At 41.7% G+C, this 502,161-nt stretch overlaps 1 protein-coding gene across 8 annotated transcripts; it reads right to left on the bottom strand.

Annotated features, from left to right (window-relative positions):
- Positions 1-15,741: 15,741 nt before the first annotated feature.
- DACH1 (dachshund family transcription factor 1) lies at positions 15,742-388,030 on the bottom strand. Of its 8 annotated transcripts, none has more exons than XM_079972643.1 (14): positions 387,272-388,030; positions 226,270-226,385; positions 190,193-190,354; positions 148,069-148,113; positions 127,248-127,420; positions 120,143-120,278; positions 119,324-119,395; positions 118,182-118,316; positions 64,943-65,094; positions 51,882-52,029; positions 44,523-44,666; positions 44,018-44,086; positions 24,338-24,381; positions 15,742-18,330 (listed from the first exon to the last, which is right to left on the bottom strand). In XM_079972643.1, exons 1-14 carry the CDS (start codon positions 388,006-388,008, stop codon positions 18,313-18,315), a joined length of 2,151 nt encoding a protein of 716 aa, XP_079828769.1. In that variant the 5' UTR covers positions 388,009-388,030; the 3' UTR covers positions 15,742-18,312. The 8 variants fall into 8 exon arrangements, with proteins under 8 accessions (XP_079828769.1, XP_079828765.1, XP_079828766.1 ...); XM_079972639.1 differs by lacking the exon at positions 148,069-148,113 and adding an exon at positions 128,514-128,669; XM_079972640.1 differs by lacking the exons at positions 24,338-24,381; positions 148,069-148,113 and adding an exon at positions 128,514-128,669.
- Between the last annotated feature and the right edge of the window lie 114,131 nt (positions 388,031-502,161).

Below are 502,161 nucleotides of genomic sequence, written 5' to 3'. Positions count from 1 at the left end.
AGAAGATCGCCCATAGTATACCAAAACACTGGCTACGTATTGGTGATTAACTGTGAAATTCTGCACTTGTCTACTCAGAAATAAGCTCCATTGAGCTCAATGGAACTTACTTCCAGGAAAATGTGTAGGGGATTACAACCTTAATGGCAGCCAATAAAGGAAAATGTGATAATACTGTACAATGAGCCATATCACTGGTTTTTATGGTCTATAATACGGCTTCTTATGCCTGACCTGAAGGATTGTATATAAAAGCCATTGAAACCCAGAGCTGAAGAATCCCCTTCTTTCACCTCCCAGTAAAATCTAGCAAGGGAAAGAAGGTGTGTGAAGTGACATCACGAACCCTGTACATTACCTGGCCTCTGCTCCACTTCACTGGCTGCTGCTTGGATGAATAGAGAAATTTGCCACACAGTTTGTATTACTACTAGGCATTATGAGAGGCGAGAGAGAGATCTTTGGGGATGAATCGCTCCCTCGTCATAGAAGGAAATTGTCGAACAGACAGTGAATCCTTTGATCACGCACAGCTAGAAATGTTTTGCAAGTGGTCGTGACCTCGTTTTGGGGGAAGGGGTTTGCACAACAGCAACCAGCCACCACCATCCCACGTCCATATGCGACAGAGAGCATTACTGCGAAATTAGCACCAATCTTCATTGGACCATTCAGTGTCACCAAGTATCCGTCAGATGTGAACTGCACTCCGAACAAATTGCCTGAAGGAATGGATACAGGGTTTTTCATGTTCTAAATGTGCGCTCTTATTAGAATCAAAGCCGTCCATTGGAGGATACTTCACTCCTTGAAGACTTGCAGCTAGCAGAAAGGCTGAAGTACTTTACTGATCTTCCGAAGCGCAGTCCGCAAGAGAGCCGGAAGCACAAATCCTTAAGAGAGACTGCTGGATTGCCTCGCCTTTCCCTTAGACACCACTCTAACCACATTATGACAAGCCCCACATCATTATAATAACAACCAAATTGTCTGGCTCCCACGGGTGGACTTACAGTCAGGGTGGATTGTACTTACAGTCAAACCAGCCACAAATAATCAAGATGAGACTCTCTGTTCAATAATGCAGAACCAGTTTTGCATAAAAACAAATTGCTTGAGATTAGGGGTGGGGGGAGAATTAATGTGGCTGATAATAATTTGGTATGAATGAGTAAATAAGGGGTCAATTTTTTTTTCTACAGAGGCAAATGACCCCCTAATTTGTTTTAATATTCAGTGTATACTTAGGGATGGAATGTGCTGATTTAGAACAGTTCATAAGCCAATCTGCAGGCATAAATACTAACAGCAAAAGAGGCAGGGAAAAGGAGGGAATATGTTGCAACACTCTGTTCCTCTGGCATGGAGGAAATCGATAGGATGCAAATTTTGCATTTAGTGAAACTTCCAGAAGTTTCAAAACTGGAGTTGTTTTTTTTGCAAAGCAAAAACTTTACGGGGCTTTTTTATGGTGTGTACTATGGAAAGAACTAGGCAGGAAATCTGTGTGGAGATTGATTTAAGAAATAAATTGATTGTGGAAAACACAAACAACCTCAAAGGGGTTTACATACAGATTAAGGTGTGGAAATACTGTTGTTACACCATTTTGGACAGAATTGCCCTGGTTTTGGCACACAGAAAACAAACTGAAGAAGGGAACCTCACCGTTTAGCTCTACAGGCCAACCATGGTACAATAAATTTAGGGGGGAATTTTTTTACAAGTGCTGCCGCCTTTAACTGGCACTGCCAAGGTCTGAAGCCTTGAATCTCAGACAGGCTAAAATATGCACTCTGCCCCTGAAATCTGATCCCTCCTAAGTTTTGTATTACTCCATTTTGGAAAGGCTACCATAACTGGCGAAGGTACCACTAAAGAAGTCAAGTCAATTTTTAGTTTAGATTTTTTTTTTAAAGTGTAATCCTGATGAAGACATGAAAGAGCATAATTAAATTATTGGCTCAATAGGAGAATTTCTCTATCATAGTTTCTGCAACACCCCAGGAAACTAATTGAGGACTGAAAAAAGAAAGCACAGTGCATTATTTTATGAAATGTGATGGAGGAGCCAGAGCAGGGTTGGTTGACCTTCAGCCCTTAGGTCCCATGCCCCCCCCCCCCCGGTTTTTTGTCTCCTTCCCCAAAATTAGTAGTTTTAAAAATAAAATAAAACAATGGTCTGCTCCCATGGGTCCCCCACAATGTACTGCCACAATGACAAAAGGTTTTTTTGTCCCCCACCCCAAGGTCTCCTCAAATTTTATTTAGTGTTTTAATATAGAAGGTAAATTAATTTAAAATGATTTTGTGCTGACTGTTCCCATGAGTCCTATACTGCGATACAAGGATGTATACAGAATGAGTGCATTAGAGGAGGAGACAGAGAGACTGCATAAAGAGAACCATACTCATTTCATCCATGATAAACTGGATTGTTCTGGGGGATACGGAGACCACTACCCCATTGTCATTCACATACGTTGGGTCCTAATGATGATGGCCTTCCAAGTCATGGATGTTGGGTGATGCTTGTAGCAGAGATGGTTTTAGGGTGGCACGAATGGTGCGGTTGCTCTGGGCGTTGTGGCGTTCACAGGGGGTGTGCAAAACATCACTGTAGAACAGAGCACAAGAGGCGGGGGCACCAAATGTTAGCATCACACCGGGCGCCACTGAAATTTGAGAGCTCATAGTCCACCACTGTTTGTAGCCTCAGGAGGGACTGAGTGTAAGCATACAACCTATAAGCATAGAATCTCAAGGCATGTGTATGGCTGTATTTTGGCATTTGAATGTACCGGAACCCAGGAATACTGTACTTTTCCATGTATAAGACTAGGTTTTTTTCTTTAAAACATGCTAAAAAGTAGGGGTTGTCTTATACATGGATAGTGCATAGGGTGGGCGTTTGATTGGTTGCTGCTGTGGATATCAGAGGCTATTGGGCATGTTATTGGTTGTTGTGTCAAGGGCTGGTGTTGATTGGCTGACGCTGCGGCAATTGGGCGGGCGATTGGCAGCTTCTGCTGGCGAGAGGCGTGCAGGTAAGCGATTTTTGGCAACCCCCCCTAAAAAAACCCTCAACCCTGTGCAATCCCAAGAAAAGCTCAACAACTCTGAGCCATCTCTCCCCCCCCCCTTTTCTTAAATGCGGGAGTCTTATACACAGAAAAGTACGGTATATTTAATTAGCAATTCAGGTTCATAGGAATGTAGAGTTCCAGAATTGTGGGGCAGCCACTGCAAATTCTTCTCTAAGTATACATGAAAGGTGTGGAAGAACACTAAACACTCTACTGTTTTCATCAATAGTTGAATTCCATACTTAACTATATGAAAAAAGCAATGTACAATAAAAATATTAAGCTTTCCCCCAAAATGCTCAACAACTTTGGGCCATTTCCCTCCATTTTCTTAAATATGAGTCCCCCAAAATAGGGGGCGTCTTATACATGGGGGCATCTAATACATGGAAAAATACGGTAATTCCTTGCTCTAGTATTGCAAACACCCCTGAATAATGCTGAGCACATTAAAGCATGCACAGCATCTAAGCATTTTGAGCCAATCTCACATTTAAAGGGAAGTGTTCATATGGCAACACTGCGTAGCACGACATGGAATTAAATCAATACAAAAACAAGTTTGCTCTTTATCGGAACTAATTGCACTTTTATAAGCCATTTGGCATACGTGAATATGTTTACTTGCAAAGAGCAGAGAAACACCCAATTCTATTGATTAGGTGCAGTGATTGATTGATATGATATGAGTGCATTGTAATTACTGAATCTATGAAAAGAGGTAGAAAGTACTACAAAAATTAATGTGGTGTAAGGCCATATGTCTTGCCCAAATGAGAAGAACGGAAGGGAATGCAAATGTTGTAAAAACGAATGCAACAATAAGAGAAGCACAGTATGCGTGGAGAGAGAATTTGAGTAGCATATTATTGTGAGATAGTTGGGTGGTGCCTGATTAAGACATACTTGGAATAGATTGGTTGAAAACAATAGGCATAAATTAGTCACAACTAATGTACATAACTCCATTGATTTCAACAGGTATAATCTGAGTATAATTTAGTTGCAGGGCTGCTGACAAGGGGTTCAGGGGTTACCCACGTACTGGGCCCCAATCCAGCAGGGGCCACAGACTCAACTTAAAAAAAAAGTAATTCAACTGTGGACTCCTAAAATGAAAGTAGCAAGCAAATATTTCAGGTGTGCCTTAGCCTCATAAGTGATTTCTGAGCAGTAAGCCAGCCCAGGTACACCTGCTTTTCAATAGTTTAATCCAACAAGTAAAGCCAAAGCTGTGCTTGATAGGTGAGTTTTTGGACTCCATGAGGTCCAAAAAAGCTGGTGTTCTCCTTCCTCCCCTGTACTTTTTTTTCTGGCTGGTGGCTTCTGTCTCCTTGTGATCTCCATTTGAGATCAGCTACTACATCTAAATTATTTTCTGCAGATTCTACCACAGAGTTAAGTGTGGGCAGACGTTAAAGAATGCTGTGAACATTTTGCAGAGAGGCTTAGGCATGTCTCCGACAGACCACACACTTGTGAGTAATGTAGTGTATAATTAACTCACAGTAAAATGGTATCTACTCAGAAGTAGGGCTATTTGCATTTAATGCGGCTGACTCCCAGGTAAGTGGGTACAGGATTGCGGCCTAGGCTTTCTTGTGAAGAAGCGGGAGAGAAGGGTTCATGGTGAGAGGGTCCATATGAAACATCCATGTGGCAGGCAGGTATTAAACAGAGTGTTTTGTAGTATGGAACTACAATTATGTGGAACACTTTGTCTGTTGATTGTCTATTGGACATGTTATTGTGTGTGACCCCTGATTTATTTTTGGGCGCTTCATCATGACCGCTTCATCATGACCTGCAAAAGAGGGTTGCATATGCGTGTGACATAACGTGTTTTATGCAAATTTATCTCTTTTTTTTGGTGAGTGCACCAAAGGGTGCTACGTACAGTATACTTTTCCTGTTGACACTCCTACTTACTTGGATAACACCTATTTGGATCAACAGTAACATTTTCTTTAAACGTGTCCAAACCAGGAAAGCAGTTGGGGACAGCAAATGTGTGTTAAATGATTCTTGGGAAACTGGAGAGATACTGAATGAATCCTATTGTGTCTAAAATGTGCACCATATGCCTTGTTCAGGAAGGGAATCTGTGCAATTGAGTCATATAGAGGTGGCAAGAAATCAAATGATAGGGTTACTGACAAATTTTAAATTTACAAACCATCAGATCCAGATAGATTTAAAGAACTCTGGTATGAAGTTACTCATCTTCCAATAAAACTGTTTGTCACAAAAGCTCCAGGGGAGATCCAGGAGATTTCAGGCCAATTATCTTAAAATTGGTAGAAAATATAATTAAAGATAATATCGTCATGCATATAGACGATCAGTCTTGCTTAAGAAGATTCAACATTGCTTCTGCAACTAAAGGTACCTAATTTTAGAGTTCTATGAGAGTGCCAACTCATACACAGACTGGGGTAATCTGGTACAGGTGACCACTTCATCAGAAGGAGAACAAAAACAGATGTGCATAAAGTTTGCACATACTAATTTACATGTATATATGAACAATTACTGTAATAGTAATTTAAATGGGAATCCAATACATCTCACCAAAGCAGGGGATGACTGTTGCCAGATAACTTGCCCGCTTGCTCAGACCACTTGTTTAGGCGCAGCTTCAAGCCGCCTTCTGCTTTCCCTTCTTATGGCTCTTTGTCTTTATAAACTAGGATTGGACTGGACAATTCTTCAAATAGAAGGCTACCCTCTGCAGTCTGATAGGCATGATCTGCTTGGATTTATGAACAAGCTTTTGAGAAAATTGCTCAATGCTCTGAGTAAACATGGCCATCGTGGGATGTGAGGGGAGGTCCTTGTGGATTTGTAACTGGTTAAAGAAAAGGAGGGAAATAATAATAGAGAAAAGAGAGAGCTGTAAGGATGAGCTAAGTTTACAGATTACCAAACTATTCAAAGCAGACTTTAGAAAGCTGCAATATAGAGAACTCTCCAAAATGAGTTAACTGGCATCAACATGGCAAGTGTGGCCCAACACAAGTATGTGCAAAGTGATTCAACTTTGGAGCAGAAAGCAAAACCAGATCTTTACATACACACTAATGGGTTTGAACTAGTGGTGACTATTCAGTAAAGAGATGTCAGACTGTAGTGGATAGCTCAATTAAAATGCCAAGTAGTTTTGCAGCAGCGGTGACAAAATGAATTCCATGGTAGGATTACAAGGAAAGGGAATTAGACTGCCAGAGTCATGGCTTATTGGATGATTTGGAATATTGTGTACAGTTTTGGTTGCTGCACATCAGAAAGGATATTGTAGAGCTGGGAAACATTATGGAAAGGTAGCCAAAACGATCAAGGGAGCGGAGCACCTTCTCTGTGAAAGAGGCCTATGATGATTGAGCTGTAGGTTGACAAAGGTTTATAAGATTTTGCATGTTGTGGAAAATTGACCCTGTCCAGCCTTCTATTTAAAAACTTGTCCAGTCCAATCCTAGTTTATAAAGACAAAGAGCCATAAGAAGGGAAAGCAGAAGAAGGCTTGAAGCTGCGCCTAAACAAGTGGTCTGTGCAAACCCCCTTCTGCATTGTCATCTGATGGTGGTGAAATGACCAGGAGGGTCTCCTTGGCTTAGAAGATCTTAAAGATTGACTTAGTCCTTGCCAGGGGGACACAATCTGTTGGGAAGTGGGACCTTTTTGTCTAGCAGGGCAGATCTTTATCTTGCCACACTACCTCACAGGCCAGATTTGACAGGTGAGTGAGGTCGTCCACCTATTCATCATCTGACCTGAGATGCAGATGACCAAGGTACCCCAAGGTAAAGGAGGTGGTGCTGGTTTTCAGTATAGGCTGTGAGCCTAATGCACCTCACTTGGCTTTTATGGGAGTGAAGTGAGATGGATCTCAGTGTTTGCTGCCCTGAGATCTTTGATGCTGTTCAAAGCAAATGTGGTAAATAAATGAATCACAGTTATGTGGTAAATGTGGTAAATAAATGAATCACAAGTTAATTGTTTTCTAAATAAGGCATTTTCCTACTAAGCAGGCCAATGCTATTTCAGAGCAAATACTAAATGCTGCAGTGTGTTATCGGACAATGTTTCATTTCTGTTAATGTACTTGAGAAAGATAAATATATCAGACTCTGGTGACTGAATGTATTATTCATAGTGTCATACTTAGTCATAAAACTCACAGGCTGATTATGTGTAAAGTGAATGAATCATATGGTTAAATATTTCCAAGTGACGTTATGAATGTTGGATATAATCAATAATATACTCGAGCAAAAGTTACAACACTCTTATGGTATTCTTAAGCTTTCCAACATCCAGGCAGCCATTGGATAAGTCTGTTGGCTTGATATAAGATGGTGACCAATATTATCAGTAGGCTCCATCTTTAACAACTTCAGCAAATGTTTATTAATATCTACTGTATTGTCAGTATTGTCACCAGTTTCTTAGCTGAGGAACATGTTACTTCAGCAACTTAGCTGAGATGAGTGACTGCATTTTAAGATGCCCTCTTCCCATTAAAATAGAGTATATGCAAGTCCTGGAACAGCCCCTGAATGTGGTATTGGGCTGGAGGGTCAACAAACTAAGCTTGAATCCTGGAAAGGTGGAGGCTGCATGGCCCCCATGTCCAAGGAATAGGTCAACTGCCTGTTCTGGATGAGGTTGCACTCGCTCTGAAGACAACATACACAGTCTGGAGGTACTCCTGATTTCTTATGCTCCACCTCAATCACAGATCTTCTGATGGGGCACTTCTGGTGGCTCCTCACACCACCGAGGTTCCATCGGCCTTCACTAGGAACTCTGTGGAACTGCCTACCTGTAGAAGTTTGGCAGAAACCATCCCTAACTACTTTCAGACATCTTCTGAAAACTGCACTGTTTAGGCAGGACTCCACAATGTGATTTTTTTTTCCTTTATACCAAACATAGCTACTGATGTTTTGCTGATTTTTTCAATTAAGTTTTATAGATATTTATAGACTGACTTTATCACATTTTGTATGTTGTAGGCCACCATTTTATATTTTATGGAAGAGTGGTTTATACATTTTAAAATACATAAAGCAACATTATATTATTAGGAACTATTGGTCTATGTAGCTTGGTATTGTCCGCACTGATTGGCAGCAGCTCTCCAGAATTTCAGACATGGCAGAAGTCACTTTTCCAGCTGTACCTGGAGGCACCTGGGATTGAACTTTTGCATGCTGTGCAGTTGATCTACTGAACTGTGACTCTACGAAGGAATGTGAAGTCTAAGAAAGGTGGTTTGGGGGAAAGCAAGCAGAAGAAGGGACGCGGGTAGTGCTGTGGGTTAAACCACTGAGCCTAGGACTTGCCGATCAGAAGGTTGGCGGTTCGAATCCCCATGACGGGGTAAGCTCCCGTTGCTCGGTCCCTGCTCCTGCCAACCTAGCAGTTTGAAAGCACATCAAAGTGCAAGTAGATGAATAGGTACCACTCTGGCAGGAAGGTAAACGGCATTTCCGTGCACTGTTCTGGTTCGCCAGAAGCGGCTTAGTCATGCTGGCCACATGACCCGAAGCTGTACACCGGCTCCCTTGGCCAATAACGTGAGATGAGCGCCGCAACCCCAGAGTCGGCCACGACTGGACCTAATGGTCAGGGGTCCCTTTACCTTTACCTTTAAGGAGAAGAAATGAATGAGACAAAGATAAGAAAGGTGATGGATGTGAGCACAGGCAGTTTTATGTAGACTTTGTTTCAGCTGAAGATGGAGACGAAAGATTCAGGCCAAGTTTGTTCACATGAGATCAATAGGATTTTGTCCATGTAAATAAAATGAGATCCAAGCCCTTTGTTTCAACTGAATAGACCATCAAGCTGAGAGTTTCCAAAGAGAAAATAAACAGGATCAATAAAAATCTAGTAAGAGTTTGTTGGGAGCAGGAAAGCAGATGAACTTACATTGTTGATTTTCCACAATGAATGCAAAACCTGGCATTGCTTCAAAACCCAGAAAATATTTATTATTTAACATTCCTCTTTTTAAAAACAATTAATCTACAATTAGACATGCTGTAATTATAGCAGGGATCCTGGCAGAATGCATTCAGTGGTGTTAACCATTGATAGATTTGTAAACAGAAGCAGCTGGACTGGAATTTCTTCAAGGAAATATTTACATGCCAACAGTTTATCAAACTGAAAGTCTGCCGATAAATCCACACATGGGTATTATGTTAAGGAGAAGAGCAGCAATGATTCATATGCTTTTTTTGGAACAGGCTTGTACTTCTCCAGCTGTAAAAGAATAAAACCAGGAAGGAAAAAGACCTAACTTGCGTCTCCATTCTCATGCCTTTGTTGCAAGTAACTAAAGTATGTCTCACACAATTATTCTTTGAGTTGGCCATTGAAAATGTGAGGTGGGCAGAGGAGACTTTCCATGGATACATGGAGGTCCTACAGCTGCAGACGGTTGCTACAGAGTGGCCCAAAGGCAGGCACAACCTTAAGTTAGAAAGTCATTGCAGCACGTTCTTGATTCCTCTCCATGCTTGTGAACCCAGTTGTATCAAACACTGGTTCAGGCAAGGAGGCCACGGACTCAATGATGCTCTAGTGAATCTTCTAGTTTCCAGCTGAATGCAATCAGCTCCAGGATTTGTTCCACAGATGAAAATGCCTCACCTTCCAACAGTTAGAAGAACTCACTTTCTGGGATAGCTTAGTCAGTAGGGCAGATACTATTAATCTCATACGTATGATCTGTGTATAAGAGTTGTAAATGACCCTCATGGTCCCTTCCAGCTTCCAGCTTCTATGATTCGGTTGGTACCTGTATGAATGACATGGGTTCAAAATCTGGAAGTACAAATTGGGAGCTGCACATTCATTTACCATCTTTGAAAAACTGTGTTAAACCCATTCCAGACTGGTGAAGGCTGAGCTACCTGCTATTTATCAGATAGTTATTGACCATCAATATCTAGCTAAGGGGAACTTGCACTCAATATCAGAAACAGATATAGGTGAAATATCTGAAGGGGACTGGAATGCAGTGTGGCGGTCAACCTCTTTTACATCAATATCTGCACTTGTTAAGGAGCAATCACTTAAATTAATCCACAGGTGGTATCTAACACCGATGTGCCCACATCGCATTTGTGGCTCAGTTTCCTCTCTTTGTTGGCAGTGGTGCTCTACAAATAGGACTTATATTCACTTATGGTGGGAGTGTCAGGCAGTAAACAAGTTTTGGGATGATGTGTTCTACAGGATTTCTATATCACAGTGTTTTAAAATCCAGGCTTCACCTTGCTATAGTTATTTTGAATAAATAAATACAGTGGTGCCTCGCAAGACGAAAAGAATCCGTTCCGCGAGTCTCTTCGTCTTGCGGTTTTTTCATCTTGTGAAGCAAGCCCATTAGTGGCTTAGCGGCTTAGCGCTATTAGCGGCTATTAGCGGCAAAGCGGCAAAGCAGCTATTAGCGGCTTAGCGGCTTAGAAAAAGGGGGGGGGAGCAAAAAAAATCGCAAGACTCGCAAGACATTTTCGTCTTGCGAAGCAAGCCCATAGGGAAATTCGTCTTGCGAAGCGCCTCGAAAAACGGAAAACCCTTTCGTCTAGCGGGTTTTTCATCTTGCGAGGCATTCGTCTTGCGGGGCACCACTGTATATTTTGTTCAAGCCATCAACAATCCCTTTCCCGGTAGCAGCCAGGATGGAGATTGCATTATTATGGAGAAGTGATTGTTAACTATTCAATACTGGTATGATAGGCTTTGGCAGGTTTCACTTGTAGACAAACGGACACAACATTGCAGAGTAGTCAGAGGTGACGTTACTAGAGATAACTGTTAGGATGGCTGGTCTTCCTTCATTCTTTTCATTGATTTGTCACCAGAATAACCTATATCAACTTCTGTTTGTTGTTCTTTTTGGGGAGATTTTAACCCCAACCCTAATCTGCGGGTTGCCATCTGATTGGATTTTATTCTGATCCTGATCTGAGGATGTATTTTAATTGATTGCCTGATTTTATGTTAATGTGTTATACATTTGATGTTAGCCACTCTGAGCCCGGCTTCGGCTGGGGAGGGCAGGATAGAAATAAAAATTATTATTATTATCATCATCCTGAACTTTATCTCAATATTCCAAACTTCGTTAATCAGATTACTATATTACCAACTCTCTCCAAGATTTAAGAAAGGTTGTTGTTAACTTTGCAAGTCTGCTACTGTACTTGGTCTTGTGGGCTTGACATTTAAAGATATATTCCTTTCAAAGTGTGTATTGGGGATGCAGGTTCACTTACATAATTTTTTTCTTCTCTTGGCATAATCTTGGGAATGTTTTGTTTATACTGGTTTGTTTCTTTTAACGTTTTATCTGTAATAATAATAATAATAATAATAATAATAATAATAATAACCTGGCTTGAGAAAGAGGAGATTTGTAGTTAACAAGGAATATATAAAGGTCCTGCACACCATTTTTCTAATGCCTACAAAATAGGGTTGACAGCATGAATTAATAAATAAGAAGAATCTGATTAATTCAGTAATCAAATTCATGGGCCAAATGCTTGCTGATACTAATAAAATAACCTCACCAATGATTTACACAATTAATTTCAAATGAAATTCCAAATGAAGCTTGTCAGTTTGGATTAAAGAAGAAAGCTCTTTACATGTCACATATTTAGGGCATTGCAGGGTAACAGTGGCAACCTTTCTGCTATTTTCTCCCTCCCTTCCTCTCCCCCCCAAAAAAAACAAGTGCAAGGGAACTAGTGTATTTTAACATGCTGAGAAAGAACTTGTGTATTTCTTCTGATATTCCCCAAACATGAGTTTACATAGGCCTAGTTTGCAGCAGAATGTGGTGCTAGAACAGCCCTGTTCAGGCATTCAGGACAAAGTTTTCATTGCATGAGGCAGTGTAGGGTCACCCCTCGACACTGTCGTCCGTCCCCCCCCCCCCCAAATCTGCTTGGCATTTGAGAGCAAGTCTCTCTCAGGGCAGCCTGCAAGCTCTCAGGGGTTCTGAGCCACCTGTGATTGATCAGGCTGCTCTGCTACAGGCAGGCTCCCATGTGCAAAAACCATGGATGGGGAGGGGCTAGCAAGGACAAAAATGTGCCGGGCCACTCATGCATCTTTCGCTCCATATCCTGAAGAAAGCTATTGTCTGTTGCAGCCCAGAACACTGCAGATGAGGAAGATGATGTCTGAATGTTCCCTGTATGCAAACATCCTTCAGCTAGCAGAGTATCAGGCAGAAATATTCTAGTTCACCGTGTCCTAGGGACTTTTCTACTTTAAATTTGCATTTTGTTTTTTTAATGTTGGGGAACTTTCAAAAGCGGTCCCCACCCCCTGCAATGCAATTTGAAGGGTGCGATCCATTCTCCCGTCTCTTTCTGCTGCATGTGCTGCCCTGGTCATATGCTAAGGCCACATGCACACTGTCTATTGTGCTTTTATGTTGTAACTGTCCTGAGACCTGCGGGTATAAGGCGGTATACAAATTTAATTAATAATAATAATAATAATAATAATAATAATAATAATAATAATAATATGGCTACTCAATGGTTATGTTTTACCTCCACTGTTGGAGGCAGTATGCTTCTGAATACCAGTTGCAAGGAATCACAGGTGAGGAGAAGAGTGTTTCGCTCAGATCCTGGGCTTCCCCTGGCATCCAGTTGGCCACTGTGAAGATACTGGACCTTTGTCTTGATCTAGCAGGGTTCTTCTTCTTTTCATAGGTGAAAAGTGTGAAGGACGCTTGTTGTACCAGGGGCAAGACTTTTGCTTTATTATGGTACATCCAGTTTATTATGTTTTGTCCAGTTCAGTAATTTGTCTGTAAACAACCCCGCTCTCTCTGTTTAGCAGTTCGTAGTAATGGGGCACATTGCAGTTATTCAGAGCAACACACACAAACACACACACACACATTGGCAATCCTGGTCATAGCTTTGTAATGCAGGTGTACGGTTTAAGATGTAGGTAACCAGTAAGATAGGGGACGCAGGTGGTGCTGTGGGTTAAACCACAGAGCCTAGGGCTTGCCGATCAGAAGATCGGTGGATCAAATCCCCGTGACGGGGTGAGCTCCCGTTGCTCAGTCCCTGCTCCTGCCCACCTAGCAGTTCGAAAGCACTTCAAAGTGCAAGTAGATCAATACGTACCCCTCCAGCGGGAAGGTAAACGGCGTTTCCGTGCGCTGCTCTGGTTCACCAGAAGTGGCTTAGTCATGCTGGCCACATGACCCGGAAGCTGTATGCCTGCTCCCTCGGCCAATAAAGCGAGATGAGCGCCACAACCCCAGAGTTGGTCACGACTGGACCTAATGGTCAGGGGTCCCTTTACCTTCAATCAGTAAGATACAAGCACTGAGGAGAAGCTTATGTAACCTAGCCCCAAGTTGCCGCTGGTGCCTTGCTCTGACAATCTGGATCCAGTTTGCCTCGGATTAGATTGTGGTGACTATTTTCTGTATCAATCATGCTCAGTCTGAAAGCCTTCATGCTGCGCCTCAAACACGAGGGCCAATCCATTTCCTCAGGAAGTTGCTGCAGACTGAGAAAGTGGGGCATCTAAATTCCTTACCAAACGCTTTCATCCGTTTGCTCACAAATTGTGAATAAATATCTGAAGGAGGAATGCCTAATATAAGTGTTAACTAAGGCTAATTTGTTGAAACCACAGAGTAAGTTGCACAAGGAGTAGAACTGGCATCGCTGGGCACCCAAAGTGCCTTGCCATTCTTAGCTAAGCAACTACTCTCTCTCTCTCTCTCTCTCTCTCAGGATCCTTCTAGATGTGACTTCTTCTTCCTCCTCCTTGCTATCACTGCCTCTTTACCTGCCCTCTCCAGGTGTGGAAATAGTGGCAAGAGAGCTACCAGTTGCCTGTTGCTGTCCCTCTGGTCAGCTGCTCCCATATTGGTGCCAGAGGAAAAGGACAAGTCAATGGGCAGCGGTGGCATGGCATCACTCAGAGAAAGGGGCAGGGGAAAAAGAAGGGCCTCCTTGGACGCACACACCCCAACCTAAAACTGACAATAAACGACTCTTTGCTTGACCCAGTCAGGAATAATTTGTATTTAGTGAACTTTGCCATTTGTTTGTTTGTTTTGTGTGACCAAACTCACACAAAATAAAATGTTTCAGCACCTAAGTTTGGTGTGCTTTATCTACTTTTTTGGACCGGCTTACTCATGATTACCAGATACTTTCTGCCCTTGATTGCATTCTGATTCCTCCTGATTTTCTGAATGAATATATATATATATATATATATCTTCTATAGCTACTTGGCTCTACCATCTTTCAATTTCCAACCCTGTTAAATATGACATTAGAGTGAAATTATGTGGTTGCTGGACATACAAATAGGTATGAGATGAGGGTAGGGATTGGTGACATTTTCCTTGTCATCTTTCTGGTATGGTTGAGAGGAACAACACGAGAAAAGGGTTACTTATGTATGCTGCTTGCAATTGCTAACTCATCTCGATGTTTTCCTGAAGCTGGGAAGGGATGCTTTCCTGAGACAATAGAAATGATTGTTAGTGAATATAAAGCAAAGTTATGAGGCGAAATTTTGCCAGTCGGGACCTGGAACGTCAGGCTAATGAAACAATCTCATCTAGCTGGACTAATCTTGTTTGTTTTCAAATTTCAAGCAAGCCCTGCCATTGTGAAAGTACAGCAGCTTCACATGTTAAATGTTCCTTCCCATATGAAAAAAACACAGCTGTGACAAGCATACCACTCTTCATGCATATGATTTGCAACCAATCTTTTCTGTTAAGAGTGATAAAAGGCAAGTATTCACATGGCATTATTCTGCTACATCAGGGAACTTTCTATCCAAATGGATAAAATATCTAAATGAGCAGGAGGAGTGTTAACACTCTTACAGAAATGTTTGAATATAAACTTAATCATATTTTGACTATATCCCTCTCTGAAAACAGCAACACAAAAGCAAGACCCATCTTATTCACTTAACATATATGTTGAGACTGCAGTGTGGATCTTCTCTTAAGGTCTTTTTAAATGTTTAAAATGTTTTCAGTTTAAGTGAGGAAGTGCATTAAGATTTTAAAAGTTTCTAAGTATCTTGCAAAACTTGATGGGTATTTGACAGAGAGAGAGGGGGGGGGACAAGAAAGTGGGTTAGAGCAAAAAAAAAAATCTTCCACACTCTTGTAGTTATGGAAATAACATGTTTTGTTCCATCAATGTGTGCACTTTACATTATTCAGCACAAAGCTTTGTAAAATAAGAATCCTGGGAATATCACAATATAAAGGGGGAAAAGGTACAAATAACAGCTTCATAAACTGAGAAATGTACATAAATAAATCATGCAGATGGGGGCAGTTTGCTTAGCTGGCAAGAAACAAAATATGGAAAATCTGCTTGTTAAACAATAACCACAGAGTGTGCTTTTATGATGTGTTTTTTTCCTCTTCACCACAGTAATTCATATTAGAGGTAGAAGCGGTTGCATGTTAAATAAAATCATTCAGCATTGTTCTCACATTGCAAAGAGCTGACTTATGTTGTTTTAAGATGCCTCCCATTAGAAAGTAAATATTTGTCTGATGTTACACATTTCACAAAATTTAATAAAGATGAACTGTAAATAAAGTCACAGGCAGATTTCAGACAGTTTTATTAGCAGATTGTTGAAAAGGAGGAGGGGAAAAAAAGAGAAAAATTAAATACAATACCAGTAAACGTGGTTCTCACATTGAAACCAGGCTCAAATAACTAGGCTACCATAGAAAAATTTTCCAATTCTTGCATTATGATGTAAAAACAGATTTTTGTACAGATTTTGTACAACAAAATTCATAATAATTTTTTTTCTCATTTTTAGAAAACTTTAAATATATAGATAAAAATAGACAATTTTCATAGGTCCTACATGAAGATGAGAATGTTCTGTTCCAAGGGCTTGCATAGAGCGCAAAGGTGGTTATAATATAGAACAACTAGACATTAATATCTCTTAAGATTACAAAAAAGCATTTAAACAATAACATGAACACAACATTTCTTCATAATCTAGGCAAAAGGAAAAACCTTTGTGTGTAACTAAAGAGGGGCAAAAGGAACCCAAATTCATCATACGGTAGCATTTAACGAACTGTAATATTTACACTTGTTTTTAGTAAGATATACTTCTTTTCCTCATTATCCTTAGCATTTCCTTTATGTAGGTACCAAACCAAACGATGATGCATACCCAAAGAGTCTGGAAAGTATACACTTTATGAACGATTAAGCCTACTTACAGGTGACTCTCTGCAAGGAGCAGGAGCAATGATAGAGATGCTACAGATTTCATTTGTAGATTTTTTTTTAATTAACAAAAAACACCCCTCTTTTCTCTCATATAAATAATTTAACAGTTTGCCACAAAGTCCATCTAATGACAGCTGTTAACCCTTTAAAGACTGCACTTGGGGGGGGGGAGAACAACTGTAGTCTTTTTATTATTATTAACATGTCTATTGTGAAGTATCCTGTAACAATGTTTGAATGACAAAATGGTCCCTAATGCCTCTTTTAATTCCATGGGGTGAAATGGTTTTATTTCTCGATGTAAAATCACGAGAGACCAAAAACAGGCCACAAAAAACCCATTCCGAAACACTATTACCAGGGCAAAATAAGAATTTAAAAACCACAAAAATCAGAATTATTTAAATTAGGACAGCGGTGTTGTTTTGACAGTCAGCATTACTTCAGGTGAGACATTTTACACATCAGTGGTTCCGATTACGTTTTTATATAAAACGTATGCGTATAAACATTGAAGAGGAAGAATGTGAGCGCGAAGGGTGCCCGTTAGTCAACAAAGCAGTCTTTAAAGGGGTAACTTGGAGTAAAGAAGATAATTTAGGATGTAATAAGCACTGTGTCACAGCTTGCTTCCAGTTATGAGCACAAAGGTGGAGAACAGATATCATAGCATTTATAAAGACAGTAAAAATAACACGCAGCCAGCCTTGCTTAAGACAACGCAGGCAGGAAGGACAAAAGACTTCAACTTTATCACTTAGCTCTACGTGGTATTGGACTGATAACATCAAGTGTCTGTTTAGCCTCTGAGGTTTCCCCCTCCCCAGCAAATTTGACGTAATATGACATTAACATACAAAAATATTTCTGGCGGGTTGACTTGCTCTTGAGCCACAATTTACTCTTAAAAGTGCTGCCTCACAGCACTGACCAATATACAAATAAAAGTGGCTGACATCCCCAGATCCCGTTCGTTAATACTGTGACTTCAGGACAAATATTTACATGCCTGCATGCGTTAAAATCAGAAAGGTGTCGTTTGGACCAACAGGGTGACAAAAACATATTATCTAAAATTGTTGTTTTCCTAAAATCTAGTATTCTACGGCATACATAATACCTTCTGTGTGTGGTTTGTGATTATATAACTGTACATTTGACCAACAGTTTCAATAAGAAGCAACATCTTGTCACTCCCCCTCCCAAACTACTGCCAGGTTAGAATCAGAAATTATAACAGATCTTTAATCCTTACTTAGAGAGACTATTGCAAACAGTAAAAATTACTTTGTTTACATTCTGTACTTCTTTTTTCCACTCAAGATAAAATTGTTTTGACTTCTTGTAATGTGTTGGTCTTTTGAAAAGGATATTGGGGAAATAGGTCTTTAAATGAAACAATATTCTGTCCTAGAATCAAAGGGGGTGGTGTTGGTGTAACTCTTTTGTTTGTCTGTTCCTAGTTTATGCTTTTCGGAATTTTCTTATGCCTCTTTTGGAAAGATTCGCTTCGATACTGTCTTGCTGGTTTACATAATAGTCTTTTAAAAGTGGGCACTGTGGAAGTTTTGTTTGATGTGCTCAAAGAATTGGAGGAGAGTCGAGGTCCTACTCTGGCCGTTCTGTACAAGGAAGTGTCCATAGGCAAATTTCTTGTTAGCTGGCTGTTGAAGAAGTGTGCTACATAAGTTGTAGAAACATTCTCTGCAACACGGGGAGAAGTCCCAGGAAACCCACGGAAGATGCCCTTTCGAAAAGTTATAAAACCTCTGCACACGGATACATGAAGTGGCCAAGTTGCCTGAAAAGCACCTTTGTTTTTGCAGAACTTGCAAACTGGCAAATGTCTCGCTGCAGAGTTCTTTAAACTGTAGCACACAGGTCTTCAGCTGGATATGTTCAGTACATGACAGTAGTTTTCAAATAAAGTCTTCCATCTAAAATATAAATAATACAAAAAAAGTTTGAAAGTGCTTTGAACATTGCTCTCTGACAGCATATTTCACCTTGTAATGCTGATAACACTTCCTGCTAAGCAACTTCAAGTCTGGCGGTATCTCCTCAAAACTTCTCCAGTCTGACTGCTACAATGCTTTCTAAGTGACTGAAGTTGTAAAAGAGGCTGCGTTCATATAACTATTATAACACTGGGAGAAACTACGGGGCCTCCTGTGGATTTTGTTTAACATTTAACTGTGCTAAAGGAAATTACTTTGCTATGGCAGGAGCAATACTATTCATAGGCCCTATGTGCTCTTACCAAAAAATACAGATCATGATGCAGGAGAAGTTCTGAAGGACAAAAGACAATGAGGACTGGGTGACAAGTGAGGGAAAGGGAGGATGAGCTAGTCTGGTCTGTCCCACCCAGTCTTACTAATCAGGGATGGTACCTAATAGTACACTCTTCCCCATGGTGAATACAGTGAACCAGCCAGAGCGTTATTCCTAATAATCAGGCTAGTAGCCCACTCAGAGGAGTGGAATCACTGGATACAACCAAGGAAGAAGCAGACTGTCAGGGTGCTACTGCCGAGTTGAAAGATGCTTTTCTTGTACCTGCAAGAGATGCTAGCTTATGGCCATTATTTGGATTTTAGGTGTATTGTTCAATGCACATACAACAAAATGCCCATGTCCACTTGTAGATGTGAATACAGAACATCAGGAAAGAACAAAATATTCAATAGATTCCTTGATTCTAGAATTTTTGCTCTCTATGTTAATTGTCATTAATATATATATATATTCTTCTCCACCTTTGGCTTTCAAATACAAAAGGGATATTTATGAAGTATGGAACATGAGAGGACCACCATGCAAGAAATCAGCACTGAGATTGTAATAGTTTTAACTCAGCCCCCCCCCCCCCATTTTCCCCCTCCTAGGAGAAAGTTAACCTGATTCAGAAGCACAAAGAATTGCATTGTGGGTTGAAGTTTTATGCCAGAAAAAGACAAAAAGCAGAGGAGCTGGTATCTCTCCCCAATTCTATGTGTCTTCTCTAGAGAAAGTAACCATTTCCTGGTAGATAAGGTTATGGAATCTGATTTAGGTGACTTGGATTTGCACCCAGCTCAGCCATTTGGATTGTCTGTTTTCATTGCATATATGCCACTTTTTCAACATTGTCTATTTTGGTGTACAAACCAGACTATAAATGTAACAGTAAACCAAGAAAGTCCCCCCCCCCCTTTTGAAGGACTTACACTCTGCTTCCAAACCAGGATGGACTGATTTAAATCAATGTGATTTAAGCCACCCCAAAACACGCTTAAATGATAGATTTAAAATATGTTTCTTGTGGGTATTTGATATATTTCCTAGCCAGTGATGCATATTTCTACATCTTAACTTACCACTGTAGCATCAAATCTACCTAGGAGGGTACAGGTTTCTCAATCTATAGAATAACTTTTTTATTAATTTTAGCAAATTTTATATGGTACATAGCTGATTTCATAGTTTTCTCTGTATGTATGTCAAAAGAAGGGCCCTGCCTATTCATAAATATCAATTACAGAACTGTGCTTGTTAAAAAGCACGTACAAAAAAAGGAAGATACAACATCACCCAGGTAGGCGCCATGCAATAAATGATCATCCCAGGGATATACAGAAAACATATAAAAAATCTGATTGAACGGGGGGGGGGGGGGGAATCATTTTAAAAAATAAAAGATCATCCATTTTTACCTATTCCATTATGCATATACATATCCCTAACTGGATGAGAAATGGCATACGCAAATTAATGTTGTGGTAAGAATCCCAGTAATCGAAGCCGTAATCCCACCAATAAATTGTAGAGAAAGAGCTGTGTAAGGATGGGTTCAGTCCTCCTTCCCCTTCCCTGCTAAACAGCTGACTGGTGTAATACTAACTTATGTTTGATTAGAAAGTGCTCTTAGTGATACATTCAGGAGTCTGAGGTTGTGGCCCGATGCACCAATCCGCATCTGTAACTGCTGATGGATCTGTTTCACATTAACACAACTATTAGACTGAAAATTCATAATCTCAGAATAGGGAGAGGTTTTAGTCAAAAAGTTGTGCATTTCTCCCCTGCCAGATACTGCTGGTGCTTTAATTTTAAAAAGCACTCCAAGATGTAAGGCTTTTGAAGTATTTTTTAAAAAACAGATTTCATTTCATTCAGCTTGTGGGAGGGAGGAATCCAAGCAAACAGAAGTTACGACGCCTCCTCGCCTATATTTTCAATGCATCCTTTTTCCTTACTGCAGCTGGCTTGTCTTAGCAATGCTTCCTATTGACATTGTCACAGACTGGATTTCTTGTCTGTCCTTCTCACTCCTTTTCCTCACCCACTTTCAGAGAAACAGGCCCTCCATCCATTTTGCTCCTTCATGTATTACTGCCACCCTCAACCATCTGAAAGCTCCTCTCAGCTCTCCAGCAGTGGCCTACCACCCTGGCTGCTTCTTCGGCTCACATTTTGACAAGCCCTATTGCCTTCATTTGTTCCTTCTGAGAAGGGATCTAAAACTGAAAACTGAAGCTGCAAAGCTTTTAGATAAACACTACGCTTCCCCAAATAAAGGGAAAATAAAGGGGCAAAAATATTTTCAAGGATCTGAGTGGGGGGAAATCCATAAACCTATCAAAGCTAGTCTGGGAAGTATTAAAACTGGAGGGGTTACATTGTTTGTTTAAAATATGAAGCTGAAAATAAAGGCTTTCTGGACCAGCTTTTGCTTTAGGAAGATATAATTCTCCCGCGTGAATAGAATAGAACAAAGCCGTTCTTTACTGCTGCCCAGAAACAACTGTTGGAGACTGTATAGTATTTATCAGAATTTTAGTTATCTAGAATAGGTAAAAGCTAACGATTACAGGCATTGGCTATTATTCCTGTACCTACGGGTTAAAGGTAGTCTACATTCAGTCCATTATGTTTTATTTATCTGTACTGGGTCTCAAGGAACTGTTTGTATCTCAGGACAGAAGCTTCTAAATCTGCAGGAAGAGTGAGTATATTTTTCAAAGCCTGCTACGCGAGGCCCTTTTCACCATGAATGTCAAAGAGGGGGAAACAGCAGGGCACATTCTGAAAGACGGCGTTTGCCAATATTTATGTAGGACTGGTTTCCCTTCCCTTCCAAAAAAAGGCATATGCTTGCTACATAATCTAATGAGCATAGATCAGGCCTGCTCAACCTGTGACAGTTCAATATAGTCCACCAGCAATGCGAAGTCAGCCACTAGAGAGGACTGGAAAACTTGCTGTTTGGATTATTTGCCTGAGACTACATATAAATGGGTGAACTGTCAAGCAGCTAGCAGACCACGATGCATGTTTGGTTGGTGAGCTGCATCTCGTCACAAGTTACTCAGGCCTGACACTGCAGGTAAATATCACTGTCAACCCGTTTATCTATGAATCATAACATTAAAAGCATTTGCAATGGGAGCATGTCTGAACTCACTTTTAAAAAGCTGTAGGTAGAAATGAAAAAAGAGACTGCACATATTTTTGTAAACTTAAGAAAATAATAATAATAATAATAATAATAATAATAATAACAAAGCTTTATGTGAAGGTTTTGATTCCAGCCTATGTTAAGACTCCTTCATAATATAAATATGTCCTGATTAATTTATTTGAATGGTGTGCTATAAAATATGTCCCATCTGCCACAAATCAGCCGCATTAATGATTAAGAGCTCAAATCCTTTGCTTTTCTCAGCTTCCCATCATCATCCATTTGCTTTGCTGCTGGGAGCATAACTTTCCCTTTCTGTGTGACAACAGTAGCAATCCACCAGTGGCATTTCACCATTGCCAGGTAAACAGTGCAAGCGTTGTGTGCGAGGGACTGATCTGGGTGGATAGGAACATGTTAGGGGGAGCTTGCATATTTCAGGATCAATGAAATGTCCCCATAGCTCTATTTACTTTGCTGTTCCATTTTAAAAAGTAATGTTATGCCTCTTTTAAATGTGCCTTTCCAAAGTGGTGTAAAAATAGAAATGAAAGAATAAAACAAATAATCCAAGCCAAGAACCACAGTGCAGCATAAAATAAATAAATAGTTGCTAAAATCAATTTGCTTGGGGCAATTAAAAAAGCATTGGGTCTTAGCCCTAAAGCTTGACAACCTGTGCACCAGGTAGCCAGCCCTGGTTTTGTTCAGTTGCTAGTCTATCGCAGCTAGGACTTCCACTGGATATATCAAAAGAACGGCCTTTGTCAGCTTTTTAGCATAGAAAATTGATGTGGAGGAGGAGGAGGGACCTAACTTCAGAACCTTGCTCCTCATCCGCCTCCTGATGCGCTGATGTGCCTGCAGTTAGTGGATGAATGTACAGCAACTCTTTACATGTGTAACTCTGCAAAGCATCCTTGCAAAGCGCCTTGCATCAAGGGAAGACTGTATGTTTCCATGCAGATAGGTCTCCTTAGCTTCACTGGGCTGATGAAATATACATCAAATAAAACTGAATGTTTTTTCTCTGAATAAAAACAAACCTGCTCACGTACGTTAAAGGATGTAATCAATGTGCATTTCCTGTTAGGAAGAAACTCTTACTGAAAAATGGCAGCTATTTTGTTTCCTCAGAAGATTTTTTTTTTTTTTTGTAGGCACCTGTAATCTAATGAGGTTTGCCATTTTTCAAAGAACAGCTGTGCCCAAACGCACACAACCCCTTCATCCCAATGTTGATAAAAGCATCTCTGATCCACAGCTCAAGCAGTTTTAAATTATATAACTGCTGGGTTTATTTGTTTTAATAAGATAGGGCAAGTGTGAATCGCAGTGTAATCCTAACCTTCCATTCAACATGGTGTTTTAATAATTGAAGGGAAAGGAACAAGAACAATAAAAAGGAGACAAGGACAAACAAATGGGGGATGATTCATGCAATGTTTGATAAAGCAGAACTGGAAAATCCAAATAAAAGCAAGCGTCTTGCAACAGATGGAAAGGATCTTAGACAAACTGTAACCCTTATCAAAAACACTTACTAGGAAGTAGCTTATTAGGGTGTTTTAAAAACACACACACAAAAAACTTGCCCTCATATATCTTGTTTAAGATGTAAATGCTGTTACACAACGAATCCTTTGGGGACGTGTTTAAAGTGAAGTTGATACATATTCAGAAATTTTGAAATGGAAGAGATTATAACTGTGTAATTTCTAAACATTGTCTTCAACAATTTTTGCTTGACAATCCTGTACATGCCAATCCTTTGTTATGGCAAAGTTTGAACTCCTAGCTGGTACATATAAGGTTGTTTCATACTGAGTCAGATTATTGTTTCATCTAGTGCTGTCTCCTCCAGGTGTTGGTCACTTCCTGGGAGTCAGAGAAGGTATTTTTCCAACCCTACAAAATTATTAGCTAGAAATACCAGGGACCGAAACTAGTTTATCCCCTACCTAGTGAGGGACTAGGTAAGGATTGGGAGACCAGACAAAATAAACACACTGTAGATCTCTGGCCACAAATCTGTATGTGAACAACAGGCCTCATGTAATTAAGCTGAAAAAATAAATCTTCAGATAGGGGTGCTAAATGAATCCAATGGGCTTAATATTTTGTAAAACAGAATATGCTGGAATTTTGCTGAAGATACTCCTGGTGATAACTCATACCTTGCCTTGTCAGAGTTCACAAAAAACACCAGGCATGGTCCATACAGCTGTATTTCCAGCTCCAGTGCTAATTTAAAAAACTTCCCCATGAACTGTGCAACTGTCCTCTTCCCAGTGTCAGGCTGGGTCACAAATACGTTCTTCATATTTTTAAACAGGTTCTTGGACCATTGGTACCGGTTTTGAAGATGTGACAATATATATATATATATAAAAGAGAATTTTTCTGCTGCCTGGTGAACTTGGCTTTCACTTGTTTTTATCTGTTTCAACAGAACAACAGCACTTCCCGGAAAATGAGAAACAAAAGAACTAGTTACTTACAATCACTGAACCTGAATTTCTAAAGCACTGCATTCCGGTCACCTCTATTAGGAGAAGAAGCAGGGGTGGGAAAAGAGGAAAACAAGGGAAAAAATAAACAAATGTCGGAGTCAGACATACTAGACTAGGAAGTCATTGCTAATTATAATCGGCTTGTGATCCTTTTATCTCTTACTGGGTTCAGTTTGCTTTGCATCCAGAAGTTGACCAATTGTACAGAAATTCCGCAAGAAGTGGGTTCATTTGGAATTGGTGATAGTCATATTCCCAGTTAAAATACATATAGTTCCCAACGTGCAAACTGCATTCATTGGGCAGAAGTGGCAATAGACCATTCTGGTATTGCTGAATGAATGTTGATTCAAAAGATATTGTGATGGCAAGAAATGAATTTGTTGTCAGCAGAAAGGTGACAATTATGGCTTTATGCAAAGAAATAGTGAGAACAAAGTTGTTTCTTAGGTGAATGTGATAACTTTTTCCAATTGCTCCAGTGGAAGTCCTTGTGTGGACTTCTGCTAGCAGGACCCATTAGCTGGATCCAGCCCTCTGAAATTAGAGACCTAAAGGAAACACAAACTCCTATGTGTATCTCAGGGAGTAAGTATTCGTAGCTGTATATAGTGGAGAGAATATCTTTCTTAGACTTTTTCTGCCTCGTTTGACGCCAAAGAGCAAGAAATACGTGCAGAAACGTAAATCTGCCAAACTTGACATAGAAACTTTAAGACGATTCCATTGCACCTTTTAGAACAACTATGGAAACTGATGTAGAGCAGATCATAAGGATACATAGCTAACAGCAACACAGTGCATCTCCGATTAGATTTTACAATAGGACACAGTAACGTGAAGCATTCTTCCCACAAGAAAGTGATGGTTTGCGACTATGGTTACTATCTGCAATGCTTTTAATGTCCGTCACTAGAGCTTGTAACATGAATGGAATTAACTTATGTCATGACTGGGCTTGCCATTTATTAGCTACAATTGCACATCTCTCTCTCCCCCTTCTCATCCAGTTTGCAATGAGGTAAAACAGATGCATCTCCAACACACATGCAAATGCATATGTTGTATATCTGCGTTACATTGCCAATTTCCCTGTCAGTACTTTGAACAGCGAAGGCTTTCCTCTCTTGCCGTCTGAAGGACCTTATGAGGAAGGGGGGAAATGAGATTGGAAAATGTCTGCCTGATGGCACACACTCTTGAGAGTCTTGTCCTCCCTGCTTTGAACTGCAAGGGAGCTTTCCATTTACGTATTTTCCAAACCATTTGCTTTATGCATTTATATACATATGCGCATAAGCAAATAGTTTAGAAAAATAATGCATTCACTTCAAATGGTAAGGGTAGTGGAAGAGGGAATGACCCCCCCCCCCATTGTTGATGTAGTGATGATAAATTCCTCCTTCCCTTAGCCTTCAGACTGATAACAATAAGGCCTAGATCTGGGAGGACTGTACAGTACATAGGCAAAGATTCTGAAAAAAGTTCCATCATTTTCCATCAACTGCTATTACACACACACACACACACACACACACACACACACACACACACAGCCAACAAAGGTATGACTTCTCTCACTGTGAGGAACATCCCTTTCTTGTCATTTGAAGAATCCTAGGGTAAGGAGGCTACGAGCTTCATGTCACCAATTTTTCCTCTAAAGAGAATATATAGCTATAACCAACTTCAGGATAGTGTAGGAATTTGGAAATGGGCATAAGAAAATAACTACCACTGTTCCCTATCTTGCTTCACTTGTTAGTTTTAGCAGACTCTTAGTCTGCTAAGAGTTCATCCAATTTACAGCGTTATTGGTTCAATGATGTTGTTTGGATATTTTCTTCTAAACTTTTACTATTTATTTTGATTTTAATGTTTATTTTGTGCTGCCCTGGGACCCTTGGTTGAAGACGACAAATTACCTTACATAAATAATCAAAACATTTACTCAGATGAAAGGTCCAGTATATTCTCTGGAGCTTACTCCCAGGAAAGTGTCCACAGCATACAAATTGCATTGCATATGCCATGTGCCCAGATGAAGCCAGAACTGTAATATCTACAATGACTCCAATGCCATATCTATAGAGCAGCCAAAAGACAACAGTATTGCTGAATACAATAAAAACAAAAATTAAGTATGAATTCTGGAAAAGACTTGTTGAACACTGTTGTTTCTAGTGCAAAGGAATGTGATTGAAAAGCACACCTCTCTTAATGCAGGGAGTTATTTTGTTCTTGTTTGTTTGTGTTTTCCCACTGATTGTTTATAATAAGGAAAATAAAGAAGTCAAAACCTCAGGTGTCTCATAGTCTAAGGCCAGTTTTGCTATCCTTTATATGATACCTTCCATCACAACCTATGCTATTATGCTATGGATGTTTTTCTATACGAGTTCCGAGATAACATCTCTGTTTTTAATAAATAAGGATGGCAAGAACATAACAGAAAAAAATGCTGAACAAACTGTATCCCTGTCAGTGAGAGCCAGGCTACCCAGTGTCTCAGAATGGAGGATAGGTTTTGCTCTCACAGAAGAACATGTGATTTTTATCCTTCATTGCCGTAGCAAGGGAATGAGTGCTGTTATTAACTGCCGTGATGCTTATTTAGAGATGCTGTATGATATATGCAATAAGATTTGATGTTTTGTTGGTGGGTGTTGGTTGGTGATCTTAAATCTTAAAAAAAAAAAATTAAAAAAGAGAGAGATGCTGTATGATAATGTTATGAATGGCAACCTGAATTTTGCAACATACATTTTAGTCGTGGCAATTTACCATCCTTAGAAAATGACACTCAGGTACTGGTGATTAACCAAAAGGATATTGGAAAATAAGGCCAAGCTTATCAGAAACCACAAGAGCTGTATTACTAGGAATGAGCTGATGTTTTGAGAGATGAAGAAGTTGCCATGGTCTTTGGTGAGTGTGTTGATGTAAAGCAAGCTGGTCTAGGTGAAGCCAGTGTAAGGTTGCACCAGATCCAAACTCCGTTCAGCTACAGGGCTGAGCCTCCCTATGCCTGGCAGAGGGAAAGCAAGACTTTAAAACAGTGTTTGAGTTATATTATTACCCTTTTTAATTTATGCTGGGTTTCCAGGTCAGGTGGCTTAGCTGAATGACTTCCTCTCCTCTGGTCCTGAGCCCCCCCCCCCCCACGTTTCTTTTCAGGACTTAAAATCTACTGGGCTCGGCTTAGCCAGCTCGGTCCTTTCTGAGATGGGATGGGGGAGATAAACTAACATACTTCCAGCTGGGCCATGTATGGGGGAGTTAAACTGACATAGCCCAGCTGTAGCAAGAAACTCCAGGCTGATCTGTAGATCTGCTGGATACAAACTCGCTCATCCTTGTGGCCAAATGATTGCTCCTTCAATATCATTTAACTATAACTGTGCTAGTATTGCACTGATAGCTGAACCCAGGACTAGCTTACATTGATGCAAAAAAGATGCATTGACAATGGCCCAATTTGTTTATAAATGCAAACATTAAAAAGAAAAAAGAAAGCAAAAGGGGGAGGGGAGACCTCAGTGGTGCACATAAGACAATTTATTGCCTAACATGTTTAGAATATTTCAATTCTTCCTGTGGGCAGCTCTGATTTAGTCAAAATAATGATGTTGTGGGAAACAGTTTTGGTTTCTCTTTGAAACTACTTTAAATGCATTAGGCAATAAATTGTCTTCAGTGTAGCTTTTAATGTGTTCTTTCCTTTAGTTGCAGCGTAGCTGGGCCATAATATGACCAGGCTAGCCAACAGTTAGAATCTGAAGGTGAAATACCAATGATTAAACGACAGGCAGAAAATGCTTTAAAAACCTAAACTAAGCCTGGTATTGTATGCTAGCCCTGAGTACCTAGCACATCTGACACGTCAATAAATACAGAATCACTTCTATGACGATGTAAGTAAACAGAAATTCTATGATGAGTGATTTAAAGTATTTCAGGATTACTATAAACAACAACAAAAATTCAAGAATGCAGTCTGCTACAGCAATTCCTTTGGTACCTCCTCCTTTTGCTTGACAAGATATTGCTTCTGTGGCAAGTATCCATTTTTAGGGAGTGTAACTGCAATAATAATGTTATACATCTAATAAGTGTGAAGCATACAGAGCATAGGATTGTCCTCTAGGGTATTTCTGTTTTAAGGCCCATTTTAAGGTAGTTTTCAAGGAGTTCTTGCCATTGAAAACTGTTTATACAGTGCAATCTATGCATTCCTCAGAAGTACCGTACTTTTCCGTGTATAAGACTAGGTTGTTGGTTTTTTTACTAAAAAATAATGTTAAAAACAGGAGGGGTAGTCTTATACACGGGGGCACTCTCCCCCCATTTTCTTAATTTTAAACTTCCCAAAATAGGGGGCGTCTTATGCACGGGGGCGTGTTATACATGGAAAAATATGGTAAGTCCCACTGAGTTCAATGGTATCTATTCCCAAGTAAGTGCATTGATAGGATCACAGGTTTAACAATTCAGACTTAGGTGGCAGGTAATCTGATGGCAAGACCTGCTGGGATGATGCAGCAGAGCTTCAGCTTAGCCAACTGGCTTGCAGCTCAGCTTTGCTAAATCAGGATTGCTGTACTTTTCCGTGTATAAGACACCCCCATGTACAATGGTACCTCGGGTTACGAACTTAATTCGATCTGGAGGTCCGTTCTTAACTTGAAACTGTTCTTAACCTGAGGTACCACTTTAGCTAATGGGGCCTCCCACTGCCCCTGCGCGATTTCTGTTCTCATCCTGAAGCAAAGTTCTTAACCCGAGGTACTATTTCTGGGTTAGCGGAGTCTGTAACCTGAAGCTTCTGTAACCCGAGGTACCACTGTATAAGACGCCCCCTATTTTGGGGGACTCAAATTTAAGGAAATGGGGGGAGATGGCCCAGAGTTGTTGAGCTTTTGGGGTGGGGGGTTTGTTTAGGCTTAGGTTTGGGTTTAGAAGAATAGTTTGGATTTGATATCCCGCTTTATCATTACCCGTAGGAGTCTCAAAGCGGCTAACATTCTCCTTTCCCTTCCTCCCCCACAACAAACACTCTGTGAGGTGAGTGAGGCTGAGAGACTTCAGAGAAGTGTGACTGGCCCAAGGTCACCCAGCAGCTGCATGTGGAGGAGCGGGGAAGCGAACCCGGTTCACCAGATTATGAGTCTACCACTGCTGCTAAATGGGGTTTGGATCTGGAGTAAGTTTATGCTAGTTTAATTGGCACCAATTTGCTTTACATCAAGTTCCTGTGCACTGGGCTGCTCCCTTTAACTCTTGCAAAACACTGAAAAGATGTCCACTGAATATTAGTCTCCAGCCTCTGAGGAGCTGGGGCCCACCATTAACCTTCATCTGCAATAATAATAATCTAAACTGTAATGTATTTTCTTTGCTTCTTATGTTTGCTTGATTGACATGTTATACTTTTATCTGTACACCTGCATTTTTAATGTGTGCAGTGGGCCTGGCCCTGTGGCAAATATTGAGATTAGCGGGTGCAAGGGTTAGAAGAGAAAATGTGATAGATAAATAACAGAGATGCTTTTTAGTTTGTTGTAGTTCCTTTCTTTTACAATACCTGCAGCTATTTGTGCTTTGCTGTCCCTATCTTCATTTAATGACTCCACTTACTTGTATTAGAAAATTTCTGTGTAGATAGTCTATATAATTCTCTGCCTCATATAGAGACAAGAGCATGCATAATAGGTAAATGAAAAGCTCTTTCTAAAGCGAATTATTTGGTCCTAGGGACAATTTAAAATCTCTATTTACAAGTGCCACTCTCTCAAAGCTGTTCTTACAGAGATCCTGCTTCTGTGCCATATTTGTTCAACAACAAGACGGGTCTGCCATCTGTTTTTAACATGCCGCTCTACTAATTTCTGAGTTTTCGAACTCTCCGAGCAAGGATTTTAACCAATCAACGTGTGGGAGGCATTTCCATATGGGGCACAAATCTTGTTGCGCACCTCTATTGAAGCAACTTGTTTTCATTGTCCTCCAAACCCACAACTGTTTGCATAGTTCAAGTATGGGTTTATTATTCTTACAGCGTTGTACTTATCCTTGAAAAATGAATCTCCAGTTCATAAATCTTACTATGCACTATGTTAAATTTTGTATAGCAGCAATTTTGCATTGTAACCATCTCTTTGCTTTCCTCCATTACTATCCGCTACAATATTAACTACTTGATACATTACCTTGGGATATAGGTGGCCCCCTTCTCAAGTAATAGCCTTAACCTTTGCCTCTGAAAGACTAATCACTGTCCTTTTAGATCCATAACTTTTATAGAAATTGCTTTCTGCAAAGCACTTCATCACATTTCATCTCCTAATGCTCTCCTATTCTGATTTTAACACTACAGCTTTAATATTCAGCATGGGCTCATCTTTTGAATTCTCCTCCATACAAGACGGTGCTACCATTACTTTAAATGAATGCTTTTACTGCACTTGATTATGACCTATCCTTGCAATCATGATGTTTAATGCTGTTTATTCTATTAGAATACATGTAGCTGGCTTCCCTCTGTTGTTGGTATTTCAATTCTGTTAGTTCTGTTTTCCCCTTCTGGTTATGTTTTCCAGGAGATAAAAAGATAGGTCTTGCAACTATATTCACAAAAATCATTGTATTGATTTCAGTTCATTCCTAATGAGGGACCACAGTTCAGAAAAATGAACTTGTAACATTTGATAGAGCAAGAAAATTTTTGGAAAACATTTAGCACAATATTTTTAGTTTGCAGCATTGTCATTGATTTGAATAGAAGCAGGATTGCATCTTTATTTTTAAAAATGTTCCTGCGGCCCAAGTGACTCAGAATATATAATAACGTGTGTGTGTTTTCAGATGTTGTGAGCCTAAAGAGATTTTTCTGAACACTTCAATTATAAAAACATTTAAAACATACAAACTTGCGCAACTTTTATTTTAATGAAGATGAGAAGTTCATTAAAGAAGATAAATATTTCATTAGATGTTAAATAAAACAAAGAGAATTTTTGGCTTCTCTCAGCACAAAATTCCTTTGAAAGATTAATTAATACATGCAAATTATGCAAATTAGACCCATGCAAATATTTTATGAAGACAATTAAGGGAACCATTAATTACTGCTTTTTTTTGCTTCAGTGAGATTCATTCATTTAATTTTAATTTCACTTTAACTGTTCTGATGTATAATCTTGCAGCTAAGAACTTTATCTTTCCTGGTGGGTCACTTAAACTTATAAATTTCATCAAGTGAGCAGCAACCAGAATCAGAACAGATACTCTTTGGGTTATGTTCAGTATCAAGAGAAAATTTTGACACAATGCACTTCGAGGAACTGGGAAACTGAAAGAGAATGTGAGCTCATTCTTGGACAAGGTTCAACTGCTGAAAAAGCAATTAATTTGCTTTGGCTGTGCTAATATAGGGGAATTAGAAAGTGTGACACAAGACAAATAGAAATAATTAGTTCTCCAAAATGATGTTCTCATTAATATGGTTTGAACAGTAGAAATAAAAAAACCAACATTATTGTGGTAAATCTGCATTCTCTCCCTAGCCACAGGAGTCAGAATAATGCAAGAAACTGCATTTCTAAAACCTTTAAAAATCCCCGTAGCATTTTTTCCCCTTTTGGAATTTTTCTAAAAGCATACAGTAGATCTGATTCTTCAATTCCAACATTTTCCAAAAGGATTTATGATTGAAAATGTATGTTTGCAGAGAAGTAAATCCTATTGTGTTCAATGAGATTTACTCAAAGGTAAATGTGTACAGGATTTCATCCTTCTGTTTTAAAGTGTGAATTGTCCCCTCCCTCTTTCCCTCCTCTCAGGCAACATACCTCATCCCACACAAATAAAAACATACTGGTAAATCCCAACTGTGGTTTCTGCATTGTTTATTTAAATCAAATTTTATGGGATACTGTAGGCGATAATGCATAATGTGCTTATACTGTCATTTAAGCTGTGGTAGAAGTAGCATTATCCTATCAAAAGTTTCCCTAATGCCCTCTTTTATATTTGATAGCATAAAAGTTTTCTCCTTACTGAGTCTTTAAACAGGCAGGTACTCAGGAAAGTAAATTTTCTACTGCTTTACATATTAATGCTTGTTGCCCATAGGAGCAGGTAAGGATTCTCTCATGGAGCAAATAGTGAAAAAGCGAGCTTACTCGGGTTACAAATAAAGCAATAAAAGGCGATGTTAGAAAATAGTGACCCTGTTAGTGACAGTTCCTATGATCAGCATTTTCTGCTGCAGTTCCTGTGGCACTTAGCACTGCAGTTATGTTTCCATATTCAAGCCCTCTGCCTTAGACAGTTTCAGATACATGCTTAAGGTGCTATTGTTCATGAAGCCCTAAACCACTTGGGGCCAAGCTACCTGGGAGACAGTCTTCTCTCATACAGATTTGCCTGCACACTGAGGTCAGCAGAGGCTCTTTTGGTGGTACCACACCTTCGGAAATCCATCCCCAAAACACTGGAGAAATGGCCTTTACCATAGTAGTCTATGTGGGCCCAAAAATATGATGTGTGCCTGTTAAACGTACCTGTTTATCCAGGTGTTTCTTGATTCTTGCACATACGACCAGCTATTTATAGCTTCTGCTTAATGTTTTAATGCAATTACCAACATTACTTATTGAGGTTCTTATGATTTCTGTTGTTCTGTTGTTTTACGGTTATAATAATAATAATCTTTATTGCAGTCCGACATGGATTCAGAATAAAATACAGATTCATACAGACAACCCCCCAGGGAAGGGAAACCGAAGCGTTATTTGTTTATGTTGATCTGTTTTACGGTTGTACATCTCTTTGGATGTTTGATATAAAGTGGTGTAAAATTGAAAATATACGCATGGTTATGTCTGAGTGAAGTAGCCACACAACACAGGTGTATGGCTGGTGTACCAACAGTATCCATGAGAAGCTACTCCAAATGCTATAACAAATAAACAGTTAACTTGAAATCTAAGAAAATAACCCCCCCCCTATAAAGAATACCTTTATCTATAATAGCCAATTAGTGCATATGAAATAATTGATTGGGGGAGATATAAACCGGACTTAAATAAATGCAGATGATAAGTTTATAATAATCAGGGAACTTTTAAAAGCACCCCAGTAAGCAACAGAAAAAAATGAAATGCAATTAGCTTTAAGCCAGAGCTTGACAGATTTATGAGTCAGTATTTTGATGAGTTCCTCAGCTAATGATTCACCAGTCACCTACAGAGGTTAAGAAATCCTTTTGTTCACTGAAGTATTTTTTCCCAACCTTCTTTGAAGTAATCAGGTCATGAATTTCCTTACTTACAAGCCACGCAAAGCTGAGCAGCCTTAGAACAGGAAACCGCTACTGTACTGCAAGGTGGAGAGCCTTTGGCCCTCTGTAAGTTGTTGCAATTCCCAACTCTCATCAGCTCCAGCCATCTGGATCAATGGCCACCAGGGTTGGTGGAAAGCTCCATCCAGCAACATCTGAAGGGCCATAGGTTCCCTATCCATGCTGTACTGGTATCTCCTCTCTTGGTTGCCTTGAAAGCTTAGATCAGCCTGGTCCAAGGCTTGCATCACTTGTAATATCTCTTTTTCAGCCTTTCCTCTCGAAATCCTCCCCACATGATTCACCTACCGACATGATTGCACTGCAAAGTTCAGAAGGCACTGAAGAAACCTGAAGCTTAATGCTGACAAAATGTGAGCAATGGATGGCAATGTCACAACATATCCATCACTTCTACTCATGGGATCAAGGATGTAGTATTTCTGCATCACCATCTAGCAAGGCGACAGTGGAAGGTAAAAGAGGCTGAGGATTATTCAAGATCAGCCAAACTATATAAAGTTGTCACTGAATTTTTAATGGGAGAAATAGTTCTTTTTGTCCAAAATTGTCATGCTTGGGACCTCAACAACTAGCTTTTCTGTTGAAAACTTGAAGTGTTAGACCTTTTTGCATTCTAGAAGTGGAAAATCCTTTCTGTATTATTCTCACAAGTTATTTTTTTTTATCTATAAAAGGTAAAGGTAAAGGTACCCCTGCCCATACGGGCCAGTCTTGACAGACTCTGGGGTTGTGCGCCCATCTCACTTAAGAGGCCAGGGGCCAGCGCTGTCCGGAGACACTTCCGGATCACGTGGCCAGCGTGACATCGCTGCTCTGGCGAGCCAGAGTCGCACACGGAAACGCCGTTTACCTTCCCGCTGGTAAGCGGTCCCTATTTATCTACTTGCACCCGGAGGTGCTTTCGAACTGCTAGGTTGGCAGGCGCTGGGACCGAGCAGCGGGAGCGCACCCCGCCGCAGGGATTCGAACCGCCGACCTTTCGATCGGCAAGTCCTAGGCGCTGAGGCTTTAACCCACAGCGCCACCTGCGTCCCTTTTTATCTATACTGTGCTGCAAAAATTCATTTCTTCACACCTTCTACTAGTAAACTCAGGTGGTGAGTGCCACCAGGATTGTGGCCAAAAGAGAGCCATTGAGAAACAAGAGGAAGGTATAACTGTCAATATCCTTAGCAGAACATCAAGATTTGCAGAAATACAAAAAAAAAAAAAAAAAATTTAAAAAATTTAAAATTTTAAGGGAGGCTAAAAAAACGAGCCCAGTGAGGACCAAACATGGTCAATGGTCTTTGGATGTAGAGCGATGATTAGAAAAGAAAAATGAAATAAAAGTTATAGGGAAAGTGAAATGCCCTGTTTGATATTAAAAGAGAGAAATGGCCTGTTTGGAAAGAATGGCTGGCTGCAATCCTGAACGTAGGAGGGAGTACTGCTTCAACCTTTATCCAAAGAAACTGAATTCTATGTGTTTGAATGGAAAGATCAAAATGTCTTGACATCAGAAGGCTGAGAACCCTACATGCCCAGAGATACTAATGTTTAATGAGCACAATACAGAAAACAGCCTGCAAATCTATCCTCCTTTTGAAATTGGTGAATGAATGATATAGATGTACAAATAATATTTGTCACAAATTATATAACACCTCCTAATGCAGTGATCAGCAGTGCTAAGATATGCATATCTACTCAGAAATAAGTCTCTTAGAGTCCAATCCTAGGCTGTGTCCTAGGTGGGCAAGTATAGGACCAATAGTTTTCCTTATGAAATGCATGGTGTGACCAACATTCTCATTGCTCCTGAACATTCCACTTGATTTTGCACATGCTTTTGTATTCATTTTGCATGTTGGTTATTTGAAAATTGTTTAAGAATACCATGTTTGAAAAAAGCTTTCAGTAGATTAATCATTTATTTCACAAGAAAAGAAGTTATTTAATTTCATGCATCTACAGGAAAGCCAAGTTATAAAACAAGATGCAGGTTGGGCTAACTGTGAAACATTTACGTCTGCAACTTTAGAAATTATTTTGAAAGAAAGTGAAATGACTAAGTTAGCATGCTTTAACTTTGCTTTCTTAGGTGATAAATAGAATGACTGTCTAGTTTAAAGGTGTAGCTAACAATGACCTATGAACACTATGAAACAATAGCCTATTTATAGGTTACTGCCGGCAATCAATACCACCTTTTGTTTAACTTAATCAAAGTTGTCTTTAATTGATTAGCTTGGGCTGAAAAGCTGCCAAAATACCAGAGTTCAGTGCCAAGCGACAGGAAGCAAATTTATTATTGTTTAGTTTCTGTGCACTGCGGTAGAATTCCACTGTTTATTCTTGGTTGAGAAAAAAAAATGCAGTATGAGAGTACATAATTAGTGCATGTTTTCCTACTGACTATTTGGGTATCAATTATAAAAGAGACAGACAAACCAGAGAATGTTTCAAGGCCATAGACTGTGCTATTAGTTTCTGTCTCCATTCTGAACCTTTTAAAAGCGTTCAACATAGCCCCAAAACAAAACAGGTAAGCATAAGGCAACTGCTAGAATTAATACAAATAACGTTTTCTAGAAAAGAGCTACAATTCCTCACTCGGAGCTGTAGGCAGCTAGGACAGAGCAACGGGGACAGCCCCATTTACTCAGCTTTGTTGCCTACCAGTCCCATGAAGCAGGCAGCAGTCAATTCTTTTGACCTTTCAAGGGACTTTTTTTGGAGGGAGGGTTGCTTCCTCTTGGGCAGAGAGAGGGGGGGAAGAGGAGTATGTGGTGTGTGTGTGTGTGTGTGTGTGAGAGAGAGAGAGAGAGAGAGAGAGAGAGAGAGAATGAATGAATATGTGGTCAGCATCGGTATGGGGAGTATGGCTTGGCCATTTTGTCTATTTTCCCTGGTACTGGGGAATACTGTTGTCAGACAACAACAGCATCATTTTGTGGGAGTTGGTGATTCCTGCACTGCAGGGGGTTGGACAAGATGAGTCTTGGGGTCCCTTCCAACTCTACAATTCTAGGGCCCCTGCAGCAGCTGGTTCTGTTGCAGCTAAAGAAGTCTTATGATGGACTGGTGAAAGGACTATAAGGAGAAACTGAAGCCTTCAAATATGAAACAAAGATCAGAGGTCTAACGCTAAGGCACACTGTGATTTCCCCCAAAGGGGCCCCCCTTTCTTGGTGAGAAGCAAAGGAAACTAAGAATGAGTGTTACTGTTTATCTCATCTACATTTTATGGCCTTATAAATCCTCTTTTCCCAGAGTCCTAATATCCATCAAAGCAGGGAGTCAAATCATTAAAAATCTGAGTTCAGAGTAACATTTTGTTCAATGTACTCTCTTGCTTTCCCTTTGATAAACTCATAGTTCATTATATAATTGTCACCTCATTTTTTTTGTAAAAAAACCCCACACCTCATATTAGCATTAGCTTGTTCTGACTTTTCATTTAAAAATGGTATGCAAAGAATGATGGCCTGCATCATATTAAAAGTATGTATCATATTAACATATTAACATAGTACACACACACACAGAGTAGCACCTCGGCTTATGTTACCCTTGGGTAGCGTAAGCTTCGGGTTGCGAAAGCGACAAACTCGGAAGTGTTTCACCACACACGCATGCGCAGAAGCGGTCCCTCCAGTTGTGGAAATCTCAGGATCCAACCAGAGCTCCGGAATGGATCCCGTCCGCAAGTAGAGGTACCACTGTATATATATATATATATAAATTTTGTTGTACACTACCCTGATTTTATTTTATGAGTGGTGGTCTACAAATATTTTATACATTAATTAATCAATGACTGTTGTTGTTTTGATTAAAGGGGGGATACTTACAATTCAGCTCACCTGTTCTCTTTTTGCATCTTTGCACTTGAGGTATGGAACCGGATGTGAATTATTGCGCTTCAAAAGTTGTTAAGAATGTATGAGCATGGCCACTTTAGAGTGGGATGGTTGATCCTTCAAATTATTTGCATTTCAGCTCTCTCTGATAGAAGACTATTTGTTATATCAAAGGACTAGCAGTGGAATCCTATCCATGCATACTCAGAAAATAAGTCACTGAATTCAGTGGGGCTAAAAAAATTACAGCTCCACAAATGATTGAGGCAGCCACAAATGATTGAAGCAGCCATAGGAGAGGTCCTCCTGAAAGTGAATGGCCACTAGGGGTGCTGTTACACCCCTAAGTACTAGTTTTTGAAAATGAAGCACATCAGGGTAGGGTAGAGTTTCACTAATAGCCTCCAGGCAGTGGAATCACTGCAGCTTACCAGGAGTTGGGAGGTGCAGGGCAAGGTTGGAGCTGCACTGGCATACTGGTGTAGGAGGGTCAGATTTGCTGGGCCCCTGAATCCCAGACCTTGCCACCACCTTGGTCCTCCCACTCTTGGCAAGTGATGCTGACGGGAGGCTATTGCTCCTGCTCTGCTTCACTGGTCAAGCCAATTCTAGTACACACGGTTTGATAGTTACTTGCCTTTATTTTAAAATAACATTTGAATGCTAAGATCTTCAGCTTTCTCTGTGAGATGGCTAAGTTTTGCTTGTATAACAAGGTTGCTGCCATGAAGATAGAGAGACTCCCACTTAGGTTGTGAATACTATGTGTTTGCTCCAAATAAGAGGTGTAGGTAATAAGACACTCCAAACTGAGCAGCTATCAGGCAGCCTATTTGTGATTATAAAGGCTATCGGTTGTCAGGTTTGCTAAGCATATTTGTTCCGTATAAACTTTTTCTTTTTCAAAACTAGAGTATGTTTCTTTGTACAATATAAATATCACTGTCAGTTTTATTAATTTATTTATTTTAAAAGGAAAGAGAGGGAAGCTTTCAACTATAAGACAAGTATGTTGCAGAAGAATTGCACACAAACAAATGCTCATTTACTCAGACTATTATACTCATTAGACTTGTTTAATAATAGATTAAAAGGACTGCAAATCCGTTTAGAAAACAATTCCGTTTACTCTTTCAGTCAAGTGGCTGAAGATTTATTTGAGCAATTCTTACGTCTGCTAGTGGAAGCTCCTGGCAAAGTTTGGTATAAAACTCTGCCGCCTGTTAACAGCTTCTAACCAACCTGTCTAAAACATAGTCCTCTTCTCCTCCTTGTGCCAGGAATAGTACAATACGTACACATAAACTCCTTGATTCACTGAAGTTGGCAAAAGTTGGCCAAGCTATTTGCTTTCCACTCCTTCTCATGTGGTTGGGACGAAGAGAATAACTCTGTCAGGGGTTAATTTGTGGGCCAAATAACTGAAATTTGATGTAATATGAATTAAATGACACCACTTAAATTCTTCAGTATTCTTAGCTTTCAATGACATATATAGTGGTACCTCGGGTGACAGACACTTCAGGTTACAGACTCCGCTAACCCAGAAATAGTACCTTGGGTTAAGAACTTTGCTTCAGGATGAGAACAGAAATTGTGTGGTGGCAGCAGCGGGAGGCCCCATTAGCTAAAGTGGAGTTTCAGGTTAAGAACAGTTTCAGGTTAAGAACCGACCCCCAGAATGAATTAATTTCTTAACCTGAGGTACCACTGTAATGCTAAGCAATATTGACTTAGGGTGAACAAGTGATGCCCAGGCTCCCAGAGAGGATATTGTAGCTGCCTTGATTCTTCTCCAGTGATTCTGCTGCTGCTCTGCACTGAGCTAACCTATGGTTTGGCTTAGCATGTTGTCCAAATCTGTGCTCATGGTTTAGTTCTCCCCAGACCAAAACATGAGCTGTAATCCCCAGACCAAAACATGAGCTGTAATATAATATTGTCCTATGGTTTACAGCTCATGGTTTGTCTAGGAAAGATAAGCCCAAGTCTGGACAACATGCTAAGCCAGACCATGGCTCAGTGTAGTGTAGCAGTAGAACTGGAGGAAAAGAACATCAGAAACAGTAAGTCTCCTGAAATTAGTAGTCCCACATCTTTTGTTTTTTTTTACTGAAGTATTTATAAACCACACACTCATACAAAATATCAAGGCAGTGTACAATAATATATGCAGGTACGATAAAACATAGGGTACCATTAAAAAAATTTAAAATGAGAAGTAAAAAAAATGATTGGTCAATCTTTAACGAAAAGATGAAACAGCTGAATAGGCCTGTTGGTGTAACAACGTGTTCAAGAGACTCCTTAAAGTGCCCAACTTCTAAATGCCCAACTTCTAGATTAAGGTTCTGAAGCACAGAGGCTTCAGAAACATTACTTGGTTGTATCACCTGACTTCAGGGTTACAGAACCTCCCCTCTGTATATAATATTTATTTTCCCAGCTCCTAGGATTTGCAGGAAAGAGTCTATTCCTGGCCTGGTGCTATAGTTGGTGTCATTATGCTAGTATCTGCATATGTCCCCAGACATGAGATTGGCAATTTGCATGGTGCCATCTACCAACGAAGGGCAGTGATCTTTTTATATGCCATCTAATCAGCCATTATGGAAGGAAATGCTTCCTTTCCCTGTTATACGATGTTGTAGAAATTAGAACTGCACACATCACTGCTTGCATCAACTTCAGTAAAAGGTAAAGGGACCCCTGACCATTAGGTCCAGTCGTGACCGACTCTGGGGTTGCGGCACTCATCTCGCTTCATTGGCCGAGGGAGCTGGCGTACAGCTTCCGGGTCATGTGGCCAGCATGACTAAGCCGCTTCTTGCAAACCAGAGCAGCGCACGGAAACGCCGTTTACCTTCCCGCCGGAGCGGTACCTATTTATCTACTTGCACTTTGACATGCTTTCGAACTGCTAGGTTGGCAGGAGCAGGGACTGAGCAACAGGAGCTCACCCCATCACGAGGATTTGAACCACCAACCTTCTGATCGGCAACTACAGCACAACACAGCAGTCCGTTTCCAGACAGGAACTGGACCCAGGCCTCATATCAAACCCGCTTTGCCTCAGCTTATTTGCACTGGCTAGCTGTTCACAACTGCTTCTAGTTCAAGGGGTTGAACACGAACTTTAAATCACTAAAACCTAGGCCTTTAGTGTCTTAAGGAGCATTTTCTTCCCTGTGAACTCCCCTAATCTTTAAGACCTACTAGTGAGGAAAAGCCTCCTTCATTTTGACAAGCTTCTCTAACACACTCAGTATTTCAGAACCAAAAGATTAATGACTCTTGGTAAATAGGCAGCTGTCCTATCAGCACTCTGATTTATGTGTAGCCAAGAGAAATAACATATATGTCCCATTATTCCATGCTGAATATATTTATGACAAAGAGACGATGGAAGCTCTTTTCTACCTAGCCTCCTAGATTATAATAACCTAGAGAAGGCATGAGGTCATTTTCAAATCTATCTGATGTGGTCAGGTATCTCCCAAGCATCCTTCTAATGTCAAAGGTCAGAGAGTATGATATTCACTGATGCTGCTTGTCAAAGTGCATATGGTTCTCCCTCTTATCCTCACAATGGCCCCATGCAATGGCGTAGCGTGGGGGGTGCCAGGGGTGCCGGCCGCACCGGGTGCAACATCTGGGGGGGGCGCGAGTCCAGAGGGAAGGGACAAGTTCCTTCCTCCACCGGGCTCCCTGCCGCCACCGCCAGCCTTGCGCCCTAGCGCGCCCCCCCCCCCCCCCGCCGCTGCTGCGCTCCACTCACTGCTCGCAGGAGGAGCAGCCGCTGCAGCAGCGCTGACGCCGCCACCAACGCCTGGCCGGGCACGGGCAGCCTCCGCACCCCGACACCGCCGCCATCCCCTCGGCCCAGCCACAGGCAGCGGCTGCTTCTGCCGACTGGGAGGGAGGAGAGCTCCGAGGGGCCTCGCCGCGCCCTGCTCTCCCCAAAACCCTCCGAGAGGAAGCCGGCGGGCGGGCGAGGGTCTCCCGGCGGAAGGGGGCGCTGCTGGCTCCGGCTCTCAGCGCAAGTCTCAGCCGCGGGGGGGGGGGGGGGTCGGGCGAGGACGGAGCGCGGCTGGAAGCCCCCGGACCAGGCCGGGGGGAGGAGAGGCGCTCGCCAAGCCCAGATCTGGAGCGCCTCGGAGTGCGGGCTCCACCTACAGCCCAAGGAGAGGAGGGGGCAGGGAGGTGCCCGAGGGGAGGGGGCTTCGGCTGCCTCGGCCCGCGGGGGCTCCGCAAATAATAAATTTAATAAATTCCTGCTGACCCTTAAGGGGGGGGTCCTTGGCTCCTTCGCTCGCCCCCAGCCCCAGTGGCGTAGCGTGGGGGGTGCAGGGGGGCGGCTGCAACATCTGGGGGGGCGCTCGCACTCGAGTGCTAAAATCCAGGGGTTAGGGGGCGCAAATTACTTGCCTTGCCCTGGGTGCTGACAACCCACGCTACGCCACTGGCCCCATGTGAGGTGGATTAGTCTTAGAGATCATGAATGGCCCAAGGTCAACTAGTTGGCTTCTTGGCCCAATGAGGATTTAAACCCAAGGCTGTCTGCTCAGTACTAGTCAGAGATACCACTAGACCACTCTGAATTTGGTTCTGAAGTAACATGCTTAGGGGGTGGCTGTGAAGATGGCTTCAAGTAGGGAGCATCACACAGAGAGGAAAGATAACTAAACTGGGAATTCAAAACTGCTGTATGTATTTTAGACATTTTTTAAAACTCTTAGTCAAACACAAGAGTTACAACCAAAGCATGTTATTTGTGCTTAAGTTCCACCTGAATCACTGAGACAAGTGAATTCCTTCTGATTTCAGTGGGATCAGAGAATGACTAACGCTCTCTGAATTGAGGTCAATGGGTTTCAATATGTTTAATTCTTTGTTGAAATGTGGCCAAACTCCCCCCCCCCCCCCGAAACAGGAGAACAAGAAACAAAGTTCATGAGATGATATTCCCTCCCTGTGGAACGTCCTCCCTTAATATGTCAAGGAGATAAAGGAATACACAACTTTTTGAAGACATCTGAAGGCAGCCCTATAATGGGAAGTTTTTAATGTTTGATGTTTTATTATGTTTTTATATATATGTTGTAAGCTGCCCAGAGTGGCTGGGGAAACCCAGCCAGATGGGAGGGGGAATAATAATAATAATAATAATAATAATAATAATAATAATAATGATGTCCTTTGAGCATTCAGACGTAATAGAATTTTAAAAAATGAAGAGTCATTGAGCTAATATAGTTATTTATAAATTTTCTGGAATTCAGGCAATAAGACACCAATTAGGTAGACGAGCAGGTAGTTAAGTTATGCTCACTTCAGATTTTGTAGTCTACATAGTCCGATCAGTGATCACTCATTACCTAAGTACTGTCGCTGCTTCTTTATTGAGTTCACACCTCACAAAATAATTCATGGCATCTCTTGGGTTGAGTTTCCTGGTGTGTGAAAATAAGCTTCCTGTACCCTCTTTTTTGACGTGCATTTAATAAATGTGTTGCTTATTATCTTTTTGAATATTTTCCTATAGTACAATGGCAGGCAAAACACCTTAGAGGAGCTAGGATATGAGATTCAATAGCAGACTAAAAGACAGCAAATGAAATTTTTAGAGTGATTGACTTTAAAATGCAAACGAAAGGCATCTCAGAGAGATTACTTCAGCTAATCATTTTAGTCTTGTCTTTGAAGAATGTACCTTCATTTAAAATTGAAAATAAATGCTATTTTTTGCTGCTCAGTATTCATGTAAGCACATCAGCAACCACAAATAGAATAAAATAAATGCAACCTTCAGAATTTGCTCTTTATTAATTTTGTGTGTGTTTGCTATCAATGTATTTATCTATCCATCTCTTAAAATAATTAGCCATGGAATATTTTGCAAATATGGGTGCAGTTGTACCATCAGTTATATGTAAGAACAAATTAATTAAATGACACTTATTGAGGTATAGGATCATAGTTTGCTGCTTATTTCCTTGGATCTCTTACATAAAAACTCTGCCTGCCCCCCTTGAGATAATTGCAAAGTATTTACCAGTCACTGAGCTGTAATGTTTCTGTCTTGAAGATTACCTAGCTGGTTAAGTCAGGTTTTTGTTGTTTCTACTTTTACTGAAAAAGCAGTCTTTTTAATAAAGATGTGGTGGCAAAGACTTTAAAATATATATTCATCTTAGCCACACTAAATGCAGTTCTGCAAATTAATTATTCATCTTTAATTGCATTATATAAACAGAAATGACCTGCTAATTTAAAGGAAATCTACCAGTGCAAAATGAATTCTCTTCTATAAAAAAAAAGCCAGATGAACTTGACCTTGTATGAACTTGTTTTGATGTGGCCCAGATGGTAGGCTGCATGCTTGAATAGCGGGCTAGAGCAGAGGAAAAACTAATATAGTAAGATCTAGATTTATAGCCTTTTGCAAATTCCTACCTTGTATTGTCCTTTCAGCATCTGTTCTGCCCCCACTGCGGTCAGCTTCTATCTCTGGGGTCAGGGAGTCTAAAAGCACAAAAAGGTAAGGCTGACATATATTTCACTTCAGTCTCAAATCCCTCTTTTTACAACCTGTTACTCCAGTCCTGAATTACAATACAATCAACCTTTGCCCTGTTTTTAATGTTGAACAATGACTGGATGCCAGCACAATAATTTTTCAATGAGCAAGATTAATGAGAAATAGATGTTTAAAGCAGAGTCAATAACAGAGAGCTGACATCTCAAAGCATTTAATTTAATAAAATCATCTGGTTTAGTTCCCCTCCCCGCAATAATATAGAAATAAAAAATTGCAATACAGAGGAAAAAACGCTTGCTATTTTATCTCTATTGCAGTTGGGAGGAACTAACCACCAACTCTCTTTCCAATATGACCTTTCTGCTTCACACTACTTGAACCATGCATTAGTCTAACAAATGCAAAAAGGTGGCTTCTTACCATTTAGGACCCTGAGATTATCTGTGGAAGCTGCCTGCTTCAGTGTCTGTTCCGCTTGTTCTCGTCTCTTTGTTTCAAATTCAAGTGCTTCCTGCAATTTCCTCTTGGCTTTCTTTTCCTTCTTTAACCTTTTCTGAATTATTGCTGTCATGGAAAAAAATCTATTCAAGTTCAACCCCAAAACCTTGACTTGAACACTTTATTTACTTTAGATTCTTAATAGCTATGACAATACTAAATATAAAATATTACATATATGTACTCATCATTTATTAATAGTTCACTTAGATCAATTTTCATGGTCCAGTTTTATACACCAGAAAAAAAGGTTATAATGAGCCATATCTTCCCTGGATTGACATTATATTATTACATGGCATTCTGCTAAAGTTGTAATCTATGCAAGCAGAAACACCAATCCAACTCTTTAGGATTGGTATCCGTGGCTTAAAGCAGTTTTAATGAGCAGGAAAGAAAGGATTTGTTTAAAAACCCAAATGTGTTACGAATTTCAAAACACTGCATAGCGTCACCTGATGTGAGCATCTCATCTGGAACCTGCCTTTCCAAACACTTTCACATGCTTGCCATTTTTGTTTCTCAATTATGCAAGCTCCTCGCAGGTTAATAATATTTCCTTTCGTGCTCCTAGCTGCTTGTTCTTTTCTCTTCCACAAGGTGGAGTTTGCAATGGAGTTGAGCTCAGGTGACAGACTCCTGGAAGCATTCCAGTTCACGATGATTTTCTGTCCTGAATCTGCATAAACTACTGGGATAAACAAGCCCATGTAATCTTTCAGAAATTCCTCTTCAGCTGTGACATGTTTAAATTCCTTCCAAGGTACCCAAGCCTATTAACTTTCCACTTTCAACCTTCATCCTCCTCCTCTTTGGGCAAGTGTCATTAGCTGCCTTCCTTGCCCTCTGCCGCCCTCCCTCTAGCAGGCAGGAGGCGAGTGTACATCATGCTGACATCTGCAGCAGGGCAGTGTTCATTGTCAAGTCAAACATCAGGCAGATGCACGGTTGTACAGCAATGAAGATGGAATTTATAAAATAAGGGCTCTTTTAAAGATGCACCGAGAGGGACGCAGGTGGCGCTGTGGGTTAAAGCCTCAGTGCCTAGGACTTGCCGATCGAAAGGTCGGCGGTTCGAATCCCTGCGGCGGGGTGCGCTCCCGCTGCTCGGTCCCAGCGCCTGCCAACCTAGCAGTTCGAAAGCACCTCCGGGTGCAAGTAGATAAATAGGGACCGCTTACCAGCGGGAAGGTAAACGGCGTTTCCGTGTGCGGCTCTGGCTCTGGCTCTGGCTCTGGCCAGAGCAGTGATGTCACGCTGGCCACGTGACCCGGAAGTGTCTCCGGACAGCGCTGGCCCCTGGCCTCTTAAGTGAGATGGGCGCACAACCCCAGAGTCTGTCAAGACTGGCCCGTACGGACAGGGGTACCTTTACCTTTTAAAGATGCACCGACTTCGGAGGTCCTTGTGGTGCAAAACCATTTTAAGAACGTGTGTGAAGCCAGAATGCAATTCCTACCATGCCAGAAACAGCATTCATACGGCAAACAAAGAAAGTTCTTATTATATTTCAAATGTGAGGTCGAAACACCTTGAGCAGCTCTGAGGTTTAATGTTTTATTATAACCACACTGTTAACAACCTAAATGAATACATAGAAAGCACAGGTTGCTTTCTGAATTATATGTTTGTTGTAGCTTATCCTTTGTAGCTAGGGCTGTGGATTTCACAGCCGCAGAAAGTAATGTTTTGCTGTGCACCTAACCACTTCAGAAATACGATGCTAGTTTTACTACAATCATAGCAGAGTGTACAGTCAAAACAGTCACTAATTAGAGGATAGGAATGGAAATCAAAGGAAATGAGACAAGTAAACATGTCATGAAGCATAACTCATAAGCAGCTTAGGGTATATATGCCCCTATATAAGGTTCCTGTGCTGTTGAAAGCACATGAAGTTTTACTACTAGTTCATTAGCTCAGCTGTTTGCTTATAAGCCCAACATATCAATCCTTAACACATTTACCTGGAAGGCGGCTTCATTGATCTGATCTGTTAGGGTGCCAAAACACTTTAACTTTTGGGGTGCTTTGTTTGCTTACTTTGGTCATGCATCATCATAGCCCGTAACTGGTTGTGCTCTTTTATCTCTGGTCGGGGACAGAGGGTGGCACTAGGGAGTGAAATGTCGTCGCGCCACTCCTTGGTGTGTGGAGTGCCACAGGGCGCAATTCTCTCCCCGATGCTTTTTAACATCTTTATGTGCCCCCTTGCCCAGATTATCCGGAGCTTTGGGCTGGGCTGTCACCAATATGCTGATGACACTCAGCTCTATCTGCTGATGGATGGCCACACCGACTTGACCCCGAACACACTGACCAGATGCTTGGAAGCTGTGGCTGGATGGTTTCGTGGGAGCCGATTGAAACTAAATCCTTCGAAGACAGAGGTCCTATGGCTAGGTCGGGATGGCATGGGGATGAGGGACCAACTGCCTTCTCTTGTGGGGGCCCAATTAGTGCCATTGCCTTCCGTTAAGAGTTTGGGTGTAATCCTTGACGCCTCCCTTTCCATGGAGGCGCAGGTTACAGCAACAGCTAAGGCGACATTTTTCCACCTTCGCCGCATCAAGCAGTTGGTCCCTTACCTTTCCCGCCCCGACTTGGCCACAGTTGCGACGGTCATCTCCAGGCTTGACTACTGTAATTCGCTCTATGCGGGGCTGCCCTTGAAGTTCTCCCAGAAACTCCAGCGGGTGCAGAATGCTGCAGCGAGGCTCCTCACGGGGTCTCTGCCATGGGAGCATATTCACCCAGTGCTTTTCAAGCTGCACTGGCTCCCGGTGGAGTACAGGGTCAGATTTAAGGTGCTGCTTTTGACCTTTAAAGCCCTTCATGGCCTAGGACCCTCGTACCTACGGGACCGCCTCTCCCGGTATGCCCCAAGGAGAGCCTCAAGGTCCATAAATAGCAACACCCTAGTGGTCCCGGGCCCTAAGGAAGTTAGATTGGCTTCAACCAGAGCCAGGGCCTTCTCAACACTGGCTCCGGCCTGGTGGAATGATCTGTCTCATGAGACCAGGGCCCTGCAGGATCTGATTTCTTTCCGCAGGGCCTGTAAGACAGAGTTGTTCTGCCTGGCCTTTGGCTTGGAGCCAATTTGATTCCCTCCCTCCCTCTCTCTTTTTTTTTTCTTCTTTTCCTTCTCCTCCTGCGATGAGGCTACATTTTAATATTTTAATGTTCCATTATTTTAATGTTGTATTTTATTTTTGTTTTTAAGTTGTAATCATTCATCTTGTTTTTATTATTGCTTGTAAGCCGCTCTGAGCCCGGCCTTGGCTGGGGAGGGCGGGGTATAAATAAAAAATTATTATTATTATTATTATTATTATTATTATTATTATTATTATTTTCATAATACTTTGGACAGTAGCATCAAAACCGATTTAAGGAGAAAAGCTCTATTTAGCCTTTCAGTTGTAACTGGGTGGACCCTAGTAGCTATTTGAAATATTGGTGGGAAGGGGAACCTTAGTTATATGAATAAGTAGGTGGAACTACCATATGCCTAAGGTAACTGGGGTCCCCAGCAATTTCTAAAAATAGAAGAGGGAAAACTTTAGCATCATAAATTCCATTTAAAATAATAATAATCTGGTTATAACACTTTAAGAGCACTGGAGTAGATTTCTCCCCTTCTCTTTGGTAAACATAGAGGTAGAGGTGTCTCTACATCTTCAAGACCTGCTTCTGTGCTGCCACCATGTGAAAATCCTGTGATCATGGAACAACCAGCAGGTTCTCATTGGAAGATCAGCTTGGTTTGTAACAGTCCACCAAATATCCTGGTCCCAGGCTGGTTAGAATTTAGATGTCAGCAAAACTTTAAACCTGGCTCATTAGCTCACAGGGAGCCAGTGCAGTTCTTTCAACACAGAGAGGTGAAATCTACACACATATAAAAAACGCTGTGAAAATGCTTTTTTTTTAAATTTTTTTTTGAAAAATACATTGAATTTGACATAGCTCACTGTCGTCCTCTAGTGTCACATTTGTATATTTGCACATTACAACACACTTAAAAGGCTTTATTTGCAGTTGTTTAGCTGAGTCCTAAGCACCCTAATAGCTGCATTTCACACTAGCTGCAGCATCTAAACCAGACACAAGGGCAGCCTAACATAGAGCACATTACGGTAGTCTAATTGTGAATTCTAATTCTACGGCAACTTGGCCAGGGCATCTCTGTCCAGCAACAGTTGTGCATGCCAACTGAATCTGGTAATGAGCACTCTTAGCTACTGAGTTCACCTGGGCCTCTACTGACGGTGATGGACCTATGAGCAGTCCCTAAACTATGAACCTGCTCATTCAGAAAATGTGCAACCCCAGGCAGAGCTGTACACAATTCCATCTTGTCAGGATTTTGTAACTTCAGCTTGCTTATGAGTGCATCCAAGTACTGGCTTAGGGTATGCAGTGCCTTTCCTGAATCAGATATTGCAGAGAAATAGTTGGGCATGATCAGCATACTGGTGAATCCCAAATTTCCTGATGACTTCTACATGCAACTTTATCTGGGCATAAAATAGCACAGGGAAGAAAACTGTGCCTTGTGGCACCTCCCTGTGCCAGCCGGTAGAGGCACGGCCACCCAATGTTCGTGCCTGAAACTAACCCCACATGCAGGAGTGGCCTCATTCTGTTCTAAAATTGGTCCTGAAGCCAGCCTAGAATGATTCAACTATAACTGCAGGTGAAATGACCACCTTGCCCCCCAAAAGTATATTGCTGACTGAGTGGTAGTTGGCAAAAATCTCTGGCAAAAACCACACCTCCTTGAAGGGATCAGGGACCACCCCAACACAAAGCAAAGCATTCACCGCACTCTGGATCTAGCCAGTAAACCCTCCAGAGCTGACACAAACCAGAGAGCGTGGAGTAGGCTGCACAGCTGCAAGAGCCATATCCACATCCTCAGGCATTAGTAACTGAAACTGATCCCACAGTATCAGACATGATGGTGCACTGGATATGGTGATAGACGTTGCATCAATGGTGGCACTCAAGTCTACCTGGAGATGGGCGTTTTTGTTCTCAAAGTGCCTTGCAAAACCATCCAGTGGGCCCCCGAGGGCTTCAAGACTCTTCTCCCTCGGAAAACCTCCACTAAATGGCTACGTGAGGAAGCAATGGAAGTGGCAAAGTAGGCCTTCTCTGCCAGCTCTGCCACCATGCAGTAGGCAGGATTATGTGCTCTTAAGCATGTTCAGTCACTATCGCAACAAGACTCGTACCGCTTGTGCACCAGCTATCTCTGTACCTGTTTCATTGCCTGTAGCTCTAAGATAAATCTAGGGGCTGCTGGGCCCCTGCAATTTCAGAGAATGTGCAATTGGGTCTATGCCCTACCATGCTTTGCCATTCCATAGAATAATTAGGCTCTCAGTAGAACTGCCAGGGCAGGCTGCAGGACCCCCTCGCGGCCCCCCCAAGCATTCAGCAACATTTTGGAATCCGTCTCCAAGGGCAGAAAAATTTAATAGGAGCCCCATCACTGCAGTGAGGGATTGATTCCATCAGACCAAACTTCAAGTGGCAGTGGATAACAGCGTAATTTCAATCCCGTAACATACAGACCACCCTCAACCCAAGACTAGATTGCAAGTGTGCCCTGCCATACATGTTGAACAGGTGACAAACTGAGAAGCCCCATGGTTTTCTTAGAAGTTCTGAGCTGCCTTACAAGTGCGCTGATTATTTCTAATGTTATTGGGGGTGGGGGAGAGAATCCTTTTAAGGTATTGGGGTACATTGGACCCCCCATCTTTCAGCCCGGACACTGAGATCCAGCACCGAGGGCCTTCTGGCGGTTTTTTAACACTTGATTGGAAGCCACCCAGGGTGGCTGGGGAAACTCAGCCAGATGGGCGGGGTATAAATAATAAATAAATTATATTATTGTTATTATTATTATCATCAACATCATTATCATCATCATCTATGAGCCCAGTATTTCACCTAGGCATTTTGTTGTTACTTCTCTTTTGCTTTCCCTTTCGTTAACATTGTGAGGACCAATGAATCCCAATAGTGGTTTTTGGGGGTGGGTGTGTTAAACTATGTTTTTGGAATGTGATACTACTAAAACTTATTTCCTCCTTTTAAACTAGAATCATTTTGAAATTTATCATGATCTTGAAAGGGGGTCTACAGAATGTCAGCAGCAGATTGGCACTATTAAAAAAATGGTTAATAAGGTTTAACAAAGAGTTATGGTCATCCACCCAGGGTTTCTGCTCTGCAACCTCGATTTCCTTTACCTAACAGTATTCTCCTGACCATGCTAGCAAACAACCCAATTTGAACAGCAAGGACACATAGAAGGGCCTTCTCCAAACTGCAATACTTCCTTCCTATGGAGTCTCATTTTTTTCAGAAGTGGTGTAATATTTCTTCTTTGGGTTTTGCTCCAGAATCTACAGCTATGTGCAGGAACTCTTAGTGCCTCCTGACAATCTCTACCATCCCTAGCAGTGCTTTTCCTTTCTAAGCGCACAACACCCGTGAGAACACATGAATGGGGAGAAGGAAGAGGGCCTGATTGGTCAGCAAGAGTCCAGGAAAGCCTCCAAGTTCCTTTTGAGTGCCTGATGATATCATCAGACACAAAAGGGGCCTGGCCGATTCATAATTAATCCAGGGGAAATGATTAATTTTCAGTTGTCCAGTGAACATCTGGGCAATTAATCCAGTTCTCCTGGATTCATTACAAATCTTCCCAGGGATGTCAGTCTGCTCGTCATTAACTTTATGTAGATTACCTAGCCCCAGTTGTGGTGTCATGATTCCAAACTAACTTTATCCCTTTACCTATGAGGTGCAACTGCCAAATGTCAGGTCCTAAAGTAGAATAATAAAATTTAAGTAAGAATCACTTGAATATCCCTTTTTAGAAATGTGCTTTGGAAATAGCCAATGAATTAAAATTGACCTACATCAAATAATATAAATATCCGTTTTCACGATATGCCGTCTGAAACTTTGTGAATTCCTTTTGACCTTGCTACTGTCAAGACTGTGGCGAAGACAAGAAAAAATTCTACACTGAAAACCTACAGTCAAATTTTTGCACCGAGCATTGAAGCGATATAATTTTCTGTGTGAAACCTTTTAAAGATAAAAAGGGTCTTTATACGAAACCATATGTTGTATCATTGGCAGTTACTCTTGTGCAAGGGAACTAAGGCAAGTCATATTTGAATAGTGGCATGGTATCTTTGGAAAACTGAGATAATGCATGAACCCTATAAATGATTATGTTTCTATAATCATTACCTCTGTTCTTCTGTTCCACTGCCAACTGTTTTTCAAGTGTTTCCCTCAGTTCTCGTTCCCTGAAAAGTTCCATTTTCAGCTCTGTCTTTTCCAGCTGGACTTGCTTCTCCTGAGCTCGAGCGTTGTCTATGGCAACCTTCAACAGGCCCTGTTGGGAGACAAAGTTCAATGGAGTAATCTTCTGAAATATTAAGCTACCCAATCGATGTCTGTTAGCTATGTAAAATCCCAATAGTAACCTGCCGGTACATAACATGTTATCAAATCATAGCACAGTTGCAGCATTGTGGAGAGGGAAACAACAGAAATAGTACAAAACCTCTTGACACTTTTCTTCATATAATTAATAGAAACATACAACTTATAGAAACATGCCACAAGCTTTTATGGGAAGGAGCTATCGCTCAATGGAAGAGGACATAGTTTGTATGCAAAAGATCCCAGGTTCAGTCCCTGGTATTTCCCAAGTAGGATAGGGAGAGAATTGTCTCAGAAACCCCAGAGAGCCTCCCTTCACCACTCCGCAGGTAAATGAGATTCTACTTCCAGAATAACAAAGACACAGAAATCATTCCGGGTTAAATGCCACACTGTACACAGTAGTCTAGTTCTTTAAGCGACCTCTTTTGAGATTGTAGTTTCAAACAATGTGGTATTATAACCAAAAAAAAGTCACAGAAGTGTCAGTAAATGCAAAAGCTCACAAGCAGACCTCCTTTACATTTTGACGATCCCTTCTTGTTGAACAATAAAACCTAGCTGCTATGGCAACTGCCATCTTTACTCAATCAGCAACATTCATGTACATGTTTCTTCTTCATCAGGAACAAACAATTAGTAACAAATGAAAGAGATCATTACATCAAGTGCCCTTTTAGATCACCCCAATTAAAACTTTAGTTTAGCTGTATTTTAATTCTAACATACCAAATTCTAATTTTCTGCTCTGATTGCTCTTGTTGACTTATCTTTGAAAGATGTACTCGCAGCGCAAAGCCTAGAGATTTATTTAGCAAGATGCCAATGTTGGCACCACTTAACGTGTTGATTGGTTGTATTATCAGTAGCAATGGAAAATAAATTACTATTAAACTATTATTGTCCTTGGCTGACAAAACACAATATTTTGCTGTTCTTTAAATATGAAACAATCATGGATAAACATGGAGAATAATGCTAAACTGCAACACTGATGGGTGTAATTTTATGTTAAGCACCTTTGCAAAGTGTGAAGCTGCTAAGAGCATGTTACATTTTCATTGGGCCTCCGCACCATATCTTCTCATCCACCCTATTCCCCTAACATATTTTTGAAACACTTTCTTCTAATGTTCCTAATGGTAATGCACTGTCTACTGCTGCTCATTATGTCTGGAAAAATATTAGCATTTTTGGCTCTGAAACCCACCAGGGACAACTTACAACCTATGGAAAATGAACTTTCGTCTTTAGAAGTTATATCCAGCACATCAGCAGGGCAGCCAAAATATTACACTTGGAGCCAAATTGATGCGTATGCAAAAATGTTACTGCTGCCAATGGCAATCCTAATGTGATGCACTCTGAAATAATAGGTATTAACTCATAGTCAGTGTAGCAGCGTGAGAGAAGGGGCAAATAACGTAGCCCCTAGGACCCTCAGGTGCCTTTGAGCCATCAACAATAGTAGTAATTTCTGGGCTGTTTGGATTTGTGTGAATTCTCTCTAGACCCATTGAAAAAAGATTTTAGAAGACACTTTGGCTAATCCTCTTCCGTGATATTAAATCAATGTGCTGCCAAACCATTGAAAATGCAGTGCAAACTAGGACTACAACACTGTGCGCAGGTAGTTTGCTTGACTCTCACTGACGTCAAGAGCATTTAAAATGCCTAATGGGTCTAGGATTACTGCCCAGGACAGCAACACAGGGAAATATGTTCTTTTATGGAGACACAGACTTACAGTGAAGTTGACCAATGGTAGTAAAACCAAGAAAGTCAGGTTTCTTTTAAGGTAATAAGGCTGTATCATAACAGGACATTACTTTTAAACCATTTGTACAAAACTCTCTAATCCCAACCTGGAAAGAGATTATGCAGAGAAACCCTATCAAAATAACTGGGGAGACATTACCAGCAGCTAATCCGGCTTCGTCTGGTTTATAGCACTGAAAGTCTTGGTTGTCCTGATTGATGACCTTTAGCAGGACAGAGGCTGAAGGCACATGACCCCAAACAGCTTTCAATATCATTAACCATGGTATTGTATTGAGAGTTGTTCTTTGGGCTGAGAAGTTGGAGATACAGCAGCTTCACTACTACCTGCAGGGCTTGTTTCAGAGAGTAGCACTGGGGGACTTATGCTTGACCACCTGACACTAGTACCATTAGATGCCAAAAGGTTCCATTTTGTCCCCCATGTTCTTTAATATCTACATGAAGCAGCAGGCGAAAGTCATCTCTGGATCTGGAGTACGGTGCCACCAATATGTGCATGAGACCCAGCTTTGTTTCCCCTTGTCATCTAAATCATAGAATCATAGAGTTGGAAGAGACCACATAAAACTGCCTCCTTCCATATTCCACTTGCAGTTGACTTGCATCAACAGTGTAGCACCCATTGGATACTACTCTCTATGTACTTTCTATACTTAAAACTCTTCTATTCCGCCCTTTGAGATTTCTAGGGCTAAAGCTAATAAAAACAAAGAAAAAAACTTTGAAAGGCAGGGATAAAAACAATAATAAGGAGAAAATAGATTAAAAGGGTATTTTCCTGATCCCATGCATCCTATGCATGTTTACATGGGTAGAAGCTCTTGGGTATTATGCCCAGGTAAATTACTAAGATGATAGCCTAAAAGACATAGGTGCGGGTGCCAGGTGAGCCCCCCTGGGAGCTCAGCCATTTTTTACACCCTCCTCACTTGAAGTAGCAGAGGCAGCTGAAGGAGGGCCTTTGAAGAATATTTCAGCATGTGGACAAGTAAAGAATTTTTTTTAAGGAATTAAAAGAAAAAACAATAAAAGCAACACAAATCAGAAGAGCAGAATAAAAGCAGTCAGCAGAGATAAAAGGTGTTTGCCTGGGGTGGAAATGACGTGAAAATGGCAAGGAGGGAACAGGTTCAGATTTATATTTTTAAAAAACCATCCCAAATAAAGTGAATATTAATTCCTTTAAGCTGTAAGGTGGGAACATGTGAGCAAGTAAAATAAACCCTTTACAGTTGCATAAAGCAAGGAGGAACATTTGGATAGGAGAAACAGCAAGAGGAAGGGTGTACTTAGTGCTTCCCTGTCCTGTCCAACCCCCTGCCAAGCAGGAAACACCATCAGAGCACTCCTGACATATGGTTGTCAAGCCTCTGCTTAAAGACCTCCAGAGAAGGAGACTCCACCACACTCCTTGGCAGCAAATTCCACTGTCAAACAGCTCTTACTGTCAGGAAGTTCTTCCTAATGTTTAGGTGGAATCTTCTTTCTTGTAGTTTGGAACCATTGCTCCGTGTCCGCTTCTCTGGAGCAGCAGAAAATAACCTTTCTCCCTCCTCTATGTGACATCCTTTTATATATTTGAACATGGCTGTCATATCACCCCTTAACCTCCTCTTCTCCAGGCTAAACATGCCCAGCTCCCTTAGCCGTTCCTCATAAGGCATCGTTTCCAGGCCTTTGACCATTTTGGTTGCCCTCCTCTGGACACGTTCCAGTTTGTCAGTGTCCTTCTTGAACTGTGGTGCCCAGAACTGGACACAGTACTCCAGGTGAGGTCTGACCAGAGCAGAATACAGTGGCACTATTACTTCCGGTGAGGCTATGCAGGTGCACACCCCTTGAAGCACCAGGTTCATAGTCTGCATCCAGCATTGTAACCAGATGGCCAGGGGCATCAGAGGCATGTAGTGCCAATCTTCCACTTACAGCTGGTTTGCCTTCTATGGCCATTCCTGAGATAGACCAGTAACTCATGCTGTTTAGCCGTATTTACAGCTACAATAATCTAAATGGAAGAAGGTCCAGAACCTACAAGTAGGGCAGAATGATGTTACCAACTATTGTGGTTTACAATACGTTTTACAAGAGTTGCACAAGTTGCCTGCGTTGTTTTCGCTTCCATGTGTGTAGAAAGAAGCAAAATGAGCTTTTATTTGCACTTATTTTAATTCGTTTCATGTTTTTTGGGTGTCTATGCACATTCACCGAAAATCGCAAAGTGAAGTGTAATCAGCCCAATTACGGCGGACAGGAGTTCTTTTCGTGGAAAGGACACCGGTGCTTTAAAGGCAGGGGAGAACCGCTAGAACGCTGCGGTACCCCAAAAAATCCTCAGATCGAGCGTTCTGAGGACCTGGAGTTCCTGCAGGTGCTGGGAACGACTCCCCCACTCCCCGGTAAGCTCTAAAAAGAGCGCCGAGTGCGAGCGGGGTTGGAGATGGCAGCACTTGGGAATCAATTCGCTTCCTTCGAAGCATGAAGCTCTGAGTCCGGCCATCGCGAGCGGCCAATTCCTCCAAAGAAAATTGGACTTCAATCTCTGGAATTTCGTGAGTAAAAGGATTTAAATTGAAATTACAAATTGGGAAGGAAAGGGATTTAAAAATAGAGGTTGATGCCTTCTGCTGAAAGAAAAGTGAAAGCAGCTAACGTAACCAAAAGCCCCAACTTTAAACTTATTCTTTTAAGAAAAGTTTCTAGTGTACTGTGTAAACCACTGAGCCTCTTGGGCTTGCTGATCAAAAGGTTTTTTTTAAAAAAAATAATAATAATAAGAGAGTCTAATGCCGTTCTTTCTTGACTTTCTTTCCGACTCACGTTTATAGCTTTCATTCATCCTTCAATGCAACTACTTAATTGGGTACACTTTCAGAATAATTGGTACAATCCAGCACTTGAGTCCAAATATGGCCTCAATGTGAATTGCTATGCGGTGCCCACTGGCGGAGGAAGAGGAGTGTTAGAATTCCTACTCTATGATTGCAGTCATGGGATTGCTGCCTATCACATGTGTTTTGACTCCAAAAAGTGGGAAGTGACGGAGACAGGATGTTTGTGTTACTGTGTTCCGTGAAGTGGTACTATTGTCCTTTGTTTTTTCTCTTTGCTGTCTGATGCTAGAGAGAGAGGGAGCCATGTTGCAGTGCTCCGTGTGTGTTTATATGTAAATAAAGTAGATTAGCCAAAATGCTGAGTTGCTGAGGTCTGTTTTGCAACTACGAAGAATCTGCGAATCCCTAAGTGTGCTGATGTCTGTTGGCATCGGTCGCTGTGATGTTTGGGCGGAAGAAAGCTTTTGAAGCTCCCGAACGATCAACCAGGAGGGAGGGAACATGCCAGTCGGGCATGTGTCTCTGCCAGGGTCCTACTCAAGTGTAGGCTGAGCTCCTGACAGAGCGCACCATCCCCAGCAGTGCAATCCCTGTGGGGTGCCATCGCGGCTGCCCCTGCGCTGGGTGCCACACCCCTGCAGTCAGAGTACCTCACCCCCGGGACGCGTGCCAGCCCCGCCTGCTCTACGCCCACCGGTGCCAGAGCATGAAGCTCCACCACTGGCCGTGCCCTAATGCGACTAGGGCATACTGGGATGCACTGAGGATAAAAAAGCGTATTTCTTACGCACCTACGAGAGAGCAATATATTATGTACAACTGCTTATCACAAACCCCCATCTGCCAATCACTTGGGGATAAGCAGTTTAGGGAGAAGGGTGACAAGAGTGCAGAACAAGTGCTCTGCAACTGTTCCCCAAAACTCTTTTGCCCTAAATGAGAGGTTCAGATATGCTTTTAGCCTGGCAAATGCAGAATTGCAGCAGAAAAACACAGGACAGGGAAGCACTAAGTACACCCTTCCTCTTGCTGTTTCTCCTATCCAAATGTTCCTCCCTGCTTTATGCAACTGTAAAGGGTTTATTTTACTTGCTCACATGTTTCCACCTTACAGCTTAAAGGAATTAACATTCACTTTATTTGGGGTGGTTTTTTTAAAATATAAATCAGAACCTGTTCCCTCCTTGCCATTTTCAGATCATTTCCGCCCCAGGCAAACACCTTTAATCTCTCCTGACTGCTTTTATTCTGCTCTTCTGATTTGTGTTGCTTTCATTGTTTTTTCTTTTAATTCCTTTAAAAAAATTCTTTACTTGTCCACATGCTGAAATATTCTTCAAAGGCCCTCCTTCAGCTGCCTCTGCTACTTCAAGTGAGGAGGGTGTAAAAAATGGCTGAGCTCCCAGGGGGACTCACCTGGCACCCACACCTATGTCTTTTAGGCTATCATCTTAGTAATTTACCTGGCATAATACCCAAGAGCATCTACCCATGTAAACATGCATAGGATGCCTGGGATCAGGAAAATACCCTTTTAATCTATTTTCTCCTTATTATTGTTGTTTTTATCCCTGCCTTTCAAAGTTTTTTTCTTTGTTTTTATTAGCTGTTGTTGTTGTTGTTTAGTCGTTTAGTCGCGTCCAACTCTTCGTGACTCCATGGACCAGAGCACGCCAGGCACTTCTGTCTTCCACTGCCTCCCGCAGTTTGGTCAAACTCATGCTAGTAGCTTCGAGAACACTGTCCAACCATCTCTTCCTCTGCCGTCCCCTTCTCCTTGTGCCCTCCATCTTTCCCAACATCAGGGTCTTTTCCAGGGAGTCTTCTCTTCTCATGAGGTGGCCAAAGTATTGAAGCCTCAGCTTCGCAATCTGTCCTTCCAGTGAGCACTCAGGGCTGATTTCCTTAAGAATGGATACGTTTGATCTTCTTGCAGTCCATGGGACTCTCAAGAGTCTCCTCCAGCACCATAATTCAAAAGCATCCATTATTTGGCGATCAGCTTTCTTGATGGTCCAGCTCTATACGGACCTTTGTTGGCAAGGTGATGTCTCTGCTTTTTAAGATGCTGTCTAGGTTTGTCATTGCTTTCCTCCCAAGAAGCAGGCGTCTCTTAATTTCGTGGCTGCTGTCACCATCTGCAGTGATCATGGAGCCCATTACCCTAGAAATCTCAAAAGGCGGAATAGAAGAGTTTTAAGTATAGAAAGTACATAGAGTGTAGTATCCAATGGGTGCTACAATGTTGATGCAAGTCAACTGCAAGTGGAATATGGAAGGAGGTAGTTTTATGCCATTTCTTCACTACCTGCAATCTTCTGTAACTCCCCCCCCCACCCCAAAAAACCATCTCCTTTCACTCTTCTTCTTCACCCTAAGGTACCAGGGTGGGTTACATTAAAAACCATACTGTTGCCATCCATCTGTCTTGAGAAACAATGGAGTGCACTTCCGGGGATGAAGTCAAACCATGGTCTTAGCAGCACCGAAGTGATCTGTCCAGGGTGCAAGCCTCGGCTGTGTGTCTGGAGGTCCTGGGTTGCCTAGACAACAAGACTTGGCCTTGCTGATGTGGTCCAAAGGAAAGCAGAGCAAGACGTTTGGCACCAGCCTGGCTGCAGGAGTTGCTAGAAGTAGGCATACAAGGCACCATCGAAGCGTCTTAGGGACTCCACTCCAGATTTGTGTAGCGTTTACTCCAGAAGTTTAGGGTCAGAGTTTTCCTTCTCCTAGATGTGTCGCACATGCAGAAACTGTCATATTGACAGTAGGGCCCACTATTGGTCTCGTCTGCTCAATCTGCCTCACTCACCAAGGACTTGAGACCCATCCACTACCCTCACCTGGTTTAGTCGGACAGCTGAAGCCGATTCTGGCGTCTGGCCACTCTCGCATGCTGGCAGCTTCTGGGAGCCACAAGTGAGATATGAGTGCAGGGTGGGGACCAAAGGTGGATAAACTACCCCAGAAGAAGCACGATGTGCCCCTACCAGAGGTACTATAATATAATTTAATAATTTATTATTTATATCCCTCCCCTAACACCCAATACACCCAAAAACAATATTAAAAACAATTTAAAACATTATTTTCTGTCAGCGGAACAATACCCATTGAAATCCACCCATATACTGTATTTTTTATTTGCTGTAATCCATCATGGAAACACATTGAGAGGCCGAGTATAAATTCCTAGAGATACATAATATTAATAAAGGCTGCTTTTGTATTTTCCTATATCAGTTATTTTTTTTTGGGGGGGGGATTAATTCATGATTTTAAATGGCCTAGCAAACTCTTTAGAGAGAATACTTCTGCTTATGTTTTGTTTGTTTGCCATCTTACCAAATGTTATTTTGAACTCTCTGTTCACTCTCTGTTCTCTGACTGCTTCATTGTCATAACTCACACATGGCTATTTTGTACGCCAACCAACATAAATACACAGGAAGTAAGAGAGATGTACCCAACTACTTCTAACTTTCCACTCTCATTAGCATTCTGGTGAAGAGAATGTCATTCTCATAAATGTTTGCAGAAGGCAGATAAAAAAGGTACTGAATACAGTCGGTGCTAAATTGCAGCTTTTGTTTGATCTAATGCTTGCAAATTATTTTGCAATATTCATATCTTGCTGCAGTACAGGAACTCCCAAGTGCAAATGCAATCATTGGTTGTTTTTTTAATACATGACTTCATCTTGCACACTTTTTCTTAATTGAAGAACCATTTTGTTCATGAACAAATCTATTTGTATTTTAAAATCTCATGTTCACGTAATTCATCTGATTTTTATTATTATGAAAATGCTTTGTTTATTTCATCCATTGACTCATAATGTACAACTCTCAGTTTAAAAGAGTACTGGCAACTACTTGCAATTATATGACTTGAAACAATTATTCCATTAATTAATTGCTTAGATTTAAATAAATTTGCAAAAATTGCCAAAACATTAAATATAACTGCATTTTAAGCTATCAAAGGAATTCTGAAATACTGCAGAATGAACAATATTTGCTACTCGAGGGAAAATACTACTTCAGTTATTTTTTTCCATTTTGTATTAAAATAAGAAACTAACATTAAGGCTTAATTCTTGTTGGTGTGGTAAATTCAAGAGATATGCCTAGAATTTGGCTTGAAATGACAGCTAGAATTCCACCCCCACAAAACCCCTATCTTCACATGCTACCTGTCAGGGAACTGCCATCAGTGCTGGAGGGAGAGAGCAAAAGCCAGAGGGATTCCAGAGAGCGTCCAGGGATCGGGAGAAGCAGCCCATCTTCTGGGGAAGAGAATCAGTGTAGCACCAGTGGAGAAGGGGAGCAGATGGGGGAAGCGGCGAGGCGGTCCCATGACTCCTTGCCTGGGACCAGCGGGGAGAATAGGGGTCCTCCGTTGCCCACGCCCTCCTTGCACAGAAGGCTTTCGCGCATAGAGGGTAGGCGGAGACTAGGCGTCAAAGAGCTTCTTTGCTGGAAGAAGTTTAAGAAACGCCCACTCACGGATTCTGCCAGCGACTGAGTCTGCCACGGGTGAGTGGCATCCGGACAGATAAAGTTTACTTTGGCAGCCCAGCCAGGTGTTTGCACCCACCCAGGGAGATAGTTGCCTGCTTGCGCACAAACAACCCCTTAGAAACCATTACACTACCGTTTGGGGGATTTGCGTGGAAAAAAGGGTGACTACCAGTCAGTGGTCTCTGGGGTTATTCTCTTGGTGAGGGCAATGAATATAATTTGCCTCAGCCTATAAATGTGTTCCCCAAATGCTACTGAAACACCCACTCTGTTTTACTACTTGTAAATGGGGTGACAAAATGAAGGGTGTGCCTTTCAGAAGGCCCTATTTATACGACTTCACACTTCTGCTGGGGATTCGCATTATGGCATTCTTGTTCTTGTAAATGAATCATATAGAAATGTTAAACATGTGCAGGAGAAGGGATATTCACCTAGCCTGCTTGATATGCTAATTTTGAAAGTGGAAGAAAATTCTCTGTATGAACAAGGATTTCCTCATGTGAGCCTTTTCCAGCAGGCTTAAGAGATAGCTAGACCCCAGGCTCAGGTCTGCCATATCAGTGAGTACTAGGCTCCAAAGAGCAGGCATGCCCTGAACTTGCAGTCCATCAATTAAAATTTGCCCTCCCTGATTAAAATGAACTTGCACAGATAGTATTTTGAAGCTTTAGCTGATTAATCTATGATTAAATCTTGCAACCCAACCCTAGTTTAAAAATGGATACAATTTTTCCCGTTTTCCTACTAATAAACGGACAGAACTGCAGAGACTACATAATCAACCACAGAAGATGCATTTGAATATGTAATAATAATTCAAATCATGATTTGGTGTGTGAGCGAAAAGCTGTCACTTCAGGTGAACAGGGCTTCCTGGTCAAATCAAACCATAATTTTGCGGGGACATCTGAACTTGCAAACTATGATATGGGATAAAAGTCCAAGCCAAGGCTACAAACCATGATTTGATCCTGGTGTGTAACCCTCACATATTTGTCACTTCAGGCATGGCACTTTATGGCCTGATTAGCACAGGCAGAGGTGGAAGGGATCAGGAGAGGATGGAGCACTTGGGTCCATGCCTTCAATACAGCCAATACTCAGACGCAAGTAACAGTTGAACTGCTGAGCTACAACAAAAGCATCCCAGCAGCAGTATTATGGATGTTCACTAGGAGTGGGTCAGGTGAGGCGCTGGGGGAGGGGGGCAAACCAGCAGGAGCACCAGATTGGACCTGCCAGCACAGCCACACAGCCCCAACCTTGAAGCCACCTCAACCCTTCCTTTCCCAGTGGCACTGTGACCGCCACTGGAGGCTATTGTGGTAGGTCCACGTTTCCAGTTGAGCTCCTTCTCCTCAGGTAAACTGGCAGGTTTCTGTCATACTGTAAAATGACCATTCTGGAAAAGAGCATTATTACTGGCGTGGAACCACCAAACAACATTGGGGGCCAGGCCACCACTTTTTTGATTACATACGTAAGTAGGCTTTGGGTATTTATCCTGAATCAACCAGCATGACAGCTGGTTGTTTTGCAGTGTTGATCCTGGGTTAAGACTCTCCCAGACAGGGGCGACCCCTTCAGGATTGCCATATTGGGGGTTGTCATGGCCCACTGACCCCCGATTGGGGTTCCAGGCAGAAGTACCTCCCCCTAGATCCCTTTAAAGGGTTCCCCTGTCTCATGAAAGTTCCCAATTCCCCCCACCCCGCCTAGACTAAGGATGCAATGCCTCACCTGCCAAGAAGTTGTGACAATTGCTGTGTGGCAGACAAGCTTGATTTTTCTGCAGCAAATTCCTCCCTGGCCCCAATACAGTGACCAAATATTTCCATAGCAAGGTCATACTCAGAACTTGCCCACCCACCTTTGTGCAGGGCCATATGAAACATAGGATAGGAGGATGGGGAATCCAGGTCTGACTGAGCTGACAGTCTGGACCTGAATGAAAACCAGGGGTAGAAGTCTTCCCTCGGGTCCACCATGAAACCCTGCCACTCCCCGCTTGCCTGTGATAGGTCTGTTCAAATGCAGCTTGCTTGTGATAGGTCCATTTGACTACAAGCCTCCCAGCAACTTGTCTTCTCCCAACAGTCAAGTGGGGCCAGAAATTCGCCCTGGACTCAGAGCACAATCACCACTCACCACCCTACGAACGTAAGCAGTCCTTATTGCACCGTAGTCGAGAATTGGGGTGAACCTACTTTTGGGTGCAAGTCATAGTATAACACTAAAAAAAGTTCCAGTGATATTTAGATCTAAGAAAATGATAAATAGGGCTAAACCATAAGAAATTATCAAAACCATACTCTTCACACATTGCAGTCAAATCCTGTACATATTTATTCAGAAGCAGGTCTTAGGCTCCAATAAGATCCATGAAACCCAATGAGATTTTTTTCTGAGAAGACACATAATAAGATTAAGCTTTTTTAACCTCTATAGATATACTTCTAAACTGTCAACTCATTAAAGATATCATGGTGGTATGCAATAAAACAGACTTATGATTGCTATCATTGCTTCAGAGACATAAACATGGAATATTCTGTATGTATCAATAAATTATCAGTTGCACATGACATGCTTTCTTTTCACCATATCTGTAAATCTGATTAAATTTATGATTAGAATAACACTACTGTGTTTGGATAAACAAACGATAACATGACTTTTTTTGTGGTTTATGAGTACACTAATGCTCTAGATATATTCCTGCCTACCTGCATAAATGAGGTCCTGATGTGCTGAACAGGTTTCTAACAGTTCAACAGATTGAACCAAGCTTGGAAGCTCAGCACTAAATGTAATGAACCTGCTTAAATGAGTAAAGAAGGAATTGATGCTACTATTTCTTTGTTAATCTAACAACTGCTTCTTCTCTTCTGTTATTTGTACTGGGAGGAACTTTCACAAAGATTCCATTTGAAGGTTTATACACAGAAGACACAGCTGGAAGGAGTATTGAGAAGGCTCCATTTTTTATTTTTGCACATGGCTGTTGATAAATGCAACACAGAGCCTAGCAGTGGCAGAAATTCCACCAGCCATATGCATGATCAGTATACTTGTGGGTAAGCCCCTTCTTTTTCTCCACCTAATCTCAACCATACTAGCATGCCCTGTAATATGCTAGTCAAAACCCTGAATAATGTTCAAGTCAGACTGCAGTATACATACAATAGACAAGCTGACTGCTGCAAAGGAAATCTGCAGAAAATTTTGTAATGCCCTTTGAAGTCTATTCTTTGAAGATAGTACTGAAATGAGCTTATTTGTAACAGAAATGCTTTTCTTATTAATGTCTTTTATATTAAGGCATATTTTCCATAGATTAACATGTCATTTCCACCTTGGCATTAATTCAGTTTAAAATAACTATTTATTTTAGCAGGTTTTCTCTATTTAGCACCATCAAGAAAGTTAAACAGATCACTACAAATCATTACTGCATAATAGAAAAAGCATTTTAGATAAAATACTGGAGCCACTTTCATCTAACTCTGCATCAGTTCAGCATTATAAGCCGTATTTTATGTACTGCATTTAGATGGTTTTATAAACTCATTTGATTACTGTGCTGCCTTTAATACTTTAAATTCCTGCAAGAATTTTCCACAGTCTTATGAACTAGTTAAAGCTCAACTGATTGTATTAATGTCGACAGTTTGCTGACTGTTTTATCTGCATTGTTTTACACTGATCTGCAAACAAGGCCTACCTGGATGTTAGTCAGAAGGGTTTCTATGGAGGACAATCCATCAGGAAATAGAAAAGGAGATGGAAAACCTGGAGGTAGCGGCTGCCCATGCCCAGTTAGCGAAAGTTTGTCAAGGCTGTCTCTTGCGGTTGGTGTGGAGAGCGGGGTCTCATCTGTATGTGATTGAAACAAAAATATAGAACAAGTTACGCTTGTCTGTTTTTATTAGACCTCAGTAATGGCTTCCCTAGTGGTTTCCAGAACATTTATTGCAAATTGGTTCCTGCTATCAGGAGAAAATGCTTTCTGCTGAATTTTCTTTAATGAAAAAGCTGTGGAGATACAACAAGATAACATTAATGAGTAACTTTATAAGCCTTTTAAATGCAGTCTCTAATGAGACTGAGTTTACAGTGCCATAGAATCTTTTTAAAACAAATATTATCTCACATATACTTGTGATAATATATTTAGGCTGACTTTATGGGTACCTTCCCAATTATCTCATTTTAGTCCGTGCACTATTTGGATTGACAATAGAATATTTCCGAGGATGATACATATTTTATATTGCAGCAGTGTGCTTTATGCGAAGATGATTCTCAATTAGTTAACCCATAATCAACCATCTCCTTGATTTAGGAAGTGCATGTAAAAATAAACTTCCATGGACACACACACACACATAAAGGGGGCAAGCAGCTATGGGGACACACACCTAGTGGTCCTGCACACACATTGCTGGATAGATGGATGCTGCTGTCAGCTCCAACAACTATGCTGGACGTTGGGGAATCATTTCCAGATATCTCTCCCACTCTCCTGGACCCAAAATTGCCAATCATCTCTTGAGTGGGGGCCTCATGAATGGGAAAATTCATGCAGGTGCTACTATACATGGCAATATTTCCACTGGAATCTGTATTAAGACTGAGTGTTAAAAACAAAAAAACCCCAACCCCCCCCCAAAGTTACGTATTTTGATAACTCTTAGAAAGTAACACATTTAACATATTTTTTCTCCACTCTGTGTGTAGGTCCACTGGCAACTTAGGAGATTTTCTATATACTTCATCATAATATTGCAGTTGCCTTGTCTCTCTTCCACAATCTAAGGAAAGGCTTTGAAAAATGTTGCTGCATATGCCCCTGATTTATAAAGGTAAAGGTAAAGGGAGCCCTGACCATTAGGCCCAGTTGCAGACGACTCTGGGGTTGTGGCGCTCATCTCGCTTTATTGGCCGAGGGAGCCAACGTACAGCTTCCGGGTCATGACTAAGCCAATTCTAGTGAACCAGAGCAGCGCACAGAAACACAGTTTACCTTCCCACCAGAGCGGTACCTATCTACTTGCACTTTGACGTGCTTTCGAACTGCTAGGTGGGCAGGAGCTGGGACCGAGGAACGGGAGCTCACCCTGTTGCGGGGATTCGAACCGCCAACCTTCTGATCGGCAAGTCCTAGGCTCTGTGGTTTAACCCACAGCGCCACCTGCATCCCGCCCCTGATTTGTATATGAGATAAAACCGCACAACACTGTATAAAAATCAAGGGAAGAATTCAGTGTCATAAAAGCATAGCAGCTTGCCAGGAGGAACGACCTCCCTCTCCTCCCCAACAAGCTGAGGAGAGAAGGAGAACTCTCTTGCTCAAGAATAAGTTCTGTTCTGTTATTCATCCTCCAATTACTCCCAGCTGCCTCCACTTCCACCACTCTCATCTGTCTATCCTTTGCTGTCTCCTCCTTGCTCCTTCCAGCACCCCCTTCTGCCTGTTGCCTTGCCCCTTTCTTCTCATTTTTCTTCCTAATTCTTTTGTCCTGCCTCTGGCAGGAACTTATGCATTGGTTATTGAAAGCTGCCGCACAGCCTCTGATTTGAACAGATCGTAAAGGCAAAGCAGCAGTGTGGATCCAGCATGCCCCGCATCTGCACTACTGGATTCTAAGTCTTTCTTGGAATCCCTCTTCCATGCCCTGATTTTGTTGTACTAGAGCATACATAACCTAAGCATGCAGGTACCTCCTTCTTGTTGCTTTGTGGCCATGTTTTTGCAACAATACCGTTGGCATGCATTAGAAAGAGTGGTATCTGTCACCCTGTAAGTTGGATGCTCACACAGATTCATTACAGGCTCCTCCATATAATAGGTTTGTTCAGCATTTATCCGGATATGCTTGTACAGATATTACACAGGGGTTAGATATGCTTGGTCTTTATCAAGCCTTTGCTATGTTTTGCTTATTGGGTTCATATACTACAATGAACATTCACCCTGCATTCATTCAGATTTGCTTGCAGCATGTTTACACATTTTCCCATTAATAAATTTGTCCCACATATTCCAATGTATTTTCCTCTCACTTTCCTACCTGCAAACAGTCAATTTCTTTGTAAAAATTAGTTTGTTGTGCTAAGGTGACAGAGCACTTTAACTGGACAAACCTGCTTTTTCCCAGCATGCTTTGAATCCTCCTGCAAAATACTTGCTTCACTTTGTCAATGACTACATACACATGTAGGGACGCGGGTGGCGCTGTGGGTAAAACCTCAGCTCCTAGGACTTGCCGATCGCATGGTCGGCGGTTCGAATCCCCGTGGCGGGGTGAGCTCCCATCGTTCGGTCCCAGCTCCTGCCCACCTAGCAGTTCGAAAGCACCCTTAAGTGCAAGTAGATAAATAGGTACCGCTTTATAGCGGGAAGGTAAACGGCGTTTCCGTGTGCTGCTCTGGTGCCGGTTCGCCAGAGCAGCTTTGTCACGCTGGCCACGTGACCCGGAAGTGTCTGCGGACAGCGCTGGCTCCCGGCCTCTAGAGTGAGATGAACGCACAACCCTAGTCTGTCAAGACTGGCCCGTATGGGCAGGGGTACCTTTACCTTTTTTTACATACACATGTAGTGAGAAGCCATAGTTTAACACTAAATGAATGAGCAGAAAGGGGCCTGTGCCAAGTGCCTGGCTCACCCCCCCCCACCTCCACCCTTTCACAGATCCCTGGCTTTCACTGAAGACCAACTTCAAGCCATGGGTTATGAAACTGGCTTGCGGAAACAAACTAGTGTTTATTATAAATCACAATTCCTGGTTCACATACTGTATAAGGTTAAGCCAGGAGAAACTGAATTCTGGTTTATTCACCCTCTTGAAGGAAATGGAAGCACCTGAACCCACAGGGACTCACGCACATCATGCTAAACCACGGTTTAGTGCTTTGTGTTAACCCTACAAGTATATACAAGCCTTTAAACTAGTACATAATTGTTAGTAACTTTAAACATTTCTGCCACATTCACTGCAATGCTTGTGAAGGTTCTCTTACATTCTTTCCTCCAATCAGAAGCAAAAAATAACCTAAGCATTCCTAAAATGGTACTGAATTGCATTCATTCCAGTGACTAAACACCATTTTTACTGATTAACAGTGGTTTCATTGAACCACAGTGGAGAAATAAGAGACTTGAACTCAAGCTGAACTTATTTTAATGAATGTTTAATTTAAGGAAAAATAATCTGACATAAAGTGACTTTGTTTTCTTTACGTCCCATGTGAAATAAACTTTGAATGTGACTGTATTTGAAGCAAAACAAATGTACATATCATACACAGGAAGAGTGGATATTTGGCGATGTGAGATAAGCTATGACCGAGGGAGGGGTTTAGGGGGGAAAGGTTTTAAAGGGAATAACAACACATACTGTAAATATTAGCCAATTAAAACACAACCATAGATCACAGTAGCATTAAAGTAATTCAAAATATGTCCAAGAGCTCTCCATTACAATGCTGTTAACATTATGGTTAAGTGAGTGGATGCTCAAGGCTTAAACCTCTTTGAACAAACCCATCCAAGGGACAACACATTTCTGCTACACCTCCTACCACTGACATCTTTCTTCTTCAACAACCACTGGGGGGAAGTGAGCAGAAAGCCTGGCACCTCAGCTCCTGCTTCTCAAGCAAGGGGTTCGCCTGATCATTTGTGAGCAGGAGCTCGAACATTGGGATTTCTCCTCACACAACCATGCATAGCATGTGGCTACTGGGGGGAAAGGGATAATGCTGGGCTGGGGCTAAAAACATGGGCCCACATGTTTATGTCCTACACATGAGCAATGCATCAATAGGATTTCTAAGTCCTTGTTATAAACCCATCCTCTCCTCTCAGAAGGCTAATTGAGGAACTGGGAAAATTGGTATGTTTATTTTGGAAGCCAACAACTGTTTGATATTATAATAGTACATCCCTAATGCACAAAGTCAAGAATGGACATCCCTATTTTCATTCAAAAAACGTTGGAGGGTATGAGCAGGTGGAAAACAGCTGTGTGGATTGTTCTTTATTCTTGATGTATACAGTATACGGCTGAATGCAGATATGTGCTGGCGGAAGAAATTAGGGCAGTAGCATTGTTCTGTGATTTGTTGTGGGAGCATGCATTTAGCACATGTTAAATGCCCATTAAGTTGTGGGCTTGCATTTTATTTGGAGAAGTGACAATGCAACATTATTATATATATATAAAGTCTGTAAGTTGTAAGTATGAAAAGAAATCAAGGTGCAGTAGTATCAAAAACACACATCACATAAGTCAGACATTAAATTTGACACCTGGAAAGAGTAACAACTGTCGCTGGAAGAGCAGAACTGCTCACTCAGGGCCATACCACCACATTACCTTTCCTCAAGTCTCCTAGAATTTGTAATCTTGCATGTTCATACAGAGAATATTTGTTGGTAAGAATGTTTCAAACAAAAAGCTAGAATATTATGATGTATGAATCTAAGTGCCACTTTGATTTCTCCTTAAATTGTAATTAAGTACTTGAGATTATATGTGAAGGATGAGGAATATACATATTTTTTGTGGATTTAGGTGCATATTAAATGTAAGGTTTTTGACATGTGTTTCATTATCAGTCTTAGAGAATAATTATTTGCCCCAAAACAAAGCCCCAGGGAGAAAAAATCCTCAAGTAGAACAGCTGGTATTTTGCAAGTCTCAGATGATGAAGATATAATATTAATGTGTGAAAACTCTTGTATATTAAATGATCTTTTTTGTTTTTACTTAATTGTTAAATATTTTGTTTCGAACCTCAGTAGAAAAAAAATGATCAAAATGACATATTTAGAATATACATAAGCTGTTGCGTAGCAAATATTAGATTCTGAATATCAGAAAGAAAACATGGGTTTTAATTAATTAACATAAATTCCTATATTGTTACAACTTAGCTTAATGGACAAAGTGCTAAGAGGAAAGCCCCTTATACCAGCATAACAAGTCTGACTATTTAGGGAGTGACATTCTGAAATGTATAGGAATTGTGCTTCTGAACCTGTTGTTAATTGAGACCTGCAATCTGCGGATTAGCTCTAATACCGTTTGGCTATGTCTACGCAATTAAAAGACAGTTATCCTGGCCCAGAGGAACTTCACACCAGCAAGCAGGTTTCCATGTGTGTATCAGGAAGCATGAGTGTAAATTAGATATAAATCCAAATTAGAAGGTGTATATCCGTACAACAAGACTTCCAAGGAGTAAAGCACTGTAGTCTCATTCCTGGCCTTCTATAAGCAAGACTTGTGTGTTTGAGGACATTTTCCCCAAGTTTATTTACTATTACAACCCGAGTCGCCATAACTGAACACAGTTTGCCAACCATACTAGGCGCTTCGGAAGATCACAATTTGTGTAGGCCTGAAATAACCAAATCCCAAATAATTTTTATCAACAGGACTGAGCCTAACTTCATACTCTTGGATACCCTATATCAACTTCCTGGTTCCTGTGAGGAGGAACTCCCACCCAATATGTCTTTCTGAATACATGGAGTATAGTAAGCAAAGCTTGGTGCAAAAGGCTGAGATCCATTCCTCTCTTGGACACATGAGCACTTGAACTCTCAAGGTTTTCTGTTATACAGTGCAATCCTAAATATGTTTACTCAGAGCTAAGTCTCACTGAATTCAATGGGACTTGCTCCCACATATGTTTAGGATTACAGCCAGAGTTCATTAATCTACTGGGAAGTTCTTCTCGTGAGCAACACTGGGATGAATGGGGCTTGCTCAGTGGGGCTCTTACGCAGCTCCCATCCATCCCGGTGAGTCTCATTGAGAACAACTTCCCTGAGAATTCCTTCCTATTGCGCACAGCCCTCCACAAGCACATACCTCAGCGTGATGTGCTCATTTCATTGTTTGCTCTTATTATTCGCCTTTCGCAGATATGCCAAAACTAAAAGGAGCTAGCAATGTTAATCAGTGTGTTCATAAACAAAATTCAAAATGAAATCAGTATGCAGTTTTATACCTGATGTGATTTTTGTGGCAAGTGCATTCATCAAATGTCTGAAACAAGCTGACAAAATACTTCCATTAGCAAGTTTCCAGTGGTATTTTCATGCTTGATGTTCACTGAAAAAACGCTACACAAGTTTTAGTTCTATCTTTCACGCCGTATTTAATTATTCTCCATTCAAGTCAACGTTTGTGTTTGCTTCTGCTGCTGTGACACAGGCCTTCAAGTCAGGATTTTTCAACTGTATGCCTTTACATATTCAGATTTTTAATATATTGTACAAGGTACCAAAATAACCTCAACAGTATCCCATATTTCGATATGAGAGAGAGAGAAAGAGAGAGAGACTATCCAGTCATAGTTGCTGCAATACACCCGGAAATATTCTGATGGTGCCCTCCATGAGTTACATACAAAATGCAGGAACTGTAAACCTGCATTCTCAGGTCCTGTTCTTCACGCCTAGAAATTTCTTCCCAGAGATCGGCATTATTCTAATACTTTTATTAAAAGGTTTACCAAAACCTGAGTATGAATGCCAGTTCAGAATTTCTGTGCTTAGTACAGATACAGTGCTACCTCGGTTTACGAACTTAATCCGTTCTGGAAGTCCATTCTTAAAGCCATTCTTAAACCAAGGTGCGCTTTCCCTAATGAGGCCCCCCACCGCCGGTGCCCTTCCACCGTTCGGATTCCGTTCTTAGACTGAGGCAAAGTTCGCAAACCGGGACACTACTTCTGGTTTTGCTGAGTTCGTAAACTGAATAGTTCTTAAACAGGACTGTTCGTAAACTGAGGTACCACTGTATTTTATAGAGTGAAAGTGGCTGTATCACAACTCTGCACATAATGTACTTATGCCATACACCCCTCGCTCCCCGTTCAATTCTGAATAACCTAAGGTAAACAGTTCTTGTATCCATTGATTTAGAGTATAAAATTTAGCAGTTACTAGTTTAACACAACCTGGAAATAAGACCATAAAATCTGACTACCTTGCTTAAAGGCTGCTAGCCTGTGCTCCCAGGCTGGTGAGAGAGCCAAAGAATCCCTGTGATTACTCTCTTAACTAACTAATAAAGCAAATGAAGACTAATAAAGCAATGCAGAATTGGGATGGACCGGACTTTATTGGATCCTTACACCCCTACTTGTGAATGAGTCACAGAAAGTCTATTTATAAACTGAACAGTCTCCCTCCCTCCCTTTTAGTAAAGGTATATACTAAAATGGTCTCATCACATAATCAATACAAAAAAATGGTATGTGGAATGAACAAACAAACCTGTCAAGTTAATAATACATTGAATTATTCTATGAACTGTGACCATCTGATAAATTAATTTAACCATGACAACCAGATAGGGATACTGGTATTGCTTATAGCACTAAAGCCTCATGTGATTCTGCCATAATCCAGGCAAGGAGGGAGAGGAGGGAAAGAAGAAAATAAAATCCTTAACAGAAGCCAGTTTGTAGAGAATATCAGGTTATAATGGCACTATTCAGAAAAAAAGTTGAATCTTTGTATTCATGTATGACTGATGTTGTATTGCTTAAAACATTTCTTTGTTACTAGTCCCTTATACTCCCTAGTCATAAAGAGAGCACAGGCTTGGCACAATTAGGCTATTTAGTTCAATTATTTTAAACACATTTAATCTGTGCTAGGTTGTATTAAGCATACCACTTAAGCAGTTTGGTAATCTCGGCCAGAGGCATTTGGGGATGGTCTCAGAATTGCCAGTGGCAAATTTAGCAATCTTTTGTGACCTCAAGGAAGTGATGTAAGAATGTAGGAAGAGGCACTCAAACAAGTAGTGCAGTTTTGGCTGCATTCACTATGAGTGGATCTCCAGAATTTCAGACAGGCGTCTTAACCAGTCCGGCCTGGATATTCAATCTGGGACCTTCCATGAATAAAGCGTGACCTACAGTGAGATACAGTACATACTTTAACATCTTTCATTGGTATAGTATTATAGGCGTGATAAAATCAGCCTGATAGATATCTCTGTAGCTTCCTTCTTAAACACCTTCCCATAGTCAGAGCAATTTTTGTTTAGACTATTGTGAGTGCCTTGTTGAATGCTCCTCTCTTCTGCTATTTCCCCCCTTTCAAGTTGATTCAGAATACCCCTGCTGCTTATACACTCTGTCTGTTCAGACTATCTCCTGTTGTTTGACCCCATGACATCTCTTTGCTTCCCAAACCCTTAAATGTGTTGCTTGGCTGCGTTGCTCACCCAATAAGAAGTCTAAGAATGACTGGGGGTGGAGCTTGCATGCCTTGTGTGTGGCTAGTTAATGCAAGCTGAGGGGTTTTTGAATGCTGGACGCCATTTTGTTGCACGTGCTGCTGCAAACTTTGCAGTGCAAGGCCAGGCTGGGGAGCCATCTTAAGCTGAGGCTGCATAGGCCTTGTGGTGCATGTGATTCAGATTCTATTCAGTTGAACCTCTGGTTACAAAGTTGGTTGGACAGTGTTCTCGAAGCTACCAGCATGAGTTTGACCAGACTGCAGGAGGACAGGAAGACTGGAGTGCCTGGAACAGGTGAGGCTGCAGGTCCCTTATTTTGGCTGCTGGTCCCTTATTTTCAAATCTGTAAGTTGACAGCTATGTACTAAGGTTACCAGATGTTTTTCAGTGAATCCAGGGACACTTTTCAACTTCAGTAGGAATGATAGGATTTTGTCAGGGGACTGATTTGTAAATCCAGGGACTGTCCCCGGGAAACGGGGACGTCTGGTAACCTTAGTATGTATGCCATCCAGATTTCCACCTCTGACTTGCATCTCAGGACACCCTTTCTTCCTTGCTACCTCAATTTATTGCCAGCTCTATCTTTTCTTCCAATTCCATTCTCCATACATTCTGCCATACTATTCCCCATGCCTAGAACATTGTCAAGCAACCATCTTTTTCAGCCACCAAGTTGCCCCAAACATTGTACAATCGTGGTTCCCAATACAAGGTCCAAATCCATAAAGCACGACAAGTTATAGATGACCTTGTTTATTTTGCCTTTAGTATTATCTTACTGATGGATGTCCTTTTATTCAAAGTAGACCAGTTCTTCATGCCTCCCTCACTGCTACCTTGGCTAAGAAAGAGAAACTGAGCACTGAAGGCTTAAGAGAACAACCTAAAATCACCAACACCTGATTGTTTTGCACAAATGAATAATTTCCAGAAAATTCTATAGGATAGTAGTGCACAACACACACAAATACAAAGAACACAACATGCCAAAGAGCATTAGATGAACTAAAGCAAAGCTTTCACGTAAGCTCCTGCATCCCCCTCACAAAAAAGATGACTGTGAATTTAAATTATAATCCATATTACCATAGTAATTGCTGTAAAATTAATTCATTGTTATAGCGTTTGCAAGTCAACCTAAGCCCTGCTGTCATTTTAAAGTAATTTAGGACTCCTAAGCATTTTACTTACAGATAGTAGTCCTACAGCCAAAGATGGGAGCAATTTATAACATCGTGTTTATAAAACTTTTACTGCAGCTGCAGCATTGTGTAAAAAGTGGAACTACGATATTTACAAGGGGAAATTCCCAAAAGAATTCTGTACAATGATACTAAGATCTTAAATTGATTCTTTTCAGTTCACAGCATTTAGATCATCTGAATCCTTAAGATTTTTGTTGTCCTCCCCACCCTCCAGCTGCACCCTTCCTTTTGTGGTACTGTATTAGTATTTCAATTCAGCTTCCTAAACAGTCAAAAAGCTTTCAAAACAGTAGGAACCAATGACACATCGAATGAATAGTTCAAAGTGAGCACACAAACAGGTGCTGTAATCATTTATTTCCATAATGAGTTCAAATATGTGATATTGTAAACAATATCAGAATTTTCTAGTGATTTCACAATGCAATCCCTTGCATATTTACTCTGAAGTAAATGCTACTTATCAGGTTTCATCATTAGTCACAAAAAGTTTAGGTGTATATTTACAGATTTATAGATTCTACTTAAGACATAAGCTAAAGATTTATGCTCTTTGGAGCCGTGTTGTTACATGTTCTGAAAGAAAGCCCACATAGGATTCTGACTTGAGAAATAGTATTTGTTGTGATTCTTCTGTTGAAGTTTACATTTGTATTTGAAATCCTTTGAAGGTTACAGGGTGAAACCTTCCAACAATATCTCGAAATCTTCTGGGACCAAATCCCATTATGTGGAGTTCAGTGAAGGGGGTAAACACTACCATAAAGAAATACAAATTGCACTTATTTCCCATTTAGCCAGTGTCACTAAAGTTCACCATTTAGAATTCTAACCAGTTAGAACTTCTTCTTGGAGGTCAAGTGTCTTGTGAACCATGTCATCTCATTGATGACATCATATCCCATCCATCAATTCTTCCAGGAGCACACTTGCCATCTGCTCGGCACACTATAATAACTTATTAGATATATTCACAGGGTAACAACCTGTACAATGACACTGCTATCTTAATGCTGGCACATATAGAGAGATAACAGTCATGGGTTGCGGGGTTGTTTTTTGCCATTGAAAAGCACTCTACACTCAAATCTTTAGAAGGTAACTTTCGTTATCTGTAGTAATTATTCAGTATTGATTGAGTTGATATTGCTTTTATTCAAAGATTGGGGACATTTCTTTCAAATGCTTCTTTACTATTTTAAATTGAAATAGGATCAATGAGACATACCACATCACATATATCCTAGTGTGAAGCATTTCTGTCTTCCCTAGTAAATATCATACACCAGTACAGATTCTCTAGAATAATACTACAAAAAATACACAAGCCAAAATATTTAAGATAGGCTTTTTAAAAACCAAAATGCATTATATTTCAAAATAATTTTTTTTGCTATGCCTGCATAATTGTCATTAATAAAAAGTAATTAATAGAAATAACCTTCAAACAAAAATCAATTAAATTTTAAAATCATGTTTCAGCAGAACGGCATACAATGCTATGTAAAAAGCACATGAATGTTGCAATTTACTGAACATTGCTCCCATATACCAATTCAAATAAGGGAGTTAAGAAGGATGGAGTTTTGGTTTATTGCACCCTAAAACTGTACAAGTTTAGTGTGTTGGCTGTTGGAACACACATGACATAATAAGGATCGGTCTAATACTCCCTCAATAGCTGAAAAATTGCTTTCCGGAAAAGGGCAATATTTGTTTTGCATTACAGAGAAATTTATCCTCTGTTCCTTCCGTTGGCTCGTCGTTTATTCCAGCTTACACTGTGATCAACATTGTACTAAAATAAAGTCAAGTACAACAGCCGCTCTCTGCCCATCAAAACTCACAGACGTCTGCCAAGCACTTGTAACAGCTGGTGTTACATTAATTAGTTTAAACTATTTATTTCATCCATCTCCAGAGCAGATTGAGCAAAAACATTAGAGATTATTCTAGCATCTGTAAGTGCCCTGCAAACATTAACCAACCAAAGTTAGAATATTAGTCGTTAGCTTAAAATATATGTGATTTAAGGCTCTCTGCAGTCAATTACAACCATAAATAAAAAATTCGACGTTGCTGCAGTATCACAGTGTATTTTATTGACAGTATTTTTACATAACCATGCCTTGAAGTTGTATTAGTCTTTTGTGTACACAAAGTTTCTTTGTCATAAGGAATATTAACCAAAAAAATGCTATAATTCCTGGCAGCACAGATCATTAACAATATACAACACTGTGTGGGTGACTCAGTGGATTAGTCACTGGTTTTATGTCTAGTCTTGGAATTGAGCCCTAACTACAGTGATCAAAAGAGCGTTAGGAAACTGCTGTAAAAAATCTCCATTAAAATTACTTTTTGGCCTCAGCTAAGTTTTAGTAGACAGCAGCATGAATCTTCTTTGTATGGGGATAATTCCTGAAGTTTGTGGTATCTTTCTTCCCCTTAAAGGTAAGGAATGAGACAAAGAAGGTGATTCTATTAAACGTACTGAACTCAACCAGCTCAGAGCTCCTCTTCAGAAGATGGCAAATGATAATCAAGGAGGTTCCCATTAAAATGCAATCCAAACTGAATTACTCTCCCATCCCTAATGACATCACCTGTCCTGTTGCAGAAAACTCTGGAGCCACAAGAGAGTCCAGTAAATTCCCAATCCATCGCTGATCTGCAGGTTCACTGCAAAATTATCGGTGGCGTATCTGGTCGGTGACATGCCTATTTTTGTGGAGAGGTGTGATTTATCGTATAAAAACTGGTTCCAGCATGCAACTTCCCCAAAGCCACCCAGAATGTACATAGTAAATTCAGGCTGCTCTTTAAAAATTATGCACAAATGCAATAAAAGCTAATAAATTGGACTTGCTAAATTCTTGTTGGCCTATGATTGCAATATGTACCAGACTATTCTATACCACCATGGGTCATAAATTAGGATATAGGAATCCACCAATGATAACCAAACTCCTACCAGCTATCCAGTGTCACGAGACCATGTCACATGATTATTTAACATATTTATTATTATGAAAACTTATAGTGAGTTAGGTTAAGGTAACTATGCTGGTCACATCTGTGATACTGGACTGGTTAACATGACATTGTAAGCCAAATAATGGCTTACAGGGACCATGCAACCATACTCTGGCTGCTGTTCATGGTTGCTAAGCCAAACTTACCTAGGAGCTGTGCAAAGGTCCAGAGAAGAGCAAAGCAGCTGTGACCTCTTCTCCAGGGGTTCACACATTTGCACGGTCCCAATCAGCCAAAGTTTGGCTCACTGTGCTGGGCAAACCAGGCCAACAGTTAACTATTAAAAACTCCTTTTAAGCTTGACTGGCATCAATGTAAATTAGGAATGTAATTATATACAATCTTATATAATTGACTTAAATGATGTTAACAACAAAATTTCCACTGTGGATCCGAAAATGCTCCTCAAGCATATGATGCATGAGACTTGCAAAAAAGAATAAAACTGGGCCTTGTATCTTCTTTTTGAAAGTGAAACTGCATCTATGAACTCAATTTAATCAACATGTGCCGGGCAGTTAAAAAAAGGCTCACTATGTCTTTTCCTCTTCATCTCATATTGTCTTCCCCAAACAACTCCTCCAGCTAGAAAAGCAGATAGTTATATTGCCAGAGCTGCTATGGTCTATGCCAAAATACACAGGAGAGATCATCAGCAGCACTTTCTCCTACTCATTATTTACTTTTAGAATAACATAAAAGGCTTTCAAATTCTCCCCATTCTTTGGGAAGGTATCTCCCAAATACCAGGACCGTTTAGGTGACACAGATATTGTAGAACTGAGGATGAAGCTGTACTTTTTGTTGTTGTCTAAACGTAGTACAATAATCTGACGGCTATTGTATGTGGCACCAGATTCAACTGCACCAGTAGCATTCCACAACAAGGGTGCAGTACGTAGAGCAGGGCTTTTTGCCCTTTAAAACTTCCTACCCATTTCAGTCTGTCTGGTACCACCATCACTGCTGCTGCAGAGTCTATTTTATCATTTACATTTTTTCATTCTGTTTTAAAGCTTTATCATTTTATTTCATTGTTTGAAAATGTCATTAGCCACCTTGTGAGTCTTGAGAGGCAAGGCAGAAATATTTTGATACCTGGCTTAGGAGATTCTGACTTTACCGACTTTGATTAATTCAGACTGGAGCCTTTGCAAGGCCTGCTTGAATACCGGGTGACCCTTTAACTATCACAAATTGCGTGTGTCCTATCTGAATATCATGTATCATGATGGGTTCTTCTGCAAAGAGAACAACAAGCATTTACTGGAATTTAAGGTTTAGGCGATCTTATACTTGTTCAGGGCCTAAAAATGACCACGGATAAGAAAGGAAACAATCTACTATTTGCAGCATCATTTGGTTGTACCAGAGCAGGGGTTTAAAACATAATTTAACCCAGAAAAAGGGAATACATACGGTTCTACCTCTAAGTTTGAATGGAATTGCCTACAATTGGAGGAGAAAAGGCCTTGAAATGGTATCCCCATCCCTCACTTTCTTAAAAAAACAACAGGCTAGCATAAGCATGGTCAATAGATCACTTGCTTGGGTTTTAGGCTTAATGTTGCATTTAAAATTGTGTAGCTCTTTAATGAAGTTCTGTCACGTTGAAATCTAACTTGGAGTCCTGTCATTCTTTTGGGCTAAGGAGAGCAATGAATTTCCTTGTATCATCCCATAAGCCAACCATCATCCCGGAAACAGATTAAATGCCAGCTCTGGAGTAGTAAAATTATGTAGCATCTTATTGTCTCACTTATTCTCCAACATCTCCAGGGAGACCAGTAGGGGTCCCAGACTTTTACTTGCTTTAAAAGAAAATCCTGCATGCTCCAATTCAAAAAAATGTAAGCTCTGAAATGTGACCTCTCCCTGTCTCATACAATATCTGTGAAATGAGCTAGCCTGGTTGACAGTCCCCGCCCTATAGTGTTTCAACCAATGGCTGAAGTCTGAGCTGTGATTGGCAAGTGACCATTTTAGACATCACTAGGCAGAGTTAGGAATTTCTAGAGCTGCCTTTTTCTAATTCTTATTGATTCCCAGACACTGCATTTAATGGGGTGAGGGGCAGGGGTTGTACACACCATATGAGTTTATGGGTTTCAGTAGAATGTGTGGCTACCTGCCCCCTGTTCTCTCTTTGTGACCCTCTAGCATGAGGACCACGATTTCAAAGAAACATATGTAGACATCACTTGGGTAGGCATACATATTAAACAATTTCAATGACGATGACAAAATGTGCATGTGTAGCTTTTAAAAAAATGCAAATAGCATTTTATACATTTTATCTATCAAATAATATTTTATATAAATATAAAAGTGCACATGCATCTTATGATACAATTAAAATGTGTTGATGGCTGTTTTCTAAATATTAAGAGCTATACAGGTTTAATTTTTCCAAGGCTGCTGAATGGGGAAGTTTATTTGTCTAATTCACAGCCTGTTTTGAATTTGGTCCTTCCTAGCATCCTGTACTCACTTTTCTTGGACTAAAGCCGTTGTCCTAATCCCATTTATTTGGGAGTAAACCACACTGAATTAAATTGGACTTACTTTTGAATGTGAGCAGATTGGGGGCAGGAAGTTGCAAGCTGTGCCACAAAGCGTGTTCTTCCTAGCAGAGAGCGCGTGTTGCGGTGGGGGATACAAGCCACCCCAGTGTTGCTGGGCGGATTTGCGGAGTGACCCAGGCAGTGAATTGGTTAATCGGGTCACTGGGGAGAACTGCTTGTTGCCAATTTTGAAGGAGGGGTCAGAGGTTTTAAATACTGGTCGCCCAACTTTGAGCGTTCTCTTGGCTGCTTGCACCGGATCACCCTCCCTGCATTGGGGTGGTTGTTCGCTTTACCTTGCTATGCCTGTAATGGGGTCATCTGCTTTGAGGCAGGGGCCGGGTAGGAATTTTGTCCATTTTGCTGATTGGCTGGTGCCATTTGGTTTTTGCCTGCTGCGTAGCAAATCGTCACAACTTGTAAGGTTGGCAGTTAGGCATTGGTTCAAATTGGTTGGTGGAGGGGTAAGTGCCTACCCCTCCAATGGTGGTGCGGAAAGGGAATTCCATTAAAGGAATCCAGGGGCTTGCCATTCTTTTCGTCCTTGTCCCTGGCATTGGACTTGGGCCGTGCAAGCCACCAGGAGCATGAGGGTGAGAAGTGAGAGACTGAGGCCCAGCTTCATTTTCTACCCAAAAATTGTTTCCCTGACTGGCTTCCGCTGGAATCTGGAAGTCAGTTCTGTCCCTGGGCAAGGACAGATAGTCGGAACCAATGCCTAAGCAACCACTCACTTGGATGTATTTAAATAAAGTTGTGGCCAAAATTGTGCCAAAAACCCAAACTAAAATTGATGTGTGATGTGTGAGTTATTGGGGGGTGGCTTGGGGACCTCGACACGCAACTTACCGTCCCCGCTCACTCTCAGAATCCAAACCCCTATCACCATACACAGGTTTACTCTCTCTTTTTCTAATCAGTGCTACTAGACTATCATGGCAGCTTTCTGTGTCTTTAACCTGCAGTGTTCAGCACACCTTGCATTGTCATTACAGGCATCACCACCACCAACCACCAGAAGTGATCTCTGAGCAGCCTGCCCCTATGTTGATGGCACTATCCTTGCTAGACAAGATCACTCGGGGAAATGCTTGAGCATGAATCAACAGGTGAAAGGGCCTGCATTCAATTCCCCACTGCTGTGAGGCAATTACTACTATGGATAATGGTAGCTAGCCAACTACTTGGTCATTATTCCAAGTCCCTGATGGCAATCCTCCATTTTGGGAACAACTGTTGTTAATGCAGATATTAATGCCTCACAGTGAATGTGGATCAGATACAACCTCATGTTAAGACCTAAATTGCTTAGTTCACAGGGAAATAACTGTTTTGTTAGTCAAATTTTACATTATATATGAAATATAAGACCAAATACAGGAACACGCAAAGTTATGTTGTACTTATGGCGTGAATTTTCAATATAGAAGCATTCTGTAAACAAGAATAAAGCTGTATTTAATGTCAAGGTTTTTTGCCCTTCTCTTCCAGCTAATTTTATTGGTTGTAAGTCGCCTGGTTTGCCTTGGGCAGGATAACAAATAAAATAAAAATAATTTATCAGACTTAAGAAACAGACTTCTTTACAAACCTCCCCTTTAATAAATGCTCTTTCCGCAGTATACACAATGAAAATTTAAAATGCCATCCAGAAATTATCAGCGTACTTATGAATAATCAACAGGAAAATGTTAACATATTCCCAATTCAGTATCTGCTTTTACCTTTGTACTGTGTAGCTCAAATACTCATTATAATTGCCATTTAAATGGTTAAATATATTAGGGCAAGCAGCCAATGCCTATTTTCGTTTTCCTCCCCCCACCCCAGCTTCTTCTTCATAGATTTTCTTTTATCCAATAGGAAAGTTAATTCTTAAACTTTGTCACAGAACCCTTTGTTCCTGCTGAAGTCACTTTGCTTGTCTCTCCTACAGTAAGGACACCAAATCCTAAAAGCTGGCAAGAATGCATATGTTTATTTCACCATTGCTCTGCAATTACTGAATGCCACTTAATTATAGCAACAGATGCTCGAGTGTAGGAACCAGAAAAATCAAACGCCTCATTTCCAGGTTATTTTTTTCCATTGCTTCTGCCAACAGCAGATGTGTGAGCCCCTTGTGCTCTGGCGTAAATACTTATCAAATCCTAACAGGTCACCTATGTCACAAACAACATTTCAGATGCAACTGTTTCACCTGATAATAGGCTCTGAAAATAAAACTGTGAGCTGTAAATACAATGTATTCGGAATGAAATGCCATAATGTGAAATTGCTTTTTCTCTAGCTACATAAGAAGTCCTTGACAGTTTTTGGCAGTGATAAATCACCCTCCCATTAATTGTCTCCTCTCTCATTGTGAGGTGAGCTGCTAAAAGGGGCAGTCAACAAAAATGACTTAAAGGACAAATTTTGGCAAAAAAGACAATGAAGAAATCTGTCATTGCTCTGCCTCCAGTAAACTGTCATGGAACAATCAAAATATATGTAACTGAAGTGTTTATGTCTTTTTTAGAAAGGTTATAGGATGATACATTTTCAGATAAAACAGAAGAATGAGGGGGTCTGAGGTAGATGGCGTCTAAAAGATACGTTCCGTTTCTGCTTAAACGACCATCCACAGCCCCAATCTATGGCAACGTTATTAAATGTTTCTGGTACATTTTTTTGGGATAACTCACCCTAGGCTTCCTGCTACTATTGTCATTAGTATTATTAATATTTAGAGGGGGGAATGGAGAGCCAATAACATGGAATCGTTTAATATTGTACAGTTTAGGAGGACTGATTCTGTCAGTTTCCCCAAACTCTGAACTCTCATTCATACCAGCGGGCTCTCTGCATTCAGCATCTTACGGAATTCAAGCCAGATTCTCAGCAGGAAGTCTCCAGGTTTGGCGTATATTTTCAACAAAAGTTGTTTGGCAAGGGTAGAGCAGTTCTCCCTATTCTCCCTGCCCATATATTTCAGATACACATGATTATTCCTTGGAAACACCTCCTGGTTCAACATAATGATTATTATTATAAAGGTTTAGGGTGCCTTTGAATAGGTATGCATCGCTAAATGCACCTGACCATTTGCTTTTTTAAAAGGTAAGTTGTGGCATGTTAGATGCTGAAACGATGCTCCACAAATATCCATTTAATTTCAACCAGTTCAAATATCCATTTAATTTCTATATCCACTTTCGAGGGGGTGGAGGAAGATGAAAAAATTATTGTAAGACAAAATGTGCCTCAAAGACAGAAATATTGGACTGAATTTGGTGTTCACATTCAGGACACAATTCTACATTTCAAGTGAAATCTTGTTTCAAGGGGCTAAGGGAAGGCAGAACACACAAACTGGTATCTCCTTTGAATATTGAGGGAGCATAATAATGATTAAGGATGAGATAAACTCATGTGATAACTAAAGAGGCCTCTTGAATGCTGTTATTTTCAATTTATATAAATACAGTTGTGTTTGTTTTTTGTATTCTTAACTTAAAAGCACTTCAAATGGTAAAGCTAAGTATAAAAACACATAGTAAAAAACTCAAAAAGTAAACAGTCGACAATATCATATTCTAAGAAGAGGAAATCTGTTCAAAAATCAGTACAATAAACACAGACATAATACACATCTACATACAACATCTATGGCATGCATAAATAAATGATCAACAAGTCATTCTGAGTTTTATGTCTCAAACTATTACTAAACAGATTTCTGTGAAAGATTACTGTCAGTCAAAAACTAGATAAAACTTTAACAAAACCCTTATTTTGGCAAATTTGGTGTTCTAAGATGGGGAGAGAGATACAGTAAAAAATATTCTGCTAATCAATATGGCTTAGACCAGGAAACACAACTATAAAGAGGAAGCAAATATCAAACAAGAAGAGAAAAAAAACCCTGGAAACTTTCAAAATCTTCCAATATGGTCTTGTTATTTATTTTGCTATATATCACTTAAATGTAGATAAATGTACTCTGTGTACTCCTTTTAATGTCTCTTGGATGTCAACGATGGAGAAGAATAGAGGGATTGAAGTTTTTCTGTTTTGCTTTTTTGGTGATGAGCCAGTTTGAGAGCTTGCTGTGAGCATATGGAGATAGCATATTTGCAAGTCCATCTCTGGAGGATTGCAAAAGGCCCTTAGCTTGTGAAAAACAGCAATGTTATTTTTTTTTAACGTTCCCTATATTTAGAGATTAAATCGCTCACTGCACAAACCCATTTGGAGCAGGCGAGAAGGTGAAAAGGATAATCAGTACAGTCACTGGTCCGTGTTTCCTAAACGCTTTTGAAAACATTACTGTGCGCAGGCATAAAATTAGCGGCAGGACCTTAAAAAGGCTGGCATTTAGCATGACTTTTTGGAAAGTGACACCCTCATTTTTTTCTTGTAGGATATCATTAAATTTCAATCGCCCTATGGCAGTGCCTTTCCATTAATAACCAATTCACTGTGTCACTTTGGCTCTCCTTTGAAATAATGAGCCTTTGCTTCGCTTTAATAAATTTAAACATATTCTCAAGGCCAGAGAAGATAGGAAACCGCAGATGGGCTGAGAAAAACACGATTCATAAATCCTTAACTGCCTGAGATCGTTGAGAGCAAAACAAAGTAACACTCGTAAAATATTAAACAATCCCAGCTGTATGAGTGAAGCTTCATTAACAAAAATGGACTATTTACTGCCTTCTCTAGAGCCTGTGGGTGGAAGGATTGGAAGAAGTAATCTTTAGAAAAACACTGCCACCCTCATTTTGATTCTCTAATCAACTGATGGCAGGATAGTCACACTTATTTAGCAAGCTTGTATAAAACAGTGGTTGGTTTGTTTTATTGGTTCAATACCACGAATTGTGCTTCCTGGTTGTTACCGCCACAGAAATAAAAGAATGTAAGAACTTGCCACCTATTTTGTCATCCAATGCAGCCCCCAAACTGTTCTTGAGCTTACAAGTTAAGAACGACAAACTCTATTTCAATCACTAGAGGACTCCGGCCACACTCTTAAGAAAAACATGGCAGTACGAACCATGGCAGGGAAATCAAGCAATGACAGTTGTCTTTGCTAGGCAGTCTTGATAGTTTATTTTAAAATGTTACTCTTCTTGTAGGGTTATACAAAAAGCAAATCCTTCCATGATTCATTAGTACAAAAATGCTGTAATCAAGTAGACAACTGGCTTGGGGGCTGCAAAAGTACCAATAAGTATGCATGCTAATTCTGGCATATGACTTAGTGGGGCTTACTCCTACGTAAGTGTGTTTAGAAAGGTACATCTGTGGTGCTAAAAAACACAGCACAGAAGAAAGCTGCCCTGAAAGAAATGAATTTTATCTCGAGTTGTAGCTCTTTACCAATGGGGATTAATGTGGTCTTCTTACTGATATATGCACTGCAAATTTATGTCACTTATAGAGCCCCATAGTATTTCACTATGCACAAGCATTAACACAATTCTATCTAAAATAATATAAGCTCCTTGGGGCAGTGCTTATGTTGCTCAGCCATGCACAGTGATAGCTGTAATTGATATCCTTTGAAGAGCTTCTAGAAAGGCTTCATTCTGTCCATCTGCACCTTTGAAGGCTGTTACAAGAGTATCTATTTAAGGTTTTACGTTATACTGCGCAGCAGCAAAAGGAAGCCAACTCCCCATACCCTCTCCTGCATCCGTCAAAAGAACCCCAAAAATACCCAAGAACAATTTAAAAAGACTCAAGAGTAGATAAGCTTACTCAGCAGAATAGAATTTTCTAATAAAAGAATGTAGAATTGTGTTGCTGATTCTTTGGAATTCCACAAACCTATGGTTCTCTGAAACATAATGCATCTGTTATGATCCATTAGGCCCTCAATATGCTTACAAGAGCCTCTAAAATAAGGGGAAATAGGATACTTCCACTTTTCTGACAACTGGATGTTATTTATTAATTTCTGTAAAAACTGTTGCATCCTAAAGTTGCACACTGTATCAGTATGCTGTAAAGACCAACCAAAACTGATGTGAAATTTTGATATAAACCATTGATGTAAATTTAATATAAACTGTTAATTAAAAAATGAATGAAAGCCCATAGGCATTCTATAAAACAAGAAACATTGTTCCAGCTTCATATTAGGTCTTTCAAAAGTAAATGAAAGTGGTTCTACCAGCTGATAATGGAATTTAGTTTTAGGCTTCTTGTCTTCTAAAACCAAAAATACTGACATTTAGCAGAAGTTAAGAAACTTCCCCAGGGGAAAAACATTGCTTTATGACAGTGATGGCCAAACTTGGCCTTCCCCCTGTTTTGGAACTACAACTCCCATCATCCCTAGCTAACAGGACCAGTGGTCAGGGATGATGGGAATTGTAGTCCCAAAAAAGCTGGAGGGGCAAGTTTGGCCATCACTGCTTTATGCAATCTGAGTCATATTTACATCAAGAAAAGCATCTGACGTGACAAAAGTCTCAATCTATAGGCAAATCACATGTAACAATGAAAAAAGTATGTATGATAGGAAATGCTGGAGTTTATTCATACTTTTAAGCCTCAATTTCCCTTTGTGGCATTACAAAATTATCAATGTATATTAAAAGTTTTGTGGAATGGTATTCTACGCGGATGGCGCTGTGGGTAAAACCTCAGTGCCTAGGACTTGCTGATCGCATGGTCGGCGGTTCGAATCCCCACGGCGGGGTGAGCTCCCGTCATTCGGTCCCAGCTCCGGCCCACCTAGCAGTTTGAAAGCACCCTTAAGTGCAAGTAGATAAATAGGTACCGCTGTATAGCCGGAAGGTAAACGGCGTTTCCGTGTGCTGCACTGGTGCTGGCTCGCCAGCTGAAGCTTCGTCATGCTGGCCATGTGACCCGGAAGTGTTTTCGGATGGCGCCGCCTCCCGGCCTCTTGAGCGAGATGAGCGCGCAACCCTAGAGTCGGACACGACTGGCCTGTACGGGCAGGCGTACCTTTACCTTTATTCTACTCGTTAATAGAAATGTAACACGTCACATCATTTTCACAACCCCATCTCCACTCGCATAACCATAAAACAAGTGTCATAGGGGGTCTGTCCACCAATAATGCAGCTTGCTAATTTACAACCCCAGCTTTATATTACAGCAGGGGTCAGCAAACTTTTTCAGCAGGGGATTGGTCCACTGTCCCTCAGACCTTTTGGGGGGCTGGACTATGTTTGGGGGGGGGAATGAACGAATTCCTTTGCCCCACAAATAACCCAGAGATGCATTTTAAATAAAAACACACAGTCTACTCATGTAAAAACACGCTGATTCCCGGACCATCTGTGGACCAGATTTAGAAGGCGGTTGTGCTGGATCCGGACCCTGGGCCTTAGTTTGCCTATCCATGTATTACACTATTCAGGATAACTGCCACAGATACCTTTGATTTAAAATACATGGTTTCCTTATGCTCTGCTCGCCATTCAAGTTTCAAATAAATAATACCTTTGTATACTTTATGACCTACAGGGGGGAAAACAAAGAATGAACAGAACAATGGTTTGAAAATCAATTCTTTAAAGATGTATTTTAATTTTTTTTTAAATAATGTTGCTTTAAATGAAGTGTCTGTAAAGTTGCTCTAGTCCTTGCCCCGACACTAAACCATGAGCCAAAGTCCCCTATTAAACTCCACCCAAGTTAAATCACAAGCTGGTCAGAGGACTTCAACTGAAGTCTTCTCTCTGGTCAGCTTATCGGCCAGGGGCTGTCTTTAGGTGAATGGACAACTGCTGACATTTTGACTTCAGATCTTCCAATGGAGTCTTCTTCTTTATCAGCTGCCTGCTGCCACAATGCTCTGCCAGATCCTAGTCCCATCTCTGGACTCTGGCTGCTTCTGCTCTCAGCTTGAAACTCTCCAAGTTTCCCTCTTCAAATTCACTCTGAATTTTGTTCAGTCTTCCAAAGACTGTCTCACTGCCCCTTAGACACTGCTGTGTTTACCCTATTATTGCCTTCAGTTCAGGACCCTACAGTCAATCCCACGGTTCTCTCTGGAATCCTGCAATTTCATTGGCCTATAACTATGGACCATTAGACATGGATGGGTTGTCTACAAAAGGATGTCTCTCATTCTGACATTTTGAATTCTACTGTCTGGGACAGCAAGCTGAGTTCTGCAGCTAACTGCCATAACTAAAACCTCACATGTTATCTTCTTAGCAGCAGAATCGATTTAACTGCTTCTGGTAGACTGGCAACAGAATCCCAATTCAATGTATCTAACCTCTTAACTATAAAAAAGATGAATCCCCCCTCTTAACTATTTACAACCTAAACAGTGTTTACATCATAGCAACTGATGGAGAAAGGTGAAGGGCAGGTTGGCTTAGAAATATGACCAAGATTGTATCGTGCTGGTCCAACAAAATGGCAGCTACATCAGGCAATGTGGCCTCTGCGGCCTGACCCATGACAACCAGGGGCAATAAAAGATGACAGTTCATCCAGCAATTGAGCATTGGACCACACAATCTATTTGGTTTTGCTCTGGCTGTTTCCGGGCTTTAAATATTTTAATGTATCCCTCCAAACTTCTGCAGCAAGCCTTACTACATTGCTAGATACACTGCAGTTAGGATAGATGAGACAGGAATACTGCCATATTTGATTTGTATCAAGCCTATAATTGCTACTGGTTCTCTCATATATGGATGCCTTTACTATAAACTGCAATGGAGTTGAACGTAATAGTTAATGCACATAATGATTGTTGAGTAGCCCAGTGGTAACTTCCAGATGTTGCTGGACTACAGCTTCCATGAACCTGACCATTGGCCGTGCTAAAACGGGTTGCTGGGAGTTGTAGTCCAACAAATTCAGGGCAGGGGCACCAGCTTGCTGCTTGTTTAATGACTTCAGATTTCTTAATACAGCCATTCTGTTACAACAACTCACATGTGTTATTATGTGTAAAGGTTGTGGTGCTGTAACTTCAACATAGTAGAGAACCTGCAGAGGCACCTGTTGCAGCTTCCTTGAAATATCCCTCTCAGCTACCTAAAAAAATCCCAGTGTAGCATGGCTCACACTTCTCTGTAACACAAGAATGTGCCCAAATGATGCAGTTCACTTTTTCCACAGTAGTACACGACAGGTATTAATTCATGTAGGGGGGGAAATTGCCTTATTTTTCCATCATAAGACGTCCCCATGTTTAAGATGCCCCCTATTTTGGGGGACTCAGATTTAAGAAAATGGGGGGAGATGGCCCCGTGTATAAGACGCCCCCTAATTTTTGACATTATTTTTTAGGGGTGAAACCTGGTCTTATACACAGAAAAATACAGGAAGTATATTGCAGAACCATTACCCATTGAGGACAGAAATAAAGCTACCCTAGTAACCCTGGAAAAGACCCTGATGTTGGGAAAGATGGAGGGCACAAGGAGAAGGGGACGACAGAGGACGAGATGGTTGGACAGTGTTCTCGGAGCTACAAACATGAGTCTGACCAAACTGCGGGAGGCAGTGGAAGACAGGAGTGCCTGGCGTGCTCTGGCCCATGGGGTCACGAAGAGTCGGACACGACTAAACGACTAAACAACAACAACAAGTAACCCTAGTTATAAATGTGCCCACCCCTGAGTCAAACAGAAGGTTTTCCACCTTCCCATGAGCAAAACCTATTTTCCCTTGCTAGAACTTAGGGCCTTCTGATGTATTTGGCTGTTGGACAGACAAAAGAAAGCACAGTATTTCACTCCACACCACAAAGTTAAAGTGTAGAATTCGAGAAGTAGTAGTGGCTTTAAAAGAAGGTTTAGACAAATTCACGGAGCATAATACTATCCATTGCTAGGATCCACAAGTGGGAAGAATGTTAACTCACTTTATTTCCCCTTCTTAATTCAATGGAAGCCACTAAGAACTGAGACAGACATTATCTGCGCAGCTTCAGTGTAACATCTGCATAGAACCATACTGGATTCCTTTTCTTGGTCTACTCTGTAGTGCAAAAAGAGATAGAACGCAAAAAAGCTGTTGTTTTTTATATATGATTATGACTGGAATTAAAACAATATGGCCAAAAGAAGCTTAACCAGAACAGTGAGGAGGGAGAAATGGACAACTGTTGGTCACCACAAGCTTTGGGATTATTTAATGTTCTGTGACAAGCTTTCAATTCTTTCAACCATCCTATGATTTTAGACTTGGATGAAAATAGGAAACTAAATTTATTTCTAAAGAGGTTTACAAAGAGGAAATAAGGAGAGCTAAGATTTTTATTTCTTCAGTACACACTTTTAGATCTCTTAAGAGTAGAAACTTTTCTTTCCGTGTCCCCACCCCGGCAAAGCAGCCTTTTTATCAGCTAATATGTGAAACAATTGTAATGTAAAGCATGTAAGCAGTCTTTGCCACTGGGCCCTCATAAATCTTGCCAGTTCCCAGTGAACAACACCAAATATTTGCAGCTGAGGAACATTTGGTCTGCCTTAAATTAACATATCTCAGCAGTCAGAAGTCATTAAGCTTTGCCAATGATTTGAAACCATTTTTCCATTTCAAAAGCGACACTGGCTGTTACTTTTTTTTTCCTCCCTGGATGAAGAAGGTTGTAAAGGAACAAAAGAAATGAAAATGAAAATGCGACATTAATGAATAAAATAAAAAAATTACGAAGAGACTTATAGCTGCTTTTAGAAAATCTCTTATTCAGAATGCTTTAAAAATCTAGCAGATATGTCAGTGTGTGTATATGCATGTGATGAAATAATAATTCCAGTTGATACATATTAATTTCAGCAACTGTGTGATTTTAAAAACTACAGAGGTGTACATTTTTTTCTTGCTTAATCCCACACAAATAGTCATTTAGATGTCTCTGAAATCTTTATACAACTCAAGAAGCAAAGAAGAAAGGAATGTCAAGTGCAAAGATCATCTGAAACATTTCCCTGTTTGGGAAACTGAGCTATAATCAAATCTAAATAGTTTGCATGTTAAGGACACTCCACACGGCGAGAACTGTCTCTAAAGTGATTCTATTACTGAAGAGGCAAGCTGCTTTTAAACCAAGCAGATTGGCTCTTCAAGGATGCAAACAACTTCAGAGGAAACAAAAGAAAACCCCAGCTCTATGTGGCTGTTCCCTTGCTATATTCACTTTCAAAATGGTGTCTTCAATTTCAATCAATCAAACATTTCAAGGAGAAAATGTGAAAGTTGTCAAGTGATTTTATATCATATTATTCTTGTTCACAAAGAACAAGAACATTCCAATCTGAGCTTTTATTCATATCTGTGATAAGAACCGTGGTTCTAAATTAGTTTGCAGCAATTTTTTGCCACTTTTATTGAGATATCTTTTTTTAAAAAAATGTTATATTTATATTCTGTAATAACTCAACAAAAAAAAAATGAGTGGTGTTCAACTACGTTTCATTCAGAACAGACCCACTGAAATTAATTAACATGACCAAACTAGGTTTATTAACTTCAGTACATCTACACTGAGTAAAATTTAGTTGAATACTTAAAAGGTATTTAAGGAAGTGTATTTTTCACTTTCTAATGCTTCATTATCTACCCCAAATATTCTGGAAATAATGTAATACATATCCAAATACACGTTTAAAAAACGAAGGATTACACACTAGGAATCTCAACATGAATTAATGTTTACCGTTAATTTATGATCAATCAATTTGTTGTCAAGAGTTTGATGCGACTCAGGAAGTAATAAGTGACACAATTATTGGGGGGGGGATGATAATAAAGAAAAACACCCTCTCCCTTTTATACTGTGATCAATCCAGCCTTAAAACTGCACATGAACAAAAAGTACATGCAAAGAGGGCCTAAACCAGTTAAAATTGGCAAAGTTTAGGTCTCTCTGTCCTTAAAACAAAACAGATGCTGTGGAAATCTTCTATTTGTATCTCATTTCTCAGACACTTTAGAAAAACTAGCTTTATGAACAGAATGAAATTAGTGTTATTCGCAGCTAATCAGATTCATTTTGCAAGTGCTTAAAGCTTTGATTAAAAAAAAAACCCACATTTTTGTCAAGGTTACTGAGGATATGTAAGTAATGTATTCACTTGCTACCTTTTAATTCCAGCGTAGTTTGTATTTTATAACAATCTTTTCTGAAAAGCTCTTCAGGAGACAAGTAGATTTCTCGACAAGCACTACTTAAAAGGAATTAAACAGTACTTAGAATTTTACCACTTAGAGACAAGTAGCTTCATTTCTATACCAAGGCTAGAGGTTTTAAGGATATGAAAATCTCATGAGTAGAATTTGTTTTCTCATATAAGTTTTATTAATATAGGAAACACAAAACATTTGAACTTCTTATTCTGCTTTCATCGCCTCACGTCATTCTCCTGGCTCAGAATGGAAACTGCTGGGACACATTTATGCTTTTCAAAATCTTATAATTGAAGACATCACTGGCCTTTCCTAGATACCAGAAACTTTTTCATATGATTTACTGTTGAATAAAAGCTGTATGCACTGATGAAAATAAATATAATAGAGATAATTTCACTTTTTAGAGGCATCCCAGCAGTAACTTCTAGAATGCTTAGTGTGGTTCCTTTATCATTTGTGGAAATTATTTTTTTTAATACTCTAATAACCATCATGGGGTTAATTTGACTTTTGTTAAAATGAGCATACAGAGCCTGAATCAAGAATAGTCAATAAACAAATGATTCAGGCTTAAAATTAAAAATAAGAACTTTAAATCTTTGTATTTCTGTTTGCATTGATAATGGAAAATGTCGTTTAGAAAAATGTTGCCTAGCTCTAGGTTATGTCATTTCTACTTTTTATCCTAGAAATACCCAGGGAGCAAAGTCAGAAGACTTTGTTTCTTTGTTTGTTTAACGGCCTTTAATCTGACGCTCACAAGGTGGTTTAAAAAACAAAAAGAAAAAAATACATAAAATAATAACAAACAAATACTTTCCCAGTTTAAAAGGTGATAGATTGCTTAATTAGCCAACAACCTGGGTAAAGAGGAATATTTTTGCCTGGCGCCTACATATAGGTGAGCCCCGCTGGGGAGAGAATACCACAAATGGGGAGCCACCACAGAAAAGGCCCATTATCGTGTTGCGACTCTCCAGACCTTTCATGCAGCGGACACGGGTGACGATTGTTTCTATGACTTTACAAGTAAAAATGATGAGATTCCGCAGCTGGACTTTGAAAACTTCAGTGGCTTTAGAGCTGTGCCATTTCTGACAGATGTTGGACACTGGATAATGATTTTGTAGTTCAGCAATATTTTTTTTTAAATGTACTAAGGATTTTTTACAAGAACACATCACACTGTAAAAACAAACATTTTTTTAAAAGAAAAATGGAAGTATATGAAGCATTACTGCTCACAAATCATTGAGAACTATGTACTCTCTCCATCTTAACCAAAAGACTGTCTCTTTAGGGTTATTTATTTATTTATTTTAGTAATTGCTTGCCTACAAATACATTTTAGTGTTAACAGGAAATATGTCGGACTACCTTTTATAAACAAGTAATAAGTTACCCAGAATTTCTATTATAAAATTATCCAAGCTGACAACGACTGAGAGATTTGAGGGTAGGCACGTGGATCTTAATCAAAGTGGTATTCTAGCTTGAATACAGCAATTCCATTTATCCATTACTTAATAGAGAATTCTCATACATGAGAATTTTATACACAGTAACTTCTTCAGGTTCATGTGTATAGGGAAAAACGGCATGAACCAAAAACACAGGTAAATCTGGCTATATACAATCCTTGCAATACAATAGTGACAATGGGAATCACTAGTGAATTTCAGTGTGGGCAACAATTCAGTGTGGTCAGCAATTGCTACCTATAGGAAATGCCTATGGGGGGGGGGGGAATTCACCCTAATGGTTACACTTTTCATAAAACTTTTCATAAAGCTATAGTCCTAGGGAGAAGCTCAATATACCTCTCCCTTATTTGTTGACAAGATCATGACATCACCACGGACATCCCAAGCTACTGCAAAGAACTTTTGCAAATATTCTGTTGAGTTTTTCACTCTCTTTTCTGGTAGTTCTGTCGTCATCTGTCAGGCCCCCATCATGTCGGTCACTTAGGGTGAATAACCTAAAGTCTTTTAGACAGGAGGCAGGTGGGGAGTCTGTTTCTCCAGCAACTGTTACTGAACTGCATCTAAATATCCAGTTAACTGGGGTTTCCTGCTCATTCTACTGATACTTTTTGTAGGCCCCACAAGTATTTGTCCTGATACAGCAGGACTTTTAAGGGTCTGACAGGATATTGGGACTTGAATCATAACAAGTGGCAGGTTCATATGCTTGAAATTCCACCATACAGAACAGTCCTGTGGAGACAGTTGCTCGGCGGAAGTAATATCTGATACGGCACATTCATGGTTACATAACCAAGTTCCCAGAAGTGATTTGTCCTTGCATGTATCACTCTGGAAAACCAGCAGCTGTAAGTCTCCCTTTGGAGTAACTTGCAAATTACCTGAGTTCTTTCCAAAATTTAAATAAACCAGAACCATTATCCCCCCAAAAAGTGGACAACCACTTTGTACCTGCCCCATAATGGAGTGGGCTCCATTGGTTCAGGGTGAGTGGTCTTCTCCTCAATCTTCAGATTTTGATCCTAGACTTCTTAATTCTATCCCTCTTCAATGTGATGGGACACTTGCTTCTTTATGTTAACTAGAATTAAAGAGGTTTGCACGAGCTCTCACAGCCACAAAGCCAGAGGAATCTGTGCACTATTTGGCTGCCAAGGCCCCTCAACCCCTTAGATAAAGTCTTTGCTCAGCTCAGATATATATTTTTCCCCTGGGGGTTGCCTTGGGGGTCTCCCAGCTGGTGCCTCCCCCTCTTCTCCACCCAGCCAGTCCATGACATCTGGAAGCTCTATAATGAAGGTGTTAGGCACACCTGTGTGGGGAGGGTGTCCCTTAGCTTGGAGGCTGCCACAGAGAATGCTTTCTCCCAGGACACCAACACACCTGAGCTTCTGGTATTGAGATTCAGCTCTAATTCTGCTTCCAGAGTTATTAGCTTGTGCCCCCACCATCTTTGCTGAATGTCGATGGCCAACAACTTACAATGGAATAATTCCAAAACCACCCATAGAGTACTTGTTGCATTAAACTTGGAGCTCAGTTTTTTTTTTCAAAAATCATTAATTTAGAAGGAAAGCCCTCCCCCAAACTTTCTTCCATGCCACAGGACTGCAATCCAGTCAGATTAAACCTTCAGGAGTAGCTGGTGCAGAGGAGAAAAAATGCTGATCTGGCTTCCCGGCATGCACCAGGACACAGGGCAGGGGGGAGAGGGGGCAGAGCAAGGGAGCAAGATGGTTTGGGTGCACCAGTGGCCAGAGCTGGATTACCACCTCATCATCACCCCAGTGCATAGCAGCAATGCTATTGCTGGGAAACTAGATCCACAGCATAGTGAACTTCTAAATCCACAGCATTTGAAAAAAATGAGCCACAGCAACCCTTGGGCTCATGAACATCTCCTTCCCCTCTCCTCCACTACGGCCATGGTATTGGAAACATCCTGTTAACCACTGTGTAGTGTGTCTGAACCTTAAACTGTGGTTAATCTTAACTATAGCCTGTTTAACCATAACCCATTGTTTGAAGGTGGCTTGTTGCAAACAAAGCGTAGTTGAGATTAAGTGCAGTTGAAGGTTCAGGAAACCTTGGCTATTCTAAACTGGAAGAAAAGCTTCCCAATTTGCTTTGCAGAGGCAGAAAGCGCGAGCTCAAGCCTGCTACAGCTTGATCATATCACATTCAACTACTATATTTGAATAAGGTGTCAGAATATGGTCAATGGCTTCATTTAAACATTTTTCATGTTACAGTAAAAACATTGGTTTCTCATGTTTCTTACTGGTTAAGAGAGGTTAACAGCTCAAAAAAGTTTTGATATAATATTAGATGTTAATGTCATTACGTATTTTGTAGCCATTCTGTAGGAAACATTGAACTATTAATGCCTCCTTATATAGCATAAGAATAAGAAAGGGAGCAGGCTATACTTTCTTTTTGTATTAAATATGTTACAGAGACCACACATACACACACATACCCAAACAGGCTGGGTCAGGAAATTAGACATCTTATCTTTGGGTCTGTTAAAAAGGACCAATAACCTAGGCCTCCAGCACTCATTGTGATAACTGCTTTTACAAAATGAATTTTTGACTTTTTCACAGCTTAGCTACAAGTAGACACTATCAGTAGAACTGCATTTCCCTGCAATATGATGGAAAGTAGAAGATTTCAACATCTGACAGAAGAAAATGAACAGCTGATAAAACATCTTTGAAATGCTCTCTCGCTTCAACACATGCCTTTGACAATGATTTGCATTTTTATTATTGTTGACTTTCATGACAGGACTGATGGTCAGCTAAACATACAATGACTTGAAATAAAGCTAATTATAAGTTCACCATCCCATTCTAGGGAGGAGGGAAACAAACCAAATCAAAGGAAAAGAGAACAATCTGTCTTAAATATTTTAGTCCATGCAAAATGTGAAAGGTTCATCTTATCTATTGTTTTTTCCCCCTTTCCCAATCAATAAAAAATGGATGCTATAATGCCATCAGTCAGTAAGGAATTATGGCATGGGACTGAAACTTGTATCGGTACTTCAAAACCTTAGCATCATACAACAGGATTAAGAGTTTTATCTACCTGGAATATCCAGCAATGATCTACATGTATAATCTTTTGCCATCTTTCAGTTGGAGGTGCCTTCTCTGGTGCTGGGCTTCAAGCCAGGATAACAGACTAAAAGAGTTGAAGGCTGTGAAGGTTAAGCAGGCCTATTGTTCAGTCAGAGGCCACAGAGATGGTCTTAGTGTGCTTCAGGGATGGCCAAGAACCAGCTGGTACTAGCTGACAGTATTCTGTTGCCTAGGTGCACCTAGGTGTTGATTCTTGAGAACTGGGCCCATAGCATGATAGCAGGAACAGCTTACATATTCTACCTCCACTGCTGGAAGAAGTATTTTTTTGAACAATGGAAACTGCAGGTGGGGAAGTTCTGTTGGGTTGATTCTGCTTGCTGGCTTCCTATGGGCACCTGGTTGGCTGCGGTAAAAACACACTGCTAGATTACATGTGCCTTTGGCCTAATCCAGCAGGGGTCTTCTTATGCTCGGTGTGCAATATGTGAAGGGTGGAATTGCTGTGCCACTTCCCCATTATAAGATCAAGAAAGCTTGGCTTGGGCAGCAAGGACCTGCTCAGAATGACTCCTATGTTTTCTGAGAATAAATTGATTGATAAGCCTCTACCTTCTGAAGACTTGGAGGATGTCTGTGAGTCAACAGAAGGAATGAGCTATTCCTCAAAGCAAAATCCTGTCATTTTTTGTTGTACAGTCTGCCTCCTATTGGCCTTAAAGGACTATAATCCATTTTGCCGAGTAGCACCGGAGACAATGTGCAGAATGGTAGAATGTTTTCTTTTGCCACTGCAAATAAGAGTCGCACACAGTCTGTTAAGTGGGGTCGATGAGATTATTTTAAGGAACAAATGCCCTTTGCAAAACAAATCTCAGCATCTTAAGGTCATTTTTAAAACAGCTCCTACAAAGCATACATCTTCTAATTGTTATGCAAGCCTAGTAAATGCAAGAACAAATGAAACATGTGACGCTGTCTCATTTACATGGACTGGCTACATGGGAAATTTTTAGCAGTTAAAAAAACCACACACATAACTTGCAGTTATTTCAGCTTTCTCACCGTGGTAGGTTTGGAAGCAAATTCCTTGAAAGTGAATGGAAGACAGCTAGGAAGTAACCAAAAGACTCTATGAAAGAAAGAAAAGGGGCTCTGGGGAAAATGGAAGTTTTTCACACTTAGAGGCAGAAAAGTCTATCTGCAACATTTGCCTTTGTTTTTTTCAAGGTACATTTATTCAGGAATCTTGGTGCTTCAGCAGAGGCTACAGAATAAGGCCCGAAATTCTAGCTGTTTGTTTGTTTTTATAATAACATTTTATTCTTTTTGTCATAATTGTTACCCCAAACACCTTTTTATTTGTTAATATATTGTGCCACATTTACATGCAGCACTACCATCTCTAAACGATGGGAATTTTTGTTCAAAATTATTTATCTACCAGAGACTGGGTATACTGGGTTAAGTGTATTCTTTTTAACAATCAAGTGGATTCATTTTATGAAACAAATGAAATATGTGAACTGAATAAACGCACAGAATGAACAAGACCAGCAACACCACAGTGTGATGATATTTAGCAATTACCGTATTTTTCGCTCTATAAGATGCACCAGACCATAAGACGCACCTAGTTTTTGGAAGAGGAAAACAAGAAAAAAAATATTTTGAATCCCAGAAGCCAGAACAGCAAGAGGGATCGCTGCGCAGCAAAAGCAGTGATCCCCCTTGCTGTTCTGGCTTCTGAGATAGCTGCGCCAAGCCTCTTCAGGGCAGGGGGAACGTTCCTCCCGTTGCCCTGAAGAGGCTTCGCAAATGCAACACAAAGCCTCTTGAGCGAAGAGGTTCTGTCTTCTGTGGCATTGGCTGCCCCTCCCCACTTGCTGTCGTCGTAGTAGCCTGCTCCTTTTTTATCAGGTGCATGGTTGCTGGTTGTTGTATCAACTTCAACACTAGACTTAGTAGGACGTTAGAAGGGAGGGTGTGCCTTTCAGCGACATATCTGGCCTGTAATCTTTTGTTGACCTTCTGCTTTGGCCAGCCCCTTTTCTTTTTCCTTTTCTTTGACATGGTGATTGACAATGCACTGAGTGTGATGACCGATAGGAGTAAAACGAGAGCTCTAAAGTCTTATACACAAATAATCTAAATAACCAAGTAGCAAAGGCCTAATGGAAGAGAGAACACTACTGTTGCCCAAGACATGGCAGTCCACAGATTGAAGGTAGCATGTTGTTTTTGAATGTTCCCTTATGTTAACAAGCAAACAAAGCATGCTTTCCCCACTGAACTTTCCTATATGAAATACGTAGGAAAACTAACATATGAAAGGTTGCAGGCAGTTACAACAAATATAGGGGAACATTCAAAATGAATGTTGCGCAACAGTTCAACATAAAACACACTTACTATCAAATTTCCTACTATGCTGTAAAGTACAACCTTTAGGCACGTAGAGACAACAGGGGAGCTACTTCCCCTGGCTGGGAGAGGAAGCTTTTTTTTTCCTAGAGAGGGGAGCAGGAAGTAGAAGCCATTTCTTTTCTTGAGGCCTAAATAAATTAAGGTCTGAAGAGTATCCTGTCTCAAGAGCCATTCTCCAAGTCCTGACTACATTGCACGACTGGTTCATTGCACCACATGGCAGTCACTGTTTCAACAGATGGCAATTGTCTGTGCTGTCCACAGTGGCTGCCCTCCCAGTGATGGCATTCCTGCAGCTCATTTGAGAAGGGCAGTGGTGAGCTTGGGGCTGCACAGGATTGGCTCAGCCAGAGCACCTGCACAGCTACACCTTTTACCCTGCCTGGCCCAGGTCGGCTGCAGCCACACCAGGGTCAGGAGGGCTTCTCCATGTTTTTGTCCCACTACATGGCTGCTACTGGTCCCCATCATATGACAGTCACTGTTTTGACATGTTAAACTTTAAAATGACTTGTTGAAAGTGTGGTTTGGCCCTCCAGAAGTTGCTGATCTACTCCCACCATTGCTGGCTATTGGCCATGCTTGCTAAGGATTATGGGAATTGTACTTCAGCAACATATGGAGCACTAAAGGTTTCCTACACCTTCCTTATTGAGTCTGTCTTGTTTTTTTAATAGCTCATTTGTTATATTCCTCCTCCAAGAGGCTCAAGATGGCACCCATACATGGATTTTGCTCCTTCCTTGCTATCCTCAACAGCAACATCTGAAGAAGTGTGCATGCACACGAAAGCTCATACCAAGAACTAACTTAGTTGGTCTTTAAGGTGCTACTGGAAGGAATTTTTGTTGTTGTTGTTGTAGCAACACCCTTGTGAGGAATTTAGGATTAAGGGAGAGTGACTGGCCTAATTAAGGTTACCAGATTTTTTTCAATGAATGCGGTGACACTTTAAATACATACATACATGCATGCATACATACATACATACTACACGTTCGGGACATTGATGCTGCAGCCATGGTGGTGGCAGAGGGAAGGGAGGTTTCACACTGCCTTTCGGAGCATCCCCATCCCAACTCCTCCTTGCGTGTACGCAGGAGGGGGCAGGGATCCCTCAGCTGGGAAGGGAGGCGATCCCTGCCCCCTCCTGCTTGAATGCAAGCTCTGATACAGCGTGAAGGCTCCCTTCACAGCTGAGAGATACCCACGCCACTCCTGCTTGCATGCAAGTAGGAGCTGGGAGGCTGCTGCGATAGGCAGCATGAAGCCTCCCTTCACAGCTTAGTTGCTGGGGTCAGGGAAGGTGGAGGCAGCCCAGAAGCTACATCTTAGAGCCCCTGCACCACCATCATATGGGGACTTCCGAGTAGCTCCTGAAGCCAGCCAGAGCCAACTGCTCCGGGCTGCTGAGACTGCCGCTGCTGTGTTTCCTGGGGACATTAGATGAAATCCGGGGATATTCCGGGGATGGAATTTGTCCGGGGACTTATTCACAAATCTGGGAACTGTCCCTGGGATATGGGGATGTCTGGTAACCTTACCTAAGATCATCCATGACTGAGCTTTGAAATTAAGGAGGGCTAAGGTTTTAGCCTGGGGACGCAGGTGGCGCTGTGGGTTAAAGCCTCAGCGCCTAGGGCTTGCCGATCGAAAGGTCGGCGGTTCGAATCCCTGCGGCGGGGTGCGCTCCCGCTGCTCGGTCCCAGCGCCTGCCAACCTAGCAGTTCGAAAGCACCTCCGGGTGCAAGTAGATAAATAGGGACCGCTTACCAGCGGGAAGGTAAACGGCGTTTCCGTGTGCGGCTCTGGCTCGCCAGAGCAGCGATGTCACGCTGGCCACGTGACCCGGAAGTGTCTCCGGACAGCGCTGGCCCCTGGCCTCTTAAGTGAGATGGGCGCACAACCCCAGAGTCTGTCAAGACTGGCCCGTACGGGCAGGGGTACCTTTACCTTTACCTTTAAGGTTTTAGCCTAATGGTTAATCTGGACTTGTTATGTATTCTATTGAGCCACATAGATCTGAATGCTGCAGTCCTATACACACTTACTTAGGAGTACTGCCCACTGAACTCAGGAGGGTTAGCTTCTGAGTAGACTTGCACTGTGAAAGTTTGGTAAGAAGTACTGGTATTAGCCATAGTAGGCAACAATGAGAAGAGGAAAGGATGTAGTGAGCTATATTTAGAGTGAAGTCCTTGCAAATCCATGACAACATAAAGCCACTGAGTAGGTTTTGTGTTCCAGTACTAGGGTTGCCATATGTCCGGAATTTACATAGCTGGGATTCGGCCGTCGAAAACAGTGTCTGGGCGGAAATGTCTGGGAAAATCTGGACATATGGCATCCAATGTCGGAAGTGTATATTTTGGCAAATTTTCTTTAAAATAGCTCAAAAACTTATTCTTTTTTAAGATCTCGCAGAAACCGCTCAAGCAACTTTTCACTTTTTGAAGTATGGCAACCCTACTCACTACTGGTTTCCCTGACTAATTGGTTCAAAGGAATTCGTTAATCAAAAGAGACCCGATGCTTGAATGATGCACAACATTTAACCAGGAGAGATACAACCAATGATAAAACTATTATAACATGTTCACACTGTAAAAAGAGAAAAGAAAACATTTTAAAAGCTTATTAAACTTTAGAGCTAGCTAAATTTCCTAACTCTCCCTCCAGCGTATCAAGAGCTAGAAAAGCTGCAGCAAAAATAATAATTTTCCCCGAGTAGTTCAAATTGTTCTCTGAAACTAGAGAGCAGAGAGTCTTTACATCTGTGCTCAGCACAAGAAACACCTCACTCCACCAACCTCCTCCTGTAACACTGCCAAGGTCATGGCCGAAAAGCCGATGGAGCTTTTCCACTTTGTTAATCTGTGGTTTCTGGAGTTTCTTAGGGAACACAGGAAATACTATGCGCCTAGTAAAAATCAAGTCATTTGTATAATAGTGGGGCAATAGTATCAAGTGTTCTGCACCTGTTTTACGCTGCGCTGCCATAATGTCTGTAAAAGCAAACAGTAGATCTCAGGGTCAGATTACAAATTGGACTAGGCTGTTTGCTAGATTGCTGCTTTGTTTAACCTTTATGCTTTTCTTTTAAAGGGTGACTTGGGCAGGGGAATCGCAAGAAATAAGAGGCTAGTTCAAAGAGTTGTAATTATCTGCAAGGTAAATTAGATATTTTACTTTTAACAAATTATGATACAATTATTATGATACAATTTATCCATTCTGTCTTTTATAACATTGAGATACTCTGTTCAACAGGAACTCACGGAGAATAATGAATTTCAGATTATATGCTCCCTCCAAGCAGTATGGTTAGAATACATAAAGAAATTGTTCTGCACCAGTTTTACACTGCACTGCCGTAATGTCTGTAAAGCAAACAGAAGATTTGAGGGTGATATTACAATTTGGACTATGCTGTTTGCTAGACTTCAGCTTTGTTTAACCTTTATGCTTTTGTTTTAAAAGTGGAATGGCTTTGTTTTGTTCGGCTGCAAGAAAGAAAAGGCCAGTTAAAATAAATATAATTGTCTGTAGAGCAAGTTAGTCTACCTTAACAAACGATGAGACAACTATTTTCCACACTGACTTCTATAAAGTTGAGATACTTTGTTTGACATGAACTCACATAGAGTAATGAACCCCAGGTAGTATACGCTGCTTATAAACAGCATTATGAGAGTACATGTGGAAATAAATTCTGTTTCTGTTAGGTACTATAAGCTTTTCTTTCTTGTTTACAAAGAAGCCAAAAGCTTTGCATGCCGTGCTTACAGGTTCCAGGTTCCAGGTCTACATTAATTGTTCCTTTATAACCCATGCCTCTTCGTTACCTGACTTTCTTTTGTCTCTCTTTGTACATTACAGGTGCTTCTTGTATAGCACACAACTTTAACACAAGCACACACACAAACAAGCACACAGAAGGTGGGTGGGAGGAGATGTGCTTGCCTTCTTGAAATATTCTAATTTGAATTGTTCAGTGAGTGCCTCTTGCCCTGCAAGGAGTGCAGATCTCTTACAATCTGAAAAGCAGCAGTTTGATTCTCAGCAGGCAAAATTAAAGAATTGACTGCATCTGGGTTGTAATAACCACCTTCCCCACAGTCAGCGGAATGACTATTATTATAGCAGGCTTGGATAAAAAATTAAAACAGATTGCGTGGTAGAAGAAAGAAAACAGCATTTCCAAAGGAAAAACAAAAAAAAACACCAAAAACACCACTAGATATTGCATACTTAAACCGTTTTAATTTTCTATGGTGCCTGTGCATTGCCCACTCTATTTTAATTGCTATAGGTTACGAGACTCAGACAAGAAGCAAGACAAATGTTGAGCAAATATATTCTGTTTATTGCTTACGTAATATACCTCAAACCCGACTCAAGCACCCTTCCTGTCTTGTTAAGAATGTGCATCATCATGCCAGAACAGACTTTCATTATTTTTCCTCTGTTATAATTGTGGTGAAACCTGACCTTCTTAATATCCAAGCATCACCCTTTCAAACTGTTGGGCCACATTCACACAAATTCCAGTTTTGCAAAACTTTTACACATTTTTACCTTTCGTTCTTAATAAAATGTAAGTTAGAAAGGAAGGAGTAACTTCATTGGTTACAGTCTGTGTGGGTGGGAGACTGGTGCCCCACTCCACCAAATATATAATACGCAGTGAAGAACCATATTCTTCATATTCAGCCACTCAGTTTATGCAATTCATCGCAACAGAAAAGGTGTTTTTGCACATATGGGCTTCTGCATCATATACTGAATCGTGCATCTTGTGAAGAGCAAAGGTGTGTCCCTGTTTTTGTACCACACAACCACTGCATAGGTCAATGGTCAACAAGGACTATAGTTCTCTTTAGAAAAAGAGCAGGCATTTCTGTGTTTGGACTGTTAGTAAGAAAGCAAAGCTGGGACCCTTTCCATTACTTTTCATTTGATTCTGCCTATGCCCAAAACTTACGTACATTCAACTTTAACATGCTTGGCAAAAAATAAAATTAAAAAGGGGCCAGAAGTCCGGGGGAAACGATTCTGGCAATTCCACCTGCCACTGTGTTCTAACTACACACAATGTGTATATACAATGTGCTTAGACTATGCACGATTTTGGCTTTAGGCACAATCCCCAGAATGTACCCCCCATGTAAACTGTCATCTTACTGTATTTCCTTATAGTTTCACCAAACTGAGCCCTCCACGTCAGGAAGAAACAGGACAGAAGCATCACATGATAAAGCATTTCCATGATATAATTTACCTTGCCTTTAAACACGTGAATGCAACTATGTTCTTAAACAGTAGCTTGACTTGCAATGAACTGGATAAAGTATCACTGCTGGGAAACAGTGCAAGATCCAGGTCACCCCAGACTGTCAGTACTGCGTAGGTGCTGGATTACAGCATTCTGTTGCTGAACTGCAACAAACCCATAAAAAATCTGTGGTTTTTGCAGTTAGGAAAGTGAAGGGGAAATGCACTAAAAAGCATGGGATAAATGACTGATTCACGGGAAGATGTATAACCTCTGCACAAGCAAATCAGGATATAATCTCCCCATAAACAAATCAGAACGAATGCTCAGCAAAGGGTACTGTGTGAACTGTGTGCAAGCAAATCAACAGTTTGTGTGGAGGAGACCCTGCAGTCAGACCCCAACACGCCACAAAAGATTTATGGTATTTTTTCACTCTGTATATACTCATAATCCTAATGCTTTACTGCTACCTAATTAATCTTTCCAGCACTCTGGGACAGGTTACAGTACAATTCTTTATTAACCAACACATTTTAACTTGGGTGAAATCCATTTGACTTTCAAATGTAAAAAGTAAAAGAGAAATATATGAAGTCAGATGATCACAAGGTGAATCCTTGGATTTTAGTGGGAAGTAGAACATAATTAACTTTTAAAAGGGGAAGGCTTGAGCTGAGGAGGAATAATTAAGGGTTTGATAAGGTGATCAACAGAAGAGGAAAACTAGCTAACAAAAATAAAAGTCACAAACAAGCATGGTTTTTTCCTTGTGCAGAATGTCTGTCTACGATCAACACAGAACAGGAGCACTGAGTCTCGGTGCGAGGGCTTGAAATGCCATCATAAACCATTTGAGATTTGCTCTCATTACATTACTACCTGAAAAAGCACACTGTAGTTATAAGCCTTGTAAATCCAAGGTTCTTTATCATTTAGCCTTCTATATACTAAAACCTTATTTGTAATATGCACTATATAGTGTAGTAGTAAATATTTCCAATTAGCTTTAGTGTCAGTAGTCCTCCAGAAAACTGATGCATTTATGTTAATATAAAAGCCTACATGGTATATTTTATCATGCATTAGAGATTTTAATCAGGTAATCTGCACGGCATCTGGAAACCTAAGCAGAGGCAAAGTCTGCTATAACAAAGGCACTGTAACAGTTCACCTTCAGTGAAGAACAATAATGCATTATTAAATTCACTTTCCTGCTCAGTGGTTACACTTAGCTGACCACAGCAAATTTGCTCTCTGCCTGGTCTTCACAAGTTGGCAGAAAAATAGATTCTGTCACATTTAACGGGTTCTGAAAATGACAGGATGCCTCTCTTGGTTTAACTATGAGCCATAATCTTTCAGAAGTAAATATAATTACAAATGCCTTTTGTCACATACTGCTTAGGAAGGATATTATATGTGGGTGATTATGGCAATAGATATCACCAAGCTGCTTCACTGTCATTAAAATCAGATATTGATCATGTTACACATCAGCACTATCTATGGGTTCGTGTGTGTGTGTGTGTGTGTGTGTGTGTGTGTGTGTCCTCTTGACCAAACATGACATCATAATTCCTGCAATGCAACAAAATATAAAGTATATCAGATTCCTTGACTATATCATGACCAAATTCAGAGATCCTATGCCAAACAGCAATCTTTTTTTTAAATAACTGAATGCTTTTTTTAAAAAAATATTTTATATTTCCGTTTTGTTTTTCAGAAGATGAGAAAGTTATCATACCCATCACTGTCTATTATAAGATTTATGAATTACCCATTAAAAAGCAATGATTGGGACTCAGGAAAAAGGTTACGGGCCCAAGACAATGGATATTACGCTTTATATTATTGCTGTTCCCAGGGGTTCATTAACCAGACAGTCCTACAAATTCCTCCTTGGAAGACAGTTGGGTTTACTCCTAGTTAAGTGTGTAAGGAGTCTGGTACTAAAGTATTTGTGGCTCAGTATAAAGCAGGAGTCAGCAACCTTTTTCGGCCGTGGGCCGATCCACCATCCCTCAGACCATGTGGTGGGCCAGACTATCTATCTATCTATCTATCTATCTATCTATCTATCTATCTATCTATCTATATTGGGGGGGGGGGGATGAACGAATTCCTATGCCCCACAAATAACCCAGAGATGCACTTTAAATAAAAGCACACATTCTACTCATGTAAAAACACGCTGATTCCCGGACCGTCCGTGGGCCAGAATGAGACGGCGATTGGGCCGCATCCGGCCCACGGGCCTCAGGTTGCCTACCCCTGGTATAAAGGATAACATTTACACCACAAAGCCTGCAGTTATACATACTCTTATATATACCTGACAATAAACATGTATATGATTGCAACCGTAAGACAATTTAATATTGTTTTCTCTATTCCAGTTACATTCATTGGGGCGGGGGGGGGGGAGTCTGATGTTCATTTTTGTTACACCCACATAGTCTCTCGAGCACTTTCTATCTGACACACATTACTGTTAATATGACAACTTACCGGCAAGGTACTTCCAATGGCACTATTGGTAAATAACTCCTTTAATAGGATCTAACGCTTGTCCCTCACACAGTTCCATTGGATTCCAATTATTCTACTGTTTATGTTTTACTGCTGTATGCCAAAGCGGCCTTAGTGCATGGTATTTTGCTAGCGTGGATCCCATAATAAGCATGCAGTTCTGCTTGCTTTGAAACCTGCATGGAATTGTTGCAACTAAAGGTTTAGGAGATGCTTGGTGGCAGCACAGAGGCCCTCAAGTGTTGGACCTTTAAGGACAACCCACAAGAGTGATCCCAAAGTATATTGACTGCCAAGTTTCAGCATTTCTAGTAATCTGGATATACCCAGACATGTCATAAGGTTAAGTGATGGGAATCAAGAGAAAAAAGGAAAGCAGGCATTAAAAAAATTCTTTCATCAGTGTTTGTCAAATGTTCTGGATTGGGAATTCGTCCAGCTACTCAGTCTGGCAACACAACAACTTCTGCTGGCTTGATCTATTGCCCTGGCCCACTGAAGGTCGTGGCAGACTTTTCAATGACTGAGTAGGAATATGTGTTTAGGTTTGTTTGTTTAAAAAAGGTTGGCAGAAGGAACAAAAATGCACATCTTTCAATGGGAAAACTCATCACTATACCAAGAGGAAAATATTTAGCTTTTAGCACATTAGTCACCTATTTACACAGAAGAAAGTTGTGTGCAAACATATATGTACCAATGTTTTTAGGAAACTTTTAAAAATATAAATGTGCCCATATTTTTAAAGCATACATGCTTTAAAACAGAGGGTGCATTCTACCAAAACAAAAAAGTCAAATAAAGGACACACAAAAAACAAGTTTATTTTTCCTAATTTTAAAGCGTGAGTATGCTTTTTGAAGAATTAACTAACAGATATTTTGCATTCATCTCTAAAGTTTAATCACCACTTAGGTAGAGCTGTAAGCAATTACTTTTAAAAAAGCATCTCCATACAGAATATATTGCATATAATTAATTCAATGACTATCAGGGCTATAAAGATTAAATAAGAAGAGAAAGAAATATCATTAAAAAACAGCCATAGTCTAAAACTTAACTAAGCCAAGTGGATCCAGTGAACAATCCTAATTAAAGTGCCTAAGACAAACAAAGCTTGGGCTAAAAGCACTAAAAACAATTGAACACTTATTTTATTAATCTAATGAATCATGTATCATATCATTACAGTTTTGTATATATCATTAATTTCATTCCTTTCGCTTAAGCCTTTTATTGGGATTACTTCAGTTATTAGTTGGTCTAATGTATTGGTTACCTCTAAATCTCGCTCTACAATCTCTTCTTATCTTGTTGCATAAACCCTTGCGTGTTATTCAAATTGCTTCATTTATTATGATAGCTTCCCCATGTAAATTGTGCTGACTGCTCGCCCTTGCATAGTCCTCATTAGACTAATGAAAACCTTCAAACGAAAAAAACTAAACAACCTGCCAAATAAAGGTCTGAGGTTATTATGAAAATTACAACTCTGGGAGCTGGGAGAAGCTCTGTTCATTAATTCATGCTCAGCAAATTGCTAACTAATTTAGTTGCACTCCTCTGCATTAATGGATTATTTTATAAAAATGTTTTCCACAGCCCAAGACCTTTGGTGCATGCTTTTGAGAGGCTTGAATTCTAATCAACCTTAACAGTAAATTAGGAATGTAATATCTAAATAATAATTGGGATGGCATATGGAGGAAAATAGTGTTTAAAATCCCATGAAAGGTACTTTTGGTTTTCAGCTTCATATGTCAATTTCACAGTAGTTAAAACAATTGTACTTGCTTAATATTCTGAACCTGTTCCATAAGATACTAGTAACAATGGTAATCCAAAAAATGTTCAAAAAGTTTCATTCACAAAGTCTCCGAAAACAGCCTGATTATCAGATGCAAGATGCATTTCTGTAAACACAGACCAACATTCATTAATTAAAAGTTCTGGCTATTTAAGTGAACTTTTAAGGGGGAAATGAAACCTCCCAAAAAGGCTTTAAAACAGCTCCTGTGCAAAGTTAATAGTAATGATGATCTATAGGGCAAATGGCCTGCATTTGATAATGCATTTAAATGGCTTATATTAGGGTGCTGACCCTGGAATTCTGAACAGTGAATTAACAAACAAAAGTTGGTTCGGTTACGTGTGGTTAAGCCACCGCCTCAACTTTACATGGAAGAACACGACTTGAAACAATATAGTAAATCATTCCATCAAGTTGATGGAGGGATTTAAACTGCTCCAAGCATGGGAGACAGGGGAGCTATTACTGTGCTTCTTAACCCATAACATAACGTTGGGAACAAGAGCATGGAAGCATTTAGCCCAGTGAAAGGCTTTAGTGTTTGTGTAAATGTGAACAAGCAAGGACAGTAAGGAAGTGTAAACATTAGAGAACATTTCAAGAAAGCCTATTTCCACTATGATGCAATTCCTGAAAATGAATTTTCCTTTGCTTAAAAATTATCCCCCCAAATAAAATCATTCACATAGGTTACAAAAATGAGCTTCTCTGGAGAAGACACTGGGTTGCTGTAGTGTGGTTATGTTATGTTTAATTTGTAGTGGTTTTTGAAATTCATATTCCTAAAAGCCCATTCAGAAGCATTCAGTTGATAGAAATCTACTGAGCTTTGTAGCATGCGGCTATTCTGCCTTCTTACTCAGATACCACACAGTGTTGAGTCACAAAACCATTCATCCAGCTAATTATCTCATCATAGCCTAGGTTCAGATGAGTATCTACCCAATTTCTACCAGTAAATCTGTGAATAAGCAAATGAAAAACTTCCTCTTGGTGAATGCCATTTATTTAGACCTTACAATAAATCTAAAAATCTGCGGAAAGGTTCTGCAGAAAAATATGTTGTATAAAAGAACTGTTCGAGAAAATACATACTCCCAAATGTCTCTTAAGACAACTGAGAAGTGGATTCAGTTTCTGCGACAAAGCCCCTTGCATGCAACGAACTGCTAATCCTTCAAGAGTGAAGGATAGACTTCTGGAGATTTAAATCAGCCACCATGTAGCTAACTCTGTAACTTTCCTGTCTAGCTCACAGGTACCTATAAAGGTGGGAAGGGAGCATCTAGATATATCACGCTATCTAGCTGATTTTTTTCTGATCTTTCCCCCAGCCTGCTCTGTAACTGAGTATCAGCTCTCCATATATACACTAGTACTCATGACATCTTCTCCTGGAAGAGAACTGTGTTGTAATTTCATGGTCCCACCCATCCATGCTTTCTCTTTTTTGCCCAGGGCTTCCATGGGCACACAAAACTAGTTTGTAAAATCTCTCTCTATAGTTTATTTAGAACTGGAATGTGGCATATACATATGAGAATCTCATCATAGCAAAGACATGGACAAAGTTGTGTTTGAATGCAATCCATGAGTGATGAACAATGTGCCAGGGTTAGCAAGCTAGAGGCATGCTGGTTTGTTTCTTTTTAAATTATAGAATCATAGAATCATAGAGTTGGAAGAGACCACAAGGGCCATCGAGTCCAACCCCCTGCCAAGCAGGAAACACCATCAGAGCACTCCTGACATATAGTTGGATAGGAGAAACAGCAAGAGGAAGGGTGTACTTAGTGCTTCCCTGTCCTGTCCAACCCCCTGCCAAGCAGGAAACACCATCAGAGCACTCCTGACATATGGTTGTCAAGCCTCTGCTTAAAGACCTCCAGAGAAGGAGACTCCACCACACTCCTTGGCAGCAAATTCCACTGTCGAACAGCTCTTACGGTCAGGAAGTTCTTCCTAATGTTTAGGTGGAATCTTCTTTCTTGTAGTTTGGAACCATTGCTCCGTGTCCGCTTCTCTGGAGCAGCAGAAAACAACCTTTCTCCCTCCTCTATGTGACATCCTTTTATATATTTGAACATGGCTATCATATCACCCCTTAACCTCCTCTTCTCCAGGCTAAACATGCCCAGCTCCCTTAGCCGTTCCTCACAAGGCATCGTTTCCAGGCCTTTGACCATTTTGGTTGCCCTCCTCTGGACACGTTCCAGTTTGCCAGTGTCCTTCTTGAACTGTGGTGCCCAGAACTGGACACAGTACTGCAGGTGAGGTCTGACCAGAGCAGAATACAGTGGCACTATTACTTCCCTTGATCTAGATGCTATACTCCTATTGATGCAGCCCAGAATTGCATTGGCTTTTTTAGCTGCCGCGTCACACTGTTGGCTCATGTCAAGTTTGTGAAACAGCATGAAGTTTTGGCAGTTCAAAGAACATCTATGAATGTAGGTTGCAATCCCAAAATCACTTATGCCAGACTGGGGTGGGGGTGGGGGATGGACTGAGCAGAGGCATCCTTCTGCTTGCTTCTGATGGGGTAGCCATCCTCTCATCAGTGTTCCACTGATGAAGACTCACCCTTTCCACTCGCCAAAAGGGCACGTGGGCCACTGGTGGTATTGTCGCCAGTGGGGCCTTGTCAAAAGTCCTGAAATGGGGTGTTAAGAGCATGGGGCTGAGCTGTCCTGGGATCTACTAGATCCTGAGCTGCTCTCCTAGCTGGCATTGGGCCTGATGCAGAACTCATCATTGTGCCAGCCTGGAGCTGGTGTGGGGATCGGGCAATAGCTGCCTGCCCTCCATCTTCTGCCACTTTAAGCAGCTGGGCAGCAAATGCAGCAGTGGCTCTGTCACTCTGCAGAGCCCCAGCGATGGCAGCAGGGAGTCTGGAGTATTCTCCCAGCTAACAATTTATTTTTATTTTTATTTTTAAAGTGTGATATAGTCACATCATAAGGGACGCGGGTGGCGCTGTAGGACTTGCTAATCAGAAGGTTGGCGGTTCAAATCCCCACGACGGGGTGAGCTCCCGTTGCTCGGTCCCAGCTCCTGCCAAGCTAGCAGTTTGAAAGCACGTAGATGCAAGTAGATAAATAGTTACCGCTCCGGTGGGAACAGTGTTTCCGTGCACTGCTCTGGTTCGCCATGCTGGCCACATGACCTGGAAGCTATACACCAGCTCCCTCGGCCAGTAAAGCGCCGCAACCCCAGAGTCGGCCACGACCGGACCTAATGGTCAGGGGTCCTTTTACCTTTATAGTCACATCACAGTGATAGCAAAATGGCATGGCCACCTTGCTCATGATACTTGTTTTCATTTTCTGTAGCCCTGACCCACAGAGGAAGAGCGCTTTGTACAACAAAAGGGGAGGAGGATGGTACCATCTTTAAAAAAGTATAAAATCAATGCCTACGCCTTATCCAATCAGATGTTGTGTAGGTAACGAAGAGTAAGGTAAAGGTAAAGGTACCCCTGCCCGTACGGGCCAGTCTTGACAGACTCTGGGGTTGTGCGCCCATCTCACTTAAGAGGCCAGGGGCCAGCGCTGTCCGGAGACACTTCCGGGTCACGTGGCCAGCGTGACATCGCTGCTCTGGCGAGCCAGAGCCGCACACGGAAACGCCGTTTACCTTCCCGCTGGTAAGCGGTCCCTATTTATCTACTTGCACCCGGAGGTGCTTTCGAACTGCTAGGTTGGCAGGCGCTGGGACCGAGCAGCGGGAGCGCACCCCGCCGCAGGGATTCGAACCGCTGACCTTTCGATCGGCAAGCCCTAGGCGCTGAGGCTTTAACCCACAGCGCCACCTGCGTCCCCGAAGAGTAGTAACCACTGATTGCCATTGTTTTCAGTGGGAAGAAAGCATACTGAACCACACCCGTTCTTGGCATGACATAGCTCTCTCACCGCCTCCCCCCCCCCCTTCAAGGCATGGGGATAAAAGAAATGATTGAGTCTTTCCTGCCAAGGCTGCCCTTGGTCAAGCCCTGGCCCACAGTCTATTTGACCCATTGGTACTTCTACAGTGTAGAAGTTACTACAGAGGTGAAGAAGGGGGTATCCAATATCACGAATTCTCCACCCTCAGAGAGGGTGACCGATGCTTACTATAGCCCCTGGGATAGGACTGCGAAGTAAGAGTAATTATCATGCATTTAGAAGACTGAGCTGTCTTATTAATTCAAATAACCTCCAAGGTTATTTCTGGAGGCATCCCGCTATTAATATTTTCTTTACTCGCTAAGTAAAGACTGTGTGCAGATACGCTGAATTGGTTGGAGATATTACGGTAGCAAAATAGTTTGCTGAGATTCTTAACAGGAAACGGAAGAAAGGAATGAGGTTATAAGTCACTAAAAGCACTGAAGTTTCTTTCTCTTCCTTTTTATGTATTCAGGAATACTTTTTGCCTGAGGACATATTTTGATTTAGTTATGTAGAATTCCATTATGCCTCTCTAGGCACACATAAGGTCTATTTGCGTAAACAAAGGGAATTCTCTTGAATTTTAAACTGAAGGTTTATGGTAAGATGCATCTGAATCAAGTATTGTTAATAGTCTATAACAGCGTATTATTGGTTGTTGAGAGAAAAAATCTCAAGACAAAAAATCCACTGAGTTCTGGCTTTAAATATCAATTGTTAGTAAGTTTGTGATTATTCTTATTCCCTCCTTTACCTAAAAGTTAAACCATTATACAATTTTCAGCTTAAGAAAGATCCTTCTGATTAGAATCTCAAGCATATTCAGTATAAAGTGAAGAGTGACATTCAGGCTTCGTTTACCATTGATGCCATTCGAGGAAATATAAACAGATGCAGATAAAAGTGTGCGCGTTATTACCCTATTAAGCACAGTATCGCTGTAAAACTATGGGGTGGGGGAAATTTTCAAAATTATACATTTTAGAACCAATATTCATTCTCCTATGAACATTTGTTTTGCTGATGTTTTGCAACAACGCCTAAACCATCTGGTTAGAAATTATTTCAACATTTCAAAAACAGAATTTCACCACTATGGCACTGCATGTTTTCTGTCTGGCAGTATTTTTAAATCATGGAATCATAGAATTTGGGGATTGGAAGGGACCCTGAGGATCATCTAGCCCAACTCCCTGCAATGCTGTCTCATAGAGGGACCAAACCTGCGAACATGGCATTATCAGCTCTGTGCTCTAAGTACTATCTAATACAGTAATAATAAGTAATATCTGATACAAGCTATACCAGAAACCTAAAAAGGAGATAGCAGTTTTGACGGTTACTGATGTCTAATATGCACATGGTCTCCACTGACAAATCTTCATATTTAATTTAAGTAACTTTTGCAGATACTGACAGTGTACCAAAGAGTGAAAAATTAAAGGAAATAAGTACATAAAAAGGTAAAGGTACCCCTGACCATTAGGTCCAGTTGCAGATGACTCTGGGGTTGTGCGCTCATCTCGCTCTAGAGGCCGAGGGAGCCAGTGTTTGTCCACAGACAGCTTCCGGGTCATGTGGCCAGCATGATTAAGTCGCTTCTGGCAAACCAGAGCAGCGCACGGAAACGCTGTTTACCTTCCCGCCAGAGCGGTGCCTATTTATCCACTTGCACTTTGAGGTGCTTTCAAACTGTTAGGTGGGCTGGAGCTGCGACCGAACAACGGGAGCTCACCCCGTCGTGGGGATTTGAACCGCCGACCTTCCGATCGGCAAGGCCCTAGGCTCTGTGGTTTAGACAGCGTCACATAACATAAGGACAATAAATTGCATTTCTAATGCACGGAGCAATGCATAAAACTCTTAAAAGATTCTCCCAGCATCTACAATTGATTACACGACTTAGTTGCAGGACATTTATACCAAGGTATCCTTGGGCCGAGGGACGCAGGTGGCGCTGTGGGTTAAAGCCTCAGCGCCTAGGACTTGCCGATCGAAAGGTCGGCAGTTCGAATCCCTGCGGCAGGGTGCGCTCCCGCTGCTCGGTCCCAGCGCCTGCCAACCTAGCAGTTCGAAAGCACCTCCGGGTGCAAGTAGATAAATAGGGACCGCTTACCAGCGGGAAGGTAAACGGCGTTTCCGTGTGCGGCTCTGGCTCGCCAGAGCAGCGATGTCACGCTGGCCACGTGACCCGGAAGTGTCTCCGGACAGCGCTGGCCCCTGGCCTCTTGAGTGAGATGGGCGCACAACCCCAGAGTCTGTCAAGACTGGCCCGTAGGGGCAGGGGTACCTTTACCTTTACCTTTATCCTTGGGCCGAAGCGGATGGTAGCAGCCGGGGGGGGGGGGATTGCACATGGGGCTGTGTTATTCTGATTTCACAAGGCTGTGGAACGCAGTGAGTTATTGAGAAGGAAGGGAGCAAGTCAGTGGGGAGCTCAGCATGGTGAGGACTCAGCGCTGGGAACGCCGGATTGGCTTCCCTACTGTACTTGGACCATTCTTAGCACCTGACTGCCTTGCCGCTCCCCCTCTTGATGTGGGGCATTGGGAAGTCAGGTCAGGAGAGCAACACGGCCCCACTTGCGCGGCCCAAACCAGCCACTACCGAAGGCTGAGAATCCCAGCAAATGATTCTGCTCCTTATGGTGGTGAGCTATATGACTTGGCAGCTTGCTCCGCAATCATATCTCCAAATCTGCCCCCGAGGTGCTTACATCATGCTTTCTAATGACAGGGGCAGCTTAGCTTGGAGATCTGTCATAGGTACATATGAGCAACAGGCTACAACTGGTTGTAAATCAAGTGAGATATACTTAAGATTTAATTGCAGGGGAATCGACTAACAAAAAAATTATGAAACAAATACACTTCTGTAAACAATCTATTTAACTGGTTAAAATCCACAGGTATCTTTGACTCAGTGTGACTGGATAATAACAATTTTAAATGTAAAGGGGGAAAAAAACCTTTTAGTAAAATCATTCAAATCAGTAAAAATCTTGCCTACTTCAGAAGACGTGAAGGTAATAATAGAATACTTTTCTCCTGAACTATATTTCACTAATATGCCTACTGTCTTAAGCAATTTTTTTTAACATACTGCAGATTATAAATTGTCCTTTTTCTGAAATTTAAGAATACTTGAATTAAAAAGGAGGAGAGAGGCAACTTCAAGAGGAGGTTTCGAAACATCTCACGGTTGTAATTATTAAAAGTCATTTCAGCTCTGATTGATGGATTAGCACAAATATGTCTTCGAAGAAAACACAAACGCTTAATGACTAAGGCTCAAAAATTCCATGATTTTTTTATTTTAAAAAAATAGAAAAGGGATGCAAACAAGGCATTTTCCATCCTAAGAATATAAATGCCTGAATCTATTTCGTTTGCATTTGTTTCTCCACTTGTAATAATGATTAACGATTCTGAGTGATTAAAGGTGGTCAGAAACAAAATTGCATATCTGAACTGCAGGTCCATAATGATGCAAACAGATAATTACTATCTCCGCAAATATCTAAGTGAAATTGCTTGTTTTAATGCAGGTAAGCCTGGCCTAAAAGTTGCAGGGCTGGCTCAGGAGATTTGATAAATGCAGTCATGACAGAAAACAATTTTTAATTTAGTATACCCTATAAATCTAGATAACCCATGAATATTTACAACTAATCCAGTAGCCAGAAAGAGAGAGGATGTGTTTGCATGAAGGAAGGGGGACAAAAGAAGGCTGTGACCTAAACAATTACTGCAGAAGAAAAAGAACTCTCAGCAATTTCATCTAGTTAAGCTCATTACTGAAAAATGATATACATTTGGGACACTTTTAAGAACCATTAACAAGTTCCATTTTTAATGGAAATAATGCAAAATTTCCAACTGTTTCACAGGGAGTCTACTGAAATTTCAGAAGATGGCATGCATGCACATTTATACCAAAAACTTGAACAGGCTGCAGGAGGGGCATGGAGAGAGAAGAGTCCCTAAAAATTCAAAAACAGGTCTGTTCATATTGCACTCTCAGCATGGATATTGTTTGGAGGGTCTAAGTGGGGCACATGCAAGAAGCCATAACAGGTTGTGTGCGCAATGAACCGAAATTAATGATTTGTATAAAAGAAATGTTGTTCTCATTAATTTTTAGTGTAATCTTATTAAAGATGCCACCTGTCCAGGATGGAAGTGTCCAGATTTTAATTCACTTCCCATATCTCACAGTAGTTGCACAGGACAGAGCTGGGAACCTTTTGTATCTATTAAAACGATACCACAAAAAATATGTCCTCTTTTAAAATCTTTACTACTGCAGCGATTCCATGCAGATGTACTATAGCACTTGCTGTTATGGCTTCATCCAGCATTGCCACCAAGCTGTCGCCTTTGAGTTGAGCCTCTATTATCTCATTATCCTTCAGTTCCACAGAGCTTGCTATATATCTATATATCAGGTACACAAAATCGTAGTCTGTATTTGTCTAATTTAAATAATAATAATAATAATATTGGTTAATGTTTCCTGTGCCAAAGGAAGGTACTGAGCAAGTCTATATAAACCAAATGAGAAGATGGCACTCTAATCAATAGAAATACTAATAGACATTAATCTAGCTCATACACTTTCAGTCAGATGGCTGATTAAATTTAAAATAAATTACATGATATCCGCAGTCTCATTTTACACTATTAACAGTTGCAGGAGCTAAGTAATTTAGTCTCTCTTCCTTCCACACACATGGCCATCAACAGTTATCTCATAGTGGTTGACTTTAAGCGACTGTTTCTTTGATCAACTACAGAAACACAGCAATTATATAAAATAATTTCTTAATAAAATATTTCTAAAGAACAGGCACTAAGAAATGGAGCAGATAAGGGCTACATTTTTCACATCTGCATTTTATTGAGAGATTTAAATCATTTTCCTCCTCTTTATGGCGCCATTATTAAATAATTTCAACAATTTAATTTTTACCCTATTAAAATAATTAATGTACTACACGAGCATGTACACCCACACACAAAAGGAATTATGTTATCTTCTAGGAGAGACAGGAAGCTGGCTTTCCCCCTCCATCAGTGCTTTCACTTGAGCACCAACAACAGCAGGATTAACACAAAGAACCAGCATCACCAGCATCACCAGTATTAAAGATGCCTGGAGTGTAATATTTGTTCCTTTTAAGCAACAGTACAGCAAGTTAAAACAAATGCCTACCTTTCTCCATGTGCATTCTTTTAGAATCATGTCCGCTATCATGGCCAGCCAGGTCACCTTCTTTTGGACCAGGTAGGACATTCGGTGATAAGCCCATCAACATCTGGTTCATGGACAAGCCGTTCTGATGGACAGCTGCTAGCACCAAACAGATAAAACCAAAACCAAAAAGAAACATATTACTCTTAGTAAATTTCACGATAGCTTTGTCAAACAACATAGTTTCTGTCTATTTATGAGGAAGTGCCAGTTCCAGGAAGACCCCCAGACTAAGAACCTCCTCCTTCAGGGACAGAACAACCCCATCGAAAGCAGGCCACTGACCAATTATCAGGACTCAGCCACAACACCTCTGAAAGCAAGCTTCAGTTCCATACCATGATACCCTGAAGCACCCCACAACATTACTGCCAGTGGGCTGAAAAATAATCACCCAAAACTATTTCTGAGACTGACATTGAAGATAGGATCAGAATCACCGTAAAACAGTACATCAAGTCATTCAGGAGCATGGTCAATGATATGAGAAGTCACTGAGAGATAAAGTAAGAATAAAGGTCTCTCAATAAAGGTCATCCATAAGGGTGACCAAGCCGATTAAGTCCCATACCCAGATCTGAACCCGAACTGAAATAGGTCAAGATAATCAGTTACATGGGAGGAGTGCTCACAGTTGTGCCACCACAAACTTCTTCAACATCTTCCCTCAAAAGGTGGCATTTGCAACTGGGCAGTAGCAGTCAAAATCACTGCCTCTTTCAAGGCAGTAAAACATAACAGAAATAAGATATAAGTGTGTATTAAAGTTTCCTTAAAATTGTTCTAGCCCACGTTGACGTAAGTTGTGACCTGCTAAGCACACCTCTGAACATATATGGAAACCCACCAAGCACTAGATAAATCTCCTGGTTTCTTGTGGTTTACCTGGGGATGAACAAATAGGGAGAGTATTTTCAAACACTTGGTAGCCTATACTATGACTGTTATATTTTGTTTGGCTTAGTGCAAGGGCGGAAAACCCCTTACCAGCAGCCAGATTCAGCCCACAGCCAGATTTCATCCAGCCCTCTCAGTCCCCCATCAGCTGTTCAGCAAGGAGGCAAAGGGGCTTTAATGTTGGGCAAAGTGTGAGACTGCATCACCTTCCTGTGTAAGAAGATCTGCAGCAAGAAGATCAAAGCAGAGGGCGAACTGTCTCAGCAGACTGGTGTTCCCTGAAAATATGTGAAAAGTCATCCATGCGTTTTATGCATTTTTCCAACTTCATGCATACAATTCAGGATGCAATTGCATCTTCAAGTCTGGTATTTTAAATAGCTGTAAGGAGGTTGCAACTCTGAATTGGTATCATTTGCATCATCTGCTGAGATGATGATGATGATGATGATTTTGCCTTTTGCAGTTAGAAAAGATAAAGGATGTTGACTTTTTTATAAATTTTGTACAAAAAAAGAAGACTATGAAGAAAACAGAAGGTGAAATTTAAGTGGAGTTACTGTGAATTAAATATATTGCCTTGTCTCCGTGGGAAATAGCTCGCTCTCTCTCTCTCTCTCTCTCTCTCTCTCTCTCTCTCTCTCTCTCTCTCATTCTGTGTGTGTGTGTGTGTGTGTGCATATTAAACCCCACCCACTAGTGGAATGAGGCCCAACAGCTTTCTACTGGGGTTATGGTGACCCCACTGGGAAATAGGTTTTCCATCTCCAGCTTAGTGTATCATAAACTGGGCATGTTTGATAAGTGAATGTTGATTATTTGTGAAACACTTCTATACTTCACACCTCCATGTTTAATCCCCTATGTCACCAGTTTCCATCAGTTCTGTAAACAGCAGCATCATACCACCTGACGCAGCACACTGGGGGATAGAATCCTGAGAGGTAGTTTTTGTTGGCAAAATCGAAACACTTAAAGCCAGCTTGGCCATTTTAAGTGGGAAAAGAAGACACAACATAACTTACGGATTCTGTCTGAAGAACTTTCAGTTCTGGCGGGCGAACTGGATACACTGCTGCTACGATGAGAGGATGGGTGGCTACCAGGCCTTCGGCCCTCTTCAAGGGATGGAGCAGGGGAAGGGCTGTCTGGAACTCGTTCCTGCATAACACAAAATACAAACAAAAATCCATGTAAAGCAATCTTAATTTTCAGAAGTTTCATGTCTTGTACCCATTAGAAGTATCAAACACAGGCAAGCTTTCTTCCATAGCCATTTCACACTCACAGATCACAAACTGAATGTAATCTGAATAATGGGCATTTCAATCCTCACACCTCAAAGAAATCGACAAATGCCCCCATTTATACAACTCCAATGCATGCTAAACTAATGCCCCCATTTATACAACACCAATGCATGCTACACGTGCAAAAAACAAGGTGCAGAGTTTTGCATGGTCTTTATCACCTCATTGCCATGTGACCAGAATCAGGCCAATGAGAGGAATTTAAGTATATTCTACTTGTTAGCTTTCTTTTATTTTTAAAAAACGCTACAGGAAAATTGACCACGTTAGCATAGATTCTTATTTATTTTGTTTTTCACAGTGCCTTTTTGTCCAGGATCTCAACAGCTAAGTTTAGGATTACAGTGCTGATGCTTGAAGAACCCAGGCAATTTTACTGTTTGGCTTGGGCTTCATTAAAGTGAAATCCAGTGAGCATATAAGATTTGAATAGTGTTGCATAGAAAATTAATTTATTTTAAGAGTTTAATTTGTTTATCATATTTATGTATGCCTTTATAGAACAAATTATAATATGGAGACAGCAGAAGAAATGTATAGGGCAACACAACACAATTATGACTGAAACAAAGGAGATAATGAATTTTATTATTATCATATAATAAGATGAACCAGGAGGAAGTCTACAAGAGAGCGCTTTGTAAACTCAGCTTATCAGTTCATTTGTGAAACACCCTTTAACCTTAATAGAAATGCAAGTGAACTGAGCATAGGTAAGAGTCTAATTAACTTAATTCCTCAAGTCTCTTTTTCATACTCTTGCTCCATAATTCCTCCAATCAATAATATGCAATCTCTCTCAGTTTTCTGTCTTTATCAAAACAGCAAAAATGGTCATTCTTGTGCAAAATTATGAGGAAAGGGGTGGATTTAGTAAAATATTGACTTTACATTTTTAAAGAACTGGAATTATATATAGAGAGAGAGTAAAAAGAAAAAATATATAGCAGAAAGAAAAAAGGAATAAAGATTTAGTCAATTAGTTTATCACACATAACTTTTGCACACATATAACAAATGGGCCTAGATACATGGACCTAGGGACCTGCATTGTGGAAAATTATGGTATCCATTAAAATCTATTTCCAGTGCTTCTGATTTCTTCCAGTCTTATGCTATTTACATTTTTTAAAATTCCATGTAGACTAAATGGTGGGGGAAGTTTTGAAAAAATCTAAAACACAACCACCTTTGACTGCTAAGCAATCCCTCTGTAAATCCTTCCTACAGATTCATCTGACTTGCTGAATTTGCTTTGGGTAGCGTTGCTACTAGATTATAACCAAGAGTTCTCTAATGAATGGCGGCTTTGATGATCTGTTTTTCCTCTGGTCCTGTAAGCCACCTGACCCCGCCTGCTGTACGTGGGGAAGGGCGTATCACAAGAGTTTGGCAAACTGGTAAGAAAAGCCACAGGTGCCTTACCTTTCATTTCCAAGTGATCTTAAAGACTGACCGACTGCTAGTCTAAGGCTTACAAATTTTGGGATACAGGACCATGCTTGTTTGGTGCCCATTCTGGGTAGGCTGCATTTCCCTTGAAGGAAAAGTTGCATAGCTTGGGGGATACTTGTGATCCAAGACTGTTGTCGTCATGATCATCACCAACACAATCTCCTCTGCTTGTCACCACATTTGGGTCTCAAAGCGGCTTACAAAAATTAAAACATGCAATAAACGAAATTCCATAGTGCAACTAATTGGTGCTTACGGAAAGCCCTTACAGAGGGAGATCATTTGCACTGGCCAGCTCGAATTCACTGAGTGTTCTCCTGATTCTTCTGTTGTATCCAACATTTGTTGCCTTTTTAATTCAGTGCCTTTTCTGCTGCTATGTGCAGAAAGACAGAAAAAGGCACCAAAGTTAAAAAGCACCAATATTTTTATTCCAAAATTTGGAAGTTTCCCATGCCTGATCTCATATGTGATGTCAGGTCATAGGTGGGCACAGCAGATGTGCACCCAGGAATTTAAGTTTAAACTAAAACACATGCATGCACACAAAGAGGGGGAGGGGATAAAAAGAAGAGGTGGAGACACAGGAACACGCTCTGAAATATCCCAGTCGAGAAGCCCATCTCCACACACATGTCCCCTGGTCACTACTTATGCTTTATGGCTTTTGAGTCACCCCCGAGGCAAACCCGATTCCCTCCACCCAGCTGACCTCCTCCACAAAGTCAGCGACTGAGAGCAAACACAAACACACATGCTGCGCACACCAAAATAACAAACTTTCCACTGCTGCCGGTGCTGCTGCAGCACACACAAAACAGATACAGAGAAAGGTATGGATAGGCAAACTATGGCCCAGGGGCCGGATGCGGCCCAGTCGCCTTCTCAATCTGGCCCGCAGAAGGTCCGGGAATCAGTAAGTTTTTACATGAGTAGAATGTGTCCTTTTATTTAAAATGCATCTCCGGGTTATTTGTGGAACCCGCCTGGTGTTTTGACATTAGAATGTGTGCTTTTATTTACAATGCATCTCTGAATTCCTGTGGGGCACAGGAATTCGTTCTTTATTTATTTTATTTTTCAAAATACAGTCCAGCCCCGCACAAGGTCTGAGGGACAGTGGACCAGCCCCCTGCTGAAAAAGTTTGCTGACCCCTGGCCAAGAGGGCACTGCTGTGTTCTGACTGCTTTTCCAAACACTAGGTGTCCTTCACATTGCCAGTTCAAAAACATTCACGGAGGCTACAGACACTTTCCCTTTTTAAAAGAGACATTAGGGTGTGCCTGGGCACACCTGGCATACCTCATACCTATGCCTCAGGTGTTGGGAAATGTGGGTGTGATTTGCCCCAAACAGTCTGGTGCACCAATTTCCGAGGCCTGGCAGGGCCAGATGCCACAGATTCCCCAATATACTGCTCTACAGTATCCATGTCAAGAAAAAAATGTGAATAAGACGACATTTGAGACAGTGTGGAAAATACTTTGGGAAGCAGTGCAGAACGAAGGCAGTTACTGAACTCATAAGGATATTTTAAATTAATTCATAAGCTTCAGTAAAAAAAAAAAAGAAGAAATAGAAGGTCACTTGCAAAATTATAGAACTCATGGCTTACAACAAACCATAACATATTGTTTCATGCAATTTTACAGTTCTATAATTGTATAATGATTTAATAACACGGAATGTCTTGTTAATGTTTGCTTAGCTTTGCTTTCTTTTATATTTAATAGTTTTAGAAAGGCTTCCTAAAGTCAACACACACCAGACGAATCTATGTTGGCACCTGTAATAAAATCAATGGCTCTGGTCTCCCGCAGTCTACCATTAACTACTGGAGGAGAATAAAGGTAATATATTAAACAGTACATGTCAGCTATTAAAAGCCACTTGCCAATTCTTCTGCAACTTATTTCTTTACCAGGAAAGAATGTCTTTAGGTCTCTTACGTTTTAGAAGAATCTTCTGACAATAAAGTCTCAAAAATCAACTCCTGAGCCATGGGAAACAGTGACTCCCCAAACAAAACCAATATAGTCATTGGTGAGATGGGGTGGTAGTGCTTCGTAGGGTAATTAGCAGTGTCCCCTGGGGGGGGGGGAAGTATCTCCATTTTCAATGAACAAGGCACTACGTAAGCATGCATCTCTGATTCTGCAAGCATCATTATAATGGAGGGAAAGTATTCTGGGTGATTGGGCCAGGAGCCAGTATTACACTCCTGGTCAAATCACCCACAGTATTTTCACTCCAATGTTGGGTTACATAATAATAGCATGAGCCACTGGACAGACACACCTGATTAAGGCTCCCACAAACAGTGCTGAAACTGACCTTAGTCTGATACAACTCTGAAATAGCTATGGTGTACAGCTCAAGAGTCGGGGGTGGGGGGAGGTTGGAGCAGCCCATGACTCGGATTTGTTGGTCTGAATCCGACCAACTGTTCACGGTTACACAAACCATTGGGTTTTCCAGTTTCTTCGTCTTGTTGTTGAGTAACTGAGCTTCCGTGTCATATCAGAAAACACATTTCAAGTTGGATGGTGCCTTGTACATCTCCATCCGGCATGTCCTGCAGCCAAAATGGTGCCAAACATATTGCTCCATAAACACTGCCCAGACTTGAACCCCAGAGAGGTCACTTTGGTGCTGCTAACACAGCAAAAACAATGCGAGAGGCAGCAGTTATGAGTTACCAGTCTGGGCAACCACAAACAGGCACTGTGATTCTCCAGTGGTTTGACTTCACCTCCAGAGGCATACTCCATTGTCTCTCAAGACAATGCCAACAAACAAAGTACCCAGAATGCTACCTTAAGTGGCACTTCACGTATTACATAGCAAGGAGCCCTTGCCATCGCAAATACCTAAGCAGAATCCTGTGGTTAATTCTGACTGCCCCATTTGTATACCTAGTGTATTAACAATTACAAACCTATGTCTGATGCATGCATTCCATTTTTAAAAAAAACACATGCTAAACATAATGTGTGAAGCAATCCTTCCAAAATAAAACCATGTCAGGCACAGGAGGAACTTGTATATTATGTATATTACAGAAACAAACACACATCCCATTGTTTGAGGCAACTAGTTGGGATAAATTTTTTGCTGTGTAAGGGCAATGTATTCTCATTGAATATGCCTATGGAAACAGCACTCTGTCCCACCCCCAAATTTACAATATTTCAAAAATGTACAAGCCAGTCACATAAACAATGTAGAACTGTGCTAGGCATTCTTTATATGTTCTATTACAATTTGATATGTCAATGTATATTTCATGGATGTAGAGTAGATTTCGATATTGCTTTATGGCTGTCTTCTTGACGTAACCACAAACACTGCCATCAGCCCTGAAGTATAACGTTTATTTTAATGTGGCTTTATAGTTTGCACACATTTCTGTTTGAGGAAAGCTGAGGCTGCTAACAAGCTTGGCTTTCTGAAGCCATGGGCAGGTGATGAAAGGCATCTCCTGCCTAAAGCATTCTCAGGTCACAGCTGTCACACTCACTGCGATTTACTGTTGTCACAGTCTGTTGTCCCTGCTCGTTCCTGAGATCTTATTCTTCCAACTCACAGATCACAACATTCAATTACAAAAAGGGTATCTAATGCACATCTCATTTCAGAAGGGACACAGACATCAGGTGGCATGTAATATCAACCCCTTGTATCCCATTCACACAGACACCTTATTGCTCTTCCTATTTTATTCTAAATGGAGGGATTTTATTGCAACATTCATTTCATTATTTTGAAATAGAGTTAAAAATATACCAGCTTCTTATCTCTGGGAAATGAAGCACTGCTTAACAGTGCAATGGCACCTGAAGCTTTACAAGTTTAAGATAACAACACAGGCTCAGAAGAACTTGGTGAATTGTGGGGAAAGGTCAAGAACAGATCTAAGCTGGCAGGGCTCTCCATATCAACTTCCCTACTGAGACAAATTAGGGACTTGTCATTTTACGAATCTCATAATCTAGCATCTGACAGAAAGAGAGAGAGAGAGATGCTTTGGACAATTTCAGTTTTCACGTGTTCTATTTTAAGTTCAGGACAAGAGCAGAATAATTGCTTTAAACTGCCGTACTGAGGATCACGCATCTGCTTCCCACCTGCTGCTGATGGCACAGTTTGGTGCAAAACATTGGCCAAAACCAATTCCATTACATTCTGTACCTTCAAACAAATCCAAATTTTGACTGCCTTGTGGATACAATACATGCATTCTCTCTAGCTATTCTTCAGTTCCAGAGTTCCCCTACATGCTTTCATGTTTGGGGTAAATTTGGATATTTCAAATCCAAATTAACTTTGAGAAGAGGCTCAGGGTGAACAGAGAAAAACAGGAATTTTTTTTAGTTTAACTGGGTGAGATGCAATTAATATAATACCCCTATCCCCTGGGAACAGCGATCTATAAATTCCATTAATGAACTTATATAAGTCACAGCAGTGTTTCTTTTCTAAAAAAGTGTTTGGGGTACTCCCATTCTGACTCAAGAAAACCACCATTTTATAGTTCAAATTGGGGAAAATAAATACAGTAAATGGACAAAAGTACAAAGATTCACAAAATGTTTAGGGGGTACTCCTGCGTACCCCCAGGACAAGAGTTAGTAGCATCTAGTAAGGGCGTAACTTTCAGGTCACATCTAAAGAAGACCTTCCCAAGAAGGTTGCTGTGATCACAGTTCTCCTTATGGCGTAACTACTGTAACCCCATTAAATGCAGTCTTCCCCACTGCTGCCTTTAAAGATGCTCTAAATACCTTCCTTCCCTAAGATCCCAGCTGGAGAGGAGACAAAATGAGACTGTCCAATCTGGGTAGTGGTTGAGAGGAGGCAGAGATATAAAGGAATCCAAGCTAAAGAGCCTGAATGGCCTTGGGCACCTGCTTTCATACTATCTTGGCCTCATGGACAAAGCCAGGAAGAAAGTTTTACAAAAGGCTACAAATGAATAATAAAATAAAATAAAATAAAGAATAAAAAGCCCACTAAATATAGCAGTCCAAAGCCCACATTCCGGTTCAGGGAAGGTAGGGCCAGCCTGGGGTGGTACAGAGCTCCTCAACGTAATAAAATCAGGTTGGCACTACCTTCCAACCAGGAAGTGGCGCTGTCCCTGAAAAAAGGCTGCCCTCTGGAACCACAGGAGGGAACAATTAAATTAACATTGGCTGCATTGTGAACTAATGAATGTCTCCAGCTAGTATGATTTGTTCCAGTCAGAGAATCTTATTTTATGATTGAGGAAACGTAGGTCTAAGAATGGAAAACAGTCAACAAAGATATCATTGCTACTCTCAGTACTTTTTTTAAAAAAAACCACAACCAAACCTGTTTCACCTTAATAACAGACGTTTCAACTCTTGAGGGAGGACTCTGCACTTGTGCTGCGGCTGCCATGTTTGCAATCGTGCTAAGGTGGTTCATCTGGCTCATTGCCATTGTCACAGATGCTGGTGGCAGGCTGACAGGAATGAGCGGGTGGGGCATCATCATAAAAGGGAGCTCCAGGCCTAAGGGGAACAAAATAAAGCAAAATAAACACATTTATGATTTTTAAGTGCTGGGTATCACAAACATTTTTAACATGAAGCAAAGGCAAATTAACTATTCACCAAGCAACAAATTTTCATTCAATTTATTGAATGTTCACAAATGTTCTTCTAACAAGGAAACATGTTTTAAATTACTATTATTATGACTGCTCAATAAATAGCAGGAATGTGATCTGTTCAGGACTTTACACGTGTCCAAATCCAAATACCATCTAGTTCCCATAATTTAATTTTCCTACATTAGTTGAGGGTATGCTGGCTGACCAAGTGGTTGGAGAGAATTGCCAGGACCCAATACTGGTGAGTGGGCGACTTCCATAGCTTCAGAAGCTGCCCTGATGCCCACCAGAAGAACCTCCAGAGCCTAGCAGGTAAATAAAGGGTGTGGGTACAACTCTGAACACACTGAGCAGCAGATGAAGTTGGCTGCAGAATCACTTAAAGAAGAAACACATGAATGTATAATAGCACCAGAAGCAGACTAGAGAAAACTGACTCTTAATGTATGGAAGGAATAGTGTCTGCATCATGATTCACTTTTTGGAGTCCTTGGAAACTCTGTGAGGAAAGCAGGACAAAAAGTTCCAAATAAATAAATTACATTGAATGTGAGGAAGCACTGCCATGTGGATTCCTCAAACTGCAGTCATAAATGGTATGGTCCCGGCAACACTGCACCACATGATTTATCTGCATGCCTAAATCAGCTCTCAAGTAGATCACAGATATGTTGAGGTGAAGTGCAATACCCAACTGACTATAATGTACATCTAAGCCTTCAGTGAAAGAAGGATGTTGTTTGTTGCTTATTATGTAACCAAGTTGAACCCTCACTGAAATGTGTTAAATAAAATATTTGCCCCTTTTGTTACTCGTTATTTCCGAAAGTCTGATCCCATAAGAAACATCATCTTTTTTATTACGTTGTATGAAATCACAATTTTTGTTTGCTGGGAGGGGGTTGGTGTTGATTTTTAAGTATACGCTTTAATGTAAAATATAGGAATTTGATAAAGTCTGAATATGAACATGGAAAGATGTTAAGCCATACCATTTGGCAGAAGGTGGTTCTTTTGGAGAGGGTTAAGAGGATGATTAACTGGAATGTTATGCTGTCCAGGCATGCTGGGGTGGTTAACAGAGGCCTGCAATCCTTGGGTTGGGGGAGACTGAAGTTTCTCTCTATCCCAAGAACCATCAGTGCTTCCTGTGGGGAATGAATATAAATTATTGGGATGCAGGATAATTCCAAAATTGAAGCTTCTGAATTTGCAACCAAGGAGATCAGGTTAATTCCTTTTGCAATTGTCAAATCAGTTTTGGAAGATCCATGGGCGGAGAATTGGAAATATTTTATTTTTAACGTATATCCTAGTCTAATTCAATTTAACTTACTGGAGGTTTTTTGTTGTTGTTAATGTTATTGTATATCCTATAAAAAGTTATATAAATCTCTTTAGGTGCTGTAACTCTCCAATGGTTTGACATTACCCTGAACGGACACTCTTTCTCTCCCAAAACAGATGGATGCCAACCAACTAACCTCCAAGTAATCTATGAAAAGTTACACATGGTGGAACAATCTGTTATTTTTAATGAAAATCTTACCAATTCTTACCCCTTACCCCTTTTAACTCTTAATAAACACAACTAGAAAAGAATTTGTAGACAGCAAGGAATTCAGAAGATGGTGATGGGTTTATGCCACACTTTTAAAATAACATGCATTTAAATGAGTGCCTTTAGTGGCAGCATATGTGTATTTGTGTGTGATAAACTCATTCCTACATACGTTGCAGTCTGCTATAGAAAGTGCTACAATAATTGCTTCAAGCCTTCTAATTATGGGAGCCTTACCATGCAAGAAATATTGCTGCTCTGATATTCAATAAACTGAAAAATATTTAGTTCTGTTTTAATTTAACTTGCACGACAGTCTTGTGCATCTTTACTAAGAAGACCATTCTGCTGACTTAAGCGAGAGTTAACCTTAACTAAGCGAACACAGGAGTGCATCACTAGAGAGATAAATCAAATGAAATGTGGTACTGTTAATTGTATGTTTAGTTAAAGAAAATTCCGTTCATTGTAGAGCGGTATACACTATTAAGAGAACTACTGTAAATACTTTTAAATACAGGTAGATCTCATCTTACATGGGGGTTACATTCCTAGCTACTGTGTGTATAAGAAAAATATTGAAAGTCAGAATCACCCCTGGTATAGCCCCAGGTGACCATCTCTACCTGTCTGAAGTCGGTGCTGAGTGGGCCTTGCCACCCACAGAAGGTCAATAGCTTTTATGACCTGCCCCCTTGCCTTCCAGGGTCTGGGAAGGTTGCTTAGGAGCCCTTGTGTGACCTTCCCAGAGTCTGGAAAGCAAGGTGAGGGGTGTGTGCTTTAAAATCTCATTCCACAATGTGTTTTCCTGCCACAGAAGGAGAACCCTGCCTTGCTTTCCAGGCTCCCAGAAGGTTGCACAAGAACTCCCGTGACATTTTGCATGGCCCTTCCAGTGTTTTCCCCAATTTATTCATTTTATTTTATTTTCTGCAATCCGTGTAAAGCTGCAATCACATACGTAGAATCAGCGCAATGTGAGATCTACCTGTATGCTTTGTAATACATTCAAGGTTTGTTTGTTTTTTCCTGACAACTATTGCATTAAATTGTTAGGATCTCAGACCAAGTTTATAGACTAAATATTCATAGTTGTTTTTCCTTGGTTAGTTATCTAAATTAGGGAGCACATAAGCACCATGTTTCCTCTGCCCTCTTCAGCCTGTGTTATCATGCTTATAATATTTATAATTTGCCACTAGTTATCATCATCAACTTTATTTCGACTTGCCATTTGCCTTAATCATATTCAGACAAAGATAAAAATTTCCTGTGCATGAATCACAGTGAAATAAAAGTTAAAATAAAATCCCAACCCAAACTACAAGCAACTCAATATTATATACTGGTTTTTTTTCGTCTATAAGACGCCCCCATGTATATTTTGACACCCCCTATTCTGAGGGACTCCAATTTAAGAAAATGTGGGGATATGGCCCCCATATATGATGCACCCAAATTTTGGACATTGTTTTTTAGGGAAAAAAATCTAGTCTTATACATGGAAAAATACGGTATTTGCTGGTGAAACAACACCAAACCTTGTGAAGACGATCAACAATAGTACCTAAGTCTGGAGACAGGATTCTAGATCGGTGTGCTTGACAGGTCACCATACATACGTTCAGCTTATAAGGGGACAGCAAACGTCCCTGACCAGAGGGCACATTGTAATGGTGAAGCATTTTCCATAATTGTATTGCCATATTAGAAAAGGTTTGACGTGTTGAATTTTTCCCTGTCATACTTCTGCTAAGGGCACAAGAACCCCCCTGCTGCCACCACCAGAGTCAGCCATAAAACCAAAGCCTAGGCTGCCATCTTGTACCCACTTACCTGGGAGTAATTCCTATTAAACACGAAGAGACCTATCTCTCAGCAGACACGTATACAGTGAATTCTTAATGAATGCTTGGCTTTTAGCTCCTTCACAGCAAGAGACACACCTATGCCTCTGCAAAATTTTCACATTTGCTTTTGAAGGGAAGAGGGGTTCTTTAAAAGCATCCGAAATAATTGTAATTGCAGAAAATAACTTCTATTGACTACCTGACCTCAGATTAACCCAACAGAAAATATGCATCCTGGTTGCTAGGGGGAAAGGAAGGGTAAACTATGGATATTCCAAGAACTAGAAAATTTGAGAAGAGTAGGAAAACTGTTAAGAGGGGAAAGGGAAACAGCAGTTCTTCAAGACCTCGGAGATTCCTGTTCACTGGCATCCAAACAACTCACTTGTCCATCACAGCTCTGATTTTACTCATTGGCCAAAAACACCAGCAAGTGGGAGCAGCCAGGGTGACACCTTGTTTTCAGAGAAATCATTTAGAAGGGTAACTGCACAGTTTACTTCACAACTTTCTTTCTAGGGGGGCTAGACACTTACTTTTTTTATTTGATGAAAGCTCACGGTCTGGGTGACAGCAGCCACGAAATTAAAAGACGCCTGCTTCTTGGGAGAAAAGCAATGGCAAACCTAGACAGCATCTTAAAAAGCAGAGACATCACCTTGCCAACAAAGGTCTGTATAGTTAAAGCTATGGTTTTCCCAGTAGTGATGTATGGAAGTGAGAGCTGGACCATAAAGAAGGCTGATCGCCGAAGAATTGATGCTTTGGAATTCTGGTGCTGGAGGAGACTCTTGAGAGTTCCATGGACTGCAAGAAGATCAAACACATCCATTCTTAAGGAAATCAGCCCTGAGTGCTCACTGGAAGGACAGATCCTGAAGCTGAGGCTCCAATACTTTGGCCACCTCATGAGAAGAGAAGACTCCCTGGAAAAGACCCTAATGTTGGGAAAGATGGGGGGCACAAGGAGAAGGTGACGACAGAGGACAAGATGGTTGGACAGTGTTCTCGAAGTTACAAACATGAGTCTGACCAAACTGCAGGAGGCAGTAGAAGACAGGAGTGCCTGGCGTGCTCTGGTCCAGGGGGTCACGAAGAGTCGGACAAGACTAAACGACTAAACAACAACACAGTCTGGGCCCCCTGCCTAGGTGTGCCAGTGAAGGACTTACAGAGCGGGTTGGCAACGCTTGTTTTATATAAGAAGACATTTGGCTCTGGAGTCATCAGTAGTGGGGTAAGGGGAATTCAAAATGTGATATATTTTTTTAATCACATAGATTCATATCAAACCAAAAAACCAAATGGATCACAGAGAAATGAAACAAACCATTCAAATTTGTTACTCATTTAAACTCAGCTTAGTATTTAAGCATTCACTTGGTAGCTCTGGTGACAAGGAATTGTACTTAAACAAGAATAAATAGTTGATGGTGGGCTAATGTACAGGCGACAACCATTTTGTTGTCCTCTCCCGCCACAATCACCACAGTGGTTTAATCTCAAAGAATGAAACTTGCTTCTGTGCAAAATGTTTGCAATTTTGTTTTGTCCATAAACAGGATAGCTTTTTTCCCCCTACAGGTTCTTAGAAAAGGTTATTTAAACCTCACCTTTAATTAATTAAATCATTGGTCTTTCATAATTATCGGATTATCTAACCATCTCAATAGTTTACTCTTGGAAAACATTCAGAGTTGAAATGGCATTTCAAACTGCACCAAAGTGGATATAAAAAGGTAAAGGTACCCCTGCCCGTACGGGCCAGTCTTGACAGACTCTGGGGTTGTGCGCCCATCTCACTTAAGAGGCCAGGGGCCAGCGCTGTCCGCAGACACTTCCGGGTCACGTGGCCAGCGTGACATCGCTGCTCTGGCGAGCCAGAGCCGCACACGGAAACGCCGTTTACCTTCCCGCTGGTAAGCGGTCCCTATTTATCTACTTGCACCCGGAGGTGCTTTCGAACTGCTAGGTTGGCAGGCGCTGGGACCGAGCAGCGGGAGCACACCCCGCCGCAGGGATTCGAACCGCCGACCTTTCGATCGGCAAGCCCTAGGCGCTGAGGCTTTAACCCACAGCGCCACCTGCGTCCCAGTGGATATAATGGACCACAATCCTATACAGAGTTAAGTACATTCAAAATGAATGAATGAATGAGGGCTTAAGCATGCTTAGTTCTATGCTGTATTATAGCCAATGTTATTATGTGAAGCAGGGACTCAGCTATACAGCTGCAAATAAAATGTGTTAAATGTGTTGTAAAGTGCATTATACAAATCTGACACTAGATGGCGATGGTGAGCTATGGCAAATTCAATATATTTTTTTCAAAACTTTTTTTTGGGAAAACATTTTCACAACTTTTTTTATATGTGTATAGACTCCACCCAGTTCCAATACACAATTAGTCATTTTCTGTTCCGTCATCTTGTACACATGATTACAAGGAAAGCAGCCTCTTGCTCTGCACCAACGCATGGTTGAAATAATACAGCTTTGTCAGACTAGTATTATTAAAATACTGCATGACTGTGTGTGAAACTTTTATGTTGTCGCTTTGTGGTTTTTTTCTTTGTAAGGAGGCGAGAGGGGAAATATGCTGAAGCTGGAGCATTTTGCATAATTTAATTAATTTATGGTTCTAAAACCTAATTTCCTCTCAATATAAAGAAAACAGCTTCTAAAAGGGTGCCCTACAGCACCCAGGGATATCAGGTGTCCAAGCTCTTAAGCTTATTACAAAGAGTTGACAGCCACTGATGGAAACTTGAAAATGTAAGCTTCAAGCCTAGTTATGAAGAAGAAAATGAAAGAAAAAGAAAAGTTTCTGAAATCATATGGGTGTCAGAAAGCAAGCAAGTACTGAACAGCTTGGAAAACTCATAGCTATATCACTCTATTTGTGTTCCGTGTAAATAGTTGAACACTAAATAAATATAACGCATGTGTGTGCTTTTTAAATTAAAAAAACAAACCATCTTTGGAGAAACAACAAAAGATGTATTGTCTTATTTTCCCTTTTTCTGTAATATTTTTGCCCACTAATGTTCCTTGTTTTTGGTCTGGGAAGAAAAGAAAATGTGATTAACGGGGCCAAATTCAGTGTCCAAATCGTTGTCTAAGGGATTATCCGGGACGTCTCACCTATGCCTTATTCTCTGGTTGTTATAATTTAAATTGCAGAGATATTTGTAATTAATCTGATTCTCCACCTGCATCTTTCTACAGGCATTAACCATTTGGAATCTAATTAACATAGGCTTGGATCTGAACTAAGGTGGCTGAACTTAGGTCCCAATGAAGTCAAGGGACCTTCATTTTTCCCTCATAAGGTATCCCTTGGCCCTTATACATCTTCTGTATTTTTATATGAACATTGCCTTGGCCTACTATAGTCTATGTATGATTATATTCTATGCTGAAAATACCTATACTCCATCTGCTAAATGTTAATCATTTTGGTCCCTCAATAAATGAAGGATCTTCTTCAGTATAATAATCCAAATCAAAAATCTGGTTCTCCTTCCTCAAAATGTGAATATGCGTAGCACTTTACTTTTATGTGATGAAGCTTAACCGTTTGAAATTAGTTACCATATGGAAGAGAGACTACACCTCACTAAAGCATCTTGAGATCTTCAGATGAAAGGTTCTACTTAATACAGAGCATGATTAAACTAGAAATGGTGCATTAAGGAAATACTTCCGAAGAGAACAGAATATTACTTCAACAGCATTGGTATTACTTTCCCATGAAGGGCATGATGCCTTCAGAACCTATTGCACTCACAACTTGTGACCCATCAAGCGAAAAGCACCCCACCAACCATATATTGCAGATTGGCAGATGTTTCACTATCAAGTTTGTCAAACCACAACGCACTGCCATGCACTGTGGGGTGCATTCAAAATGGCAGGTTGCAAATCACAGAGGCCTTTTTCTAGGCAATTTCTTGACCTCCCCTATTACAAAATAAAAAAGTCATGAATGAGACTTGGGACTCAGCTAGATTGGTAAAGAAAAAGTGTTCAAATGCATTGTATATGTGATATAACCAGTGCTTTTTTCGGGGGGTGGGGTGGGGGGTACGCAGAGGTACGCATACCCCTAAACATTTTGTGAATCTTTGTACTTTTGTCCATTTACTGTATTTATTTTTCCCAATTTTAACTATAAAATGATGATTTTCATGAGTCAAAATGAGAGTACCCCTCAACATTTTTTTTAGAAGAAAAAGCACTGGATATAACACTTTGACACCAGATGGTGCTGTGAAGTCTCATCTTTCCCTACTGGATTTCCCTGTATGAGTTTATAACATGTTTAACTGAATCGCTTCTTTGACGTGTCTAGATCCAGACTTGGGCACATTCGTCTGCACTCTTCCTCCACATGGTCATGAGAAGATTGGGATCCTTCCGTTCCACTTCTGTGTTAAGTCCAAATCCAGACAAACTGTGGTCAGGCTTAACTCTGACTTAGGGAAGCTTGCCAAATTTGACTCTGTGGGTTACAATTCTCACTCTATTATTATTATTATTATTATTATTATTGAAGTTTTTAATGTGTGACATTTTAGTGTATTTTTTGTCTCTGTGGAAGCCGCCCAGAGTGGCTGGGGAAACCCAGCCAGATGGATGGGGTACAAATAAATTATTATTATTATTATTATTATTATTATTATTATTATTATACCACCCTATACTCAGAGGACTCAAGTAAACCATACTTAGGATTAGCCAAGCTTTCAGGTTTGACAAAAATAATAAGCCCCAGTTAATTGGAAATGCAATGCTTCAAATCTCCTCACAGCTACACCAGAGACGGAGTGGTTGAAGACACCTCACAAGCGAAAGGCTTGCTCATGTAATGCAAAACCACAGTTTATCACTGAGCTGGGGAACCTCAGACCTAAGGGCTTATATCTGTCCTCCAGGCTTCTCTTTGAACTCTCCTTAGGCCACACCCTGTCCTGAGACAACATCTTGGCTAGTTTAGATGTATTCAAGTCTCCAGGGCCAGATGAACTGCATCCAAGAGTATTAAAAGAACTGGCAGATGTGATCTCAGAACCACTGGCAGTCATCTTCGAGAATTCCTGGAGAACAGGCGAAGTCCCGGCAGACTGGAGGAGGGCAAATGTTGCCCCTATTTTCAAAAAGGGGAAAAGAGAGGACCCAAATAATTACCGCCCAGTCAGTCTAACATCAATACCAGGGAAGATTCTGGAGCAGATCATTAAGCAAAAAGTCTGTGAGCACCTAGAAAGGAATGCTGTGATCACCAATAGTCAGCATGGATTTCTGAAAAATAAGTCATGTCAGACTAACCTGATCTCGTTTTTTGACAGAATTACAAGCCTGGTAGATGAAGGGAACGCAGTGGATGTAGCCTACCTTGATTTCAGCAAGGCATTTGACAAGGTGCCCCATGATATTCTTATAAAGAAGCTGGTAAAATGCGGTCTTGACTATGCTACCACTCAGTGGATTTGTAACTGGCTGACTGACCGAACCCAAAGGGTGCTCATCAATGGTTCCTCTTCATCCTGGAGAAGAGTGACTAGTGGGGTGCCACAGGGTTCTGTCTTGGGCCCGGTCTTATTCAACATCTTTATCAACGACTTGGATGATGGACTCAAGGGCATCCTGATCAAATTTGCAGATGACACCAAACTGGGAGGGGTGGCTAACACCCCAGAGGACAGGATCACAATTCAAAATGACCTTGACAGATTAGAGAACTGGGCCAAAACAAACAAGATGAATTTTAATAGGGAGAAATGTAAAGTATTGCACTTGGGCAAAAAAAATGAGAGGCACAAATACAAGATGGGTGGCACCTGGCTTGAGAGCAGTACATGTGAAAAGGATCTAGGAATCTTGGTTGACCACAAACTTGACATGAGTCAACAGTGTGACGCGGCAGCTAAAAAAGCCAATGCAATTCTGGGCTGCATCAATAGGAGTATTGCATCTAGATCAAGGGAAGTAATAGTGCCACTGTATTCTGCTCTGGTCAGACCTCACCTAGAGTACTGTGTCCACTTCTGGGCACCACAGTTCAAGAAGGACACTGACAAACTGGAACGTGTCCAGAGGAGGGCAACCAAAATGGTCAAAGGCCTGGAAACGATGCCTTATGAGGAACGGCTAAGGGAGCTGGGCATGTTTAGCCTGGAGAAGAGGAGGTTAAGGGGTGATATGATAGCCATGTTCAAATATATAAAAGGATGTCACATAGAGGAGGGAGAAAGGTTGTTTTCTGCTGCTCCAGAGAAGTGGACACGGAGCAATGGTTCCAAACTAAGAAAGAAGATTCCACCTAAACATTAGGAAGAACTTCCTGACAGTAAGAGCTGTTCGACAGTGGAATTTGCTGCCCAGGAGTGTGGTGGAGTCTCCTTCTTTGGAGGTCTTTAAGCAGAGGCTTGACAACCATATGTCAGGAGTGCTCTGATGGTGTTTCCTGCTTGGCAGGGGGTTGGACTCGATGGCCCTTGTGGTCTCTTCCAACTCTATGATTCTATGATTCTATGATTCTATCTCCTCTCCCCAGGTCAAAGGCTTCATTGGCTTTCCTCTGTACTGTCCTTGAGCATTTTGTTCACATCACTGTGTTTATAAAGGTAAAGGGGTAAAGGGACCCCTGACCATTAGGTCCAGTCGTGACCGACTCAGGGGTTGCGGCGCTCATCTCGCTTTATTGGCCGAGGGAGCCGGTGTACAGCTTCCGGGTCATGTGGCCAGCATGACTAAGCCGCTTCTGGCAAACCAGAGCAGCGCACGGAAACACTGTTTACCTTCCCTCCAGAGCGGTACCTATTTATCTACTTGCACTTTAATGTCCTTTCGAACTGCTAGGTTGGCAGGAGCAGGGACCGAGCAACGGGAGCTCACCCCGTCGCGGGGATTCGAACCGCTGACCTTTTGGTCGGCAAGTCCTAGGCTCTGTGGTTTAACCCACAGCGCCACCCATGCCCCACTGTGTTTATATGCAGGTATAAAAATTCAAATTTATGTTTGGACACAACGTTAAGAATTACATCACTTGCTCCACCTACGTTTTCCTCTGGTCCCACCCACCATTGGCACGTGGTCCCCAAACATTTCCCTACAAGAAGATGTGCCCCTTGGGCTAAAAGGTTCCCCACACATGGCTGAGCATTACATTCCAACAATTTCATTGCGTGGATGATTATTATCAGTGAATTATTAACAAGTAAACTAAAACTGCATGATGCAATAGAGTCACAGTCCCTAAGACGTGGCTTCCCACACTATAAATTTTATCTCAAGTGACAATCAGTAATAATCAAAAGTCCACAGTCCTTTTTTCCTAGTCAAGCTTCAGAGCTTCATAAACTGCTTCATCCTCTTAAGAGGAATGAAAAAACAGAAAGGGTTGAAAAGTATAAAGAACAGAACTTCTACAAATACATTAGCAGGGAAATTGAAGTACCTGAAGGTATCATCAAAAAAATACCTTCACAATTTATAGCATACTTTTTTCAAAGACAACTTAAATGCTCACATCAATGAGAAATAATTGAGTGATAATTGTATGTTGACACTTATGAAAGCTTTACAAGCTTTTAAGAGCAAGTAGCTTTAAAGATTGACCAGGTTGTCCTATATATACTCCTCAGCTGTCTTTTTATCCTGAGTTGTTTAGTTAACACCAGCTAACTGATTTGCCAGGAAAATGGCTACTCAAATTATTGTTAAGTGTGGTCACCTGAATCTAAAACAGAATGCCCATTTATTTCAACAGAACATACAGACCCAACACTATTCAGATTACGGGAGAATATCCCACCTGAATGTGTGGGGCTCACTACTACCTAACTCCCAAGAAAGTTAGCTATTTAGGGGTCAGCAGAGAGAACATCAATCTCAAGACCATTCTGCGAGACTGAGATAGCGAAAATTTGGACCGAGTTCTTCCCAGTCCCAGTCTGACACACAGTTCTACCTGGTATTCAGAATACCTAAGACAGGTGGTCAAGAGCTCATATGACAAGCCCTGAGTCAGGGCTCAGTCTCACTGAAATGGAACTTCAAATGGAACTAACTAGTACCCACCAGTTTTGCCACAACATGGGTGGGGATGCACGTCACTTTATATCCTGTGGAAAACAGTGCAAAGTACATTGATGCACATTCCCAATGAGATGTACATCCTAATGATCATATGGGATGTTCATGTGATTTGTGCTCATATTCCTGATCCAGAAAGTGATATGGAATGTCTGTGTTGGAGTAAGCAAGACCAGGAATGATCTGCTGGACCAATAACACATTATATTATTAGAACAATTTTTCAAGCAGCCTGTTTTGTACTGAACAAGTGTTTAAATATTCAAAATACTAAAGGTAGCAAATGTCATTTCTTTCATAGTTACAAAATGCAAACTCCAAGTGTTTTATCCTAATGAATAAATGAGTTTGTCCTTTATGTATAAAATATAGTTTGTGTTTGTTGCACAATATTTTTTAATAATAGATGAATTTTAGGTTTGCTTCAACATATTCAATAAAGTGTGATTAATTTGGTTTTTAAAAAATGCAAACTAGACATTACTATATTACTTTGCAAAATGCACAGCTTGCAACATTATTGTCTCAGTGGGATCTTAAATTGAATTGTAAAATGTGTCTTATTTCCAGTTTGATTTATGTAAGAAATTGCAGCGGTGAATATCCTTTTTGAAATTCAGTGCTTCCTAACTTCAATTACGCTTACATACAACCACACACGTGTGAGTTATGTTACAGAAAATTTTCAACATTTTGTGAATATCCAAGTGCTGATGGTCCAGGTGAATTTTGTGGATGCCCAAACCTAGATTATGTTTTCCAACTTTTCAAACATATACAAGTAAATTCTGAGCATCACATTCCGTTTAATTTACACTCAATGTATAGCTATCAGCTGTGCCAATAACACTCAAATACTAAACTAATAACAGCACATATATTATACTAAAATATTCTAAATAAAATCTGCCCTAACCTTTACAGCTAAATATGCAAGTTATGTTGAGTGATTATTCCCACTGAGGCCTGCTCCTATCTTCATCCCACTCAGTTAATACTAGACGTTCCTCATTATGGTGGAGAGCCAAGATTATCTCATCACCCCCTGCCCCCAATCTTATAGGTCAGTAATCATCTGAAGCTACTACTCCTTTGAACCACAAAAAATAAGTATAAAAGATAAGGGATGTGCTTGAACTGAGCCTATGATACTCAAAATATTTGATGAATGTCGACAATCATGGGTGATCCTTCATTTTGGGAGCATTTAGCTTTGAATAATAACATTCACCAGATTTTGGACCTTCACCCGAATATAGAAAAGTATGTCTTAACAACTTAACTTGATTTGATATATCTTAAAGTAGCTTAGAATGAATGTCTGGATTCCCTTGCCTGTCTCCTACACATGCTATTTACATGTGTAATCAGTTTGTTATAAAGCTTTACAGATTTAGACTTTATATGTGTTCTGACTATGGGGGGGGGGGAGATGACGACACCTGCCACACACCCACAATCTTCAAAGAATGCCTTTCTTCAGTGAATTATCATTTTGTCTCCTTTTTTTTTTTAGGTTTTCCATTATGACAAATTAGATAACACATTTTTGACATGTTCTGTGATTTTATTGCAATATTCTAAGTAATTACCAAATCTCTTTTTCTCCCCAAAAAAGCTCTCCTGTGCCCTTAGAATTAATCTATGATAGCATTTAGCTTGGCTTTTTGAAGTAAATATCACTAGATAAAAAAGCCAGCTGGTCCTGAATAATGGGATACTTGAATGCATGTATTAGTGTTTGAAAATGAGAGCACAAATCTTCTAAAAAGATTAATTTCCATAAGAAAGATAGCTCACAGATCTACAAAAAGCATAAATTCAAAACATAATAAACTGGCAAGAGAGAAAGGTAGATTAAAGTAAAGGCAGTAACACCTTGTTACTGCAGCTGTTATATAGCACTGATTCTGTATCAACTGGCAATTGGTAAGTACTGGAAGGCTGTTCAAAGCTTTTGACATAAAGCGACAGTCTGGAAGATATTGTGTGCCATACGTAATAATGTGGCTGGGGACTGTGGTTTTTTATATATAAATAATGTAACTCTCATTCTCAACAATCAGATCTTCAAGAGGAATCACAAAGAGGCTCAGAGCTCAGAGCCTCAGTATAACGTGAAGAGCAGAGCAACATTTTGTATGTTTATTAAAGATTTAGATTTGACAAGAGCTCTGCTTTATCACACTCCAAATATACTACCATCACTACATAAAGCAACTTTTGCTGCCCTATGGAGTATACTTCTAATATCCTGTTTCAAAATAAGTTTCTTTGAATGGGTCTATAGTGCTGCTCACCCAGTGATTTTGACTATAATTAATGAAACAAATTTGCTGCTGGCCTTCAACAAAACACATGCAGATTCAAATTTTATTATCTATTTCTAAAGTCAGCAGGAGTTTCTGAATAAGGAGAGGAGGGACCCTATCTAACAAAAATATGCCATGCACCATTTGATATGTTTTAGTGAAAGCTTAAGAGAGCATTTCTGTCCTAATCCTTAAAGTGCCACATGGAAGTAAGGCTACATGGTTTAAGCAGAACTTCTTTTTAAATAATACATCTATTAAAAAGATACAAGGCATAAAATTCAATACAGTGGTACCTTGGGTTAAGTACTTAATTTGTTCTGGAGGTCCATTTTTAACCTGAAACTGTTCTTAACCTGAAGCACCACTTTAGCTAATGGGGCCTCCCACTGTTGCTGTGCCGCCGCCGCATGATTTCTGTTCTCATCCTGAAGCAAAGTTCTTAACCCGAGGTACTATTTCTGGGTTAGCAAAGTCTGTAACCTGAAGCGTATGTAACCTGAAGTGTATGTAACCCGAGGTACCACTATAGATAAAAATATGACAAGCTACAAGTTTATATAATGATAGCCCTTGCTAGTTAATTATACATGGCCTTTGGGATCCAATATTATCTCCATATTTAGTGCCCTACAGATATCCTAAGGGCTGCCCAAAACTTTGTTTTTGTGCTTATTCAATGCAACCTTACATCCCTGCTAGCTCCACCTGCAATTCTTGTCCTCTCACTCTGAGGGGGTGATCACATCTATAACCATCATGTCTACATTCCAACCACAATATGAGACAAAGATCTAATGTAGTGGGTAATCCATTAATGGCCAGAGGCTAAATCATGTCCTCTAGCTGCAGGCTTAGAAAGATTCACACATCTGTGTTAGAATGACAAGGAAGCATGGGAGATAGGAAGGGTTGCTACAGACTTCTTTAGAGAATGGCAGCTTTAGCTTAGAGACAAGCTACATTTGACATGGAAGACACTCCTCATGGCAATGCCTAAGAAGGAAAGCTAACAAATCCAAACCAAGATCAAGAGATGAGAACAAACTTATTTGTCACTGAACAAAAACTACACAAAGAAAAATGAAAACAAAATATTGTAAAACTATTGCTGCATTGTCTGTCCCTTGCTCCATCACACATCAGTCTTGCATCTTCTTGCCATACTATCCTCTGGAATACACTACCCTAGGAAGTGAGGAGCTATAGCCTTCCACTAGAAAGGGGGAATGCATTAAGAAGTCTTCTTAGGATCTTGGAGACTGTATTAACTATCACCTGCTTTGCTTGCTAATGTTCCTTTTTTGGTCAAGATGCTTGAGAAGGTGGTGGTTCATTTCCAAGCACAATTGGATGAAGTCAGTTAGACCAGACTGATTTCAGTCTGATGGATGACCTTCATCTTGAGAGAGATAGGGTGTGTGCAAAAGCTGTTCATACCCCTGGACCTCTTAGGAGCTTTTGATATTATCAGCCATTGTATCCTGCTGCATCCACTCTGTATGGTGGGAGCTGGGGAAATGGTGGTATCGTGGCTCTGCTCCTACCTTCAGGGTCAGTTTCAGAAATTTGCAATGGAAGGTGGGGAGACCCTTTGATCAACGCCATGGCACTTGTGATGTAGAGCTCTGCAATGTCTCATTTTGTCCCTCATGATCTCATCTATATGATGCATCTGGGTGAGGTCATCAAATGGTTTTTAGTGAGCTGAAGAGAAACCAGTCAGATAAGGCTATGTAGGTGCTGACTAGGTGTTTGGATTTAGTAATGGGGTGGATAAACACCAGTAACCTGAAGCTAAACGCAGACAAGATGGAGGTGCTGAGAGTTCATTTTCTGCATCTGGAAACTAGGTGTATAACCCATTCTGGATAGGCTTGAATTCCCCTTGAAGGACTAGTTACACAGTTTAGGATGTACTTGTCATTTGACACTGTCACTATTATTATTATTATTATTATTATTATTATTATTATTATTATTTCTTCACCACATATGGGTCTCAAAGCAGCTTACCAAAATTAAAACATATATTAAAGCACCAGAACAGTACGTAAGGTGCAAAGGTCTCTTGAATATTTCCCAGTGCTACCTGGATATGCCAGCAGTAGAAGATTTGAGGGGAGGAATGCTCACTTGATCTCTAGTTGGTTGTGTTGCTGCCACTCTGAGTGGGAAAGATGAGGCAGCAGCAAAGTCAGTGCAGTGCAAATGCACCACTACCCTGCGCCCGCTACCTCCTGAGTTGGGTAGGGAGGTGGTACCACAAGGTATTTCCAGCAAAAGTGTATTCTGTGGTCTACTTCTGGAGAAGAAGCATGGATGCCATGTACACGTGGTAGCGTTTGTGCCATGGCTCCAGGTCCAAGCACCTCATGGCATTGGACAACAGGCTGCCTAAGAACTACCAGCGGTTGATCCTGAAGAATGGGTTGCATTCACACATCATGACCTTCAACTACGTCATGGGTGATGCTATGGGCTGTACAAGCCGCCACCCCACCCCCCTTTGGAGTTTGCTTTTAAGGATGATCAGATCATTTGAGCCATTGTGGGGACCTCCTCTGGTACCCAAAGGGAATATATGCAAGGAGCTAAATGTTTACCCAGCAGAAATTACCTACTTGAAGAAAAAGGCTGAAGTCAGCTGGGCCATGAATGGAATCACTAAAGGGATTATAAAAACAGTCCCTCGGAAATGCTCCAATTATGGTGAAGTTCAAACGTTGCAATCTCCATGGCCTCTCTCCCAAAGCACTCATCAAACACCTTGAAGAGAAAGAGGAAATGGAAGGCTATTTCCTAATTAACGGTACAGAAAAGGGGTCAGAATGGTGATTATGCCAAGGTGCAACTTTCTCCCTTGCAACGATAAAACCAAAATGGAAATCCAGAGGCCTTGGCTATGCACAATGTGGTGTCTTGATACACTGTGCTAAAGATGAACACATGGCACTTTCATTACCTTGAAAGGGGCACAGTGGTGGTGAACTTCATTCATCAGAAAGACCATGCATCCGGTCTTACAAAAAAGATTGCGGAGGTGTGCTACATTTCCTTTGGCCTTCTGAATATTTATGCATATTTTCTCTATATCCTAACATGTACATGAAGAAATCTACATTTTGAAAGGTGAAAATGTTGATTTTCACAAAGTAAGTGAATTTACTAATAAGCAGGTTTATATAATAGTAAATGCTGTGTTTTATAGTGTTGTAACCTGCCCAGGGACTTTCTGGTAATGAGGTGGGTAAGAAATATGTATTTTAATATGGTCATTGTTGTTGTTTTTCTATTGCTATTAGCAGTGATGTAACTGGGCAGAGGTCAGGTGAGCATCACGACCCTGCTCACCATCGGGTCCTTTATGCCAAGAATTGAATCTGGGACTCCTGTATGTGAAGCAGATACTCTATAACTCAGCTACAGCCATTCCCTCCTATGCGATGGCACAATCATTTATTGTTTGTGATTTGGGTTGTTTGGATGTCGACATCATTTACTACTAATTATTTTATTATTTTGATTGGCTGTTTCTATTATGCCTTGTATCCCACCCTGGTAACTACAGATGGGTGGGTTATAAATAATCTTAACAAACAAGTAATATATGATGATAGCAACGTATTGCATAAGGATTCTAATTGTTGGTTCACTATTATCCATTAAAAGAAAACTGCAAAGGAAAATATAAACTATTAAGATTCATTTTATTATTTGTCATGTTAAGGAAAGTGCATACTTCTTACTTAATTTAATGATGGGATACTATCAACCACATTAAAAGAGATGCATATTCATAGTGTGTTAAATACTGAAGTACATTTGTGTCATAAATATTATTCTAAAATCATACTGACCAGGGAAGAGACAAAATATTCATTTACAGTGCTGAACATCCAGAAGCATTCCGATTATAATTGTGATTCTCTTTGGGTTATTCTATGAATAATACACAAAATGCTCAAAGCAATTTTTATATGGTAACTTGAGGTTGTTTCCCCCCCAACCTTCTCCAAGAAAGCTGCTTTTAGTTAAAACATAAAGATGGTAGTTACAAGGTTTCTGCAAACATAACTGCTATTCCATTAAGGAAATGGCACAGCAAACAGTAAATAGTGCCCCCAAGGGAAATGTAAGTATTGATTTTATTACAATGTTGGTTGGTTTGTACTTGCAATTGTCAACTCTCATTTTAGGCTGTGCATTAAGTGTCCTTATAATAGCTTTAGAAAAGAGTAAATATTAATTAGAAAATATTGGTAATGCTTTTATATGTCTTGGGCTTACTGAACAATACAAATATTTTAAAAGAAAAGAGGGGCTGTTTGTAGCTAACAAAAAAAAAAAAAAAAAAAAAGGAGAGCAACCCCGTAAACAGATTAACTGATTTATGGACTTGATACAGTACGAGCTGTAAGTAGAGGTGTCTACTGAACATACTTATTTTTAGCAACAAGTGACGAAAAACAGTATGTATATTTGCTAACGGTGAAGCACTCTAGTAGCTAACAGCTTGTATCCATGGGCAATTCACCCTTATGAGAGCCAAGTGGGGAGCACATGAGGAGTACATGGGGTCACCAGTAGTCTCAAGATGATGGCTGGCCAGATAGAAAGGCATTTCGGGGAACTATCACCTTCACTACAAACGTCCTTGCTGTGATTTGTGTCACTTCCATTTGTTGGTCACAGATTATGTCAGCTAGCAACTTCTCTGTAACCAGCAAACTACCAAAAAAAATTAATTTTTTTGCATTTGTTCTAGCAGACAAGTTCACAAAAAGCCTCAACACCAAACATCCTTTTGCTCAATCTGTGAGGGATTCTGATGAAATAAGTGGCAAGTAAAAAAAAAAAAGGCATCAGTTAACTTTTACAACAGCATGGAAGTCTAAATGGTTGAGTGACTCTGAAATAATGTGGGCAGGTTTCGTTTTTCTGTTGCCACCAACAGCAATACATTATTACTACATAAAAAGACCTAAAAGCTAGACCACAAAAGGAAGACAGTCTACTGAGTCTACAAACCTCCGCCTCTATTTAAGCAAGAAGCCAACAAAACCTACATTTCCTCCAGCGTGCTTAAGCAATAACAATTCACTACTGATCTCTCAAGGCGTCAGAGACGTGGGGTGGGGAAGGAGTGTGAATTATCATCATTTGGTTACGTTAAATGAGAGGTACAAACTTTTGATTCTAGAAGGGGAGAGAAAACTTCACATGCAATAAAATAAAATGCAATTGCAACACTTCATATTTTAGCATAGAGAAGGGAATGTAGTATTTAGCTCAACCAGAGATAGCATTAGTTAAAAGTAAATTGTTTACATAAGCACTTTCCAGGTGCCAATCTTCTATTATTTAGGGGAAATGCTAGAATTCACACTAATCTCAGGGCATTTTTCTAACATATGAAGTTGTGGAGAAATCCTGCCCCAGCCCTCCAGTAAACTAAAACTTCCCCAGCAATAAAATACCCTTTTCAATTCTTTCATTCTCTTTCTGCAACCAGAAGACATGGTTCCTTTGCTCCTCTGCCCATCTGGTCCATCCTGTGCAAAGATACTACTCAAGAAGGTGGTTTCTAGACATGCTGTTGAGGGATGTGAGGGGCAGATGGGGCTCATCAACCTGGGAAGATAGCCCAACTAGAAGGAAAACTCTGATCCTAAACCTCTACTGCCTTGCAGGATATATTCAGAAGAATCCTACACCGGGCATCCCCAAGCTCGCCCCTCCAGATGTTTTGGGACTACAATTCCCATAATCCCTGACCACTGGCCCTGTTAGCTAGGGATGATGGGAGTTGTAGTCCCAAAACATTTGGAGAGCCAAGTTTGGGGATGCCAGCCCTACACAAATCTGGTAGGAAGGTGCGTTGTGTGACTTCTTCCAGTAACTCCTGCAGCCAAGTTGGTACCAAACATATTGCTCTGGACCACATCAGCAAGGCCAAGAGGGAGCCTTCTGCCCTGCGGAAGTCACTTCACTGCTGCTAACTCAGCGGTTTGACTTCACCCCCGGAGGCACACTCCATTGTCTCTCGAGACAGATGCCAATATTCCTCCTGTCAAGTGCCTTTTTATGCTTCTGAAATGTCTCGCATCCCATCTTTTGATATACACCCCTTTAAGTTCTTTCTGTTGGAAGAACTTTTTAAATTATTATCATCTCCTCCAGAAATATACAAACAGGGCTGTGACAGCTAAGACGCAAGCTAAACCTACAACCTTATTGGAGAATTCCTGTCTCTTTACTGGCACTGAGCAGGGCCCTTTTACTCCTCACTTCAAAAAAGTTCCCTTCCCCTTTTTAGAATTCATGATTAAATAGTTCTTCAAGCCAACTCAATTAGAAAACTGGCATTTCCGGGACAGGAATTCTAGCCACAACTTCTGTGTGGCATGGTAATTTTTGCCTGTAGAAGGACTCTTTTTGCATGGATATGAAGATACGGAGTTACTACCTCAGTGGGAACTAAAGACAGATTAGGTTTAGCCCAAGACCTATGAAAAGCAGAAACATAAACTAGACTAGTCAGTCCTTTTCATAAACCCTTTTTGGGGTGGAGGGGTGGGTGGAGGCAAAATTCAAAAGGGCACTTCTAACCACACAAAAGACACTCTTAACCTTCTGTGAAAATACCAATTACACAATAAAAGCAATACCATGGCAAATGTATTATAACATTAAATGTGGTTTAAAGAAATTTAGCACTTACATCTAACTGCCTTTTTCCTACTGAAAATCCATTTTGTTGAGTGTCCTAGCAACATAAAAATGATTCAGTTATGCCCAAATTATGAATTATAAATAAAAACAAACACAACAACTGTGAAGCGTAGTCTACGCATGCAAGAACTTTGTTCAGTTGTTACAACAAGTTTAATAACAGAAGTTATCATTTAAATGGCACACATCAAATGTTCAGAGTCTTATATACATTGTATCAGCAACCTTTACAGCATCCTGCAGACCGCTTATTATTATTGAAAATGAGAGGCTCAGGCTAATAGAGAAAAAGCAGAGACTGCAGATCTCTTGAAGGCTACCTGTGGCATTACATTTTTTAATTATCACACCTAGGATGTTTTGACTGTGCAACCAAAAACATATAGTGAGAATGTGATAAGGCTGTAGGTACAGTGGCGTAGTGTGGGGGGTGCAGGGGGGCCCGGCCGCACCGGGCGCAACATCTGGGGTTAGGGCAAATCCACAGGTTAGGGGGCGCAAATCCATGGGTTAGGGGGCGCAAATCCACGGGTTAGGGGGCGCAAATTACTTGCCTTGCCCCGGGTGCTGACAACCCACGCTACGCCACTGTGTATACAGTATACAGCTATACTTGACCAGAGTTTTCGACATGTCTGGTGCATGTAATGGACATGGAATGGGGAGGCATCATAGCTGCAAACTCAGTCCCAAATCTGTACCATTCTGTTCACTGGGAGGTTTGAAAACACCTCTGCACATTCATACAAAGGACCCTTTTCCATGCTTTCGGGAAATTTGCTTCTCCAGAGTTCCTAAACATGTGAACAGTCATCTGCAAATATAATGGTACAGCAGATATCTTCAAACCTTATAAATGTGTAGTTAATTGCTGGTGATTTATTACTTCTTTTGCTTCAAATGCAAAGTGGAAATAGAATTTATTTTCCTACTGCTTAACCTTTTTAAAACTTCTTTAACAGCTGTCGGATGTATAAAATCAGAAAATAAAAATGCATCTTTAACAAATCAAGTCTTTTCCTAATTACATTGTTTTAAAAAAGTACTGAAGATCTCTCTCTATGTGAATTAAAGCAGCACTCAGTTGGTGCTTTATTATCTTTTCAAGAAAATGATTTATTGTATATAGCTGGAAAGCAAGAATATGGAAATGACATTTTTCTGTGTTATTCGGGCAGCCTTGTCATCCATTCGGTGCTATACACAAGAAAAAAAATTAGCAGTAAGCTCTGGCATACCTAAACAAGCCTAGACACAAACTGGATCCCCCAAGTGTTGCCATGTTTCTTTACCATCTAACACTGTGATGTGGAACCTCCAGCCTCCAAGCCAGAAGAGCCCCTCCAAGCTTTTCTCTCCGGCCCTCAGGATTCTCCCCAGTTCATGACCCACATCGAGTGCTTTTGCCTGTATAGAATGAGTCCTTGAATTGTAACTTTTGATTTTGGCATGGCTGAAATGCAGCCTACTGTACATAAGGAAGGGGCCTATCCCTTGCTACCTACCTTTGCTTCTGGTCCCATCAACCACTGTCATTCCATTTCTAGAAGGTTGCCCAGAAGGAAGAGAACTTCTCAGGCTGGAAAAGTTTCCTCACCACTGCCCCAACTGAAATGCTCCTGTTAGGGATTCCAGTCACCAACCCTGAACTCCTCTAGGATACAATCAGTTTTTTAGGAGTTCAGGCAGACCAGGTCTCCCCTCCCAGTTTTCATATTTTATTTATTTTGAGAGTGACATTCTACATTCCAAGGCTCTGAGAGATCACTGAACATGCTTGGACCTCCTGGAGATAAATAGATGATAGATGGGCTGTATTTTATTTTAATTTATATACTTCTGCATATCTGAGAAGTCCCCCAAATGTGTAGAAACCAATACTTTATTTGTAGGCGGAGCAATCTTGTTTATCAAGTGATAAGTACTAGACCACCTGCATATCTGTCAACTTTTTCCTTTTCTTGTGAGGAATCCTATTTGGAATAAGGGAATTTCCCTTAAAAAGAGGGAAACGTTGACAGCTATGCACCTGAGTTAACTATTATTGAATCTGAATGATTTCAATAGACTTAACCTCAGGTAGAAAATTCCACAAGCCCCAACTAGCAGCTATTTCATGACACCCAAAATCTGCTGCCTGAAGTGGCCACCTCACCCTGCCTAATGGTAGGGACCATGGTGCTCCTGAATACCTTTTTGAAATGAAAAAGAAATAAAGCAATATTTCTGTTGTATACAATGACTAGTAGCAACTGAGTATAAAAATGCCTTGCCCTCTTGAGAATTACAAAAGCCAGTGTTAGCTCCAGGATATCAGAGGCTCTTGGGCAAAGGAAGTAAACTCTCTTAACCTGCAAGAGGTGAGGACTTGCAAGCTGAGAATTCCCTCACGCTCTTCCTGGCCTTTGTAGACACTATTTGCAAAGTCAGAATGATGGTGCTATTTGGATAATGGGCTCTCGGGCCACATAGCATGTGAGAAACTGCTTTAGCTCGCCATTCTCTGGAGCATGCCCTGGTGTGAACTTTGCATTATAATATATAACAGTTGCATTTTTAACCAACCGAGTATATGGAGAAAAATGGAAAATTGTTTTGCAATTAATTTTCTGTTTGTGGGTCAGGCCAGAGGATAATCTTATATTATTTAAAATATTATTGTTTTTAAAAATATACATAAGTATAAAAATATACTATTGTGTCTATGCTTCTTGGCTGAAAATAGTAGGGAAACCTACTATTTTGCATTAATCACTAGGAAATGAAATCAACTGCATTTACAAGTGTCCTGATAAAAATGCTTTTTTCCCATAATGAGATGACCTTCTTTTCTCCTTAACCCTTTTCTCAGCCAAACCACCTACCTCAACTTTGCCTTCTGTTTCTCTAATCTTCAATTATTTATGTTTTCTTCATGCTGCTCTGTCCGCCATGGGAGCAAAATTGTGTTTGGTGAAATATAGAGCTAATTATACCATGAACCCCAGCAACAAAAAAGACACAGCAGATGTTACTTCAGACGTGCTAACAGTGCCTGGGCTTAGTGCACACACAACAGAAGGATTCGACAAGGATCTGAAAACAATATATGATAAAGGCAGCTTAAGCATGCAAAATATTTTAAACAGAAAATCAAAGAAATAATGTCAGCCTGCATTTCTCCAAAGCACTTACTGTGCTGGTCCCCAGAGCTACTATATTCAACATGGATTTTGCATTTCTCTGTAATATAAATATGTGGGGTTTATACTCTCATGATCTGAGAGGAGGGATTTGCAACAGTGGCTAATGACATAAAAATTGCTTCAAATCCTGATATTTAACTCAGCCTTTCTTCTTTGTAATTAGCTACATTATCTATTTAAGCAGTGAAGTATATTTAATTGTTGTTTTTTTTAAATGTGGGGCCTATTTTAATTTTCTTCCAAATATTCTAAATAAATAACTTTAGTCTGGGTAGTCCAAATAATCTAAGGAATTAATCCTCAAAAGGTGAATTGGAACAGTAAATAATATCAAGTCGAAGCAGTCTGTTGCTTTCATGATTTCTGGACAGGGTACATAAGGTACGCTGAGATGTGAAGGAAAGTATTGATAATTAATAAAAACGAACTCATACTCAGTAATTAACAAGTCAAATCCCATAGGCATGTAATAATTTTCAATTATTACAGTGAGCACATATAACCTTGGTTGGGGCCTGCCAGGGTGTAGCTTCCCTATCTCACACCTTAGTATTCGCACATAGACTAGGCACCGCTACCATGGCCCTCACCTCACCACTGTGTAGACTGTGCTGGATCCAAATCGGCCCCGACTTTGGCCTCCATTTGTTGCAAGGCATGAGCACAATGTGGGGCTTCTACACCTTCTAGAGGTGTAAAATACATTTAGAAAAGAATTCTGCACAAAGTCAATGCAGAGAGGGATGCAGTAGAACTACACTTGCTAGTCTTCTCCCTAAATGCCATTTATCTCTTAGGCTATCTACACAATTTCCACACGTGTACAGGTTTTGCTACAATTTATACCCTCTATTTTCACGCAGGAACCTTTGGGAGGAAAAGGGGAGAGGGGTCTGTGGCGATGGCACCTGAAATGGCACCAGAAAATTACTGCAAAGAAATTTTAAATTCTAAAGGTTGTGCTAGATTAAAAAACCACCGCCTCTCCCTATATGAACCAACCTGGGCCTTGCGCTCATCATCTGAGACCCTTCTTCATCTGTCTCCTCCACGAGAGGCCTGGAGGGTACCAACACAATAATGGGCCTTTCCTGTGGTGGCTCCCCATTTGTGGAATGCTTTCCCCAAGGAGGCTCTCCTGGCGCCTTCATTACGTATCTTTAGGCACCAGGTGAAAATGTTTTTCTTCAACCATTTGTTCGGCTGCTTAACATTCTATGGCTTTTTATCTGTGTTTGTGGGAGTGGGGTTACTGGTTTTTCTTTTATTATGAATTTTGTATTCTCATTTTGTATTTTTCCATTGTGAACTGCCATGGGATTTTCGGATGAAGGGTTGTATTCAAATTTAATAAATAATGATAATTATTGTTATTGTTAGTAATGAAGGAACAAACGGATCATCTCACCTTCGACTATGTAAAGTTAACCTGTAAAATGGTTTCAACTGGTTGAATAATCTAAAACAATTGTAAAGAAAATTCTTATTGATAAAGGATAGATATAAACTCTGCCTGGCTGCTTGAATCTTAGGCTATCAAAGAGTAGAATGAATGTTGAATTTATGTTGTGGAAAATTGATCCCAAGTTGGTTTTACAGTTCATCAGAAAGCACTTTTTATCTTGTGTGCAAAGAGTTAATGAAGCATACCAAATCTGCAACTTTTTAGTACTTCTGTGGTAAAATCTCAAGCCTATGTGAAACTGTTCTTTTTATACTAAAAGTGAACTGAGAACTAGGAATCTGTATTTAATTCTACATTTTCTGATATAATTTTTGACTATGCACATAGAAAAATGAATCTGACTCCCACATCCTACTTGGGCTCATTGCCACAAGGATATGTAGGTAAAAAGTAATCCACACATGAAGATGTCCTTTCCTATAATAATCTTTCAAATAATAGAATTAGTATTATTTTCATACCTTCACATTACATAATCTGTTTTTATTTTGAAATAAAATATGGCATTTTATCAGAATTATGGGTGACAGACCTGGGGCTAAAACTTTTGCCTCCATATTATAAATGACATGAGTGCATAGAGGTTAGTAAACCAACTCAACAACTGGAGCGTATTTTTCATTAATGCTAATACCCCAGTAGGAACACCATCAATTTCTGTATCCTCCAGTGTTGACCACTGGGTTCTTTTACTGAATATGGCAAATCTGGCTTGCTCCATAATAGCTCCTTAAATTCTTTTTCTAGAAAAACAATCATTTTGGATGCAGCCTGTCCATAATGGAGAATCTCAATTTATTCCAACGCACCACAACCATATTTATACCTTTCCCAACCATGCAATAGTTATACTGATACAATTTGATCAATTTGTACCCCCATATATCTAAAATGTTTTCTAGCTATTAGAATCTTCAGTGTTGCTGTAAAAGTATATGCTGTATGTATATGTATGGATAAAAACATTATCTCAGATTTCTGAAAATTAACTTGCAATTTTGAGACCCTGGAGAAGCGCTCCAATTCTGAACGTAATATTTTACCTGCTGTGATAGGGGCAGGGGGGCATAAAATGATATCAGCCGCACAGAGACCTAAATTTTGTTCTTTTCCATTTATAACCGCTCCCGTACCAGAGAGGGCATTGCGTAATTTGATTGCTAATGTTTCTATAATTAAGACAAAAAAATATAGTAAATGTGGCTGAATTCAAAAGTAAAACAATTAAAAGCACACTACGGATATGGACAATAGAAAATGGTACTTTAAATCAGGGGTCAGCAAACTTTTTCAGCAGGGGGCCGGTTCACTGTACCTCAGACCTTGTGGGGAGCCGGACTATTTTTTTGGGGGGGGGGAATGAACAAATTCCTATGCCCCACAAATAACCCAGAGATGCATTTTAAATAAAAGGACACATTCTACTCATGTAAAAACACGCTGATTCCCGGACCGTCCGTGGGCCGGATTGAGAAGGCGATTGGGCCGGATCCGGCCCCTGGGCCTTAGTTTGCCTACTCATGCTTTAAATCATTATATATCTCTGGAAGGTATTGTCTTCCATTCATTCCAAAACCTTTTTTTAGAAATGTACAAAGAAAATTCTAAGAATTCTAAGAATTTCTAAGAATTTTCTCGCCAGGAATGTTTAACTCTGTTTCATTAAGTATGTGTTGAAAGAAAAGCACGTAGTGGTCTATCTCAACGGCATTTCACTTCACCAGCTTTTTTTACCAGATGCCTCTGATATCCCTTTACTTCAGGAAGTCTAAAAACTGAAAGGCATCACTAAACTGGCATCTGTCCTGCTGCTCCTGTGGAGCAAAAACAAAAACAGGAGGGGTCTGCAATCCTTGTACATTGCTCAACCAACGTTAAATGCCATTGACCACAGATTTAATGTTCAACTAAAATAGATAAGGGGGGGGGGGGAGAGAGAGACATACACTTCCTTTCAAATTCCAGCTCATGAATCTCTGAAAAAGCAGTTTTTTGAATAAAAATCAGCAAAGCTCGAGTCTCCCTTCCAGGGAGTCCCTCGAGTCAAAAACTAGACAAGCCCATGCACCCAGACTACACTTGTGGGAATCTGCATAAATCAGTGGTAGAGGGGGCACTGCATACCTTTTGCATAGAAGGCCCCCATTCAATCCCAAGCAAACCCAGATAAGAGGATATCTGGATAGGAAAAGCTGGGAGAGATGCCTGATTGAAGTTAGCCACTGCCATTCAAGATAGATATTGGTCTAGACTGGAGCTTTATGAAGGGCTCAAATATTTATGGCAGAGCACATGTTTTAGATACACAAGGTTACCAGATTCAGTCTCCAGCACAAATAGAAGGCCCTCAGGAGGTAGGCCTGGGAAAGCTCACTGATCTTGAAAACCATCGCAAATAGGCAAAAATGGGATAGATGGGATTCATCCATCTTGATTTTACAGGATGATGTTTTGGACTAAGGAAAAACTGAAGGGTGGAGCTGATGTTCGTGTTTTGAACAAGCTGATGTCTCTTTTTTCCAATGTAGACTGTAACCAAGGCTTTTACTGAACCCTTACTTTAGTTATCTCTGATGTTTATTACCATTTACCTGCATCCTAGTTTGTGTACAAAGCCAGCATCTAATTTGCATAAGGGGAGTGCACTCCCAATGCCTTTGTGGCTGTTTGCAAGAGGGGGTTATAAAGCCCTTTGCCAGGGAAAGACTGTTGACATCAAGGACTATGTTGGCACCCAGATGGGATGCCTAGGGATGGATTAGCCCCTGGGCTTCCAGTTGCTTATTCTACGGAATTACTCTTAATTCTAAAGCTTAATTCCTGGCAGTTCCTGCCACCATCACTCCACACTCCCCAAAAGTTGCCACAAAATATTCTACAGGCCAACATGGCTACTCATCCTAATCTTTAAAGGAGTGTTTGGGGTAACATTACCATATGATCTATATCAAATAATTCAGGTCGTAAACCTAAATAATCGAAAATCATAATGTCCTCCCCTCATGCTTAGGAAAAACAAATAAGATAGAGAAGAAAGTTACTTAACACACACCATGTGTCACATTTTCCGCGGATTGCCCTGTTATTAATATTCACTCCTTTCAATTTTTTTTTTTTAGTTAGCATGCCAGCACATTTTAACATAAAACATCATGTCAATATTTTGGTTGTCTAACTTAAAAGTGTTGTCATTTCATTTTACAACCTTTTCTGCGTTCAAGACCCTTATGCTCAGCTGAGCTCCTTAGAAGATAGCGAGCCCAGAAGGGGAACAGTCATCACTTGCAAAATATCTGGTGAAGTATCTGATGCTGAAACACTCCTGGCATCAGCAGTTCGACTTGCAGTCATAAAACCCTGGGTTGCGATCTTGTCAGACCTCATTTGCTAAAGCAAGGTTGGGCTAAGTTATTCTTTCACTGAAAAGTACCCAAGGAACACCAGATGCTACAGAAAGCAGTCATTGCAATAGGTGGTACTCATCCCCTTCAAGTTTGCCGTGAAATGGTGCCCCAGCATGCTGTCAGGAATCATTGTGCCGCTATTGGTAGCGTCTTCCTAGAAACAAGTAACATTGGATTTTGACAGCTGAAGTCATTAAATATCCCCTGGTATTCTTCACAGGAGTGTATGTGTGACTCCATATATCCCAGCCAGACTTCAAATGCATAATTGCATTCTCTCTGCCTAAATTCCTTCTGCAGTCCTTGTCACTATTTTTCTATTCTACATCCCCATAATATATTCTTTAGCCTTTGTTTCCATATTTCCCAGAACATGCTGATTTAATCCATAAAGGCATGAACCCACATCTGAGCAGAAGGTGTGCAATATATCTAGTGAAAAAACGCAATTTGAGGATCACCAATGGGCAAGCTACAGGTAGGTAGCCATGTTGGTCTCCCGTAGTCGAAATGAAATGAAATAAATAAAATAAAATAATAAAATAATAAAATTCCTTCCAGTAGCACCTTAGAGACCAACTAAGTTTATTATTGGTATGCGCTTTCGTGTGCATGCACACTTCTTCAGATACACTGAAACAGAAGTCACCAGACAGAAGTAACTATATATAAGGGTCTTCCGACTTCTGTTTCAGTGTATCTGAAGAAGGGTGTATGCACATGAAAGCTCATACCAATAACTAACTTAGTTGGTCTCTAAGGTGCTACTTGATGGATTTTTTTATTTTATTTATTTTATTTTGTTTTGTTTTGTTTTGACCGATGGGCAAGTTTTGGTTAAATGGTTGATAATCCTTACATATTTCATTAGGTTTCGATGTAAGTGACTAGAAATGGGGAAAAAATCCCCCAACCAAGTTGAAAATGGTACAATAGAGAGATGGTTGAGTATACTGGATACCATCATCTTTTCTCACAGGCTTTACGGTGTTTTCTAAAACTTCAAGGAGCTTCAAAATCTGTTTGACCAGTGGTGACAGAGGGGCTAAAGAAATGAAATTACTGTGGGAGTTCTCTGTGGGAGCATTTCAACAACTGTGTCCCAGACTGAACGTGGGCATTCAGTGGCATAAAAGATCTTCCTCTGCTGACTTTGCAAGGCATTCTGGAAGACAGTATCAGTTACTGCACAACAGATCCAGAACACTCCTAGGTTGGTTTCTTAATTCATGATGTATGCCACAGTGAATTACATTAAGGGAATCAATAAAGCAAAAAAGAAGATGGCTAAACTAAATGATAGTATACATGATCATGGCATTAAGCTGCGTATCACAAATCTGATTATGCCTGTAGAATTTTATCAGGCCCAATAGATACATTTAAAAATACCTATGCTGCTTTTAGTTAGCTAAAGCCTAGGAAATGTTTAAAGTAACAAGCCTATTTCGCTTGAAAGGCTAATATAAAGGGGCATTTCTTCTCCTAGAGCTTGTGGCATAGATGCATTGAAGGGTACTGTGCTGTAAATTGGATGTCCCTGGTCCTTAGTCCCACCCGCTCTGACTTGCGAATGACCAGAGCACAAAAGGAAACACATTTGAGGAAGGGATTACGATGCAATGATCTCATTGTGAGTGTTGCGTTATGGTTTTGGCAGCGTGGTAAAGGCTCCCTTGGCACTGCTGTTTACAGCAATTTGAACTTCTCCAGCAACTAGGTATGATTTGTGACATTTCAGCCTCATTCCTCATTGACGGAGAGCTGTGGCAAGGGCTTGAAATATTTCCAGTGAGTGTTGGAAAGAGGCAAACGCTTCAAGGAAACATCTCTAGGCTGAAGCCAAGAAATTACAAAAACTCAGAAATTGAAAAACCAAAATGGATATAAACGCAGATTGCCCCACAGACCACAGAAAAGAAACAACAGAAACGTCTTACTCACAAGCTACCTTGGCTCAGAACCAATGAATTCTGGTCAACTGGCCAGTGAAATCACATCGGAAGCCAGGTATATTTGTCAATGTTGAGCAATACTGTCTACACTGACTGACAGCTGGCTCTGCAGGGCATCCACAGATAGCGTATTTTCTACTGCCTGCTGCTTGTTTTATACTAGAGATGCCAAGGAGTGAACCTGACTCTCCTACATACAAGCACATGCTCCACCAGTGAGCTAGGGTTCAGTGGCGAGTGGTCAGTGGACTAGGGGGACTACGCTAGACCCCTAAAGCATGGCTTGGCAAACTAAGGCCCGCAGGCCGGATCAGGCCCAATTTGCCTTCTAGATCCGGCCCTCAGGCGGTCCGGGAATCGCCGCATGGATCGCCAGCACGCGTGTTCTTTCCCTCTCCCTCACACGGCAGCGCTTTTCTCCTCAGGGACGGAGCAATCTTGTCCCACGCCGGGCACTGTTGACAGCGGGAGACGGCTCACCCGCCTGCCCACCTCAGCAGGGCAGCGCTGTGAAGGAGTGTGACGCCGGCTGCCGGCTGCAGTTTCCTCCTGCTCCTCCTCCCTCTCCTTCAGTCCGCCCTTCCTTCCTTCTCTGCACCCCTTTTCCACGCCGCTTCCTCGTGCGCTTTCTTCGTCACCGCCTCCCTCCCTCCATTCATTCCTCCCATGGTGTTCAGGTGGGTTGTTGCGGTGGCTGCGGCCACCACTTGCGGGTTGGTGGGCAGCTCTGTCTTCTCCACGGTGCTTCTTGGGAAGCAGCAGCAGGTGGTGGGTAAAAGCTCTGGCAACACCCCGGTTCCCCTACCTCCATCTGTGGCTCCTCCGCCGGGGCTGCTGCTTCTGTCTTCACTAACCAACGCAGCCTCCTACCCCGCTATGGCACCTAGCTGGCTGGAGAAGCCCAATTGTGGCTATTGGGACAACAACTAGGGCAGGTAAAGCAAAGCATCTTCAGGCCTCTTTGCAGGCGGGCGAAAATTGATTTCTTTTCTTCCAAAATATAGTACAGCCCCTCACAAGGTCTGAGGGACAGTGGACCGGCCCCCTGCTGAAAAGAATTGCTGACCCCTGCCCTAAAGGGTCCAACAGTCCTCCTGCCCAGCTTTCGGAAGAAGGCAACAGGGCTCCAGCATCCTCTCAAGAGGCCTGGCATCTCCTTCCCTGTTATGCACTAAGCTTGGATCCAAGAACAATAGGCTGGTAGGATCCTAGAATGCAACAACTTATTGGCCTGCAGGAAAAGACCAATTAGGCTCCAGGAGGAAATTAATCAGCCTATTAGGCTGGTAGGATCCTAGAATGCAACAACTGATTGGCCTGCAGGAAAAGACCAATCAGGCTCCAGGAGGGAATCAGAATCAGCCAACCAGACGGGACTCATTGTGTAAATAATGTATATAAAAGCCTGAGGTTTGGGGGGGCAATTCAATCACTGTTTTACAAGCTGCAATAAAGAGCATGAAATCACTACAGGACTCCAAGTATATTTCATTCTCAAAGTCCAGGAAGCTTCTGCCCGGCTGAGGGAGGGAGGCGCGATGCTCACGGGTGCAACATCAAGCCTCCCCCCCAAAAAAACTCCCTTCACAAGCTGGCGTCCTTGGCCCTAACTGTTCTCCTACTAAAAATTGCACTGCATGACGCTGCCAGGGCTCCTCATCTCTGAAAGGGGTTTGGATTTGATATCCCGCTTTATCACTACCCGAAGGAGTCTCAAAGCGGCTAACATTCTCCTTTCCCTTCCTCGCCCACAACAAACACTCTGTGAGGTGAGTGGGGCTGAGAGACTTCAAAGAAGTGTGACTGGCCCAAGGTCACCCAGCAGCTGCATGTGGAGGAGCAGGGAAGCGAACCCGGTTCCCCAGATTACGAGACTACAGCTCTTAACCACTACACCACACTGGCTCTCAGGGGTGCATATGCTCAGTGGTCAGCTGGATGAAAAATATTTTCTTGGTTCCATGGTTCTGCCCATTTTTAATTGCTAGGGACTGTCTCAAGTCTGTGTGTTGGGGGGAGGGAGCATTTTCATAACTCCTTCCTCCTACGTCCACCTCACCATCCCAAAAAGTTCTTAAACTTTGCATGGCTTGTTCAGGATAGTCCAATAAAACAAAAAGCTTATGAGGCTCAATGTTATATTTTTCTAGGTCATATACTGAGGATCCCTGAACTAGACACAGATTCTTGCCGTATTTGGGACTTTGCTTTTAGAACATTTCAAGCGCATTCCTTATACCAAAGCTGGCTACTGCATTCCCCTATGCCCTGTGAGGGGCTGCAAGCAGGGAAGAAATAAAGAGAATAAGAACAGCTTTGCAGTTTTAATGCGAATCATAATGAACCCATTCGAGCTAGCCTTGGAGAATACAATCAGCTCTACAGCAGAGTACGTACTATTCTGTACATAAGGGTTCCTAGGTATGGCAGATCTGTTGTTGACCTTCTTTGGAGAAACTACTTAGTGCTTCTGAAATGCATCATGAAAGAAGCCCCTGCAAAATGGCTGTTGACTATATAAAACATGCCTGGATTTATTATTAAAAGAACAGAGTATTCAGGATGGCAAACAAACAAAATGTTGTTGTTTTTGCGACATGCATAACTAGGCCTTTGAATTACATTTTTCCCTTTCTCTCTGACCCCATTTTCTAATTATTTTAGCTTAACGAAACTTTTTATCATGCACTTTGGTGAACTTTTTGACATTTTTCTGTTACAAACTCTTCAGTATCTTAGTGCTTTTGTATAACTTGCTAGTTAAAGAGGCTTGCTAAATACCTTTGTAGGCTGGTGATTACTATCTACTCCAGGACATTGCCACCTGCTTCACTGGGGACTGACGGAAGCTGTGTAAATGTACTCAGCAAAGGAAAACAAACAAACCTTTTTCAGTGGCTGGCAAGCAAAAAAGTTGGGATATGCCTTGTTGCTTGGGTACCTGTCTGCTCCCCATGCTCAACATAATTATTTGCAAACTTAGAAAAACTCTCTGAAGCTTGTAAATCATATGCATTGAAGTCTCCTTCAAATCACTAGTTTACGCCTTAATAAACATGAATAGGATTGCACTGTTATTCTCCAACGCACTAATCCAGCCCTGTCAAAGGCTGCCCCTGGAACCTTTTGCTACTTGAGGAAATGGAGTCTGCAAAATGGTTATGATAACCAAGCGGCTAAAATGTATTTGATTACAAGCCAATAAGACATATACAGGCATTCCTGCCCTCATGCGCAATCACGTATATGCGCAGAACTGGGGGATAATTAAATAATTTCATTCATAGCCGGAAATGGAAGAAAAGAACTGGAGAGTCCTTGTGGCTCGTGGGGAAAACTCCCCAGAGCCCGAAGAAGACTTCAGGGAGGGAGAAGAAGAGATTGGAGGTGCAGTGGGGCTTTGTTTAGGCTGCTCAGCCTCCCTGCCTAACAGCTGATATGCAGGGTAGCGCAGCAGCAGGAGATGCTTTCCTATGTGTCCTGCAGCCTCCTGCTGGCCCCAGAGCTTAAATTCCAGTTGTGGTTATCTTTGGTACAGTATTTTTGTTCTTGATTGGAGAGACAGTAGCAAAGAGGGCATTAAAGGGGGTACCCCACTTACGTGATCTAAAGAAGAACTGAGTGCTGGGGCCAGGGCGGGCTGCTTTAAATGCCTCGGGAATGGACCTGAGACAAGCCTACGTGCTCCATCAGGTCCACTCCCAGAGCCAGTCCAATATCCGGGACTGCCTGCCATTGCCCAGTTTTCAGGCAGGCCTGGATCCAATGCCCGGCTGGCGAGGTGAGCTTTAAGTTTCCTTGCTGGCCGGGCAGCCCCAGAGGCCACATCGAATCACGGTTGGGGGAAGGTGCCAGCCTGCAATGCCTGAAATCGTAAGTGGACTTACGGCAGGAATAAGTTAGCTATGTCTGGGTTCTACAGATAAACTTGAAAATGTCCTGTGGATAGAGATACATTAAGCCTGCATATATGTGGGGGTTACGTTCTCAGAATTGCATCCCAAGTAAAAATGGGTGTATGGTCAAAATACATTGGGTCACATCACAGATGGGAGTATGTTTAGGGAAGCTTTTAATACTGGATGAATCACTGTATTTTAATATTCTGCTGGAAGCCGCCCAGAGTGGCTGGGGAAACCCAGCCAGATGGATGGGGTATAAATATATTATTATTATTATTATTATTACTCCTGAAACCCCGCCCACTATTTTATTTTATTTTATTTGCCACACGTGCAAAGCTTAATGTGCGCAAGTAAGCTGAGCATTGGGCTCAGATCCAGTTAGTGTGGTGCACACAGAAATCACCCCACATAAATTCTATTTAATACCTCGTGTTTTCAAAGCCTTTCATGATTTCAAAGAGCTTAGTGAGAAATTTGACCATTAGGAATCTGCTCTGGTGCTAAAACTGTTTGCCAATGTAAAGAGCTGCCCCTTTTAACTTAACTTTGCCAGAAATTGTGCAAACTTCTCATGAACAGGTGTCTGTCACAGGCCCATTAGTATGAGACTCTGTCAGTGCTACTTTGCATGTGATGCCATGCAGACCTGAGGGAGTTATTGATTACTTCAGGCCTCTAGTTTCGTTGAATAACGGTAAACAGAAATCAAATAAAAAGGAGGGGCACCTCTATTTTATACACCTTTTAACTACAGTAATCTGTATTTAAACTCCTCCTCCCAGTATTACAGGGAGATAATAATTTATTAATTTCAGCTAACAAAATTATCTAGTCCTCTTTCTGTTACGTGTAAAAATATTTCATTTCAAACCCCATCATTGCATGCTACTTTATCTTTCAGCGGTAATTAACAAAGTCTTAATCTGGCTAATGTTAATGACCACTGTTCTTGCCTTAAATCCCAGTTAAACCAAGCTTATTAAGGACCAATTAAAGAGAGCCTTATGTGATTGGAATAATGGTACAACCAATTTTTCCCTAGTCATAATACTTTATTTCCACTGATAAACAGGCAAAAACATTTCAGCTTTTTACTGTACCCCTTCTAAATCAAACATTATTAGGAATTTTAGGGGAAGGCAATAGTGAAAAGCTATTTGTAAGTAACTGAATAAAATAACGTATTTCAAACTTCTCAATGCATATAACTTTAGTGCAACACACGTGTTCTAAAATAAAATGGTGCCTTTAACAGCCCCGGCACTGACATGAGCTGCCAATTTCCACAGCTGCCAATTTCAGCTAAGGTCCTCCCCAGAAAAAGGGCCACTAGAGGGCCCTTATGTGATCGGAATAATGGTATAAACCAATTTTTCTCTAGCCATAATAGGGCAACTGTAGTAGACCGGGGTCTGTATTCTCACCATTCCTTGCATCATATAATCAGGCTTCAGTCCTGAAGCATTTTGCATGCTCAGAGCAAAGGTCTGAAGGAAAATTCTAACCATTCAAAATGATAACGCATGAAAATAGGTAACGTATAGAACTGTATCAGAGCAAAAATAATTTAAAAAACCATTATAAATAGCAGTGACCCACAGTACTTCCATATCTCATCGAGAGAATATATTAAGTTGTATCCTACAAAGTCATTGCATGGATGAAACAGTACGTTTCCGAGCACAATTCAAAGTGTTGGTGCTGACCTTTAAAGCCCTAAACGGCCTCGGTCCAGTATATCTCCTCCCCCATCGTTCTGCCCGGACACTGAGGTCCAGCTCCGAGGGCCTTCTGGCGGTTCCCTCATTGCGAGAAGCAAAGCTACAGGGAACCAGGCAGAGGGCCTTCTCGGTAGTGGCGCCCGCCCTGTGGAACGCCCTCCCATCAGATGTCAAAGCGATAAACAACTATCTGACATTCAGAAGACATCTGAAGGCAGCCCTGTTCAGGGAAGTTTTTAATATGTGACATTTTAGTGTATTTTTCATCTTTGTTGGAAGCCGCCCAGAGTGGCTGGGGTACAAATAATAAATTATTATTATTATTATTATTATTATTATTATTATTATTCCACTTATGCAACCGATCTTCCTCTCCTGCCCTCCAATGCTGCTCCCCCTCCAAAAAAAAACTGCTCTGGGGCTTCCCCAAACCTGCGGGAAGCAGGGGAAGAGAGGAAGGAGAAGTTCTTTCGCACAAGTTTTAGTAGTTTCACTCGTGCAATGGCTTCACTCTTCTCAACCCATGGGAATTATTTTAATTGTATGAAGCTGAATTCTCAGGTTACTTAAAGCTCTTCTTCCACATGGATGTGCAGGTTAAAAAAAGTATAAAGAAAAATTTTGCTGAGCCAAGTTATGGCATTTACTTAGCCATGTCATATCACTGTGCTAATCTGGACTTCTCGCAGACTGTGCTATTCTAAACTGTAGAAATCATCTAGGCAAATCCCCACATCAGGGGCTTTAAATGTTTGCTATAAATATGTTATCATTAGGGTATAGTATGCTTACAATGGCAGACTTCTCAAGACTAGGGCAAAACCTGGAATGAAGCATTGGGGTTGAAATTTAAGAATTGCTTGTGAGCTGGATGTCTTCTAACTCATTAAGTACATTAAGGCAGCAACCCTATAGCAAAATCTACCTAGATGAGCAGGATCCAGACTACCCTGGCTTAACTCTCTCATCCTAAACTCAGCCAGAGATATGCCAGTGTATCTCCCCCTGGACCCAGCTGGCAGATCTTAAGTTGGTGTAAGCCCTGAAAAAGATGAGTTCCAGGGACATGGTGTGGCAGGACCAGAGAAGGAGGGCTGAGGCTGGATCATTCAGCTTGGTCATGTGACCTGGTGACCTGACATAAATTAAGCCAACAAAAAAGTGGCGTAACTCAAAGCACTACAGTGGCGCCTCGCAAGACGAAATTAATTCGTTCTGCGAGTTTTTTCGTCTTGCGATTTTTTCGTCTTGCGAAGCACGGATTTTGGAAAAGCTTCAAAAATCACCAGAGTCTTCAAAAACCTCGAAAAAGGCTACCACACCGCGTGCTATGAGTTGCTCCTCGAAGTCAAGTCGCAACTGCACCCCCTGAATGCACGGTTTTAAGAAAAAGGAAACAAACTTGCAAGACAAAGGAAACAAACTTGCAAGACGTTTTCGTCTTGCGAAGCAAGCCCATAGGGAAATCCGTCTTGCGAAGCAACTCAAAAAACGAAAAACTCTTTCGTCTTGCGAGTTTTTCGTCTTGCGAGGTACCACTGTATTTTAAAGACTCGTTTTCCTTCTACCAGGTTTAGACCGGCTCATTCAGCAATAGCCATGCCGCTGAACAGAGTTTGCATCTGGTGTAACTTTACACTAACATCAAAGATGTAGGCAATCATCACTGGAAATTTCCTACACTCTGTTCATTTGCTAATTCCAATTGATTCAGATGCCGTATCTTGATATTTTGAACATATACAGTATATTAAAAAAATTTGTATATATGCATCCCCCTTTGTGTTTTTTGGGGGGAGGGGATTTCTCCCACCTCAAGAGTACCCATTTTGGGGAGGGGTCTATTTTCTGGATTAAGCTTTCTGAGCAGGTGGGGGAGAAGGGGCAGGGAAGGTCTAAAAATATGTCTTTATTAGCCAAGGAACAAACTCCAGAGTTCCACACATGATCCCATTTATGTTTACTCAGAAGACACAGTTGTTCAACAAGTCTTACTCCTAAATACTGTAGGAGTAAGGAGATACTACAGGAGATTTCAGCCTAACATGCACAAAGCCACAATCCAACACAGGTATGCATCTTAAAGCTTTACTGATTTCAGTTGGAGTAAGTAAATATGACTGATGTTAGCCACAGTGGTATTATGAAATGCTAACCCTTTTGTTTGCGATCATGTGCTCAAATGAACAGTTATGCTGGACTTTGTTCATTTAAAATATATTTAAAATAATGAAATCACTGCGGATTTAGACTTGGCAGGTTAATCTACATCTTGTTTTAAAAGAAAGCAGGCTCTGGATGAAGTCCTGGCATCTACTATTGAAACCCTGAAATATATAATATCCCAAAAATATAAGAATTGTATGAAGCGTGATATGTTAGTGTACAGCTGGGATACTAAATTGGAACAGCCTATGCATAGAACACATCTTTTCAGTGGCAGCAAAACTGTCTAGTTATGCTTTGTAGTAAATGTTCTGGAATGCAGCCAAGGCACTTCCAAACATTTCAGAGTTCACTTTTCCAGGGAACTCTTTTAAAAATCAATTAGTAGTGAAACTCTGTCTAATTCAAGTGTTTTAAAATGTCAAGCTTGTCTTTTCCCCCACCCCTCCTACTTGTAGTGCAATAATGATATTTTGAAACCTTTCTATTAAATTGATCATATTTTGTAATTAAGCCTGTAAAGAGAACATGCACACAGAGTTTATAAGATGCATTGAACAGAAATTTTATTCTTCAAGACAAAATAAATAGATGAGAGAGATGGAAGCAGAGAGATAAATATGCTGTAAATTCCTAAACAAGAACATCCAAGGCAGATGTATTGATCTTAGGATGATAAATAGTTTTATCATTACAGGGCAACTGCAGAAGAAATAAATACACCATTAAAAAAATCAGAGATTGGAATATTTTATTTTAAAATTATACTGCATAAAAAAAATCAATTAAAACCATCAAAAGGGGGAAAGGGAAAAATCAGGAAGAGATAGTTGTAAAATGTTCATAAAAGAGACGGTATGCAGATCAATCTCAGGAAATTAATTCAAGTAGTGATAACATGACCATGAATTCCAGAATTTTCATATACAAGAAACTTGCTTTATCACTCTTTAATACGTAATTAGAAGAAGAGTGTTGGCATGTTCAAAGTCATATTGTCATGTATGGTCTAAGAAGCTTGCATGAAATGAATGTGCACCCTAGAACATGTTCTGGAATCTTCTGTAACCTGCAAAGATTCCATGGCAGTGGTCTAGAACCACTGAGAAGACAAGTCAATCTAGAAAGGCTTTCTTCACGGTAGAAGGTTTGAAAAGCTCTGTGATAGAATTAAGTATGCAAATTAAGCAGCTCCGACAGCTAAATAAGATATGTTGGTTGTCCACTGGAAGTTCTGTCATATATATAAAGCCTACTCTCATAGCAGCATTTTTAGATTGTCAAGCAAGATTTACAAGGGAGCTGCTAAGTTTGCAGTGGCCCAACTTTCATGCAATAACATCCAACACACACACACACACACACACACACACCACACCACACCACACCACACCACACCACACCACACCACACCACACCACACACACAAACCAAGTTGCTACAGTGGTCAGAAAGAGCGGTATACTTTCATTCTTGAAATCTGGATAATTAAGATGAATATCAAGGGAGAACTATGACTCCCTTGTTTTCCCCAGCTTTGTGCCCAGATCCACAATGTATCAGAGATGGAGGGAAGGGAAAATATCTCTGTTCTCTCCTTTCCCAATGCGCCCCTGCTGTCCTTGCAAAGTAAGCAAAGGGGACGAGTGTGTTTATGCGTGGTTAGAGACTTACAGGAATGGGTTTAAGGCACCATGAAGATTAGCAAGAGTAGGCAAGATGGGGATATTCCCCAGCCCTTGAACTGACTCAGAAGAATGATCTGCTATTTTTATCCCCCTCCCCACAAAAACATGCCATTACCACAATAAAGTGGGATGAAGCAGAAGCATTCCTTTCTACTAAGCGCCACAACACCTGCACATTTTCATGAATGTCTCTAGCAACGACAATCAATTAAAATCCTACATATTATAAAAATAATGAAGCTTAGGATCTGGGCCCAGTGTTGAACTGTTCGGGAACTCAGAGAAAAGCCTACAACTGGGGAATGAAATCTGCAAGTTTCACAAAATAGACAGCATTTTCATTGGTGGTTTGAGCCCGCCTAGCGACGGTTGTGGGCAGGATTCTTGCATTGGAGGGGGTTGGTACAGGTGATTCTCAGAGCCCCCCTTCAAATTCTACAATTCTAATATTCTATAAGAGACATCACCTTGCCAACAAAGGTCCGTATAGTTAAAGCTATGGTTTTCCCAGTAGTGATGAACGGAAGTGAGAGCTGGACCATCAAGAAGCCTGATCGCCGAAGAATGGATGCTTTTGAATTATGGTGCTGGAGGAGACTCTTGAGAGTCCCATGGACTGCAAGAAGACCAAACCTATCCATTCTGAAGGCATTCAGCCCTGAGTGCTCACTGGAAGGACAGATTGTGAAGCTGAGGCTCCAACACTTTGGCCACCTCATGAGAGAAGACTCCCTGGAAAAGACCCTGATGTTGGGAAAGATGGAGGGCACAAGGAGAAGGGGACGACAGAGGACGAGATGGTTGGACAGTGTTCTCGAAGCTACCAGCATGAGTTTGACCAAACTGCGGGAGGCAGTGGAAGACAGGAGTGCCTGGCGTGCTCTGGTCCATGGGCTCACAAAGAGTCAGACACGACTAAACAACTAAACAACAACAACAACAACATAGGCATTTGGTCAGGTGCCTCTGGATGAGAGACACAAGGAAGAAAAAACAGGTCTTCAGTCATAAGTTACCCCATCACTTTCATTCATGGGATCTCAAATTCTCTAAAAACACGAAGCCCAGAAACCTGGGATTTTACCAAAAGTTTTTTCCCCCCCGAGATCTTTTGGACCCAAGTGAGACTGAGCATGTATGCAAGTTTACTTTTCCTTCAGTGAGAGGCACAGATGATGGGTAAATTTATAACACTACAGAAAAGTGTTGTTTAAAAAAAAAAAGAAAAAACAAAATAACCATATGTACGTCACCTCATTTCTTTACCCTTTGTTCTCTTAAGCATTGAAAAGGTTTACATAGATAGCAATGGACTCAAATCAGTTTTATGTGCAACACATTTATATTAATTGGTTTGTCCTTTCAAGTTGTGTTTATCTCTTCGTTTCCATCATTGTTTCAAAGGTCACTCTGTTCCATTTGTAAATCCAACATGACAGAGATTAGTAAAAGGTGGGGTGGGGAGAACAACTAAATGAGTACATCATCATGCAATCACACATCTCACAATTCATTTATCTTACAAATACAAAATACCATCAAACATTTACTAAAACTTGTTTGCTATCGTAAAAAATATTGTTGTCAGGAGGATAACCAGATCTGTCATGATAAAAATACTGAATAAGAAAGTTGGAATTATGGCTTATGATTACAATTAGTTCTTAAATTCTTCTTGAAGCCAAATGTGCTGTCACTGTTATTCAAGTGTTTTGTAGATTTGCATGTATGAATGAACCTTTATGTATCAATTCCCACAAACCTGACTGCAATTTCTGGTTCCCTTGCGTAAATATGTGAAAAGGATCTAGGGATCTCAGTAGACCACAAGCTTCACATGAGTCAACAGTGTGATGCAGCAGCAAAATAGTTAATGCTACTCTAGGCTGCATCAAGTATAGAAGTATAGAATCCCAGTCAAGGGAAGTAATAGTACCACTCTATTCTGATTTGGTCAGACCACACATGGAGTACCGTATCCAGTTCTGTGGACCACAACTTAAGGAGGATTTTGACAAGCTGGAACGTGTGCAGGAGAGGGCAACCAAGATGACCAAGGATCTGAAAACCAAGACTTACAATGGATGGCGGCTAACAGATTGAGGTTGAATCCTGACAAGACAGAAGTACTGTTTTTGGGGGACAGGGGGCGGGCTGGTGTGGAGGATTCCCTGGTCCTGAATGGGGTAACTGTGCCCCTGAAGGACCAGGTGCGCAGCCTGGGAGTCATTTTGGACTCACAGCTGTCCATGGAGGCACAGGTCAAATCTGTGTCCAGGGCAGCTGTTTACCAGCTCCATCTGGTACGTAGGCTGAGACCCTATCTGCCTGCGGACTGTCTCGCCAGAGTGGTGCATGCTCTGGTTATCTCCCGCTTGGACTACTGCGATGCGCTCTACGTGGGGCTACCTTTGAAGGTGACTCAGAAACTACAACTAATCCAGAACGCGGCAGCTAGACTGGTGACTGGGGGCGGCCGCCGAGACCACATAACACCGGTCTTGAAAAACCTACATTGGCTCCCAGTACGTTTCCGAGCACAATTCAAAGTGTTGGTGCTGACCTTTAAAGCCCTAAATGGCCTCGGTCCAGTATACCTGAAGGAGCGTCTCCACCCCCATCATTCTGCCCGGACGCTGAGGTCCAGCGCCGAGGGCCTTCTGGCGGTTCCCTCATTGCAAGAAGCAAAGCTACAGGGAACCAGGCAGAGGGCCTTCTCGGTAGTGGCGCCCGCCCTGTGGAACGCCCTTCCAGCAGACGTCAAAGCGATAAACAACTACCTGACATTCAGAAGACATCTTAAGGGAGCCCTGTTCAGGGAAGTTTTTAACGTGTGATATTTACTGTATTTTTGGTTTTTATGGAAGCCGCCCAGAGTGGCTGGGGAGGCCCAGCCAGATGGGCGGGGTATAAATAATAAATTATAAATTATATTATTATACAAGGAATTGAGAGGGAACTGGGTATGTTTAGCCTAGGAAAGAGTAGATTGAGATGAGGTGTGGTAGCCATTTTCAAATATCTAAAAGGTGTCACATGGAGGATGAAGCAAGCCTGTTTTCTCCTAAGACAACGGATTCAAGTTACAAGAAAGGAGATTCCGACTAAACATCAGAAAGAACTTCAACAGTGGAACAGACTGCCATGGGAGGTGGTGGACTTTCCTTCAGTGGAGGTTTTTCAGCAGAGGTTGGATGGCCATGTGTCATGTATGGTCTAGTTGAGATTCCTGCATTGAAGGAGGCTGGACTAGCGGACCCTCAGGAACCTCTCCAACTCTTAAGATTCTATGATTCTATGTCTAACACACAAAAAGAAGTGGCAGGTATGCCCAGAGGAGAGCATCAATTGTATCTGCATCAGCAGTTGTTCCTGCTCAAAAGACAAGCCATTTTCAGTTATTAAAGTGACTTGTTATTGAAGCAACTGCATGTGGTAAAGCTCTAGTTTGGCAGTGGATCACCACTGCATAGGCAAATTATTTATCTGGACCTCAACCCAGAAGTCACTACTCTGTCTGCATCCATTGCTAACCTTACTGTGCGAATGAAGAGGCACGAGCCTAATTAAATTCCAGACGAACTGAGCTATTCTCCTAAAATAAAGAACATGAGCAGGGGAGGATAACTTTTAAAATCACAGTTGCAAAAATGGCCTTGACTTCAATTAATTCCCTTTACAGGTTTGGCATCCGTGGCGTTACAAAAAGCGAATAAAATTATATGATATGAGCCAAACTTTTAAGGAAGAGGCTAACATTAACTAGTAATAGGCACATAAAATTGATTTCTCATCCTAACCCTATGGTGGTCTACCGGCAAGTTTTAAATGTCAGTCTTATTTCTTGTGGGTTAAGTGGTGTTAGTTTCTGATACTTTTCAAAGGCCCCGGGAGCATGTCCTAGAATGAGCACTGAGTGTATCTGAAAACCAAACAGAAGCCGGGAAAACATATTTTGAATATATAATTTATAAGATTCCGTCATCCCCCGCCCCCCGTGACAGTGATAAGGAAACTGTAGGAAATGCCAGAGGGTAGCTCATGATGTGAGACCATGAGACGTCTAAAGCAATGCCAACCATCTGATTGAATTGTTCTTTAGAACAGCACCTCAAGGTATTTCAGTACTTGCTACAAAAGTATATTTGAGAAATGAGGGTAAAATCAAAAGCCGATTTGGCACCGAGGAACATCAGAAATAAAATTTAGTATTAATGGAATGTTTAGGTTTTGTCCTTGTTGTCAAGCCTTTTGCAGTGCAACACACATCTATTTTCTTTAAGCACCCTTAAAAGCAAATGTAACCACATCTCATATCTCTGATGTGGTATGAGAGGGGGAAATGTTTAAGCTAGTTAAATTCCCAACAAAAACTAATATATAGGCATCTTCTTCCTCAGGGTGAATAACGGGTGGGTCCCCTTTCAATGGGACTAAAGTTTGTGGGAAGGAAAACACTGCAACGCTCCCTTTGCTCTTGGTTCTGATGACAAAGAAAGAGAGAGGTGCTATTTAAATAAGTTACTTAGTGTATTGTCTAGTTTGGGCCCAACCTTGAAGGGGAAAGAGAGTTAATACGGCTGGCAGGCGTGACAACTTGAATAAAATATTGGGCGGGGGCAAGTAAGCCCCACCCTGCATAATCAATCACATGATGCAGTGCATGCACACCATTTGAATGGCCATGCCCATCAACTGGGGAGGGCAGCCCCCTCAAATATTTTATTTTGGGGGTGGGCAAAAACCACTCGGCCCCTAGGAGTTGGCTCCTATGATGGCTGATATAACTACTGGCATATTCATACACTGTGCACCCTGGCTGGACACATTTACACAGCTAAGAGAACTATGTGATGCTGTTTATGTCATTTCCCTGTGTGGAATTTAAGCAGTAACTTTTATGGAACTTTTAATCAAAATATGTGAGATGGGGGGAGAATGATACCTTATGAAAATAGTTACTGTAACTTTAATAACTTAGTGAGTCCCAAAGAATAACCAAAGAATACCTCGGGTTGAAGTATCTTCGGGTTGGGAGTTTTCGAGTTGCGCTCCGCAGAGACCCAGAAGTAACGGAGCGCGTTTCGCCACTCGCACATGTGCAGTTTTCACCACTCGCGCATGCGCAGACGATCAAAATGACGTTACGCGCATGCGCAGAAGCGGCGACCCGTGCACGCGCAGACACGGGTTGCGTTCGCTTCAGGATGCAAACGGGGCTCCAGAACGGATCCCGTTCGCATCCAGAGGTACCACTGTAGCTAAAAAGCTAGGAATAAATCAAGTTACCATGGTTAAAAAAGGCCTGGACATTCCTTAGTGGTTTTAACTTTCTGAAACATTCAATGGCTCCTGTCACTGGATATAATTATTTCTGTGTTTATGCAAGCTATATATATATAATTCCATTTATTCTGATCATTTACCACTTGTAGCATTTGGCCATCTACATATATTATCAAACATATTATCAAACATATTATCAAACATATTATCAAACATATTCTATCTCTGCTCTCTCTCCCACTCTGAAGTTCCATGTATACACACCATGGTTTTTTAACTACTCTTGAAAGTGACCCGCTGATACCCAAGCCTGACGTTTTTATAGTTTGTGTAGTAACATGGGGGAACTAAATTCACAATTGAATTACAGTGATGGGATAAAGGAATTTCCTGACCGATAGGCCGCAGACAGTGAGAATGGGACCTTACCACTCTTCTACTCTAGTATTAAGCACAGGAGCCCCTCAGGGGTGTGTGTTAAGCCCCTTCCTCTATTCCCTGTACACATTTGACTGCACCCCACTGTATAAGTCCAACAAAATCATCAAATTTGCGGATGATACAACAGTGGTGGGGCTCATTAGTGAGAATGATGAGGCTGCTTATAGGAAAGAAGTACAGGGGTTAATTCAATGGTGTAAAGAAAATAATCTTATGCTTAACACCAAAAAAACCAAAGAACTCATAATTGATTTTAGGCGAAAGAAAAGTGTATTTTTACCATTGCACATAAATGGCGAGGAGGTGGAGAGGGTTGGTAGTTTTAAATACCTGGGCACTTACATCTCTGAGGACCTCTCATGGACTGCAAATATTAATATGGTTGTGAGGAAGGTGCAGGGGAGGTTGTATTTCCTGAGAATGCTCAGAGGATTGAATCTATCTCAGCACCTACTTCTGTCCTATTATCATAGTACCATTGAGAGTGTCTTAACCTATAGTATATTATCGTGGTATGGGAGCAGCTCTGGAATGGATAAAAAAGCCTTACAGAGAATAATTAAAATTGCCCAGAATGTTATTGGGCTCCAACTACCAACCCTGGATGAGATCTTCACGTCTCGCAGCTTGAAGAAGGCACACAATATCCTGAGAGATCCCACCCATCCTGCTCACAACCTCTTTGAACTGTTGCCTTCGGGCAGAAGATATAGGACAATGAAAACACGAACCACACGCCTTCTGAATAGTTTCTATCCAAGAGCTCTGATTGCACTAAACAATGATCTCAGGGCCAGTTGTAAGAGATAGCAAGCAGTGAGTAGTAAGGAATGAAATAGGTTTTAGGTTATGCTATGCTTCTAATAGGTTGTGTTATATTCTGGATTATGTATGTTTTAATAGATTATGTCTGAATAGGATGAGAGTGTTGGAGATACGTGCAAATGTGTATGTGAATCCGGTCTTGGGTGTTTGATTTTCGTTGTTGTGTATACTGTGTATATACGGACAATGACAATAAATTTATCTAATCTAATCTAATCTAATCTAATAAAGGGTGTGTGGGTGTGTCCGTGTTTTGTAAGGGGAGGGGGAGATAGCATTTGATGTGGTCTTTCCACAATTAAGTAAAATTATTATGATTACTTCTGTTTACTTGCTAACTTACATCATTCTGCCAGTTTCTAAACCTGTATTGAAATGCCTTCCTGCTTCATCTTTGAGTCTTCTCAATGACCTTTTTTCCTTTTTCCTTTTTTTGGCAGTACTTCCTCTACTTGGCCACTTCCCCTCTATTTTGATATATTTATGGTTTAAATATACTAGACCTGAGGTCTTGCAATGTGGCAAAAATGTACAAGAAGTCAAACGAAAGTGCATCTAAACTCCATTATTTCACTATTAACCCTAAGGCTGCAATCCTTACACATGCTTACTTTGGAGAACGTCCCACTGAAATCAGTAGGGTTTGCATTTGAGCAGGTCTGTAATAGGATTGCAGTGCTGGTCTAATGAAATTTAACAGGCGGCAGTTGCAGCTTCTTCTGATGGAAGGATAAAAATAATTATTCCAAGCGTTTGCATGACCAATAGAGGGAAGATATGATTAAAACAATTTCTATCCCGCTAGTGGAATTTGGTTTCCTATGCAGAACCACAACATCCTTGTTTTTGTATTCTCTTTCGTTCGTTCGTCCCTTTGCAGTGCAGATTATAGGCCCTAGCACACAAATGACCCCAAGGAAGTAAGTACATTTCTTGGCTGAACAATTTATCAACAGCTTGAAATGACAGGAATGGTGATTCAATCCTGCATCTTAGCATATCGGATGTAGGCCACATTCCTCAGTGTGTGGAACCCGGAGTGCGGGAAAGAAGTCCCTGTCGCATTTGCCCTTTCATAGAGATGGAAATATTATTAGAAAGGACATAAACAGACTAATTAAATCACAGCAGTATGGCCGAGATGACAGCTGGTACAGCGTGTGACTGAGCCGATCCATATCTGCAAGCAGGAGGCCCTTCACTTCCAATCCACTCGCTATTAGGTGCTCTCAGGCTTGCTGTGCAGACATTAAATAATAACATATCATTTCCAAGGCTAAAGTGACTTAAAGAAATAAAAAAGGGGATTTTCTAACCAAGAAATCTTTTGTGCCATAAGGAAACGGAGAGAGAATTAGAGGAGGGAGGTGGAAGGAAGAAAGGGAGAATCATTTACCACACAGTTCTGTTTTTGAGATAAAGATGTAATAATGCCATTACCTTTCATCAGCAGGATCCTTGAAAATCAACACTCTTTGCTTATCATGCTGTGAAATACAAATAGAGCTAAAGGCATGGTCCACAAGGCACTGCAGCAGCTATATTAACTAACAGATCTGCCCTTTGTGAAAGAAACCGTATCCGTTTCATTAGTGAAGACTCTAATTCAAAACTGTTGAAAATGAACTGCACACACTGTTTTAATAACAACATTCCTAGTCATTATCAAACTAGCAATTCTCTCAGTGCTGAATAAATGCAAGGGCCCATGTTTCCATTAGAACCTGCTGTTAAGAAAAAATATATTCTAAACCTTTCTGCTTCCCTTCCTGTTTGGTCTTTCAAGTGTCACAGCTCCCTACATCATTGCTGTCAAAGCTACACACACATTTCCCCCGAATATACAAAATGTTTATCCATCAACGTTTTTAAAAATAGCTAATTCAACTATAGTCAAAGGCACCTGCAGAATGTGGCACAACTGCTCTCGGAGAATACTGAATTAAACAGACAGTTTGAAAATTACTTGTCCAAACCTTTCATGTAATTTCCACTGAGGGCAAACCTGTAAACTGCTGCAGATCACCAAATTATGAACTGGAACCTAGAAAGAAGGGTTCTATATCTAAGACCAAGAAAGATATCCCAGTTTGGGCATACACTTCTGAAGTACCATGAGGAAAGCAGGAGAGAGGCAGGGAGCAATTATGGGAAGCTGGAGTGCATTTTTAAACTCACGGTGCATAATATAGAATGAATATCTAAACATTATTAACGAAATGTTTGCAAGAAACCAAGTGCCGAATAGAAATTTAGGGAGCATCACCACCAGTTTCTGTGATGCATCACAAACCTTAAAAAAACTTGAAATCATACTTTATTTTATTTTTTAATGCTTTTAAAGAAACATAATTAGTACCTAGATTAATTATAAATTAATTAGTACCTAATTATTAGTGGTACCTACAGAAATGAGTTAAAATGGTATCTGATTTTCAAACATGTTAAGGCACACACTTCTAACCTTATAACTAAAATCAATTGTCCTTTATGAAATCCACAAAGTTAATGGCTACTTTTCTGTGTAAAAAGAGCCATATGGACAATGTTTGACTTTTGAGTCAAATAAGAACACAACACAATTTAAGTCATGTACAATTTATTTTTATTACTGTGAGCTTCCTACTGGGTCCAGGGACTAGCAAGTCACAGCAGGCACTGTGTCAAGCAACATATGATTTGTAGTTCCATTATTCTTTCTCTCCCCCCCCAAAAAAAGCAACCATAGGAAGTTGGAACCTTCAGTGGAGAGCCAGAATATGTAGGAGAGGGTCAGAGCATGTAGTACTTCCCTTGCCAGCCCTTTATACAATCGAATTTCCCTTTCCTGGGGCATTTTTCCTACCCAGGAAAGATACAGGTCTTGGATTAAGACTCTTCGTGGAGATAAAAGCAACTTCCTAGGGTGTGATTCTGAGTGAGCCCCAAAGGGGCGGTCCTCATTAAACGTGCATGCAGAGAAGTGGAGGCACAGACACAAGTTGCTCCAATCAGGGAGTGGACACACACACACCCCAGTCAGACCCCATGCACTTACACAATCCTGACTTTGACACCCCCACTTCCGCTGCTCCTGCTGGTGTGGAAAGTTAACTACCGAAAGATGGTCCCTCCCTCTCTGTTGCCAAGCAGTAGTCATTTGCAGTTTTGCTTAGTGAACATACTCACCAGTCTACACTGCTGGTCACCTTCCACTTTAGGCCTCTCTGTCCTGTCCTTTGCTTTCCGTCCCTTTCCTAATTACCTACTACTTCCTTCTAAGACTCATATTTTTTTTACAAGTCCACTAACCCTTCCCAGGTAAGGCCGCGTTGCACGCTGGTGATGCCTCTTCTACTAGATCCATCATGGGTTCAGGTTGCTGGGACTGCCTGGATGGCAAGGGGGTTTGGAAGCTCCCCACACCAACCAGGATTTGGATCCAAGCCTGCCTACATGATTGGCCAATGACAGGCAGGCTTGGAGGGAGGGCCTGAGGCAGGCCTGACGGAGCAGGTAGGCTTCCTTCAGGCTCACTCCCGGGCAGCAGCATAGCGTGGGTTGTCAGCACCCGGGGCAAGGCAAGTAATTGCGCCCCCTAACCTGGGGCAAGGCAAGTAATTTGCGCCCCTAACCCCTAACCTGCCGCCGCTGCCAGCTTCTTCTTGCTGCTGCCTGGGCTGGGGTATTTATAATATGGTAGCCATGGCGGCGACGGCGGCGGGTCCGTGTCAGGTGATCTGAGGCGAGTTGCCGCTGGCGCTGCCGCCCAAACGACGCCGCTTGCCTGGAGGAGGAGTAGGGCAGAGAGGCGAGGAAAATGCAACATGGCCCAGCTGCTGCAGCAGCAGCGGCGGGGCTGTGAGGAGGGGCTGCCTGGTGCGCCCTCCACAGCCGTGACACGCGGGGACCACGGCGAGCGCTGAGAGCCGCTGCCTGCCAGACGCCTTCAGCCCAGACGCGCGCACAGCTCGTTGGTTCCGCGAGACATGGGGCTCTGCTATAGCCTGCGCCCAAGGCTCTTCGGCGACTCCGGAGGCGGCGAGCGCCCCCCCCCAGATGTTGCGGCCGGTGCGGCCGGCCCCCCCTGCACCCCCCACGCTACGCCACTGCTCCCGAGGCATTTAAAGCACCCTGTCCTGGTCCCGACACCTGGTCACCCTCATCAGATGCTACACCCAACAACCCCCTTTTGTTCATGCTGTGTCTTCGGTATTCTGACCTTGGTATGACATTGTTGGGCGTGTATTCGGTGCCAGGCAGGAAATTGTCCACCCGGCAAACTGGCTCCAACCTAATGGTTTTGCCTACCTCATAGCAAATGTCACAACTTTGGCAGTTGGATTAGTCTTGGTTGAAGGGGAGCTTGTAGTCTCTGATTGCTCCTCCAATTGTGGGGCAACTTGTTAAAGGAGGAGTTGCTTAAGCCCATATGCCCAGGCACAATTTCACAATTTAGTATCTTCCAGTACACTGCTATGACAAATAACGAGGGAAAATAAGATTGCTGCCAGGTTTATTAAAAATAAAATCTTTCTACCTTCATTATCAGAAGCCAAGTTGTTGAGCCCTGCCAAAGAATATGAGTTGAGTTGAGTTGAGTTCTAAGCTGAAACAGTTTAGAAAAATGAGGTTAAATCCTCACCCACTTTAGGTGACTGGAAGAAAACTGCACCAACTCTCTCTAACACACACAAAAGAAAACAGAAGTGTCTTTTTTCTACTCAACAATGTAATAATAACTAATCCAACATATTTCAAGCAACAATAACAATTCGTTATGTGTAAAATTGTAGTACATTTGCTAGTACACTGTTGTACAAGCCGCAAAAATATTTTAATACTATAACCTACTAGGAAATGCAACTATTTTTTTTCACTGTACAGTAGTTTGAGAAATGTTCTGGCATGTTATAAAACTGAGAACAGCCCAGCTGACCAACATTACTGAAATGAAGGCAATACCAAAATCTGATAGTATGACTGACTAAATGTCAGCAGCAACAGGTGCAGCTACAGAAACTGTGATATTCAGTCACCACTACCAGGAAAGGTCGAGGTGGGAGTTGTGTGTTTAGTGACTTAAATCACTATTTGGGGGACGGGGATACAAAAAAAAAAAAAAATGAATTTGTAGGGTGACGTGCTACATCTCTGCAGAGATGCATGACTTGTAGTAGTTGTGCTGACGGAAGCCAATGGGATCATCAACCTACATATCCTGCTAGTATTCACACTTAAACTGTGAAACCTGGGCTAATCTTATCTCCTTGGCTACCACCTGGCAATGATGGCCAGTACATTCATGAGTCCAAATTCCCCAGTTCTACACATCCCACACAGACTGCTATATATTTCATACTGAAACCCAACTGCGTAAGTGGATTTCTATTGCACAAGTGGCTACATATCAAGGATTATTGTCCTTTAACTTTTTAGGTTCAGAGTTAACTAATGAGTTACGCTACTGCAAGCCAGAGGAAGGTCTTTTGCTGGTGAAATGGGGCTTTTCTTCCCCTCTCCTCCCCTTCATGCCCCCATACGCCCCTCAAATTGGGTCGGGGAACCCCCAGTACAGCGCATGGGGGAGGGGTGAGATCTTCCCATCTGGCAAGCTGAAAGGCTTGCGCCAATGGAACAATCTCCTTAGTTGAATTCCTCCCTCAGAGTTTAAATTCCTTACACATCTGCTAAATAAGCAGGAGCAAAAGCAGTTCCCCACTAGAAAGGGCTTGCAATAACTGCAAATCCCAAAGCAGCAAGTACAAAGCAAGTCTTGCTATTCAATGGGGAACCTTTTGGACTCTAGCATTGGGGCTTTCTTTGCTGCATGAAATATTCAAATAGTGCTTATGCACAACACAGTGTTAATGCATTTGACTTGGGATTTGTTTCATCCAACCCAATATTTTGACAAATTTGTACCACACAATAAACACTTTTGTAAACACTTGAGAAAAAATGAAACCCAGGTCTACTCAACAGCAAATTTATAATTACTGGTAAGGAAAATACGTATATGGAGAAAGCAAGTTTTGGAGCATCTTCTTATCGGTTCATTGCAACTTGTGTTTTACAACCTGAAAATTGTCAAAGCCGGCCGCAAAAATTTTAGCAGACTTGTATATAACAACATAACAATATCAATAAGATGTGTACATACATCATTGGCCACAGAGCTGCAGGGCAAGGATGAATTTGCACATGTCTGAACTGTGGTTCAAGCCCAGGGAAGCTCTGAACCCAGGAAAAGTTGTTGGAATAATAATACTTTAAGCATAAAGGAAGGTTTATAATCATTTGGTTTAGACTGTAACCCTAAGAGTTCTACTTCCAATTAAAAGCAATAAACTTACTATTTAAGGATAGGGTGGCAAATCTCTTGGAAGACTAATAAAATTTACATTAGCTTCTAATAAAGTATCATATGAGTGAAACTTTGTCCAGAAACATTGGACTGTTTCTACTGTGTATTTTGCCTTCCCTTTAAGCTATGGAAGAATTGCACACTTTAATGGTTTTTGTGTTAGTCGGTTACATTTTTTTTAAAAAAGCAGTTCTGTGACATCTTAAATACTATGTTTTATGGCAGTGCAAGCTTTCATAGGCCAGAGCCCACTTTGCCAGATGATAGTTAGATTTATATGGCCTGCCTATGGAGAATTTCATCTGTCATTTGCAGTGAAACTGAAGCTTACAGCGTTTAAATATTTAGCTATTTCAGGTCACTTCCTTATATTTGCGGAGAAGAATCACACAGACTCTAATAGGATTTATCAAAGTAATACAATTAGTTAAGTCACATTTCTTATTATGGCATGCTTAAAATATCATGTTGCTATAATTGTCAGGACATCAGTGGATACAACAACAACAATGAAAGAAAGTAGATAGACCAACAATTCTAAAACTATGGTACAAATTTCTTGCTGAAGAAGCAAATTATGAAAAATAGAAAGTAGTGCAGTGTTTGGGTCTAACATAGAGTATTTTATAAATAAAATGGTAAAACATTCTTGTTACATTTCTTTGCTCCATTATGACTGGAGTTACAAATATATGTTTGGGCCAGAAATAAACTAAAGCTTTATTTTCGTACTGATCTTAAATGATACAAGGATTTACGGTAAGTACACAAATATATGTGCCTGCTTCAAAGCCTAAATTCCACCACCCCAATCACACACACATCCCTAGATTATAACCCCTAGGAAGCAGCCTTAGCCAATTCCAATTTTTAACATGTCATTAATTCATTGTTTTGGGAGCTTCAATCTGCTGACACTAAAAGCTCAATTTAGACCTGGGGAGGCATCTCACTTTTCTTTTAAATGCTATAGACTATCTAACACAAAAACACCACTGTTTCGCCAGTCCTTTTATGAATTTGCTAATCACTGTTCATCAGAGTAGCTGCCTCACACTTTCCAGCAGTGAAATGCAAGGGAACAAATCCCAGAAATGTAAACAGTACTGGCATCCGAAATATTCTTTACGTCAAATTCATTGCGCCAAATTCCTTTTCTGTCCCTTAAGTGCGCCTTTCATACTAAAAAGTCTAAGAACCTGTTATCTGATGCACTATCCCGGGAATGTGGCATTTCCACAGAATAAATACAAAAATGCATTTTTAACAGGAAAGTGAAACACTTAAGATATAATGTACTGCTCTAGGCCGTTTTGACTACTGCTTTGCAAAGACTTGTGATAGCAGGTTTACCCATTTATCCTAAAACAGTGATAAAGAGTGTCTGAATGATTGCCAAATGCATGTCATATGTCGAAAGCAACTTGTGGGTAATGTCTTATTCTTCAGGTTAAATTTTTATTATCACAAGGAGAAAGCACTTGTATATCATGTCTAACTACTATGGCTGACATTTGTCTTGAGACACCTATTTTTCTGCACAATGCAACTTTTCAGAAATGCAACTGAGCTGTGCATAACCAGTGTGTTTGTCCCTTTGCGAAATACCTGCAAAACCAGAAATGTAAAAGCAGCATACGTGTATGTGTACATACTCAAAACAACAGGAGGAAAAAGGCGTTAAAGTATGTTAAGCAACGGCAGAAAAAAATCTTACGAAGTAACAATACTGCCATTGAATAGAGACTTTAGAAAGAGCACGCTCTGGCTTTTTCACCCTCCGATTTGGAATCTGCTCACAGTACTGCCAGCTTAACCAAAAAGGATTAACTCTCATATCCAACTGAGAACACAGATAATTCTCAGTAATTGGTAAAAAATGAAGATGAATGGGTCTGAGAGATAAGGAGCAATTAGCTCATCAGCAGTTACAGCTGTGCACTCAATCCGGATCCATCTCCTGAGTCTCGGCCCCTTTTAAGCACACAGGACACCTCCTCCTTCCCAAAATCAGTGGTGTACCTGCCCATCATTCTTCCTCTTCCTTTTTATTTCCTCACTGTACACGACACCTGTCATAGCATTCTATGCAAATTACTACCTCCCCTAGGACCTAAGTCTACAGCCAATCTTCCTTTTCAACTTAAGGAAGGGGGGGGGCGCAGAAACCAAATGACTACTGTAGACAGTCTTAAATTCCCTGTCAATCGTTTCATTATAGCAGCATCATCTGTTTGAAAATATAAGCAATTCCCTCATCTAATTATAGGGAGGATTTGAGGTTCATTAACATTGCCAAGCAAGAGATTCAGATGTGCAACCGCAGAGCTGTGCTCAGTGGCCTGCATGTGTTCTCTGTTTCCTTGTATTTGCTTTCTCAAGGACTCGAAGACTTTCTTTCCCCCCCGAAGCCATAAAATTAATTCTTCCTTCTAAAATAAGACACATGAATTGAGAGAAAGGAAATGACTACATTTTAAACTGTTCTGTTCTTAGAGGCAGCCACTTGAGGCAAATATTTTCTAATCAATTGCTCTGATACTCTTGCGCTGTCGTTTTGTAGAGCAAAGAATATAATAAGTTTAAGGAAGGCAAAAAATTTATCGGGCAACAGATCTTGACTTATCGTAAACATGCCTCTTACTGTTTTGAACGTTGTAAATTTGTGCAGATAAAAAAGGAAGTCTGGTGTGTCAAGAACACCACTCCATTTTCAACACATCTTGTGGTTGCCTCATGGATCATTCTATCCAAATCACTTACATTTCCTAACTAATGTGTTTAGAAACAGAGAACACTAAAGTCATTTCGATTGCTTCATTTCCTTAAAGAAATAATAGCAGGAGTTTTTAAAAAGTATAATTGCAGTTTAAACAATGAGATTTGTTTTTGGAACATCTGTTTTGAGATCATATTGTAAATGAACTCATTTCCTACTTTGCAAGTAATTTACTATTGTTGATCACTGTTTACAAGATATGTGGCTCAGTCATTAGGTAATGGCAAAGGTTCTTCACAGATCCTTGGAGAATGCTTTAGAATGTTTGCTCAGTATTATTCTGACATTAATGCTTAAAGCAGGGGGGAAATGGGTGATTTTCCCTTCCATCTTGATAAGCCACCGTCCACAAAAATAGGCCATACCTGTGTAGCATGCTTTCTTAAAAAGTTCTTACAACTTTTTGGTCTCCATTTCTATCCTTTTCACAATGAACATAGTCGGATATGATACAATGGTACCTCGGGTTATGTAAAATCGTTCTGGAGGTCCGTTCTTAACCTGAAACTGTTCTTAACCTGAGGTACCACTTTAGCTAATGGGGCCTTGCGCTGCCGCCACGCTGCCAACGTGTGATTTCTGTTCCCATCCTGGGGCAAAGTTCTTAACCTGAGGCACTACTTCCGGGTTAGCGGAGTCTGTAACCTCAGGTGTTTGTAACCCAAGGTGTTTGTAACCCAAGGTGCCACTGTAGTATCTACACACACAAACACACAACTTCTACAGCTTTAAGAAAAAGCTTCAGTTTAAAAACGCATGTTTTGTGTCATAAAAAGCTCTTTGTGGAGGAGAAAATGATGTGTACCAGTACTTAGAATCCCGTAAGTTCAAGGCTACCCCCATTCTCTTTAAAAGCCAGAGACTTGGCTGGACATGTGGCATCTACTTTATGTAAACATGGACCTGTCTCCAGAGCCGAAGTGAATGGGAAATCCCCACCCAGGAGCTACATGCAAACACCATAGCACTCAACATTTATATAGCACTTCAGATGGTTCAAAGCACTCCAGATCCATTATCTCAGCAATCCTTACAACGATGCCAGGAGAGGTGTCAATTTTATTATTTTGTATTTTAGATTTGGGGAAGTGGGGTGGGGAGGAGACTGAGAAACTGTGGCTTCTCTAAAGCTAACCAGGGACTCGTAGTTCACAGCTAAGAGTCCTGGCTCTCAAAGTGAAGGCCCTCTATAGCAAGCCCAAGAAGCTGCCTTCTACTGAGTCAGACCACTGCTCTATCTTACGCCATACCGCCAACACTAACTGGCTGCCTGGCTTTGAGGAATCACAAGATTGGAAGGGATCTTAAGGGTCATCTTGTCCAACCCCCTGCAATGCGGCTGGGGAGGTTGGCGCCATGGCCAGAGCCAAAATAAGCCTTTACTGTAACAACTTCATGGCGAGTCCTGACACCTTTTTTTTTTTTTAGAAAAAGGACACAGGATATATGAGGGGAGGGATTCAGTGCCCCCATCATCCAAACTGATGATTTGCATGGTTAGGGATACAGCCCTGATCACCTATTAGAGAATGGAAACAGAGACCTGATGCATGAAAGACAACACAATGCTGATTAATGAATATGAGTTTTAAAAAGCACATTACACCTTTTGTACATGTGGCTTACATTCATAAAGGTGATCTGCATGTGGAATCTTGCTTCTGCACACAGATTTGTGCACACACACACACACACACACACACACACACACATATATATGGATGAGTATCTATATCTATTTCTTTAATAAAGAAAAAAAGGGACATCTATATAACTAGTGGCTAGAATCCACTAGTTCTTGGGCTGACCTTTCAGATAGCATTCCCCCCAAAACCTGAACAGCTCCAGCATGTTCATGCTATTTTATCCCTTTTTTGGGGAGGGGGGGTTATTCTGGGACAACCTTCTGTAAGGCCAGTTAAGGAAAAACATTAGTTGCACCTCTTTGGATCCCAGCCAGCTTATTTTAAACTCATTTTTGCATTTGCATTAGAGAAATAATTACAGAAATAAAAGGCTTTCTACTAAATATGAATGTGACCTTGCTCTTAAAGGGAGGCGGATCACTTTATAAGATCATACTCTTAAGAATAGTACGGCTTTGATGTCTGGCTTATGTAGCTGTTACTTTAAACAACCAGGCTAAAATAATTTATCTCTGCTGCATGCTCTGTGAGAAGTTGCCACTAAAAAGAATCCAGGACATTTTTCCTTCTTATCTGCAGTGTAGCTGGTATCAGCCAAGCTGTCACAAGACAGTGCTTGATATAAACAAGAGATTGCAAAGACATCTCAGTAATCAATATTAGGATGGCTACAGTATGGAAGCCCCAACCACTGCATATCATTTGTCTCAAGCATCTATTTCTATGACCAAATGAAGCATTAATTCAAATCATAAATCTATGGTGATTTAAAACTGGGAATGAGCACCTGCCTGCTTTAATGATTTATTTTGTACATTTCAGTAAGCAGGAGATTTGTCCATATGAACTGACAGGTCACCTTCAGATGCCAGTACTAGACTGTTTATCACCATGCAGACTAGCATCTCATCTTAGCAAGTAAATATTAAACTAAAAGAATGCTAGCTGATTGTGGAAAGGAGAGAACAGGTATTGCGGCTATATATTTTATTTAAGCCACACTTGGAGCCCTCCATGTGGATTTCCTGTTTCCCAAAGCTTAAAAGGCTGCAACAAAAAATGGGGAGGTAAGAGAAGTAACAAATGATTAGTTTTTATTGTAGTTTACCTCCTTCAGATCATTTTATTTCGTGACTTTTCCCCTGTCGCTGCTATGATCATAGTGATTATGGTTATTTTAGAGTACCTACAGTAAGGGCTGTACCTAAAATAAAATACTAAAATACTCCAACTTCAGGTTTACTGTCTGAGAAAAGCACCCAAGATTAAAGTGGAGAAGGCAGTGCAATTTTAGAATGCCACGGGTACCCGAGGACAGAGAAATGGCTTCCTGTTTGTGGAATTCTCTCCCCAGGAAGGCTCACCTAGCACCTTCATTATACATCTTTAGGTGCCAGGAAAAAATGCTCCTCTTCAACCAGGCCTTCTATCCCACAATGTGTTGGGGGGGGGTTCTTATTGTGTATTTTGTGTTTTTATTTTGTGTTTTTATGCTGCAAATTCCCTGAGATCTTCAGATGAAGGGCAGTATATAAATTTAAATAAACAAACAGATCTCTCACCAGACTTATCTGTTTTTCTTTGTTTTGCTGATGTCTAGAGGAACTGCACCGTGCTCTTCCTCGTTTGCTAAAGAAGTAACATGCTAAACATGTGAATTTGTATGTATGTATGGATAGACTTGAAGCTGTTATGGATGGTTACTGAACTAAGCCACTGTTTCAAAGCATTTTATGTTCAGGGAACACTTTTCACACTGATTTGTCTGCTGTGGAACCCCTGAATGTTTTGAAGGATGCTTGGGAATGTTTGCAGGGGTATGCTCAGACAATGTGGGGTCTCTGGCCAGGCACAGGGAATATTATGTGCACTACAATATACCAGGAGCACCATCTCGCCCTCAGGATTATGAAGGCCCACCACTGTGACGCGGATGTGCAACGTCACATGCACACACCTGCATGTTGCGGCACGATTTGGAGGCAGGCTCCTCTTCCTCTTCCTCTCCACAGCCAGCAAGACACCCTTTTCTACGGGGGGGGGGGCTTGGACTTGGAGGCAGAGACATGCTGCTTCTGCATCCGCCCCCTCCCAAAGGGTGGAGCTGAACTGCTTCTCTCTCGGAGGCAACGCCACAGAGACTGGCTGGCAGCCTCTCTCTGGCTTTGCTCACTGACTCTGTGGGGTGTTCGTCTCCCGCCACCTCCTGGAGTTGGCTCTTATACAACAAACCCATCATTCCTGTTTTTGCACAACTACTAATCTCTCTACAATATACAAATACTGCCATCTGAATACTATGCTCAATGGTTCTAATATAGAGATTCAAGGGTAAAAAAACCCACATTGATATGAACATCAAAATCTAACTGTACTGTAAACACGGCTTCCAAATAAGCTAGCAATGACATTTGTACAGCTTATTTTAAAATCTGTCCTGGTTTTTTTTTTGGGGGGGCGGGTGTTCAGTGCAGGTGCCATTGACACTGTGCAGAATAATGGTTCCTCTAGATCTCTCATTGTTTACTGTGACAATGGGTCATTAAAAGAGTCTCATTGTTAAGCACTGATTGATCTGGTTCTATTATTAGTTTGTATTCTTAGGGCTGCAAGGGGGGGTGGGGCAAGCCGTATCATGGTGACAGAAACATCCTCATCCCAGAAGTTCCAAGCAGAAGCAAAAAGAAAAAAGTGCAAGCCGATCCGAGAAGAGTGATGGATGCGGATTAAGCATGCAGTGCGTTTGGGTTTAGATACGTTTGATGCATGAGAAGGTGGACTGGACAGGCTCCAAATCTATTGCACAGTTGACAAAAGGAAGTGCAGCGCAGAGGCAAAGGCCAGGTACTATCAAAAACACTGTTCTGTTCTACATTACAAATGGAAAAATATGTGGAGGAAGAGATGTATAGGAACATGCTTACAGACTATCGGGTTGTTCCATATGCTGCATTCGTTTTCGACCTGGATTCACGATGCAACACAGAGGCTGACAATTTTTTGGCTGGAAACATTTGTTGTCACCAGGACCCACACACCTTTCTCCTCCAGGCGGCAAGGTATTCTGATGCTCAGAAAGGCAGCACTATCTCAGGGTGGAAATCCCCGGCTGCTCTTTTGAGCTCTAAGCTTGGAGCTGGGGGAATAGGAGAAATCAACCCCCTCCCCAACACAGCTCAGAGCCAGTGGGGCAGAGGCTTGATGTGCAACTTTGTCACACAGACCAGGAGGTGTTCTGAGTTCACAACGCCCCTTGAGTGCAGAGGGCACCCCACACATTTCTAAACATTCATCTCCAGCTTCATGCTGAAGGGACAAGGTGGAATCACATCCGATTGTCCCAGCTTCTAGTTCCAGGTTCAGGATCATTTAGCTAACCAGAACCCAGAACCAAAGTGAGGATAAGTGAGATTATGGATCCCTAATCCAATATCATCATTCTTCTCACCTCATCCTGGGGCTATTTAGACCAAGGTTATTAACAAAACTCTGTTCATTGTGCCTCAGACCCAGATTTATAGGGACAAAAATGCATGGCACTTTAAACACCAGTACCAAAATATCAGCCACACTTACACATGTATATGTGTGTCTGTGTGATAACTAATTCAGAAAAATAAAGGCAAGTCCAGAGAAAACGAAGGAATTGAGACTTCCAGAAAGGATGCTGGAGTTTTAGTTCCATTCTTAAAATCTCTAAATATTAGAATCGTCAACCAATACTTTTTGAGCAATTGCCTGCCTTTTAAATGAATTATCACTTAATTAAATGGCCATATTTATGTATTACAAAACCCTCAACATGGATGTCTTTTTGAGATATGAAAGAAAGTATAAGAGAGCTTAACATTTAATCAAAATACTATGCACTGCTGGCAAGAAAAGGCACCCTCAATAATGCCTTTTATATTTCCTACTAGAATCTAAATAGTCTCAAAAAGTAAGCAAGCCCTACTAAACCTGTCATTTTGAACAAGTCATTTTACTTTTGTCAAGCTACATAAAAAATAGAAGACGTTCTTCATACCTCTCCTTTTCTCAATTGCTTAAAGGTAGCATCTACCCGTTCTCCCCCTTTAAAAAATATATGGCGTGTACTGTGCTTCTTGCAACCAATCCCTGCTCATTTCATTCAGCCAAGAAAACTATTCTTGTTTCTTTGCCTTGTGCTTCCCCTGCCCCACCCACCAGCACATACCCTCCTTTGAGACCACTTTCAGTGGTGACCATTAAACTTCTGTGTTCATATCTATCTTCCCCATTCCCGAAACAGTTTTCCACCCCCCACTCCAGGTTGCTGAGACATTAACAGAAAAAGGAAGGGAAAACTGGCCTCGGAATCTGCTGGCATGTGCACATTTGTTCCTTTTGTTCTTGGGCATGGGTTAAATAATAAATATGTACAGGAAGATTCAGAACAAAAAAGTTGTCAAGTTGTCATCCTTAAGAATAACCTCAAAAATTTGCAGAATACAAAAAGAGGAATATATTAGATTGTCATGTCTGCTTTATGTCTACGCGACCTCTGCCATGTACAATGGTTAACAGCACTAAAACTCCGCTTTCAGTTTGCTTACTTACATTTATCTCAGAGAGCAGAAGGGAGCCATTACAATGGAATGACCTTAAAAGCTACCATAATTTTAAGTATATTTTAGCAAAGGAAATTTACGACATGTGTAAACACATCATGTTAACCCTGCATCTTATTAGACAGAGAGTCGTGCTAATGGTTCCAAATATTTAACATATGGTGGGGGCGGAAGAAGTTATCATTTAGGAATTTACCCATGAAAATTCAATACACAGTGGGTTGGATCCAGACTTAGTCAAGCTTAGGTCCACTCTGGGAATGCCTACATCTGGATCCAACCCAGTATTTCCAAACTTCGTTATTTCTCTTTCAGCACTTGTAATGGAAGATGGAAATACCCACCAGACTGTGCAGCCTAATGCCTGCATTTCATTGGTCCAGTTGAATTCATCAAGACCAAAACAACCTTGCACCAAATATTTCTCGACTTAACTTGGCTGGGATTGGGCTGTTGAGTGTTTCCTTCCGGTAGGACAGTGGGATACTGCGATATTTTTCTGTTTCATATAACCCTACCTAGATTTTAACAATGAAAAGTCACCATCCAAATGTTTTTCTTTTAAATAATATAATAACGGGTCAGCCAAGAACCACATGCAAAAGTAATATTCTTACAATAGTAGCAAAAACAAATAATGCAAGAATCAGTCTTGTTATCTATTATGGTATTACTTATACAAGAATTCTATTTTAGATCGGAAACTTACCCACGCTAGAATTCAGATCCCCATTCTCAGACTCTGCTCCGTGCTGATTATTACTGGCATGATAGTTCGACATAGCTTCTAATTTAATTTTTTTCACCTTCATTGCTTCTGCAATGGCTGCATTGGTGGCAGCTGCTGCTGCAGCAGCTGCAGCTGTCAGACCTAAAAAGAGACAGGAATGGAACTAAATTAACTTCTACCAACTTTCCATTGAAATTGATACTCTTCTCGCGTCATCTGCCACCAAAAGGAATTGACTAAGTTACTAAGAAGAAAATTCAGCAATACACAATTTGGTGTGCTACATTTTCTTCCAAATTTGTTTACAGTACCAAATTCTCAACGAAGGCATGAGTTTTAAAAATAAGAAGTCAGCTGTCCAAAATGTAACCAAATAAACTTAAAAGTCCAGAAGATTGCAAGCTGGGAATGGTTTTTCTGTCAAGTCCTGTAAGTAAAGCTGTCAAACTTGTGTTTTTATCCACTCAGTGGTGGATGTAAGCTTTGGCTCATTACCTTAAGAGAGTGCATGCTAGTTCTAAACCAAGAAATACAGTAAGAATTCTGATTTTGTTCTCAGGCACGAGACACGTTACGAAAATAAATTTGATTCTGTAACTTGTGCACAAACCAAGTTATTTGCTTGGGCTATACCTGTCTCCAAAACCACTTTCTTATTTATGCTTCATTGCAACCTTTAAGTGCACCTTTTTCAATGCTGCCATCCATTCACTAACAGCAGGGTCCCCAAAGCAGGTGTTTTTGGTGGTTTTTCCTCATTTGTATCATACTCTTCCTCTAAATCTCTGCCAATAACAAAAACTAAATTACCACTGTAAGACAGTCTTGTTTTGGCCATCTCTTATTGGCTATAGTAAAACAAGTGGAGAAATGTCTATGTTGTGCCTAGGATCCAAAGTGACTTCTACTCTTTGAGTGGAAAGTTCTTCTGCTACTAACTAATAAGGTTGCCATTTTCTCTTTCCAAATGTAGCCCTTCAGATCACACTGAAGCCCACTCTGGAGGCCCCCAACTATTAAGAGCTGATTTTCAGGCACTGCGTGTTGTACGGTGGGGAAGAATTAGAAAGAAAGGCCCTGCACAAGCATGTCCTAGAGCCCAAGAACACCTGGAAAAGGTCTTCTGTTTGTCACTGAGACTCAAAGATACAGCATGATGCCAGGGGTATGTCCTGGAAAGGGCAACATTTTGCTTGGCCACCAATGCCACTCATAACGTGTTGAACCCTGTACATAACACATAGTCAGAGCAGTCTGTAACACAGCCCAAGCTGTGTTGCACTACAAAGCTAGAGGAGGATGTACTGCTATCCTATACATCTGGCAAATCTGAGCCAATCCTGAGATCCATAAACCATATGGCCCACTAATCATTTGCCGTCCTGTGACACTAATGCGGCTGGCAGGTGTGGCTTCGATAGTCAGAAGATAGAGGACTGCAGCACTTGTAGTGTGGAACTAAAGCGAAGGAACTGTAACTAGCCCAACCAGTTGCAAAACATCTGGATTTGGAATAGAAGAGTTCTATAAAAGCACACCAGCATGGAACAAAAGGCAAGTTGTGGATTGTGCGCTAGGTAATCATTACCCCCGTTTTTATTCAAACTCATATTGTGTTGTTTCATGTTCTCTAGGTCATTTGGATAAGTGCTGCTTGCCATTAATTAAATTAGATGGAAAAATCAATATATGAGAGCAATTTTAAGATAAGCCCAATAACTACTCTGAATTTTTAAAAAAGTATTTCTTGTTTTCTCCTAGCATTTGTTCCAAAGAATTGTAAACAAGTGTGTAAAAAAAGAGAGAGAAAAGTCAGCCTATTACAGTTGCAGGCAGCAGTTATCATTAATATTCTGAAATTGATAAGCTGTTTATGTCTGGCATTCTTCCTGCTGATTATTCAGTGAGACAGGCCACTTTATAAATATCTCATCACTCCAGCGTCACACAAATTTCATCGACAGTGCTCCTGCACAGCTATTAGCAATATGAATCTAACCATTACAAGAGGGAGGAAAAATCGAACATGTGGCATTAATACGCAGTCCTGGTTCCTAACCATCTGATAGGCAGATGGCGTAAAGTGGATTCTCCAGCTGAAATGAAGGGGCACATCATTTAAAACCTTGTTTGCATTCTAACTGATATCAGTGCCATATTGATATACATGATACATCATGGCAGTATTTGAACAATCTAGTTTGTTTCAGTCATAAATGTTTACAGCCTTGTTTTTTATCTTTAGAAGCATGTTCTGAAGCGCGTATTTTTAATTTATGAAATCTATTGTTTACTTCTGTGGAACCAGGAGATTAGCAAGACGCAGGAATATGAAATTTCCGCAACCACCACAGAAGGATGAATAAAGTACAGGGCGGTGTGCTTTTTTTTTTTTTCTTTAATAAAGACCGTTAGTAGAGGAATTAAAAAATTAGCTGAGGCATTTTATGCATTAAATGCATTTATTCATTAAACCTCCCAGCTTTTCCCCCCATGTGACATAGAAGTTTAATGCTTTAACACAGCTATTCATTTAAAGCTCTCACTGTGTACAATTAATCTTGTCCAACAATTTAATTCAAAAAGCAAAACATCAAAAAGTAAAGTTCAATTCAACAATCGTGGTTCTGAAGTAATCTTCCCTACTGCTGACAGTTCCTATAGACTCGCCGGGAAAAGTCTGTTCAAGGTGTCTTGTAAGAGCAGGGTGAGCCTGAATTATAACTCAATTCAAAGCTCTTCAAGTCTTAGCAGAAACTCAGCTCTTAACCTCAGCCAGACACTGAAAACCTAAAGAAACACACACTGAATGAGCTCTTCTAACAAATCCCCTTCTTCACCACAGTGCTATCCAGCAGAACAATTTTCTCTTCCCTCACACATCTAGGAAGGCTCAGTGCTGAGATTCTAATTTATCAAGTTTGAAAACGGATCATGTTCGGTTTTCTTTAATATTTTGTTTTGGCGACTAAAGTTCACTTCCAACAAAAATCTCCAGAAACAAAGATAATGCCTTTCTGAAGAATGCTTCTGTGGGAATGTCTCCTCCCCAATGAATCTCTTTGAAGTATGTATGTACTTACTTTGGAGTAAGTATGTATTCTATGATTCTATTTATAGGGCTCAGGGAAAGCCATTCTCAGTGACGATGCCACAGTCTGCAGTCAGCCACCTAGGAAGCCCTGTCAAGCCCATCATTAATGACCTTGAAGGTGCAGGGTGAAAATTGTGGTGGTGGTAGTGGTTAAATTCCACTGCTACTTTTTGAACTATTTCTGTTGCTTTCACTGTTATAGTCCAACCCATCTGCTTAAACTGTTCTGATTTACTAGGAACAGGCTGTTTTCGAATAGCTGTCACTAATCTTTAGGATACAGGTGCTTCACTAACATTTCTAAAGTGAGTGTAACATGTAGTTAGGACAAGTAGACTAACTAAAGAGTACTTAAAACCGCCTGTGAGATAGCTGGTCACAGAAATAGCAAATATAATATAGCATATTGGAAGTGGAGTAAAGATGATACTGATTAGTAATAGTGGGTGGGGTGGGTGGGGTGTTTTCTTTAAAATGAAAATGCGAATCACAGGAACATCCCTACTTTGCAGGGAGGGGTGAACTGTTGGAAAGTGTAGTTTGCTGGATTCATCTCTTCCGATTATAGTAATTTGAGCAAGGTTGAAGCAAAATCAAAAACTTTTCGTCTGGATGCTGTAGACTCCCCTGTGCAAAGAAATGAATTTTTCCTGGGGATACCCAGCCAGATGGGCAGGGTATAAATAATAAGTTGTTGTTCTTGTTATTGTTACTAAATGTATGGAACTGCTCAATCATTGCCAGATATTCATTGAGGAAACCCAGCCTCTTCAAAAGCCCCAAAGCAGCTAAAGAATATCTAGTATTTTTCAACCCTGTTCCTTCGTCAGATGCTTTACCTAATTTTCTGCCCCACCTGCTGCAGCAAGTAGTTTTAATTTTGTCTCGCAGCATGCAGGGCAGAAGAACAGGCACAGGGTCTAAGGGATGGCTAGGCATGAGAATGCCAATTTGGGGGTAGGAGGTGGGATAAAAGCCAGTATAACTCACCAAACAATTACTGCAGCAATTGCATCCACTATAACCAGAGTTTTTAAAGGACAGAGTCAGCTCGTCAGGTTGCTACCTGGTAATTTAGTCATGCTGCATAGCAACAAGTCCAATTGATTTTGACGTCACTTACTTCGAAATAACAGTATTATTTCGCAATTCAAATGGAACTAATTCTTTTTTTTTTCTTTGAAAAACCCTTCTAGAGACCTCATATTCAACTCAGGATCCATGTAGTCCCTGTGTAATAACGATCTAAATAGGCCATAGAAGACAAAATAATTTTGCTTTTGAAAGCAGATGATGACACATACGTATCTATGTGGGTTTCAGCAGAAAGTTGTGTGCAATACAGAAAAAATAAAAAACCCATGCAATTTCAACATGACTAACTTTCGTTGGATCAAAGTTGATAGGTTTAAAACATTTTTAAAACAATTTGCTTTGCTTTCAAATCAATATTAAGATAAATTCACTTTCATGGAAATTAATAACTTACTTCCATATTTAGAAGTATGTAAACCTCTTAAAGATTAAGAACATTTTTCTTCCCATAGTCATAATTTGCTTAGGCTGAAATCTTATGCATGTTTCCATAGCCCCAAGGAATTCAGTATAAGTAACTTCTGAGTACACCTACATAGGGTTGCATAGTAAAATTCATGACACTCGCAAAGTTGTTGAGCTTTTTGTAGGAAGTCCTCAAAATTGTTGAGCTTCTTTGAGCTGTTTCCACTGCTTTTTCCATTGCACTGCCATACATCCCATTTCCCCAGCACCATTTTTACACCCGAGAACCAGGACATGTCAGGAATTTTCATGACATATGGCAAGCCTAGGATTGCACTATTGGTATATTTATCCATTTGCATGATTTACTTGACTGCTCTTTATCAAAACAACCTACGGCTGTTTACAGTACATCATGAAACAATAAAATACAACCATACCATTATAATAATGGATCTCAAACTTTTTCCCATTGACCACTTGAAAATTGCTTATGGTCATGGTGAACCACTTAAGTGTTACTTTTAGCTGTTGTAATGTGGTGTGCTAGATGCTGTATGATTTTTTATTGCATCTTTATTACTTCTTTTATTTCTTAGATTCTATATCATTGTTACAATTTGCATTCTCATGGAAAGCAAATTGTCATACAATAAAATACAATATAAGAAATAAAAGAAGCGATAAAAGCGCAATTAGTGTGGACAGGACCGTGTGAATGAAGCTCATGGAACACAATTTAGGAAGCCCAGCATTACAATCAATAAAACATTAAAATCAAAATGTACATACCATACTAACAGTCCAGTAGCAAGTAAATTAATATAAATAGCCTAGCACAAGCATCAAGCTGTCCCAAAGGCCTGAGTAAATAGATTACTCTTTAGCAAATGATGGCAACTCAGCATCAATGATGTTCAACTCACTTCCATGGGCAGAGGGTTCCACAAGCAAAGCACCACCACAAAGAAGGCCCTACCACGTCAATTACATGAGTTAATCCATTCAATATATACTTTGCAAATCCCATATTTCTCTCTATCCAATATGCTACCCTTAAGGCCTATCTATTAATTACATCCTATTGATTGTCACAGTGGTTCATGATGAGACGTTCTTATACTGATCTTCTGTTGTAGGGATGCTTATTTGCTGCTCCTGTGTTTCTTTTGTAGCATCCCTGTTTTTTAAAAATCTCATGCTGTAATCTTATGCACACTTTCTTAGTACTAAGGGCTATTGGACTCGGTGGGCTTGCTTCTGAATAAAAGCACAGAATTACGGTGCTAGGCTGCAATCCTAAAGGTAATTATGAAGTAAGAAAACAGCACTGAAAATCAATGGCACTCATTTTCACTTTTTTATTTAAAAAAGTCTAATGGAACATATCCAATTGCTTAAAATAACAAAACACCTACTACATATTTTCAGCAGTATCTTGTTTTCTGATTAGATTCAATGGAGTTTACTAAGTTTACTCAGATTTTAACTACATATAATATACAGAAACCACCAAAAAAGGCTACATTTTCTATGAAGAGTCTGAAATATTGCAGATGTGCGTACAGAATCAAAACAATTCAATTAAGAGTGTAGATTTCTTTTTAACAGTCATCTCTTCAAAAGCAATAGATTTTCAGTCCTCATTCAGTCTGTTGCATTATTCATTTCATGTGCAACCTCAAGCTGGACCATAAATTGTTACTTTATCTAATCAAAGGCGACTTAACTCTACAGAAGGTCAAAGGTTTAATTTTGTGAAGTATTATCTTACGCTATGAGTTTAACCGAAAAATAGAAGAAGAAAAACAGCCAAGAAACTGGTAATAAATGAACCTTTATAGCCTCAGGCATTGGTCTAGTTAATAAAGTTTCACTGAAGGTTTCTTTCAACTGTTATGGACAAGATGGTTAAAAAAAACCCTTAAATTACAGCCATGTGTGACTTTTAAGACAGGAATTCTTTTTTATCTGAACCTCCCCACCCTAGAAGTAGGACAAAGAAATTATCTTCAATTTCTTAACCAAAAATGCATGCTTTTAAAAAGATAAAAAAGCACAGATATATCTTTAAAATAAAATTTAAAAAACCCAGCAAAGGTCAACTTTTGAAAGAGAGAAATGCTGCTTGCTGACAATGAATCTTGTGTACTGATCTTTTCAAGCCACGTTTCCTTAAAATGTGTAGGGATGCATTTACCAATCTGTATGGAGACCAAGAACTGGATCACATCCAAAAGGGAAGGCTTAGGCTGATTCTGTCCATGTTTCCTTGAATTCATTGGGACTTAATTCCAAATAAGTTTGCACATGGTATCAGATAGAGGAAATGCCATTTTGCCTTCATCAAGTCTTCTTCTGAATAAGCATTTATTTCTGGAATTTGTATGTCACACTGTAATATAAAAGTTCTCTGGCGGCTTACATCCCAGAATAACATGCAAACCTCGTCCATGTGCATCAAAACATGTCAGCGCCTTGGATTTAGCCTTCAATACGAGGCCTTGCTCAAGGTATAGTACAAATAATTTAGTCATAAATGTGGATAGTTCCTTGGGGATTATATAACACCTACCAGTAGCAGAGCAGCTGTACATATGTGCGAGTCCATAAGCATCTAAAAGACAAACTCCAAAGAATGGTGAACATCATCATGACCCGCTCACTACTGCATGCACAGGAACATATTCTCTATCTGGTGCTACAGTTTGTTTATGTTGATGTCAAGCCTTAATGGACTTTCCTTTTTTGGCACACTTTCCAGTGTTTCAACTTTTCTTTCTAATGCATGGACAGGCCATTATTATTATTATTATTATTATTATTATTATTATTATTACCATCTGACAAAACTTAGAGAATTATACATATAAAAATAAAAACGCTAAAAACATGGAAAAAATGCCCATTAAAGACCAATTAAACATTAACAGAATTAAAGATATGTAAAACCATACACAGTTTTAAAAGAGCTTTGGACAAAGGTGGGGGATCTCCTTCCTTGGAGATTTTTAAACAGGGATCGGGTGGCCATCTGCCAGAGATGCTTTAGCTGTGATTGTTGTATTGCAGGGGTTTGGACTACAAGACCCTTGGGGTCCCTTCCAACTCTACAATTCTATATAGAAATGTATAAAAACCACACCAATAATTACAATAAAAAGAGCACGGCATTCGCCCTTCATTAAAAGCAGTCAGTTCCCCAAATCCTGTTGGAACAAGGAAGTTTTCCCTTTCAACAAAGAGGGAGCCAGTCGAGTTTTCTGGTGAGGGAATTGCACAGGCCACACCGTTAGTCACTCTTGTATACCTGCCCTGAATGCCCAACATCCTGTGCCTGTTTTGCTGCAGGCTGGGGGTCTCACCTCTCTGCAGGATCACCCTCATATTCTTTCTGGGTCAGGATGTACCTTCCTCCTTATAGGTCTGTGACAAGGTTACACAGGCATTCCCCCCACCTGCTTTGTACTCATGTGCAGCTGCCCATGCAATGAAGTGGGTGTTTGGGGCTGAATCAGTCTTCCTGATATTGTGGGCATATATGCGCAGAGCAGAAATGTTTCAACAACAGAGGTACAAAAGATATCACCAATAAGCATAATCCGACACACACACATACACACAGCCTGCATTTCAGTTATACAGTACAGTCAGAAACAGATAAATAACCCCAGAACCATTTAACACATCCTTATCCGTTAAATTTAGTCCAATTTTTAGCTACATGGACAAAATTACTTAATTGTAACAATGCTACAATTCAGAATTATTGAAAGGACATGTTCGTGCCTGCGATTGCAAGTAATAGAGCTAAATAATCGTAATCTTTCTATCACCAGGAGCTTTTGCTGTTGCTTTTCCCTTCCGTGCCGCTAATCCACAGCTTAACCCAGAATGTGAGGCAATGGTCCTTTGGCTGAATTAATATCTAAACACCGCTGCGCAAGTGTACTAGCCTGGAAGATGCACAACACTGTTCCTTTCACAGCACCAACCTTGAAAACACAAATGGCTGGTAAGTAAATGAGGTGAAAGGTAAAAGTAAAGGGCCTTCCTGCCACAGTGGTACCTGTTTATCTACTTGCGCTGGTATGCTCCTGAACTGCTAGGCTGGCAGGAACTGGGACAAAGCAATGGGAGCTCACCCTGTCGCGCAGATTCAAACTGCCAACCTTATGATCAGCAAACCCAAGAGGCTCAGTGGCTACCCATGTCCCTTTTGGTAAGTAAATATATAAAGTGAAAAGGTCTACTCACCTAGATAAAAAATATGCCAGTGCTTAACTTTCCAATGTCAACCCCACGGTCTAGAATGACTCTGCAAAATGGGAGCTTTTCATTTGCCACAACTGACCCAACCCAAGTTCCCTAGAACATGCGTACAGATGCCGGACAATCTCATAAAACGAAAACAAAATAACAAGAAGCAGTGCAGACTTAGAAATGACTAGAAGCTGGGCTTGCCAACTCTCAAAATAAAATGCACCAGTATCTTGGCTGGGCCTGGAGCAGAGTTCAGGGCAGTCTAGCAGTGGTGCTGGAATAGTGCACAGTGTTTTCAAGCTAATCTGCAAAGGTGGTGGCATCCCAACTTTAAAGTTGCCTGTTAGCCTACGATGTGGAGATTCAGTAAGTTCTTAATGTCTCAAAGGCAATGAGATCTGACAGGCCTTTAAGAATCGTGGTTGTAAGGAAACTGAAATAGAGCAAATACCTTTATTTTAGGGATTGAGACTGAACAGGGATATGTTAGGTGTAGGATTTTTCATTTAAAAATCAAAAGCAAGTGGAAATTGTCTTATTTGAAGATACAGAAACTCTTTTACCATATCAATTGTTCCATATGCCACAGAGTAACCAACATAAGGTCTGAGAAGGTAAGAAGATCTGAACCTTCTAGCTCCTGAGAAACTGGCATTAAAAATGGAGAATAAAGGCAGTTTAAATAAAGTAAATACCTTCTCCTTACATATCCTTATAACATAGTTTTGAGGGCATCATTATGGATGAAGGCACACCTACTCAATCAATTTTCACTCCACTCCATTTCGGACTGCCTGTTTTCATTCCTCAGTGGCAAGAATTCAATAGTTTTATACAGTAGGTAACTATGGTTAGAAACCATTTTAAAGATATAGTTATTATTATTATTATTATTATTATTATTATTATTATTATTATTATTACCCTGCCCATCTGGTTTCCCTAGCCACTCTGGGCAGCTTCCAACAAAATATTAAAATACAATAATCCATCAAAAATTAAAAGCTTCCCTAAACAGGGAGATACCCAAGAGTAAGGTCCACTGAACTCAAAGAGGCTTGCCTCTGTACAGACATGCACAAGAATGCATTATAAATATATTAATTATGGGTGTCATTCAAAGACGTTTACGCAAACGCGCAACAGATTTGTGCTCATGCAATGGGACTTTCCCTTCTTCTCCTCCCCCTGTAGTTCCCCAGGCTGCTAAAATCCGCTGCAGGGGAAAGGAGACCCAACATTGATACTTACCCCATATAATAACTGTGTACACCAAAGGAACAAATACTAGCATTTTTCCACCTCAAAGTGTGACTTTATCCTAGATTGATAGCATTACTATAATTATTGTGAGGTATAAAAAATAACCGCAATGAACACTGAACAGTGTTGGGTTTTTTTATCCAAGAACAGTCCTCAGCACTTGATGAAATCTTCCTACCCACTAATGAAATCTATTTGCCTATTTTCTCTACTGAAATTAGAATCGTGGTGCCCTGCCTAGTTTACTCCAACTTTGTAGAATAACACTTGACATACCTTTTTTTTTAATCTTGGAAAACCTATGGTGATTATAGACCCACAGGAAAATATATTACACAGATGGCTTCCTATTCAGTAAATCATCCTTTTCTGGAGAGGAAATTAACCTTGGATATGTGCTGATGCACTCTACAATTCACATTTTCCTCTTTGCAGCATTGATAAGGCACAATTGATTTTTTTTTTAAAGGAATGTTACATTTAACATTGCAAGAGAGAACACTGATGGTCTAAAGAAAGGATGTACATCTAACCAAACAAATGAAAACGCCTGTTAAAGGACAGCTAAAGATCAGACATCGTTTGTAAAGAGAGCTAAGAGGTACACCTTCTTTCTCATATAAGTTTATAGCATTAGCCGTCTGAATTATGGTTTGCATTGCTTCCTATTACTTTTCAGCGTAACTGAAGATAAACCAAAAAGTAATAGCTTGAGGGGGGGCGGGGGCCTTATTTATACTAAACTCAGACTGTGTTTGGTCAGACACGGGAGGGGGGGAGTGTTGGGACTTTGGAAGTGTCAGGGACTCAGCGGGAGCGCAGGGAGGAGAGGAGATGGAAAGCGAGGGGGAGCAATCCGAGGGCAGCGTAGGAGAATATGACAGCAGCCCGATAGATTCCATGAGCCTCTCCAGCGAATCGGAAGATTCACAGAAGGGGGCGCCGATGGGCAGGGCAAGGGGCGACACAAGGGGGACACCCCAGAAGCAAGGGGCCAGCGGGGACTCCCAGAGCAGCAGTTGCAAATCAGGACCAGCTTCCCCACCAGAGCGTAGTGGGGGGGAGGAGTCCCAGGTGTCAGAGCCCACACATGCACCACCAGCGAGAGAAGATGAGTCAGGGTGGACCACGCCTCCATCAGAGAGCGAGTTAACGGTTAAGAGGAAAGTTGCAGGCTGGGCGCGCGCGCCAAGTTCAAAGGTACAGGCGAGCGGCACAGAAGGTAGCCCGGATAGGGAACCAGGTCCTAAAGCCCGCCGGAAGGAGGGGCAAGAATCGTCAGGGTCAGCGTCAGAGGAATCCAGGAAGGATGAGACCCTAGCGGGCAGGAGGGCCCAGAGGAGAAAGGAATTTAGGAAGAGGTGGAGCAAAGCGAGAGTCTTAAACTGGTGTGGAGGGGGAGGAGACTCAGACAGGACTTCGCCGGTCTAAGGTCGGGACGTAGAGCTGCACGCTGCGGCTTTGAAATGGAGACTGAATCTCAATAAAGACTTTTGTACATAACTACAGCCTAGCGTTGGTCCTCTGTGAGCTGGGACCTGGAGGCAGCTCTGACAGTAAGTCCTGTCTCAAATTTCAAAGAACCTCGCAACGTGAGAGGACGCAGCGAGGGGCGAAGATTGGTGCTTCGCGAGCTCACAAAAGCAGCACAAGATGACTACAGAAGAACGACTGGCAGCTTTGCAAGAAGCCGTGGTACAACTTAACGCAGAAATACGAGCGGCAAGGAGGAGAGAAGAGGAATCAGATGCTGTCTGCAAGGATCTGCAAAACAGGTTGGAAATGTTGACTAAACAGGGGCCACCGGCAGCCAAATCAGAAGGGATCGGGCTCGGGAAGAGAGGGGGGAGCCTGGTGTCGCATTTCGATGGGAGTCTGCAGCAATATCCTAACTTCAGAGCAGACGTAGTTTTTGCGCTAAAGTTGCTGGAGAAGGACTTTAGAGATGAGCAGGAGAAAGTAGGCTTCATACTAACGCATCTCCATGGAGAAGCTAAAGCGTGGTTGCGCAATCTGTGGAGAGATAATGATCCAGCCCTCCAAAACGCAAAAGCCTTCATTAAGGCGATGGACGATTGTTTTTTATCAGAAATAGATGTAGATGTCGCTAGAAAAGAGATTCACGGTCTGAAACAAGGCAGAGCCACTGTAAGGCAATATCATTCCCGCTTTTTTGCATTGGTCAACGCGCTGGGATGGGAAAAGGACTCAGCGTCCGTCAGGGACCTGTTCTGGGAGGGGCTCAACGGGGCTGTGAAAGACGAAATCGCAAGGGGGGAGAGGCCACGGAGCACTCAAGAAGTGGTCCAGAAGGCGTTGACGATTGGTGTGCGGCTGGAAGAACGTCCCTGGAGCAAAGATGAAGGGCGTTGGGGACGCACGCCAGCAAGGGCACCTCCTTTCTTTCCCAGAGACTCAGCGCGCGCTCAATCCACGCCTCCACTGGGAGGGGGAGAGGAGCCGATGGAGATAGGTGGTGCCAAGGCTCAGTCAGCGACCAGAGCCCTCACACCAGGAGCAGCCAAGGTGAAGCCTCCTAGAGGGAACAGGAAGTGTTACATCTGCGAAAGTGCTCAGCATATGGCAAAAGAGTGCCCCCAGAGGCTCCACAAGCACAATGCAGCCTCAGCAAAAGTAACAGAAGCAGCTCAGCAGAGGGAACCGCAGCAGGGAAACGAAGAAGTCTGGCTGGAAGCAGAGCCGCTGGGGCCCAGCCAGACGAATCAGTGAAGCAGTCCCCAGGAATCTTACAGCCCACAGACCCCCTCCCGCCCAAACCAGTGGTGCAGCTCACCGCAACACTCCAGCTTCCCAATGGGCTCACCATGGAAGTGCCTATTACCATTGACTCTGGTAGCAATGCAGACTTTATGGGGGTGGATTTCATCAAGCAACATAGCATAGCACTCCTGCCTGCCACGATGCCCCTGAAAGTAGTGACAGTCGATGGAAGAGAATTGCTGGGGGGACAGGTGGTACAGCAAACGCCGCCAATGGTGATGCGCATTGGAAATCACCGCGAAGTCATCAGCTTCAACGTCACCCAACTGTCAGACACGCCCATAGTGTTGGGCATGAGCTGGTTGGACAGGCACAGCCCGGCATTGGCATGGTACCAGCGTAAATTGACCTTCTGCTCCTCCTACTGCGCAGAACATTGCATCATGACTACCCAGGAGGACGAGGGGCAAGAGGATGACCCACAGCTACAACTGGGCATGCTGCAAGCGGTACCCGACAAGTACAAGGCGTTTTTGGAGGTCTTCTGCGAGAAGGAAGCGGACAAGCTGCCTCCCCACAGACCCTACGACTGCAAGATTGACCTCCTGCCGGGGGCAACGCTGCCGACCGGAAAACTGTACTCCATGTCTGAAGACGAACTGCAAGAGCTCAGGGAGTTCATAGATCACAATTTGAAGCGGGGATTCATCCGAGAATCCAAAGCAGTGGGGGGCAGTCCTGTTTTCTTTGTGAAGAAAAAAGACACGCCCCAGAAGAGGCTTGTAGTTGATTTCAGAATTTTAAATTCGAAAACCAAGCCCACGGCTTTCCCGATGCCCAAGATTGACGACTTGCTCGCGACGGTGAGAAAGGGACGCATCTTCACCAAGCTGGATCTACGAGGGGCGTACAATCTTATACGCATGCGGGAGGGCGACGAGTGGAAGACGGCCATGTTCACGCCCTTGGGCACCTATGAGTATAGGGTTATGCCTTTCGGTTTACAAAATGGCTCCCACTGCTTCCAAGCCTTCATGCATCACGTGTTAGCGGGGCTCCTCTACAAGAAGTGCGTCTGCTTCCTGGACGACATTCTGATCTTCTCGGAATCGCAGGAGGCTCACGAGAGAGATGTCAAGGAAGTCCTGCAAAGACTACGGGAGCACAGGCTTTACGCCAAGCTGGAGAAATGCCAGTTCGACATGACGGAGGTGGATTTCCTGGGCTACAAGCTGTCCGACAAGGGAATCGCCATGGACAGCGCCAAGGTACGATCAGTACTGGACTGGAAGAGCCCGCGCAATCGGAAGGAGGTCCAGAGGTTTGTCGGCTTTGCTAACTTTTATCGCAAGTTCATCAAGGGTTTCGCTATGCAGACGGCGGCCATCACGGACACCCTCAGCTCCAAGAAGAAGAAGTTCATCTGGACGGACCAGGCGGAGCAGTCCTTTCAGAAACTCAAGCGTCTTTTCGCTTCCGAGGAACAACTGCTGCATGTGAACCCCAGCAAGCCCATGAGGGTGGAGACGGATGCCTCCGACAGAGCCGTGGGGGCAGTCCTGTTGCAGCGAGACCCGCAAGGGGATTGGAGGCCGTGTGCTTTCTACTCCAGGAAGCTCAGCAAGTCGGAGCAGAACTACACCATCTGGGACAGAGAGTTGCTGGCCATTCATGCAGCATTCAAGGCGTGGCGGCACTTCCTCATCGGAGCCAAACACACGGTGCAAGTTCGCACGGACCATAAGAACCTGGAGTACTGGCGCACGGCGCGGTTCCTGAACCAGAGACACATCCGCTGGGCGGAGTTCTTTGCGGATTTCGACTTCAGGATAGAATATAACCCCGGAGACAACAACGTCATGGCTGATGCGCTATCCAGGAAGCCGCAGTATCTGGAGGAAGCAGCACCGGTAGCGGCTAAACACATTTTCGCACCCAAGGCGTGGGCATGCGCTTCTGCCACAATAGACCTGGAAGCGATACGGCGCGAGCTGCGAACAGATTCCTTCGCGCGCTCCAAGATGGAGGAGGTGCGCAGCGGCACGGCAAAGGACGACGAGTTCCAGATACGCGACGGACTGCTCCTCCGCAAGGGGGCCATCTACGTACCGGGAGATGAACTCCGCGCGACAGTACTGCAACAGCTACACGACGCACCCAGCGCCGGACATTTCGGCAAGGAAAAGACGGTGGAATTAGTAGCCAGAGACTTTTGGTGGCCCAAGATGCGGGGAGAAGTCGCGGAATACGTCACGAGGTGCGACACCTGCCAAAGGGCCAAGCCAGTCCACAGACCGCCGGCGGGACTGTTAGAACCGCTACCGACCCCGTCCGAACCGTGGGAGAGGGTAGCCTTGGACTTTGTCACTGACCTGCCCAGCTCGAGGGGCAAAACAGCAGTACTCGTGGTAGTCGACATGTTCACCAAGATGGTGCACTTCATTCCTTGCGCGAAGGTGGCCACAGCGGAACAGACGGCCAAGCTGTTCATAGACCACGTGTTCAAGGTACACGGCCTGCCACGGTCTATCCTGTCTGACAGGGGGCGCCAGTTCATCTCGAGTTTCTGGCGGAAGCTGATGGGGATCCTGAACGTCAAGGTCAACCTAGCGTCGGCAAGACACCCGCAGACCAACGGACAAGCGGAGAGGGTCAACGCCGTCATGCAGCAGTACCTGAGATGTTACGCCAACCAGCAGCCCTCGACCTGGGTGGACTATCTGCCCCTGGCCGAGTTTGCCTACAACAACACACAACACGTGTCCACGGGGGTGACACCGTTTTTTGCCAACCACGGGCGACATCCCAGGACCTTCCCGGGCTTAGAGAAAGAGGGGGAGGGGGAGCCACAGGGAGCAGAGGCATTGGCAGAGGAGTTACAGGAGGTCCATGAACAGCTCCGTAGACAGTTAGACCTAGCAAAACACGTATACAAGATGCAAGCAGACAAACACAGAAGAGTGGGGGAGGACATACGGGTAGGGGACTGGGTCTGGTTAGCGGCCCAGGCAGTGCCGGCCAGATCCTTAGCTAAGAAGAAGCTAGGACACAAGCAGTTGGGCCCTTACCTAGTCGAGGCACAGATCAACCCAGTGGCTTTCCGTTTGACACTACCGGAGGGTTCCAGAATGCACCCGGTCTTTCATAGATCGGTGCTCACGCCCTACAAGGCACCTCACAGGTTTCAGGAGCCAGGGACAGCTCCCAGTCCGCTTAGAGATGCACCCATGACAGGGGGGTCGCCGAGGGCGGGGCCACTCAACGAGGTGACGGAGATTTTGGACTCGAGATGGGGGGAAGAGGGAGTCGAATATCTCATCGCAAGGGAAGGTGCCCCGGCCAGCGCCAACAGCTGGGTGCCGTACTATGCGGTGGAGGAGCACTACCTCAAAGACGAGTTCCACGCACTCTTCCCACACAGGCCCATGCCGGAGGATTATTTTGATGAATATCTTTTCACCCCCACACTCTCAGCCAGTACGTTTCAGGGGTTCTCCTCGGTTGAGGAGACGGTTCCAGAGACTACCTCACCGGAGGGGTCGGTCTCAGACTTGGGTGCGGAGCGCTCTTATTGGTGGGACACTCAACCCGAGGAGGAGTGGCGCAGGAGACTGCTCAGAGGGCCCTGGCACGCAGACTACCCAGAGGAAATGGGGGACCAAGGGGGCATGGACGGGTTGGGGGAGGATCCTGGTTTCGAGCACACCGGCAACGAGATGGAAGCGGAGGAGAGCGACGTCGATGTACCCGTCACGGACTGGCAGCATGCCAGGGGGGAAGACCGGTATCCGGCATGCACCCCCACAGCATTGGAGCACCCGGAACCCACGCCAGAAGAGGGGGAGGGGGGAAGGGGGGGCTTCGAGGGGGGGATGGATGTCAGGGACTCAGCGGGAGCGCAGGGAGGAGAGGAGATGGAAAGCGAGGGGGAGCAATCCGAGGGCAGCGTAGGAGAATATGACAGCAGCCCGATAGATTCCATGAGCCTCTCCAGCAAATCGGAAGATTCACAGAAGGGGGCGCCGATGGGCAGGGCAAGGGGCGACACAAGGGGGACACCCCAGAAGCAAGGGGCCAGCGGGGACTCCCAGAGCAGCAGTTGCAAATCAGGACCAGCTTCCCCACCAGAGCGTAGTGGGGGGGAGGAGTCCCAGGTGTCAGAGCCCACACATGCACCACCAGCGAGAGAAGATGAGTCAGGGTGGACCACGCCTCCATCAGAGAGCGAGTTAACGGTTAAGAGGAAAGTTGCAGGCTGGGCGCGCGCGCCAAGTTCAAAGGTACAGGCGAGCGGCACAGAAGGTAGCCCGGATAGGGAACCAGGTCCTAAAGCCCGCCGGAAGGAGGGGCAAGAATCGTCAGGGTCAGCGTCAGAGGAATCCAGGAAGGATGAGACCCTAGCGGGCAGGAGGGCCCAGAGGAGAAAGGAATTTAGGAAGAGGTGGAGCAAAGCGAGAGTCTTAAACTGGTGTGGAGGGGGAGGAGACTCAGACAGGACTTCGCCGGTCTAAGGTCGGGACGTAGAGCTGCACGCTGCGGCTTTGAAATGGAGACTGAATCTCAATAAAGACTTTTGTACATAACTACAGCCTAGCGTTGGTCCTCTGTGAGCTGGGACCTGGAGGCAGCTCTGACAGGAAGTGACCTGCAGTTGCTTCTTCTAGAAAACAAGTAGTGAGATATGTCAGTGAAAATGACTGTTATTTTTAAGAACTGTGGTAGAAGGATCCCTTCTAAAAATCACGGTCTAAAATATTCACTCCCTCTTCCCAGTCTGTGCTTGCACATCTCCAGACCCAGATGCAAAATCATAGAATATATATTTTATTGCAGCATTTGGTTTCTTGATGGATAATATCAGCAATTGTTTTGGCAGCTTCAAAGTTGCCTCTAGGTAAGATACATGGTTAAGCAAGCAATGGTTTGCTATACAGCTTGCTATGTGGCTTATGGATTTTATAAGGTATCAGAGACTGCATTCCTATCACATCATGGTGAGCTTCCATGGTCCCATGTTTTGGAAGACCTCACATAGACACACACTCACAAACACAAAATAGTTTTGCCACTGCTAACATGGCACTGGCACCCTCTCCCTTCCTCTGGGCTACCTCACCCAGAATGCCTTGCTCTCATGAGGACAGGTCAAAGGGAAAGGCGAGTGGCAGAACAATGTTAAACCATGAAGAGGGTGAGGAGAAAGACAATGAAGAGTTGAGCTGAAAGCAGGAGTAGTATTCTGGAAAGCCCTGGGACCAATTGGGCAGGTGTATAACTAGTGCAATTACTACCGGGCCCCATTTGCTCCCACGAACAGCCCAGCCAGATACCTGTATGAAACTATTGTGGAGTTTTGCAGTAGAGTGACGATCCTATTCCCCAGTGCTGTGTATGTGTACGACAGAATGTAGTGTGAATTCTGTTAGTCAAGACACCAGCCTCCTCTGGCAGGAGGGTGCACTGCTGGGCGGGGGGAGGCTCTGCTATAGTGGAGGGTTAATGCTCTGTCCAAGCAGGTGGTAACCAGCAAAAAAAAGCAGAAGGTGTTTGGTGATCACTGTACCAACCTGAAAACGTTACAGAAAAAAAAGAGAGAGAGACAAAAACCCACAACTGCCCCTCCTTCCACCCTGGCCAACGGGGCTGCAGATGTGGTGGGGAATCCAAGATTGCTTTGTAAGTTACTCAACAAAAACCAAAGTTGTTTCTCTGTGATTAAATGATATGTTTTGTTTTTATCTGCCTTTTTTCCCTGCTGTGCATTGATTATCCAATTTGTTCCCTGTGTTATAACAACTCATAATTGGGAGTAAGAAAAGCTGAAGCATGATAAACACACTGAATTAAAGTGTCATTTAGGGAAGGGAGACAGTTGGAACAAGTGAACATAGCATCTTAAAGCAGATTTTTTTTTTTTAGATAAAATGAGAATATTGCTAACTTTCCATCCTTGTCCCAGTAGCCATAATTTCTGTGGCTCTAGTTTCTCAGGTTTTACATCTCTCCTCACATTTCATCCTTCTTATCTTGGAATAGGTAAAAAGTTAAACAGAGTCACTGAATTCCTGGGTTCTTATAAGAATTTGCAAACTGCTATGGAATAATACTGTTCAAATGCTAAATATTTTTAAAAATAGGCTGCCATTGTGTGACTACAACTGTATTCATGCACAGACTTTAAAAGTAATTCCCACATATATAAGATAGAGCTGATTCTGCTAATACAAGAGTGGGATAGATATCCCACATATATAAGATAGAGCTGATTCTGCTAATACAAGGGTGAGAAAGCTCCAGCCCTCAGGTAATTTTAGCCAAGTCACGCCCATTTATGACATCACGCCTGGGGCAGGTAAAAAAACCTGGCTAAACTGAAAGAGGTCTAACTTGATGTCAACTCTCTAGATCAGTCTTGCCCAACCTGGTGCCCCCTAGATGTTTGGGACTACAGCTACCATGCCAGAGATCTGGGAGGGAAGTATTCAAAAAATATGGTGGGCACCATGTTAGAGAATACTTGTTTGATGACATTTGTCCTCATAGCTTTGTTCAAGTTGATATATAGTTGGGCACACACTGGTTAAGAGCCAAGGAATTTCACATGTAATTATCAGTGCTTCAAAATGTTGTTCACTGTTGCAAATTCAGAACAAGAGCCCCTATCCCAGCTAAAATGTAATCTGGTGGTGTGGTATCTGTTGTTCTCCAGATGTGGCTGGACCACAACTTCCATAATCCCTGATCGTTGTTCATGCTAGCTGGAGACGAGGAAAATTGCAGTCTGGTCCAACAACATCTTGACATCAACAGACTACCTGCTGTAATCAATCGGCTTTGACAGAGGAAACTAATAATGCAATCTGCTTTCTGATGGTTTATCCTAGAAACCTGAGTAAAAATAAAATAAAATGTTTATTTTTACTCAGATGCCAAAGTGTCTTGAGGCAATTAAGACCAAAGAAATTTCATACGTATGGAGTTCCTTAACTTTTTGAACTGAAGTTCTTGATAGCAAACTAAATATTTCACCCACCTTAAATCCTGAAGGCAATTCAAAAGTTGGAGATGTCTCTTAATATGCATACAACATTTGATTTTGGACATTACATACAAGTGGTAATAAGCAGGTTAGATAGTTACTGTGTGGGTTTATAGTTTCATATCTTTCATATTTAAGTAGGTAAAAGGTAAAGGTACCCCTGCCCATACGGGCCAGTCTTGACAGACTCTGGGGTTGTGCGCCCATCTCACTTAAGAGGCCAGGGGCCAGCGCTGTCCGGAGACACTTCCGGGTCACGTGGCCAGCGTGACATCGCTGCTCTGGCGAGCCAGAGCCGCACACGGAAACGCCGTTTACCTTCCCGCTGGTAAGCGGTCCCTATTATCTACTTGCACCCGGAGGTGCTTTCGAACTGCTAGGTTGGCAGGTGCTGGGACCGAGCAGCGGGAGCGCACCCCGCCGCAGGGATTCGAACCGACGACCTTTCGATCGGCAAGTCCTAGGCGCTGAGGCTTTAACCCACAGCGCCACCTGCGTCCCAATATTTAAGTATTTAAGTAAGGGGACTGTAAATTCTCACTTCATATATTTCATGCATGAATAATAGGATCAGCTTTGTTCATTACCAAAGCCCTTATACTGGAGCTACTGCCATATATCCCAGAATATGGGAAAGATAATTACCCCTAGGTGAAGCATGTGTGTGACGGAGATAGAGAATGTGTATCATTGTTAACAGCCGATTTAAGGCTCTAATGCTGACATTTTAAGTTCTGAACGGCCCAAGACCCACATATCTTAGAGGATGACTTCTGCCCCACCATCCTGTCCAATCTTTAAGATAAGGGGTCAGCAAACTTTTTCAGCAGAGAGCCGGTCCACTGTCCCTCAGACCTTGTGGGGGGCCTGACTATATTTTGAAGGGGGGGAATGAATGAATTCCTATACCCCACAAATAACCCAGAGATGCATTTTAAATAAAAGCACACATTCTACTCATGTAAAAACACGCTGATTCCCGGACCGTCTGCGGGCCGGATTGAGAAGGCGACTGGGCCGGATCCAGCCCCCAGGCCTTTGTTTGCCTACCCATGAGATTCTCCTGGTGGTCCTGGCCAAGGATGAGGTCAGCTGAGTCTGGGCCAAGAGTAGGACTTTATCTGCGGCACTCCAAAACTTTGGAACGATTCCTCCACTGAGGTATGTCTCAGCTCAACACTTTACTTTTTTGGGTGGTGGGTGAAGATAGATGCATTTTTTTCAGGCTTTTGGAAGTAAAGGGGTGCATTCTGTCTGAGTTTAGCTTTGCACTGTACACTCTACTATTTTATGTTGTTCTCTTATTTTAGTTTAAGCCAAGTTTATTTTGCAGTAATGTTTTATTCGGTTTTAGAATGTGTATTGATATGTTTTAATATGTTGTCCACTGCCCAGTGACTGAATGGTGAAAGGTAGGGCAGAAATTCCTAAATAAATAAAGTTCCACACACTACCAAGCAACAACTATTTTGAGTAAATATCTTTCTGTGCACTTATTCCCAAATCAGCAGGCTGCAGATTGTTGTCCTGGATTGTACAGAACGAGAGGGGAGGGTTGGGAGCGTATTTATTCTTCAGTTCAGTTCTTTTAGACACTGAAGAGTAAGTAGACGAAAACAAACACTTCCTAACAGTGAACTGCTTAAATATTATAATATACTGTAATAGAAGTAGCCCTTTACAGAGCCATAATGTCTGTAGATATTAAGTTTGATGATAATGCCTATATGGATTTTTGCCTGTTAAAGTAATGAAATTGGATTACACGAATCAATTCTTTGACTACAGCAGAAGCTGATATTGTTTCTGCTATGCTCTGTGGAAATGCCTTCTTCAGATGACATTGGCTGAAAACACTGCACCGTGTGAAAACACCATAGATAACATGGTCTAGTATAAGTGCAGGATCATAGCCATCGCTGGTAGGTTTTTCTTGCTTCTTCTGGCAGGTCTGATCTACAAAATTCATTTAGTGACAATTCAAGCAAACATATGTCAAGTGAGATAAACTTTTTGATCCCATGGGAGGTGATTTCTTTAAAGAGCATCCAACACATTTTATTTTATTGAGCTGAGTATAGTGCTGAGATGGTGTGGGGGTATGCAACTAAAAATATTCTTGTTAATGAATTAATCTGTGCTTTCAAAAAAATCATAAAATTTATTTTTAAAATCAGTATTTGGAGAATTCTTGTGGGGGGGAGGAATACTTTATAATTTTTTTCTAAAAATAATCATGCACCTGGGAGTAAGTCCCACTGAAACCAATGGAGCTAACTTCTGAGAACACTTGTATAGAGTTTTTTTTCTGGGGGATGAGGGGACTAATCTGTTCCACTACTGCCATTATTTTAATTGTATTATGAACACAGGATCTGAGAAGCATGTAAAACAAATGGTGATTTCAAACTTTGATGTAATCAAATCTCTTGAAGACAATAATGCCCAAAACAAATAATATATTGAACTGTAAAGCAAAAGTTAATTTGCATGATGAAACATCAATAAATTTGCAAATCAGCTATCTTAATAGGGAGGACAACAGTTGCATGATTCTAGCTATACTAGTGTTCAAAACTTATTGACAGAATATACCAAGTACTAGAGGTTTCTCTCTGCAATACCAACATACACATTTCCTACATAATTCCATTGCCCATGGACTCCATTACCAAGAACCTGGAGTAATTATACAACAGAGTTTCTAATGATGAAGTCCCAAACCAATGCTTGCTCTCTTCCCCATGGAAAATATCTTCTATAGCGAACAGTGGCTGTGGGATTCAAGAGGAGGGAAAACAGATACCATAAAATATAATTAAAAATTGTGGAGGCTGCATATGACAAGAATAACCATAAAAAACAGATACAAACCAGCTGGCTGTTAACAACTTCTGAGTTATAAAAATCTTAAACCTGCTGTAAAGCACTCGATTCGATTTACATAACCACAGAGCTGACATTCCTTTTAGATTCCTCTGTTGGGGATTATTTTGACATGTTTTAAAGCAGCATAAAAGGCAACTGTGAAAGGAAGACATGTATCATCTTACATAAAAATTCATTTCAGTCTTAAGACTGGGCTTATACACCTTAATCCGAACATCTCAACTGGAACTGAAAAAATATCTTGGATGCTACCAGTACTTCGATTCTATTACATTATTCCTTTGGTGGTCTTATTTTTGATAGAGTCGATAGACAAAGAAAATCTATATAGTCACAGGCACTTATATTTCAGCGCAATTGCAACCAAAAGAAAAAGAAAAATGACCTGCTCTTCCACAACCAGTTATAGAGTACTATGGCGCACAAGCTCTTAGATGGATTGCATTTGTTGTAAACCTGAGCTCCATCCCCTTGCTAAAAAGCATTTCTTAGGAGCCTAATGATGCAGGCAGCATTTTACAGGGCTAACACAGCTCGCTATAGGGAATTAAAATAAACAAAATAAAATAAAATCAATCTTACATTGAGTGAAGTTTTGATGTATAAATGCTGGCAGCTTACATTGCCCTCAGCACAAAATGAGTTTTGCCATTTGATAATTTGCTTGATTCACTGTGCTGCCTCACGCAGGGCATTTTATGCCTGATTTATGTTTAATCGAGTCACCTGCTTAACGTTAAGGAGGGTCACAGCTAGATAGAAGGGTTACAAGCACAGAGAGCTTTCAGCATCTCCCCATTTGACATAAGAAATGGGTGTAGGTGCCAGAGGTCAAGGCTTCTTTATTCTTATTTAATGTTCTCTATGGAATATTGCATAAAACATTTATGTACCATGGAACCAATTTGATTTCTCCATGGAACACAGTAGGAAAACATGCATTAAGGGTCTCAAAACACACAACGAATAAAGTAAAAAGCAATCTAGCCAAAGAAGTGATTGTGTTACTGCCAGCTTATATATATAATGTAACTGAAACTGTTCGCCTTTTACACACCAAAGCACTGTGGTACTGTAAAGATTTCTTCAGCTGTCACAAGTATAGGTAATGTGTTACAGATTAGAAAAGCAAATGAGATATAGCAAATGGAGTCACGCGTTCATCTTTGTTTCTACAAAATTTACTCAAATCTGTGTGAAGGGGGGCAGGGAGAGAGTTCATTGTAGTTTCTCATGTTCTTCTTGAACCTCCACTAGTATACTGGCAAAGTAAAATGTATGATTAACAAAGTTGCATTTTCTGCACCTTCTTAGCTTGGAGTGACTTAAAAAATATTAATATTCATTGTTTCCCAAATATTATGAAAAACTATTCAATGTCCACTGCTACTGTTGACTAGATTGCTGTCTTGCCATCATTATTTAATTGAATTTACAATACAGTCCTTTGAGCATAAGTTCCAGACAGGACCAGTAACCAATGGGCACAATATAATGCACATATGAATAGTGCACACACCATTCTGAAATCCCTTTATTTCGCACACCTATTGCAAACTGCTACAACTGAGCTATTCTTACAAAAGAATATAATATATCAGAACTATTATTAAACAATAGGCACACCGCCCAAAAATCAATTTACCTTAAATTTATTACCCACATTGACTCCTGTTAAATTATCTCTCAATCTACTAATTTCCATTAAGTCTTTCTCTCCCCCAGGATCCTGCAGACGTACAAATTTTCCCAAGATCATCATCCAAGCACACATGCAGCTATTCTTAACAGCTGAAATAAAGCAACAAAAGATTGATATATTTTAAGTCTGATGTATTTTGAAATACTACTTAGGCCTGAACTCTTGTCACAGGCATCTGAAAACTCCCATGAATTCCAAGTGAAGTAATAATTTGTTTAATTCTGGCTAATCGACCCTTGAATTGAAATACAAGCAGCTTCTGGTTAACTCATCTAGGAATGTCAAAGAACCTGCATCCACACAACAAACAATATTATCATCCCCTAAATGCTGATAACTCCTCAGAAGGAAAAACAAAGTCCAAAGCAGAAAAAATACCAGAATCCTGTGTACCCTCAATGGTATTTCCAGAGACTTCAACATTACATCAGGCTGAATGCGATAACGCACTCACTTATTTGGGAATAAGGCTCACAAACTCAGTGGGACTTGGTTCTGGATAGACATGTATATATAAAATATAAAAATTATAAAGGAGCACAATTCCCTTCTATGGAGGGTGGGGTGGAGTGTTATACTGTGTGATGAGATTCTTCTTTTGTTTGTTCCCTTTCAACTAAAAGCATCCACAGCAAGGGGGACCCGGTGCTGCCAGCTGCTTCCTGTCCTTTTGCATGCCAACTGAAAACAGCAGCAGCAGTTCAAGGACCTCTGGGATTGGAGGAAGGGAAACAGCGACAAGGCCATTCTTCCTCTCTGCCTGCCCAGCCAGCCCAAATGGAATCAATTTGAAGAGTGATCTTAGTTGCTGCTCCAAGCACCTCAAGGACTAGATGTAGGGACTCTGTATCTAGGTGGTTAAGAGCAGTAGTAACCTGGTTAACGGGGTTCGTGTCCCCGCTCCTCCACATGCAGCTGCTGGGTGACCTTGGGCCAGTCACACTTCTCTGAAGACTCTCAGCCCCACTCACCTCACAGAGTGTTTGTTGTTGGGGAGGAAGGGAAAGGAGAATGTTAGCTGCTTTGAGACTCCTCTGGGTAGTGATAAAGCAGGATATCAAATCTATACTACTCCTCCTCCTCCTCCTCCTCCTCCTCCTCCTCCTCCTCTTCTTCTTCTTCTTCTTCTTCTTCTTCTTCTTCTTCTTCTTCTTCTATAATGAAGGCAACCCAGTTGCCATTGAAACATTAGCTAGCCCTCACCAACATTACAGGGGATCGGATGAGCTTCTGGCTGGGGTCTGCTACTTATATACTAGCGGGGAGCCCCAAAATGCCCCCATGTAGTTGTGGGTCTGTTCCAAGATGGATGCACACAGGACTGCAACCTTTAAGGACCAGAGGACTTGTTCTTAAAGCAGAATTGTGAGATCTAAGAGTTTTATCCGGATGATCTATTGATAAGCAACTGGTCTTGCTGAAATCTCAAACTTGCTTATCATTTAAATAGATTAAATTTAGAGATTAAAAAATAAGTGTAATTGAAAAGAGATCAGCTGGTATCAAACTGTTAGCAGTAAGATGCCAGAAAATTCTTATCCATTAATCCATATGATGTGTTTTGGATGACTAATACTATTGGCTAGTGAACAGGTCTATATAAAAAAATGGATATAAAAAGTGTTAGTTTAAATGTTTTTTTAAGAAAGTAGAAAGGCAATTGCAATCAAATGGAATTCTGATTTTGCTTGACCTCAATATATATATATATATATATATATATATATATATATATATATATATATATATATATAAAAAATTCTGATCAGTTTGTGACTTCTGACTAGCTGCTATTATATGGTAATCATTTAAAATTTACAATTTTTTAGACCTGCACATTACAAAATATATTTTCAATATGCTTCTTGGCACAGTCACTATATAGGCAATGAATGAGGCATGAACATGGAGAAACTTAGATGTACCATCATTTGGCAGATCTGACTAATGCCGTGCATTACCAGGGTCAGCTCCACCAATTCTCTTAAGACTCAAAAATATTTTGAAGGCATGAGTATCTTGGTTATTTGGGGAATCTCTGGAGATTAGGTGTCCATGATAGTATAAAGTGGAATATGGAAAAAGTTGTCTCTTCAAACTGGAGCAAACAATTAACCCAAAAGAGATGGAATTAAGGTCATTCGGGAATATTCTTGCTAACATAACTCAATTTCATTGTGGAGCTAAAAACTAAACAGCTTCGTTTGCACATCACACTATGCCAAACACACTAGCAACAAACCAACAGCTCGTGGTTAGTGAGGACAGAACTTCAAACCACAAGTCTAATTTCCAATGACTTGTGAAGCAGCTGTACAGAGGACCAGAGAGGTGCAAAGCACCCACAAGCTCCTCTCTGGAGAGTCTGCACATACATGTGGTGCTGCTAAGCCATGGGTAATTAATTTTGGGAAATCTTACTTTGTTAGAACAAGGAACTGATTTGATGACCTTCTTGAAATGATGCAAGTTGCTGGGCTCAGAGCTCCTGTTAAGTTGTTTGTTGTTATGATCTGATTGTTATTTTCATTTTGAACTACTATGGTTTGACTTGGATTTGCAAACCATGGCAGGGACACTAAGAGTTAGTAAGGGAGTGAAAATGAGTGGGCGCAAGTCTTCTCCTAGTTTAGAGAATGCTAAACTAGACTCCATATTAGACTGCTAGTTGCATTTATATATGAAGGTGGAGAAGTGGGCAAATCAATGGTTTTCATCAAAAGATTTGCTGTGGATTTAAGAAGCAACCCTTTTCACCACCATGTTGTCAACAAACACAAACGAAAAGCAGATGAAACATTTCCAAGCCATGCCTGAAGTAGAAACAGACATCAACTGTGTAGTGTTCATTAGAATAGGATTATAAAGCAATTTACAATCACAGATACAAGGCAGCAAACAAAAACAAAACACACAAACAAAAAAGAACCTCTGCACTACAAATAAAAACTCTAGTGATTATACTGTAAGCTCTGTTAAAAGGAATCACATTAAGTTACCATAGGAACGACACTGTAAAAGGCTTGTAGAGGTAAGAAATGCATGAGACGTTAGCATTTAGTGACAGAGATGAAATGAAAACCCTTCTATTGGGAATGGGACACAGATGGATCTGTGTTAAGTGAATAAATACAATTAAATCATAAATAACTTCAAAGGAGCCAGTGGAGCAGAATCAAATACAGAGAGCAGTTAGCCAAGAGGACACAAAACCATAAAGAAGAAGGAAAGCGAACTAAAGAAAAGTTTCCAAACAAAGCAGGGGGGAATGGTTCTGCTAACTGAATATCTGATCCCTCTTACTAAAACTAACATTAGATAGATATATCTAATGTATCTGAAGAAGTGTGCATGCACACGAAAGCTCATACCAAGAACTAACTTAGTTGGTCTTTAAGGTGCTACTGGAAGGAATTTTTTTTTATTAGACGTTAGAGGGTAGATATATTCCTGTATTTAATTTCTAGGCGTTTAGACTATGAATGGCATGAATTTGCTTTCAGTTTACTTGCAAAAGCTGATCATAAGTATGCATCACAAGGCTTCATAAACAATGCAATGGTATTATGCTAATGTCATGTTTATCTTTTCCATGTATCGTGCCACACCAGATCTTCCTTTTTGAAATTACCAAAACCCACAAAAATTACAGGAATATTTAAGACAGATTTTTATCAGAGAGGGAGAGAGAGATGCTCAGAGCTGTATATCAATTGAACATGGGCAAATAAAGTTAAATAAAACAGAAAAAGAAGTTCACAGAAGGAGCTGTGTTAAGTCTGCTGCAGAGAAATCAACGAAAAGTCGTGCGGTACCTTAAAGACTAACAAATTTACTGCAGCATAAGCTTTCATGGACTAAAGCCCATTTCATCATATGCAATAAAAGAAAGATAATTAAAAATGGTCATATTTCAAAGTGTACGCTTCTACTCTCAGATAGGACTACATTTTTAAAAGGTTGGTTAAGAGTTCTCAGCCAAAGGGAATGAAGGCCTCAGAGAGTAAGAATGAAGGAAAGAAAATAAGGGATGATAGTGGAAGAGACCTCCAAGAGGAAATATAAGAGCCCCAATTAATTTTCCTTTATGTCTCCAATGGTTTGGATTTATGTTCCGGTTTGTTAAACAAATCCCGAAGGTTAGAAGGGTAATGCATAGAAGTGAGTTCATATGCATATCCCTTCCAAATTTATGACTTAAATAGCAAAACCTGTGTTTGGAACTTATGCTAGGATTAAATAGGTGTAAATCTGGGTCCAATGAAATTTGTAATGATTATTAATGAAAATGTCATAGATATGGATGTCAAAAAATGGATGAATTACACATGTGAGTTAGTGTGCCCATTTGAAGAATGAGGAGAATAGCTGTGATTCACAGACAAGAATGAAATGCCAGGTTGCTCAGGGCAACTTCCTGGAACAGGTTTATTCACGTGGAAGAGGAGTGAATATCTACTGAACTCTAGAAATTATAAAACATCATGAGCCCCTGTTCCATAATATCAGTCATATAAATTTAATTCACAAAAATAAGTAAATCTATTAGAAACTAGTTGAATTAAATAAATTAGTAGATTTAGCAATATAGCACAAAGCTCTTCTAAATGCAGACAGACGATGCCATATCCTCCATAATATGTTGCCATCAAATACAAAAATCAGCTTATTGGGTCTTTTCCAGGCTTCAGAATTAAATTTGAGCCAGCCTTTCACATATCTGAAAAGCTTCACTTTCAGACTTTATATAAATACTAAAGGTAAAAGGTAAAGGACCCCTGGATGGTTAAGACCAGTCAAAGGCGACTATGGGGTTGCAACGCTCATCTCGCTTTCAGGCCAAGGGATCCGGCATTTGTCCACAGACAGCTTTCCGGGTCATGTGGCCAGCAGGACTGAACTGCTTCTGGGGCAACAGGACACAGTGACAAGTGCCAGAGCGCACGGAGTCCACCCCTTGTGTTTCTGCCCATTGTTGTTCTAGGTAGGCCTCCTCAAAGCAGCTCAGAAAAGAGAAGGAAATCATTCAAAGGGCAAGTATTTGTGAACAAACCATTAGCTAATTATTCAATTTAAGTATCTGTTGCTGCACAGAACAAAGTATTGTCCTGCTGCCATGCTACAAACTGTAGAATCTGGATTGCTAGCATTGATCCAGAAGTGCCTATTTCTCCACTCACTTCCAAGAAAAAAAAGGTATATCAATAACACCATATCAACAAAAATGTGTACCAATGCACAAAATCCATCAATGTGTACCACGAAGATTCAGGAAATACTCCAGCTCCCTTATTCGATACCTGCCATCAATATTGCAAGTTTCCAGTGGAAAGTCTTTGTTCTGTGTCTTGGTGAGATTACCTGCTATTCACAAAGAACTCTGTAGTTACAAACTGCTGCATTCATCACACGTCAATCATATGTAACTTATGTAAAATATTTAACCTTTTAACCTTCCATTATCCTCTTGCTGGTAGCTTAAGGACCTTCCGAGCCAGCTAGGCCATAGATCATATAGAATTGTTACTGAGACCAGGCTAGCCGCCAACAGAAGTTGGGGATTTCGTCTCACCGGTCCCACACTTTGGGACACTCTTCCAGCAGAAAATCAACAGACACCCTTATTTTTTTTATTTTCAGGTGTCTCTTGATAGTCCTGTGTTTACATTTTTTGATCAGCCAGTTATTATGTTGATAATGATTTACTATTTTGACGGTATGTTATATTCTATTGCATATACTACTGCACACTGCCAAGTTACATTGTATGAATTGTCAGTATATAAATACTTTTATAAATAAATAAAAACCAATGAGATTTATGGGATCTGCGACAGCCACGATGCTCTTGCTTAGGAACAGCTGCTTCTGTCTCGCTGCATATAGTCTGCTTACTAGGCCAAACCACCACGGGATCAGAAACAGAACGCAAAGCCACGTGAATTGGCGTTGGGGACCTTTCTGGATCCCAGCCTCACAGGCCAAATTTGACAGCTGGGTGGGGCTCCCCACTGGTTAATCACCTGACAACACCATGACACCAGGTAACTTTTTAGTCCTGGACTTCAAAGCAACACGAGGCACTTACAAAGAGCCTTTAAGCCACCTGAGACTTTGGTTTAGAGCCAAAACCTGCTTTCTGCAGGGGCACTGGTAGAGACAACGTACAACGGGTAATACACTTTAAGCCTTATGATTGTGCATTAGCAGCTGCATCTGTAGATGTCCCAGGCCTGGTGTCATATAAGGCAGGTGGGCATGCTTTGAGGGGATATGCTTTGCAGGCCTCTGACAGGCCTGGCCCATAGTCTAGATGTTTCACACCCCTAAAATAAACATTTACTCTATCAGGTCAGAAATGAAATATTATTAAGCTTTTCACTTTAGTTATTTACTGGAAATAATCTACATACTTTTAAAATTTAAACTTTTTTTGACAAGATATTTGTGTTGCACATTTCTAAATTCTTCTAAATTCTAAATTGTGTTGCACATTTCTAAATTCTTACACTATGCATAATTCTGTCGCAATCATCATCTTAAACATTTCCTATTACCAAAGCCACCAAAAAGCTGAAATGCAACAGTAGTGAAGTGTTTATTTATTTATATTACTTAGAAACTCCTCCCAAAACAGAGTAAATGTGCTTGCAATAAGAAAACACAAATATACAAGCCAAAAAATCTTAGGTTACCCAGCAGCCTCCTATTAACTTATGATTCATAGATTCATACCAGTATAGAATTGTAGAACTGGGAGGGACCATGAGGGTCATCTAGCCCAGTGTTTCCCAACCATGGGCCATGTGGCCCCCTGGGGCCCCTAGGATGTTCCAAGGGCCCCCCAGGTGAAAATCACATAAATGGGGGTCACAGCATGAGGCTAGGGGGGCACAGAGGGAAGTGAGAAGTGAAGGGGGGGAATCATTTTTTATATTTAAAAAATCTTGATTGGCTGGCTATCCGCTTGGCCAATCACAATCAAATAAGAGAGTGGCCCACCAGGACCCAATTTTGTCACATATGTTTTCTTCTTTAGTGATCCTGGTTTGTTTCCGGTGGGAGAGGGTGATCACTGAGGCTCCCATTTTGACCAGTGGAGCCTATGATCCAGAACCCCGAGGTCAGGTTAAATGTGATGGTGGGGTGGCAATGGGTAGGGCATGCCAGAACTGCTTGTTCCTGCTGCCACAGTGCTGAGCCTGCTGAGAGCCTGGGCCTGACTCTGCGAGGTGCAGGGTTCAATCTACCCCATGCCTAGCCGATCAGGGCCTTTGGATGTTGCCAAGGGGCGCAGGGCCCGTCGGCAGCATCGGCCAGGCTCTGCAACGCACGGGGTGAAATCCGCCTGAGCGCCTAGCCTAGTGGGGTCATCTGGTGCTGCTGACTTGCATCTAATCAATAACTAAGTGTCTACACAGAAGAAAGCCGCAATGAGTTCAGTGAGCCTTACTCCCAGGTAAGGGTGTGGGGGGGCTATAGCGTTTTATCTAGGCAGCCAGGGCTTCTCCGGATGGCAAGGTATTTGTGCACCAGGTCAGTGCTTTTTAAACTGCTCCCATATATACAGAACTCCCAGTGCGCCTTCTGGCCTGTATCTGTAGGTTTCCCCCTCTGTGTCAAATAACTGGCGTCAAATAAGTGTCGTGTACTTTTTATAATACATGGAAGATGGATCTCCATCGGGAAGTTCTGGACTCTCCTTCCTTGGAGGTTTCTAAGCAGAGCTTGGATGGTCATCTGTCATGGATGCTTTAGCTGAGTTTCCTACACTGCAGGGGGTTGCACCAGGAAGATGACCCTTGGTGTCCCTTCAAGTACTGTGGTTCTGTTTTTCTGCTTCAACAATGTTTCATTATGGTCATATAATTTTATGTAATTGTATTTTCTATAAATTATAAAAAAATATTTTAAAACATGTGCTATTTAGAAACAAAACATTTAAATAGCTATCTTTATACCGTAAGTAGGATGGGGGGGCATGGGCATATCCAGGATTTTTGTTAGGGGGGCAGGCTTTAATTAGAGTGGCAGAACCGCAGATTTGTATTGATTTGTATTGGTTTTTTTCTTATTGGGGGGCAGCTCCCCCTCCCTTGGCTACATCCGGGGGCGGGGGCACAGGAAGAAAACAGGATCAAAAGGGGGCCGCAGTCAGAAAAAGGTTGGGAAACACTGATCTAGTCCAACCCACTCCAATGCAGAATTATTTTGTCTGACAAGGAACTCTAACCCACGATCCTGAGATTAAGTGTCTCAGGCTAATGACTAAGCTATGAAAGGTATGATAATCATGTCACCTAAGGGCAATACATTCTATCAACCTCAGCTGTACTCCATTTGGAGCGGGGAGATGTGACCAATGTAACTGACATGATCAATAGGCTTGATTTTTGTATATCCAAAATTAAGTACTGAGCAATCCTCCAGTGGGCGGGGGTACAGTTGGGATAACAGCCAAGGAAAAGCTGAAAGAGCAAAGCCTGCAATCAGATACATTATTATCAAGACTTAAAAAGGTAAAGGTAAAGGTACCCCTGCCCGTACGGGCCAGTCTTGACAGACTCTGGGGTTGTGCGCCCATCTCACTTAAGAGGCCAGGGGCCAGCGCTGTCCGGAGACACTTCCGGGTCACGTGGCCAGCGTGACATCGCTGCTCTGGCGAGCCAGAGCCGCACACGGAAACGCCGTTTACCTTCCCGCTGGTAAGCAGTCCCTATTTATCTACTTGCACCCGGAGGTGCTTTCGAACTGCTAGGTTGGCAGGCGCTGGGACCGAGCAGCGGGAGCGCACCCCGCCGCAGGGATTCGAACCGCCGACCTTTCGATCGGCAAGCCCTAGGCGCTGAGGCTTTAACCCACAGCGCCACCTGCGTCCCTTATTATTATTATCAAGACTTAAGCACCACTTAACACAGTGGGACTTAATTTTGGTTAAACATTGCAAACAATTGTGCTGCAATGTAGACAATGTCTTCAGAAAATGTTTGCCTTGATACACAAACTGCTATCCTGTTTCCAAGTTCCTTAAACTGTTCTTAATCCACCTCTGTGGAAGTTTTGGTTGGTTGGTTGGTTGGTTGCAAGTCACTTTGGGTTGCCTTAGGCAGGATAAAGCAACTAACAAATGTAATAAATAATAATATAATGCTATTCAGTGTGGCTTTGCATTCCAGTGCAACATAAGCAGAGGGCTAGCATGAAAAATCAGTTCTGCCTGCATTTCTTTAGCCTCTGTTACTTTGTGCATCTGTATATTTTGAATGAATCTGGTAAAAATAATTTAAATGTCCCTGTAAAAAAAGGTTTTATTTTAAAGAGAAACAATGAAGCACTTATTGTGCTCCATCACAGACAGCGGACAACACTTCCAGTTTTAAGAACAGTGCATTCAGGTCAACTAAGCACTTATCCAACAATTAATCATTTATTAAAAGAAGAGTTCCAAGAGATAAGGAGATTATCTGACATCAGACACAAAACAGTTGCACTTTTGAAGATGTTCCCTCATCTCTCTCTCTTTTTCTTCCCCCATCCTTTTGTTCTTTGTGTGTGTGTGTGCTCCTTTAAAACCAAACACCACCACAATATTTACAATTAATACAGACAATGCATGAAAACCCAACAAATGCATAGAAAAATGATAGTACTTTCATAAGAAAGCCCCACCCCTCCAGCTCTCCTCAAACCCTTGCAAATTACTACAATAAAAAGCACTAAACCATTAGAAGACAAGGAATGAAGAGGTAAACATAAAGTGAGAGAATAGGAAGGAAAAAACAGTGAAAAGAAAAATATCCCGTCTAATACTCCTAGAACCTTGATGTCTGTTGTGCCTGGAATTCTTTAACACATCTTTCAAAATCCATCATTATATTCGAACATTTCCATCGAGCCTTTGGCTCCAGTAGCCCTCATCATTCTCCTGAAATGAAACCTAAGGACTGTATACAAATTTGCATTTGCGCATGTTCATCTCTTCTTATCCTTACTTCTCCTTGATGCATCCGGGCTCCTCCACCTTTTATTCTAGCCTATGCACACCTTCTGTTCTTTCCTGTTTTCTTGTATTAATCTGCATTTTTATCCGTTTATCCTGTCCTCTCTTCAATAAGCTCCTGACCGTTCTATACACACACAACTGCCTTGTAAGGTAGGTGAGGCTGAAAGAGAATAACAGACCAATGCTTCACAACTGCCTAGAGATTTAAACCTTGGTCTCTTTACACCAAACCTAGTCATCTATCTGAGGTGTACACAACTAAAACCATATTGATGGCCTATTTCATTTTTACTACCTCAAGGGGGCCATAGTACTATATTCACCTCAGGAAAATACATTTTTGTTTCAATTTTAAATCTGTGTTTTGTTTTTAATACATTTTGGGCAAACCACCTTTCCTCTTCTACAGCTTATGTAATGCAGATTGTTTTTTCTTTATTCTGGATCTGCACAGGTCTCCCCAACGCAGTGCCCAGATGAGGGAAGTTATAGGGTCCTTCAAGGAATAGAACTGGAGAGCAGACTCCCACGGACCTTTGTGGAAGAGCAGAACGCTGCTGTTTTCCATTATTAAAAAGATCCAGTTGTTCAACGTAACTCCACCCAGTTTTGGCTAACGTCTCTCTTACACCATCCCACATCATTCAGGAAAGTTCCTCCAATGTCCAGGGGAGACTTTGAGAGAGGAGGAGTAGGAAGGTTGGATGGAAACGTCTTCTCCTATTCACATTTCTCAGGATCGAAGCCAAGAAAAGGAATTCTGGCAACAAGATGCCACCTGGATAGAAATGGCTAGTAAAAGGATCGGATGTAGCTGTTGCAGCCAAAATAGCACCGTTGTAACAAAAACAATATAGGAATTGATTTTCTGGAAATGAGTTTTATTTCCATTTTGGTATTGTATCATATAAAACCGCATAATGACAGCAGCATATGCACTTTAATTACAGTGGTGCCTCGCAAGACGAAATTAATTCGTTCCGCGAGTTTTTTCGTCTTGCGATTTTTTCGTCTTGCGAAGCACGGACTTTGGAAAAGCTTCAAAAATCAACAAAGTCTTCAAAAACCTCAAAAAAGGCTACCACACCGCGTGCTATGAGTTGCTCCTCGAAGTGAATGCACGGTTTTAAGAAAAAGGAAACAAACTTGCAAGACAAAGGAAACAAACTTGCAAGACGTTTTCGTCTTGCGAAGCAAGCCCATAGGGAAATCCGTCTTGCGAAGCAACTCAAAAAAACAAAAAACTCTTTCGTTTTGCGAGTTTTTTTATCTTTTGAGGCATTCGTCTTGCGAGGTACCACTGTATGAGTTACATATGACCCATGCAAAGGGACAACAAGCTGGCTTCATAGGCGGTTGAAGGGAAGGAGGAGGTCTCTGCAACATTCTGGGGGCTGGGGTACAGAGTTCCTGCTCACATGGACATGCAACATATTACACACCCATTAGCTAATAAAAGTTTTCATTCGTCAGGAAATTATTGCAGAGCGGTACAAAATGATGGTGTATTTTAAAATAATGCGTGGACGTCCTATGGAATTAAGGGATGTGGTTACCACACCATAGAGTACAAACTTCCTACCTGTTGGTGGGATGATTCCCGGGGACATAAGACCAGGGACAGAATGCGGCATGATATGTGAATTCTCTGGAGAGGTGACACTTTGAGTCCGCTTAGGAGGCCGACCAGGTCTGGAACTGAAAGGGGGGAAACCAAACAAAAAAAAAACAACTTTACAATTAAGCTGTTGTCTTACACATCATTTCAAAGTTGTTTCAATTGGTAACATGGACTGTAAATAAATTTGTTTCAAGGACGGTTGCTTTTGCAGTTAGATGTAATAGACTTCCATCACTAATTAGATTACATGCTGAATTCATTTTCCTCATTGAAGATCAGCCGCGCTTGATGCATAATTCATAGCCTGCACCTCGTTACCTGCTTCTTCATATTAATATCTATACACAGTTTGAATTGCCTCGTTTGCATATGCTAAAGTTCTGCATGCAGCCTTCAGCATGAAAATTATGCACTAACTTGTAATAATTATTACAGTCAGCCTGCTATTGATTTATGAGACTTTTAAAAACCAAATATGTGTAGTACTTGTAATGAATGATATTTTAAGGTTCTTCAGGAAATTAAAAGGCAATGGCTGCCTAAGGAAATGTTCTGCTTGTTTGATTTAATACTACAGTTAGCTGGGAGGTGGAATGAAAGAGTGATTCAGACCTATAGCACATTTTTCGATGATATGTTTTATTACTTCGCACTACTACCCTGATATCTAGATGATAAATGACAATACATATCTAATATGTGAAAAGGTCTTGCAATTTCTTTATTTTTTGTCACGTAAAAGATAAGTCAAGTTATCATTTAACCCTTATTCTATTTTAAAGCAAAAAAAATCTTGCTTTAAATAAGGCACATTATTCAGAAAAGGCTTTGAATTGTTTGTAAGGCATCCTTGAAAAATTGCAGTCCTGGCACCTTACATCTGTTCTGTGTGAATACATAGGAGGAGGGATTGTACACATTCCCTAACTCTGAAAGCCTTTAGATTTTGATTTACTAGAATATGGTAATAAATACACAGATACCACTATTTTGGGACCCCATTCAGAAGAAATGTTCACCACAGAAAAACGAAGGTGAGGTTACTTTCTGCTGACTGTACAATAGACCCTTCACACAACAATACCAGATTGGAATAGCCAATCTCATGGAAACCTAAAAGCAAGCAGCTATGTGAGAGGCTCCTCCCTGAAGTCTACTGTGCTAAACTGTGGACAATCCATAAGGAAGGCCTAGAAGTGTTCCCTATGCCACAGGCAGGATGGGCATTGAATGGGATTTCACACAGTTAAAAGGCAACAAGGAGAAACATCAAAAGTGGATGTGAAAACCATAAGGTAAAGGGACCCCTGACCATTAGGTCCAGTTGTGGCCGACTCTGGGGTTGCGGCGCTCATCTCGCTTTATTGGCCGAGGGAGCCGGCGTACAGCTTCCGGGTCATGTGACCAGCATGACTAAACCGCTTCTGGCAAACCAGAGCAGCGCACGGAAACGCCGTTTACCTTCCCGCCGGAGTGGTACCTATTTATCTACTTCCACTTTGACGTGCTTTCAAACTGCTAGGTGGGCAGGAGCAGGGACCAAGCAACGGGAGCTCACTCCGTCGCGGGGATTTGAACCGCCGACCTTCTGATCAGCAAGCCCTAGGCTCTGTGGTTTAACCCACAGCGCCACCTGAGTCCCGTGAAAACCATACTTGAACGTTAAAGTACAAAGGATCTGTATGCATAGCAGGGTTGTTCTTTCTACGTGAATTTACGGAGCAGTACCCAAGTATGTTAAAAAAATACCTTCTGAGGCACTTTTGAAGAGTAGGGTAGTATGGTCAGTTGTTTGAGCAAGTTGGAAGAAGGGTTTTAATGGGGGTTCTTCAGATTAAAGTCCCTATTATGGGACAAGTAAATTTTAAAGAAGCTTTTTTGCTGCCTACAAGCTCTTTTGATAAAAAAGGGAATCCCAACAGTTAAACAACAACAGCTGCTGTTATATAAAAAAATTCCATTGAACTCAAAATTCTGCTGTTGAATTTATTTATTTAAATTATAGAATTTTAAAATGTTACATTACAAATTAAACTTATTTTTATTACACCGTACATTTATCTTCCATCACTTCAGTATTTATTATTTATTATACAGTCGAATTTACCTTAATATTGCCAGCCTTTTCAACTGCACACCATTTTTTTCATTATACCATACTCATCAAAAAATTTCCACTGCTTCTTAAATACCTGTTTTAGTTCTCTTATTCTACTTGTTACACCCGCTAACTCTGCATATTCTAACATCTTAAGCTGCCAATCCTCCTTGCTGGGGACCTATACACTTTCCATTTTTGGGCCAGCAAGATCTGAGCCACTGTTATTGCATATATTTTTCTGACTCCTGGGAATCTCTGTCTGGCTAATTCCTAACAAAAATGGGGTTTTTTGTTGTTGTTTTTTTGGAAATGTTGTTTTAAACACTTTTTTCATCTCATTATATATCATTTCCCAATATTATTTACAATTTTGCATGCCCACCACACATGAAAAAAGGTTCCTTCTACTTCTTTACATTTCCAACACAAATCCAATTCCGCCTTATACATTTGAGCCAATCTACTCGGAGCTGAATACCATCTATGGATCATTTTCATAAAGCTCCACTGTTGAATTTAATATGACACCCTACACCTTACGTTTCTAGGCCTTGTTTTTGTTAAGAAGAATTACACACACACACACACCCCACAGGTAATAGTGGTTTGTTAAGTCAGCTCCAAATATCAATTATGTTTATATGATGGGCCTCATTTTCACTGTGGCACTTTTCTGCATGGAAGAAGTAAAGGTTAGAGTGCTGGACTTGGGTGTGGGAAGCTAAATTTCAAATCCCCATTCAGCTATTCGGTGTTACCACCTCACAGGTAAGATAGAAATAACCTCACATCCTCCATCCTGTAATTCTGGCAGAGTAAGAATGTGATAAATAAATACATACCATGCAGGCACACATAAACACATACAGGACACACTAAATTCTAATTTGTTGACTGTGGATGAAATATTACCTCATCCATCTAGTTCTACTTCTTACGAGACTTTTTTTAGGGTTGACTTCAAAGCAGCAAATAATTAGAATGTACACACTGCAGAGTATTCCAAAAGATGATAATACCAGAAACGTCTTATTTATGTCCATTTCTAGATGTAAGACATATGTAACACAATGCCTGCCTTCACTGTGAGCATTAGATCATCTTTGTGTTTTCAGAAACCTACTTTTTAAAAAACTACAATCCATCCCTAATAAACGAATAACGATCAAAGTACAGGGCATTTCCTTGGAGTTTAATGACTCAAGACCTTGGGTCATTAACCTTAACTGGTCATTAATTCCCAAGTTAATGACCTGAATTGAGGTCATTATTAATATAAAGCCACAAGATTTTTGTTTGGTTGGACTTGGGGTGGGGGGTTCTTCTCTCTCACACACAAAAACCACCCTTATTTTCTAAACTTTCTGGGGCAGGGAACACATGAGAATCGAATTGTTTTTTGCTGTACTTCAAGCACTGTGCTAAATATACTCACTGTTCTTGGGCAGGTTCTGTATCACCACAATGAAAATAAATGTACTGCGTTGGATCTGCATACACAATGCACTTTCTTATCCAAGAACAGCTCCTTTGCATCCTGCTTTAGAGCATTCCATGAGCAAAACTAAATCATATATGACTGATAAAAATCAATCACACAACAAGCTACTATAAACCAGGTAGTTCCCACTCCAGGCTATGATTAGCATTACTGAAACTCCAGCAAAAGCAGCCAGGTTACAACTTGGCACCCAAAAACCCCACTTTTAAGGGGTTCCATAACCAGGACACTACAGGGCTAAAGATCCTCTCCTTCATCCTCATCTACCATACAGCTCTCAAAGGGGACCCCTCAAAACCAGATCTTAACTCTTGGGCAAGACAATATGGTAAAAAGAATACTCCTTCTTGGCCCTAAGGTGTTTGGGCTTTGCAAGTCATTACCAAGACTTTGAAATCAGACCAAAAATATATTGGCAGCCAGTCCAGTTCCTCTAGGACCGCTATAAAATGGTTCCTATTAGATGTATTATTTGTATGCCTTGCATTCCGCACTAGCTACAAATTAATAATAATAATAATAATAATAATAATAATAATAATAATAATAATAATAAAATACCCTGCCTATCTATACCCAGCCACTCTGGGCGGCTTCCAGCAGAATATTAAAATACAATAATTCATCAAATATTAAAAGCTTCCCTAAACAAGGCTGCCTTCAGATATAATAATAATAATAATAATAATAATAATAATAATAATAATTTATTATTTGTACCCCGCCCATCTGGCTGGGTCTCCCCAGCCACTCTGGGCGGCTTCCATAAAAACCAAAAATACACTAAAATATCACAGATTAAAAACTTCCCTGAACAGGGCTGCCTTAAGATGTCTTCTGAATGTCAGGTAGTTATTTATTGCTTTGACATCTGATGGGAGGGCGTTCCACAGGGCAGGCGCCACGACCGAGAAGGCCCTCTGGCTGGTTCCCTGTAGCTTTGCTTCTCGCAATGAGGGAACCGCCAGAAGGCCCTCGGCGCTGGACCTCAGCGTCCAGGCTGAACAATGGGGGTGGAGACGCTCCTTCAGGTATACTGGGCCGAGGCCGTTTAGGGCTTTAAAGGTCAACACCAGCACTTTGAATTGTGCTCGGAAACGTACTGGGATGTCTTCTAAAAGTCAGATACTTGTTTATTTCCTTGACATCTAATGGAAGGGCATTCCACAGGGCGGGCGCCACTACTGCGAGGGCTCTCTGCCTGGTTCCCTGTAGCCTCACTTGTCGCAGCGAGGGAACTGCAAGAAGGCCCTCTGCACTGGACCTCAGTGTCCAGGCTGAATGATGGGGGTGGAGTCGCTCCTTCAAGTATACTGGGCTGAGGCCATTTAGGGCTTTAAAGGTCAGCACCAACACTTTGAATTGTGCCTGGAAACGTACTGTGAGCCAAAGTAGGTCTTTCAGGGCCGGTGTTATGTTTTGTGCCTTCTTCAAGGGCAGCCCCACACAGAGTGCCCTGAGGTAATCCAAGCATGAAATACTGTGGCCAAGCTTTCCTTATCCAAGAACAGTCATAGCTTAGGAGCCAAAAAGAACTTCAAAATCAACAGGAGCCACTGATTGGCCTCCAGTAAGAAAGATAGATCTAGAGTACTCCCAGACTACACTCATTGAGAGGAAATGCAACCCTGTCTCTGGTAGATTGCCTATCAAATTTCCAGAGAGTGGAATCATCAAGACTCTTGTTGGGAATAAGTCTGCTGGCTTTTATCCAGCCCATTACAGGTCCCAACAACAGTCCAGCACCTGCACAACCTCACCTGAAACACATAACAAAGACAAATAGAGTTGAGTGTCATCAATGTACTGAAAGCACTCAATTTCAAAACCAATAATGTTCTAACCCAATGTTCTAATCCGGTATCGGAGACAAGATGGAACGCTTCAGACTTTACCGAACAACAATTATGGGGCAGAGCAGAAGTATTCCAAAACTATATTCTGCAACTCACCTTGCGGATATGAGAAAAACTACCACAACCTTGCACCCAACTCTCATCTTGCATGGTAAGATACCATGGGGTTGATGACATCAATAGCTACTGAGAAACCCAGAAAAACTAACATGGTCCTATTGTCCCTATCTGTCTACTGGAACAGTTCTGCCTTCAGGGCAACCAAGGCTGTTTTGGTCTAAAATCCTGAGCTGAATGTACACTGGAATGAGTTTACATAATGCATTTCCTCCAAGAACATTGGAAGATGACTGGTCACCACACTTTATACAGGAAGGAGATGTTAGTGACTGGATGGTAGTTCTCATACATTACCAAGTTCAGGGACATCCTTTTCAGGAAGGGCCACACTACTACCTCTCTCAGAGCAGCAGGCATCATCCCCTGGACCCACCCAAAACACAAACACTCTCTCTCTCTCTCTCTCTCTATATATATATATATACAGTGGTACCTCAGGTTACATACGCTTCAGGTTACATATGCTTCAGGTTACAGACTCCGCTAACCCAGAAATAGTGCTTCAGGTTAAGAACTTTGCTTCAGGTTGAGAACAGAAATCATGCTCCAGCAGGAGGCCCCATTAGCTAAAGTGGTGCTTCAGGTTAAGAACAGTTTCAGGTTAAGTACGGACCTCCGGAACGAATTAAGTACTTAACCCAAGGTACCACTGTATAATGGCCCAGAAAGATGAATATAACTTGACACACAAGATATTACCATCTGTGGAACTTTTCAAAATATATAGGAATCACTGAAACACCCACACTTCAACAAAGTAGTAATAATAACAACAATTGATGGCATTTTGCATAAGCTATCTAGTCAGAGAGAATAAATATATTATATTCCCTAATATCCTCACAGTTGTTAACATATACTATATCTTCATGTATTTCGAATTTACTGTAAGGTCTGGGGTGGGTTGGTTGGTTGGTTATTTGTTCCTGGAAGAATAAACACTGCACCCAAGAGTTTTCGCGAGTCACTACTAAGATAACCAGTTATTTATGTCAACAGAGGCACAAATACCATATTTTTAGATAACACAGTTCACAAGCAGGACACTCTTGTTCTTCTTTTTAAAAAAAGAAATGTTTCATTTATATGACCTTCACATTTTTCCCCATATTACATCATTAAACAAAAGCAGTTGCTGTTCAGTGACCTGGCTTGTATTTGACTTTCTGCTGGCAACACTGGCAAAAAAACCCCCAAAGCTTGGGGGGGGGTTCCCTGATCTTCCCCCATTAACTGGGAAAATTGGGCTGGAGGTTTGACCTGTTTTACTTATATTAGCAATATGAAAAACACTTCATTTCATGAAGATCTACAACCATCACATGGGCTGCGTGTGTATGTTCAGAACGTATTCAATGTGCAGTGATATTTAAAGTATGGGATGGACTGGGACACACAGACTTAGGGTGGGTCACTGTTCTCTTGGTCCTTGTCCTAGCAGAACTTGGAAAACCAGGTCCTGCTCAGAATGCATTCCTTCTGATGTATTAGAGAGGCAATGGGGAGCAGCAAGACCTTCACACACACAGAGGGAGAGGGAGAGAGGGAGCACACACAGCCTCCAGGAATGTTTTGACTACTGAAGATAGAAGGTGTACTTTTTTTTTGCCCACTTTAAAACTTTTTAAAAATCTACAGTGAAACCTCGGCTTCAGGTTACAGACTCCGTTAACCCAGAAATATTACCTCGGGTTAAGAACTTTGCTTCAGGATGAGAACAGAAATTGCGCGGCAGTGGCACAGTGGCAGCAGGAGGCCCCATTAGCTAAAGTGGTGCTTCAGGTTAAGAACAGTTTCAGGTTAAGAACAGAACGATCCGGAACGAATTAAGTACTTAACCTGAGGTACCATTGTACTTGCATTTTGCTGGTGTGGTGGTATTTTAAACATATTTTTATAAATAACCATCTTGGATAACAATACAAAAGCACTCTAGAAATGTTTTACATAATGCTGTATAGCTTTAGAGCACTACTCCCAGTATAAAAAAAAAACTGGCATTGTCATTGGAGGGAAAAGGAGTGGGGGGGGGCAGGTGGATTGCCCATAGTCGTTGAGCTTTCGGGGGGTAGGATTGCCCAGAGTTCTTCAGCTTTTATTTGTTAACTTTCGATAAACTTTATTTAACCCCACAATTGATAAGGGTCCCGCAGTCTACCAGGAACAGCCGGGGATCTACCCATAGATCGCGATATACTGGTTGGACATGCCTGATTTAGAGGGTAAAGCTATGGCAAGATCCACTGGGATGAGCAGCTTTAGGATGCTGCAGATCAATGGCTCAGCCAGCTGATTCCCATCTCAGCTGTGCAAGTAGATAAACGACAAGTGCAAGTAGATAAATAGGTACCGCTCCGACGGGAAGGTAAACGGCGCTTCCGTGCGCTGCTCTGGTTCGCCAGAAGTGGCTTAGTCATGCTGGCCACACGACCCGGAAAAACTGTCTGCAGACAAACGTCGGCTCCCTCGGCCAGTAAAATGAGATGAGCGCCGCAACCCCAGAGTCGTTCACGAGTGGACTTAACTGTCAGGGGTCCCTTTACCTTTACCTTTTTTACCATAGATTTGTAGTTCCTAATAAAGAGGTCACATTTTTAAAAAATTAATGCTTTGATTTTAAGAGATTAATTGTGCCTTCAGTAAACACAATATTTTCAAAACATAAAATCTCGATTTCTGTGCTTCCTATGAAAGTTTTTTTTTACTGACCTAGTAATAGTTTAAATACTAACAGTTTAGTAGATCAAATTAAATGAATATAAACATTTTGCTTAATGACATCAGCAGTCAACACAGAACATCTGTGTTTTACTTTAACAGCGATCAGACAATATTCTTTTGTTTACACTAAAGATAATCACAAGGTTTATATTTCTGTGTTCAATGGGGGGGGGGGGGGGTGGAATAAAAGACCAGATTACCTCTAAAGTCCAAAAAAGCAATATGTTTCAAATGCAGAAATTTTGTTTTGTTTTGTTCTGTAACCATGGCTAAACAACAGAAATGAACTTTCCCTGAACTTTTCTCCTTTAATGGCCTGGGTCCATGCTGACCCTCCATTGCAAGCTGGAACTTGATACTATCAACCCCACTGCTGCTGCTAAAGTAATCAGATTCAACAGAATTATACACACCCCATTGTAATACTAATTTCAGGATCTCATAAAACCTGCGCAAAGGAAAGCTTTTCTTGCTATCTACCCTCTATTGTTCAAAAACAGCATGAATACACCCCAACACTATGTGGCTGTACTAATATGTTTTAGTAATTATAGCACGGTTAACAATATATAACCGGAGACAAGATTTCCTCCCCACCCACACAAACCCAAAAGGCTATTGGATGAATCACTACCAACCAAATGGTTTCAGCAAGACCAGGATCACATGTGCTTGCGTGCGAATAAGGATTGTAATTATATTATCAAGTCTTCCTTATGAACTCTTGAAAGAGCCAGGTATAGTAATTTTAGTAAAGGTAAAGGTACCCCTGCCCATACGGGCCAGTCTTGACAGACTCTGGGGTTGTGCGCCCATCTCACTTAAGAGGCCAGGGGCCAGCGCTGTCCGGAGACACTTCCGGGTCACGTGGCCAGTGTGACATCGCTGCTCTGGCGAGCCAGAGTCGCACACGGAAACGCCGTTTACCTTCCCGCTGGTAAGCGGTCCCTATTTATCTACTTGCACCCGAAGGTGCTTTCGAACCGCTAGGTTGGCAGGCGCTGGGACCGAGCAGCGGGAGCGCACCCCGCCGCAGGGATTCGAACCGCCGCTTTAACCCACAGCGCCACCTGCGTCCATAGTAATTTTACCCCCTACATTAATCTTAATATACAGCAGTGGCTTCTCTTTTAAGAAAGTCCGTAGTGCACTGAAATGCCATAATGGCCAAAAAAAAAGAAATGTTTTTAAAAAATGATTCCTTCTTAGCTTTCCACCTTAAAATAGGGATTGAGATTTAAAACTCTGAAGCTCTGGCAGTGATGTACAAACTGGGCTCACTTCCTGCCTGCCCCTACAGATGAGACTTGTGCTTTGCCATATGGAGAGAGATTGGCTCCTGGACAATACAGGTATGCAGCTGGCAGCTGATATGTTGCAATTCCTTCCATTGCAATGCTTCCTACCTCTTCAGCTGGAAGCAAGGAGCCAGAACAGAGGCGGAGTCAATACAAGACTGGGCTGCATGGGAGACTGGAAACAGGGACAGTCTGAGTTGCTTCATTTACATGAGTGAGAAAAGTAATTAATGGAGTTCTGATTTGTTTTTAAGAACAACGAAAAAACATCAAACCTAGTTTCACAATATTTTAAGAAATTGCCAGTGTAGGTGTTTTTATATCACACTTAAGAAACTTAAAGGTGTAACACCAAACATAATTGCTAGAAGCATGTAGTTAAAAAATAATCCACGGGATAGTCACTTTAGATATGGAAACACTATACCCAACTTTAGTTGCATGCAGCAATGAGTGCACTATCTGGGGGTGTACATCAAACGATTTTTATTTTATTTATTACATTTATATTCTGCTCTTCCTCCCAAACTAACCCAGGGTGGCTAACAACAAGTAATAAAAACTAAAAACTTCTTTAAAACATCTTAGAAACAATGCCAATTCAGATGCACAGTGGGAAAGAGCTCAACAAGGCTTGTTCAAAGAGAAAGGTCTTTAGCAGGTGGTGCGAGGGCAACAGGGAACGGATGCCTGCAGTCATATCCAGAAGGCCAGGATTAGCCTTGCAATGTTAGTAAGTGATCCACATTCAGATCCACATCTAAGTCTTCTAAATAAAAGGTCCATCCTATTTCAGGAGCTGATGTTTGAGTCCATGACTCAAAGATTTCCTTCCTGATTAGTCCTTGTAAATACATGCAGGGGAAGGTGTCTTTTGCCTCAGTGGACGAAAATTTACATTCAATTATATTAGCATTTGCCCCTTTTTTTGCCAATTTATCCAGTTGGGAGCTCTTCAGTCCACTTGGGTATTTAAGCTTCCTGAAACATGGGTGTGTCATGTACCAACTTGGCTGGCTTGGTGCCAAGCCAAGATTCTATGTAATTTATAAATAGGTTTAATGTCATCTTTCTCAAAACTGGTCCATGGGGTGGTCTCATCTCCTTCCTTTGCCCTCTGTTCCATTCACAATTACAGTGGACCCTCGGGTTACGTTACCTTCGGGTAACGTAACTTTCAGGTTGCGAACTCAGCAAACCTGCACGTGGGTTTGCTGCTCGCGCGTGCGCAGAAGTGGTCCTCCAGTTATTTTCAGGATATGGCAGGGGCTCCGGAACGGATCGCGTTCATAATGGAGGTACCACTGTACATTTGCACAATACCACCAAGGAAGAAAGGAAGGAAGGAAAGTTCACTTCAAAAGAAAGTCACTCATTGAGAATAGTCAGTAGTAAGAGGAGTAAGCTGCCCTTTGTCACCTTGCTCAGTCAGTTCTTATCATATAGATACAGTGATAAAGTAGCATCAGTAGTGCAGTGATAGAGGTAGGTTGTTTCGACCAACCTGTTTTGCCTCTCCTGGGTAAATATGCAGATTGGAATAAAACTACCATTCAGATTTTGCACTTCTCTGAATATTGCTGAACAGTTCTTAACTCAAAAAATATACACAAATGCCTTTAGAAAAGTGCGCATGTGTACCTTTAGAAATGTGTACTGTGATTTTTTAAAAAAATAATAATTTACAGGTCAACGCAAATGGAATGGACTTATCGATACACGTGAAACTGACATGAATCAGAAACAGATTGGTCCACCTTCCCCAGGCAGAGGTATGTGGTTGAATTCAACTCCCACTTTGCCAGGCAGCAGAGCGTGGTGGGGTGGGGAATGCTGTTCCATCCCAAAGAGCCAGATTACATGTTTAACATGAACAGCTGCCCCTGAGTTGTGTACTGCTTGCATTCAAACATCTCAGGATGTTCCATCATCTCATGGGAAACATGCATCCTATTAAACGTATGGGAAATGTTGGAAGCAGATTTGCACTAATGGGTCCGTGCAAAAAAGTCTACTGAATTCTTTCAGCAAGATCCATTTGATGCCTTATTATCACTTGATCACTGAGAAAGGCAGTGCACTACCAGCCAAATGCAAGAGGGTTGGCTTCAGCTATTAGGAGCCTGGGAAGATTGGCTTCATAACTGTGCAAACCAGTGAGAAATCTGGATTTTGGGGGGTTGGCCCTGAACAGGTCCAAGTCCAGAAAACTGTCCCAAGCTGCTGCAACCCACGAATTGAAACAATGAATAAATATGGGGTAAAATAAACTCTCTCAGTTCTAGTTCTTGGGCCACCTCTAGACATTCAGCCCAGCTCTAGGTGGCAGTAGCTAAAGGAAAGAAATAAACATGAAAAGTCATCTACTCTAAGTAAATATTTAAAGAATCGGCTGCTATTTAGACAAAAAGGAAGGAAATAGTTATGGAATCAGTAAGCAGATTCTGAACAATTTCACTACTGTTGTCTCTTGTTTAGAGTGGAATATTAACCAATTAATATACTTTTCTGTGCCACTAAGCTGTTTTTACTTGTGAGTGCTGAGATGTATCTTACTTTGCAGTTAAAACGGAAATTACAGCTCATCTAAAAGGCACTTAAATGAGCCACAATATGAACCTCATTATGTTTCTGGGTAACCACCAATTCCTCAGCCCCAAAGACAAAATAAAAAACTCTCTCCACCTTCATTACTAAATATTCTTCCACTTAAAAGAGAATTATTGGAGAAAAATTCAGACATTGGTGCAGATGTGGGGACACCTCAGGCATTTAACTACAAGGCGAGCCCCAACTTCTTGGTTTGAATGTTACCTCAGAATTGCAAAACATGGAAGTGCTTCCTCTCTCTACCTTGGCTGAGGTAATAGTTGATATGGATAAAGCAAAAACTATTAAGGAGAGGAGAAGAATATATTTCTTGTCTCCAATAGGCAGACAAAGATACACAGAATTAATTCCCAATGTTACAATCAACCTCAGAACAAAAATTTTTCACCTTTAAACATTATGAAATATACTGGCTTTTGCTACGCTGCCAACCAAATATGAAATAAAATGTTTTACACCTCTAGTTTCAAGTGACTTTGACCATTTATCCAAGTTAACATTCTGTTTATTTATTTCAACAATCCAAACACGGACAATTACTAATGGTTTGCCAAGACATCTGTTTACTTCCTAAGAATTAAAAGTTCTAAAACTGCATTCCACAATGAGTATCTACATCTTAAGAGAGAGAAAAATGAAATATATTCCAGAGCTTTGTTGCAGAAATAGACATCTTAATTGAAATAACAAAACCACAGTATAAAACCAAAGGCACCTTTGAACTACTGTTTATTCAGAAAGAAAGGTCTATGGTAAGAATTTAATGCAAAGAACTGCACTTTGAAAAACGAGAGAGAAATTAATTAAAACCCAGTGCTAATCCCATTGCAGATATTTTTAGTTTTAGAAAGATATTTCTGGATGCTGTAAAATAACCTAAAATATTAAGTTGTCATTGCCCTTTTAAATCCTTTCAACTTGAATTCCCTAATTGTTCCCTCACTTTATCTCACTGTACCAGTAAGTAAATAAATTAACAAAATAGCTTTTATCGCACAGAATAACCTTTTAACTGAAGGATTATCTCTGGTTTATTTTTCATTTCTTGCACTGCAGATAGCAGTTCATGCCTCATTGATTAGTTTGCTGAGGTGGTGACCAGAAAAGAAAACAAGGTCTCTTAGATATTGCTAGGACCTGTAAATATTTTTGTAAAAATGCTCTATAGCTAATATAATATAATAAGGATTAGGCTGGAACTTTGGCCCAGTTCACCTTACTATCCTCTTAAGGTGATCAACCAGCGATCCTAATTACTGACCCGATCACTACAATGAATTCCTATTTAGCAGACAGAGCCTTAGATGATGTTTAATTTTTTAAAAAACTTTCGTTTCTCTCTCTTTCTTCCCACTTTAGCTAAATTATCACTAGTTAGTATACAGCAAACAACCTACAAAAAAGTAAAATAACATACTAATATCTGTATAACAAGATGGCTGGTTTTCTAATTCAGTAAATTGGATTCTCTTTTGTATCTTTGCTACCAAAATGCCTTTTCTCAATTTTTTAATTTCATCATGTGAAACAGATTTTCCTTGTGTACGTGCACAAGCAGATTAGATATCCCTATATGCTGCAAGTTCCCAATCAGGTACCCAAATAACAGTTTTGAATTGTTTTGAAATAGTCTAGTATTGTTTTTATGTCCTATTTAAAAATGTTCCCAGGAGTTGCCTTACCTGAGAGTAAGTCACACTGAACACAGTGTTGCTTACTTCTGAGAAGACATGTATAGGATTATACTTTAAGATGAAATGATATGAACAAGGGCTATAAACAAACTTGGATAGCTGAAAAATTAACTCAAAAAATTATACTGTAATAGAAGACAAACATTCATGGGGCAAAAAACTGCTTTATATATAAATGATGAAGGCTATGTTGAAATGCCTCCAGTGTAATATTTTTTTAAAAAATATGTTTTGAAGAAGAAAAAACAAGGGGATTTCGAAGAGTAGCACTCAGACCAAAACCCACTACATAACACCTCACCTTACTTGATGCAACAGACAAACCTGGTTTTCCATAAAAAATATTCCTGCTGTGAAAAACATTTTTAGTTGGTTGCGGTTGAACACCATTCATTGCAACATTCCTTTTAAGAAATAATCATTTTGCATACCAAAGGGCACAACTCTGCTAAATTTTATATTTTGCCAACTGGATGGTGTCTGCAGCTTAGCGAAACATGAGCCCCTGTTCCTGCTAAATTGTCCTTGATATAAAGATTATGCTCTGTTAACAGTGCATTATACAAATGCCTACATTCACTCATCTTTTAGTATCCACTTAAAAGATCAAGATCAACATAAAGGCAATAAAATGATACATAATAGCAGACACTTATGTTCTCTGTACTTTACTTATCAGTTTTAACTAAGATGACTTTATCAAAAGGTTCATTTTCATACTGAGTTTATATCAATCAGCTATCCTTTACACCTGTCAGAACGTTACTATTATTCCCAGATAAATGTGACTTATCATATAGTGGTGCGAGATAATGAAAAACTCTTATGAAAACTATTTTTTATTACTATTCCACAGCTGTTTCCTGCTATAAATGCCCTACATTGTAACAAACACTGCTAATGATATGTATCAAGGGTTGGGGGGAAAGAAACCTGGGGGGAAAGGCGATGAGCTGGAGCAAGAAGAGCAGACCAAGAATCCCAGTTGTAAAGATCACACGGTCTCTGGGCTTTTAGGCCCCGTGAAAGGGGAAATAGTTAACAAAGGATCTGTTTCTAAAACATTACCATGCTAAAATAAAATGTATGAAAGGGAAGTGCATCGGCTGACTGGGCAGCTCAGTCAGTTAGTGTGTGGGTGCTGATAAAGCCAAAGTTGCAGGTTCGATCCCCATAAGAGGACGCATATTCCCGCATTGCAGGGGTTTGGACTAGATGATCCTCAAGAGTCCCTTCCAAGAATGATTCTATGAAGGAGCTGGGAATTGGCTGGGGAAATACAGCAGTCTGAGCCCCTTTGCTGCCACCTCCTCTCTTGCCGCTTCCTTCTTCATGGCAACCCCTTGTCTCTCCTTCCCCACCGCTCCCTTCTTGCTACAGGGAAAACGGTAGTTTTCCATGCCTTGCTCTACAGAAATGGGTCCTTCTGCTGCAACCACTTTGTCAACAGAGGGGGGGAAAGAAGCAGTGGGAGGGAGGGAAGGAAGAGGCATAGCAAGGTCAGGTGGTACCCAGTGCAGATTTTTTTTTTTATCACTCCCCCCCCCCTTGAAATTATTAAAAGGAGGAAAAATAAGATACTTAGAGTGGCAAGTGGTATTTTCTGGTTTATTTACTTAACACTGTCAGCAGAAGCACTTAAAAAAATTTCCCCCTAACTTTGTTCTGCCACCCCACCTCTCCTCCTATGCGTTCCAGGGTTTGGGTCCCAGGTTGGGGGAGCTTTTACTTCTCTCCTTCCCTCCCCCCTCGCCTGCCTCCTTCCTGTCCTCTCCCTGCCTGCCCGCCCGCCTCCTCCAGCAGCCTGGGAGCAGCACAGCTCCCCCACTTCCCCCGACGGCTCAGGTAGGCTTGGGAGTTGCAGGCCGGAGCAGCCCACCCCCCCCCCCCTTCCTACGCCTCCGAATAGAGCTATGATGGAAGTAGAGAGCTCTGCAGGATATGAAAGGCATGCACAAGCCAACCTGAAGCCCAAGTCACATGGCTCAACACAGCTAATGACACACATTTGAGTACATCTCTCTTATTCTAACCTCTGCTCAATATTGCTCAACATCCAATGACCACTTTTGTGGGACTTGCTTACTTACTTACTTATTTTAAAACCCTCATGTCCACATTTCTAGCCTTTGTGGAATCTGGTGACAACCATCGGACGTCACTTTATGGCAACAGGAGAAGTGTAAAAATATATGGAAATTGCCTGGTGAAACCTGCCTTCAACTAGTCAATGCAGAATGAATTATGCACTATAGGGAAAACGCGTATTTTATAGAAACTATTTATTTGCACTTCTTCTTTTTTAACAAATCACAGAATTAAACTTTTCTTCATGCAGGATTTCGGTTACCTTACTGCAGATAAACATATATCACATTAATATGGAGCACACAAAGCCCTTACTGTGTGCTAGGCTTCCAAAACATAGTGCTGGTTCTGTTTCAGGATTTCAGACCCCGTCTGAACTGGCCTGAATGTACAGGCCTCTCCAAAGAAGAAGCCGAATATCAGTGGCTCTTAAGTGGTACATATGCACTACACTGAAGAGAATACTGAAAGTTCATTATGAGTTAAGATTTTAATTGTATTTATTTTGAACGAACTCAACATTTTCCTTCCACCCTAGGCTACTGGACATGATTATATTCTTAAATACGTTAAGAATAGTTGCTTATTTGACACTGCTACAGAAAAACAAACAGAACATGAAGGCAAAATAGGATTATTTCAGAAAATGTATCATTGGTACATCTCTGGAACAGGTTACCATATTCCTTCTAACAAATTTTCGTCATTCTATCCCTCCCCCTTTGACACAGACTAGCTTCTGTATACAGTAGGTATTGTGAGGGTCGTTTAAGTGCCAAATTACATGTATAATTACTACATACTGATTGCACCCATGACTCAACTAATGGTTGAAACCTTTCCTCCTATCACTTATACTTATGATCTGTTTACCCTAATATACTGTAATGTAGTATAAACACTAATATAAGCCCTCAAACTTGGGCAAGCTCCAAAGTAACATTTTTTAAAAGGAATCGAACACAGGGTAATGGATTTCTGCTTCCTCTGCGTGTGTGTTTTTAAAAATGTTACTCCAGAAGACATCCTTTGTGTGTTTATTCCTCTGCCTGAAGTTGACAGTCATGAATAAAGCAAAATAAACTATGGGAATAAAAACAAAAATAAAAACAAGGTGCCTCGGGTGAACTTTGGCTGTCTTCAGAATGCTGAAGCATGATGTATATTCTATACTGGCCAAATTAGGAGACATAGGCTAATTCAGTCCTGAAAACAGATTGGAACCCAGATTGTAGCGGGTCTAGATAAGATGTCTTTTCCAAGAATACCCAAAGTTGCTCCACAACCACCCTCTCCACCACCTTTGCCAAGAAAGGGTCTATAGTTCTTTCACCCCACTGGGTCTAGGATGGTCTTTTTGAACAGTGGATTTACCACTTCCTCTTTAAAAACCGTGGGCACCACTGCGCCCACACAAGGATGTGTTTACCACGCCTTTCACCTATTCACGTCACCCCAGTTAGCTTTAATAAGCCACGATGGAGAAGGATCTAATGACCAGGTGGTCAGGATCCTGTCCACCTCCAAAGGCTGCATCACCTGGAAATGATCCCATAACACCAGGCTCAACATTTCATTGGATGCCTCGGTTGGTACTGTCACAATCACAGTTTCTAAATCACTGAAGAGCCAAGCAACATTTTATCCCTTGGCTCCAACAGAAATACTCTGGCACATCTATGCTATCCTGGCTCATCAGGAACCCAGGAGATCTTAAGTTGGTGCAGGCCTTGAAAAGTGGGGGAGGGCATAGCAGGAACAGGAACCAGAAAAAGATATTAGGCTGGAGCCTATGCCTACTCGGCTTGGTCACATGATCTGGCAACCCAGCTTACCTGGCAAAAAGGGTGGTGTGCCTCAAACACTATTTTAAAGGCTGGTTTTCCCTCTCTCCCTCCCCCTCCCTCTCTCTTACACACACACACACACACACAGAGTGCATTTTTGCTGCTCCTTCTTCCAATCTCAATTTTTTTCCTGTGGAGACATGATGCATTTGGGATTTCACAGAAGCTCAGCCAAAGAGCATTACTCTAATAATATGTTTGCAGATATTATTAAAGTGCATCATGTTTTACAATCTAATTATTCCATCAGCTCATGTTTTCTTGTAGTCTGATCTAAATCCACAATTTGCTTGCATTGGCGTGTGGCATCTAACAAATTTTAGAAGTTGCAGCAATATTTCTGGGGCATGATCCAGCCAAAGTTCGGCCCCTTTCTCATTTACTTACTTCAAGAACAAAACCCGTTGTCAACAGATGAGATCCAACACACCCCAACAGCACTGAAAATAGTCAAATAGTTTTTCCACAACTCCATATTCCAGGTAGTGCTTAGGTAGGCAAACTAAGGCCCAGGGGCCAGATCCAGCCCATTCACCTTCTAAATCCAGCCCACAGACGGTCGAGTAATCAGTGTGTTTTTACATGAGTAGAATGTGTGCTTTTATTTAAAATGCATTTCTGGGTTATTTGTGGGGCATAGGAATTTGTTCTTTTTTTTCTTTTCAAAATACAGTCCAGCCCCCCACAAGGTCTGAGGGACAGTGGACCAGCCCCCTGCTGAAAAAGTTTGCTGACCCCTGAGGTAGTTCTTATGAGGTGTGAATTGTTATATTATATTTAAGGGATTTCTGGGGAGAAATATATTTCTTCTTGCAGCAAAGTGACCCCACAAACTGCTGATCAAAGCTATTAGCCATTGTGGCTCCAAGTGTGTAGTCCTTTTACATGTAAGAAAAGAGAACAGATGTTGAAAAAATCAGTATTTTGTCTTTTTGCATAATAAACAAATTTCTTGCCTCCCTAAAGTCACTGCAAATAGTATCAGGGGTGAAGAGTACCCCCCTCCCATTTTATAAACCTGAAATGCTTAAATGTTTTTTTCCCAGGTAGAAAGATTTCTGTGACCCAGCAAAACTGCCTTCCCCCTAATTATATTTATAATTTTGCATTAATTTTACAGATTTGTGGCTTTTTGGAAAATGGATACCTTCAGTACCTTTTACGAATGTTTGAAAGAAACCAGAACCCTCACTTCAACAGGTAGCCACAGCAAATCTCATTCAAGGCCCTTTAGATCAGGGCTAGCCAAAAGTGTTCATATAAATCAGGGCTAGCCATTGTGGTCGGGTCCCAGTCCCGCCCCGCCCCCGACGAGTAGTTGTTGGACTACATGTCCCATCATCTCTGACCATTAAGCTTGTTGGTCGGGGTTGGCACTGATGGGAGATATAATCCAAGAACTTCCGGAGGGCATGACACTGGCTACCCTTTCTTTAGGTGAACACTCCCCACCCCCACCCCCAGTTCAGAAAACAATGTGATCCCTCTGGCCTTCTTCAAAATAATCTATAAATAATTCAAAATAATCAATGAGACAAGCTTGCTCTGTGTGCAACTTGTGCGATCAGTTTATCAACATGGTGATCCTCCAAAAAGATGCAGCACTCTCAGACCAATGGTTGTGAGGGGTTTGTTTTTGTTCATTACCACTTTGTATTTTTTGTGTTTTATATTGTAAACCACCCTGTGATCCTTGGATGAAGGGTGGCACAGAAAGTTGTTGTTATTATTATTATTATTATTATTATTATTATTATTATTAACAAGATGGAAATCTTTATTATAATGAAACTAATGAAATATAATGAAACATATATAATATAATGAAACATATGACCTGATGATCTCCACAAACACTTTCAAACACATGATCGACCCACAATGGTGTGAGCATCCAAAATGATGTCGCTTCCTTAGGAGACCTCGATCTGGAGTTCATCAAACCCTGACTTGCGATTGAGTCTAGACCTATAGCCAGCTTCCCGGGGACATCAAGTAGGACAGCCACATAGCTGGTAGGGAGCTGGCATTGCTAACACCAAGGAAAAAGGAAGGTGTCATCTCTGCGGTTGCCCCAATGACAGAAAATCACAGCACAATGATGCGTCATGCAGTTGTGAATTGCGGTAGCTGCACATAGGCTGCTCAGGTAGCATGTGCTATGCAATCTCTGTGGGTTTTCATCATGCTGTTTCTAGTAGGTTCACAGCTTACAATCACTGCACTTGTGTAGCTGTTATAATTCTGTTATATTTATTCTAACGTCACAATCTTTTTCTTAAAGGAAGAAAAACCTGTGTATTGTCAGTGAGACATTACATACTATTTTTTGTAGGTTTTTGCACTAATGGTCAGGGGTCCCTTTACCTTTACCTTATCATTGGGTGCAATGGACTCCAATCTGTAACTATATTGATTTACTGGAAAGCAGGAGGTCTCAATAAAAACATTGGGGTTATGTGTGTGTGTGTGTGTGTGTGTGTGTGTGTTTAATTAAAAAAAATGGAAATATTGCCATTGTCCAAAACTTCCATCAGGAATTATAGCTGTATGGCTTTCCTGAAATACATTTGACTTTAATACGAGATTGGTAAAGTCGTTTTTTTCCAGTAGCTCACCAGGGGTGGGTTGGTGTTGCTTTTTGGCTTCCCAACATGGATCTTGCTGCCAGTAAGAAGAGGGAGAGGGGTGAAACAGTGATGACTCAGCACAGTGCAAACACAGCGGCAGAGGCAATCTCTTGACCCTGCCACTGCACCCACACCATGCTGACCTTCCCACTATCTCACCTCATCCTTTCCCCTCTACTTACCAGCAGTGTCCCCTGTGTTGAGAAGCAAGGTGAGTAGCACCACACCACCCTCTTCCGCCCCGCTAACCGCTACTGAGTTTTTCTGTTGATGGATAATGAATTTCTCCAATCAAGATCAATGCCATTTAAAAGTGCTTGACACTGGCTGAACTGTGCCCCAAATAGTCACGATTTTAGACTGTAGTTTCTTTATCAATACTGACAAAGCATCTTTTGTTTTCACATTTCACATATGGTTATTAATACCACAATCAGAGCTTTCTGGCTAATATGAATACATGAAACAGATCTGTGATGAATCAGACCACGGACCCATTTAGACCACTACAAGTTGTACTGTACAAATTATTCTAACTGGCAGTGACTCAACAGTATCTTGTGAAAGTATGTTTTTTCCAGATTTACTGCTTAAGAGTCTTTTCACTGGAGATGGTCAGGTGATTTAACATGGGACCTTCTGCAAGCAAAATACATGCTATGGACCATCTCACGCCTCTCAGACAACCAGAATTTTACCAAGTGGCCACAGGGACACATTGTGATACAGAGGGCATGAGACTTACCACGTCACTGTAATGATAAAACTATGTTTGTGCAGCTTTGTGCTTTTACTTATGATGCCCGTTCAATAGTTTTACAATGTTTTATTCAGCTGCATTGACGCATCAACTTTTTGTTGTGCAACGTAACTTCCCTGCTCTCTCCTCTGCTTGTCTGCCCTCACTGCCCCTAAATCTAATCCGGGGGTTCCCACAACCCTCTGGAGAACACCTGGGAGGAAGGTGAGGGAAGAAGAGGGCAGGGAAGTTAAATATCAGAGCTAAAAGTCATTGCGCTAGCATAAAATGTTTAGTTGAAAACTACCCAATATCTGTGTCTTTTAAATATAGTTTAATGTATATCCTGTCTGGTTTCCTCTTGGGTTCCTGAGTGGATCTACCGTACTTTAACTAGCTATTTAAAAGACTAGATTTACTGCTCAAAACTGTTTTTTCTTTTTCTTTTTCTCATTATGCATTCAGGTAAAAATAGAAATAAGAGAGAAAATATGAGAAGCCCTTGCTTTAGGAGGTCTGGATTCAGCATGGAAAACATTGATACAGCCAGATCAGATATTAATAAACTCTTTCGTGGTAGTACACTTTCCCCAAAAGTTTTAATAACTTTCCATTTAATTAAAAATAGCTCAAAAATATTAGAAGCCAACAGCAATTAAAGATAATCAAATCTGGCAAAATGTGTAGGAAGTATAAAAAGATCTGTAGATATTTTGGTTAAATGCTTATTATCAACCGAAGAACTGTTTGCTGTACAAAAACGGTACAATGCTTATCGTTAAAACGTAAAACATTCCTCCAAAGTTCTTATGCCTGATTTTCCGCTTTTATAATATGCAACTGAATGGGGGGAGGGAAAGAGTCTTCAAATAATAATAAAAAAGGCCTAAAAACCCCAACTACTCAGGGTGCCTTTGAGGATATTTAATTAAAATCTAATCCTGCATTCATTAAGGCTCACATAAATTAAGCTGTCATTCATAAGATTTATGGATTCTCATTTGCATATTGCATACAATTCATCAATTACTCAAGTATGAAAGGAGCACATTTCCCTTGGAGCTGCCTGCTACCCTGCCAACATTTGAAATGAGGGGAAAGAGCAAGACTGTCAGGCATTCGCACAAACTTTCTTCCAAATGTCTGCTCCTTGATTAATCTAATTTTCTAGCTATTCCTTACAAGATGCAACAACAGACCTTTTGCAATTTTCTATTATTTCTCCTGTCTTCATCGCAAAATCTTCTTGTCTTTTAATACCACTTGGTGTCTCGGTGATTATTATTTGTTTGCTAATGATATGGCATGATTGCTTGTTCTATATTAAAAAAGAAAGGCTAGAAGGTGCAGAAACCAATTTTCCACACTTTTTGTTAGTCAACTGTGGTTTATACCACTTTTTAATTTGTTTATTAGTAATGCTTCTTCTTTACAAGACGAAATAAAGAAAAATATTCTTGCAAAAGGTTAGGAAGCTTTAAAAATATTTTAAATGCATGGGGAAACATAACTGATGGAAAAGCTTTTAAAATACTATTTTAAGTAAAGCAGGACATGTTTCATTCTTATCTATAAGTTTTGCTAAAGTTTTAAGAAAAGCAGCACTATAGATTAGTTTGTTTTCGTTGTACAAAAAGCAAGCTGTGTTAATTCAACTGTGGTCTCAAAGGAGTTCAATTTAATTTGTGTGGCACAACTAGGAAGTAACGGAGTCCTTGCTAGATCAGTCTCTTGGTACTTTTCAGCATGCATGTGATCTGATGTTGAATTTAATGCAGAACATTCCTTCATATCTGGAAGTCTCAAAATTAAAATAAATGAGTGTATCAGCTATGCATAAAATCATTGCTTAGATTTGTAATATACTGGCTCATTGTAAATTGTCCATTAAATGGCTGAAAGGTAACATGAAATAAACTACTGACGTATTAACTTTCTTGATCATGAGATATTGTCCAAAAGGGGAGGGAAATGTATATACGGGCTACTATCCTGCTTAAATACTATTAAAGTGAATGAGGTGTAAGCAGGATTGCATCCACAGCTTGCAATAATAAACTTTCCCTACAACTCTTGAGGCATATTTTATCATATTTCACAATTACTACTAAAACCTCACAATCTAAGTTAACAGTGATTTGGATTACCCACCACAACCAAATTATGCTAGGAGGCCTTTGGCTTGCACTGTAGACTGAAACACAAAAGATTCTTACACCATATGGCCTGCGTATTGAAAACAAATGTTCTGATATTAACTTTCTAATAGATTATTACTCATTTCTGCTCCAAAGATATCAAAGCATGGGCTTCCTCTGGCCTGGGCTTCTGCTGGAAAACTGTGGCTGGACTATTGCACAACAATCAATATACTTCCCACTCCTCCAGTTTTCATCTTTAAAACATCAGTAAAACAGAAGAAAGCTTTCAATCTAAACATAATTGCTAACATAACCCCAAGTGAATAACTTTAACTAACCCTGGAACAATAAACACATGACTAACTTTAATCAGAGAAATGAAGTCATCACTATGCTTGGTTTGGAAAACAGGGCTCCAAATTAAAGCAAACACATCCGAACAACTCTTTATGGCCCCTCTTCCCTTTGCCTGAATACGCTGCTCTATTGTAAACCACTGAGGTCCATCCGTGAATTACCACTCTATTTATTGTCTGTCTTTTCTTAACTGTTGCTTTCTTCTAGTTTCAAGTTTCTCAGCATGAGCTGTCTGTTTAACTCTACTCAAGTAACATGTAACAAGAAAAGAATTTCCCTGTCTATAATAATATTGCTTATTTTATTTCCTCAACCCAAACCACCTGTTCAATTTTGCTATATCAAGCTCTGCAAAATGACTGGCTTCCTCAATATATTTACTGAGAAATGAGAAGGCTGCTAAAATGCAGTTGCTGCTCTTCTTTGCTTATAAACTAAGAACAGCACCACCCAACATATGCTTTAAAGGGTTTGCCCTATGCAACCCAGAGGAAAGAAAAAATACAGATACACTTCTTAATTTATGTAAGCATCACTCAAAATGGTCTCTGTGCTCAATTATCAAAATGAAAATGAAAATGGATCTAGTGCTCAATTATCAAAATGAAAACTGCCTTCTGAAATCTCTTTCTTGACCTGGGGACCAACTGTGATTATTTAGTGATGAGGGGAAAGCACCCTGTGAGCATGTGCACACATATACACATAGGTATTCTCTTATTATTTTACAACTTCCAAGGCTGAGGCCTCTCCCAAGTTCAATAATTATACAGCTCTTAGCTGTACCTAAAGTCTTGCAGACAACAGGGATTTAAATTAGTTGTGACTCCATTCTTCCATTGATTTCAGTAGGATTAAGGGAGGTTTCTGGGATGAGACCTGTTGAGTCCAAGTTCAGATTAAACCCTTTAAGGCATTCAAGATGAAAAACATTTTTGACTAAGCAAAATCTTCCAAAATGCTTATAGACAACTTATAGAGCCCAATTCTAATGGTTTCTTTACCTAAAAGGTAAAGGTAAAGGGACCCCTGACCATTAGGTCCAGACAAACCAGAGCAGAGCACAGAAACGCCGTTTAACCCACAGCACCACCAGGTACAATTCCCTAAATTTAACCCCAACGTAAGTTGCAGGCTCCAGGAGAAGGGACCTTGCTCCATCTACTCCATTCATCAACTTGCTATTGCAGTAGCTCCAAGAATGGGGAGAGGGGGAGGGAGGGAGAGAGAGAGAGAGAGAGAGAGAGAGAGAGAGAGAGAGAGAGAGAAGGTATACAAACATGCATATTACATGCAGAATAAACATTCTCATAACTCTTCTTCATTCCCCAAAGTCTAATGACCAAATATGTAAATTATATAAATAATAATATACAACCATCTTTGAAAGAAGCACCGAGTGCTACCAGTATCATTGAATATTCTAGTACAGTGGATACCCCAGGTTACAGACGCTTCAGGTTACACTCCGCTAACCCAGAAATAGTACCTCAGGTTAAGAACTTTGCTTCAGGATGAGAACAGAAATCGTGCAGCAGCGGCACAGCGGCAGTGGGAGGCCCCATTAGCTAAAGTGGTCTCAGGTTAAGAACAGTTTCAGGTTAAGAACGGACCTCCAGAACGAATTAAGTTCTTAACATGAGGTGCCACTGTATTGCTAGGAGTAGTACTGTATTTTGAGGACCAGAGCTTTCTATAGCAATGAAAATTTAATGTAAGATGTGCTGAACAATTGTTACCTTATCTTACAATAAATTTGTCCAACAGATTTTTTTAAAAAATGTAACCTAGTGTAAAGAAGGGACGCAGGTGGCGCTGTGCATCAAACCACAGAGCCTAGGACTTGCTGATCAGAAGGTCGGCGGTTCGAATCCCCGTAACAGGGTGAGCTCCCATTGCTCGGTCCCTGCTCCTGCCAACCTAGCAGTTTGAAAGCACGTCAAAGTGCAAGTAGATAAATAGGTACCACTCCGGCGGGAAGGTAAACGACGTTTCCATGCGCTGCTCTGGTTCGCCAGAAGCGGCTTAGTCATGCTGGCCACATGACCCGGAAGCTGTACACTGGCTCCCTTGGCCAGTAGAGCGAGATGAGTGCTGCAACCCCAGAGTCGTCCGCAACTGGACCTAATGGTCAGGGGTCCCTTTACCCTTTACCTTACCTAAAGCTAAAAATGCATATAGTGAAAACTATATAGTCAAAACACACTGGGTGCAACGGCACGTGAAACTGCCAAAGTTGCCCCTCCCCCACCGATATCCACCACCCCTGCTGAATGTGCGCAAGTTAAACCAGTGTGAGTAACTATGGAAGTAGAAGGGAGCTGCAACCTGCTTTTGTCTACAATGAATTTGCTCTGACTAAATTAAGAACTAAAACTTTCCAGCATCACTCAGATTGCCGCAAGATGCAGAAATACATTTTGGAGTGGCCAGACCTTATCATGCCGAAGATTCATCCGTAAGTGACAAGCTTCTTGAAAGAGACCCATGTGACTCAAGCAAAGGATCTATAGTCAGCAGTATGGCGTGGGCATTGCCTCTGAAAGCTCACAACACAAAGTAACCATCAACTAGCATGTCACACAGAAAAATTCCTTTCCACTCACAAATGTGTCATGATTGATTGGTTGGCTGGTTGACTGATAATCATAAAATAAATAAATATTAGATCCTTTAAAAGGCAAGCCAAAACCATCCATCAATCTAGACAGGAGGAAAGTAATATTAAGACGAAAGTAAGAAAGTAATGTTAAAAGCCCAGAAATTGTAACTTACTTTCTCTATTCACATTCAGGGTCCCCATGTGTTCATAAGTATAAATCACAAACATACCATGCATATTGGTCTTCAATAAACATTAAAAAAAAAATCTTTTAATAAAATTTATTGGCGCAGAGCTTTTTTTCCGTGAGTATTATTACACAATCTGACTGAAAATAGGTATTCGCTAATGAGTTGCGGCAGAATTTGTAATGTGGTTGTGTAGTTGGGCTGTGGACGAGTTCTGGCTTCTCAGACTTTGAACAATAGTTGCGCCACTGTTTGGGCTGCAAAGAAAACACTGAGATCTTCTAAAAATGTTTCTGCACAGTGTGTCTGTGCTTACTGGGTTCATACCTGCATGAATGAGACTGCAAGAGCAAACTAAAAACAGAAATATATTTCTCTTTTATAACCATGAGTTCCTTCAATATTTCATGGAAAGAATGCCTTTAATGTATAGATTTTTGTGTGTGAATTATGTAGTTAGTTTGTGTGATATTTGTGGGAAGCTCATGTAGTATAATGAAACTTGGACCAGAGACACTCAGTTAAAATCCTTACTTGCCATGAAGCTCAATGGGTAATCTCAGGCCAGTTTACGTTGTTATTGCAAAGATAAAATGCCTTACATATGCTATCAGGAAGTCCTTGGAAGAAAAGCGTCAAACACAAAATAAATAGTGTAACTGGGACCTACAACTGTTGCAATGTGTCCTCACCCCCTAACAAGAATTCAGGATCCCAAGCATCTCAACCTTCAAGCACGATATTCCACTCCTGTTATTTTTCCAACAAGCATTCCATATTCTGTGGCTATATTGGGGGAAGGGTGCCTCCTTACTGATAACTTTGGGAAACCTCGGGATTCAAAGTACATTGCTTCCCAGTAAAATATGACTGTGTGGGGCTATACTGCTTACCTAACCTCCCTTCAGCCGAGTCACTGCTGCATACTAGGTCAAAGGCGAGAGGGTCAAGTCAGGACAATGCAAATGCACAAGTGGAGTCAACCCAGTGCTCCTGCTGGCGTGTTTGCGCCACACCAACTTCACTGTCCCCTTTCCTCTCTTTATCCCATTATGCAGTAGTGACTCGGCCAGTTGGTGACACTGCACCATCTGCTGCCGCTGCTGCCTCTCCTCCGGCCACATTCTGGCTCTACTTCTGTCAGCGCTTACCACCTGTGATGCCAACAGATACTGCGTTAAAATAAAACGAGAAAGAGGAGAAAACAGTCATGGCAGTTCTCTACATCCTATATAGCAGTGTTCCCCAACCTTGGGCCTCCAGCTGTTTTTGGACTACAATTCCCATCATCCTTGACCACTGGTCTTGCTAGCGAGGGATGATGGGAGTTGTAGTCCAAAAACAGCTGGAGACCCAAGGTTGGGGAACACTGCTATATAGTAGCAACCTCTTGCAACTCCAGACGTTTGGTAACCGCCTCCTACAGTACTTGAAAATGCCAAAAGACGTGGAATAGGATCAAAGGAGGATATCATATTCTTGGCATCTGTCTCTCTCAAGAGGCAATGGAGCGCCGCCTCTGGCAGCAAAGTCAGACTGCTGGAGAATCACAGCGCCTGCCGTGGCTGCAGAGGCTGCAGAGACTGGTAACTCGTAAATGATGCCTCTTGCATTGTTTCTGCTGTGTTAGCAGAACTGAAGTGATCTCTCTGGGATGCAGCCTGGACAGTGTGTATGGAGAGGCGATCTTTATTTCTACCACAACATTGGCTACTATGATTAGCAGCAACTCTGTCAAGGCCCAAGGAAGTTCCTTCCCATTACCTGCTACCTGAGCCTTTTCACTGGAGATGCTAAGGATTGGACTTGGAGAACTTCTCTATGCAAAGGATGTGCTTTACCACTGAGCCAGAAGAGTAACCCTCCTTAAAGAGGATAGAGAGTACTGGAGAGAGAAGAGAAAGCAGGCCATATGGCTAATTAAAAGCGATTCATCCATCCCACACATTTTGAGGGCTAATATTCAAAATCTGATCCAATGCTTGACATTTGTCATATATTTTTATCAGATAACAGCAAATGACAAATGTCAAACACTAAACGTCAGCATCTTTTTATTCAGCATTCATAAGGTTCCTTGAGTGGTTAATTTTTAAAAGTCATTTAGAAGGGTTTTCAGAAGTAATGCCAATGTAAAGTAACAAAGAGGACCTTAAAGACTACGGGAGCAACCTAACCCCATTGTAATGCCAAGTGAGGGACCTTAGGAAATGATGCAAACAATGTTGTGCTGGCAGAGGAAGAGGAATGACGAAAGGAGGATTGTTTACATCACTGGATAAGTAGCCTGACATGCCAGTGCAAAGCTCCCTTGATCCCCTAATTGGCATAAATGGTCCACTAGCAATAATCTACCATCAGAGCAGGGGTAACAGGGTGTATTGGATACACATTAATACCAGGCATGGATACCAGCAACAAATCCCCTTTGCTTCCCCAACATGTCCACAGAAAGGGAATAACTCTCTACCAGCCTGTAACTGTGTTTAATTCCCTCCCACTGCAATCAATAGTAGAGAATTATTATTTTTTAAAAGCTGTTCTCCACACCTCTCGCCCTGTGGAAAAGAAGGACAATGGATGGGGCAGGTGGGTTTCTGGGGTCCCCCCCCCCCACCTCAGCATAATGCTGACTTGGGATTGTTCAACCTCACATTTATTATGGCACAAGCTTTCCTGTATTAGAGTCACCAGACACATCTGCTGTAGAACACCAAAATTAGGCCATAATAAACATTATTAATGAAGTACAATGTAAGTGTTTCTGCTTGCCAGACACAACAATTCCCACTTCTCTTCTCCCAATATGCTGTTCTGGGTTCTCCAGACCCTCAAAGTGGATTTGGGTAAGGAAAGGGGTGGTCTATATGGAGCTTGACAACCTGCAGGGTCTTTATTGAACTGCTCATGGAATGCTTATGAATGACTAGTGGAAAGGGTTTGGCATGGTGGGACAACAGGTTTTGTGCTCCTGCGACAGAGTGCTAGATAGATAGATCTATCTATCTAGCATATATACTGTTTGATTGTAACAAAACCACAACACAGCTTACAATAAATTAAAGTTATCAATAGAAACACTTAAAAACAATAGTTAGAACATTTAAAAGACTATTAAAATCAACAGTAAACCAGAAAGAGATTAAAACACATCAACATCTACATGTCTGGATAGACCTGCCTAATCAAAAATGTTTTAAGCAGGTGGAGGAAGGAATATAACATGCAATAGGCAGGGAGTTACAAAATATTATTGACAGATATTACATGGCACCTGTAACAGGTTTAGTTCTGCAGATTGAAACGGTCAAGTGGGCACTGAGATGATCGCACAACTAAACTGGTCCCAACCTGTTAAGAGCGTTATATACAACAGTAACACACTGAACTTTGCCTGGTAACAAATCTCCAACCAGCATAGGCGCAGAGGTGTTATTTGCTCGCAGAGTCTTACTCCTGTTAGCAACCACACTTCAGTGTTCTCCACTAACTGCAGTTCTGGATCAAGCACAAGGGAAGCCCCAGAAAGAGTGCATTACAGTAATCCAATCCTCAAGTCACCATGTCTGAACTGTGGTCTTCCAGTTCAGGAATTGTCACAGCTGTCACACCAGGTGCACTAAGGCTATCAGAGCTTCCAAAGCTGTGTCCAGAAGCGCCCCCAAACAGCGTACCTGCCCCTTCAGAGGGAGCGCAACCCCACCTAGGGCAGGCCACTGACCAATTTCTCAGACATGGGAATGACTCACCCACAGAGCTCCCCTGAATATCAAAGAACCACTCAGGATCCACAACACTGGAGAGGACGTTCAGAAGCAATCACATCAACTGCCCATTTCACCTTGCTACTCTGTAGTAAGACCAGGGCTTCAAAAGCATAAAATCAGCTTTCTCCACTAGGAAGCCCCTCAGACAATTCAAAAACACATCAGCTTCCATCAGTCTCTGAATGGGCCCATCAACCTTACGGGGGGAATAGTCGCTACCAGATCCAACCATGACAAGGGAGTGGTTTGCACACTTTTGGACCACCCAACATATTACTACTACATCAAGGGTGTGCCCTACAAAATGTATTGGACTGATGACCATTTGAGCCAGCTCCATGATAGTCATGAAGGCCATGAAGTCCTGTGCTGGCCCAATGGCAGCCCCTGTGTGGATGCTATTGTCTTGGGGTCCTCCAACACCAGACCAGCTCAGTCAGGGATACTGCTGGGCAACAGGGTGGCTGATCTCACTTGCCCAATGCCAGGTGTAGACCCTCTAAGCTTATCACAAGAGGTCTTCTAGTAAAGAAGTCTGTGCTTGTAGGAATAGCAACACCCCCTTCTCCACAGTCTAGCCTGGTGTTCTACCAAGTACACAGCTGACTTAGGTCAAGACCACCCAGTTCACTCATTCAAGTCTCAGTAATAAATGCCAAGTCAGCACCTTCAAAGAATCATAAAATCATAGAATCCACAAGCGAGTCATGGATTAGCATGGTCTTATTATGCGCTTTCCTGGCATTCAATAACAGCACCACCAGATCAGAGGGCTCACAGAAAAGCTACCAGTAACATCTGGAGGAGCAGAGGGTTGAAATGGGAAACAGGGACAAATATTTAGGCCTGCACACCAGGTGATCAGCCCCTCCACTCTGACGATAGCTTCCCCCATCCACCACTGCCAAAACTGGAACAGCATCTACTTACATAGATCTCTTTGTTAAAATCCTATCGATAGCAGTGAAAATGTTGAATCATATTTTAACAGAAAACAAACTGAAATAATTTTTAGTCTTGGGCCGGGAACTGAAACAGTAACTGAGTTCATTTAAATTAATGTAGATGCATATATGCATAGAGTATAAACCCTAGGGACGCGGGTGGCGCTGTGGGTTAAACCACAGAGCCTAGGACTTGCCAATCAGAAGGTCAGCGGTTCAAATCCCCGCGACAGGGTGAGCTCCTGTTGCTCGGTCCCTGCTCCTGCCAACCTAGCAGTTCGAAATCACGTCAAAGTGCTAGTAGATAAATAGGTACCGCTCCAGCGGGAAGGTAAACAGTGTTTCCGTGCACTGCTCTGGTTCGCCAGAAGTGGCTTAGTCATGCTGGCCACATGACCCAGAAGCTGTACGCCAGCTCCCTTGGCCAATAAAGCGAGATGAGCGCCACAACCCCAGAGTCGGTCACGACTGGACCTAATGTTCAGGGGTCCCTTTACCTTTACCTTTATAAATCTCTATCTGCATAGAGTAGATCTGTACTGGTCCTCAGAATTAGACCACAAAATGGTGTAATGGACATAAGACTTTGCAAATCAGCACTTCAATAAAGAAGAATCAAACAAAACCTTCCTAACATTGACAGGACTATGCACTGTTGAGGAATTTGCTGCTTTACCCCAGAAAAAAACTTCCTACTATCAGCTGACACTGCTGAGTCTTCCAAAATAAGCAAATGATAGTGATGCTGAATATGTAATATGAGTGCTGGATTTCTTTAATGAAAAACCAACTAAGATGTTTAAGCATCTCTTCCATGATTTATATTATGAATAAACCAATGCTCTGATCCAATTACAGAACATGTAAGTTCCCTTTGACCAGACAGAACAGTTCAACTTTCAGGATACATAAACTGTTTATTTATTTAAAAGGCAGACAAAGATATTGCAACAACTTTCTGAATTTAAACTGACAAATAAACTCTAGTGCATATGAATTAAAATTGTAATTTGCAGGAACTACTTCATTTTAATTCACGGTGGTAGAGGCAGAAATGTTCTTTATCCACACTTGCAGGAGTCAAGGAAGACAATTGCTTGAGAGAGTATAGAGACCAGCAACAGTTCACAAACTTTAATAGGCTGCCATTTTTAATGTACTACCCCCCTCACAGATGATGACATTGCATATCTGTTACCTCTGCATGCTTGTTACGTTATTTTGTCCCAGCACTGTCTCTGCTCAAACAGGTTTGCAATAATTTCTTGTGCTTTATAAACCCATGAAACCTGCATAACAAGTAACAACAACAGGAGAAAATAAACGAGTTGTAAAGCTCTACTGTGCAATCTTCAAATCTGTTAAAAATGCCACAGTGATCATGAAAATGATTTTCACCATATTGCTGCTTGTGATGGCTGTTGGGACCCTCTCATTTCCAGACAGGATACACACATACAACTCTATCCAGCAACAACATGTAGGTATTACCATGCCATTTGGAACTATAGCTTGAGGGTATTTGGGGGGGGGGTGAATGTGAAGACTAGACACTGAAAGGAGTCCATGAACAGGCAAAATATTAAGCAGAACCAATCTCCTTCAAGTGCCCATGGCAGGAGGTGGAGTGAAAGGCCCTGAGCCCTGGTGTTTTGTTGTTGTTATTCTGCAGAAGACGTTAGATATCCTACCCTTAAAAAAAAACAAAAACTAAAATTTAAAAATAGGGATACAGTTGTTGGGTGCATGACAGAGTGGCAGGCTGGAGAGTTTCGTTTGTTATGAAAATTAAGTTTGATGGGCATGGGCTCACCCATGTGTACTCTTACCTTTGCCCACTAATGGCATGTAGCTCCTGTCATGTTGCATGTGGGGGAATGTGGCGTTTCCTGCCCATAATCAGGAGCAGAGCTAATGTGGCCTCCTGAGCAAGGACTAATTTTGGTGTGCTCCCCCGCCCCCAACAATTTTGTTCTTATTTTCACAATAATTCCTTTTGGCACAGCACAGTTGCTGGTTTCTGGCTCTTCTCAGTAGGTACCCATATAAATATAGGTTTATCATCATTATTTATTTTGCGCCCCCTCAGCTCAGCACCCTGTGAGGGGGGAATCACCCGCATCACCCTAAATCGGGTGCTGGCCACAAACCTGACAGATATCACCACACAGTGTAACTGAATTAGAAAAGAATAACCATGGCCTCCCCCCGAACACAGCATTTATTTATTTATTATAGAGAACAATACGAGTGCTAGCTATACCATTAAAGTAACTTCTAGTTGGGCTCTCTGTGTAACAAATCGTGCTGCTGCACAGAATTTAACTAGAGAGCTATAGATGCTCTTTCCAACTTTATGAGCTATTTGCCCAAGGACAAAAGGACTAGACAAGCAGCTACTGTAACCGGTGCAGCTTGAGGCAGATTGGCTTTCACAGTCAGATGGATGGAATGGATGATACATGAGGTTCTTTCTCAATTCTACGACTGTTTAAAATTTTTGCACTGAATTCTATTGGCTTGTAAATATGTCCCTATAGTTTGAGGGTCTTATAGCTCAGACAAAATTCTGCTTCTCTTCACTGTGCAGCGAAATGCCTGTCACAAGACAATGTTTACATTCCAGTCAGAGTTGCTGTTGGAGTTTCTCACCGGAAAGGAGACTGGATGTGACGTACACTGGTTTCCTGTTTTTCACTGTTCACACAGTGTTCTCTCCGTGCTTCAGAGGAGAGAGGATGCTTTCTCTGCTCCGGCAGAGGCAAGATGTTTTTCTGTAATCTAACAGCTTTGAAGTGTAAATAAAGTAATATAGAGTATGTGGCACGTACTCCTCATCATTCCGCTGTGCTTGGGACTCTGCAAACTTCAACAGTAAATATGTCCCTATAGTTTGAGGGTCTTATAGCTCAGACAAAATTCCTGTCGTTTCAGGCATCTTGCATGAAAAAGAAACAAATGAAATTTAAAACCGAGTCAGAATTTCCTAATTAGAATTAGATTTGCCGAGTGCAAAGGAGACTCACAAAAACTGTGAATTAATAGTTTAATTGTCTCATACGCATATGATGCATCTCCTATGAAGTCATTACGAATGGCTGTCCAAATCAGAACTGCAGCTCCAACACAGTTTTTTGGGGGGAGAATGCTCCAAATTCTGAGAGCCCAATGTCTTGAAGGAGGTTATAACTACTCCATGTAATTTTGGAAAACAGAATTATTACCGTAAACGAACACAGTGCATGGTCACAAAATCAACCTATTAATATCCTATTAAACTGGAATATTCACTTCAAGAGGAAACAAGAATTCATCTGAAGGCTGCACAGGAAGAGTTGGAATATTAGCATTGATTCTTTTTTAAAAAAATCTTTATTCAATAAAGTTCTAGTGTGAAATATTGCAGGCTTTTCATCTGCCATTTATGCTCTTTTCTATCTGATAATTAAGGTAGGTAACCAGTCAATGAAGTCTGGAATTTGCCATTGTAATCAAGTGTTATTGTAAATGGCAATCAGATATTTACAAAATAACTAGAAATGTTTTTGGAGGGGGAGGGAGAATGGGGAGGGAGGTTACAAACCGGCTTCTTTTGCCTGTTCAAAGTCAAAAATAATGGTGTCTGGTCCCCAAAGGATTCACTGCAAGAAGTGTTTGCATATTCAGTTATTGTTTCTGCTGCCTCAGTCATCTGCTGAAGTTCACTCTAATGTGGCCCTGATCAATTCTGCCAGCTGTGCTTAAGTGCTGTTTACTATAATAACATCACACTGCATTCTTATTTGGCAACAGCAGCTATGACAGCACCTAAATGCATGGAGAATCTAGGAGAGTTTTTTTATTATTATTATCATGCACAACAGATCAAATTGCAACTGTTTGTGCAGTCCAGTGATGCTCCATTTCTGTCGTTTTGAGTGAATACCAACTGCACAATAACAGCTTTGCCAAAAGCATTATTCTTCTGCCCTTTCTAATAAGTGAAGGTCTTGTTGATTTAAATACTCTATAGGACATGGAAATGATTTCATTATTGCACCCAGCTATGTTTTCTCAGGACAAGATGGAAAACTTAGCAGGTGGGTAGATTAGATAAAGAGAGGTGACTCTGTACTACTCAAAATGGTGCAAGAAGGAAACATCCATTTTAATGCTCACTCTGCTTTGCCAGAGACTCCCTTCAGAAATGATGCTTAAGGAATTTAATGCTAATGTTAATATTCACTGAGTCCAGATCTTTCTTGAAAAAAGTAGAAGTGTTACTAAAGGGAGAACATAGCAACAGGACTAGGTGAAAATTTCAATCAGGTTGTAGCAGAGCCAAGCCCAGATCCCCCTGCCTCTTTTTAAATAAAATAAATAATAATCACTTGCTGCCATGGATTCTTTCCTCCTTCCCAGCAAGGTGAAGAAGATTCCCATTATTCATAAACCCTAAAACAAGCCAGCACATAGGTGCTGGCTTGTTTTACTGCCCAGTTTGCAAGGAACCTGAAATCTCCAGCTTTCACCATTTCCAGACAGTTTTCTGGCTTTGCCAGGTGATAACTACAGTTACTAATATGTGTGGACCGAGTGAATCTACAAGTTCCTCTCAGAGTGGAGGCTATCATGCGCCTCCCCCCAAGACACAGAGCATAGCTTGGAATTTTATTTGTTAAGTACTCAAACTTCTTTAGGAGAATAGCTGCTTATGCTATCTTTTCATGCAACCACAGATTACCTAATGAACCACATAAATTTGGATATTTCTTGAGTAATCTAGAGCTTGTTCTTGGTTGTCTCATTCACCCTGTCTGGCCAGCTTGTACGCATGCGATAGACTGGTAAACTGAGATGAAAGGCAATCAGAGGGTTCAGTGCAACTGGCAGTGACAAGTGTGGTTAAGGAGCATACTTCCTTACAACAAATTTCCATAGCTCTGCAGCAGGTATTGCTCAAAGTTATAGAATAATTGGAACTGGTGGCTGCTACTTCTGTGTAAACAGCAAGCTGAACACCTCTCCCTCGATTCTCTGTAAGAGACAAATGGGAGTGCATGCTTGATCATCACAAGAAGTTAGATGAATTTCATTAATTCAAGTCAACTTGATTATATCCTAAGAAATAAATCAGCTCCTCTAGCAAGAAGCCACATTGCACATGATCAAAGGAACCACAAGACAATACACGGCGTGGCCACAGTGTAGCTAAAATAAATGTAAATGACCATCCTATTATGTTTAACTGTAACATCTAAAACCACATCCAAACAGCAAGATTTTACAGTGTTAGAATATGCTTATTCTTATAAATGGATGAACCTCAAAGAACAGAGAGTTCTATAACTGTGGAGTAGCCATCAAAATGCCTTCTTCCATGTTGCAATTCAAGTGTAATGCAAAGGTGATATTGAAATATACTCTTCTTTGTTGATTTTTCTTATGAGTAAAAGATGCAAGCAAAAAAAATTAAGTCTACCCATTCATCACAAAGCTGTTTAGGGGTTCTATAAGTTCAAATCATCACAGTGAATTCTGTCTAAGCAGCATCTGGAACACCAATAAAATATGTCTCATGGCCTTCCAGGAGGTGAACAACCCTGTTCAAAACCTCAGACTTTGAACAGTCTTCCAAGTCATCAAGAGCGTACATTGCTCATGTAGTGTTCCAGTGTTGGGATTATTTCATATCTCAGCACTGTATACAGCAGGGATGGGGAACCTATCGCATTCCAGATGTTGGACCCCAACTTGCATCATGCCTGACCATTGGTCAGGCTGGCTGGGGATGGGAGCTGCTATCTAACAACATAGGGAGGGTCACAGGAAAGCACACTTGATGCAAAAGAGCCCACATTATTGATATGAGGATCAGTGTTAGCCACAAGTTAAGCTTTTCAACCCTGAACCATAAAGGTGCTCATGAGAACTGGGGCTTTCACATAACTAGTTTCCCCAACCTATCTCCCTGAGGGACAGCAACGAATATTCATGTGTAAAACTTCCCTAGAACTAATAACCCTTAACAGGTATCCCAGCAAAATGAGAGGCAAAACAACAGCAATGTAGGAGGAAGAGAGGTGTGGTTGTGAGATATATTTAATCTCTTTAAACAGATACAACATAAGGTATTTTGGATGCAACTTCTGGTCTAAATTAGGGCAGAAAATTGTTTGACTTCAGCAAGTACCATACCTCAGAAGTAGTAAATCTAGAGACTAAGTGCAATGCAGGACTTCATTTTTCCTCTTTGGGACAAATGTGTGGCAGCTATTAAGGAATAGGATACACGCAAGGATACTCACGTAGTAGGGCTAAAGACATTAACGGTTCTGCAACGATACACTGTAGAAGGAATGGCACAGATAGTAGATCACAAGCAGACTAGCCATAAATTACAGCTCTAGCTTCTGATTCACACATCACTACAGAATATCAACTCAGTTCTTCTGGACAGATACCTCCAATCTTAATCTAAACTTTCTATTGTTTCTAAAAGATTTACTTCCAGGAAATGGGTGAAATTAAGACTGTGACTACACAATGCAGGATACTGGGGTGGTTGGGGTGGTTTAGAATTAAAAAAAAACCCAAACCCCATTCATATTTTGGTTACTTCCAACACCAAAAGCACCTTTCAAAGCTTCTGTCATGCTATGAACAGAGATAAACACAGTGTGCATCTGTGCAAAAGGTGTCAGGTTCCGCTTTTGAGAACACCAGTTAAAGGAAACGCAAGTTGAAGGGTGGTAGAAAGATGAGATTTTGGAAATCCATTGCCAGTCAAAATTAGATTAGATAGACCAATGGTCTGACTCAGTATAATGAAGCTTCATTTCTATAAAACTATAGAAATATAATGCAAACTCATATTAAGAAGAAATGCCATTACCACTTTTATAGGAGACTCACCTAAATTATGGAGTTATATTGGTGTAAGTAGACAGCGAATGGCTGCTTAAGAGATGTTACAGGTATATATTATAATATTTCAGTATTCAAATCCTGTATAGGGAAGCTCATAGTGTGACAGGCTTTTCTAGATTATCACTTCAAATTATATATAGATATATAGATATATAGATATATAGATATATAGATATATAGATATATAGATATTTGCAAATGTATCTATAGGAAGGATGAGAAGAAATAAAACTTTCTTATTTTGAGGCAGACTATCGGTCTATCTAGTTCAGTATTTTATAAACTGATTATATCAATTGATTCTCCAGAGCCTTCCCTAGTCCTACCTACAGATGAACCTAGAGATCAAACTTGGGAACTTCTGCATTCTTATATTTTGCATGAAAGCATATACTCTACCAATGAGCTAAGGACCCTTCTGAAGGTTAACTTGGGGTAAGAATCATTCAGCACAGCACAACTTATTTCTGAGTTAGCAGGATGGGTTTGGGAGAAATAGTACAATGTTTCTGTGTCCCAAAGTGATTTGCTTTCAGTACTGCACAGTGCAGTATCTAGATGAAGCTCTAAACTCATTACCAGAAGTTGACACCTCAAAGCATCTGGTTAAATCTGCTCCACATTTTGGAGACCCGCAAACTTTCTGTTGCTTTTTGTACTTATTGTGGGTTTCAAATTAAGAAAGCCAAACATTTTAATGTGCGTATTTCTAATTTACTGTATTTTTCGCTCCACAGGGTGCACCGGACCATAGGGTGCACCTAGTTTTTATGGGGGGAAATAAAGGGGGGAATTATTTTTTCCCCCAGCCCCAAAGAGCAAAGAAGCCAAGACAGCTGTCTTGGCTTCCTCTTTAGCCATGCGCAACCTCTCCAGCCGGGAGAAGCTGCGCGCGGCTTTGTTTTTAGCCTCGGGGCTGGGACGGGGGAAGCCCGAGCTTCCCCCGACCCCAGCCCCCAAAACAGGTCCAGGAGCGGCGGCGAGACTGCGTGCAACCTCGCCGCCGCTCCCGGGGCTTTTAGCCGCGGGAAGCCTGAGCAACCTCGCCACTGCTCCCAGGGCTTTTAGCCGTGGGGCTGAGACGGGGGGAGCCCGAGCTTCCCCCGACCCCAGCCCCCAGAACAGGCTGCTATCCGCAAGCCTTCTGAGCGCGGCGGGAGTTCCCTCTCGCTCTTGAGGCTTCAGCGAAAGCCTGCATTCGCTCCATAGGACGCACACACATTTCCTCTTCATTTTTGGAGGGGGGAAAGTGCGTCCTATAGAGCGAAAAATACGGTACATTTGGGAGGAATGTTACCGAGTTTGATCTGAAGCAATAAAAATGAAGGGCAGATGCAAGGGACTCGTCAGCCCAACAGAAACGTAACTAGCTGGCACAAGTCACTTATATAATTAAATCCTTCTTTCACACTTGCACAAAACAAAATATTATACCCTTCTAAATTCTTTATCAGGTTGCCATAAAGACTGCAAAACAGAAATAATTCATTCAAACTATTTATTCTACTGAGGACTGATTGACAGTATCTCTCTGTGTTTTTGAAAGCTCTTTTAACATTAACTCATACTTTGGTGTGAGAAGAAACTAAAAGCTTTCTACATGTAAAAGTTCATCGTTTACCTTCTCCCAGCTATCAGATAAAAGCATAAGGGCAATGAAGCCACAGCTCTCAGATTTATTACTCCCAGAGGAGAGAGCCCAAATGCATCATCATCAGCAAAGGCAGCAGGTGTGAGCACTGACAAAAGAACAATGTTATACAAAGATGCAATACTGAGACTCGTTAAACCAAGCCTATTAAAGCCAGCGCCTGCTAAATGGAAAGGTTTTGTTTGTCATACAAAAGCTGGAATCCCATCCTCAAAGCCTTTGATTGCTTAGAGTGGAAATACATATTAGCAGTACTAACTAACATGAAATTTGGCCCCAACTTCCTACAAATCCTCAAACAAATATACTCCCAAGCCTCAGCAAAATGCAGAATTAACAATATGGATTCTAATACTATAGCTATCCAAAGAGGCACGAAACAAGGATGCCCACTGTCTCCCTTCTTATTTATCCTGGCTCTGGAACCCTTAGCAATCCGCATCCGAGCAGCCACAGACATCAAGGGAGTAGAAATAAAAGGCAGAACCTATAAATTAGGGCTCTTTGCAGATGACCTAATGGTGACAACACCAGACCCCATAAGCACAGCAACCTCCCTAATCAGAGAACTCAACAAATTTGCAATGGTGTCGGGCCTACAGGTAAATTTTACAAAGTCAGAAGCTATGTGCTTCAACACCCCTCCTCACACCCAAAAAGAGCTCACGAAGGTCACCAAAATAAAACTCTGCCACACCAAGTTCAGATACCTAGGGGTACAAATAACCAGAAACCTCAACAAATTGTACCTCCACAACTACAAGCCCCTGTGGCAGCAAATTAACAAAGACCTAAAGAGATGGAATAACACGAATTTCACTCTCTCAGACAAAATAGCCATGATCAAAATGATCACACTCCCAAAACTAACCTACCTATTCCAAACCCTCCCAATCTGGATCCCCTCAACCCAACTCCGCAGTTGGCAGAGAAAACTACACTCTTTCATCTTCTCACATAAAAAACCAAGAATAAGCCCCAAATACCTGCACCTCCCCACCTCAGAAGGAGGATGGGGAATCCCCAACATAGAAGCATATTACATTGCCAACCAAATACGTCATATAATTCCATACATACTAGAAGATGAGACAAAACAATGGGTACACCTAGAGAGGGACACAATTGAAAATACCTGCACCACAACATACCCACTCCTCCCAAACAAACTAAAGAAAATTCCCACAACACTTAACAGGTACACACAGACCATGCTCAAAGCATGGAAAACACAAAACAAAGATCACCACAGCCAATCACAAACAAACAATCACATCCTAGGCCAACCCCAACCTCTCTCACCACCAAAGGAACACAAGTGAACAACACAAGCACGCTGACACCAAACTACATACATTAAGCATAATAGAAACACCGCTACCCCACCCCACCCCCATCCATCTCCCCTCCTTCCACCCACCTTTCTTCTTCTTCTTTTTTTCTTCTTTTCTTTTTTCTTCTCCCCCTAATGCCTCAACAAATGAAATGGATTTGTAAAAATGTTACACGGGAAAAAAAAAAAAAATACGAGGCATTACACTTACACTGTAAAACAAGAAAACCCTTAATAAAATATATTTTAAAAAAAAAAGCTGGAATCCGTCTTAACTAGAGAAATACACAAACCAAAATACAGCATGTAATGTTTTAGCAAACTTTCTTATGAATAGATTGCAACACAAAATGACAGAACTCCCTCAATTGCACTTTTCAATAACTCCAAGGCACTAGGGATGTGACAGCATGATGAATACCACAACAGACAGCTCCAATATGGTACCATTTTACCAGATCAATATCTCACTGCAATATAAGAAAAAAGGAGCTGATATTAGTCTACACAGTGTATTACAGATGAGGTACATTTCTTCTTACTGCACTCATGCTGAACCAAAGCAATAATTCATAGATGCCTTTAAAAGGTTTGTACACTAGCACATGCAAAGGAAAGAGAGAGCTAATCTTTGCTTCAACATCTGTTCGAGCATGTAGTGGCTTAAAGCAATAAGATTGTAAGCTTCTGTGCAGATATCTCTTTTTATACCTGAATTACCTGCCAATGTATGCTATGAACACAATGATTAACTCCATTCTGGTATATACATTTGAACATTTGCTGCTCTAAAGTTGTGCAGCGTGTATGTTCCAAATATTTGAGAATCAATCTATACCCCCTTTTTTTGTGAAGCAGCAATTTAAAGAACCAAGTTGCAAATAAAAATCTAAGGAAATGTAGTACCACATCCTCTTGTATGGTCATTACCGTGCAAATAATAAATATTGAATATTTATTTTCTAACATGTTAATTCTTCTGTCCCTACAGTTTGAGTACAATATCAGCAAACACATAACGATGCTTAGGGATATAGTCATGCTTGTGCAAAAATGTATATAAGAAAGGCCTAATACTTTATGCACATCAAAACATGACTTCCATTCTTCACTTGCTAGCTTTGGTAGAAAGTAGAAAGTGAGTAGAAATGCTTTCCTCCCTCTCAATAGCAGAATTGCTCTTTGGTACACTCTCTGACTGGCATTAGAGAGGTCATAATTTAAGCACCTAGATAGACTAGAGAACAAGCAAACACATATGTCATCTGAGCTGGAGATGAAAGATATGCTAACGCTTCCCTTACCTTCTGAATCAGCTGGGGATAATGTGGGGAATCTCCTGCTACTAAGGCAATGTACCTGCTTCGCAAAAAGTCCAAAGCTAGAAGCATAGGATTGTTACAGGTTTGCAGGGGGCAAGGGTCTCCTTATAATTTCTGAAATTAGTACATGTGGTGCTTGATCCATGGATTTTGCAAGGCCTAAACCAGGCATAGGCAAACGTGGCCCTCCAGATGTTTTGGGACTACAACTCCCATCACCCCTAGCTAACAGGACCAGTGGTCAGGGATGGTGGGAGTTGTAGTCCCAAAACATCTGGAGGGCCGAATCTGCCTATGCCTGGCCTAAACAATAAGTCAAGCCAGTTTCCTCAGAGAGGTGCCATCACAAAACAAAGGCAGGTGATATCAGAGTCATGATTCTGACAAAAGATTACACATTCAGTGTCAAGACGGGGGGGGGGGGGTCGAGCTCCTCCCCCCAGCTGTATGTTAGTTAGCAGAAGACAACAGCAGAGTTGGGAGGGGGAAGTTTCCAGGGTTACAGGGGGCAAAAAATGCATATTTTTTTTACATAAGGCTTGAGTTGCATTTGGAGCAAGGTTGGGGGGGGGAGATGAGGGGAGGGGCTAGAACTCCATGTGGCACTGGCTGGAGGAGGATGCAGAGAGCATGGCTGGCTTCTTCTTTGGACCCAAGCTGGCTGAGCCTATAAGAGAAGCAACAAGAGACACTCTTGATGTGCAATGTTCTGCCCCTCTCTACATCAAGGCTAAGGTGTCTATATGCGTAAATAAATCCATGTATCTCAGCCGTGTCTCATTCCGAAGGAACACAAGCCGTGGTTAAGTGCCAAGACCCCTAGATTCTTGCTACTGCTGGGTAGAGATCGGGGTGGCTGGTAACAGTATACTGCTTGGGGGCAAGTCCAGCTTTGTCCAAGGTGGAATAGGCTTTCCCAGAAACCAACCAAAATAAATCAAGCTGCTCCTAAGCCTCAGTATTTAAGATCTGGAGAATGCAGTGTTAGATTGTTTGTTTAAAAATAGATAGGATTTCCTCTCCAAGATCTCCGTACAAGGAAAAACAGAGGGTTAAGTGAGAAAGGGCTTTAGTTTTCTGCCTCAAAGCTCCAGCTTCCAATCAGAAATAAACTTATCAAGACTCTCCTATTTATATCCAATCACAGAGCTTTGGGGAAAGATTTTATTTATTTATTTCATAAAATTTATGAAAAGCAGATGTCGAAGGAACAGTTAGTGTCAACTAAGCAAGAAACAAAAACTAAGCCTCAACGTCTTCTTAATTTATCATAATTCTTGAACACCTACTCCTCTTAAATTTCACAGGTTATCAAGGATCACGTCTGCTATTCAGCCATGGAGGAGGGACGGAATCTATCCCCCTGACATAAAACCATTACATCTGCGCATTTCATCAAGTTCTGCCAAAAAGTAAAAGTTTTAGCAGTTGTTCCATTTTACCCATGTAAGTCAAAGGGAAGCCTCAGGTTTTCTGAAGTGAGGTTCGGATCTGGACCAGAGGTGAAGTGGGTCATTCCCAAACCAGTCCAAGTCATTTGGAGAACAGTCTTTAGCAAAGGCGTCATGGGCTTTGAAGACGCTCAGACTCAGGACAAAAAGGAAAGAAGGCACATTTGGCAAACCCTCACCGTGATCAACTCCCGCCCGGAAACCTATGTCTCCACAGTGGAAGGACGTGTGGATCCAGAATGGGCCTCCACAGCCACTTATGGACTCACTGTTAAAACCGTGTTCATGAAAGACTATCTTACTCAGCCACGAATGATCGCCAAAAAAGCAGCAGCTAGCTGGAGCTGATGAGAATTGTAGTCCAAAACATCTGGAGAGCATAAGGTTGGTCAAGACTGGTGTACATTGTTACAAAGTAGGAATATTATCAATAACTATTGCCACATACAAACATGAATGTTACAAAATACCACAAAAGTATGTCGTTTCATCAGAGAAATTGGATCTCAAACAAGCTCTCTGAATATTGGAATATTAAGAACAGTCAAAAGGAGATTCTTCATCATAAGAGTGCCCAGTTAAACCATGGATTTCACTACCACAAAACGTTGTGATGGCCACCAACAAGGATGGCTCTAAAAGAGGTTTACACAAATTCATGGATAATAAGGCTATCAATGGCTACTAGCCATAATAACTATATTCTACCTCCAATGTTGGAAGAATTATACCTTCAAATACCAGTGACTGTGAATCACAAATGAGGAAAGTGCTCTTACACTCAAGTCTTGCTCTGGGACTTCCTGCAGGTTGGTCACTGTTGTGAACCTGATGCTGGACTGGATAGGCCTTTGAGATGATCCAGCAGGATTGGCCTGGCTAATTTAGAATCAGAAACCTTTGTGTAAAAATCTTTTAATTCTTATTTGTTACTGTATTTAGAATCCAAATGAAGAGCACAAGTATATAATTTTATTTTGAATGTTCTCAGGAAGCATATCTAATTAAGATGCCAAAGTAAAGAACCCATGTGACAGTTACTTTGAAGTTTTACATGTTGCTATTTTAAACTTTTATTACTACTAGACTATAATGTGTAATTGTACATTATTAAACAATTGGGTGACACTCAAGAATATACTCACTGAAATCAACATACTTGTCAACTGACCTCAATAGGTCTACTGTGAATATGGGTTTGATATCACCCATTGATTTAATTGCTAAATAGGTAGCGAACAATTTTAATCGATGGAGATACAATTATTACAAATACAAATAGGTAGCCGTGTTGGTCTGCCATAGTCAAAACAAAATAAAAAAATTCCTTCCAGTAGCACCTTAAAGACCAACTAAGTTAGTTCTTGGTATGAGCTTTCGTGTGCATGCACACTTCTTCAGATACACTGAAACAGAAGTCACCAGACCCTTCTATATAGTGAGAAGGTGGGGAGGGGTATTACTCAGAAGGGTGGTGGGATTGGGTGATTGGCAGATAGCTGTGATGAGCCTGTTTACAAATTATTACAAAGGCACACTTGTTTATTTTCAGCCTAATTTCACTGTGATAGGAACTGAAAAAGAAAATATTAAGCCCACCTTTCATTCTAACAAAGAGTTAACTTTTGTTTACTGAAGTCTCACCTAACTCAAACTACTGCAATATGTATCTATCTCAAGGTCTATAAATATGTGGGTTTAACAGAATATCATTTACTTATTTATTTTTCTGGGTACTAACATCTGCATTCTGCCAATGATACTTATGGTGGTCTTACATTAAATTAAATTATTTGGTTATTCAGTTCTGAGGGAAATTATTAATCAATTTTAAAAGTTAAAGTAGTGTTTTTATAAACATCCCTTGAGTAGATGGGTTGAAAGGCAAAGTGCAGTTGTACTGTGTAAAACAAACGCTTGACAGCCCTAATGTTTTATCCAAACCAAGTCAATCTTTAATTTTTCTTTCCTTAAAAAATGAGCACACCTAAGGATAACAGTATTAAATAAATCCATTTCAAAAGTTTAAATAAGTGTTTTATACTGTTCATCAGCACAAACCAGTAAACTCCCACTTCGGCTTGCTTGTTGCTAGTCTTTGTCTCTTTTTTCCTACAGTTCTGTTTAAATTCTCACCTTGCTCTGCCCTTGTCATCAAGTCATTCAAGCACAAAGCAGGGAGTACGGGAGTGTTTACTCATTTCCCAAGTCCATTATCTTACACATTAATCACTGGTCTGGAACTTTTGGACAATGCTGAATCTGTTACCTCTTTCCCTTCTAACTGCTTTACTCTTGGGTCTCTTAGCTTAGTAGCTCTAAAGCTACAGATACCCAGGAAGATCTTTTCGGTTTAGCTGTTCTCTCCCCACAACACACTAAACTCAATGAAGCCAGATAAAATGCTTTTAATTCCCACAAAAAGCAAAGAAAGGAGAGCACAGATGAGTGAAAATCTATTTTATGTTTTGGTGAAATGAAATACACACACACACACACACAACCAAAATTTCCACAGAACATTGCTCTGTCTTGTTTGTTGTTGTCAAGCATCCATGCAATAATAAAACAAGCAAAAGAACTGAAGCATTCTCTTCTAAGCAGCAGACTGCTAAAGTGAATGGGCAAAATAATGATTCCAGAATATGAAAAGCTTGCTTTTACTGAAATCTAATTCTGAAGGACTGCACAGGGCATCTAAAGTTTATTTGTGATCATGACCAAAGACTAAAAGACAGAAAGGGATGCAAAGCTGGAGGCTCTTGAACTAGACTTGTTAAAAGATTTGTTTGTGAAACATGCATTTTATTGCCTTGTGTGCATGTTATAATGAGGCATGGACAACTGCAACATTACACTTAATGATTGAATTTCTTGTTTCAACCAGTTTCCTTGTCCTCTTGCAATTAACGTTTTCCCAGATCACCCAAGGCTACTTTGTCAGAAAGGGGGGGGGGGCATCTGAAATTCACATAAATGAGCAATGTCAATAGTTTAGAAAGAGTTTACTTAGAGAACAAAAGGGCCCTTATGAGCCACTAGTGAGAAGAAATGGGGGGAAAATGGATCCTCACAATGTAGGCCTTTTCTAACAGTGACTTGTTATCAAGCAGTTTGCGAGAGTCCCTCAAATCTGCATTAAAATACATTTCATTCCATTCACTCATTTGCATTAATTTCTTCCATTATATCTGAAAATGCTTGAATGTCTACCCAACACAATGCAGCAGCCTATCACAAACAGCCACGGCAGCACCAGGTGCCAATTTACTCCTCTTGGTTCTTTTCATTCTGTTTGCTGATTCTGACAACTGGAGTTTTCTCCCCTCCGGTCGAAGGGACTTTTCAATTGGATTTGCTTGTGGTGACAAAATTGTTGCTCTGCGGAGAGGAGGGGGGGAGACTCTTTGACTGAGTGTCTATCATGCTGCCATGGGAAAGAGGGAAGCGAATGATTCTCAGTAGCTTCTGATTTCCAGTATTTGTTCAGCATTAGGCCCCACTTATCTCCAGGAGAAAAAGCAACATATATAGAGAGAAAGTGACAGGCAGAAACACACTCGCTCCCTCATTCATCCTAGCAGAGCTCTGTATTCAAACAAGGGGAAGGGGGGGCACCTATTACACTGAAAGCTCCAAATCAACCTCACTCAATTATCTCAGCTAATCCTTATAGCTCTATAAAGTAAATATTTCATTACAATTTCAAATAAACAGTCACCCAATCTAATGAAGCAGGATCTCAAAAGTGGCAATGTCACAGAACATGTTGCCATCATCTAAAGGAAAGGACAGAGGACTATCTGCTATAGTAATACAAAAATGGCTCCCTTAGCCCTCGCCTTCCTCCTCTCTCCAACAGCCATAGAGGGATGGGAAGAGATGGGGAGCTGCAGCTTTCTTCGCACTCCTCCTTGCTTTGCAGCAAGTGGTGTGTCTCGTCCTGGTGTGAAAGGAATTGAGGGGAGGGGGAGTGTAAGCAGAAACTGACTGATGGAAACAAGCCTATCAACAACCTAGTATTGAGAAGGTTAAATGCATGTACGAGGCCTAATATGGACCAGCAATTGCATCAAGTGGTCAGGTTTTTTTTTATCACATGGCATAAGAACACATTTTGGTATATAAAGAAAACTTCTCCTAAATTTTATTTGTAGGCATTTTATGGTAGGAAAGCACTTGATAGGCAGGAACAGCCTATAAAAAAATAGACCACTACTACCACAAAGGAGGATCCAATTGGGCCACCCACCAACAGATTTCCCGTAGCACAATGAAACTTCCCCTTCTTCTATTCCCCCACCTTGGGGAGGGAGACTCTTGAAAGAAGAAATATATAAAAAGAATAAAAAAAATTGCCCAGTAGCACCTTAGAGACCATCTAAGTTTGTTCTTGGTATGAGCTTTCATGTGCATGCACACTTCTTCAGATATCACTTCTTGAAAGAAGATTTGGGAGAGAGAGTTGCATGGGGAGAAGAGGAAGAGAACATCCTTTTGCATGGGTGGAAATTTGCTTGCACAATATTGGATATCACCTGATAACAATGCAAAATTCCAAATTGAATCACATAATAAGTTTATTATAGTGTGCTGGAGAAGGGTGGTTTTTTTAAGGGGATAATGGTGTTAAAATAAGAAACTAGCTATATTTCTGATGTTTATGGTTTTGGGTGATTAGGGGACTTGGGGATTCTTGATCTAAGGTATAAAATTACAGAGAGTCTGGTTACACAGACTTAAAAGCAACACAACAGAACTCTTCCAGACTTTAAAACAATGTAATCTTCCTTTTAAGAGTCAGAGTTCCATAAGAGATTTTTTATTGACCTCTGAAACAAAACCACTATCAGTATGAATAAACTTTTATAACCATGGGACATATTAGTCACCTCTTTCCAGGAATTAGTGACAAGATGTAGTAATGCATGGGCCGGGGAGGGTCTCCCACTGCAATGGAACAAATCAGTAAATAAGTCAATTCATCTTTCTTATTGTGTTGTTGGATGAGAATTTTAGGAACTGTTTATCATAAATCATTTTAAACATGGCTTTTAAGATGGTCATTTTGAGGCAGTTCTTTGTGTATGGTGTAACAAATGTAATTAATATTTAATGATTATAATAAGGCAACTCCCTAATTCTACAAATCCATCAGTATTGCTGCACATTATCACACATTTAATAACAGGCAAATATCCAATACATGCTTGTAGACCTGCTTACATGAGCATTCGTGACAATAATTAATACCAAAATATTCATACAATGTTCAGTAAACGAGTCATCGGATAGGTGCCTTTAGGTATAAAAATTGCTTTTTGATGAGACCATGGCCAGATACGAAGGTCTAAAGGGGGACAGAAATATCTTAGCTCTCATTGTTTGTTTTCCAGGCCAACTCCTGTAGTCCTGAACTTCTGGAGGGCATTAGATTGGCTACCCCTGTTTTGGGCATTCAGATGTATTAACTTCCACTGTGAGGTAGTATGTTGGACTATAATTGTATTTGATGTGTATTCCAAAGTAAATTTGCAAATACAAGTCCCATGTTAAGTTTCACAAATGCTACATATGTTATGTTCATGAAAAACGCTCAGTGCTATCTGGGACTTAACATTCTTTCCAAATATTACTGCCATACATATGTAAGATGACAGTGCACTTCAAAAGGCATAATACAAATGTCACCATGGCAGTTCCTTATCACCTATCTTTGTATCTTCAGCTTTCATGGAAAGATAATTTTTTGTTTCATGCCCATCCTAATAGCCAAGTTCTATTAGTATTTCACAAAGAATGTGCAGCTTCAGCGACACTACAAAAGACCTGACATATTAACTGTCTCAAGGCATAAAGATGAAGTTCATAACTAATTGATTAATGGGCACTTCAAATTGGCTTGACTGACAATTTGAGGTGCTGAATGCCCCCAAACATGTCCTGAGTTGAGGACACTTAGAGGTCTGTGACTAAGAAGGAATGAATGAGCTGCTTCATAAAACCACCTCTACTTGGCCAAAAACATGGGAGTGGCAGTCAACTAAGTTTTACTCGTGGTATTGTTGTTGTTTAGTCATTGAGTCGTGTCTGACTCTTCGTGACCCCATGGACCAGAACACGCCAGGCACTCCTGTCTTCCACTGCCTCCCGCAGTTTGGTCAAACTCATGTCAGTAGCTTCGAGAACACTGTCCAACCATCTCATCCTCTGTCGTCCCCTTCTCCTTGTGCCCTCCATCTTTCCCAACATCAGAGTCTTTTCCAGGAAGTCTTCTCTTCTCATGAGGTGGCCAAAGTATTGGAGCCTCAGCTTCACGATCTGTCCTTCCAGTGAGCACTCAGGGCTGATTTCCTTCAGAATGGAGAGGTTTGATCTTCTTGCAGTCCATGGGACTCTCAAGAGTCTCCTCCAGCACCATAATTCAAAAGCATCAATTCTTCGGCAATCAGCCTTCTTTATGGTCCAGCTTTCACTTCCATACATCACTACTGGGAAAACCATAGCTTTAACTATACGGACCTTTGTCAGCAAGATGTTGTCTCTGATGAAGGATACTGGGGCTTAAATCAGGGTTATATGTTTCAGAGACTAGTGCTATTCCCAGAAGTGCGTATGGTGATATAAACTGGGAAGGATTAAGGACCTACACAGGAAGGTGACAGTTGGAAGACAGTGGTCCCTGCTCCTAGGTGGGATCTGGAAGGATCTATCTTTCTGTGTATGGATAAAGGATATGATATAAATGTGATGAATGGCCTTTGTATTTATTCTTTCTCCTTCTCGTCTCTGCACTTTCTGATTCTTCTTATTTTGGTTTCTCGTTATTCTTTTTCTTCAGACTAGTTTGACTTTTACTGTATTCTATGTTGCAAACTTTCAATAAAAAGCTTCTTTCAAAAAGGTGGGGGATAGCCCCTCATTAAAAAGATATGCTTCTATGAAGGAGTTCACACAGGTGACCAAGCTATCCCATGGTGATCTTGTCATACTGGAAAGGTTTGGTTGTTTGCATTAGTATGGAGAATTTGGTTGCATATCAGGTACAGCAGTGTGGAAAAATTGTAATATTTAATCACCCAAAGACAGTTTCCCCACCATTACAAGTCTTCACCTCTGAGGCACTGTCTACAATGCTGGATGTTTCATGCCCTGCTTGGGGCTTCCCACGTGCATCTGGTTGGCCATTGTGGACTGTATGGGCCATTGGCTCTTCTTATACGGGGTATACTCTAAGTCCATGGACATTTTTTAGCAGGCCTGACCAAAGCTTCATGAAAAACCAGACAAGAAAGGAGGAGGAGTGGCGTTATATGTCAGGGATGTGTATACCTGTGAAGAGATCCAAGATTTAGAACCTCAAAGCCAAAGTGAGAGCATTTGGGTCAAAATTAAGGGAGAGAAGAATAACAGTGACCTCATTGTGGGAGTTTACTATAGATCCCCAAGCCAATCGGAGGACATAGATGATGCCTTCTGGAACAGATGGCCAAGCATGCAAAAGGAAGGGAGATAGTAGTAATGGGGGACTTCAATTACCCGGATATTTGTTGGATGTCAAACTCAGCCAAGAGCATAAGGTCAAACAGATTCCTCACTGGCCTTGCAGACAACTTCATTGTCCAGAAAGTGGGAGAAGCAACAAGAGGAACAGCCATTTTAGATCTGGTCCTAACCAATGTTGATGACCTGGTTAGTGGGGTAGAAGTGGAAGGATCATTAGGCGCGAGTGATCATGCTCTTCTGAAGTTTACTATACAGCGGAAAGTAACAGCCAAGCATACTAGGACTCAATTTCTTGACTTTAAGAAAGCCAACTTCATAAAACTTAGTGCTGGGTGAGATCCCATGGACAGTAATACTAAAAGGAAAGGGAGTTCATGATGGCTGGGAGTTTGTTAAGAGGGAGATAGTAAAAGCACAACTTCAGGCAATACCAATGAGATGGAAACATGGAAGGTGCCTAAAGAAGCCAGGGTGGCTATCTAAAGAACTTTTAACTGAGTTAAGATTAAAAAAGGATGTGTACAAAAAATGGAAAAGGGGGGAAACCACCAAAGAGGAATTCAAACAAATAGCCAGCACGTGTAGACACAAAGTCAGAAAAGCTAAAGCACAGAATGAACTCAGGCTTGCTAGAGAGGTTAAAAGCAAACAAAAAAGGCTTTTATGGGTATGTTCGTAGCAAAAGGAAGAACAAAGAAACAGTGGGGTCACTCAGAGGAGAAGATGGTGAAATGCAAACAGGGGACACAGAAAGGGCTGAACTCCTCAATGCCTTCTTTGCCTCGGTCTTCTCCGATAAAGAAAACAATGCCCGACCTGAAGAATTTGGAGCAAATGATTCAGCAGAGGAAACACAGCCCAGAATAACTAAGGATACTTGGCTAGTTTAGATGTATTCAAGTCTCCAGGGCCAGGTGAACTGCATCCAAGAGTATTAAAAGAACTGGCAGATGTGATCTCAGAACCACTGGCAGTCATCTTTGAGAATTCCTGGAGAACAGGCGAAGTCCCGGCAGACTGGAGGAGGGCAAATGTTGTCCCTATTTTCAAAAAGGGGAAAAGAGAGGACCCAAATAATTACCGCCCAGTCAGTCTAACATCAATACCAGGGAAGATTCTGGAGCAGATCATTAAGCAAAAAGTCTGTGAGCACCTAGAAAGGAATGCTGTGATCACCAATAGTCAGCATGGATTTCTGAAAAATAAGTCATGTCAGACTAACCTGATCTCGTTTTTTGACAGAATTACAAGCCTGGTAGATGAAGGGATGTAGCCTACCTTGATTTCAGCAAGGAATTTGACAAGGTGCCCCATGATATTCTTGTAAAGAAGCTGGTAAAATGCAGTCTTGACTATGCTACCACTCAGTGGATTTGTAACTGGCTGACTGACCGAACCCAAAGGGTGCTCATCAATGATTCCTCTTCATCCTGGAGAAGAGTGACTAGTGGGGTGCCCCAGGGTTCTGTCTTATTCAACATCTTTATCAGCGACTTGGATGATGGACTCAAGGGCATCCTGATCAAATTTGCAGATGACACCAAACTGGGAGGGGTGGCTAACACCCCAGAGGACAGGATCACACTTCAAAACTACCTTGACAGATTGACTGGGCCAAAACAAACAAGATGAATTTTAACAGGGAGAAATGTAAAGTATTGCACCTGGGCAAAAAAAATGAGAGGCACAAATACAAGATGGGTGACACCTGGCTTGAGAGCAGTACATGTGAAAAGGATCTAGGAGTCTTGGTTGACCACAAACTTGACATGAGCCAACAGTGTGACGCGGCAGCTAAAAAAGCCAATGCAGTTCTGGGCTGCATCAATAGGAGTATAGCATCTAGATCAAGGGAAGTAATAGTGCCACTGTATTCTGCTCTGGTCAGACCTCACCTGGAGTACTGTGTCCAGTTCTGGGCACCACAGTTCAAGAAGGACACTGACAAACTGGAACGTGTCCAGAGGAGGGCAACCAAAATGGTCAAAGGCCTGGAAACGATGCCTTATGAGGAACAGCTAAGGGAGCTGGGCATGTTTAGCCTGGAGAAGAGGAGGTTAAGGGGTGATATGATAGCCATGTTCAAATATATAAAAGGATGTCACATAGAGGAGGGGGAAAGGTTGTTTTCTGCTGCTCCAGAGAAGTGGACACGGAGCAATGGTTCCAAACTAAGAAAGAAGATTCCACCTAAACATTAGGAAGAACTTCCTGACAGTAAGAGCTGTTTGACAGTGGAATTTGCTGCCAAGGAGTGTGGTGGAGTCTCCTTCTTTGGAGGTCTTTAAGCAGAGGCTTGACAACCATATGTCAGGAGTGCTCTGATGGTGTTTCCTGCTTGGCAGGGGGTTGGACTCGATGGGCCTTGTGTATGATTCTATGAAAAACAATTCTACCTCAGAAGATGCTGTTGGTATGCTTTACCTCACCCCCAGGAGTTCTTCAGAAATCAAGTAAATGTGAAAACAGTTCACTAAAAATATCAATTTTTCAAATCACTGCTCCATAGTAAATACACAGATCCCTCCCTTCCCTATATTTGGGGAACTTTAGCTATCCCATATGATCTTTGATGCTAAGATTGTATTGTGTTTTTTCATATATATATATATAAGCCAAATACAAGAGGATCTGAATTATACAGTATAGTTTTATACCATCTTTTTTACTGCACAGATAAAGTATTTTGGTTCACAAAAATGAATCTGGTGATGATGAAAAATTAATTTGTTTATTAACACACAAAGTCAAGATGTTTGCCTATATTTGTTAAACATGAAAACAAAAGTTATTGTTTAATCTTTAAAGCAAATATTATGCAATTATAATGAAAGAGCAGATGCTGAACTAACTACTGCTAAAAAGAAAAAGAGTAACTATGCTATCTACACATATCTGGGAGCAAGTCACAGCAAACTCTATGAAGCTTGCTTGCATTTAGTAGAAATGCATACGACTGTCCTGTTAAACCATGTTTTCGAAGGTGCACTTGCACATAACAAAATTGGCCTGGTTCTGTCCAACAGAGGGTTCCCAAAAGCCTATTTCTTGACATGTGAAAACACCAAACCTGGGAGAAGACAGCAGTCTATTTACTAACCTGTCTACTGAAAAATCTAGAATAAATTTCCAAGCATTTCCTTAGCACTTATCCAATGAAGTGTCACCAACAGTCACCAAGTATAGTTGATCTACAGCCAACTTAGTAATGAAAAGACGTACCCCCAAAACAGATTTCTTAATTTTATATGACATTTCTGCCCTTGATTCCATGCAGAAAACCACAAAACTTTTGCATCTTGGGGGAATGTAAAGAGGGGAGAATTGGGGTTAAGAACAGAATCACACATACAGTGTTTAAATTGCAGGATGCTTTGGGCAAGATCATACACTTGACCCAAGCTGAAGGTTGAAATCTTAATCCATTTCTGTGACAAAGATCAAGCTCCACAGTTGTTTTTTATCTGCCTCATAATACAAGCAACAGTTGTAAACCTTGCTGTTATAGTTCAAGCAATGCTCCCCCCAAGACTGCAAATTTATTATAGCATTCATCTCCAAGACAAAAGACCTAGGATAGGAAAAAAGCTCTTTTTAGCAAAAAGTATGGTTGTTATTTATAGCTCAGATGCGAAAAATGAGTTTGGGGAATTTATCAGAGATGAAGGTATGAAATGTTTTAGCTTGTTCTTCTTTCTCTAATCCATAAACCATTTTCTCAGCCACCCAAGTGAATTCTAATGGAACAGGAGTGATGAAATAATATTTTCCTAGCTCTTTAACACTTTGTCTACTATGTGCACTGTGCAACTTGTTCAGAGAAAATACAGGGGCTCAGAGTCGCAAATGCTATAAATCAGGTGAAAAAGGATTTTACTGCAGGGGGAAAATCTGTTAAATAGCCTTATGGGAAGTTTCAACATAATCCTTGTGGCTTCGTGCACCACAATGTATTTTCCAAGTGTTTGTATTTATAATTATTAAAGTCACTTCACATCTATACCAATCTGAAAATGAACATGGGCTGTAATTCATGCTTCACCCACATGGTCTAGGCAGATATGTGCCTCATGCACTCCCACATACCCCTCTTGGCTAAAAACTGCTGATAAAAACAACTTCATTAAACTTATTTATTCTAAACAACTTATTTATTCTAATCTTGGTTGCTTGACTAATATAAAGCAAAAATAATGCTCTTGTTGCTGGTTTGAGGGACACCTCTACCAGATTTTGCAGCGACACAGTAAAAGCAAATCCACACAGAACTGAGCTAAGAATGCAGTTGGAAACAAAATTCACCAAAAGCTGATTGGTTAACAGGCGATAACCATAATCGTCATGCCATGAACGGTTTTCAAAGCCACCTAGTTGATTACAGATTGGAACAATTGCGTTGATCAGGGTAGCCCTTTCGTCTCATCCAGCAAGGAACTTCTTAAATTCTCAATAAACTAACATCTGGTCTCTCCTGCCCTTGTTCCTTTTATTCTGGAATGCGAAGAACACGTTGTCTGCTGTCACTGTCTCTCAACCCAGTCTTGGGCAGCTGTCAAAACACTATTAAAGAACATCTCTTGTTTGCGACCCGGAGATTTCAGACCTTGGACTCTGCAGTGAGAAGGCATCAAGAAGAAAGTAGCTTGCAGCTGCTAGCCGCTGCTCCTTCCACGCCACCTATTTAACTCTTGTAACTACCTTGAGGTACACCTTCCTAAAAGAGACAGCTACTGAGAGGGCCACATACTCCAGGAGATTGACTTCACTGTATCTATGACTCCCAAAACTTTTTTTTATTCCTTGGGCGTACTAGTCTACCCAACCCTGCACTATCCCTAAATTTCTTATGGTTTGCATTCAGCATAACGACATGTACTCACACTTTGCTCCAATCTCATGCCCATTCAATGGCTCCCCTCTCCTTTCTCCTCCGCACAGAGAGCAGTCAACCTCCACCAACCTTTTCTCTCTCAATCCCAACCCTTGCCCTCAACAAAATCAGGCTCTCTGCCTCTGACACTGCAGTTATTGCTGTTCTCTTCTTTGACATCAATTCTCCTGCATGCATCATGCTAAAGGTCTTGGAAGTGGTATTGACCCCTGTAAAAATAAATTTTAAAAACCGCTGCAAGCTCAACCCAACATCCTCCCCACCCCACCACTAACAGATCTCTTCTCAAACATCAGTCTCTACTCCCTTCTGCACCTCCCTGACACCCTCAACTTTTGCTTCAGTCCTGAAACATGGGCCATCTTCTCACCATACTCCATGTGCCCATTCATAGAATTGTGGAGTTGAAAGAGACCTGGAGGCTCTAGTCCAACCTTCTGCAGAGCAGGAATCTTTTGCCCAACGTGGGGCTTGAACCCACAGCTCTGAGATTAAGTCTCATACTCTACATCATGAGTTCCTTAAGCATACTTCTTGTAGATTTCAATATTACTGTCAGAGATATGACCAAACTGCCTCCTGCTTTCTCTACCTGACCTTCTCTTGACCTTTGCCTTAGGTCTAACTCGCCCACCCACTGTGTAGGGTGAATTGAACTGTGTTTCTAACCCCCACTTTCAATCTGGTTTGTGTTCCCTACACATGCAAAAGTAACAGTCCTCACCAGAATCACCCATTATCTCCATTGGCATCCTTCCTAAAACTCCATGTTGTTTTTTGTAAAACTGATCACTCTCTCCTAATTGACTCCTTTCATGCCCTAGGTTTTCAGCCCCCTCTCCTTGGTTCTATTCCTAATCGTAGGAGGTGAATTTCCCTAGGCAAATTTCCCTAGGCTTGATTTGAATCAGGGAATTATGAAGGATACTGGAGAAAGTTTTCTTGCCTGAGAATTCTAAATTCCCCTCACTTCCTGCAGCTACACCAGCTGTTACAGCAGAAACAACAAGGTGAACATGTAGATGGGAGTGGAAGAGGAGTCAGAGTGGTGTAATTTCAGCCATCATGTCAGGAACATACTGGAAAGATCCAGATTCAAATTCTATTCAGTCACTGTATTGGACAGGTCTACTTCTCTCAGCCTAACTTTCTTCCGAGGACAAAATGAGAGGGGATACTATTTATACTGCTCTGAGATACTCAGAGGAAATACAGGACAAAAATGCAATTTACTATTTAGTCTTAGGGGCATTTGGTTTGAAGTGAAGTTGGGTCAAGGAAATGCTAACTCTGGTGACATCTCTCACTCAGTGTTTTCGTAGAGAACCTTTTCATCTGCTTTCTTCTGGATTTTCCTGGCCTAAAAGCTCCCTTTTCGGCTGATTAATGCTTCTGTTCCATAACTCCATGGATCAGTCCTAGATCTCCCTATCTCAGCACTTGCATCAGCTGCTGTTCCAACTCTGGCTCCACTATCTACACCAGGTTTTGGTCAAAATCACCCCCACGTTAAAAATTATGGTTCACACACTGATCCTGTCTCATCTCTTGACTACTGTAACTTTCTCCTCTCTGTCTTCTTTTGTCACTCCTTAGCTTTTAACCTCTTGATAGAGCTCTGGCCTCCAAGAGGTTCAAGAGCAGCTTGCCATGCAGTATGGAGAACTGCTGTGTAAGAAAAATGATTCTAACCCCCCATGGTCTTGGTTACATGGTAGCTTGGCTCATGGACAGTATGTGCATCTCACCTTATTACATACCTACTTCTTAATCCTCTGAATCAGAGCTTCTGGAACTAATTTATCAGCTGAATAATTCCAACTGCTGTAATTGTACTATCTTGTGGACTGCACACATACGAACTCCTTTCTACATATTTACCACAAGTACCGTATTGATGTAGAGCATCCTCTTTCTGCCACCTTATTAGCATTTTATTATGTTGTGATGCATTGTGTGCTATGATGTGTTGTGCATTTCTCATTTCTACTGGATTTTTTAAAAGGACTTTGATGCTTTCCTCCTTCTAGTTTCATTCAAATAATTCCTGAACTACAATTTACATCTGTATTACAGTACTTTACCCTGACACAGAAATGAAAGTTAATTAGTTTCTATGACGACCTGATGCATAAAAGGACCACAGGTTCTTTCACATTTGTAAATACATAGCAACTTAGTATTCAGAGAGCAGAGTGTATCAGCATTAAGTACAAATACTATGAATTTGTTTTTCTACGGCAGAAAAAAGAGACTTCAGCCAGACGACATTATTTATTAGAGCATGCATTTGTCAGTGAACAGATGAGTTCCAACTTATTTTACTGTTTTTCTTTGTATTTACAGTACGAAATACTGCTAAGTAACAGTGTTGATACTAATCAGCATTATTTTTAAGCTTCAGCTGGATTTATGTAGCCATGTGCATTGAATTATATATTTACTCCAATGCATCAAAATAATTGACACAAGGCCACTGCATACATTCATCATGAAATTGAGTACATGGAGGTAGATCATCAATGCATGTGAAGGCACTGGCTGAGTAAAGAACGTAATTGTGGCATGGGATGTATGCGCATATGTGTGTTTGTGTGTTACATGCCTAATCTCAGTCATCTGTCTACCCACACTCGGGATTTTGTTTGGTACATAGTTTATCATTACTTGGCTGGCATGGGAATGTGGGACCATAGTGTGGGGAGTGGAGTTTTAAACCTTTGCCTCTACTGTAGTCCTTATGGAATCTTCCTCCTCCTCTCTCCTCCCCACTCCACACCTGCTATTCACAATCAAAGGAAAGCTCCACTGGATTATGATCTGCAGAGATAAATCCCCTTTTCCTCCCACGTCACAGGCTCAGGCTTCCTTGCACCAGTTATTCCTTTGGGGAGAAAATCAGCCAGCCAAGGCCAAATCATATAATTCTGGTTTGGTGCCCAGTCTCTAGAATAGAGATTACCAGGCAAAGCAGGTATAATGCCGGCAGATCTGCAACCTCCCGAGTCTGTTTGCTATGGCACTTTTGCCATATCAGTCTCCTATTGTGCTTAGGGCATGCCTGGTAGTCTTCTCCCTTTGCTTGTACCCCTTCCAGGCAGCACAGATACAGACATGCAGTTAATGGGCTTCTGCAGGGAAATAAAACAAGGAAAACAACTGTATGCATGACATGTTGCATTGAGCAAGATTCGCCTAATGAGCCCCGTCAGCGGAAGCCCGGAAGAAGGAGTTGTGCTTCAGCAAAGGGGCTTCCCCTCCCTCTCCTCCCCAAAGTTGGTCCGGGGGGGGGGGGTGAGAGAACACCCAGAACAGGGGGAGGAGAGGTGGGATCATTCTGTCTGTCAAGTTGCAATGCTTACGCAGAGAGAACATTTGTTTGTTTACTTAATTTATATACCGCCCTTATCCAAGGATCACAGGGTAGTTTACAGTATAATCGGTCATAGTGCCACAGTGAATGTGGATTTTGGCTGTGTGTGTGTGCACCCCAAGTCATTTTATGCATATGAGGAACAGCTAGATTTGTGTACTTGCCCATTGTCCCAAAATACCTCATTAGCCATTATCACAGTTGTCTTATCCACCAAACCTATGGAATGAATTGATCACCTTTACACAAACCCTGGTGGTCTTTTCTATTTCTAGTATATCCTATCCACTCTTAAGGAATCGTCCAAATGAAATGGCCTGTGGTTTAGTGGCACAGCAAATACTTTGTGTGCAGAAGCTTCAATCCCTGGCATCTCCAGTTCAAAGGACTAGATAGCAGCTGGTGTGAAATGCCTCTGCTCAAGACTCTGATTGTCTTGGCCAGTCAGAGTAAATAATACTGGGCTAGATGGAAGAACACACTGACCTGAAAGCAGCTTCAAATGTCCTTAATGTTTACCAACAATAGTAGAACAAAACAAAGCCTACACTAATTAGGGCCTAATTCACCATGATGTTTTACATCATCATCATTTACTCAAATTATATACCACCCTATATCCGAAGATCCAAGGGCAGTGTACAAAATAATAACAATTAAACAATCTAAGGAAAACTCATTAATAACAATCCTCCCACTTCTAAAAGGACAAACATGGATTGTTTAATGGCCTAGGTAAAGAGGGATTTTTTCAACTGGTGCCTAAAGATATACAATGATGGCAACAGGCAAGCCTCTCTGGGGAAAACATCTAACAGACAGGGAGCCACCACAGAAAAGGACCATTCTTGTGTTGTCATCCTCCGAACCTCTCAGTGACGGGGGTCGCAGAGAAGGGCCTCAGATGGGTCCAGGGTCAGTTCATATGGGTAGAGACTATCCTTAAAGTAGTGATATCCTGAGCTGTTTAAGGCTTTATAGGTTAGCACCAGTGCTTTGAATTGAGTCCAGAAACTAACTGACAGCCAGTTACTGTTCTTGCCTCACTCTATATATGTGACATAGATGTGTGCTTCCCCGCAGAAGTACCGTATTTTTCGCTCAATAAGACGCACCAGACCACAAGACGCACCTAGTTTTTGGAGGAGGAAAACAAGAAAAAAAATATTCTGAATCTCAGAAGCCAGAACAGCAAGAGAGATTGCTGCGCAGTGAAAGCAGCAATCCCTCTTGCTGTTCTGGCTTCTGGGATAGCTGCGCAGCCTGCATTCGCTCCATAAGACGCACACACATTTCCCCTTACTTTTTAGGAGGGAAAAAGTGAGTCTTATAGAGCAAAAAATACGGTATGTGTACTCTACCATCACATTTTTCAGTAACACTAATGTAAGCACGTCTTCTTTCTTGCTTACCATTTTCATGGCTTTATCATCAAATGAACCAATTTTTAAATAAAAAATAAATGAGTCATAGTGTGTGTACACATAATCCTGTGCACAGAAATATTCCCAGTTTCCTAGTTCTCAGATTCACATTGGAGTGGCTAGGTGTTTGAACACAATGACACTGTGTTTCAAAGGCTGATATAAAGGAAGGTGGACCTTCAGTGGAGATTGCAGACTAACAACTGTGCACAAATCGTACTTGCAATTGATGCCATGTTCTTCCCATACTGTACAATAAAAGTATTTTATGCCATTAGGAAATCAGCTTTGGGGAGGTATTGTTTAACCCAAAGAGAATGGATAACATGCACAAAGACAATCACACCCACAACCTGCCTCAGAGATTAACTATTTACATAGCATAGACATTTCTATCTATTAATCTATACCAGTTTATGTGTAGTCTCTGAAAGAACCTCCAAAATTATATCTCAGTAAGGGAGTTGGCTTCCCTTACAGAACTACAGTTCTGATGGCTACATGAGGTGAGGCAGGGCAGGGCAGGGGATGGAGGTGAATGAGAATTAAAATGTTTTCAATTCTGATACACCCTATCTTAAATCCAAAGAAAAATGAAAAGATGTGCATCATCATCCCAACCCCCAAGGCAACAGCAGAGTGCCTACACTGGTAAAGTCAGGGGTGTTTTTTGTTGTTGAGCTTTTTTTTACAGCCCAGTCAGACCCAACTCTTTCTCCCAACTGCACTGGAAATTTTTAAAAGCCCTGTCAAATCATACACATCTTCCTGGCTTCATTGGGCCCCCTTCCTACAGCCTAATTCTCTTCCTTTCTCATACTTCTAAACTTCCACTCCTATATTCTGTTGACACTTCCTGCCGGTGATCCTTCGATGAAGCAGCAAAAGTTGTACTTCCCAACTGTTACCTCATGGAATCCCTTACTTAATGCATTCCTGAAATCCTGATTCAGAGCAAAATATAGAATACCGATAAGTCGCACACATATATGCACTACACAACCCCCACCCAACCAATGTAATACAAATTAGAAAATGCAGAACAAGGAAAGCAAATCTGGCTTTTTCTTAGAGGCCCATTATATTTTCCTAACATCAAAATTTAACTTTGCTCAGCTTCACTCTGTACAACATAGTATGACTGCTTCACTTCTAACGAACAATAAAACCCACTTAAATACTAACCACTCATGCCTGACATCCCTATAAAAACAAAAATAATCCATTGTCAGCAGAATGTCCAAGGGCTTCTGTCACTCCACTCCTAGCATGAACCCTTCCTTGGCCAGGAGGGTTTTCGCTGCTCTACTTTCCTCATTAGAATGGAATTTGTGTTAACTTCCATGTTCCATGACTTACTAATAGGATTGCTAGCAATTATTATACTGAAATGAAATCAGCACAAACTATTAGATCTGTTTAAACAAGTTAAAAATAAACCTTGATTAAATGTGCTTTTTAAAGAAACTGCTCATTAGGGCTGCAGGGCCTTCCGATAAATTGGTGTTTCATTAACATCAAAGAATGAATCAAGTTTAAACTCACTTACCCAACAAGTTATGCTTTAAAAAAAAAAACAAGTTTTAAACAGAATAACCTGGATTACAACAATCACAAATGAAAGATTTGAAATAGGCTCTATTTATACTTAAATACAGAAGGTACAGTAGCTTCAAATCAGGAGCCGCCTACTCATAAACCAAAGCAGACAGAAAACAATCCAAAATTCACAAATGCAGCTTTCAAGTTTATGCCCATTTTAGGTAGTGAGATAATTTTAAAATATCGCATTGAGACTTCAGTCTGAGATATGTTAGACGTACCACAGAAGTATTAAGAAAACAAGCATAGATGATTATGTGTATTCTCCCCCCACATTTCCCTCTGCCTCTAAAGGGGAGGGGAGGGGGAAAGAAATAGGTTCTTGTGAAACACAGACAGAACATGTATTTACATATTTAATTTTAAAAACCCAGAAGGGTGGGGAGTCAGTACAAAGCCTCTATGCTCTCCTTTCACCACTTCTGGAGACTATCTGGAGGTGTGTTCAAACCTGCAACAGAACGCTTTCTTCTGTTACAATAAAATGCAATATAGAGGCTGACCTTCAAATTTCTGTCTCTGTTCCTCACAGGCTTACCTGAAACTGATTCATGCGTGCACTAACAGCATGTCTGCTGTGGCAAGTTGCACCCATCTGACTGAGTCCCCATGCAGCTGCAGTGAGATTTGAAATTGGTTTCCTAGCTGAACTGCGAAAAAGTACAACCAGCAGCAACAGATATGGCTCCTTCTGATGCAAGCAAACGAGAAGGGATAAGGGGGAGTCACCTCCTACACTTGTAATAGCAATATACAAGAAGGTGTTACAGCAGGTGCAACTCATTATATGGGAGTGAGAAAAGGTGAACCTGCTTAAGTTTTACACAGCTATTAAAAAGACAGGAGCCCACCACCTCAGATCCTTCCACTCCAGATGGGAATCTGATCCAAGGATTCCTGAAGCCTAACGTGAAATTGATTTTTGTGGCACAATGCTGAAGGTCAGTATGCAGTCTCCATATTAGCCAGCATAATCTTCCTTTCCAACTTAATACCTGGTTAGGAATTTATCACCATTTTTAACAGTCACCAACCCAGTTGACTGGGACGCGGGTGGCGCTGTGGGTTAAACCACAGAGCCTAGGACCTGCCGATCAGAAAGTCGGCGGTTTGAATCCCCACGACGGGGTGAGCTCCCGTTGCTCGGTCCCTGTTCCTGCCAACCTAGCAGTTCAAAAGCACGTCAAAGTGCAAGTAGATAAATAAGTACCACTCCAGCGGGAAGGTAAATGGCATTTCCATGTGCTGCTCTGGTTCGCCGGAAGTGGCTTAGTCATGCTGGCCACATGACCCGGAAGCTGTACGCCGGCTCCCTTGGCCAATAAAGCGAGATGAGCGCCGCAACCCCAGAGTCGGCCATGACTGGACCTAACGGTCAGGGGTCCCTTTACCTTTACCTTTACCTTTACCAACCCAGTTGACAAAATTCATCAGCTAGCTTAGTTCATAAAGTATTACTCATATAGTTCAAGGCAACTTTGTGGTGCACTAGCCTGGTTTATGTGTCATGTTAAGACAACCCATGGCTTCGCAAACACACAAGTGTGTGGGCTCCCAAAGAAAAGTTGTAGCTGCTCTACTCTTCCCTTGTTGTTCTGCTTTTCCACTGCAATGAGATAAACCATGGCTTGACTTAAGTGTCTCCTCCACACCCGGGATCATGGTTTAGTTTTCTCCAAACGTACTATTAGCAGTAACCAAGTTGTGTACTACAGTTGACCGTGCATGCTTTGTCCCCGAGAGCTAAACCACAAGCCTGGAATTGGTTGGCACACTGAGCCAGGATATGGCTTGGCACTGCACAGCAGCAACGTGACTGGTAAGAAGCAAAGAGGCTGCAATCTTCTCTCCCGGAGCCCATGCATTCACACATAACCATGGTTTGGCTTAGTGTGACATGTAAAATTGGCTAATATTTTATAGCTGAAGTTGTGAAAGGTCATTCAAAAACAGATTAGTAATAATTTATTAAAACAGATTGATTGCATTATGCTATAAAAGTAGATATATTTGTGGAAAGATTTTCTAGTTGTTCCCACCTATCACAGTGCTCAACAGAGCACACGCCAATTAGCAATGAAATTTGACATGTTCAAATATGCTGATCCCTGCTATAGTTCACTTGCTACTTTCCCTTCAAGAGAAATATAAAAGTGCTTTCTAAAAGGGACAAACCTTTCCTTTAAGTAATTAATATCCATTAATTAAATGCACCAAACCATAGACAATGCAGTCTTTATAAAGCCATGAGTATGGTTAAAGCAACAAAGAAACACTTTTGTTGAAGCATTTTAGTGTGTGTGTTTTGCACAGTTTTTTAAAGTTTAACCTCTGTGGATCAATGTGCTTCCTTAAAAGACTTTAATAAATTAAAGTGCAGAGAGCTTTTTTTCACCAGGCAGAAAAAGCTGATGAGACAGGTTTAGTTTAATCTCAGGCAATAGAAGTCATTAACCATTCTCTCAGGGATTAAAATATAGCTTGCCCTTTTCTTCTCTCACTTATCATTAGCATCACTTTAATCTCCTAGCGTTTCACACTGCTATTTTAATCATTACTTACTGCCTTTTGACAAGTGCAGAACATGCTTTTTTCTCATTGAGGCAATATCCTGGTTTTAGCTGACAAATGTAGGACATAATGTAAAAATATCAAAGTGACATCTCTTAAAACACACCTTCATCATAAAAATCTCTAAAGTTACAATATTCCTTTGTCTGATGCTGCCATTGAAACCTTTCCTTGAAAGGTTTCTCTATTGTATACATGCAAAAAGTTTGCTCTAAATAACACAACAGCTATATTCATGGGAATGATACGCTAAGCACAGATGTTTAATGGATTCCTATATGCACACACAGAGAGACATACAGAGAGAGAGAGTTTAATGTTATTCTGCCTGCCCAAAATATATAATAATGAACTTCAAAACATTTACTGTTTGATGAAATACTCCCCCACTGTAACTTGCAGTCACCAAATATATTGTAATAAACTGTGAACCTGAAGAATGTTTTTCTGCTTTATTGCGTTGAATTGCTTACTTACAAGTAGCCTAAAATACTAAAGGCAGCACAACAAGCTCTGTATCTTAACATTTTATATGTTGATAATACCAGATGAATTCATCAAATAATGCATAATTATAGTATAATGGATATAATTATATGGGTGTTCTTTGAGAGAAAGAAGAAATATGTACAACTCACTCTCACTTTTGTCACTGCATGTTGTTAATTACTTCACAGTCCAACCTACATTGCAGGGTCTGTTGCAGGCATAAGATGATGTGAACCAACCCACATTTCCCCTTGAATTCTTTGAGGAAAAGCTAGGATGTCAGTAAAATAAATTAATCACATCCCAGAGCATACTATTCTTTTCATCCAAAGCACACTTTAATACTTCTGTTTTTTCTCTTTGATATTTACAGCTAAATGCACTATTGTGTATGTTGTCAAGTTAAGTACAAACTGAAATGGAATTATATGTGCTTTTAAAAATTCCCAGATGAGCCACTTGCTCACTTATTAGTTTAATTTCTTACAAGAATGCTAAAATATTGACTCTCTTGAACTTTCATTTTGACTTAAAAGAAAACAAAAATATTTAGCAATTGCAAATTTTACAAAACTATCTTTTCTTCTTCAGCATTTCCTAATGTTTGGCCTCAAGCCCTTTAATCTAGTCCATCTGTAATGATCTCATAGTACTTTCAACCATTATTTAACTGTAAGAAAAAAAATATGTTGCACTATATGTTTCAACAATAAAATCCCTTCTTAAGCTTCACAAAGCAGAACAATTCATTATTTGATCTCTTTCCAGGTTCAAAGTCTGTCTTATTGCAGTACTTCAAAGAAATCTGTAATCAAAGACAAACAGCTGTGAAAACAATCTTTTATTACTTTATTATCATCTAGTATATATCTTTAGGGTAAACCAATGAAAATGTTACACAAATAACACACACAAAAATCTTTCCTTTTTTTCTAAATAGCTATTAACTATAAATAGAGTCTACTATCTTTATCTAGGGCCCCAGCCAAAGGATGGTGCAGAGTCTCAGCCTAACACTCTACAGAAATATTTCAGCTCAGTCTGTGCAGAATGGAGTTTTTTACTCTACAGTTAAATGTTATGCACAGTTTTATACAAATGCCTAATACATTTGACACCAGCAAGTTAGCTCAGATGCATTCAAACTGGTCTTTTGGCTGCAACATTAACAGAATCTATCACATCAACGAAGGTGTTGCCATTTTACCAATATGAGGCAGGGGAGGCCACTAAAGTTCTATTCTTCCAAACAGTCACAATTACAATTCAAACAGAAGCAATTACAACACAGTTTTTATTATAAAATATTTGGTGGTGATGATGAAGAAGAAATATGCAAACACTGAAATACGGGAAAGAGAAAGAATGGATCATTTTTTTTCTGAGAATCAGGAGTGTCAGAGCATAAGGAACCTCAGGAATTTGGCCCCGGAGATGCTTTTGTCACCAAGCCACACCTGACAACGTATGACATTACGTGTGAGCTGTACAAAGACTTGGATGCAAAGGAAAAACTGGAAACCTTATAGTGTGCTCCAGATTGTCCCTTGCCAAATGGGGCGTACATTCACCACTTTCCAAATCTGGCATCAAATGCAAGCCCCGCTGGGATTGGCTACATCCTAGTGTTCCCTATCTGAGCTCCCAAGTAGAGCCAATCCCTTCTGAAAGTTGGACTTGTAGTCACTGCTCGCTGGTGCAGCTGATTCCTGCCAAAATATGTGTTTGTAATGCTATCCCAAGGTTGAAGCTGGAAATGGAACTAAGGAAGGAATTCTCACAAGAGAATGGAGTATATCAGCATTCAGTACATTAGCATTCTGCGAAAGGCACTGTCAGTATAGATCATGCACTTGGGCAGGTTCAAATAGTATGCACTGTTTCTCACCTGCATGGCTCTTCATCAAGAGGAGTCAAGAAACTGGATGATGTTACTGATCTCTGGTGCCAGCCAGAAGTAACGGAGCGCATTACTTCTGGGTTTCGCCGCTTACGCATGCGCAGACGCTCAAAATGACATCATGCACATGCGCAGACACAGTGAAAAGTGACGCACGCAGACGTGCCGTTGCTTGCTACGTTTGCTTCTAGATACGAACAGAGCTCCGGAACGGATCCCGTTCATATCCAGAGGTACCACTGTATGTTAGTTTAAAACATTGCTATCATCTTAAGTAGAACAACCTTCCCCAACTGGGTGCTGCTTCTGGCTAACAAAAGTTTTAGTTCAAAATACCTAGATAGCATCCAGTTTGCAAAGCCTACATGAGAGGGTAAATGCTGGACCCTACTTTAAAAAGTTGTAGCAACTTTTGAATAACAGAATGCCCCTGAGAACAAGGCTGAGTTGTGACATAACATCATCCGCATGGTCACTGACAAGGCAGGAAAATAGTTGCCCCCGTGTTCCACGTGTGCAGTTGTGACTAATGGGGCAGCACCTTTTTTCACAAAAGTTCTCCATGGAATGTTGATGGATTACTGTACGCTCAACACAACTAGTATCTAAAGATAGTATTTAACATGCTGATAACATTAGCCCTTATAAAGTGCTAACTCTTCAAAAGCACGCCAGTACTCTGCAACTGCACATTTTCTGTTCACAGAGCAAAATGACGTTAATATCAAAACCAGTTTGTGTTACAAACTAAACTATGAAAAAAGGGCTGTGTGCAATGCAGGTTTCTATACGTCTCTTGCAAGCTAAAGCCCTAATCATTTTTCATTGCATCATGTCAGAGGTTCTAAGTACAAAAGGGAAAAATACCTGTCACTCCAGATTTTAACCATCACTTACATGTCTTTAATTTACTTCTCAGGGTCTCTGGCAGAGGTTGCCTTTAATGGGGAAAATGTTTTTCTTTATGAGCCTAACCTATACATAGTTCCAAGGAGCTGGTTTAAATTCAGTGTTTATAACAGACACATTGATTTATACACAACTCTTGTCCATTCCCATTTTCACCCAAAGGAGGCTTAATTTCATGCAGTGTCAAGCACTTCAGTGGTTCTTAAGCGGTACAGCCACCACCACCAGCTGTTTGTGTGAATTAGGCTTTAGTGACCAATTCGTGAGCGACAATTCTATATACCAAAGTTTAAACAAGGAAATTCTGTCCTGACCATATTTCTACCAGTTATGCTTTGCCAAGCTCAATGTTTTTCATCAAGACACCCTCAATCCTGGGAAATTGCTGGCTTACCATGAATGATCAGTCCTGGACAACATACAGTAAACATGGGTGCAAAAAGAAAGACCTATTCCTGGAGTAAGCAGGTCTGACCAGTTACGTGAGCCTTAGTCACTTGCAGATTAGATTCCTGCAACATATTCTACATTGGGCTTGAAAGGAGTTTGGAAACCACAGCTATGGCAAGAATTAATTATGACGTCTGCTTTTCTGACCTTATCACACTATCTTGTTAAATTGCTTGTGATTTGCTTTTGGTCCCAATTCAAGGTGCTGGGTTGAGACTAGATAAGGAAGACAGCCTCCTCCCACATGAACCTAGCCACCAGCTTTAACAGAGGCCTTGGTTACTGCTCCTGGTTTGCTTGGAGCGAGACAAAGGACAAGCCTGGGTTCAGATGTAACACTAGACCAAAGCATAACTTGGTTCCTGGTAGCATGGCAACAGCGGGGAACGAGCTAAGTGGCCACAATTTTCTCACGGCACCAACACCCCTGCTTGTTCATACTAAACCATAGTTTCACATTACACGTAAAACAGGTCACAGAACCATCTCAAACCTGCTGTGATGTGAATGCTACCTACTTGGCAGTCAAAAATAACTGTTCTCAGATCAACTTAGAGGCAGCATCACAGTTCAAGGGACCAGAGACTTACTCTTCTTTTATCCAAATCACTTTCAATGGTGTATTCCACTAAGTTGGAGTCCTATCCATCTTACCTGGTGAAAGTCATCTGGGAAAATATGTATCCTTATCTGGCTGAAATGGGAACATCTTCTCAGGTGACAGCTCAAATCTGCTGTCAAAAATAAATCAAAACCTGAGTTGACTTTCACTAATCACATCATTTCCTGCCTTTCATTGGTGAAGAACCTGGCTGCTGTGCAGGTCAGACCCACCTGAGTGTTACTGGCTTTCTCAAGCCATGTGTGCCTGGTTTTCAATATGGACAGTGCACCAATAATGTATTTGTGACTCTTGCTGACAGTCTTTACTGAGATACTGATAGCCGTAAGTACCTTGGCTGTAACAGATATCTTTGGGGGCTCTCCAATACATTTCATCATTAAGACAAAAAGGTCTAGCTGGGAGACCAAGCAGGTTTTCTAGGATTGCTGCCCAAGGGTGAACATGGTGGTTTTTTCTGTGGTCTTATCTTGCCCATTCATTCACCCACCAAACTTTGTGTGTGTATATGAAGATGCTGGGAAACAATGGCCCTAGCGTTCATTGCTGATAGAACCCAGATCTCTCATGTTCATCCAAATCTGGAGCCTGCCTGCTGCTGTGTCTGTGCTTATCCAGCAGATGATGTTTGAGAACGGCAATCTTGTAAACGGAAAAGAAGATATAATCTTAAATAATTGATGTTTTGCTGTTCCTGGTAATATAAGTTTATAGACTAGGAGTGGCCCTGGACCCATTGTTGTATTCTCAGGCAGCAGATGTGATAACTAGCAATTTTCATCAATGACACGTGGATCAAAAGCTATAACCCTTTCTAAAGTTAGATTTGACTTCAAACCTTTACAACTTCAATACGACAATAGAATGTATTTCATGACTGGTATGCAAAGACCTACTTTTAAGTGTACCCAATAAGAAAGAAAAACAGCACAGTCCTAGCGATCTCAACAACTCTTCCCCATACAGTGGTACCTCGGGTTAAGTACTTGATTCGTTCCGGAGGTCCGTTCTTAACCTGAAACTGTTCTTAACCTGAAGCATCACTTTAGCTAATGGGGCCTCCTGCTGCTGCCACTCCGCCGGAGCATGATTTCTGTTCTCTTCCTGAAGCAAAGTTCTTAACCCGAGGTACTATTTCTGGGTTAGCGGAGTCTGTAACCTGAAGCGTATGTAACCCGCGGTACCACTGTACATCTTAGTCCAATGAGGGAGTTGCAAGAACAGAAGGTCCCTGCCCTCCCACACTGCCTAAGTCCCCTCCTCTCCAAGGTTTCTTTCAAGCGATCAGTGTCTGTGCACTACCAATCTCTCCACTGCTCTTTTCATTTCTCTTCATGTTCTGGGAGACCGGGGGGGGGGGGACTGGCCACAGCAGGAGAGGGAGACTCCCTGGACTCTTCAGCAGCTGACCTCATCTCTGTCTCCTGGTCCTCCTCTTCTCCAGCCTCTGAATCAGGACCTCTCTGCCCCAGCTGCTGCTTCTCACTAAACCCTGTTGTTTCTTCAGCTTCTGACAAATCCTTCTCCCAGTCTGCTCTCTCTTCTCCCCCTGACCACTTATCATCATTCCACCATTGGTCCCCTAGCTTCTCCTGGGGGTTCCCTTGAGGTTCCCCAGACTGTGTCTCCTACCAATCCTCTGCATCCAGCCAGTCCATGACATACAATCCTGCCACGTATCAAAAACTGCTTTCTAAAGGTTCAGCTGGTGTGAAGCCATTTTGGACAGAGAACAAAAGTCTTTTGGATGCACAGAACTAGTGGTGTGGTTCTTTGGACCAATGGACATACTTGCAGCTAGGTGAGGTCTTAGGATTTTTTTTCACGGTGTGAGAATTATCCTCTAGTTTTATAACTTGTACCTATGTTTTAGATAGTTACACAGTGGCTTAGCTAACACATGACATTAAACCATAGTTAAAATTAAATATGGTTTAATATGCATGAACAGTCTGTTCATGCACACGACTCAAATATCCACATTTTGTTCTTCCCCTTTTGTTTCTGCTTGTGGTTTGTTTGATGAGAACAAACCATGGGCCTAGGTTTTCAGAAAATATTAAGCCAGATTCTGGTTTTCTTCTTAGTGAATCATGGACTTCTGAACAGCACACACTAGTTCTTTTCTATCAAGTCATAGTTTATTTTAACTATGGTTCTACGTAACATGTGAACCTGGCCCAAGTGTGTGCAGTAAAAATCCTGAGTCCCTGCTTCCTACTGCAGCCTTACGCACAACTTGAAAAGCCACTTTTGAAATAAGTTACAGGCGAAGGGTGTTTAACACAAAGTCTTCTGGGAAACTTATGAACTTCCCTTCATAAATATCCTTTTATTTCTTTATCTGAAATATTTCTGATGTGTCTTTCCACTAAAAAGTTTTCAATGTAATTTACAAATTCAAGAACCAACTGAAACAATATTTATAGGACAATACAAAATAATCATAACCAAAAAGAAAGCTATACAAGATACACAGAGAAGAAAACCCTGAAGATTAAAATATTTGGTAAGCTAAAGGCTTGCCAAAAGGGAAAGTCTTGGGTAGCAGAACAAGACCATTAGAAAAGGGGCAAGTCTGGCCCCACTGGGCAGAAAATTAATCATGATTAGGAACATGATAAGGCCCCTAACTATCAAACTCTCAGTTGTTAGTAGAATGCTGATAGGAAGCTCTCTAGAACTATCTCTTTTTGTCCTGAAGGCTTCATTTTGTGTTGGCCTACCCTGCTAGGGCCACATGCCAGTAAAGGGCATCAACAAGCAAAAGTGGGCATCACCAAGGCTGGAACGGTTGGCATGCATCCGCTGTCTCTTGCATCCACACTGACAGGCATACAAACAGGAAGACATGTATATAAAGCAACAGAGAGGACATAAGATCAGGCAAATGGCCCATCTAATCTATCACTCTGTTCTCACAGTGGCCAAGCAGAAATATACCCCATACTCCTCTCCAGGTGGGGGCGCGGTCTCTTGCCCATCACTGTACAGTGCTGGAAGGAAAGCTTAAAACTCATGACCATAATTTTGAATTGAGTGCAGAAACAGACAGGTCATTACTGCATTTTTCTATCTACTTAGGGTGTACCTATGTTGGGATTAAAAAATTAAAAATACAAGAGCACTTTATTATATACCTACCAAGGAGTTTCTACCCAACTCCCTTTGTAGTGTGAGAATTTGGCGTTAAATTAAAATTCTAATAAGCACTGGTTTTAGTAACATGGCTGTCCAGGGTTTCAAAAAGGCTGGATGACCTGACTCAGCAGAAGCAACTTCAATGCAATCAGCAAAGATTTTCAAATGCTAATGCTTACAACGAGGAAGGAAACAACAACAAAGAGGAGGGGGAAAAACTTTTCTAGCCTAAGGATATATGCAGCCCTATGATCTTAGATTTAATATCCAGTCTCTTCTGACTCCCCAATTTTACACATTCCTGCAGTATCAAGAAAAGGGAGGGGGGAACTATCCCAGAATAATAAACTCGATTTTCAGAAGAAAACCGTATATGTATGACTTCAGATCACAGCTCCTATCATTATTACAAGACTTAACCAAAGTGCTTAGCACTTAAGCATTTTAAGCACGGCCATGAAAAAGTGCTTAACTCCAGCTGCACTGTACTCAGTAACTTTAGCTTTTAAAATTTGTGTTTATATAGGAGTGTAAATTACAATAAAGTTCAGCTATTTTAAGTCTGAGAGAAGAGGAAGTGAGTTTTGAATATATCAAAGCAAGAAACAAGGAGAACAAAAAACCATGATGGATATGAATGTTGCTTAAACACAGGAAAAAAGTAATATTTGTAATTTTGCTATTTCAGGTATATCCTATATATTTCCTTCAAAGAGTTCAAGGCATTCTCCTCCCCCACTTTTATTCTAACAACCCTTTGAGGTAGACGAGTCTGAGGGAAAAGGGAATGTGAGCTAGTGAGCCTAGGTGACGCTAGACTCATTCTTGTAACACTAAACTATGGTTTCACATTACTTCCAAACTAGGCAAGTGAATTTAATAAGTAAATAAATAAATGATAACTGAACTTAAGGTCACCCAATGAACTTTATGGCTGAGTATGGGATTTGAACACACACATATATGGATTCGGGCATATTGGATGATATAGCACTGTCTTTCCTGTATATGAGAGATTAACATTTCCAGACAAGAATTTAGCAGAATGTTTTATTAAACATTCATGGATTTTTCAATTATCTGTGGATGCCCAAGCACAACCACAGTAATGGAATCAATCCAAATTCTTTCCTCTTCTGTAATGCAGAATCACTATATGGATCTTCCAAGAATAAGGATGTCCTGGTCTTTACCAGGTTTCATGAATTTGTTTAGTGTTACCTCTGAGGATTAAAAAAAAAAAAGTAACCATGCAGTTGGGCCGCCTTCCAATTAATAACTTTGAATAGACTCCTAATTTATTCTGTCTGAAGTCAGGTAAACGCCAACTTAAGTCATAATGATGAATCCAAAATATTTCTTACTCCATTTTTCTCTTGATTTTCCCAGTATTAAGTGAGCAATGTTACAGCTCTAAACCATGAAACTACATATAAATATGACACTTGCCATTTCTGTATTTTTTATCTAGCAGCATAAAGAATGGAATTTGAAGGCCATTCTGAACAGAAACAATAGTAAAATGTAAACGTTCTAGAGGGATGGAGTCTGGATGACAAAAAAAAAATTCCCAATAGACAGTGTGTATCTGTGTCAATTGTGCTCCCTGGCTAGGACTGCCCCTAGCTCCATCTGCTGTTAGTTGCCCTCTGCCCTGTTCCCATCAGCTTCAGTGGGTATCAACTGACGACTGATGGCCAGGCATATACAGTGCAACATGCACAGATCAAATAAACAATTATCTTTATTCTCACCACCAACTACAATGCAAGACTAGAACTGCCTGCTCCAACAGATAGAAGAAGGAAGGAATCCTGCGGCCACCACACCAAAGACAACTACAGAGGCCTTTGCCACTTAGGAAAGGGAAGCCTGACATCTGGCTTCATGTGTACATATGCATGCTGTGCTGGCATCACGGGAGACGGGGTTTGATGTTGAACTATTTAAGCCTGAACCATGTTATGTGTTCAGTGTGGCATCCATCTTCTCACCCTTTATTCAGTACAGGCATTGGTTAGTCACCCTTTATTCAGTCACCTTTTGGGGGCCAAGTAGGATTTTTTTCTTCTCATGTCAGTTGACAGGCCTGGCTGGATAGTGTTGGTGAGCACCCTTATGGACTTTTAAGGGTGAAGGATACAGTTCTGAGAACTGCCTTCAGGAACCCGCTAACAGAGCAAGGCGCATCTCTGAGGCCAACATCTGCACCGAGTTGTGGAACCCCAGGCAGGAATGGAACAGCAAGGCCTTCCTACTCCCTTGAAATGGTGGGACTTCAGGAAAAGAGTACAGTGGTACCTCAGGTTAAGTACTTAATTCGTTCCGGAGGTCTGTACTTAACCTGAAACTGTTCTAAAAAGCTGCATTCTAGGCCCAGCACTGCCCTACATAAAATGTCATGCTTCTTTTTATCATAGAACTAACAATATGCCTCTCATTAAGGTTGAGTGGAGGAATAGGACTCAAGAGAAATTTAGCATCCTTCACGAAGTCCCTGCTGGCTGACGCCGGACCACTGTGAGGAGTGGTGTAAGAGGTTCAGTTTCCACTGCAACATTACCTCATATGCAGTGCTCCTGCCACCACCCATGAGTGAAGATGAATCAGATGGCTCCGTCAGTGCAGCATGAGATTCTTAATATCAGGGTTGAGGGTTCTAGACCCACACTGGGCAGAAGATTCCTGAATTGCAGAACCCAACAATTCTGTGATTACACAGAAGGTAGAGCACTGGTAACCCTAGCATTGTGAGGGAGGCAGGATTTCAGGTTTTTCCCCCACACCCAACTGTACCTCAACAGCTAGTTTACTTTGTTCCATAGAGCTCAGTGGGAACTACTGACAACCGACAAAGACTCAAAATGCCTGAATTGGTTTAAGATCCAGCATACAAAAGCTGATGTTCATCAGGCTACTCACTGACCCCAACTTTTATCCCCACCCACTACTAAGTACTATGACACATATGTGCCATGATGTGAAAGTGTCAGTATTGGTACAGGCGCCCGTTCCATTTGAAGGGCACTCGCTAATCCTTCCACCCTTGTTTCCCTGGCCTTGTTATCTCTGGAAGCAACTACAGTGAAAATTATGTTCAAAAATTACCATCAGGCTTTGGCTGGAAAGTAGGAATTTGCAAGGGAAATTAATTAATCTTATTGAAACTAGCATTTCTTGGACAGCTAACCCAGAACTTTAGAAAAGTAAGTGTCTACTCCGATTTTGAACTGAGATCTTAACATTATGAATCATTCATATTGGCGCTTGATCAACAGCAAGCATTAACAGTACAGTGGTACCTCGTGTTACATACACTTCAGGTTACAGACTCTGCTAACCCAGAAATAGTACCTCGGGTTAAGAACTTTGCTTCAGGATGAGAACAGAAATCGTGCTCCGGCGGCGCAGCGGCAGCAGGAGGCCCCATTAGCTAAAGTGGTGCTTCAGGTTAAGAACAGTTTCAGGTTAAGAACGGACCTCCAGAACGAATTAAGTACCGGTACTTAACCTGAGGTACCACTGTACTGTATAGAAATTCAGAAATTTTCCACAATGTATCTAGAAATACTTTCTGAGATATCTTTTAAAATATTTCTTCTCCTAATATCTACCATATTTCGGTAATGACTGAGAGATTCTGAGAGACCATTTAGGGTCAAAACTAAGGAAGTTTTGCTTCCTTAGTACAAAAGAAAGTAACGCAAGGCCAGCTGTACATTAATCCATTCCAAATTGTTAATACATATTTTTGTTTAACAGGTAATACGTCCTGTTTAACATTATGTTTATTAGCCCAGGAAGTAATCCATGAAATTTAGGATCCTAAATTGAACAGGATGTAAATTTATAGGAAGTTATAAAACTTGTAGAAACATCTAGGAAGAAAAGGGAAGGGTGGGAATAAAGCTAGCCAACTGTTCGTTGCAATTACTGTGAATGGCGAATTGACAATACTTTAAAATCTCTTAAAAATAAAATAATAAACAGACTCTTTAACTTAGACCAAGGAATTTTCACTGCCATAGTGTAATAGAGCTTGAAAACTCCGGCATTAGCGGGGAGGGAAGGCACTCAGCAGCCAGCCTCTGTGTGTGAGAGAGAAATGCAATTAAGGCTCCCACCAGGGATAGAGAACTAAACAAAACCCGCATCTTCACACAAGAGCTTTTTTCTTCCACATGAGGGACAAGGCCTCAAATCTTTTTGGTGAAAAGCTAGCATTTAGGACAACACACTTTCAGATTTTCTCACAGAGGATCAAAGTAAATAATGGAAGGGCAGCAAACAAAAGGGAAAAACTTCAGTGCACTTACATTAAAAAGAGATAAAGAGGGCTTAGGAGTGACTGAAGAAATTGCTGGCGTTTTCAGAAGCATAAAGAGAAAAGCACTACATACAACTAGCATAAGGACGGGTGCTTCCATTAACTGAGTGGCATGCAAGTCATATATACATGCTCACAAATTATATACAAAATGCAAACATGGGCACACACACACAGAGAGAGAGGATTTTATCTCTCTCTTAACACCAACTTGAAACAGCACACACATCCTAACCCCACAAATAAATCTCCCTTGCTTCATAGTTCTCCCCCAAGGATAGCAATCACGTAGGTGCATAAATAGCTCTTTTAAACAAAACAACATTCCCACTTTTTACATCAAGCCAATAACTTTTTTATATATAAGAAAAATTCTTAATATTCACCATTCTACTTATATCGTATTACAGCTCCTGGGATTTAATGGACATCTAGATACAATGCAGATATTTATTTCAATGGTTCTACTCTGAGAATGGTTCATACAATACTGGATATCACCCTATGTTAGAAACAGGAGGCAAGTGAAATTGTGGACCACTTCACTTAGAATGGAAAAGAATGCTTTGGCAGGGCGAGATCCTTCAACCAACATATCAGATTTATACATTAGATTTATTTTACTTCATGCAAAGAATAACAACACACTGTTGTTGTTGTTGTTGTTGTTGTTGTTGTTGTACAATAAACATGCCTTGTGTTTAACAGAGGAATGGAAGCAAAAGGCAAGTCCAATGCCTTAAGGTGCTTACAGTCTAAACTTTGTGGAGGAAACAAGGAACATGAACAAGGGAGACAGGAAGGAGGAGGACAATTTTAAGAAAATGCAATCTTTTTCTTTTTTTCATCTTGATTTCATTTGGTATAAAGGGCCGAGTCAAAATCTTCACAACAGTAATTTTAGAAGGAATTTCAAGTAAGAGACTATAAGTGTTCTGGAATGAAAAACGAGGTGAAGGAACTGCCTTGAAAAGGGGCTGTGAACATGGATCAAGGAAGCATTTGGGACATGTTGTTTTCCTCTCGGGAGGAAACAAAACTTGCTCGTTAAAAGGCCCAAAGCACACACAGCTCTTCCAGCATAACCCTCTAGCTTGCTCACTAATAACTAATAATTTAGAAACTGAGTTAAAGTTAAGTGCTTTCAATGATTTCAATGATAATGATTTAAGCAGATGGTTACCTGAGTTGTACCTATATTAATGAACTTAGTAGGATCTGTTAAGAATAACAGACTAACAAAATGATGGCAAGGTGGTTGTTTCTAATTCTTAGATTCAATACTGGTCAATCAATTGAAATCGGAGTTCCAGTATGTGACTTGCCGTACACTGATGTGGCCTCCTTTATGTATCTAAGCAGGTTTTCCTGTTGTTACTCTGTCTCTCACAGCTACAGCAAACTACTGTAGCTGTGAGAGACAGAATAACAACAGGAAAACCCCCAGAAACCCAGAAGACAAAAGTCAGAGATTGATGTGCATTATAATGAGTGAAATAAGTATTTGATCCCCTATCAACCAGCCAGATGTCAGGCTACCTGGTATCTTCACTGTATGTAAGGAGCTGAGATTAGAAGCACCTGCTGTAAGGGAGAGGTCTTACCTATAATCCCAGCTTGTTACAGTACCTGTACAAAAGACACCTGTCGACAGAAGCAATCAATCCAGCAGATTCCAAAGTAGCCACCATGACCAAGACCAAAGAGCTGTCCAAGGATGTCAGGGACAAGATTGTAGACCTGCCCAAGGCTGGACTGGGATACAAGACTATTGCCAAGCAGCTTGGTGAGAAGGTGACAACAGTTGGTGCAATAATTCGCAAATGAAAGAAACACAAAAGAACTGCCAACCTCCCTCGGTCTGGGGCTCCATGAAAGATCTCATCTTGTGGAGTTGCAATGCTCAGGAGAACGGTGATGAAGCAGTCCAGAACTACACGAGGGGCAATGATCTCAGGGCAGCTTGGGACCATAGTCACCATGATAACAGTTGGTAACACACTATGCCGTGAAGGACTGTGAGATCTTGCAGAGCCCGCAAGGTCCCCTTGCTCAAGACAGCACATGGACAGGCCCATCTGCAGTTTGCCAATGCACATCTGAATGACCCAGAGGAGAACTGGGTGAAAGTGTTGTGGTCAGATGAGACCAAAATCGAGCTCTTTGCCATCAACTCAACTCACGGTGTTGGGAGGAGGAAGAATGCTGCCTATGACCCCAAGAACACCATCCCCACCATCAAATATGGAGGGGGACATATTATGCTTTGGGGGTGCTTTTCTCCTAAGGGGACAGGACACCTTCACTGCACTGAAGGGACGATGGACGGGACCATGTATCGTCAAATCTTGGGTGAGAAACCTCCTTCCCTCAGCCAGGGCATTGAAAATGGGTCGAGGATGGGTATTCCAGCATGACAATGACCCAAAACACACGGCCAAGGCAACAAACGAGTAGCTCAAGAAGAAGCACATTAAGGTCCTGGAGTGGCCTAGCCAGTCTCCAGACCTAAATCCCATTGAAAATCTGTGGAGGGAGGGACCTGAAGGTTCAAGTAGCTACACATCACCCTCGGAATCTTACTGACTTGGAGAGGATCTGCAAAGAGGAGTAGGACAAAATACCTCCTGAGATGTAGTGGGATGCAAACCTGGTGGCCACCTACAAGAAACGTCTGACCTCTGTAATTGCCAACAAGGGTTTCGCCACCAAGTACTAAGTCATCTTTTGCAAAGGGATCAAATACTTATTTCACTCAACTCAAGTGTGTCACGTAGACCTGTAACTGTGGTTAATCTTAACAACTGTTCGTGGAAGCAAGCCAGTTTCAGTCACTACGTTGGCTTGTTTAGAACCAGCAGCAGTAAAAGTTAACTGCAGTTTTCCAGACTTGGGTGACATGGAAAGCTATGATTCATTTAAATGGAAGCGAAAGCTTCTATATCTCCTCTTCACAGTCATGCTTGAGGAGAAGAAGAGAGCATGCAAGGCCAGTGCAGCTCTTTACATCATGGGGAATCATGGATTACCCTGACATCCTTCCTCATACACTCAAGCACTGGGATGGATTGCACTATAAGAAGAGAAGAAGAAGAGTTTGGGTTTGATATCCCGCCTTTCACTCCCTTTAAGGAGTCTCAAAGCGGCTAACATTCTCCTTTCCCTTCCTCCCCCACAACAAACACTCTGTGAGGTGAGTGGGGCTGAGAGACTTCAGAGAAGTGTGACTGGCCCAAGGTCACCCAGCAGCTGCATGTGGAGGAGCGGGGAAGCGAACCCGGTTCACCAGATTACGAGACTACCGCTCTTAACCACTACACCACACTGGCTTCCCATAAAGCACAAACTTTATGTAACTTTATGATACTCAAGCAAAACTTCTCAGACAAGAATTTGTGCATGGCGTACATATGACCAAGAGAAAGCATACATGTATGCACTACCTTGCAGGCACTCACCACTGTGTGGATTGGCATGCTGCAGACAGAAGGAACGGCTCTATTAAACTTAGGGCAAAATTATGATTTTAACAGTTATGCCCATTTTGAACTTGTTGGATCAAGGGCACTAAGTTTTGGATATAATATATGGTACAATCCATCTTGCATGCATATGGGGGAGGGGCAGTGCCATGGGCCAAAATAAAGCACTGCTCTTCTGAATTTTGCGATGCAGTTCCTCCTCCCCCACAAACAAAAATGCTTATACAGTGGTACCTCTAGATACGAACGGGATCCGTTCCAGAGCCCCGTTCGCATCTAGAGGTAAACGTAACTAGCAATGGTGCGTCTGCGCATGCGCATGTCACTTTTCGCCGCTTCTGCGCATGACGTCATTTTGAGCGTCTGCGCATGCGCAAGCAGCGAAACCCAGAAGTAACGCGCTCTGTTACTTCCGGGTTGCCGAGGAGCGCAACTCGAAAGCACTCAACTCGAAGCATATTTAACCTGAGGTATGACCGTATTTTTAAAAGAGCATGCAGAAGAACACTGCTTGCAAAAATGTGTCTCTTAAACGAAAGTCCATATGAAGTGTGTATATCAGGAAAAATGCAAAACTAAATGGCTGACAAATTTTCATTAGCACTGTTGTTAAAAATTGCAAAATGATGCCGTTATGTGTGGGAGATGATGTTTCTTAAGAATCTCTGGCCTAGGCCACATAGACCTTTACAAGTGAACAAAATCCAAGCTGGGGTAGCTCAGCTAGTAGAGCATGAGACTTTTAATCTCAAGGTTGTGGGTTCAAGCACTGCAGGGAGTTGGACTAGCTGATCCTAGTGGGTCCCTTTCAACTCTATGATTCTATGACGGTATCACAATCTGAGATATTATCAGAGAAATGTCTACTCTCTGTCTTGGATGACAAAGCAACCACTGCTAATAGAGATACAACACAGTTGCTTATACTTTACATTTTAATTTGTTTTATTGAGTCTCTTTGTTGCTATATAACAATTTCAGAAGATTTCATAATATTGATTTCAAATATTTCTTTCTCAAATATTTCATTTTGGTAAGCTTAGAACTTCAGTCATCAAAATACATTTTCACAAATCAATTCAGTGCTGGATACTATGAGTTTGCCTCATTCCTCTCTAATTACTATGCAAAGAAAATAAATATTAGATATAATTTATTGATGTCCTTTGTAGAATGTTTTGTGGTCAGTGAATAATGACAGAGGTAGAAGCACTTCCTGGAGTCACCTGGGGGCAATGGATAGAGATTCAATGGTGAAATTAGCTGGCGGGCGGTTTTCAACTTACTCACTCTGTGCTACTGAAGTGAGATTATTCTACATAAAAATCTAAATCTCTGGTTAGGAGGGAATAAAAATGTTTTTAAAATATGCTTCTTTTAGTGCATATACATCAAAGAACAGGCCTTTACCAGACATCCCTTGCCCTTGCAAAAAAATAAAAATGCTCAAATGGTGCCCCTGTAGCAACTCATGGATATATACTCTGCAAAAATATACTGTGCATGGAAGAATGTATAGTGGAATTGTGGATTCTCTAGTCATTTTTGTCAGGTACAGATTTCCACTCTAAGAACTGGACTTTCATGACCCAACCAATCAGGAAACCACCTTAGAGGCTACTTCTAAGTAACAGTTATATATATAATCAAGGCTCCGCAGTCAGTTCAACATAGCTGAAATTTGCTATGTGAAGCAGTTACCCAAAAATTTGGTTAATGGAAATGAATAGACCCTTTCCAAACAAGAATTTCATAGAGAGCTACCAAAAATACACTATATCTTGGAGTAGTTCCTCAGAAAAGTTGCTTCTTAGGAATTTATTAAAAACACATTCAGGATTTTATTTTTTATTTTTCTAAAACCCATCTTAACTGTTACTCTGTTAAGTAGGAGATGGAGAAGAGATTGCAATCAATTGCAGAAGGACCGTGGGACTATAATATTTTGGGGGATTTAATATTGCAATGAAAATGAGCATGTATTTGCTGCGTGTTCTTTTGGTATTAAAAAAAGGTGTTGAAAAAGAAAAAGACCCATTCAACAACATCAGGCAGTACAATGTTGAGAATGCCAAGCAAACAAACAAATAAATAAAAAAACCACTAGGGAACTTTTCCTCTGAAACCCAACTGAAATGAAGAAAACTGGGGGGAAACCCATTCATTTCAATGGCATGTACACAGGATAACCTTTCTGGTGGATTTTCCCTGACAACTCTGGCTTATATGACATACTGCATTATATAGAAGGCCAGAAGCGCAAAAATCATTTTCGGTTCGAAAGTGTTATTTTCTTTTAAGTACATATAAAATATGGCTTTAAAGTGCTTCTTAACCATTCCTTCCATTTTTCTTTTGTGACTATCTTTGTGATTGCTTATGCAACCCTGGGAAAAATGTAAATTGTATTTCCTCATGGCAAATTGCAACTGAATTAGTCTACTGGGCGGACAAACAACACAATCAAATTCCCTGGCTTTTTATTGAACCTCTACTTGACTTCGTATACATTTGAAAACAAAACAAAAAAAGATCGTCTCTCTCAGGGTCTCTGACATTGCAGGCCATGGGAGATTCAATGTCACTCCCAGCATACAAATTTATTAGTCTATAAAATTTGACACTCTCTTATTTATTCACAGAAAGGACAAATGAGATGGGTTTTTTTCATACTTACTAGAAATATCTGGGAGTGTTTATATGCTGCTCCATCTGGAGGATGCAAATAGTGAAGGCCTACTTTACAATTCAGAAGGCAAAGACCCGCTGAAGGATAACAAATGACTTCATGGTGAAACAGCTATTGAAATTCTTTCAGTACGTGATATTAAAAACAACTGAACAAACAGAGATAAGGGGCAAATAGGATTTGAAACAGACTTTTTTTTTTAACCAGAAGAAAAACAAATGAAGCTCCTAGTTGAAGCTTTAACATTGCAGTAATTTTGTAGATAGTTTAGCTTGGGCACATGTGATCCATCACTACATGAAAGGTCACCGGCCAAGGTTCATTAGCCCAAAATTTGATCGGTTACATTAGGTTGTCACCGTGGGGCATGCTTCTAGCTTTGAAGGGGCACTGTTTCTTCTCTAGAACGTACTAGGGATGCGCTTCTTAGTATTAAAATTAGCTAATCTTGGTTAAATCCCACTAAAAACTTGATAAATCTGCTCTGGATAAATTTATCTCAAAGCACTTACTGCTAGGTAATCACAAAACAGTTGCCCAGGTGGTCACACACTCACTGCTGCATGGTGTGTGTTTTTAAGAATATCTGCCAGGTCCTAGTGAGAAGCTATTACGACGTTTATTTTAAATCCTGTAAAAGTACTTTTAATTGTTATGAAATAAAGCCAGAGTCAATCCAGGTTTACATCAAGAGCTAATCAGTCGGGACCAATTTTGTTAAGTATGAAAATGAGGAAGAGATAGCTTTAAATGTTCTGTCTCCATGGAAATACGTGTGATGTCATCACTGCACAGCAGTTTGCCAGCAGATGTACGGTAGCCCCTCTTTGGCCTATGGTCACACAGACCATTGCTGGCCAGGAATAGAGTTAATAAGGGAGAATCTCTCTGCTTACAACTATTTTACCATAATGTATTTTACCATAATGTGTGGATAGAAAGATAAAGATCTATAGGCATAGTAGTCAGGTAACATAATTTTAAAATATGTTCCATGTTTTAAACATAACAAGATAAACTCTCATTTGAACACAATTGCAAACGAATGTTGTTTAAGCAGGTGCCAATAGATCTGCCAACGATGATTTATAAATAGAAAATCAGCATTGGGAAGATATTCCCTCCCCTACCCAAACTCTGATGAATTTCACCCTCCAATCATTTGCCAGTGCTAATTATGAATTGTTGTAACAAGCATCTGGAAATTCACGTCCAACACTGCTTTCGGACCTAAGCTAAGATGGAACACCAGTATGTATGTAAAATTAATCCACAGTTAAGGCTTCATAGTGAAAGAAAACTGGTTTGTGGCAGACTAGGGAGGAAGCAAAAGGAAGTGTTCATTTTCAAAGCTGGTTCCCAATTTGTAGACTATGTATAGACTGCAAAGTACTATTAGTATCTCTACACTGGAGCAGTGCAACGACTTACTGGGAGGCAGAGGCAGTGAAAAAGGTTTGGTTTTTTCCCTGCTTAAAGTTAAGTCGGCAGTTTCCATGAGTCTTCTTTACTTGTATCAAGATGTCTAAAACGGTTCAGTACTTAAAGGGTCAAAATGTATTATCATCTCAGTTCATCTAATAAGTAATGTTTTTGCCAAACAAAACCAATTCCCAATAAATTCTCACTGTATTTGTGTGCACCAATTTGATTTAGAGGCCTGTGGGGAGACACCATTTGGTAGCTCAGGAACACAGAGGGGTAGGTGGTGCTGAGGAGAAAGCAAAGCTCATGTGCCAGAAGTGTTATTGTGTCAGGTTGATTTATTGAGTGAGCTTCACTTCACCGAATGTTCCGAGATATTTATTTCCCTAAAGGCTCTGCAAAGATATGAACAGACCTGCATCCACAGATGTCATCATTGCTCATTTTACCGAGTCATGAAATTTCCTCAACTGCAATTTGTCCATCTAAAATTGCTGTAACAGGACAAAGTCAACAGTAGCTTCCCTCTCCTGTCCCTCCCATCTGTAAAGTACTACTTTGCAAACATTACCTTGGGACTTTGTGACTCGGTATCATTTTTCTGAATATTTATGTGGCAACTCCAGTTTAAGAATATTGACTATACTGGAGACAAGTGTAATCTTAAGACCATTACACTTTCCTGATAATTACTACACTACAAATTTGAAAAGGGTTATATTCAAAATGTTTTTTTTTAAAAAAAAAACTTACATGGCAGATAAAATATAAAGTAAGAAACCTTCCTGCTTGGCAGGGGGTTGGACTCGATGGCCCTTGTGGTCTCTTCCAACTCTATGATTCTACGATTCTATGATTCAAACGGCATTTTAGATTCTTGTGTTCTACAAGATCTCCAGAATCACCTGTTTTGCCCAAAGGTTGCTCTTATTGTTATGGGTTGCATTCAATTAAGTATTACCCACAGCAGACACACTGAAACTTCTTGTTGTTGCTTAGTCGTTTAGTCATGTCCAACTCTTCGTGACCACATGGACCTATCGACCCTAAATTAGTCATGTCTCTTAACTGCAGTGGATCTACTCTGAGTGGAACTTACACTGAATACCACCTAATCAACTTATATAGTCTACATGGCACCTTGCAGAGTAACCTAAGCAATAAAACTACCCAAGAAGTTTAATCACTGCAACTGCAATGGAAATTAGCTTAATTTCAACTGGACTAAGGAGCACTAAGGTGCCACAGATGCTAATGACTGCATGAGCCCATAAATTTTCTAAACTGATGGTTTTAATTTTTCTTGACTCAAAAATGGGCTATGTTTCCAAAATGGGGCTTAATACTGCAGGTAGGTCATTGAGACCACAAACAGGTCACTGACAACTGTTTGTTTGTTTTTTAACTTTGTGGATTTCTACCATATTGAATCCAGACTAACTGGGGGGGTGAGGGTGGAGATGCAGGCTGACATCTGGTTGACAACGATGTTGTGTGGATGCTGTAAAAGAACTTGCATGTATGAGGAGCACCAATCCTTGTTAAAAAACCTGTCTGGAAGCACTCTCTGGTGTGTTAGGAATTCTGGGCTTGGAAATGTTCTGATGGTGTTTTCTTTCGTCAGCCATGTTCACTCATCATCACGAATCAGACTTTCTGGCATTGTGATTTACCAGGAACGAGCACGTTGCCTGATCATTCCCAGTTTGTTCCTCCCCCAGCTGGCACAGGCAAGATAAGCAAATTTAGGAAAACTTTTCTTCCCATTACTTTCTAATGTTTCTTCCTAACAAGTTTCAGCAAGCCAACAATAAACCATTGCTTTAAGTTGGCTAGTGACTATGTTATGTTAAGCACAAAGGCAAATCTTTTGCACCAAGCATGGGGTGCCAAAGCAGGCACGGCAACTATGACATCCAATGGAAGGCAAGAGGCAAGTGGGCCAGATTCTGGTGTTGAACAGGGCGCTGCTGAAATTTGAGATATCGAGGTCCACCACTGTGAAGGAGAAACAATCCCTGGTTTGGACATAACGTGAAACCAAAGCCTCCTGTTTTGTTTATCCTACTCGCCCAAGGGACAAGCAAAGCAACAGCAAGTAGACAATATGAACTAGTAAATGGAATGTGGTTTCACCATTTCAGATAGAAGGACAGAGACGTGTGCACCATAGGAAACAGCTTAAAAAGGAAGGCAACATAAATTTACACAATAACTGCAAATACTTTGGGATGCAATTCTATACCCAGTTTCTATTGAACACAACAGGATTTACTTTTGAATGAACATAAACAGAATTGTCCTATAAGAATGCCATTACCAAATATAAAAAGTAAGGGAGTCTATAATCTATAAATTATCAGTTTAAGAACTAGAAGACAGGGTGAAAAGACTTCAGACCCTTGGGATCTACTACTTAGTCCTCTACTAAAATACTGAGGCTTGCCATCCAGAGGTATATGTAAAACAGTGGCTCAGGTGGGCAGAATAAGCTAAGAATTAAGTGACAGGGAGACTCTGAGCACATGCTCAGCCCAGGAATTTGTGACCAGTACTAGAGCCAAGCTCATAAGTCCTTTCACCAACAAATCAATTTCTGGTTTTCTTCCAAGCATTCCTTTTCAGCACTCTGCTTTTTGGAGATGAGGGGGGGGGGAGACTTTTCAAATGCTTTTTGCAAGTCGACTGAAAATCTGAAGCCCTTGCCAATGATCCTGAGCTCTACCTTCTTCCCACCCTTATTGTAAGGGTCCTTTTAAGGGTTTCGAATGGAGTGGCTATTAAAATAAGAAAGTCTTTTTATGTCAAGATGTGTAAATTATTAAAATTCTGATTTGAAACAAATGGCTCCAGTTACTAAAAAGATTAACAGTCCAAGGTCTTTCTCTTTTTTTAGAAATAAAAATTTAAGCCCAATAATCTTTGTCATGCAGCGAAAGGGGAAGTTTATTGAGGCAGGCATATTTTTAAAAACTATGTTAGCATCCTATGACAGAATATGCTGGCTTATTTAAATATGTTAATATTTCTCATTATGCAATTAACAATAACCTTCATCCATTTGTGAAAAACATTTTGCCAAGCATGCACATAAAAAATTAGCAAGTGAAGCAAAATCACCTTAATTTGCTTTGGACCAGCAAATAACCAACTAATTTGCAGAAATCCCTGCCAAGCACTCATATTAAATGCTTCATGCTTATTTTATGACCTCTGCTGCTCTTCTCCTTCCCAGGCCCTGAATCATATGATCATTAACATATTGCAAGGTCTGAAACTTTATTTTTTACATTCTTTAATTAATGCCTGTTTATAGAGGGCCATAGGACTTCAGATCCAGTTAATGAAACTTCTCTCCCCCAGGCCCCTGGAGCCCAATAGAGAGATTTCTCCTCTGTTGTTTTAGTAGCTTTTTTCCAACTGTTTGTTTATACACACTTAATTGATCTCTTTAGTCCCAGAAGCATTCCAGAGACACAACCTGTTCCAAGGCAAGCTAAAGTCTCCCCCCCTTCTTTTTTTATAAAAGCCCTGATTGCCCAAGGTTATCAGTTTTAATTTGAAAGTTGAAGATTCAGCTTTATTTACACTGTCTAAAAGACAAAATTGATATGGGCCCCGAAGTATTCTGGTTTCGGAGTAGCTACAAACCCACACTGTATATAATTATTTTGATGTAGAACTAAGTAATTACTAAATGCTGCTATGTCTTGTTTTATTGCATTTAAGAAACTCACTCTTCATAACAAGTTGAAAATAAGAACAAATCAGACTGCCAATGCATGAAATGTTCATGGCTCTTCAATTTACATTTTACATATTCCCTATGACAAGACTTTCTATTATGCTATTCTCTTTTTTCCTAGCATAATTAAATTAAAAAAGTAATTGGATGGTGCTGCACACTGCTGCAATGTCTTAATCACATAGACAAACAGTTTTACAATAGCTTACACCATTTGCCACATGGGGCAATGGCATCATTGTACCACGCTATAAACTAGAGAGAGATATCACATACCAGCTACCAAGGCAATGTACTGAATCTCTAGGTGCCTGCTTGCGAAAACAGGAGAGGGAAGTACATTTGCTATCTTGATTGGCAACTTCATGTCTGAAATCTTAATTAACTACAAGTGACCAAGGCTGCCAAGAGAAGAGGGGGAGGAATTTGTGGGTATACAGTTCCATTTAAATAAAAAAAACCTAATTTAGTTTCCAGCCATAAAAATCCATTCTCAAAAAAGGACAAGAGTTTAGTCAAGAGTTTATAGCAGCAGCTTAATGTTTTAAAATAGAAACAAGAAATATGAAAAATAGCAAAGAATGCACGGTTGTTTCTAACTAATCCCCTCTAGCTCACACTGGCAGCAGTTTAGATTGTCATCCAAACCCTAAACTGGATAATCCTAACTACCATTAGTTGAAATAAGTCAGCTTCATATACTATGCCTTAAAGTTGGTTCATTTCCATTGAGCAGAGTTAAGATCAAGCATAGTTTGGATGGGTTTAATAGGACACAGCCTGCTGAGATAAATAAAAAGAAGCAAAATACTGTGAATTCCTTTCTCATGGTCATGCCAGATTAGGAGGGTAAATGTTCACTGACATCACATTAAACCATCCTTTAGCACATGGGTTGGCAAACTAAGGCCCAGGGGCCGGATCCGGCCCAATCACCTTCTAAATCCAGCTCGCGGACAGTCCAGGAATCAGCGTGTTTTCACATGAGTAGAATGTGTCCTTTTATTTAAAATGCATCTCTGGGTTATTTGTGGGGCATAGGAATTTGGTCATTGTTATTTTTTTCAAAATATAGTCCGGCCCCCCACAAGGTCTGAGGGACAGTAGACCGGCCCCCTGCTGAAAAAGTTTGCTGACCCCTGCCTTAGCATTATGTCCAAACTGGCTCAAAGAGCACTAATATACAGTGAGAGAGACCTTTCAAGAGAAATAATTCAAGTTTTGCTGCACCTCCAAGAGTATCCCTTTTTATCTTGTATTCTGACTTCCTCAGCTTTGTTTCTATGACCCTAGTTCAATTATCTACAGCCCAATATTGGTAATGAAAAATGTGAGCTTCTTCTATTTCTCCATTAAGTTGGAGAGGGAATCTCCTCTCACATACACACGTATCTTATATCTGCATTGTTTTCTTTCAATCCTAAATGTGAGGGTGATAACATGGACTCAGATATAAAGTATGGGATACATGCTACCCACACAGAATATGGAATGGCGTGGTTACATTAAGCCAGCTCTAAGAGACCCTTTGTAGATAATGTCAGCAATGAGCAACCTTTTCCCCATGGGACCTCACGCAAGTGATGGGTGTTCTGGATTAACTAAAAATCCAGAAATAAAAGTGTTTTGGATTAACTAATCCAAAAGAAAGACTACACTCCTTCTGTTTTCACCATGACAATTTCAGATTAGAATTCCCAGCGGTATTCAGGTCTACTCAGAAGTCATCCCCACTGGTTTTAACAGAGTTCTTCTCAAATGAGTATGCTGCTACTGTTCTGGAAAGAAACTGAAAGCAATTCCTTTCTGATTTTAGTATAGATGCACATACATACATTGCAGAAGCCTACCAACTTGTTCTCAGGCAAATGGGATGGGAGAATGCTTTCCCCAAAGCCATACAAGCAGAAAACAACGTTGTCTGAAAAAGAATCAATCTATTTTTATCAAATGCTGCCCCTCTCCGTTGTTCTGAAACAATACAGAGGTATGGGAAAACGTGTTTTTTTAAAGCCTGGAAAAATAAGGAACCCAAGAGAAAGGAAGAAATGGGGGAGTTTGGGGAGACCCGATGGACATCTACATAAAATTGGGTTAGAGCTGCAGGTTGCTCTCCTTGGGGTATTCATTTATCTCCTGGACAACTGACAGCCCATGTGGAGTAACACAATAAAAATAAAAGTCCTGTATTCAAATCCTCCACAAACCATGAAATGCACTGAGATTGAGCTGTCATTATCTCTCCACCTAGGTTACCTCACATTCTGTTGCAAGGATAAAATGCCGGGCATGTCCCTCCCTGACTTCCTCTGAGAAAGGCCTCCTCTGCTGCCAGATCTTCCTACAGAGCGGTCTGCTTCCCAAAATCAAGATCATTTCCTGGATGGCTAAAAAAAACCCTAAGGTGGTGGTTGCTGCTGCTGTTATTATGTGAACTAGTTTGATACCTAAACTGAGGAGCCATAAATCTGCAATGGGCCAGGAAACCAGATTCGGAAGCCATTGTTTGAAGTGGATTTGCTAACCATAGCTTGTGGTAGATCAGGCTTGGCATGTGGACTAAATTTACAAGAGACAGTTATGGCCTGTACTTGATCTCCTCCAGAGGGCATTCCACCTCAAGACAGGACTACTGAACAGATGGAAGCAGATAAGCAGCTGCAAGCCACAATTGCCCTGTTAGGTTTATACACTCAAACCAGGATTTAACCTGGTGTTTGAACTGAGCCATGGGGAAAAACCTCACATTTGAAGCAGTATTCAGACTAAGCAGAGTGTGAAAAAGGAAGGTTGCTTTCTCACAGTTAAAAAGTCAAATCTCAGTGCAAAAGAGGGAGAAAAGACAATATACTTATCAGTCTACCGTTGAATATGGCGTTAACTTTGTCCGGATTATGCTCAAAGGCATCAGAGTCCTAGGTTTATTGAGAAAACTTTTCAAAAATAAATAAAATGGCAAAATATCCAGAATTAAGATCACAAAAAAAGTATTAGGGCATAAGTAAACAATCTATTAATATTTCATGTGCTGGCCGGGGGGGGGGGGGGAGTTAGCACATTCTGTACAACCCAAGACAAACAGGAGCTAAAATAAATCTTTACAATATAATTATTCGTTCACTCTAAGTTTATCTTTTAATCTCAGGCATGTACCGCTCAAGGTGACAGACTAATGATTGACAATTCACAATGCCTTCGTAGGAAATAAACCAATCAGAGATGTGCCTCCACAGTTCTGGCCTTATTTTCAAATGTATCTGTTTCCAAAGAGTTCTACTGATTAGAGGAAAAGGCACACAGTGAGCAAACATCATTTACACCTCTCTCCATTCCAAACTTGAAAACGTGCAGACAGGAAACATTTTGGTTTTGCAGCTGTTTAAAAATAGAAGTCACTATTTGGAGATATGAAAATCAGGAACAATCATCAGATAGTACTCATAGAGAATTATAGGGGTCTTTCACACAGCTAGAGCAGGAGGGGGGGGCAATATTTCCAAAGGTCTGGAATCCCGAAACCTGTAAACAAAATCTGTGGAGCAGATAAAATTTTAAATGGCACAATGCAATTAAAGCTGAATTCAATTTGAGTGCACCCCTGTCCATCTGTCAGGGAAACAAAAGCTGAGAAGCTCCATTATTGCTGAATCCCTGCTCTTGTTAATTTGCTTGCTGAGAGATTTCAATTTCTAGGAAGTGCACAAATTAGTGTTCAGCCAGGGCTAGATCCTCAGTAAGTATAAGCAGATGGTGGAAATCAGCCCTAATCAAGTGGCCAAAGCCTCACCCCCCCTCCCCAGTCTGATTAAGGTATTTTAATCCTTTCCTATTGCCCGCTGTAAAACAAATATTCAAAAGGATTTTCTTTTAATATTCAGTGTTCTTAATAACAAAAATGAAACTGAAGTTTTGGGCAGATAAATCTGTACTTACCAGCGCCCATCAAGGATAATATTTTGCATTGCTGAATTATCTTAATTTTAGGTTTCATATAATAAGTATTTGTGCTTTAGCTATTAAAATCAATGCTGTGTCATAGTCCTTTTTTTCTTTAAGGACTGTTTTAGGAAAACGTTTTAAACTAGGGAGATCCAAGAACTGAATCATATTTTGCACTAAATACTTTGTTTCCAGAGCAGAAAAGATTTATCACATTAACACTAATATCAGTAACATTAGTATCCAATATATTGGAAAATAATGTTCATATCATAAACATTCTGACTGTGCTGACATTTGCAAAGTACAGATATTATTGGAAATAATTTCCAAACAGCATCTATTAATATGGCCCAGGTGAAATGATCTATTTAATGAGTACAACTGAAAAACTTTGAGTGGCATTACACTACATCTTGCTCAGAGTAGAACCCATGAAATTGATGAACGTGACTAAGTTAAGTCCATTGATTTCAATTAGTCTACTCTGAGTAAAACACAGTTGAATACTATTCCAGTTGTTTTCCATTGAAATCAATAGGGCCTACAACAAAAACTCAGATATAAGTCACACTTAAACTGTGCAGAGGGCCATATCCTTAAAGCTGCTTAGGTCTGGTTGGATTCTGCCCATAGTGATTGGAAAATAGGAACATTTTGATGTGTGCTCCAAAACAACTATGACCTGAGAAAGGCCTTTTCAGTAGCCAAGCCTTGGTCTTGGAATTCTCTTATCCACCTTCCCCTTCATTCATGATTTTCCACTGCACTGTGAAGATCTTCTTTTTTATGAAGGCTTTCAGCTGTTAGTGATTTTAGTGAACTTTAACAGACAGGGGTTTTCTTGCTGCTGTTTTTATAGCTTCTGGGTTTTTTTGGCCTCTCTCTCTCTCTTTTAAGTAATTGTATTCCACTGTACTCAATTGAATTTTATTGCAATTTTCATCCCTATCTGTATTGTTTTCCCTTTTTTTGTTAGCTGCTTGAACTTTTTGGAAAGGCCGGATACAAATTATCTAAATAAATAGTTGCGGAAATCCTCTTATTCAAGTTAGTTTCGTTGTTGTACATAAACTTCAAAATCAAATATTATTTTCAAAAGGAAAACTAAAGAGCCTGTCTTATGCTTTTTCTCCCATGTGTGAATTCTGTTAATGCAAAACAGACTTCGGAAGAGAAATCAGTTGCACATTCTCAGCAGTTTAATTGCAATGTCTACAATACGCCCAGAGTCAAGCATCAGTTTATTTAAGCCTGGCATGTGAAAATATCCAAACGTTACAAAAGACAGAAATAAATTATATGAGTAGGTATAGTGTAGGAGCTAACAGTGTACATGTGACCCTGGTTTTAATATTATCTTAGCAAGGAATCTAGAACTCAACAGAACTCAACCTGCCACTGTATTGTAAGAGGAGGGGGGTATTTTATAGAGTTGTAAAGCATTATAAATAAAAATGAATATAATCTTACAGTCTGAAGACTCTTGTAATTTCTTTATTATAATTTCATATGAGAATTGATCCAAGATGTCATGTGCGGGGGGAATGGGACAGAGTAGAACAAAACTACTACATTGGATTATAACCAGTGCTTTTTCTGGGAGGACGCATCCCTCTAAACATTTTGATTGAGGGGCAGTATTTCAATATGAGTAGGAAAATGGAAGTACCCCTAAACATTATTTTAGGGGGGAAAGCACTGCTTAGAACTATGTACCAGGATCAGAAGAGGAGAGGGAAGGAGGCAACAATTTTATCAACATTCTCTAATTCCAGTGCTTTTTGGGGAATTAGCAACTTTACAGCAACAAAATATATGTCCCTAAGTTTAAGGAAGAAGCCAGGATGGGGAGAGGAGTAAGAGAAGGGAGAGCTCCGCTGTAACTGGTAGACTGCCCTGCCCATGAGGCAAGGTGAAGCAGCCACATTGAGAGGTGCAGGCCAAAAGCAGCGCCCCTGCCGACACCCCATTCACCCCACCGCCAGAACCTGTAGAGTGCATTAGATCTCACCAGAATTCACCATTGCCACAGTGCAAACTATTTTGCCCCCGTGACATGCTACACCTCCTGAAAAGTCTAGCTTGTAATCAGAGAGAGATATTTATTTGAAAAGCAAATCCCTTTTACTTCTTCCCACCCCAACATCCAAAGTATCTGAATATTCTGCACATTACTTTCCCAAGAACACTTCCCTGAGGTTTGCAATTCAGATCAACCGCTCACAAAAAGCATGGAGAATTAAGTGATTCCTAGTCCACCCTGCCAGAAACCCACTACAGAAATCCTTCTGAGACCTTGCATGATTCACTACTTCACAAGGGATACTGTGCCTTCAAATTTCATCCAACTTCTCCCAAACTTTTAAAAGGTTCGAGCCATTTGTGTTTTCAAAAAAGAAAAAAAGCCTTAAAGGTGTTCGGCACAAAAGCCCCTGGGCCTATTGGTATGTAATCTGGTGTGCTTTATCTACTCCGGAATTTCAGGGTTGCCATATGCCCTCTTTTTCCAGGACATATCCTCTTTTTCATGGGTAGAGTTGTCATAGTGATCGATAGTTAAAAGTTGAAGTCAGCAAATGTGTCCTCTTTTCCACTCTTCAAAATATGGCTACGCTAGTTAGTATACCAGCAAATTTCACCCATTTCTGTTAAATGAGGGGAAAGTTACAGCCATTTTTTATTTACCAGTAGTAGACTGGAGAATGAAAACGAAGGAAACTCGGGTGAACCCAGTGCCAAATCAGGTAGCCTACAAAGCATCTCAGACTGAGGCAGGCTGTTTCCCAAAGGTCCAAATAAAGGTCCAAGCTGAATCTTGGGGCTGCTGCACTAGATGTTACACCTATAACATTTACACCTAGAAGGGTTATTCTAGTAGTAGACAGCACTGCAGCATTGTAACTAGGGCGAGGGAAGAGGAAATGTACTTCACATGCAGATATGAACTAAGTGCATTCCTTCTCTGCATGCTTCTGGTATATATAAAAAATTACCAAATGGAGCAATTGTGATAGATCGTAGAATAATCTGATCAGTGTACTTCTAAGCACAACTGCTTTTTTTAAGATTCCAATCCTATGCTCATTATCTTAGAAATAAATCCTATTAATTCCAGTGTGACTTATAACAGTTTATAATTCCTTACACTTGTTTGCACAGAAAAAGGCTGATAGGTTAAATGCCATTTGGAACTTCCTAGTGTGTCCACTTTAATGGAGTAGAAATCATCCTTCATTATTCAAAGTAAAAGTTTCATTAATTGTGGCTAAAGTATCATGACCTTCTCAGCTTTGGGAATTGAATCTTAAATTTTTGTGCTCTTTGGATAATAAATTTCAATCCTCCCAGCGGAAAGGGTAAATTTCAATTGCAGAACTTAACATCTAACAATTAAAAGCTGTATAAGAACTAGAGACTAATGCAAACATAAAAGTAAGGATCCAAAATGGCTTGTAGCTAACAATAAGGAATACAAAATTGCCCCTTACAAAGTTATTTAGTGGGGAAAGATATGGAATACTAACCAACAGTTCTGCAATATATTAATGTCTTCTGTCTCACAGTGATCTGTAAATGACTTTGTGATAATCCACATTTGATTAAAATGTAAGGCTACTATGATTTTTTTTTTACAAAAGCAAGCAAGATAATAAAATGGTGGGATTAGAAATGAATTCTAGATATTTTAATTTGTGTTGGAGAAAGGATTATTTCCATTTGTCTATGAAAAAAAATTGCCAAAATTGTGGAGACAAGCATCCTTATTTAAAGTAACCAGGAAAACATTAAATAGAGGCAAGGCAAAGAATGCAAAGTGAAGCTGCATACTTAGGATTGTGTTATTATGCAGGCATAATATTCTTGATAGGCAACTGCAACCACGTCACAGACTGACACTCTCTCTCCTGACTCTACTCTTCCTCTATGCAAATTTCCCTCTTTCCACTTTTTGAAACTAACCATGACTGGCCTAAGGAATGCGAGGATTAATGCCAAAACATCGTTGCCAAAAGTTTGCAGCAATGTGCTGGTTTTTACTTATAAATGTTGTAAGTGTATATTTTGCTAGCTATCCAGTCTTTATGCACTGGGAAATATATTTTCCCCTCACAAGGTTCTAGAAACGATGACGACAACGGTGACAACCAGGACCACACAATGGGCACTAAGTAGCTGGCAGTTATTCGCACCGAATTTCCTGTTGTCCTCTTGCTGCTATAAACTGAATTCTGAGAAGAAACCAAAACAGAATCTTACCAGTATTTCTACCTCTTACTTTGCCTCAGTCTTTTGCTTTAGTTTACTAGCAAATTGTCATCCTGTATAATAGTTCATTTTCATTCTAAAGGCATACAGTGGTACCTCAGGTTAAGTACTTAATTCGTTCCGGAGATCCGTACTTAACCTGAAACTGTTCTTAACCTGAAGCACCACTTTAGCTAATGGGGCCTCCTGCTGCCGCTGCACCACCGCTGCACGATTTCTGTTCTCATCCTGAAGCAAAGTTCTTAACCTGAAGTAATATTTCTTAGTTAGCGGAGTCTGTAACCTGAAGCGTATGTAACCTGAAGCATATGTAACCCGAGGTACCACTGTATTGCAACTTTAAATAAGTTCGTTTATTTAAGAACACCGTGTTGATTAAAATCCCAAAATATTTACTTAGTTGTCTTAAATGTCTTCAGCATCAAACCAGAGATGCAGGACCATGGCAGAAGGTGGTGCACCAGCCTAGAACTGCTGCTCAGACTGGACACCCAGATTGGTCCTGATGCTTTCACATTACAGCAGCAGGCCAGCTCGGAATCCGATGGATCCTGGGCCAGCTCAGCCCCACACCTTCCCCACAACTTCAGCAGGTAGAAGAGGGAGCTCCTCTATGGCAATCAGGAGGAAGACAATTAAAAGTCGTAGGAATGAGTGGAAGGGCAACTCAGCACAAAGACAGTTGGGATTGCTCTGAAAATGATTTACCGTAGATTAGTAAATTAGGCGACTGGGCGTATAAGGCGACCCCCAACAATTGCTGTTCAATTTTAGAGTTATAGAGTTTGAGCGCCGCCAGGGGCAGAGCACGCACCCCTCCGCTGCCTCTGCTGTCGCAGCAGCAGCAGCCCGAGGCGAGGCGTTGGGCGGGCGGGTGAGCGCCACGCTGGGAAGGACTTTCCATGTCCCCTTCTGTGGGAAGGGAGGAGGAGCGACAGCAGAAGGGGCGCACCACCTCGCCGTGGCAGCTCTTCATGGCGCCCGCAACCCAAGCGAAGCACTGCGCGGCCACGGTGGGGCCAGATCCAGCTCCCACGGCGGCAGCAGGCAGGCGGGTGAGCGCCGCGCTCGGAAGGACTTTCGCGTCCCCTTCTGTGGGACAGGGGGAGGAGCGACGGCAGAAAGGGCGCCTCTGCTCACCAGCTCCCTCTCCTCCTTCCCAACGCGTATACCCAGCGTATAAGACGACCCCCGACTTTTGGGGTGATTTTCCAGGGATAAAAAGTCATCTTGTACGCCATAACATATGGTAATATATTTATTCTACCTTTTAATAATATATATACATTCAAATAAACCCATTTTGAAGGTACAAAAAATAATGTTACAGGAAAGAGAAGATCACTTAATGCTAGAAATCTCAGATGTGATGCAAAAGTTGTATGTGCCTTTGTCAGGGCAATAGATACTTAAAGGTCTAAAGCTACACAATTTGCCAGGACAATGATCCACATCATCAAGAGATCTAAAGATTAGCCTAAATCCAGGAATATTTTTTTCCTACTAATAAGTAAGTCTAGAAAAGCAGCAAGGTTTCATTCATCAGTACAACCCAGATTATTGCAAGTGCTTGAGTTCTGCTTTCAGTACAGTGATGAAAACAACATTCTTATATTCAACTCCGCTGTCAAAAAGGTACATACTGAACTTTAGGGTTCTAATTATCAATTTCAATTATTCAATACTGTTCAGGTATTAAACTTCAGACTGCTATTATAAGCAAGAAATCTTAGATACCAATGAGATACTACAAACACTGTGGAAAACCTCAATGTCTTTGACTTCCACAGAATTACTCCAGCTTATATCCTCCATTTGTGGGACGCAGGTGGCGCTGTGGGTTAAAGCCTCAGCGCCTAGGACTTGCCGATCGAAAGGTCAGCGGTTCGAATCCCTGCGGTGGGGTGCGCTCCCGCTGCTCGGTCCCAGCGCCTGCCAACCTAGCAGTTCGAAAGCACCTCCGGGTGCAAGTAGATAAATAGGGACCGCTTACCAGCGGGAAGGTAAACGGCGTTTCCGTGTGCGGCTCTGGCTCGCCAGAGCAGCGATGTCACGCTGGCCACGTGACCCGGAAGTGTCTCCGGACAGCGCTGGCCCCTGGCCTCTTAAGTGAGATGGGCGCACAACCCCAGAGTCTGTCAAGACTGGCCCGTACGGGCAGGGGTACCTTTATCTTTTACCTATATCCTCCATTAGTGTGAGGTCAGATAAGACTTGAATATGTATTACACTCTTGCCTCTGTATTTAGCTCACTGGACATTTTGATGGCTCCAGAGACGAATTTTAGCAGAGCGTCTTCCCTATACTGATATGAAACAAAACTTTAGGAGTAACCTTAATATATATATATATATATATATATATATATATATATATATATATACAGTTTATATGTTATACATGCATATATATACATATATATATAATGTATATATTAAAAAAACTTGCCAACTTTGCATAGGTGCAAGGTGAAGCTTGCACAACACTGTATTCCCAATGTGTCTGGAAAATTCATTGTCTTGATGCAAAATATAACTAAAGAGCTATAGCTGTAAGCTATATGACTGTACAAGAATTTAGCATTATCTGAACTTCTGTCATGCATTCTATCATAAAAATGTGTTCTCTGCTATGACATTTCATTATGCAATGTAAGAACCACAATCCAATATAGAGTTACGCATCTATAGCTTTCTATGGGCTTGAGTTTGGCTTGTTGGTTCATAGCTCTATGGTAAATGTTCTTATAATCCCACATAAACAGACCAAGACACAATTTCCGAATGCAGGAAATATTCCAAAGAAGGCTAAGACCTCCCACTGACCATTTTCAGAAATTTACTCACCCTTTATCTAACACAGGGAATGTTGCAGGGAAAGGGTGAGAGGCCAGGGTGCCAAATAAGACTAATTAGCTAAAAGTGAAAATGGAAGACTGAGAAAAGACTCATAAGGAATGTAAACTACATGGGGAGGGAGGTCTGTAGGTGTCAATCAATAACAAAATGCAAACTGTCAAAGCTTGCTTTGCTAACAAACTGTCACATCAACAATATGCAGTTAATGACTACAAATTAACTGTATACCAGATGCTTGACACTTTGTTATGACACTTAGCAAGCTAGTTGACATTTGGGGGGGATCAAAGCTTCATTAATTATACTTTGTATAACATGTACAACCTTTATGCTAATGTCCAAATATTCCTTAAAGTGAGGCTGTACAAGTGGCAAAGGCAGGTTGTGTCGCTTTCAAACACTCTTGCAGGATGTATGCTTGAGGATAAAATCCTAAAGTGGTTATTCAGTGTTAACACCAAGTCTAAAATAATTTTCCCCTTTATTTTAATGCACCGAATTAACAGTGCTCTCCTCCTCAGTTACAGGTGCACCATGTGTGAAATAATGCAGTCACTAGCCATGGAAAAGCCTAAATATGATATACTTCTAAAGCAAAACTTTCAGGAAAACAGCACCCATGGTACACATGTATCAAAGACATATAAATAAAGTGCAAGTTTCATGAAAGCTCTTGCTTAAACAAAGTGCATTCCCCACAAAGGAGACATATAGGTAAGGACAGGTAAGGATACCCACATCAGTAGCACCATCTTCCTTAATAGTGATAGCTAACATTAGATAAAGTCTCCTAACAATGTGAAATCAACACTTGTTTACACTTTCAGTAGTTAGATGAAAAGCTGGGAATTACCTTCCAAGCTCTGAATGCAGTTTGCAGGCTCTAGTAATTAACAAACAGATTCGCAGGTGAAAACTAATATTTGTCTGTATTAAGTGACCCAGAAGCTGTACGCCGGCTCCTTCGGCCAATAAAGCGAGATGAGTGCCGCAACCCCAGAGTCGGCCATGACTGGACCTAATGGTCAGGGGTCCCTTTACCTTTCAGTAACCTTAACCATCAGAATATCATGGAGATGGAGCAAATTAACCACAGTTCCCCCCCCACACACACAACTTAAACATCTAATAATAATGTTTCACATGTAAGTGGAATTTATTGTACTATTTCAGAGATATCCAAGTATAAATGAGGTGCATTTTCACAGTGACCCAGTAACAATGATTATCCTGCACATTTTTAATTCACATTACATTAGTATGTAGGCCAAAGTAATTGTTTACTATTACTATTATTGGATTCTTTCATTAGCAGTACACTCAGAATTGTTATTTTAAAGATATGCTATACAGTACAACTAACATGTCTATTAGAATTTATTTTTTGTAAAATATATTACAGCATATTCACCAAGTGTATGAATTAAATGTTCTGTTAATTCTAAACATTTGTCAAGAAAAGTACCGTATTCTGTGGAGAAAAATCTAACAATGATTAGAAATACACAAGTACGGGGAAAGGGTTTTTCCCCTTGATTAGAATTCATTTTCCTAATATACCAATTTCTAAAGACAGCTCTATTTTAGTTCTCTTAAGCATGAAAAAGGCATATGCTCAATCAAATCTGAATCTGAAATTAACCTGTCACTTTTAGACACCACATTTTAGAGGTGAATAAAAAACAGTTCTTCCTTTTAAAAGTTTTTAGTATTGAAGAAATAGCTAGTAGTCTATAAGAAATGTAAAATTTTACAACAATCTTGCTATTAACATTCATAAAATTATTTCTACCTAACAAAAATGAAAGAAATCTGGTGAGCCATTCCTGGGGAGGAAACAGGAAATCCTGCTTTTTGCCCCAATGAATGTTATGCACAGACCACTAATAAGTAAGGAATTCATGCAGTTTACAGAATTCCCATTACCAACCTGATAGATTCTGGATACAAGATATTAAAGACTACATGTAAGAAACCGAAGTAAGTCCATGTACATCCTACAAGTTTATTGTCAGAGAGATCAGCTACTTATCTCTATTAACCGAGCAGGTGGTGACAAATCTGGGTTTGCTGCCATGTAATATCTGAGATGGTTCAAGGTGGCTACACTTCGACTGGTATAACCAAATTATTTGGAGGCTGTCTCATCCCATGTCCTTGAGATTATGAAATATTAAATCATAGTCACTCTTCCTCAGTTCTTGGAACTCCTTTCCATAGGGCAGAGGTTTTCAACCTTTTTGAGTCCACGGCTCCTTTGACGAGCTCATTATTCTTATCCCGTGCTTTGCATAGTATCTCTCCCAAGCAAGAATTCTGGAGAATGTGAAACTTGCCACAATTCTGTGACGTTTTCGCTGGTTCCAATAAAGATTTGGCCCAAGTGTAAATTATCATGTGGGTTTTTCTATGCAAAACAATGCTGAGCATTCCAAAAAAGAAAAATCCAATTCAGTAATTTTGGTCTGGGTCTTCTAACACAACTGTTGTCTTCACAGCAAAAACAAGCCATGTGGAACACTGCTCTATGCACCTTCACTACTTCACAACTGCCTCATTTTCTGCTCCCCACCTGAGTTATAAGTATCATTAGAACAGTATTTTAATTGTTCTTGTTATCCATTTTCTGTTTCTTGACTGTACACCCCAGTGTATCTTCAATTAAAAGCATACACCTGATGTGGTCGGTGTGGTGCATTATATAATGGCAAGATGTTGAGGGGGTAGCTTCTTCCTTTTCCTACCACTGGGAAGCAGCTGGTCTGTGGAAAAGGAACCAGCAGCTTGTGGAATGACAGCTGGCAGAGACAGCTCAAACATCTGAACATGTAAAACCAAAGGAGCTAAGAAAATGAACATACACTCTGTCCACTGCCTGAGGCTTCGCAATTAAATCCAGCACTATGCTGTTCTCAGGGAATAATAGGCCCAAGATGGCTAACCTACAGAGCTGGTAGCCAACAAGCTTGAGCAGGGCTCATTTGCATCCTGCTTTTCCTTTGCAAAGCCTGGAATAACTTACGTAAGCTTCCAGGACCCTCCCTGTCAGGGAGTCATCAGGGCCACACCTACATAGCTTTGACAATCCCAGATAAAACACTTATAGCTTTCAAGAAGTGAGTATGAAATTGATTCTTCAACAACCAAGTAACAACTAACTATGGTATCCATGGAGAAAATTGGGACTATACTGAAAGAAAGAGAAAATGTAGTGGACAGTTGGGGAAATGTATGTAAATGGCCACTATTTTGCTCTAAGAAAATGTTGTTGTTGTTGTTGTTGTTGTTGTTGTTGTTGTTGACAACTAGAATCCACTTGATCAGATATGTGGGCTGTTATTCTTGGTTGGCAGGTATACATACCTACAGCTTGAGTTACTTTGTTCTGACGCTGAAGTTCAGTTACACTGCAACTTCCAAAACCTGAATTACTATGACTAGAGAATAGCACCCTGACTCCACCCCATTTTGGAGCTTACCACTAGCGACTGCCAATGACAAAAACCACCAGTGCTAGCTATCTACTCTGTAGGACGAAGATGTGGGGCTCCCTTCGGCTGTCAGAAAGAAGACTGCACACCACCCAACCCCCCAGCGAATGGAGAAGAGGATGCAGAGGCTTCTTGGAGACCCAGGGAGACTTTCTGGACTGCCTTTGTGCCCATTGCCGCACATGGGGAACACCCAATCTAAGTTATTCAGCTTAACTTACAAATTGTATTGAGGATAGCTTTGTGATACAGAAAGCTTTGATAGTCTACAGCATGGGTAGGCAAACTAAGGCCCAGGGGCCGGATCCGGCCCAATCACCTTCTCAATCTGGTCCTTGGACAGTCCAGGAATCACCGTGTTTTCACGTGAGTAGAATGTGTCCTTTTATTTAAAATGCATCCATGGGTTATTTGTGGGGCATAGGAATTCGTTCATTTCCCCCCAAAAAATATATATATATATATATATATATATAGTCCGGCCCCCCCCACAAGGTCTGAGGGACAGTGGACAGTCCCTCTGCTGAAAAAGTTTGCTGACCCCTGGTCTACAGCCGATGGGGTTAATTGAACTGCACACTTGATATTTGTACATTTAAAAACAACAACAACAACAATGTTTTAGACTTCAATGCCGCCCATTAAATATTAGGGAAAGTTTCTTACAGGAAACCTTTTGCATTTGTCTCCCCTGAAAAGATACTTTTCTTGCTTTTTCTGTTTTTACCTCAGGTTTATAGAGCATTAAATCTGTAGGAGGAAGTTCAATAAGACATAATCATCTTTACGGCAAATTTACAAGCCATATTTAATTTCACAACTTTATCTGCTCTGCTTTGTCTGGTAGTGCATGCTGGTAGAATAGACCCTGACTTCTTGAGATAAACCCTGTCAGACTTGGATGAATCACCAAGTTTGGGTTTTTAAGGAGCAGATGGATCATTGTGCAAAGGAATACAGTGTGGCTGGCTTCTTGCTTCAGTCATAATTTATATTGCATTTCAAACTCTACAAGGTAAATGAATAAAAATGGAAATCTTTGTTGTACCAGCTGTTTTTCATGGGATGGTACTGTTTGAAACTTGCATATGTAGTATTATATTTGCATCCTATGTCAGTAGGGATCCATAAAACTAGGCCTTTGGTTTGAACAAGGAAAACGTGTCAAGGTGAGTATTGACTGTTTGCCACAGGGTATTGATGGTGATTGTACTTAACACTTATATTAGTTCAGTCGCTGCAGTAAAGAAAGCCTTTTGTCCTGTGTGTCATTTATTCCCCTGTTACCCCCTTAAGCTGTAATATAGGCAACTCTCACCCTGTGCTTAATAGGACTGACAAAAATCTCCTACTGCTGATATCTGTGTCATTCCATTAACTGAAAATGAGACATGATTGATAGTCAGACGAGTTTCATTTCCCAGTGTACTTTGTACATAGCAGGCATTTCCTACGTGACATTCCAGGTCTCCTTTGGTGAAGGGAATAATAGCTTCAGAGTCATTCCCATGCCAATCCAAAATGACCAACATAATAGGGTGCAACACTGCTGAGAACCATGTTGTGCAAGCAGAATGTACAAGTTTAGTAGAAAATATGGCGCAAGGCTGGATTTCCATCTTGGCTTTTTCATTCTGGCGGCTCCAATGATTTGAAGTCATCCAAAACATAACTTGGGGCATAATGTTGCCTAAAACCTTCTGGCTTGTTTAGAAGGTTGATTTAAAACTGTATTTTCGGAGTGAATATGGATCCCCCCAAAAAAGCTGCTCCATGAAAAGAAAGGCTTGAGATTTGGTGCAAAACAACAACAGTGCACTGATTTTTTAAAAAATGAATGGCTTCCTCAGACAGCAGCACAAACACTTTATTCAGGGCAATGCACACATAAATTTGGTTTATTTGTTGGCATTTAAAAGGGGCGCATGGAAGTGTCGTTTCATGTACAATGTTTTCTGTGCACATTCTCCACCCCCCTCCCAAAAGCCACAAATGCTGCGGTTCTAGAAATATGAACAAGATTGGCTAAGGCTGAGGGGGAGGGGGAAATCATTTGATTTATTGCTTGTGACATCGGTATGTGGTATAATGCTCTCCTGGAAACAAAATGGTTACACCTGAGGACAGTGATATAAACTCTACTTTGATTATTTGAAACAAACCATTAGGCTTTGATGAAAGAACTGCAGCAGGAGTAAACCGTGTAGAGAGTGGGCTTTTTAAGATAATGAATGAGCAGCCTTCAGGTGGCTTGTGTGGAATTTAAGAGTCACCTGTTTTCTCTGAACTTCATACAGCAAATAGATTTAGAACATGAGTAACGCTACCTAACACAGCTCTAAAAACACTGTTCGAAGTAAACTTTTGGTACATCAACAGTACTCTTTACAATTAATGGTGGCTATATATCTGCTCTTTGGAATAGTTAAATAACTCTTGGTTATAGGCAGAGTCTCCTTCCTCTGAACTATGTGATTATTTGGTGGAGGGGTGTCTCCAAACTCAGACCAACCCACCTCTGCAACAGGCAACAGAGGTCTTGTGAAACTCATGGTCGAAAGAGGTAGAAAGAGCTACAGCTGTTTTTAAAAAGACGTTTGTATTAAGAAAGCAAGACTTCCTTCTCCCGACATCACAGATTTGGGAGTGGCTTTGGCCCACTAGTCACCTTGGATTATTTATACGTCACTCTACCACAGTGAACTGTGCCCCAAGTGGCTCATGGTAAGCATCTGTTTCTCTGGGAGTCTGTGCTTTTCCGTTACCTTCTCCTCTCTGGTGATCAGTGATGACTTCTCCTGCCCTCCACCAGGATTAATCCTCTCTCTGAGTCTGTTTGTTTCCGCACCTTTCTTTCTGGTGTTATTTCACCCTCCTTCTAGATAGCTGCCTTGCTTGATCACCTTCCTTCCAGAAATACACACACAGCAAGGAGAACTTGTGGATGGACAGACAGCTGTGTAGGGCTCCCAAAAATTTGTGACTTAGCACGCCTCCCAAGAACCATAGCAGCCATTAGATGACTAGCAAAATTACCTACAGCAAACAAACAAGTTCCAAATGTTCTCATGGGCCCCGAAGGTTTAGGGACTCCTGCTCTTCCACTGATATAAGGTAGGGGGGTGACTTCTACCAAGTAACTCCTCCATCTGCAGCCCCACACAACATATACCCCACAAGTCTCCCAAGTAAGATCCATTGGTGGTGCAGGTGGAAAAAACTGTTCCATTTGTATACTTTATGTTCTGTTCACAGAATCAAACTCAGGATCCAAGCCAATATATTTACCCGTGACCCTCAAATACTGGTTTTCAAGTTTCCAGCCACCATTGTTTTCTTCTTCCCACAGCACAGGCAGCGGAGAAATAAGTAACAGGATGCTACCAAGATTTCACATGAGATTCGTATATAGATCCTTTCATTTAGGAAAAATTTAGGTACTCTATAGATAACCCAGAGATTTCACACTGTCTTTGTGGAGAGATGAGAAGAGGATTTCAGCATAATCTTTAATTCATCCTTCGCTACCTTTTCTTCGAAATTCTCCCCATCTGCAATATTCTCCAATTCTGTATATGGTACACTGCACAAGATGTGACACAGGGAGGTGTTCAGGGAAATAAAAGAGTGTCCAAGTATGACTGGGATGAATGCATTGCTGGGGAGTATCTGTGAGAATATCCTAGATTGTTGCCAAATGTTGGATAGAATTCTGCATATCAAAGTTTTCATGCAGAAGTTTTCATAACTACTCCATTACTTTACACAGTTCTGATCTTGGCTAAAGAAGACAGACTATGGGTGAAGGCGAAGGCAGAGGAAACCTCCATACATGAAACTCATCAGTGTCAGAATTCACTTTCAAAAGATCTGCACCTAAGCCCTCAACAGGTCTGGTGTTCATTTTTTCCAATAAGCAGAGATGGAAAATGGCTGAGGAAAATACTGAAAATAATATAAGCTCTGAATTTGTTCCATTTTTACCTTCTTCAAGTGGGTGGGGATGGTTCTGAAAAGAAGTAAGTGAGGAAAGTATGGAAGCTTTTGTCAGCTCTCTCATTCTTGAAAGCACTTTGCAATTTTATTTTATTTTTGCAGAGAAGCAATCTGACATTGAACCTATTGGCAGGATCTGTTTTCTTCAGCAAACATTCAGGCACTTGCTTCTCAATTCAACATATTCCCTTTTAAGCTGCTCAATACTACCACCCACTTCAAACATCCAGAAATATGTCGAACACAAACAAATTGGGAACAAGTGTAAATTTTACTCTCAGAAGGAAAGAAAATAGCAAAAAGTGTATTGTTTGTGTGTTTGTTCTTACATAGCACCACTAGAGTACATAGTACTTTATCACTTTGTAGCGATGTAAACGCGGTAAGTATCTGCTACAAAAAAAATACAGTGGTGCCCCGCAAGATGAATGCCTCGCAAGACGAAAGAGTTTTCTGTTTTGGAGGTGCTTCGCAAAACGAATTTCCTATGGGCTTGCTTCGCAAGACGAAAATGTCTTGCGAGTTCCTGCGGGGTTTTTTCCCTCCCCCCCCTTTTCTAAGCCGCTAAGCCGCTTATCCGATAAGCCAATAAGCCGCTAAAAGCCGCTAAACCGCTAATAGCGCTAATCCACTAAGCCGTCAATGGGCTTGCTTCGCAAGACGAAAAAACCGCTAGACGAAGAGAATCGCGGAACGGATTCTTTTCGTCCTGCGAGGCACCACTGTATACAATATGAATTTTGTGAGTATGGGGGGCCCCTTCGAGTTGTTGTCCACACCAAACATTTAGACTTATTATAATAAAGAATGATCACAGACATAGAACTGAGTCTGGAGAATCACAGAAGGGATCACCACTGTCCTTGCTTCCCTTCACACTTATCTTACAAGTGTCAAATCTTAATTCCTTTAACTGTCTACTGTATTATTTTCAGATAAAGAGAAGATTGGTGGGCAAGGAACTCTGGGGAAATTTCTGGTTGGTTGGTTTTGAATGTGCCAATCAGAGCCACATTTTTCTAAGCTACTTCCTTAGCTCGTGGAACACCCATGAAAAACTTATCTGTTGTTACTTTTCATCCAGAACCCGGTAAATGTTTTGTTTCTTTCCCAACCATGGTCTGGCTGAGGTTGTGAGTTCCTAGTCGGAATGGTGGGTTTAAAAGACTGCAGACAACCTTCAACAACACATTTTGCAAAGACCTTCCTGTGAAGAGATAAAGGGGGTCATTTAAAGGTCCTTGATAATGTGTTGCCATTAAGCTTGGACATTTGCTGAAGTAAGGGTGCAGTTTGCATTTGAAACGATATTAATGAAAATGAGCATTTTGTATATTATGAAAATATTGGAATTTTTATGCTCACTAGAAATGGAAAGAACAGGTTCTGGGCTGGTCATCTGATGATCTAATTAACTATTAAACAGCATTTTGCGGGGTCACTTCAATCCTCAGCATCTTATGTGCATGGTTGTTGTTTTTTCAGTTTCTTCAGTCATTCCAATAGGGGTGGAACAGACCTCAAAATCTATTTTAGCCTAGATTTAGAGTGGGAATTTAGGGCATGAAATTAGCAAATTCTAGCCTCATTGTGGCTGAAGAATTCCTGGTACATACAGTAGACGATAACTTCCATTAAAATGCTATGAATTTTTTCAGCATTGTCACAGTATATTTGACCCCCAACTATCAATGGAAGTTAATTCTAGACATGTTTGCACCGTTGCCTTAATTTTTTGCTAGGTGCTGTCCTTTCAGTATTCAGTTTATACCGCAATATTTTAAAATCTAACTCTTTCACGCATGAACATGCATGCTAACATGAATTGAAAGGATTCCCCCACCCGCTAACTCACAAAGAAATAAGCATTTTCTGCTACTTCCCAGCTCACCATGTGGAAGACCAATGCTCAGTCACCGGCTGAAGGACTTATATGGCTAACAATCTGTCACTAAATAGTGATTAATTTTCTGACACCAAACTCATACATGTTAGGATTACTCCCCAATGTTCAGTTTAATTTAAGTACTTTCTGATTCATGAACAAGGGGAATAACATACAGCTATAAAGAGGTAATCCAATCCTAGAAGGGCCTTAACCCCTATAATCTGCACTTCAATGGCAAGGGAAACTGTATAGTTTTCAAACTGTAATCAAGATTTTTTTTTCCAGGCACACACTGGAGCTGTCCTTTGCTCCCATCACTTATTAGATTACAATAAAACGACCATGCTCTCTTTATGGTGGGAACAGAGCGACCCTGGGGTGATTTATAATCTTGTGAAACCCTGTCCACACTGCTGACCAGACTTTCTTTCTTTTTTTTAGGTCGCTATCTGTTTCTTCAACTGATGTCTTCCTGCTGTGACAACACTGTTGGATAGCTGTCAGCAGACAAGTATTTCTCAGGCTACGCATTATCTCTGGACACATTTCTTGTGCGTTTTTCCCCCATTGAAAAGCGTTTATGTGCTTGGTGTTTAGACAGCAAAGGACCATTGTAAACCATTCTCATTAGTTTGGGGACTGACAAAAGAAGCTAAACTAAATAGAAGAAGAATGAATTGGATTGCCTTGCAACAAAAAGAACAAACACATTGTCTTCTAAGCATCTGATCAAATCACTGGCTTGCTGCACACCAAGTTTCTATTTTTTATATATATAAATATATAGGCCAACATATTGCTGCAGTTATACACACTCCCAAACTATGACCTAGTTGGTCTTTAAGGTGCTACTGGAAGAAAAAATTTTTATTTTGTTCCAAACTATGCAGTTACTACAAAACTCCCAAATACTGTTTATCCAATACCTGCCTTTTTAAACATGTAAATTGGGGAAAAAAATGTTTATACATATACACAGGGAGTTCTGTCATAGTCACCTCTAGGTGTTCTCAAATACTGCAGACATCTGTTTATGTACCCTATTGGCCCAAATAAAGAAGCACAACACTTTAAATTATTTTAAGGTCATTTACTGATGCCATCCAACTAGGATACTACATTATATATAGAAAAGAGCTTCTCCATTTATTTCCAAGGCAACACTACACACTTTCCAGTTCAAATAATAATAATAATAATAATAATAATAAAGATTATGTTATAGAAAGAAAAACTCTGTGTGTGTGTGTGTGTGTGTGTGTGTGTGTGTGTGTAATCACACACACATTTTCAGTTCAATCTTTTAGTTGCCCATGATTTCTGGGGCTAGATTTATACATAGAATTACTTCTCTTCTTCTTCTTTTTAATCAACACGGCCCTTCTTCCCAAGGTCAGGAATGCACAGAGAAGCCTCAGTGTAAATGTTCTGCATAGAGATAAAGCCAGCAGCATTTTGCAAGCAACTTTCACGATCGCCAAAGTACTGCTGAGCACAAGGTACCCATTTGCACCTTGATTCACAGAGCCGAACGAAACAAGACAAGAGACAGCCCCACCTCTTTAAATATCGGTCTGATGGGGCTCAGGGTCCAATTTTAAGAGCAACATAACCCTGTGCAGTCTGTTTCTCTGCAGATGAATTTCCCCAAGGGATTTTATCTGGGACAAAAAGTACCAGGGGAAATAGAATGCGTGGAGATAAGCCACAAGAAGGTGGAAGTACTTTTTATCTGCACACCCCTTTTGTTCTTAAAACTTGACGACCTGACCCCACCTTATAAATATTTTTGGCTGAGTCACATTTTGGTATCACTTCTGGTTTAACCTACAGTTCTGCAGATAAAAATGCATTACTTTGCTAGCAAAGGTTATAAAGCTAAACACCCCCAAACCCACCTCCACACATACAACCTTCTTCTTCTTCTGGAGCTATCCAGGGCTCCATCTTCAAGAATGCCAGTGCTATAGTCTGGAAGGATGGCGGCAATCAAGATGAATATCCTCCCAAAAATGCTGTTCTTATTTCAAACTATCCCGGTAATTAGGGGATCTTCGATCTTTAAGGAATGGCAAAAAAGTCTTTCAAAATTTATATGGAAAGCAAAAAGGCCAAGAATTAAGTTTCAAATACTAACAGATAGGAGAGAAAGAGGGGGCTTTGCCGTGCCAAACCTAAGATTATATTATGAGGCTTCCAGCCTGTGTTGGCTTAAAGAATAGATTACTCTGGAGAATTTGGATTTGTTAGACTTAGAAGGCTTTAACAATAGATATGGTTGGCATGCTTACTTGTGGCTCAACAAAGGGAAGGTCCATAAAGGATTTTCCAATCATATTTTCAGAGGAGCATTGATTGAAATTTGGGGAAAAACCAAGAAACTTTTAGAAAAGAACACTCCTTGGTGGTTATCCCCGACCGATATCTTAACAATAAAAAAGTGAACATGTAAGAGAAAAGGCTAACATATGAAGATATATTGATTAAAGCGGAAAAAGGTTGGAAGATTAAATCATATGATGAACTGAAAGACAAATTAACAGGTTGGTTGCAATACCATCAGATAAATGCACTTTGGAATGAGGACAAAAAATTGGGGATGAATGAGAAAAAATCTAGATACCAGACAGAAGTATTAGAAGGGAAAACTAAACTTTTAGCCAAGATGTATAATCTGTTGTTAGAATGGGACACAAAAGATGAAGTAGTAAAGGAGGTAATGATAAAATGGGCCATGGACGTTGGACATAATATAGAGTAAGACAAGTGGGAGAGGTTATGGAATAGAGGAATGAAATTTACAGTGTGTGTCACACTACGGGAAAATTTAGAGAAAATTATGTATCGTTGGTACAGCACACCGGTAAAATTGGATAAAATGTATAAAAGTGGAAATAAAGTGTGCTGGAGATGTAAGCAGAAGGAGGGGGGTTTTACCACATTTGGTGGGCGGGTGACGAAATTAAAAAGTTTTGGGAGCTCATATATAATGAATTAAAAAAAAAATCTTTAGGTACACCTTCTTAAAAAAACCAGAGGCATTCCTCTTAGGAATAATTGGGGATGAAATTGAAAGAAAAGACCAGAATTTATTTCAGTACGCGACAACGGCAGCTAGGATACTGATAGCTCAAAAATGGAAATCAGTCGAGATTCCCACGATCACAGATTGGCAAACAAAATTATTTGAATATGCAGAATTAGCAAGAATGACAAAAAAAAAAATCAGATATCAAAAAGAGACAAAGTTTATTGAAGAGTGGAGTAAATTTGTGACGTATATTGAAAGTAATTGTAGCATATTAAAAACTACAGTAAAGGTAAAGGTAAAGGTACCCCTGCCCGTACGGGCCAGTCTTGACAGACTCTGGGGTTGTGCGCCCATCTCACTTAAGAGGCCAGGGGCCAGCGCTGTCCGGAGACACTTCCGGGTCACATGGCCAGCGTGACATCGCAGCTCTGGCCAGAGCCAGAGCCAGAGCCAGAGCCGCACACGGAAACGCCGTTTACCTTCCCGCTGGTAAGCGGTCCCTATTTATCTACTTGCACCCGGAGGTGCTTTCGAACTGCTAGGTTGGCAGGCGCTGGGACCGAGCAGCGGGAGCGCACCCCGCCGCAGGGATTCGAACCGCCGACCTTTCGATCGGCAAGCCCTAGGCGCTGAGGCTTTAACCCACAGCGCCACCTGCGTCCCTAAAACTACAGTAGGTCTAACATAAACCTTGTTATGCGTAAATTTCAGACATAGAAACTGCAGGAGAAGAAAAAATGTAAGAAAACCATAGCAGGAAAGGAGGGAGGTGAAGATGCGTGTTAACGCAATGTAAATAAGTGGACGATACTTAACATTGATTGATAAGAGTGTTTATTTTTACTTTTGTTTGTTTGTCTTTTTTCTTTCTTCTTCTTTTTGTTTTGCTATATGCCTTTTGTTTTCTGTGGAAAATTTCAATAAAAAGCAAATAATAAAATAATAAAAAAGAATGCCGGTGCTAGCTGTAATTAACTTCAAACCAAAGCATGACACTATGCTTTGAATAGGACCTGAAACTACAGTGAAGGTGTAACAAAGCACCAGAAATGTCAAGATCTGGAAGACTAGGAGCATTATAGGTGCCATCAGCAGCTAAGATTTCTTGATATAATCCTGTCCCATTAAAAAAAAACCACCAACATGCAGAACAAGTAGCCACTGTATCATTTCTAAGACCATATGTTAGATTGCAAAATATCACAGAATGATTTTAGCCAGTAGCCCTTAGGTGATAAGAGTGGGGGGGGGGGCTCACTAGCTCTAGCCTCACTAGCTCTAGCCTTCACCCCCTCGTGACCCTACCCAACTTAGAGGGTAGCTTATGAACCTGGAAGGCTTTTCTATTCATAAAGGCTCCCCATGTGATTTAGAATCTCCTACAAGATTCTAAATTGGACTGGGAGCCCACACAAGTCGAGTAGGCTTCCAACTCATGGAAAGCAATGGTGATGGAGCTTTTGTGGGGTGGAGGACAGGAGGTCAAAACTAGCACTTCATCTCATCTCTCCAGCATGAGCTTTATGCACTCTAACTAACAAGGTAATGCGCCTTTTAAGTAACAAGGTAGTAAAACCAATAAATTTCAGCCTCTGCAATTTACCGTAAAGAATTTGCATCATGAATTTAGAAATATGGCTTAGAACCGGTTCTGCAACGCACAACAGTTTAGTTACTTGCTTCTCTGCACCCTTCACAAGTTCAGTAGAAGAAATATGACATTCAAGTTTCCCAAATTCCCATCTAATGTTCAGAACTTAAGTAGGCTATTCTTTACTGTCTTACTCATCATTACAAGCAGTTTCAGAAAGGTGGAAAAGTATTTCCTTTCATGAAGAAAAGGGCAATTGATAATCACAGTAAATAAGTCAGACTGTCCTTTGCTCTCAAGGAGTCAACCTACTGTTTTGCTCCTCTAAGGACTTGTTTAATAGGATGAGCAAAATCTCAGGGAAAACTATCAATTAGAGCAGTGAAATCTCCCTGAGGATACTGTTACCTCAATCGTTTATACATTTCTTCAGTGACTTCTTCAACCTTTCTCCAACTAACACATACACTGAGATCACAGTTTGGTAAGGAATATATGGCACAGAATCAGAGAACGTCTGTAAGTACCTTGAATGGGCCCTTCCTGTTTTCTTTTTTTTACAAACTATATAGCATAGATACTGGAATGTACTAGGAACATGAAGGGTGAGGAACAGGTAATAAATCAGGTAATTAATACAGCTAATATGTAGTAAATATAGTTAAACTGGATGGATGGATGGATGGATGGATAAATTAGGAATAATTAAATGGATGACCTCAGAGAAAAAGAAACACTAAGAATGGGCAAAATAGAGATTTCCGTGCATAAAATGCAATGTGTAGATGATGGAAGACCCAGAAGCCATGGAGTGATCAAGAGCCGAGGGTTCACAGCTTCGTCAACAATAGGAACAGCACCCATTGCAGTCACTATCCAATAACATGCACAGTGGCATGAAACTCTGCATGCAGTGCATCCAGCAGGAGCCCACAAATATTTGCTGGGACTCAGTCTCAACCTTTGGCTTGCCAGCAGGACCTTGTCTCTCCACATTGGGTCAGGCTTTCCTGTGCCGCAGTACAGGACTATATCACTGGTAATCCCCTGCTTCCTTACCCAGCTCCAAGCTGGGGTGTAATGGGATCAATTATGCAACCCTGCTGTGCTTCCAAGGTAATTAAAGCACCTCAGAAATGCAGCACAAGAATATTCAGCACCTTCAATGCATGTGAAGCCTTCACACATTGCTGGCCATTGACAAATGTACCAGAAGGACTACGATGTTTGGACAAAGGAAGTCATTTAGGTCAAAGATCTCGAACAGAGGTCCTACATCCCTGCAGCATATGTTTTGATCAAGAACTTGCCTGAAAAGCATTCCCCTCTGCTCTGGCACACAGTGCTCTGAATTACACAGGTTGACCTTGGAGGGGTACTGGTGGGTTGGCAAATTATGGATTTAAATGGCATTCCCTTCTGTGATGTATCCATATCTTCAGATGTGATCAGCTTACAGTTAAATATTAAACATTTAAATAATATAATTTTTAGGTGTAAGCCAATACACACTGGGCAAGAATATTTACAAAATATTCATCCTTATTCTAGTAAACGCCATAGCTGGGTCTATACCCTGATTCGAAAGCAAAACCTCCCCCTGCTTCCAATGGTTAAAAAAAGAAATTAAAGAAATTTATTTTTTTAAAGCCAATTTTGACGTGTTTCATTCACATTATTTGTAGCATAACAACAGGTGGTGCTGTGGTCTAAACCACTGAGCCTAGGGCTTGCTGATCAGAAGCTCAGCGGTTCGAATCCCCGCAACGGGGTGAGGTCCCGTTGCTTGGTCCCTGCTCCTGCCAACCTAGCAGTTCGAAAGCACGTCAAAGTGCAAGTAGATAAATAGGTACCACTCCGGCGGGAAGGTAAACGGCGTTTCCATGTGCTGCTCTGGTTCGCCAGAAGTGGCTTAGTCCTGCTGGCCACATGACCCGGAAGCTGTACACCAGCTCCCTCGGCCAGTAAAGCGAGATGAGCGCCGCAACCCCAGAGTCGTCCGCGACTGGACATAATGGTCAGGGGTCCCTTTACCTTTACCTTTAGTTCTACCATTGCATGCACATTTTTTTTAAAAAAAATCTAAATAAATAAGTACTATGATAAAAGAAAGGCTGCTTATTTGACTTGAATAGAACACATTTAAATGTATGACTCTATGTAAGACAAAACAAAAAGGGTAGCACTACAGGTGCCTTCCTTTTGTTTTAATTCTTTTCATCAGAACACATGGACAAATTTATCCCCTGCCCATTTTTAATGGTTGCTGAACAAATTTAGATAAAATGAGAGTATTCATTATTTCTTTCCAAAAACATCAAACTAACTTGACCGTTCTTAAGGTATTACATATTTGATTCAGTTTAGAAAATGCTCTGGTAGCCTTTGGTCCTTCAGATGCTGATAGACTAAAGCTCCCATCAACCTTGACTGGTCATGCTGGTTGGGACTGACAGGAGTTGGGAGTCGAACATCACTGGAGCACCACAAGTTCCACAAATTTAGCTGTTGTGCTGATGAAAGCACAAGGTCTTGCACATTCTCGTATCCCTACCATATTCTAGTTTCTTCTTCCATTTCCAGCTTTCTTTCAAACATAATTTACCATGACATCCAAATCAGACAACTGGATAGCACTACCTCCAAAACATAGTTTGCACACCAACTTCAAACCATGTTTTGGAAATTACTGCTAACTCCAGTTTGCCTGATTGGAATGCTACAGTAAAACTAAGGTCAGAAATAGAAGAAAGAAGTTCATTATTTATTTCCAATCCTAAAAACACACAATAATTTAAAAGATCAGACTATGACGTCTGAACCAGGTCTTTCTTGCAACTAATTTCCAAGCACAAGTGAAAACAAGAAAATTCCTTCAACAATTATTTTTGTGCACCGTTTCTAACTAATATGAGCACAGACAGAAACCTAGTTATAATGAAATTTCCTGTCAAATTTTTAAAAAATGACCTATGTGCGGCCCTCTCCCTAAAACTGTAAGCTCCCCAAATGGCTGGGGAAACCCAGCCAGATGGGTGGGGTATTATATGATTATTATTAATACTATTATTATTATTATCATCATCATCATCATCATCATCATCATCATCATATCCAATGCTGCTGCACAAGCTAGATTCAGTTGGCACAGCAAGACTTCAATTTCCCCTTTTCCCCTACATTCCCCCAAAAAATGTGCTCTAGAGGGCCCCCAACTTCCGGAGATGATTTTGAGGGTGTGCAGGAGCTGGAGGGGCCAGGAGATGAAAAGGAAGTCCCTTTCACCAGCAGAGCTACAGCACTGAATGCGTCTCAGTGTATGTGATGGCATGACATTTTAAAAAAGTGGTCAGGTGGGCAATATCTACACTGTACCTGTGCACTAGTAGGGCACATGTATATCCCTATGTATATTTCCAGTTATTTGTCCACCATGTTGTTAGAAAACTGGACCTCGACAGAACCCTCAACACATACTGAATACATATACAATCTCCCCTTTATCCTTTTCTCTATGTATCCTCCAATGCTGTAAGTTTTCTTTTTTTAAAAAAAGCACATATTATACATATAGATAATTTAGTTATTTTATAGTGAAGATAAGAGGCAAATAAGGCTTTTTAATTTTTTTAAAATCATGACGCAGGTGGCGCTGTGGGTTAAAGCCTCAGCGCCTAGGACTTGCCGATCGAAAGGTCGGCGGTTCGAATCCATGCGGCGGGGTGCGCTCCCGCTGCTCGGTCCCAGCGCTTGCCAACCTAGCAGTTTGAAAGCACCTCCGGGTGCAAGTAGATAAATAGGGACCGCTTACCAGCGGGAAGGTAAACGGCGTTTCCGTGTGCGGCTCTGGCTCTGGCTCTGGCCAGAGCAGCGATGTCACGCTGGCCACGTGACCCGGAAGTGTCTCCGGACAGCGCTGGCCCCTGGCCTCTTAAGTGAGATGGGCGCACAACCCCAGAGTCTGTCAAGACTGGCCCGTACGGGCAGGGGTACCTTTACCTTTACCTTTTAATACTCCTATACCCACTTATTTGGGAATACAGTACATGTTTCCACATATATGGGTTTAGAACTGGGATGCAAGTTATTGATTCCAATTGCAACCTTCATTACAAAGTGACAGAAAGTCCATTACATTTAATTCATTTCTATTTACCTAATTTTTATCTTTAGCCATTATTTCTATATACTCAAAAAGTGCAGAGGGAAATGACATTGTCAAAGAGAAATGTTCGGCATTGAATTGAAAATGCGTGCTCTTGAAGAGATTCTACATAAGACACTGTTCCCTGACTGGTATATTTCTCTGTTTTGCTCTCATCTTCTAGCACACAGATCTGAACATTAGTAATTGTTTAAGATTTTTCACCTTGCTCCAATCAGATGTCAAGCACCACTTAATGATAAATATCAATGAGCATACTCAGTGTGTAACTAACCACAGATTTGATTATTTTCAAGGTGAAGTAAAAGCAACAACCTTTCATGGAATAGTAATCACCCAGCTGAGCACCTCTTGCAATGCCTTGGACTGGGTATGTTTTCTACAAATTTATTCTACTAATAAGTTGCTGTTGTGTGTTTGATATGCCAGGAGCTCATAAAAAACATGGTCCAATGATGTGACCAGACAGCAACCAAATCACGAGTACGATAACAGATTATTGCTGCCTTTAACCCCTTAAATTGGATTAAATCTATTTTCATGATGGGTGACATTCACATAGGACCTTATTCACTGTATACTTGAAATGGTATAATGAAAGGAGTATTAAACATGATCCTATGGCGTTGTTTGTTTGTTTCTAAAAAAATTGTTTTTAATTGTACTGATACTAAATAAATAGCATTCTTCTGGATACCTTAAAAAGAATGCAAATAAAGCTGCATTTATTAACATACTGTACTATCATCCTGATCTAATTGGATGCACATAACCCTGGCTGACTTGCTGATCAGAAGGTCAGCAGTTCGAATCCCTGCGACAGGGTGAGCTCCCGTTGCTCGGTCCCTGCTCCTGCCAACCTAGCAGTTCAAAAGCACGTCAAAGTGCAAGTATATAAATAGGTACCGCTCCGGCGGAAAGGTAAACGGCGTTTCCGTGCACTGCTCTGGTTCGCCAGAAGCAGCTTAGTCATGCTGGCCACATGACCCGGAAGCTGTACGCCAGCTCCCTCGGCCAATAAAGCGAGATGAGCGCCGCAACCCCAGAGTCAGTCACGACTGGACCTAATGGTCAGGGGTCCCTTTACCTTTACTTTTAACCCTGGCTGAGAAAGGAACCATGTGTGCAAGTATGTATCAGTTTCGTATTATTTATTTGCTTTTGTTATTTTGGAAACTGCTCATAAAACTTGTGTTATCGGATGACATACAAATGTCATCAACAAACAAATGAACAACATGGTGCCCTCCAGATGTTGCTGGCTATAACTCCCATCAGCCCCTACTCCTGGCCAGGCCCAACACCCAGGCTTTAGAATACAGACTAGATTTTCCATATGCTAATTAGTTCTCATCCTTCAGCACACCTCAAGCTCCCCTTGGCTCATATTAGCTCTGCAAAGGATCTGTGCTCTTTCCCAAACTGTTTTGATTTCATTTAACAACTTCAGCTATCGTACAGCTTAACTTAACAAGCCACTGTAATACCTCCACTGATGGCTCAAAGCAAATGTTTTACAAGGTCTGAACTCCCTAATGAAGGGCTCCTTAATGTGGGGGGGGGGAGGGACTTTGCTAAATTTCAGCTGATTGAACGTTAGCCTATATAGAAGGTTTTGTACACAAGAGACACACAGCCTAGGAATCTGAACCGCCATTAAGTCAGCTGTCTGGGGGAAGCATTGTGTGATAGGACCTGCCCTCTCTTCCTTACCTGGTCACTCTCACTGGCTGTGTTTGGATCAGATATGGGGAAGAATGGTTGGGGGGGGGACTACCCTTTACCAAGGTAAAGACACCCAGAACTGTCACAGATCCCAGAAAGGAGAAGCTATTCTTCCATGAGAGTCAGAAGATTACATCTGCAACTGCAAGACTTCCCCTTCCAAATCTGCTCCAGAGGGTGTCCTAACCCATTCCCTCATCTGTCATGTCTTATAGATTAATTTTAATACTACTTTTAAAGGTAAAAATATCCTCAAGAAAGTTTGCAAAACACGCTCACACACATTGCAGTTTACTAAAACAACACCTTTAAATATTTCAAATCTAAAGTGTCAGTAATAATAAACTTATGACTTAAAGTACTCAACGCTCCAAAAAATAAAATATGAAACCAGCATCAATTAAAAGCTATAAGAAACAGCCATGTCTTTAAGGCCCATTTAATAATAGTCAAGAAAGGAGCCAGGCACCCCTCAAATAGAAGGATATCCCATAGTGATATCTACTTAGTTTCCTTGTTTTAACTTTTATTGCAAGTCAACTAATAAATGCAGGACATGTGGTCAGTCAACTGCAGGGAAGGTTTATTCCCCTTTCCTTTGGTCTGTAAAATTCTGGCCATTGCCATTATTTTTACAGGACTGTAGCAAATTTTGGTGCCATAATTCCTGCAGTTCCTCAGTGAGTGTAAACTAAAGAGTCACATCATTTGTTAAATAGATACTGTACACAGATACTGTACACACAGTGTCCCAGCAATTTCCCCCCATATTTGCAAAGTTTGTTTCTTCCAACTCTCTGATTTTAGTATCAGCCCCATAACAGCACTGACAGGCAAAGGAACAATAATTGTTTTAAAGAGACTTCCGGGTTAGCGCCTCTGGCAAGGCGGAATTCCTCTGATCGGGAGGAATTTGCTCCATGGAACAGGGTATGGCCGCCGCGGCGAAGGTGGAGACCCACTAAAAATCACAGGCGGGAGAAGCCTGTGAACCTGGGATTCGGCTGGCACCTTTTGCGCCTCCGCTGCTCGCGGGGAAACCCGGTTTCAGGGATCCGGAGCGACGTGGGGTGAGCGGCGCGGTGCTTCGAATTGATTGCTTCTTTCACGGAGTGAAGCCGCATTGCTGTTGCCGGAGAGCGCTGACTTTTTCCTGTGGACAATTTGATTTTAAACAACTACCCGTGAGTAGAACGGAAAATTGGATCTATAAATGTCTTAATTTGGCACCGAAACGGGAAGGTTTAAAACAGGAAGTCCGCCTTCCCCTTTTGTAAATAGATTGAAGCAAAGACGCTGCAAGCTAAGGTCTTGGAAAGTCTTCCGCAAAGGATTAAACTTCCATCGATTAAACTATTAAACTCCCCTTGGAAGCAGGAGAAGAGGGGGAAAATTTTGGATCGTGCAAGCCTGCAGGAGAGAGTGATGAAAATTAAATCACCACCGCTCTGAACCTGGAAAGGGGCTGCCAGTAAGATTGACGTTTTGAAGTTCATTGGCTGTGAATAGAACGTATGTTGACAGTTAGCTAAATAAGAGAAATATATTGTTTCCATTGTCCTCTACTGTGTTTAAAAAGGAGGAAAAGTAACTGAAAATTGAAACTATCTTTACTGCTTGAACTGTGCTTAAAAGGACTGATACAAATAGAAACTGTTTCCCTCTAGAGGGAGCCTTTGAAACTGTTATAAGAGCTGAGCTGGGGGAACCAGCTGCAAGATAAGAGACTGTGAGAATCAGGGATTGACCTTGGACTATTTGAGAATGTCGACAGAAGATGCTTTAGTGATTGCATTATGCAAGGTAAGTCACTCGTTGGAACAGCTCCACAAGAAGACGGATGTTATGGTTACTAAAATTGATAACTTGGGACAAAAAGTGACTAATTTGGGACAAAAAGTGAACATTAATACAGAAATTATTCAGGATCTGATACAGGAATCTACTTTGACAGGGCAAATTGTCGAGAAGGCGAAGGAGAAAGTTGTTGTTGTTGAACCTAAAGTAATACAAGTGGGAGCCCCAGCCTTACAGAGGCAAATTGAGGACTATAAGTTGAGGCCTTTTATGATTGAATTTAGAAAAAGTCAGATTTTGAGGATCGGAGCCCTGCCTGGACTGGAGAAGGAAAGTTGGATAGATCCCTTCATGCAGGGATTTACTGACTTTTGGGATTTGGACTTGGATCGTGAGGAGAGTGGAGCTGTGGGGGCCTTTAGATTTGGAGGAATTTTGAAACATGTCCTGAAATATCTTATGGATTTTAGATTTAACCATGGAGATTTGGCTGACCTGTCGAGAAGGAATAAAAGCATTGCTAGGTTGGAGCTTCCCCGAGATCTGCTCTTCAGAATCAAAGTAAGGAAAATAAGAACAAGATCAGTAGAAGACAAAGTAAAGTGCATGTATAAATATGAAGAAGACCTGCAGAAGGGACTTGGAAAAGAGTTAAGAGCCTCGGACAGAAGATCACCAGGTTGATGGACTATATGGAATTGACGAATGACTGGCAGAATCCGAGACCAAGGAGAAGAGATGGTGGAAGAAGATTGGAAAAAGTTTAAAGTTTATTTTTAGAAATAGAAATATTGTAAAATTATTGAGTGTTAGAAAAATGTTGGAATGAAATCTTGTGGCTTTAGTAGAAATGTTATAAGGAGTTAAGCATAAATAAGCATTATAGTATTAACGGAAAATAAGGGTAAAAATATGTTAAGATATTTATATGACAGAAAATAGAGAAAGATGGAAAGGAATTGCTGAAACAATTAATAGAAGTGGAATACAAAAAGGGAGGTGAGAGGAGGTCGATGAAACAAGGGAATGAAAGATAGAGTACTGAAATGGTATGATGTATGTTTTTAAATTGTTTTTGCTTTGTTTTGTTTAGGTTAATGTGTCAATGTTGTGTTTTGTATTGTTCATATATTGTATTGTATTGTTTTTTCCTTTTCTTGTTTTTTTCCTTTTTTTCCTTTTTTCTTCTCTTTCTTTTTTGTAAGTTTTAAAAGTAATAAATGTTATTTTTTAAAAAAATAATTGTTTTAAAGAAAGCATACTGTAAAGTTTGCCCAGCAACATTAGAAACTAAAAACTTTGGCTTGACAGGAGTATGACATCACCATTCAGCTGTCCCGGCCAATGATGATCAGTCTACAGCTATTCAGCTGTGTTTTTACTCTCTTTTCTGACTTTAAAAAATATATAAGTCTGCTATCACCAGGCAGTCACCCAAATCCTGCCAGGCTCTAAGGTCAGCAAGTTGAAGTGCGTTTTTTTAAGAGAGCAAGAGATGGAGGGCTCTGCAGTAGCTGGTGATGAAGCATATGCCCTCCACACAATAAACTTTGAAAAACTGCCCTCAAAACTTCAGTAAGTTTCGAATTTTTGGAGTCACTCCCCCCTCAACACAATTCCCCATGGAAGGAACTCTCTGTAATGAAATGGAATGTGAAATGGGATACACTGCAATTGGAAGAGGAAGAGGAAGACACACACAATTTTGTGAATTTGCCTTGCATTCAGTCTTATTTCTGTTCCTTTGTTTAGTCGTTTAGTTGTTTACTCGCATCCGACTCTTCATGACCCCATGGACCAGAGCACGCCAGGCACTCCTGTCTTCCACTGCTTCCCGCAGTTTGGTCAAACTCATGTTGGTAGCTTCAAGAACACTGTCCAGCCATCTCGTCCTCTGTCGTCCCCTTCTCCTTGTGTCCTCCATCTTTCCCAACATCAGGGTCTTTTCCAGGGAGTCTTCTCTTCTCATGAGGTGGCCAAATATTGGAGCCTCATCTGTCCTTCCAGTGAGCACTCAGGGCTGATTTCCTTCAGAATGGATAGGTTTGATCTTCTTGCAGTCCATGGGACTCTCAAGAGTCTCCTCCAGCACCATAATTCAAAAGCATCAATTCTTCCTAGGTTCCTGTTATTAGCAACTCATTAAAGGCAAGATTAGGATGGTTATGCCTGAGTATATAATGTACCATCAATTAATAAAGGAAAATTAAACAATATAATAGACACTGCAGCCAAAGGACAGGGCAGTTATCATTATATGGACTTATGTACTCTTGGAATACCAGACAATAAAACAAAATCCTACAGAACATACTTCACATTCATCACCAGTCTAATGATTTCAAGTTATTCAATGAATATCCTGGCTTTGAGCAATATAGATTTATCAAGATCTGCAATTCAAACTAAGTTGATGTAAAGGTTTCAGACTGCAGTCCTATGCACATTTACCTGGAAGTAAGTGCCACTGAACTCAATGACGTTTGCTTAGAGTTGCCTTGAGGCAGCATTTCGGGAAATTTAGGAAACGTAGAATGCACACCTATGCATTCAACCATAAGTAAGAATTCAGACCTGTAATTTCGTTTTCCAACCTATGTGTCTTGATTTTACCACAAGATTCAGAAAATACTGTGTAACCAAAACTGAATGCCTCAGCACTGTAGAACTATTACGTTACACTTTCTATGGGAACAATCCAAGAAAGATCTACCTGGATGAGGGGGTGAGGATCCAGTAGATCTTCAGCATAGCCAGGTTTCTGGCATAGCTGGGCTTCACCAGCTTAACTCCGTCATCTTTCACTCAGCAAGAGAAACACTGGCTATATCCCCTATTCTGGTTCAGCCAGGACCCAGCTGGCTGAGCCCAGCTTGGCAGCCCTTATCCTAGCCTAAGTCCTGATAAAGGGCTGTTCCGGGATGCGGACGACTAAAAAAGCTGGATCCTTTGACCATTCAGCTTTGTCATGTGTCCTGGCAATCCAGCGTAAATTTTACGCTGACTTTTAGAAGAGATCTGAAGGCAGACCTGTTTAAGGAAGCTTTTAACATCTGATGAATCATTGTATTTTAATATTCTGCTGGAAGCTGCCCAGAGTGGGCGGGGTATAATGTATGATGATGATGATGATGATGATTAAAAATTAAGCTATCCAAAAGGGTGGTACATAGGAGCCAACTCCTAGGGGCCGAGACAGATTTGGCTTCCCTGAATGTATTTTTTGAGGGGGCCAGGCCCCTTCAATTTTCAGAGGGTGTTCGGCTCCACCCCATGGCTCCAGGAGACATAAACTGCAGAAGGAAGAAATTGCTCCTGCCAGTTTGTCTGAAGGTATTGTTTGAAGAAGGCTTTTGAAAATAGGATGAGGGGCACAGGTTGCCCACCTCTATAATAAGGGAAACCTAATACTTCTGGAGTCTAGTCTCACAATTGTGAAAGTATGAGTCTTCTATTTGTGCTTGTTGAGTATACAAGCTGTGTTTAAAGGTAAAGGGACCCCTGACCATTAGGTCCAGTCGTGGCCGACTCTGGGGTTGCGGCGCTCATTTCACTTTATTGGCCGAGGGAGCCGGCGTACAGCTTCTGGGTCAGGTGGCCAGCACGACTATGCCACTTCTGGCGAACCAGAGCAGCGCACGGAAACACCGTTTACCTTCCCACCGGAGCGGTACCTATTTATCTACTTGCACTTTGACGTGCTTTCAAACTGCTAGGTTGGCAGGAGCAGGGACCGAGCAACGGCAGCTCACCCCATCACAGGGTTTCGAACCGCCGACCTTCTGATCCGCAAGTCCTAGGCTCTGTGGTTTAACCCACAGCGCTACCCGCATACAAGCTGTGTTTACTCCCCCCCTTAAAGTGTAGTCTGAGGGGCTTTTCACAAGTTGCACTTTTCAAGTTAGCCAAACACATATACCTAAAACGTTAAAAAAATAAGTATGTTTTAAAAAGTTTTTCATAACACTGATCATACAGCGGCAATCAAAGTGAGAATTTGCCATTATTAAATGTGTGAATGGACCCTCAATAAACAGTCCACAGCCAATGACTAAGGATCACATTAAGAAATGTTTGGATTATTTCTAAAGATAGATAGGTAGATAGATAGATAGATAGATAGATAGATAGATAGATAGATAGATGATAGATAGATAGATAGATAGATAGATAGATAGATGATAGATAGATAGATAGATAGATAGATAGATATTTTCAATACCGGGGGGAAATTTTAAGTGATATATTTCTATTTCATTTTTTAAAAAGCTGAAAAACACATTAAAGAAAATCCAGAGAGACTTTTCGCTCTCCTAAAGAATGGCAGAAATCATATTATTATGAAAACAAATACCAGCTAGAGAGAAGAATGAATGAGAATGAGAATCCATCAAATAATTAAAACAACCTACTAATTTTCACTGTATAACAAAGGAGGAACAGTGAGTGTTACATAATTTACAAAAACGGCAAGACATCATCATAAATCCTGCTGACAAAAGAGGAGCTGCTGTTCTTTGGAATAGGATCCATTATACTGCCAAGACCACAAACAATTCAATAATAAAGGCAACTTGGCATCTCAAATTAAATTCCATTTATTTTTAGCCCCATTTTTAGTAAGATGTATCTCTATAAACGCAAACGCCTTATCTGAAAGAAGGTTGATTAAATAAAATCTCCAATAAATAAATAAATCCCAAAATGTTAAGCTCTGCAAGCCAAAAAACAACAACGCCACAGTTATCTTACAACAGTAGCATGCTTCTGCCCCTCTGAACCAAATCTCTAAATCTTTCCCTGACAGTTGGCTTCAAGCCCATTGTTGAATATCTATCTACATAAATACTAGATTCTATGCATGCACTATAAATACTAGATGAATGTCACTTTCAACAATAGAAAGCACTTTCTTTTCCACAGTGGACATTTAATGGTATATAATATTCTCATCTTAATATAGAAAATTAAGCTGTTAACCAGTGCAGCTGAAAATGCCCCATAAAAATCTACAAACCATTAACACCAAAGATGCACTAAATGAATTAATATTTTAGCAATTCATTAAATATTGAGAATACTCATTCTAACAGGGACCTTAAGTTTTCAGAATGTTTAACCTCTTACTTTCTTTAAAATTTAAAATGGTTATTGCTCTCCACCATTAGCAATACTGAGCACAAAATTATTGTATTTTATATAGGACGAGTTGTAAGGTCAACCAAAACCATTTTATGAAACATCCTTAATCGGATTGAGGCTGCCTATACATGATGTTTTATTCTAGAAACAATGGAGACTGAGTACTTGTTTTTTTCTCTCCTGCGTGGGTGTCTGAGGGCCCTGCTCCTTCCTGCCACTCACCATCTGGCTTGGGGTGGGGCCTGAAGCCCCATAAGGACTGCTGTGCTCTGCTGCCCAGGAGGACTCTCCTGCGTGGGTGTCTGAGGGCCCTGCTCCTTCCTGCCACTCACCATCTGGCTTGGGGTGGGGCCTGAAGCCCCATAAGGACTGCTGTGCTCTGCTGCCCAGGAGGACTCTCCTGCGTGGGTGTCTGAGGGCCCTGCTCCTTCCTGCCACTCACCATCTGGCTTGGGGTGGGGCCTGAAGCCCCATAAGGACTGCTGTGCTCTGCTGCCCAGGAGGACTCTCCTGTGTGGGTGTCTGAGGGCCCTGCTCCTTCCTGCCACTCACCATCTGGCTTGGGGTGGGGCCTGAAGCCCCATAAGGACTGCTGTGCTCTGCTGCCCAGGAGGACTCTCCTGCGTGGGTGTCTGAGGGCCCTGCTCCTTCCTGCCACTCACCATCTGGCCTGGGGCGGGGCCTGAAGCCTCACAGGGACTGCTGTGCTCTGCTGCCCAGGAGGACTCTCCTGCGTGGGTGTCTGAGGGCCCTGCTCCTTCCTGCCACTCACCATCTGGCTTGGGGTGGGGCCTGAAGCCCCATAAGGACTGCTGTGCTCTGCTGCCCAGGAGGACTCTCCTGCGTGGGTGTCTGAGGGCCCTGCTCCTTCCTGCCACTCACCATCTGGCTTGGGGTGGGGCCTGAAGCCCCATAAGGACTGCTGTGCTCTGCTGCCCAGGAGGACTCTCCTGCGTGGGTGTCTGAGGGCCCTGCTCCTTCCTGCCACTCACCATCTGGCTTGGGGTGGGGCCTGAAGCCCCATAAGGACTGCTGTGCTCTGCTGCCCAGGAGGACTCTCCTGTGTGGGTGTCTGAGGGCCCTGCTCCTTCCTGCCACTCACCATCTGGCTTGGGGTGGGGCCTGAAGCCCCATAAGGACTGCTGTGCTCTGCTGCCCAGGAGGACTCTCCTGCGTGGGTGTCTGAGGGCCCTGCTCCTTCCTGCCACTCACCATCTGGCCTGGGGCGGGGCCTGAAGCCTCACAGGGACTGCTGTGCTCTGCTGCCCAGGAGGACTCTCCTGCGTGGGTGTCTGAGGGCCCTGCTCCTTCCTGCCACTCACCATCTGGCCTAGGGCGGGGCCTGAAGCCCCATAAGGACTGCTGTGCTCTGCTGCCCAGGAGGACTCTCCTGTGTGGGTGTCTGAGGGTCCTGCTCCTTCCTGCCACTCACCATCTGGCTTGGGGCGGGGCCTGAAGCCCCATAAGGACTGCTATGCTCTGCTGCCCAGGAGGACTCTCCTGCGTGGGTGTCTGAGGGCCCTGCTCCTTCCTGCCACTCACCATCTGGCTTGGGGTGGGGCCTGAAGCCCCATAAGGACTGCTGTGCTCTGCTGCCCAGGAGGACTCTCCTGCGTGGGTGTCTGAGGGCCCTGCTCCTTCCTGCCACTCACCATCTGGCCTGGGGCGGGGCCTGAAGCCTCACAGGGACTGCTGTGCTCTGCTGCCCAGGAGGACTCTCCTGTGTGGGTGTCTGAGGGCCCTGCTCCTTCCTGCCACTCACCATCTGGCCTAGGGCGGGGCCTGACAGGCCTGACAGGGACGATTGCTGTCACTGCTGCTGCGGCCCAGGGGGATCCGGAGGGGTGCAGAGTTCTTTTTAAAATGTTTTAAAATGTTTCTTTTCCTTTTTATTTCTTTATTATTATTATTATTGTCATTATTATTACTGTATATGCAGGGATGGGGTGGGGGTGGGATGGATGTTTAGTTGGGAATTTGTTTTGATTTTGATGGATTTGTAATTTTTGGAGTTTTTTATTTGTATTGTTTTTTGTTTTTTGGGGTTTCTTTTTTGTTTTGTTTTCATTGTTTTAAGGTCTTATTTTGTTCTTAAGGGGAGGGGTCAGGGCTGCTGGGGAGTGGGTCCCAGCCAACAAAATGGCTGCGGCATGTTCCACAGGGGGGGATGCGTTGGGACAACCGATCTCAGTGATCTCGGGTAGGAGGAGGAGTTACGCTAAGACCAGACCATGTCATTACAGAGGAGGCAGGTTTAGTCGTTGTCTGAGGACTATCCCTGCCTCCAGGTCTGGTCCTGACCAGATGGATACTGGAATCAGCAAGGGATACCCACATGACCTGAAGGTGCTGCTGTGCAATGCCAGGTCAATGATTCATAAGACCACTGCCATCCATGACCTGATCATGGATGGGGGATTTGACCTGGCATGTGTAACAGAGACTTGGTTGAATGAAGCGGATGGGCCTGTTCTTGCTGCTGCTTGTCCACCAGGTTTCTCTTACGCACAGCAACCCAGGCCTTGTGGGCGGGGAGGGGGGGTTGCAGTGATTTTTAGGAAGTCATTAGTTTGCACCAGGCGTCCTATTGGGAAGACCCAGTTCTCTGAGTGCATGTTCTGGAAGTTGGGCAATAGGGGCAGTACAGGATTCCTTTTGGTGTACCGACCTCCCCGCTGCACCAAGGATTCCCTGCCCGAGCTGCTTCAGGTCGTGGCGGATGTTCTCCTGGAGACACCTAGTTTGGTTGTCCTAGGGGATTTTAATATCCATGCCGACACAACCTTACAAGGGGCCGCTCGGGACTTCATGGAAAGCATGGCCTCCATGGGGCTGTCCCTGAATAAGTTTGGCCCAACCCATAGCCGCGGACATGCCTTGGACCTGGTGTTTACCTCTACGGATGTTGGTGACCTGACACTAACTAAAAGTGAAACAAAAGAAGTGCCATGGTCAGATCACTTCCTGGTGCAACTGGACTTCTCCGCGACCCTTCCCCTCCGCAGGGAGGTGGGACCGATTCGGATGGTCCGCCCCCGCCACTTAATGGATCCAAATGGTTTCCAGAGAGTGGTAGGGGATGCTTTATCCCATGTTGATGGCCTTTCAGCTGATTCCCTGGTGGCCCGCTGGAATGTGGTGTTAACCAGGGCAATTGACTGTTTGGCTCCGAAGCGCCCTCTCCAATTGCATGGAGCCCGGAGAGCCCCGTGGTTTTCCACGGATCTGAGGGCAATGAAACAATCGTTGAGACGGCTAGAGCGCCGGTGGCGGATAACTCATTCTGAAGCTGACCGGACACAGGTTAGAGCTCAATGTCGAGCCTACCAAGTGGCGGTAGCGACGGCGAAGAAGACTTTCTTCACCGCCTCTATTGCATCTGCAGAAAACAGCAGCAGGAGACTTTTTCAGGTGGTCCGCAATTTAGCGGAACCACCTGCTACATCAGGGCCCAGTACGGGCCACATGATCTCCTGCAATGATTTTGCAAAGTTTTTTGCAGATAAAGTCGCTCAGATTCGGGAAGAGGTAGACGCCACCGTGGGAGCAGGGCCGGGGCGGGAGAGTGCTAGAGTCCTGTCTAGTCAAATTGCATGGGATCAATTCCAATCTGTTACCTCCGAGGATGTGGACAGGCTGCTTGGACGAGTGAAACCAACCACCTGTCTCCTGGATCCTTGCCCATCCTGGCTTATAAAAGCTAGCCGGGAAGGACTGGGCGATGGGCTTCGTGGGGTGGTGAATGCTTCCCTCCGTGAGGGAGCCTTCCCAGACCCGCTAAAAGAGGCGGTTATCAAACCACTTCTTAAAAAACCATCTTTAGATGCGGCCACGATGGCCAGCTATCGCCCAGTCTCAAATCTTCCATTCTTGGGCAAGGTGATTGAGCGAGTGGTTGCTGAACAACTCCAGGCACGCCTGGAAGAAGCGGACCATTTGGATCCCTTCCAGTCGGGATTCAGGCCTCATCATGGGACTGAAACTGCCTTGGTCGCACTGGTTGATGATCTCCGGCGGGCTAGGGACAAAGGTGAGAGCTGTTTCCTAGTTCTGCTGGATCTCTCAGCGGCGTTTGATACCATTGACCATAACATCCTTCTGGACCGTCTTGAGGGGCTGGGAGCTGGGGGCACTGTCCTACAGTGGTTCCGCTCCTTCCTCCTGGGCCGTGTTCAGAAAGTGGTGGTGGGGGATGAGTGTTCAGACCCCTGGGCTCTCACTTGTGGGGTGCCTCAGGGTTCTGTCCTCTCCCCCATGCTTTTCAACATTTACATGCAGCCGCTGGGAGAGATCATCAGGAGGTTTGGGCTGGGTGTTCATCAGTATGCGGATGATACCCAGCTCTACCTCTCTTTCAAATCAGAACCAGTGAAGGCGGTGAAGGTCCTGTGTGAGTGTCTGGAGGCGGTTGGAGGATGGATGGCGGCTAACAGATTGAGATTGAATCCTGACAAGACAGAAGTACTGTTTCTGGGGGACAGGAGGCGGGCAGGTGTGGAGGACTCCCTGGTCCTGAATGGGGTAACTGTGCCCCTGAAGGACCAGGTGCGCAGCCTGGGAGTCATTTTGGACTCACAGCTGTCCATGGAGGCACAGGTTAAATCCGTGTCCAGGGCAGCTGTGTACCAGCTCCATCTGGTACGCAGGCTGAGACCCTATCTGCCTGTGGACTGCCTCGCCAGAGTGGTGCATGCTCTGGTTATCTCCCGCTTGGATTACTGCAATGCACTCTACGTGGGGCTACCTTTGAAGGTGACCCGGAAACTACAACTAATCCAGAACGCAGCAGCCAGACTGGTGACAGGGAGCGGCCACCGAGACCATATAACACCGGTCTTGAAAGACCTACATTGGCTCCCAGTACGTTTCCGAGCACAATTCAAAGTGTTGGTGCTGACCTTTAAAGCCCTAAACGGCCTCGGTCCAGTATACCTGAAGGAGCGTCTCCACCCCCATCGTTCTACCCGGACACTGAGGTCCAGCACCAAGGGCCTTCTGGCGGTTCCCTCACTGCGAGAAGCCAAGTTACAGGGAACCAGGCAGAGGGCCTTTTCGGTAGTGGCGCCCTCCTTGTGGAATGCCCTCCCACCAGATGTCAAAGAGAACAACAACTACCAGACTTTTAGAAGACATCTGAAGGCAGCCCTGTTCAGGGATGCTTTTAATGTTTGATGTATCATAGTATTTTAATATTCTTTTGGAAGCCGCCCAGAGTGGCTGGGGAGGCCCAGCCAGATGGGCGGGGTATAAATAATAAATTATTATTATTATTATTATTATTATTTCTATGAAGTCCACACACAATCTAAATCCGTTGCATATTTTTTGCAACCAAAAAGAACTTCTTGAGAAACTGGTTTCATTCCAAGAACAAAAGCTCAAAGTACAGGAACACTAAGTTGGGGGGAGTAGCAGGCCAAGGTGTGAGAAGAGACTTTGAAAACCAACCACAGTTTTGCTTTTGCTTTTTCAGTGTTTGAAAAGTGCATCTCAAAAGGTGGAAGACAGTCTTCATGTCTTCTAAAAGGCCATAATAATTGCCTGTTCTATCAGGAGAGGTTCACACCAAACCCTCTTGGTCTTATGCCAATCAAGGCTAACAGCAAACACTCTTGGTAGTCTGAAAGAAAACCAAATCTTATAGAAAGCTTAAGAAAGACTAGTTTTATAAGAGACCTGAAAATGTTTTGAAAGAGAGAACATTCACTCAAAGACAAAACATTCACCTCACTTTTTTGCCTCTGGAAAACTGTTTCTCTTATTTACTTTTCTTTTTTTTGTATTGTCCTAACTTCTGCAACGCAGATGGCGCTGTGGTCTAAACCACTGAGCCTAGGGCTTGCCAATCGAAAGGTCGCGGTTCGAATCCCTGCGAAGGGGTGAGCTCCCGTTGCTCAGTCCCTGCTCCTGCCAACCTAGCAGTTCGAAAGCACGTCAAAGTGCAAGTAGTTAAATAGGTACCGCTCTGGCGGGAAGGTAAATGGCATTTCCGTGCGCTGCTCTGGTTCGCCAGAAGTGGCTTAGTCATGCTGGCCACATGACCCGGAAGCTGTACGCCGGCTCCCTCGGCCAATAAAGCGAGATGAGTGCCACAACCCCAGAGTCGGTCACGACTGGACCTAATGGTCAGGGGTCCCTTTACCTTTAAACTTCTGCAACACCTGTTTGACAGGTGGATAAGAGTGTGTATACACATTAGGAGACCAAAGCATCTCTCAGGTCACTTTCAGATCTCTTAGAGACTATGTTCGGCTTCAAGACTAATGCACACCAAGGAGCAAAAGAGCAGAAACTAGTCACTTCTTCACCATTGCCTACAGTCACTTCTTCACCATTGCCACAAGATGTAGTTATGTGGTTGGCCCCAGAAAGGGGCGTGAGGTGTTAATCCCTGTTAAATTCAGAGTTTAACACCTATATGGTAGGTGATAATTGCTACATTCCAATAGGATTAGCACAGTGGTTCCCATAAGGGCTGCACTGGAGGAGCTTCCCAAAACTAATTTCACATGGACAGGGCTAGCTGCCCTCTGGCAAGCCGTTAAAGCAGTCTTGCATTCTGCTATTATGTAATACTAGTATTTTGGCACCTCATTAAAACAAGAAACTTGATGAAAAGTTGAGCTAGTGCAAAAAAAAAATTAAAAAATTAAGAATATGTTATATAGTGTTATGAATTGCAATACCACTGAATTTATTAGTAGCTCAGAAGTCATACACAGAGAGACATACAATGATTACTTCCTTTCCCTTGGACTAAACTATTATTTCTTGAAGTTTATTGAACAGATAATGTTTGTTTGTTTACTCCATATAATCTACAGATGAACCCAGAAGGAAGTATTTGGGTGTCATTGCACACAAAATATTTTTAACCACACCACTAAGTTTGCACTGGGCTACTTTTACACGTTGCTTTTAACTGTTTACTTGTGCTTTTTTATCTTGTGAACCACGCTGAGATCTTGTGATGAAGGGCAGGATAAATCTAATAAATAAATTAAATTTAAAAAAAGAATAAAATGTGGACCTTTCCAGAATTTCCATTTATGTGGTAAATATAATGTACTCATGCAAAGTTTACAATTCCTAGTCACCAATGACTAACAACCAATCCCTGGCAGACTTCCATACAGAATAGTGAAATGTTCGGTCTTATTTTAACTCCAAATGAAGACAGAACACCTCTTTCTCTACAAAGCATACAGAACTGAACAAAATGTGGTTTGCACAATAAGGACCTGAGAGGGAGAAAGTCTGGAGAAGATTGGTGAGGGGAGCATTCAAACTTTTAAATCTTCCATTAATCTTGAATAAAAACATATACTTGGAAGTATCAGCCATGCTGTTTGCATTGTTTGTGGCAGTGGGGTCAAATAAGATTACTACTTCAAATATAAGGCCTGAATTTTACCCTGCGTAAGATTTCTGATGTCAGTGACAAAAATCCAGTTGTCAAAGGATTGCTTTCTTTCACTGTAGGCAGCACAGTTGAATCCCTTTTTAGTTTTATACTTTTTATCTGTAAGAAACTCAAGTTCTTTTTCACAGATATTTCGTCTAAACTAACGCAAGGTCCACCGTCCTCACAGCTGGTCTCTTTGGGCCAGATGCAGCACTGCAAATAAAATAACTCTTGCAAACATGTCAAAATTATTGCTCTTTTTAAACTTCAGGCTTCTAGAAAGTTCAAAGTTCCTGTGATCCTTGTATATGGCAAGTAAGCACTCTGAAGCCATGTACCATGAAGGCAACTTTATATCATTAAAAAAATCATTAAAATTAAGATAGCTTGAAACAGTGGAGCAGATTAAAAAGGGGGGGGGGGAATAAAACGCTCTTCCAGACACACTGCCAGCTCTCTCCTGCTCCCATGTCCTCAGTTGGTATTTAATTACTCTTCTCTTACTTATGAAGATTGTCACTGCCTAGGTCTTCTATGAAGGAGCAAGAAGGCTATCCTGAGATTTTCAGTCACAGATTAGTACACATGGACAAAGCCGGGAAAGCTGAAAAAAGGCCACAACCACAAGTGAAGACATGTCCCCCAATAAACAAATAAAAATAAGCTGCACAGTGGATAACAGCACATAGATACAAGCAATTGATCCAACTGACTATATATTAGCTCTTCAACCTCACTCCTAAGCTTTGAGGTTTTTTCCCATTTCCTTCACACAAAACACTCAATATCTCCCGATATTCAAGTTTCCCATCCCCACACCATTCAAATACAATAAAAGTGATCAGCAACCAGCTCTGTAACAGCAGACAAGCACTCCACAGGAGGCCAAACTGGGTCATCAGGCCATTCTTGAAAGCCAACTGCACTGTAAACTACAATCTAAAATTCTGATTTTGGAATGCAGTTCTCTGTGTTAGTGGTTAACACACGTAATTAATAAAATGTCTAACTTCCATATCATCTTTATGCACTTAAATATAAAATCAAAACAACCACTGTACTGTTCAAAAATTATAATGAAGACACTCCAGGCGTGTGTTGCTGGTATATAACAACTTTTTCTGGTGGCTAGAATCTTTCAGCCCCTTAGAGTTCTGAATCACAATACACTCAGGGGCTTAGCAAATCTTCTGATGACACATGTCATGTTCTATTTTATTGCTTTAATACAACCCTTGCATTGCACTCCAGCTACATCACCAGTAGCTAAAATGTTCCAATACAAACAGGAGCATAAATGATGACATTACACCCTATGGAATGCATTCACAAAAATATATCCTGGCTTCTTTAAGAAGTGATGCAGAATTTCATCTTTTACTGTGAAACAAGATAAATATTTAGATAAGATCCATGAGCATTCCACAATTTCACCTTGTGCAGTTTTGCTTTGAGGTGCCAGCTGCAGTTTGAATTGCTCTTGATGGATTTAAAATATTGTTTGCCTTTTTAAAAACGGAATTAGCCATCCATGTTTTAAGCTGAACTACACAATTGCATGGTAAGTTATTGCATGAAACACTCCTGGGGACTATCTGGCCAATTGGAAAAGGCAGCGACGGAGCGCTAATCACCACTGAAATCATTGATAATGCTGTCTATCCACACTAAGACAGACAAAAGCTGAAATGTATTAAACACAGCAATCCATCATCCTGCAGATGGGCGAACAAAACCTACAGAGTTCAGACAGAGTGACTCCGGCTGCTAATGATGGCCGAAGTACTATCAGCTCACTCACTGCTACACCCTAGCCTTCCCTGATGTGGCGCTTCATAAGAATAACAAAAGCATTTGCAAATAAATACAAGTCACTCTGTAGGATTTCAGTATTCTGCATGTTGCCAGAAATCGTCTACTATTAAAAGCTACTGAAAGTTTTGTTTGTTTGTTTGTTTTTGCACAAAGGGGGAAGTTGCAAAATGGAATTGCGAGATGGAATTGCAAGATGACATAGCTAGTCCAAATAATATTAACAATTTGAAGAGTAAAGTCTCTTAAGAAATCAATACTGGAACTGTAGCCATCACTTCCACATTAGAAGCAGTAATGAAATTTAAATATAAGCAAGTAGGAAACACTGGAAAAGCCAAGAGAAAGCCTATATTTCTGTAAAGAGCAACAAAATTCTAATATATGTAAACATGTTCCAACATCAGGAGAAGGAAGAGAAAAATAACTAGGACAGAATGCTGTATCATTTAAAAAATAAAGAGTTATTTGAGAAAGTTGCATTTTCTTTCTGGCTTCTTTCTTTCTTGTAGGACAGATGAGTCACACAATATAGCCAAAGGAAAAACGGCAACTGCTATCACCACATTAGTAAAGTATAAAAGGAAAAGACACTTTCCTCAACATTTCAGCCTTGTCATTTCCAATTTTCTGCTCTTTGGACATGCTTGTATTCAAATTCTGGAACATCTATTCAGCATATCAATCCTAATTAGACAATCTGGGTCTGGAAAGGATGAGAGCTGGGTCATTTGCATAATTTAATCATAAATACTCAGTGATACATATTTCCAAATGCATTTGTACAATTATCTTTTCATCCTTGGGGCAATGGTATTAATATGATTAGGCAATATTTCTGGAAAAAACAGACAAGTATGCACTCTTTTTAACTGCAGCTTAGGGCGATATGAAAAATTAATTAATTTCTGAAGAAAATCAATTTCTGTACGTGACCACATTAGACACTGCTAAACCAAGACACAGAATACTCTCTCAATCAGGACATTTTATCAGCCCTTTTCTAAATTCTGGTTGTCATATGAATGTTTCAATAATAAAACCGCTAGCTTAAAACCATCTATCCTAATACCCACAAGATGAGGAAGTGACTATGTTCTCATTTTACTCAAATAAAAATATATTCTAATGGAATGCTATTTGACCATTCATTAGGAAACCATGGCATTCGATCTTAGCTTCTGTGATCTTTTTCAAATGTTAGTAACATCGAAGAACCAATGAGCCAAAGCATCCTAAACCCTAAATATTTTAATTAAAATAGGACTACTTGTTTGTTTTACTATTAAAATAAATACAACGTATCTTTAAAAGATTTATGCACATTACAAAATAATGGGATTGCATGTGGAATACAGTTAAGTATCCAAGTGACTAATCTGGAGGGTATTTCAGAAAGGTACAGCTTTGTATGATAATTGGTACTAAAAATTACATGTTAGAGTCTTAGAGAGGCACCATATCTATTTCTTCTCAATCAACAAAAAAGTAGGAATTACTGCATGCAAATGTTCAATATTCATTTAATTTGCATGAAGGTGCTTGAACAAATTTTTTATTCTAACAAGCTCATTTTTCATGCGTTTTGTCTTTCATCCTAATCTAGCATCTGTCATTCCTTTTTGAAGTTATTATCGGCCCAATTCCCTCTTGGACATGGTTGCTGGGTGACCGGTATCTTAGCACCCACTTTGACAGGAACAGATGTGAATCTGATCAAGAGATTTCCCATGAGTACCTGAAATCACAAACAACTTTTGTCAAAAACAAACAGCCTCACTGTCATGCCCCCTTTAAAAAACAAACACACAAACCAACACTCTCTTTCCTCACCACAACTCATCCCCCCAAAGATGACACAGAATTCATCTTTAACATACAGTAAATTCAATAATCTGCAATGGTTCCACAAGTGTCCTGGTATTTACTGTTGACTCAATTGTAGTAGAAAAACATGGTCTGAGTAATAACTGCTAACAATACTTTTTTTGCATCACTTTTTTTGAAAATGAGTATCTGAGACCAGTATAAGACGTGAGCTGGACACACATGAAATGAGTTAAAGGGCCTGCATGAGGTTAAAGACTCCACCCAGGGAGGAGGGTGTCAGCAATCTCTCTGCATGAGTCATTGTTCTGGCATTATTTCATTCCAATCACACTCTGCTTGGGTCAGATAATTCGGCTGAAACTTTGCAACCAAAGTTATTGATCTAACTGCACCCAATGCACCAGAGGAGGCTTCCTACTGGGTTTGTTTCCCTCCAATCAGGAGGCACTCTAAGAGTAACAACTCATGGGGAAACATCAAGGATGGGGTTCCTCTGAGAGCAAGTACTTCTTACTCAATCAACATCTTGGGTATTATATGAGTGAAGAATTGTGCTCCCAACTTAATTTCCGGAGTGGCTAAGCATGCATTTTTGTTTGGAGTTTCAACAGCTCTATGTTGAAATTACAAGCACAACTTATTTTTTAGTTTTACAAGCAATTTAACTAAAGACATGGCTTATGCGAGTTATATAATCTATTTTTAATTCACATATTCAGCTCTAAAACCATTCCAGCATATGACACAACCCAATTTTTGCTGCACCAACAACTGACAGGATGCACCAGCTGTTGTGTCCAGGCACAGCAGTTCACTCTGCGAAAAGTTCTACACTCTCACCATACTCAAGTCAAGCCCAATGGATATTATTAGTATTGTTTCAATTTATATACTGCCCTTTTTCAAAAGATCTCAGGGTGGTGTACAACATCACATTACAAAACATCAATGATAAAAATTTAATAAAAACATGGTAAAAAGCATACAGACAGAAAGCTTAATAGTAGAATAATCATAATAATAGCAGTCCCTCACACTTTTATGCCCAATATGTGTGTGACTGTGGACACGCACATCGCGCCAAACCCAGAAGTGACCCCAAAAATCACAAAAAGGGGCAGAACAGGGCGTGGTGGAGCAGGGACAAAATAGGGTGTTTGCGAGCTTTTTCAATGGAAATTCAAATATATGCAACTTCACTTAAACACGCGGTACCTCAAAACAAACCCTTGTGTAAATCAGCAGTTGCCTATATGCACTAAGAAGGAATGGTCAATTGATAGCCTGATGCATTTTTTCCCTTGCTCCACATACCAAATTTTAAGGTAAATTTTAAGGTAAAATGTTTGCCCACAGTTTCACCCATAAGGGAAAGAAAAATACTAATGTTACATTTCTCTTTTGAAATGTGTGTGTAGTTCCACAGCTGTACCTGGTATTGGGTGATTGTAACTCAGAAATCCCATGCATGTTTACTCAGCATGTTTACTCCAATGAAATTTACTCCAAGGTAAGTGCAAATAGGAATGCAGCCTAAGCTTGCAATACTGTTGCGCTCCACCCTAACCTAAGAGCAGTGCAAGACTCTTGGGGTTTGTGTTTGCTTTTGGAAATGAGGCAGAGTGGAGACTGTCGTGTCTTTATGATAAATGGTCTATTTCACATATACACAACCTGAGCCTGCGATGGAGGGGCTCAAAGCATTGACACCCCAAAAGGGTACTGTTTCTTTCATAGCCAAAGCCTTGGAATAAAGCAGAAATCTAACATCGTGCTCTGCTTCTCTAGCTTTTAACCTTGCAGCTTTACTTCTAGGTCACATTACATACTTTCAACACACAATTTTTGTCCTTCTCACTATCTGCGAGTTAAGAGTTGCCGTCTCACACAGAACCACCTCTCCTTTGTTCTCTTAATGGCCCATCACCCAAGCAATTACCTGAACACAGGAAGATAGTATGGCATGATTAGAACTTGCTGAGTCCTAGGATTAGTTGTCTGACACCCAGTTTAACACACCAAGCCTCAATTAAATTCTTACACTTACTGGGTCCAGGAATTTAGAGTGGTCTGGCACCCACAAATTCATAACTCTACTAAGCACACTTACATGAGAGTATGCCACATTAAATTCTGAGTAAACATGCATAGGATTGTTCCGCAAAAAAAGGCCTGCCTAACCTACAATATAAGCATAACAGCAGTGAAGAAGGAAGTAATAAATATTTAGAAATATAATCCATGCAATTTTCCAAAAATACCCCATTGACTGAATACTGCAGACAACAGATGTGACATGAGGGACTGATCAAATCCAACCCCAAAGGTCTCCTGTATTTAGGATTAAGTTGTTCATTACATTCCCATGGAGAACCTAACATTTGTATAATTCTATGGTTTTATAAAAGCAGGTTAAGTTTCTGTCCCTTGGGATTTTTGGCAGTGTGAAGCATAGTAGTGCAGATCCTGGTGATGTTTAATTCTATATGCATTCTATTCCAGGAAAAAGTAAATTACTATGATGCAACTCATATACACAGCTAAGTAACACTGATGTAAATGGCACTGCAGTTGCTCATTTATGCTGCCCTTCATAATTGGAAACAGGGTTACTTTCAATGTCCTGCTCATTTGGGGAGGGGGAGATGCAGACAGAAGGAATCAGAATGTCTGTAAACCTCTTAAATAAATACATAAATGAAGTTAAGAGGCTTTTTAGAATGTCCATCATATGATCCCAGGGTGGCTTGCATTTCAACAGAACAATGAGAACAATTCAAATACGATTTATAAGAGCAGGTAAAAATACAACATCCTTTAAACCACAAAACCCCAGGAAGCCACTACACAGGTGGTAACAATAATTCTAAAAACCCACAGAAGCCCATGCTTTTAACTGATTGCAAAACAAGTGTTGGTGCTAGGCATATTTCATGGAAGAGGCCATTCCATAAATGAAGGACTACCACTGAAAAGGTCCTGCCCCATGTCATCATGTGATGCACCTCTCCCAGTGGAAGAACACTGAGAAGAGGTATCTAGGACCACAAGCAGGCTGATACAGGAAGAGATGCTCCTTCAGATATGGAGGTCTCAAGTCATTTAAGAAGATAATGGATGGAAGTTCTCCTCAATTCCAACCATACCTTTATGCTGTGGACCATCTTCCCACACTCACCGGTACTTCTCATTTCCAAGCAGAAGACATTAGACAGAAAACTACAATCAGTCTCTGCCTCTCTCCCCAACGTCTCTCATCCTGGACAGCAACAGTGCAATGGGGATGAGGGAAGGTGCACCTCTTTTTTTTCCCAAATGGGAAAGATTGCAACAGAAGATGTTCAAAACACCTGGCACAATCCAGCTGAAGTCATTCACTTTCAAATTCCAGTGGTTTACTTTCAAGCTCTCAGTTTTATATATTTTGCCTACCATTCTCCCTCTACCTGTGTCCAGGAACATACACCAATAATGCAGGCATTATTGGAATAGATATTCCATTAACTTTTTAAATACTTTGTTCTGACAAAACAAATAATCTCCTTGACTACCTTGTTTTCCATAGCACACTTGAAGACGGTGGTATGCTTTGAAGCATAACCTAAAATAGTAAGATGAGAAGACAATTGTTTCATTCTAGTTAAACACCTCCATCCTAAACAGATTTGCTCTGCTCATAGCAACGTAACAATAATTGATGACGGGGTTATTTGAAACACTGTCCCTCCTAGTTACTACTGTTTCATCACTGCATATCAAAGATTCATATTAAAATCCTTGCATCGGTATTAATGTTTTTTCATTCATACATGCAGCAAAGTTTTGGAGATCCAGTCATGCACAAGAAGAATCTTTTTTATATTAAAAAAAAAAACCACTCATGCAAAATGTAATAATCCTGAAAGTCCGAATTGAGCCTATCACTAAGCCGTGTTTCAATAACACAGTGCTTCCACCCACTGGCTTATGAACAATCTACCTTCTGTACCCTCCCCTCCTTGCTTTCCACTAAACATAGTTGTTTGCAATGTCCAATCTATGGCTAACACCTTGCCTCCAAACTGCCTTTAAATCCTGCATTTGTGTTTAGGAGGAAGGATACTAACCTTTATTTGCCAGTTCAGACAAAAGGTAAACCACAGTTAGCAAAAGCCAGGGAGTGCAGACTCAGAGAGAAGAAGAGGGAGATCATGAGATCATGACAGCCTAATGGAGCCATAACAGCGGAACACAGTAAACGCAAACAGAGGAGTTGTCTGCTGCAGGCTGCAAATCTCACTCATGAGCAAGGCAACAAAACAGCATGCTTAGCTTTTTCATCCATAAATATAGATCATTCTCACTAGAATACATACACAGATAATAATGGTTTGTTGAGAAAATAATTCCCTTTTGAAAAAGATACTAAATCTTGAAATGTATCCCAATTTTCAAGGTTTTCAACAAATATTCTCTTGTACCTGTTGTCCTTGATCTAGTAGTGCCTACTTTTTACATTGCCATATTGCTCCAGGACGCAGGTAGTTCAAATCCCCGCAATGGGGTGAGCTCCCGTTGTTCGGTCCCAGCTCCTGCCCACCTAGCAATTCGAAAGCACGTCAAAGTGCAAGTAGATAAATAGGTACCACTCCGGCGGGAAGGTAAACGGCGTTTCCGTGTGCTGCTGTGGTTCGCCAGAAGCGGCTTAGTCATGCTGGCCACATGACCTGGAAAAACTGTCTGCGGACAAACGTTGGCTCCCTTGGCCAGTAAAGTGAGATGAGCACCGCAACCCCAGAGTCTTTCGCGACTGGACTTAACTGTCAGGGATCCTTTACCTTTACTGCTCCAGTCAATGCAGATGCTAGAATATTCTTCTGTGCATGCTATCACAAAAAGTCACATTTCCTTATCAAACTGCCTTTCTTTAGGAATTATTCAGGCATTAGCTATCCCTCACCATGGGATTCTCTTGAGAATTAAAAATATCACACGAGGATAAAGGAGATAGAGCTCAGACAGTTGAGCCTGAAAAGGCAGAGGCTTAATCTTAGGGTCGTGGGTTTGAGCCCCATGTTGGGCAAAAGATTCCTACATTGGAGGGGGTTATGTTAGATGACCCTCATGGTTCCTTCCAGCTCCACAATTCTATCATTCTATGTTTCTAAAGAGCTTCCCCATAAAGCGAATGGTAAAGCTGACAACATAAACGGCCAACGCCTATTCATATAATAACATCATGCATGAAGGACTGTAAGACTAGGAAAATGTTTATTGCTCATGTTTTATCTCCTTATTCAGCCAACGAGAGTCTGTAAAATATTTATCTCAGCAACACAAGTGTAAAGGGTAACACTCATCTATTTGGACCTTGGTGCGAAGAGCAGGGATGGAATACTAGCATAAGAAGAAGATAGTGCCCCCCACCATCAAATAATACGAGGCACCCAGTAAGTCTAATTGTGACTCCATGTGGTCCTTCATTCAGCATTAACCAGCAAGACCAAGAGGAGAGTCAAACAAACACACAACCGAAAAATCTGAGCTCTTCTGAAGCCTCCTGCAGCAATGGTGTATGTGCATATAATTAAAATTAATTTACAAAATAAACTGAAAATTAATTTTCCAACTATTTCTATTGTTTTCTTTAAGGTTAAGATAATTAAAAAAGTAATAATGCCACCTGCAATGAAGAGGGGAAATACTTGAAAAGCAACAGGTGATGCTTTTCTGCTCTTTTGTACTCTGAAAGATATAACTTTAAACAAGCTCTGTAAAAACCTGGTTTGTTTCCAATCTGAGCAATGGTACTGCACATATGTGAGAGCTGGGTTCTCCTCCAATTATAACGAAGTGTCATAAACAGCATTTGGAACAGGCAATATTTGCCATCTTACCCAGCTCTAAGAAAGAAAATATAGGTGAGGTGAAACCTTTCACAAGACCTAAACTATTGATGCTTACGCCATTGACACTGCACCATGCACACGCAGGTTTTAAAGTTATAAATATCTGAAGCAGCAAGGAGGGAAAGCGAATCAAATAAGCATCAACTACGTACAAGCAAGGTTATTTTAGCTATTTTGGGCAGATGGTGGTTAAACAAAAAAGTGGTATTCTGAATAATATGTAAACACAGTATGCTAAGCGACGCTGAACTATATATTCCAACAATGGCTCAAAAACCAAATTATGTTTAGGCATTCACTTGAAGGTGCAATGTTTAAATATGGGGATGAGGGCAGGGCCTGTGGATGTCAGCTCAGACCATGAATTAGAGTAAAACCTTGTGCATGCTCAGGGCCCTGTTACATTCAAGTAAGCATGAGAAAATCCTCCTACAGACATTCCCTGGTCAACACAGGCAGGTCAGGGACTGAGCAGTAATGACCCATCACACTGGGTGAATGTCACCACAGCTTTGTCCACATCTAGCAAAAGATTCCTGGTCCTCAAATACTGTATAGACAAAATATCCTGCCTCTGTATGGCAACAATTACACTCAGCAACATCCTTCTTTTTGCATGAGACCAGGCACCACCGGACAGAGGGTCTTCTGCATGGCCTTTGACAAGAATGGCTGCATCCACACATAAGCTATTTAACCATGGTTTGTTCAACAAACCAATAGCTATCTGATAGACAAGCAAACAAGCCAAACATGTCTTTTGTTTCTAGCTGCTCTCACCTTGTCCTTCTATAGCTTGGAGGGGCTGGGGTTGGCAAGCAACCTATGGGTATGTAAGACTGTTATAAAGTATAAACAAACCATGGATTCAACTTTTAAAACAGATTGTAAAAAAATATCCATAGTTGGGTTATGAAACACAGCTCTATAGCAGTAAGAACCATCTTGGCTGAGAGCCCTGGAAGACCTGCTTCCTGCCTTGTAGGACTTTCTCCACCTGGCCAGGGAAGGTGGAGCCCTGGATGACGCCAGCTACAAAAGCTGAGGCTGAACAGATTCTTGGGCTGGGGTATTGTTTGAGAGGGTTTGTAGTGGGGCGCAAGGGTTGCTGCTGTTGTTGATGCTTATTTTAGATCTTGTGGTTTATGTGGAAATTGTTCGGTTTGGTTATGCATTTCAATTACTCTTTATGGCTACCTTTGTTATGTTGTAGTGATGTGTTTTTTCATGTTGTAAGCCGCTTTGAGCATAGTTTGAACTGGGGAAAGGTGTCTTACAAATAAAGTAATGTAGGCATGTATGTGTACATATTTTTAAGCTTTCAAATGTGTAAGTAGGCAAAACTATTCTAACAGCATTTTTAAAATCTTCTCAATTAGAAGCTAATCAAATATATTAACAAATAGGAATGATATTTAGCTATACCTAATTACCATACCTTTAAATAGAGGCATATCTTTAAAGATATGTGTAACATTTGTCTTTACAAATGTATAATTTTAAGCAAGTATTCTGGCATTCTCTTCAAACATAATTCTGCTTTGGCTTTGACTCTGAGGTATCCAACCCTTGCCCAGATATGTTAAAATTGTTTGCTGCAGTTGTGGTTTCCTCTTTCTCCTAACACATTACTTAGCGAGTTGTTGTGAATACACAAGTGAACCATAACTCTTGGCAAAGGCTAAGCAGCAAGAGATGTACTAAAGCAAAAGAGCCTCATTCATTCCTTCAAACTATTATGCTGGTTTTAGCAGCACCAGCCACACCTGCCCCTAAAGGTGGTGAACTGTCTCTGTGTTTCATAGATACTGCCACAGGCCAAATCAGATTAGCATTTAAAGGTGGAAAGGGGGGACCTCCGGAGGCGGCGCGAACGGCAATGGCGGTCCTTTTCCTTTAGTGAAAGGGAGCTCTGCGGAGATCGGGTCTTCCGCTACGGCGAAGCGGAGACCCGCATCTGAAACCCACAGGCAGCAAGAGCCTGTGGTCCTGGGACTCGGCGGGCGCCAGGAGCGACCCTCAAAACGTTGAAGAGACCCCGTAAGGAGCCTCGGATCGCGGAGGGGGTTGCGGCGCTGTGAGTCGATCGCTACTCTGCAGAGTGAAGCCGCGCAGCTGCTGCCGGTGAGCGCTGACCTTTTTTCCTTGAAACGTTCGGAACTGAAAAGCAACAACCCGTGAGTAAGGAAGGACTTTTTAAAATTGGAATCTAAATTAATGGAAATTTGGCTGAAAGCGGAGAGATGTTAAAAGGAAGTCCGTCTTCCGCTGCTATTTAAATTTCAAAGCAAAAAGAGCTGGAGGAGTGGAGCCACTGTAGAGGTTTTTTAAACCATCTGATTTGAGCACCCACTGAAGCTGCTTTGAGACAAAGTAAAGATTTAACGTAATTACTGGATTTAACCTTTACTGGGACTGTGACAATCTTCTGCTATGGGAACTATAGATTTTGACTGAGAAGCCCAGGTACTTGAGCTGCCTGAACAGTAAAACTGTCAGTTTGCAGACTTGGCTATTGTGGATTTGGACTTGCAACATTTTGAGCATTTTAAGACTTGCTACTTTGAAACACCAGTTGACACTTGTCAGAAACAATGTTTTGCTGTCAATTCTAACTCTGCTAAGCATTAGCTACTGAAGGTCTATGGACATTAAATTTGACTTTATTGATTTTATTTGATTTGACTTCTTCTCTCAAGACATTGCAAGCTCCCTCTAGAGGATTCTGGACTTACAGCAGTGACATTATTCTACTTTCTCTTTCCTTTCCTCCTATACGATTGTTTACTCTTGGGCTGTGGAATTCTCATGGGAACAACTCAGCTTGACCTTGACTGTTAGACAAAGTTGGAATGAGTGGCACAAGAAAAAAGGGAGTAAGAACTAGACAAACAACTTTAACCTCAGCATTACAGACATGTAGATCATCTGTACCTACTCTGCCGGTAGCAGGGGAGGAAGAAATTGTATCTACTCTGCCGTTGGCAGGGGAAGAAGAAGAAACTGAGCAGTTACAGTTGGAAGATATGGCCTCAGGAGCAACTGCTTCAATCCTAGAGAAAAGTTATGAAAAATTGGAATCCTTGGATAAAAGAGTAGAATCTCTGGACAAGAAAGCGGATGAACAAACAGCTAAAATTGATCAAAATACAGCTTGTCTAAACAGAATAACTGGACAGGTGGCACAGAACGTACAAGCAATTGGGCAGTTAACTGAGGCCTCTGAAGAGAATCGTAAATTGGCTGAGGCTACCAGCCAAAAAGTTGAAAAATTAGAACAAGAGGTAAAACCATTATGTAAACAAGTTGGAGAACATCAGATGTATTTGTCTATGATAGAACTGCGGAACCGGGAAAATAATTTAAGATTAAGGTCAATACCAGAAGCTGAAGAAGAAAACCTAGCTGAGTTCCTGACCAAAGAATTTTCCAAGTTCTGGTCTATACAGGAAGAAAAGGATTTTAAAATTGTATCGGCTTTCAGACTTGGAAGATTTGCAAAGAAAGATAAGCCCAGAGATTGCTTGATAACTTTGAGATCGAGGGAGGAAAGGGACAAGATTTTGGGATTACACTACGAAAAGTCACTGGACATTTTGGATAAAAGAGCACAAATTTACAAAGATATCCCGAAACAACTGCTGGACCTTAGATCCGCCTATCTTGAATTGGTGAGATTGTTAAGGAGTAATTCAATCATTTTCAGGTGGGAATTTCCTCAGGGATTATCCTTCACCTTCAGAGGGAAGAAAGTCAAGATTAAAACACTTGAAGATAGAGATAAATTTTTGATTGCTTACAGAGAGGACCTTCAGAAAGGAATCGAAACACCCTTGGGGCCTGGAGCATCTGCTGTACCTACTCTCTTGGAACCTGAGGATCCAGAGAAAAAGATACCACCCCTTGAGAAATAACAGATTTGCTCAGGATGTCTCTGCAACTGTTGAGCTGGAATATTAATGGGTGCAACTCTCCGGAAAAAAGGAGGAAATTATTTCATATATTGAAAAAAGAACAATTGGACATTATCTGTCTGCAAGAAACACATGTGACAAGGCTCCATAGAAAAGTGCTAATAAATAAAAGATTAGGCCAAGAATTTATATCTTCGGACCGAGTGAAGAAAAGAGGAGTGGTGATCTATGCAAAGGAGAGCCTATCACCTAAATTTTTATTTAAAGATGAGCAAGGAAGAATTTTGGCAATAGAGATATATTATCAAGGAGAGAAGTTTTTGATACTAGGAATTTATGCACCAAATGAAGGGAAATCGGAATTTTATAAGAAGTTGCATGAGAATGTCCTGGACTATCTGGACTATGACAACATCATTATGATGGGAGATATGAATGGCGTGGTATCAACCAACATGGATAAGTCACAAAATCAAAATCTTACAAAAGATGGAAGACTACCAAAGACCTTTTTTGAACTAACTGACAACATGGACTTGATTGACATTTGGAGGACAAAGAACCCCCTGGGAAGAGAAGGAACATTCTTTTCTGAAGCCCAACTGACATGGACGAGAATCGACCAAATATGGATATCTAGAGGTCTGGCACCTAAGACTGGAAAGGTGGAACTCTGCCCAAAGACCTGCTCCAACCATAATGCTGTAAAGATGAACATAACACTACTACCAGCCGGCTCCTTTAGATGGAAGATGAATGACAATTTGTTTAGAGATCAGGAGATTACCAAGAAGGCCCAAAAAGTTTTGAAGGACTATTTTGAGATAAATTTGAACACTACGGTGGAAAAAAGAATCATCTGGGATGCAAGTAAGGCCGTGATGAGGGGGTTCCTGATACAACAGAATGCTGTAAAGAAAAGGACACAAAATGAGAAAAAAGATAAGATTTTGGAGAAAATCAAAGAACTTGAGAAGAAGCTAAGATCTAATCCGAAGTCACAGCCGATTCTTAGAGAAATTAAACTCCATCAAGCACAGTATTCTAAATTGATAAACCAGGAAATAGAGTGGAAACTCAAATTAATGAAACAAAGATCATTTGATTCGGCGAATAAATGTGGGAAACTGCTAGCATGGTAGTTGAAAAAGAGACAGAAATTAAATACAGTTACAAATTTAGAGATTGAAGGAAGAAACATTCAGAACCCTGTGGACATTAGAAAGTGTTTCCAGAGATACTTCAAAAAATTATATACTCAAGGGCCGCAAGATGAGGACGAAATAAAACAATTTTTGAAAAAGAATGGATTACCAAAATTGTCACAAGAAAATAGAGTAATCTTGAACTCTAAAATAACACGACAAGAGATTGAACAAGCTATTCAGAATATGCAATTGGGCAAATCTCCAGGGCCAGATGGACTAACCTCCAAGTATTATAAAACATTGAAAGATTATTTGATACAACCAATGCTGGAGGTTAGCAACGAAATTTTGGAGGGGAAAAAGGCGCCGGAATCGTGGAAAGAAGCTTTTATCACATTGATACCCAAATCGGAAACTGAAAAGACTCAACTTAAGAACTACCGCCCCATCTCCCTCCTAAACATGGATTACAAAATATTTGCAGACATATTAGCAAGTAGATTTAAAAAAGTCTTGAATCAGGTAATTCACAAAGACCAGGCAGGCTTTCTCCCAGGAAGACACTTGTTTGCTAACACAAGGAACATAATTGACATTTTGGAACTTTTGCAAACAAATATCAACACAAAAGCAGTTTTAATTTTTATAGATGCGGAGAAAGCCTTTGATAATATTTCTTGGAAATTTATGAAGGGAAATTTGGAAGGGATGGGGGTGGGACGGAGTTTTGGGAACGGGATTGATGCAATTTATTCAGAACAAAAGGCTAAACTGATAGTTAACAATGTGATTACTGAAGAGTTCAAAATTGAAAAAGGAACACGACAAGGCTGCCCGATTTCCCCACTGTTATTTATCTCTGTTCTGGAGGTGCTCTTGAACATGATCAGAGGGGACCGGCTGGTGGAAGGTATTCAGGTCGGAGCGAAACAATATAAACTTAAAGCGTTTGCAGATGATCTAGTTTTGACCCTTCAGGAGCCAGAATCTAGCACGAAAAAAGTATTACAATTAATTCAAGAGTTTGGTCGGGTAGCGGGTTTTAAGTTAAATAAGCAGAAAACTAAGGTATTGGGGAAAAACTTGACAGTTACAGAGTCAGAACGGTTTCAGAAAGAGACAGAGTTGAACGTGGTTAAAAAAGTAAAATACCTAGGGGTAAATATAACAGCAAAAAATCTGAGTCTATTTAAAAATAATTATGAGAAATGCTGGGCAGAAATTAAGAGAGACTTAGAAAGTTGGACAAGATTGAAACTTTCCTTGTTAGGCCGAATTGCTGCTGTAAAGATGAATGTATTGCCGAAAATGCTTTTCTTATTTCAAACATTACAGATTGTGGACAAAACAGAGTGTTTCCGGAAGTGGCAGAGAGATATTTCTAAATTTGTCTGGCAGGGCAAAAAGCCCAGAATTAAGTTTAAGATATTAACTGATGCGAAAGAAAGAGGGGGCTTTGCCCTGCCAGACTTAAGGCTGTACTATGAATCAGCAGCTTTTTGCTGGTTGAAAGATTGGCTGCTTCTCGAAGACACTGATGTACTAGATCTGGAAGGTTTTGACAATGCGTTTGGTTGGCATGCATATTTATGGTATGACAAGGTTAAGATCAATAAGAATTTCAAGAACCATATTGTCAGAAAAGCAGTGTTTAATGTCTGGACAAAATACAAAGACTTATTGGAAAACAAAACTCCAAGGTGGCTTTCACCATTGGAAGCTAAGGCCCGGAAAAGACTCAGTATGGAGGCCAAATGGCCGAAGTATTGGGAAATATTAGAAAAAGATGGAGATAATTGGAAATTGCAGAGTCAGGAGAAAATGAAAGACAAAGTGCGAGATTGGTTACATTATGCTCAGATTAAAGAAGTTTTTAAACTTGATAAAAAGTTAGGATTCCAGGTGGAAAAATCGAAGTTAGAAACGGAACTGTTAGAGCCTAAGACTAAGGTACTCTCAAGAATGTATAACTTGCTGTTAAAATGGAACACACAAGATGAAATGGTTAAATTGGCTATGATAAAGTGGGCACAGGACATTGGGTATAATATTATGTTTGAGGACTGGGAAAAGTTATGGACCATTGGGCTGAATTTCACTGCATGTAATGCTTTGAAAGAAAATGTAATGAAAATGATATATAGATGGTACATGACCCCAGTCAAACTTGCAAAAATATACCACTTGTCTGATAATAAGTGTTGGAAATGCAGGGAAAGTGAAGGAACGTTCTTTCACCTCTGGTGGACTTGCCCTAGGGTTAAGGCCTTCTGGGAAATGATATACAATGAGCTGAAAAAGGTATTTAAGTATACCTTCCCTAAGAAACCAGAGGCCTTCCTTTTGGGCATCGTTGACCAGAGGGTGCTAAGGAATGACCGAACATTTTTTATGTATGCAACAATAGCAGCAAGGATACTCGTTGCGAAGCATTGGAAAACCCAAGATCTACCCACACTGGAAGAATGGCAGATGCAACTGATAGACTATATGGAACTGGCTGAGATGACTGGCAGAATTCGAGACCTGGGAGAGGAGACGGTGGAAGAAGATTGGAAGAAATTTAAGGACTATTTGCAAAAATATTGTAAACTGTATGAATGTTAAGGAGGATGCTTGATCTCAAACAACTTGGCACCATTGAATTAGATAAACTGAACTATGAAGATAAGCTAAATTTAGGAAAAAATCAACTTTTAGATAATGATTAGGCTAAACTAAAAAGTTTTAAAAAGTCAAATGAATATATCTAAAATTTAAGATATAACATTGGAAAATTAGATAAGGTGGAGACAAGGTGATAAATTGCTGAATTAATTTTTATATCTTGGAACGTAGGAGAGGGAGATGTGAGGAAGTCCAAAAAGGATAAGAAAATATGTTATGAAATGTGATTTTTTTGTATGTTTCGTTTATTATGTTATAATTTAAAAAAAAACAACTATTAATAAATATTATATAAAAAAATAAAAATAAAAGAGGATTGGACAAAAAAAGGTGGAAAGGGGAAATAGGTTCTGCAACAGAATAACATCACTTCTCTAAAGGAGATGGGTTTTCTCAACAATATACAACGCAACAGGGAAATTGCATCCAGCTTCTTCACTGGTAAACACTTTTTGCCACTTTAAAATTATGTCTCTCTTCATTTTCACTAACTTCAAACTACACCCCACCCAAGGCAGACTGCAACTGCACTTAGGTGAAACAAACAACAAGTGATATTATATTATATTATATTATATTATATTTTATATTATATTATATTATATTATATTATATTATATTATATATCTTCTTCTTCTTCTTCTTCTTCTTCTTCTTATTATTATTATTATTATCTGTAAAATTTGTGTATCACCCTTCATCCAAATATCACAGGGCAGTTTACAATATAAGAACTCAAAAATACATACCATAATAACAAGCATAAACAACAACAACCCTACCCACCGTGTTATTGTTTATTAAATTTCAGTTCATAGCAATGAAGTCTGCCATACTCATTTCCATGGAAATGTTTTATGGAGAATCATACAATGGCCCGTGCTGGAAGGTTTAGCAGAAGCAACAGGGAGTCACACAGAGAGTAGCTAAATGACAGAATTTGGTAGCTGCCAAATGACAGAATTTGGTAGCTGCCAACTTGGATTCCTTTAAAAGCTGGTGGGCCAAGAGTAGCCAACGCGGTGCCCTCCAGATGTTGTTGGACAACGACTCCCATCACCCCTGACAACTGGCCATGCTGGGGCTGATGGGAGTTGTAGCCCCACCACAGCTGAAGAGCACCACAGTGGCTACCCCTGCTTTAGACAAGTTCATGGAAGATATGGCTATCCAGGGTGGCTCTGTGCTACCTCCTGGGCGAGAGGCCGTCTCCCTCTGTATGCCAGTTACTGAGGAGCACAAGTGAGGAACATGCTGTTGGGTTCAAACACGTTTTGCAGACTTCCCACAGGCACCTGGTTAGCCACTGTGAGAAGAGAATGCTGAACCAGATGAGCATTCGGTCTGGTCTAGCAGGCTTCTTCTTAAAACTGTGGTCCTTCAAGACAGTGTGTTGAAAAATATTCCACGGACTCCAATGGGATTTAATGTCCCAAATTAGACCAGTGAGAACTGTAAGAGAGTAAACAATTCAAGGATCCCAAATGACAGGTTCAACCCATGCATGCTAGTCAAGTTTTACTCAGAGAAGACCTACTGATATTATTAAATGACCCAACTTAGCTGTGTTCACGAATTTCAATGGGTCTACTCTGAGTGAAATCTAGTTGAAGACCATTCCATGTCCCATTAAGTTTGGAACCAAAGATCTACTTATATTACAGCAAACTCATTTAAAAAGGAATAGTTAATATTAGGTTTGACCAATGCCAGTGAAAGGATATCAGAGTCCTGCTAACAAACCATTTAAAAACTTTTGAAAATATTAAAGACACATCATCAGATGAAAGTTACACCATCACTGCAGTTCTGCAATGCTTCACATATGCATAGAAATCTATTGTTAGCACACACACACACACACACACACACACACAAAAAACAACACACCTGTCATTTCTAACAGGGCTGGAAATATGGAGCCTGACTTAACCTAGAAAACACGATTACAGTACAATCCGATACATGTCAATTCAGGAGTTAAGTTCCACTGAGTTCAATGGTACTATATGCATTTATAGCATAGCAAGCTTTTTCACATATTCTCCATTCTTCACAAAATTCATAACAAAGATTACAGCATGGTTGACACAATGTACAGTTAAATAGGAATTAAGTCTAAATTTAACCGGAATGAGTCAGGCTGATGAACAGAAAATGTATCAGTATTACGATATGAGACTCATTTTTAAAAAAAGAACACTCAAATGAGCATTCATAGGATATAGTCGAGTTCCGTAAACTCACTTGATAAAACACTGGAGAGAGAGAGAGAGAGGGAGAGGGGGAGAGGGAGGGAGAAAGAAAGAGAAGCTTATTTGTAATAGGCCCTCAAGAAATATCTAGATTTGTTGCCTGGCAGATATCGACTTTTTGTAAATTACTCTTTGTCACATAGGCATGTATTTAGGCAACTTAAAACCTGTCATCAGTTTTTTGTTTTATCAGCCCACATTATATTGCTGTTTCAGTATGCAAAAGTAGAGATTATTTTTGGAGGGTGAGGATCTGTCCATGAACAGGACTTGCCTGCCAAAGATATGCATGGAAGCATTTTAAAATCACGATTACAAAGTAAAGCAGATGAAAAAAGTTAGATGCTTTAAATAACTAATGACGAACAAAGCCAATTTGAACATAACATTTGTATCGGCCCTGTGGCTTAAAACTGACAGTTGAATGTTTGAGATTTTGGACTGACTTGTTCCTGTTATTTCTAACTAACTAATTTTCTTGTGTGGAATTCAACATTTCCCCTACATTCTCACCTTCAGAGAGAAATATTTGCATTTTTTTAATACAAAACCAGTCTTGCATGTGTGTTCAAGAATCACACTTACCTGACCTAGCCATTGCTATGGTAAGTTTATAAATCAATACTATAGCTCCAAAGGAAATGCAACCAATCTTAGATGATGCAATTTCTCCACTTCTGTCATACGTTACAAACCATGCATGACACATATGCAACACATTTCAGACAATGAATCAGAGGAATTTTGAGTGATATATTAAAGCACTAACAAAAAAAGGACAGGCAATACAAGACCATTATTAAATAGCAGAAAACAAACTTCTGTTGACAGCTATTTCAGAATATATGCCACACAATTTATCCTCACTGATTATGTAAACATTCAAGTAGTGCAAGAATTTACTGCAAAATTATGCAAGGTAAATTCCACATATCGGAGATCTGAATATTTTGATTTCCCACAATCAAAAAACAGGAATAGAACTAGAAGTGTTATTATTTGCCTCAACATTTTAATGCACAAGATTGTTGCATTGTCATTTGCAGTCTACTGCAATCCATATTTGACCTAAATATCAATGGCCTTCAATATCAATAAATCTACATTCATTAAAAGTCAGTATTATTAAATAACTTTTAGTAACACAAGTAGATAATCTTTCCCTGTAAAAAATATCATGAGATTTACAAATATGAAGTGCAATGTGGCGTTGAGATTTGCATGAGAAGTTAAAGCAAGAATTTATAAGTAACAAGCAACTGTGTGTCTCTTATTTCTTCTGAATATATTAGGTTGTAGCAGTTTCACAAAATTAAATTTGCTTTTTAAAAATAATAACTGTAAATATAAGCAAGCAATAACTCCCATTTGTATAACAAGTTGATGTCATTATTAATAAATAGAGCTATTTCTACTTGCAAAATGATGGCTATAAACCATATAATTTAAGCTAATCACCTGAGTGAGTCAAAAAGGAATTCTGCAGCCAAGTCTCTCAAACAAAGAATATATATTTACATCACTGCAATCTGGTAAGTGCAAACTAGGAAAAGACTCAATATCAACGTGAAAATCAAATATTTGAACAACATTATAATCACATACACTTCTCTGTGTTCTGCATCCATAAGTGTTGTGCAATAGGGGGGAAAATTATATAGGACCTACTGTACTATCAGTTGGATCCAGACTCATACTGAGAGTAGACCCCTTGAAATCAATGGGACGTAAGTTTGTTGTCTAACATGAAGTATAAGTGTATAAAATAATTTCAGTGGATCTACTTTAAACTCAAGGCTGGATCCAAGCCTAAAAGTACTGTAAGGAATTGTGATTCTGATGACAAAGCATTTCTATACTCTATATTTTAGAAAGCAAGAGTTTTGAAATCATTATTATCCTTTAAATGCTGCCCTTTAAGGTCTTTGTAAATCTTGGAACACACACAATTTTTAAGCAAGTGTGCTGCAGGATAAAATGCCCATTCCATGAATTATATACATTTGACTGTACTATTTATATAGAGGGGGGATCTAACTTTTAAATAAAAAAGTGGGAAACTTCACTAAAGTGTGTCATGCAGAAAAGAAATATTATCTAATATTGGCTCCTCTTGCATATTATTTTTGCAGCAAAGCTTTGCGAAGACAGACCTATTTGTGTGTGACCTCCTGGTATGCTGTACTCCAAAAGCCATTAGTTCTCATTCCTACAAAAAGAACTTGCGAACGTCACTAGCAATTCTTCACTTTTACTTTGCCTGTCGGTGTACCCATTGAATAGCATCTTGTAAGATCAGCAAAAGGTTAGGGAACAAATCCATATTCACACAGGGCCTCATCCAAAAGCTATGCCAACCAAAGGGTTGCTAAAGATGAAGATGATTATGTTTTAGGAGAAAACACCAAGAGTTCTGAAATGAATTAGTAAATCTAGCAGCCAGAGAATTAAGCCTAGCTGCAAAACATTGGCGTTTGTTTCAGTCATCACTCATGAAAGCTGACAGCCAGCCTCAACCCACGAACTAATTAAATCAGAGAATTTGGATTTAGGAACTTAACTTGTACCGGGGACTGATGGTATCCTTAGGACTGCAATTCTAAGCACCCTTGCTTACATAGAGTAAAAGTCCCTTCTGAACTCAGTGGAACTTGTTTCCAAGTAAGCCTACATAGTACTAGGCTGTAAACTGGCTTAAATCTAAGTGCTTTTACCATGTGCGCTCTGCTGACTGACCTGCCCATTTGATTTTTGCCACCTTCTAGTCTGATTTTTCATCACTGTTTCCTACCTGTTCTGTTGCTGGTCATTTCTTAGTTCCTACACATTTTTAATTGACCAAAGCCAACTCTATTCTGCTCCAATATTATTCGGATTGCACAATATGCATTCATATCATCATCCCTTGCTTACATTAAAAAAGAGAGAAATTGTTCTGCCCTTAACAACAGCCTCTGACAGAAACCTAATCTACGGAAAATGATCTTTGCAGTATTTTTTTGGACTAAACTACTACATAGAATCATACAAGTGTCTAGAGCCAAAGGGCATACAGCTCAGAGGCACATTAAGACCAGAAACTTAATGCCTAGTTGGCATCATGGAAATATTTGTATAGGAAATACACTGCGATTCAGAAATCTATGTTAAAATGCCATTATTTTTCTAATCCACATCTGTTAATAATATTCAGAAAATAGCCTTATGTCCTTTCTAAAAGAAAGCAATATATTACAGCGCAGATAATTCAGGTAAGTACAAGCACTTTGCGTAAATAAGACGTTGTAAATCAGACACTTTCTTTATAAGCCACATGGCTTCTCTTTTAAAAAAGATGTCGCTTTTCATACAGATAAGTTGATTTAAGTACTTCACAGCAACTGATGACTAATGAATCAAAACTTATTAAGGGAAACCAAATTGGTTTATTATTCACAACAAATTAATAGCTTTTTTGAAATATCATTTGATTAAACTGTATATTAGCCTTGACTAAATGGTTAGCATCATCAACTCCCTCCAACCACAGCCACCCAAAAAAGATGTTGACCAAGGTTGTCAGCTTACTGAGATGTGTACATAACAATAATATATTTGCTTTGAAGTTACATTTTATCTCACCCATAAATGCTTTTTTTTTTAAAAAAAAAATGTATTTTAGATAACTCAGTGATGACAGACTATAGATAGTTTCCAAAAGGAACGTAGATAGGCAGGGATGTTTGTGTGCAAATGAAAAGTAACAAAAAGGGAAAAATTAATTTTTAAAAAACAGTACCACAAATTGATGAGGCAACCGTTTGCCCTTGACGTATTGAAAAATACTGCTTCATTTGTACATGTTTACTGAAGGGTTTTTCAATAAACTTATTTGCTTAGCTTACAGAAGCGACGGTTTATCAGCTTCACTCTTACTGAAATTAATCCTTCGCCATGCTGACTTACAATAAAACAAGCACTCAAAATCACAGAAAGAGGCAGTAAGCCACCTCCTTTTTGGCTGCAATCCTCAGAACACCTCACTGGAACTTGGAGAAAACTTACATAGGATTGTGCTGCTTGTTCCAAAATCATGCTGCAGGTATGTGGAAGTCCAGGGACTTGACCCACTAACATATATAGACTCACAAACAATGTTGCTTACACCTGTTAGGCTACAATCCTATGAACACTTTTCTGGAAGACTTGGAACCCAATGGAGATTACTTCTGAGGAGACATTCCCCGGATTGCACTGCTAATGTTGTGCTGATGTTTCGCTTATGTCTAGGATATTTGAATTAACCAGCTGAGCATTCTAACCTCTCAATTTTTAGTGTAAAAATGGGGGGGGGGGTCCCCTACCGTGCTCTTTGCTTCTCCCTTTAAAAAGTGTCTCTACTATTCTAACTTAATTCAGTGAGGAAGAAAACACAGCCATAACAAAGCGCAGTAAAATAACAAGATGAGAAGTCAGAGGAGTTAACTCTAAAAGTACTGCTGCATCGTAATAACCCCCAATATAAGAAGAAAATATTAAAGTGTAGAGATTCTACATCTTCAAAGAGGGGAAAGCGTTAACTGGAAACGATTTAGAAAACCTGATCTAAAGTTTCACACGCAGCTGTCTGAAAAAGTCTCAGGATTCTCAGCTGAGAAATCAAGTCTCCCAACCACACTGCTATTCACACACAACTGTTTCCATATTGTTGGGGTTTTTTTTGTTTTGAACCGTATCAGGAGTCTGCGCCCCAGTTCCAACCCCTGAATCCTAAAACTAACAGAATCAGTGCTAATGCCCTCAGACTTGAACTTTCTGTTCTAAAGGGGTTTGTTATTTTCAACAATAGGAATGTCCTCTTTTGACAGATTCATCCCCCTTCCTTTGCTCCCCCAGCCCCACCCACTCCCCTCTTGTGCCAAGCAAATCCTAACCTCTCTTCTTTCCTCAGTATAATAATCTCCAGTGGAGGAGAGGGGTATCTTCTTCACTACCTAATTCCTAAACTCTGAAACAAGGTTGGGTTCTGGGCTATCTGCAGATGTCTAAGGAACAACTGTGGCACGAAAAGTCTGGTGGCGAGAGAAGAGGTAAATGTGCACCTCTAGACAAAATTTATGTAATTACTTGGCACTTGGAAAACTTTTTCTGGTTTAACAGCACTGTCTCTACACAAACACACACACACACACACAGAGGTTCCATAGGAAAAGCTTTAAAAAAAACTTGTAGGTTCGTGTTGGGCAAACTTCTGCTCATACGACTTTTGAGTCATACAAAGTTTTAACCAGCAAAATAATGAGGAAAGAGAACTGTCTCATTTATGTGCAATTCAAATAATTAGACCAAAAAAATGCACCTACTGGAAATGGATATTTCCCAATTGTTTTCTTCCACAAGTTAACTAAAGACTACAGGGGTATATTAAACAAAACAAATGTGCTAAGAAGAACTAAAAAGACAAGGCCCATTTTACAATCTACCATCCCAAGCATCTTTCCTTTAAGAGAACCTTTAAATTTCCTTTTGATTCAGAAGAGCTAAAGATGTATCAGGACAAAATGTTCCTGCTTTTTACTACAGATTTTCAGCATGTTTTAGAGATGTTAAACTTGGAAAGAAGGTTTTGTTGTGTGTGCATACATGTGACCATTTAATTGTAGAAGGATAACTCATCTGATCACCAACTCAAGAAACCCACAACTGACTTTTTTCATTTGATTCAGTTATACTGAAACTAGCTTAAAATTAAATCTGAATTTAATACCAGTATGAATTTAATACCAATTATCTTAAAATTGAATCTGGGCAAAAATATGTGCCACTTTTTATATGGAAGAAACTCTGTGTTTATACTTACTAATATGAAAATTAGGAATATTAAGACTGTGAACTGAACGTTTTATTTCTATTTCATGGAGAAACCTTTCTGCCCAATGACTACCTGGCTTGTGGAAAGTAGTTGGCACTTAAGTCTCCAAGTAAGTGGTTTTGCTTAGCATCCTTACATATGTAAAGAGAGAACCCATTATAAATTATAAATAGCATGCTTGCTCCCCATCTATAAATAGAGACATATTATGAGAAAGGCATATGAGCTTTATGATCACAGATTGTGTATCATGCTCCCAGGTACTATGCATGCTTTGTGAGGAAATGTGTAAATTAGAAAAATATAGACTTGATTTATATCACACTTTTTCTTGCTGATTTTTTTTCAAATCACCAATCATGGTGTATCTATGAGCATTCTTTTGCCCTCATGTTTTAAATTCAGTTCTTCCACCACAGCTCCCTCTTCAGTCAAATCCACTTTGCTACTACAAAGGTCCTTTCTCTATTTCCAACTGCCCAGGGTCATCAGCTATGTTTGCACAAGCAAAGTATAGGATGGCAATTGTCTGCAGAAAAAATGGTATTCACTCAGAGCTTCCCATAAACCTATGCCTATCTGGTGGGTCTTATTCTGAATAAATAAAGCACACATCCTAATAACGATGGTTTGTCCAGCGTCACTCAAAATTAAGTCTTCACTCTGCATAAGCATGCATCAAAGCAGTACACAAAGTCCTACTTTTTAAAACCTGACTAGAGAGGGTTATTTATTATGTCTAAGTTACTACTTAACTCCTATCAGTCCTTAACTCAAATCAACACCACAGTTAAGTGGTTCTCTGTCTTGTGAAACCCTGACATCAGTAAGGCCTGCTTACACTGCCTAGCAGCAGTGCTACTGGTGCTTTTCAAAAGATACATATATTTCTAGGCATGGGTGCATAGGATGGGAAAGCGCATATGGGTGCCCTGAAATAAACAAAGCCCCCACCCACCCGCTCCTCGCTCCCTTCTCCTTGCTCTCTAGGCTAATCTACTTCTTTACTAGAAAAATGGGCAAAGATCAGGTTGCAAAAATTGAAGATTTGAAGCTTTTGATAAAAGCCTTTACAGTCAGAAGATTAGTAATGTCTTACTGATAAGGATGGGATGAAGTGTTGTCACAGCTTAAAGGACTCAATTCTGAAACTTTTTGTCAGTGTGTGAAGATTCCCAAGTCCTATTGTGTGCCTTATTTGGAGTGTGCCTTCCTCAACAGCTGCAAACTGGATTGAAAAGGTGCCCTTGTGCAGGTGTCTTGGTTCCCCCACCCAGTGACAACACTTGTGCAACATCTGGGGGCAAGGAACTTGGACTTCCATGCATCTGTTGGAACCCTGGGCACCTGCCAACTAAACACTGGGCCTGTGTGCTCACCTCTATATTAAAAGTGTGTCATCCATCCTTTTCCCCTTCCAAAGGAGATTGACAGAGGGGGCGGGAGACTTCCAAGTGGCAACAGAAAAGGGTCAGGTTTCCATTTCATTTTAGTAAGGCTCCAATGCTGAGCTTGCTTCCAAGGGAGCCGAACTGCACTTCTGCAGCCACTTACCTGGGAGCAAGCCCAAGCGAACTAAAGTGGAGGGTCACTTCCACATAAACCGGTCTGTAAGTCCCGCTGAACTTTTGAGCCAAACATGTTCAGGGCTGAGCTGCACGTGTTTACATGCAGCAGCAGAAGAGGCAGAGATCGCCCTAGAGGCGCTCTGAGCAAGAGTGTGTGTGTGTGTGTGTACTTATTAGAGAGAAGAGCTCGGCGGGGCGTTTTTAGAAGCTGCGCAAAGCGCTCCAGAGGGGCGCCCGCTATTTCCCACCCCCCCCACCCCCTTTCCTTTCTCTTTTTCCTTTTCGCTTTTATTCCGCCTTTTCTGCACGCGCTTACCTGGCGTTGGTGCAGTCGTTGTAGAGGGTCTCGAAATCCTTCCTGGAGATGAGCTTGCAGCGGTTGACGCCGGGCTGGATGGCGCCCAGGCCCCTGAGGATCCGGACCTGCTCCACGTTGCAGACGACGGGCGTGATCTCCAGGCGCTTGAGCTTGGTGTAGACGGTGTGCAAGCCGCCCACCAGGTGCTTGAGGAAGAGGTCGAAGGCCTGAGGCAGGCAGATCAGCTCGCAGCCCTCCACCGTGAACGAGGCCACCTTGGCGCCCCGGAGCTCCACCATCTTGCACTCGTTGTTCTGAGGCGTGTTCTCCACCGGGGAAGGGGTCGAGTACACCGGCTTGCCCGGCACGCCGACGCCGGCAGAGGTGCCCGCGCTGGGCGCAGGTGGGGGGCCGCCGCCTGCTCCGCCTGCGCTGGAGGCTCCTCCGCTGGAAGCGCTGCCGGTGCCCAAGCTGGCGCTGCCATTGCTCTCCCCGCTTCCGTTGCTGGAGGCGGCTGTGGCGGACGCCGCCGCCGCCGCCGCCGCCGCCGCGACGGGCTCCGTCCGGAACAGGCTGGCCGCCCCCGACGAGGCCGCCGCCGCCGCCGCTGCTACCGCCGAGGCGGCTGCGGCCGGCGGGGAGGCGGCCGACGAGGTGCTGGTGCTGGTGGTGGCGGTGCAGGCGGCCGAGGTGGAGATGGGCGGCTGAGGGGGCACCAGCTGCGCCGGCGGGATCAGGGGAGCCGGGGCGGCCATGGCCGCATGAGGCGGCGAGGCGGGAGCACCCCACCCCCTTCACGGAAAAGGGGGCGCGCAAAATCAGCGGAGAGGCGGGAGGCGGCAGTTGTGTTTGTTTATGGGGGGAAAGGGAGGAAAGTTGGCTCCCTCGCGCGCACCGTGGAGAGGGTTTAAAAAGCCATCTTTGGGGGCGGAGGGGAGCGGGGAAAGTGCGCGGAGGGGGGGGCGCAGAAAGAGAGAGAGGAAAGGGGGGGGGAGAAGCGTCCCGGCAGCAACTGTGAGGAGAAGGAAGGAGAAGTCCGCTTGGGAAAGTGGTGGAGGAGGAGGCGGCGCAGGAGAGAGGCGAGCTCGGTTTGTGGCGCGTCTCTTCTCTCGCCGCTGCTGCTGGTTCTTCTTCTTCTTCTTCTTCTCCGCCCCCCCCTCCCCTCTTCCTCACTAGCCCCTAGTTAAAAAGAGGAAGGAGGCGGGCTGCCGGTGCGGGGCTGGAGCTGTGAGCTCGCTCTCGCCGGGACGCGGAGCAAGAGCAAGAGGAGGAGGAAGGTGGAGGTGCGCGCGGGAGGCTGGGGCGAAGCGCCGGCTGCTGCTGCTGCTGCTGCTGCTCCGGCGGCTGCCAGCCTCTTCTCCTCGCTTCTCTGGACGTGGACGAGTTGTTGTTGTCACACGGTACAGGGAAAGGGGCGGAGCTCCGGCAACTTGAAATGCCCCTTTGAAGCGCGCCCCTGCCTCTCCCGCACCCGCGCGGCGGCGGGCAGGAACCTCAATTATCCAACCAGGAAGCCAAGAGCCAAAGGGAGAGAGGGAAAGCGAGGTGCACGGGGAGATCTCTCCTCCTCCTCCTCCTCCTCCTCTCCAGAAACCGTTAGATTGCATGTTTTCACGTTTCATCCCATCAGAGGTGAGCTCTGTAATTTTCCAATTCCCACTCTTCGCCCCCCCTCCCGCCTTCTCCCGCCCCTCCCCCAACGGTACTGGGGGGGGGGGGAGAAAGAGAAGCAACACGCTTGTCAACACGAGTTTGATGGAGATCGCGCTCCAAAATTGACCCAGGGACAAGCGGTTGGTGCAAGACACGAAGGGCCCAAAAGATTTTATTTATTTTTTTAAGTAAGGGGAAAGTAGCGCGCGAAGCAACAGCGCTCCTGTTTTCCTAAGTGTCACTTAGGACTTACTTGCAAAAACAAAACCCCGTTTCAAAAGCGAGGTGGGAGGATCGGAGTTGGGGGGGGGGATAACATGCTTTCATTTGTACGCTCCAGTCCTTTGAAGATAGTGAACAATTGCAGAGAGCGATTTGGGGGGGGGGAGAGAGGCTGGAAGTTGCATATTTGTTTATTAACGCTGCTCGGAGTGGGAAGGGAAGCGTCATAATTACCGCTCCTTAGAGCGCTTTGTTGTGCGAAGGGCTGGGATGAAACGCGAAGCGCACGGAGAAGAAAGAAGGGGATAGAACTACGGATATATATAGCATTTCCGGGAAATAATAGGCATTTATGGATCAAAGAGCCCAAGGTACTTACATTTAATGCAGTTGAGAAATAACATATGTTGTGGGAAGGGATTCTCAAAGCAAGAAAGCTGGCGGGGTAGACATATAGAAGGGGGCAGATGTTCGCCAATAAACTGCTGCAGCGAGTCACTCTCTCCCCCCCCCCCATATCGTCCTTTTCAGAAGGACAGAACCTCCGATTTGAATGTGTGCCTGTCTCTTTCTTGGGGCTTCCGCCTGTATTTTGACGGCTCCTCTGTTTGTCTTGTGTCCCTATTATTGCCGCGGGGGGGGGGGGGGGACGGACGACAGAAAGGAATTACCGAGCGCTGCTTTGAACTAGAGGTGAAGTAACTTTGCAAACGTTTCCTAAGCGGAGCGAAGTCTACACAGACGGCGCTGTGCCATCAACAGGTAGCAGCACCGCCGCCTGATCCGGGCTGAGATCTCTTTGGAAGGAGCGGCGCCGTCTTTACTTGGGAGTCAACCTGCGCAGAATCGGACTAGAAGGAGGCCTTGCGTCTTTTCTATGACTCTGGCCCTCGCGCTGCCAGGCTCATACGGGGGGGGGGGGGGGGGGAGCGATCTGCCGTGCGATGCGCTCAAAACTAAGGGTCTGGCCGGTGAGCCCTTGCTGGTGCTCAGCGGAAGGCTGCGCACCTGCTTACATCTGGCTGGCCCCATTGATGCGACGGGGATGGCGAGGGGCCTTGCGCTTGGCCTGGATCGCGCGCCCCGTCTCGTGGAGACGCCTCTCGCTCTTCCACCGAAAGCAGCAGGGCTCTCAAGCAGCTCTGGCAGAGCTCTGCACGTGGGAAGCGCGCTGCTGCTGCTGTTGCTGCTTTTGCGCCCTACCTGCAGCCGATGAATGACTGGGGCCCTTGGCCTGCGCCCTTCTGCTTCGTGGAGTCCGCTGGAGTTTTGCCACGCGGGTGGCGAAGCCAATAAGGGCAGAGAAGTAGTGGGGGGTGACACCGCTCGGAGCAGTGCCAACCAAGCCCAAAGCCTTCTCTTTCACAAGTCTGAAAGGAGAATCAATACCTTCCCTTAGGGCCCAATTGTTTATGGCTATTAAAAGCGCCACAAGCAGGCTGCGTAGTAAAGAGCTTGCTCTCTGCTAAACAATTTTGGGACCTACTGAGAAGGGAGACTCCGCTGGGGGAAAAGAAAAGCATTTTCCTGAAGCTGGATGACACATTTTAAAAAAGCAAAATGTGTGGCTGAAGATGAATTTGTAAAGTTTTGTTTTTTAAAAACTTCCATCTCTAGGAAACATTAGGAAAATAAAGCCAGGAGCCACCCCTCAGGCTTCCCATTTTCAGCTAAGGTTGAAATCATTGAGAGATGCTTGAAAGGTTGTTTTTCCTTATTGGCATAATACTGTAGTACTGTTCAAGCAGTGGTTGCGATGTCTTGGCTGGAGGCTGGTTCACTTCACCTGAAAGCATCTAGACTGCATGCTTTCTCATACTGAGAACTCAGGCTCATACCAGCATTTAACATCGTTTTCATGGTGGGGAGTATGTCCAATACCACATAATGTCACCATGGGTGATTTCAGACTCATGTATAAATTTCATATATAAAGTATTGGGTTGTACCATGTGTCATTTGAAAATGCACTGATTCCAACTTTAAAGTTTGGGCCTGCTTCCCATCATACATAATATGCTACAACAGGGCTGAATAAATAACCATGGTGACCCATATACATTTATTCAGAAGTAAACTCTATTGTTTTGAATGGGACTTACTCCCAGGTAAGTGAGTTTAGGATCACAGCCTAAACCACCCCTATGTGACTCCTGGCTGAATATATTGTGAACTGATGCCATTGAAAAGCACTGCATTTGAGATGATATGAAAGATCTGCCTGTGTTGCTTGATATGTGAAGACTCATTCACACATGCAAAGCACCACTTGAGGCTGCCTGCAGTTATTTTGTGAGGAATATGGAAATATGAACCAGGCCTGCGTGCCTGGCTCATACCTGCATATTCCTCAGTCTGCCTATGTCTGCTTTGCTGCATGGGTTGTGCACACATTTGAGATTCTGTGGCTAACTACAGCTTCCCCGGATAAGAAATTTCTGTTAGCACAAATGAAAAGTGCACATACATTTGCATATGGCTTTTCCTACATGGAAGTCATACTTGTATAGGAAATAGACATGTGTTCTTTATACTAAGTTGTATTGAAATCAATGTGTCATGCTGATAAATTGGCTTAGGAGTACAAAAGATCTTAAGCAGCAACTGCAGTCTGATTACGGAACCATTTTCTATGTGTATTATTTTATATGTATGTTCCATAATCTTCACTTAAGGACAAATAATTGATTAAAATATCTTGGAGAGGAGAAGAGTGGTCCTTTTAAAGTACGTGAGTACCAATAGCAATAAAGTATTTAAATCCATGGGTGTTTTGTAGGCGTTAAATTATTTTGGCTGCTTTCTTTACACCTTTGTATGACAGCAAGTCCAGTGGAATTGAGAACCTGCAATCAGTTTGTATAAGCCTCACCGATTTCACTATGGGAGGTCTACAGTGTTGAGACAGTCATTCTGACCTACCTTACAGGGTTGCTGTAAAAGTTAATGGCATACAGCTCAGTCATATATATGTTTACTCTAAGCCCTCCTGTGTTCAGGGGGACTTACTTCTGAGTCACAGCCACAGATTGCAGCCACAGGATTTGAAATGTTGTGAAGGCTGTCCAAGTTCTACACAAGTACAAGGTATTAACTTGTCCTACACAATACTGAAAATCAGTGGCAGTTAAAATTTACATCCTGGTCTGTTCAATGAATGGAAACACCAGTGTTTGTAACAAGCTTTAGAAAGGAATATTAAATAACAAATATTTAAACATGTGACAGGTGTCTCAAGACAGACACGTGGTGTGAAGTGGGCACCTTCGCTTTTCAGGTTAATTAATAAAAGGTGTGTTCTTAAAACATGACCTGCTGTTTCTAAGGCACCTCTTTTAAAACTTTCTTTAAACTGAAGAAATGGGTCATAATTTCAAGGCTGGAATCTTGGGTATCAAAAGCACAAGGAAAAGCCGAACAAGCTTGCTTTTGCAATGACAAGAATGTTGACTATAATAGCCGAGCCTGCCTTCATAAAATTAAGACTCTGTATTTGCCTCTTTCTGATTCCAGTGCAACCACTGGAAAGAAAAGATGTATTTGCCTCAAGGAGTCCACCTGAACAAACAAACAAACAAACAAACAAATGCTAAAGTATGAATAAAGACGTGAATTTTTGTTGATTGTGGTTGCACGTATGTTGTTGAACACCTATGAGGAAGCAAGGGCACTTTAACACAACTCATTCCGAAATATGCATATAAATAGGATTGCCGGGTACAATTCTGAGCATCGTTCCTTGCAAATAAGTGCCGCAGAAATAAATGGTTCTTACACAGGTTCGGGCACATCAAAGTATCCTGCAGTTGGTGTGAAAGGCTTCTCTCTCGCGTAACCACTGGTGCTTTTTTAATCTGCGCAAAGTGGACACACGTGAATTGCGAGTCCCGAGCCCAGTAACTCTTTCCCTTCCAGGGGCGACTTCTTCTCGCTTCACCTTCCTGTTCTTGGAGTGAGTCGAGTAACTCTGGTCTCCAGAGTCCTGAAGCTGCCAAGGGAACACAACCAAGAAATGGAGGAAGAGCCCCAACAAAGCTCTCTTGAAGTTTCATGCGTGGAGTCTGCACTCCTCAGCAAACTACTGGATCGGGGGTGGGAGGGTCGGCCTTGGACACACGGGACCTAAACGCCATTCCCACGACCTTTTGTCCACGGACTTCCAAAACTGGTCCAGTCTCGACGCAACTGTGCGCGTTTAGGACTAAGAGGCTAACGCAGTGCAAAACCCACCAATAACATTGCGTGGCTATGCGGCGCACTTTAAAACATGGCGAGGCTCATTTATTATTATCATTATAATTATTGTTACCCATCGGCCCCTTCAAAATAGGGTTTTCCTTCCCTGCTCTCTCCCTCCTCAGCAGGCGCATCCCTCGCGCGCCCGCCTTACTCCCAAGTAGCCCAAGTGAGAAGGGAACTTTCTCCGTGTGTGTCAAGTAGGAGACTTATGGTGTTGAAATCAATAAGACTGTTTAAAATTCAAAGACCTGCAAATCGTTCTGTTTGTCCTTTGATAGGGCCTCTGCTGATTAAAATGCGACCAAGAAAGCTTAATTGCTGCACTAATTAAGAAGTCTTTAATTTCTTTCCTGGAATATTGTTTGAAGCTGGGTTTCTCTTCTATTCCTCGCAGCTTGTTGAGGGCAGAATCTCTCCCCCCCCCCTCCCATCACTCCCTCTGACCCTTTCGATGAATAAACAATGCGCACTGGAAACAGTCAGATGAATAGATAGTGATCCTAATTTATTACTTTCCAAAACACCTGCTCCAGAGTGCGCTGCTTTACGAAGCCCGGGGCCGCGGAGGGACGCGTAAGATGCGCTTTAGACGACGCGCGTTAAGTGCTCTAACCGCACCTGAGTGACAGCAGATAAACGGGGGCGCAATTTCCTCCTGTCTCTCTCTTCCCCACCCCCACCCCCACCCCTCCTCACGCCTCTCCAACTTCTTCCTTTCTTTCCTCCTCTGTCGTTAGCGGGAAAGAAATATTTAAGCTCATCAGACGGACGAAAAAAATCCTCAGTTTTAGGAAAGGAAAGAGGGAAGACCGAAGCAAGTGTTGGGGGAGAGATGGGTGCCCCTCTTAAATTCATTACCATATACTTTCTCCCCCGGTTTATTTCGACTCCCCTCCCCTCCCCTGCTTTCCTGAGAAACACAATGACCCCATTATGCTTCGCCCCCTTCCTCCTGCCTATTGACCGATCTTTACCCAGCCATTTCTCAAAACTGGGGGGACGGACTCATGAATCTTGCCCTGTGATCAATAGCCCTTAAAAAGAGAGCGGATGTATTTATTCTGCGTTCCCAGCGTGCGCCTGCGTGAGTCAGAGAGGAGTGCGAGGTTAGGAAGGAAAGAGGCGATGCAACGCCAACCACCGTTTACTCCAGAGTAGCCTCAGTAAGGTAGACCCCCTGCACCGGGGGGAAGACCGGACACAGTTGGCGCGCAAGTTTCCGAGTTGTCCCACAAGTGGGCACGATCCAGCCAAAGCAACTTGCCTTTCCCACATGCTGCTTCTGTGTATTATCAGGGATTCTGCGAGAGGGGCTGGATCGTGTCCCATGTTGAGAAATGGGAGTGTCTGGGCGGGCGGTTTAAACGACTTAACGAGATACCCTGTGGATTGTGAATTAATTGTAGTATTTTTATTTTTTTTAATTGTAATTTTCAAAGATAGGCGCATGTTGTTGTTTTTTAATTTCTTTGCTTCTAATATGTTGAATTCCTGTCTTGCAGGGGGTTGGACTAGATGACCAGGGGAGCCCCCTCCAACTGTACAATCCTGTGATTCTGTGCGCCTCCTTTGGAGAGCCTGGCTCTGCGGAGGCGGCAGCCGCTGGGCTTCGAACTTCTAACACGGCGGTGGTGAACCAAGCCCCGCCTTCCCCTTCTATAAATACACCGAGGCTTCTCGTTGCTGACAGGACGACTAGATAACACGCTTAATACAAATACAAAAAGGCTGGTTGCCATTCAAGGCACGGCGGCTCTCTAATTATGTTTATTCTAATTGAAAGCAAAAAGGTTTGATTTTGCAGGGCGGGGGGGGGGGCTGGCGGAGGAGAGATGCCAGGGGAAGAATCTGAAACGACTTTTAGGCTGCTTGGGATTTATTTTTAGTAAGGGCAGCGGGCCCAGTGTGCTTCGCAAGCGTCTCCATCAATCTCCTGCTGAAGGAGAAAATAAATATATATATATATGTATATTATTTAAAAAGAGAGAGAGCTGTTGGGGAGGAAAACTCACATCTCCAACGGAGACCGTATATAATGCCCCCAGGGGTAAAGGAGAGAGAGAGAGAGACCCCAGTAACAGTGGAGTTTCCAGACTTCACGCAAATCAATTGAAGCCCACTCCTTATGGCCAGACTGCCAGATTGTTATGACTGCGAATTCAGTCGATCAAACAGTGCATTAGCACCCTCGCCACAAACAGGCTGGACACAAACAGCATCCGCTTTGGAACAACTAGCGTTATAGATCATTTGAAGCAAACACAAACACACACACACATAAGCAAGCCCGGAGGCCCCAGCGCAAATGCGGATCCTTCGCTCAAACGAAAAGTGGTGCCAAATAAATGCGCAGCGCAATCCTAAGCACCATGTTTAATCTGAAGGGGATCTCGGTGGGTTTCAATGTCTGCTTAGGATTGCAGCCTTAGACATGGTTTGCAGGGCGGAAAAGCCTCCAGGAGCTGGAGCAGACACGTCGTGTTAAAGTTCCGGCAGGCCGGAAGCTCCTTGAAGTGGATGTAAACTGCGAATTGGAAGTGGCAGAGGGGAGTCCAGTCTTTTCAGCGCCTTTGGTAGCAGGAAGCTTAGAGCCCCGGCCCTTTGAAAGCTCGCAGCTCTTGCCAAGGAGCAAGTTCCTTTGAACTCGGTTGGGCTTCCTCGCGAGTAAGCTTTCTTTGGGTGCGAAGCGGGTAGCTACGTGGACGAATCTGGGGAAGCCCAATTCAGAAACGACCCTTCCTCACGTCGAGGCCCTGGTTCCGAGCTCATACAGACGAGCAAACGATTCCGCGGGGTTCATCCTCGCCCGGGTCATTTGTGTTAACTTACATAGCCGTCAGAAGTCTTTCAGCCACGCATCAATGGCCAGCGCGTGTTGGAAGTGGTCGTCTGAATGAGCTCTCCTTTGGCTCTGGTCCTTGAAACTTTTTGCGCGTCGTGTTTAGGAAATCTCCATGCTGCAAGGGTTTTGCCCTAAGCTTCCGGCTATTCACCCAGCCTCCCCCCAGCCCAGTTCTCTCTCTCTCTGCGGGATTCTGCTGTCCCCCCCCCCTCAACTTCTTTCTCATGCGAACCTTACAGGCTGCGCTTTATGTCAGGGAACTTTATTTTACGCGCGGGAAGTAGTCCGGAGATATTGATCTCCAAAAAACCCTACTCGGTGCGCACCACGCTGCTGCTTCTTGCAGCGTCCGCGCCCTTCCTGCGGTGCAGGACATGCCCGGGACCATCTTCTCTATATGCGACCATCCACGCAGGGAAGCGGTGGGGCTGGGCGACGGAGGCGCCGAGCGAGCTTTCCATCTCCGGGGCGCGCAAGGGCGCGCGGGCGGAGCCGCTGGCTGCTGCTCGCCGCTGACCGGAGAGGTGCCTTAAGGCGCTCCCTGACGCCGCTCTTTACAGCCGAGTGGGGATTTTTAAACATGCCTCTTTAAAGGGGGAAGTAAAAGGGACATCCCTCGACTCCACAGCGCACACGTTCGGCAGATGGCATCAGTTCAGGCTGAGCGGAGAGGGCAGAGATGCGAGGCTTGCATCGCTCTGCGTCTCTTCCGCGATGGCCACGGACTCAAGGATGCCCAACAGGGATGCCATGAGGGGCAGGCAGTCTCCGGCTCCCGCGAAGACAGGAGATGGAGCAGGAAAGATGGCACGGGGGAGCGCGCAAGGGCGGCGTTTCTGGCTCCCTCCCTGCGCTTCGCGCGGCGCTCCGGGGCTGAGAAGATTCGCGCGGCGCTCCGGGGCGAGGAAATCCGGACTGGACCCTGGTTTCTTTGGCCACAGGGGCGGCGCACCCTTGTCCCCGACGCGCCCGCTTCTAATCCACATATCCTACTAGTTAATGCCCGGCATCCGGATCACACCTCGTTTGGAACAAGGATCACTTGAAGTCCGTCGGATTTGTGCCCAGTTGCGTTTCAATCTGGGAAGGAACTCGCCTCTCCTTACCCATGGGAATCTTTCAAACGCAAATCTTTTGTCTCGTTTGCCCCTAGAGCAGCGCCAGATTCTTGAGACGCGCACATGCACACCTTCTTTTTAAATCCGGAGTAACTCCCAGAGTAAAGAGTGTGGTTGTAAAGAGTGGAAGCGAGTAATCGCTCCACACAAAAGACCCCTGGGAGAAATCCTCATTTTCGTGCACAGATCTAGAACGTGTGGTTTGGAGTAACTAATTCATGTTTATTGATCTTAGTAAGATTTAGCTCTTGCGAAGCACCCTAATACGTTTGAAACTAAAAGGTGGGAAGTAATAAGGAATAGTTTTTTGGGTGTGTGTGTGTTAAAGTTAGGGCTCCTTTGCGTTCCGACGGCGCGCAGGTGCATTTGCGCAAGTTCAGTTCCATTTGCTTTCCAAGAAAGTGTATTTAGGATCGCAGTCCAGGCCTCTCTTCCTCCTCTCCTGCCTCTTTTGTTTTCCTCCTTCCTTGTCTGACGACGAGGATCACCCTCTCCCCTCCCCCTTGAATGAACCTCAAAGTCTTTTTTAGGAAACAAAACCCCCACCGCTTTGCAGATCAGTCAACTTCCACGGCTCGCCCCCTTCCCCCCCCCCGCCCCGCTCCCCAAATGACGCAACAGTTTGCGGTGTCTTAATCTGCGGGAAGAAACGTGCTATGGAACTCCAGAGGTAAACCAGATTTCTGCCGGGGAAGAATGGCTGACAGTCAAACGACTGAACTGCTCCGAAGCTAATTGTTTCCCTTCTAAAAACGCGCACTGGGGAGGCTTTTCACCAGGGCTTGCAAAACGCCGCTGCTGCCACATGACAAACGGGAGGAGGGCGGCTTTCAGCTGATGCCCAACATTAACTCAACGTTTTATTTAATAAAACAGTGCTTCTCCTCGCCGCCACTTCTTCTACTCCCCACCACCCTTTTAAAACCTCGTTGGAGAAGTTTCAGACCTGGATAGAAATTTATATTATGAGAGACTTATATAAACCCTTTGCAAAAAAAAAAAAAAAAGCAAAGCAAAGCGTGGCGCGGGGGGGGGGGTGATGAGAGGTATTGTAATGGAAGTGCTGACACCATCTTAACCATAGCGTTGTAAACGGCTATGCTATAATATCCATTAAGCAGAAAGAAAAATAAGATGGTTGATCAATAATTTATACCCAGAGTACCAACTGCAGACATAATAACTGTAATGTTTGCAAAGCAATCTCTCGCTCTCCAGGCTTTAACAGTAAACTCAAACTAGCCACGCTGTTAATTTCCAATCTCCCCCCCCTCCTTTCCCAGCTCCTCTTTTTTTCCAGACGAGAATACAAACAAATTACTTAAAAATTCTATTTTGCTCCTCATTTAGCATGCCTCACATGGGATCCGGGAGCAGGAATTTAATTATGATGTAACTCGGAGTGATTGCAGGGTGAGGCAGAGCTGGGAAGAGGTGGCAGAGCAAGCCAAGGAACTAGGTTGGTGGTGATGGGCACGTTTCTAGTTTTTTAAAAAAGGAGTTTTTAACAACCACGGCCGGGGGAACCAATGCTCTCCCCGCTCCTGCAACACCCCGCCCGGCGAGGGAGAATCAAATGATGTAAAACCTGCCGGGCTTTGGGTCATCTCGATTCTTTGCAGTTATTCACACATGAAAATGGAGTGACACAGCTCAACTTCAAAGCAAGTCCCTGCGCTGGGCTGTGTTTTTCTTTTTTTAAAGAGCCACTGTGGAAACACAATACCCCATGGGACGATAAGAATCAGTTTCACAAAACAATACCCCTTGCAGTTGAAAGAAAGAAAGAGAGAGAGAGAGAGAGGAGGGGGAGGCTTGGAAAATCAAGCCCTTTTGCTGCTAAGTGGGGGGGGGGGGCGATCTCCCAGCACCCACGCAGAGACGCGATCCTAAGCACGCTTCCTCGCAAGGAAGTCCGGTGGAGTCCAAAGGACACCACGTAGTGTGTTCAGCATTGTACCCTTGTGGTCTGAGCTGCAACCCAAGGAACACTTACAAGGGAGCGAGTCCCACTGAGATCAGTGTGGTTACTTCCCAGAATAGGAGAGTGACATGTTCAGCTCTACGTTGTTTCTTGTCGTTTGCAGAGAAGCTTAACCAGCCATTTCCACTCAGTTATAATGGTGCACCCAAGGCAAAAGTATTTGCTTGGCGCAAGCTCCGTTGAAATCACCCAAATTCATGCACTTAAGGAAAAGCCAGATCTCAAAACATGGGGAATTCTCTTTTACACACAAGAAATTTCCATAGGCTTAATCGGATACGTGGAATTGGCCTGTTGTTGGCTGAATATCCATTTCATGGATAAATTTCATGTGTATTACTCCCCAAGCACACATGCCGGTCATACTTTAAAATAATGGGTGTTTTTACTCAGAGTAGGCCTATTGAAATGAATGGACCCAACGTAGTCATGTTCATGACTATCAATGGGGTCCACTGGGGGGGGACCTTAATTGGGTTGTATGCAGCACCACTCAAAGCAGACCCATTGAAATTAATGGACCTAAGTTAGTTGTTTTGATTAATTTTTGTGGGTTTGCACTAAGTAAAATAGATACAGCCCATTTACTTGGAAGCAAGAGGGGTTTATACACCCAAGTTAGAGTGCATAGGATTGCAGCCTCAGCTGTAAATAAATTCCACTGGAATCCATGGGACTTACTGTCCCATAAAAGCTCTCCTTCATAAGAAAGAGGGGTAGGTAGCAAATATTCAGATACGGGAAGGAAAAGTGTGTTTGAGCTTCTTTCTCAATTTAGGCTACATGTAAATAGGATTTAACAGCAGAACAGTACGTGGAAGAAGAATTGTGTGTGCATTCTAGCCAATCTAGATTCACCCATCACATTGAAGTCTGACTGGAGCCCAGCCTGCTTTAAGGCACACACAAGAAAGGACCCTTTAAAAACTAATGGCTTTGGACTGTGGCTTCAGTTGCAGCTCATTGTTCAAGGACCAGCCTTTAAACTCATTTGAAATCAATGGGATTTGTGCACATGTAATTGGGCTCGATTGAAAGTTTCTTTCTTGCATGTCAAAGAATGGATTTGTCATCTGGGATGGCTGAAAAAAGGAAGCTCTGCCAGAATAAACTCTGCAAAACAAACTTGAAATCATTTGGCGATGATGGGTTCAAAAACTTCAAAAGTTATTGCAGCTTGTCTCTCCATAAAGCCTCTTACTGTTTTGTCTTACTTTTTTTACTCATTTCCTGAGCGCTCTTTTTTTTTAAGCAATGGAATGCAATGACTTTGCTACCCCGAACCTCAAGTTGTAAAATGGTATATTATTCTTTGAACAGTTGCACTTGGAAAGGAACCAGTAATTTATATGAGAAGTGTTTGATTGCTTGCTTATCCAGTGACCCATCACAGCTCAGCTCCTTCCAGAAATGGCAGAAAACAAAAGGCAGCTTAACAGTGGGTATATATACTGAGGCTGCGATCCAAAGGACACGTACTTGGAAGTAGGTGCTACTGTAATAAATGGTACTCATTCTCAAGTTAGCATCAAGGGGCCAGACTGAAGCAGTGCAAGCGAACATGATGAAGAGTGCTGCATCTTGTCAGTAATGCAGTTGAGTTGCCTAAAGGAAATAAAACGTAATTGGGGGAGAATCTAGCAAGCATTTCCAGCACAATTCTGTATACATGTTTCCTCCAAAGAAAGCTCAGTGGGGCTTACACTCAATGGGGCATAGGAATGCACTGTGAATCTCTTCACTGAAATGCATTGTATTTGAAAATGCTTCACTTTTGGCTGGTGTGTGCTAAATTTCACCAAAAGGCGCAGTGCTCTTAACAGCCCATTTGTCAGAACTCCCTTGAGTTTAAGTGATGAAGGTTGTGATCCTATACCCATTTACCTGGCAGTAAGACCCATTGACCTCAATAAGCAATGTATAGGATTGCATTAGATAAAAGGTAAAGGACTCCTGGATGGTTAAGTCCAGTCCAGGGTGACTATAGGGTGTGGCTCTCATCTCGCTTTCAGGTTGAGTGAGCCAGCATTTGTCCACTGACATTATAACATTGCAATCCTATACATATTGACTTAGAAGCAAAGTAGCCAACTGCTAGGGGTCAAGGTCCATTCAGGCCCCCAGCAAAATATCTGAGGGGGCCAGGCTCCACTAAGTTAATGGGCATTGCCATTCAAATGGTGCATGTGCGCCATGTCCTGTGATCAGTTATGTGGGGTAGGGCTTACCTGTCCCACTCCCAATTTTTTTTCAAGTTGTCACCCCTGTTTGGAAGTAAATCCCACTGTGCTCCAGGGGGCTTAATCCCAGATAACTTTGCACAGGATAGTAGTCTGAGATTTTGACCTTGATGTTATTACCACCATTATTACTCTTATTTTGTTTTTATATCCCACTGTTCCCTCAGTAGAAGCTGAAGGCAGTAACAAATAAAACCATAAACAGGTAATCAACATAAAACAATAAGCTATCAACTGAATAACAGCAGGGTGGGAGACAGCAAATTCTCCACAGAGAAGGAATTCCCTAACTGGGGTGCCACCACTGAGAAGGCCCTGCTTCAAGTACCGGTACATGGGCCATGTCTTGGGTGGGGATACCATAAGCAGGGCCTCATCCTTATATCAAAGCATGAGCCTGTAGGTCCTGGGAAGCTGCTCTTTTAAGTACTTGTGCTTCAAGTCATTCAACTCCTTGATTTGCCATGCAAATTAAGACTTCAAGCAACTTACATCTGAATAAACACACATTAAGCTGTATGATTATTACTTGGAAACAGAGCAAGTCCATTGGAAACAATGTGCTGTATTTCTGAGCAATGATCCCAATCCTAGTTCAATGCAGTTTATTGCCATTTCTTTTTATTGCCTGTTTCCTGTTCAATATGTGTAGCTAGGAGTGCAACTTTCAGAAATAAGTTAAGCGCTCTGAATTGCACTGATTTCAATAGGAGAGATTTAAAGTAAGTGCTGATCTCTCCCACTGTGACATGTAATCTGATTCTATGCATCCTTATTCAGAAGAAAGTATCGCTGAGTTTATTGGAGCTTGGATGACAGACTTCAAATGAACAGAATGTGACTGAGTAATTTGCTGTATTCCAGCTGTAAAATTCAGAAACCAATGAGACTTAAGGAAGTCACAACTAAATTGTTTTATTATCTTAGTTGTTTATTTGAAATATTTCTATGCCCACCTTCATTCATTGGATCCCATAATGGTAAAAATAATAGGCATAGGCATTTGTTCACATGAAGTATAGATATCGCAATCACAACTGTGAGGCGGCAGAAGCTATAAAAACTAAATGTAGATTTTAGAATGCCGGAGTTCATAAAAATGGGTGAACCTGCTGCCAATAAGATTGTAAGGTCAGTGCCAAGCATACGTCTTTGTGAAGGGCATTCCATAATTGGGACACTGCTGTACAAAAGGACTTCTCCTTTTGATTGGACTGTGACCAAAGAGCATCTTCTCAGGACATTCTATCCTATGCTTTGGGATCAGCTTATGATACCCCCCCCCTGCTCCAGGCATGGCCCATGGGGTGGTGACATGAAGCACAGCCTTCTTAGTGGTGGCACCTCAAACGAGAAATTCCCTCCTGGTGGAGACTCAGCTATTCCCCATTCTGCTATCATTCAGGTGTCGATTTCTCTTTTGTACATACATACACGGTGTGCCTCCACTAAGCACTGCACCTGGAGAATTACAATGAAAGTTAGTTTCAGTGACACATGCAATGCAACCCTAAGGATATTTGCTCCCACATGTGTTTCACTTCCTTTAAATGGATTTTGCCTGTAAAAGGAGCATATAAATTCATTAAGATAAAATATTTTACCTTAATGAATTTATATGCTCCTTTTACAGGCAAAATCCATTTCAAAGCAACCTACAAACATTAAAAGCTACAAGTTTTAAGGGGTGGGGAATCAATACTACTAAAACCAAGAAAATTAACAACCACAAATTTAAGAACAAACTAAGTATTCCAATAACACAACAAAATTCACAGTGGTTTTTTGTTATAGATGTGTGTAGATTCCACCTAGGCCTGCCCTCTCCAGAAAGGACCACAGTTGTCATACCAGCCAAAGCTGATGGAAAACATCATTGCCACCTGGTTTTTTTTTCTAGTCAGTGCTGAATCCAGCAGCACTCTCAGACTATGGTCTTAGTCATTTAGGGGAGTGAGACATCATCCGATGCCAGCTGTATTCTTCCTTCTAGAACCTGGTACCTCCCAACCCTTAGCACTTCCATCTTGCCTAGGCTTAATTGCCGCCACTCATTCCAGAGTTACTTCAAGGTGCCAGTTTTGTGTTTCAACAGCCTATCTGATACCAGAAATATAGAGCCAGTGGTTTCATGTGGATTTATTTACATATATGTTAGAAAGCAAGGTCCGTATAGTTAAAGCCATGGTTTTCCCAGTAGTGATGTATGGAAGTGAGAGCTGGACCATAAAGAAGGCTGATCGCCGAAGAATTGATGCTTTTGAATTATGGTGCTGGAGGAGACTCTTGAGAGTCCCATGGACTGCAAGAAGATCATTCATCCATTCTGAAGGAAATCAGCCCTGAGTGCTCACTGGAAGGACAGATCCTGAAGCTGAGGCTCCAATACTTTGGCCACCTCATGAGAAGAGAAGACTCCCTGGAAAAGACCCTGATGTTGGGAAAGATTGAGGGCACAAGAAGAAGGGGACGACAGAGGACAAGATGGTTGGACAGTGTTCTCGAAGCTACAAACATGAGTCTGACCAAACTGTGGGAGGCAGTGGAAGACAGGAGTGCCTGGCGTGCTCTGGTCCATGGGGTCACGAAGAGTCGGACATGACTAAATGACTAAACAACAACATGTTAGAAAGCACAAGGGACAGTATAGAGACCCATGGCACCCTGCTAGCCAAAGAGCATGAGGCAAAGCAAGAGTCTCCCAGCATCATTGAAGAATGCTGAGCAAGGAATGGTCAGAACTACTCTGAAACAGTGGTGCCTAAGCCTGACCTCCATAGATGAGCCAGAAGGATACCATGGTTGATGGTACAAAATACACCAAGAGATCCAGAAGAACAAAGAGGGTGGCACTCCCCTGTGCCCCATCCATGCTCTGGCATAAGTCACCCGCCATTAGTTAGTATGTGGGTTTAGGATTGAATTGCAACAATACACATAGTTACATAAGCTAGATCACATCTTCACTGCTAAAAACTGGATGGCAATGGGTTTGTCCATCCACTTACACAAGGGCTCTTTCCATTTGTGAAATGAACTGTGAAGGATTTTCCCAGAGGAAGAGGCAATGCTTGCTGGCCCCCACTTTCCCCTCCATCCCCATCTGTCACCCATCACACAGAGTTTTGGGAGGTGGAGAGGACTGCAGGGCAGAAGATGAATTAACAAACCTCACATCCTGCCCTTCCTCCTGTGGAGTCAAGACATTAAATCAAGCACCACCAAGAGGCAGATTGGCAGTGGTCCTTTACCTTTCTAGAAAGAAAGTAACTTTTATCAGCTTATTTTTAACACTTATATACCATCTTCATTTGTTTATTTCTTTAGAAAGACAGTTCGCATCAGCATAATTCAATAATACAAATAATACAAATACAAATACCAATGTAACCCCCAATTTCTTACTCCTACCCCTAAATTTCTCTGTATGGCTTCTTCCTCCCTCCCTCCCTCATAGTCAAGCATCTTACACAATTCTGACATATCTTCAAGGCCATCACCTACCTAGAAGATTCTGAGGCCATCAGCTGTTAGCTTTTTGCTTCTCTAACACAATTTCTGCTTTCTAGTCATTCTCACTAAGCCCCCAAAGGCTATGTCAAGTTGCTTGCAGATTTATGCTTAATGATTGGTTATTTCAGACAAGGCATTAAATAATGTGAAAGCACAGTTTATTAGAAAAAGAGACTGAATGCTAAGTTTCAGGCCAAAGGAAAGTAATAGACTCTGAAAACAATTGATTGGGAACTGTGGAAGGAAGTGGCATAATCTCAGACATGGTGACTGACAATAAAACAGCTTAATTGGTCTGTAGTATCTTGGGCATTTGAATACATTAACATAAGCAGTATTCTTATTCTGTTACTGAGGCACATTTTAACACTGGAAATCCACAAAAAGGTATATCATAAATCCTATATTGCTGTGTTATAAACAGTTCTGAATGGCTTCAGGAAAATTTGTCGCATCTGTTAAGATCATATGCATTTGACCGAGGACTGATGTTTAGATTCTTCATTAGTAAATAGCAAATTTCTTCTTTTTAAGTATTTTTCTTCAGATATCCAACAGAAAAGACGGCAAAAATCTGAAGTGAAGGTCAAACTCCTAACTTAATTCTGATATGTCCTTGCAAATGTGTTACAGCCATTAATGAAGACTCACAGAAATGCTAGCAGCATCATAACCATGTTTAACAAGATGTAATCCCCCCATTGCTTTAATTTAAACTTGCTTCCAAGTGAATATGCTTGGGTATGAGAGCATTACTTATATGTTTTGTGGTCCATTTTGGCATGATCTAGGGCTCAGATTCCCATTTTCTTTGGAAAAGGCCATGTATTCAGTGACAACTCAGGCAGGCGGGGGAAATCTCCCTCAAAGCCAGCCTTCGAGGTCCTTGCCTTCTCAGTAGTCCTTTTTTTTTTTTAAATAAATTTTTTATTAATTTCCAAATTTTTTAACATAAACAAAAACAACATAAAAACAAACACAAAAAATCATATTTTCTTAACCTTATTTCCATAACCCTCTTTTCCCGGACTTCCCCATACCTTTCCCTTTTTGCATCCTTAATTTTAAACCATTATTCAGCAACCCTTCTTAACCAATTAAATGTAAATTCATTCTCTTTTTCAATTCCACCCTAAAATTAAACACAATTTTCCGCTGCAATTCTACGTCTTCTTTTCCCTCAGCATTTTAGCACTCCTCAATTTTATAATAGTTCTTAAGATACATCTTAAATTTCTTCCAATCTTCTTCCACAGTCTCTTTCTCTTGGTCGCGGATTCTGCCGGTCATTTCTGCCAATCCCATAAAGTCAATCACTTTCGCCTGCCATTCCTCCAGCGTGGGTAGCTCTTGTGTCTTCCAATACTTTGCTAGAAGAATCCTTGCTGCCGTAGTAGCGTACAAAAAGAAATTCTTATCCTTCTTCAGCACCAGCTGGCCGACCATACCCAAGAGAAATGCCTCTGGTTTCTTGTTAAAGGTGCACTTAAGCACTTTCTTAATTTCATTATAAATCATTTCCCAGAAGGCCTTAATCTTTGGGCAGGTCCACCAAAGGTGGAAAAAGGTACCTTCAGTCTCCTTACATTTCCAACATTTGTTATTGGGCAGATGATAAATCTTCGCAAGCTTGACTGGGGTCATGTACCACCTATAAATCATTTTCATAATGTTTTCTCGTAAGGCATTACATGCCGTGAATTTAATACCTGTGGTCCATAACTGCTCCCAGTCAGCAAACATAATGTTATGACCTATGTCCTGTGCCCAGCCTTCTCAGTAGTCCTAGCCTGAAGAGGTGCTTCTGATTTCTTAGGCTCCAACTTGGAGGTCATACTAGAACTCTAAATTCTCCTCCAAAGGCTGGGCTCCTTTAAGGGTAGAGGCTCTTTTAATGAGGGGTGGAGCTAATTGCTCAGTAGAAGCTTCAGCCCTATTTGAGGACCAGACTTGACTTGGTGTAAGAAACAAGTCTACCTTGTTTGAATTCCAACACAGGCTCTTGCTTGGAGCTATCCAGAGTTCTACACACCTCACTTGTCTGTTTGTCTTTTTTTTTTTTTTTATAATGATTTTTATTAATTTTCCACACATAAAATAAAGAACAATGTAACACAGTATAACTTCATAATCATCGATTCATAACCTTTTTTCTTTGACTTCCCCATACCTCCCTATCCCTGCATCCTTGTTTAAAATTCTTTAGCAACCCTTAAGTCCATTGTCTTAGTTCTTTTTCATAAATATTTCTTAAGTTTTTTTGTTTACTGCTGCAATTCTTTACTTCTTACCCCCTGACATCTTAACATTCCTCAATTTTACAGTTATTTTTAAGATATATCTTGAAATTCTTCCAGTCCTCTTCCACTGTCTCTTTCCCCTGGTCCCGGATTCTGCCCGTCATCTCAGCCAGTCCCATAAAGTCAATCACCTTTGTTTGCCATTCTTCCAGAGTAGGTAGTTCTTGCGTCTTCCAATACTTTGCCAGTAGAATTCTTGCTGCTGTAGTGGCATACATAAAGAATGTCCTATCCTTCCTTAACACCACTTGGCCCACCATACCCAAGAGGAAAGCCTCTGGTTTCTTAGGAAAAGTCCACTTAAGGACCTTCTTAATTTCATTATAGATCATTTCCCAGAAAGCTTTAACCTTTGGGCAGGTCCACCAAAGGTGGTAGAAAGTGCCTTCAGTCTCATTACATTTCCAACACTTATTATTAGGCAAATGATAAATTTTTGCAAGCTTGACTGGGGTCATGTACCACCGGTAGATCATTTTCATAATATTTTCTTTTAAAGCATTACATGCAGTAAATTTAATACCGGTGGTCCATAACTGTTCCCAGTCAGCAAACATAATATCATGACCTATGTCTTGTGCCCATTTAATCATAGCTGATTTCACCGTTTCATCCTGTGTATTCCATTTTAACAGCAAGTTATACATTCTTGATAAATTCTTAGTATTGGGTTCCAACAATTCTGTTTCTAATTTTGACTTCTCTTTCTGAAATCCTATTTTCCTGTCCTGTTTAAACGTCTCATTTATCTGATGGTAATGCAACCAATCTCGAACCTTAGGTTTTAGTTTCTCATAACTCTGAAGTTTCACCCTTTCACCATCGTATTCTATAATCTCATGATATTTTGGCCATTTAGAATCCATATTAAGCTTTTTTACTTCCCTAGCTTCCATTGGTGACACCCACCTAGGGGTTTTGCTTTCCAACAGATCTTTGTATCTAATCCAAACGTTATACAATGCTTTCCTTACAATATGGTTTTTAAAACTTTTATACACCTTTACCTTGTCGTACCATAAATATGCATGCCAACCAAAGCTATTGTCATACCCTTCCAGATCCAAAATGTCAGTATTCTCAAGAAGTAGCCAGTGTTTCAACCAGCAGAAAGCTGCTGATTCATAGTAGAGTCTTAAGTCCGGCAGGGCAAACCCCCCTCTATCCTTTGCATCAGTTAAAATCTTAAATTTAATTCTGGGCTTTTTGCCCTGCCAGACAAATTTTGATATATCTTTCTGCCACTTCTTGAAACAATCCATCTTGTCCACAATCTGCAGCGTCTGGAATAAAAACAGCATTCTAGGCAATACATTCATCTTAATAGTAGCGATTCGGCCTAACAAGGAAAGTTTCAGCCTTGACCAAATTTCCAGATCCTTTTTAACTTCTGACCAACATTTTTCATAATTATCCTTAAATAAATTCACATTCTTAGATGTTAAGTTTACCCCTAGGTATTTTACCCTTTTTGTTATTTCCAAGCCTGTTTCATTCTGAAAACTCTCTCTTTCTTCCATTGTTAAATTTTTTTCCAACACTTTCGTTTTTTGTCTGTTCAATTTAAAACCTGCTACTCGACCAAATATTTCAATTAGTTCTAAAACTCTTTTAGTACTAGTGTCTGGCTGTTGCAAGGTCAATACTAGATCATCTGCAAATGCTCTTAATTTATAATGTCTAACTCCGACCTGAACTCCTTTAACCAACTGGTCCTTTCTGATCATGTTTAACAAAACCTCCAGGACTGATATAAAAAGTAAAGGGGATATTGGGCAACCTTGTCGTGTACCTTTTTCTATAGGTATTTCTTCTGTTACCACGTTATTTACAATTAATTTGGCTTTTTGTTGAGAATATATTGCACCTATACCGTTTTCAAAACCTTGACCTACCCCCATCCCTTGGAGATTCTTTTTCATAAAAGTCCAACAAATGTTGTCAAAGGCTTTCTCCGCATCCACAAAAATCAAAACTGCTTTCCTATTAATGTCAACGTCCAGCAGCTCCAAAATGTCTATAATGTTCCTCACATTGTCTGACATATGTCTACCTGGGAGAAAGCCTGTTTGGTCCTTATGAATCTCTTCTACCAACACTCTTTTCAATCTTTTTGCCAAAATGTCTGCAAAAATTTTGTAATCCACATTGAGTAAAGATATAGGGCGGTAGTTTTTAACTTGGTTCTTCTCAGTCTCTGTTTTCGGTATAAGTGAGATGAAAGCCTCTTTCCACGATTCAGGTGCCTTTTTCCCCTTCAAAATTTCATTGCAAACTTCCTTCAATGGTTGTATCAGCCATTCTTTCAGCATTTTGTAATATTTGGCCGTCAGGCCATCTGGTCCTGGTGATTTTCCCAGTTTCATATTTTGAATGGCACCCTCTATTTCTTGTTCTGTTATTTCCTCGTTTAAGATCCTTTTACTTTGTTCTGAGATTTTTGGTAAACCGTATTTTCTGATAAATTCTTCTATTTCTTGCTCGTTGGTTGGCCCTTGTGCATACAATTTCTTAAAAAAGCTTTGAAAACAATTGTTGATCTCGTTGGGTTTGTGGATAATCTTTCCATCCATTTCTAAACTTGTTACCGTATTCATTTTCTGCCTTTTTTTCAATTGCCATGACAGAAGTTTCCCACATTTATCCGCTGATTCAAAAGTTTTTTGTCTCATTTGCTTTATCTTCCATTCTATTTGTTGGTTCATGAGTTCCATATATTGCATCTGATGAAACTTTATTTCTCTCAAAATCTCATGAGACTTTGGTTTGGACCTCAACTTCTTCTCTCCTTCTTTTATTTTTTCTAAAATTTTTTCCTTCTTTTCATTTTGTTGCTTCCTCTTAATAGAATTTTGTTGAATTAGGAAACCTTGCATCACGGCTTTGCTTGCGTCCCAAATTATTCTTTTTTCCACATCTGTTTTCCTGTTGATCTCAAAATAATCTTTTAATGTTTTAAGGGCCTTCTTGTGGATCTCTTCGTCCTTAAATAGGGTGTCATTCATTCTCCATCTAAAGGAACCAGTAGTTGTTAGTTTCATCTCCATCTTGACCGCGTTGTGGTCGGAGCACGTTTTTGGGCAGATTTCTACTTTTTTTGTTCTTGACGCCAGACTGCTAGAAATCCAAATTTGGTCTATTCTTGTCCATGTCATTTTTGCTTCTGAGAAGAAAGTTCCCTCTCTCTCTAAAGGATTCTTTGTTCTCCAAATGTCAATCAAGTCCATTGTTTCAGTCATTTCAAAAAAGATCCTTGGTAGTCTCCCTTCTTTCGAGATCACTTGTCTCTGTGCTTTATCCATGTTTGTTGAGACAACTCCATTCATATCTCCCATCATTAGGATTTTATAATCTAAAAAGTCAACTAATGTCTCATGCAACTTCCTAAAGAATTCAGCCTTCCCTTCATTTGGGGCATAAACTCCCACAATTAATATCTTTTCTCCTTGAATTTGTATTTCAATTGCCAGGTATCTTCCTTGTTCATCTTTAAATATCAATTTTGGAGCCAACTTTTCCTTTGCGTAGATCACCACACCTCTTTTCTTTACTTTGTCTGATGAGATGAATTCTTGACCGAGTCTCTTATTTATTAATAATTTCCTGTGTATCCTGGCAATATGGGTTTCTTGCAAACATATTATGTCTAATTGTTCTTTCTTCAAAATGTGAAAAACCTGTCTTCTTTTCCGAGGAAGGTTCAAACCATTACAGTTCCAACTAAGGAGTTGCAGAGACATTTTGTATTTAGGTAGCTGTTCCTCCAACTGCTCCAAGCTTCTGCTCTTCCTCCGATGGTGGTAATGAAAGTCCAAATGACAAATTTGCTATATCGGGTGGTTCCCTCTCCTCCACGGTTCCTTTCTGCAAATCCTCCAGATACTTCTCTAGAAATAGTTCTTTGTCCTGAATTGTTTTTATTTTAATCTTCCTTCCATTGAAGTTAAAGGACAATCCTTGTGGAAATTCCCATCTGAATGGTATAGTGTTTTTCTTCAGCAGGTCTACTAAACTCTTGTAATATGTTCTCACCTCTAAAATGTATTTAGGAATGTCCTTAAAAATCTGTATCTGACAATTTTGGATCACCAGTGCCTTTTGGTAATGCAAATTCAATATTCTATCTCTTTCTTCTTTTGATCTCAATGTAATTAGGCAGTCCCTTGGTTTTTTGTCCTGCCTTCTACCCAGTCGAAAGGCTGATATTATCTCAAGTTCCTCATCTTCCTCCCATTCCTCCCGCCAAAAAGTTATGATGTTCTCTGTGAGAAATTTCACAAGGTTGTCCCCTTCCACTTCAGGCACCAATCTAAATTTTAAATTCTTCTCTTTACGTTGAAGTTCCAGTAAGGAGAGGGCTGCATCATGCTCATTCACTTTTTTAATAATAGGCCCAAATTTTTCCCTTGTCTCTTCAGCTGTTATTTTTGCACTTTCTGCAATCTTTCGTGTTTCTGAATTTTCCTGAATTAATCTATTTATAGAATCTGTGTTCGATGCGACACTAGCCGTATTCACATCCAACCTTGTTGTCAACTCTGTTAATTTTTTAGAATTCTCTGTCGAAAGTTTGGTCAATGCTTCCAGGGATTGATTTATTTTAAGTAGAGCCTGAGTCATAGGATCCATAGAAGCTGGTGTTTTTTCCTGCACAGCTGCAGTTCCTGATATAGAGGCCCTTTTCTTGTGAGATTGTTTTGCTTTCTGCCTTGTTACTATCTCTTCTGTAGGGGCACTCATATCCTCAAGGTCGTTTTCACAGAGTTGATTCCCAAGTGGAAAATCCCACTGTTACTTTTTCAAGTGCAACAGTTTCAGATAGAGCCCTCTAGAGGGAGCATTCAATTGTATCCAAATGGCAAAGATGGAAAAAAACAAAGAAGCAAGGGAGTATAACAGTAGCCAAGAGTTTCCAATGTCCAAATTGTAAAGTCTCTATTTTTCTATGTGGCCAAAATGCAGCAAAGTACATCTAAGGTCCGATAACTTTTTTGCAAACCAGTCCCCACTTCTCAAAGTTTGACAGTCCACGTCCCAGGTGTCTTGTTTGGGCAGCCCGACCCCAGGGGATTTGGCAATGGAAGGTCTTAATTTTCCATTAATTTTCCAGCAGATTAACAACGTTCCAATCCCTTCCCCCCTTCTCCTGCCAGTCTGGGGGGAGGTTTTAAGTCCGATGTCAGTTTGACAGCTTAAAAAAATTAGAAAGGTTCCCTTTAAGTGCAGCTTGATTTTCGTTGCTTTATTCCTTCTGCAGTTCCGGGGAGGCAGACTTCCTTAATTTTTGCCTTTCCCGTTTTCAGCCAATTTTATTTTTTAAAAGTCCCGTTGCTTTTCCAATCTTACTCACGGGTGTTGTGGTCAAATTCCAATTGCAGGAAGGAATCGGCGCTCTCCGCTCATGGCGACGCGGCTTCACTCCGCTAGCTGGGTGACGACTCTCAGCACCGCGCTTACCCCGATGCCGCTCAGAAGCCTTTAAAAAGGCTCCCTCACAGTACCGGGGGGCGCAAAGGGTGCCCACCGAATCTCCTTTGTTCACAGGCTCCGCGCCTGTGATTTTAGGGGTCCCCCGCTTGCCGTAGCGGGTGAGACCCGAACTAACGGAGCAGTCCTGCCTCGGAGCTCGAGGCTCGGACCGCCATTAAGCGCTGGCGCCGACCGGAAGTCCTCACTTGTCTGTTTGTCCAACCCTGCCTTTTATTTTCTCAGCCTACCCTCCACTTGGTTTGACATTGCCTTGCTGGAGCCGTCTCTGCTTGACCTGTCTTTGCTTCCAGGATTCTGAACTAGTACTAGCGCACTTGTTTAACCTGGTGTTCCTGGGCTCCATCCTTAGACTAGAACCATGTCATCTGGCTGGGATCATTTCCAGAGACACAAGAAACACTGTTCACAAGTTACATCTGCACTGGCTAATAAACCTAACGTTGCATCTGTCAGGAGCTCAGCCTACACTCGAGTAGGACCCTGGCAGAGACCCATGCCCGACTGGCATGTTCCCTCCCTCCTGGATGTTCATTCAGGAGCTTCAAAAGCTTTCTTCTGCCTCAACATCACAGCGACCAATGCCAACCGACACTGGCACGCTTAGGGATCCGCAGAGTCTGCGCAGTTCGCGTAACAGACCTCAGCAACTCAGCATTTTGGCTTGCCTACTTTATTTACATATAAACACACACGGAGCACTGCAACATGGTTCCCTCTCTCTCTAGCATCAGACAGCAAAGAGAAAAAACAAAGGACAATAGTCCCACTTCATGGAACACAGTAACACAAACATTCTGTCTCTGTCACTTCCCACTCTGTGGAGTCAAAAGATATACCGTCAAATGATAGAGAACAATCCTATGACTGCAATCATGGAGCAGGAATTCTAACAGCATCATTCAAATGCCTTTTTGAGTGGTTTCATTCTGAACAGTACGTGATGTAAAATTAGTATACTGAAGACATCAATTAGGACATAAACATATAAGTGGTATTTTAATTGAAAACTCAGAATGAAATGGTCACAGTTCCAGTAACATGTCTTGGAAGTGGGGAGCTCACAATTAAAATATGATAGAATTGGAAAACAATGTGTATCAGTGGGCTTGTGGTGATTTTTTTTTTTTTGTAGGGGAACGTTAGGGCCAGAGGCACCAGCTTCTGATGGCGATTAGGGTGGGGACAACGTCACACATGTGACATAATGATGCCCCGACGTCACACACGTGAGCATCATGCCTTCCTAAGCCGGGCAGAAGCCTTCAGGGCTTTGGGAAGAAGGTGCCAATCTTTAATACTTTAATACTCTAATTTACCAGGAACATTTGGGAGACTAGCCCTGTCCCCCTAGTCCACTGACCACACACCACTGATGTGTATGTTCCAGCCAAAATTATATACTCTGAATTCTCACTGTTTTCAGCCGGAGTGTGTATTTACCTCCTCCACTAAAACAAATGTATCTTTAAAGTGGAAAGATTGTGCCCAAAATTAGGTAAGGTAAAGGTAAAGGTACCCCTGCCCGTACGGGCCAGTCTTGACAGACTCTGGGGTTGTGCGCCCATCTCACTTAAGAGGCCAGGGGCCAGCGCTGTCCGGAGACACTTCCGGGTCACGTGGCCAGCGTGACATCGCTGCTCTGGCAAGCCAGAGCCGCACACGGAAACGCCGTTTACCTTCCCGCTGGTAAGCGGTCCCTATTTATCTACTTGCACCCGGAGGTGCTTTCGAACTGCTAGGTTGGCAGGCGCTGGGACCGAGCAGCGGGAGCGCACCCCGCCGCAGGGATTTGAACCGCCGACCTTTCGATCGGCAAGTCCTAGGCGCTGAGGCTTTAACCCACAGCGCCACCTGCGTCCCTAAATTACATTTGTTAATTAATTTTGATGATTTAATTTCCATACCACTTAATATATTAGACCTATCTCTAAGTGGTGTATGAACAGTGAAGCAACTTAAGGAAAGTATTACAAAAATACATAATTACATATAAAAAAGTCACATTAATACAAAGTTACTAATAAAGATAAACCAATACAGTGGTACCTCAGGTTACATACGCTTCATGTTACATACGCTTCAGGTTACAGATTCCGCAAACCCAGAAATAGTGTTTCAGGTTAAGAACTTTGCTTCAGGGTAAGAACAGAAATCGTGCTCCAGTGGCATGGCGGCAGCAGCGGGAGGCCCTATTAGCTAAGGTGGTGCTTCAGGTTAAGAACAGTTTCAGGTTAAGTACGGACCTCCGGAACAAATTAAGTACTTAACCCGAGGTATCACTGTATATAAATTCATTTTCACACCCTTCCTCTTAGCCTCCGGGTTCTCTCCCAGAGGCCGAACAAACTCTCAGCTCACCCACAAAAGTCTCACAATGAGAAAAGTTCCTAGAACCCTAGTCTCTCACTCGTTGTTGTTTAGTCGTTTAGTCGTGTCCGACTCTTTGTGAACCCATGGACCAGAGCACGCCAGGCACTCCTGTCTTCCACTGCCTCCCGCAGTTTGGTTAAACTCATGCTGGTACCTTCGAGAACACTATCCAACCATCTCATCCTCTGTCATCCCCTTCTCCTTGTGCCCTCCATCTTTCCCAACATCAGGGTCTTTTCCAGGGAGTCTTCTCTTCTCATGAGGTGGCCAAAGTATTGGAGCCTCAGCTTCAGGATCTGTCCTTCCAGTGAGCACTCAGGGCTGATTTCCTTCAGAATGGATACGTTTGATCTTCTTGCAGTCCATGGGACTCTCAAGAGTCTCCTCCAGTACCATAATTCAAAAGCATCAATTCTTCGGCGATCAGCCTTCTTTATGGTCCAGCTTTCACTTCCATACATCACTACTGGGAAAACCATAGCTTTTACTATACGGACCTTTGTTGGCAAGGTGATGTCTCTGTTTTAGACTTGCTTTTTATGGACAGGCCCAGGGTGAATGCACTCTGCATAATGTGTAGGGCAATGTTGGAGGTATACTATATATTCACCTGGATTTCTCCTTCTTTTCAGCATGCAGTTCAGGAACAAGTTCAGTTCAGTTCAATTCATCTCATTGAAATTGTTCATAGATTTACTACTCTGCTACAGGTTTTTTCAAGCATCCATCATTTCCACCATTTGTATTTTTTTTACTGAAAACTTTCAGACATCTTTATTTGTTTATTTGTTGCCCCAAACATAGTTTATATAAGTAAATACTTCAATTTTTAAAAATTTAATTAACTCTCTGTCTTTGAACCACATTTGCAATTGTCTACGCAGGTGGCGCTGTGGGTTAAAGCCTCAGCGCCTAGGACTTGCCGATCGAAAGGTTGGCGGTTCGAATCCCTGCGGCGGGGTGCGCTCCCGCTGCTCGGTCCCAGCGCCTGCCAACCTAGCAGTTCGAAAGCACCTCCAGGTGCAAGTAGATAAATAGGGACCGCTTACCGGCGGGAAGGTAAACGGCGTTTCCGTGTGCGGCTCTGGCTCGCCAGAGCAGCGATGTCACGCTGGCCACGTGACCCGGAAGTGTCTTCGGACAGCGCTGGCCCCTGGCCTCTTAAGTGAGATGGGCGCACAACCCCAGAGTCTGTCAAGACTGGCCCGTACGGGCAGGGGTACCTTTACCTTTACCTTTTATGCCATTGCCACATTTCTGGACAGTTAAATAAGTACTAATAATAATCTGACATAACATGGAGCCTTAAATTGCCATTGGTTCCTATTATAAAGACAATAATTCTTCCATATATTTAAAATAAGTAAAGTTATCTAGTTGCAATATTTCTAGGAAACTACTGCAGAGAGGATTCAGATATTTGTCTGATTAAAAACATCAGTTCACTACCCATCAGTTCTGATGAGCTAAAGGCGCCCTCTGTAGGGCTGCAGATGTAAATGTTCCCAGGTAGCAGCTATTCCTACCTTTCGTTTTAAGTATTTGGTTTATGCAAAACCAAACAGACAGGAAAAGTTTTATATTTGAATATCTCTTAGTTAGACATTTAAGGATGGCTCAAAAACCAATGATTTTTCTACCTGTGAGAAAGCAACCTTGAGCACAAAGAAGTGCTTAATGAAATTAGATTTGACATGTTGTCAAGCCAAAAAAACAAAGCCCCAAAGTTCTGTACTTTTCCTAGAGAGCCACTCATTGCTGATTTCAGAAGCAGCAAATGGATTAGAAGCCCTGAGAGAATTATGAACATTAGCAAAATAATTTCTGCGGGGAGAATTCAAAAAGCTACGTGTTTTAAGAAGTCAGTTCTCAGCCTGTGCACTTGAAAAGTTTACCACAATGTGGATTTATTATCAGTCCCACTGGGCAGACGTATTGCTCACTAAGAAATTGCTTTTGTTTGTACGCCCACAGAAGAAGACTAGCTAATTCACAAGGTCTCCAGGGATGTTGCTAATTATTTTGGGAATTCTCCACCTTTAATTTATAATGCTAGCTATTAACGAGCCTAGCGGAAAATGTGGGTAGCCTTTCAAAGTACAGCTCTGTGTGATCTTCAGCAATGATTTAATTCAGGGCTGCAAACTATAACCTGTTTAACTGGTAGGTTAATCAACTAATGCTTTTGTTGATTGATTGGTACAGGTCATTTTTAATTGGTGGAACTGAAAGTTGAGGGTAGTGTTTTAATTCTGCTCAGTTACTGTAACGGGATTAAAAAAAATATTAAAGATGGCCTTTGCTTCTAATAAAATTTTAGTAAATTGTGTTTTACCTTACATATCAAAAAAAGAATATATTCATGTTTTGGAAATATGTAAATATATTTAAAGCTGACTATTTAATAGATTAATATATTAAAAGGCAGGTTATTCATCAACAATGTTTTAAAAATCAGTTGGCACAATTTCATTACATCAGCATAAACACACAGCTGATATATTTTGCTAGATAGGGCTCTCTGCGTATGATGGAGTTAAGTAACTTCAAAAGTATTAATGTACATGGTCCACTGAGAAATAGAAAATGCTATTTCACCCATTTGTGAGCTGTAAATTTATTAAACCTCTTGCCTAGCCACATAGTCTCACTCTTCCAAATGAAATGCCAGTGGACTGTCGATCCGTCCTTACTGTTACCCCATTATCAACAACCCGGCTGAGAATGCCTATCAAGGGCCAAATAATGAGAAATAGTAACTAGAATGTTGGATTGTTCACAGAGATGAACCATCCTGGCCCAGGTTCATTCAGTCTCCACACCCATTTCCAGATTCAGCAGGTTTGTTGAGTTTCCCAGGTGGTCCAAAGGATGGCTAAAGGGCACTATGTGAAACGGTGGAGATATATAAGGCTCTGATTTTCAAGACTTGGATGTTGCACACTTAAAGATCCCCATGTCAAAATTTGTGACATTTAATAAGTATCTCTTACCAAAACAACAGGCACGTCTGCATCTATCTCCTGCATCCTGTTTACAACCATCTAACATAACTGGCTTCACGTCGTGACGTGATAACCATCTATGTTTCCCCACCCCTTCTGCTGGCAGTAAAAGATACGGGAACAAACACAGGGCACCATTGCCCCATGACATGGATCTGTTCTCCTAGATCTTGTGGACAGGGAGAACAATGAAGGCACAGCTTTAACAGCAGCTGTGTGATTCAAGTCAATGTTTGGCTCCTGATTTCTTTTGAAGAAGAAAAGAAACTCTTTCAATCTTTATCATTATTTTTTCCCCATGCACACACTTTTATGACAACTGAAAGAATGTGCTAGTACCTCATGCAGCACCTAGGAGGGCGTAATTGATTCTAAAGAGCCAACCTGTAAATGTGTCTAAAGCTGACTTTCACATTCTTGATTACATTAAAAAAATCTATTTCAGATTATATGACCTCTGTTTGCAATCCAATAGCTAAGAAAAGTATGTTATGAATTTCCAATACAAGATAAATTGTAGTTTATCAGCCATAGAGCACGAGAGCTGGAACTGAATTTTAAATATACGGGTGTGAGTTTGTATAATGATGAAAAGTGCCTTGACTTGCTCAGATTTAGTTTTTGATTAACTGTTAGTGTGACATACATTTATACTATATATGCAGGCCGGGCGAAGGAAGATCATATTTATTCTTAATTCATTTCCTGTTAGGATGGAGACACTTCCAAGTTTTCCTGAATACAGGGCCACCTTTCCTTGAGTTGCCACAGTGTTTGTTTGGTTTTCTTTCTTTTTCTTAAAGATTTTCTTGGTTTACAAAAATATGTGCAATCTCTCTCTCTCTCTCTCTCTTCTTCAAGTAACATTTTTTATAGATCAGTTTCATTTGTGGAGACATTAGGTAGAAAAGGGGGAAAGAGGTGGAGGGGGGAAAGGTGAGTGGGGGTCGGGTGGCAATGTTTCTATTTTACTTAATATATGTGGGGTTTTGCGTCAGCGTCGCTTGTGCAGGTTCTCTGCTGTTCACTTGTGTATCTTTGGTGGTGAGAGAGGTTGGGGTTGGCCTAGGGTGTAGTTGTTTGTTTGTGATTGGCTGTGGTGATCTTTGTTTTCATGTGTGAGAGGGGTGGGTGGGTGTTTTGGATCAGGTTAGCCATACTGATTTGTATGTTGCTGGTGGATTTTTGTCTTGTTGGGCTGTGTATGTGATAAAGGGAAGCCACAGTGTTGGTTGAGGCATCTACACTTTATCTAAAATTGTCTGCATAACTGAGTAACTCTGACAATGCAAATCCATCTGTTCTACTAATGAAAGATCTTCTGAGAAATTCATGCAGATTGACCCATGAAATAAGGATTCAAAAGTCATTGGAGGTTCTTAAACAGAAGTTGGATGGTTGTCTGTCAGGGATCCTTTAGTAGTGATTTCTGCTTTGCAGGGGGGGGGTTGGACTAGATGACACTTGGGGTGCCTTCCAGCTTTACAGTTCTATGAAATAATAATAATAATAATAATAATAATAATAATAATAATAATAATAATAATTGCACATCTGGTTGGGTTTCCCAGCCACTCTGGGCAGCTTCAAACAAAACACTAAAATACAATAACCTATTAAACATTAAAAGCTTCCCTAAACAGGGCTGCCTTCAGATGTCTTCTAAAAGTTTGGTAGTTGTTTTTCTCTTTGACATCTGGTGGGAGGGCGTTCCACAGGGTAGGCGCCACTACTGAGAAGGCCCTCTGCCTGGTTCTCTGTAGCTTGGCTTCTCGCAGTGAGGGAACCGCCAGAAGGCCCTCGCCGCTCGACCTCAGTGTCCAGGCAGAAAGATGGAGGTGGAGACGCTCCTTCAGGTATACTGGACCAAGGCCATTTAGGGCTTTAAAGGTCAGCACCAACACTTTGAATTGTGCTCCACTGGTGCACTATTATTGTGTCAAGAACACATTGCAGAAGGTACCCACCAGTTTATTGATTTTCAAACTTGCTGCTTTGCAGGGAACTATTTCCACATGGCTTTGCCTGCCATGGATGAAGTTTAGAATCTACCCTCAGTTTGCATGACATGTTAGTCAGGACTGCCTGATGGGCCTGTTTTCCACTGATGCATGAGACTGTATCCAATACATACACAAGGATGCTTATTACAGTCTCTATTGGCAGATAAACTGCCTTTAAGCATAATGTGATCTCTGAGAAGCTACTAAGAAATCTTGAGATTCCTAGGTATACAAGTTGATAGGTACTGGAATAAATTATTATATGCTTTTTTCACAAACTACCCTGCCCTGAGTTGATTGGTGATGGTGATGATGACAAAAACATTTGCTTTATACAGGGAAACATTTATTCAAGGTAGGGGTCCCAGAATGACATCCTGGGTGGTTCAAAATCAATTTGAGTATGTAGGGATGAGTTTGTGATGCTGACATCTCTTTCCTTTCCTTTCTGATTCACAGCAGAATGAAACACTGTAAAGTGACCCAGAGCTGATCCTGCCATTAGACAGAGTAAAGTGGCCCCACAATACAGCTGATTTTGGGTGTCATGAACAGAGCCGTCTTTCCCCTTGGTCTTAGTGGTTCTTTGCGCCAGCGCGCCGGCCTCTCAGGGGTGCCCTAGTGAGTGGGGGAGCTGCGTGGCTTTTCCGGAAGCCTCCCCTTTCCCTGCACGCCCGCCAGCTGCTCCCCGACAACTATATGGCTGGCGGGTGTGCAGCTTCCCTCCCAAGCCTCTGCTCCAGGTCATTGTCATCCTCCTGCTTCCTGGTCAAAGGCGGTGAGCAGCCTTCCTAGGCCGCCTTCTCGGGCGCCCCGACACCGGAGAGCATGTCCGCCAGCACGTTTTCCTGCTTGGTCACCACCACCACGTCAGGAATTGGGGCAGTGGGGGAGGCAGAGGATATTTTCCACCGCCCCCTCCCTTGTTTTGAAGTTGCTGGGGGGGGGGGTGCACCGCTGGAGGGGTCATTGCCCCACGGCGCCGGATATGGTTAAGATGGCCCTGGTCATGAAAAGGCATCAAACTGTTAGTTATTTAATGTAGTGTCGTTAGTCGTGGGACCTTCTGCATCAGCTGAATTAACTTAGCTAGCCTTAGTCTACACCAGGCATGTCCAAAGTCCGTTTTGGGGGCCTAATCCGGCTCTCCGGTCGATTTAATCCGGCCCCCAAGGAAGTTTATTTCCTAGGCAAAATTCTAAAACAAGCTTTACAACTTCAATCCTTAAAAAAGCTAAACAACTTTGGGGTTAGAAAGCTCAACAACGTTTTGATTAAATTTTAAAAAAAGCTCAACAACTGTGGTCGGCCCTCATGCATGGTCACTTCATCAAATCTGGCCCTCTTTGAAAAAAGGTTGGGCATCCCTGGTACACCTTGACTTAGGGAGGGGTGCATAGGAGCAACTCCTAGGGGCCAGGTGCCTTCGCCTCCCTCATAAAATATTTGAGGGGGTCAGGGCCCCCAAAGTTAATGGGAATTGCCATTCAAATGGTGTGTGTGCACCGTGTCATGTGATCAATTATTTGGGGCAGGGCTTACTTGACCCCCATAATTTATTTAAGTTGGCACCCTGGAAGAGTGTATGCCATTTGCTACTCTGCTGGAAGCAGAAGAATGTCTTAGGAATGGCTCTGAGGTGAATAGTCCTGTGGGATCCTTCAAATATCCTTAAGGTTGAAGAAGCTCAAGCATTTGTGTACAGTACTTCCCCCCATTACAAGCACCAAGTGTGAGCAATTGGGCTGCACAACATTGTTTCCAGATTTCATACCACTTCCACAGCGGCACCTTGAGCATCCCCTGAACCTGAAATGCAATCCTAAGCATTCTTATGTCATAGGTAAAGGGTAAAGGGACCCCTGACCATTAGGTCCAGTCATGGCTGACTCTGGGGTTGCGGCGCTCATCTCGCTGTATTGGCCGAGAGAGCCGGTGTACAGCTTTCTGGTCATGTGGCCAGCATGACTAAGCCGCTTCTGGCGAACCAGAGCAGCACACGGAAACGCCTTTTACCTTCCCGCCGGAGCGGTACCTATTTATCTACTTGCACTTTGACGTGCTTTCGAACTGCTAGGTTGGCAGGAGCAGGGACTGAGCAATGGGAGCTCACCCCGCCATGGGGATTCGAACCACCGACCTTCTGATCGGCAAGTCCTAGGCTCTGTGGTTTAACCCACAGTGCCACCCACGTCCCTTCTTATGACATATGTACCGCTAAACTTGAAAGAGGGTTGCTTCTGAGTAAACATGCTTCGGATCCTGTTGCGCTTCTGAAGTTAAGTCCTGTGGCCAGCTGTTTGGATGTGTTAAAAAGAGAAGCAAACAAAACACCTTGCGGTTGTTGATGAACTGTGAATATTGCTCTCTATAGTGTGCAGAATAACTGAAGGTGAGAAGATTTGGGGGGTGGGGCGGAGAGAGAAGGCATTTCCCAGCCACTGACATTAAAAAGGTGGGCGTATATTTTCTCCATGATAAAGTACTCTTTCGGCTGCCTTTCGCAGCCAAAAAAGAGCCTCATGTGTTTCATCTCCAAAGTGCACTTCATCCAGGTAGGTCTCAACAAAGCCCCGGTCTTGATGAAGCTGTGGGGAAGCTGCCAGACAAACACTTCATCATCATCATATTCACACATGGCTTGAAGGGGTTATAAATTTAAACTGCTTTGCATTCTTAACTACATCTGATGCCGCAAAACGGCAGCTATTATTTATTACAACCCTTGGTGGTAACATGCACTCAGGTTGACTCATGATCACATGGCCTAAAACCTTCTGCACGATGGCCTTGCTAAATGAATGGCTGAGGTTAATACCCTTTTCCTGCTTTTTAAATGAGTCATCAAAGTGTGTGTGTGGGGGGGAGAGAAATTACTCCTTTGTGCAAAGGAAAGATGACTATGCAAAGGTATGGGCAAAAAGCTGACTCTCATTCAGGAGGAGAGTAAGGCAAATGGTTCAATCACCCTCCCCATCTCCAATTCATCAGTGGGGCTGAAAAGTGCTCAGTGGAGCCCTGGATGGAGCCCTGGATGGAGCCCTGAATTTGCATATCATATTCAAATTGGCCCTCTTTGGGTCTCGTGTACAAATTGTACCCCAGATTCCTAAACATCAGTTGAAGCAGACAGCCCTAATGTGGATACAGCTGTTATAAAAACTCTTTCTTGGACATTTTGCTGACATAGCCACAGTAATAGCACATAGCTGATGAATACTGAAGGGAACATGGAAAAGAGGGAGAGTCTTCAGCTAAGAATTCAGATGAGGATGAGGACAGAGGCAAGTACAGTGGTACCTTGGTTTATGAACTTAATCCGTTCCGGAAGTCTGTTCTTAAATGAAAGCGTTTTTAAACCAAGGCGTGCTTTCCAATAGTAGCGGGGGACTCGATTTACAAATGGAACACACTCAACAGGAAGCGAAACATTCCAAGGCAAAGTTCATAAACCAAAACACCTACTTCTGGGTTTGCAGCATTCTTAATCCAAGTTGTTCATAAACTAAGCTGTTTTTAAACCAAGGTACCACTGTATACTACGCAAGTATACACATGGAGTGAGAACGCTAGGGAGAAAAAGATATGAAGGGAGAAAGAAGGGAGGGAGGTGGGGCAAAGCCAGCTGGCCCAGGAAAATGTAACTGGGCAATACATCCTAACCCTAAGCAGCTGTGTGACATACCTGCAGAATGACAGCCTGCTGATACCATAAGACCATTTATTTTCCTTACTGTTTTTCCTATGGGTAATAGGACCTCTCTCTCTCTCTCTCTCTCCCCCCCCCCGGTAAAAAGTCATGTGGTCCCCCAAACACAGTAGATTGCTTCCCATCCCTTCCCAGCTTCCTGATCATTCACTTTCTGTACGAGTAAAACAGTTCAGGAGGAGCAAAACAGATGCATCGTCAACATTATTTTAGAAGGGCCTGCAGGAATAGACAGTTCCTTGGCTGCCGCTGCAAATCCTGCCCCACAAATGGGTTTTGTTGGAGGATGATGATAAGAAGAAGCTGCATGTCTGTGTGGCTTGTTCATTTTGTTTTTGGTTTTTTTAGTCACGTTCCATGCTGCCACCAGAAGCCCCACTTCCTATTATTGGTTATGCTCACAAAAGCTCCCATTCTGCTCCCCATTATCCTCCTCCTGCAGTCTGATCAGTCTGCTTAATGATGGAACTTTCTACATCTAATTGAGAATGATAAATACACGCCTTGCCTTCTACAACATTTCCCAGAGGTCAGGGGTGGACTTTGGTGTTTCAAATTTCAGATGGCTGAGGTGTGGCCTGTCAAAAAGGTACTATCTATCAGTTCTTTCTCCCCACCAATTTCTAATTATTCCATTTGTGTTTCATGCAAACAAATACAACACACACACACACACACACACTTTTAAGAATCATTGAGGTTTGTAAGACATCCCAAGGTTGAATGCACATTTTATTTAATATGAAATATTGTATTTGGAGCTGTTTGATTTTCAGAAATAATGAGCAAAAATGCTTAAATTTATAATGGTAATTAGTTTTCAACCCAGAAAGTCTGAATATCTCTGTATTTACTACTTTGTAAAGGTCTATCACAACAAGCCCCGAAGCATTATTTGAAAATTAATAAGCTAAAGAAGGAGTGCATTCTTCTACTTTTGCATAGCAACACTGCTTGCATTAAGCTTTTTGATTGCAAAATCCAGCTTTTCAATTATAGGTTTGCCAAACTGTGAAGCTTGAAAAACTATAAAAGGCAATTATCAGTGTTTCTTAATACCACAAATGAGTAATGCAATGTAGGCTTTATTACAGCTAGAAAACAAAGAATTGTTTTGTCAGGAGGGCCGTGCTCACTGAGTCAGGCTGGAATAAAGATTGACGCATAGTATTTTCAGGTTGGCTCCAAGAAAAACATAAGCCTCTCTGATAGCTTTTTTAAAAAAGCAAATTAGCTAACAATTCCACTGCGTTTTAGAAATCACAGAGTAATATCACAGTGGTTTTCTTCAGTTTTTCCTCACACAGTTTGACAACTGCCTGGATTATGAAACACATGAGTATTGAAATTATGTGGGTATGAAGGAGGTTTCCTTCCCCCACATCTTAGCCAAATCACCCCCTTCTGTTAGCTTAGGCGGCAATCACAAAAAGTAACGCAAGCACTGAAATGATTGAAGGACAGAGACAAGGATCAAATGAAATCTATGGCTAACCAGTGGGGTCTGGTGACCTATTGTCAGGGAACTGACATCGGAGCCAGAGGTGGAGGCAAGGCTCTCAAGCGATGCTGGAGAGGGGCCCAGCAGGGAGAGAGGGAGCTCATCGGCTGGGGAAGGAAATCAGCGCAACACCAGTAGAGAAGGGGGGCAGATGGGGGATTCGGAGAAGAGGCTCCAAGACTCTTTGCCAGAAACCAGTGGGGAGAGCATGGGCACTCCGCTGCCCACTCCCTCCCTGCGCAGAAGACTTCCGCGCAGGGAGAGTAGGAGGAGACTTGGCGTCAAACAACTTCTTTGCTGGAAGAGGTTCAAAAAACACCCACTGACGGATTCTGCTAGCGACTGAACAGCCACGGAGTGAAGGGCTGTCAGCCAGGACAGGTTTAACCAGGCTACCTAGCCAGGAGTGGCGGTAACTTACGCACGAGCAACCCCTTATAACCATTACACCTACCATACCCCAGGAGGTGGCCCTCATATCGAAGGGGCATATTGGGTGGGCTGGGCCGGTTGGTTCTGAAGAGGGTTCTTCCAGGCAAAGACCAGTGGCAGGACTTTGATCGACAGTTCGGGGCAGGAGATGAAGTAGACTGGGCCAAGAGGAAGACACCTGAAGAGGACCCCCAGTGTGTCAGTGAGGAGACAAGTTTGATCCTGTAATTCTGCCTTGAAAAACAGCTGCAGGAACTGTTTTGGGACTGGGGTGTGAGTCTGGAGCCCTGAAGCAGTTGCTGATTTACTTGAACTGAGAACGCTCTGAAAATCCCAAGATAAGGACGATGTAGGCAGTTGCCTGGTGTGGTGTTTATGCCTTCTGGGACTGTACTGATCTACTGTAAGGATCCTTCTTGGAAGTTTTGTCATTTTTATGCCATTGTTCTGTGGGTTTTTTTGCATGCTTTTAGTGATGGGAATGGCAAATAGAAGGGGAAGAAATGGAGGCAGTGAGAGATTTTACTTTCTTGGGCTCCATGATCACTGCAGATGGTGACAGCAGCCACGAAATTAAAAGATGCCTGCTTCTTGGGAGAAAAGCAATGACAAACCTAGACAGCATCTTAAAAAGCAGAGACATCACCTTGCCAACAAAGGTCCGTATAGTAAAAGCTATGGTTTTGCCAGTAGTGATGTATGGAAGTGAAAGCTGGACCATAAAGAAGGCTGATCGCCAAAGAATTGATGCTTTGAATTATGGTCCTGGAGGAGACTCTTGAGAGTCCCATGGACTGCAAGAAGATCAAACGTATCCATTCTGAAGGAAATCAGCCCTGAGTGCTCACAGGAAGGACAGATCCTGAAGCTGAGGCTCCAATACTTTGGCCACCTCATGAGAAGAGAAGACTCCCTGGAAAAGACCCTGATGTTGGGAAAGATGGAGGGCACAACGAGAAGGGGACGACAGAGGACAAGATGGTTGGATAGTGTTCTTGAAGCTATCAGCATGAGTTTGACCAAACTGTGAGAGGCGGTGGAAGACAGAAGTGCCTGGCGTGCTCTGGTCCATGGGGTCACAAAGAGTCGGACGCGACTAAACGACTAAACAACAACAAAAGTGATGGGAACTCTTTTAATGATGCTTGGGAATTACTCTGAAAGTTTTGTGTGTGCTTCTAAAAACTGTTTTGTGCTACAGGAACAAAAGGGGGAGGGGGAGTAAGGCCTTTGGATGATGCACCTCTGGTACCAGGACTGGCACCCTGCCTTAAACATGTCAGAAACTCGTAACTGGGTAAGCTGTTTTGGGGTGCAGAATGCAAGCGGAAGAGGGAGGCCTCAGCGCCTGGAAATTATTTAAAAGAAAGAAACTGATATTATGTTGAGTTGGGTTAATCTTATTATGCTGTGAGTTCTTTACTAACTTTGCTGTTATGTCTTTTTACAGGAGAGCTGTATTTGTTTTGCTTTTCTTCTTTCTGTTATTGGTCATCTGTGGTCAGATGTCTGTTTATAAGAGCGGGGTGATGTTATGAATTGGGGGGGGGGGCAGACCTGCCTAAATTCTTGGGTCTAATAAAAGTTAGAATTAATAAATGCTTGGAGAGTTGACCTGAAAGTTAGACTTTAAATAGCTGGACTCAGCTTTCCCAGTCCCGGAAACCACCTGGGAAAGGAACCATCAAGAGGTAATCACCGGGTGGCTGAGTCATTGACCTAACAAAAGACAGAGAAAGTCACTACCAGCAAGACTAAGATTTTGTGCCTTGCTCTGGGTAGTTAACAAAAGGGTGGAGAGGGGGAAGTTCCAGGTTCACAGCTTGGATGGGAAAAGCAAACGGGGAAAAGTGTCAGTTTTGCAAACTGGAGAGAGGAATGGATATCCCACTCTTTGCAGGCCTAGGAGCCTTAGAAAAGTTCCATTTGACACTGAGTGAGAGTTGGGCTCCTCATACTTGTAATTACAGTAGTACCTCAGTTTACGAACTTAATCTGTTCCAGAAGTCCATTCTTAAAACAAAACTCTTCTTAAACCGAGGTACACTTTCCCTAATGAGGCCTCCCGCCACCAGTGCCCTTCCATCGTTCAGATTCTGTTCTTAGACTGAGGTAAAGTTCTCAAACCGGGACACTACTTCTGGTTTTGTGTTGTTTGTAAACTGAATCATTCGTAAACAGGACTGTTCTTAAACTGAGGTACCACTGTAGTTAAGAAAAGTCAATATATGTCGCGGCCTGCTATGTATTAGGTACCCATGTAATTTGGCCTTACATTTCTGTTCCTACTCTGTTCCATTTCAGGCCCAAAGTAGTAGTGCACAAGCATTTTTGAGGCATTCTGGGTATGAAACTATCTCAGTAAGTGACCTTGGAGCATGTGGTCACACCGCAGAGCTTGCATCAGAGATGGGAGGGAACTTGGGTGTAAAAGGCCTGCCTTTTAATTGGCAAGCAGTATAAAACACCTGGATTGCTACGAATGACAACTATGAGCTTGGCCCACAGCCTTTGTCTAGTTATTGGAGCAGTGTATTTTGCCAGCTATGAGCTGAAAAATGTACCTAAGGTCAAGATTCACCTAGCCAATGGTGCTCCTCCTGTCTTGATTGTTGTGTTTTTATTATTATGTTGGAAGCCTCCCAGAGCGGCCGGGGCACCCAGTCAGATGGGTGGGGTATAAATAATAAAATGACGACGATGATGATGATGTGTACTCCCACAATGCCTCCATGATGCATCTCAGTAATATGCATAGTTTATAGAGGATGGGAAATTCAAGGAGGCAGAGGAAGTGATTATTACTGCCCTTAATTAGCAGAGAGGTCACTGAGATATTTCAAACAGGTCATTGGTGTGTGTGTGTGTGTGTGTGTGTGTGTGTGTGTGTATGACTTTTCCATGAGAGAATCTGGATTAAATGGGTGAGGATGACATGGGCTGGCAATTTTATGCCACCAATGTTGTGTGGACTCTGCAAACAAACAACTTGCATGTATGAATAGCCCTGATCCTACAAGAAGACTTGTATGAGAGCCCTCAAGGTTAAGAGGAGTAATTTGCACATAACGCTGCTTCTTTGCTGCATTACTGGCAAGAGCCTTGGAACAAAGTGATGCATTTTCAATATATATAGCTGATGGCAAGTAATCAGGAGAGACTTCTAGGTTGTGTCCAATGTTCACTGAGAGTAGTTCTTACTATTATTGTTGCCATTGCTATTTCTATTACTTTCTGAGTATCCCTCAACATGTTTTGCAATTCTGTGAAAGATAGAAAACTGCTCAGTGCTCAGGTTTACTTGCTCACCAGGTTAGCGCAACAATGCCTCCAGCATTGATAAGTAGACTGATAAATAGTACTGATGATGCCCTTCCTGTTTCCCCTACCTGCCCTGGTGGTTGAAATTTAGATCAGGGAAAGGGGGTGGGAGAAAAAAAGGCTGAACACCCTGTTCTGGACACCACTTCCCTACTCCCCCAAATCCAAATTCACAGAAGATCCTAATTGCGGATCTCTGACGCCATATCTACTATAGTTCAAAAAAGCTAGGTGAGACAAAAAAGCTTAATACTTAAAAAAACAAACCCGCACCTTTCTCAAAATGAGATCTAATGAAATGGCACGTGGGGAATTTGTAACCCTTCTCAGCCACAATCACAATGAAAATTTCGGTCCCTTGTGTTGCAATTTGCAAAATTCACTCTGTGGGTGCTACAGCCCGCAAGGAAATGGGGGGGGGGATTGGTCCTTGCCATTACTCTTAAATAAACAAAAAAAGTGGTGCCAGTAACACATTTACCATCATGTTCAGTTAGGCCCTGAGTTGGCAATCAAGCAGGCGACATAATTGGTTGCTGTGTAGGAGATATTAAAAGAGTTTCTTTCAGCAGTCAGAACAATGTTTTTTGCCTTCAGTACAAGCAAGCCATGACAACCTTCAAAAAATGGTAATTCTTTTATTTTTAAAGTCAAGTACTACCTATCTAAGGAGGGACGTGGGTGGCGCTGTGGGTTAAACCACAGAGCCTAGGACTTGCTGATCAGAAGGTCGGCGGTTCGAATCCCCACGACAGGGTGAGCTCCCGTTGCGCGGTCCCTGCTCCTGCCAACCTAGCAGTTCAAAAGCACGTCAAAGTGCAAGTAGATAAATAGGTACCACTCCGGTGGGAAGGTAAATGGCGTTTCTGTGCGCTGCTCTGGTTTGCCAGAAGCGGCTTAGTCATGCTGGCCACATGCCCCAGAAGCTATATGCCGGCTCCCTCGGCAAGTAAAGCGAGATGAGCGCCGCTACCCCATAGTCGGCCATGACTGGACCTAATGGTCAGCGGTCCCTTTACCTTTACTATATATCTATATCTATATCTATATCTATATCTATATCTATATCTATATCTATATCTATATCTATATCTATATCTATATCTATATCTATATCTATACAGTGGTACCTCGGGTTACATACGCTTCAGGTTACAGACTCCACTAACCCAGAAATATTACCTTGGGTTAAGAACTTTGCTTCAGGATGAGAACAGAAATCGTGCTCTGGCGGCACGGCAGCAGCAAGAGGCCCCATTACCTAAAGTGGTGCTTCAGGTTAGGAACAGTTTCAGGTAAAGAACAGACCTCCAGAACAAATTAAGTTCTTAACCCGAGATACCACTGTATCTATATCTATATCTATATCTATATCTATATCTATATCTATATCTATATCTATATCTATATCTATATCTATATCTATATCTATATCTATATCTATATCATCTATATCTATATCTATATCTATATCTATATCATCTATATCTATATCATCTATATCTATCTATCTATCTATCTATCTATCTATCTATCTATCATCTATCTATCTATCATCTATCTATCTATCTATCTATCTATCTATCTATCTATCTATCTCTATATCTATATCTATCTATCTATCTATCTATCTATCTATCTATCTATCTATCTCTATCATCTATCTATCTATCTATCTATCTATCTATCTATCTATCTATCTATCTCTATCTATCATCTATCTATATCTATCTATCTATCTATCTATCTATCTATCTATCTATCTATATCTATCATCTATCTATCTATCTATCTATCTATCTATCTATCTATCTATCTGTCTATCTATCATCTATGTATCTCATCTATTCCTCTCTTCTTATGCTGTTACATTACATTACATTACATTACATTATTATTTAGTATTTTGTGTTCAAAAATTAAAAAAAAAAAGCTTTAAAAACATTATAGAGAAATTGCCAGCTGTCCAGGGTATTCTAGCTCATTTTGTCTTCCTAGAACATATTTCTGAAACATTAGCAGTATATTTTATACAATATTTGAAATTTAGATCAAAGTGGAGCTCAGCAAGAAGTGGAAAAGGTTGACCCAACACCCCCCCCCCCCCTTTAAATCCATGCACTGCTAGACTCTTAGCAACTACAGGCAAGCTGTTTGCAAAGTTCAGAGCAATTCAGAGTTTTGCGGCATTGAAAAGACTGGGCACCAGCCCAAGAGAGAATGGATTAAAAAAACCAACCCACAACATTTAGATTTCTCCTTGCAGTACTCTGCTAATCAGTGATTGAGCTCAGTGAGGGAAATTTCATATCAGGACAGGCAAAAAAAGTATTTCTTCACACAATATATAGTTAAACTATGGCATTCTCTCCCTATAGATGCAATAACGGCCACTCACTTGGATGGCTAAAAATTAGACAAATTAATGGAGGAAAAGGCTTGTGGGATGTTGGACTAGTTGGGGTACTGATGTGATTCAGCAGCACTTTTCTTATGTTAGATGTACACAGACTACGGCAATATGATGTATTAATAGTCCCCCACTGAATCTTTCAGTAGACCTATCTACTAATTTACATACAAAACACTATCCATATGTTATATCAGGGCCAAACTAGATATAGCGTTTGTTGTGTCAGTGCAATTAGCGTACACATTTTTTGTTGTGAAAGTGGCAGCCCCAGAAAAACCTGAGCACCCTTAGGGTATGAAGGTGGGGTCAACTCTTCCCGCCTCCCTATTACAGCCTCCCCCCACATGTTGGTTTAACCAATAGGCAGACTAAGCACCAGCAAATTATGAGCATCCTCACAAAAGAAATAGGGTTTTTTTAATATAAAGAATTGGACGTTTGATATTTCAAAGAAAAAGCATCATGGGGGGAAAACCACAACTTCCTTACACTCTACTCCACAATTTCATTCCACAGTTTAGTATTACTTTTATTTTGAATTACATATGGGAGGCACCATAATCATGTCAGTGTTTAGGGCTTCTGAAGAAGAAGAAGAAGAAGAAGAAGAAGAGGAGGAGGAGGAGTTTGGATTTGATATCCCGCTTTATCACTACCCTAAGGAGTTTCCTTTCCCTTCCTCCCTCACAACAAACACTCTGTGAGGTGAGTGAGGCTGAGAGACTTCAAAGAAGTGTGACCAGCCCAAGGTCACCCAGCAGCTGCATGTGGAGGAGCGGGGAATCGAACCCGGTTCACCAGATTACAAGTCCACTGCTCTTAACCACTACACCACACTGGCCTTAATCTGGCCCTGCTACTGCATCTCTTAAACTGCCCTGTGCATCATAAGGAAAATTCTCATTGGCGGTTTCACTTGAAATAGCAGTTTCAGAGGGTTGATTTGTGTTGGGACAGGAAGAGAAAGCGTTAAATGCCCCCTTCCAGCTGTGGATGGTTCTCTGCAGCTACTATGCATATAACAAAAAAGTTCCCACTCATTGCATTTATGCAGTAAACATAATGTCTTGTTTGTCCCTTAGCAATACTAGCAATTCTGGAGGACAGGGCAGTCAGAGTTGAAGGCTGAGAGGTTGTACCTTTCCTCAGGCCAGCTAATCAGGTCAAGTCTGAGCTGAAATTTGAACCTACTTCCTGGCACACAGCTCATTCTCCTCACCATCACCCTACTAGGGCTGCCATATTCTAAAGAGCAAAACAGAGGACACTATGACAACTCTTATTTTAAATACCCCTCCGATATTTAGGCTATAAAAGCTGTGATATATTGGTGAGGGGGGCAGGAGAAGAGGAGGAAAGTGGTCTTCAGTCACCGGCTATGTCTATGTCTCATCCAGAAATTATAGCCAGGGACATTTTGGCAAATTTAAAAAATCCAACCGGACAAAAATTTCACCCCTGAAAAAGAGGACGTGTCCTGGAAAAAGAGGACACATGGCCACACTACAGTTGTTCTATCTCGCTTGCATATAATTGTCATTGTATCTTTAGATTTTATACTGAGAGCCAACAGACGCTAATATTTCTACATGGTGACGTTTATAGGCATGCCAAGGATAGAAAAGGAAGCTTAGAATGAAGTATTTGCCTTGCAATATTCATGGTGGTGGTATTCTAACTAGAGAACAGTGAGAAACAGTGTATCCTAGCCAAACCTTTAAATCTTAAGGGAAGCTTTAATAACTATAAATTTGATAAAACATTATTTACAGCAATTACATATATAGTTAAATTTTATGTATGTGTTTCAGTCTGAATGTCTGCAAACTGTAAAACAGAATCCGCTACCAGAGCATAACAGATTTCTCTCCAAGGATGTCTGCCTCATGTATTTCAGATTCAAAGAAAAATAGACAATTCTGGGTAGCTATAAAGGTATAAAAATGCTATAATTTATTTTTATGCAGAAATTAAGCCAGTGCAGCTCCATTTTTACCTGTAATTTAACAGTGATCTCGTACAATTTACTCTACAAGAGTAGTCTCCACACTTCCCTCTAGGGTACCAGAGGGATCCTTAGAAGCTTTTCAGAGGTACTTCAATGAGAAGATCAGCAGAACTTTGTTAAAGGAGTGGTTGGCTCTCTCTCATGCAGCAGAGGAGTGTTGGGTGTGTCCTAGGCAGAGGCGGTTTTTGGGTGCTACAGGGGGCACCACAACAGTACTGTAGAACGGAGCGTGAGAGGGTGCCATTGAAATTTGAGAGCCCAAAGTCCTCCCCTAGTCCTAGGGTGCTTTATCAGCTCATGCAGGGCAAAGGTCACCACTTTTCCCTGGCGTTTTCTGTTCTTCTTATTTAAATCTAAAGCAGCTACCCCAGCAGGGGCATGTCAGTGCGTGTGGGGAGGGAGGTATCTCTTCCAGTTTTCCAGCTGTAAATTGTCCCCCGTATAGATAAAGCTATGGTTTTCCCAGTAGTGATGTATGGAAGTGAGAGCTGGACCATAAAGAAGGCTGATCGGCGAAGAATTGATGCTTTGGAATTATGGTGCTGGAGGAGACTCTTGAGAGTCCCATGGACTGCAAGAAGATCAGACCTCTCCATTCTTAAGGAAATCAGCCCTGAGTGCTCACTGGAAGTACAGATCCTGAAGCTGAGGCTCCAATACTTTGGCCACCTCATGGGAAGAGAAGACTTCCTGGAAAAGACCCTGATGTTGGGAAAGATTCAGGGCACAAGGAGAAGGGGACAACAGAGGATGAGATGGTTGGATAGTGTTCTCGAAGGTACCAGCATGAGTTTGACCAAACTGCGGGAGGCAGTGGAAGACAGGAGTGTCTGGCGTGCTCTGGTCCATGGGGTCACGAAGAGTCGGACACGACTAAACGACTAAACAACAACGAGTGAGAGACTAGGGTTCTAGGAACTTTTCTCATTGTGAGACTTTTGTGGGTGAGCTGAGAGTTTGTTCGGCCTCTGGGAGAGAACCTGGAGGCTAAGAGGAAGGGTGTGAAAATGAATTTATATACAGTGATACCTCGGGTTAAGTACTTAATTCGTTCCGGAGGTCCGTACTTAACCTGAAACTGTTCTTAACCTGAAGCACCACTTTAGCTAATAGGGCCTCCTGCTGCTGCCGCCATGCCACTGGAGCACGATTTCTGTTCTCACCCTGAAGCAAAGTTCTTAACCTGAAACACTATTTCTGGGTTTGCGGAATCTGTAACCTGAAGCGTATGTAACATGAAGCGTATGTAACCTGAGGTACCACTGTATTGGTTTATCTTTATTAGTAACTTTGTATTAATGTGACTTTTTTATATGTAATTATGTATTTTTGGGGATGCAGGTGGCGCTGTGGGTTAAAGCCTCAGCGCCTAGGACTTGCCGATCGAAAGGTCGGCGGTTCGAATCCCTGTGGCGGGGTGCGCTCCCGCTGCTCGGTCCCAGCGTCTGCCAACCTAGCAGCTCGAAAGCACCTCCGGGTGCAAGTAGATAAATAGGGACCGCTTACCAGCGGGAAGGTAAACGGCGTTTCCGTGTGCGGCTCTGGCTCTGGCCAGAGCAGCGATGTCACGCTGGCCACGTGACCCGGAAGTGTCTCCGGACAGCGCTGGCCCCTGGCCTCTTAAGTGAGATGGGCGCACAACCCCAGAGTCTGTCAAGACTGGCCCGTACGGGCAGGGGTACCTTTACCTTTACCTTTATGTATTTTTGTAATACTTTCCTTAAGTTGCTTCACTGTTCATACACCACTTAGAGATAGGTCTAATATATTAAGTGGTATGGAAATTAAATCATCAAAATTAATTAACAAATGTAATTTTGGGCACAATCTTTCCACTTTAAAGATACATTTGTTTTAGTGGAGGAGGTAAATACACACTCCGGCTGAAAACAGTGAGAATTCAGAGTATATAATTTTGGCTGGAACATACACATCAGTGGTGTGTGGTCAGTGGACTAGGGGGACAGGGCTAGTCTCCCAAATGTTCCTGGTAAATTAGAGTATTAAAGTATTAAAGATTGGCACCTTCTTCCCAAAGCCCTGAAGGCTTCTGCCCGGCTTAGGAAGGCATGATGCTCACGTGTGTGACGTCAGGGCATCATTATGTCACATGTGTGACATTGTCCCCACCCTAATCGCCATCAGAAGCTGGTGCCTCTGGCCCTAACGTTCCCCTCCAAAAAAAAAGAAATCACCACAAGCCCACTGATACACATTGTTTTCCAATTCTATCATATTTTAATTGTGAGCTCCCCACTTCCAAGACATGTTACTGGAACTGTGACCATTTCATTCTGAGTTTTCAATTAAAATACCACTTATATGTTTATGTCCTAATTGATGTCTTCAGTATACTAATTTTACATCACGTACTGTTCAGAATGAAACCACTCAAAAAGGCATTTGAATGATGCTGTTAGAATTCCTGCTCCATGATTGCAGTCATAGGATTGTTCTCTATCATTTGACGGTATATCTTTTGACTCCACAGAGTGGGAAGTGACAGAGACAGAATGTTTGTGTTACTGTGTTCCATGAAGTGGGACTATTGTCCTTTGTTTTTTCTCTTTGCTGTCTGATGCTAGAGAGAGAGGGAACCATGTTGCAGTGCTCCGTGTGTGTTTATATGTAAATAAAGTAGACAAGCCAAAAGTTGCTGAGGTCTGTTTTCTTAAGGAAATCAGCCCTGAGTGCTCACTGGAAGGACAGATCCTGAAGCTGAGGCGCCAATACTTTGGCCACCTCATGGGAAGAGAAGACTTCCTGGAAAAGACCCTGATGTTGGGAAAGATGGAGGGCACAACGAGAAGGGGACAACAGAGGACGAGATGGTTGGACCGTGTTCTCGGAGCTACCAGCATGAGTTTGACCAAGCGGTGGGAGGCAGTGGAGGACAGGAGTGCCTGGTGTCACAAAGAGTCAGACCCGACTAAACGACTAAACAACAACAACAACCCATGGTGCTTTCCAAGCATGGAAGAAAAGAAAAGAAAACAGGAAGCAAGCTCAGAGGTGCTTTGGAGGAGAACACTAGCAGTTTATCTATTTTTTTATGTATATAAAATTTTATACAAAAAATTAAATCCTCCCTTCCTGTGCCTATGCATCACTCAGGTTGGTTTACAACTATTTAAAATGACAATGGAATACGTGTACCCTAGAGAACTTCCCAGATCTTCTACACTAGTTGACTGGCAGAGAAGTTTATTGCTAGGTTCAGAAATAGTACTGAAGTAAAGCAGCTAAACCATTTTTTTATATTACATTCATGAACCACAGGCTTATGTGTCACCCTTCTTTATCCTCTTGTCGAATACCCACAAGGGTGAGAACATGGCGTGTGAACTGCGGTTACAAGTTAACTATGGTTTAGGACAGAGGTGAAGCACCTGTGGCCCTCCAGATGTTCCTGGATGACAACTTTCAGCATCTCTGACCCATTGGCCATTCTGGCTGGGGTTCATGGAGACTGGGAGTCCAAGAGCATCTGAATAGAGGGTCACAGGTCCCACATCCCTTCTGTATACCAAGAGCCAAGACATCAAGCTGAAATCCCACTTTATCCTGATGAGATCTGTTCCCCGCTACCTTGCTGGGATTTCTGCTCTAGCCCCCAAAGGAGATGGGAGTCCTCTCCCCCAGTTCAAATTTCAGGCACATCCCTCCCTGCATTCTGACTCATAAGCACTAAAGTCTCCTGCTTGCTAAAGTCCTGATCCAGATTGGAGCTCCTATGCTAGCAAATTCTGTAACCCCCCCCCCCCATTGCTCCTTCACTTAAAGATGCAGCAATGTAGTGAACATTGCATACCTTTTTGTCCTTACCTACTTGATTTCCTCCCTCCTCTTTGTTGTGTCTCAGTGTTTGGTGGGCCTGCTCCTTCCTAGTACACCCAGTGACCAGGGGCTTGTGACTACCGTATCTCTTGTGCTCAGAGGCCTCCTGTTCTCCATGTGCACAGCAACCCCACCCTTGTACACAGAAAGGACAGCCATGCTTAGCTATGACCCCATTTGACTGAGAGCATCTTGAAATGTTAATTATATGCAAAAAATTTTCTAGAGAGGAGAAAATGGGATTATCAAGAAAACTGCTGGGTAATTAGATAAATGATGGCCAATGAATGCTGCAACGGGCAGAAACAATTAAAATATGAACAAGTTAGTTCCCAATTGAAGATTCCCCCTTTGTATTGATTCTACAGAGCGAGTAAGATGTGAATTCTCACTCCATATAAATGTTACTTGAATAGGTCATGTTGGCTGGCTCAGCCAATAGAACATGGACTCAGATTCCACACTTTAAATATGTAACTATTACAATTATTTACACAATATTGGTATGAGGTGGGTAAATATTTTCTGAGCTAAAGGGATTTTGCAACATTGGGACATCAGGAATCCAGTTTAGAGTCTTTAATAAATGAAAGCAAACATATGCAAGTACAATAAAGCCAATCAAAAGTTTGTTTTGGAAATGCCAGCATTAGGTTACAGCAAAGTTATTTAGTGTGAGGCCAGAATGAGATGTTATTGAAGATGTGTTGATAGTGCTGAAAACAGCAACTTCACATTTTGGCTCACCTTCTCCTGGGTAATGTTTAGGAATATAGCATGCGTGACTTGACATGATTGGGCTCTGGTATTCTATACATTGGCAATGCACAGTCAATGGAGTGAAAGCAGGGAAACATGGAGCATGATGACATTATCATGTGTGTTTGGGTTACTTAAAAGTTACAAGAATGAGATGATACAATGCGCAGCTGTGACATACTGTATTTTTTGCTCCATAAGACACACTTTTCTTCCTAAAAAGTAAGGGGAATTGTCTGTGCATCTTATGGAGCGTATGTGTGGTCCCTGGAGCTGAATTGCCCAGGGGCAAAAAGCAGATCATGCTTTTTTAAAAGAGGGAAGTGGGTGTTGAAACAAAGCCGCTGATCATTTGCCAATCAGGGAGAGAGAAAAGGGACACTAGCAATAAAGGAGGCTGCCTGGGAGTGGGGAGGTAAAGACAGCAAACTTGCAAAAAGGGGAAACAGGAAGACTAAAGCAATAAGGAGAGAAATTAGAAGAAAAGGAGGAGCAAAAAACTGCTCCAGCTAAGGAAAAGACACTAAGGCAAACGAGGGAAGGGAGTGTTGAAAGGAAACAGCTGATCAGTGGGATCGAAAGAGAGATAAGGGACACTAGGGGAGACTGCCTGGGGGGGGGGGGAGATAAAAGCCCATAGCTCTTCAGGATTTTTGCACTGGGTCACCCCAAATTCACCATCAGATCACATAGCACGTCTATGGCTACAGCCTGCACCAAAAAAATCACGCACCCACTGTTGTGTGGGGCCACAATGGCGCAAAAACGTGGTTAAAAGCATGGATCCACATGGATCCTCAGGATTTTTGCATTGGGTCACCCTAAATTCACCATCAGATCACATGTCTGTGGCCACAGCATGAACCACAAAAATCATACACCCACTGTTTTGTTCAGAATATTTTTTTTCTTGTTTTCCTCTTCTAAAAACTAGGTGCGTCTTATGGTCAGGTGCGTCTTATGGAGCGAAAAATACAGGTATGTAATGCTTAGTCTCAGCCTCAACTGGTAACAAATGAAAATTGGAAGAAAGGGATCAGGCTGAGAACTTTGTATTTTTTTAAAATAAAAAATAGAGAGCTAAATTCACCCAGTTGCTCTCTTGCTTAAAAACAAACACAAAATCCCCCCAAAACAAACAAATAAAAATTACACCACACGCAGGAGAAACTCCTTATGGAGTCTGCCCTTTCTCTTGTAATTCTTCCCTGATTCAGTGTCACTTCATATCTGAAGGGGACTTTTCCAGGAATTAGTAAGAGAACTGGGGGAGGCCCAGTCTCCTATGCCTGATCTGGCACAACTAGCAGACCATCCTAGAATAAGTGATTGAGCTGAGCATCATTTTGTCTTCTCTTACCTGCATGAAAAATGCTCTTGGCACTCAGCATGACCTCCATATGGAATAACAGCACTAATAGCACCAGTAGTGAGCATTCAGGTACCACATTTTTGAGGGAGAGAAAGAGAGAGTTAACTGTGCTTCTCATGTAATCTGGGAGAGCTGGGCAGCCTGAGGATATTGTGGCTAAGACCATTGACTGAACCCATGGCTGAAATGACATTTGTAGGAAGGGCTTCCTGGGTCACAGTTGAGTCTATACTATCAGAGGCAGTTTTAGGGAGCACGACTGGTTTGGTTGCATTGGGCACCATGCTGCAGGGGGCGCTACACTGATGCTGTAGAACAGAGCACGAGAGGCGCCCCTCCAATTTTTTTAGCATTGCACAGGCCACCTCTGAAAGAGCCACAAATCTGCCACTGATACTATCCTGTCTCTACCACACTGCCTCTTAAGGTTGCCTCTTACTAGAGAGGGATTTTTGGCTTGTCAGAGGAGAGGCAGGATCCGTATGAGGTGGCTTTGTTTTGCCTTGGCCAGTCAGCTATCAAAAAGATGCTGCAGAGAAGTGTCTGCTGAAAAAGAACATAATGTCATAGAATCATAGAGTTAGAATGAACCCTGAGGATCATCTAGCCCAGGCATGGCCAAACTAGGCCCTCCAGCTGTTTTGGGACTACAATTCCCATCATCCCTGACCACTGGTCCTATTAGCTAGGGATCATGGGAGTTGTAGTCCCAAAACAGCTGGAGGGCAAAGTTTGGCCAACACTGCACTAGAAGATTGGCCTTGTCTGTAAATTTCATTCAATTCTACCCCCAAATAAAAAATGTTTTATAGAAAGTACTTACATACAGCAATATCAGGGAGGAGGGAGGTACAGCTGGTGGGAGGAGCAAAGCACGATCATAATCAGGGACATTGATCCCTTGGACAAAGCGAGTAAGGGCTGAGGATAAGTAAGAATTTATAGGCCCATAATATATGTGAGCAAATTTCTAGTTCATACACGCAGAGAGAGAAAGGCACACAGCTATTTTGTCTGTCATGTGTGACCTTACAGGACAAATAGGTTTTGGAGAGATAATTCATGGTTTTGCAATGAAAAGCGCCAGAAAAATAAAAAAAAGTTTAAAGTGAGTTGCTCTGCTTGTAAAATGGTTGCAGCTGTGTTGGTCTCACGGCAAGGCTGTGCCATTATTAGGACAAGCCAAAAAGTTACTAAGTAGTAAGGGTCTTTTTCAGCTGGAACTCAATTCTGGCTTCTCTCAGGGGGGCGTCATTGCCATTACAAGAGAACAAGAGAACACTTCTTTTTCTATAAAAATAGTAGGGGTGTAAGGGGAAAGTTGCAGCAATGGGGTAGTCAAAGGAAAAAATAATTAAATGTCAGTGCCTAATCTTAAAAAGTAGAGACATCACCTTGCCAACAAAGGTCCGTATAGTTAAAGCTATGGTTTTCCCAGTAGTGATGTATGGAAGTGAGAGCTGGACCATAAAGAAGGCTGATCGCCAAAGAATTGATGCTTTTGAATTATGGTGCTGGAGGAGACTCTTGAGAGTCCCATGGACTGCAAGAAGATCAAACCGATCCATTCTGAAGGAAATCAGCCCTGAGTGCTCACAGGAAGGACAGATTGTGAAGCTGAGGCTCCAATACTTTGGCCACCTCATGAGAAGACAAGACTCCCTGGAAAGGAGCCTGATGTTGGGAAAGATGGAGCGCACAAGGAGAAGGGGACGACAGAGGATGAGATGGTTGGATAGTGTTCTTGAAGGTACCAGCATGAGTTTGACCAAACTGCAGGAGGCAGTGGAAGACAGGAGTGCCTGGCGTGCTCTGGTCCATGGGGTCACGAAGAGTCAGACACGACTAAACAACAACAACAAATCCTTGGCAAGGGCTGGATATGGCCTTGCGAAATGCCCTCCGGGCATGAACTGCTGTAATACTAGGCCTGCACAACTTGTGAGTTACCAAACCAAACACAGCTCAGTGTGATAGTTAGCCTGCTAGGAATGCAGTATACCTGGAGAAGGAAAGTTGGATAGATCCCTTCATGCAGGGATTTACTGACTTTTGGGATTTGGACCTGGGTCGTGAGGAGATTGGAGCTGTGGGGGCCTTTGGATTTGGAGGAATTTTGAAACATGTCCTGAAATACCTTATGGATTTTAGATTTAACCATGGAGATTTGGTTGACCTGTCGAGAAGGAATAAAAGCATTGCTAGGTTGGAGCTTCCCCGAGATCTGCTCTTCAGAATCAAAGTAAGGAAAATAAGAACAAGATCAGTAGAAGACAAAGTAAAGTGCATGTATAAATATGAAGAAGACCTGCAGAAGGGACTTGGAAAAGAGTTAAGAGCCTCGGACAGAAGATCACCAGGTTGATGGACTATTTGGAATTGATGAATGACTGGCAGTATCCGAGACCAGGGAGAAGAGATGGTGGAAGAAGATTGGAAAAAGTTTTAAAGTTTATTTTAAGAAATAGAAATATTGTAAAATTACTGAGTGCTAAAAAAATGTTGGAATGAAATCTTATGGCTTTAGTTGAAATGTTATAAGGAGTTAAGCATAAATAAGCATTATAGTATTAATGGAAAATAAGGGTAAAAATAAGTTAAGATATTTATACGACAGAAAATAGAGAAAGATGGAAAGGAATTGCTGAAACAATTAATAGAAGTGGAATACAAAAAGGGAGGTGAGAGGAGGTCGATGAAAGAAGGGTATGAAAGATAGACTACTGAAATGGTATAATGTATGTTTTTAAATTGTTTTTGTTTTGTTTTGTTTAGGTTAATGTTGTGTTTTGTATTGTTTATATATTGTATTGTATTGTTTTTTCCCTTTCTTGTTGTTCTTTTTCTTTTTGTCTCTTTTCTTCTTTTTGTAAGTTTTAAAAGTAATAAATATTATATATATATAAAAAGGAATGCAGTATACCTTCTATTTCTGCTTTCTGCTTGGGACTGCAAAACACGGGGCGGATCTGTCAAGCCCTTCGGAGGCCACCCAACATGGCAGAGTGCCCTGTGTTCTCCTTGGTTGCCCAAGCTGTGCAGGTCTGTGCAGGGCTAGGAAATTATTCTCTTCTGAAGACAGTTTGTTAAAGATGAGAACACTGAGAACTTGTGATTAACAATATATACAGCTTTTAGAAGAAGTGCCAGAATAATGTTACAGAGACACTTACCTCAGATGAGGAGAGATTGCAATGAAATGAGACAACGCATGGATCTGTTCCTCTAAGCGTCTGCAGTTATCATTTTGAGGTAAATGAAGCAATAATAAATGCCAAGTATTTGGGAAGGAGATAATTTGTATCCTCCAGAGCGTTTTAATAAATACTAAACACAAAAATCAATGCAGACACATTGCCGCTATCACCTTTCTGCAGTTCTTTTAATGCTACCTGCTATTTTCATTTTTTAAAAAAATCTAAGTTTGTAGCTTATGGCTCCTTGATTTATCTTCTTTATTTTGCATTCAACACCGTGGCAAGACTTGTTCCAAGCAATCACAGAGTATTGTTGTGCAACAAAATGTATAGTCATTTCTCTTATTCAAGGTTGGCCTTGGCATTAGGCAGAATGAGGCAACTACCTCAGGCAGCAGATAGTGAGGGTCAGAGAGTGGACAGAGCTGTACCAGCCACATGGCCTACCCTGAGGAGCAGCTGAGGAGGGCAGCTCCGCAGAGCCTAGTAAGCGCTGGCCTGGTTTCAGGAAGGCTGCGTGAAGGCTCTGACCAAGTCCTAGAGAGCCAGTGTGGTGTAGTGGTTAAGAGCGGCGGACTCGTAATCTGGTGAACCGGGTTCGCTTCCCCGCTCCTCCACATGCAGCTGCTGGGTGACTTTGGGCCAGTCACACTTCTCTGAAGTCTCTCAGCCTCCTTCACCTCACTGAGTGTTTGTTGTGAAGGAGGAAGGGAAAGGAGACTCCTTAGGGTGGTGATAAAGCGGGATATCAAAACCAAACTCCTCCTTCTCCTCCTCTTCTTCTTCCCAGATTCCAAAGTTAGGCAAGTGCTTACTGGGTTTTGGGAAGGACGTAGCAGGGCTCTAGGACCCTTTCAGAGCCTTGTGCCCCCCTCCTGACGCTTGGCTTAAGCCAGCGCCATGAGGGCTGGGGGGGGCATCAAATGGCCTCACACAGGGTGGCATATTACCAAGGTCTGCCCCTGCCTCAGTTGTGAGGGAGGATCATGTTCCATTGCCAGTGCTGAAGTAGTCAACTGCATGCCTTGTTAACTTGTGTACATTGATTGGGGAAATTCAATCTGCCTTTCACCTCAGGCAGCAAAATGGGGCACCCCTTCATCTAGTGGATAGTGCCTGTGACATCATTAGAACTGAGTCACATGCTCACTATGCCCATGCTTTGGTGGTTGTATCTTCTATGGCCTGTATTTGGCTTTTCTGAAGGCCTTTCTTGGCACCCTGGGCACCATGGTGATTGCAGCACCAAGCTGGCAAATCTTGTTTAAAAATAAAAATGAATAAATGGCAGAACTTTCTAGAGTTGCCCCTTCTGGTTGGTTCCGAAGGGTATTTGTGGGGGAAAGTGGCAGGAATGGCTTCCCAACTTGCCTTGTGGCCAATCCTAAACTTGCTTATTGCCCACCGGGCATGTGCAGCTGGGTATGGGCGTTTGATAGCCATTGCTCATGGTAAAGAACATTTGTCCTTTTTGGGGGAGCTACTAGCTCTTTTCTTTTTCCTGCAAATCTACTCATGGTGTGCTTTCATTTAAGCCTTGAATGAAATCTGTGTGACCCAAGTGAGGCTTTGTACATATAGTACTATGCCTTTAAAGATCATTTAAAGCACATTCTTTCTGTAAAAAAAATCTAGGTAATGTAGTTTGTTAAGGGTTTCTGGGAATTCTAATTCTGCAAAGGGGGAACTACAGTGCCCAGAAGTCCCAGTTTATGCCAGCCTAGCAGTTTGAAAGCACACCAGTGCAAGTAGATACCTCTGCAGCGGGAAGGTAAACGGCATTTCCATGCGCTCCGGCTTTCATCACGGTGTTCTGTTGCATCAGAAGCAGTTTAGTCATGCTGGCCACATGACTTGGAAAGCTGTTCTGTGAACAAACACTGGCTCCCTTGGCCTGAAGTGAGATGAGTGCCGCAACCCCAGAGTCGGCCACGACTAGACCTAATGGTCAGGGGTCCCTTTACCTTTACCTATAGTGTGTACACAGCCTAAGTGTTGTAACATGTTTCTATACACAGCGTGGCAGTTTGGCATCTCTTAACTAAACTAAAGAACACCGGGTGAGATTAGCCAGGAGTAGATGATTTAAAAAACAAAGAGGAAACAGTGTTTGAAGTTAACACGTGGAACTTTACAATATGAGAAACTAGACAATGCACTGATACCTTGCTTTTTAAAAAAAATCATGATGGAAAGGTCATCTGTCTCTCAATGCCAAATTGATGATGGAATGTAATCCCATCTTTTATTTCTAAAGTCTGATATCATGACTGAATGACAAGAGATGGATCCGTGTCATTAAGTCATGTGGCTTTTCGTCCTGTGGTTGAAATGTGAAAAGACCCTGCGGCTTTTGACTTCTTCTGTAGCATCTGGTGCTGGCCAGTATTGCAGTTTATCCAGCTAGTTAGGTTATTTGTCTGACCCCATGTAGTTATTATCAACTTTTCATCTCCATTGATAGTAGCTCAACAAAAGAAGCAGGCAGATGGTAAGCTTAACCCCATTAATATCACATATCCAGGGTTCACTGCTGACTATCGCTTCACGTTATGTCATGTAAAGTCTTCAAATGCCATGTCCTGTGTTGCCCATTTTTAGTGACAACCAACCGTCTTAAGCCTTTTGGCATTTTGTCAGCTTAGCAGATCCAGAGCCATCCATCACTGCTGTTAGGGCTGTCACAGACATTTAACTTCAGCATCAGCCAACAGCCTGCAGTCTTGATTACTGATCAGAATCATTGCAGCTGTCAGTTGAGAAACAAAAGTCTGTTTCAGAATTTGGATAGTCTGACTATTTTAATAAGAGGGTTTGCAGTCTTGAGTTTATGTCTGCATCCTTGTTTTTATGTGATGTTACAGCTAGGAATATTTAGGAAGCTTTTTTTCAAATTCATTTGTGCATCTGCAAATGTCTCCATTACCTCTGCAACCTTCCGGTGATTGGCATACAAAGATGTTTTACTTCTGCTTCAGAAGAACAGCACTTTAGGATGACCAAACAGTCAAAGATTCAAGAAGAATCAGCCCTATGTATGAGTGTGTGTGTGTGTGTGTGTGTGTGTGTGTGTGTGAAGAATGCATGGCTGTTTCTGTCCTGTGTCTCCCCTCCACTTGACCATGGTAACAAAGATGTATGATATGATACCATCACACTCTGTTTTCTGGCCTCCACCAATGAGGTGGAGCTAGCTTGTGGGAACTCCAAGAGTGATGGTATCCTATCCTATGTCCTTTTTCAATTACACGTCACCAAGAGAACTTGGGGAGGATTCGTGGGATAGTATCAGCCATATGTTTGTTGTAACATGTGGTTAAAACAGAGTATATCAATTCAGACATAAGGGATGCTGTTTCTTCTAATTTGGATTAGGGTGGCCTTTGGTTTTTAGCAGTAGTGGGCAGCAGGGAGGGGTGGTGCTGTGTGGCTGACCCCCTGGCAGTAGAGTCTCTGCCACTTACTGGGAGGGAGAGGGGAAGCAATGGGGATGTAGGTGCTGTGCAGGCCCACCGGTGGAACCAATCTGACATGACCCCACAGCCTTGCATGTTAAATGGTGGTGACTCCACTGCTGGGAGGTCAGGTGCACAGCAGTGCCCATTCCCTATGACCACTATTGTGTGTTTTTATTTTATTTTAAACCAGTTATGTTTATATCATAACAAACTCAGAATGAATTGTTTGGCTTCTTAAGATCGAGTCACACGGCCATGTTCAGCCAGGTTCATCCTCCTTGAATTTGAATACTACTACATGTTGTGCCGTGACTTCCATAGTTTAACTGTGCAGCATGTAAGGAAGCATTTATCCTGAATTTCCCACAATGTAGCTTCATTGGGTTACCCTGTATTCTAGTCTTGTGAGGCTCTCCTTGATTTCCAATGTAGCTGTCTCCGGAATGTTCTGTGTGCAGAGCCAACTAGAGAGGTAGAGCTGAGGAGTTTCACTCTCAGGACAGAACAGTGGTGTCAGGAGGAGGAGTTTAGATTTGTTAGCCTCTGTGGAAGGCTTTGAGACAAGCTGGGTTTGTACAAGCTGGGCCATGCTCCACTTGAGCCAAAATCGAACCAGATTGTTGGCGTTCAACATCAAAAAGGTGACAGAGAAACATATATACAGGTTGAACCATCTCTAGAAATTGAAAATATATCTGATCATTCAACTGGGGATGTGGTAGAACTTAGCAATAAGACTACCTGGGAAGTAAGCTCAATTGAACATAGACAGACTTATTGCTCAATAAACATGCATTCTGATTGATTGGCTGGGTTACAGCAGTACATGGAGACTACCACAAGCTCAGCTCAGCCCAGCTTCCTTGCTCTCTCCTACATATGTGGGAGCCCAGGATGTTAGGTTAAATAGGAAGTCTGTCAGTGCTTCCTGTATCTCTTCCAAGCACTTCTTCTCACGTTAATACAGCTTAGAGACTATTGTAATTAAGCAGTATATAAATGATTGAACTAAATAAATGAACAAGTTGTTTTCTGGAGCATGAGGGGAAGACCGGATGGGAAAATGTGAGTATCCCATTCATCCCAATGGCACCTTACAGAAACTGCATGTGCATCCATCCATCCATGTACATGGGCAAAGGAGAGGGGAAATAAAAGTTCTGTTGAGCCTAGAGGAAACCTTGGCACACAGACACTGATTGAAGAGGATGTTGCCCTTGAAAAGTTAAGGGATTTTCAGGTAAGTCAAATTAGTGGTAAGCCCTCTAGTGTCAGTGCTATGTTTTGTCCATAACTAGGGAAAAGGAAATATATTAATGAAAACTAAGTGGAAAGAGTCCGCCCCACAAATCTAACCTCATTTTGCAGGGTATCCATCGTTCTGAGCCATATTTTTTTACAAAAATAGATAATGTTGAATTAGTTAATCATCATATTGCAGTGAAATGACTATGGATGCACAAATTATATGGATATTAATACTGCATTAGTTCATCATGATTAATCTTATAACAATTAATAAGCGAGTGAACAAATGATTGGCCATTTATTAGCAAAAGAAATATGTGCCGTTATATTCATTCCCTATTAAACAATTGGAGTTTAAATTTAAAAAGAAATTAACGTAAGGATGATAGGAAAAATATAATGCACTGAATATCTTTTCAATTTGTGGTCTTGTAAGACCAGACTAGTATTGACACAACTGGAAACGTTAAACCAATTATAATGCATTTTGTTAACTAGACAGCATGGCCATTTGGATAGATTCAGAGTTTTTTCCATTCAGCAAAAACCATATTATGTTTTCCAGATAGACCATATTTGAGGACTAAGGTAAAGGTAAAGGTAAAGGTACCCCTGCCCGTACGGGCCAGTCTTGACAGACTCTGGGGTTGTGCGCCCATCTCACTCAAGAGGCCAGGGGCCAGCGCTGTCCGGAGACACTTCCGGGTCACGTGGCCAGCGTGACATCGCTGCTCTGGCGAGCCAGAGCCGCACACGGAAACGCCGTTTACCTTCCCGCTGGTAAGCGGTCCCTATTTATCTACTTGCACCCGGAGGTGCTTTCGAACTGCTAGGTTGGCAGGCGCTGGGACCGAGCAGCGGGAGCGCACCCCGCCGCAGGGATTCGAACCACCGACCTTTCGATCGGCAAGCCCTAGGCGCTGAGGCTTTAACCCACAGCGCCACCTGCGTCCCTATTTGAGGACTACTATAGAGCAAATTGCAATGGTGCAAGCAGCAGGCTACCAGTGTGATCACTGGGATTGGGCTTTCATTTTTTTCAAGAATGGACATAGAGAGTAAAGCAGCTTGTCAGGGACTCAGTGGGAGCGCAGGGAGGAGAAGAGATGGAGAGCGAGGGGGAGCAATCCGAGGGCAGCGTAGGAGAATATGACAGCAGCCCGAGAGATTCCATGAGCCTCTCCAGCGAATCGGAAGATTCACAGAAGGGGGCGCTGATGGGCAGGGCAAGGGGCGAGCCAAGGGGGACACCCCAGAAGCAAGGGGCCAGCGGGGACTCCCAGAGCAGCAGTTGGAAATCAGGACCAGCTTCCCCACCAGAGCGCAGTGGGGGGGAGGAGTTCCAGGTGTCAGAGCCCACATATGCACCACCAGCGAGAGAAGAAGAGTCAGGGTTGACCACGCCTCCATCGGAGAGCGAGTTAACGGTCAAGAGGAAAGTTGCAGGCTGGGCGCGTGCGCCAAGTTCAAAGGTACAGGCGAGCGGCACAGAAGGTAGCCCGGATAGGGAACCAGGTCCTAAAGCCCGCCGGAAGGAGGGGCAAGAATCGTCAGGGTCAGCGTCAGAGGAGTCCAGGAAGGATGAGACCCTAGCGGGCAGGAGGGCCCAGAGGAGAAAGGAACTTAGGAAGAGGTGGAGCAAAGCGAGAGTCTTAAACTGGTGTGGAAGGGGAGGAGACTCAGACGGGACTTCGCTGGTCTAAGGTCGGGACGTAGAGCTGCACGCTGCGGCTTTAAAATGGAAACTGAATCTCAATAAAGACTTTTGTACATAACTACAGCCTAGCGTTGGTCCTCTGTGAGCTGGGACCTGGAGGCAGCTCTGACACAGCTGCAGCTGGAAAAAAGGCACTCCTCGACACTTAGGCCACATGGGCTTCCAGAGACAGAGTAAAATCTCAGAGTACCCAAAGATCCATGCACACGATCCTTTGGGAAGGCAACCTCAACCAGAACAGGTTGCCTTCCTAATTCCCAGACCCAGAAATCAACAATACACAGCAGCACCTCCATCCAGCAGCACCTTCGCTTTATGCATCCCGTTATTGCTCCCAGACACTGATAAAGCACCAACGTTGCTTCACCTGACTCAGATGGTATGGAGAAACAGAGCTAAGGGTCATTCACATACTGATGACACCTTGCTCCAGATTAGCCCCACCTCTCTGTGCCTGGCCTCACTGCCCCCAACATGTTTGGTCTTGTGTAGGCTCCCCACACAAACCCGAACCCTGCACAATGAGGGATATCCGCTGTCAGGAGTGTGTGTCAGGAGCAGGTAAGCAATAAATCATACGGCATCAGTGAAATTAACTTTTTATTCAGTGAAACCAAGTTGACTCAGGAGGCCAGGCCTAGTGAGCACAGATCCTGGTAGATCTTGCCCCTATGAAGCAGTTATAGGGACCAAAGGTCCCCACCTTCCCACAGTTGTCCAAGTCTCCTCCTCTCCCAAGTTCTTCCCAAGCAATCTGAGACTGAGTCACCGTGCCTGTCTTTGCTCCTCTCATTTCATGCCTCTCTGGGTTCTGAGAGACCAAGGAGGAGGGAAGCTTGTTGCAGCAGCAGCAGGAGACCCCCCCCCCCGGCTTCTTCACCAGCCTGACTCATTTCTGCCTCTTGCCCCTCCTCCTCTCCAGCCTCCACTTCTTCCTCTGGTTCCGGACTTCTCTCTGCCACAGACTCTCCCCACTCACCAAGCCCTGTTACCTCTTCAGCTTCTGACACCTTCTCCTCCCAGTCTTCTCCCTCTGACCACTCATCGTTCCACCACCAATCCCCAGGCTCTGAGCCTTCTTCCCCTGGGGGATCCCTAGGGGTTTCCCCTGCTGGCACCCCACACCACTCCTCAGCATCCAGCCAGTCCGTGGCTGCTGCTATTCTGCTATTCTGCTATTTTCTTTATTTCTTTTTTTTAAAGCATGGGATACATAATTATTTGGCAAATATATTACTAATCCCATGTATCAGGCAGCTTCACCAAAGCGAATCAACAGAAAATATTTTTTCTTATAATTGACACTATTATTATTATTCCAACATAATAAAACTGCAGCAAAATATCAAACATTAAACTGTCCCGATACAGGGCTGCCTGGATTATTTATTAAAATTCTATACCACCTTTCATCTGAAGATCACAGGGCAGTGTGCAACATAAAAGCACAAAAATACACAACAGAGTAACAAACAAACACCCTCACAGTTTGAAAGGCCATAGATTGTTCTTCTCCCAGGCCTTTGTGATTAAACAATGTTTTTGTGTGGCGCCTAAAGATATGTAATGAAGGTTCCAGGTAAACCACCCTGGACAGAGCATTCCGCTAACAGGGGGCCACTGCAGAAAAGGCCCGTTCTTGTGTGGCCTCTCGCAGAGGAGACACATCAAGAAGAGCCTCAGGTGATGATCACAGGGTCCAGGTTTGTTAACATGGGGCTAGGTGGTCCACGAGGACTTGATAGGTGTGCCTAATATCTGTTCCATTTCCCTGATTAATAAAATCACTTTTCTGTAGCAGAAAAGTTGTAACACTAAATCAGCTAAAATAAGGGCACTAAACTGCCTTTGCCCATTCCGTATCTGAAACCTACCTTGGGTTTTTAATTTGACTTCACAGATTGTCTTCTGATGTGTCCCTGTGGTTTATGTGCAATTGACTAACATGCTAATTGTGTGACATTAGCGAGGAGTTCTATGCCTGCCTGGCTGCGACGATGATTGTTGACTTCATCAACTTCCCCCTAGGAAACTCATCTTAACGTCTAACCCCCTTTTCTGCTAAGACAACAAGAAAAGTCGTTGATCTTTTAAAAAATGCAACACACTCCTAAGAGCTTTGAAAACTTTGATATGATCCTTTGAATTCAGTGTTGTTAAGTTTGGAAAAGGGTCACTAAAATTAGAGCTGTAAAAGCTAGAGATATTTGTTACTTTTCTCTTTATTCAAAAAGAAAGGACCAAGCTTCATTTGATACATGCCAGAGATCCATGATCCTCTCTTTAATGAAAAACATCCAAGCTGGCTATTTTATCAGGGGGGTGGCACTGTGTGGAGGACGTGTTTTTGCCACTTTGTTTTCCCGATTGAAGCTTTCTCTCAAATCTACTATTATTTCCGCCGGGGTGGGGGCAGGGCACGTGCAACACTATGGTCAATTTCCACTTGGTGAATGATCACCTTATGATCAATGACTATAACTAAGAACCTAGCAAGCTGCCTTATATCATTTCAGACTATTTGTCAAAAATTGACTGACAGCAGCTGTCTAGGGTTAGAGGGTGCGGTCTTTCACACCACTTGTTATTGGACCTGGTCTCTGATCCTTTTTTAACTGGGGATACCAAGAATTGAACGGGACGTGGGTGGCACTGTGGTCTAAACCACTGAGCCTTGGGCTTGCCAATCGGAAGGTCAGTGGTTCAAATCCCCGCGATGGGGTGCGCTCCCATTGTTCGGTCCCAGCTCCTGCCAACCTAGCAGTTCGAAAGCACGTCAAAGTGCAAGTACCGCTCCGGTGGGAAGGTAAACGGTGTTTCCGTGTGCTGCTCTGGTTTGCCAGAAGAGGCTTAGTCATTCTGGCTCCATGACCCAGAAAAACTGTCTGTGGACAAACGCCGGCTCCCTTGGCCAATAAAGAAGGCTGAGTGCCGCAACCCCAGAGTCATTCGCGACTGGACCTAACGGTCAGGGGTCCTTTACCTTTACCTTTTTACCAAGAATTGAACCCGGGGCCTTCTGTGTACACTGGCAGGTGCTTTACCACTGAGCTATGGTGCCTCCCCAAGTTGAGTTTGCCATTTTCTTGAATGTATGTTGAAAGACTCCACTACACTCCTAAGCATAGCTACTTGGAAATAAGATCCATAACAAAACAATTAGGTTTTCTTTTCTTTTCCTTTCCTTTGATTATATTCTGATTTAATTTTTCTTGCTGAGGTGGAGAGCTTGGAAGCCTTCGCTGAGTTCTTGCTAAGCTTAACTTCAGTGCTTACAATCGGCTGGAAACTGCTCCATTTGGGTTGCTGCCCCACCAGGCTCAGTCTGCCCTCACCTGCCTGCTTCCTTTCTTACAACCAACCCAGGAAGTGACTCTGTCTGGCTCTAGCTCCACCTACTGTTGGTCTTCCTGCCTTCTGCCCTACCAGTCCTGATGAGTACCAGCCGCCACAGCCAACAACACAATTTCAGAAACTTGAGACAAGTAATAAATTCTTTATTTTAGCTTTTGAATAATAATGACCAGAGAAAAACAGCAAAAGCAGCAACAAGAATAATGCCATAGATGAGATTTAGAAGTTTTGGAAGAGAAGAGCAGCCTTCTTATGGGTAGTTTGTCACGAAAAGGTAGATCTGATGGTTGGGAATGCTTTGTGAGACAGGCAACAAAATTGTGATAATTCTTCCCACCCTCCTTTCCTTCAGATAGAAACATTTTGATATTTTATTCATTTCCTGAACCTTGCAAGATGCTGTGCGATGTGTTTTTCAACTTTTTGAAAGCTACATTAATCCTAAATAAATATATCTCGGATCCGACATTCTCTTTCAAAGATAACTTCTAGAAACACAAGGAGCAAAATTCTCTACAGATATAGCTAAGCGGAATTCAAATATAGCTGTAGGGTGATACAACAAAAAACAAAAAAACACACCTCACACTGTTTTTGAAGATCAAAGAACAGAGTTTCACGTTATTGAGTATCAGGTGGGGTGTCCAGGGCTTGCAACTAAAAATGCATTTGTAATTGTCTTTTGTCTTTATTTTCCAATTCGTTTTTAGGGGCTTTAAAGATCTGTTGTAACAGGACTCTTGTTACATTTAATAAGTGCCATGTTGATTGGCGTCCTCTAAGTAGGCTTTTCAGTTTGCCTGTGGGGAAATTTAATATAAAAACATTCAACATTCTTTTATTAGTGTTTTTTACTATTCCCAGTCCCATCAGACCTTTGGTGCAAGCAGTGTATTATTGAAAAGCTTATCTGTAAGAAGTGAGCCAAGGGGAAATTCAGGCTTTATTAATATTGACATCATGTTTCTGTACAATGGCTGTCTAAAGAAACTTTTCAATTGGATTTCACCCTGCTTTGATGCCGCGCAAATGGAAACAACCAAATGCATGATTTAACATAGTAGAACAGTAGTCTGTATGCTACATGCTCACTTTTAAAGTAGGATGTATATGCGGAATATATACAACAAGATTTCTAGTTCAGTTTCAGGGAACAAAATATAGATTGTTTAGGGATTTCAAAAAATTGATAATATTTAAGAATACAGTGGTGCCTCGCAAGATGAAAAGAATCCATTCCGCGAGTCTCTTCGTCTAGTGTTTTTTTCGTCTTGCGAAGCAAGCCCATTGACGGCTTAGCGGATTAGCGCTATTAGCGCTATTAGCGGCTTTTAGCGGCTTAGCGGCTTAGCGGATAAGCAGATAAGTGGCTTAGCGGCTTAGAAAAAGGGGGAAAAAAAGGAAAAAAACCCCGCAGGAACTCGCAAGACATTTTTGTCTTGCGAAGCAAGCCCATAGGAAATTCGTTTTGCAAAGCACCTCCAAAATGGAAAACCCTTTCGTCTAGTGGGTTTTCCGTCTTATGAGGCATTCGTCTTGCGGGGCATCACTGTAAATTTTATCATTTTGTCAGAGAAGTGATTCATTTGCGTGTTCAGACCCAGAGACCTCCCTCCTAAATAAAGACACATTTGACTCAAATTTTAGTTTTGGTTTTTGGCAGAATTTAGGCCACAACTTTATTGATTACAGAAAAGTGAGTGGTTGCACAGGCTCTAGTTTGACTAGCTCCCTGCACTCTTGCAGGTAGTGCTGACCCAGAGCTCTATCATAGGTCAGCCAAGGGTGAACACCTGAGGCAGGTGAAAAGCCTGGGAACAGACTCTGTTCACTCCCCAGATGCTCCCCTGGACTCAGGCAGGGGCACAACCCCTTTTCGGGGGTTGGCCAAACCAAGTTGAGCCCCTGCATTCCTTTAACGGACTACCCTTCACACAGGGATGGCGAGACCGTTCTCCCATCCCTATCACCTGAACCAGAGCCTATCCACAACCTTACAAGTTGTGACGATTAGCTACGTGGCAGGCGAAACCCAAATGGCAACAGCCAATCAGCCAAGTGGGAAAATTCCTGCCGTGCCCCTGTCCCAAAGACAGACAACACACGACAACATAGCAAGGTCAATCGCAAAAGGCCCTAAAATTAGGGAGAGGTGGGCGGGGGGTCTGATGCACGAGCTGAAAGTGGAATATCTGGGTCCCGTGCATGGGTATATATAGATCCCTTGATCCGTTTAGACTGCAACCCCATTGGCCAGATTGACACCCAGCATTGAGGGACCTACCAATCAGGTGTTGTGGCTTTCCAATGGACCCACCCACAACCAAGAGGTCAGTCTCCAGATCTCACCACAATACATGCCCTCTTTTAGGGAGGACACAATTTATTAATTTATGAAGCTGTTTCATTTACTTTCTCTTGCTCTTTTTCAGTTGTGGCCTAGGAACCAAAGACGGCTTGTGAGCTTTGACACTGATAATATGATCTTGGGCCTGACATAAAAAGTGGTTAAAATGGCCTGTTACGATACACATATTAAACTATGAATGGTTCTCTAGGAAGTTTGAATGTGCCCCCTAGGAGATTTTCGGTGGTATTCAACTACATCTTGCATCAGAGTAGACCCACTGAAATTAATGAACCTAGCTTAGCTGCATTTATTCATTTCAGTGGGTCTACTCTGATGAAAACTGGGTTGAATACCACCTATTATTCCTAGTGACTTCCTAGCCTCAGTCAAAATACTGTTTCCTGGTCTATAACACTGGCTTAAATTTATTTGCACTTTCATCCCAATAGCCCTTTACTGCAGGATAACTGGATGACTTTGTTGGCTTAGTTGTCTTAAAACCATCCTTGGTGAGAATGTACATGTTAAATAATTTGCCTTGGAATGTAAAATGTTCAAAAACAAATGTTATTGTCAGGTCTGGGATAACACGATCTGGAACACAAGTTGTATTAAAAAGATTTTTTTAAAAAACAAACAAACAAACTATTGCAGTTTATTATGTTCATGAGTCTCCAGCCAGTGTAATGAAAGCTTAATGGAAGGTCTAAGAGGAGCAACAAACAAAAAGAAGAGGGCAGCAAGAAATAACAATAAAAAATTATTAGTTCAGTTTCAAGCTGGCCTTGAGAAGTCACAAGGTCTTTGTTGACAGGTCTCCTTTATGCTAGACAGTGCAATATGCTGGGTATGGAAACTGTCATGGGGAAGTCAGTAAAGCTGAGGGAGGTGGAGGCAGCTCTAATGATAACACTAGCAGGGAGCTTTTAAGAGAAGGGAAAGTCAGCACTCTTGAGTGGCAAACCCAACTGTATTATTACTTGAGCAGGGCATCGCTAAACACCTACCAGATTTCTCTCGTTACCCTTTTGGGCCATTGTGGCAAAACGAACGATGCCTCTGATTAGAGGCAGGAAGCATAAATTCCACAACATACATATATCATGTTGATATTTTGCAAATTCCCTTGGGCTGTGATCTCAATTTCAGCAGATGACACACCATTCCAAAGAGTCTCCCCACTGCTCTAGGCCACCTTTTGTCTATACGGGCATCACTTAGGAGATTACTGCCCACCATGGATGCCCATTTAAGATGCCATTTATACACTCACGTTTTGCTTACACTAGTGTCCATTAAAGTGCTTTACACTCAAGACCATTCCAGGAATGCTGACCAGGATTAAATGCACTATAAGTGATATGAAGTTTCCTTCCTCCCTTCCTTCCTTTTACTGCCCTTGAGTGAATAAACATAATGAATTTTTGCTCCCATGGTGTGGATTTAGTGAGGATGCCCTTCAAGTAAACCCAACATTCAGTGAAGCCTTGTTTACATGTTTCTCTGCAAGATTGTCATATACCGTATTTTTCTCTGTAAGACGCACCTAGTTTTTAGAGCAGGAAAACAAGAAAAAAAATTCTGAATCAAATGTTGTACTAAACTATTTAAAACAGCAAAGCAGGTGGCTCCTGTCCGCTTTGCTGCTTTAAAGCGAGCCATGGTATATAATGAAGAGAATGGAAAAAGGATAGACATTGCATTACAATGTAGCTGTTTTCATTATCACTGGGAAGTCAGTATTGGCAGCCGTTGCATAAACTAAAATTTGAGCATTTTACTGTTATTAATCAAGAATGGTAATAGTCAGGGAGAGAAACCAGGGCTGTGCAAATGAGAAGTGCTTGGAGTATGGAGGAACAGCAAAGAGATCAAATGATTGTGCTCCAGTTCCTAAATCTGTGAAGTTTTCTCAAAACAGGCATGGCTGTTTTGAAAGGAAGATTCAAAGAGTGGGAAATGGAGTGATTGAATAAAGAACTGTGGAGGAAAAGAGGGCAGATAAATAGCTTCCATTCAATACCAAGAGAACACAATGTTTTTGGTTTGGTATAGGTGGACTATATTTGTAAGAATTTGTAGAATGAATGATAGGTTTGGAGTGGAAAATCACTGCCTCTTTTCAGCAATAAAGATTAGCTGCGAGGAACATGGTCCACACACAAACACAGGATGTCCGGTTATAGTTGTGCAGTTTAAACTGTTACTGAGCCAGATGCCTGCCCAGTTTTAGCTGAGCTTACTATTACTGGTTTGTGGAGCTGCTTTGCATGTATTTATGACTAGTTCCGCAAAACTGCTACTTGAAGAAATCCCCAAACTTAATATTTTGAAACTTCAAATGGAGCTCAGAATCCGGTTAGGCAATCAAGCCTTTGCAGTTGAATTAGGAGGCACTGAGAGGCGGTAAATTCGCTTAAAGCAGCAAAGCTGGACAGGAGCATGGCTCCCCGCCCCCAAAGAGCAGCCCAGGAGCGCGGGGCAATGGTGCAAAGCCTGCCTGCTGCTCCAAAACCTTCCCGGGGCTTCAGGGGAAAGAGGAGGCTGCCAGCAGAGCAGCGTGGCTCCACCCCCCACCCCCAAAGAGCAGCCTAGGAGCATGTCGCACTTGGGTGATTTGGCTCCAGGGACCACACACTCGCCCCATAAGACGCACAGACATTTCCCTTTACTTTTTAGGAGGAAAAAAGTGTGTCTTATGGAGCGAAAAATACAGTACATCTGCAGCTGCCTAATGTTAACTTGGGCCATGATGTTTCATAAAGTTCTTATGATACTTCATTGTTGCAATGGTAACAGAGGCCACTGACTGTGCATCAAAATTATTGTCACTTTCCAACAGAAAACAGATGTTCTTTCCTGGATTCACTAACACTCACTAACTGTCCAGATTGTATTCTAGCGGGTAATGAAGAAGCGCCTCAATTTCACTAGAGCCACAAATACCAGCCAAGTCTTAACACCTGGTTTTGCAGTATCTCCCCTCTAGAAAGTCCACAGTCACTGTCTGAAATCTCAGAGCTATGCATGTTCTTCTCTGCACACTGTTCCTCATGCCTACCAAGTATTTCCACACTCCCCCGGCACAAGAATGACTTTTAAAAGCTGCATTTAGCCACAATGGAAAAGCTGGAAGGTCTTATTATCGCCTGATTAGGTAGGGCCAGTCATGGAGTGAAATCTTGAGCAATGTACTGGGAAAAGCACTTAGAAGAGCTGGATGGAAGTTATGTCTTAGTCGTGTACTCAGTTCCAGCGCCCATGTTCTAAGGCTTCAGCTCTAATAGAACCTGGCAACAGAATTCCTAATGTGGAATGCGTAGGTGTCCTTCTAAGCGTATCATCTCAAAGTGCATTCCAAGCGAAAGATCCCGTCTTCAAGATGCTGCCTTCTTTGTACAAATGTTTTAAATAGACTGCACGTCTGAAACACTCCCTCTTCCAAATGCTGTCTGGGAATAACATCTTAGTTGTTCCACCCAAATTTAACTGCAAAGGTTAGGGTCCCTCCAGACATCCTTTTTTATTGCGCATAATAATTTGTGCCTATGATGCTATGGGGGCAGTCATATGCATTTTTCATCTGCAAAAGTCATAACTTGAAATAAAAGAACATGGATATGTGATAGAGCAGGTTTACTTCTCCCTTTTTGCATCTTTCTCCTCTGCAAAACTTAGAATGGCTCTTTGTAAGTCCTCCATGAGTGGGCCCTCATCCATTTGACAACCACATTGAGGACTTCCATACAATTCACCAGAGCAGCTGACTCCCTTTTGTTTCCATCCTGGCTGGTCATTAGAAGAATTCGTTACTAAAATCTGGCCCATAAACATGCTTATTTCCTCCTTCCTCTAAATCTGTTTTCCCTTTTTTGTCATTTCTTTTTTTCCTTGTAAGCCTGAAGTAAGTCTTGTTTTTATTGACCTGGCAGGCCCAAGCCATTTTGCTGTCTGAGGCAAGATAAACCCCACTACAGCACTGCATGTGCGCAAGCTGACTTGCTTCAACAGTAGTGAGGGGACACTGTCCTCCACTGGACCTGAGGCTAGTTTGGGGGCCCCAGGCCATGCCATGTGGCCTACATAGCTCCGTCTTCCAACAGAGCAGAATGACCAAGTGCCCAGGAAGGGCTGAAGTTGCTACCCTACAGCATCTGCTGCCTGAAGCAATTGCCTCACTCTGCCTAATTGCAGGACTGGCCCTGTCAGTAAACCACACAGAGCCTTTTTTTTATCAGGGTAGGGGGGAAAACTTTCAATAAATAAGTGTACGGCAAGTATTTTTGCTGAGACTTGATTCCCCCTCCTGCTTAGTAATGCATCTACAGCTTTAGCTTAACGCTGTTTTGTGCTGATTTGCTCCCTGCACCTGCCTGGACAGCACCGCTCCTGTGGCCTGCTGTCAGCAAATGTTAAAAGCTTGCGTTACTGCATATCAGGCTACGTTGTACTGCCGTGTCCACACAAGGTACAAGTGGACTTCAGCTGTTCCTTTTGATAGGAGAGCAGGTCTGGAGGCTCCCTACTGCTTGTAATTATGAGCTGATAGGAGTCCTGTTGCTCAGTAATTCTAACTTCTGAAAAGCTGCCTCCTTTACTTTCACCATTTAGTCTTCTCGCCGGCATTCCTTATTTCATGAATCAAATGATTCTATTTTTTTCAAAAGTTGTGCTCATGATTGCACAAACAACGTACCACACACCAATGACCTTAAGTTACTGCCATTGCTCTGTTTGATATTTGCATAGGTGTAGTCAGAGTATTTGCACAGGTGTATTTAGCAAACCAGGAAAATGGGACTTTGAGCAGGAATGAAAATGGACTAAAGGAAAGAGGTGGGGAAGATGCCTACTGAATATACAGTGATGCTTGGGCAAAGATAACTCATGTCACGGTCCAGAATAGTATAGAAGTGTTTTATGGCATTTCCCCTTCGTCGCAATTCCTACAGTGAGCATCCATAGTAAATCAGTTGGGTCTTAAAAAGTCAAAGGCTCCCTAGTATGGGCTGACATAAGGCTTTAGAAGAAGGTGTGGATAAAATAAGCGAAACATAGGAAGGTGCCTTGTCAGACTATTGGTCTATCTAATTCTGTATTGCCTGAGCTGACTGGCAGTGTCTCGCTAAGATTTCAGACAAGGTTCTCTCCCAGTCCTACCTAGAGATGCTGGGGACTGAACCTGGAACCTTTTCCTTGCAAGGTAGATGCTCTACCACTTTGCTACAGCCCTTCTCCAAGTGGCAGGGCAGGAGAAGATAGGAAAGCAGAATAAAATAAATGGTTTTGTCCCAATACTTGATGCAGTAGTGGGACCATATTCGTTTATATGGTCTTTTCTTTCACGGCCTAGGACCCTCGTACCTACGGGACCGCCTCTCCCGGTATGTCCCACGGAGAGCCTCAAGGTCCATAAATAGCAACACCCTAGTGGCCCCTGGCCCTAAGGAAGTTAGATTGGCCTCAACCAGAGCCAGGGCCTTTTCAACACTGGCTCCGGCCTGGTGGAACGCTCTGCCTCATGAGACCAGGGCCCTGCGGGATCTGATTTCTTTCCGCAGGGCCTGTAAGACAGAGTTGTTCCGCCTGGACTTTGGCTTGGAGCCAATTTGATTCCCTCCCTCTCTTTCTTTTTTCCTTTCCTTCTCCTCCTGTGATGAGGCTACATTTTAATATTTTAATGTTTCAATATTTTAATGTTGTATTTTAATCTTGTTTTTAAGTTGTATTCATTCAACTTGTTTTTATTATTGCTTGTTAGCCGCACTGCCTTGGCTGGGGAGGGTGGGGTATAAATAAAAATTATTATTATTATTATTATTATTATTATTATTATTAGTCTTCCATGGCCCAATACATGCATTCTCTCTAGCAGCTTGTGCCCATCTGGTGTCACCCAAGCAGGATGCAGACCTGAGCCTTCCCGGCAACCTGCCTGTGACCAGTTTTGGTGAAGATCATTGCCTGCCATACTCTATAAGCCAAATGTTCACCTCATCCATTCTTAAGGACAAGCGCATGAGTTCTAGGGCATGTAGTTATGAATTGCAGCATTCAGAATATAGCTCCGTTATATAGGCCTTACATTTTTAGCAAGACCACAAGCATTCAGTGAAAAAAGTATGCTATTGGCAGTTGCACAGAACTTCTAAATATAAAAACCCTACTGGGAATCATTAGAGTCTTTCACCCTTTTTCATTTTACAAATTTTTATTTGACTATTTTTGCATCTTTTATAATAGGGCAAGAAAACAAGGGGGATTTATATGTGAAAGTAAAAGGAATACAAGACTTAAGACAGGAAAATAGAACAGGGTGATAGTATAAAAAATAATAATAAATAATAATAATAATGGTTGGGATCCCTTCTATGCTGCAGAACTGAATGGTTTTGAATCCAGTCACCAAATAATGTGGAGCGTTTTGCATGGAGTAAACAAAGCAGCAACACAAAGTGTAGCGACAGCAAACTAATGGCAAAGTGGGATATGGAAAAGTAGGGCAGACTGGGAAATGAAACCTGAAAACAAACTTACTAATTTCTAAACAACCCCCTACATAAGTGCATGCTTTCACTGAAAGACTATGCGATCCAGTAGACTTGACAAGTTACTCCACACACCACCCGGTTTCTCTATAGTGTTCTGGGTTTCTGTAGCAGATGCTCAGGGGGAGCAGACAAACCACCATGGAAAGGCTTCCCTAACGGCAGGAAGTTTGAAACCCACTGTTCTTGAAAAACAAATCTCAATTTCCATTTAGGCTGTGCAGAATATGGTATTAATGTGAAAGGCGACATTTCCCCTCTCAATCTAAATTAATTAATTTGCTACCTCCAAATGCCAAATTTCCTCTAAGGAGTACAATGTTGCAACTTGCTATTAAAAGATTTTACAGTATTTGATTCTCCAATGCAGGATGATGATCTGTCAAAACGGATCTTAAACCAGGAGTGGGGAACCAAGATCCTCTAATTGTCAGAGACTGACAATCCTGCACCTGACACTCTCCTCAAACCGAGGACCACTTTGTGAGCACCAATTGCTTTAAAAGCAAAATGGATGCTTCTTTTTAGACTATGTGTACCTTGTCTTGGAGCGAGGACGTTTACCACATAGTAAAATGACGAGCATCTTAAAAAGCAGAGACACCACCTTGCCAACAAAGGTCCATATAGTTAAAGCTATGGTTTTCCCAGTAGTGATGTATGGAAGTGAGAGCTGGACCATAAAGAAGGCTGATCGCCGAAGAATTGATGCTTTTGAATTATGGTGCTGGAGGAGACTCTTGAGAGTCCCATGGACTGCAAGAAGATCAAACCGATCCATTCTGAAGGAAATCAGCCCTGAGTGCTCACAGGAAGGACAGATCCTGAAGCTGAGGCTCCAATACTCATGAGAAGAGAAGAGTCCCTGGAAAAGACCCTGATGTTGGGAAAGATGGAGGGCACAAGGAGAAGGGGACAACAGAGGATGAGATGGTTGGACAGTGTTCTCGAAGCTACAAACATGATTCTGATCAAACTGCGGGAGGCAGTGGAAGACAGAAGTGCCTGGCGTGCTCTGGTCCATAGGGTCACGAAGAGTCAGACACGACTAAACAACTAAACAACAACAAAATGACTTGAGTTGCCTCTGGCTTTAGGCTTTATTATAGGGCTTCTCAAGCTTTCTACCTCCAGGGCCCACATGAGACGGCTGAAAATTACTGAGGCTCACCTGTCACAAAATGGAGGTGCAGGGGCAGAGTCATTCACAAAATGGTGGCAGATGGAATCAGGGTTTGGTAATAATCAGCTGGCATTTACTGACATCATTCCCCCCCCACTCCCTAATATCTAATCTATCTGTGGCATGGCACTTTCCTTCCGGCAAAGTGTTCCAAAGCTCAGTTTTTCTCATGTGAAGTACAGACATTTGCTCAATCAGAGGCTCTAAGTGGGGAAGGTTTGTTTCTTTTATATTTTTGCTTTCCTGCGCCCATGTGTTTCAGAGTTTATCCATCCCTGGTAATTTTTTTCTCCATTCTTCTTTCACACTCATCTTGTATCTTATTCCTCTCCCAGCAAAACAGCCAATTTCTTTAAACTTTCCTCCCTTTCAGTTTTCCTCCTATAACAGCTTTTTTTCCTCTTCTCCTTCTCCTTATTATCTTGAATTTGCTGATGATGATCATCATTGTGATCATTATTATCATTAATGTTTGATGTTTTTATTATGTTTTTAGATATGCTGTAAGTCACCCAGAGTGGCTGGGGAAACCCAGCCAGATGGGCGGGGTATTGTTGTTTTATTGTTGTTGTTAACACTATATTAGCCTGTTATCTCATTTCCTCATTTCCTTCAATGTCTCCTCTGCTATTTTCCCTCCTTCCCTACAGAACTTCTCTGTCTCCCAACCACACCTAGACAGCAAACAGGCCACTGCGAAAAAGCAGGACAGACACCAACAGAAGGAGGAAGGTTTTAATTTTTTAGACTATACAATTACCCCCCCCCCCCCGCCCAAATATCCCTTTGGGTAATTTGCAAATACATGGTTGAGTGTGCATGAAAAACTATACCTAGAAGCAGCGAAATTTAGAACATGAAAAGTATCACATCGTTCTAAATCAGCTGTTCTCAACCTGTGGGTCCCCAGATGTTGTTGGACTACAACTCCCATCATCCCTGAGCTCTGGCCTTGCTAGCTAGAGGTGATGGGAGTTGTAGTTCAACAACATCTGGGGACCCACAGGTTGAGAAAGGCTGCTCTAAATGAAAAGGTTCCCCATACAAAACCCCCCCCCAAAAAACTGTCTATCATACACATGCAATACAACATTCAGTATTTTTCTCTGCATTTTTGTATAGTGTATGTTCATGTATTGATGCAAAGTGGAGAAAAACTTGTGAAACTCACAGTTCATAGGATCACAAGATCATAGAATTGTAGAGTTGAAGGGACCACAAGAGTCATCTAGTCCAACCCTCTGGAATGCAGGAATCCTTTGCCCAACATGGGGCTCGAACCCACAGCCCTGAGATCAAGAGTCTCATCCTCTACCAACATTTTCATCCCTGACAGCTGAGGTAGATTTTTTGGCACTGACCACTGAAAATTAAATGGCTGAGAAATTGTTAGGAATTCATTTCTGATTTCTGATTGCTTTTGCTAGCAATGGGACCATTTATTCTGGTGCAGATACAGGACGATGAGTTGGGGAAAACCAAGATTTCAATAAAACAGAAAAATAACTGCTGAGGGTATTTATAAACATCAGCCACAGCTGTAGTAATATTGGCAAGAAGGCATGCCAAAAAATCGAAACATTTGCTGCTACAAACTGTTCATTTCACCCTTTATCCAGCAACAGCTGGTAAAATGGTATTTAAAAGCAGTTTTGATTTAATCTAATGAGAAACTATGCTGCAATGTACTGTACTGCGCAAAGATAATAATTGAACAAACATTGATTTTTATGGCAACATAACAGTTTCATTTTTGACAAATAGGAATTTATGCAGAGTTATTTGCTATCAGTTCTGTTTGCATAGAGAGAGCAGATCTGCTGCTAATTTTTAAAAGGCTTCTTGAAAGTACGTGCTGGCATCCTGGAAGAGGATAAAAGGTAGTGTGCTCTAATGGCTAGAATGCTGCACTTGGATCAGGCAGACCAGGGTTCAAATCCATGCTTACCCATCAAGCTTTTGAGCAGGCTCAGGCAAACAGGCTTCCTCAAACTTGGCCCTCCAGATGTTTTGAGACTACAATTCCCATCATCCCTGACCACTGGTCCTGCTAGCTAGGGATCATGGGAGTTGTAGGCCAAAAACATCTGGAGGGCCGAGTTTGAGGAAGCCTGGCTAAACCATCTCATGGGTATCAGTGCTAGGCCACAATCTAGCCTGGTGTTCAGTGAGCTAAGGCCCACAGATTTCACAGGGGAGTTAATAGCAACTTGTGGGGTGCTTCCAGATGGAAACTTAATAACGTATCTCTCAGATATCACAAATGGCGTGTTGCCAACAATTAGGAACATAGGAAGCTGCCTTTTACTGAAGTCACACTCCTGGGTGAGTGTCTGGAGGCGGTTGGAGGATGGATGGCAGCTAACAGATTGAGGTACTCCTTTTTGGAGACAGGGGGCAGGCAGGTGTGGCAGACTCCCTGGTCCTGAATAGGGCAACTGTGTGCAGGTGTGCAGCCTAGGAGTCATTTTGGATTTGGATTTTGGATTTACAGCTGTCCATGGAGGCACAGGTCAATTCTGTGTCCAGGACAGCTGTCTACCAGCTCCACCCTATTGGCTGAGACCCTACCTGCCCATGCACTGTCTTGCCGGAGTGGTGTATGCTCTGATTATCTCCCAGAATGTGCTCTACATGGGGCTACCTTTGAAGGTGACCTGGAAACTACAATTAATCCAGAATGCGGCAGCTAGACTGGTGACTGGGAGTGGCCACTGAGACCATATAACACTGGTCCTGAAAGACTTAGATTGGCTCCCAGCGTGTTTCCGCTGTTCAAAGTGTTGGTGCTGACCTTTAAAGCCCTAAAATGCCTCGGCCCAGTATACCTGAAGGAGCGTGTCCAGCCCCATCGTTCGGCCCAGACATTGAGGTCCAGTGCCAAGGACCTTCTGGCAGTTCCCTCACTGTGAGAAGTGAGGTTACAGGGAACAAGGCAAAGGGCCTTCTCGGTGGTGGTGCCTGCCTTGTGGAACGCCCTCCCATCAGATGTCAAGGAAAGAAACAACTATCTGACTTTTAGAAGACATCTGAAGGCAACCCTGTTTAGGGAGGTTTTTAATGTTTGATGTTTTATCATGTTTTTAATATTCTGTTGGGAGCTACCCAGAGTGGCTAAGGAAACCCAGCCAGATGGGCAAGATATAAATAATAAATGATATATAATATATAATATAATATAATATAATATAATATAATATAATATAATATAATATAATATAATATAATTAATATAATATAATATAATATAATATAATAATAACCAGACTATTGGCCCACCTAGCTCAGAACCATTTACAGTGAATGGCAGTGGGTGTCCAGGGTTTCAGACAAGGAGTCTTGCCCAATCCCCTTCCTGGAGATGCTGAGGTGTGCACATGGGGCCTTCTGAAAGAGCAAACTCAGATTAAATTGGGAGGAAAGTACAGGGTGACATTTTCATGACATCAACATCATGTGGATGTGGTGGTGGGGGGGAAAGATCATGCTTGAGAAGCACCCATCCCACAATGAACACCCATCTGGAAGCACCCTTAGTCAGATGGTGGCTCCAGCCCACGCTGGATTTTATGATGTCTTCCATCTTGAATGAAGGGTCTCATTGAGACATTACTATCTTCCAAGTCTGTCACTCATAATCTCTATCGCAGTTGATCTGATCCTAGGACTCCAGGCTCAACAAAAGCTTCTCACCATCTTTAGTACAGTAGAAACTGGTTAAATTTTTTGCCGCTACCCCCCAATATGAGTAAGAAGATACACTGTGGTGAGAGAGGATATCTTTTCTACAGCTTAATGAGCTAACCCAATGCACAGTTCCTAATGAAGCTTCGTTTTTTATTTTATGTATCACCTTTCAGTTCCACCCTTTCCGCTAAGGAGCTCAAGATCCACCCCCCACCATTTAATCCCCACAACAACCCTGTGAGGTAAGTTAGGATGAGCAGCAGTGACAGGCCCAAGGTCTCCCAGGGAGCTTCATGGCCAAGTGGGGATTTGAACCCTGGTCTCCCAGGTCCTAGTCCACCATGCAAACCACTGTACCACACTGGATCACAACAAGCACTCTAGAGAACACCTGAAGCTTCTGTTGACTCGGGTCATTGGTCTCTCTGGGCCTTCCCTAATTTGCATTTCCAAAACAATACTCAAACTGAAGCACGACCACCCTTTGAAAGTCACACTTCTCTGAATTTTGACATGCACTTCTCCAGCCAAGCAATGTGCACAAAAAATGTGTATACTAGGGTAAAGTATGCATATAAATGCCTTTATATAAGGTGTTTATATACCGTATTTTTCGCCCTATAGGGCACACTTTTTCCCCTCCAAAAATGAAGGGGAAATGTGCGTGCGTCCTATGGGGCGAATGCAGGCTTTCGCTGAAGCCCCGCAAGCTCCCAGAGCGATGCTAAAGCTGCACGCAGCTTTGGCATCCTTCTGGGTCCCATTCTGGGGGCTGGGGTTGGGGGAAGCTCGGGCTTCCCCCGCCCCAGCCCTGTGCCTGAGGAAAAAAATATTTTCCCCCCTTTATCCCCCCCCCCCAAATCTAGGTGCATCCTATGGGCCGGTGCGTCCTATAGGGCGAATAATACGGTAAATGCTGTCATGTGTTTGGTTGTTCCCATATTTTGCAGTCCCAGGTAAGCAGCAAAGACAGGTTTATTGAACTGCAAAGGAGGCCTCTGTACTTAGCTGCTGAGTGCTATATGATTTGGTGAACCAAAAGTTGTACAGCCTCATGTTTTTCCAGCCATGGGATACCTTATTTGGATTGATTCCAGCTATGGTTTGAAGCTGCATCTTTTATTGGATCAAAAGGAGGGGACAGGTAGTCTTCATGACCATCTCATGGGTCCCCTCTTATTACTCCTTTATTTTTCATTGAATTAAACTGAGGAGGGGGAAAGGAAAGGGGTAGCTTCCTTCTCTGAGTCCAGTGGCAACCTCTCTGTCACTTGTCCCTTTTCTCCTCTGTCCTTGGTTGTTGCTCCTTTCACTGCTTTGTGTTCCGTGTTCGAATCAGAGAGCAGCACTTGATGGAAGAAAGACAAAGAGATCAGATTTGCAAGCTGCCTCTGTGTGTGTTTTTGCCGTGATGTTTTCTCTGCTGCTCACAACCCTTTCAAGTTATGTCTTCCTCTCCAGGCCCCCGGTCTTCTCATTAGTCTTTGTGCAGGATTTCTTTTAGAACTTTTGAGTGCTAATCCATTATGGAATCAGATTCACTGAAAGCCCGAATGGCGGTTGACATTATTAATCTGGGAAGTCACAATGAGACCTCAAGAGCTGGGTGCGTCTTGGTTGTTTACAAACACATTTCTAAATGTACTTATGTGTTCCTGTAATGAGACTGAACTGAGAATGCATTCTCGCCTTCTCCCCCTTTCTGGGAGTTTATCATATTTTGTTTACTATTACTGTGATCTTCTCTGAGATGTTATTCTACAGATATTTAGACAAGTGAAAGTTGCATGGCACTATTATTTCTCGCGCTGCACATTAGTCAAATGCAGTGCATTGTGAGCCTAGTTAGTTATTTCGGATGAAGCGTGTGATTCTATCCTCTACGTTTAGTTTGAAAGCTGAGACATCTGTTTATCTGGTGCATACAGAATAACTCTCATGTCTCTTTCGTTCTAAAAATTTCAAAGGCTTTCATGCTGCTTAAAACCCTTTGAAGAAGTGGTAATCAAAGACAAAAATTATCAGAGGTACATTTTTGTTTTCCAAACAATGAGAATAACAGCGCTCGTTCGAGTCCAATTTCAAGCACCTGCAACACAACTTCAAAACTGAAGATATGCCACATGAATCAAAAAGTAATATTGGGAGTAGCAAACTCCAAAGTGCAGGCTGTATTACAAGCAATTTGGGTATTTCCCCTGTACTTCAGCTCCTCATAGAAATTCTAACAAGACATTTAAATAATAAAGACCAGGAAGGCAATGCAAGACATCAAAAAAAGAAAGCACAAAACTTATCCCATCACAGCTTGACATGGCATCAAAGTTTTTGTTTGTTTTGTTTTTTGTTTTGTTTTCTTCTTTCTTTGTTCATCTAAAGAACAGTAAGAAAGGCATGGAAGCTTCTTTGCAGAAGGAATGTGTTCTGAAACCAGAACATCCTTCAAACAGCCAAGATGACCTCTCCTTTTGACAAAGCCCCATTAACGATTGTAGAATGTTAAAATGGAGTTATGTACTCTTAATAGGAATTAATTCCAGTATGAGCAATATTGGCTGGTTTAAATATATATTATTTTAGAAATGGAAAGGAAAAGATGATTGGGTGAGAGACAAAAAACACCACATCAGATACTCAGCTCCATCAGGCTTTATTGTAAGGGCAGGACATAGTCTCATTTCTTCCCCCATTTCTACATATCTACACCATTCAAGTATCACATGACCAGCCCTTTTTAGCTTTGAGTAATCTCAACGTCTTAATTCAAACCGAGTTAAATTGTTACTAAACTAGCAAAGGCAGCTTGCTCTGGACCAATTTTCATTGTCAAGCACGAAAGGAATTTATCATGGGATGGTGATGAAATCTCTGGAAATGACTGGCCAACTTCTCCACCTAGAGGCTCTGGGTAGATTTATGGTTTCCCAACCGCTGTTGGTTGAGCTACTCGGCCATTGCTTTGATTCATGAGAGATAAAGTCCTATTTCAGGGCCAGTGCTTGGAAAGTTCATTTTAAGAAGGAGTTATTTCATGCTCATCCTGTCCAAAAAGGAGCTAGTTCCAGTTCCAGAATGTCCTTTTATAAAACAACCTAGCTCAGTTCAAGTTCATCCAAATAAACTTTTTCATTCATAAAAAGTCCTTCCTCAACATACCCCCCCCAAGTACATTACAAGCTGCTATGCTGAAGTATAGGATGTATTTTTTTAAAAAAATCTGGCCACCTGTCTTGGTCTGGTACATGTATATATACTACCCTTCATTTGTAGATCTAAGAGCTGTTCACAGCATAAAAATACAAGATAAAAACACAAAATACATAATAAAAACAAGACCAAAACAAAACAGACAAATAATTCCCCCCAACACATTTAAAAGGCTGTAGGATGTTAGTTGTGGGACGTGGGTGGTGCTGTGGGTTAAACAACAGAGCCTAGGACTTGCCGATCAGAAGGTTGGCGGTTCGAATCTCCGCGACGGGGTGAGCTCCCGTTGCTCGGTCCCTGCTCCTGCCAACCTAGCAGTTCGAAAGCAAGTGCAAGTAGATAAATAGGTAAGTAGATAAATGACAGGAAGGTAAACGGCGTTTCCGTGCACCGCTCTGGTTCGCCAGAAGTGGCTTAGTCATGCTAGCCACATGACCCGGAAGATGTACGCCGGCTCCCTCGGCCAATAAAGCAAGATGAGCGCCGCAACTCCAGAGTCGGCCATGACTGGACCTAATGGTCAGGGGTCCCTTTACCTTTAGGATGTTAGTCAGCCAAAGACCTGGTTGAAGAGAAACACTTTTGCCTGGTGCCTAAGATGTATAATAGGGCTGCCATATGTCCAGACAATACCGGGATTTCAAAGGTGGAATATAGTCATCCATGGGGAATTTCCAAAAAGTGGTGCTTTGTCCTGGATCTTAAGCAAGTCAATCGAAAAATTACAGGGGTTTTTTGAGTGTTTTTGTAAAGAAAAGCTCAACAATTTTGGGGGTTTCCTAAAAAAAACTTTCGTGGTGTCCTGGTTTTTACTTTTTGAAATATGACAACCCTATGTATAATGAAGGTGCCAGGTGAACGTCCCTGGGGAGAGCATTCTGCGTATTGGGAGCCATTGCAGAAAAAGCCCATTATTGTGTTGCCTCTCACAGAAGAGGTCACACAGAGAAGGGTCTCTTACCAGCAGAATGTCAATAGGTGAAGCTTTCCTCATAATCATCTTTGGCAAATGATTGCAGTGCACAGGCAAGCTGTAATGAAAGCTCCTGATGGACCCAAATCTGTACCTTCTATTAGCTTTGCATTGCTGCTGTTGCATGCTGTGCTACACCTGGGCATTATTAAGGACCATTTGCTGGCAATAAGCCTTGTTTTCCACAGTGTGCAACGTTTTGATGTTTGGTTTGAGCCGCTGATTGTGCCTTCTTGGCTGATGGTTTTATATTTTGTTGTTTTTTTATGATATTGTAGCTTCAAATGCTATGTCCCCCTGAGTGGTGCTTTTATGCCGGAAGGTTGGGGTACGAATGTTTAAAATAAATAAATAAAGCAATGAACTTGTAGTGGTTCACCTGTACAATCTCCTCCTAGCAGGGATGAAAGCAGGCACTGTTTACTGGCCTACCTTGTATTTGCTGAACGCAGCACTGTTCCCATTTTGCTGCAGTTTGCTTTTCACTGAAAACGATGCTATCTGCCTCACTGTCTGCTGCTGTGAAATTATGCAATTTGCAATGTAGTTAGTTACATAAATTATGTCATCATAATGTTATCCCACCCCATTCATTTCAGGGCAAAGAGATATGCAATGAAAATGGAGGAATGGAAAGTAACCAATCATGTATCATTTGCAGACCAAAAGCAACGGCGACAGCGAATTCTGATAATATCTGCTGCATTGAAGAAGAAGAAGAGTTTGGATTTGATATCCCGCTTTATCACTACCCGAAGGAGTCTCAAAGCAGCTAACATTCTCCTTTCCCTTCCTCCCCCACAACAAACACTCTGTGAGGTGAGTGGGGCTGAGAGACTTCAGAGAAGTGTGACTGGCCCAAGGTCACCCAGCAGCTGCATGTGGAGGAGCGGAGACGCGAACCCGGTTCACCAGATTACAAGTCTATAGCTCTTAACCACTACACCACACTGGCTCTCATTGATTCCCATTCCTGACATGGGACAAATAAGCAAAGACCAGCAACTTCTGCTTCTCTTTTCATTGGTATTCTCCGACATCCCTGCCTCCTAGGCAATTCATTCCCATTACCAGTGCAAGTGCCACAGGTTGTAGCTTTGCACTTGGTACATCAGCCATGCTCCGCCCTTCCTACTTATTTTCCCGCAGAGCAGCTGACAGGAGGAAGATGTTAGAAAACTATTCATGTTTGTCAGTCTGCATCTTCTTTGTTGCTTTTGTGTCTCCCCAGTTGTGCCTTTCCTTTCTTTCTGAACGTCCACATGGCAGCCTTCCAATTGTATTTATCCACTCTAGCTAATTGAGTCACATAAATGCAAGTAATTTGAAGCATTATTGTGAGAGATTTCTGTCTGCTTCTTTAATTAAGCAGTTGTTCACAGGTGCATACAGTTACAACAAAATTAATTGATAGCTTTTATTATTATTATTACGGTTGGAGTCTGCTGCTGTTTGCTGCATGCAAACAAGTTCCATTTGGTACCAGAGTCTTTTATTTTGCACCCAAGAAGCATTTCTGATTTTCCTGAGGAGTGGATTTGAGTTTAAGAGAACTTGACCTATCCACTGGAAAATCTATCGATGCAGAAAAGATAATTTAGCTAAGAAGCAAAGAGAAAAGACCCTTGTTTAAGGTATAGTTTATTACCAATGAGAAAAAATAAAGCACTGTGTAGAATTTTCAGTAGTGTAGCTATGTTAATCAGATGCAGCAAAACCCAAGAGCCTTGTGGCACCCTAAAGACCAACATATTTATGATGGAGACAGTTCTTATGAGCCAGAGTCCACTTCATAAGATTCATGAAGTGCAATCTTCACTTGGTAGGTGTATATACAAAGATGTAAAAGAAAAATAATGTAGAGTTGGAGTTAAATGGCAGTTTAATTAGCGTTTAAATGTATGCATTGTAAACACAGTGGTGCTTAACAACAGATGATAATACCATTGCCTTAGCAATGCTACCATTTAACCTCGGTAGAGGGATAGGAAACCATTGTCTCAGTTCAGACTCAAATGAATAGAACAAAATGTATTGATAAATTATCTTCAAATTGCAGCCTCCCTCCAAAGTTTCTTTGTTCAACGATAGCCACTTTAAGGTCAGGAACAGACTATCTGAGTATGCTGAATTCTTTTTCAGTCACAATTCTAATGTCAAATTTGTGTCTGTATATTCTTCTTAATTTTTTTTTAAAAATTATTAGTATTTTCCACACAACAACACAAAAAATTGAAAAATAACAATACACAAAACACAAAAACCAGCAAACAAAAAACCCAAATCCATATATTACAAGTTAATAATATAGACACTAAAAAGAAAAACAAACATTGACTTCCACCAATCCCACAGCACCTCCTTTACCTTTCATTGTCTCTTCCTGTTTTCCTGATCATCTCTATCCTAGCATCTAGATATAAATCCCTCTTTCTTATCCTTTCACTTCACAAGGTTATTCCAGACTCAGCCAGATTTCTGTCCTTGAACCTTGGCTTTTAAGGTATTCATTTAGGCACTCCCATTCCTTTTTCATTTCCCTTTTTGGTTTTTGTCTTATTATATCTGTCAATTTGGCTAATTCTAAATATTCTGTCACAATTCTAACGTCAAATTTGTGTCTGTATATTCTTTTATGTAGGCCTTGTGTAGGATGTAGATGGATATTGGGAGCAGATAATAGCATATACCACATTGGAAGACGGGCAGGTGACTTGATCCTTCATGTTGTTGTTGTTGTTGGTCAACACTGTTGGGCCTTGCATGGGGTGTGGATGGCAACTGAGTCTGTTGTAAGGCCCTGTATTTACGTCTCTGTTATGTGGCTGATGTTGTTGGTGAGCAATTGCTTTAGGCTGGGGCCCTATTTTTAAGCAAGGACTTGCCTAGCCCCTGAGGCATGTGAAAGGGAAGTATAGTACAGTGGTGCCTCGCAAGACGAAATTAATCCGTTCCGCGAGTCTCTTCGTCTAGCCGTTTTTTCGTCTTGCGAAGCACGGCTATTAGCGGCTTAGCGGCTTTAAGAAAAAGGAAAAAAACTCGCAAGCCCATAGGGAAATTTGTCTTGCGGAACGACTCAAAAGATGGAAAACTCTTTAGTCTAGCGAGTTTTTCGTCTTGCGAGTTTTTCGTCTTGCGAGGCACCACTGTAATTGATTGTTCAGGATAGACACAGTAGATATTTTGCTGGAGTGGATGCATCTGGAAGCTGGAAGTGGCAATAAGTAGCATTCTGTAACTTTGTCTTCAAAGTGTGTCCTGGAGTAAATTTTTTCAGGATACTAGTCTGGGCTTGTTGTCTGTGTTACTACAGCAAGTAGACTGAGCTGGAGTGGTGGACTGCCTTAGAGGCAGCGTGGCTGGTTGGACTCCACTGGTGCACCATGCTGGACAATGCTGAGATTGAAGATCAAAAATTATTGAAACTGTAAACGAATAATTTCCTTTGAGAGCATGTTATTTACTGTGGTTCAGAAAATGCATTCTTACCATGAGCACAGTGACAGCCACAATCAAAAGTGGAGTTAAATCCTTAAATCCACTGTTTTCAGTGGGATTAAGCACACTTCACTCTGTGCAGGATTTTGGCCTTAGGATTTATCCTAGATGTCCAGAAAAACAAATAAAACACTTCTCATTCCCCTTCAAGGAATCCTAATCCATTTAATAACCACACACAGAGAAAGCTAATCCGTGATGTAATTTTGTTCTACACATCTTACTGGTCTTAAGGTAAATGATAATGTATTTAGTCTACTATAAAGCTGTTTGTTTATTTAAAATATGAATGTATTGTCTCATTAAAATTATACCAAGGCAGTGTGCAATAAAACAACTATCTATAAAACAATTCAATATACAATATACAGTATATATATAAGAGAAAAAGGTGAAGGACCTATGGATGGTTAAGTCCAGTCAAAGGCGACTAGGGGGTGTGGTGCTCATTTCACTTTCAGTTTGAGGGAGTCAGCGTTTGTCCACAGACAGCTTTCTGGATCATGTGGCCAACATGACTAAACCGCTTCTGGTGCAACGGGACACTATGACAGAAACCAGAGCATGAAGAAATGCCAATTATCTTCCTGCCACAACAGTACCTATTAATCTACTTGCACTTGCACTTAATCTACTTCAGCCAAGGTTCAGCATCCTTTGCGGAGAGATTTTGAATCTCTTTGTAGTTGGCTGGTTCAAAAACCGCACCAGAGTTGCTAGTAACAGTAGCTTCAGCAAACTCTTTGGAGAACTGTTTAGGTGGTATGGCCTTTGTAGTTCTTTTAGATCTACACAAAACTCTCTGGTCCTCTGGGTCTGGTGTTTCCTCCTCCTTGGGAGAATGATGACCTAAAGTAAATGAAGGTGCTGTGTCTGAATCAGTATCAGACTCATCTGAGGCTTTTGGACTTTGATCATCTGTGTCATCATCAGAATCTATGTTGGAATCAGCATTATCATCAGCAACAACAGAATCTGCCTCTTTCTTAACTGTTTTACCACCATCATCATCTGAAATGGGATGACATTGAAAAAAGCCAACTCTGTCCTACTTTGGATTACAATCCATGCTTCTGGTCAACCTAATCGCTTTTGTGTCAGTGATTAACACACGATAGAAACCCTTTTCATATCCCAGAAAAATACCATGTTCACCACGTTTGCTCAATTTGTTGTCCTGCAAAGTGTGCACCCATACCACCGAATCAAACGTTTTGAAATGTTTTACATATGGCTTCCTTTTGTAAAGCATTTCATATGGGGTGCAATCAATAGCGGACTGATATCTACTTGCACTGGTCTGCTTTTGAACTGCTAGGTTGACAGATGCTGGGACAGAGCAATGGGAGCTTACCACCCATCAAACCGCCCATCTTCCGATTGGCAAGCCCAAGAGGCTCAGTGGTTTAGACCACAGCGCCACCTGCTCCCCAATATAAAACAAACATTACAGTTCCGTTACAAACAAATCATTCAACTGATATCAGAGGCCAGGAAAAAAGTTAAGTAAATAGATGTCTTTTAACAGTTGGTGGAAACTCACCAAAATTGGTGCCTTCTGGATCTCATTAGGAAGCTCATTCCACGTGCTGGAGAAGGCCCTCTTCTGAGTTGCAACAAGATGATCCTTGGCAGGCTTTGACATAACTAATAGGTCCTGCTCTGAAGATCTCAGTGAAATTGATTCATCCCTGGCACTTCACACCAGTTAAATTCAGTTTTATTCACAATTATCTACCCCCATTTTGGGAGGGGGTATGTATGGGGTGTTAGGGGAAGGTTAGTAGCACCTCTGGTGGGGAGCACATTGTGCTTCTTCTGGGTAGTTTGTCCATCATTGGTTCCCACCCTGCACACAGTATTTACCTATGGTTCCTAGAAGCTGTCAGCATGTGACAGTGGCCACACCCAGGGAATGGCTTTGACTGGCCGGCTAAACGAGGTGAGTCTCAAACCTCAATGAGTTAGGGACGTCCCCTGCATGTGAAGACAAGCTCCAGAAGATTGAGCGGATGAGACCAATGGCCAAGAAGGCTGCTACTGCAAGTGCTGTAGAGGGAAGTAAGGGAAGGGAAGCCTGGGAAGGGAGCCCATCTAGGAGATGGAAAACTCTGATCCCAAACCACCACTGCCTTGTAGGATATCTTCAGGATAAGACAAGGCTAAGCAGTAAACCCGACACAAATCTGGAGTGCAGTCCTCAAGGCACCTTGTATGCCTCCTTCTGACCACTTCTGCAGCCAAGCTGGTACCAAATGCACTGCTCTGCTTTCCTTTGGACCACATTAGTGTCTTGTCATCTGGGCACCCATGATTTCCATGTACACTGCCCAGGCTTGCGCCCCAGGGAGGTCACTTCAGTGCTGCTAATGCAGTGGTTTGGCTCCCACCCTGGAAGATGCACTCCATTGTTTCTCAAGACAGATAGATGCCAACAACCACCCCCATTTTGCTGGAGAGGCCATGGAGCTTGGGGTGTGTGTGTGAAATACCTGTGATCGGAGTGTGAAAGAGCAAAGATTTTGGGGGCTAAGATTTTTTTGATGACATTGGTCAGATTATCAAATGAATGCTAATTCCTGAACCAACCTTAGCTCTCCTCTCTATATTTAGAGATAGAGTGGATGTACCTAAATAGTATAAACTGCTGGTCACAAAGCTACTTGTTGTAACAGCAGGGCTAGGAATTGCCAGGAATTGGAGAGAAGCAGAACATCTCTCCCTTTGAACTTGGTACAATACACCTTGGCAGCTAGCCTTGCATGAAAAGTTGACCCAGGTGAGAAGGACATGGCAGCGATAGGGGGTGGGAGACCAAAACCAAGAAATTTACAGGAATTTGGTGGTATCATTTTATTCTATTTGTTAACAAACATAGGGCTACCATACGTCTGGGAATTATGACAAGGGGGAGTTAATTTTTTATTAATTAATTTTTAAAAAAGGCTGAAAAATTTTTGGGGGAGAATTTTCACTTTGGGGAATATGGGAACCCTAACAAAAGTGACACAATTGAAAGCCCCTTCCTTCTCTTTGGTAGAAGCTCTTTCCTTCCTCTATTCCTTCCCAGCCACACTAGGTAAAGGTAAAGAGACCCCTGACCATTAGGTCCAGTTGTGACCGACTCTGCGGTTGCGGCGCTCATCTCGCTTTATTGGCCGAGGGAGCCAGCGTACAGCTTCTGGGTCATGTGGCCAGCATGACTAAGCCGCTTCTGGCGAACCAGAGCAGTGCACAGAAATGCTGTTTACCTTCCCGCTGGAGCGGTATCTATTTATCTACTTGCACTTTTGACGTGCTTTCGAACTGCTAGGTTGGCAGCAGCTGGGACAGAGCAACAGGCGCTCACTCCGTCGCGGGGATTCGAACCGCCAACCTTCTGATCGGCAAATCCTAGGCTCTGTGGTTTAACCCACAGCACCACCCACATCCCTAGTCACACTAGAGGGTACCCTAAAATTCCACCTTTCTTCTTTAATCTGCTATGGTAAAGAATGACACTTGTTGTGAATGGATCTCTTTATTTAAAATGACCATAAAAATATACTTAAAACATACACATCACACAGGGATGGCCTTGCCATCGCTGGTGAGGCAAGTTATGGTCTCTTTTATCCTCCTCTGCAGCAGGCCTCATCTGTGAGGACACAGGGGCACAATGCCAACATTCTCATTGTTTGTTTAGAAAAACCAGATCAACACGGGAAAGCTCAGTTATATATCAAAACCTTGGTGCGAGTGCTTGGATGAAACTACAGTAATCTCTGCTTTTTGCCATAAGCATGTGGTAAACAAAGAGCTACGTATATTCCCTTGCCAGTGGCTCTGGGAGTCATTTGTTTGCCACATATACTTCCTTTGTTCCATTCAATTGCCTTTGAGGATAGCTTTGCACTTCCCATGCCAGTAATTCAAATGTAAAACCTGCATTGACTAGAACATAAATCTGATTTGAAAATTACTCTCTTCCACTTTCAATTTTGTATTAAAAGCACTCATTCCAGATGAAAGGGACATCTCACACATAACAAATGTTCTAAACTCGGCCCTCCAGCTATTTTGGGACTACAACTCCCATCATCCCTAACTAACAGGACCAGTGGTCAGGGATGATAGGAACTGTAGTTTCAAAACAGCTGGAGGGCCGAGATTGGGGATGCCTGTTGTAAAGGGATCTTGCCTCTGCTTCCCTTGCGAATATTCAAAGTATCTGATATGTGGACCATCACATGTGATGAAGGTTTAAGTGTGTGTTCCCTCTGCACCCAGTTGACAGGGTGTTACTGTGGTAAAACAAACAAACAAGGCAAGTATGTGTTCATCATGTGGTTTCTCATGGGAGACCTTCACTGGATTTGTGACTGGCTCCAGGGGTGGATGTTGTATGGTCTGAACTTTTGGAGAGATGGTGCTGGCAGGGGGAGACTTCTCCCAAGAAGATTGATATTAGAAGGAATGTCTTAGCATCAGGATTAAGCTCATAATAGGATGAAGCACAATATCACCACTACTTCCACCCTTAATTAGCCTGCAGAGAGCTCTTGGGTTTGGTTGGCGAAGGTGAACAAGCACAAGCTGGTTGCCTCTTGTGACATTTAGTGTGGGCAGGTAAGGAAAAGAAAATACCTCAGTTCACTGCCACCCTGAGGATTATGGGGATAAGGTGTACTCTTGAGATGTCAACCATAGCTTGAGGCTTGGGGGTAATTGTGGGTTGCGTTGTCAATTACCCTCACTTAGCGGGTGGCGCTGTGGTCTAAACCACAGAGCCTAGGGCTTGCCAATCAGAAGGTCAGTGGTTTGAATCCCCGCGACGGGGTGAGCTCCCATTGCTCGGTCCCTGCTCCTGCCAACCTAGCAGTTCGAAAGCACATCAGAGTGCAAGTAGATAAATAGGTACCACTCTGGCGGGAAGGTAAACAGCGTTTCTGTGCGCTGCTCTGGTTCGCCAGAAGCGGCTAGTCATGCTGGCCACATGACCCGGAAAAACTGTCTGTGGACAAACGTCGGCTCCCATGACCAGTAAAGCGAGATAAGCGCTGCAACCCCAGAGTCGTTCGCGAATGAACTTAATTGTCAGGGGTCCTTTACCTTTTTAGCAAGGAGGGAGACTTCTTCCAGTCCCTGGCAGGGGAGCAAATAAATTGCCGGCTTACATGTTTGGGTGCATATGAAAGGCACATTTCCTTCTTGTGTCATCATGGTTCCCCCTGCCTGCACATAATTATTTGACTAATCATAGACCCTCTAATTCATTATATTATAATAAATACAACCTTTTTAAAACAACTTAATAAGTTGTTCTGCGTTGTCTTTCTGGGTGTAGGGGCAGAAAGGAAGAAATGAACAGGAAGGAAACAATTTTGATAGGATGAAAGAATAGGGCAGCTTGAGGAGGTTTTGGTATAAAATGAAGTTGACCCCCACCTGCAAGCTGCCCACCTGTGTGTTGTTGTTGTTCTGCAGCAGCAGGAATATGGTGACAGTATTTTCTGGACAGGCTGTTGGGCACCCACTGCTCTTCATATCAAGTTCCTGTGCTCTGTTGAACCCTGTCTCCCAATACGAATAGTCTTCACTGTAGGGACTTCTGCGTGTATGACCACACTTGTGCTATTCTTGCTTCGAACATGGGTGCATGTGTGGCTGAATCATGCAAGCTTAAAGCTGATCAGTGCACCCAGCATGGAATCATTTTGAGCAATTGAAGAGAAAACCACTCTGTAGGGATATTTCCTGATAATAATATGAGTGGTTTCAGATTTAGCCAATAAAAGTCATAAAAAATTAAATATTTAAAAATATTTACTATACACAGGAATTTATGCTGCTGCCCATCTCTGGGGAGACATTCAAGGAAAAGAGTGCAAGATGGGCATTAGTCTGCTCTGAAGAGAGTTTTACAATGTGGTTTAAAGAATATAAAATATTATGTTGTCCCTCTAGATAACACTAGATTAAGGTTAATATTGTTGAAAATACCTACATTTGCTTCCCTCATCCCCTCACTGTGATGTTTATCGCCTAATAAAAATGCTAAAGTTTCCAAGGAAAGATGCTTAATTTGCTGTTGCTGCTCAGTTGCATTCTGCATTCTATTTTGTAGTAAATGCCATAATATCCCAAGTGGACTGCCACACTGTCAGATACATTATTTATACATAACATTACGGGGTAATCAATGAAAAGAAAATGCAAGGAGCCTCTTTTTCCTGTTCTGCTTTAAAGCTACAGGAAGGATAATACGAGGAAAAGTTTCAAGCAATAGATCTAAGGATTACAGTGGTACCTCAAGTTAATTCATTCTGACGGTCTGTTCTTAACCTGAAACTGTTCTTAACCTGAGGTACCACTTTACCTAATGGGGCTTCCCACTGCTGCCACGCGATTTCTGTTCTCACCCTGAGGTAAAGTTCTTAACCTGGGGTACTACTTCTGGGTTAGCGGAGTCTTTAACCTGAAGCGTCTGTAACCTGAAGCGTCTGTAACCTGAGGTACCACTGTACTTTGAATCTGTTCATTATGGTGGCCACTTCTGAATTGCCCCAAAATGTAACTAAAGGGGTCTCAATCCACAAACAAACCGCATGTGCAAACGTATTGGTGCAAATTTAGAAAGAATAACTATAATTTAAATCGGAAATGCAAGCCATGGATTGTTAACTTATTTTGGCATGTTACCTGAAGTAACAAAATATAGTCACAGCCATCAGCACCTCGAGAGGTTGTTGCACCATGCAGATTAATGTTCCTGAGGAAAGAGAAGCAAGCAGCTCTAAGCCATAGTATGTTTGCAGTACCCTGGGAAGCTCAACCTGTGGTTTTGGTTCTAAATTATGCTTAGCTCAAACCATGGTCTAGTGAGACGTGTTAGCTGAGCCAGGGTTCTAATATGATTACGGTGCTGTCTGTGTTTCTTACAGGAGCAACATACATGTTGCTCCCATTGCTTGGACTTTAGGAAATAGTTTTAATACAATTAAATTTCATTTTAATAATGCAAGGCATAAAGAGAAGGCGCATATCTATCAGACTAGGAAAGCTTCAGATAATTAGGCCGCAGGATGATGCATGGCATGGACCTACAATGAAGACCCCATTGTGTAATTTACTCAGCTTAGTCCAGCCCTGGGTTGCTCCATTTATTTTCAGTAGCCAACAACAACAAAAAACTACCATTCTCAATGATGTTTTATGGATGAAATAAGCAGGTTGGAGACTCTCCAGGTAACAGAGACCATTTAACTATTCATTCTGAAACATCCTGAAGATACAAATTCAAGCAGAACAGAAGAAACAAATATTATATTAAAATAAGGGAAATGCAGAAGGATGAATAGGAGAATTATGATGTTTTTTCTGCTTCTGCTGAGCTCATTTTGTTTTATTTTCTTAATAGAAGCTTCAGATCAATACAAAAATATTCTGCTTTGTTCCAGTGATTGACTATGAATACATTATGTGCATGCAAAAAATAGTGATAATCTATGTTGATACAATAGTTCATTTTGCATTAGTGTCCTAGATAGAACAATGTTAAGAAGCAATTTAAATGAAATTCATTTAAATGTCAGCTCTCATGCTTGCGATTTTTCTATAATTGGTTATTTAATTAAAATAATTCTCATAGTCATTAATTTAGACTAAAACTTGCTGTGCACTGACATGTTTTAATTACATGGTATTAACAAAATTGATATGCTTTAAAAAAGCATGGTTAAATTTTAAACAAGAATAAATTAGGAATCTCATAGATCATCCTACTTAGAGTATTTATGAGAGAAAATATCAGTCTTTTAAAGTGTTTATTATAAACAAAGTCACAATATTATTGCTTATGCCTCATAGTTTGGTCCTGTAATTTTTTTTTATGTGAGGATTTTATTTCATCATGGTCCCCTGTTCTCTGAATTCCTTTAACCAACACACTATAAACAAGGTAATGAACTTGAATTAAATATTAATTGGAAAAACAAATGAACCACAGAGACCACAACAGACAAACAGAGAGCCAATGCCTGAATGATGCTTTGATTTCATTAGTACAACATTTTAATGATGTTTTCAGGATTTGAATCCTTATCATTTCTTGAAAACAGAAAGGTACATGTGGACACACATTTTATTTTGGAATGATCAGCTAGCAAAAAATGACCACGACTAACTTGATGGCCACAGTAATGTTGGGCGACTGCCTCCCATGTTATCAGCCAATCTCTTACATGAACTGGAATAACACGCTGCGAGTTTTCCATTTAAAAGGAAGGAGTGATTGATCTCAGGTGAGCTTTGAAGGTCTCTGTAGCCATCTGGCCATCAGAATGGACTATAAAACTCTACTAATTCTTTCTTTATAAGGTGAGGAGTAAATGAACTGCAACATATCTTAGGACAGAGGCCAGGGCTTTGTTTTCAGCCGGAACTCACTGGAACTCAGGTAGATGCCATTGCCATTATAAGAGGACAAGAGAGGCATTCGTGGTGAGTTTTGGCACCTCTTTTTCTAGAAAAATAGCACCAGTAGAACCCACGTTGTGGGTTGTGGGTGGGGCTGACAAGACAGGTTGTGGGTGGGGCTGACAAGACACCTCACTGTTACTAGGCAAATGGTTTGGCCATCCTGTGAGCAGGGGCGGGCTGTTACTGGGGAAATTTAGATGTTGCCAATAGGGCTGATTGACAGCCCTATTTGTTAAATACAAGGCACGCAGCAACGGACATCCTCTTTCGCTGCGTGCTTCGGATCACTCGCCCTCCCTTCCCTAATTTAAGGCTGTTTGCTTGACCTTGCTATGCCTGTCATGGGGTCGTCTGCTTTGGGGCAGGGGCCCGGTAGGAATTTTGCCATTTGGCTGACTAGTGTGTGCCACTTGGTTTTCGCCTACCGCGTAGCAAATCGTCACAACTTGTAAGGTTTGCGGTTAGGCATTGGTCTGGAATTGGTTGCTGGGGGGTATGGATTCGGCTGTGCCTGCCCCCCAAAATGCTGCTGGTGGTGGAGGGGTATGGATTCGGCTGTGCCTGCCCGTCCAAAATGCTGCTGCTGCTGCTGAAGTGTTTTACCGTTAAAGGAACCCAGGGCCTCCCCCATGCTTTTGTCCGAAACCCCCTGGCAAGGGGCTAGGGCCATGCAAGCCCCTGGGAGCATGCTGGGGAGAGGTGAGGCATGGTTCCCAGTCCCGTCTCTCTCCCCAGGTGACTTACCCTTCCTGACTTCGCGGGGGGTGCGAATGTCAGAGCCGTCCCTGTGCGGGGGCAGTTAGTGCTACCAATGCCTAAGCAACCACTCACATTGCTGTATTTGAATAAAGTTGTGGCCAAAATTATGCCAAAAATCTTAAACAAAAATTAAGTTTCAATTGTGTTTTTCTTGGGGGGGGGGGGTGTCTTGGGGACCTCGATGCACAAAATATGAGCTGTTTGCAAATTCAGTGGGCATGCTTGAAAACACCATGGTAAACACAGTGAAGGCAAGCTTTGATGCCACAGGCCCAAGGATCAAATGAAGCTTTCCACACCTCTCTGCCTGGTACTTGCGAGTCTTCCTAGACTACCTCTTCTCAGTCACACACAAGACTGATGGCATCTGCCTGCCTAGAGAGACAATGCAAGAGTGAGTGTGTCATTGGGAGTAAAGTAAAACCATTGGCAAGTTTACAGTGCCTGCTGTGCTGTAGAGACCGATGCAGGAAAGATATGTTTCATTGCAGGTGGGGCAGAGGAAGGTGTCTAGTTTTGCTGCTATGGGTGCACTATGGAATGTGTCCTTGAATTATGAGAATGCCTCTTGCTTCCCTGGCTCAAGGATTGCAATGTTTACTTTTGTTCAGTAGATTATTTTTCCACAACCTGACACATTCCATAACCTGGGATGTGCCAGGTTGTGGGGAAATATTCTACTGAACAAAAGTAAAAATTGCATTCATTGTTCTGCCCACATTTACCTCTGGCCTTGCGCACCAGAAGGCCTGTGGCCCAGGTTATCCGGAAGGTAAAGTGGCCTTTGGTGTGAAAAAAAATTATTCAAACCCTACTGGAAGGCACTGTTGTCACCTATTTCCATCTCTACTTGTCAGAAATCATAATGAGCCTTTGTTCCCCCAACCCCCATACACACAGACATGGTACCAAGTACCAAAATTTGGCTCACAGTCTATAAAAATGTTGGCTGCTGCTGTGTCTTGCCACAGTCTCAGTGCTCTGCTTCTTCTCTGCCAACACTCGGGTCTCTAGGTTGTAGACATGATGCTCATTCTGGTGTTTGGGGGGAAACATGAAGGCATTTTAGATAACACCCACATAGCTTCTAATTTGGTTCCAATTACTTGACGAGCTGCCAAGAAATCTATTTTTATTTCCCGCGCAGGCTGTGTTGATTTCTCTATAAGTTGGTTGCCACAACGCAAAACCTGGTGCAGACCTGAGGGTAAGATTACAGAAAAGATACTGCAAAGATTCCAGCCTTCGCACCGGCAGCGCTTAGCGTGTTATTTGAAAAAGCTGTGGATTGTCATTAAGTGACAAACCTGCTGCTGCCAACTTCTTGTAAGAATTGTATTTGTTGTCTCATGCCAAACAGCCTCTTTAAATGCTAATGAACAAAGTATGGCACACATTCTGCTCTTGATGGATTATGCTGATGCCTTCTGTGGTCAACAGAAGGGGAATTCTAGGCCCATATGATTTCCATTCTGGCATCCTCAGCTCGTTTCTGCTTACAAGCCAGTAGGCACTCAAACAGATTAGTCTATCTTATTTTTAAATTGCACAGAGATTTCTCTCAGTAATGTGCACATGGAAAATCGGAACTTTCTATGTCAAGCTCCTTAGTTCATGCAGGGTCCCCCCCAAAAAAACCCCTTAAAAAACCTAAACACATGATCCTAATATCAATAATGTTCTCTGTGTATTGATATACTTGGGAAATTCAATCATAAATTTTTAATAAATAGTTAATTAGACATTTGTCTTTAACTCTTTGGAGACAGAAACTTAGTGATTTTCATTTTTTAAAAATTGTCTTGTGGTAATTATAATCTCCAGCTAGTGAAAAACAACGTTTTTCTCTAATCCCCCCCCCCCCCCCGAATATGGAGTGGCTTTTTTTGTTCTTTATTTTTCCTTTGCTACATGCACAGAAGGGCACAATCAACTCTGCTTCCCAGTTTGACAAATGTGGTGCCTACTTAGCCCCTGAGCCATCAGAAGATACGTCAAGCAGAGATGAGACAACACGCTATGTACAGGCATGTGTGGGGCCAGCCCTAAGCCATATGCACAGATAAGACTCCCTGGTAATAGTTATCTTTGGTCTGTGTAATTCATAGTTGGCCTTCATGTATCCAGCCTCTGAAGTCTAATTGCATTTATTTAAAAGTCCTTGTGTTTAATTTCCCCCCTCGATATCTCTCTGAATGTATGTGTCTGTATACATCTCTATATCTATCTGTGTGTGTGTGTGTGTGTGTGTGTGTGTGTGTGTGTGATTTGAAACTAACACTTCATGCATCTGATGAAAAGTCCACGAAAGCTCATGCCAAAATAAAATAATAAGCATGCTTGATCAGAAGTAAATCCTATTATGTGCAATGGGTCTTACTCCCACGTAAGCCTGCACTGGAATGCAACCTTCATTTTTTAACGTGCCACAGGACTTTGGCACACCTTTCTCACAAATAACCATGCAGAAATTGTAGTTTCCTCCTGCTTATATATGTCATTGTGGTGATGACAACTATTCCTAAATTCTCTATGTATTTTGCAGTGGCATCAAAATGTGGCGGATTCACATAGTAATTTCTAAAACTCAAAAGATCGTCACCCCCATTCTCAAGTGGGCAATTGTGTTATTGCATCATTTTCTAATCTATCCTGATCAGACTTTGCACTGGAGTGAAGGACAACTTCAGTGGCTACAACTGGGAGAATAATCTAATTTCCCCAAACTAGGTGTGATGACTTCAAATCTGGTGATATTGCTGTTTCAGTGAATTTTCTTCAACATTTGCATTGCAAGGTTTTCAACTTTCCAGATCCCCAGAACTTTGAAAAGTAGACTTTTTTTTTTTTTAAATCTTATAGCAGCAACTACTAACATTTCCACTTGGGGAATTTATCAGTCATGCTTCTGAATAACCACACACAATTTATTTATTACATTTACAGCCTATCCTTTTCCCAAGGAGCTTAGGCTGGTATACCTAGTTCTCTTCCTCTCTCCATCTTTTCATCAGACGAATCCTGTAAGGTGGCTTAGGCAAAGACAAAATGACTCCTAGACAAGGTCTGAGCTTCATTTGAACCTGGATCACCCCAGTTCTAGTCCTGGAATCCAGACACATATTAAAAAACGCTGTGAAAATGCTTTTAAAAAAAAAGTTTTGAAAAATATATTGAATTTGTCATAAACTCACCATCACCATCTAGTGTCACATTTGTACAATGCACTTAAAACACACTTAAAATATTATACTGGTGGGGCAGAAGGCATGGGGCCCAAACAGTAGGTGGAGCTGGAGGAAGTGATACATAGGTGACTGATTGCAGTTTTGTCCCCATTCTCTTCTCTACTGACTCCTACAAAAGCAATTCTGAGATGGTGCAGTGCTACTCTCCTGGACTGTCTGGAAGTAACATAGAAGGCAGACTGGGGCTGGTGTGTCAGTGCCTCAGGTGCCCTCAAAATAAGCCTCCATTCTCTCTACCACCCTAGAAAACATTTCAGAGGCAGTGGATTTCTAGATTCACTTCTAATAGGCAGTGGTGAAGCTGCATGCTCCAGCACCTGGAGCAGAGAGCAGGTGGAGGCATGGCTGGTGCACATCCCGGGGCATGGCGCATGCCCTGGGGGTGTGGCACGTCACTGATGGGGGCCTGGCATGCGTCCCGGGGGCATGGCATGGCATCCACGGGGGTGTGACATGCATCCTTGGGGCGTGGCGTACACAGTGGGGGTGTACAGCATGTGTCCGGGGGGCGGCTGCGATGATATCCCCCTCCCTCTTTCCTCCGCCAGTGCTAATAGGAATAAGATGTGCTACACAGTTATGACTAGTGCTAATATCCTGAGGTATCAACACTCAAATATGGGTCCACTCCAGGCCAACGCTCTTTTTCTAGAAAAGGAGGTGCCAGAATGTCTTCCTTGTTCTCTTATAATGGCAATGGTGCCCACCAGAGAGGTGCTGGGACTGAGTTCCGACTGAAAGAAAAGCTGTGGGCCATACATCATCATCATCATCATCATCATCATCATTATTATTATTATTATTATTACCACCTCACCCATCTGGCTGGGTTTCCCCAGCCACTGAAATGCCATTTCAGTGCCTAAAGATTTGATTGCACTGGTGAGTTTTTTAAAAACCTTGTTTACTTTGAACAGTAGACTGTGATAATGTACTACTGTATATCATCACAAACTGCTCTGGAAAGTGCCCTGTGTTTCGACAGTTGTTAGTCCTATGGTGAAGGGGACTGTCCCTCTAAGACACACAGAGCCATCATGGGCACACAGAACTGGAATTTTTGGATCTTGACATCAGGCCTTTTCGTATCAGATTTGAAGCTGCTGCTGCTTCTTTTTTTAAAGAATAATTTGGGCTTTGCTACCAAACTCCATAGACCGAAATCTACTAAAAATGGAACTAAAATGGAACTACTAAAAATAGTGCCTGTTGCACTAGTGGATCAGCAACCTAAATCTTTTCCACATATAAACATGGAATTTAATTTGCAGACCATGTCAACTGTCTGTAGGATAGACGGTTATGATCTGTGTGTTAGAAAGAAAGAAAAATGTGAAATGGAGTTGTATCCCAGGAGCCTTGTTTTTATAACTGAGGATTGATTTTCTAGATTGTAAGAATATGCTGGTAGGACTTTGCACCCATTAAAATGCAGGGTGTTCAGAATTTGAGAAAAATATACCCTGACATTCAAACACATGAATGTTGGCTGGTTACTAGCCCTACAATCTGCAGTGCTAGAAATAAGTAGGGATTTGGGCTAACTTTGTGCTTTGGCTGTATAATGTGTGTTACAACCACTTATAGGTCCCCCATAGATACTATGCATACACTTGCCCTAATTATATTATTTGGACCAGTTTCCTTTCTATGCAAATGCAAGCAATATGTGACAAAACTATGACTGGAAGAATGACAGAGTTGTTTACAAATATTAGCCTTCTGTAAACCGAGGTGTGCGTTGAAAACCTGTATATGAATGTGGTCTGGATCACGTTGTAATTCCTCTTCGATATACATGTTTTCAAATGTTGCTGCTATTTATGGTAAGACCTTTAAAGGTCCAGACTAATTAATAAATGAGATCAATTTCAGGGGTTTTTAAAAATTACCAGGGGCCACTTAAGTATTCCATTTGGGGAGCTTTTTAAAGGCCATGTCTAAAAGAGATTTGTACCCATCTCCCTGATGTGAATTTTTCATTCACCGCAGTGTGGCAAACTGTTCTGCACAATAACCTTTTCTCTGTTTTGAACAGGGATTAGAATAATATATTTGACCCTTTGGAGTTGCCTGAGAGAGATGCTGGCCCCCTTGTTCAATAAAGTGAAATATGCCACTGGTGTCCTAGGGTTAAGGCCACAGCACTAAAACTATTTAACACCAAGTACCCTGCTGATTCGGCTCATTCCTTCAGTGCAGAGGGCTCCTTTTTATAATTCAGCTGAATTATATAAGCTTAATCACAAGACTTTCTCATCCACAATACAATTAAGGGAAATATTTAGCTTTGCAAACAAAGCAAGTTAACCTGGTCACATTGTGCATTATAGGAAAATTTATTATTGCATAAAGAGCAGTGTAAAGCTACAGAAGGCCTGGTAATTATAGTACCATTGATGGTCTTTGTTGCTTTAATTCCGAGGCAGCCAGAATGATTAAAGTGAATCTTAATCGACTTCTCCATTAAAAATGCTGGCAGAGGAGCTCCTTTAACCTTTCCCATTGATTGAACACAACAATCACCATTCAATTATAATGCAAAAGGACATTTGTTATATTGTACAAAAGATGCATGAGCCATTTCCTTTTACTCGAGACAATCAATGAGATGACTTCTACCTCAGAGAAAGTCAGTTCACCATACCTGCAGAACCTGCATAGCACATTTGGTTTTTGTTCCGTACCAGCCAAGAATGTAAGTTCTGTATATACTGTAGATCACAATGCACGTATCAGAAGAAAAAACTTTTCTTAATCTAGCAGGAAAAAAACACTTATTTACTCTGAAATAAGCCTTAAAGGTAAAGGGACCCCGACCATTAGGTCCAGTCGTGACTGGCTCTGGGGTTGCGTGCTCATCTCGCTCTATAGGCCGAGGGAACGGGTGTTTGTCCGCAGACAGCTTCCGGGTCATGTGGCCAGCATGACTAAGCCGCTTCTGGCACACGGAAATGCCATTTACCTTCCCGCTGGAGCGGTACCTATTTACCTACTTGCACTTTGACAAAATGTGCATAGATAGGGTTGCCATATTTTGAAGAGCAAAATACGACTCTCGCTTCAAATACCCCTACCATATGTAGGTTATAGAAGCTGTGATATATTGCTGAGGGGGGCAGGAGGAGAGAAGAGGAAAGCAAGTCTTCAACCACCAGTTATGTCAATGCCTCATCCAGAAAGTATAGCCAGAGACATTTTGGCAAATTTTAAAAATCCGCCCGGACAGACATTCTACCCCTAAAAAGAAGACGTGTCCTGGAAAAAGAGGACACATGGCAACCCTAGCATAGGATGGCAGCCTTGAAAAAATGAGGTGCAATGTGATATACAGCGGTACCTTGGGTTACATACGCTTCAGGTTACAGACTCCGCTAACCCAGAAATATTACTTCGGGTTAAGAACTTTGCTTCAGGATAAGAACAGAAATCGTGCTCTGGCAGCGCGGTGGCAGCAGGAGGCACCATTAGCTAAAGTGGTTAAGAACAGTTTCAGGTTAAAAACAGACCTCCAGAATGAATTAAGTTCTTAACCCGAGGTACCACTGTATGTTTATTTGGAAGCAAGCGCCACTGTGTTCAGTGAGACTTACTAGCCTATTAGAGTTTGAGAGTGTCAACAATCATACAGATAGGGGGCCACTAGGGGTGCATCGGAAGATGGCTGACAATAACATCTCTCTGACCCACACGAGGTAATTAGGAGGCTGTGATGGGAGTAAATATCCTCCCTACCCCCCCCAAGGTTGTGGGGGGGCTGCCCTTGCCTGCTGTGCCCTATACCACCCCCGAATTTGTGGGGATGGGGGCACTAGGCAGAATGCCCTCCTGTGGGATCTCGACGCTCCTGGACGCTGTCTCTGATCCGCGCCACTAGCTGCAAGAACTTCAAAAGAAACAATTAGGATGAAGCAAATGCACATATTTCAAGGAAGGAGGGGGAGTAAAGACTGCTAACTGAAGAGATCTCTGATAAACAAGACGAGTCGGAGGAACAAGAATAAATCATGAGAATATACGCCAAGACTCGGTATGGCAAAGGGGCTGGATGGGGGAGGGAAAAAAACTTTCCTTTCTTTCCTCTATGTGATTAAACAAGAATCCCCCCCCCCCAAGCCAGAAATGTCGTTTTAATGACTTAAGCTGTGGATTTAAGACTGTGTGGAGATAAATTTTCTAACCAAAGCATGTTTTAAGAAGATAGTGGAATGTATAAGAGCTTTGGAATGACGCAGTTAAAAATACCGTCACCATGTTGGCAAGCTCTGTCGGAGGACTTGAGTCTGGGAGGAGAAATAGAGCTGCTTTTGTATTGTGTGTGAGACTCCTCAGAGGGACTTAAGAACGACAGTTTGCGAGATAAATGATGGAAAGAGCGATGTTATTTATGAAAGCAATGATATATGGAAACCATCTCGATATGAGGATTGGACGAACGGAAAAATTCACACAGGATTACAATTGGGGTTTATCTGCTTAAGAAGATTATCAGAAGAGATCATATAGAAAAAAAGAGAAAAAATATACAAACAAGATGAGATGTGGAAACAGCAAGAAAAGACTGGATAGAATTATGAACTTTATTTGGACTGATTTGGATATGAACGCAGCAGCAAGAAGATGATCAGAATCCCCCTTCGGAACTTGAAATATGGGTCCCCTCAACAAAAATTTAAAATTCGGCTTTGTAATTCGGAATTTATGTGATGTGATTTGATTTGATTTGATTTGATTGGTCGGTTAATAAAAATTATTTTAAAAAACCCCACAATCATACAGATAGAGTTGATCCAGTTGACACTGTGTACTTAGACTTTCAAAAATGCTTTTGACAAAGTACCTCACCAAAGGCTCCTGATTAAGCTTAACAGTCATGGAGTAAGTGGAGAGGTCCTCTTGTGAATCAGTAACTGGTAAATTATCAGGAAGCAGAGAGTAGGAATAAGTGGTAAAGGTAAAGGTAAAGGTACCCCTGCCCGTACGGGCCACTCTTGACAGACTCTGGGGTTGTGCGCCCATCTCACTTAAGAGGCTGAGGGCCAGCGCTGTCCGGAGACACTTCCAGGTCACGTGGCCAGCGTGACATCGCTGCTCTGGCGAGCCAGAGCCGCACACGGAAACGCCGTTTCCCTTCCCGCTGGTAAGCGGTCCCTATTTATCTACTTGCACCCGGAGGTGCTTTCGAACTGCTAGGTTGGCAGGCGCTGGGACCGAGCAGCGGGAGCGCACCCCGCCGCGGGGATTCGAACCGCCGACCTTTCGATCGGCAAGCCCTAGGCGCTGAGGCTTTTACCCACAGCGCCACCCGCGTCCCTAGGAATAAGTGGACAGTCCTCCAAATGAAAAGAAATAGAATGTCAAGGATCTGTATTGGGGCCTGTGCTTTTTAACTAATTCATAAATTGTTTAGAATTAAGGCTGAGCTGGGCAAGTGTGCTGGTGGTACTGACTCGTTCCAGGTGGTCAGAACAGAAAGAGATTGGGAAGATCTCCAAAAGGATCTCTCCAAACTGAGTGAACAGGCAGAAAAAATGGAAAATAAGTGTAAAGTGATGCAAATTGCAATGAAAAAAATCTTAATACATTTGTCAGGTCTGAACTGGCAGTCACTGAACTGGAATGATCACTTGGATTCGCAGTGGTTAACTTCACGATGATGTTGACTCAGTGTGCAGCAGCTGTGAAAAAGGCAAATTCCATGCTTGGGATCATTAGGAAAGGAAAGGAAAATACAAGTGTCAATATCATAATGCTGTTATGCAAATCTGTGGTGCGGCTGCACTTGAAAGACAGTTCTGGTCCCCTCACCTCAAAAAGGATTATGTAGAGCTGGGAAGAGTTCAGCACAGGGCAGTTCAAAGGGATGGACTGGTGGACCTATAAAAGGGTAAAAGAGTATTGGGAAATAATCCATAATGAATTGGGGGGAAACTGTTTAAAAGTATTTTTCCCAAAAAAGACAGTCCTTTTCATTGGGGATAATTCAGACTGAAATTCCCAGGTGCCAAAAAAGGTTATTTATGTATGCCACTACTACAGCCCATATTTTGTCAGCCCAAAAATGGAAAACGGGCGATGCACCTTTTCTCTCACGCCCGGAGCAGCAGGCCCCAGGGCACTGTCAGTCCCGGCAGTGGCGCTTCGTTCCCATCCTCGTCTTGTGGCGGCACAGCTGCAGGAAGCTGCCAGGCTCCCGCTGCACCTGCCGCTGCCACTCAGCCAGCTCCGAGGCCGTGGCATCAGTGCTTGGGCAGCACCGAGAGGACTTGGTCAAAGGACTTGTGGAGGCACAGAGGTGGAGGCCCATTTTTCCTGGCAGTGGTGAGCCCAGCTCTGAGTGCTCAGCAGGCACTTGCCTCACACTGAGCCCAGCCCACAGTACTGCCCACCTGGCAGCAGCCACAGTCAGTCAGCCGAGAAGGGTATTTATGGTGAATAAAAGGTAAAGGGACCGCTGACCATTAGGTCCAATCGTGGCCAACTCTGGGGTTGCGGCGCTCATCTTGCTTTATTGGCCGAGGGAGCCGGCGTACAGCTTCCAGGTCATGAGGCCAGCATGACTAAGCCGCTTCTGGCAAACCAGAGCAGCGCACGGAAATGTCATTTACCTTCCCACTGGAGTGGTACCTATTTATCTACTTGCACTCTGATGTGCTTTTGAACTGCTAAATTGGCAGGAGCAGGGACCGAGCAACGGGAGCTCACCCCGTCGCAGGGATTTGAACCGCCGACCTTCTGATCGGCAAGTCCTAGGCTCTGTGGTTTAACCCACAGCGCCATCCTTCATGGTGAATACTAGCACCTTTTTTCTAGATTGGAAGATTCAGGACAGAGCAAATAAAGTACATCCTCACACAGCACATAGTTAAACAATGGAATTCACTTCTGTAAGAACGAGCGGTCCACCAATTTCAATGCCTTTAAAGGAGGATGAAATTATCCATGAAGAATGAAGTTATCCATGGCTGCTAACCACAATGGCTAGCTTCAGCTGCCACTGTTGGCTCTGAATGTCGGTTGTTGGGAATTGTATGTGGGAAGAATGCTGTTGCTCTCGGGTCCTGCTTCCGGGCTCCTCATCTGCTTGACCGCTGAGAGAACAGGATGCTGGAGGAAATGGGCCATTGGTCAGATCCAGCAAGACCCTTCTTATGTTCTTGCAATCCAAGCCACTGGGAAAAGTTCATCTTGGCTTAATTAGAAAGGAGTGAAATGGAAGCCATTCTCGCTCAGTTGTTTACATGGGGAATAGAAAAGCAGGGAATTGTTCATGGTTTCTTTTCATAGGGCTGTATATCCAGTGATGATTTTGTGCTTCTGCTCATACAGATTTCTTGGGACCCATCTGCACTATACAAGCAAAGCAGCACCATGCCACTTTAAACAGTCGCAGCTTACCCCAAAGAATTCTAGGAGATGTAGTTTGTAAAGGTTGCTGAGAGTTGCTAGCAGATCCTTATTTCATCCCAGAGCTACAATTCCCACAGTTCCCTGGGGAGTGGGATTGCTTGTTAAACCATTCTGGGAACTGTAGTTCTGTGAGGGCAATAGGGGTCTCCTAGCAACTCTTTTTGTGAGAAATACTATTTCTCAGTTGTCTGCAAGCACAGTGCATAAGAGTAGGCAGTGCTTACTCCATGCAACATCTAGCTCAGGATCCAGAGAGAGCATCTGCTAGTTTGATTTGTCCAGTTCTACATTGCTGACAACTTGCATGCATTAATTTTTCAACAGAGTCAGATGTGTCAGACAGCAAACAGCTAGCGATTCACACATCAACGGTACTTCTTGACAATGAGTAAGGCTCTGAGCCAACAAGTTTAATTAAAAAGAGAGGCGAGCAGCTCAGAAAATCTTAAATATGAGCAAATAGGATTTTACTTTAAAAAATAGCTTCAACTTTTTTTTATTCATGAGATACATATCTACAGCTCGTACGATCACAAATGAACGTCTAAAATGGATACATCTTTTCATTACATAGGCTGCTCAATTTCTGTATGTACTGTATATTTAGTTTCATGATAGTCAACTGGACCAATACTTGCAGAGCATATCACTTGATTTTTCATCATTTGTTTCTGATAGAAAAGTACTGTTGGTGGTGATAAGTTGGTGGAAGCTCGTTTTAATTCAGGAGTTATGTGATGCTACAAGGAGCATACACACAACACTTCTGCAATTTATGGAATATATGACAGGGAAATGTGGCAGTGGCGATGTGCAGCCTGCACAGCCTCTGAAAGTTCAGGACCAGGTTGAAGGGGCCTCTGTGCATGTACAGATGCATGCAAGAGTTCCTTCTCATGAATGGGAACTCTCATGAATCAGGGTCCCTGTGAACAACCACAGAGATGGATCACAAATAAAGAGGGTGGCAATACTAGAAAAATATGCTTTGATCTTGCAGCCTGCCACATATGTGCACTGTTCAGTTTGTCAGACATCATTGCATGTAATGTAGGAGATTTGAGTTGTCTGAGGAAGGTAAGCTGAAAATTTGGAAGGAAAAGTAGAGCAATCTAGAAAGAATGACACAAGGCAGTTGGTGGGTGGAGGAAAACACAGTTGGAAGATGCTACTAATTTGGGGCCTGGAAGATAGGACTTGGTTGTGGTGATAGTTGCTGTAGTGGAGTACAGCTTTCTAAAATTAAAGGGGAGAAGACTAAGCAGGTGTCAAGGTGGAAGCCTGCGGCTGTGACCTAGAACGGGTGAGTTGTGGAACATCCAAAAGGAATTCAACCTGTGCTCTTTCATGCAGCTCAGGTCAAAGGAGAAATCTACAAGGATTCAGCTTTCACCAATAGGCCAAAGTGGGTCAGGTGACAGTCCCTGTCCCCTCATAAAAGTTTCCAGGTGACCTGTTCTTGCTGGCTACAGATTACTGTCACCTTCCGTTGAACAGCCGCTTGGCCTGACAGCAGCGGAATAAGTCATGAAAGCATTTTGTGGAGAGCATTGCTATGTGACAGGTTTAGAGTGTGATGTGTACACTGTCCTGAAATAGACGGAGAAAACAAATATTTTAAGAACTGCTTAACAAGAGTTGTCTTGGAGGCATTTGAGCAAATGTTTTATGGATCGATGGTAAGATTAAAATAGGCCAAGATCAAAGATAGCATATCAAATTCATGTACATTTTTATATACAATCCATCTGTAGAAGTACTGATTGATACAGATATCAGGAAGATGGATGCACTTAGAATTGCTACATACACTCCTACACTTATTCAAATATTTATCTGCAGCTCTCCACAATTGTACTAGATTGTTAAAGCGGGGGGGGGGGGGGGGGGCTCACTACTGAAATAAAAGTCTTTAGGGCTTTGCTATGCTTTCTGTCTCCTTTCCTGGGAGCTTTCCTCTCTATAACAAGCCAGTTGTTTTCATTAAGTGCTAATTACTTTTCGTAAGCATGAGGTCTGTGTGACACAGCCGCTCACATTATGTGGGTAAAATGTCTTGCTAATAATAGATAAATATACAGTATGGAAGAATCAAATAGGGCAATGTACAATTTCATCTCAGTTAAACAAATTGAAACCTCACTTTTAGAGGTCAAATACTGGATAATATTTAACTAGGCAAATCTGAAGGAAGTAGAACGCTTTCTTTTTCAAAAAATGTCAAGCAATTCTTAATAACAGGTTCTACAAGCAAAGGTGGCATTGGATGAGAAATTTAGGGTAAAAGGAAAATTGTTACCTCAGGGAGGAAAATATGTCTAGGAAACGGAAACAGCATCCCTTTTTGAAGCACTATGCAAGCTACACTGAGCTCTTTCTCTCTGTGTGATATACCGGTAAGTGAAAATGGAGTCATATAAACCAAAGTCACTGCTTAGTTCTTGTAGATGGTAGTGATACTTTATTATTTAGTGCATTTCAAGTATTCAGTTCTTACAACAGTTCTTACAACAACCTTGCAGGTAGGGGAGGGGGACAAATTTGGCTCAGTTTGCACCTTAAGTTGAATCTACCTAAGTTACATTTTCTGAAACAAGATTATGGTCATTCTTCACAATCCACCCTTCTCTGACGTTTGCTGTGCAATTCTCCAACAGCTGCTTCTGGTAACTGCAGTAGATATATTAGTGAACAAAATAGACAAAATGCACTTTATTAGGAAAATGGTTTGTAGATGTGTGCGTGCGAGGCAAAATTGCATAGAAAATTGCATATTTTTGGAGAATGCGGATGAATTTTCACGAGTTTTATTTTAAATTGCAAACTGATGTGGAAACATGGAAAACTGGAAAAATGAGAAACCAAAAGAAAGCAAAATTGACAGATTTGGCAATCTCTGCTAGCAGGCTAGGTTAACATGGGCTTGTTTTATTATTCTGCATATTGTTGGGGGGGGACTTAAGCTGAAATTATATAATGGCTTTTATATCAACTAGTAACTTCATGGAAGAGCAAAATTGTAACCAAGGATATTCACTACTCTATTACTTTTCATGTCAAGCAACACTAGGGCCAGAAAGCTTTTAGTCACATATATAGTACTTTGGCTCTGCACATTCATCACCCGTGCAAGTGGGATTAATGAGAGGGATCCCAGATCAGAGTGCGCTACTTGCATGGAGGCTGCCATACTAGCCATTTCAGTTTTAGAAGGACATTCTCAATATAGTAAATCCATGGAACTGAAAAGTAAGATTCACTCAGATGTCATGTAGATAATACATAGTACTCCATACCTGAATTGCTGAAATCACTCTTCCTCAATGAGCTGGAAGCAGAATTGGGAAGGTGGTTTATATTATTGGTCCAATTTGGGGCTGGCTGGTCCATAAGGCGGACTGAGGCAGCTGCCTTGGATAGTGGACCCCCTGCTGGAAAAGTGAGGTGAAGTGGCCGCTGCTTCCAGGTTCCCGGAATCCACGGCACAGTTGTGCAAAATGCTCACTGGCAGCAGTTTACCAGGTTTCAGATGGGGGACAGTCCCAGCCTTATTCAGAGGTGCCAGGATAGGATCAGGGACACCACATATGCGAATCTCTGCCACTGAGCTATGACCACACAGCATTTAACAAAGCATAAGGTTCACTAGCCGTGCCTCTGCCGATGATCAAGGTCAGGGGTCATCAAACATTTTCAGCAGAGGGATGGTCCACTGTCCCTCAGACCTTGTGGGAGTGGACTATATTTTGGGGGGGGGAAAAAAAAAAGAACAAATTCCTGTGTCCAACAAATAACCCAGAGATGCATTGTAAATAAAAGCACACATTCTACTCATGTAAAAACACCAGGCAGGCCCCACAAATAACCCAGAGATGCATTTTAAATAAAAGCACACATTCTACTCATGTAAAAACATGCTGATTCCTGGACCGTCCCCGGGCCGGATTTAGAAGGCAATTGGGCCAGATCCTGCTCCTGGCCTTAGTTGGCCTACCCATGATCAAGATCCTTCAATAATGTCAACTCACAGGTAAGTTCCATTCAGCAAAGACCTCCAGCAACTTCAAATAAATGTTTATTGCTTCCTGGTTCAGCCAGTTTTATGCATCCTATTGATCCCAGTTGTGGGAATAGCGAGTGATTTCCCTTCAACAGCCTTTATTTTAATTGTCCTGTGCTAGTTTCCAGAGGGAGTCCACCCATTATATTTTGAATTTGTCTTTAAAATCACAATATTTGCATTGGTATTTTGCCGTATAAAACAACTGACAAGAAATTACTAATAGGGCATTGTCTGTATGCTCTGCAAACAGTGAATGAACAAAGGCAATTTCAGAGAAAACGGCTAATGCAGAGGCAACCAAAGGCTTATTCCCTATGTAATTTGGGTAAAACAAGACATTAGTAGCTTCTCTATGACACATGGATGAGAAAAAATGGCTTTAGCACAAAAGGGAAGCCAACTAAATAAATTTGATCTGTCTGCAGGCCCAACTGTACAATGCCCTGGCAATTAATACCACCACATTTCCTCTGGAACGAACTTCATTTAAATCCACATTTATTCCCCAGTTATCATTAGATGAAGCGGATTTTTAATTTTAATTCCTTCCCTTCTGTAATCTCTGATGCAACGTATCCATGCAGTCACCATTGCTATTTTGTGGGGTTAGGTAAAACACAACCTATAACGAAGTGAGGGCTTTGCAGAGGGGGCCATTTTGATGTGGACCTGCCATTTTTCAGAAGCAGTCCTATATTTGAATCAGGAAACGTTTATAGTGTTAGGCAGGCTTCCTCAACCTTGGCCCTCCAGATGTTTTGAGACTACAATTCCCATCATCCCTGACCACTGGTCCTGCTAGCTAGGGATCATGGGAGTTGTAGGCCAAAATCATCTGGAGGGCCGAGGTTGAGGTGGCCTGGTGTTAGGTCTCATCTGCACAATATCATTAAAAATGTTGTGCGCTACCCCCAATATTTGCCAAGTGGTAGCCAAATTCCAGGGGGGTTCCAGGCGCTTGTTTCTCCATTAGGGATTCAGGCACATCAGAGACTGTAGTGTTTTAAGATATATGGTTTATTTGACACCCGGGTCTAGGTGGAGGACGAGAATTCACAGGATTACATCTCATAGAATCATAGAATCATAGAGTTGGAAGAGACCACAAGGGCCATCGAGTCCAACCCCCTGCCAAGCAGGAAACGCCATCAGAGCACTCCTGACATATGGTTGTCAAGCCTCTGCTTAAAGACCTCCAAAGAAGGAGACTCCACCACACTCCTTGGCAGCAAATTCCACTGTCCAACAGCTCTTACTGTCAGGAAGTTCTTCCTAATGTTTAGGTGGAATCTTCTTGTAGTTTGGAACCATTGCTCTGTGTCCGCTTCTCTGGAGCAGCAGAAAGCAACCTTTCTCCCTCCTCTATGTGACATCCTTTTATATATTTGAACATGGCTATCATATCACCCCTTAACCTCCTCTTCTCCAGGCTAAACTTGCCCAGCTCCCTTAGCCGTTCCTCATAAGGCATCGTTTCCAGGCCTTTGACCATTTTGGTTGCCCTCCTCTGGACACGTTCCAGTTTGTCAGTGTCCTTCTTGAACTGTGGTGCCCAGAACTGGACACAGTACTCCAGGTGAGGTCTGACCAGAGCAGAATACAGTGGCACTACTACTTCCCTTGATCTAGATGCTATACTCCTATTGATGCAGCCCAGAATTGCATTGGCTTTTTTAGCTGCTGCGTCACACTGTTAGCTCATGTCAAGTTTGTGGTCAACCAAGACTCCTAGATCCTTTTCACATGTACTGCTCTCAAGCCAGGTGTCACCCATCTTGTATTTGTGCCTCTCATTTTTTTTGCCCAAGTGCAATACTTTACATTTCTCCCTGTTAAAATTCATCTTGTTTGTTTTGGCCCAGTTCTCTAATCTGTCAAGGTCGTTTTGAAGTGTGATCCTGTCCTCTGGGGTGTTAGCCACCCCTCCCAGTTTGGTGTCATCTGCAAATTTGATCAGGATGCCCTTGAGTCCATCATCCAAGTTGTTGATAAAGATGTTGAATAAGACTGGGCCCAAGACAGAACCTTGTGGCACCCCACTAGTCACTCTTCTCAGGAGGGGCTTGTTCCTCACAACAGTGCAGCATTGGAATCCACTGAATCCAATGAATGCAAACCATTCCCTTGCCTCTATCCTAGCCTGCCAAGATGGTTCTTCCCCACATGGCGCCTGGCTCCAGTTTGGGCACCTCATTTCTCCTTCCCAAGAACCTGTGCTAAGCAAACTGGGAACAGAAGTTAGTTAAGGGTGCTGAGAGTGGCTGGGAACAGGGGTGTAGGAAGGGGGAGCGGAGGGGGCAGGCTGCCCCAGGTGCCACTCTGGGGGGGGGGTGTTGACAAGATCGCCCCTGCCTCCCCCCAGCTGTAGAGCGGCCAAGGGCACACGCAGTCTGTAAGGGCGGCGCTCGCACGGCGTACATATGGGCTGCCGCTCTCACATGCCGTCCATATGGGCCTCCATACGGGTTACCTCCCACATGGCGACTGTATGCGATGCCGCGTATGTGCACTCTGTACGGGAGTCCGCTTGTATTGCATCTGTATGGGCTGCCACACATGCACACTCTAAGGAATGTCGCTTACGCGGCGGCTCGTACAGCCGCCATGCGTGAGTGGCAGCCCATACAGAGTGCGCATGTGCGGCATTCCGTTTGGACTGCGCATGTGCCGCACATGCGCACTCTGTATGGGCTGCCCCGCCCCGGGTGCCGGAGAGGGTTCTTCCACCACTGGCTGGGAACCCCTATCCCCTCACAGCGCTATAGTTCCCAGTGTAATTCCCGCAGGAAACTGTGGTAATTGTAACTCCTAACAACTCAGCACCCTTAACAAACTACCATTCCCAGAATTCTTTGGGGGAAGCCATAACTGTTTAAAGTGGCATGATACAGTACTGGGGCTATCTAGCACGTCAATTATTACCAACATTAGAACTAATAGGTGGCTTGATAGGAGCATGAGTCTAACAGGACAAAACAACTAGGATATATAAGCAGATAATTAATATGTAAACTGGCTGTGTATATGGAGCCCTGAATCTTAATTTTTATTCTGTTATATTTAATATAGTCAATTCCCCCCCACTCTACTAGATTTGTCTTGGTTATTTCAAAAGACCAGCTAATTTCAGTGGAAATACTCTTTAATGGGATTGGAGTGGAGCCTTTAAATATTATACAAATGTTCTAATTATAACAATGAGTGTGGTTGTTAAACTGCTGAGCAATGTTTTGGAATAAATTAGATCCTTAGTTTCTGCTTTTCAGCTTCATGACTTACTACACTCGTCTGTGTTCTTAAGTTGTGCAATATTGGCCTACCCAAATCTCCTAGAGGGTATTCTTACATAAAACAAAACTTGAAACATGATCAAGCAAGCAGGAAAATTTGAGTGATACCAGTTTGACTGAAAAGCAAGTTCATTTTTGCACTTTTGACTTTTCACTATATTGACCTTCCAAAAGCGTAAGTGCGTTTTGTAAAATCCTGATTTTCTTTTTGAAACAAAACAACATTTTCATTGGAGAAATACAATAGCCTTGCTCTTTCCTTCTCCATAAAATCAAGGCAACTTCCAGTTATTTTAATAATTTGCCTGTATAGCCCTTCTATGAGGCTATTGTTTTATAAGCCTGTTGCCGAGTCAGGATCTCATAGTGTAGAATAATGTAAAGGTTATCCATGATAGACAAGCAGGGTCCTGCAACAAAGTTGCTGCAGCATGAAGCACTTCAATTCAGTTTTCCAGTCATTCAATTTCTTTTGGCCTCCTGATATCCCATTCTTCCCCTGTTGGGCATGCTCAGTCCTCATTGACTTGCTTTCTTCATCGTTCCACCCCCAACCCTCATTTTTATTTTTGGGTGCCTGGGGTGGTCCAGTTTTCTCCATTGATTTTTATGGGTAGCTCTCCTGTCCTGTCCTTGGGGACATTTAAAATAGCTTCTTAGTGTGATGAGGAAATGGCCTCTCTATCCAGACAAGGTGGTGATTCTTTCTGCATACCGTATTGTCTGAATTCAGGCCACACTATCTTTCCAAATCTGACTTGTATAAAACCTGAGAGCAGCCTATAATCACACTCTTAGAGGTAGAGATGCTGTGACTGAAGAGATCTCATTTTAGGGGTGTGGCTTATGTTCAGACCAATGCGGTAGACCAGGGGCAAACTTTTTCAGCAGGGGGCCGGTCCACTGTCCCTCAGACCTTGTGGGGGG

This window comes from Podarcis cretensis (genome assembly GCF_951804945.1).
Source record: "Podarcis cretensis genome assembly, chromosome: 4".
In the NCBI taxonomy this organism is placed as follows: domain Eukaryota; kingdom Metazoa; phylum Chordata; class Lepidosauria; order Squamata; family Lacertidae; genus Podarcis; species Podarcis cretensis.
This window is presented reverse-complemented; position numbering and strand designations above follow the sequence as displayed.

What these genes read in the sequence shown, in the direction of transcription:
- DACH1 (XM_079972639.1), bottom strand. Translation starts at nt 388,008, where the DNA reads ATGGCCGCCCCGGCTCCCCTGATCCCGCCGGCGCAGCTGGTGCCCCCT. An exon ending in GGATCTGAATTCTAGCGTGG is followed by an intron (nt 128,670 to 190,192) that starts GTAAGTTTCCGA and finishes CATTCCCCACAG; the next exon opens with GAAGCACTGATGGTTCTTGG. An exon ending in AAGTTCTTCAGACAGAATCC is followed by an intron (nt 119,396 to 120,142) that starts GTAAGTTATGTT and finishes ACATATTTTCAG; the next exon opens with GGAACACCAGTCTGCTGAGA.